The sequence below is a fragment of the Manduca sexta genome, chromosome 14 (assembly GCF_014839805.1).
Source record: "Manduca sexta isolate Smith_Timp_Sample1 chromosome 14, JHU_Msex_v1.0, whole genome shotgun sequence".
In the NCBI taxonomy this organism is placed as follows: domain Eukaryota; kingdom Metazoa; phylum Arthropoda; class Insecta; order Lepidoptera; family Sphingidae; genus Manduca; species Manduca sexta.
In genome coordinates this window covers 9,715,938-10,292,653 of record NC_051128.1, presented here as the reverse complement: position 1 = coordinate 10,292,653, position 576,716 = coordinate 9,715,938, and the positions used below count along the sequence as shown (strand labels likewise).

The window sequence follows — 576,716 nt, the reverse complement described above, 5'->3', positions numbered from 1 at the left end:
AGTGTCCTTGCATTCCATGTGAATCACCTATTAGCGTATATATAACATTGTACAATTAGACAAAATAATGACAAAGATATCAGAATCGACCTAGTTAAGAAGGTTTATCTTACCTCAGAATTCCAGTCCTTTTTTTTCAAACTTAGTTATATCTGTGGTCGTCATGACAAAATAATGACAAAGATATCAGAATCGACCTAGTTAAGAAGGTTTATCTAGTCTCAAAATTCTAGCGTATTTTTTTGAAACTTGGTTGTATCTGTCATAAAACCTTGGTGAAACAAAGATACTACTTATCCTAGATAATACGCATTAGGACTCTCATTACGGAATAAGACTTACTTAACTAAAACACAAGTAAACCTGATACTAATATGAGACAAAATATTTCTAACTAAATAATTCGTAATATAAAGTTATTGGGTATGACTATAATTTTTCATGTAAATCAAAATAAAATCCCCCGTCACGTCTGTCTGAGTATAACAATCTCAAAAAGTACTAATTGGATTTTGATGAAATTTGTTTTTCGGATAGTTTGAGATCTTGGAACGAACACAGGTTACTTTATATCTTGAAAAAACTTTCTCACGAGCAAAGTCGCGACCTAAAGCGTATCTATTTTATTAGAATTATTATTTTATGATCATAGCTTTTGCCCCATTTATCAATTCACCTTTAGCTACAGCGTTACTTTTCCGAAAGCAATAATCCACTCGAAACCTTTCCCAGAAACCCACATTAGCATTTACCGGGGTATTGTAACACAAAAATAAATTAATCTCTAATTGGCCGATGGTATCTGACGCCTCGTAACCACCAAATGTCATCCTGGCATAAAAATGTCACAGTCAAGTGACATTTAGCATCTAATCCGAGAACCGAAAGTCGGCTTTTGGACACCGGACCGCTTCATACATGTCCAGCCTTGCCAGATCCGAGATAACTGCCTATTGTTGATGCTCCAAACTTATTGTAGGCGTCTATTTATTGTCATTAATATATTGTGCGTATAATATATCATACATTTGATATTGACATGTTATTTGATTAATTTCACGGTTCGAATAATGGTAATTGATATACCATATGGATAATTTTAATTTATTGGGTTTTTTAAAGACAATGGCAATAGTATCGGAAGAGGTTAAACAAACTATTAATTTTAATAAAAAAAAAACGCAACCGAAAATGTTAATAGCCAGATTTATTTCAATTTTTTGTTTATTAAAAAACGAATTCCAAATCCAAATTTAAAAAAGAGAATTTGTCTTGTTTATTAAAAAAGGAATTCCAAATTTAAAAAAGGGAATTTGTTTTGTTTATTAAAAAAACGAATTCCAAATTCAAATTTAAAAAAGAGAATTTGTTTTGTTTATTATAAAACGAATTCCAAATTCAAATGGCCAGAAATTGACTATATGCATCCACAAGTAAGACATAACAGTCTCTCAAACATTATTAAGGCATACACCATAGATGATAAATCAAAGTTGAACGACCTCGATAGTCGTTGTCACCGCTCGATCATTGCTCGGGCATTGTTGCGCTGAGCAAATACGTTATAGGTGTAACCTTTTGGGTCCTGACGTGGGCGGACGCCCGCCCTGGGTGTGACCTAATCAAAGATTAACTGGTCCACTATAGACAGGTTGATTATTGATTATCTGATGAGTTACTAGTGTGGGTTGCGAAACGATGTCACGAAGATAACTGATTGGCTTGATCGCTTTGCGTTATGTCGGCCTTGAAGGTGTAGATTGACAGATTATTTTATTGTTTTTCATATATGTAATGAGATAATATATGACCTGATATTAAATGGTATCTAAGATCAATTTCTGACATGGTAATATCTAAAGTTCTGAGATTGATATTAATATCGTTCTTTGTCAGTATCAGAGGATACAAATTCTGCACACCGAACTTTTGTTAGGTTAAACTAAAGCATAGTTGGTGGAAATAAAAACATACATCTAAAATATTTTTTATCCTAGCATTTGAAAAGTCTAAAATAATGCGTAACAATGAAAAAGCGTTCAAAAGTCTTACCCTTTTTTTTTAAACAACCGTTTACGGATTCCTGTCGAAATCGCCGGTATAAACTGTTCTACCGACTAAATCCCCGCCATTCGACTCTCTCTAATATCAAAGGTCGCAGGGCGCGCAAGTGCATGAAACCGCAACCCTCACAGGAGTCGGCTCTCGGGCCGAGCCGCTCACCACCCAAGGAAGAAGACCTTGTGTACCTTGTGACCTTGGCCCTTATTCTGTATGATAGTGTAAACGCGTAACGCGGCCGTGTCATGTTATCTTCGAGAAATGTGCGTGGAATGGTATTCTGTAAGCCAAATTTCTATAGTAAACATGATGCGTTGTGTTACGTGCTTGTTACGCACTGTTAAAATAACGTGCGGGATAGAGAATAAAGCCCCTTGTGTGTGTGTACCACCAATGTATTCTTTTCCACCGTCTGTATACAAATTTGTTTTCTTTTTGTGTTTTTTTTTCACATTTTTGGTGTACAAAAAAGTTTTAAATAAAATAAATAAATAAATAAAGATCTTGGTAAAATCATATGCATATCACTCGATGTGTTTGGGATCAAAAACGGTTATCTGCATAGTGATCAGTTTCAAAAACAGCATTCTGTAAAATTTGTTATCAAAATAGGCAATCTGTAAAACTAAAACTGATTTTGTGACTCTTTCAGAGTGGTTTTTACTAGATCTATTACTTATCTAAGATACTATATTAATTAGTTTTTGAATGGCAAAGATAATACAAAGAAAATAGTACGTTTTTTTTAATTTATCAAAATTAAAAAATAGTCAGATTGCCGATTTTTTAAACTAGGCGATTCATATAATACAGCACGCCAGCCTTTTGCGCATCACGACTTATTAAATAAAATGAGTCTAATTCCACTAATATAGCCAAAGTCATTTATAGGGGCGTTTCGTTCCATCCAAACGGTAACAAAATAACCAACTAATTTATATTATTGCAAAATCATCTAATTAAGTGATGTAACTGTTACTCGACATACCAAGTATCAATTGAGTAATAAAATAAATTGCATTGCTTTATAATGAAGTCAATTAAGAGTAATCTAAGTTGAAGTATGAAAGCTATCCGTGTTATACAAGAATTTAATAGATTGTAGAAGTGTTGCGTCCAAATAATTAGTCATAATTAATATTATAGATATCATAAACATCTAGATTTTATCATACTTATTTGCTAATTGAATTTGTTAGACTGATACAGTGGCGTAGTTTTATATACAACGGTTTCGGGTTCAAATACCGGGTGGGGAATGATTTTTGGTTTTTCTACTCAATATTGGGAAACATAGTTTAACATAAGATTTTCCTGTTTATAAAACATATATTAATATTTTAAATCAATAAATATAAAAACCTACATAAAATAAGAATAAAACATTCCTAACAAAATAAAAAATACCACTAAACATGAGGAAAAAGAATGCAGACGAGATATATATATTATTTGTACCGCAACAGAACTGTTATCAAACATCCTCTCTGCACTAACGTGGATAATCTTTGACGCGTGGTTAGACGCGTGGGTAGAATAATAAAGACATTTGTCGCTCGGGCGTCTACATGTGTTATCCCTTGAGGACGCTAAAATGCACTCAAAGATAGATAATGTATAGAATGGTAGAAGCTTTGTGACAAACGCGTAATGAGCTGCCCACGCGTTTCTGTATTGTTTAATTAAGTTGACATGTAAAATGTAGGTTTTTTGATAGATGATTTAATGTCTAATTCTATAATATTATGCTAATCACATGTCCTCGAATAATACTATCAGCCTTATATACTGCACGGGCCTCCTCTACTACTGAGAGGGATTAAGCCTTGGTCCACCACGCTGGTCTAGTGCAGATTGATAGACTTCACACACCCTCAAAATTGCTATAGAAAACTTGTCAGGTATGCAGGATTCCTCACGATGTTTTGCTTCACCGTTAAAGCAAACCATAAGTCACAAATAATGCACACATTATTTTAGAAAACTCAGACATGTCTGTCTTTGGGATTGAAACCTGAGGATATTCGTCTAGGAAGTCGTCTATCGCTGTTATGTCCTTGAATGGTATTATAGAAATTACTTATTCTTTTTTTGAATTATATTTAAAAAAAATCATTGGCTATGCTGATTATTGTATTAAAATAACGTTTTAAAATCAACTCGTTCTTTTTTTACTAATAATTCTTTTTTTAAATTAAAACCGTTTAAAAATGGAATCATTGGGTATGCTGATAACTGTATTAGAATAACGTTTTGAAATCAACTCGTTTTTTACAACTGCCATTCTGGTCTAGAGAAACTGACATCGGTTACATTTCCCTACTCCTACTCTCAAGTATAATACAGGTTATTGCCAGCAGTCGTTAAGCTGTCATAAGTTTTATGAATGACTTGTAAATTCTGACAATCACAATTGAATGGGACAAAGGCTTGCCTAAAGTACGTCATATTGTGATACTTATTATGATCATCTATCATTGCAGCAAAGTTTCAGGTAAGTCTTCCACGAGACTCTTCTGACATGAGAAACATCTTAGGTCAATGCAAATTTTACGGAAATTATTTAGGAACATAATGGCGGAAATTGGTAACTTAAAAATCCTTAATGATTGGATACCTTTACACTCTTTTTCCTTCAACTCTCTCAGTAGTTACATAATCAATATTTTGCGTTGATTTTAAATAATAAATTGTACTAACAACTCGACCTTCGGGAAAATATTTAAATGGGATAAAATTTTAGACATAGATATTGAAATCAGGATTGAAAATGAAATCAATGCCTTTTACAACTAGTGCGGTCAGAGTGCAAATAAAATAAAGACTAAAGGGCTAAATACATTGACGTACATTCTATAGACACGAACGTCAATATAAACTATTTGTTCAAAATTTCAACTAAGATGGTAACCAAAATGTCACTGTTATAGCCTATTTATACACTTGAACAACAAAAAGTTTTTACTTATTTGACTAATATTTTTTATTCAAATCCAGATTTACACTTAGACTCGAGTTCTTATATTATGAGCGCCACTCCGTACACAACCACAAGCTGTCAATATTGACCTTACTAAAGTTAGTTTGAATGGGTTGCAGTTCAATTCAGTTGAACACAGTAAATGTTCGGAACGCCAAATCTGTACTAGATTTAATACATAATATCGATGAATTTATTATATTAAGTTTGATTGTCGAAAGGTTAGGTTATATTTTGTTAGTTTGGAGGTTTGGCTGTTCTATTTTTGAAATGTTGTGAGCACTTTTTCAAAACAGCAAAAATGACATTTAAAATATCGATGGCTAAATAAAATATACACGTCAACTTTCTGGAAAGCGCAACAATCTCTTAGCATAAACAGGTGTGTATAAACAATAGAGCAGGTCTGATTGATGATCATCATCCCCAAATCCGTGTTTACACAACACTGCCACATTCGATCATTGTTATGCCATCGTTACCTCACGTTGTGGCTTGTTTGTTGTAACGTGTTTTGGCATCTGATACCGCAAACAAACACACGAATCTAAACATACAGTCAGTGAAGTTTGGAGTAGATATGGGAATTTGATCCTTACTTACTTCATGGAATATTTCGTTTAACAATGATGTCAGAAAAAATATCTTGTAATGAAAAATTCAAGACATATGTAGTGACTGTAACAAATTTCAAAAATGGAAGCCAATTCGATTTTTGAAAAAAATTCAATGACACGCGCCACTGTCTTTTCTAAAGTTATGTGTGTATTCTTTCTGAATTATCGCTTGCTTTAACGGTGAAGGAAAACATCGTGAGGAAACCTGCATACCCGAGAGGTTCTCTATAGGAATTTTGAGGATATGTGAAGTCTGCCAATCCGCACTGGTCCAGCGGGATGGACTAACGCCTAATATCTCCCAGTAGTAGAAAAGGCCCGTGCCTAGCAGTGGAACAGTATATAACACAGGGCTGATATTATTATATATATAAAATTTTATTCCAAAACTTCAATAAGGAATTACAAACGTAATCATGAGAAATTATAGATCAATTACTACAAAACTTATACAAAAATTATATTTGGAATATTCTTTGTATTAAATTGTCTCTTTAATGTTAATACAGGAACAGCGGTGGCGGCAACAGAGTTCAGTAGTGGAAGTTAACAATAATAGTATTCAATAATTGTATTATAAATAAGGCTTTCTGTAGAGGTTACGCCCTTCTGAAGGCCTTCGGGAACCGGAGGTCTTTAAAATATCACTTAGGGTTGCCACAAATAAAATGATACATATTGTTGTATTGAAAGATTTGTAGTAATATTCCTTTTGATTTTCTTTATAAATACTTATATAAATACTTTATGAAGCTGTATTATTCCATCAATGCTTCGATAGTATATCCATATTTTAGTTAAGTTGGTTTGATTTGTTGCTCAATCATTCTTAACATTACAATAATTATTCTCCATTCCTATTGATATTTAGATTTATTTCTACTATAAATAAGCTATTAAGTAAAAAAAAGTACAATGCTTACGTTAACAAATAAATAAATATTATTGACTTTATATCCAATGAGTTAATATGTTTTTTTTTATATACGAACATGACTAAGTGACCTCACTGCACCTGATGGTAAGTGAAGTGGGCTCTAATAGAATATCGACTGATGATTACTTCCCTCGACACAATTATTCCGACCTATTGAAACCGGAAATACACAGACTGATCCTAGTACGCGACACACATACGTGAGCCACTATGGCGGGTTTCAATACCTCGTGTACGGTAGTCGCTGTCTGAGCAGATATAAAATATATATCAGCCCTGTATTATATACTGTCCCACTGCTGGGCACGAGCCTCCTCTACTACTGAGAGGGATTAGGCCTTAGTCCACCACGCTGGCCTAGTGCGGATTGGTAGACTTCACACACCTTCGAAATTCATATAGAGAATTTCTCTCATATGCAAGTTTCCTCACGATGTTTTCCTTCACCGTTAAAGCAAGCGATAATTTACAAAGAAACACACATAATCTTAGAAAAGTCAGAGGTGCGTGCCCTTGGGATTTGATCCTGCGGACATTCGTCTCGGCAGTCCGTTCCACACCCAACTAGGCTATCGCCGCTTTATATATAAAACTAGCGACCCGCCGTGCTTCGCACGGGTGCATTATTTCTCCACTATTTAATGGATGTTATTATACATATAAACCTTCCTCTTGAATCACTCTATCTATTAAAAAAACCGCATCAAAATCCGTTGCGTAGTTTTAAAGATTTAAGCATATATAGATAGGGACAGAGAAAGCGACTTTGTTTTATACTATGTAGTGATATATCACTAGGATAGGATATATCCTACCACCACATTTTTACAATATTTGAAAACGTACAGGCGACAACCCTCGCGTGTCGCGCTCGCCTATCCATTGTGCACTACGAGTATGTCTTCGATTGTTTCATTACACACAATGTGCGATTTAACTTGTACATTAACATACTATTTTCTTAGCTAAATAGAGACTGCTGCGCGGACAGATATACGAGAACGATGTAAATATAGGACGTAATGTGTTTGTTATAGCTTGGTTATGTTAACTTGCTGTATCGGACTTTTAGGAAATATTATCGTAATGTTGTTTGTCTGGGTAAGCTATTAGTGTATACATATATAATATTATACGTTATAGGTTAATTGGCGAGGTTTTTAATATAGTTATTTAATATAGGCGTCGATGGAGAGTTGGGAGGGAATTTGAGGGAAGGAAGAGTGGGAGAAGGATACAAAGCCCTTCAACCCTGATAGGCCTCATGTGTAGATACAACCAAGAAGTCACACTGAACTATTTGCATAAGGCCGTGAAAAACGTCCCCTCGTGCATGGGTTCCTTAGCAAGGTCAGGGGAAATAATAGTATAAGTTCGCGAGATTAGGACAACACAAATTTGTTTCACGTACCGACATTTTTATTGTATAAGGATGAGCGATCAAATAGACCGTCTTCACTAGTGTATGCTTATAAAATGTACAACATACAGGAACAAAAATATTAGAACCAAAAATATTAAAATATCGGTAGTTTAATTGTTTATTTTTATCCTACCAATATTATAAATGCGAAAGTTTGTGAGGATGGATGTATGTATGTTTGTTCCTCTTTGACGAAAGAACTACTGAACGGATTTGGAAGAAACTGTACAGTAATATTGGTTATACATCAGAATAACACATAGCCTACAATTTAAAATGATTTTGTGTAATTTGGTCATATAATACATATCAAGTAAGTCGGAAAAAAAATTATCTCAGAAACCTCGTTCACGCGGGCGAAGCCACGAACAAAAGCTAATAATTAAATAAATAATCTCGGTCCGGTATTGACCAGCTCTTGGCTACTACTGAGAAGGTTTAAGTAAAACTCCGCCTTATTATGACTAATATTTGTCTATGTCTTCATAACATTTCAAATGGATGTTTAAGAATTTAATTTCCTACCGACATGAAAAGCTTACAATGTATATATAATATCAGCCCTGTATTATATACCTACTGTCCCACTGTTGGGCACGGGTCTCCTCTACTACTGAGAGGGATTAGGCTTTAGTCCACCACGCTGGCCCAGTGCGGATTAGTAGACTTCACATACCCTCGGAATTCTTATACAGAACTTCTCAGGTATGCAGGTTTCCTCACGATGTTTCCTTCACCGTTAAAGCAAGCGATAATTCAGAAAGAATACACACATAATTTTAGAAAAGTCAGAGGTGTGCGCCTTTGCGTTTCGAACCTGCGAACATTTTTCTCGACAGTCTGTTCCACAACCAACTAGGCTATCGCTGCTTTGAATAGCTTATAATTTCGATAGTTATATTATCATATTCGGAAGTGTTCACGCCGGTAAAACTATATTCTATAATAACAAATTGTATGTCATTTCCATAATTAACCTTTTAAATGAAGTATATTTCCTGACAATTAATGCTTTTAAGGCCTGCTGAGAACCGTTAGCGTCAATTTTAAACAATGTTAGGATGTATTGAGTTACATATGAATATTTAGATGTATTCGTCTTCGAAAATATTCGAAATATATGATGATTAGTAAGATATTCTTAAATCGATTTTACTTTTTATTTATTTTATAAATATATTCGAAAAGTATGATGATTAGTGAAGGCATTTCTAAATTATTTTTTTATTCTTTTATAAACATGTTTCAAGTGTATTAAACTCGGCCTACGGGATGGTATCATCTGACAAGGCTACCTGTAATTTTCTAGCTAATTTACATTGATGACTGAGGAACATCCTTAAAGTTATAAACAACAAATAGTAATTTTGAATCTAAAGGATCCTAATATAAAGTTTTAAATCGTAATTACTATCGTAATCGTAGTATTCGATTGAGAAAAACTAGCATTTTAAAATTTTGGCTGGTTGTGGCGTATTATCTACCTACATACCACTGCCATCGACCTCTCCTAATTTTGAAAACACATATTCACAAAAATAAATTAAAATTATAGCTCTAAATTAAAAATATGGACTTAATTGAAAAAGCAATGAAGTTCACTAGGACCTACCTACTGCCAGTTGTTATATCCTCAGATAAGTCGAGTTTTGACACAAATTATATTTCCAAATTACGATTTCCATCCACAAAATCTTACCTTATACCTTGTAGTCCTCCCCGTGACTATGAAGGCTGCAAACTCTGCGAAACGTTTTGAGAAATTTATAGCATAAAAAACAAAATTAGTAAAATAGTTTTATTTCAATGTACCTTATATTTCGAGATTCTAAATTCAAAAATCCTACCATATTTCCAGTGTTTCGATTCGATATCACGCGACCTTTCAACTATGTGGACTATCTTTGAAATCAAAGAACAAATTTGACATTTATGTAATGAAGCGCGAAGACCCAACATTATTAATAAACGACCTCCTTGCGTGAAACACCGAGTTCCCACGCCTCTACAAATTAATTCAATACACCGACATCTTTAATATTAATTAGCGATGATTAAAATTTGTCAACCGTTAAGTTAAACATACCAGGTGTAGGGATCGCACCATTAATCATTATAATAGGTATATATTGATACCTTTCGAGTTATGTAAAGTTAAATTATGCCAGATTGATGTGGGATAGAGTTCAAAATCCAATGGTTGAATTATGTTCCACGATTCCTCTGTAAATGTTTACGTCGGTAATCACTTAGGTGACCCACTTTTCTGTTTGCTGTATTACTATAAAAATACGTCGATGATTATTAATAAATTTTAAATTTATATTTACTTTTTTGTCTATCAGTTTTAGTTATCAAAGTCATTGTAATTACTTAGCACTTAATCTATCAAAATAACCAGCATTGAACAGTGCTATACGATTTCATTATTTTAAATGTGTTTTTTGCTGTTTTGAATAGGTACTCAAAAAAATTCAAAAAAAGAACACCAAAATATTCTAATTAACAAAATAATCCACCTTTTAGTATTTATTTATTTTTATTTATTTATTTAACTAATGTCCTCCGACAGTACGCACATTTCTTTCCTAATATAAAGTACTTAAGTCACATTCCGATATGTCTACTAATTAAATTAATAACCCAACTTCACACAATAAATAAATCTCCTGTAGCCAACTTCACGTTCCTTGCATTTCAACCCATCTATCGATCCAAGACATGCCCGTCAAGTACAAATACTACACTTAAGGATAATATCGTCCTTTACCAGGAATGATACGGTCACTCGTGCCGTAACCAGCGTCCGATGGATACAACTAGATTGAAAATATTTCCGTGAACCACCATTTATGGCTATCGACAGGCTATACACAAGGGAGGGAATAATAGTAAATAACTGTTTTATGCAAAATGCGAGTTAGAAGTATGAAGGAATTGGAGATGATAATAATCTATTTCTCGTTTTTATATCCATCCCATGGTTGTCTGGAAGACATTGCCTAGAGCGATAAGACCGCCATTTGTACATGTGCCTTTTGTCTCTCTTTTTTTCTTTGTATCTTTTTTTTATGTTCTGTACAATAAAGAGTAAATAAATAAATAATTGATTTTTAAAATACAATATTGGATTGAATTGCCAAGATATAGACGTGAGTTTATTGTACATTTTATTGTACACTATTTAAAACCTGGCGGCGATAGCCCAGTTAAGTGTGGAATGGACTGCCGAGACGAATCTGCAAGTTCAGTAGTGAACTAAGACCTAATCCCTTTCAGAAGTAGAGCAGGCCCGTGTCCAGCAGAGAGACAGTATATAATACAGGGCTGATATTACTACATACTATTACATAAGCTTAGTTCCTCTCGCGTGGGTTTCCCCTCTTGTTGTTGTAATTTTAGTATATTTTCTATTATTTGTAATACAGATTTGAATTTGTGTGCAGTTTGTGACTCAGTTTTATTCGACTTCAATCCAACAGAGCAACTGACATCTTTGACGCAGTGCATTGCTATGAAGTACTTTGTAATTCAAAGTTTTGCGTGGCGTTGTTTGTTTATGGGCAGGCGTGCCGCATGCCATCAGGCGACGAACCTACTCGTCTCAGACACTAAATATAAAGTCAGAAGAACAAAAATTCTGTAAATTTAAAGAAATAGAAAACTAAACTTATTTTTATACAATTATTGAACGAGATGAGAAAGCCGCTAAATTATAAGAGATGCAACTATCAAACAGTAGCAACCAAAATTTTTAATTTTTTGTTCAGTATTAGCCCGGAGTCTGAAATTTGTGCCCGTTTTGGCCAGAGGCTCGCCCCCTATCACAGCATGGGATGAAAATTGGCGAAAAGTGGGTGCCCTAGTTGCGCCTCTGCATACCCCTTCGGGGATAAATACGTGATGTGTGTGTGTGTGTGTAGCATTTAACTGCACTCGGCAGTCAGTACACTAATACATTAAATATAATAATAAGTTTAAATACTAAAACCTACTGTATATATTTCACCACTGGATAAATTAACAAAGGAACAACCACTACACTATAGCTAACAACTCAACAACTGCGCAAATCCTTGACCAATGGCGACCCAATAATGTACACTAGTTTCTTACAGCTTCCCGTTACAATAAATACATTCACAACGCTGTTTATATTTAAATAGATGGAGATAAAGTAAAAACCAGTTCACCTTTAACACAGGTTCACTGCATTACGCTTCCTAAATAATTTGTAAACTAAATGTCTTGTTGCACCAACTTACGATATCAATATGTACTCGATCGATAAAGTTTAACATTTCGTATTGCGATGGGTTCCGTATAACAAGAATCTGTGATGCCGTTTTGTTCATATTTGTTAATATTTTACAATAATTCTTTACACCGACTGTGGCTTTAAATTTTTTTTGATATGGCTTCATTATTGTAGAAAAATATTTATGTAATTTATTCGTTCAGACTGTAACAAAAATTATGCCAAATCGGACCAAGTGTAGAAAAACAGTAAATATCTTTAAACTTTCCTTTTAAAAAACCTGTGATCTAACATCATTACATGAATATTCGAATTCAAAATATCGCTAAAGACCGCATCTATTACTACCTTTGCCTATCAATAAAAAAAACATTTCAAAATCGGTCCATTCGTTGCCACAGACAGACATACAGATGCACAGACACACAGATGCACACTTTTAACTTATAACACTTCTCTTTTTCCGCCGGGAATTAAAAACAAAAAGCAGAATATAATCTGTGAAACGCACGGGTCAACGGCCGGTTGACATTTGACACACGAATGTCAAGGTGCGATGCATCGGTAGGCTTCTGCGTATGCGATGAGATTAAAAAGGGTAACAATGCTGACCGGTTGTGACATTTTTAAAGGTAAATGTCACGGTACCTTTGTTCCACGGATTGGAATCTCGGTTTTTGACTTAATGACTTTAAACAATTGTGCGAAGTGTCAGAAGGCATTATGGTGAGTGACAGATTACCCGTGCTGATTAAAAAAAAAAAAGAAAACCTTTATTAACGGCATACAGAATTTTTATTGTAATGAATAAATTTTAATCCTTAATCAAATTCCAAAATATCCGTTGTCCGGGAAGAAAGAAAGAAAGAAAGAAAGGAAGATATAAGAGTCAATGGTCTCACTGAGCAGTATTCAAAAGACCAGGCGAAATTGAAAAATCGTGGTAGGAAGTCCGACTCTGGCACCTAGGCCGGGATAGCCAAACAGAAAAAGAATGATCAAATTCAAAAATATGACATCGATTCCATTAATCTTGACGATGCACTTCCCGCCAAAACCAACAAAATGTAATCCTAACTAAAAATCCATGAATTGAGAGCAATGAGTCATCGGATTAAAACATCAAAACACATAGCTGATTCAAGCGGCCAGAAATGTGAAAACATATCAATTTCCATGTTAGTCCCACACGTTGTTCGTATAAGGTGCGATGTCAAGGCGGCACGTGGGCCGGTGACATTTGCCCCAGAGGGCGCCGGTGACGTCACACTATGAATCAACCGGACATTTAGGATGGCTCTTTAGAACATAATTGTTGTGCAAGGGTGTGGTGGTCGGATTTGGCTTTTCTGTTTTGATCTTTACGATTATACGATTACGATTGAAGTTTTAATACATCTAGTTAAGCTTAGCATTACCGAATAACCAGTCGTTGTAGCTGTAAGTACATGTTTAGATTGACAAATGAATATTTGCGAAATATTAATTATAGCCATTATCCCACAGATACTAAATAGTAAACACATATGCACAAGAAATATTTTTAAATAATATTTACGGAAAACAAATTCAACAATTTTACATCGTTGTCATTCAATTTACTGATCAAACCAAGCATTACCATCATTCAAAACGCAACCAAACGGGTTCCTTTATCACCAGCTAACCCTAAAACAACCGACTCAAATCAAATCCTACGAGCACTGGCTATGATTAATCTGACCCACAATAGGTTGACAGCAGTCGGGCCAGTTTAGGCGACATTTACACGCGGGTACAAGCGACCGATACCACCGGCTGCAGCGTGGGCGCAGGTCACAACTTAACGGCTTATTATATCCGACATGTATAATAAAATGTATTCGCTGTAATGGAGGGTTACAACATTCTTATTGACTTTTAATTTAAGTGATTAGAAAGGGCACTGTGCAATGCTTTTGATTGAATGCGGTCCGTTGTTTTGTATAGTTTGTTTCAATGTTTCCTTAACAATAGCGAAAAATGAAATTTTCAGAAAGGCGCGAGACAACATATAGTTACTTATATAAATGCGGTCTGCAATACGTTCTAATCATAATAAGATGCTACATAAATTATACTTAAGAGAAGCCGACTATATACCTACTATCTATTTTCTTTATTTGTGGTTATTGAATTACTTCATTCTTTCGATTGTATTTAATAATTATTTTGAATATTAAATCATGCTGCTTTTTTATATGTCACATTATGTATAATTTACTTGGTAATCAATTTCCCAGCGAATTATAAAAAATATGAGCAAGAATTATTTCCAATTACTTTGAATTGATTTACAATTAACCAAAGTAATGCAACTAAGAATCAATTCATTATCAATTCCAACCTTCATGAAGGTTGTTTAAAAAGTAAAGTAATTGAATTATAGGCAAATAGAATATGCATCGAGCAGTCTAGACGATTTCAATGCGTGGGCGCAGGTCGCTGTCGAGTGATTGAATTTGTCAATAATTCCACATATTGCTGATTTCGAACGAGAAAGTGTTTGGCTGTTCTTTTATGATATTTTGATAGAATTCTGTCTATGTCGTAAATGCTAATATTTTTGCCATTTTGTAGTTTTTGTATATACTAACAGTTTTTTTTCTGCAATTTTAGATAAATTCGTGTTTTTGTGGGAGCAAAGTTTACGATAATTTCTATTTTTTATTTCATGTATTAATCTTTGACCTTAATCATAAGATATAAAACGGCAAATAAAAACACAATCGTGTTTTTAAAATGTCACTTAAACGCCCACGCACATTTCATTGATTAGTTTTGCGTAATGTTTACCATTATTTAATAGATGTCCATTGCTGTATATTTTTATAATAAAGTAATTCCTGCTGTACTTTAAGTGCCAAAAAATAATGTTATATTTCATATTCATATTTTTATACAATATTATTGTAATTTGGTAACCAATAATGACTTCCTTGTTAATCTCTGTACCACCCTAAAGTTGACGGGAGATAATTCCTACTACAATATATTTACCTATATACATTTGAATTAAGTATATAAACAAATAAACATTAGTATTTAAAAATAGAACTCTAACTTATACAATATAGTTTTTCCGTGCAACATAAATCTCCACTATTGAACATCAAAATCTTATTTAATTTAAAACTCCTATTCGCGAAGTGTGAAGCATAAAATGAACCATAAATCTCTAATGTATAAGCGTTTAACCGTAACTCTGATCCTAGTTATGGACATGGTCAGCTGTGGTATACGTTGGGTCACATAAATGGCGGCCCACGCCAACCTACGTCCCGCCAAAACAGAGTATCGACCTCAAATAAATCGTTAAGCGTTAATAAATCAAAAATTTACATTTATTATTCGATAATTTTGAATGTTTTTGGAAAGTATATCGATAGTTGTATGTCTCAAAAGCGTTACTAAGTAGTATTTGATTAATGTTTTAATCAAAGAAACTGCGGAAAGTTTTAATTAATCATAATATTTACAAACTAAATTTAACCAAAAAAATACAATATAATTATCACTCAAACGTGTCTAGTTGCAATCTTCATTTTATATTCAACCCGCCACAATATAATTTTACTTACGTAAACCACTTTGTTATTTGAATTTTATTTTATTAAATACTTACTTTTCTTTAGCTATTAATATTTTCCTATTTATTAAACCACTAGGCGTTGCTCGCAGCTTCGCCTGCATCAAGGTACTAAGAATACTGAGTTAAGGAACTTTTGGCTACGGAAAGGCTTCACACGTGCAAAGCCGCGAATAACACCTAGTTTCGATATATACATAAGAATAAGACATCAGACATATTTAAACGTTAGGATATCATTCGCATAATGATTTTTTATGTTTACGCGAATGTTAAGACATTGGAATTAAACTATAATTTTTCGGATTTTATCGCTATAGCCATCGATTCTAGTTTCACTTCCGAGCAAAATATTTGTCAAGTTTGTTCTTAAACCCGTTCACATTTTCTGTTTTTTTTTTTATATAATAATTTTCTCCCGACCTTTCGAAAACTGCAGCCTCCGTATTCTGTAGTTCAGCCCGCCCCGTGACCACGAAGGCTGCAAAGTCTTCGTAACGTCGGTAGACATCTATATATATAAAAGAAAGTGGTGTTAGTTACACTATTTATAACACAAGAACGAATTAACCGATTTGGCTGAAAATTGGTAGAGAGGTAGCTTAGAACCAGGAGACGGACATAGGATACTTTTTATCCCGTTCCCATGGGAACGGGACGTGACATAAGACGTGGTATAAGAAAGCAAAATTTGGTATGGAAATAGTATAAGACCCTGGGAAGGTTATAGGCTACTAGCCCGGGAAAATATATAGTGGCACTTTTACCCCGGAAAACTCCTTGACGCGGGCTAAGCCGCGAGCAAAAGCTAGTTTATAATATTAAAAAACATAATAAAATCTATAAAATAGTTGGGTCTTTACGATACAGGCTTGCCTAGTGTGAAGACCATAGGATATAAGCTCATATGTAAAGACTTGTCAGTTTTTAATAAATAAATTCAATGTCATTGTCACTGTCATATTCGTTTCTTTTCTATTAACTTTAACTATTCTAGAAAGGTATCTTGCTCCGGCCCCCGTTCCCACATAGTTACGAAAATAATTGGTTAACAATACGCTCAAAATGATTTACGATCGCAAACTCATTCCTTTCTCTAATAACTAGATGCACTGAATTTGTTTTTCCGTCACATAAAACACAGCAACATAGTCTGTTTAATTAGAAACAAGGTCTATTTGTCGTGGTAGAGTAATGGCCAAGAGCTTAAAGACCAGCCGACTTGAGTCCAGCTTTTAAAGACCGACGTATGTGACGTTTGAAATTTATTGTAAATATGTTGTGGGATTTACTTGAAGAGCGCGGAATAGTACATTATTTTCTAAAGAAAAATTTAATGATACCAGCTAAGTATTATATACTCTCCCATTGCCTCGGTGGCGTAGTGGTAATGCGTATGCGAGTATGACTACTGCGATGAGGTCTTGGGTTCTTATCCCGGGTCGAGCAAAAAATAATTGTGTAGGTTTTTCCGTCTTAAAAGTTACCCAGTCGCAGCTCGGAGTCGAGTTGGCGGTGTGATACCTCCGTACATCGGAAACCACGTAATGCCGTTGGTTCTGCGCCCGATCTCTCTCCGGTCATGTTGGATTGCCGTCTTACCAGACTATGAGAGTGAAGGAACAGTTAATACACAAGTATTGCGCACACACTTGTGTGCTATAATATCTCCTGCGTACTTGGCTGATCTCCGTTGAGATTAGCCGCCGTGGCCGAAATTATACTAGAGGTGATGGCGGGGAGGCAATTATTTATTTGTTACACGATACCAAACGATAATCTCGGATTAATCCCACAATTAAACTAATCAAAACAATTCATCTGAAAGATCATCAAATAAACTTAATTCTGACTGGTGTATTTTCACTATTGATCTAAAGGGAACGATTGGAACAATTTATCGAAATCGACCATATTTTGTTTACAACCAACCACAAAATTAATAAAATCATAATTTATATAAAATCATATCACATATGATAGGAGTGGACTATTTTGAACATCAAACCTTGAAATATAAAAACACGAGTTCAGTAGAGGCTAAACGGGTGGGTTGTGTAGGCACCATTCGAGCCAATATTCATTATCTTGAATTCTATATTTTCAACACAATATTATACAAAGATAAGATAGCGAAAAGAATCACATTGTTTTCCTTCTAAGATCACCTTCGTGAACTGTATTAATATATTAAAATATTCATCTAATTAAATCTTAAATCGTCTACATTATGTGAAATTATAATAATATACATATTAACTTGGTTTACGAACTGTCTAAATGCTTTTATCAAAGATTGTTAGATTATAATGGAAATTAATGATAGTATCTTACTTCCATATGAAATCTACACATAGTGCTTTCAAATAATTGTAATAAGCATTAATTACCATGCTAATTATGTATGTAATTTCGATTCTGCACTACACTTACCATATGAAACAATTATAATATTCTTAAATATTTCATTATGTCTAAATAATAATACTATACTATTCTAATTCATATTTAAACATATTCAAATTCATAATTATGTCGTTTACGCGAGTGGGAGACATATAAATAAAACTAAAGATAAATAATATAGTACTATTATCTTAAACATTACTTAAAAATTTAACTGAAACCCTGATGAAGATACTCAATGAATTGACGCTACTTACCTTATGACATATTCACACACTTCTCTCATTCACAAACAATACAATGAGGACGCATAGTGCGCCCAAACGCAGAGCAACGGGGATTTCATAGTTCTCTTTGGTTTGGTCAACTTTGGTTACTTGACAGCCAACTGAAGTAAAATTGAATCTCAATATTAACCAATCACTGCGAAGGCTGTCTGTGTCCTGAGAAACAGATTTATTATCATAAAATTGCCACGTACAGTCAGCCCCAAAAGTAGCTGAACATATTCCAAATTTAAAAACGGGTTTACAATAAATGAATATTTCAGATAATCGAAATATTCACTTTTCTTTATGTAAATTACAGTAAACCCTCTGAACTTTATTTTAGTAAAGAAAACCCGGTTTTTCATACGGTGAAAGAAGTTTAAAGGCGATTTAAAATTTTGAATTTGATCAGCTAATTTTATGGCTGACTGAACCAAGCTAAGTAACGTTTGTGAATACAGGCCATATCTGTTACACCCATCTCATAATATACCCGTTAAGAGAAGTGTTACTCAGTTTTATTTCGGATGAAAATATCCTCTCAGGATGTAAAGATCTATAAGAATATTACTAGAAGCGACAAACGGCCCGCGTCCGGACGGATGTCGTGCGCAGGAAATGGAAACATTGTGTAGGAAACTGCATTTTCTTAGGTGGAAACGGTGATGCATTCTTATAATGATCGAGTGGCTTGGAAATTATGGCGATTGGTGGAAATGATTATGTTGTTGGAGAAAGTTATGTACCTGATGATGGGTGATGATTCTGATGTTTCTAAAACAGGCAGGTTATAATGGGGCAAAGTTTTGGTAATTTTTTGGATGTAGATTTTATTTATCTTTTAATAATAATAAACAAGTTTATAACATAAAAATGCTCATAAGAAGTAGTCAAACATTGTGAGTACTTAATATTCATTGATAAACATTGCAATAGACGACTAAAATAATTTGTCTCTCAAATTAATACATACGTAAGTGAAAAATAAAGTAAACCATTGGTAGCTTAGTTGTACTGCATGCGCTGTACGGCTGCGCTCTAAGATCCTGGGTTCGAATCCCAAGTCAGGCAAAGTAAAGGGTTTTTTCTGCTCAGTATCAGCCCGGGATCTGGAATTTGTGCTCGATATGGCGATAGGCTCGCCGCCTATCACATCATGGGACGGAACACAATTGGCGAAAAGTGGGTGCCTTGGTTACGCCTCTGCATACCCCTTCGGCGATAAATGCGTGATGTGTCTGTGTGAAAAATAATCGCAATGACTATCCCATTATTAAAACATTTTAACAATAACAAATGTTTCTTAGAATATATAATTCCCTAAACTCTCTGCTTAATTTTTCTAGCATCTATTGTTACTTGTTGACTGTAACTGGGTAGTTTGATTTTTGTGTTTTCTTTTGTTCTTAATGTACCCCCTGGCGATCCAATAAAAACAAATAAATCACTGATTAAAAATTTATTTCACATCATAATAACTAAAACTACTGACACAAGTAAACACACATTAAACCGATAGTGTAACGTAATTTTCCGCCTAATGAAATATCTAATACATTGTAAATCTTTAAGCGTATTATCGGCCATCGGGAGCTGATTTATACACCTTCTCGAAATGGCGCGGTTAATTTCTGCATAAGGTTGTTAATAACTTTGTAGATCAATTTGTGCTGAAACAGGAGTCGATTATAACTTTTACTATGACGTTAAACAAGATATTTGAAGCACACACGCCTTATCCCCGAAGGGATAGGCAGAAGCGCAACTGCAAGGTATTCCAATCAAACATGTTTTAGGATGAGTGCAGTTCAGTGCAATACCAAGGCATCGATATACAAAGGTTAGGGTGCTATTTTATTTAAATGGTTGCTTATCTCCACACGCAAATCTACAAAAATCAGCTTCTCATAGTCTTAAACATTTACAAGAATATTGACGATTATCTTCAATGGCGTCTTAATATATACTACAAACGCAGTACCGACCGAGTACAACTAACAAGCCCTCATCCACAATCTAAAGATAGCTGGAGACAAATTACAAATTGTCACGTGAAAGGTATGACGCGACAGTTCGGTTATAATTAAGTATTTCGCTCTGCTGCGGCGCTTCGAGACAGAATGCGGAAACGCGGAATGTTATTGCGTTTACTTTCATGTTTTATTTGTTGTGGGATTTGACTCAATTTTTAATACTTTTAATTTAAACTATCTAAAACTTAGCAGAGGATATACAATGGTCTTTTTTCATATATAAAGAATCATAGCCTTTGAATTTGTTGGTGATGTTTCTAATTCATATAAAATATAATGTACAAATCAAAAATCAAATATCGACGATTGGGATTCTTTTTATACATTTTCTCCACATAAAGTATAATGATATAAGCGTTGAAAGAAATCTAATAAGAGTATAGGGATAACGTAATGAAGATAAGACGATTTTACAGATTTCGCTACTTACAAAAATTGCGACCCAATTGGGGGATTTCTTACAATTTGGAAAAATTTTGACCATGAGGGGAACATTTGGGCAGATACAATATTTAAGTACACATTTTCTCGAATATTTATTGGGGATACAATTTTCAAATTAAATATGTATTAGCTACAATTTTTTTCAAATTTACTTTCAATTTCGGATGAAAACATACAGCAGTCGTCGGACAACACTACGAAATGGTCATAGGCTACATATTAAATACTGCTATAAATTCTCACGCGTGATGACAACAGAAACTAGATTCTATGTTAATGATATTACGACATACCTCGCCTTAAATGTCAATTTGTGGTGTTATAAAAAAATACGCCGCTAATTGCATAACTTATGTGTATGACATTATGTTATTTAAAACTGTAGACTTGCTGGCCTAGCTCAATTTATTTAACAAGCATGTCGCATACTTCATCTCTATATAGGTTGTGAAATATAATTCGCCGAAGACTCAAACGAGATGTTCATTAATGCTCGAAGATACATAGAAAATAAATTGTGTGCTAGAAGATAGCTTGTGCAATAAGACCGCCATTTGTACTTTTTCTCTTTTCTTGCTCCATGATTTTTGTCTCTTGTTTACAATAAAGTGTAATAAATAAATAAAGATATAGTTCTAACTTTAACTATATGCAGTCAAATTAATTTGGCTAAAATTCTTTAATAGTAATTGCAGTTCGACACTACTATAATATAATTAATCAAAAATAGTTTGCCTCAGTTGTATATCGATAGCGGAAAGTAACCGTAACCCTCTCTAGCATCTATCACAAGTGCAACAATTTAAAAAATCCATCTCAGCTTTAATCCAACACAACCAAAAAATTAAACAAAGTCATAACTGGTAGCAGCTGTATATCAACTGCTAACGTAATTCTGATAGCGGCTGAAAAAAATTCAATACTTATCTCATCTTTAATTTAAAAACAAAACAATCCCGTTGAATAAAGATGACGTAAGGAGAAAGAGTTCATGTGACCGCAACATTAACCGATGCCAATTTGAGCTCCCGAAACGTAATTACGGAAGCACTTTTAGATAAACGCCGAAAGGTTGACCACAGGGACGGAGTCGGTGTGCCGGGACGGGGGCCTTGTATAGCAAGATTAGGGACCGGATTTGGTTGAGCATAAATTTGCGCCTGCATTGGTCAAGGAACAAAAATAATTTATTGATTTCTTTTTCTTCATTGTGAGATATTTTTTTCTATTAAGAACAAAATAAAGTATAAAGTTTGAAAGCGCTTTCCAGTTGGAGTGTAACTAAATCATCTTATCTTAAAAATAACCAATGACTTTTAGGACCAAACTCCTTCATTTTTCCCTTGCTGACATTCATCTAAATCTGGATATCGAAAAAAAATGTTGTCTTCTGCGCCGTAATTTAATTATTTCCCCTGTAAAATATGAAGATACGCTCCTGTTTTGCCGACCATCCGCCTTCAAAACGACCTTTATATCACTAATGGACTGTCGTCAAATCAGTGCCGACCGCCACATTAGCATAATCCTTAAGTTCTAAATTTGCTTTCACTGTACCGGTTGGTGAGCGGTCGAATTGTATTGTACTTGTATTGCATACTGTGTAGTGTCTGTGTGTAAAAAGTGCCACGTGATTTTGTTTAGAACTTATACGATGGAAAGTGTTGCTCGCGGTTTCGCTCATGTGAAAAGCCCTTTTTCGCTACAAAGCCCCTACACAATATCTCATCTATTTTACCATCTCGACGCCACCAACGCCATCTTTTAAGAAGTTCGACAAAAAAATAAATTATTTTGTGTGAGCACAAGCTGTGAGATTAAAAAGTAGCCTATGTGTTAATTCAGGACAACTTCCATCGTTGTGCAAAACTTTATCAATATCCGTTCAGGTTTTTCTGCGTTTACTTTTAATAAACATACAAACGTTGTCACAAACTATCGTATTTTTAAATAATACAATTTTAACGTCATACTTTAGCCAGCTTTGTCTATATTATGATGAGGTACTATTGTTAATTGGCAGCTTTGTCTTTACACGTGGGGGTGAGATTTGCCTACATTTTCATCCTTCTACCATATAGTATTTACATTATTTCCACAAAGTGCCCTCCTTAATCCCGCCCCGTAAAAGCCAACTATAGAACCAAAATATTTTGATAACTATTTTTTCTGCCCATAAAGAAGTGTCTCAACTCTATAAGTTTTAATATACTATTGATACTTATAATAAATTTATTTCTTTCCAGGTAAGCGACATATTTGGAATCTGCTCAAACCGAAGATTAAACAATGTGTCGTAAATAACCAAAATAAACGTCATCAAAGGTCAGTCACATATGGAACAACATCGAAAACAATATCAATTTATATCACTGTTTTTATAATCGATTAATTAAAATTCTTGTCGTCGTATTGTTTCGTCGCCAAGTTCAAAACAAATTGAAGTTACCTGTGCGAATACCTCGGTGGCGTACTTGTATTACGTGCGCAGGACAACGCTCTGAGGTCCTGGGTTCGAATCTTATTCAAAGTGAATTTGTTTTTTTTTTATTTATATAATATGGCGATAGGCTCACCGTCTATCACGTCATAGCACTGTACACTCTTGGCGAAAAATAGATGCTGCGGTTACATCTCTGCATACTATCCTTTCGAACTTAAAGACGGGATGTGTGTGTGTGTGTGTGTGTGTGTTAAGTCGCTTTCTAACACCTTATCTGAAAGACTTGTGATAGGCAAATATTTCGGTTTGGATGAGTAGAACTTATTGTAGTCACTACTACCATCTTTTTCTGAAGAAAGTATAAATATCTGATCAGGCCTTGGCGTGATGAGCTCAACATTTTTATAACTGTAAGACCGTAGAAGATTGTATCTTCAACGTAACAGGTGGACATATGACTGCGCTTTGAACACAGCTGACCTGTCGCACTGTTATACTCTTTATTGAATATACCATATAACATGAAAGATGGAAAAATAAAACAATGATCTGATACCAATAGTGTATCTAATCGATGGATCATTACACTCTGTTCACCAACTTCCTACAGAGTTTACATTAGACCCCAAAGAGTTTATCTAACTGATGAATCATTTAACTTTATTTAGCAATTTTCTTCATTAGGTTAGAATCCGAAAATTTGCTCCAATTCGTTAGCTTAGATAAAAAAAACCGGTACCAATGATATATCCAATCGATGGATCATTTAACCCTCCATCAATTACAGAATATTAGTTTAGGCCCTGAAGATTTGCTCCAATACCTTTTGACCATTGTCCGTAAAAACACGACATTGCAAATCTTAATCTAAGGCGAGAAACCCGTTATATAAGTTTTTAAATGTAAACCAGATAAGGAAGCCGAAATGTCATATCCACTGCATTCCTGGGCGCGGCTGCCTACGCACCGGGGCCGACCTTCTCAATGCTAATCGAACAATGTTATTACAATGCGGCTCAACGTGCGTAGAGTAGCAGTGCGTTACTGGACTGGCTGGTGTATACTAGGTTTTAATCGTGGCTGCTCGTGAAGTCCCGTTTAGTTTGGAGCTCATAGTGCTTTCTTATTAAAAAATAAAAATATTTTTTTTCAGTTAATACATTTTGCTTCCCCTAAAACTATACCAATATGTAAAACTGAAGAGCTTGTTTGTTTGAACGCCCTAATCTCAAGAATTACTAAACCGATTTTTTATTTTTTTTCACTAATAAGAAGTTACATTATTCCCGGGGCTGATATTATTATTATTATTTATTATTCCTGATTGCTATATGCTGCTTTATATTCCGGGAAAATATTTATCCCGATTTTTTTTCTCACGTAGGAAATAGCTATTACTAGATAAATTTATCAGTTTAGTGACATCGATGATGCCTTCTTTATGAAAGCTATGTCGCATCAACAAGCTTTCTTTTTCATCACAAACCTATAAACAAGAAATATTATGAGCAAGCAGCATATTTAAAAGAAAATACAAAATATATGCACAACGTGAATAATTTAAATACGAATTTAATGCTTTATGAATATAATTAATTCATAGTAATTTTCCTAATGAACTAGTTGTAATAAAACTATTTCTTTTTATGTATATTAGGTATTTCTTCTGAATATAAAAGGGGAGTCTGGTATTATGCCTGATATGGCGATAGGCTCGCTTATCATATCATGGGAGGGCAGACATTCGGCGAAAGGGGTTGCACTAGTTGCGTTTCTGCCTACCCCTCCAGGAATAAAGCCGTGAGCGTATTTTTATAATTCACGAATAGTCTTATCAAATATGAAGCTTGAAAGAATATCAGCTTTATTACTATTATATTTAATTTTACTATTGTTGGACACGTGCCAACATTATGATTTGGGTGGATAAGTCATATAAACCTCCACGCCTAATTCACGAGTAGTTTTATAAAATATGAAGCCTAAAATTATATCGGCTTTATTACTACTATATTTAAGTGTACTATTGTTGGGCTCGGGCCAACTTTAGGATTTAGGTGAATAACTCATTTGATCCTTCATGTCCAATAACGATTTTTCTTGCATACGGATTTCTTAAAAAAAAACTTTCAGGTATTTTTCTCAATATATAACAGATAAAAAGAAAGTTTTGCATGCATTAAGATCGTTTCCAGGTTTCCGACAAAGCTATATGTTTTTACAATATCGCTTAATATATAAAAAACATGAATAACATATGATCTACCTATTGTATTCACGTAATTGGAAATACCGCATTATTTTTGGAAAAAAACTAATTTAATCAATACTAACATTTGAACGTTGAACTATTGTTATAGCCGAATCGGAGAAATAAAAAAAACGTATTAAATACATAATATCCGCGAATGGAATGTTGGTGCGCCCACACACTCGCTACCTAAAATTTACCACAATCCGATATTGTTAATTTTTTTGTCGAGGAGATAGTAGTAAGATCACTTGACGTATGTGTATTACCTAATATTTTTATACCATATTTTTTTAATACTTGTACGATAAAGTGAAACCACTGCAGCTGATGGTAAGTAAAGTTGAGTCCAGATAGAAAGTCGACTGATGGAAATCATTATCCCTCGCCAGTCACCAGAATTATGCCGGCCAGTTTGACTTACTCGCGGCAAGATATTTCTGTTTACACCCACGTTTATGCGTCAATATGACTTTATAAAAAAAATTCAAGAAACAAAAATCATATATTCCTACTTCTAATATGACAAACTTGAAATATACGGCGCCAAGTTGGCACTGTCAAACTGTTGATAAGTACATAGTTGCTTCAACTAAATTTATTAGTTTAGCAGTATGAAAATTCAACATGGAGTGTTCGTTACTTCGCTTTTATGTCGTGCATCTGGTACAAGTTAATAGCATTTGCGTGGCTTCTTAAATTTATTGGAATTTAAAAATGAAAAGTAACTAATGATTTATTTTACGCATTGAGTGTTAGGCGAGTATTGGACAAGTTTAATACAAACCGCAAAAAAACACAACACATGACATCAGTACAAAAACAAATCTAGGTGTTGCATGCGGCTTCACTCGCGGAAAACCCTTAGACAGTGTATAACCCCAACGCCATCTTATAAAAAATCTGATTAAAAATTTCCATTACCTCCCATGGGAGCAATTATTGGAATAAAAGTAACCTAATTGTTAATCCAGTAAATGGTCTACGCATGTGTTAAATTTCATCCAAATTCAATTATTTCTGCGGTTTACTTCTAAGATACAAACATTTCCACAGAGACATTTATAATATTAGACTAAATAATTGTACATTGTGTAAATAGCACAACTACTAGCTCCGAGCCTACAAACGTCAGTAACACGGTAGCCGCGGCCCTATGCATTATTTATGAGCATTCATTTGAATAAAATTTCGACCCCATTATAGATATAAACCGAATACACTGATTTACGGTTTTTATTATAATCGATGGACGATTAGAACTGTTTTATAAATACTGTCCATTTTGTTAAATAAATAATTCAGGTATTAAATAACGAGATGTCATTGTAAGTTACTACTTTTAAGTGTTTGGATGTCGTGTTTCTGTCGGTAAAAGTGTTTTTAATTAATGTTTTGTGATCACAAGAATAAAAAATGGTTTCTTTGTAGATACGATTGTGTTAATTTATTGTTTTTGCGGCAGAGCGTGCGGTCAGCTACTTAGACATTTTCGTAGATAAATAAATATATTCGTTAACAAATTCTACACCCCGAGCTGGTACTGAAAAGAGAGAGCTAAAATAATTTTGGTTGACCCTATAATAAACATTATTTTCGTGTGTAAGAATTGAACGTGACAAAATAATAACTTCAATATACTCTACGTTTTTATATTTATTTCATATGTGCAAAATCCTAAATAATTAATTATAAGTATACTTAAAATGACATGCAATTTTTCGGCCAATTTTATACTTACATAGAAATTACAAAATTTTTATAACTTTGGGAAATTCCAAAGACGCTCATCCTGCATCTGAGGATTAGCAAAACGTGTATAAAAGAAATATTTATATTTACTTTCTTCTAATTAGTTTATTTCCCAAATATAACACGAGAACATATTGACTTTTTATAACAATCTTATCGAAGTTTGATAAAAATAACATTGAAATTAATCTGTTTAATATTAAAATATCTTCGGATATTAAATATACAAAAATCTATTAACTCAAATAAAAATAAATAACAAACATTTCAATAATTATAATAAATCTGATAGCGAAGGCGTTGCAGCGGTGGTACAGCCTCCCTGCTGTCCCAATTTATCCCAAAACGCTGGATTACATCTCATTGCATTCCGTAAAATATAAGAATCCGGTACAATAAATTATAAATTAATTAAAACATTATTGTAATATATTAATATTATATTTTTAATAACGACGACACGCAGCGAGAAGAGACGTACAGAAGCTTTGACAAAGATATAGCTTAATTAGAATGGTAAATATGGAATTTGGTAACACGCAGAGCCTGAGACGATAGTCTTACACCTGCTCATCTCGTGTAGAGAGCGACTTAACAAACAAACCATTGATCTAGGAGCGGGACCTCATACTAACATAAATGCGTTAGTAAATTTGTTTGGCTTTCACTTGTAAACTATTGTATCTATTTTGATGAAATTTCGTACTAAGCAACAACTTCGAAAAAAGAATTTTTTTTTTTTAATATTTAACACAAAATGAATTTCATGTAGCCGAAACCGCGAGTGAAAACTAGTTTTTGTAATAATTTAAAAAATCTTTCCAAATATTTACTTTTATTCATGATTTATCCGCATCAAAAGTTTATAGTCCCTTAACAAAAACCATATAAGTGCAACTCTCAGTTAAGCTATATTTAGTAGTTAGGACCTTCGTGTCTGAAGTGCGTTAAGCTTTCAATAGCTTTTGCTACCAAGTAACAGTAGCTGCTAAGTTAAGTGAGGTCTGTAGAACGACACGTTTGCTTCGAACTTTTAAAAGATATCACACAGTTTCATAAAATATAAAACGCTTACGTAAATAACGCACAGTTGGTACGTAATAATATATTGTGATGATCCCTGTATCACAACGAGTATTGATTCTACTTTCTAACGAGAGGTCGCAATTTTGAATCTCAAACTGAACCGAAGACCCATAATTAGGATACACCAGTAGCTGTATAACGAAATCTATTCAGAGCAACACATTCTATTATTTAACGACTGATTCTTTAGAAAATATAATTAAAAAAACAAACAGTTGCAGAAATAATTTTATTGATTTTATTGAACAAATACCTCCGCCACTCCATTCCAAAAATATTATTAGACTTATATTTTACGCCTAATTGGTTTCCTAAATAATATAATACATTAGAGCGTATATTAACCATAATAACAATATCAAAAACAAACCTGCAAAATACCACGTGCATGGAAATAACAGAAATGAGCCCGGGCCGCGCTACCTGTGCGTTTTTTTGTCAAAGGTCCGATAATCGCGGGTCGTGGGCCAGTGCGCCCGCGCACGTCGCTGCGAACGCGCGTCCAACACGTACCGTGGCCGCGTAGCGTGCAGTACGGAATAAGGACGTGATCGTGTGATGTGACATTGTGACTTGTGTGATAAGTTAATGTAATGTACCTCAAAATGTATATCAAAACGGAGAGATTTTACCAACAACCAGAAGCTTTGAAGGAGGACAGGTGCTTTTCGGACTACGAGGAGGAGTTGGATGATCGTGAGTGTGTTTTTTCATTTTAAATGATATGTTTACAATATGCCGGTATGCAGGTTGGCATGTGTAAGTTTTTGCGGGTAAAAGTACGCAATAATTGACAGTTTAAGTGCATTAAATCATGAGGGTAGTATAGAATAGTATCATTAAATAACATTTATACTATAATATGTAATTAAGACTGTACAACAAATTTCTATGACTACCGTTGTTATATTGACGACTTCTACTTTTAAAAACACAAATGCCATAACAAACTCTAAGAAAATTAAAGAGAAATAAACGTAATACTGTAAATAATATATATAAATGAGGTCTAAACTAATTCTTTATGTTGTCATTAAATAAAACTGCTTATATTTTATGAAATTTGTGAATACATCGCCGATTTACCGTCTAAAGAGCAACTAGTGGTCATTTGCCGAGGCGACGCTAAACAAATGTCTTTTGCTTTATTAAATTATTAACAATATCTCTTTGACTATAAACAACTGAATATCTAAATAAAAAACATAAGTATTTTCCAGTAAAGTCTCAAAATTATTGCTAATAATATAAATATATAAACTGCACAAAAGTTAACGCGTTGATGTCTTTTGTATGAACGGTTACCGACGGGAATTTGTAATTTCGAAACGATACATTCTTAAGTATTTATGTTTGGTTTATACTTACTTTCAATAATTAACATCAATCATGACATAGTTTACATTGATGTTACACAAAATAAAAAAACAAATTAGTAATTTTCTAGAAAATTCAATTACGCGCGCACATGAGACTTATTACTTAACCATTAATCTTTTATTAGTCAGTTGTCAATATTTATTAGTAAAGTGATTATGTTACTCTATACTATTTTGAGCAACACTTAAATCGATTATATTTTTTACGGCCAATCATTAACACGTATTAATTCAGCCAATTTGCACTGAATTTTATAGACAATTAGAGGTCTATTATAGTATTAACGTTGTAAAATTAATGAGTAACAAGTTGAGTTGTGAACCCTTCGCAACTTACCGCCCCGGGCAGGTGTCGCGACCCTTAGCCGAATACGTGTGCTTTTGAATTAAGTTTTATTCGTGGCGAGTAAAGAAAATTTACGAAAAACAATTTGGTAGAAGACACTTTTACTATTTAATTTATTTAAATAATAAACGTGTTATAGTTATAATGCCTCTTTGCATATTCTGTAATGTAAGCTGGTAGGAATCGGGAAGTTTTTTGTGCACTTTTTGTTACTTGTGTTTACCTCCTTAAATATTTACTCAAAATATTTTGGGTGGTTATTGTTCAAATTACCGGTAAAAATTCATATTTTCAACAAGTCCAAACATTAAATTCTCTTAGACATACACAACCATGATTTTATCATTGAAGGGATAAGCAGAGGCGTAAATAGTGCACCCACTTTTCATCCTATCTGTTCTCTCCCATGATGTGGTGGGGGGCGATCTTATCGCTATATCGGATAGATTTCGAATAACAAACATAGTGCTGTGATATGAATCATCACAGCACTAAAATTCTATAATAGCATAACGCATTACGACGCAAATGCTTTATTAAATATTTCTAAGACAAACTAGGGCTAAAATTTTTTTCAACACAACTATTAAAAATTGTTAATTAAAAAAATATTTTAGTTTGATATACCCGCGATACCAAATTGAATCTTGTGCTAATATAAATAAAGCGTTCTAGACTTTGCTCAATTGACATACGTAGAACTACTTATATATAATCCTTCACTAGGTATTTATTATGCTAATTACAAGCGAAGATAATCTTTTAATAAATATTAAATATTGAACTTTAAGTAAAGCCTAAACAAAGATTAAGTTAGCTTTTTTTTCCTAAAAAATTTAAAATTAAACCTTAGTACCATTACATTAACCTTGAAATTTAATTTAAAGTTTATAATTTTCAATTTACATAATATTTGTAAGTATTATAATTGGGAATTATTTATTAAATCTATACTATTATATAAAGCTGAAGAGTTTGTTTGTTTGTTTGTTTGTTTGAACGCGCTAATCTCAGGAACTACCGGTCCAAACTGAAAAATTCTTTTTGCGTTGGATAGCCCTATGTTCGTGGAGTGCTATAGGCTATATATCATCACGCTATACCTAATGGAAGCGGAGCAGTAATAGCTAATCTCAGTAACTACCGGTTTGAACTGAAAAAATATTTTTGTGTTGGATAGCCCTTTGTTCCTGGAGTGCTATAGGCTATATATCATCACGCTATGACCAATAGGAGCGTAGCAGTAATGAAACATGTTGCAAAAACGGGGAAAATGTATTAATTAGTTTTTAGAGCATCCGTTGCGTGCGCTGCGTAAACGGTTAAAGTAATTCAACAATAATGTATGACGGGATTGTTCCTCTTAAAAAGTTCTACAAAAATATATTATAAACCAAAGTCCCCCGTTGCATCTGTCTGCCTGAACGAGTTAAACTCAAAAACTACCCAACGTATTAAGATGACATTTGGTATGGAGACAGTTTGAGACCCTCGGAAGAACATAGGCTCCCAGGAAATTATACAGCGTGACTTTTATAACGGAAAACTTTAGCCCGAAAAACTTTATAACGCGGGCGGAGCCGCGGGCAAAAGCTAGTTATAATATATAACAACAGAATAGTACGACGACATTCAAATACCAAATTTGGTCATAAACATTATCCAGTGGCAGAAAACATAACAAATTAAGACCATTAATTTTTCTCAATAAAGTAATAATTATGAATAACTTGTCGTTAAATGCAGTACACATCCTATTCTACTTTAAAAGGAGTGAAATAAATAATACACACGACACAAATGTCAGCCGCTCCACTCCTGCGCAAGTTATTATTTAATCAACATGATACTGTACAAAAAGTTGTTACTACTAGTTATTTTGTATTTCTAAACGTGAATGCGTGGACACGTGTAAAATGTCGGGCGAAATTACTCGTTGGTAAGGGTTGATAGATGTTTTAAGGCTTGTTAATTACATTACTTTTGAAATCAAATCAAATTAGTATATTAATCTCCGTTTGAGAAGTTTATTTTTGTTTATTTATTTATTAGCACTGCCACACTGTACATATAATATCAGTTACACATAGTTACACTAGTTTTAAACAATAATTACAGTCACTGATATGTACAACAAGTACGTACATAACATTCGCCACAGCACTCAACGAAGTTAATAACTTTTATTATATTTGATGGGTAGCATTTTTTAAGAAGTCGTGAAAGAGGCTTAATATTTTAGGAGAAATTAATGAAATTCCAGAAATCCAAAAATTCACCACTTCCTTAACTATAAGTCGTAAACTAACCTTTATTTATCCACTAATCCAAAAATTAAACTGCAATCTCAGGTATTCACTTTCTCAGTAAGCAAAGAAAGGTACCCTTCAGCCTGACCAATTAAGGACAAAGGACGGTCGGTAACTTCAAACAAAAAAAATGTGAAAGACATGGGATTAGTTTAAACAGTGGTTAAACAATGGGATAAATGTTTGGCCATTTTTGGGTTTCCTGCATGGACCTACCTGGTTTGGGTCACAAAATGGCGATTTAAAAAAACTGAGTAATGTAATTTATAATGTATGTTACACCTGTTCTTGAGATGCGGAGATTATAGATTTTTCCGAACAACTACTTAAACTTGTCACATTTTAGCTTCTCCAATTATTTTGAGATAATATTTTCATTAAAAGATAATTATTTCAGGAATATAAATATGATCTGTTTATGTTCATTGCAACACGTCATCTCTGAATATTGTGAACAAAATACTAACCGCAAAGAAGCAATAATTCAAGTTTAACTTGCATTAAAATACGTAAACACTGGACACGTTAACAAACAAAAATACAAAGCAATTATAATCATCTTATAAATAAAATACAAACTAATCGTTCCACATCAAAATTACATGTAACCAAATACATCCCGGACATCCATCACTAAAAATGAATTTCCAAAATCCAAAACCTTTGACACAAACGCACTTCTTTTTTGCAAATTCCCAGAAGGACCAGTACCTGCCCGATAAAAAAAATACCTGACCTTACCTGCATTTTTTTTGGCAGGAAATCGCGACAATGCATTCGAACCGTGGAAATGTATTGTGGACGGGCTTAAGGGCACAATGCTGCAAGTGATATTACAATTGTAATAATATAAGGGTTGGTCAGAGTGAGTCATGCGTTAGTTATTCGTTTGGAAACTCACGTTGTAATGGGGGATGAATATGTTGAGACGTGTTAATAGTTTTAGGCTCTTTATTAGACTGCACTAATTATACTAACTTAATTCAATACATAACGTGCCTTATACACTAAGTACCACACTACAACGTATTTTATTTGGATTATAATTACATTTTGAGTAGAGTACGTCGTTGTTATATACTTTCTCAATATGGTATATGGTATAGATAGTAAAATGGGTATTGTCCTGTGTTTAAATTAACGTATGTGTAAATTTAAAATAAAATGGTTTTATTCTTTACTGTGCAACTAAAATCTTCACAATATTACTTTTTGCAAAGATGGTGATCGCAATTTGCACATGGGACTCTCTTAATGATGCGACTTAGCATGTATTTAATATCAAAATGATAGCAAACATAAATTATCGAAATGAATATGTAAATATTTAAATAATAATTATAAATAAATACAAACAGCACACACACGACTTAAACTATAAACCCAACGCCCCCGACCATAAAATCAGAATGCAGCATCGGAATGTAAAAATTCGTCGTCAATGTCAAGGTGAAGGTGAAGGTCAGGGGGGGTTAAGGGGGGTCGTGGGAGGCGCGGGTCGCGACGCGCTGAATCACCGAAGGTTGCCAACCTCTGACATTTCACCCGGCGTTCTTTGACGTTAATCGTTAACTGCGATAGCTTAGCGTACGCTGTTTGAGTTTCGTATTTGTAATTAATAATTCTTTATGTATATATTTGCATTTCCAGTTATTATTGTAGATGAATCAGTTTTAATGGGAAGTTTTAAGTCCTGGCAAATGATACAAACTTAAGTCTACACTTTAATCGGTCATTGCCCTTTTTGTATGTAACAAATATTTTACCAAATTATATTAAAAAATATAAATGCTTTACTCCACCCGTGTAAAAGTCAACTAACACCATCTATATATATGTACTATGTAATCGATTTGGCGTTCTGAATATTCAATGTGTTCAACTGACTTGAACTGCAATCCATTCAAACTGACTTTAGTATTGTTAATATTGACAGCTTGTGATTATGTACGAAGTGGCGCTCATGATATAAGAACTCGAATCTAAGTATAAACCTGGATTTGAATACAAAATATTAGTAAAGTAAAATTATTTGTTGTTCAAATGAATAAATAGATTATAACAGTGACGTTTTGGTTGCCATTTTAGTTCAGATTTTGAACAAATAGTTTATATGGACTGTCTATAGAATATACGTTAATGAGTAACACCCAATAATATAAGCAAGGATTAAATTCTCTTGCTCGTTATTGAGTATAATTTGCCCAATAGTATATATACTCTAAGCGAGGCTAATCTGCGTGTCGTCTATCACTTTCTTCACGAAGCACTTGACATAAATAGTTGGTAGGTAACGGGCCGGGCTCGGACGGTCGGTGAATTTTGAGCAAGACACGTCTAATTGACCAGAAAACTGTAGCAGATAGTAATGAAGAAAGTAATTTGAATCTTATAAATAAATAAATAAAATTCTTTATTCGTCACGTAGGCGAACATAGTTGCACTTATGATAAGTCAAGGTACATGAGAATATTTAATTATTAATAATAATAATAATAATATCAGCCCTATATTATATACTTGCCCACTGCTGAGAACGGGCCTCCTCTACTACTGAGAGGGATTTAATTATTACTTAATTAAATTAGCTTATATAAACAAAGACAATTTATATTGAAAATAAAATAAATGAAAAATATAGTAAACAAAGAAGCCAGCTCGGGCTGGCAGGAAAGAAATATAAGAATATAGACTATGTTTCCATGACATGTTATAAGTAGTTTATTTTGACATGGCGGTGAAGGAAACCATCGTGAGGAACTTGCATTCCTAAGAAGTTGTCTATAGGAATTTAGAGTGTGAGTAGAGCAGAAACACCATCCAACACTTTATATTACAAAGTAGGTATTGTTTGATATTCCACTGCGCTCGTCATCCTGAGACTTGAGATGTTAAGACTATTACTATTACTATTATATCTAGTAGTTACACTGCCTACAACGTCCTTCAAACCGGAACACAACAGTGACTACACTGATGCTTGACAGCAGAAATAGACATTGCGGTAGTACCTACCCAGGCGGACTCTCACATATGAGAGACCTACCACCAGTAAGTCATATGTTATAATTTTGACTAATTAAAGACGTTTACCTCCGACAGTTGCCAATAATATGTCTATACACTAGTTCGAAAGTCCACAAATTTCAATTCAAATAAAACACGAGCAAACACCACACGGAATTAAATTCTAATTTGTTATTTAACTAATGTAAATTATGGCTGTGATTCGTTGAAATCCAAAACAGCAATCGGCTTTGTAATTTATGCAGACTTGTTACGAGTACTTGTATTTGCATTACGTCCAACAATAAAACGTTCATTGCGCATTATCGAAATGTAACTAGAGAATTGAAAAAATGTTACGTTAAAATGAATTTATGTATAGTGCAAGTTAAAAGCGTTAGACTGCCTCGGTGGCGTAGTTGTATTGCACGTCCGGTGCAATAGCGCTCTGAGGTCCTGGGTTCGAATCCCGGGTCGGGCAAAGTGATATTTGGGTTTTTCTGCTCAGTATCAGCCCGGAGTCTGGAATTTGTGCCCGATATGGCGATAGGCTCGCCCCCTATCACATCATGGGACGGAACATACTTGGCGAAAAGTGGGTGCCCTAGTTGCGCCTCTGCATACCCCTTCGGGGATAAAATGCGTGATGTTCACGACAACGCGTTCAGAATGCCTGTACTCGATTCTGCTTTAACATCCCTTCTAGAAATTATGTATCACCTTATATAAACCAAGCAAAAATATTAAACATGGCATCTAGGCGATATGTACACTTTGCGACACTTTTGTTTGGAATTCTGAAAAGCCGTAAACCAGCATACCTTGCTGACAAGCTTCAGTGGTCCTCCCGTACGCGCATTCCTCATCTTCTCATACCATCGCATAAGACAGCTTCTTTTGAAAGTAGTTTTAAATATACCGCAGCAAAAATATGGAACATAATACCACCCCCTTTACAGGATCTGTCGTGTACAGTGAACACTTTTAGGAAAAAAATCAAAGATTTTATTTTTATTAAGCATCAAATTGAAGGTATACTTAAACTATAATACTTCAATGCGGTAAAGTGACTGTCGTGATCAAGCGACTTGCGCTTGGTGCTCTGACCATTGTAAATTATAGTATTAATGTTATATGTTTGTACATATGTTTTTTTTGTCTTACCAGTATTTCACACTTTTATTGTTATTTATTACGAGACGGAATCTGTATTGGGTTCAGCTGAAAACCAGCGCTTCAGTTAACGCTGTAGCATTAAGCTGAGCTGGATCCATTTTGGTTTTGGTTTCTCTCTGTTGATTATTATTTTTTTTTTTTTTTGATTTCTCTTGTATTAATGTAGTATTAATTTCGTTCTTATTTTATTATTTGTTTTGTTTTTTTATATATTTTTTTATGTAACTAAAACCAAATAAAATATTTCTTTCTTTCTTTCTTTCATGTTATGTATGTTATGTAAAAGCGTTATACATTGAAATATAAACATTTTCTAGATTTTATCGCGTTTTTTTTTTTTAATCTTGTGCCGACGTTTCGAAGATGCAGGGGGACTAAAGTGTTGGTCGTTCGCAAAGTCAAAGTTATGATATCTACCTCATTTTTATAATACTCTGAAACGTCGGGAGAAAATTTATTACTTATATCATTCACTAACTCTTACTAAAATAATGATACTTTCCATCAATTATGGAAATACTAGATCTATAGTTCTAATAAATAGTACTGTTTATAAATACTTTATGTCCATCTTACTTTTGTTTGCTTGCCACTTATGTACGTATAATATATATTAAGATGACAAGTGTTTCTCGGTTACTCGAATAATTGCATTCTTTGTATGAAAATAAATTCTTTAACCAAGAGGATACTTAGGTCACTTTAGTAATATTATAAAGGTTTTAATTCAATCAGTCCCATTATGAAATGGGGCTGACTGAATTCTTTACCTTATCACATGTACAGCCATGTCCTTACCTTATCACACCTTTTAAATTTGAAGCCAAATTAAAATAATGATACGATTATCGCAATCGCTCGCTATGCGTCCTTCCCTTGCACCATTCAGGCAGGGTCGAAACGGCGTCGCCCGCGGGTCGCCAGTTCGGATGCTAATGCAGGCTAATTGCGGATTCAGTACGACCTCGCCTTTAGAAAACACACACTCGGTTGGAATTTTTAACTCGCGCCGGACACTTTTTGTGCACTGGTATTTGGCTTTGGTATGTGACGAAGTACACGCGGATTTTTGGTGGGAACTGTTTGGTAATTTTCTACTATCTATTAGAATAAGATCATGTTTTGCTCTGAACTCTTTCAATGCGCGTATAAAATTATTGAAATATTGCTAATGTCTTATATAGAAATTCTTATGCTGTATATTGCTAAAACAATTAAATTAGCATATTATTGTATTTTTTTGTTTTTTTTTCTTGTTTTTGATATTGATAATTGTATATGTTACTTATTAGCAATTTGATTATACATTAGTGTAACCTAACTTAATGTTATTAATCTATAACATCATTAATACAAGTGTATAAATTATTGATTGATTGTAAGCCTTCCCAAAAACATTGCTATTCAAAACTCTTTCTCGTCAATATCAAACCTTGTACTTCCACTAAGCCTACTGAGATGACAACTGCTATACTTCTATAATCAAATACACAAATCACGCCCACACGTGGGACAGGTGTGACACTCGTTCGGTCGAGGGGTCAGACGTTTGATCACTCGATACTCCGAGGAATTCAACTGTACGAGTTGTTAACTGTTTATAAGCAGGTGTTTAAGTCAATGTTTGAGTACAGGGATGTTTGAGTTTTTATTACGGAGAGAGCTCTTGTGGTAAATGTGTTAATAGTATGCTGAATGTATATAAATTTTTGTGTTTCCTAAATATTTTAAATTTAAGGAGGATTTAAATTAGACACACATTAATATTAAAATTTATCTAGTACTGATTTGAATCGAGCAGCGTTTCGATACCATTGCAGTACTCATTACTGCTTGCATACTAGCATTCACTAAAATACTTGAATTTTTTATTTATATCTATTATCCTAATAAAAAAATAAACTTAATAAAATCCAAAATGTGCTCATTTATTGCCTCTAGGCGAAACAAAGTTCGCGAGGTAAAATAGTATTTAATTAAAATAAAATAAGTAAATAGCGGCGATAGCCTACTTGGGTGTGGAACGGACTGCCGAGACGAATGTCCGCAGGTTCAAATCCCAAGGGCACACACCTCTGACTTTTCTAAAAAATCATGTGTGTATTCTTTGTGAATTTATCGTTCGCTTTAACGGTGAAGGAAAACATCGTGAGGAAACCTGCACACCTGAGAAGTTCTCTATAGGAATTTTGAAGGCGTGTGAAGTCTACCAATGCGCACTAGGCCAGCGTGGTGGACTAAGGCCTAATCCCTCTCAGTAGTAGAGGAGGCCCGTGCTCAGCAGTGGGCAAGTATATAATACAGGGCTGATATTATTATTATTAAGTAAATAAACTTTATTATCTTGTTCGTAGTTGTTGCGTTAAACAAATAGTAGTTGATTTTTCATAAACACCAGCTTTTTGTAAAGTATGTTTTATGTGTTATGTACCAAATTACTTTACTGAGTTATTTGACCATAGCCGCAGCCGAGAAAAAATATAAACACTTAAATTCAACTCATTTAATTAACTCCCACATTTTGTAACAAAACAACTCATTTTGTTCAACGTTAAACAAAACAACTGGTTTTGTGTAGCGTTAAACAATGTTTAAAACGTCATCCAAAAACTCGTTACAACTTAAAATACACTTAAAGTATGGACTTGTGTTTACAATCACACGCCGATTGTTTGTTATTTTACGATGTGTTTTACTAACGACTTTCTGTAAATTTTCTTTATAATTAAATTTACTACGGATAAGTTTGGAAAATAAACCAAATGTTGGTAGACATACGGGTGATATTTATATGTATATATTCTGTGTGGTAACGATTGCAATACATCGACTTGCTTGTGATCTCTATCTGATTCTAATATACTTGTGAATAGTGACAATGATACTAGAATTATTACAATAATTCCATTTAACGATGCGTATAAATATTTTACGTAACATAATAATGTACCCATATTAGTAAAGCACGTAAAGCCGTTGGTACTACGCCTGATCTCTCTCCGGTCATGTGGGATAGCAGTCACCGGACTATGAGAGTGAAGGAACGAAAGTGCACCTATGTTGCGCACACACTTGTGCACTATAATATCTCCTGCGTACCTGGCTGATCTACGTTAAGATTGGCGTGGTGGCCGAAATTTAGTTAGGAGGAATTCATGCATATATTATTAATAATAGATTAAACTTCAAGGATAAACCTATTAGTACCTGTTTTCTTAGAATAAATAAAATAATAATATTTTAAAAAAATATGTGTTAATCTGCCAACAATGTGCCAAAAATCATCCATGAATAACGAATATTTTTACCCAAAAACTTGTTTTACTTTCTGATTGTTTTGATTTTGTAGTTTATTGAAAATATGGCGTGTGCGTGTACTTGTAAGTGTAATTATGATGTTGCCGCTGCGATAAAATATCTTAGTAGTAACATTAGACCGTGTAAATAAAATCAAGTACTTTTATTGATATTTATTTCGTTCGAAACTTTTTATAATACATCTACGTTTCGAGTAATTTATTTTAAAGTGTTATTCAAGAAAATAATTAATTTCAATTAGTAACGCAATATCAAAATGACCGCGATTTATATCAATAAATAAGGTAATATAAAAATGACCCCGTACAAATCAGAAAGATTTAAAAGAAGATATATTCTACTACGGACGTCTTAGATCAACTATCTTCACACTAGGGAGGTACCTAATTGTGTTCAAAACAAAAACACCATCAACTTTAAGTAACTGAGCGTCCAGTGTTTGCACGGGCGCGGGCGGTCCACGGTCAGCAAATACAGCCGTGTTTGTTGACTCGGCAGCCACCTGCGTCGTCATGTACGGAGTTTGGGAGTGCATACGGAAGGGAAAGGGAAGGGGTATGAAAGTCAAGAGGAAGATACGGTCTTAATTTGATTAAATAATATTGTTTTTTTTTTACTTTTCCGATCCGATTGCACCGTATAATATCGTTGAAAAGTTTGGTATAATATAATATTATTTTCAATGTTACCTTGTTGGTTGTCACTCCTAATTTAAAAGTTTATTTTTTTCCTATAAAACGTACCACATTCCATTTTTAAACAAATATCGGTTTTATTTTCAAAATAATAAAACAGGCAACTCAAAATTAGAAGAAAGAAACTCATTTATTATAATCTTTAAAATAAGCTTATAAAGCCTAATTCTCGATACCCTACATGTAGTTTCGTGGGAGGTCATCGTGTTCTGACACGCGGCGCGGATGCTTGCACTCAGATGTTGATCGCACCTACCAAACAATGTTGTGGTGTTAGTCTTCTTATAATCCTTACGCGGATAACAGGATAAACACTGGCACTCATATTTTTTTTCTAAATACGCAGTAATTTAAATAAAATCTACTTGAATTAAAATGGCTGTTTTTTATGGCTGGCTGGTTTCATACAAATATTTTTAAATATGGAATGAAAAAAATACATTGGCTGTTATAAATATTTGTAATTTAAATACAGAACGCAGTCGCATGTAATTCAAAAGTAAGTCTGCTATTCTGTAGTCTAGTTCCGCATGGGCCGTGTTTGCCGTCACCCATAGTGGATGCATGCAAGCGCGTGTCGACTGTCGATACCGCTTCACAAATAACGACTTGTGGCTATCTCGTAATATACCCTTATTAAATATGTATTTTCCATATAATTTATATCATACTATATTATTTTCAAAAAAATACTAAGTGATGTTGACGAAACTTTTAATTAACGGTTTTGCATTTTTAACTATTCATATTTTTTAAATTTAACTATTTTTCGGATTTTGTCACGGGGGAGGTGGGGGATTTTCGGGAGAAAAGTAAAATATTAAAACCGCGTTAAAATCCGAAAAATAGTTTAAATTAAATGTCTAACATTCACGTTAACATAAGAAATCATGATTCATATTTTATTATAAGTTTTAAATAGATAATACAATACAAAATTAAAAGCATGTCAATACAGAATTGAACGACAATCTTGTTTCCCAAAAGTCCTTCAACTTACGTTAAACCAATATCATGTTCTAACAGTGGAGTAGAACTTTTACAAGAGGCTAACAGGTGCGAGGTTCATCTACCGGCCCTGACACTGGGCTTTATTGACGCACAAACTAGAAATTTTGGAGAAGGTAATTTATGCTTTGAAATTCTACTAATATTATAAATGCGAAAGTTTGTGAGATTGGATATATGTTTTTTCCTCTTTCACGAAAACACTGCTGAACGGATTTTGATAAAACTTACAGTAATATTAGTTATACGTCAGAATAACACATAGGCTACAATTTATAATGGTTTTGTATAATTTGGTCATAATATAACGATACATATCAATTAAGTCAAAAAAAAAAATATCCCGCAAAATTACTTCACGCGGGCGAAGCCGCGAGCAAAAGCTAGTCATTATATATTGAGAGCGTGATTTATGATAAGATTATTATGTCACTACAGCTGTATATATAAGCCATGGTATACAAAATGTACGAGTTTACGAGAAAGAAAAATCAAAATGAATCCAATAAAATCAGTAAATTGTACCAAGCTTTAAACATTTTCGGAGTTTCTTGAATTGTCAATAATAGCATATCCAATACACACGCAGCTTCCTACTACAGGGGCAAATAAAAATGAATCCAATAAAATCAATGTACCAAGCTTAAAATATTTTCGGAATGGTCTCGAATTGACTAAATTAATACCGCATCCAATACACACAGCTTCTTACCACAAGGGAAAACTAACAGGTGCGCGGTTCATCCACCAGCCCTGACAATGAGCTTTGTTGACGCACCATCAAACTACAAATTTCGGAGAAGGTAATTAATCTTCTTAAACTAAACTCCGTCATTAGATCAGTCAATATTTGCTATTAGGCTTTTTATGTGGGTAAATATAATATATTTGGTGGCAATGTTATACTGCGTAGGTTTTTTTACAGTGACTTTTTATAATATTTCTTTCTCCAAGATAAATGTTTTCCGTCAAGATGTAATAACCATTAAATTTGGGTTTAATGAGACTTAACATCTATAGTCCCAAATGACATTATTTATCGGACAGGTAATGCGCTTCCACCCAGCGAATTATTTATCACAAAATATAGTCAATACTCAAATTCTTTATTAAATATTACCATCATGGATATAGGAATAAAAGATTTCTACCAACCCGCACTAGCTAACGGTATTGGACTAAGACCTATATAATGCAAGTGCCCAGCAGTGGGATAGTATATGGGGTTGGTATTTATTGATTATTAAACTCAACTCCCACATACACAATAAGATCTAAAATAGCGCAACATACAAATAAGAAGCTCGCGTGTCAACCGCATCCAGAGTTCATTGCGTCACGTACACAGCATATTTAAACGGCGCTGATCACTTAGCCACTCTGTTTGGACGTGCCGCCCATTGGGGTCGACCCAACGGTACTCTGTTTGACGCTGACCCTATGGTAGCACAAGGGATGAGCGGAAGCGTTGTGTTTTGAAATAAAAAAAAGTATTTTCGAGACCAGTGATTTAAAAAAATGTCTTAGAAAAGTTAATTTCATTTAATGAAAGTCTAAACCTTAGCGAATATAATGAAGACTAATTAAAACCTATATATTAATTTTTGCTGGTTCTAAGGTTCTGTGGAAGGGATTTTTTATATCTACCTATAACAAAAAAAATCGCCAGTGTAGCAAGTATTTTTAATAATTTTATCAGTAGACAGCGACCACTGTACAGCCGCTAGCCGCTGACAGTGTATAAAATTTTGCCAGCCAGTTACAATTGTTGGTCAAAAAAACAAAATTGACCACCGCTGTCTCTTATAAATTGCACCGCATCCACATACTTAGGCGTCAAATTCGTCGTCACGAACAATGTAGGTGTTACAAGTCAGAGGTTAATAGAAATCTTGTCCTAAGAGTTTTATAACACGCTTTACAACTAATAAATTGTTCTTCTAGTGGCTCCATTGTCGAGATGTCATGCTACTATACTTAAAGTGTATTCACTGTATTACGTGCAGCAATATATTTCACTTTGTATACGTGGCATCTTCTATATGTAATTGAGATGACCACTGGACATAATAACGCAATGCGCAGTGGAATAGCAAACAATACTTTGTAATTCAAGGTTTTGAATAGTGTTTCTACTGTTTATATATACCTAGTCTTGCCATAAATATTGTAATAAAGAAAAAAGAAAATTGTTAACTGCAAATAACATTTATTACTTTTACAGTGTGTCAGTTTAATACATAAATATAAAACAATTAAAAATATAAAAAGCTTATTCGAAGTGGTCTCCATTGGCTGCAATACAGTCCTTTAAACGATGAGGCCAGTTATCAATAGAAGCACGCACTCTTTCCATGGGAAAATTCTTCACTGCCAATCGTATAGATTGTTTTAGGGACTCCAAATTATCATGGCGTTTAGAGCAAGCTGTACTCTCTAAAACTGACCACAAATCATAATCCAGCGGATTAAGATCGGGACTAGACGACGGCCAGTCTTCAGCTCTGATGAAGTCCGAAACGTTCGATTCCAACCAAGACTGCGTGGACCGAGCTTTATGACCCGGCGCCGAGTCTTGCTGGAAGGACCATACTTGGTTATTGAACATGGTGATGTTAAGGGGCTTAACTACCTTCTCAAGAATGGTATCTTGATACACTTGTGCCGATGTTTTGATACCTTTTTCACAAAAATATGGCTCAGTCACTCCTTCATAGCTAACACCCCACCAAACCATCACTGAAGTCGGATAATGTCCACGTTGCACTCTGTCGACTAATTGGGAAGCTTCCTTAGAGCTTTGAGCATAAATACGGTCATTTTGTTTGTTAAAATGTTGCTCAATTGTAAAAATTTTCTCATCCGTAAACAAAATTTTTCTGTGACCTCCCTTTGCGTACCGCTTCAGTAGTTGTTTCGATTTTACCACCCTATTCTTCTTTAAATTATCAGTTAAGAAATGGCCAGTGCGTCTCTTATAGGCTGCAAGTCCTAAGTCATCTTTTAAAATACGCGACATGGTTCTAGGTGCTATCTTCATTTCCCGAGATAAAATCTTTTGCTTTCGGACAGGATTTCTTCGAATTCTTTCCCTTACTGCTTTGACCACCTTTTTCGTACGAACACTACGTGGACGGCCAGATCTTTTCTGTCACAAACAGAGGAGGTCTCATTGTACCTATTAATAGCCCGGTACACAAACATTTTACTAATACCAAGTGTATGGAGAGTTTTAAAAATTGCATTTGGCTCCATACCTACTTTGTGTAATGCTATCACAGCGATTCGGTTCTCTTTATCACCCCACACCATTTTAATATCGCAAAATATTTTACAATGTATTGGCGCCAAAATGAGAAAACACAATGAACAATCGTATAAAAATGACAGATTCGAAATTCAAATGTAATATTTTTTTATAATTAAGTGTAACAGTATTTATGGCCAGACTAAGTAATAATAATATCAGCCCTGTATTATATACTGTCCCACTGTTAGGCACGGGCCTCCTCTACTACTGAGAGGGATAAGGCCTCAGTCCACCACACTGGCCTAGTGCGGATTGGTAGACTTCACACACCCTCGAAAAATCCTATAGCGAATTTCTCAGGTATGCAGGTTTTCTCACGATATTTTCCTTCACCGTTAAAGCAAGCGATAATTCACAAAGAATACACACATAATTTTTTAGGGTCGTATCTATAAAAGTAAGTTCTCTATAAAAAAATGCCGATGCGATAAGTCTGCCAACCCGCACTAGGCCAGCGTGATAGAATTCCTGGTCGAACCAGAATTAATTGTGACTGGGCTTTTCTTAAAAATTACTCAGTCGAAGTTTGGAGTCAGGAAGTTGGCGTAAATCCATTGGTCTTGCGCCTGATCTCTTACCGGTCATGTCGGATTGCCGTCTCACTGGACTATGAGAGTGAAGAAACAGAGAGTGCATTTATGTATTGCGCACACACTTGTGCACTATAATATCTCCTGCGTCCGTAATTCGACTACAAAGGATTCGTAGTCAGATTGTTACAAAATAAACACTGAATTTCTCAACACGCCAACGTCACACGAGAAACTCCTTATTGCCTAGATCACACAGCTTAATTTTGTTATTATTGAACGGTTAATTTATTATCCAGTACATTTTATATTCATATTATTTGAAAACGGTGACCTTTATATAACCTATCTTGTGGACATGACGTATAAAAACTAAAACTCATTTAAAATTAGGTACAAATAATAATATGCATAAATTGACAGATTTAATTAAGTCATTATTATGCTGATTGGTATCTCCGGCAATAACAGATATTTAAATGTATGATAAATCTGTTGTTTTTATTTACCAATTAAATTGGTGATGGTAGTTTGCGATATATTATGTACCCAGTTGATAGTGACTTGAGTATTATACCTAGTTAAAAAATAAATTATCCATGAATGTTTTCAATCCATATTGAGTCATTGTGTTGGGAAAAATGAGTAATTTTTATCTTACGAAAGTAGGTACTAGTGGGCTAATACAAATAAAATAAAAGATGTGTAATAGGAGGTTCTGGGTTCGATGTCCTGGTCATCCAAGATAAATTTGACTATTCCAATAAACCCGTCGCAGTGCCCCACGTGCGTGGCGTTCTGGGATCCGTATATCCAGATTCAAACAGGCCGGCATAATTGTGTTGACTGACAAGAGGTAATTATTTCTCAACAGTCAACTTCCCTATAAACAAAGCGGGAGACAAAATTTAACTAAAGAGACATTTAAGCCTCAGTATAGCGACGTTTACAACTAGACAAGCCAGTTGTAAAGCACCACGGAAAATTAAAGAGAACAGGGTTAATATTAGCTATAGCTTCTAAGTATAATAATAATATCAGCCCTGTATTATATACTTGCCCACTGCTGAGCACGGGCCTCCTCTACTTCTGAGAGGGATTAGGCCTTAGTCCACCACGCTGGCCTAGTGCGGATTGGTAGACTTCACACACCTTCGAAATTCCTATAGAAAACTTCTCAAATGTGCAGGTTTCCTCACGATGTTTTCCTTCACCGTTAAAGCGAACGATAAATTCACAAAGAATACACACATGATCTTTTTAGAAAAGTCAGAGGAGTGTGGCCTTAGGTTTCAAACCTGCGAACATTCGTCTTGGCAGTCCGTTCCACACCCGACTAGGCTATCGCCACTTACGCCACTGTAGCTTATATACAAAAGCCAGTGATGTCTTCCTAGCCGATTTCGGCCACGGTGCCTGCAGAAACTGATCAGGCATATTTTACTTGAGCTAAGACTGAGTACCTTCTAGTCGCGCTTCTGCCCTTTGTTGCACTCTTACGTGACATATAGGGTATTTTATTTACGAAAGTCCGTAAAAGCTTATGTACAAAAGCGCCGTCCCGTACAAGTCCACACATCCGATCAAGTTTATCGTCCCATCTCGTACGGGCCTGCACGAGATTAATTGCGTGTAACATCTGCATCGATAACTTGTTGACGTAGTGATGCTGTGTAATGTAGCGCGATGCGAGAGTTGAAATGGGATAAGTAAATCTATATTATGTTTAACTTTTGATTTTAAAGACTGAAATGTCAGTTTGTTAAACATTTCAAATATAACTTTGCCATTCGCATTCATTAATGTTTATTATTTCATATATATTTTGTCTAATTAATTGTTTATTTTTAAGTATTTCCTTTTCAATTTATATATAAATTATCTGACATTTCTTTGTGTTTAATTTGAAGGTAAACTCGTAGTTAGAAACCACATAAAACTGAAAGTACTTTGAATTAATTAAATTAATTTAAACAAAATATCCGTTTTGTATATAACCTCCCGCAGAGAAGTCAAAACGCCAAGTTAAAATCCCAAACCACTATACAATATGATAAATCGGTTAACAATTAACGGTACAACATAAAATCCTGACCCCTAAGCGTCCGACGCCGGAAGTCGTAGCCGACACAAACGACTCGACTTCCTGCAAAAATTTAACATTTTCGAATGAACCGGTTCCAACATTTGCCTAACAAAATATTTATATAACACTTCCGATTTAATCGGTTTGTCAAATCGTTGTTTTGAATATAGGGTGTTGTAACCCAGCGTCGAGTGTTTCTTAATTCAATGATTTCCAATTTATCAATGATAATGTAAGCATTCCATGACATTAAAATAGTCTTTGGCACTCGCAATTTTTTTTATTGCTTTGAATGACGAGACGAGCTTGCCGTTCGCCTGAAGGTAAGCTATACGGCCGCCCACAAAAGTAGGAACACCATTGAATTACAAAGTATTGTTAGGTATTGTACTACGCTCACCATCCTGAGACATGAGATGTTAAGTCTTATTACATCTAGTAGTTACTGACTACAATGTTTATATTCAATTAATATGTAAGAGTGACAGTCTCAACACAAAGAACAAATAGCAAAAACAAACATAACCAAGAAGACCCAATGTCCAAATTCCGTGGTATTGTGTTTAAATGAGTAACATTTACATGTGCACTCAAAATAATGCATTAGTCTCAAACAGGCCGACATAATTGTGTCGACTGGCGAGGGGTATTCATCTCTCATCAGTCGACATTCTATTGGACCCCACTTACTATCAGGTGCAGTCGGGGCACATTGCTATACTCGTATAACAAAATAAATCTAAACCAAATTCACTGTGAAAAATATTAAAACTAAATACTACGACAACCCACAAAATACGCTGACAAGACGAATATAAACAAAATATTGTCAAAACAAACGACACCAAACATAAAGTTTGACAAAAATGGAACGCGTAGGCCCCTGCCTACTCCCCAAATCCTTTGAACGACGTCTGTGGTCCGTAATCCAACGTTATCATTGTAAAGGTACATCGTTTACAAGAAATAGACTCATTCCTCGCCTACATACATCGCGTGCCGGCCACAATACGTATCAATTTATAATTTCAATAGAAAAATGTTGGCCACCCATACCTACTCATGTATATAAATTAGTTGGATTACAATAGGATATTGATTTATAAACAGATTTTAGTTTACTATTCAATTATGTATGTTTGTGATGTAAGAGGCGCTGTAGAACTTGTTACATTTGTTACTAAGGTATTTTGTTTCGCTTTTAGTTTAGTAAATATGATAGGTCCAGTTGACCCGACAGACGTTGTCCCGTTTTAACTATGAGTTTGCAGCGCGCATTCTGTCAATCGCTGACAGTAATATCAACCAACTGACAGCTATGTAAAATTAATATTGTCGTTAAGTTTTCTTAAATTTTCTTATGTTCCACTCAACTTCCTTATTTTTTCTTTCATAAGAGCCTTCTCCTGACAATAATTAATACAACAAAAACAGAATTAGCAAAATTATTCCACCCGTTCACGCGTGATACAATGCCCAAGGGAAATACAGATTCATTTTTATATATAGAGATATAAATAATGTATTATAAATATCGCACGAAGCAAAACAGATATTAAAAATATAATTGATACTATAAATATTAATAGATATATATCAATAGAAAGACTTGGATATTTTATTAGACCAATTAGGAAATAAAAATCCCAACATCAATAAACAAATACAAGTGGAATGAATCCAAACCCATTACAGCTTATCGGATCATCTCAACTTAATGTAAATTAAATAATGACATAAAAATTATCATCGTTCACATAAAATGTGATGAAAAAATTGGGTATAAAGTTACTTTAACAAGTGATTTGCTGTGAAGTAAGGTCCACATATCACAGAGATTTATGATGACAGACGGCCCACACCTCGTGACATGTTTGTGGGAAAACGTTTTAAATATTTTCATGAAAACGGCATTTCTCATTATGATTTAAAATGGTGTTTTTCTTTAATCTTGGGAATCTGTATTTTGATATATAAAATAATATTTAATTTTCAGCAACTGCAACTACATACTTTTACAACTGTAAGGCTGGCTTGCACAACCTCTCACTAAATATGATTAACGCTAAATGTGTTTTAATCGTAGTACTGTCTTTGTCAACTCATAATGAATGGAGGAACACGGCGAAGTTTTAAATCAGTTTAGCACTAAACATGTTTAGTAAGTCGTTGTGCAAGCCAGCCTAAATTTTTATTAGAAATCAGCTCAAATCAAAACTCAATAAACAAAATACTAAGATAACATAACAATAAAAGAGATCGACTGAAAACTTATGAGCGTGGTAGGCGGGCCCGATCGGATTGATACGAGCGTTCGTTCGATCACACTTCAAGCGTGGGCCGATTGCTTTAATAATGTGACATCTATATTTTTTATTGTAAATTCGTGATATTCGACTTGACGTCTATTGTTGGTAGATTAAGCTATTGCTGTTAGCTTCAATTTAGATTTTACATTACAAAATGATAATGTTATCATTCTTATAGTGATATTGTCAAAGGAAATGAAGAATGGTTAATTGTATGATTGAACCTGCGATTTTGAGTTCAATATAAATTTTCGAAGACGCTTTAGTAGTCACGGGGCGGACTAAGGTATTGGTCATCCGAAAAAAGGAAATATAATACCAAAATCGCGATAAAATCCGAAAATAGTTTTATTTTGATTAATTATCTGATAGTGTTTTCCAGCAGAAACTGATCAGAATCATAATTTTAATCAAAACAACAAGAAGCTCTTAATTCGTTGTTATTATGTCTGTTACCTTAGAACTCAGTCATTAATTGATTTGATTTTTTTTTTGTTTCCAAATATAATTCCATATAGATGTCATTGTTCTTTTCCAAAATCGGTACGTTAGTTTGGTTTTGAAACTAAAATAACTGCAATTAGCATGTCGACCAAGTAAACGAAATTGCGTATTTTTCTTTCCTGTGACTGCAGATATATTTTTTTAAATTATAATTAATACGGCAAAACATTACCTAAAATCTTCTGCCAAAAACACTGTAACTATAAACTAAACCCCATTGAGTTCAAACAACCTATTACTCCCAAAAAAACAGTAGCATTTGTTCCCAGCTACTGTCGGTTGCGAGAAAACGCATAAACTTTTTATATGCCATTGCCAGACTTTTTGACACCATCATCAGTATTACCGCGAAAAAGCGTTTCACACCTTGCCCCTCATTAATCGCGGAGATCGCGCGCGCCGATTGGCAAAACTTCGTGAATTTCGGTGCGAGCTGCGACATCAGAGGGGCCGACTGATCGTATCGGAGTGGTGTCGAGATACCTCCGAGGTCGCCATCGGTGACTGATGACTCGGTGTCGGAGTGCTGTGTCAGGTTTTGTAATGTTCGGATATTTTTGGAATGTACATGGCAGTCTTATTCCTTTTTCAAATAGGTGTGTACTCTTATTTTGGCTATGTTGTAAGACGTGGAGAGCTAATTCGAAACTTCGAATTGATTTTGAGCAGAAAACTCCAATAATACTTTACCCAACGCGATGAAACCGAGACCACCATTTCGTGCACCACTTTAAAAAAACATAGATGTTCAATACGCACGTAATATCCTTCCTCACATATAAGACAAAGTCCCCCGACGCGTCTAACTGTCTGAACGCGAAAACTCAAAAACTACCAATTTCGATGAAATTTGGTATAGAGAATTCTAGACTCAGGGAAGGAAATAGACTAGTTTTTATCCCCGAAAAACTCGCGCGGTCGAAGCCACGAGCTAATGCTAGTTGTTAACACATTAGTTCTAGCATTGCGTATTTTATGAAATCGCATACGGAACTCGCGTACGTAGTACTGTGTGGCGCGTAACTCGATCTGTGACATCCGGATTCTCCACGCTTGGAACATGTTGCCGATACTAATTGTGCTATGATATTTTTAAACGTTTACATAAACATATTGTATAATGTACCACACATGTGATTTAAACTAATGTAATAATGGTATTTAAAAGATAATAAATGACTGCGCTACATTTTCGGACATTGCTTGCCGAATACTGAAATTTTAAAGTTTTATGAACGTAGTTATCGAACGTCACACATGTTTACGAAAAACCTTTAAAATTAACCTGCCCCTTACGATCTCGTCTTCGATCTGCGTAAACCTTACCACCTTCGGGTATCTCTTTCGAGATATGTTATGCCTGTTTCACATAGTTGACTTTAGTCTTATCCTGCCAGAATTAATTCTCTGCATTGAGAAAATTACTCCACTCGCTGTTACTGTCCCGTATATTTGTTTCTTGGCAGCTTTCTTAGTGTTGCCGCAAAAGACTAGTATCAAAGACATTTTTTTTAATTGTAATAATTAACAGTCTGTTGTTTCTATTTACCAGGTGAAGGCGGCGGCGGCGGTGGTGGCGCGGCGCAGCGCTGCTCGCGCGATGCGGCGGCGTCGCCTGCGCACGCGCCGACGCCGACGCCGACGCCCGCGCCGCCTGCGCACCCCCACAACGTGAAGAGCGAGCGGCTCAGCCCGCACGACTCCAACGCTTCTAGGTAGCATGACAATAATATAAATGATATTAAATGCCAGTCTGTCATATGATATTTTTTTAAATGTTCTTCAAAATCAAGAACAGTCGGAAAATTTGTGTTGATTACTAATTGTTCTGCTTAAGTCCTAAGTTTATTAGTATATAAGTACTTACTGAGTGTTTAGGTAAAAGTTTAACAAATTCAAATCAGACTAACAAAACTATCTTGTAGTGCCCTAGAACCCAAATTCGATTAACTAATATAAAGCTCTCAAAAAAAACTTATATTAACCCAAGTGTGTTTTGGCCAGGTCTCGCAGCGTGACCCCCTCGACGTCGTCATACCCGGGCACGCCGCCCGAGCGCGGCAGCCCGCACGCGCCGCCACAGCCTGCGCCCGCGCACCCGCCGCGCAACTACTCCGACATAATGCGCTCGCTCGCCGCCAGATACAACACGCACGCTAATAACGAGTTAGTATACTATTACTACAAGCTATCATACATGTTTATATTATCGTATCATAATAGTTCTGATACCCACTTATAGATACTGGGAGCATTTTCAAAGCGTACTGAGGAATTTTGATTGATTTCAGGAAGTGTTGAGCTTCATTCGGCCAGTAGTAGGAACGACTTGTGTTAACCCAAAATATATATTTTTTTAATTGACCATAGTTCGCAAAATGATAAGGTTGTATAAGCGTTTTTTAGACATATTTATTAATACATTTTTAAATTTCGAGCATACAACTTAATTTTTAAGAACAACATTTTTGTATGAACTAATTCCTAATTATCAAAGACCCATACACATTAACTTGAATATACTCTACGTCTTCCGGATATCGTTAACTATCATGATGTTGATATCCGACATGGACCTCGTAATGATTCATTTGAATTAATGGGAATATTCTTTTTGATATGTCGATAGGCTCGTCCCTCTAAAAACATATAAAGGGATAATTATGGCGTAAAGTGGTTATACTTCTTGCGCCTTTGACTACCTTTCTGTGGATAAAGGCGTGTGTGTATTTTTTTTAATAAATAAAACCTCATGTTGTCTAGAAAGATCTAAGACAAATTTTGTTAACATTAAAGCTAAAGCAAAAACAACCTTCACAGTTTAACACGAAAAATCACCGATTAATATCGTATCCGGATGTAAGTCGTGGGTTCATCGTTATATGTTCGTAGCCTGAAATGAGATAAGCGAGTATTATAGAGGAAAATCCTGCATTTGTTGATTAAATCTGTCCCATGCATCTCTATAAAGAATATTTAACCCAATTTATTGTTTTTTACTTACAGAATAAGGTTTGAATTTCATCGACATATTTTGTCTGTCAACTGATATCTTTCTTTCCCATAAGAAAATGGATATCGTATCCCAATGTACAAAATCCTATGTACATTTTTCACACGCTCCGTGTCACAATACCATGCGACCCGGAGTTCACCGACCGACGAACTAGTGATGCCCAAACCAATTAGCATATTAATCGATTCGATAACTTACGTTTAGTCGACAAATTTACATGATTCGTGAGAACCGATGCTCTCCGCGTGAACCTATGTTATATTAATGAATTGCTCATCTGTCGAAAAACGGTCGGTGACCTTTGTTTAATTATTGCCACTGAGCACTGCACGCATCGCTCTGTGTCGGTTCCTCACTGTGACTGTCGTAAATTGTTCTTATTTATTGACCCTGATGACGTTAATGTGGACAAATCTATTCGATAATCGCCAATAAGCTCGGTTTTTTCGCATAAACATCATCATATTCGATGATTCCGTGATTTATTGTGTCAAATGATTACAACGTGAAAGTAATATATCATTTTGTAATTATAAAATCGCATATATTATGTTCGACAACATATTTTACTTCTAACAAATCGTTTATGTTTTTGTATAAATACTGTTTACACATAAACGCTTCTATAATGAGTTATCGAAAAACGATCATCAAAGATCATTTTATAGTGATGGTGGGAAAGGTCAAAATTAACTTACTGCGTGCATATATTATGAATACTTCATATGGTAAATAAATTGATGCAAAGTTTTAAAATTATGATATCATTCGTAATGAATGAAACGCAGATGCAACTTAGTGATTCATATGCTAATATTATCAGTTAACTGTACGTGTACTTTACTGATGTAACTATTAACTGCCAGCTGAGTATTTATGTAGTCGGAATGGCTTTCAACCTCAGTTAAGCGAAGATATAACAAAAAAAATGTCTGACACCTACTATCGATAGCTCTTTATTAAACCCCACATAAGCTAGCATAAAAATATATCTCCAGTATATTTAACCCAAAACATGCTTTTAATTTAATTCTCAACCATCGATATTTCCCGTAGCTACTTCCACCGTATGAATGGGTTCGGCGTGGAGGCGCGCGCGACGACGCCTGCGCACGCGGACGTCACAGACGCGCCGCTCGGTGGGCTGTTCACGAAACTGGCGAAGCAGCAGGGCGGCCCGCCGCGGCTGCCCGCCTTCCCCGTCATGCTCGACATGAGCTCCACTAAGGTGAGGCACATCACTATTTTTAAAAAGATAAGGCAATGGGAATTGAGTAAGCGTATATAGGCAATGTTTTTTGCCAAATATCTAATTTTGAGTTGAAAGTAACGCTTTTGGAACATTTGTGATACCGTTTTATACATTTCGTTCTCTCAGTTATTTTATTTTGACATCAAAAAAATAAATACAATAAAATTTTGCATATTTTATTGTTGAATATTATAATTATGTTTTTATAAAGTAATTCAAACGCTAACACCATTTTGCTGTGGCGCTTATTGTCTGTCATGCTACATAAATATTAAAATTAAAAGTTTTATATTTTTTAATTAGACTATCTTTTATCAAAACATAATATTAACAAAAACAATTACCGTGTAAAAATTGCCAGACTTTTTATTGTTTAAAATTTAAAAAAAAAATCCATGCTAATAACCTAGCTATATGGTATATGGAAATGAAAAAAAAATATTGAAAATTGTATAAATAATAATTTATAAAATTTTCAATATTGTTTTTTTTTTTGTTTATTTATTCTTGGTAAAATACGATGTAGGTTATATATTTTGTCATAAAGCAGTGAAAAAAGATGTGTGGTTTAATCTACACAAATTATTTTGTAACACACAGTTAAAAATTCAGCCTTATTTTTTTTAATTTAAAATACTAAATTAAGCAATGTTCATTCATTAATAATTCAAATGCAGTTATACATCTATGAACTAACAAATTAAGTTAAATAAAATTTGAAGAACTACTTCGAAAGCCGTCTAAAAAATAAATTTGAATAAACAACGTTTATGTCTAGTCCAAAATGTTAGTACAAACTAGATAATTAAGTATGTTTCAAAATTAAAAAATTTCACCAAAAAATCCACTTCAATCCTTAATGACTGTTCATTAACCATTGTTATTCTAATAAAAAACGTTTTTGGTAATTCACTTCATCCAGATATTACTTCATAAAACACCAAGGCCACTGCCCCGTTGAAACGCCTCGCTGACTTTTCGTTTCAAAAGAACACATTAAAATTCATATTAATTACACCCACAATGCTCATTGACCTTCCGTTTTAATTACTGTTTCATAGTTCACTTTGATTAAAATGTCTTGGTCATTATAACCTTATCACAGCATCTTCGAATATGTAGAGTTCTTTATGATGCCTTGTAACCTTTACACTTCCTTCTGAACGGAGCGTGAAGCGATGGTGAAGTTGAGTGTCATAAAATATTTTAAATATTGCTTGCAGATCGTTTTTTTTTTTATATGTGCGCGGCAAAGAGATCCTCCTGCACCTGATGGTACGATGATTACCCCTCGGCAGTCGATATAATTATGCCGGCCTGTTGGAAGGATATGCATTGGCTGATCCCGGAACGCGACACACTTACGTGGGCCTATGGCGGGCTTTAACCTTGTGTACGGTGATCGCTATCTGGGCGGATATAAAATATATCCTGCTATCAGCAAAAGTAGTAGCACGGGGTTTACCATCGCTTCTTGATTGGATTTGAAAACTTGACAAAGTACAGGAATTATTATAATATAATAAGGACTGTAAAATTTATAAATTTATTATAAACAAAACATACGAACACACGTATTTATACTACTTTTTGAAAGTCGGTCGAAAATGATGAAGAATTTGGCATATTTCGATAATGTTTGCACAATGCGACACTTTAGGATTTAGTTAATACAAAAAAAACTCATATTAGTTATGTTAAAATACATAAAATTTTAAAGTAATATAACATTTTTACAGGTGTGCAAATAACAGTATACGTGAAATCTAGCCACATCGCTGTTTTCATAAACATTTCTCTAAACGGAATTGCATTTATCGATCACATTAAAAAAGACAGCGGGGTAACAGTCAGCCGGACGCTCACTGTCCCGCGACTGGCAAGTGGAGCGCCTCTAATTGGCGGAGGCACGCGCTGCGCATGCGCCGGACACGCCACTCGCCACTCGCGGGATGTGAAATTAAAACAGCACAATAACTCGCGCGAGCACTGCTATGCGCCCGTTATTCGCATTCTCTAATCTCGGTGGACATCGGATTAATGCATGATATTGGTTCGATTTAGATATGGAAATAATTGGTTTTGTCGGGCGATTTTGAACTTTATGAACAAAAAATATGACACATACGTTCATACAAGTACTATTTATAAAAGCCATCGATTATCGACATGCGTAATTCATTACCATTACCAATCATTCCCTAAACTATTAATACAAATTTTATGACAAGATCAAGGAAGCGTCATTACCACTGTCAAATTCTCATTACCCATACCTATTTTAATTCTCATTCTACGTACCCTCAATTCAAAACCACCATTTGTAACCAGACAGACATTACCAAACATTTCGCCATCTAATCGCCGGTTGCCGGGAGCGTGCCGCGCACGCTTATTTTACGCTTGCCTCGCATTTAATACTGCATTCACCTTTTTACTGGTGGTAATTAAAAAAGATAGATTGCTGCCTGACCCGCGCGCGGCCAGCGTGACGATACAAACGTTATGATGGATGTTCAGCGGTCTCGATCAGATAATTTACCTTTCTTTGCTTAGCACCGGTACTGCGCTGTATTTTCCTAAGTAATTGAGTTTTAAAAGTGTAGCAAGAGGTGAGATGTTTATAAATGACGTGTCTAATATTATGTATTTTTTAATCATTCTTGTCGTTTGTGTTTAACCGACTTCAGAAAAAAGGTCAATTCGACGTGTATTTTTTTACATATAGTATATCTTAGGTTTTTTTTAATTATGTGATTCCTCTTCTTATTTTTTTCTTCATAGTTGTTTTTTATTTATTAATTATTATTTAAATATATCTCATAATATACATTCTACTCTAGGCGTTACTAGCGATATCGCGAGTCGGTCGAGGTGGGCGGTCGCGGCGCAAACGCGTTGGCGCTGGCAACCCTACAGAGCATTCGCCCCTCGACTTGTCCGCGGCTGGAGAGAGTGCTGCCAAACGTGCCAGACTGTCTGCCAGCCCTAGCACCAGGAGCGATAGTGACGAGAGAGATAGAGTCTCTAATGATGGTACGTATGAGTGGTGACAACCCTATGCAATATAGCCTCGACTTGCTCCAATAATGTTTAACTTTTAGTTACAATTGACAACCCTACAATATTCATAAGTATATTGTCTAACAAATTCTAAATTATATAAGCAACACTTACCCCCAACCTCGGAACTATCTAAAACATCCAACACGAAAGATTCATTATACGAATAATTATACCGTACCGAACTACGTAATTACTGAAATACAGTATACGAAATTAATTAATGAAACATTCTTATCTTGATTAATCTGCAGATTTAATTAAATCGATCTGGTCTAGAGCCTTCTTATTTCGAAGGCTTGTATTACGCACCGGGAGAGTTGGACTCATTCACCATTTTTACCATGAATTGGTCAGGAATAAACTTCCTAATCAATTGTCATTTCGAAGTATTAATTAGAATAAAATTACCCCAAAATATAATTTCAGCTTCATTCAAATTCATGTTGCGCTGATTCCATGTGATAGAGGAGTAAAATGATATTTATGGTAATGACAGTGGCGATGGTAATGATAATGGTTTTGTCCAGAGCGGGGCGAGGTGCGTGGAGAGTGCTTATGCGCGGAGGCGCGTGCGCGTCTCTCCGCGTGGACCGTGGACGACGTCTGCGACTTCGTCAACTCCATTGACATATGCGCAGAGTATGCACCGGTAAGTGTTTTTTTTTTAGTCTTTTTTTTTCCTTTTTTATGTTTTTTTTTTATTTGTGACGTCACAAGGTCTAAAGTATCCTTGCGATGTAGAACGGTTGATAACGGTTCGAAATCGGCGAACTGTTAAAGTGAAAATCGCCTAAGGTCGATTCTTTGAATTACACACAACAACTTAATTAAATAATTGTTATATGATGCGTGAATCCATCGATTGATTCGTCCATATTATGCCTTGATTTACTTTGTTTTTTATGGAATATAACTTTTTAAAGCCCATTTATTTCTAAGTGAAGTACACTACATTTATAAATCATCTATAGGCGATGTTCTTTTTACAACAACAATCCTCAAAGTTCCCTCTAATAATATAAATCAATTGAAATAATCAGCTTAATTGAACAACCTGTAAAACTGCATTATTTTATTGATAGGAAATTGCTTCCATAAACTTTATGAGGTCTGAATACAGTTCACAGGTTCATTGTAAACGTGTCACTGTTCCAACCTCATTAACTTACGCCTGATTCAAACTTTAAAATATTCTAAATTCAAATAATTTCAATTTTATTCGATAAAATTATATTTTTTTTTTGTTTAAATATTTGTAAAAAGAACAGTTTTAAAATTAAATTTTGGAATTGATTAAGGATATTTTTAACTACAATGATTTCTTACAACCAATTTTCAATTAAAGTAATCAACTACAACACAATATAGAAAGGAACGCAACAGATACCTATTAAATACGCAACATGATACGATACCTTATTTTTGCGTTATGTGTTTCTGTATTAATTTTAATTGCCATCGCAGTGAAAGGGAGCAAATAAATATAAAGTGTAAAAATGAGAATAAAACATATTTCTTTTTGTTTAATTGTAATTAACGCTCAGTCAGATTATATCTTACGTCGGTGTTAAATAACAGTGACATTCAAAATTATTTTGAAATTACTTGTGGAACTATTCAGACAATGTGGTGGGTCGGTAATTAAAAACATATACAAGTTACTAAAGCTCTAATAAAAACTACATTTAAAAAATATATACAGCTATACAATACCACTAGTTCTTATTCAATATTTTTCCCCATGCCTTAAAACCATTTTAAATTCATGCTAAAATGAACGAATATAATACTTAGAGCTTCAACTACGATTATAATGATATTGAACGACAAACTCCAATTTATCTTTGCTCTAAAACCCATCAGTGTAACGGTAAAGGCCCAAAAAAGGCACTTCGTCATTCGCCAAGTTAACTATAATGGCCATAAAAAGGCGAATCTATAAAGACATCAAGTGACTTGACGTAAAGTCGTTACCATTAGGGGACTCAGTGGGCATTTTCACGGTTGGCCAATAATTAATCTACCATGATAATATTCTCAACTAAAAGCTGTTAAAAAAACGTTATTTTTTCATACTGGCCATTTTGAATCGCTAAGCATTTTGTTTTGCATTCTAAATTTGAATTTTAAACTATTTTATATTCCAAACAATAGAAACTTTTTAGTTAGGAGATTTAATTAAAAGTCAATAGAGTTGGGGCTCCAAAAAAGAAACAATATAATGACACAAGTCAATTAAATTAATTACTAATTTGTAACTCGCTTAGTTTATGTAGTAACTTTGTAGCATTAGCGAAACTCTGGTATTTAATTCAGAAAAATTCTATAGTTATCTGTATTTAATCCGCATTTTTTTCTTTGTGAATTATCGCTCGCTTTAACGATGAAGGGCAAACATTGTAAGGAAACTTTCATACCTGAGAAATTCTCTATAGGAATTTTTAGAGTGTGTGAAGTCTACCAATCCGCACTAGACCAGCGTGGTGGACTACGGCCTAATCCCTCTCAGTAATAGAATAAGCCCGCGCCCAGCAGTGAAACAGGGCTGATATTATAATTCGCATTTTAAAGGTCTGTATGGACTGCTTTCAAATATATTAAAACATCAAACCGTCAAAGCAGTACCAGGAGAACAGAAGTCGTGGCGTCATGCGCGGCACTAAATCGTACCCTTTGCAAACGCGAGACCAAACATGACATCGCATACATTATCAGGCACCGCGACGTGGGAACAACAAGATTTTAAATTTACATAATATTTGTATCGCAAATTGCACAATGTAAGGAGTGAACGGGCTGCGCTTTGAGACAACGGGCGTGACATATTACCAGCGTGTTTGATTAATATTGTTAGTGTAATTCCCAACAAATTGGAACAGAATATTTTACTTTGTGCAATTAAATTACGTGAAAATGATGTCTATTGTATATATTTGTATATACCAATATTTTTTAATTACAAAAAAAATGAGTTATGTAAAAGAGATAAGACATTATAAATGCAAAGATAGAATTTTTGTTAATATGTAAATGACAAAGCAAAGCTGAGTTAAAATTTTCATAAATTTTGCATAAATTTATATACGCAACGTGTAGTATGTAACAAATACTATGTCACGCAGCAGATTGGCGTTCATCAATGAACACTAAATGTGCGTAAGAAAATATTATATTCCTAATAACACAAATTTTAAAACTATGTTTCTTATATGGCCTACAAAACGAAAAACACGTAATATCATAACACTATCCCATTGACAAACATACCCATAGTAAATAAAAATTAAACAACTATCCACTTTTACTAAGACTATGACAGTAAATGTCACGTGTCGTAAATGAATACATTTCAAAATCATAATTATGGAAGATGGCGTTGTTTAACGTTATTTTGAATGTAAAAGACGTTAACGAGGAACTAACTTACATTATCTGTTTAATGTTATGACAGTTCTATATTTAACACCGTTTCACGTGACAAAATTCAATTATTTCTGTGTCTTACTAGCTAATATCACTTGTATATTATGTTCATCAACGTTTTAATAGACAAGGAATGTAATTTGTACAGTTATAAAATGTATTAATAAATGTAAATTTCTAAAGATAATGACTTAGAAAAGTCATAGAAGTGGCCTATTATATATGATGGATATTAATGATAGCCTACTTTACGATAAAAAGACATTCTCCTGTTGGTAAATCAACAGGTTTTATAAACTGCATTCGCTTACTAAAGATACCTCAGACTAAACTAAGATCGATTACACAATCTCGATCAATAATCATCGAAATATGTTCGCAAATCTTCATGCTCGTTGTCCTGATCGCCGAACAGAGTGGCTGTATGTCACCTCATTTGACGTACAGTAGCTGAGATCGGATTACTGCTTGATTTATTTGTAACGAAGGTGTCGCGAATACTGGCACTAGGAAATTAATTGTGGCACAGATTATAATATCATTTAACAAGCCTTTGAATGATTTATTTGCCGCCACTGCCGACTTTTGGTCACGGAAAATCCTTTTGTAATGAATGATTAATTGTTAATTTTCTTGTCCTGTGTTCAACGTTCAATAGGATTAATAATGTTATTCAGGTTAATATCATATGTATTGTTGCTGTTTAATGTTGACTGGTTGATGACATTCTTGTCTTTAGTGGATTCATTTCCTAGAACGTCATAAAACTCGATATATGAGCTTTAAATACAAGAAGATAACATTTATAAGACGTCACCGAGACTGGTAAAGAATCAAAACAAAACTTAATACAATTTAATTTATTTGTCGGATATTTTTTTTATTGCTTGGAATGACGAGACGAGCTTGCCGTTCGCCTGATGGTAAGCGATACGACCGCCCATAAACAGTATAAACACCATCCAGCACCTTGAATTAGAAAAGTCTTGGTTGGTATTCCACTGCACTCGCCATGAGATGTTAAGTCTTATTATATCCAGTAGTTACACCGGCAACAATGCCCTTCTAACCGGAACACAACAGTGACTACACACTGCTGCTTGACGGCAGAAATAGACATTAGACATAGATACTCACATATGAGAGTCCTACCACCAATTATTATATTGGACCAAGATAATTCAGCTATAAACGTTACAGCAGTAATTTTAGCTGTTACTTAGCTTGTGGTAATAAAAAGCAATTGTAAACCCGGATCACACGAATTGTTGCGCAAATATTTGTGTATAGTGTTTTCGTGGCAGGAATAGATGATGCCTCTTGTATTTAGTTCGTGTGCCCACAGCTTTGTTTCCTACAATGTTTATAGCTCACGTTTTTAGGAGAAACAGCGTGTTAAATAAATGTGTATTTTAAAGATTGGTATACATTGTTGCGCTTGAATGTTTGCAAGTCAGGCTGTGTTGATAGAATTACTGGATAATCTATGTTAATCATTCGTGTGAACAGCTGAAACTTTGTATGGTTATAGCTGGTATATAGATTATAGTTATAGCTGGTTTTACGTTTGGCTTAAATGGTAATACAAGAGATAAAGTTTTAAACAAATTTAAAACTGACGGCTTCAAAATTACCTTTCTTGATTTCCATTCTTAATCTTAAAGTGAGAAGGTCGCTTTGACAGTGGGTGTTGAAAGGTGTATGCACGGTATCTCTCACATCGATGTTGGTACCCATAATAATAATATCAGTCCTGTATTATATACTTGCCCACTGCTGAGCACGGGCCTCCTCTACTACTGAGAGGGATTAGGCCTTAGTCCACCACGCTGGCTTAGTGCGGATTGGTAGACTTCACACACCTTCGAAATCGTCGCTTGGTTACCAATACCCCCATTTTACTCGCACGTTCATTACCGCTACGGAAAATCTTTCAGCTACTTTTACGTCAACGAAGACTTTTACCACTAACTGTATTTTCTAAAATAACAAAGAAACCGATGCTAGTAGAGTGGACAAAGACACAAAAGATTATGCGTTCCGATCCTGTCACTTACGTTTTTTCTTTACCGTTTTTGTTTGTAGCAACTGTAAAAGTAACCATTAAGAATGTGCTTAGTAACAAGATTTTTTACTTAAATACGGAAACTCGATTCCGTTTTTGCTAGAAGAAATACCCCATGTATAGTAATTTTACATTTTATCGCTTTAATTATCGAAAAGTTGGTCTTTAAGCGTATATAAGATGAAAGATTTTAAAAAGGACTAAAATTACACCTTATTCAATCAAATAGTAGTATATACAATTTGAAGATCACGTATTTACTTATAATTACTGCGATATGACATTATAACTCCATATTCAACAAACCAAAACATCGCAAAAGATATAACCTCCACAATGAACTCCAGCGTTAAGAACCTATTGATTTCTATTTATAATTTCCATCACCATAAAACCTTCTTTAGCCTCTAGAAGTTCAATGAAAAAAATCAAAACAGCTACTTCTTCTTCTCCATGAGCGTCACTATCAAAAATATTAGCTACTTCTTCTACTTTTCGTCGAATGTCACTATCATCCAGGTCTTCTGTGATTGATTCCACGTCAGCATTATTATTGCTATTTTTCTTTGCTTTTCTATCATCTGTAGATATTTCTTTGTCACCTAATTCCTTTGTCTACACAGTCCTAATTGCGAGTAGTGCCGCGTGTGCATCAGTCTCTCGTGAAGTCGTGATCTTGTGTCGCAACACTGCGTGATTTATATAAATTACTCATCTATATGCCATGTATAAAACGTTTAAATTATGGCAATAGTCGATCGCGATCATTTTCTGTACAGATAAGTTCAGATGTGTCGTCGTTTTTCGATTTTAACGAAGGCAAAGTTAATGTAAGTTTTCAAAAATAAAGCTTGGATATGCTATAATAAATAAACATGGTTCAACTGGTAACCAAGAAAAATAGCAATAATAAGACCTATTCAACATTTCCTATCATCCATTTTTGACAATCCTCTAAAACATAACAATAGTAAATCATCAATTTGATAATCCTCTGAAATATATAACAATAGTAATTCGTCCTTCAACCAATCTATAAGCCGCTATTTCATCAAACAAAATAACAGAATTGAAATTGTAATTGATTGTACATCTCGTAAAAGATGCAGAATGATCAGAGAATGAGTGCGCAATTAGCGCGTGCGCCGCTAAGTGTTTCGGCACGACGTCACGAGACAACGCAATTTGTAACGCAGGACGAATAAATCAATGCAGGATGAATAAATCAGTGTGAATCAACACAGGATCTATAAAATTTGTCTGTTGTACGAAACTGGTTCAAATGTGAAGGCCTTTTGAAGGAAATTGGTTTGGCATGAATATGGCAGGATGTCGAATTCTTTGTTAGTGGGTTTTAATGGGGTATGGTTTTGGTATTCATTAACAAAATGGTATTGTTTGGCCTGAAATAAGTTAATTCATTCGTCATCTAAATTTTCTGTTTTGAACTTAGTATATCATGTGAAATTACAAGGTCTTTCCTCCTAATATATCTACGATCAAAGCTTACACAATTATCAGCTCTATAGTGACAACAAAACAGTTCGTATTTCTGTAACATCTCGCTAACCCTTCACGGAGGTCAGACATATCAACAATAAAACCATTTAACGATTCTTAATAATTCATCAACCTGGACGAAATCCCTATCCTTCAAAACGTGAAAAACCTCATCACCCGAAGCTATTCACGAATAACTCAAGTATTGTTAACTTTGCTAAATTATTCTACACTCGCGAAACCGAACATCCCTACCATCCTCCATACTAAAAAGATTTCACCAACAGCAAAACTAAGTTTGTCCGTAGCAAGCATAATTACAATCATATCGTGATCATTCCAAGAACAAGTCGTTATAATTTTAGACATGGAATCGAAAACTCGGGTCATCGGACATGTGAGCATTGCTCTCATTTGTTGCGCAAAAAGCGACGCACCGATTTCACCGATGAGTTTAATAACTCTCGTTCATCAAGTTTTGTCACGACACTGGTTTAGAAAAGGTGCAAGATCGCACCCAATTAACAGATGTTACTAAACTAATTGTATAACATTGTAACGATAATTTGCTTTATTTGCACATTTCTAAATCTGCGATGTATAATCAAACTTGTTTGATTAATTAATCTATTAATCAACAATACTAACGGCTGTTCCAAAACTAGTATGGAATGTTTGTCTACAAAAATGCCTCTGGCGAAGTTTTATTATTCAAGGTATTCATTTTTGCAGCATCTATTCTGTTATCTGATGTAGTATCTAGTTAGTGTTCTATACACAGAAATACAGTTGGCACACTTAACTTTCGAGGGAATTAAGTAGCTGAAATAGAATACTTCGTAGGAAACGCAAACCAGGTATAATTAACTTTTACCGTCGAAAATGTTATAAATATCTCATGGATTATCTAAAACGATGAGAAATGGAGAATACCGCCATCCAGTTTAATACCATATTTGAATTTGGAATATTTAGTGGAATAATAAAGATTTTAAAAGCATCGCATATTCTGGCCAGTATTTTTCAAAAAACTTGAATTTAGAATTCAGTGTCAGAAATGTTTTGAAAAATTAAATTTAGAATGTAGTTTTTTTTTATGAGTAGATAATTTTTCGTAAACAGACACGTGTATAGCATCCATCATCAGTCCAGTGCCCCACATTCCTTTCAACACAGGCAGTCGTGAGGTGTAAATGGGTACAATTTATTACACCCGCTATCAAACCGTCCGTAGTGGATCTGTGAGTAGTGATGCAAATACCAAACTCCTATCAGTAGTATGGGGTGGGATAAAACAATGATTTACTACATGTGGATTGTGAATCAAGGAGTTTAGCGAAGTTGACACTTTTTATATATTTTTTTTTTCACTTTACTCAAAGTTTAAATTTGCAAAAAATTAAAATTGAGAATAATATTTTATTTGAATACCAACCCTGAAATATTAACGTCTAATTTTATTAGGGGATGGAATGGTTAACAGTTTTCAATACTTAATGAATAATGACTAAATAACCAAATTGTGATATTCCTACATTTAGCAAAGAGGCCTTAGACTACTCACAAGCTACTTGCACTACTACAAACAGTTCAACTGTAAGAATAATCCCCAGGCGGCATTCTCGCACGTACACATGATGTAACTGATATTAGAGGCAAAGTGTTACCGCTAAAATCTCGCGTCATTAGACCGGCCCGGATTTGGAGTTTTATTAATGACCGGTGATGGTAAAACAATTGAAAGTTAGGATGTTACAACAGCTAAGTCTTTTACCGAGTCTTAGCCTCCTTACTGAGTTCTGTATCAGAAGTCAAGACTCAATAAAAATACTCCTAGAGTGTGGTAGAGTCATTATATATTATTTTTTTTTGCAGCCAGACCCGTGTTTGTTGTTTTATTAATGACCGGCGATGGTAAAACAATAGAAAGCTAGGATGTTACAACAACTGAATCTTCTCGCTGAGTCTTAGTTTTATGAGTCCTGTAGCAGAAGTCAGGCTCCATTAAAATTGTCCTAAAGTGTGGAAGAGTTCCTATAATTTTTTTTTTTTTATGACCTGCTTGGATTTTTTGTTTTATTAATGACCGGTGATGGTAAAACAATTGAAGGCTAGGGTGTTACAACAGTTGAGTCTTTTACCGAGTCTTAGCCTCCTTACTGAGTCCTGTAGCAGATATCAAGACTCCATAAAAATACTCCTAAAGTGTGGTAGAGTCGTTATACAATTTGGTAAAATATACTTTAATATTTTTTACATTTATAATGGAATGAAGATAAACGTAATCTATATACAAATGTGTGTATGTATGTCCCCTATGTACTCCGACTGGAGCGGTTTTAATGAATTTTATTGGTAATCTTCTAATTAGCGTCTGATCCTGTAAAGTTTTGTAGTAATCGACCCACCACAAGTCATCTTGCTATAGGTAATTTACCAGTGCCAAGTCGGGGCGGGTCGTTACTACATACCATCATATGTAACTGCAGAGTTTGTTTGACCGCGCTTATCTCAGGAACTACTAAGCGAATTTTTTTTTTCACTAATATTCAGCTGCATTACTACTGAATGCTATAGGCTATATTTATCCCGGAAAAACTTTTTCACACGAACACACCCGTCGGCCATAGACAATCTTTGTAAGACCTAAATCACTAAAAAATCATAAATAACAGAACACGTTCGTAATTCGAAAACGATACATCTAACGTTAACGCGGAACGAGAATTTCTCTACATCAATAAAATTTCTGTTTAGTCACAGACAATCTACCGGCGCGTCGCAATTTTTTTCTAATGATGCTACAGATTTATTGCGCTCCAGTAAATTATATATGAGACGGTTTACCTAACGTTTATATTGAATACTTTCTCTATTAACCCGTCAGACGATGGGTTGAAACGACCCAGGGTGATGACGTCAGTTTAATTTAATGTATTTTATTTTGTACTAGCTGACCCGACAGACGTTGTCCCGTCTTATCTATGAATTTGCAGCGCGCATTCTGTCAATCCCTGACAGTTATTTCAAACACTGACAGTTATATAAAATTAATATTTTCGCTAAGTTTTCTTAAATTTTCTAATTTTCCGCGAATTTTTTGATTTTTTTCTTCTATAGAACCTTCTCCTCACAATAACAAACACAACAAAAAGAAGATAGTGAAATCGGTCCAGCCGTTCACGCGTGATGACGTGACCAAGGGAAATAGGGATTCATTTTTATAAATATAGATAGATGTGTAAAGTTTCATCAAAAAAATAGTTATAACTTTTTATTTATCATGGTTCCAAACGAAACAATGAATCGATTTAGTATACACAAATATAAGACAAATGCTATGCCACTAAGGTACAAAGTAGAATACTCACAAAAAAAAATCAACAAAAGCGACTCCCGTCTTGTATTCAGAGCGTCCGCTACCGGGTTAACCGGACCCAGGTTGACCGGTTCGACATTTGAAAAGATGATGACATTAAAGTTGCAATTGCGATAGTGCAGGATTGATTATTTTGAAGCACCTGCGTATTGTGTAACTGTAATTAATGGCAGTCGCCAGTTCATGTTTCGAAATCTAGAGATAAATCAATATCGCCTGTCAAGCTGTTATGTTAACAATGATATTAATTGTCGCAGCCCACACGTACTACTCAGTATACAATTGAATTATCAGTATGATTTATTCGTTAATTTATTTTTGAATTTAGAATTATGATTTATAAAAAGAATAATCGATTCGAAATTCAAATTTAATTAAAAATGCATATGATACCGCGTTTAGAAGGGTTATAGAGTACGTAAGAACTATTCAGAGACTTTACAGCGCATATAATTCAATAACTTAACCGCATGGAACACACAAAAGGAACATTCATCTTAATCATACGTTCAATCTACCCTCAAATACATTTGCACCGTAAATACGTCTCCATTCGACCGGAGTTTATTGTTCTTGTTTCTAATATCTACGAGCGTGTCCTCTGTGGTCAGTCTGTCTGTCTGTCCGTTTACTGCGGTAACAGTGGGCTTGTACTAATGTCCTACTATGAGATAACAGCTGTGTATTTTGTACCTTACTGAACTGTAAATAAAGTGTCATTTTGAATATTTTTTTACGAGCAGAGTTCATTCGAATTTATTAATGGTAAATAGTGAAATTAATAATTATGTGATAATTACTAAGACCGGCTTTATAAAAACCAACGCGTCGTACCGAGGCCACAGTAAAATGTATACCTAAATGCTGGTCAACATTAGTGTTAATTAATTTATTTTGTATGAAAAGGATTGCCAACAGAGTTTACAGTCATTTTCTTAAACTACACATATATAAAGTTACAATCACTTATGTAATTTTAACACGGCTATTCAACAATAAATCCTTTTACCATAACATGAAAGTAATAAATCCAATAGCGCGGCATGCGACAGCGCCCTTACCGTCGCGATATAGACATTCTATCGCTCGAATCAAACATGTCGTACCTTTGACCTCAATTAGATACGCCGGTACTGCGCCGCTCTGCTGCGAAATTTATTCACATGTTTAATTGATTATTGCATTTATTTGTCATTAAATCATTCTTATATATTTATGATGGATTTGATTTTGGGTTTGGGTAATTTTTAGAGATTTTCGGTTAATGTTATTTGTTCGGAATATTATTTTTGTGTATACTGCGATATTTGGAAAAAAATTTTATTTTAATTTATTTAACTCTTTAAAGCTCTTCAGGAGCTTTATTAGTTTAGTTATAAGGGATTTTTTTTAATCGCAAAATATTTATTTCTAAAATCGTGATAGTTTAAATATAAAAGGATTTTTTTCTGAATACGCGAAATATTTAAAATACTCAAATTTATGAATAAAACGGAACATCCATTTTATTACATAAAGGTTAATACTAAGTGATTTCTCGTTAAAATTAGTGAGAATGGCAGTAAAGCCATAATTGTATAATAGCTCTCCCATTTTAGTGCCAATTAAATAGAGATTTATATCATGTTAACCAATTTAATTTATTATCTATTGTTTAACATACCGCCTTAATCTAAATATTGGGAAATTATATTATCCGAAACATATAAAGTAAAAGAATTAAATATTAGTAACGTTGTGACTATTTTTATATAGTTTACTAGCGACCCGCCCCGGCTTCGCACGGGTGCAATGCTGACTATTTAATGGATGTTATTATTATACATATAAACCTTCCTCTTGAATCACTCCATCTATCAAAAAAAACCGCATCAAAATCCGTTGCGTAGTTTTAAAGATTTAAGCACACATAGGGACAGAGAAAGCGACTTTGTTTTATACTATGTAGTGATTATTCATTAGTTGAAACATGAATTCATAAAACATTAATAAACAAAATAAATACGTAATTATATATATTTTTAACCTGACTATATGTTTGTTAGCCTGGCAAGGTCTAACGCATCGCCTCGTGATAATAATGGCTGTTTCGAAACGTCGGAAGAAAACTATAACAAAAAAACCAAGATCCGGAAATGAGTTTTATTTCGAATATTGTTTATATTTTTATATTTCATAATGTTTATTTAACGATTCCGAAATTTATGTGTCCACGGAATCATAGCATCTAAACTAGGATACCTTTATCCTTTAGTTACCCTATGTCTCAAATCGACTTGGTATACAAAAAAATATATATTTTATATTTGGTATACAAAAAAATGAATATTTTTATAAAAAGTGAACTGAACTGCTCTAAGCAACAATAAAAAAAAACAATTCTATTTTTTTCTTTCTGTGTATCATGTACTGCAGTTTATACCTAAAACTGATTTTGAAAATAGCCAGAGTTTCTTGCCCGTTCGTCTCTGGAGAGAACTGCATTCCGAACTGATGGTAGAGTTAATATTGACGGAATCTAAATAATGTATAACATTTTACGGCTTCAAATTAATTATTTAATTTCAAACATAAAACGAGTCTAAACACAATTAATAAAATGTATTATATGCACGGTTAAAATCAGCCAGCGGGACGCGGTGTGTGTCCTGCGATCGGATGATAGTAGCTGGCTAATAGGAGACCACCGGTATATACCACGACCCGAGACTTGCGAATACTCAATAGATTTAGCCGGATTTTTGAGATTTCTGAGGAGTTTTTAAGGAAACAATACTAAACAAGCGTGAAAAAAATGTAAAAAATATTTCTTTTTTTTTATGATTTTATCACGGTTTTAATGTTTTAGTTTTCTCCCGACTTTTCGAAGACTTTGTAGCCTTCGTGGTCACGGAGGGGACTGAGGTGTTATTCATTCGCAAAGTTACAATATCTACCTACATTTTCCAACTATACAACTTTTAAAATTTTAGCTGTTGGGGGTCCGATCTACCTAGAATGAGCTCCCAGTGTCTTGAAGTAAAAATATGAAATGACATAAAATTTGAATGATATATTGCATAAGAAAGAGAACATAATAACGTTACGCTAATCAAGTATGAGATAAATAAGATTTTTCAAACATTATAAAACAACTTTATAAACGCAATCTAATTATGATGCAACTAATAAAAATAAACCTTAAGGAAGTGTCTATATTATACAAAAATAGCACTTTATCCGTATAAAAATATAACATAATATCCCCTATTATCCTCTAAGGTATCACAATCGTAATTTACAAACGGTAGTAGAGTTTTACGAGCTCGAACCTCTGTATAAGGGGATTAGTTTTATGTCATGCACGGAATACAGGTCTAATCTAATACAGCGCTTCTCAAAGAGTGGTACGCCCTCTGGTAGCTTAGTTCAGTAGGATATGCAACATTTAGGAGACCTAGGAAGAACTAACTAACGTAAATATTAGAAATTTATTTATTTTAATTTAAAATAAATGAGTAAATTCAGTAGGATATGCATGATTTAGAATCTTTAGGAAGTAGTAACAAATGCAAATTATATAAATTAAATAATTTTGATAATTCAATGTTGTTTATTTTAAAATACATGAGTCAATTCAGCAAGATATGCATAATTAGAACATTTAGAAAGGAATAACTAACGTAAATTTTAGATATTAATTTATTTTTGATTTAATATTAATTATAAAAATGAAAAGCAAAATTAATTATTAATAGTACATACTTGCAATAATTAGTTGAATTTTAAACCAAATATCTTAAATTCTCACATGTTAACGATATCTTCAATTAAAAACACAATTATAAAAAAAATAGCACAACATGCGGCTACACTTTTTCATTTTCTAGCAAACAGACACAAAACTCAACATACTGAGGACTAGCACAAAGTTTGAGCACCTCTAAAGTCTAATCTAATCAGGTAGCTTTCTAGCGGCCGGGTCAGCGGCTATATCGGCTATGCTAAAAGGGTTTTACAATTACAACGTTACGAAAACTTACGCTTTACGACCTAAATGGCTTTTGTTTACGTACATGGTATAGGCTAGTCTAAATAACACGTTTAATTAGGGACGTGTTTTGGTATTAAACGGACTTGAAGATTTGGTATTGTGATATTTTTTATACAAAATTACATATTCACATTAATTTGCAATAAAATTATAGATAGAGAAAATGTTATTACGAAATAAATAATAAAATTAAATACATGCAAAATAAATATTCATTACACACGCAATATGAAACATATAAATAATTCCCGCCGTAACATTCAATTTGTATTTATCTCTACGATATTTATTTTCAATTAAATAGTCGATATAAACTTGATCACAACGCGTCCATTTATAATCATAAATTTTCCATAATCAATATAGAAGGAAATCCATAGATAATATTAATTGAATGTGAAATCTCAATTAACGGCCACTCTCAGAGCAGAGTTGTTAAGCTAAACATGGATTCAGTATCTGGGTAGGGGGTAGGGCACACGATGTAATAAACAACGAAAATTGATCGATAAGTCTATAATAGTTAGTCAAAAATTATTGTAAAATAATCTGATAATAATGTGCAATGAGATACAATTAAATATAAATTTCGAAAAGTGCAGATCTCATAAATGTAAATTATCTAGAAAAGTATATATATTAACAAAAGCAACAAAACTTCTGTGATTTTTTATTGCTAATTGAACCCAAATTTTAACCCAAGAATATATTTAAAATTTTTACACTACTTTAGAAAATATTAAGTTTTTCCATTTCCTGAACTTTGTATGTTTTCAGACGTGTGCCCTTTTCAAAGTTGTATATCCAATTATAAAGCGTAGAACTATATTTATGTGAAATTTTAGAGCAAGCAATAATCCATCATAACTTATTAGACTATTGACTGAATATACCCGAATAAGTTGTTTACACTCGTGTTCGTGACTTTTCGTCTGTACTCGGCAAGTATCTAAATCCGAGGTATGATGACGTAATTGTTCTTTATTCAAAAATAATATTTTTTGACATAAACGTAGTGTAGCAACCACAAAAGTCACACAGCACGAACGCGATGTAAACAAAAAGTTATCCGAGAAATATCGATAAAATCTGTGCAAAATCTATCGTGCGCCCAAGCCCTAATAATATCGATAATTATATCTTTGCTTATTGGTGGGTTCGACTCCCTACATCTACTTTCATTATAATGCAATTTGCGTATCCTAAGTACATGGTTAATTGGACTGCGTATAAAAATGAAGGTTTAATTTGCGAAATTACGAAAATCATTTATCATGTAATTGATTGCGCTGAATACGTAATTGTTGTCATTAAAATAATTGATTTATGTAATTTGGGTTTTAGTGTGGAAAAATAATGTCATTTACAATATAATAATAAATAAACAGTTTTGATTAGTCGAATCAAATCGTCGTATTTTTTTTATGTTTTATCAACTTTAAAAACAGTATCGCAACTTTATATCAAGGTTGAAAGGCTCAAGGACATAGTGCTTAGCAGTTTCTTATTAAGTCATCAAATATAGCATTAATTTCATGAAAAAAAAACATTGAATTTAAAAAGATTGTCGCATGATTAAAAAGTTCTTGCTATTTGCTATTCATCGGATAAATTCAAATAACAGACAAATTCAAATTAAAAAAGTCATCACATAAATAAATATTTTATTTACAATTCATCAAATAAAAATGCTCCTTACATAAGTGTGCGTGCGCAACACGACTGTAATGAATGGCACCACACAAACTAGTTGTAAGACCTTTTCCATTGCTCGGAATATGTTAACTCATCACTACAGTTTCAAGTGTCAAATAGCAATAAAACGGTCTTAGTTTGTCGTATGCGCAAGCGCGTCGAGTTCCGTAGATTGAAGTAAAAAATATAAAACTTTAACAAACCTTTTATTTTGTTTATTGTGTTCTATATTTAAATAAATATAGAATACTTATCAGCCCTGTTTTTGCAGTGCATTAGAATTGCTTGTATGAAGTAAGTTACGGTAAAACTGATCGTAAAGGTTCTGGTTAAAAAATTATTGACAACTAAAATCATAAATTTGAAAGTTTGTAAAGATTTTTGGATATTTTTAGTCACTCAATGTAAAGATCAATGAACTATAGGAAAATTCACTTACACGTACCGTATCTTACTATTTCGGAAAAATGCAAATTAATTTCTTGGAAAGACATTCAAACACAACTGCTAAGATATTTTTACAAAATTATATCAATTCCATTGTACAAAAATTCTCTCACACGTACACCATGTTACACAGACCACTTTTATCTCGGAAAATCCTGAGAAAGACTTTCAAACAACTGTTGAGAAGTGTATAAAATAGTATTCCATGTCGCGGATCTCTAAAAACGGTTCAAATCTGCCAAGATTTGCGTTACCGCGTGGTTTTTATCTACAAGATACATCTTGCGATAAACCAGCTGATCTCTAGAATAATTTGCCTACACGATGAAAATAATATGAATTTTTTACCCCCATTTTCAAGAAACATGTGATGTTATCTAAAGATTTTTATCTCGAGATATCTACTACTGTTACAGTTTTTGTGGACTCGTAAAAGTTTTTTGAAAATGTCCTAGAATGTCTAGATTGGACAGGTTGTATTAATTTGTTGTAACTTGGGTCTTATTTTAAATTTTTATTCGAGTTATTACAGGAAAGTACATTGATCCTTTGTTCAAGTTTTATTGTTCCTGGAACGAAACTTTCTCAAAAAAATCGAGGATCCGGCGACACAGGTGTCCAACGGCATTTTAGGTACCTTTGTTCGAAACTGAACAAAATACGAAACTATTCAATCATTATATAGTGAACCTTACTGTAAATAATTTACGGCTGACATTACTTCGATCTTAATTTATATCTTCAGATCAATCGCGGAATCGGACCAATCTGAATAAAGTTGGACCGCGATGTTTACATATTAATTATTATATAAAAAATATTATAAATATTGGTTTATTTTCGGAATTGAACTACGAACTTCGAATGTTCTTTATTTAATTTTTTTTTTTTTTAATTCTGGCCGTTTGTAATTGGAGTAAAACTAGACAAAGAGGTTTTAGTCCATGACTTCAAGATGCCGCATTTGCCGAATGCTAACCGGCAGAAGGGGTATTTCGCAGTCTCAAGAACAAAATTCCCACGTTCAAACCGCAAGCTCGTATGAAAGCCGACGCGTGGATTGTTTCGCCACATGTCGCCGTCACCTGTCAGTCTGACAGCTTGGACATTCCGCCCGGGAGCCATTTTTTACGAAATTTGCACATTATTGTTGATGCCCCGTGTTTAAATCACCGTATTGAGAAATTTTGAAATTGATCGCCATATTATATTCGCAATAACTTTTAAAATGTAGACACATAGTATTGTATATTTCGGTAAGCAAGTTTCTATTAAAGTGATAATTTTCCAAGACATAGAGATGCTATTAAGGCTAAGCTATTTATGGAAACGATAATAAGAAATACATAAAAGGTATATTTTAAACTGCTAGCTATATATATAACTAGCTTTTGCTGGCGGCTTCGCCCGCGTGAAGGAGTGTTCCGTAATAAATTTTTACCCGACTTAGTTGATGTGTATCGTTATATTAAGACCAAATAACACAAAATCATTATAAATTGTGTTATTCCAATGTATAACCAATATTATTGTAAAGTTTCATCCAAATCCTTTTAGTAGTTTTTTAGTCAAAGATGAACAAACATACATCCATCTATACATCCATCCTCACAAACTTTCGCATTTATAATATTATTATGATAAAGTAACACAGACAAACAGTAGCCTCTAAAATTCAACACGTCAACAAACTCGACAGTACAAACAAAAACAGCATATCAATTCCATTTCACCAATTTGTACTAGTCTCAATAAAAACCGGGTTCCGTCATGCTGTAATCCTCATAATGAGAGTAATTAAAACTTAGGCACGCACTTAATTGGAAAATAATCAAAGAAATTAGCGATGCCAATAACATAATCTCATAATTTACGACGAGCTCACATTTAAGTGGAGTTATATAATGCCATCGGATAAGTTATTAGGAATTGAGATAGGCTTTTGGTTAGCGCAAATTATGTCAAGATTTATCGCGGCTTGATAGTTTGTTTGTTTAATGTTTGTTTTGAAATTGTATGTTATGTATTTGCTTTTGACAAATAACATTATTTTTTATAGAAAACTTAAACTCGTATCGGTTTTTATTGTTTCATATGAACATTCGAGTTCAGTTCAAACCAGTTTAAACACTTGTATTTATAAATATAGGTAAGCGAAACCTTATAACCCCCATTTTTAATAAACTATCCGAATCCTTTTTTTAATCTATCTCAAAAACGACCAATCAGAATAAAGTTGTTTCTGACATGCGCACCAACGAGTATTTTGATTGGTTCATTCTCGAAATCGGATTGAAGATTGAGATCGGGATCGTTTATTGAATCCCTTAATCAAAAACACCCGAGAGTATAAACCGTAATATTTAAATATTTCCAAGCCATTACATTTATTCCAATACCGACCTAACAGAAGCACTAATAAAGATACAAGTTTAGTTAAACATTTGCATACTGTCAGAAGTAAAACTCAATTTGCGAGACATTCTAAGCAAGTCACGCTATACGGCGACCACCCAGACCGAGATGTCAATACAAACTGGACCACCGTTCCGGCACTTTGCCAGGATTGAAAAACCATTATAACTTAATCTGCGAGTTTAACAAAGGGACGGATCTTCTTTTCAAACTCTTGCTTTGTAAACTTTGTTAATGTTTCTTTTATTTTTGAAAGTGGCAATTTTTTTTTTATTTTTAAAACTTGTGACTGTGTTCTGATGATATTATGCCCTATAATGGATAGGTATTTAAAACCCTTTCTTTTAGTTGTCATTTGTTTCTTAATATTCTTCCATCTTATTAATATAATTACTATTTAAAATTTTATCTTCTCAGCTATTTTCTAGTCGGAGGTAATAACAAATGGAATTGTTGCAAAGTATAACCTTAAATTTTCATAATTATGACCACACTAGCTTGTGCCCGCGGCTTCGCCCGGGTTAAAAGGTTTTCCCGGGTAAATATTTTCCTTAGATAAATAGGATATAGTAGCCAGAATTTATGTAGCTTCTAATGGAAGAATTTTCAAAATCTATTTAGTAGTTGCTAAGTTTAGCGCGTTCAAACTCTTCAGCTTTATATATCAATATATATTTTTTTCCAAAACTCAATTCCATGCCCCATTTATTCCAATTTAAAATCCCCACTCCTACCTGAAGTAAACCTGCGCAACTAATGGTCTAGAATTATTAGACGGCCATACATTTAATTTAGCTCAATCGGGACTCCGCATTTAAATTGAGACGTTCAGATCGCGAGATACGCCGCCGCAGCCAGCCTCGCTGATGTTATCGCGCTCCAACGGACGCAGGGGACTGCACGTTTGAAAAATGCATGTGAATCGCCGGTTTGGTTAGCCGAGATTGGAATAGAAAAGGGAATTTTGTTAGTCACGCCAAAGTGACCTCACTGCACCTGATGATAAGTGAAATGGCTCTAATAGAATGTTGACTGACGAAAGATTATCCCTCGGTAGTTGACACAATTATGCCTGTTGGAATAGGTTATACACAGGCTGATCCCAGATCGTGACAATTACGTGGGGCACTATGGTTTTAATACCTTGTGTACGGTGGTCGCTTTCCGAGCAAATATAATTCATATACCACCAGCAAAAGTGGACAATTAATAATGGCCAGTAATTTTACTCAGTACAATGTCTATCATACCACACAGTAGTACCTAGATTCTATTATTTGTTGTTCATCTTCATCATCTTATACACACCACCTAAATATAAACATCTTGTTTATATTACTTGCTTTTTGTAATTACCGCTTCTGTTAACATCACATTACTACGTTTTTGTTCGAAATAATATGACAAACTAGCTTTTGCTCGCGATGTTGCCTTCTTTATTTTCCCGAGAAAAAAGTCTCAAACTATCTCCATACCAAATTTCACGAAAATCCGTTCAAGTTAAAACATACGTGGCGGGGACATTGTTTTATAGTATGTAAGGATGGCGTTTATGACAATAATATACTATTGGATTTTCAAATAATTCCTCCACCGAAGATAGACAGGGCATAATGTGGATTAATTTATATACCACGCAGGCATCCCGCATGATTGCGGGCGCGCATAAAATAATTTTCTGAATCGATCACTTCAGATCGCCGCTCACGTAGAGTCCTTGCAGAATCGAAATTCAATTCAATCTTGGCGAATTCATGAAATACACTCCAATAATATGACATGTCCGTAATATTTTATAACGTTTTGAAATACTCAACCCGTCACGGGCAAATTGTGTCACGTTTATAATCCAATCGCACGACAAAATCTCGAGTTATGTGCGTACGTTAACGCTGCGGCTGCGGTGAGGTAGGCTGAGAAAGTGCGTTGCATCATTAGGGTACGTTCGGAATTGGTACGGTTTTCGTAATGGCGTTCATATCGAATTGATTCTGGAAATATTTTGCTGGGATTTGTTACCTAGCGTGTGTTGTTATAATTATTAAGTCAATACTAAAAAATATATTCTATTATCCCTCGTGCTGAAACATCGTGCCATAGTTCTTTATAAGTGACTTCATATTAATTTTAGATACGATTCCGTCTTCTTTAATTTACTTGTATCTCAACTTTATTTAAACCTTAATTCAACTCCATGTTAATATATTATAAAGCTAAAGAGGTTATTTGTTTGAACGCGCTAATCTCTGAATCTACTAAACTGATTTTGACCATATATCACTCATGGCAAGCTACATAACTGTTGAGCACTATGGGGTACTTTTTATCCTGGGAAATTATTAAGCTGGGCTTTTTTTTAGCCTAACTATACGTTTGTTAGCCTGGCAAGATCCGGCTTATAAAAAGACACCGGACTTTTGGTTGAGAGCTGTAGACGCTCGCAACCCTTGAAAATTAAGCGACTGCTAAGGCCAACCCATTAACGAACCTTAACTCAGAACAGTCACTGGGAAGCGGGTCTATTATCCCGAAAAACATTTCACGCGAACGGAGCCGTGAGCAAAACCTAGTCTTCTAATATAAACACATCAAAAGTGATGTGTGGATAATTAACTATTAATAATTCGATCTGATATAAATAAATTACGAAACTCAATTACCTCACCGGAATATGTACGGTTTAACAGTTCGCAATGCTATAATTGTGCAACGTAATTTTCATAAGTAACATTTGATGTAAAATTTTAGTTGGTTTATGTTACAATTTATATCGTTGACGTAATACGGTTCACGGTTTAACACAAGCTCGGGATTTTTTGTACTGCCACGGGAAATTGACCCTGATCATAAGTAGAGTGGGGTCCAATAGAATGGCTACTGACGGGAAATGATTACCCCTGTTGGAACCAAATATACGTAGGATCCCGGGACGCGACACAATTACGTGGACCACTATGGCGGATTTTAACAATATTGTGTACGGTGATCGCCATTCGGATATAAAATATATCCTACCAGCAATCTATCAAAAACGTTTATTAATTTTGAACAATTTTCAAAAGTTACTTTTTTTTTTCATTTATTGCTTGGCATGACGAGATGAGCTTGCCGTTCGCCTGATGGTAAGTGATACAACCGCTCACAAACAGAAGAAACACCATCCAACACCTTCAACACAGCACTCGCCATCCTAATACATGAGATGTTTAGTCTTACTATGTCCAGTAGTTACACTAGCTACAAATAATAAAATAAGATTTCAATATTTTCATCTTGCCTAAATTACATTTGTTTATTCAATTTAATAAACAAATCACTTCTTTCCAGGTTAAATCAAATCCATATTTCGCAATCAACATGTACCCTATAGCAATGGTTAGATGATTCTTAAGATATGCCATCTTAGAAATGCCTAAGTGCGTTCATGTCGAATGACCTGCAAAAATGACTTGTAACATCAAGCACTCCGTTAACATCAATAGACCTCGCCCTGCAATATCTGAACCCGTCTCACAATATTTATTCACCGTGATTTACGCATTTGCAAGCTGGGATATATCAGAAATGGTCTTTATAGATGATGCGGGGATTCTCGGACTTTTTTGCTTATGAACGTACAGCTAGACTAATAAGTGTTAATACGCTAAAGTTTATTGAATAGTTGTACAAGGAATTGGGAAAACTGCAACAGAATCAGAGCTCTAATTTGTGTTTCAATTCTTCGTATATTTTCATAGACACAAATTGATACGCATTAACAAGCAATAGTATGAATTATCCTTATTTTTTGCATTAAATTAACCTCGATTTTAATTCAATCAGTTAACAGGATGCCATCAACAAATACGTTACGCCACATAAAAATTAATCATCAAAAACATTTACAAAATGGCCTACGTAACTCAAAATATCTAACAAGAATTAATCAAAACCAACCATAGCTATACAAGACCATTTCACGCGAACGTCCAATCGAGCTAAATTGCCGAGCGGAAACTGCGAGTCGCGCGTGCGCGGTAATGGACGCCAATCTACTGGCAGATGGTCGCAGAAATGGCCGGCCATTTCTGCGACCACTGCCGGTCGCGGCGACCGTAATCGCGCCCGTAATCGCCGCTCCAGTTTGCGACCTTTCAATCTAGGAATGTCAACTGGACGCCCGCGGTCTCTTGAAAGTACAGTTGTGCCCGTTTATTATATATCTTGGCTGTTAAAGCGGTGTTTGTATTGAGTAACCTGTAATTCTGTACTGTTGGTACGGTTTTGTTTTTATTTGTAGGACAACTGCAGTATGACGGTGATTATGAATAATGGTATAACAATTATGGCAATTAGTGTGTCGAAAGGTTTGCGCGACTGTATTGTAAATAAAATGAATATCTAATTTAATCGTTTAAAAAAGGATGACACGTGAATATTAATCGATATCCCATAAATTATGACTTTATCGTATCATAAATTTTTAATCGATAATTATTTATATTTTCTAAACAAATGGCCGTAACCGTTTGTCTGTTTTTGTCCCCCGCCGTCGAGCCACACCTTATCAATGAGACTGCAGCTCTTGATTTATTTTTATTGTTCTCTTATTGGAGGTTTAGTGGACAAAAGTGAAATTTTATACGCTTTCCGCGCTGATTTATAATGTCCTAGACAATGGTGAGTAATATAAACGATATTTATAAATATTTTAAGGTTTAGCAAATTGTAGATAAGGCTTCGTACAACAGTCAACTTATTGAATACACTAGAAGCTAACAGCAACTTCAACAACGAAGCGCGACGCCTTAATAACCAATTTGATTACCCTAAACCTAATTTGGAATAGTAAACTGGTGTGATATCAAAATCATTTTATTGTGTGATCCGTGATATGATAAACGAAACAATCACATCACAAACAACACCCAATTTGTAACAATATATTGTTAGAAATGTGAAGCTAAATTATATTGAACACGAATGATACCACAATATCATTGCAAGGTAATAATGATGGAAATGCGAATTGAAATAACAATTAAACGTACAAATTATATCCGCTCCAGTATAGGAACATTAGAATGAGATTTTATCATCCCCTGTATTAGATATCAAACGTTTTATTACCACTTTAAATTAATTATCTATCAAGGGAACGTTTAATTCAATTGAAATGACGAGAGAAGTGTTTGGCGGATGCATAAACTTGTGTTGAATACTGCCAACACTAAAGCGAACATATCAATTTAAAATCACGTTCCATTTTACGGATAATAACAACAAATCTTCATCATATTTAAATTAAGAAATTATTGCCAAATTGCATGAGGTTATAATCCGGTAATTATTTTTAATGTGTTGTATTTTGCGTTCTTTTTTGTTGTGAATTTCTGCCTAAAAAAATCGCTTTAAAACATGTAATGTTATGAACACGTTCCGTATTACGCATTAGCGAGACTTTTACAAATCAGCGTAAAATTCATAATTTTTCCAAGCCCATCCATCACTAGTCGGTGAAAACTCGAGTTTCACTGCGTTACCGTAAAAGTTATATAAAACTTGTTTATTACGAATAAAGCATCGTTTCTCTTATCTTGCGAGAGGTCTTAAATACGTCTTACTTTATCAGATTACTATTACACATAAAGTTATATGATTTTTCATATCTTAATTGCTCTAAGTGATCATGATTGATGGTTTGAGTCTCACTTTCTAAGGCATCTGATGGCCTTGTGAGATCTTCGCTGGTTTCTGACGAACTAAAGGATGACTTAAGTTTACAAAAGCGCATGCGCAACTTTTAACTCGCATCTCTACGATTTGTCAGACCAGAAAGAGTTATTATTGAAAAATTTACACTTATTGCTTCTAAAAAAGAGACAGCAATAACAAAACATTTTAATTAAAAGGTAATAATGAAACGTAACAATTTATGAATGAAACCAATATTAAAATCAAACTAAAGAACAGCAAACATTGACGTTATGTTAATCAGAAACAAGACTCTGCGAACCCGCTATCATTTGTCCGGCACGGTGTCATCTGTCGGTGAGGAAACGAGTTTATCGCCATCCAACTTCATTATTCAAACTACCACTGGAACTCGAACTTGCGTCAGTGATAACGGACGCTGATAAACGCACACCTTTCACTGGCGACCAAATGTTTGTGTTGAGGTACTTGAGCAGTCGCGGATCTGTGTAAGGGCTTTCTGGGTCGCAGTCCAGGGCCTCGTTGGTAACTAGGCCCCTAGCCCCCATTGAAAAAAGTAGATAATATATCTTTATTGTTTGTCTTATGAAATAAAAAATATATTTTACTATTCTCTTTTACTCGTATACTGACTTATATTGTTATCGAAAATCGTTTCTTGGCAACTATTTGATTAATTAGACCTCGAAACTAGAATTAGCTCAGGGCCCACCCGATTCTCGGTCCGCCACTGAACTTGAGAATATTTTTAATAAGAATGACGTCATACTAAAATACTAAACAGTGGGAGTGTATGGCAGAGATACTCCTAGTACCGTCATGTTCGATCAGTTTCTTTCTGTTGCTTGTAAAGTATGCTCAACACACAATTGACGATAAATGACAATCAAGAATAACTTAGATGTAGTATGCTTTTTTTATTATGATTTCTTATATTTATGCGAATGTTCGACATTACAATAACACTAATTTTCGGATTTTATCGCGATTTTGTTTCGAAGACTTCGCAGCCTTCTTCATCACGACGCGAACTGATATTATAAAAACGCGATAAATAACAAAACTTTTATTTTAATACCATTTATTTATTATAAATTATTTAACACCATAAATGTCCGAAAGTTATTACTTGGTTTAACACGTGCATCTAATTACTGTTAATTAAAATGGCAATTTGAGTTTAGATCTTATAGCAGTAATCAAGTAAGTATCAAGATTATAGAGTTGTTATATTTATTTTATATTCTATGTTCGCGAAATAGATATTTATTTTAATAAACATGTTTAATATAATTTATGGTTTGAATAAATAAAGATGCCGCTTCTGTTTATAAATAACAGTTTTAACTTTTAGTGTAAACCAAAGAATATCTTATAAATCATTAATTATAACACCTTTTTTGAATATTAAATTCAGAGCAAAAAGTAAAACAAACTCGAAACTAGGAAACCATTTGTTGGTTGGAGTTTGGACATCTGCTCTCCAAAATAAATATACGCACAATATTTATTAAAATCCTGCAATTACCTAATACTTACTGTATAAATTTCTGTATTAGAAAATATTCATAAAATCATTTTAAAGTTCATTTTTGTTTCATAATCTAGTATCTTTTTATACAAGTATCACAAATAGAGTAACCGGGATAACGATAATTACCGGAAGAAATCCCTAAAAACCGGAAAATATACCGGTATACCGAGACATAGGCAACCTTATATCTATATAAACACATGCGTAACACATTCGACAAATCAAAGTAGGAGTTGCTTTGCATACCTCGTCTGCACATTCGTATCAAAGGCGATTTGCAATCAGCCTAATTATTTCAGATTATCGCCAGTCATAAGCTTCGGCTTTTCATACACACCCTGATTCTAAGATTGCATGTCACACGTTTCAACTCCAATTTTCTACTTAAATAACATGGACTAAATGGCGAGGTTTGAATTTTTATAAGATCGATTTATGTTTTGGAATGATGGTATAATGCAACACGTCTTAATTGATGTGTTGTATTTAATAGTAAAATCTATGGACAACATTATCTTTCGGTATGAACATGACTCGAAGTCGTACGCTACTGTTCTAAAGAAATACTTATAAAAGTTTTGTCTGTATAGACAAAAAGGAGCAGAAATTTATTAATGGACGCCTTTTCCTAGCAGTATTTTATCATATGAGGAACTACAAGGCATTTTAGACTCTATTACACCCAAACCAGATGTAAATATTTATGAATCTTTTATCTTTAAAATGCAATATTATTTTCCAAATGAAGTCATAACTATTTATATTTAAGACTAAAATTCGGTATTTACCATAAATGCTTATCGTTGCGGGAATAGAAACTGCAAACTTAACTACCTAAAATGTCTAGGAATTAGCATAGTAAATTATCATCAACTCCAAAGAGGTTTGCTATCTCTTTACCAACACATCATCAAAATCATAGATACATACATTAAACTAGTAATTACGAAAGAGGTTACAAATCACAAAAACCAAATAACATTTTTTTCGAGCACAGCAAAGTGACCCCACTGTACATGATAGTACGTGGAGAGATCCAATAGAATATCGACTGACGAGAGATGATTACTCCTCACCAGTCGACACAATTATGCCGGCCTGTTCGAACCGTATACACAGGGTGTATACTAGTATACTGTGGTTGCTATCCTTGCGAATATAAAATATATCCTACTACAGATACGTCTTTATTGATCGTACCGAACCGCCAGTGATTACAGTGGGCTATTAAACGTACACACGATAGGAAATTATTGAACGTGTACTGGACACGTTAGAAATTGATTTAGAAAGTGTAAAACACGAAGTAATGTGCCGACATGCAGTTGCTATCATGTCATCCAATAAAGACATGATGTAGTAACTCATGTTGGGGCTTATAGAGAATATTTCCTTAGTTAGTTCATTTTTTGGTTTCAGTCTTAACAAACACGCCCTAGATATGCGACGTATATTACGATTGATGTATATTATTATTGACGTATGACGTATATTAATTTGTTTATCTCTCAGTTGATTTGCTAATGGTACGATTTACTTTATATCCCGAATAGCGACTACAGTACTCAAGGTGTTAAAACCCGCCATAATGACCCACGTAAGCATGTCGTGTTTCGGGATTAGCCTGTGTATGTCCGATTCCAATAGGCCGACATAATTGTGCTGAGGGGTAATCATCTCTCGTCAGTTGACATTCTATTAAACCCCACTCCACTTATCATTAGGTGGAGCATTGTCACTTTAGCGCGCCCCTTAAAAAAATCATAGACGCATCAAAACTACTACAATCTTCATGATCTGAGCTTAGTACACGCATTATATCATTCTACTGTGTAACAGATCCCTCTGGCAGCGCATTAACTGGCATTTCACCAGGATAAAATCTATACTTCTTCTCATCCGCGACTGCAACTTCTATATCCATACATCATCAATATGACTGGCTCTTGTTTGACCTTTTTTAATCGTAAGTAGCACAAGCAATTGCCTTGGATGGATATTTGTAATTCTACGTAAACAACTATAATTCTAAAGGTACATACTTACGTTTATCATTAAAACCTAAATCAAATGTAAATTAGTATTGGAGCACTGGTAGCGCACGCGATGGTCATAATTCATATTAATTAAACTATAATAAATTGTGGATATCTGTGTCGATGCGGTTTCAACACAGTCTAGTATTTCATTGTCGAATAGAAACTTCTTCCCGGTCTTAAATTCTGTCTAGAAATAGTAATATTTGGCAGTTTATGTTATTTCAAACAGTAGTATAAATAAACCAACTTATTTTATGAATTAGCTAGATTACATAAACGATTGGTTCAAGATAAAGGAATTTAAATGTTTTATTTGATATACTGTAGAAAAAAATCGTAACATTGAAATTAAATTATTAATGAAACTTTAGTACATGCTTATTGTACTTGTTTATTATATTAATTACACACTGTTACTGTTTAGAACGAGCTGAAGGACAAAGAATTCTCTCAAAAAAAAAACATATAATATCTACTTACATTTTACAATTATACAACTTTTAAAATTTTTTGCTTTGGTGGCCCGATCAACGCAGAATGAGCTCACATTATGAGCTACAGTCTTCGAAACGTCGGGAGAAAATTATAATATAAAAACCGCGATAAAATCCGAAAAACAGTTTAATTTTAATGTCTAATATTCGCGTAAACATATAAAAACATTATAATGATTAACATACTAGATATAGATAACAAATTCCAATAGTTAATCCAACTGAAAAATCGCCTTTTCTTTGATCGTAGCTTTCATGAGCACTTAATTTACCATCAGAATAACTTTAGTCTCAATTCATCAAAAACAACTGACCAAGGACGGGATTATGCAATTAAATCGATGCAGTTCCGACTTGTCCATGCCACCCATGCCGCGAAATGACAGCGATAGGCGGTCATAAAGTAATAGATGTCGCTGCACTCGCCGGCGGACGACGTCCTCAAATTACGGTCATTTGGCAATAAAACGGTTTCACGGTTTCATAGATTCGCCGTGGCGCGGGTACGTTGTTCTTGGTTCCCTTTTGTGTTGAAATGACTGTTATGGCTGCAATCATTTTAATATTGAAATAAAATAGAAATTTAATAACACTTTTATGAATAAATAAATTATTACAAAGGAACGTTTAATTCAAAAGATAAAACATAATAAAATAATATTTTTCATAACGAAACTCATTGGTTAAATGCAAAAACTTCGAAGTTATAACCGAACAATTATGTAACATGATGTCATTTTTAATGATCCAAACAAAAAGATAGCATTATACCATTAAACTACATTTCGTACATTACAGTGTACGCTTTATAAGACTTGAACTAGACTGGTCGTCTGCCAAACAACTTAATTTACATAGATGAAAAAACGCGTCAAAAAAATCTTCACGCTAGTTGAACTGTGGGAAAATACTGAATGGGTAGAATGCGCTTGCTCAGTTGAATATACTTTTTATTAGACTAACACGTGTCTGAAAATTGGGGTGTGGGTGCGAATTATAAAAGGATTTGTTTAAAAACTAAAATAGATATTCTTTGAAAAATATTTTTTTATCAACAATCTGTCTGATTACATACTGATGATTTTTAGAAGAGTTTCAAAATTATAAATATTTAAAAAACTCACATATTGTTAATTATTTTATTTTTAAGACCTTTAATCTTCCTCCGAAAGAAAACTAATTGAAAATTATCTGTAATACACATTTATAACTAACATAATACACAAAATGGATTTTCAAGACAGAGTAGCAAGGGCAGCTACCTTAACCAACGTAGCTACAAGAAAACTTACTTAGGAGACAGTCCATCATTTTTGAAGACATTAGAAACTACTTTCATCGATTTTTAAATTTTAAAAGTCAACCCTGTACACACCAATTAAACCACATGTCCTGCAAAACCAATTTATTCCTATCTCGAAACCATGTATTGCGCCACCGTTAAGCAATACCTAGAATCTACAAGCGGCCCGTCGCCGATATTGACTTGCCATTTTGTTAGTTAGGTCAGAAAAATAGTCCAGAAACATGCATACATCGTTGAAATAAAACTATTCTTCGGATTTTATCGCGGTTCCGATGACTGCAGCCTACATGGTCACGAGACTTTCCCGCCCGCACACCCACCATTACAACTCCTGTAAGCCAGGATCAGCAGTGGCACGCATTTTATGACACCGAGCAGTGAAGCTCGGCGAGTTTCAGGGAAAACTACTATGTCATTATCCCGCAACGAAATGAATCAAATAGATAGAAATAGATAAGGAGGAGTTGGAAATATTTACTGTCCACTTCCCTCCAAGGCAATGCGGGTGACAAAATCATGATTTTGCATTACATGGTCACGAGGGGGAGTTATATATATAACATATATAGTTTTTTTTTGTGGAGGCACGCGGGAGCCCTCAATACTTCCAAAGGAAATATAGAAAAAATTGCCATTACACAGGAAGAGAGGTGGTTACAAAAACTGTGGACTTACAAGTTCCGAGAATTAGCGTGCTCGCAAAAAAGAAGTGACAAAAATCTGTATATAACTATAAAAATAGTTATTAAGTTAGTTCATGAGGCTACTGTAGGAAGCGCGCTGTATTCTGAAATACAAGATTTAGCCTAGTTCGGAACATAGAAGGCTTAACTTTGCTTTATTTCGGATTTTAAAGCCTATATCTTGTATAAATTTGTTGTATTTATTTTGCCAATAAAGTTATGATTATTAGTGATTACACTAGATTAAATGAGACATAGTATATACATTATCCATCTATTTTTAAATTTGATACCAATCTTCCAATTCCCAACAACACATTTCACTTACAAAATACAAAAATGAAACCCATCCAAACCAGATCACTAATTCTTGAAAAAATTGCAAACATACAAACACCCATAAAAATACAGAACCACCTTTCTTTGAAATCGGTTAAAAATACCGAATCAAGTCAAGGGTCGACCGTTAGTGAGACCGAAAGGTCCAGAAACGGCGTCCAACATCCACAGATCCGTATAGAAAGTAAATAAATTGTTAACTGGCCAGTGCACTCTATTACTGTAATAGAGACTCGATCGCTTTAGTTTATTGTTTGGTTGTTCGCTATAAAGTGTCTATTTGTATCCGAGTTTATCTTCACCTGGTTGTGTAGGCAGACTCATGCAATTTATCGTTTGGAAATTAACAGAAGTCAAAGAATTTGTTGTATTATTATTTATTAGCAGTACTACATTGTACGTATAGTAACAGTTCACATAGTTACTGGTGGTAGGTCTCTCATATGTGAGAGTCCGCCGGGGTAGGTACCACCGCAATGTCTATTTCTGCCGCCAAGCAGCAGTGTAGTCACTGTTGTGTTAAGGACGTCGCAGCCAGTGTAACTACTGGACATAATAAGACTTAACAGCTCATGTCTCTTATGGCGAGCGCAGTGGAATACCGAACAATACTTTATAATTCAAGGAGTAATATTATGTGATTATGTTAGCATTAGGCGAACAGCAAGCTCGTCTCGTGATTCAAAACAATAAATAAAAAAAATAAAAATGTTACACTAGAATTAAAATATTATTATAGTTACTGATGCATTCGCATTTTATAATGTACCTATCTTATGTTTTATTTCTTAGTTAATAATACTTTATTATTAAATGATAAAATTCTAAAGTTGGAACAAAAATTGTCTCAGAGTCTACTGTCCATGTTAAAAATTATTCCTCAATAATATTGGCGTCTCAATAATACAAAAAGCATATTTTTATATTCTGCTTCCAGAATGATCCGAAAGCATTGCTCATTAGTTTCATCACTCATAAGTATAATAATCATAAAAGCAATTCACTGACTAAATATAGTACAGTTGTTGTAAACTGTATTATATTTGATCAATTATAAGTATCGAAACGATAATTCCAATCCCATTCGTCTTATTAATCTATCTCTAGACTGAAATATATGGAATAGGAGTGACTTCGAACTATGGACACTTATCTTGCACCTCTACCTACCCCTCCGAGTGTACATAAACTTAAATGCTATTGAAAAGAACTTGCTTTATTGATTAATGATTTGCGATAATAATTGCCTTGTGCCATTGTAAAAGCGAATACAGGGAGTTTATTTATAGGACTTAACAGAAATAAAGTTCAAGGTAAAAGGCGAGAGGTGTGGTGTTAATAGTGTTAAACTTTAATGTTTATCCTTTATTAGCTTTTGCTCGCGGTCCCGCCCGCATGAATTTTTCCGGGATAAAATTCCCGCTCTATATTTTACTGGGATAAAAATCACCCATGTCCTTCCTAAGGACTCAAATTATCTCCGTACCAAATTTCATCGATATCCGTTGTGTTGTTTTTGAGTTTATCGAGTTCAGACAAATGCGGCAGGGTAATTTGTTTTATAATATGTGTTTACAACTTTGTAAAAGGAACAATTTCGTTGTACATAATTGTTACGTAACTGTAAGCATTTACGAAGCACATGCAACGGAAGCACTCAAGAATAATAATTTTTCCCCGCTTTTACAACATTTTTCATTAATGGTCCGCTCCTATTGGTCACAGAATGATGTTATATAACCTATTGCTTTTCTCGATAAATAGGCTATCGATCACTAAAAGAATTTTCAATTCAAACCAATAGTTCTTGAGATTAGCGCGTTCAAACAAACAAACTCTTTCGTTTTAATAGTACAAATTATTCCAAACGGTAGTGCGATAATTACGAAAATTAATTATAAAAATAAAAGTAGTCCGGTATAAGGCAGTAAAACTTCTCGAAATTAAAAAAAAACTTACTTGTACTTACAAGATAAAGTAGAAATTATGCATACAATGATTGCTATTCTCAAATAAAAAAAACTACCAATTCGTATATCATAGTATTTTATTATATCTCTTGAATATATTATTTCTTCATTAAGAGATTTTGTATGTTATAGTAGTCTGTGGAATATGAATATTATATTTTATACTTAACATATTCATCAGCTAAAGTTGTAAAATTAACGGGGCAAAGATTTCCGTACATGCTCTTGTAGGAATATAATATATTCTTGTAGGCATCAAGATATATAAAATACACATGCAATGTGCTACAAATAGCTCATTATACACGCTCTGATAAGGCGTTATCGTGTCATAAAAATATTCAAAATCATAAAATTAATTATCCGAGCTACACTCAAAAAGTTCAAATGGAAAAATAAAAATATTATGTTCTTTATTTAAATTATTGACATATTTTTTTAAACATACCGCATGGAACGTGCTTGTAACTTTGCTAGCAAAAAATGGAGCTAATTTTTAAATTATATAAACGTACTGTCAAATTTGAAAATCGAATGAACAAGCGATAAAAGTGCCGCCTTATTTATCGATTTATTCTTGATTACCTATTATTGTACTCCTACAACAGCGATAAAAATAAACATGCATTTTAAAATTCGAACAAAAATCAATTATCAATTCCGTGCAGACTAATTAAACCTCAGTTTCGTCATTAAATAAGTGATCTTATACCTTTCTAATCATTTTTTTCTATTCTTCCTATACAAAGTATACGCTTACATTTTCTAACTTTGCCGTCGAAAGTACAAAAATGTCTAGTCATAAAACGTTATCTGTGTACCGTTACAACGTTATAGTTAGTATTAGTGGGAGCAATGTTTATTGAGTGTAATGTCGGGCGCATGATGCCGCCGGCGATGCGGCGCGTGCGCCCCCGGACTCGGGCCGCACCGACCTTTTTGATTATCCGATTCATAATGTTGTTTTTTAGAGTTAATTATGAAAAATAATGCTGTAAACGCTTGTAACACTTTTGTGTCAGAATTTTAATCAATGCAGTTTTTTAGTTTGTTAAATAATTGTTAAAGTTGAAACTTTAGTGTTTTTGTGAGGTTAGCGCTTAAGCAGATATACAAAAAGCCACAGAACATCTATAAGGCCATTGAACTCTTTTGCATAATGTCGTTAATTAGATACATATAAAGCCTAGTAAAGATATTTGGAGTGACTACTGACTATGCCAAGCACCGCACGCGTTGATGCACGAGTAGTTTATATTTCTTTTTATAATTCAAGTTATAACAACATCTAAGAACACCAGTAACTTTATTTACTGTATATACTGCGAAAACGCAACCTATGACGCGCAGCTTGTGTCACAACATATCTTAATATAGATTGTACATTATTATAATGCTGCTAGACAAGATTAGCGTCATGTTCAGTTGATTCCACATAAAAGTCATAACAAGCAAGTTTTAAAATTGGAATCTTAGCCGCGCCCGTAATGACAGCTTTCCTTCCTCCCGGCAGTAGGGCTGTGATGTATTGCGGATGCGTCGCTTCCGATCGCTCTTAATATTCCGGTATTCCGGTTATTGCATGCTCTTCATTAGCCACGTAATATTATTGGTATCGAGATGGGTGAAGTTAAGAAAGTAATTTGTGTGGGGAACTTTGCTTTACGTTTAAGCGTTGTATTTTGAACCCATAACAGATGTATATTAAACTAGCTTTTGCCTGCGTATTCGGCCGCATGAATAAGTTCTTCCGGTATCAATGTTTTTCCGGGGTAAAAAATAGTCAGGAATATTGTACCTTACTATTCCTAAAAAAACAAAATCGTTTTTGTATTTCTATGAGATCAGCGCGTTACAAACAGCTGTATCCGTATAGATTAGTTTTAAGTTCACATATCAATCGAGCTAAAATTATTCATTGTTATATTTCATTCATATCTACTTAATTCGGAGGTATAAGCGATTAACTATAATAATTGGCTTAAAAGTGCATTATAAAGTACTTTCAATAAATATCTCCATTCAATCAAATCCACTTCATAAGTACACGAATCGAAATGTCCACATCTCAAACCATAAACAAGGATGACCACGTTACACTCATATTTAAGGACACAACAATACGTCCAAAGCAATAAATACGATAACCATCCCGCGCGTAACAAAAACTCGCAACAATAAAATATAAAGGGTGATCTAGTTTGTCTGGTACATGTGGGCGCGTCCGTGGGCCGAACGCGGGCTCATGTAGGAGTAGCCGAACCCGGCCGAAACTAGCCGAAAGGTCGTTCGGGCTAAATGTCAAACGCACAGATATGCGAGGTCGCTGTCTACGCCTTCGGGCAACTAATTGTAAATCAATACGTTTTAGATAAACGATCTGTGTACCTGGTTTCGTCACTGCTTTATATTTATGAAGTTTCCTCTTAGATATTTACGAGGGAAAGTTTTTATAGTGTTACCACAGAGGTTCTAAATTGACCCACAAAAATTAAAGGCCATCTGATAGCGTTTGAAAAAAGAACACAGGTAGAGATGCACACTAGTTAATAATTAAAAACGCCTTGAACCAAATGTGATGCCGGCAGTTGTTCAACACAATTAAATTTATTTGCAAAACATGCCACGCAATAGTGTTTTTTATTTTTTTTACCGAAATTAGGGTCAACGTATTTCGCGGTTGTCACCGACGCGTAATGGCGCGTGCGTGCGCGTGCGCCGAAACCGCAATTATTTTGTTATGATTGTGTAAAGCTAACAATGCGTGGATGTAGAAACACATTCTTGGACATATTGTCACTTTTTGGCAGTGCGACTGTTATACATTTTCGTTTTTTTGTATTTTCGTTCACTTTGTGATGTTTTCAATGCAACTTCGTTGATGTTTATAGTAATTATATCTTTAACCGATGGATAAGAATACAATTACAAAGATCAGAATTTTTTTTTAAGAAACGATAGGCAGCAATAACCTAGACTGGAGAATAGGTGCTAACAAGGATATTATAGATTCGATTCCTAAAGCTTCCAACTTCAAATGAAAGGCGAAAGAAACTTCGAAAATAAATTATGCAGGAAGAGCGTTATCCAGAACTTAGTTTCTCTACATAACTTCCATTATACTTTTTTTGTTATTTTATGCGTGGTACCATAACGACGCTTAATATAAAAAACGTCATTAAGCCGAAAAAACGCATAGGCTGAGTGACCACCTACTTTGCGACCACAGAAACTCATTGTGGTCACTTTCACGTCCGCCATTTTGACATTGTTATTGTAAACAAATTTCCCCATGTTTGTATACATTTGATAGTTTATCGGTAATTTATTTCGCGAAATGTCAGCCGATAATAATAAGTTATGGTTAACTATTAGCATTACAAATGTTTTTATTGCCATTGCCAAATGTCATGATCATATTCAACTGTATTTATGAATGTTAATATTTGTTAAAGTATTTGGTACGTTGTTCACCTACTGACATTAGACGATTTGTAGAAGGAAACAAAATAATATTGGTAGTGTCAATTAGTGATAACGTTTAATAGTAATGTTACTGAGTATTAAAATAAAATAAAAATTAAGAAATTGTGCTTACAGTAGCTTTAGCTTGTGGCTTCGCCAGTGTAAATGTTTTCCGGGATAAAATAGCATATACCAATAAGGAGTAATGTAGCTTCCCATCAATGAAAAAATCTCAAAAAAGGTTTAGCAGTTCCTGAGATTAGCGTGATCAAACAATCTCTTCAGCTTCATATAATAGTACCAGCAACAATAATTGTCTATAGCTAATATTTCTTGAATCCGTAACAACAAATCTTTAGTAAAAATCGTACATAACCTAAAAATTTACAAATAACGAGTTACAAAACTTCGACGAAACTTGTCCCATTTCCACGAACAAAGATATGAAATCTTAATCAAACAAGCATTCACGACATTATATCGATTGTGATGGTGAAAAATATCGAACAGTCGACATGACCGCGCCGACACCACAATACAAATTCTCGAAATAATTCAAACATTCAATGCTCCAAATTACAAAAAGCAATCAAAGAGGCTTGTGCGATCCTCGCTCTAATGATAATGACCCGCGGCCGCTCGTAGGGTTGTCAAAACTTCCATAAACAATTTAAGTATATTTGGTTAGAAGTATATTTCATTTGGATAAACCAAAAATTTAAGTATGTTTCGTTAGTGGAAATTTTTCATTATTTATAAATCAAAGATTTTCTTATTCATAAAAATACATAATTTTTAATTATAATTAATATTAATAACATACCTAAATAAATAAATCAAAGGCAGATTTACCAGACGTTTACACTATTTTTAAATCATAATTTCATAAATGGCAACGCGAAGGCAGAAAATATCTTAACCGTATTATACAATAATATTTAATTTGTCTACATTCAAAAACGATATTTTAAAGCCAAAAATTGCAAAATAAAAATACTTTAGACAGCCCTGGCAACATCTAAAAAGAATCCGATACAGCAGATATGAAAGGAGACTATTCACAGAGCGGCAGCCGGGTCTCATCTACAGATAATCTATTTGGTGTAACCTCACGACCTCCCGGCCGGCGATCGGCGATCGGCGATCGGCGTAACAATATAATTAAAGACATAGAGCTGATTCGATCTGTCCGCTCGCCCTATCCGACTCCGTCGAATCCGTTTACCGGATGTCGATCGGCCTATAAAAGGAAATGTACATGATTGTTCTGCTCCCAATGTGTAATCGATGTCATTATTTTCTTCTGGTGTATTTGTTTTGTGTTAAAGAAAATCGATTTTGTCGTGAATCGATGTTGGGTAACACGTGATTAAAATCGTTTCCTATTGTTTTATTGTTTTGTGAATCGCGGTTATCTTAAATGTCGCATTACTGATCTGTCTTGTACATTTATCTACTTTCAGGAACTATCATTTAGCGAGCCATTTCCTCGTGCAACAGAGATTTAATCTGACTCCGTTATTGTTATTTTGCTTGCTCATTGCATCTAAATGACAATATACTTCAAAATAAAATTTTATTGCGCATTAGCATTGAAAATAATTGAAACGTTACATGCATTGCCGACATCTGTTTTTACAGTGTGCTGTTTAGTAATTTATTTCATATTCCAAAAAAGTTATCTGATCATAAAGTTTTTATTTCTATAATGACCAGCAACAACAAACCTTTTTAAACAATTAAAACACACTGGCCGGCAACAAAAATTCAAACGTAGAACGTTATTTTGAAAATGGAATAATTATCAAGGTCCACAAATCTAGCCGGGCAGCGGGTACACTTCATTTAGTGGTGAGAGACCACAAAGCAGCCACGTCGCGATAGCATCTGGATCGGTCGCGCAGTGGGTGTACCGGCCAGATTTATCGTCTGTTTAAAACCGTAAAAGGTGATTTGTAATATCTTCCCACTAAGTCCGCGAGTAAAAACGATGCGCATTATTTACGTGCGTAAATAATGTACGTTTTAATGTGCGATCTTTAGATAAACAACGCTATTGAAAGATTAAAGTCGCGCATTTACGTAGGTGTTCTTGTTTGCTGAACTATCTATGATTTAGACGTTGACTAGACAGGAGATATGGTATTTTATGATGAATAGGCTGTCATAGATACAAACAACAACTGTATTTCCCTGAACAAAATATTGGTAATACCGCTGGCTCACTATTACTAGATTCTATGTCATATTTAATGTACAACTTGAATTATATATATCTTGTATATATATCACTAGAATTATACAGAGTGGTGACGACATAACGACATTAAATGAAAACACGAACCCCACTAGTTGATCAAAACACTCTAAAATTATCAAAAAAGTTATTACGCAAAACTACAAGAATCTAATTTTTCAAACAAACTAAATGCGAAAATAATCTAAATTAAACACACCAGCCTTTATAATATTATTTATTAACCTCATCTGACCTGTAGGCACTGCAAGTAAGAGGCGTACGTACTTACTTATTTGGCGGTCCCTTTTGAGCGTAAAGTTTCATTCATGAACGTAATCTAAAAAATGGTGGTCATGGTCACTAGGTTCACATTTCATGTAAACACTTGAACATTTAATCAAAACTTATACACATGCGTACGAACTACAAAAGAAATGCCGACAAGGAGTCGGCCGCCGCGCCGCGCCGCGCTGCGCCCGCACAGCAGCATCAGCTGATGTGCGTCTTACAACTTACATTATGATATTTTTTTTAATAATATTGGATTTTGTTTCTAATTAATAGTTTAGTTTATCTATCCAAACGTAACGCTGTATAGAAATTTAAGAAAATTTGAATAAAATAGTAATCATTCGATCGCGCTGTCTTCGTTTTCGGTAGCGCTTCCCTTACATCTGGTATTTTTGCCTACACTTACTTACATGTTTAGACAAAAATGTCGAATTGACAACGTAGCTATCTTACCAGCTTACAAAACGAGTGGTGCGCCTCGGCAATCTTTCTTTGCTAATAATAATAATATTATCATTATGGTGATTAGGTCTAAATACAACCAGCAATATAATAAAATATTGTAATATTATTTCTGAGTAGCGAGTAGCACATTGTATTTATTTGTATTACGCATGTAGGTAAATTAAATTGTTTTGAGGTGAATGACCTAATGAACTTGCGTGGCAAAATCGTAATGTATGTACATCATGTTCTAAAATCGTTAAAGTAAAAAATAATTCCTGCGGCTAAACCATTGATTGTAATTTGATAATTTTTGGTATACGTACTACTAACGTGATACTCGATATGTGGTTTCATTTAATGTCGCTATGTCGTCACCACCCTGTATGTCTTTGTAGTGAACATTTCCAATAATCCCGAAAGATAAATAAAAGGGCAACCATGAATTATGGTGTTTTCTAATTTTTACTCACATAAAATTTCAAGTAAATTTTTGCAACATAAGTAAAAATTAATAAAACCCAATGATATTCCGTCAACAAAAAGAAAAAAAAATTGTTTTCTTTTTCACATCGGTATACTTTTCAGAACATAACGGATGACAAGCCTTAAATACTCTAAGATAAAGGACAAACATTCGTGGGCCGAGTCCATCAGTATCAATCAATCTCATGCACTTAGCGCATTCTTACTAACCCCTAAATGGGTTCAGATCTAATCTGATTAATAGACCAGAGTAATCTACTAATGACCTTTGTATCTAAAGAACTTTCGATGAAAGATATATCTTAACAGAATTATATGAATTTGACCTCTCTCGTATAGGCGTTAAAATGTAAAGAAATATATCGTTTATGTTTACGAGTTGTCGAAATATTTTCTATTATATTTACCGTGGCTGTCCTGAATAATAAGTATTTTGAAAGATAAAATTAAATGAATTAAGAAGTTTATGCTCGAGTGACATTTGATAAAAAATCGAATTCAGGGCATTTTAGAAACGAAAAATAAACACATTTTTTTATCAGACCTTAAAATCTGAGCCGTAATTGGCACCGTAAACGAAAAATAAAACAAACCATTAAACCAACACGCTAAACAAAACTAACTTCAATGTTTTTAATGAAATAAACCTTTCAATAAACCATCGCCCGTCAACCTGAAAATGTAACCAGCGGTTGCAACTAGCAACCAGTCGCATAAATCACGTTGCACAATAGTTATGCGATAACCGACACTAATACGCGGCGGGACAAGAGTACCGACGCTTCATGCATATTCAGCAACGTACGGACGCACGAGCTGTCCTGTGATATACACGGTGACCATGGTCGCCAAGAAATATTGGAGGTTATTTTCTGCCTAATTTAAGAGTATCCTGTGTACTTGCCTAATCTCTATTGAGTTTGGCCCCCGTGGCTGAAATACGGCTAAGATAGAATCTATCACAGTGTGAAGGTAGTTGAAAGTATTTATGCTCCACATGTCTCTACAGTAGAGTCCAGTGAAGTTACCGCAACATGCTTCTTACATGACCATAAAAATATGACTTCGTATTTACGATCTAATACTCCTCTCAGGAAGTCGCGCAATCTAAGTTCCATCATGCGTATAAGACTCAAGGTTTTCCAACTGTAAATCAAATCCACGAACTTTATTATTATTAATATATCATGTTTTTAAGTTCTGCTGTTAATGTAATTAAATCCATGGCCTTCATTTCTCATTTTTACTTTAAATGGAGATGGGAAAAGCCTGTCCCAGCCAGTAGGTTACATATTAAGGTTTAGTTTAATATCAGATTACCGGAGATACCAATATTAGGCCTAGTGTACCTAAGCGTATTTAATTACGCAGCCTACATGAAACTTTCCAATTTAACAGCTGCTATTTAGCAAGGCCGACTATTTCTGAATTTATAGCCGTTCATCCAAGATTTACGCTAAACTCAGTGAATTTTGTAGATGCTAGTAAAGCATAAATCTAACTTAGTTACTGCTCTACCATCGAAAACGAACGTACTGTCAGATCTCTACTTTTTATGGAAATAATTGTGGAGGTGCAAATGGGTCACCTCATTCAAAATATTTACCATTTATAAAGTCTACTATATCAGAAAAATCATGGATGCGCTTTCGGAATTTATTCTGTAGATATTTTAATCCCCGATAAAATGTAGCTATATATAAGAAACTGCCTTTTGCTTGTTTAAAAGTCCCGCTTAATCCCAGAAAAAATGGAGTCAAAATTTTATGTTAACTAGCAATACATCGGTGAAACTAATGTTTTCATCTCAGCACTTGTTAATTTTCCTCCAAAACATATAAAACTTTGTTGTGAAAGTGAATTATAATTTATTTAGTATAACTTTATTGAATGATTAATATTGTTCTGTTTAATAATAATATTAATAAAAAAAATGAAAACATACGCCCGACTCGCACTTCACATATTTTTTACTTCATTGTTATATTTAATCTCGCAAAGGGCTTAGAAAGGTTCTCCGAGCGAGTTTAATCTAAAAACACTTTCTCTTTATAGAAATTGTCCAACAATTGTCTTAGAATCCACCCAAACGCGGTCACCCTGACCGTTCTCCGTATATGGCTTATGAATTCTGCCACCGAACTAGTTGTACGATGAAAGCGGTCGTGTACGGCTAATAACTATACCAGTAGCATTATAGCATTAATTCACTAACGTTTTACATATGTTCAAATGATTGTTATCTTGAAACGATTTAAGACGAATGGAAAGATAACCTCTACGGACTAAGGACTTTTGTTAGAGTATTTTTGAAGGTATAAGAATATATTGACGCTTGGTAATCGTGTCTAAGCGACAAGTATACCGAAAGTGAATTGTATGATTATTTGGAACCGCCATTTTTTGCGTCATTTGATCTGGGTTTTGTAGGTCTAGGACAATTTTAATATCATTAAACTGTAATATTTTTATAAAATAAAAAGTTTAATTGTTATGAATTTTCTTATCAAAATTAGAATTTAAAATCGCTTTACTAAAAAAATTACTGATTGTCGCTTAGATGTGATTGCCTTTCAAACGTCGATATTTTAATCTATTCCGTCTTACTCTGGACTCCACGAATGTCTCAGGCTGCCGAGCATTGAGAATGAAAATACAAAATTTGCGCCTTCGTAAAGTCGGTTATGACAAATATAAAAAAGTTTAAGCTATATAACAAAATTCATCAAAATTGGTTCAGTAATTATAAAAGCATAACAAAACCTTTTGCATTTCTAATATCGTTCTAACCGCTCGGAATTCAAAGATCATAATCATTTACGTCACTCATCAGAGGTATCGAAACAAAACTTCTTGCACCACATACCGGCTATCCATTTACATTCTCCAGCACATTCCGGAAGAGTTCACATTTATTTATCGCCAGGCCTTTAATGCGAATATCGGGTCGGGCACACCGGACTGTTTCGCGAACATGTTTACAGACCTAACATGTGAAATAAGCTTTAGAATTAGAGAGGCCTTTTGCGGGAATTGTTTAACATGATCTTAGATGTTTGGTTGTGATATTGTAGGATTTTTTTAATAATGATATAGAGGAAACCAGTTGTAACGACTTCGGTAATAGCGTCGCCTCGTTTATAACGATTAGACAAAGTCCCTGCAAATAAAGGTATGAATAGGTATCTTTTGCAACGACTGTTCGATATAGCGTCCAAGTTTGGTGGTGATATGTAGCTATAACTAAATTTCCCTGTATTTTTAAAATGAGACTAGTACTCAATAATTGGCGTTGAGATAGTTGGAGGTAGACCAAAGAAGAGATGGCACGACAAACTACAATTATTTTAAAATAATTGGTTCACTATAGCGCAGGATCATGATTCATGAAAGGATCTTGGAGAAGCCTTTACCAATCACTGGGACATTGTGGGATACAATACAATACCAGAGATGTGTAATCCGCTCTACTGATAGTGTGATACAGAATATGTACCAAAACATCCTTATTTACTTGAGCTTACATATTTATTTCAGTTATCCCTAAATAAAAAAAAATAATACCATTTAAAAAAAACGATCAAAGTACCTTTTTGATTATTATTAATACAGAGGTTACACATTGCTTTTGGACTACATGTATTGTTCTTGCATTCGAAATAGTATACAATCTACTTGTGTTATTTATTTTATATTTATACAAATTCTATAACAACAAATTGAACGTTAATATTATAATAAACAAAGAACTTCGCAAAGCGCAGACACCATTATCTATTATCATAAAAGATATTAAGTACGCATTATTTAATCTCATGTACATCATTACGAAACATCAAAGTACGTTGAGATGTTAAACCGTATCACATTATTCATGATTTTGTATAAAATAATGCCTATATTATACGGGATAGGCAGAAGTTCAATTACTAGTACAATTGGTTATTTCCATTACCCTTTGTTGTTAATTAATGTCTTACTAGCCGCTTTTGGCAACGACGGCTTATTTTTTTTTTGTTGCTTTGATTGACGAGACAATCTTGCCGTTCGCCTGATGTTAAGCAATACTACTGCACATAAACAGAAGAAGCAATATCCAACACCTAGAATTACAAAGTATTGTTTGGTATTCCACTGCGCTCGCCAAACTGAGACATGTGATGTTAAGTCTCATTACGTCCAATAGTTATACTGTCTACAATGTCTTTCAAACCGGAACAAAACAGTGACTACATCCTGCTGCTTGGCGGCAGAAATAGACATTGCAGTGATACCTACGACTCGACTAAGCGGACTCTCACATATGAGAGACCTACCACCAGTAAAAAGAATCAGATATATTATTTAGGCTAAACCATTAGCTCCCAAAGTAGTCCAGGTCACTAGGACTAGGTGGGCTTCAGACACCCTCATAATTCCTATAGAGAACTTCTCAGGTACGCGGGTTTCCTCACGATGTTTTCCTTCACCGTTAAAGCAAGCGATAATTCACAAAGAATACACACATAACTTTAGAAAAGTCAGAGTGTGCCCTTGGGATTTGAACCTGCGAACATTCGTCTCAGTCCGTTCCACACCCAACTAGGCTACCGCCACTTTTCAAAATAAATAACACTTAATTTCATTTCATGCCCCGTAGCATGTGTATACCTTGCATACATTTAGCTAATAGGAGATATCATTAACGTTAAAGCATCGGTAATAATCGTTCGTCTTGCAACTAGCGGTTGGCGGCTCACAACTGGCAACTACTCAGCAATTAGGATCCAGGAAAATCGCCGTGGGTTATAATGCCTCCCTGTCTTAATGTAGACGTCGATCTGTAATTTCTTAACTTGTAATAAAGATGTAGTTGATTAATAAAGTAACTTTATTTTGGTTATTAATATTTTATTGTGCTAAGTCCTGTATTTCTTTGAACGTTTCAATGTGTTAATTAATTTTCAATAACTACAAAAACATCCAAACTTCAATTGTATAAATATATCTCTTGCATCGTCAATAACAACAAAAAACTAATAAATGTGACCCCCATCTCCACAAACGTGGGGTCATACCTCCCATTCGGTCACCTGAATCCGTCCACGAGCCGGCGAGTGGCGAGTGTCCGTGAGCACAGGCGCACTTTCTTCGAGCACCGCGAGAGGGCGCGACGAGGCACGCGACCGCTACTCGTGCCCCGCTAGTTACGGACACCTAATGTTATCGATGTTTTATACAACATTTTATCGCTATAGATTATATGATAGTTTGTTGAATAATAGAGTAAGTTTGGATACGTTTTTCAAATCTAAATAAATTGTGTAAAGCTAAATAAAAATAAGTAAATGATACAAACATTTTAAATTAAGAACACATGAATTTATTCGCACAATTTGCCATATAAATAAAACGATGACACCTCCATTTCATATTTAGAACAAAGGAACAAATTTGAAAATTTAAATTTAGAATCACCAACGGCCGTCGAGTATCGACATATCGATACAAACTAGGCACATCCGTTACAAGTGGCACGAGCCGATAGTATCTGGCTGGTCGATGATACAAGCAGATTGTTTCACCGCACCACAGCGCCCTCTGTATACTGAGCTATATAATCCATTGTTAATGCTGCCATTAATCGCAATATCGAATCACGTTTGGAAAGTATTATGTTGGTTTTTGATTTATGTAATTGGTATTGTCGGAAGCAATATGAAAATAGTTTCGTGCAATAAGTTGGAATGTCCCAAAGTTTGTTGTTTTATATTGAAGTCATAAATTCTTTCTTGTTTTCTGGTTTTGGTCTTTTTGAGTGTTTTACATCCTTGGTGCATTGTTTAAAGCACTTTTAAAATGTAGTGTGTGTATGTGAAGAAATATCTTTGTACCCTTTTTAAAAGCACATCACAGATACGGATTTTCGTAGTTAAAGTTCATATGGAAGAGTACGGAAGGTAACAATATTAATACATTATGTGTCACAACTTACGAATATATTAATTTTGTCAGTGGAATTTCGACCACTATTATTTATAAATAATTAATTTTGATTTATCTTAAAATACGCAAATTTAAAATTTTGTGAACTAAGTAATAACTTACTATTACGATTATTTAATGTTTACATATGAGATACTTTTCACGAAAACAAACTCTAAATATCACATCGAAAAAAAATCATAAATTTTTGCCATAATCCTTAGAGCCCATCGCCATCAGTTTACGTTCATGATATCAAATACTCCTGCTTCTTTCATTCATTACTTGAACTACTCATGAAAAACATTCATTTGTTTACTCTCTCTATGCTCCATACAAAGTTACATATTCCATATCATCCAAATAACTTCGGTTACCAATTACGTGTTTATTGCTATAAAGTGATGTGACAAAACTAAAAAAACGCATAAAAAAATATACAGTCGAATTGAGAACCTCCTCCTTTTTTTGAAGTCGGTTAAAAACGAGCAAGAACCTATTATAAGGTGACATTATTCAAGCTATTTCTAGATACAAACATTACTTTTAACAACAATTATAAATAAACAATTACAAATACCTAAGATGGTCGAGTAAGATAGAATAAATACATGCACATTATCGTAAAATGAGCTAAGTATTTGCGCAAATCTGTAAGTTAACTGTTGTAAACATGCCTTGGTATTTGAGTTGGGTAAGGACATTACAAAAGTAGTTGCGGATATTAGACATTGGAAAAGACGTGGAGCAGATGTGCAAAATTCCAGACTGTGGAAAAGCCACATACAGTTTTATTTTATGAGAATTGTTACAAGCCCTAACTATTCTGAGAATACTTGCACACTAAAATTGACAAGTTTTGGTTGCATCTCTCGAAAATTTATGAGATTTGTAACATGTCCTACTATACTGGGAATACCTGCATCCAACACACTAATTGATGCTATGAATGCATCCCTTGAAAATAAATCATTAATGTCTTCGCTCTCATATGTTATCAGAAATGAATTCATTTTTTATAAGTTCATCTTAATAATCCGTTCACTCCATCTGATTTTGATTTATATAATAAATGAAAATATCTGCCTTGTTTAACAGACATTTCACTACATTCCTATAACTGTTTATTATCAGTAACGTTAAAACATCTACATAATAGCAATTGCAAACCAACCCAACTTGACCTCTCGCCTGTCGCACCACACCACCCGTCAAACAATAGACAGAGTTCACGACAGCTGGCGAGTTAGATTGGGCGGTTTCTATGAAATACTTTCGGGTGATATCGTCAGAGCTCGGCAGTCCCCGCCCCCTGTACCTATCTCGCTCTCTCACAAAGCCCTGGGTTCAGTCTGTCTCGTGCGGCGGCGGCGCGCGCACGCCACTCCCACTATGTCAGTCCGTTTTCCAATTATTACGTAGGAGCTTTTTGCGCCTGCGCACCGATTGATAAAGCTTTCTAGTTGAATGGGTGAGGTAATGTTTTGATATAGACCGACGATACTGCAGCGTAGTCGACTTAATTATTCTTTATGATTCGAAGATTAATAGGTTTCTTGTATATATTTTTCTTTTGATGCTGTAGGCATTCGTCATTCGTTCAGGGTATAGCAGCATTATAACGTAAAATATTCATTTATTTCCTGGTTAGAAGTCATAACTTAACGTAAATACCTATATAAAAAACACTTCTCTTCTTTAGTAACACCGATAAACACACTAAATATAAAACAAATACCCTATGATCCTAATTACAGTAAAATATCCACAACACTCACTAAATGTAAAAAAAAAAAAAAATATATTATAATTAAAACTCCTTGTTCCCACGTAAAAAGTATAAATAGTTAAAAATATAGAAAACAGACAAACACTAAACAACAATAATCCTATCGAAAAGCAATAACCACAAATCCTAACCATTTATCAAAACAATGCAACTAAATAAAGTCGGTAAAAACTTCGCACAGTTAAGCTTTTAAAAAACAACGAAACCATTTAAACTTAGCCTCCATTAGTTGGTAAAAGTTAGAAAGTTCGGAGATAAAAATACGATAACGCTAGGGTCCAAGTGACCTCTGGCTTTTAGCGCTTTGTTGATTTACTTAACCTACTGGATAACCAAATGGCGGTGTGAAAGATGACAAAAGATATTATACAATAGTTCATACAGATTTATTTATTTACTAGCTGACCCGACAGACGTTGTTCCGCCTTAACTTTGAATTTGCAGCGCGCATTCGGTCAATCGCTGACAGTAATTTCAAACAATTGACAGTTATGTAAAATTAATATTTTCGTTAAGTTTTCTTAAACTTTCCGCGCATTTTTTAGATTTTTTTGTTTCATAAGAACCTTCTCCTGACAATAACAAACACAACAAAAAAAATAGTGAAATCGGTCCAGCCGTTCAAGCGTGATGGCGTGAGCAAGGGAAATAGGGATTCATTTGATATAGATTTGATCAACAAAACAGGACGTACGCAAAATCGATATTCGATAACGTCACATTTGTCGTGTCCAAGCCTACTCAGTTACATAATTTTTATCATTGACGTATATTCAATGCAGTGGCGAAGGATGAAATTTTTCAAAAAGGATCCCGACACAAGTTATAAGTTCTAATAATATCCATAAATGCGATCTGGAAATCGTACTAATGATAATTAGATTTTACATCATGAGTATGTCTTATGTCCTGTAGTTACACTAGCTGTAACGCTCTTCAAATCAGAATACAACAGTGACTACACACAGCTTGGCGGCAGAAATAGACATTACGGTGGTTACCCAGGCGGACTCGCACATATGAGATCCACCACCAATAAAAAACTGTCTGTGTTAATATTTCGAATCAAATAATACAAATATAGATTTAAAATAACACAATGTAACAGTAAATATAAAATATGCGAGGAAAGTAAACAAGCGTTTACAAACTAAACAAAAAAATATTTGAACAGATCGAGATATGTCGGAAAACAAATAAGAAAGGGTACAAAAAACCGCAATTGTACGAAAGACTCCGAGACAAACCTATGATGACCGTATCAAAAGATTTATTTGACGAACGGACAGGACTTGCGGTTTTTGTGTTTTATATAAAAACTGAGAATGTACCTCCATTGACTATATGTTATTTGTAATAAGATTTTTATCTGACGAGTGATACACAATACATTTTTATAGTAATCGTTAAAAACTTTTTTGTTTTTACCTAAAACAGAAATGATGCTAAAAACAACAAGGCTTTATTTCTGGCAAAAACTTCCCATTATGTGGTCACATACTATTTATTATTTAAAATATAATCGACTCATTTCGTAGTCATTTTAAATGATGTTTTATGGATTACTTTTTATATTTGCAACTTCGTATAAAATAATTTAGCATGCCATCCTAATCAAGTAAAACATATGTTTGGGTAGTACCTCCATTAATAATACAGTATTTATAAGATCTAGGCAATTATTCTAATGTACTAATAATATAAAACTGATGAAGTTTACGTATTGAAAATATGTTACTGAAAAATAGATGCTAGTTATTCGAAATATGTTCTATATTATTCTTTTCTACATTAGTTTCAAACTTTTCTTCATATTCATTACGCCATAAATGATAATTTACACTATACAGTTCAAAACAAAATGTTATACCACAACAGCAAAATCTATGGTATCCACCGGTCAAACCAAACCTCTCATTCGTTAAAAACGCTTCCATAAAAGAAAATAAAAGGCATTGTGAAACGATGGTCTCAGATTATAATTACCGGACGAGCTCCGTACAGCCGGCAGCCCATGCGAGTACACTTCATACTTAATACCAATCTTTATAGTGTAATGCGGGTTTGAATAGTGATGCTACCACGATTATCGATCTCGATAACCAATAAAAATTGCCTTATGAACGAATTAATAATTTTTACCAGCGTTCTATAATTAAATATAGGTTTAGGTGCGCACGAAAGTACCAACACTATCAAACATGATAAACGAGCCGCCATAATTCGCCGGCGCGGCTATTTATCGACGTTGCGCATCACTAGCCGGGAGCAAAGGTTCCAGAGCCGGCCGAGGCATCAATTTGCGCGGTAGCCGCCTCGGGCGCCGCGGTGCCCCTGTCATTAGCCCCCGTACCCCCTCGCTCCAAAGGAACATACTTTAACCTTTTTTGCTCCCAGCAACCTGTTCTGGCTGCTGGGTGCAATTTAAACCGGGGTTCATGGCCACGGGCGGTACGCAGTGCCTATCTGTGGACTGTAAATAAAATGTGGACAGGTTGAGTTGTGACGTTTTTCATAGTTTGCATAATAAGCGTTAGCGATGGTGATTAAATGTTTTGTGTAAGTTTTATAAGTTATATGAAGTTGTTTCTGAGTTGGTGTATTATTGTGTGGATTAGGCAATCGGTTTCATATCCATTGCCAGTAAGTTGTACTTGAAATTTGGTGTTATGCTGAAAGTACAGTTCTCTATCGAAACATACTTAATCAGTTACAGATGGTAACGACAAAGTATATAAAAATATGAATGTGTTTGCCAAAAATACTGCATATATTAAATGACAAAAACACATTCAACTTAATAAAATACGCATTTTAAAGTTTATTTAAAGTAGGCAATCGTTAACAGGCAATAAATGTACAATATAACGACTTAAACTCCACATTCCACAACTTTGATACAATCAGAACCCTTTATTAACGTAAAAGCATTTCAAATAGAGGGCTAATCACAAACCTGTCTCCCGTCTTTCTTCCACATTAATTCTAAACAAAAAGGTCAAACGAACCAAACTGGTCCGCGATCGTTCTCCGAACCCGTAATTTGACCCCCAATTAAACAATTTTCTCGAATATCATTCCACTTCATTTGGTCGGGACGAGGGTCACTCGCGACCCCGGGGCACGGGCATTAGAGTCCCGAACAGGCTCTCGCCTAACCCCCATTAAACATAAGTATGCCCCCGATCCAAATCACCGAAGGTTGGCCGGTCGTTTCGACCCTGCGCTCCACTTCATTCGATATCTTTAAGGCGGCCAGTATTCTAATCTCGTTCCGAAGCGAGCGCTTTTTCATTTGCATAAAAGTAAATTTGCTGCCGAGGCCGGGATAACGCTAATGGCGAACTCAAAGGAAACAAAATGAGTCGCGCAAATTGACCTGTCGTAGAGCGGAGCGCGTCTCGGCCGCCACCGCCGCCACCGCCAGCCGCCGACCTGTCGCCGCAAAATAATTCCGTTCCCATGATCTAACCAGTAGCTATCTCGCTTTAATTATTCATAGGCTTTTTTATACCCTATCGCTTTTTACCGCTCGACGGCCGCGCGCCGTCCGCTCCGAAGCCTTATAAAATTAAAAAATAAAATAATCGAACGTCGGCGCAATTTAAAAAAGAAATACGTCGGATGACACGGATCGAACTCCGGGCAAATGTCGCGCGGTAAAAAGTGGTCGAGCTCGGAGGTGGCTGTGGTCAGCGGGGCGGGCGGCGGCGGGCGGGGGCGCGCGGGGGCAGGTGGAGGGCGCAGGACGTCACGTAGGCGGCGCGGTTTTTGTCAACGTTCCCGCGGAGATGACAGGTCGGTGGACGCAGCGCCGCGACCGCGACCAGCGCGACCCACACTCGCCAACCTTCTTGATACTTGATAGTTTCTGTTTAATTTTAACTTACAATATTTATACTAATTACAAATGTACACGAGACATATTGTCATTTTTATTTGTACTGCATTCCGCATGTGGATAACATTCTCAATTAACCTCATAACGAAGTTGTTATTTATCTGTCTTAATATACATTTTGCTATTACCAACTGAATAAATATGATAGTGACCTGTTCACAAATTACAGACAATGTAATAAAACCGTTAGTAGATAACAACTATTTAGGATTTAGATTACACTCAGTGCATATTAGCATAGCACTAACATAGAAATAACCTAATTGATAGACCTATCCATTATATGTAACATTTGTTAATCATTTGTATATTAAAGCAGGTTAAATTAACTCATAAATTAATATAAAAAATGTATATTTATCTTCTTAACATACGTTATATTTCAATTGAATTAATATTTGTATCTACACGTTTATTCGTTACAATTTATGGTGAACTTGAAAAACGAACCCAAAAAAAACACCAATAACCCTTTATCAACATAAGCCTGCACTTTACAATTCTAAATTTAATCTATTCACTCTAATGAACACATCGAATCGCAATAAAAACAGAAACGTTAATTACAACGCGTAAAATAATGTATAAATATGTAGATGATTGAGTCGCTGTATCCGAACGCGTCAGGTGCCAGCCAACTAGATCGTTATTATCCGTTCGGATTTTAATTACTACATTAAATTTTATATACCATTCATGAATGGTCAGAAATAAGAACGAAATGGCAACGGACGGTTTTTTTATAATCTATCGTAGTTTTTAGTTGTATTGATGTTTATTACTTATGAAATTTCTAGTAGGGATTTAATATCCATTAAGTTCTCAAGTCGATTTCCAAGTGCCGTAGTGAGAATTGAATTTGAAATATGTAACTGACAACATAATTTCTCTTCGTTTCAGAATTTCCGTGAACAAAGAATCGACGGTGCAGGCCTGCCACTCCTAACCGAGGACCATTTAACAGGGATGCTGCAGATGAAACTTGGACCAGCATTAAAACTGAGAGCAGTTATTGCCAGAAGACTCGAGCCCTGCGCACAATGCCAGGCAGCTATTCCAACAGCACCGCAGTCTTCTCCAAACAACATCACTAAAATCAACGGCGCCGCACTCAAATCAGAGCCGCGGAGTAACACCACCAGTCCCAGTTAGAACGTTCTATTTTTAAACAGTTTTTATTTTTTAGAATATTCTCGTCTCGTTCCTGTTATGCCAGTATTTTACTGACAAATCTTTTATGTTATGTGAAATTATGTCTATAGTGCACCAAAGTTGGCAGATGGCAAGCATAGAGCGATTTTAAAATATAGCATTCTGTCAAATTTAAAAATCGAACAGAATATATTTTACAAAATGCCGCTCTACATTGCCAACTTGTTAATTTGTACCAAACTGTGCTTCTGTGTGGATAAGAGGTCTTATACCTGGCTCATTATCCTCTTTGGTACGAATGTGAAGGTAGGCAGATTATATGAAAGTCGTTAATCATATTTTCCATACACTTCACAACGCCAAGGTAATCAAACAGGTAATCAATAAGGAACATTATATTCATCAGCATTATGAAGATTGCGCTCAAATCTTATGGTGAAGATGGTGCCAAATTGTTTGTAGTTGTCCTTACATATATTATTTTGGAAATACGATAAAAGAGCTTTTTGACATTATCAATATCCGATACTCCAAATTTATACTGGTTTTCAAAAATCTTCGGCTGGTCTCACACGGTCCTAGAAACTCTATTTGAACTATAGAGTCAAAATGACTTTAAAAAACTGTAACATTAATTTTGACTATTGAAATTTCTCGGAACGTGTGTGTCTTGCTTAAAAAGAATAATTTAGTACCATAAATAACAAGGCACATGCTAATTTTATAATAAATCTTCCGGTTGGCCAGTTTCAAGACTTACTTCCAAACAATATTTAACGCGAGCAACATTGGCTCATATCGAATATGGAATCGCATAATTTTCTAAGGCCTCTTACAGACCGTCAGTCTGTCAAATAGTCTTCCTATTCATAGATTTTGCATTTAGTATACAATTTAAGGATGTTTTAGTGTTAACCTAGCTTAAAGAGTATCATTGTATATAATAAGATACAGTAACTATAAATATTGCCGTCCAAATGTGTTAAATGTAATTTTTAACTTTTTATTTTATGGTTTGCGCTAATGACTTAATCAAGGAATATTATTGAGTAAAATATAAATAACTCTTTATTTTAATACCTACCACGCATTACAGCTTAATTTGAAAGCTCTACAAGTTTTAATTTTCAACCCGATGTTTAGAAACATTAAATAAATTGGCATGTAAGTTACTCTATTTTCTCCGCGAAAACGAAAAAAAAAGGTACCCTGTGACACCAGTTGGAACTTTAGTTAAAGTTCCCGATCGAGTAAGGGTTCCAATGACGCTTTCAATAATATTTTTTTTATATACCTAAAAGTCAACTCTAAAGTTGATGGTTAACAATAATTCTTACACCACAACTATATATCTAACAAGGACTTTACATTGTAATCACCAAACATAGCTTTAACAATCCACTTCAGCAGTGATTGCAAACCCTTCCTAAAATCAGGATAGCAGATTACCCCAAATTTAACCATATACCCCATGGTATATGGTTGAACTTGGGGTAATCTGGAAATTAAATCCACAGGAATTAAGTCATTAGCAGCAGTTATCACAACGAAATTAGTGTTTTGGTGCTAAAAGGGCCCTGATATAATGTTTATGTGTAAATAGCCCAAGTGCTACGAGGCTACAGGGTCATGTACATAATTAATTGTATAAATGTATTATTTGTGCGTTACGTAGCCTTATCACACCTGAATAAAGCTCAGTATGATAACACAATTGCGTCAACACGCGGTTTTACATATATTTAGATTTTGTATATGATATTTCAATGTGCATAATATTTTTTGTCGTATATTGTAACGAGTATAGAATATTTGTAAATAAATCATGGTATTTAAAATAGATAAGACTGTTCGATGTTTGTACCTTTGCTCTTTGCAGATGCTTAGATGAATTTTATAGATTTGTTTTCATGACTGTGTTCACCGACTTGGTTTTCCAAATTGCATGGAATAAATAGAACCACTAATCGTCCAGTGATCCAAATTCGACTGTCTAATATTTGTGAAATTATATTTGTGCCTCATTTATACATAAATTATATTTTTTACACTATGAATTATGTCAAATCTGACATAATTCATAATCTGACACAAAAGCGGTATAAAGTTTTGTCTTCCCGTATTAATATATATCGTCTCTTGAGAGAAATACTAAACGCATTATATTACATACGCACTTAAATATTAATAAATCAGATTTATTCTATTTTAAATACCATGTCTATAATAGATTTAAAAATCTAGTAACGTCTACAGATAATATAAAATGGTTTTTATAACCTGTGGTAATCTCCTTAATTGCCAAAATAGTGTATGAAACATCAGTATACATACGAATAGTAAGTAATGTGGTCCACTAAACTAAATAATTTAATATTGAAGTTTACCCCAGAATGGGGTAATGGATAAATTTTAACTAATTACCCGTACTTAAACATAATTGTACTTTATTAAGGTAATCACAACCAGTAATCAAACCTGTGACTATTAAATTTTTTACAAAAATAAGGTGCTATTTTTAGATAAAATAAAGCTTCGTGCCTTGAACCGGTCTTCCTAAAAATTAGTAAATAATATTCTTTTCGGTAAAGTATTACGGTTGAACGCTTTAAATCAGATTTTAAATACTTTAATAAACTTTATATAGGAAATATATTTACCTTCAATGCCTGATGCAGCTGTAAGTTTACCAACATATTGGTAATAACGGTGAATACTTCAAAATAAGGGATACGAATGGACCAGTGACGTGTATTATCGACTGTAAATTTGTACCTATAGAATATTTCGAGTGTGTGAAAATAACAATATGTTTCGAATGAATAAATTTTAATATCATAATTTTTTTTAATCGTTTTTCCCAACACTATGCATAAGAAAGGTGCTAATAAAAAATATTTTTTAATCAAAATAATTATTCTCACGAAAGACTTAACATATTGTTATTTTAAATGATTATAAATAAAAGGTTTAGTCACATCAGTTTCCTTGCGAACTTGTACTTAGATAATTTTAGCTTGTTTAGTTGTTTAAGTTTGATCCGATTTCAAGTATTTATGTGGAGAGAATAAAAACAATGATTTATTGAAACTATAAAATTGTTTTATTAATATTCACACACACACACAACATCACGCATTTTATCCCCGAAGGGGTATGCAGAGGCGCAACCAGGGCACCCACTTTTCGCCAATGTGTTCCATCCCATGATGTGATAGGGGGAGAGCCTATCGCCATATCGGCCATAAGTTCCAGACTGCGGGCTGATGCTGAGCAGAAAAACCCAAATATCACTTTGCCCGACCCGGGATTCGAACCCAGGACCTCAGAGCGCTGCTGTACCACGCATGCAGTACAACTACGCTACGGAGGCAGTCAATTAACTGTGAATTAATACTCACAGTTAATTAATATATACAAATCAGGTATACTTGGTAAACTACTACATATTTTATATACACCCGGATAGCAATCACCGTACACAAGGTGTTAAAACCCGCCATAGTGGCACACGTGTGTCGCGTTCTGGGATCAGCTCGTGTATATCCAGTTCTAACAGGCCGACGTAATTGTATCGACTATCGAAGGGTAATCATTTATCGTCGGTTAAATTAATATTAGATCCCAATCTACTTACCATCAGATACAGTAGGGTCACGTATAAAAAAAAAACATTGATAGTTATTGCATTTTGAGAATCTTCAAACACGATATACCATCGTATAATCGCGAATATTCCAAATATTTTCTCTCAATACAAAGCACTATTTAATATTAATATACAAAAATCATGTAATAACATTTGTACCGCAAACATCTAAACATTAACCGTCGATTTGAAAATGGACCAATCAGAATAAAGTATTTTTGACATGCTATCAAATGACTTATTTTGATTGGTTTATTTTCGAGATCGGATCAAAAATTTAAAATTGGAATCGGTTATTGAAATCGGCTTTATTAAACATCTTCGCACACATTCTGATATGCAATATAATCGTAGGAAATTAATTCGTAAAGATAGTTTGTCATTTGTACACACTTGCGAAGTTAAAACTAAATAATCTCATACAAATACATAACATTCTCATCATAGTATAAAACAAAATGTAATAATATTATTGTCAACATAGAAATTATGATTTCATTACTTATATCAATAATAATATTCTTAGACTGAATAAAACCACACATCGATATAATACATTTACTACCTAAGTATCAATGGCGAAGTTACCATATAGTCCGAGTCCGATTCCTGTCGGCTTACCTTTATATATAATTTAATTATCATTAGAACGATTTGTAGACTGAATTTATGCCTGTTAGTACCTATATGTTATACTGTTTTTTTTTACTTATCGAGTTCTCTTTTGGAACATTTCACCATTCGACACTGCTAAGTATAGCTAATCATATCTATTTATTCGTTCGTAAAACTTAACGTATATATACTTAAATAATTTTAGTAAATTATGGCGGAAGAGAGGCAAACGAGGTTTAGCATTATAAATAAGTTATGTACATTATTAAACCTTATGTCATAATTAACCTTCTTGCTCTTTCTTTTCGACGAGCTCGAAGTTCCTCTCCAAATGATGCGCTTTCTTCACTCTGTATTCCATCAGCTCGATGATCGTGTATCCGGTGAAACCAACCAATAAAAATCCAATGAGAATGTATAACCTGGAAATTATTTTATATTTATTAGTAAAACACTAAAAAGTAAACATTGAAATTAAACTAATTTTCGGATTCTATCGCGGTTTTAGTATTTTATTTTCTCCCGACCTGTCGAAGACTTTGCAGCCTTCATGGTCACGGGGGGGACTGAAACGTCGGGAGAAAATAAAATACTAAAACCGCGATAGAATCCGAAAATTAGTTTAATTTCAATGTCTAACATTCGCGTAAACATAAGAAATCATTACTAAAAAGTAGAAATAAAAAGTAAGTAGAACGAAATTGGAATAACATTATCTATATTTCTGTGCATGTAGCGATTTTTTCACCTGAATAAAATACTATCATCTATTAAGAAAAAAATAATGCCTCATGTGTCATAAACCATAGTCAATGAAATAATAATAAAAATTGAAGAGAAAAATAAACATTGTTATGAATATATATCTTTCTTTAGGCGCTCTACATTAACGCCTTTAAAAGGTTTACGGCAAGATTTGCTATAACTTTATTGACAGGACTTTTATTTCTCTGTAATCATTCCACAAAAATGTATTATGTAGCTCAATATCAATAGGTAATATAAAATAAAAATTTGTCGCTAATATTAGTTGTATATAAAACTCTACAATACAATAATCAAGTTCTTTTAATTCTTCAACCACTAACAAAATCCGATTGGAATTTAGCGACATCTCACGACACAAACTGAAACTACTTTCAGTACCTAACAATCACATTATTTCACGTACCCATGGGAGTAGCTGGGGGGGACAAAAGTGGTGCCGACTCTAAAATCATCTTTGCCCTACGTAGACAAAGCCTTACACTCTTACCTCGCGTGGTGCGGGGCTTTTGGTAAATTTGGCGAGGTTTTTATTTAGCTTCTCCCAACTGCCTTCTCTCCCCCCCTAGGTAATTCCTGTGCGCTCGGTCTCCACACCGAATGCACGCCCATGCACGGGAGGACATTTGTCGCGACCCTAGTTACACAGTTAAGTGTGTATACCCCGTGGTTGTAATTACACATAGGAGCCTAGGAGGGACTCGTGAACATTTCCTCTCCTTTTCACTGCGCCCATTCTCATACTTCCTCTTCCTTCTCCTTCTTTCCTTCCCTATTTCTCCTCTTCCTCTCTTCCTCCAGGGCCCCTCAGTCGCTAAGCCGGGAGGAACCAGTATACCGTTCGCAGGTTCCCCTCGGTGTTGACTGCGGGGTCTGTACTTAAAAAAAAACTGCCTTCCCTAGAAAACCGTAGCTACTCTAATGACGTACCTCGTCCTCACACAAAGGTAAGGCGCAGTGCCGTAAGACAGGACGCTTCCAGTCGCCTCCCACAGTCTGAAGTTGGAGTACGCAGCTTCCTCATCACCGGGAAACAGAATTCCTGACAGTGCTGAAATAAAATTACCAATACTTAATAAATGCTATAGTAAGTATGTATGTTATGCTATCACGGCTGAACTACTAAACGAATTTTGATGTTTGGTAGGGTTTTTTATTTTTGGGATGATGAGACGAACTTGCCCTTCGCCTGATGTTAAGCGATACGACCGCCCATAAACAGTAGAGATACCATCCAAAACCATGAATTACAAAGTATTGTTTGGTATTCCACTGCGGAAGGTGTTAAGTCTTATTACGTCCAGTTGTTACACTGGCTACAATGTAAATTTGAATAGGAAGAAAGAATAAATCCCATTATCATTATAAAGATAAGTACTAAGTAGTGGTTCCCAAATTTTCTACGTAGCAATCACTAGATTATTGATTAATAATGATTGTCATGATTTGAGAAAATTTAATTCGAAAAAATGTATAGTTACTCGACAACGTGTGCTGCGTTACTTCCTTTACAATCCAAAACATGAACTTACCGTTGATTTGCACCAGCCACACAGCATCAGCAGCGCCCCACACCGCAGCGAGCAAGTAGAACACCATCCACTGGTCAGGGTTTGGCCTCCAATGTAGCAATGCGGTAAGTAGGCCAAGATTCAGAATCTGGCGAAATTCAGATTAATTTTACATTTGTGCATTTTTAATTCATACTAGTTGACCCGACAGACGTTGTCCCATCTTAACTATGAATTTGCAGCGCGCACTCTGTCAATCGCTGACAGTTATTTCAAACAAGTGACAATTATATAAAGTTAATATTTTCGTTAAGTTTTCTAATTTTTCGCGCAATTTTTGGAATTTTTCCTTTCATAAGAACCTCCTGACAATAATTAATACAACAACAAAAAGAATTAGCGAAATTGTTATACCCGTTCACGCGTGATGCGATGACCAAGGGAAATGGAGATTCATTTTTATATAATTCATATATGTTTGGTTTTTATTGCCACCATTAAGTGACAGATATGCCTTATAATGACATAAGACAAACATAACATCACTCATTTATCCCCGAAGGGGTATGCAGAGACGCAACCAGGGCACCCACTTTTCGCCACGTGTGTTCCGTCCCGTGATGTGATAGGGGGCGAGCGTATCGCCATATCGGGCAAAAATAATTCGGACTTCGGGCTGATTCTGTGCAGAAAAATCCAAATATCACTTTGCCCGAACCGTAGAGCGCTGCTGTACCGCGCATGCAGTACAACTATGCAACCGAGGCAGTCATTTGTTCCGCTTTAATGATATTGGCAAATACCATTTTACTGCATGTTACAGTAATAATTTGGCTTTTTATCGACCATTACAGTAGTGCCCAGATTTGTATATCATATAACTATATTCCCAGACTATAGCCCATGTAAGTTACAACTAGAACAACTAGGCGATAAAATATCGCCATGACTGACGAAATTGATGGTTTATTTACAAAATTGCAGTTTTTATATTTGAAACTTATTAAATACTTAAAATAGAACTATTTTGCGGATTTTATAGCTGTTCCGAAATTATAATTTTCTCCCGAAGACTTAGCAGCCTACGTAGTCACGGGTCCGTAAAAACCGCGATATATTCCATAAAATAGTTTTATTTTAATGTGTAACATTCGCGTAAACATAAATCATTGTTAATGCTTACCAGAGCGGTAACCATGACGGGGTACCTGCCGGTGAGTTTGACCACCGCGCCAGCCACGGGGGCGGCCAACGCGTTCCACACTCCAAAGCATATCATCACGAAACCGATGTTGTTGATACCATAAGCGCAGCCGACGAACGCCTGAAGGAATTGTGATAGTAAATAAATTTATTTGAGTATTTAACTCGCAAACTCCTCCAAGAATCATAATGTGGAGGATATGCGTATTGCTATGAATGTTTTAACAGGCAATTTATCATTTTATAAAAATATTTTCCACTGGAAGCTGGTATATACGGCACCTATTTTTTTTTATATCGACGCTAGAAAGCATAAACGCTGTAACCCTGAAAGTATGAACTTTACACCAGAGCCAAAAAACTTTTGAAATTTTAGAAAAAAAATCATAACTCGTGAACCGTTACACCTATGAGCTTGCGGTTTTTAGCAAAGTTGTGCAGTTTGTGCTCAGCTATAATATGGTCATTAGCTATTTCATCTAAAGTTCCCTGGACAAGATTTAATATGGGACAAGGCAAATAGAACTTTTTTTTGAGACCTTGAAAACGCTGTAACCATATTAAACAAAGTATGAAAGATTCATTTTGTCACGTTTTTTGGGAAAGCATTAACGTTGTAATTAGCATACTCTCTATTTTAAAATGCTGTAAGCAATGGAACAGACTATTCTTAAACGTCAATAAAATGCTGTAACTATGGTAGAAGTTGGAATAAAAGACTTTTAAAAAGTTAAAAACTAATATTTTTATTAGGAACTCTCTTTTTGTCTACAAAATTATTATATTAAATTAACTTTTATCACTCTACTGTATATTCCTTTGTAGAAATCTCTCTTACATTAAATGGTAAGCAATAAAAACAATCTAAAAATATAAAAATGAGTAATCCTTTACTTTTATGATTCAACCTCTCACTGATTTTTAACTCTACTATATTATAGACTTTTTCTTTCTCATTAATCTTCTGAACATCTTTATTCCTTTTGAACAGCGTTCTCGGAATCAGCTTCTTTTGCTTTGGAATCTTCGAAGAAATAACTTAAAAATGAAATTCTTAAAATCATAATCGAATCATGACAACTACCTTTAAAAGCTATTTTAGCAATATTAATAATTAAATAAAACAAATAATATAAATACAATTTATAAAATAAATGAATAAAATACAATAAATAGGTAATAATTATTGTTTTCTTCAACTAAATATTATAGACAAAATTAACTTTGGTCAATATTTCCTTATCATAGTACGTTCGATTGTTGATGGTCTTTTGTTTCTTCAGAAACATTATTGTTATTGTTAGGTATTGACGATGGGTATGGAGCTGGTGTCGTAAAAGAAAACACGGTACCTTTTTGGTTCCAACGTTTTCTTTCTGGAAATTTTGACGTTCAGAATAAGCCCCGTGGACGGCTGGAAACGAAAGTGAATACTGAGGAATTAAAAGTTATTATGGAAGCGGATCCATCGCAAACCACTTTAGAGTTAGCTGCAGGGTTCGGTGTGAGCGATAAAAGTATTGTAACCCTTTTGAAGCAAATCAGGAAAGCAAAATAGCTTGAAAGGTACCTCATAGATTGATTGAATCAAACCAGCAAAATCGCGTCGAATGCTGCGTTACATTGCTCAACCGACACAATAATTATAGGATTTGTAATCGAATGATTACCTGTAATGAAAAGTGTTCGTCACAATGGCTGGATCCTAGAGAACCATTCAAATCCTGCCCCAAGGGAAAATTGATTCAAACCGCGATAGAATCCGGAAAATTTGTTTAATTTCAATGTCTAACATTCGCGTAAACATAAGAAATCATTATGATTCAAAGAAGATTACTTGTGAGTGTTTGGTGGACTAGTACCGGTGTCGTTCACTAACGCTTTCTAAAATCTGGCCAAACGATTATGGCAGATATCTATTATCAGCAACTGCAAAACATGATGGGCAAACTAGCTGCCAAACGGAGGCTGGTCAATCGCTGTAGGCCACTGCTGCTTCAGGACAAGGCTAGACCACACACTGCACAGCAGACAGCCACTAAACTAGAGGAGTTGCAATTGAAATGTCTGCGACATCCGCCGTACTCTCTCCGGACCTTGCTCCAACAATTACCATCTTTTCAGTAAATTCGATAACTTTTATAAGGAAAAAAATTCGACTCCAATGTGGTATTCAAAACCGCCTCCAGAAAGTTTATTGATTCTCGCCCCCATGTTTTTTTTAGTAAAGAGATTAATGAACTCTCTACAAATAGCAAAAATGCATAGATAACAATGGCGCATACTTTGATTAATTAATTATATTTAAAAAAAAATCCAGTATGTATTTTTCCCATACAAAATGCCAATTTCTCATGTCAAAACCTAGTATTAAGAATTTCTATTAATTTTCCGTTTATTTCTTTATAGATTTTTTCACTGAGAATCGTTATTTTTTTATAGTTACAATTTTCAGTTTCATCTGTCATAACATCATTATTTGAGATGAAATTACGCTCTAGTATTAAATATTTTCGCCATATACGACGTGCAAACGACATCTGAAATCAAATTACTAAATATATTATTTAATTAAGTAATTTTAACATTTATTCTTAAAAAAAAAATAATCTCAGGACGTTTTTATTATAACTCACAGACTTATTTTATCTACTACTTTTGCTTATCAAAATTACAAAATTTTAATCAGTGTCAATTAAGAGATATTCAAGATCTCAAGAAATGCTTCAAAATTGTATTACTAAAATTAATATTGCTCCTACATTTTACATAACGATAGTAGTTAGGTTATAATTTACTTATTTCAGTAAATTATAATAAAAGGAAACATTGGACAATGGTTAATTAGTGTATAATCAATAAAAAAAAAATATGAATGTAATTAAAAACTTATCGTTAAAAGAGCGCCCAATTGGCGGAAAGCTCCAACTTACAGCAAACACAACACTGCACGACACGAAGCGACTAAGACGTTTCGTCGGCTGCAAAAAGGTGCCACGCGACTGTATTAACGCAGTAATTCAAATATTTTCAAACGATCGATACGGTACGGATCGTATTTTCAAACGATGTAAAAGGATTTAAATTAGTAATCTCCTCATGTCACATACCATGTAAACGTTGTAACTTTTAGAGTGTATATTATTTACATACCGTATAAACGCTGTAGATAACCTGAGTGTGTCGAAAAATATTGTCCCGTATTAACGTAGTAACCATGGTCACACTTTATATTACGACCGATGAAATGGTGTAAGTATCTTTACTACAAAAAACACTAGTTTTTCGGTGGGTTACAGCAATATAAAGTCTGAGATATGTAAAAAAATCACCAAAATTTTACGCTGTGCAAAAAAAAAATTTCATCCTAGAGCAACGAGAATGGGTTCATTCGACGCAGAAAAATTTCCTGATTCCAACGGTGTAAAAAACGTATTTTTGATATTTCAAGGGTTACGGCATTTATGCTTTCCAGCGTCGATATGGTTAGAGTGACCCCACTGCCCCTGATGGCAATTGGGTTTGGGTCCAGTCGAATGTCGACTGACGAGAGATGACAGTCGAAACAATTATGCCGGCCTATTGAAACCAGTACATACTTACGACTGACGAGAGATGATTACCCCTTGACAATCGAAACAATTATGCAGGCCTCTTGGAACCAGATATACATACTTACGACTGACGAGAGATGATTACCCCTTGACAGTCGAAACAATTATGCCGACCTATTGGAACCAGATATACATACTTACGACTGACGAGAGATGATTACCCCTTGACAGTCGAAACAATTATGCCGGCCTATTGGAACCAGATATACATATTTACGACAGACGAGAGATGATTACCCCTTGACAGTCGAAACAATTATGCCGGCCTATTGGAACCAGATATACATACTTACGTACTTACTTACGGGCTACTATGGGGTTTAACACCTTGTGTAAGATGGGGTCACTTTGTCGAACCCGTATAGAAAAAAAGTTTCGAATTGATGACCGACCAAAGACTCTTATAGTCTTTATTATAGACTATTATAGACTATTATAGTCTATTATAGTCTATCTTCATTTTCTGGTATATAGAAATCCTAGTCTATATTTCTATATTTTTGTACCTGAGTAAAGTCAGCAGCCATAAACGCCTGCTCAGCTCCGATATACCCAATGACAGGTAACAACAGCAACTGATACTTGTGTCTTAATTGACGAAGAGTAACAGCCAAGAGTTGGAGACCAGACTTGCCATGGCAAGCTGTCTTACGCCCGGAAGTGTATCTAGATATAAAAAATTAATTTATTTGTCAAATACACAAATTGTTTCCACATATTTCTTATTACTGTGGGCTTTTATGATAATATTTTTAATTTTTTAAATTTTTTTTTTATGATAATATGACTGCCTCGGTGGCGTAGTTGTATTGCATATCCGGTACAATAGCGCTCTGAGGTCCTGGGTTCGAATCCCGGGTCGGGCAAAGTGATATTTGGGTTTTTCTGCTCAGTATCAGCCCGGAGTCTGGAATTTGTGCCCGATATGGCGATAGGCTCGCCCCCTATCACATTATGGGACGGAACATATATGGCGAAAAGTGGGTGCCCTAGTTGCGCCTCTGCATACCCCTTCGGGGATAAAATGCGTGATGTTATGTTATGTTTTATGATAATATGTAATTAAAACATTTTAAAATTCTTTTTGACCTTATAATAAAATAACTTTTACTCGCGGCTTCGCCCGCATGAAAGAGTTTTCCGGGATAAAATACCCGCTATATATTTTCCCGACATCAAAAGTAGCCCATGTCCTTTCCAAAGCCTTAAACTATCTCTGTACCAATTGGTCATAGTGTCATATTAGCCTATAGCATACCTAGATAAATGGGCTATCCAACCCTGAAAGAATATCTCAATTCGATAACGTAGTTCCTGAGATTAGCGTGCTCAAAAACAAACAAATTCTTCAGCTTTATATAATAGTATAGATTAACAATCCTATCACTCTATAAGTACAACAAAATCTTAGACATTCCGTGTTTGTACAATATTAATCATGAAAAAAATACAGCCCGAAAGCTAAGTAGTTCTGATACCATAACCTAGATGTCACTACAATCTTCATTTATTTATTTACACTTTTTACATGGTATACAGGCGGACTTAATGCCATGGACATTCTCTCCCATTAAACATTCCTTTATCATTATTATATCACATCAGTACTTGGCACAGCACAGCCTACGTCTTAGGGGCCGTTCAAGTATTACGTAACGCAATTTGGGGGGAGGGGGCCTCTTGTAAAACGTTACGATGCGTAACAGGCGCGGGAGGGGAGTCTCGTACAAAGCGTGTAACATTGTTTTTTTTTTTTATTTTAAAACAATAACAAAGGTATTTTAGCGACTTTCCGGTATTTTGCGTAAACTAATTGTGAATATTACAAAAAAAGAATCGCTTTACAGTTACATAACTTTTGGAAGGGGGCCGGGAGCGTACAGGATAACGTTGCGGCGCGTTACATGGGAGGGGTGGGGGGCTCAAAAATTGCGATACGTAATACTTGAACAACCCCTTAACCGGTTTGAAGTTAGTCACACGCGCTCTCTATAACTGTCACCATTCGCTAGTCTACTACAGCAAAGGCTCTCTTCACTCGTGACTAACTTTACTCCGGCCAATATCAAACGGTCGTACTATATTAGTACATATTAAGTACCTGGTAAGGGAGTCTACTCCGACGGCCACCAGCACGACTGCAGAGGCCATGCACGTCAGATAAACACCAGCTATGACTTGGATCTTCAGCGGTGAAGGCGGCACTAAGTTCGTATTTTCCTGTAAAATAATGACATAGCTTTAATTCTAATTCTAGAATACCAGATGATATTTTTTTCTTAAAAATAAAAAAGATGTGATACACATAATGACTTCTTTACAATATTTGGCAGATCTGTAAACGGCAATAGCCTAGTTGGGTGTGAAACGGACTGCCAAGATGAATTCATAGGTTCAAATGCTAAGGGCACACACCTCTGACTTTTCTAAAATTGTATGTGTATTCTTTGTGAATTATCGCTTGCTATAACGGTGTAGGAAAAAATCGGGAAGAAACCTGTATTCCCGAGAAACTTCTCGGGTGAGAAGAATTTTATAGAGAACTCTATAGGAATTTTGATGGTGTGTGAAGTCAACCAATTTGTAGTAGACCAGCGTGGTGGATTGAGGCCTAATCCCTCTCAGTAATAGACTCATGCCCAGCACTGGGACAGTATATATACAGAGCTGATATTACTATTATTATATTTAAAGATCTGCCGTCCAGGGATGGGTGTAACTTGCCATAGAGGAACCCTTTATTAAATTTTATTGCAGACTTTTCAGAACACTGCGAATTTTTAACACCCGCGTAGTTTAACGAAGGTATAGGCCAAGAAAAGCCCCATATCACTGATACGGCGTCAGCTTCGCCCCTGGTCCAGAGTCATGCATTATGCGAATCCCTGCAGGGAAGTGCAAAGTTTTGGTGGCCCGCTTAGCTCAGTGTAGGTATAAGACAGTAAAGGTCCGGTACCACTGATACGGCTGATACCGCAGTAGCTTCGCTCCTGGCTATGCACTGGCTAAGACCGCCATTGCCAAGCAAATTGGCTTTCTTTGAGAATAATAAAGACTAGAATATGAATGAATCCTTCTAGTTGTATTTTCAGCCACGGCGGCCAATCTCAACAGAGATCAGCCAGGTACGCCGGAGATGGGATGGACGGCAGTGTGCTGTTGGCCTCACACTGCCGTAGACGCCGAGGGCGTCCTTCGGTGCGCGGGGGCTTCTGAGCCCCCCGCCCCCCCATAGGAGACGGGCCGCAAGGCGGCACCGCGCAGGGGCGGCTGCGGTCGCAGACTAGACACTTCAACGTCAGAGGAAGCCCGCAGCCGTCCCTAATGCGCCGAAGAGGGCCACCGCAGAGTTTTAGCTGGTAGGCCGTGCATAGGTTAAGTTGCATATAGGGTTAGGGACTCGGCCCGGCGGTCGCCCGAAGGTCACCATCAAATCCGGGCGGCTCAACGCCGGGCCGTAAGGCACGGTTACCCCAGCATAACCGCTCAGTCGCCCCCCACGAAGGCTGGGCGGTAGTAATAAGGCACTTTCTCCGCGAAAACAAAAAAAAAAAAAAAAAAAAGGTACGCCGGAGATATTATAATACACAAGTGTGTGCGCACTACACAGATGCACTCTCTGTTCCTTCACTCTCATAGTTCGGTGAGACGGCAATCCGACATGACCCGAGAGAGATCACGTGCAGGACTGACGGCTTTACGTGATCTAGAAGTGTAAAGACTAGAATATAACCTACATGTGATGCACTACTACTACAGAAGTTAACCCCGCAGTTGCTGCCGAATTCGACTGTGGGCGAAGCAGTCACGTTTGTCAGGAACGGCGCTGCAGTTGACGTCAGCGTCTCGTTTGCTGCAGTCACAACGTCTCCCAATGATGACGAGAGAACTGCAGAAGAAAAACGAAGGTTAGTCTTGTTGATAAGATTCAGAATGTATTGGTAGCCTATTAAAGAAAGATAAGACTACGTTAGTCAGTTAGAAAATTTTAAAATGTACAAGTATTATAAAATAGTACTTATAATATTCATATCAAACGGCACACTTGTAATCTTATATAGATAAACGCCAACATTTCTTTTAAAAAAAAATTTAATCAGTTGTGTAATATGAAAATCAAAATCACAGTCGAAATATAAACATATTATCAAAAAGACTAATAAATATGATGCAATAATAAACCGTAATGGGCAGGAACTCCGACTTTAATATTATGACAACGTTTAAAATACATTTTACACAACTATCACGTATAGTTAAAACAAGGTTACATTACCAATAGACGGATTGTACGCATTCCTAATGATTACATTTTACTGCGCTTTGACGAGTTGAATCATCGAATTTCGTTTTATTGGTGAAGGAACTATTCCGGGAGGCCGTGGTTTGCGTAATGACTTGTTTTTGATAGTGGGTGTAGTGTTTGGAGTATCAATTATTTTTCAAGTTTGAGGCTAGTCTATTAATTTTGCGATGTGAACATGAATTTTAACACCGTTTCGTGATTAGAATCAGATCTTCGTAATAAATTAATAGAAGAATTATTTCAGAAAACGACTAGTAATTATTATTATTAATCTGTCAAATAACTATGATATTTTAATTTTGGGCACTGTAATAAAATTACAGAAACTCGCAAATAAACTTAAAAATAAATTCCGCTATACCGTCTCGCAGTACATTTTTAAAATTAAAAATAAATACTAACTCGCAAAACATACGAGATTGCCACTTAACCATAAATTTCTCGATAACTTCCTATAGCCAATTTATAATTTAAAAATAAATACTTACTGGCAGAAGACACGAGGTTGCCCCAGATCTGCGCCATCTGGTAGAACATGAAGAACAACCCAAAGAATCTCACGACAAGCACCTCTGCAGGGACTCCTGATAACTTCGCATACGGCTCTGCAATCTGCAATGATATGAAAAATATTACAATTACTACTGATACAATATTTTTATTTATTTTAATATTATTTTAATATGTATTACACTTAATAAACGTATATAAATATATAATTATATCTAAATTAAAACATGTTGCGCGTAATAATAGAATTTATGATTCATAATTAATTAATTTAATCCAAAATAAAAATTGTTGTTACATTAATGAATTCAACATTTTTGTAATTTAAATATTATAAATGTTTCTCTAGAATACAAAAAAAAATTAAAACAAGCAAGAAATACAATTATTAAAATGATGTATTATTTGCCGTATTTTTAAATAAATTGTATATTTTTAGCCAGCGATGTTTTCGGCAAATATGTCCTGTTATAGCAAATTTTATGAATATGTGTTTATCTAAAAGTGTCTATCCCGATCAATTAAAGCAAGCAATTATACGCCCTATATATAAGTCTGGAAGCCACTTGGACTATGTTAACTACAGACCAATAGCCATACTTTCTATTATTGATAAAATTATTGAAAAAAATATTATGGGCCAGATCAGTAAATTCTTAGAATCTTATAATATATTGTCGGAAACTCAACACGGTTTTCGAACGGGGCGCAGTACAGTGACAGCCCTAACGGGATTTGCCGATTACATTAACGAATCCTTAGACTATGGTAAGCAAATAATAGCACTTTTCATAGATTACAAGAAAGCATTTGACACGCTGGATCACGACATCCTGTTACAAGCGATGGATGAATGTGGAATACGAGGTCCCACAAACAATTGGTTTAGAAATTATTTGTCTAATAGGAAAATGCGTACAAGAATAGCAGGTGTGAATGGTGAGGATATGAATATAGAGCTAGGAGTGCCAACTGGATCAGTATTTGGGCCAGTGGGATATGTGATGCATGTCAACAGTGTCTCAAATGTCGTAAAAAAGTGTCAGGTATTTATGTATGCAGATGATATGTGTCTCGTTTATGCCTCAAAAAATATATCGGAGGTACAGAAGTACATACAAAATGATTTCGAAAATATAACTAAGTGGGCACACGATAACGGAATTATATTGAATCTGTCAAAAACAAAATGCATGCACATACACTCGCCTTACAATCGACAAGCTATAACTATTAACAGAAAAAATATAGGCATTATAGGGCATTCATATGAATGCCTACATTATAATAAAATTAATTGTAGTTGTATTCAATTAGAGTATGTCAATACATTCAATTATTTAGGCCTAACTATTGATCGACATTTTAACTGGAAAATGCACGTTAATAATATATGTAACAGATTAAGGGCTATGTTAGGAAAGTTTTATCAATTAAACGCAGTTGTAAACAGACATACGTTACGTATTGTTTATTATGCACTTGCCGACTCACTGATCAGTTATGGACTTATAGTATATGGGCGGACGTTCTTAACGTATTTAAAAGATATTAAAAAATTACAAATAAGACTGATCAAGTTCCTTGTTAGCAAAAATGTTAAAAATAATTGTGATAAGGACTACAATAAATTATTTACCATTTGTAAAATATTACCCGTAGACAAAAAATTAAGTATCTAATAGGTATCGAACATTACGATAGTAACGACTATAAAGTTTATGTAAACTATAAGTATGATACTAGAAGTGTAAGTGATAAAAAACTCATCCAACCGAGGGTGACCAATTATTATGGAGAAAGATTAACAAAATATCTAGTACCTAAGATATTTAATAAAATAAAACTATTAAGCAAAAGTCCAAACCTTAGTAAAAATTTATTAAAATTAAAACTAAAGGATGTGCTTCTCGATGAAATATAAAGACCTAATTTCACATTAAGGCAATGTGGTTCAAAGTTAATTTTGTAAGTTTAATATGTAACAACTAGTAGTAAGTTTAATATGTAACTAATCAAGTATTGTGTTTGTGTAGTAAGAATACTACTGAAAACGAGCGTGTCTCGCCTTCAAACTTAAAAGTTTGGCGAGTATATTATATTGTAAACATTTGTATTCTTCTCATGATAAATAAATTAAAAAAAAAAAAAAAAATGTTTCCGTTATCCCTCCCGTAATGTGGTAAGGTGTGAACCTATCGCTATATCGAGCACAAATTTTGTACCAATACTGGTATTGAGCAAAAAAATTCTTACTCGTAATAGAGATAATATGCGGTGTTCCAATACTGGTATTAAGCAAAAAAATAGTTACTCGTAATAGAAGAAATACATGTACTTACCACAGACAAGTACGTGCACTTAGCACACCACAATGGCCCTCCGCCGAAACCAACCATCATCCCTGCAGGAACGAGGGTGTACAGACGTGGGTAAAACTGCGCCGCTATGAACGGCATGTAGGCTAGAAACGATACGGACACTGCCCATTTGCAGCCTAGCCATCTGGAATATAAATTGACTTTAGTTTATATTAGCGACTTTAAGTAATAATTAAATATTCTCATATACCTAGACTTATCATAAATGCAACTATGTTCGCCTACGTGATGAATAAATCATTTTATTTTATTAAAAATATTAATATTTTAAAACATTACTGGGGGTGGGATATATTTTATATCCGCCCGGATAGCGACCGCCGTACACAAGGTGTTAAAACCAGCCATAGTGGCCCACGTGTGTCGCGTTCCGATATCAGCCTGTGTATATCCGATTCCAACAGGCCGGCATAATTACTTCGATTGCTGAGGGATAATCATCTCTAGTCTGTCGAAAATTTATTGGACTCACTCCACTTACCATCACCTGATGGCAATGGGATCACTTTGCTGTGCAATTAAGAACGAGAAGCTATTAAATATCCATACAAATACTTACATTACGTAGACGATACTGTAAATCGTAAATTCATTCTAGGGGTACGCTTAACACAATAGTACATCAACGTCACCATGAATTTGTGTATTTAAATACTCTAAAACCCTCAGAACAAGAACAAGCATAGAAGGAATCTAAATTAAACTCATTTACTTATCCTATTTTTTCAAATAGGCCAAAACCGTTGAAAAGAACGAGACAAATATTATGTTGCTAAGGTCGGCTTGCACATACTTTAAAGTGAAAACATACTATGAATGCATACTAATACGTCACGTCACGGTACAATGCTATAAACTATACTTACGTCTTAATAATTTAACATAAAACTTTAAAGTACCCAGCAAATGCCCACTAAAAAAAAATGCTAATTAATACTTACTTAATGATAATGGCTGGAAGCAATATATTAGAAAGGATTAAAGAAAAATAAATCGTTGCCAAAGTGAAAGTGCCAGCTCCTGCGTCACTATTGACAGAGCTTTGAAGGTTGGCAGCCCCATGGAACGCTGTGAAATGAATCATGAAGGCAAAACCCAGGACGAATATGTTCCGATTTATACGCCATTTCTCGTTCCTAGACAGCACCACCGAATGAGGCATTGTGACCCTGAAAAAAAACAAATTGTTAACGCCTTTGCTCTACATTTTGTTTAAGAATATTGCACATTAGAAATCCTTGGAATTTACAAACATATTTAATATTCGACAATCTTCATTTAAATTGCTTAACTTTTCCAAATAAAAAAAAGACTATGACTTTGAGCATAAAATAGTGTGTGGAAAAAAAAGTTTTATTAACATTAAGTTCAAATAAATATTCAAATATATAACGTACTGTATATGTAACAAAAAATTGAAAATAGATTTACTTCTCACAAACAATTTATCATCATTAGATCATTTGCATAACTTTTAAACGTACGGAGTATGATAAATAAACATTAAAGAAACTCAATTTTTATGAATTCTTTGTGAATTATCGCTTGCTTTAACGGTGAAGAAAAACATCGTGAGGAAACCTGCATACCTGAGAAATTCTCTATAGTAATTTCAAGGGTATATGACTAAGGCCTAATCCCTTTCAGTATTAGTGGAGGCCCGTGCCCAGCAGTGGGACAGTATATAATACACGGCTGATATTATTATATATTATTAATATATAAACCCAATTTAAAAGTAAAAACAATGCCCACAGAGCAAATCAAATTCCCTTCTAGTTTACTTTCAAGGATTTGCGTCGACGTAAACCGGTACAAACAACGCTAAAACTTTCTGAACGAGGAAGTTTACTATGGCTAATTCGTAATTCTGTAGTTTTACGCGATCATCAAATCAATTTGATTTGATAACTCGTTTTTTGTTAGTCTGGAAAATTTAAATGAGGCGGAACATGAGTTTAGCTCGCAAATGTTTTTGTCCTTCAATATACTATGACGCTAGATATTGCTCGCAGCTTCGCTCACATGAATAGCCTTTCCAGTTACAAAGGTCCCTAAAATATTATACATCTGTAGGACATCAATGTCATCTATATAAAAATCAGATATAAAAATATACATTGTTTTTTATGGGAGTAAATTACCAGTATAAAAAGTAGCATATTTAGAACACAATTTGAGTGCAAAATTACATCAAAATCCGTTAAGCTGTTTCTGCGTTTACTTCTAACAAACATCCAAACATAGTCACAAATTTTCGTATTTGGAACATTAGATTAAACACACACATTATGTTATTTACCAAACTAGATTATGATGAGTGCACCTCGGATTATTTCTAAAACAGTTAACAGTTAGTACCATTACATAGCATTTCGAAAATTGTAGAAACTATTTATAATACAAGCGCGAAATACATATTATACATGTCCGGGAATCGAACTTGCGACTCTATCAAGCACCACCTTATCAACTGGACCACAAGAATTGTCTACTTTCACTTTAGTTAATAAATTGTTTTGCAACTAACGTATCCTTTAGTTCTAGAAAATACACTCATCTGTCTTATACTATGATTTATTAAGCTTTCGAAAATAGTTGTTTATTCAAAATAGCATATGTAACAATATCAGCATTAATATTATATCGACTCGATAGCAGTAGAGACTTGTAGAGCGGTTAGTGACGTTTTCGGAGGTTAAAAAAGATCCCTTACTTCTTACTCCCGATTTATTCCCATAAAGGTCTAAGCGTTCGCCGTTTCTCTAGTTCTTTGAGTACGTATTTAAGAAAGACTAATTGTTGCTCGCGGGTCCGTCCGCTTAAACGAGCTTGTTTAGATAGAAAACTCGCTACATACTTTATCGTAATTAAAGAAGTAGTCTATTTGTCGATCTATGTGTATATTTCTGCATTTATTGCAAACAAACATCTTCACAAACATTTTTAATTATAATAAGAATAAGTCCATCAATTAACGCCAGCCTCGCTTGTTAGCCTTTGAAAAAAAAACCTAAACAATATTAAAAAGGAAACGAAGCTACGAATTTATTTTATTCGCCAATACAAATTGACATTGAACGTAATTTCTTTGTTTCATTGTTTAGATTCCAATGCTTACGCAGTTAACACCGTAAAATTTGCGATTAAATAGATTTCAACACGCAGTCTAGACGGAAACCTAAAGCGATTCAATTGTTTAACAAAAATTAACAAGTTTTGCGAAGGCAATACTGGAAAGGTCACATTCCCTTTATAAACATGATTAATTTTCCATAATGAGCTTCAGGGACAAACCCAAACCACACAACCGCAAATATTATGCCTACAAAAACAGTGAGATATAAAATTAAACCTTAAATATGGGTTTCTACGTTAGTAGCATATTAAACCGCAATCCCTCTAGGTAACCAATTAGAGGTGCCGCAATGCGGTATCGCGCAGGTTCTGAGGTTACGGTTACGGTTCTGAGCAGCTATTGCAACCAGATACCCCGGGACTGTCCGTATGCGCCGAAGAAGGCCACCGCGGGTTTTGGTTGGTATGCCGGTGTGGGATATACAGGGGTTAGGGACTCGGTCCAGCGCTCGCTCGGATTCTATACTCCCGAGTGTCGACATTGGGCCGTAAGACCGGTGAAACCAACATAATCGTTCCACTCACCCAAGTGATGGCAGCGATAACGCGTTTTTGCCACAGAAAAAAAGTCCCTCTACGCAAACAGTTTGCGACTCATCGATGTAAGGGCCGTATCAATAGATGTAACTCAATTTCGCTCTTAAATACGATATCCGCTGAGATCCTGTCTAATTAAATCCAACTCTTTAAGTTATTTATTAATAGATATCAACATCTGAAGTCAGAGCATAATATGATGACGGATATTGACAGCTGAGTTTTGTTTTTAAACAACACCGCTTCAGCTGAGAACAAGCTCTCAAATCACGACTTAAGCTTTGTTTATTGAATAGATACGGTTGAAAGGCTAATTGATTTAAATGACAGTTTCTTTTTCATTAAAAAAAATAATTAAAAAGTTCTAGTTTTAAATCTGTATGAATTAGCCTTACAATAGTTGAATATTTAAATGTCTACTTGAGATCCTACTCTAAGTTGAGATTGATGTATTAATACAGCGACGAAAATATTACGAAGAAAAGAAAATGCAAATAACCAGAAAGGTCTTACTACAACTTAGGACTTAAAGTATTACAATAAAATAAATAATTTACAAATATTAAAAATTACGAATTAAGATCACTTGAGAAAATCTTGCACGTGCTATCACGTCACATTTTCGCTTGTTTCTACACGGTTGACTTAACAATCTTAATAAAATATCAAACATTTCGCTCCATAATACCGAATCTTACAAAAAATATACCTACAACTAACAAAAAAATTCAATACATAAATAATGTATTACAACGCAAACTCAATTGATTACGTACGGTGTCAAGCAATTTTATGTAACAACCGGAACTTAAGCGCACGACAACGGGTGACCTCAAAAAGGATATCAGTCAAGGTCACATTAGATACTTATCAAGTCAGCTCACACAGTATGTGTTTTATTGTCAATTTAAACTTACATGACGTATAATAAAATGGATACTAGACAGTTATTTATGCATCGTCGACTTTGTTATGTTTTGCATAGACGAAGATTAGGTTAAACTATAGTAACCAAGAGATTAATGTCTGATAAAAAAAATGATTCATTCGCGCTTTTTGGATGATGTCTTTGATGTCGGTTGACGATTCGTTTTTAAATTGTAGATATCGAAGTAAAACTCATATTAAACTCACCTTGAAAGCGTTTAGACCAGAGGTTCCCAAACTTTTTTCTCATAGACCACTTTCAAAATTTTTGCTGGATTCGGTCGACCCACGGCAAGAAAATTTCAACCATATTCCCCAGAGTATGTAAGTTTTTACATGTAATAGTCTTCATTAATGAGCTTATTAATATATTATCTGCCTACATTGATAGATGAAGTCAAGCTAACATTTAAGTGCTCTACTATCAAAACCAAATAAATTTTCGTTGACTCCCGCTTACGAATTGTAAACCTCCCTTGAGTCTCCCGTGGACCCCTGGGAGTCTACCTGAACCACTTTAGGAACCAATGGTTTAGACTAAACAATATATCTAATCTTAACAACCGCTCTAGCTAAGATGCATTTCGACAATCGTTAATGCCAGATGTGGCCTCAGGGAGAGGCGAAGCGGGAACTAACGCATACAGGGGCCTCGCACGATGACTTAGAGGATCTTTTTTTACATAATATTATTTGAAAAATAAATGTAATATTGTGAAATCACTAAAAAAAATACCGCAGTTCTAAAAAAGACAGTTATGTTACATTTTACATCACGAGACGTGGGCGGATGGCAGTTCTGGGTAGCAACGTGACAACAATGCGACTAACAACCGTTTTCAAAACAATCTCAATCTCAATCTTCAATCCGTATCCAAAATGAACCAATCAAAATAAGTCATTTGTAGACATGTCAAAAACAATATTGGTCCATTTTTGAAATAGATAAAAAGTGATGCACCATTCGATATTTGTTTCTTTACAAACATAAAATGAAGATAAATTTGAGCTTTATACATTTGAACGTCAGATATAACTCTAAACGTCATTAATGGGTTATTTTTGTTGTTTTATATTTGGAACTGTTATAACGATATATAAAATATCTCTGGTTTTCCCATATGACAAGATTATAATATCGCCCACGTAAATAACAGTTTAGTAAAAGTATATATTTTATCCTCTGATTACTAATACAGAGAAATGACAACTTTTTATTCAAATTATTATCAACGTAACATGTACTACTTACCTCTACTGAAGTCCGCAATGTCGCATGACGTATCAAATAACCATTATATATATTTATTTTTAATTCTTGTTATAATTTTCCATACTTTGAATTTACAATAAATATATTACATTTATTATTGGTAGGTTTCCCTAGGTGTTGACTTTAGGGACGTCTACACACAAATAAAATAGTATTTATAGAATACAAACGGCTTATATTATCATGGATCTAGATTGACTATATAATGCTGTCGATATAATTTATTTTCAAAATACACGTGTAATATTTTAGACAGAAACCAGGAAGTATTTCCGATTTGTCAGATGCAATGTATAAAGCAGGAAGCAAACACTATTATACTTACATCTACAGTTATTTAATGCACGGCGCGGAAACCAAAATTGTCACACTACGTACAGGAAAGCAATCGATTGGTATCGAGACAAAATAAATAAAACTCATAAATATTTATAAGATTATTTACATATTGTAATATTATTTGTTATGTTCATTGTAGATATTTCCATTACTTATCTGTTTGTAGGTATACAATTAAGTAAAGGATAAAATCTCCAGTTGCTACACTGATTGCAGTATTATACTTACTAGCTTTTACCTGCGACTCCGCCTACGCTACGTGTATAAGTTTCCGGTATAATAATTTCCCAGGATGAAAAGTAACCTACATCACTCAGAAGTAATGTAGCTTCCTATTGGTGTAAAAAAACTTAATCGGTTATTTCTCTCTGAAATTAACGCTTTCGAACAAACAAATAAACTCTTCAGCTTTATATAATAGTATACATTACAATAACTTTTTATGAGATGACATGCCAAACAGTTGAATTAATTTTATAAATGTGATCGTTCCTGACTATGTTAGCATAATCCGCTGAAAGTATTTGGATAAAATTATGCACACCATAAATTCATTATTATAACACTAGCTTTTGCTCGGAGTCCGGCCGTGAGAAAACGTTTTTCGAAATGAAATCTCTTCTTCCCAATGTCTAAAACTATCTCGATACCAAATTTCATCGCAATCGGTTCAGTAATTCAGCAGTGGAAGCGTAACAGACAGTTATTACTGTATTTATAATATACTTATAGATCCTTCTTCTTCCGGGGTGTAAAATAGAACATTTAAATTAAGGTTAAGGCTATTTTTAACATAAAATATGAAAACTGTGTTTAACTGGTAAAACACGATTAATACTTACGAAATTAATTAAGAATCATATTAAATTGTAACTTTAAATGACATAAACTTTACAGTTTTTTTGCTATAATTGTTTATTATTAGTAAATAATAAAAATAACAATTTCATTACGAAAACATCAGTAAAATAGTTTTATTTCAATATATAGTAAATTTATAAAGAGAAAATAAATTGTAACTTTGTTTGTAAGGACTTATATCTGGAAGTTCTGAAACGATTTTGAAGTTCTTTTACTGATAAAAAAGCTAAACTACGCCTGAATGCTATAGGGTACTTTGTATCCCGAGAAAATATAAAGCAGGACTTTTATCCCGGGAAAACAGATCACGCGGGCGGAGCTGCGGGCAAAAGCTAGTGTCAAATATTCGTGTAAACATAAGCAATCACTTTACAATGTTTTTGCCGGACATTTCGTGTCCAATTTTTGCCAGAGTATTATTCGCACGAATAATAATTAGGTCAATTTGCTACAAAGTTTTTTTGGGAGACACAAGTTTTTGTCACTTGTTTCTACTGACGCGGAACATATTATTTTTAGTTACATTACTAAGTATGAGTAGGCTGTCTATCAACCCAATATTTAAAGAAAAAATCTTCAAAACTTTTATAAACTTTAAAATACAATCTATATTGAACAATATAGTACTCACTTAACTTTGTTAATTGGTTCTCGTTGAGTCGTTTTCACAGTTTAATTTCAATTAGAGCATAGTTTTAAGGAAGGCAATCTAGTCTTAATGTAATTTAGTGCTTAAGTATTGTTAATGATTGTGTTATGTATTATGTCTTTTGTGAAATGATAAAAATAATATGTAGCCAATTGAGATTTCACATATAATTATGTCATTATAATTTTTTTCACACAAGTTATATCAACTTGTAATAAAGATTAATGTAAAACAGATTAATACAATTAGGTAAATTAAATCAGTACTGGTATGACCATAGAATATTGAATAAATTCGAGTTCATTTTGAACAGTGTCTTCCACTTATTACAATAAATATAGACTACCTGATTTGTTTTGCATGTAATTAATGGTATATATTTCTACAGGATATATTGTTTTATTATTTTTTTCAACAAATTAGATCTTATATTTCTTTTTGGGTTCGAAATTTGTTTTTCGAGACATATAAATTTAATTAAATTGTCTTATAATTAATTTTAAATAAGAAATAAATATTGGATTCAAATTGGCCAAAATGTAGGAATCTCTTAGGACAGATACAACCGCTTTATTTATGGTTCCAAGTATGCCGGCACTTTTATGTTCCAGTTTGAGGAAAAACAAGACCCACAGGACCGTTTCATACTATGGTATTGTTGAAAATGGTTTAAAATAACAAAATCTTTGCCTGTTCAACGGAAAACCACGCAATACTAACTTGTATTAGTCAATTGGTAGAACTTTTAATGCATTTTAAGTGAATTCAAATGACGTAGGTACAATTTATCACCTCTAAGCCAGCAACAAGCGGACGCAATACTGACCTTCGATAGAATACCAGAGCATAGAACAGTGTAAACTGTTTAAAATTCTACTTACAGTCAATACAGGACACTATGTATCCGTCTGATATTTCATTGATGCGATTACGCAAGGCATGTTTAATTCATGCCGTGTCTTATACGAAAGTGAGTTTGTGGACTATTTTAATGAGATTTTAAGGTAAAACTAAAAGAAAGATATAGGATATTTTGTAATTTTGGATTCATAGAAAGAACTACGAGGTAACCAAATTATTTGATTACGATCAAGCTGTTACCTTTAGAAATCCTGTATCAATGTAACAAAAGAAACAAAAAACACCAATAACTATGAGTAACTATCTTGTCAAGATAATTTACGAGTTCAAAATCAAATCATACAAATGTTACACATTATTAAAAATATTTTTCTAACAGACCCAGAGGACGATTCTGACAGATCTAAAAGACGATATAACTTCGGCTATTCGGCGTAAAAACTAGTTCCTAAAACTCCTACACTCCACAAGACCGTAATTCCTAGCCGCCTAGTCCTTCACCACGTTCCCTGGCCCCCAACCCTTCTAATAGCACCACCTCGCATTAGTGTTGCCCAAATGCAAGAACAAGACGAGACTTAGCCAGTCTTGGTCTTGGTCTTGCGCCAATACACCTGATCTTGGTCTTGGTCTTGGTCTTGCGCTCCCAGTCATGGTCTTGGTCTTGGTCTTGCAGCAAGAGTCTTGCAAGTCTTGCAATTACCTATTAGTCTATTACTATTTATTAAAGTTTACTTTAAATCTTAGAAAAACGTATTAGAATTGGAACATTGTGAGCTTGAATTAACATAGCCATAGTAAAGATCAAGCAGATTAATAAATAACTGAAGATTTGATAAGAAATTCGAAAAATCAACTGACCTATATGTCGTTTTCCATGGAAGTAACTGTTTCTTAATAAACATTTATGATTTATAAGCTTACATTTGCTAAAACATATAAAAAAACAAATTAATTACAATAACTTGACTGTATTTTTAAAAGAACAATACTTATCTGTCTAGAAAGAGATTGAACCTTCAACTTATAAGAAATTTAATAAAAGAGTTTTACGATTTATCATTGTATCCCAAAGTAAAAATGAAAAATTATTATTAATATTTCCCAATTGGGACCCGAGTGGGGCCAAAGTGGGAAATCCCAAAGTAAAAATGAAAAATTATTGTTAACATTTCCTAATTGGGGCTTGAGTGGGATTTAAGTGGGAAATCCCAACGTTGAAATAGTAAATTATTGCTAATAGTTCCGCTTGAATAAATCTAACTAAGATAAACGAAAAACAGAAACAAATATTAAACATTTAACCGCAATATTAGTAATATCATCTAGTTGATTCGATGTACATCAAATAAAGCGACGAATGTAATATTCCCGCTTGGACCAGTGGTAACGTGAACGACTGATGATCAAGAGGACCCGAGTTCGAGCCCAACTGACGACAAGGATGCATTCAACCAATAGTCACTTTCTAATCGAAATATAAAATTATAGTACCATCAGAGTCCGTAATTCAAAATTATTTTTGATTTTTTGAAATTTTAGATTTTTTATAAATTTAGATTGGGATCTGATGGGGATTTCCCAATTGGGCCCCATTTGGGATTTCCCAATGGGGGCCCATTTGGGATTTCCCAATGGGGGCCCAAGAGGGCTTTGCGTGACATCCCAAAGTGGGCCCCAAGAGGGAAGCCCAAGAGGGGCCCCATTGGTCGCACTTTTAAATTTCTAGTCGGGCTATCCTTACCATTTTATCCCAATCATAATACTACTTGCGTGATCAGTATAATGTATTCATTTTCATTCTAAGCACTCTGAAACTTATTTATTCTTTGGAACACCTGTAGGTACTCTTAAAATTCGAAATTATTTTGCATGAGTATACCTACGCCCTATGGCGGCAATCAAATAGTGTCAAATGTTATGATTTCGGCGTGGCGGCAACGATTGTTTTAGATTTCAAAAGAAGCCGCCGGCGCGTGTATCATAACCATGTACTTCCGAAAAGCGGCAAATTTCTTTGAGAAGTAAGTACAAAACCTTTGATGCCGCATTATCAAAGTGCCGATGGTTAAAACATAGCTATGCATGCACTCAGTTTGATTTTAATAGATATTTGTTTATTCGCTCTGTTTATGGTATTAGTCGTAATGCGCATAGGTCCAGTTTTTCATATTCTTTGATACAGTTTTTGCGTCTCATAGAATTCCTAAGCGTACCTACCTATACACCGAACTGTTACACCTAACTACTCAGTGAAATAGCGCTAAGTCCTAGCTGCAAGACGCAAGAGTCTTGCAGGCTATGTCTTGTTCTTGCTCAAGTCTTGCACGGTCAGTCTTGGTCTTGGTCTTGCTAAAAATACGCGGTCTTGTTCTTGGTCTTGGTCTTGCAAAAACGCAAGAACAAGACCAAGACTGCAAGACCAAGACTGAATTTGGGCAACACTACCTCGCATGCCTACGGATACGGTGATGGCTAGATTGTTAGTACGCTCATCCCTAATCGTTGGTGTCTTGTCCTCTCCCAGTGGTCGTCCTGGCCGACTTAACCTGTTAATGGGTGGCCCTCAGCACGGTCGCTTAATATTTCACGGGTTGCGAGCGCCTAAAACCCAAATGTCCCTGTTAGTGGATTGCCCTCACCATAGTCGCTTAATATTTCAAGGGTTTCCAGCGCCTAATACTCAATAGTCCGATGTGTTTATATAAGCCGACCCTTGTCAGTCTAACAAACGTAAGACATATAGAAAACATATATATTTCACTAATAAAACTGCAACTATTTAGCAAGACCAAATATGATTAAGTAATAAAACTGTTCTTTGGTAAGACGCTGTTCGTATAACCGCCTAATACTTTAAGTTTATTACCGCCTACAGTCGCTTAAGGACTTGCAGTTAAACCAGTCAATTGCTTGGCCGGATACATATCGATCACGTTTTTCGAAATCCCCTATCACGAATGCATTGCAAGGTAAACAACGCAATGTCATAGTGTAATATTATTGAGACGACTTCAACACGACGTATACATAGTCTAGTTAGAACTATATACTATCAATTGTATAACCTTACAAAGTTATAAAGGAGAACAAAATCAGTGTAAACACGCTATTTAAACATAAAAAAAACATTAGAATTTTACTAAAATGAATATTACTTGCGCGGATTGTAAAAATACAAAAGAAGGTTTGCATATTTTTAATCATTGTTAACACTTCACGGTCGATGTGAAATACTGGTGTTTTTATGTTATCCTGAAAGGTAATGGGTTCGATGCCAACGCCACACGTCTTTCAAGTTTTCTCCAGTTTTCTTACTAATACATTTTTTCGGGATTGAATCCTCAAATGATCGACATCAACCCGATAGTAAGTATAAAAGTAATAGACTCGTTTGTTTGAGAATATGCTGTAAAAACTTAAGATTATTTATAAATTCAATTCATATTATGACCTTTAATTGATAAACAGATAGCAAACAACGAGTTTTTGGACAAACCGGTGACCACCGACCATTTTACACATTCTTTAGCATTTATTTTTATATTAATGTCTTTTTGTTGACTTTTTGTATGACCTAAAAACAATGCATGCATCCCGATAAAACGGTGGAGACATTTTTTTTTTTAAAGAGGAAGAAGAATGCATGCCTCTCATTCGCCTGATAATAAGTTCAAAGCATTATCTATTGTTTTTAAATAGTAGTAAGCGTGTAAAATGTAATATAATATCTTATGTGTACGAGAATGTTTTAAATATTGAGATAAAACTATTTTTTCGAATTTTACGCGGTTTTTCATATTATAATTTTGTTCCGACGTTTCGAAGACTTTGCAGCCTTCATGGTCTCGGGAGGGCTAAGGTGTTTGTCGTCCCAAAAGTGAAAGTTACAATATCTACTTACATTTTACAATGATACAATTTTTTTTTTATTTCGACAGACTAATATACTTAGGATGGCTCAATGTCTTGAAATCTGCAAGTCATATAATATTGGAATCCAAAAAAAAAATTATTTAAAGAAAATGCACTTCCTTATCCACCTATCCAATGAATATTAGAAAAGTAAAATAAATCATAACTCCGAGGCAGGAAGAAATTTTTACTGGATCATCTTCATATTGATGGCTTTGTCTAAAACGGTTCCAACACGTCGGCATAATTGTGTCGACTGTCGAGGGGTAATCATCTCTGGTTAGTCGACATTCTATTGAACCCTACTCCACTTACCATCAAGTACAGAGGAGACAACGTGCCTATATAAAAAAGCATTACTAAAATCATAAAATCCCTTCCGTGCTACACCCAGTATTTACACGTTCAAGAACTAGTACATAAATTAACAATGCCGGCCCTGGTCTATGTATTATCGGCAATTATCATCTCCCGATATTGTATGACATTGAGCTATTCACATTCGCCTACGCTCGTACGTCGGTGGCCGTACCCAAGATGTCTTTACAATCGTTAACGTGTACATTATGTATGGGAATGACATATGCTAGCGATAGACATCAATGAATATCGACTGATTTCAGTAAATGATCCCAATCGCTATTTTCGATCCATCGCGATAATGGACCAATTAGAACTAAGTATTTTGACATGCTTTCAAATGACTTATTTTGGTTCAAAGATTAAGTTTTTTTTTATGCGTGCACAGAAAGTAACCCACTGCGCCTGATAATAAGTGGAGAGGGTCCAATAGAATAACGACTGACGAGAGTTGATTAGCCCTGAGCAGTCGAAATAATTATGTCGGACTGTTGGAACCGGATATACACAGCCCGATCCCAGAACGCGACACACTTATGTAGGCCACTATAGTGGGTTATAACATCTTGTGTACGGTGCTCGCTATCTGGATATAAAATATATCTTACCACTAACAAAAGCAATCAGAACTAAGTATATTTTACATGCTTTCAAATGATTTATTCTGATTGACTCTCTGCATCGGATCAAAGATTAGGATTGGGGTAGCTTATTGAAAACTTCTGTAAGTCATTCAAATATTTTTTCTATTAACATTGGCTATGTCCCCAGTTTAGGCTTTATTTGAAAGTACTGGCCATTTCTATTATTCGACAAGAAGCATAACACAGAATGCAATCATTATTAACAATACCATTTGCAAGATGTAGTAAGGGCAGATATATCCGGACGTGATTTGCTTATTGCTTCCAACGTATATCAGATATATTTGAGACTAGTTTTTACTCGTGACTCTGCCCACATGGGTCTATTCTTTATGTTTAATGTTCTAGACTTACTCAGCACTTTTTCGGAAAAGAAAGTAGAGTATGTTAACCCAGAATATAATTTAAACATATGCTAAAATTCAAATCTATAAGTTTGGCATTGTTAATTGAAGGTAAGTAAATTAATTAAATTCCATATTTCCACTTTATCAACAAACTTTTAGCTATTCTTGATACATAGGTACTAATATTACAAATGAGAAAGTTTGTGAAAATGTTTGAATGTTTGTTAGAGGTAAACACAGATACAGCTGAATGGATTTGGATGAAATTTGCCTCACGGGTATATCATGTTACGGATTTTAATATAGACTATAGCTCCCATGGAAAATTCTGGATTTTTAATCAGATTTTTATATAAATTGCATTGTCGTCGTACTTTGTTTTAGAGACTTATAACGCAGGCGGAGACAAACAGGCAACACTTTATTCAAAATATTATCAAGCCATATATAAGGATACCCATTCATTAATTTGATGAGGTCAATGGCTTTAAAATGTTCGGTCTTGTACGTCATGTTTATGAGTTAAACTTATTTTTATGACTGACTTCTAAATATTCTTATGGACAATCTAAAACTATTTTGCGGTTTGGAAAAACGTGTTTTTGATACCATATAATAAAAAAAACATACAAGCGTCGCACTGGAGTCTAGACTTATTAAAGTCTAATAAAAAAATCAGATATAAGTGTTTGCATAAATACTAATAGAATGTTCTATTATACTTTAAACTGTTGCATTGGAATACCTCCGTGACATAAATAAGTAATTTACGAATATTAGACCAGGCCCGGTGAGAACTAACGCGCCATCAAGTCCTTAGTTTCTGACCTGCATCTTTATAGATATAAATGTACTTACGTCAAATTACAACACGTTATGATAATTATAATTTGTTAAATATAACGACGAAAATAACTGCAATGTTATGTAACAGCTTTTGCTCGCGGCTTCACTCACGTAAGAAAGTTTTTCCGGGATAAATATTTTCCCGGTATAAAGTGGCCTTTAACACTTAGAAGTGATGTAGCTAACTAATAATGAAAAAAAAACAAAATCTGAAGTGAGCTATAACACTTGGGAGTAATGTAGCTAACTAATAATGAAACAAAAATCTGTTTAGTAATTTAATGATTTCTTATGTGTACGCGAATATTTGACATTAAAATAAAAGTATTTTCACGGATGTTATCGCGGTTTTTATATTATCATTTTCTCTCGACGTTTCGATATTTTTATTTCAATATTCAGTTTAGTGTAGTAAAGTTTACTACTCCGCTCCTATTGGTCATAGCGTGATGATATGTAGCCTATAGCAATCCTCGATAAATGGCCTATCCAACACTAAAAGATTTTTTAAATTCAAATTGATAGTTCCAGAGATTAGCGCGTTCAAACAAACAAACTGTTCAGCTTATATATTTGTACATATTGGTATACCGGAATATAAAGTAGAAACATGAATAAGCATACAAACACCCGCAGAAACTGTCAAGTAATATCCTCATTAAACATACCTATCGTCCTTAATACATATATTACCTAACAGGTGTGCAAATAGCATTAAAACTACATAATTACCTACATTACACAATATTATCTACACAAATAAATAGGCAAATGTATTATTATAATAATATCGGCCATGTATATACAGTCCCACTGTTGGACACAGGCCTCCTCTACTACTGAGAGGGATATCGCCTTAATCCACCACGCTGGTCTAGTTCGGATTGGTAGACTTCACACACCCTCGAAATGCTTACAGATAATTTCTCAGGTATGGTCTGTTCGCGATGTTTTCCTTCTCCGTTAAAAAACGCGATAATTCACAAAGAATACACACATAATTTTAGAAAGTTAGAGATGTGAGCCCTTGAGTTCTGAACCTACGGATATTCATCACGACAGTCTGCTCCAAACCCAACTAGACTATCGCCGCTTGGCAAATGTAATGAATATGAATTATGAACATTAAATAAACTATCTGTCCAACTACTTATCGGCCGAAAATGTCAGAAACGATCCAAGTACATGTTTAGATTTTTTGGATCTCTATTTTTTATTTATTTATTTAAAGAAAGGCCAACAACATACATTTTAATTACTCACTAATTACAGTTTCTTATATCTTGTGACAGAGTTGTCATAACACAATATATTATCTGATATGTACACCCATAATAGGCATTTACAACATTCTCCACAGCAAGGAGTACAGACAGAATATTTCGTTTATTTTAAGAAAACCATGTATTCGTTAACAAAGGGGAAGGTAGTGCTAAAGTAACGTAGCAAATCCCTGCGTAGATGTAAACAAAACATTAATAAGCCATAATATATACATTAATATCTATAGCTTATCACTTGACCATAGGCATCCGAAAGAAATCAGTCTTGGACAATTAGTCCGAAGTACTCTGTGTGCTGACCATCCTGTTTGGATTTCGATCTGATTCGGCAATAGTAATCGAACCCCATTATCGATACTCTAAAGTATCGAATGATAATACTATTTTATTTGGCATAATATCATATGTCGTACACGATATATATTAATACGAATGAGCTCTGATACTTTTGACCCAATATTCTTATATCATATGACGATTTAATGATTTTCTTGATTATCCTAGCCAAAACATTGATTTACTCTCGATATCAATTTGGGACATTTTAATCTATTAGCTCGTTCGTCTCATTTTAGATAGAAAATGGACCTCAAGGAGCCACTTCTTTATCGCTTTATATATCCTGAATTCAGGCTTAATACAACTTTGTGAGCAGTCTGCGTCTGTGTACTATTCGTTCGGATATCGACTACCGCACACAAGGTGTTAAAACCCGCCATAATGACCCAGGAACGTATGTCGTTCCGGGATTAGACTGTGTATATTCAATTACAAGCAAGCCGGCATAATTGTGTCGACTGGTATGAGATATACATCTCTCGTCAGTCAACACTCTGTATGGACCACAGTACATTTACCATAAGGAGCAATGAGGTCTTTTGTCCATGCCCGCATATAAAAAACGTCATTAAACGTACGTATAGTCTGGAATTCAAACTCCAGTTATAAAAGTAGTAGTATGCGTGTGTTACAAATATTTAAATTTTATACGACTTTTTGAATACGAAATAAAATATAGGAAGTCAGATAATATTTATTCATAAATCACTAATCAAATTATATCACGCATAAAATTTGATTATAATTATACTGCACATGTGTTGTTTTATTTTAATTATATCACTTTAATACGTAAAAAGAATGCTTAATATTCAGTCTATTTTCAGCGGGTGCATAAAAATACTAAAGATTTCTATTTCGTGTTCTTTATATAAATATCATTATCAATATTTATTTAAAATTGCTTCACACGCCTGAATACAACTATTATATCCAAATTCCATATTTAAATTGTAACATAAAATTAACAAAGCAGCCTAACTGATTTATATTAATATTGTTTATTGAAGGCCACGAATAAATCGTGAGCACTGCATTACTTCGATAAGAATGAATGTTTAAAGGAATTAAATATAATATTTTTTTATAAAATTTATCTTTGTTAAAATTAATCAAAGTTATAAAATATATCGCAATGACGTATTTTTAGGTTGTTAGTATACGAGTATAGGTACCTTCTTTTTAGTTACGTGAGTAATGAGTGTGTTGTCCGTCTGTATGTCATTTCGTATGTCAAGGCCCTTTTTGTGGGAAAGGCTTGTGATGTTGGCTACACAGTAATAAGAACCTAAGGTCCATTTCGCTTTAAGATTTCAAAATACTAATTTACTATGCATCGGAATACACAATTTTGAAATTTAGTGGCGAAAGTTGTTGTAATATCAAATAAATCCTTTTTGTAATCTCCTTACCTGGCGTTTAAACATTTTTCAAAACCCCTAATATTATCGTAAAATTTTTCACCTACAAATAAAAAATTGCTGATTGGTCTATTATGAATGTATTGGGTCTCACACTCAAAGAATAAACATAATGACCGATAAAATTAAAGTAACATAAAAATCATCGCCTCCGAAAACCTTTTCTATTATACTCCTTATTATACGCGGCAAACTATTTATAAATAAGTATTTATTGAAAGTACATACAATTAAAAACAGATAGGGTCCTCTTTTAAATTTAAAAATAGAACGTCTATAATTCGAAACATAATCTTACATACAATTAATAAATAAAATCAAAAATAATTTAAATATATTCAAAAAATTATATAAAAATTATAAAATCCAAAATACATAAATACTTACGTGAAAATGTCACGTTACAAAACTTTTAAATATTATTTCTATAAATTTATAATCACTTTTTGTCACTGGCACAAAAAATAATTTGAACAAAAATACTCAAGGATTTTTTGAGCCGATATTGTCCGCGAGCTGTGTACCGAACTGGTAAGATAATAGGTTCCTAACCAACTAAGTTGTGGAGCCTGCGAATGTTGTAGCGCGCGTATCCAATGCTACACTCATTTGCATATAAACTAGGAATTTACATTCTGTATACAATCATATTTCCTGGAAGTTTTATAGCATGTAGGTGTTTAAAAAGTTAACATATTTAGGTATTACAAAAGAGTTTTGAAATATGTGTTCTAAATTTAAATTTCGTCGTTTTAAAATTTTAAAACAAAAGTAGGTTCTAATTCGTATTGTTTGATTTTTTTTCATACGTTATTATTAAAAATTAATCAACAAAAATGGCACGTGTATTTGAAATATTTTAAGAAATCCACAAACCTTCAATGAGCAATAACATTACAACATAATTTATTTAGATTTAAACCACATATACGTAACGATATAAGAAAAAATACCACTTATAAGTAATTAACTGATTATAATTTTTACGTTATAATTAAGTTTTATATTTTAATTGGGTTTCCAAAAATATTTTAAGTGTTTTGAAGTTGTGAATTTGTTCAGAAACTTCTGTGACTAACTGTACATACTTTATTAAAAGTTTTTTTTTGTTAAACAATATAAGGAAATCTTTAGCCCTAAAATCTTCTGTTTATCGTTTAAGTTTTCTAGAAACAGCATCGTCACAAAGTTAACGTATCGTACAAATTAATGGATTACACAATAGACTATGCGACTATGCACGTGGGTGTCAATATTTAATAAACCATTAATAAAAACAAATCGCTGCCTCGGTTGTCGTATACGGTACGAATGTAGAGCTGAAGTTTCGGGTTCGAGCCCTGGGTCGGCCAGTGATATTGGATTTTTCTACTCTAAATCCACCCTAAAATTAAAATAATGGACGCGATTTTTTTGCGATATTAATATATACATCTATTTTAAATTAGTATATTTTTCTGTGTATTTTAAACCTAGTTTCAATTTATCGAAGAAATATCGCATATATTAATTACCCTATAACCATCGAATTCAGATTTTATACTAAGTACAATAAGTGTATATTTGAATGACGTAATTCAAGACATCACTAATTAAAATTAATATCATGTTCATATCAATTATCCGACAGCTGTGTCTCTTTTACTAATGTAGTTAACAATAGTTGCATAACGGTCGTAACAAGCTTTAGTAAAAGAGAGATAAAAAAATAATTCAAAATAATATGTCATTTGCCTGATGAATTTAGGGCTAGGATTGCTACCACAGTGACTCTGAGGTGGACGACAATGCGGGTAGTAGGTCTCCCGATGTCGTAGACTCCAAAGGAGTCATTCAGCATGTGGGGCATCTTAGCCCCTTCAATTAGAGAGGTGCCGCAATACAGTATCGCGCTGAGGCGGTTCCGAGCAGCTATCTTAGTGCAACAAGATACCCCGGGGCCGTCCCGTATGCGCCGAAGAAGGCCACCGCGGGTTTTGGTTGGTATGCCGGTGTAGGGTATACAAGGGTTAGGGACTCGGTCCAGCGCTCGCTCGGATGCTATACTCCCGAGTGTCGAGATTGGGCCGAAAGACCGGTGAAACCAACATAACCATTCCACTGACCCTCCGAGTGGTGGTAGCGATAACGCGTTTTTTCCCCGCGTAAAAAAAAAGGATTGCTACCTTGTGGAGCCCTGACACTGCTCGTAGGCATCGAGGTAGACCAACGAAGAGATGGCGGGACGAACTGGATTCATTACAAATAACTGGTTCACTATAGCGCAGGATCGTGATTCATGGAAGGATCTTGGGGAGGCCTTTGCCCAACATTGGGACATTATAGGCTGATACGATACGAATATGTCATACAAACAATAATTAAATTCTTGTAATCAATATTTCTTTTTAAGAGTTAAGGTCCGTGTTTGAGTCCTTGTTTAAACAAATTCAATGTAATAAGTCATCGAATACAATATCTATCTTCTATCTATATCTATATCTATCTATCAATACTTATAATAAATCTGTAGAAAGGTCAATTCTGTACATGAAATATATTTCCAAAATAACTATCAGGGGGTGATTAGGATCGATACTGATGCCAAAAATGCAATTAGTAAATTTTTTTTCTGTCTGTCTGTCTGTCTGTCTGTATAACCGTTATAGAAACAAAAACTACTCGACGGATTTTAACGAAACTTAGTACAATTATTTGTCATACTCCTGTGCTAGTTATAGTATACTTTTCATCACGCTACAATTAATAGGAGCAGAGCAGTGAAGGGAAATGTTGAGAAAACGGGAGAAGTTATTCCATTTTTTAAGCTTCCGTCGCGTGTGCAACCTTAATGGTTAAAGCTACACAGAAATCATGTATGACGGAAATGTTCTCCTTAAAATTATGTAAAAAATATCCCAGGACAGCATATGTCTATCTTTTATGGTTGACTCACAATAACACATGTAACTCCCGATAGCTTAGCAGTTCGAAGCTTTCTCATTATATTTGTCTACTCTTACGTTTATAACACTCTCAGTCATCCCTAATTAAAAAAAGTTAACATTATTAAATATTCCATAAAAAGAATCATAGAAATCGGTATAGAAACACCAAAGTTATACATGAAATACGCTAATAATAAGCCATCATGCGTGAATACTGAATCATGCTATAAGGATTATTTTTGTATATATATAAGGTCGCGAACGCACAGGCAGGCGGCTTGCTTGGCACCTAGAGGCTAGCGAATCACCTAGCGAGTAGCTTCGTAAAACGAACATTCTCGAACGTTCGCGACCGGCTCCATTTTTGAAGTCCGAAATCCACGCGGGCGAAGCTGCGAGCGGAAGCTAGTATTAAATAAATTGCCTCAGAATTAAAGACTTTAGTATTTAGCATCAATAATTTACAATCGCTATCAGTGAACGAAGACGGCATACGTTTTCCCTCCAACCTGCAACCTGGAGTCCTTCAAGCGGAGCGTGAAGAAGGTATGGCAAGCCGGCATATCTGTTTCGACTCTCTGAAGATGTCTTTAGCTCTCGCCATTCGACATTTTTATGAGCTTCACTTCACGTAACATCTAGTGTAACTTAGCCACTTTTATACACAAAAAAAGGAGAAATTTATCTGTTTAACTTTTTAAAAAACCTTACCACAATTTTTAATTTTAAACAATTTTTTTGACAATTGTCTGTTCGTAAAAATCCTATATCTGACTACAGTAATTAAATCATTTTCATTATAATTATAACACCAGACCTGTATTATATACTGCCAACTGCTAAACACAACTCTTTTCTACTATTTAGATGGTTTAAGCCTTAACCCACCATGCTAGCCTAGCGCGGGTTGACAGGCTTCATATACCTTCGAAATTCTTACCTCGCGCCACACATGAACCTCTTGCAAAGCCTTAGCTGAGAATCCTTTTAACTCATAACCCTGTTCACCAATAAAGCATGTTTTTTTCGTAAGGAAGATCCCGTGTCGAGTCGAGTATTTCGGGTTAACGGTCTACTACGCAAGCTCTCTTACCAACTTCAACCCTGCGGTAGCCTTCGTCGACACATTAAAGGCAGCTCCGGGGTACCATAGGGCAAATCAGATCACTGCCGGTACAGCTTTTGCAGTATACTGTAATCAGTCCGATGGTACATGGAAACCAACAAGCGTCCACAAACGGCGAGTTCTGCACACCAAACTATTCCAATCGAAACATACTTTTGGCACAGCCGAGTATATGTCCAATGACCCTAATGGACCTCATTAGTCGCCTTTTACGACAGGCAACAAAGCATACTTGTTTTTTTTATGTTGACACTGAGGACTTGTTTTTTTGACTCCTTTATCTAATACTTGATCAAATTATGTACTTAATTTTATCCAAACCCATTCAGCTATTTTTGCCTTAAAATTATTTTCATAAACTTTCAAATATTGAACAAGTGCAATAAACTACATATAAAATATGTTTATTATATATTATAAAAAGGATAAGCAGGATTATTGTAACAATAATTGTTGAATATATAATATTTATAAGCCAATAAATATGAGTAAAAGTGTTACTATCTTAGCATAGTCGCCGCACCGGTTCTGAGCATGTTTCATATTTCCGATGTGAGTGGAATTAGATAAAGTTGTTTCATTCTTAGTAATTATGAATATATTTAACCGTCACAATTTTTATCGTGCCCTTAAATATAATTCGTAATATTGCGCAATAGTTTACGATCTAAGTATGTACTCTGTAGGTCAAATTATATCCATGTTAACACATAAATTCGGCAGTTTTAAAAGAATTCTTCCATAATAATATATTAGTTATTTAATTATCAATTATAATAATTGTACTAGCAGCCCTGCGTTGTGTACTGTATCGTTACCGTGCGTGGGCTCTACTGTGGACAAAGATTCAGGTCTGGTCTGACTTCCACTGCGCTGGTCTATAATAAAATATATAATAATATCAGCCCTGTATTATATACTGTCCCACTGTTGGGCACGGGCCTCCTCTACTACTGAGAGGGATTATTCATTAGTCCACCACGCTGGCCTAGTGCGGATTGGTAGACTTCACACACCTTCGCAAATTCCTAGAGAATTTCTCAGGTATGCAGGTTTCCTCGGGATGTTTTCCTTCACCGTTGCGCTGGTCTAGTATTGTTCATATTAGTTATTATTATGTAAGTTATTCATGCCAATTTAAAATATGGTATGAACAAGGCATAGTTCCGTTCAATTTATTGAGTAGTTTTCCGTTACACACAGATAAACTCACGGCATTTATCCCTGAAAAAATAGACAGAAGTCCAATTTTGCACCCATTTTTCACCACGTTTTTGCGTACCATGATGTAATAGGAAGCGAGCCTATCGACATATGAATACAAATTGCAGGCTCCAGGCTGATACAGAGTAGAAAACCCCAACATCACATTCCCCGACCCAGGAATCCAACTTGAGACCTCAACACTGCAGTCATATGATAATACAACTACACCATCGAGACTGGCACAAGTGCTTGAACACATTAAAAAAAATATTAATTTAATATCAGAAACGTCTGAATTGTCTAAAATCTTAGATTGGCAACATAATAGTATTAAATACAGATATATTTAAGTCATACTTATCCCCAAATTGGTTAACAAATGACAACCAACGCATACACGGACAACTATAACTCGAAGCCGGGCTATTTAGCCCGGCTCGGGCTAGTATAGCCTATTTAGGCTATACTCGAAATTAAAGCCGCCAAGCCTGTCTTCACCTTCGTATCACTCATGGCTACCCACAAAGGTCACAAAAAAACAAAGCCTGAGAAAGTACACTCATAATTTTATTGGTCATTGTTCATTTGACATATTACAATGATATTAAAAGCTTTTATTTTTTGACCCCGTACATATTGTACATTCACAAGCAACCTTAAACATTATAACTGGTTATAGGTAAGTAGCAACCTGTCAAACCGCAATATAAAATTAATTTACCTTTGTGTTTATAAACTTTAATTGAACGCGCGTTATTCTAACGATATTGTATTCTAGAATATAATTTTAATATAATACGTGTTAATCGAAACCGATAATTTGCGAAGATGTAAATACGTAAATTGCTGAACGCATTTAGATGAAATTTGACGTACCGACAGTCCATATTCCAATATCAAGGTACTTCATATCCTGGAAAATACATTAAGACTTTCGATAGTCTTATACGCAAGTGAAGCCGCGAGCAATGTTTAGATGGAAAATTAACATTAATACAAGCCGAGGATAATACCGTATAGACCTTTGCAATTTAAAGTCCTTATTGGCATTTATTTACTAAGGACAGTCAATGGTTATTAATTGCAAAAATATATAAAAAAAAGAGTATTTTAGACTATCACTGCATCCACCATTGTAATTTGTAGGCAGGCATGGCTTTTATTGACTATCTATTGCCTTTATTTAATTGTATATTATAAAACAAAGCTTAATTGTTTTTTCTTTATCTCTAAAAGTGACCTGAGACCGTGGCGTAGTTTTTGATTTAGTGATAGCACCTATATGGCGAAGCTCAACGCAGAGATTTTTTTACTGTCAAACTTTTATCGACGTTGTCTTTATTGAAATAAGATTACAAATCAATTAACACAACAATGTAATGCAATTTATTGTTGTGTTAATGGACATTTAAACGGATATTAAAAGCAAAGAACAGGGATTATATGACGAGTATATGGGCCTTCGTAAATATCACTTGTCGACCAAAACGCAACATATCACTCATTGGAGTTTTGACAGTGGTATTCGCCCGCATGAGCCCACAAATGCTGTATGCAAATATGTCTATTATTTCGTCCATTTCAATTCTACATCGTCGTTAACTGGCGTAGAACAGGCTGTCTACATCCACGACAAGGCTAACATAAATAATATAACCTAATTCGATCCTATTCAATTTTATAAATCACAATACATAATTACGTATAATTTGTTCAGACAAATTACTTGAATTAGCACCGCATATAATTCTCAGAATTTACGCAATCAGAAGTATCATAATCATAAATCAAGATGCATTGTTTACCGTAGCCTATACTGATTATTATTATGTCTCGTAATAATTACATTAAGTATACTCACAAAAAAAATACACAAACTTTACGTCTTTGTATCTGTTATTTTTTATTAGTATACGACAAAGTAACACCCCTCAGCCAGATGGCATGAAGAATGGGGTCCAATAGAATGTCGATTGAGGGGAGATGATTACCTCTCGGCAGTCGACATAATTATGCCGGCCTGTTGGAACCGGGTATACACAGGCTGATCCCGGAACGCGTCACACTTACGTGGGTCACTATGGTGGGTTTAAAAACCTTGTGTACGGTAGTCTTTATCCGGGTAGATATAAAACATATCCTACCACAAGTAAAATATGGTATCGTGCAGTAATTACGTGGCCAGTCCTCAAAACAAAATTGTATTTAAATAAAATACGTTTCTTCCATTTCCATGCTTAGGAAGCCGCGGAAAACACCCAGTAGATAGGTATTTTGAATATTAATGAAAACCTCCACGTGTACAATTTATTATACACTTACATGAATATTTTTTCCTTAAGCTATAATAGTCAGCGATGAAAAAAGAATAAAAACATGAGCTTTAAAAAGGATTCTTGGACATGCGCGGAAGGTAGCATCGTTTACAACAATGTTGGTATTAACACTCGGGCTTCGGTTCCCGCGGCAGCCCCATCCAATAGGTACCGGGGTAACTGGCAAGCCAATACGATACATTTCCGTTATTTCATTTGTGTAGGGATCGGGCCCAGCTCATAAAGTTAAACTAGGTACTAGGTATACACTGCGCCCGTGTGCAGCGCACACCCGGCACAATAGGTAAAGCCGCCTCTGACTAGGTACCTATCTGATTGAGATATAAATATCCAACTTCCCCGAAACCTCACAGTTGGGTCGTAGTCCGATGCTCTCTTAAACACTAAAAGTGCGACACTGGTCTTAAAGGCGATGGGCCATAAACCGGCTCTATGCAGGAATATCCGATGAGATTTGAAAGCACTCCTAAACTATCATTTTTTTTCATATAAGCACCACAATGTGATCCCACTATCTGACAGTAAGTGGAGTGGGGTCCAATAGAATGTGGACTGACGAGAGATGATTACCCCTCGACAGTCGACAAAATTATGCCGGCTTATTGAAATTGGGTATACACAGGCTGATCCTGGAATGTGACACTTTTACGTGAACTACTATGAGACGCAGCGTAGGCAGGCCCCCCACGAGATGGACCGACGATCTGGTGAGGGTCGACGGAGTCCGATGGATGAGGGCGGCCCAGAACCGGTCCCTGTGGTGCTCAATGGGGGAGGCCTATGTCCAGCAGTGGACGATTCCCGGCTAAAATGATGATGATGATGATATAGCGGGTTTCAACACCTTGCTATCCAGGCGGCAGGCGGATATAAAATATATCCTACCACCAGCAACACTGAAATACACTGAAGTAGCTCATCACGCAATTTTCAGTTATAGTGAGTTGCTACTCAAGACTAAAAGCCATTCTGGCGTGCATTTATTTATTAAATAAAAACAGTATAGTGTAGTAATAAAACATAACGAATGTCGATAAATTTTATACTTATGTATATTTTGGACCACATTATTGTGGTCCAAATTGACGTCAATAAGCCGGTTTACGTTTCTACGCTATTTTGTTATTTAATACGAGGGTTGAGACAATGTTTTTGATATATTCATACATAATTTATCAGATCTGAAGTGAACAGGGCTTTTAATCACGATTTACTTAGGTAAATGAGTACCTACTGATTCTATTTAGTTATAAAATATTTTTTGTTAGTTTACTTCATGGCACGGCTGAGATAATGACTTGGCAAATAAAAAAAGTATTAAAACAATTGTATTTAGCATGTTTAGTAACAATCTGTATAAAAAATATTTTTATAATTGCTATATTTTAGTACCAGTCATTAAAACCATAAGAGCAAAACAACGATGCATAAATAAAATATCGTCTAGGCATACCAAAGTTTCCACAAAGTTTTGTGTAATCTAATTTCGACTAATTTCAAATTTGTTGCAACTCATTAAATTAGATAGCTAACCATCTAAACATATTATAAAACAAAATCCCCTTGCTGTATGTCTATATGTTATCGATTTTCTCATAATCTACGAAACGGATTTTTATGAAATTTGGTATGGAGATAGTTTAAGTCCCTGGAAAAGTTATAGGCTACATTCTATCCCGGGAACATATATAGCGGGGCTTTTATCCTTAAAAACTCCTTCACGCGGGTAAAGCCGCGAGTAAAAGCTAATAAACCAAATAAATTATACATATCAAACGGCAGTTACATATTAGATCTCTTAAATTAAATATTTTGTAACACTGATTGATTTAATAACAACGCGTTCCTAACATTAATCAATTTAATCGCACGATCGTTTATAGTCGATAAAAACATGTTTTGTTTTAGTTATAACCATTAATTATTATAACTTTGTTCTAAGATTGCTTGGAACTTGTTTTTAATGAATGACAAAGGATTTGTTCACTTGAACATAACTATCTCATAAAATAATAACGCACTCTTAATAGAATAATAACCCATTCCAAAATTACCTTTGGGAATTTGTGGGAATCGTCAAACAACCAATTTCTGTTTGCGACCTTTTAGTTTTTTCCTTTTTTTTTTCATGCTATAGGTTTAGTTTTTTAACTTTCTTTAATAAGCTCAATTTTATACCAACATCAAAAAAAGGGAGCAAACAAAAATTAGTTTTCCGAAGACTGCCACAAATTAACAATTTTGAAATAGGTCATTATGTTATTAAGAGTGCGTTATGCAGTTCGTCTCTTGCATCAGTAGCGAAAGATTCGATTCCTGCCGGCTACCCCTTATGTAGAATCTAATTATTATTGGAACAAGTTGTAGACTGCATTTATGGATATTAGTAACTATATGTTTTAATGGGACCCTTTCCGAAAATTTCACCGTCGCCACGGATATACATAATATTTTTTTTTTCCAAAAAGTGCCAGTACTTATCATTCTCCATCATTTCTTTTTTACCATAAAGTGCCAGTTACTTACCATTACCAATCATTTCTAAACAATAACGAACCGAGACGAGTTCTTAAAAATTTTAATGGTTTACAAGTTGACAAAAAATTTATGTCCAATACCAGCTATTATAATTTGCTTACATTCAGGTTCTGATATGTATAAAACACCTAAACCAGTTTCTTGAACAATATTGGTGTTAGTGTTTTGCATAAATTATCTACAAATCCCTTTCGTAGGCTTGTCACAAATTATCCATAATGCGACAAATATTGTTAGTATCGGCTTTAGGGCGGGACGAGCTGAGAGGTCTTTAAAGGGTTTGAAGGTTCTAGGTCCTAGAAGGACACAATGGCTGGAGCCCAATGTATTTATTCCCTTTGACTTGAAGGTATTTGTCACTACAAAAAGAAAATAAATACTTTTGTAATCTAAGACAAAAAGATCTAAATCATGCAAGAAGAGGCGCTAAAAAGTTTTTACACACACGAGGCCTTTATCACCAATGGGGTAGGCAGAAGTGCAACCAGAGCACCCACTTTTCGCCTGTATGTTCCCTCCCATAATGTGATTCCGAGATGGTATTGAATAGAAAAACCTTATTGAATAGAAAAAAACACTTTTCCCGACCTAGAATTCGAACACACGACCTCGCAGTAGACCTCTTGCTGCGCACATCAAACTAAGCCACCGAGGCAGGCGAAAAAATATCCAGCCTGAATATTGGATAAAATAGGAAAACGTACAATACAGCCGCTCAGCCTCCAACTATGAAGTTACACGAGGAACAAGCTATTGAATTTAGGCACTAGCGGGTAAGGACGAAAGAGAGATGTAAAAGGCGGGTGTCATGCCTAACTGCAAACCTGCTGTAAGTCGTCACTGGGAAGTCGTATTGTATATGACCATTCCCATTAATTCCCGAAGGACGAGGCACAGGCGTAACCTAGGCGTCCTCGTCAAGGACATATCAGTTATCTTATATACAACGCCATCTCATGACAATAATTTAATTGTATCAATAAATTGTAATCACCAAGGCCACTGAATAATTAGTAAAACTTGCGGGCACCCTGATAGTGTGATCTGTGAAACAACACGAAATTCACGTCTCCAATACTAATAGGAAGTTATTAAAACAGCACAAGATAGCTACGCTTCGATAGGTTACAAATTGTTCTGGTACCCGTATATTTCGTTTTCAAGTAATGAAAAAAACAATACACACAACTAGCCTTATAGCGACATCTAACGAAAACTAATTGTACTTTTGTCGCTTTAGAATCACAAGATTACTGCGTATTTGAAACGGCTTTTCCATAAAAAGAATTATATTTTTTTATAAGAAGTATGCTGTGTACATGCGACTTCATCACCATCGTTGTTTTATCTATCGTTGCCGTCAAGCAGCAGTGCCTAAACACTACTACGGCCTAATTTGTTCATTATAGCCAGTGTAGTACAGATTTCGGGCATTAAAAGTCATGTTTAGAATCATGGATCATGTAGCATAAAATTTGACCCAGATTCCAGTGTGATTTTCCTGCTATATGTGTCATGTATATATGTATAATAAGGGAGCGAAGAGCCCATCTTGTCGTTCAAAGTGAAAAACAATTATTAAATATTTTCATTTAAATTTATTTACATTAAACTTATCAACATTGAAATCATCTCAAGTTATATACATACTATATAATTAAAGACGTTACTCTATATTCTGAAACGCTACATTATCACAACCAGTAGCGTAACACAGATCTTCTTTCTTCTCTACCTTCATCTTTCTTCTCCGCTCTTTAAACTCCACGTAGAAGTAGCAGAGGACTCCAACTACCATGAGTGTTAGCATGAGATAGGTCTTGTGGCTGGTTCTAAAGTAAGGAGATATGAGATACGCGATAATGTAGCCCACGGACTCCCAGAGTCGAAAGTTTGAAAAAGCTGCTTCCTCTTTGCCGGGGAAGAGGATTCCGTAGTACGCTGAAATAATAAAGAATTTAGTTACATTTTTATCTGCAACGTATAAGAAACGCTTCTATGACGTTAGCATTCAAATTGACAATTAAATCAGTAAATAAAAGTAGGTATTTAAAATTGTGCTATAAGAAATTAAAAAATAGGCCAGTATTGGGGACTCTCTATCTCTCTCTTACGTCCGAATTGTAATTCCAGTGACGTTACAATTTGTTTTACGTTTCTCTTATTATTTATTTGATAATACTACTACCAGAAATCAATACTTGTAGGTTACTTATTGGTGGTTTTTGAGATTTCTTTGCTGGTAGATTTTGAATAAATTATTTCTTATTTCTATTTTTTAATAATCTGAACACGTACCATTAATCTGCACGAGCCATATGGAGTCGCAGAAGCCCCATAACACAGCGATGATGTACAGCACGTGCGCGGAACCAGCTTGAGGAGCCCACAGCAGCGTGGTAGCGAACAAGGCCAGGTCCACGAGCGTCGCCGCGCAGATTAGCGGTAGGCGACCGGTTATCTAGAAAACAGAGATTACTGTATACTTAGTTTCAACCAAATTCCTAGAATAATCGCATTTCTTAACGGCCTCCAAAAATGTTTCTATGCTTGCGTGACAACATTAAATCTGATGTGAAATGATTTAACGTCCAAATAAATTATTAACTGGCGAAAGATATCCATCGCGACTATTATACCGGCTTGTTAAAAATTTGATATCAGTCTAGTCCATAGCCCACTACGGCATGTTTTACACAAAGATAAGGGATACCAATGACGTAATAATGCTTGCCCTGTATTTTATACTGCCCACTCCTATGCACGAACCTCCATTAATACTGAGAGGGGATTAAAACTTAGTCCACCGCGGTGGCCTATTGCAACCTTCGATAATCCTTTTTGGAATATTTTCAGGTATAAAGGTTTCCTCATAATGTTTTCCTCACCGCCACAGCAAACAATAATCGATAGATTGTCGTGCATTTATCACGATAATAACCATATGCATAACTATATTTACATATTTTCTATTACAATTTTAGGATATTGGCTTTATTTTTTATTTATTCTTTACCTTAGCTAGATATCCTGTGACGACGCATCCTACTGCGTCCGCCAGTCCATACGTCATCATCACAAACCCGACCGAGCCGGTACCGACGGCGCACGACACAAACGCCTGCAAAGATTAATAGTAACAATTCTAAAGACTGTTTCATCCACAGCCACAAGAAGTTCAATACTGAACATAGGGTCCCCTAAAGTTTTCCAGACGGACCTGCCTTGGCATGCTTGCATCCAGAATGCTCCTGCGACGCTTCTCCAGTCATCTGTTTACCTTACAAGCTGTTTACTGTTTAAATTTTCTCATACTATTGCGGTAGTTAGACGATATACGCTGCCACTAAACTAATGAAACGGTAAAGTTAGAGCAATGTGGACGTAGTGACAAAATTACATACCGCGGTAAAGTCGGCGCCAAAGAACGCCTGCTGCAAACCGATGAATATGTTAATGGTGACCAACAGTAGCTGGTAGGGTTCCACCAGGAGCTTCAGAGTGACAGCCAGTAACGCAAACCCTGAGAGACCTCCGCCGGAGCCGGTTCTTGAGGAGTTATACCTGTAAAAAGGTAGATAATACTTAGAAATATCCTCTATCATCTGCCTTGTTGGATTTAACGTCGACTGCTTAGTTCAAAGCACATTTTCGTAGATTCTAAATTCACTTGTTTTAGGGTTTTAATAATAATAAATACACTCTGTAACTGAATAAACAATTTTTATAAACGAAATAAAATTTACTGCTGGTATATTTTGTTTTTGGATTATTTATTAATAAGGCATCCGTATAAATTGTTTTACTTTGTTATCTATATTTTTTTTATATTCAAATTTATTTTTTTAAGCATCATTTATATAAAGCTGTCTTATCCTTAAAAATCTGTCAAACTTACTTCTTCATAGAGTCAACGCCTACTCCAATAAGTATAGACGCGGCTGCCATACATGCAAGATATATGCCTGCAACAATACATTTTGATAAGGCACTACTATCTTTTGTATAGCGCCATGGATAGCTAGTAGTTACTATGCCAAAGGGTTTGGATTCGATGGGTCAAACGTCTGACTTCTCCGAATTCAGTGTAATGCATTAAGATTGGCGTAATCATCCTAAACACGATTTCTGATTGGTTTAACTGCACGTTTCGAAATTATTGGATGAAGAAAATTTTACGTAATAATGTAATAACCTCGTAATTTAATTCAATTTACAATTCTTTAAGCGAATGTATAATTATATATTTTTATATGTATGTTATCTAAATTAAAATTATGATCTATTTTATTTTAAACGATTCCATACTTAATATAGTATGTTGGAGTGTCAGAATTAATTCGGGTAGTTTGAAATAATATTGCAAAACCAGTCGAAATGTTGTTGGTGGTGATAATAGTTAGTCTAGTTGACTGTTTGGTGTACTTTGTTCAGTTTACTGAGAGCTAACTATGATTCTCTCTCGTAGTCGTTACTGTTAAGTGGTCACTCTATTAGTCCTGACGTAGTTTTCAAGATAGAGTTGAGTTTAAGGTAGTCAATGTGCCAGTTACAAGCAGTGTCTGGTTGATCCTGCCTTGATCACGGGATTGATTCTCTATGTAGTGGTTGTGGGTGAGACAACGTTCGATTGGCTATTGCTATTTGACTATGTATAAACCACTATGTTTTACGCCGATATATTTTAAACTCTTACCCGACAGCATCTGTATCTTCTCAGGAGGCTGCGGCGGAAGAGCCTCTTCTGCATCAGAGCTGGGCAGGAAGTTGGCGCCGCACAGGATCGGGATCATGGAGGCATTAACTGACGTCACTGCCGCTGAGTTATCACCGGACGATAGCACTGAAAACAAGATGATAAAAGACCGTTTTGAACAACCCCAATCTTAAACTTTGATCCGATGCCGAGGATAAACCAATCAAAATAAGTCATTTGAAAGCATTGAAAAATATTTAGTTCTGATTGGTTCGTTTTCGCGATGAATCGATCTTAGAGGAGTATCACACGATTTGTTCTATTTAAAAATAAGACTGTCTTTATCTAGCGGTTATTCTATATTCAAATGTCATGTGACGTTATATTTATATATATCAATGAGCACCACTGATAATATAATTTGCCTAATAATATTAAATAGTTTACCCGTGAACTAGATATTAAAATCCAATTACATTTTAATATAATATGTTAAATATTACAAATTTATATATATAATAATAGTATAGAAATAAGAAAACGCTCCGGAAACGTAAGCGTGTTTGAAGATAGTCATAACCTCCGTGCAAAGGAAACGCTAATGATAACAAAATACAGGTTCCGTGATATACCTATAATGTCGTACATACCTTGTATCATAAATCAAGCAATTTCAAAAGCAATCATGCTAAAAAAGTAAAGAAACAAAGCTATTAAATAAAATGTCCTTCAGACGGGGGCATTTAGAAATTTTGCGGATTTATGAAAGAAAATCTCATTAAATAATATAAAAAATGACAATATCATAATTATTATGAAAAAAACATATATCATATTTCGTAACTTAAAGAAGTATGTTTTAATTAAAATAAAATTGTAAAAATACAATGCAAGCAGTATTGTATTTTTCAATTTTATTTTATTGCACAAGACATCGTATTATAGCCTAAGAGGCCGTGAGAATTTATTTCCTTTACCTAGTACATAGAAGCTACACGCCACTGAGTGACAGCCGAACGTGTGGTATCCAATGTATTAACCGTCTAAGTTTTTATTACAATATATCTAAAACAATAAGGTAGTATGATTGATTTTGTAGATCATTTTATATGTAACTGAAAAGGATATCAAAATTCTTCTATGTTTAATCTAGTTTCTATGTTTAATATAGCTGTGAGCAGAAGTGAGGGCGTGCTGGGTTACTTATCGCGCCATCTCTGACACATGCAGCGTTATGGCCGGTGACACTCGGCGACGTCACAGTTTGCTATTACTTTTATATGACAGCTACCTCTTCCTTTAATAATCGAAGCTTTATCAGTTATTTATGTTAGGTAATTGCATAAAAATTAGTAGAACTTACACAAGGAAGATATGAGGTTACCCCAGACTTGGTTCATTTGGAATATCATGAAGAATAGACCAAGGAATCTTACAAGCAAGGCCTCGGCAGATATATTTGATATCTTGCTATACGCTTCTGACACCTGAAAGTACAAAAAAAAATCGTAAAAAAAATATTACAAGAGCTTAACCAGACATATATTGTGGACATATCCAAATTTTTTTTACATGTGATTGACGAGAAAAATATTATAGACCATGCAGGAATTATAATTAGAAAATCTAGGCTTCATTAATCTTATCTTTCTTGATACGAGAAAATCCTCCAGACTAAATTCCGTGGATTAAATAAAATATGAAACAATAACCTACCACAGACAAGTAAGTGCACTTGGCACACCAGAGAGGTCCTCCTCCGAAACCAACGATGAGTCCCGCTGGGATCATGGTGTAGAAGCGCGGGTAAAACTGCGCGGCGATGTACGGCATGTACGTTAGAAACGATAGTGACATCGTCCATTTCGTGCCGAGCCATCTGCAAAAAGTAGGAATATATAATAAAGCTATAGCTACATACTGTCCCACTGCTGGGCAAGGGCCTCTTCTACTAGTGAGAAGGATTAGGCCTTGGACCACCACCCTAGCGTAGTGCGGGTTGGTAGACTTCACACACCGTCAAAATTCCTAAGTAAATAGCCTAAGTAATAGGTATATATAAGTTTTTAAATTAGCAATAGGCTCGCCACCCATGGTACAGAACAGAGAAGGTGACTTCACCGTCTAGGTGCAACTAGGACAAAAGGTAGGCAGAGGGCACTTGCCCTAGTTGCACCTCTGCCTGCCATTTTGAGGAATACTGCATGGATGCGAGGTCGTTTATATTCTTTAAATCGTAGAGCCGTTTTATGATCCAAAATTATATGATGTTATTGCTTTATGATTATCCATAGCGCCTATATGCACATGGCATATTGATCATCCCAATAAAAATATCTGTCCGACCTAATAGGGAATTAAAATTGTCAGAGTCATGCTCAGCAGTGGGCAATATATAATAGGGGGCTGTATTTTCTTTCTTTATTTTGAAAGTTTATCATCATCATCAGCTGCAGGACGTCCACTGCTGAACACGACCCTGCCCAAAAGAATTTCAGATCGACCTATTGAAAGCGGCTTGCATATATTATTTTTATATACATTTTAAAAAATTCAATGAAATATACCTCCTCTTCCTCTCTTAATATCTCCAATATCGAGGCTCAAAACACAGGCCACAGGTGTTTAGGGATTCAAAGTGAAATGCATGGTGTATCCAGCAATGTTAACTTCTGCATTTGGTATCTGACTTAACGGCCATATGAGAGCTTCTGTTGTTGATCGAGGCTGTATGGCATTAAACCATGGGCAGAAACCACAGTCGTGACAATTTATTTTTTTATTATTACGCTTAGATATTATGCCTACAGAACAATTATAATCTAAACTAAAATTTGCACAAAAACTGATAAATACGTGATAGCAGGTAAGTAAAGTGAGTCCTTTGAGATCTCGGTCAATGTCAAGACAATAATTGTGAGAGCGGTCGTTGAACTTAGTATTAACAGATATCGTTTACCTTTTAGACAAAACATCATTCAATGTGTTATTTAAAAAAATAATATATTGAAAAAGATGATGGATTGAAAAAGTAAATATATTATTTACTTCTGCCGCCAAACAGCAGTATGTAGTCACTGTTGTGTTCCGGTTTGAAGGGCATTGTAGCCAGTGTAACTACTGCAAATAATAAGACTTAACATCTCATGTCTCAGGATGGCGAGCGCAGTGAAATACCAAACAATACTTTGTAATTCAAGGTCTTGGATGGTATTTCTATTGTTTATGGGCGGTCGTATCGCTCGCCATCAGGCGAACGGTAAGCTCGTCTTGTCATTCAAAGCAATAAAAAAAACTGTTTATTGCCTTATTATCTCTTCACAGGTACAGGCATTTAATTTAGCACATCGAGTAGATGAGTAAGACTTACGGCAAAAATCGTCTGAGTTCGGTTTTGTAGAGCATTATAGCATAGCGATAGACAAAGATAACACTTTACAAAACCGTAGTAACAAAATAACTTTGCTACTATTTATAGACAGGCGTTTCGAAACGTGAGTATTCTATATATCGCATTATTCAATTCTAGAAATATTATAATATAAAACATGAAAGTTAACGCCAGGCAGCTTGTCAACTATAACCATTTAACGCCTATTTCACAATGTTCCAATATATGTTATTCATCAGTTAATGTCTAAGATTGTGCTAAATGCAATCTTTAGTTTACCATTTATTTGGGACCCTCCCTTTTGCCTTTGGCACCCCTATATTATAGTCGACTATTAGCATTAATTTGAAAATTAAAGTATAACATTTTATGTTACAGGGCCTTCCTTGTCGAAAAAGTCTTGAACACGTATAGCATCTGAAGTCAACCACAACTGCATTGTTTAAGAGAAAAATGAACAGTTTGTTTACTTTATTACAGCAACGGGCAGAAATATGTTGGAAAACACGAGGCCGGCGTACACAGCCGCCAGGGACGCGGTGCCCAGACCAGCCTCCGCGTTTATGGAACTCTGCAGGTTCGCTGCACCCTGGAATATACAAGTGCTTATTTTATAATTAAAATCTAAGCGTTTGATAAATAAGGATTCATTTTTTATGTACTGTGTACTGGCTCTTGGATAAATTTCTGCTAACCTGAGTTAAAAAATTATAAAAAATACAAGAAATTACAATAATAATCCTATACTACTTAAGTGTAATTAACATTTCTGTAAATGACTTTAAGTTAATACAGCTTAATACTACAAACTAAGGCAAAGTATAACTAGGTCCCTCTAATTAATATATTGGAAAACACCATGGTCGCGTATTCTTTTTAAAATCTAAAAATACTAATTTATTACGATTTTATACTAAGAGCCTGTTTCACAAGTTTCCAGTAAATTTTCTTTGACAGTTCTATTAAACAGCTAATGTAGATAGTACTCATTCTAACCATTTATTTGGTTATATAAATAAGACTGTGACTTTTGCATTCGGTCATCTTATACATTTATGTGACATGAAGCATTTACTCAAAAGTTGTGAAATGGACCCTAATCTAATACCTAAATCAATACACAAACAGCGCCCTATCCCACGAATATCCGGATATCACGGAATCCACTAGTAACTCAACATAACCTCAATCATATCAAGACTGACGGTGCAGGAAAACTAATTATAAGATAATTATTCCGGTCATAAGGGCTTCTGTCACGTATTTAGCGCCTGATCTAGCTCTCAATATAGACACTAGGTCATCTTAGTCTTTCACCTTGCCTTCTGTCGGTACGCGGAAAGCTTATTTCCGGTGTGACGTCATTGATTTTCCGCAATACTTAACCCTAATAATGTCGTAAACCGTATCGTAGATTATAATTAGATTGTTATTGTTTTTTTTCCCGCACGTCAAATAAATTATGCTAGTTGATAAGTTCAGTTGTCCAAGGAAAATGTTGATCAATGAATTAACTATATAACAATATAAATTGTCTAATATTATAGAAATACCATTATAGCCATAAGCTGTTTATGTAAACACTTCATGATTAACCACTATTTTGTCACTTATAATAGTTTTTTGGTATAGTACCCCGCAGTCAACACCGGGGGAAACGGGGTAGCGGGGATGAAACTTGCGAATGGGATACTGATATCCCCTGGCATAGCGACTGCAGGGACCTGAAGGAAGGATGGGGGGGATATCTGGGGAAGAATAATGAACCTTATTGATGATGAGGGGAAGGGGAAGGCCAGGAAATATTCACGAGCCTTTATTGGGTTCAGTGTGTATTGGCAACCATGAGGTATACCTACACACTTAACTGTTTGCCTAGGGCCGCGACAAATGTCCCCCATGCATGGGCGTGCATTCGGTGTGGACACCTCGCACAAGAATTGCCTCGGGAGTCACTTATAATGTTGAAAATTTTATATTTCAGATAATGCTTTCTGGTATCCGTAAAAGCGGCGATGGCATAGTTGGGTGTGGAAGGGACTGCCGAAACAAATTTCTGCAGGTTCAAATCCCGAGGGCACACACCGCTGATGTTTCTAAAAAAAATATGTGTGTATTTTTTGTGAATCATCGCTTGCTGTAGCGGTGAAGGAAACATCATGAGGGAATCTGCATATCTGAGAAATTCTCTAAAGAAATTTTGATGGTGTGTAAAGTCTACCAATCCGCACGTGACTAGGCGGACTAAGGCCTAATCCCTCTCAATATTAGAAGAGGCCCGTGCCCAGCAGTGGGACAATATTATACCCGGAAAATCGATATCTATTGAAAAGTTAATCTTAAGTGGATATACAAAATGTCGTATAGCTATCATAGCTTGGGATTCCCAGAACTATCAGTACCTAAGTAATTAATGAATAAACACATTAATCCAAATTCTATTGTTTATTTTATCTATATAAACCCAATATTTAGATACCTTATATATAAAAATTAGTTTGGATTTTATTTCTAATACTGCAGATACTTTTTTCGTTTGGACGGAAATTGAGCCGTTGAAGATTGCCAAAATAACACCCCCTACGAAATAATATGTACAAACAAACCTATTTTTTTAATAATATTTATTATCCCAACCTTCACAGATATGTTAGTCAAAATCATGATAAGGTAATAAAACGGCTTAGATCTAAATCCATTAGATAAAAACAAATGCAGGTCAAAAACCAGAATATTCGACAAAGGAACGAAGGAAAATTAAAATCCAAAATGGTTTAAATTTCGAATTATATTTATGGCTTGAAGAAGTTTCAAAAAAGATTTATTTGAATAAATAAAAGATTACTAGCGGCGGCTATCTCGACGGAGATTATCCACGCAGGAGACATTATAGTACAGAAGCGTGGTATTAATAGTAACACCTATTCGTCCAAGTTCTCTGATGCACAATTTCCTTTTCTATAGCTGAGTAATTGCCTTGAATTGAATAAGTACCCAATTGGATCCGCGAAGTATTCGCTCCAAGGTTGACACGACAAGAAGAAATACGTAAAATTGCTGTAAGTATTTGTGTGTACTTAATATTAAATTAATATGGACATTATAATACACAATTATAATACAAGACATATATATTTTTAAGTGTTATTTTAAAACATTATACTATTTATGAAGAACTGAGAATGATGAATGTCGTTAAAGTACAATTAACTTTGATTCGAAAACAATGTCTTTTTATAACGATCACTAAATGGCGCCACCTATTTGCAGCTAAAAATTATGTATAAACGATTGTATCTCAGAAACTGTACACTCCATGTTCTAAGAGTAACGCTTCGAATAAATCATATTTCGTATTATCATCATCTTCAGCCGCAGGATATCCATTGAACGAGGCCCTCCCCCAAAGATTTCCAGATCGACCTCTTGGAAGTAGCCCGCATCAAGCGACTTCCTACGACTTAACATTAGCTCATCTTTCCACCTTTTGTATCATTGTCCATATTTAATAAGTCAAATTACGTCCTATTTTTGTAGTATATTTGACACATGTGTTATTTCTAAAAATTAAAAACAAGTTTAGAGTCGGTAATCTCGACTGCGTTAAAGGCAGCATTCAAAACAAAAACCATATAAATGATTTCATATTAGATTATATTTTATATCCCTATTACCTACCTTATATGGCATAACTAACGGTAGTCTAAATTGTCCCGAAAAATTACTTACTGACATAATAATAATGATTTTATTATAGGTAGGTATATGTAAAGCTAGTAAATTATATATGGAAAACTATATTTGAGTTCAAATAATACGCCGAAGACCATTATAAGGTCATTTTTCTGACATTTCATAATAACATTGATAAAATGCATTTATTTTACACATTTGCGAAAGACCCGCGCTTGCTGGAGAGTGCTTACTCTACACAATCCTTAGGAATTGTATATATTACCAGGATAACGTATGTAGTGACAATGCCATCCACATTATTTCATACACTGCCTGTGCGCGCATGTAGCCTCTTCATTGTCTAGGTAATCTGATTTCCAGTAACAAATGCATTGTTATGAATTATACTTATCTACATGCGTAGATTTGTTTAATTTAGGAATAATAATTACTAAATAAAGTATGTAATGACAATTATTTTTACAATTTTTCATACATTGCCTGTACGTGCATCTATTCTCTTCATTATCTAGGTAATCCAATTTCATTAACAAATACACTTTTGAATTATATTTACCTCCATGCGTAGAGTTGTTTAAATGATCTTAGTACAAATTATAATTTATGGTCAATGTTACGCGTGATTGTTCGCAGACCCAATACCTACATTTGTTCACTTCTCTCGTGAGGGAAAGGAAGGATATGTACTTAGAAATAATATGTCATATCATACACCTTGAATTTGATTAGGTATGGTTGGATCTAGGCGCTACAATCGACCCTGGGCTTGTCGTGTGTGTATCACCTCCATAGGTTTTAACTAGGTCATATAGATAGGTGTAGGGGATATATACAACACGCACACATATCACGCCTTTATCGTGAAGGGGTAAGCAGACGTGCAACGAGGGAGCCTCCTTTTCGCCATGTGTATTTCTAGCTATCTATTGATAGGGTCAAGCCATACCGGACACTAAATCCAGAGTCCGGGGTGATACTGAGTTTTGAACAAAATAAATTTCAATAAATATAATTTTAAATTTACACCTCCTAATGCCACTACTACTAATCTTAAAAAAATCACTGCGGCAACATTTCACTTTCAGCCAGAAATACTCACACACACTATTTTCGCACTATACTATAAAATTACACATGAGAAAAGTAATAGCGGGATTGTTAATGAAAATATTCGTTATCCATGGATAATATTTATATTCTGTAATTGATTAACAGAGGTAAACAATAAGGCCGTGGTAATCGAGAGGGCAGTAAGTCAAAGACGGTAATTTTTTTATTACTATTTGAATGTATATTAAACGAACTTTCTTCCTATCTAGATTTCATACATCTAACTAAATTAGAAATGCATTTTCTTGTTTGATAAACAGCAGTAAGAAGATAAGATAATCTAGTTAACCATGTAATAGGGCCGAACTGCCTTTTCTGAATTACTACTATACCGATTACCAGGGCAGTATGTGGTTTCATTTATTAACGGAATGTCAAATTGAAACTATAAATATTCACGTGGTTTCGCATTTTCAATACCTAAATACTGACGGTGTAATGACATACCATTATGACTTGTAACAGCTTGGTAGGTATCTACAGTGCCATGCAATTTGCTTGAAAATGAGGTCTTCATACAGACACATCCAAGGCCTTCGGATAATATGGCAAAATAATTATTGACAGTCTCTTCAGCTTACGAAATGAAGTATTATTTGATTACAATAATATTGTCATTAATTTTTGTATATTTTCGGAAATATTATCAATATATTGCTCGCAATTTTACCCGTGTGAAAAAAACCTTTCCTCGTACAAAATACAAAAGTTTCATTGTATAATTTCCGAAATAAAAACCAGCTTATTTTTTTAATTCTTTTTTACCTAATACTACGTTTGTTAGCCCAGCAAGGGCCGATTTATACAAACACACCGCGCTTTCGGGTGAGCACTTTAGGCGCTCGCAAATATATTAATACATGACCTATCTGTATGGAATTTTTTATCCAAATCCATTCTACAATTTCCGTATTTATCTCTAACAAACAATCAAACATCTTTCGCATTAATTATAATAATCGTATTGTTAAATAAATACGATTATGACGACGATATTTTTTTATGAATAAATATTAAAGCCGGAATTTTAAAATTATACCTAATTTAAATGTGTTTTTAATGGCCCTTTTTTACTCAAATTAACACTAATTTGAAACATCTGAAAAATTATGTGTATTAAACACGTCTGGATTACGTATTGGTTGATCACATAATTGCTTGTAATATCTGCAAGTATTAACTGTAAACGAAGGTTTAATGCTAATAAGGAAAAATATTTTTTTAGTGTTAAAAAAATACATAATTATTAATTCGTTTCTATTTGATTAATACGTACCATTTTTTTTTTATAAATTTCCGAAAAGTCTAATCTAAGTTTAAAGCTAACGGAGAAATACACGAGAACTACTTATTACTATATCGTGTTGCAGTGTATTTGATATTAATAAATAAAGGAAGATGATTGATAGATAGTACATATTTTTTGTCTTATTCTTTTTATATTAATTATTGTTAATGTTATATTTACGTTTAAACTGAATTCCGTTAAAGGAGGAGGTTCTCAATTCATGCGTATTTATTGTTTAATTTGTATATAAGTATATCTCGTCCACAATATTTGTTAGTAATAATGAAATTCTTAATTTTCGACTTCACTTTGGAAAGAAATAGATTTCTAACACCATTACATAATGATTTTAACTTGTCATACGTAAATACTTCGCTAGTGTATGTCGATCCTCTATTTTTTTAAATATGAAACTAATCGAATGACTGCCTCAGTGGCGCAGTTGTATTACGGGCGCGGTACCACACCGCTCTGCGGTCCTGGATTCTAATTCCGGGTCGGGCAAAGTAATATTGAGTTTTTCTGCTCATTATCATCCCAGAGTATAAAATTGGTGCCGGATATGGCGATCCGCTTACCCCCTATCATGGGACGGAATATAGACGGAATATACATGTGATTATACCTATAAATTGTTCTTTCTTTCTTTTTATATGACTTACTTAAATATAAATGTATAATATTTATTATTTTTTGATCTCAGGTTAGCTCAATGACATTCAGCCAATGCATTCAGGTTAATACTAATATAAAGGCATATGAATGACAAGTTTTAAAAACAAAAACACCGTAATTGCAGACAAATGAGATCTCTTAAAATTATTTTATTTTATTTTATTTTTATGAAAGTTACATAGGTAAAAAATAATAATAAAAAAAGATATAATTGAAATTAAATATTATATCAGTATACCTACAATATTTATTGTAAATAGGTATTTTTCAAGTTCTAAATGTTTATATTTATTAATTTCCTTTAAATAGTACTTACGCTGTACGCTGTGAATTGTAACATAAACGCTATGCTAATAACGATAACATTTTTCAAAACGCGCCAACTTTCTGCTGGCTTCAACTCTTCATTACAAGCTTCTTTCTCCTTCGACATTGTCACTCACAACAATCACTTTAAAAATCGAACGAAGCTAATTATTCCATACTTATTATAAAAATATTTAACAACAGAAATAGTGTTATAGCCAGTTATAAAGAATTGACATTATTTTTATATTTTTAACGTTTGTTTCTTCTCGCACGCGTCGTCACGACTGGCTATACAGACCGCCTAACATAAACTAACCTAAGACATCTGCATCATACATTTAAATCCAACATGATCATGGTTAAAAAAAATGTACTTTTTCAAATCCCGGATTCGATCCCGTCGCGGTTTGGGATTCTCCGACTTAACAATACAATTGTTAAAATTAGTAACCAGTGCGTACAATAACAAAAAATATGTCGATTACATCTGATAAGACAATCTTGCATTAATATTTTTTCCGATGCTCTATAAATAAAGGGTTTTTTTAATTTCAGAAGGTCAGTCGATCTATTTTTTTCTATCATTAAGAATTCCGTTTTTATAGTCGCTTCATAAAGGTCACTTAAGATCTTTAATTCACTTGACCGTCTCTGTATTTAGAAAAAAAACAATCTTTTGTGTCGACGTGTTTTATTCTCTAAATGCAATTATGTTTATAAACAAAATTATATAGATATAATCTGTAAGTAATTAGTTTAACAATCCAAATAATCTTGCATTTAAAATTATAAAATTACCATCATATTAGGCATGAGCCGCCTTAATGATTTCCGTATCTCACAATATTAATAAACAATTAATGAAATTGTAGGAAACCTCGACAACAGCCCCGAAAAGATAATATTGACGGGAAAGTGGAGGGTAAGCCTCGTGGGAGACCACCGGCTAAATGGAGAGAACAAATCACTAAATCTGTGCAACTCAAGCTGCTCAATGCAAAACACGCCGCCGATGATATAACCCAATGGATGGCGCTTATAGACTCAGCCTACTGCGGTCACGATCTTCAGCATTGAGGGAACGAGACTTTCCCGCCCTCACACCCACCACTACAACTCCTGTAAGCCAGGATCAGCAGTGGCACGCATTTTATGACACCGAGCAGTGAAGCTCGGCGAGTCTCAGGGAAAACTAATATGTCATTATCCCACAACAAAATTAATCAAATAGATTCCACTTCCCTCCAGAGCAATGCGGGTGACAAAACCATGATGTAAGGAGGCGATTTAACTTCAAAGATAGAGACGTTTATGACTAGATTATAAAGTTATAAAGCACCACGGATAAAATTAAATTAAAGCATTGAGGGAACGACTGAATGGATAGATGGAGGAAACCTCTGTTATCCAGCACTTACGTTGCCCATTTAAGAAAGAGGTCACGGAAGACATTTAATTCCTTAAACGTGACTTTAATGTTAATTTGCCTAACATCATAAATGACAAGAGTTTAGTAACTAGCGCATCAAAATACTGAATACTTTCATAATTTACGTTAACTGTAAAACACAAGTATACAGTCACTATTATAAAAAGGCCTAGAGGTCAATATACAATCTGAAAATACTGTCAAACAGAGCCTTTGCGTGCCTACACTCGCTTCAAAAGTATAAAAATAAAATACAGAATCAAGACAGCGAGCAAGATTATAAAACAAAGTCATTGTAACGTATTTTTAATGAGGAAAACAATTAAATTATCATGACAGGTCTGAAGAAAACTATCGTCACGTTTTCTTGACAATGTATCATCAATGCCAGTTGTAAAAGGCACATAAATATATACATATTATTAACGTATAGTTCATTATGACATCATTTATTTCAGCTTTCAAATCTGTACTTCGGGAAGACGTACACATTTTGTCGGAATGAATGTGAAGTGGACCCTATATTTTAGGTAATAAACGGAGAATTTAATAGTGTGTTGTCGACTCTTGCGTCAGTAAGTGCTTCCGTTTTGGTAATAAAATATGTTAAAAGTATGAGGGGAAATGTGTAGGTACCAATCTAAGTGGAGCGACATAGTTGCATACGACAAAACTCCATAAACAAGGAATAAAAAAATCTCGACTTTAATTTCGTAATCATAATCTGCACTCACGTTATAAGATAGCAGTCTTAACGCGGTATGATAATTACTGTAAATACAAAGCAAATAGATAAAACACGCGAGTATCCAATCCTTTAACAACTCATGCTAAATAAACGCAGATAGCCTAGACTCCATTTATACTCAGCCGGTAGTTTACTAAATACCTGGGTATCTATGAAACGTCCATGTAGGTACACTAGAGGTATAGGTTACTATTTGTTCTGAATAACGAGTCGAGCAAACCGCTTGCCTGGTGGAAAGCACCACGATTGCATATAAACAGTAGCAACTCCAATCAGCACTTTGAATTGCCAAATTTTGAGAGGCATTAGAAGCCTAACGACCATGTGCCAAATGATCAAAATCCTAACAAAGTTCCTACTTAAATTAGCTAGCATCTTATGGGCAGTCTTCTGATCTCCCAATTGGATTTCTCAGCATTATAAACGGGTATCATCTGACTCACTTCCTCCCAAAATGTTGGTATAAGAGAAAATATCTAAAATCGAACCCGGGGCGATACGTCTATTCACGTGTTTTCACACAAGAATTGCGAAATAACAAATCAAAACACGTGTAAAATAGTTCAACTCATATGTTTCTAAGACAATAAATGCTTTTGTTCCTATTAACAATGGAACTAACCAGGTCATTTCAAGTGAGAAAATATTTTTCTATTGTCTCTAACAAGACCAAAGGTTGCGCAAGTTATTGTTTTAGGGACCAAGTATGTTAATAGTAGGGTAAACACTCTACTATTAAATAATGAACACGTCTCATATTTTTACATAACTAATTAATGTTCAGCTCCGTTTCGAATCACTGTACAGAGTTTAATGTCTGTTCGAACTCTTGATATACCCAATAGAAGAAGAGAGGCAGTTGTGGGTACTTCAGAACTCGTTTCTAGAAAAAAAGATTAATGCTGTTATCCAATTAGTTATTATTAAATTTAATTGGCATCTTTTACAAAACTTGTCCATACATGTACAATATATATTTTATAGTTTAGGTTCTCGATTGCGGTATGAGAGAAAAAGAATTAAGACATTAAGCATAATATTAAAAAACTACAATATACCTATGCCTATAATACCAAGTGTTTTTGGTCCGTATCCTAAATAAATAAAGACTGTTTAATAAACATCCAACATAACGGAAATAACCATTAATCTGATTTAAAACAGCTTCTAGTGAGATCAATGGTACTGCGGCCATGAGGAACAATACAACAAAGCGCTAACCAAACTAAGAGTTATTTGCATAGATAATCGTGATCTGATTTTAGCATCGAAGCAAATACGCGACATTCGTTTGTAAATAGGGAAATACTAGAGGGATTTGACTAGAATAAGGATAACGTGTATATAATGAATGAATCCCTATCCTAATTTTGGCCATTGCAGTCAATCTTAACAGAGATCAACCAAGTACGCAGGAGATATTATAGTGCACAAGTTTGTGTGCAATACACAGGTGGACTCTCTGTTCCTTCACTCTCACAGTCCTTTTTTTAAGTTTTTTTTGCTCAACCCGGAATTCGAACCCAGGCCCTCGGCGCGGTAGTCGTACTCATACCGTGTACGCATTACAACTACGCCACCAAAGCAGTCAATGTATATGCAATGTGTGCGGTGTGTTATAACGATGGGCTCGCCCCCTATCACATCATGGAACACTCACGGCAAAGGTGCCCTTCTTCCTTTGGCTACCCCTCGGGAATAAAGCCGTGATGTGTTTTTTTTGTTTGTGAGTGCAAAATCGGATCTTATTTAGTTGTTAATAATGTTCATCTTTAATTCTACTTAATCGGGCACTCTTGCCACTCCTGTCATGGCCGTCACGATTATGATACTTTTCTCGGCGATATTGGTAAGTCTGCTGTTCCTTTTGTCGGTTATACTGCGTGTACACGTGTACTCTGTCATGAAGGACTGTGTTGCCGCTTTAATCAAATTAGTCCAGCAAATAAGGGATTTGCCTCTAGTTATGCTGGTGGTAGGATATATTTTATATCCGCCCAGATAGCGACTATAAGACGTTAAAACCCTATGGCCCACGTAAGTACCAGGTAAGGCCGGTATAAGTAACATAACTGTGACGACTGTCGAGGGGTAATCATCTCTCGTCAGTCGACATTATATTAGACCCCTTTCCACTTACCATTAGGAGCAGCAGTCACTTTCCGTGTCTGTATATAAAAAAAGTTATTTTTCCTTCTACCTGTCCTTGGCCCATTCATTTTTCATAGAGTATTTGTTTCCAGAGATTTGACTTTAAAATTGTTGTTTATCTTTAACTTTTTTTTTATTTTTAGAGTTTTCACTCATACCTTAGTTACTCAATCAATCGTGAAACAGCGAAACACCAATGTAAAATACTTCAAATTATTGCCATGTCGTGATTTGAACGCTTTTAATGCGCAAATTAGAATATTTTCTGTAAATATGTTATTTTTATATTCATAACTAAGGACATTTAACTTTTTGTCACACGGACATTTGTAATAAGAAAACTCTAACGTAATTTTCCGAGGCAATTTTATATTCTCTTTTAAGAAAGCGACTTATTACTTTTAGAGCCCTAATTTGGTCCTGATATCCGATCTATAACTAACTATACTAATAAAATCGTTGATTTTTCTAAAACGCTAAAGGAAGACTGCCCACTACTCAAAAACGAAGCATTATACTTATCTAAACTATTTCGTACGACATCTCGAAACAGTGCCGTTTATCCTCGAGTAAACAATTCTTATCAAAACTCAACAGATATATTTAACGTTACCCGTTTACACTGGATACGAGATGAACCTTGGCTAATGGAACGTGCCTTTTCAATGTAATTTTCCCCTTCAAATGTTTTTCTATTCAGATGTTCTTGAATGTTTTTAAATATCAACGTAATATTTTACTTATATCACTATAATATTAACATCAAGGACATTGACGTATATTCTGTAAACATGAACGTCCATATAAACTATTTGTTCAAAATCTGGACTAAAATGGAAACCAAAACGTCACTGTTATAACCTATTTATACACTTGAACGACAAATAATTTTACTTATTTGACTATGTAATTTTTTTTATTCAAATCCAGGTTTACACATAGACTCGAGTTCTTATATCATGAGCGCCACTTCGTACACAACCACAACCTGTCAATAATGACCATAATTAAGTCAGTTTGAATGGATTGCAGTTCAATTTAGTTAAACACAGTGAATGTTCGAAACGCCAAATCTAGTATGTAGTACAGATATATCGATGTATCAAGATAAACAAAAGTACAAGTGTAAGTAAAACCTTGGTTTTAAATATTTAAACAAAAGGTCATCGAGATCTGTCTAAATATGTTTTCATTGATTACGAAAATATTAAAATCATAATTATATACTTCCTTGCACCAAACTACGCGGCGAATGATTGAATGAAAAGAAAGATTACCTTGATGATAAGTGGCAGTCTAAAATTTGTTACGTACTAAATATGTTCAATAAAATTAATTTATTTTTATGAATAGGTCTCTAATGAGGTCTCGGGTTCGATCGCCGGGTCGGACAAAGTGATATGGAATTGTTATACTCAACATCAGCCCGGAGTCTATAATTTGTATGAGATATGGCGATAGGCTGAGTCCCTACAACATTATGAGACGAAATACGCTCGGTAAAAAGTGGGTGGACCCCTTCGGGGATGTAAGGCGTGAGTGTGTATGGCGTCTCTTATTAGTTATAACTTACATTCATCATTTAAAAAATGCACACATATAGTTATTAAAAATAAATAAAAAAAACAAAAATCACACTCATACTCCTGACTTAGAATGTAACTTGAATCAAGGTGCATCTAAAAGATGATACCCAATCAGATACCATTGGATTGTTGTACCAGAATACTCCCTGTTAACTGCGGTCTAATCAACACTGAAGTAACTAAACCATATTTCTTAAAACTTTCCTTCATCCACGCTTAAAATAATTCCTGTTTACAATGAGGTTCCATAACAGAAAACAAAAGTGCCAAACGCGGCATCTCAAATTTTTATAGTCTATTGCGTCATTAGAAACATCCAAATACATAACACGATCATAGGAGAACCCCAATCAAAACTATGATAGCATAGTATATGGAAAATTCAAAAGATGTTGCTTATCGTAGCATTGACCATACAATGTGTAGTCATGTTTTTGCGCTCCTCGTAGTTTGCAAGTTTGAGATTCACCCATTTTTTGCTCTAATTATACTCTACGAAAATGAAGTTAATGAGCTTTGAATAATATATCCACTGCGATCCAGGAATCAAACGCATACTCTTAGGTATTATCAAACCATCGCATGTTACGCTATAACTAATTATGCTGTAAAAAACTTTTGAATGCAGAACTAGAAATATACAAACTTTATTTTTATTACCTACCTAGCAAGAATACTTATTTTGCCTATGACGTTCTTAAAGCATACATCAATCCTAATGAATACTTTAAATACAAACGAATTCCAGACATCGAAACTTCATCATCAGCGGCAGGATGTCCACGGCTGGACCCACACACACGCCTCCCCCAAAGATTTCCAGATCGACCCATTAAAAGCAGCCAGCACCCAGCGACCTTTTGCGATTTTTATTAGGTCATCTGTCCACCTCGTGGGCGGACGTCCGAAGCTGCGCTTGCCAGTCTGTGGCCTCCACTCCAGAACCTTCGTGCCCCATCGGCCATCAATTGCGAGCTATTTGCCCTGCCTACCTCAGCTTGCTAATCCGATATACTATATCGATGACTTTTATTTTTATATACAAATTTATCTCAAAGGAAATATTTTACAATGTCACGCATGCCATCTCGTTATTTAGGCGCCTCTAAGTGTTGACCTTTTTACACAATAACTATGATGATTATCCCATCAATGATTGCTCATGAATTGTTCATACTTATGCAAGTATTGATTGCATTAGGATTCCGCTTACAAATATATTCATGGATTTTTTTTAAATTTCTCGAGGTATATGAGCATTATGTATTATAAAGGTAGAGATGAAGTATGTATGTTTTTTGGACCCGCTCATCTAGTACTATTGCGCTAATGTTGCATTTTTTATACGTAGCTATATGATCCTTGAGAGATATATACTAATCTTTCCGGGAGAGAAATAGTTATAACTCTGGCGAAGCCACCAACATTTTAGTAGGCACATCTATATTAACAAAATTTTAAAATCCGCTCGAAATAAATAGATTTAAAACAATCATTAAATAAGAGTGCTAGAAGGTACTAGGTATAGTTAAAAAAAAAAGTCCCCCAAACAAAAAATCTTGACACGTGTCCGTATTAAAAGCCAACATTGTTTTAAAATTTTATGACTATCGTAAAACTAATGACTATATACAATATTCATCTGAAATTGTTTTTAAATCTCAATGAAAAATATGCAATAATAATTAACCGTCCCATTAATTTTTGATTCAAACAATGAAGACGAGTTAAATTTTTCAAGATTTGTAAAAACTATGTACGCGCTGTAGGTATTTAGTATGAGGAAGCTATTTGCAGCTGTAATTTGAATACATATTTCACGGTTAATTTAAGTCGTACACAAAAAGTGCGATGTGTATACTACATAATACGGTAAAAACAAAAGTGCGAGTTGGCACTTTATTGTTTTAAAAACTGCCGACATCTACAGAATGAGTATTGTATCATTATGCGTGAAGTTCTTATTCAAGCAGTGGAACCACATTGTACGCAATATGGCTGTTTTCATAAACGAAACAAAAAGATTCCAATCTCAATCTTCAAATTCCGAGTATAAAGTATAAACCAATCAAAATAACTCATTTGTTAAAATTTTTAACATCGAAATTAAACTATTGAAATCGCTTATTGAAAATGGCAGTTATTCAGTTTTAACCCTAGATAGGGCTGACGACCAAGTTAATATCGTGTTAAAAACTGATATAGAAGCACCAACGTAACATTGAATCAACCCCTCTCCACTTACCATCAAGTGCAGTGGCGTCACTTGCAGTGGTCGTATTAAAAAAAACTTCTATAAAGGTAAAATGAAACCAAGTTGTGTTTGGGTTGTCATATTTTATTACACCTTTGAGTGGATCGCCGTGAATAAATTATAACGCAATGAGTAATTTCTCAGTTCACTAACCGTCACAAGGCATATAGCCGTCACATGATTGTAACGCAAACAATTTAGCATTTAACTTTGTAGTATCGAAAATACATACATTTAGAGAGACGAAAATCGTTTAGAAGCATATTTGGATATGAAACAGATAATACTGTCAAGAAATTGGAAGCAAACGTTAAAATAAAACGCGAGAAGAAAATATTGGACCCAATTAAAAATAAACTTATTTATATATAAGCTTTTTACAATACAGCATAAGTATAAAATATATAGATACTTGTTTCATTCATCAATCTTTTTATAACACATTTTTATCTGAAAAACGTAACTGCTTTTAGTGATCAAGGAGGGCCGTATTAAAATATTCATGAGTTGGCAACATTTCGTAAAAAAAATCGGGGGTAGAGCGATATAGAAAGCAGCCATTTTATTATCAGGAAATTTGTATTGAGCGTTAACATTCCTTGTATATTTACGGCGGTAAAGGTCGAAAGTAAATGTGCGCGTTACAGTCACGCAAGTTTCTTAGCAATCAGATACAAGCAGAGACGCTCTTGAAGCTCGTACAGTCCCAAATGCGTGCGTACGCGCCATTTTTTTTTTTGTATTGAGACATGAAGATTAACAGGAAAAAATGAAGCAATTTGAAATGATTGTGTAATCAAGTTTTTTTTTATTTGTTGTAAAAGACATTAACTAAGACTTGAAGTTTGAACACTACATGTTAAAAAACCGTTATTTGTCTACTCCTTCGCCCCATTTCTTGTAAAGTAATAAATAAAAATAATTGGTAATGATAGTCCACAAATTATTTTAAAATTCAAACATTAATAAATAAAACTTGTTGAATATAGGCAATGTGAGCTTGAATAAGACAAGCCCAAGAAACGTACTTGCTTATCCAGTATAATTAGTTTCAATATCTATCTTAGTCCTTAACTGAGACCGTCACTAGCTCTCACACACTTAAGAAAAATAATCAATTATTTTAGTCATAATAATCAAATACATTTTAGCAGCTATTACTGTTTATATCTAACATAAATTATAATCAAGAACGAGTTCATCTGCACATTTGTCAAATCATTATATTCCTCAATATAGGATTCCGTTTGTGAATATTGATATCTGTGAATTTTCGCTAAATTTAATAAATACACAGATGAATTTTTCGATTGGGCGTGAATGGCGAAATCCGAAAGTATGAGGAATAGCCAAAAATACTCAAAGAAATCTCAGTGCCCATTCTGATCAAAAGGACTTTTGAAAAATTGCGTTTTTTTTGACAAAATCAACGGGTTCAATACCTGTGGCTAGGAATATTATTTAAAAAATTTAAAAGGCCCCGATCTCTTTGATTATTTTTCGTTTATCCTCATAATTTCGAAATTTGCCTTCCACACCCACTTGAAAAATTCAATCTGTATATCGCAATGGAAAAGGCAAAATTGTTTTTTTGGCAACACTGCCTTAGGCATTAACTTATAAAGGCTGATAACAGACCGACTGCATGCCCTTAGACGACAATCTACTGCAGTTATCTTCGTGTTGCGATGATGTAGCATGCATATTTGATGCATGCTACGTCATCGCAACACGAAGGCAGCTGACTTCAACAAAGTGAAAATATTAACGAAGCATTAGAGTCAAGCAGACCGTCTAACATCACCTTTTATTTATTAATATTTTCCCTTATTTGTGTAACGTAAGGCATACGTTAGAATTATATAATAGAATACATTGTAGAAACATTAACAACGCTGTTCCGTAGAGGTATTGCAGTATGTCATGTAGTAACCAACACAAGGTGGTTACCGTTCACGCGATGTCTATAATCTAGATACATAAAACTGTCGTTACATAATTATAATTAAACGTATCATCATTTCAAAATCACAAAACGCTTTATATTCATCTATTATAATCCGTAGGATTGCCAGTTTGTTATATTATTAAGGCGCAGAATCGGGCATTCTGTTAACTTATCGACAACCACAATGCGACTACACCCCAGGGGTCGAATTAGTTGTTTAATTTAGATTTTTTTTATATGTTCTTAAAATCTATGTAACGCGATAATTCGAATAAATGCCGTTTATTTGAGCACAATTGACATGTTTCAGATCAACCGGGGAACACGGCGTTATAAGGAATCACTATCGAAGATTTTGGGGTATAGTTGGTGGCTGTCGTGGAGTCATTCGCTGCATACATCCGAAGCCAAAGCGAACGCGAAACTCACAAGGAGCACGCCCATAGCGGGCACTGTACAAAAATAATATAGATGCGCTCCGGCCCCGTTCAGTTCTCGTCGTAGAGCGGCGTCGCGTCGCCCAGCGACATGGAGCGCGGCGACGTGTTGGTGTGCGGCGTCGAGCGCAGCGAGTGCGCGCGCGACGAGCGCCCCGAGTGGCTCCCGTGCGTGTGCCCGTGCCCGTGTCCGTGCCCGTGCCCGTGTCCGTGGCTCGAGTGCGGCGTGCGCGGCGTGGAGCGCGACTCGCGGGACTCGCGCCCGTCGCGACTCTCCCGCCCGTCCCTGGAGTCCCTAGAGTCCCTCGAATCCCTCGAGTCCCGTGCCTCGCGTCCATCTCGTCCGTCCCGGCCGTCCCTAGAGTCGTGTCGCGGCGTGGAGCGCGGAGTGCGCGACGAGGCACCCTCGCGCGCCGTGCGGTGCCGCACCCAGTCCTCGGCCGCTTTCTGCCAGTCGGCGGGTTCGGTGTACGCGGCGGCGGCTGCTGCGGCGGCGGCGGCCTTCTGTCGGGCCGCGTGCGCTGCATGAGCGGCGTGCACAGAGTGCACGGGCGCGGCGGGTGTGGCGAACTCAGGCTGGCGCGGCGTGCTGGCGAATGGAGTCATGTAGGGCGTCTGCGCGGAAGGCGTGTAGGGCGTGTTGATGTAGGCGGGGCCGGGCGTGTGCGCGGGCGTGTGGAAGGCGGGCGTGTGGGCGGCAGGCGTGTGGTAGGCGGAGGAGGCGAGCGCGTGGGGCGTGCGGGCGGGGGTGCGCTGGGCGGGAGTGCCACTGGGAGGAGGCTCGCGGAAGTGTTCCTTAAACCACTTGAGCAGGCCCGCCAACGAGTCGAACATGCGCTGGCGGAACTTGTACCCGTCGGGCGTGACCGAGATGTACTCGTGCGTGCAGCGGGCGCGCGGCAGGTACGACATGAGGAACCGTCCGGGGTAGTTCTTCGCTGCAGAGATCACATAGTGAATTTTGTTCGCGTTCTTTGCCTTCTCTTCCTTGAGTATCTCTTCAGCCTTATCCCTCATGCCGCCGAGTGGCCTGTAGTACTTATACGAGATGAGGTCTCGCGCGTGTCCCGCCATCGGCGTCACGTGCCGCGCGATAATTTCATCTAAGTCTTCAAACTCGGAACCGCCTATCCAAAGACTCCGACCTGCCATAAAAAAGTGAATGTGTTACAATAATCACTATATATTTTGATACTTTCGATGCACATTTAGAAATAGTAAAGAACTAGAATACGAACCCAATGAAAAAGCATTTTCTTTGCCTTCTTCCCGCACGTCTATATGCTGATATATGTTGTCTGCGACTTTCCACGTTACAGTTAGATGATCGGAACCCTGCAATCAACATCACATTCAGTCATACAGTACATTAAAAAAACCTGAAACCATAGACAATAATGTTGCTCATCTTACTTTACTGCTCGGCCTGACGATAACTTCACCCTGCGCCATCTTCTCCATGAGTTTCTCGGCCTCCGCAAACGATATGTTGTGGAAGGCAGGGTGCACTATAACTCGTTTTACGTACTGCATGCGCTCTTTGGTCTGTTTTGCTTCTTTTTCTTTCCGTAAATCTTTGTCCTCTGATTCTTGATCGTAATATGGATCTTTCGGTGGTCTGAAAAAATAAAAAGGGTTGTTGATGTCGACAATAAACTTATGTGCTTTCAAAGACAATTAAAAATATGCCATAGTGTACAAAATATTTCCGATGGTAAAACGGTTTTTTTTTAGCATTTTGGGTATTCATTATTCGACATACGGTAAAATATTCAACTAAAAACGGCTGCAGACCAATAACAAGATATAGCTCGCATACCTAAGAAAACCACAGAAGCAATAAAAATAACATCTGTAATAGGAATTAAGCTAAACTAACTTAGCTCGGGGCCTGCAGCCGGCTTAATGGCTGTTAACCAGCAGGCCAACGACTACAAAAAGTATGTCATAAATTTATACGAAAATAACTTCACTGGATAGATGGTACCACGAAACTAAATCGCCACTGACCTCCATTCATTATTCTTATCTAACAAGTCTGATGATTTCGACGAGCAGTCCACGGAGAACCGTTCGACGTCTATCTTGAGTATCCTACAGTGCACGGTCTGTCCGATGCGCACGCGCTCCGTGGGGTCGGTCACGTGCCGGTCGGACAGGTTCTTGATGTGGATGTAGCCGGACAGCCCGTTGTCCAGACGGATCCGGACGCCGGTCGCCTGGCCCGGACACGCGCCCGCGTCGAAGTGGTTCCATACCTGCGGGGCAAATGTCGACATTTGACATCATATAGTTGACGTGTGAGGTCACTAGTCATATAGACGAAATGTGTACATTGTTTTGTTAAAATATGTATCTGTAAAATATTTAAATATCAACTGATATTTTATATGTGTTCAATATTCTCACTAGTTCTGTTCTACAGACAAACATCAAAATTATGAAATTCTTAATTGCAAAAAACAGTAGTTGCTAAATTAGTATCAATATCAATATAACAAATCTTACCTCAGACAACTCGGGGAAATCATTCTTATAACAGAAAGGACACTGCCACAGTCCGGTCTCGTCATTCCTCACCGGCGTAGCTTGATCTAACATTTCTCTTTGCGGCTTCCTGTGCGTTATGCCCACAACCGACGCCAAAACCATCTTTCCTATATAGAAAGTTTCCGGCGACTCTTTGGTCAATATATCAAACAACTCTTCAGCCGTCGGCGATCGATACGGAACTCTCAAATCTTTATACCTAGAGTCCAATTCCGCTCGAATGTCATACAAAGTAATGCTCTTGTTGCCAAAGCCCTGCCGCTCTAATTCCTCAGCGAAAGCATCCAAATCTAAGTCTTTCAGTCTTTCTGGGGCTTCGAGGATCTCTTCCAAGGCGCCCGCGGGGTTGGCGTCCTCGTCTTCGTACTCTAGCGCGTCGACCGCCATCTTGCGAGCCCATTCGTACGTTTCCGGATGTACTCGGGAGCCGTCCAGCACTTCGATGTACGCTTCAGTACTATCTCCGAGACTGCTCGTGTCGATTTTAATGAAACCTGAACAGTTGATGAACACTTTAGGCCCCATGTGGCATACCGTTACCAACTGCGTTCTGTTTTCGAGCTTCTGATTGGTCTGTTTGAAGAGTTTGATCAGTGCCTGAGCTTTTCTAGGACCCAGACCGCACACAAATTGCAGTAATTCTGTCCCTCTACCAGTTAATATTGCTTCGTTCACGTCAACACCTACTTCGTTGATTCTATTCACAAATTCCAGTTCAATGCCTTCTAACAAGTCTTCTTTAGCTATCTGGTCTTGTAAGGGATGGTATCTGAGACATAATATTTCCTCATCTGGACCGCAGAGCTGTGATATTTCCATGAGAGGGTCTTGCAGTAGACGGCCTTGGCATATGGCTTGCCGTAATATCTCGGGATACTCTCTAAAATCGTTCTGTAAAAAGTAGTCGATTATGCTTAATACTCTGATGAAAATTGAATAAAAACATTATATTGTAAACAAACAGATGCTTTAGTGTCAATAAATACAAAGCATCAGTAATTTTGTGCAGTAATCAATATTACAGCAACGGCAATCAGAAACGAGTTTAGTTTTTTTTTTTACATATTTCCCAATCACCTACCGCCTTATTACAAAACGAAGACTAAGTATAGTACCGGGTTTAGTACCAGGTTTAAACTATGGACTAAGAAAAATGGTATTACAAAACCGAGTTTATCGTTAGTCCGAGTACTATCTGTGGTACTAAAGTAAAACCGCCGTGACCCCTAGTTTAACTCCAGTACTAACCTCGAAACATCAAATTTCAAAGTAGATAATTGTGTTTAGAGAACCAAATATAAACTAAAATAGAAAAAAATGGAAATAAATTTGATTGATTTAATGGATTTAGAAGATTTAAAAATTTTAGGAACAAATCTGCGGTTCAATAGACCCCGTAGTTTTCGTTAGTTAATGAGTCGTTTAGTCTTACAAATATAGGTACATTTTACATAAGTCATGGTAACTAAATATTCATTACAAAAACAGCAAAATTTACTCACTTATTTGTTATTTTTTTTCATTCTTTCTATCTTAACATATTGGTACTCGTTTTGGTTGATTTATTATCTAATATGTAAACCGACTTGGAAATAAGTTAACGTAGTATTTCTTGGATTAAGAAGGAAATTTGTACTAATTGAATAACATTTTAATTTATTACATTGCTCATAACCAAGATGATTGCTTTTAACTAACCTTTTCTTCAAAAGTCCAATATTCGCCTCGTTTGTTTTGATTTATTGCTCCATTTTTATTGGTATAACTAAAATATACGTAACGTACGTGATTCCACAACAAAAACAATTACACTTGTGATGCTGTTGCCGTGCCTAAATTGTTTTAAAAGAACAACGTTTCTTTATGTTACTTGAAGTGTTATTAATCAAAATCATAAATAAACCGAAATGTAAACATTTTGATAATGTTCAAATATGCGCGCCGCACACTTCATTCCATTGTACGCTAGCTTAACAAGTCAACAGTGAATTAAATCAAAACCAAGCCATTTTAAATTATTCAGCTTTAAGATATATTTAAATAGCAAAATAGTATATATTTAGCATCATCATCATTATCTAAATCACATTTTATTAAACATTTTGCCCTTCGTTTTATACATACTTGTGTTAAAAGGAACGGTGCGTCAAACGCGGAGTGAATGAATCAATGGAGTACGGTAATTTTTTACTTATACTCTGTGGATACTAATTAAATCAGGGACTATCTTTGGTACTAGTTAATCCTCGGTTGGTCTTGGATTTGTAATAAGAATGGATTTTAGTCCGAGTACTAACTTTAATACCGTAACAAACCTAGACTTTTTAGTCTTGGTTTAAACCCAGTACTAACCTATCTTTTTGTAATAAGGCGGCTAATGTTTAGGCCCTAAACTTATTTATTCATGAAAGAAGAATAATAATTAATTTTAACAAAAAGACGTCCATCCTACACAAACTCGACCACGAATGCATGTGCTCAGGTCCAGCTCTACCTTTTGGAGATCAAGGTAGTTTCCAATTTTTTTAAGCTTAGTAGTCTTCCAACATTACATTTAATTCGCACAAGAACAGCGCTTATGACGATGAATTTACCAGCTACCATACTGAATTATGTAACCAATATACATGGGTCTACTCACCCTCCCTCGTATACTATTGCTGTAGATCTTGCTAAAGTGGTTGTCCGCTATCTCTATGGGTATCCTGGGGAACTGTTCGTCTTCTACCAACTGCTGAACGCACTCGGCGATGTCCGCCTTAATGTTCAACGCTTCACGTGACTCGCCGCCTATCACTATGACGTGCGGTTTCTTGCGAAGGATAAACCTGATGGAAATTAATTATTTTTTTAATATTTATTTTAATACAATTGTTTTATTGTTAACCTAGTCTCAAATGTCGTAAAGTATAATCATAAAACATACTTCATTGAAAATAGAGAATATACATGGTGTTACAAAAAACAGTCATAATACTTTACCTAGATACAGAGAGAAGCATTTTAAGTTACCGGACCAAGTGAACAATTTTTTTAGAATTTGTTATTGATATTCTGGACCTATATTAATTATCTTCATGGAGTTAATGAAATGGTATATACATGCCAATTTGAAATGTCATAAACACGAGATGTGTTACGTGTTTGTTATGAACTGTCATTTGAACATGTGGCACAGGGCATCAGGTCGCTATAGTTAGTATAGTGCGTACTTGCGCATGGCGGCGAGGTCGGCCTCCTTGTTGCGGCGCTCGAGCGCGTTCCAGGCGTTGCGGCGCAGCAGCAGGTGCGGCAGGCGCAGGTGGTCGGCCACCTCGCCGCCGCCGCCCACCACGCACGCGAACGCCGACTGCTGCCGGTCCGGCACGTACGCCACCGACATCACGCGCAGGCCTGACAACACAACATCGAATTAATTTTACATTAAGTTAAAATGTACATACCAACATATTATTAGAAATGTGAACAACATGTATTCAGTATTCACGTACTTATAAAACTAAACTACTTTTCAACCTTTTTATTCCAAGAAATGACTTAAAAGGACAAAATATTTTTATGCAGGCGGTGTTTCGAGCACAAGCTGTTATTGTACTCACCATTGGATGTGTCCCATTCCTCATCGTCGTCGTCAGACACGCGCGACTCATAAGGTGCCACCTTCAACCAATCATAAAGCCGGCGACGGCAACACCTGGAAACACATTATAATGATTTAAATAAAAACAATTACAGAATTATACATATTGTACCATTCAATTAAAAATACATACCTAACGCATATTATAAATACCAGTGGTCAAAACAATCACATCGTGTAAGTTCTTATTTGTCAGAATCAAGAAGATTCAATCACATTCAGAAATCTCTGTCATTGTCAATGTCAGGTAGCGTCAGTTAATGTCAGTGTTAGACAGACATTTTCATGTGTCGTTAACTATCATAAGACTTACTTGAGTACATATTCCTTTGACTCCTGCAGCAGCAGAGCGTTCAGTTCCCGTCGCAGCTCCGGCATCACGATCTTGGTGAGGGCTATGGTGACCGCCTCGGCTCGCAGCTCGTTCCACGCTTGTACCGTCGCGGCGAACTCGTCCTTTATGACAAAGAAGTAGCTAAAGCTTAGAGTTCTTTATTGGTGGCATGTCATGTTTAACTATTTGTTTCACGCGCTATAGTTGCTACGTATGCGGCTATATGGTGTTTTGCTAAGTTAGCTCTATAGCTTACTTATCTCTGGTATATGTGGTCTTATCCTGAATGTTGTCAAAAAATTACAATTGTAGTTGATATTTCAATATTTATAAAAAAATCATAAAAAGTTGCAACTTTTTACTACAACTGTAAACTCATGTTATAACCAATCTAACACCAGTATTTATCGATATCTCCTTTTATATTGTACATAATACATTGCTGTTCAAAACATACCTTCTGGTACAACTGCTTGAGCTCCTCCAGGTAGCTAGGCCCTGTGTTTCCCTCGATCTGTTCACTGATGGACAACTCCAACAGTTTGTCTTCAGCGGCCATCGTCAGCTTGAGGTATTGATCGCCGGTCAGATCGCGCACGGGCTTCTTCTTCAAGTATTTTAAACTAAAAAGAATGGAATGAGAATTGGGCATAAATTATTCTTATAAGTGACAGTTTTCTGATATATGGTTTTTAAATCATTTGTTTTTACAGATATAAACAATTCACAGCCTATAAAAATTGTTTGTCTAATATGTAAAAGTCATTTAAAATGTTTTTTTTTTACTTAAAATCTTAAAAACTTTATTATACCTGTAACAAGCATGGTTCTCGTCGATTTCTTTCAACCCCTTTGCCGTTGGTTTGACGGTGATAGTGGCCCGTTCGCGCAACGCGTCCCGTAACGTTGCGCGCAACAACGGTTCGCGAGCAAGTTGCACGCCGCACATGTAAACCGCTCGGCGAACCACCTCAGGCGCACCTAATCCTATCGACCCTGCCTGGTCGACAAATAACACATCACTTGGAATTATTTATTATAATTATTGTATTAATAATTCTCTAGATACTTATGTTCGATTTTAATGAAAAATCCCTATCCCCCACATGAGGTCCAAAGGCAATGATAGACGAATGAAAATAAGTAGTTTGTAAGCATGTCAAACAAATTATCCTGATTGGCCTATTTCGGCTGTCGATCTTTAGTTTGCGGTTAGGATCATCTGTTGATATCGAGCGTTATTAAATCCTATCGAGAAAAAGTGTATCCATTATTTCTTGGGTATGCAAACGGACAAGTAGTTCACCTGATAATAAGCGACATCCGCCACCCTTGCACTTGCCACGAGACACACACACGACATTGGACACAGCCAAGCCATTGCCTACCGGAATGCATTCGTCTTAAGCCTAAACATTATTAATATAGAAACTAGGGCGGAAATCCTATGGACACAGCCCAATCCTAAGCATCTGTTAATGCCAACGTGACTCACATATTCAGCGGCGGCCTCTAGCGGCGCGACGGGCTGCTGCTCCACCTCGTGCCGCTGGTAGTTGTCGCGCACGTTCTCCGCGAACTGCTCCGGCGTTAGACCGAACTTCTTCACCAGCGGCTCTATAAAACAATATAAATAAATAAATGTCATACATACACACAAGCCTTTTGTCCCCGAAGTGATAGGCAAAACTAATGCAGGAGCACTTGCAATTAACCCCCTAATATCATGGAACAAAATAAGCATAATGAAAAGTAGGATCTTGTGAAAATGTTTATTCCCTCCCATGGTGTATTAGGGAGTGAAACTATCTGCAAATGTGTTTCTGACATCCAACCACTATTATAGATTTTTTTTAGTACAAATACGAGAGATATTTCACTTTGTGGCATTATTGAGTAACAAACATTAACCCATGCATGCTTGACATGTTAGCCGGCAATGGCTAAACTAATATTAAAACTTGTACAATTTGTTTCTGCCATAAAATATGTTCGCTCACCAATACCAGCCTTCCTGCACAACTCGTAAGGTCCAGACCTCACAGCGTATTTGATTTCCGAGGGTTCCTCGTCCTCGGGCTCGGCGGCCTCCACAGCAGCCGCCGCTTCTTCAGGATCCTCGCCATTCTTCTCCGCTTCTTCACGGGCGAATTTTCTAAGAATACATGTTATTGGTTAATTTTAATTATTAGCTATCGATTTTTCATACATTTAATAACTTTTGGAAGTTGAGTATTTATGACTAAGTTCTGTGTTACATAATACCTATATCCAAGGAAACACAAAGTCGATTATGCGCCGACCAAGACTTCACAATAGCCATGATAGCCATAGATTAACCCTTAAATTCATAATGTAGGATGCAGACTACAAAACATTCTGATGGCTGAATAACATGCGCCTTTCCCTTGAAAAAAAAATATATATCACGGTTCGATCAAGAACAGACTTTTCTTTTTAATTCTTATGTTGGCAGTACTGGAAGTTTATTTCAAATTTAAATTTGGCTGCTAAAACTTTTTGGCGGGCTGCGATTTGAAGGAGTTGTGATTGAACTGATTTTGTGAACAGATTTTGTTGGATTTTTCAAGGTAAGATGTGCTGATTTATTAGTATTTTGCTTTTATAAATAACAAATATTGAGTAGAGTTAGTAAAACTTACAATTGTAGTAGGCATGACCACAAATCTTGGAAATACTTTTATGTAGGCCATATCCTACACTATGCATTCAGTACCAAAGTAGATGTTTTATGATATTGTATGAGATATTTATAACAAAGGTACAAAATTATACTTTAGATGGCTAATCGAAGATGGACTGGTTCTGATGATGAAGTAAGCGCCTATTTAGTTGACTTAGATGGTAATGAATCAGAAGATGGGGCTGAAGAAGAAGAAATTGAGGAAAATGATGAAGAGGTGCAGTTTTATAGGGACCGAGACGAAATTCGTCGAGTTTTGGAATCTGAACCACAAGAGGCTGATGATATTCTTTTCGAAGGCGAATCTCTTGGTCCTACGTACGTAGACCCCAGTGAAGAGGATCCTCCAATAATCCAAGATCCAGAAATGGAACAGGAACCTGCTGTTCGTAACGGGCAACCATATATCCATAAAAAACAGAAAGTGGTATATGCGATTGTTCCATCACGTTTTGGACCTTGCTATGATAAATTCATGGTTAGCTTATAAGAAAGTTATGTCACAAAAACCTGGATTTGGTGGGAAGTTATGTAACCTGGGCACCTTTCGCCTAGAAATAGCTGAAACCCTTTGCCTTTTGGGGAAAAAAATGATGTAAAAGGGGTAGACCAAGTTCGTCATTAGAGCATGAAATACAGGCGAAAAGGAAGAAGGGTGTTTGCCAGGTTGCACCAGTAAAAGATGTTCGCCTCGACCAAGTAGCCCACTGGCCAGTTTTTTCTGACAAAAGTAATAGGTGTAAAATGCCTAAATGTACTGGATTTACACAAACAATATGTGAGAAATGTAATATCTCACTTTGTTATAACAAAAGAAATAATTGTTTTAAAGATTACCACAATAAATAAACTAAAAATATAATCTTATTGTTTTAATTTTGAGTAAAATCATTCTATGTATAAAGCTACTTACGAACGTACCTTTTTTACTTGGAATGCATAATGTAGGCTGGATCCTACAGAGACAAAATGAAGAATTTAGTGGACTAAGACTTCTAAAATTTTTTTTTTAGTATTTTTCCAGTAATTCCCAGACCCTGAAACGTCATGTACATAATTTTTTAACTATAAATAAAAAATCATGCATTTAAGGGTTAAGCTATATGTTTTGTGGTACACTGAACACTGAATCATAGTTTCACTAGCGTGATACTGTGATAGCGAGTTATACATCGAAGTCTCTCTTCAAATCGTAAGGTATCCTTTTTATACCCCCTGAACTGTCACTCCTATCTCGATATACCAAAGTACCGGATATTATTCACGCAGACACTTCCATATAAATGTGATGTAACAATGTTATGTACAGACAGACACAAAAACCGAATATTAAAAATAAAACCAAAGAAATGTTGAACGCCTTAAACGTCAAACGCTGTTCATCAGTTCGCGCCACATGTCACTAAACATATTAAAATTAAAAACATTGGTGAACATTGTGGAAATAAAAATGTCTGAATCTCAAAGTGAAAAATAGTGAACAAAATACACAACATTTTTGAACATGCTCTATTTTTTTGTAATAAATCGAGAAATAACAATTTAAGTGTACATTTGGAATATTAAATTTAAAGCAGTATTACCGTGATGTCGACATAAAAAAGCATAAATTTCAAAAACTTACTTCTTCTCTTCCAATTCTTTTTTCTTCTCCTTGCCGCGTTGTAACTTCTGCATTTCAGGCAGTTCGTTTGAATAATACAATAGGAAATGCGTGTGTACGTCGCGCAACTCCTCCGACGTTTGCACGTTTTTCAGTCTAAAAAGAAAATATATTTTTTACTAGCTTTTGCTCGCGTCTTTGCCCGGGTGAAGGAGTTTTCCGAAATAAAAGCCCCGCTATATATTTTCCCGGGATGGAAAGTAGCCTATTACCTTCCCATGGTCTTAAACTATCTACGTATCAAATTTCATAAAAATCTCAGTTCCAGTAGATTTTGAAAAAATCGGTAACATACGGACAGACAGAAAAGGCACTTTGTTTTATAATGCTTTAAATGAATAGACAAGCTTGCCGTTCGCGTGATGTTAAGCGATAAGACCGCCCATAAACAGTAGAAACACCATCCAACACTGAATTACAAAGTATTGTTTGGTATTCCACTGTGTTCGCCATGAGATATTTAATCTCATTATGTCGAGTAGTTACACTGGCTACAATGTCCTTCACACCAGAACACAACAGTGACTACACACTGCTGCTTAGCGACAGAAATAGACATTGAAGCGGTACCTACCCAGACGGACTCTCACATACAGACTTACCACCAGTAGATCATACAGCTTGTGCACAATGGTTGCTCTCAGACAGCGTACGTATACTTCAGCAGTATAATATGAAAGCCTGATTATGTACCTTTCAATGTCCTCGTCTCTTATGAGTCTCATGTTCTCCGGCAGCGGCGCGTCGGGATCCTGCATCACCTTGTCCAGCTGGAACTCGCGCATGTTCTCGAACAGCTTCAGCAGGTTCTCCTTGCGTTGCTTCAGTTGACACCACTGGTAATCACATTACAGGTAACACTAATGAAAATTGTTTACGCCATTGTAAATGATGGTGTTCTAAAACTGACTTATTTTACATTTATATTAGCAAGGAAACTTGCAGAAGTTGACTTTCGCAAGCGATTTGTACCATGTCAACTATCACAGCAAACTAACTTTATGTTGAAGTTTACTGGACATGCAGCGAGTCGCATGTGTATAGTATTATTGAAGTATTGCCGCTAAAATAAATACACCAAAGAGAACTTGCTAATCTAAACTAAGCTCTACGGTATAAGTGTTACTTTTTTCTGTGTTTGGGGCAATACCTTAAAATGTGTATAAAATTTCTGTTTATGACTTATATATTATAAAGCCGAAAATGTATAAAACACGATGGTTACTTATCCTATTGTTAATCTGTTCGAGCAGTTTCATAGAATATTATTTTATAAATAAATCATTGTAATTTACAATATTTTAAAATGAATATAAATATAATAAGCATAAATTATTTTTCACTCAGTCATTCCTAATTTCCAAACTTACCTTAGCGTCATATTTGTAAACTTTCCATAGGTCGTTAATGCTAAGCTCCGGCTGTACGTACTCCTTACGGTAGAACGCTATGAAAGGCACCTCCAGAGTCTGGTTACGCATAAAATCTAATGCCTGACGAATCTTTGTTATTGTACTTGAACCTCTGTAAAATAATGTTAACATTACACATTTGATTTTACCAATATTGAGTGAAATATTAATTAGATTACAGAAACAGAAATGCATTTGTGGTTAATAATCTCTGCAGTGCTTTGAACATTTGCACATTTTCCAACTAAATTAGGCAATGCGGTTGCACCTACCTAGATAGACTCTTAAAGAATATGAAAAACCTGCAACCTACTATCCCTCTAGCACTATAAAGAATCCAAAAACCACTCGCCTCCTTGATCTTTCTCTAGAATCTTGCGGGTCAGCCTTCGATACAGGCGGCTTGAGGAATGCCTGTTTGTAAATCCACTCGGCCTCATCCTCCAGCTCTGTGCTGCCCTCCTCCACTGGAGTTATGGGCACCTCGCGGATCTGCATGCGCTCCGGCACGTCCGTTTTACGTATCTACAACACAGGCATATTATATGTTTTGAAATGTGTGGATCCATAGAATAAATAGCATTTTTTTTATGATTATTTATTAGGTATTTATAATCATAATTTTTTTTGAAAGTATAAATTTTTTATCGATAGTAAATAGTGAAATAATACTCCAATTACAATTATTATCAAATCATCATAACATAATGTAAAATTTAAACATTGACAATATAACTTACCTCATTGTCCAAATCAGTGAAATGGCTTCTCTTCAACTCGCTAGGCTCGTAAATTTCAAATATAGATTTTTTACTCGGCCTTTTCGCTTTGCCTTTCTTAGTTCTACGTCTTTCTCCTGTAATAAATTTCCGAACTAAATATTCTAGTTCAATATTTTTAACACTGACTTACGAGTACATAGAGCGATAAATCAAGCAGTCCCATACACCACACATCAGGTGTGATGTGGCGCACTCGCGTAGCAAATCTGACTACATTTTTAGCATATAAAAAAGCGCTACAAGCATCAGCTGTAGAAAATAACGACGTGCCTATTCACACTGCTTTAGCGTTTTTTTAAATACTTAGCATAATACGCCCTCCAGTCCCCACACTATTGCAATTTTTTTTTTAAATACCAATTGGCGTTCTGGCTTTGCACGCTAATACACACAAGAGATGTGTAGACTAGTGAGCATAAATTATTATAGACCCCTAGATTCAGAGTGAAAACTCAAAGCTACATTTTCTTCTGTATTCAAGCAGTCCAATATCATAAATTTGTGTACAAACCCTCTTCCTCCTCATCCTCGAGGTACTCGTCCAAATCTTCCTCATCTTCATCCTCGTATTCCTCGTCACCATATTTCTCAAACTCATCGTAATCAAAGTCCACACCGAATATGTCCTGACCCTCTTGCAAGGAGCTGGCGTGAGAATTATAAACACATTATATTATGTTACAATGTTAATATATGATACAGGAAACGAATATTTTATAACTTTAAAAACTATGTGAATAGTCTGAAGTTTACACATAAAATCACCTTCATCCTACGGGAAATATGGCCGTAAGGACCTTAACAAGCACATAATCAAATGTAATCAATATTGTTTGAGTTTTTTAAGCCTGGGCTTCTGTTAAAGATTGCGCCGATAGCCGATTAATCGGCTTCGGATTTCTCCTAGAAATCGACCTTCCGTCCGCATACTATACGAATTCTCTTATGACTTACGCATCAGTAAATATAGGTTTCCGTTTCTTCTTGCGTTCAGCAATAGGTCTACCATCATCATCAACAATAAAATCATCAGCGTCTGACTCCATGTCATCATTTTCTTCGTCATATTCGGCTTCCCGCGGCGCTGCTGACTCTGAACGATTTTCATCCTCCTAAGAAACAATTTCTTACGTAAATTACGTACTTTTATAACCCCATCGTAACAAATCAATACTACATAAAAAGCCAGTATAGCAAAATAATAAATATGCCCACCTGCTGCTTATGATCCAAGTAAAAGTTAAAAAGAAAAAAATAAATTTTAATAATATATCACAAACAGGACTTATTTCAGTAACTTTGTTTCTGTTTTAACCTAAACATAAATAAAATGAGACAATTGTTTATGATGACCTACAATTGATTTTACTTCAATGCAATTTATCTGGTGGCGATATTAATACTTTGACCACATAACAGACTTTACTATTATATATTTTTTAAGTCACTTACATAATTCAACAGCACATTATATGTGGACTTATATTGGGCATTATACTTAGTTGAATGTATAAAATAAAGGCTTACCTCATCTGAACCACCAACAAACAGTTTCTCAGCGATGACTTCTCTCTCCAAATCAGGGTCATCGGCTCCTTCATTGTCACTGTCATCATCTTCCAAACGGCGAAGACGTTTGAACTTGTTCTGTTGAATTTTGTACATATAACAATTAATATTTGTTTTTTAAACTTGTGTGTTATAATATTTTGTACTTATTAGTAAAAAAAATATTAGTAAATTTTATATTTTACAATAAGTACTTAACTATGGGAAATTATACAGATGTGATGTTATGGTAGGCTGATCTATTATTATACTGACTAATATTAATTTCCTTTTCTGGTATAAAATAAAAATTAACAATTTTATATTCCCAAACTGCTATACATATACAGTGTGTTTCTGTAACTGTTACAGTGAGGTTATCCAAAAACATAGATGCAGTGAAACTGTCTTATGAACCATTAGATCTTTTCTTTTGAAAATATTTTTGGCAGCCATTTTTTTGGTCAACCTCGAGTTGTCCATAAAAATGAGTTGCTGACCAAATATTTTTAATGCATATCACCTCAATTTTATAAAAACAACACACCATATATGCAAGATGTCTTCAGAGTTCTCAGATTAATAGTAATTCATAAATAAAGTACAGTATACACAAACTCACCCTCGCAACTTTAACACCAAGATTCTCCTCAATCAGGTCATAATCCTCATCCTCAAGTCTGTCATCCAGTTCATCATCACTTTTTTTTTCTTTTTTTTGGCCCTGCACTAGCATCAGAATCTTCCCCATCACTACCAGATTCTATAGGCGCATCATCAATCAAATCTTTTAACTCCTCTCGGAGACGCTCATCATCATCTAAAAAGAGTATACATGGTGTTTTATTGTATTGTCTAATGTAGAAATAGTAACTTATCAAAGAGTGATTGTTTCTAATACCTAAATAATATCATTATGACATTCCTTCTTTTATCTTTATTTTCTTAAATACACAGCCTTGAAATTACGACCAAGCCAAGAGGCTTGGTAGTGTGTTGCTCCGAAAGTCTGCTTTCACAAGTATTAACTTTTCACAGTGTCAGTATATTTTTTTATTAAAACCACAACGACTTGGTAATAAAAAAAATAGTTTAATTGTAGTGTTTAGCCTAAAAATTGTTTCCAATAGTTTTTGCAGATTGCATTTTCAATATGTAAATAGATCTATTTTTTTTAACAATTCTGGATTAGCGATGACAATAGCAATGCAACAGCAAATTTTCATTTCATAGAATCTATAAATCCTCATATTGATAATCCTAATCAACATTGTCTCAAATACTTAATATCACAAATTGTACGCCAACTTGTTCGTCCACACTGATTTTGTGATAGGAAATATATATCACAAATCACTATTAATACTAACATTATATTTGAAAAACGTTCTGTAACTTTATAGTTATTTAAAACTCAACAGGATAGTCCATTCTATAATAAGGTCTTACAAGATCAATTCTATAAAACCATCATTATGCATGTATATGAATAGATATCAATATAGTATTGGTAGATGCAGTAATTTTGATCATAATAAGATTTGAACACCAAGACCAATAGCTCATCACAACTTCCTATGTAGGTAATTTTTCCAAAATAACACGTTTTTTACTGCCCGTACAATGTAGCAAAGCAACTTCATCGTATTCGAGGTACATAACCTCATACCGCTGCGAAACAGTTTATAGTACTCTGGAGAAAGTGTTCGTAAACTCCACAAACCTTCCTCCTCCTCGTCCTCATCGTCGCTCTGTACCGCCGCTTTACGCTTCGGCTTCTTGCGTTCTGCCGGCTGGTCTTCGTCTTCAGAGTCCAACTACGGCAAACAGACGGCATTAACGACCCAAAAACTTTTCAAAGCATACGCAATCATAATGGCACGGCCTCTTTCACTAACCTCGCTCTCCTCCGCCTCAGACTCCAGGAAATCTGCCATTATCACTTACACCTAATTAGACACACCTAAATAAATATCAATAATTAAATTAAGCTATTAATCTACAATGTATTTCCTACATACAGTAAAATAAAAAGATTGCTTGCTTGAAAAAAATATGTCACGAATGAAAGAACGAATGGTTTTTTATTTTAGTTCGTTCCTCTAGATTTGTGATCTAGAGGATATCTATGATATTCAAGTATTGCAAGCAAACAAAATGATAATTTTAATAAATTTTATTTATTTGATTAAGGACCGCGTCCAATGCCAGGGCGGGGTGCGAGGCATTTCTGCTTGTTGCGTGGGGGGATTTATCAGGCGGATCGCAAGACGGATTTGAACCAATTTGGATATATTCCTTTGAGCCGTTCTTTCTTCAAATTTGGTCTTGAAAATCATAAATAATGTAAAAAGATAATCTCAATACGACTGAAAGAATAATAAATACGTCACAACATATGAAATGTAATCAAAGAATTTTTGATGGCATACAATATTTCTGGTGTGATTTTTCGAAAACCCAAGTTTTGAGGATTTTATTTTATATATTTGGCGTATATCTATGGCGAAAATAACAGATCTTTTTTCGAAAATCAATATTGTTACTTTTTATGTTTACGCATTGAAAATGAAAACTATAGAAAATGAATACACAATTTGTGGATGAATCAATTTGCCAAATTTTTCAACCAAATCGGAACAGCAATATAATGTTTTATCTTGTTACCGCGTTCAAAAAGGAGTAAAATATTAATGACGAGAATGGCACTCTCGAGATTGTAAAGACGGATGGGCCGTGAAGTCACTACTTCGAATGTCTCCGCTCCGCGCCGATTTACCGAACTGCGGTAGTACAATTGCAACTTCTCTCTAGAGCACGCTATTCCTGCTAAACCCGCTCCGTCCTGGCAAGTGGACACGGTCTATAACAAGTAAGAGAGTGAATGACTGTTCGCTTAGGTACATACAACATGGTTCTTATGGCGATACCTCAAGGTCCATTTTCATACATTTTGTTTCGGCTTTAATCTGGGTAACTAAACAAGTATTGGCAAGTAAAGAATTTAAATTCACGTCTAGTTAGTGATTAGTTCTCGCAGTTGAAAGAAATACGTAAAATAATTAATAATCATGGATATTTCGGCCTTTAAAATTTAATATGACGAAATTTTAAAGGCCGAAATATCCATGATTATTAATTATTTTACGTTTTTCTTCAACTGCGAGAACTAATCACTAAATAACTTTTAACTTGTTTACTTAAAGCCGAAACAAAATGTATGAAAATGGACCTTGAGGTATCGCCTTATATTATAATCTGTGCTCTATATGTACTTGTGATAGCTGATAAACAAAAACATTTTATTTTATCAGTGCTAGACAATTCTATCGAAACATTTCCATATATAATTTTAAATCTCTTTGGCTAGATATTATTAAGCATTTTGAAAAAATGTCTCACGATAAGAGCGTTTTTAAAAAAATTATTCACCCTGGAAAGAAGTATATACCTATAGCAAATGGCAGCAAGGCAAAAATAATTTTTAAGAAAAATAATTACCTTCTACATTTAGCAATTTATAACTATTTAAAATTTTCCAATTTCAGGTATATTTCCACTTCCAAACATGGAAAATGGGCAAAGAAAGAGTACTCCTAGATGACAGCAGAAAGATTGGCAAAAAGGAACCCATGGTTTTGGTTACTGGTCACAAATTTAAATTGGAGGTGTGGGAGACAATAGTAAAATTGATGGCCGTAGGCGAGGTCGCCAGCTTTGAAGTGAAGAAAGAGGTAAACATACAATAATATATTTGTTATCAGGACATTTCATTAGATGGTCATATTAATAATATTTACATAATATTGACTGCCTCAGTGGCGTAGTTGTATAGGAAGTGCGGTCCTGGGTTTGAATCCCAGATCGGTCTTAAATGTCATTAGGTTTTTCTACTCAACATCTGCCTGCAGTCCAAAATATGTGCACTACATAGTGATAGGCTCACCCATTAACATGTCCTTATGGGACAGAACATACTGGCAAAAGGTAGGTGCCATGGTTGCACCTCTGCCTACCCTTTTGAGATAAAGGTGTGATGTGTATGAGTCTTCCATATTCATATTAATTGATTTGCATGTACTATATACTCATTGAACCCTATTGGTATATAAATTATTTTAAAATAGCTTAAGTGGATATGAGTCTATTCTTATATATACATGTATGAAAGTATAGAATATAACTACTTATTATAGTTATTGTATTCTAGCTTCTATATAGTTACCCATATGTGTCCAAAACTTTGCGAGAGATGGGCCGCCAGCAACTTAGAGCCCAACACAGCTGTACAATGACACTGCACACGGAGGGCATTGGGCACAGAGATCTGGACGAGTTAATCGCAAGACCTTGTGACTTGGAGTTTATCATAGGTAGGATTTTATAATTGTATGTAATTGATATTAAAGCAAAAGTGAAAGTGCATTAAAGACGCAGCCATCAAGGTAGTCTTGTATTTAAATTAAGTTTGTAAATTCAAAAATCATTTGCGACTGAGTCAAGATTTAATTATAAATTATGAGTTATTTAATACAACATTTTGGGTCATAATAATATTGAAATTAAAATTAAACTAATTTTCCGGATTATATCGCGTTTTTTTGTTTTTTATATTTCTCCCGACGTTTCGAAGACTTTGCAGCCTTCATGGTCATGGGAGGGACTGTCCCTGTCCTGAAAATTAGTTTAATTTCAATGTCTAACATTCGCGTAAACATTAGCAATCAATATTGAAATTAAATTAGTGCTCATTTTAAAATGTTCATATATGCTTATTTATTATTTTTATACAGTCCGTTTTTTGTTACTTCTATTTTGGGGCATGCTAATTCTCAAAAGTTGTGAGTCCCTTGTTTTTGTATCCCGCTCCCCCTTTCCTGTACTTTTTAATAGGAATATTTACGATATTAAGAAAGACACTGTTTGTACATATGGGGTCATCCATTAATCACGTGAGGTTCGAAAGGGGAGGAGAGGTTTGAAAAAAAACACGAAATATCACAAGGAGGGGAGGGGGTGGTAATTAGATATCACGTGAATTTATTTTTCGTTGATCGCGCGATTAAATCTAAAATTTTCAATATACTTTGTACCAAACAAAAATACACGTGATTTTGTGTATGGGGGGAGGTGTAGTCTAAAACCTCACCACATATCACCAGTGGGGAGGGGATTAAAAAGTCACTAAAAAACATCGCATGATTAATGGATGACCCCTATACAATCATAACAGTTACAATACTAAAAAAATGTTATACAGACAAAATAGCTGTTAGTTTTAATACACCAAATACACTAATTTAAAAAATATGATAATTGTAGAAGTACTAAAGGTGGAGGGATCTGACGAATATGAAAAAGAGTTATGGCAGTTGAATATCAAAGAGAGGTTAGAACTAATACCAAAACTCAGGGAGAAAGGTAATAAACAATATGGCGAGAAAGATTATATTGGAGCAGAAGAAGCTTATTCCCAAGCAGTGGCCATTTGTGATCAACTTATGATTAGGTTGGTCGTATTTGATATATTTATTAATTTTTATGGCATTTATTTAACATATTTTAAATTAAAAAAATTATATGTATATTGATGAAGTTTAAAATTTTTTTTTATACAGATTTTTAAGTTTAATTAGCTACTAGTTAGTAATCTCTATAATACAACTCATCGTAAAACATTTTATATCATTAACAGGGAGAGGAAGGGTGATGACGAATGGGTTGAATTGAATAAAATGAAATTGCCAATATTACTTAATTATGCTCAATGCAAACTAATGTTTGGAGAGTATTATGATGTCATACAATTTTGTACCACTGTATTGGAATATGATAAAGGTAACATTATTTAAATATGGTTATAGGTTGCTAGATAGCATATCCAAGTCAAGGTTTACTTACTAGACACTTATTTTTAACTACAAGAAAAAACATTTTGAAACAACAAATGTAAATAATTAAATTATATTGCAGATAATGAGAAAGCTTTATTCAGAAGGGCAAAGGGACACAAAGGCGCCTGGAACCCAGACCGAGCTGAGGAAGATTTAAAAAGACTTAAGTCCCTCAACCCATCTTTGGCGCGTATAGTGGATAAAGAACTAGACGATATAAAAAGACTGAAAAAAGAAAAAGAAGATAAAGATAAAGACGCATTAAAAAAAATGTTTAACAGTACCAATGGAGCTTCATAAGATTTGACATAAAATATATATAAAAATCAGTACCTAATGGACATGAGAACAAAATTATCTCTTCCATGCCTTTACTTTAATCTTATTACCTAACATATTCAATCTATTGTGTATTAATACTATGGCTATTTAAATCGGGGGCATAAATAAATGTGGACCAACGAATTTATGAAGTAATCTAGAATATGGAGACAGTATAATATACTTTCTTACATTAAAAATAATTATAAAGTTATTATAATTTGCATCTTTTGTAATTTTATATTGGGTACTGATAATTCACTAATCTGCAGTATAAATGCTTTATTTAATGTTTAGAACTCATTCTTAAAGAATATGAGTTGTGACAAACTTTTGTACCTACTATGTGATCTATACTATGCTGTGTATATCAGAAAAATATCTTTTAACTACTTAAGCTAGTGTCTTTTATACCAAAAATTTCAACATTTACTTGTGTAGTTGTAATTATTTATTATAAACTAATAAATAAAAGTGTTAGTCGCTACCGAATGTGTTTTTATGGCATACCAAAGTAAAAAAAAAATCCTAGTAAGCATCAAATACTTTACGACCAATACTTAGCGTATTTGACTTATTTTTTTATAAAGTATGTGCGTCGTATATATTCTAAAACAGAATAAATAATTGAATGTAATAAAAATCAACAAGTTATAAGCCATTGAAATTAGGTAAGTAGTAGGGGTGAGAATTTTAATTAGGCACCGACTCCAAAATTGGTATCCAATATATACTTATGTGATATTATTTTTTGGTTTTGAGTGGTTTTTGAAGGCGGTTTAATTTTTTGTTAAAATTATTTTTATTTTTTGCTTTTTTGTGTTCGCAAAAAATAGACCGTCTCAATGGCATAGTTGTGTTTCGCTCACGATACGACTATCGCGCTAAAATGTTACACCTCTGTCTACCCCTGAAAAGGGGAAAAGGCGTGATGCTATATATATGTATGTAAGAAGTAGATTCAAGCAAACCTAACGCAAAAACACAACTGATATATTTGGCTCACAGTACAACTATCGCGCTGTGGTGTAACACCTCTGCCTACCCCTGAAAAGGGGAAAAGGTGTGATGCTATATGTATGTATGTATGTAAGAAGTAGAGTCCACTAAACTCAACACAAAAACACAACTAATGTGTTTCGCACGCAGTACGACTATCGCGCTCAAATGTTACACCTCTGCCTACCCCTGAAAAGGGGAAAAGGTGTGATGCTATATATATGTATGTAAAAAGTAGATTCAAGCAAACCTAACTCAAAAACACAACTGATATATTTCGATCATACTATAACTATTGCGCTGTGGTGTTACATCTCTGCCTACCCCTAAAAAGGGGAAAAAGTGTGATGCTATATACATATATGTATGTATGTAAGAAGTAGAGTCAATTAAAGCCAACCCAAAAACACAACTGATATGTTTCACACACAGTACGACTATCGCGATGAAATGTTACGCCTCTGCCTACCCCTGACACGGGGAAAAGATGTTATGCTATATGTATAAGTATGTGAGAAGTACAGGCAACCAAATTCAATGCAAAAACATAACTAAATACGTCACAGGAAAGCTAAATTCGCGATTTCGTTTTCTTGGACGACATAAGTAATTATTCTAGTTTTTTTAATTTTAAAACCAAACTACCGAAGCGATCTTGAAAAAAATTTTATGGAACCAATCTGGAGAGAAATTCTTTCGAATAAAAAAAGAATTTTCCAAATCTGTTCATAAATGAGCGAGTTCTGAGGTAACAAACATACAAAAAAAAAAAATTCACGTCGAATTGATAACCTCCTCCTTTTTTTTGAAGTCGGTTAAAAAGGTATCAATACGTTTTTTTCCTAAGAGCCACAGTTCCTGAGATATAACGATTCAAAAAGTTGTAATCGTCATAATATACACAAGTCTAACTATGAGAACATCAAGTAAAATGAAACACACCAGTGTATCCTTGAAGCAACATCTGTCTCCCTGTTCAATTGCGTGCGTGGCTAGGGCCGTATACCTGCTTTATGTGAGAATGCCTAATAAATATACCGTCACAAACAAGATTTAATTCAACGTGCTTTGTCTGCAATGTGTTTTTAAAAAAAGTTTTAAGTTAAATCTTACCGCCACACATTTTATGTATTACATCATTGATTACATCATATTACATTTTGTCAAATAAATGCGGCAAAATGTAACACGAACTATTTACTATTTCAAATGGATATTATAATAAATGAATACATATGTATATTACAGTTCTCTAATTATTTAGAAAATACTAAGTAATATTTACATCACTTTACATCAATAAAACTATTAAATATTTGCAGCAATGTTACTTGACCAAACTAAACGCAACTAGAAGTTGACGCGATAAACAGAAACATAACCTCAAAACTCTAAAGTTTCAAAAAGATCTTACTGAGTACATATTATAAATATTTTAAATTAAAATGTCTGCAATACTAGAAGCAACCACTGACGAAAATATTGAGTCTAACAGCAATAATCATACAAATGAAGAATATGCGTACTTAGACCGTGGAGGGTTCTCTTCGGAGAAATTTAAGATTGAGTTGCGCGGATTACCTAAATTTTATGGAATTGCTGTAAGTATTATATTTTTCTTTCAAAAAACTAATATACTCGCTAAAATAAGTGTCCTACTTACGTACTATGATAAAATGTATCGGTTTACTGTGCACATAGCTACTGAATAAAACGCATAAATCATAACCCATAAACCAGAATTCCAATTCTGTTATGTTAATAATTTGTACGTAGTTATCATATTGCATATTATAATTACAATTTACGAATTTTTAGGAACTAAAAAAACTATTTAATCAAAAGCTTGGCTTGAATGCTAGTAAAATTAAGCGTCCAAAGCATGGCAGCCCATGGCTATTTGCATGCTTCCAAAATGACGAGGAAAGAACAAAAGCCATTGCTGCTCTTGATGGTTACTCTTGGAAAGGTTTGTATTTTAATTAAGTTCTTTAAATTCTATAAAATATAAATAATGATTTTGTAAAAGGTTATAATAAAAATAATATCAGCCCTGTATTATATACTTGCCCACTACTGAGCACAGGCCTCCTCTACTACTGAGAGGGATTAGGCCTTAGTCCACCACGCTGGCCTAGTGCGGATTGGTAGACTACACACCTTCGAAATTCCTATAGAGAACTTCTCAGATGTGCAGGTTTCCTCACGATGTTTTCCTTCACCGTTAAAGCGAACGATAAATTCACAAAGAATACACACATGATTTTCTAGAAAAGTCAGAGGTGTGTGCCCTTGGGGATTTGAACCTGCGGACATTCGTCTCGGCAGTCCGTTCCACACCCAACTAGGCTACCGCGGCTTTTTTGTAAAAGGTTGCTTCATTAAATTATTTATTTATATAATTCTAGGTAAAACTCTCAAGGCAGAAATAGCAAAACCAGCTCCTGATCCACTTGTGAGGAAACGGAAGCAAGAGGAAGAGAACCCAGTGCAAGACAAAAAGAAGAAACCAGAAGATAGCAGGAGTCAAGAAGAGAGGATTAAAGATGCCACTACACCTTATTGGAATATACCTTATGAAGAGCAGGTATTTGATTAAAAATATATTTGTTGAATCATTATGAATGGAGAAAATTAAATAGCTACACTTTCTTTCCTGTCCACACTAGAAAGTAAATAGATTTTTTTAAGCTTTTAATATCATAATAGAACATAAATAATTATATAAACTTGTTTTATTACAGTTAAAATTAAAGGAAAAAGAAATTAAAGATATACTGATGCGATTTGACAATGAGAGATGGAAAATAGACAAACAGAAACGTAAAGAAATAGAAGCAAACCGTAAAATTTATGACGGTTTAAGTTTTGAACTCCTGGGTATAAAGAAGTCTCCAGTCACGGAGGGGTATAGGAATAAGTGTGAGTTCACTGTGGGAATAGATGAGGAGACGCAGCTGCCCACCGTGGGAGCCAGGCTGGGGAGTTACGTAACTGGCAAGGTGGGTGTGGGGCCCGTGCAGCACCTCACTCACATATCTGAGAAAACTAAGAGTGCTGTTTTGGTAAGTGAATTGTAATTATTTTATTTGGTTTATAAAAATACATAAATGTATTCTGTTGAAATTTGGGTTACAATAAAATGTTGAATATTAGGATATCCTATTAATTGTAATTGAATAAATGGCAATATGAAATTTGTTGTATATAAATGACATACTTTGTTGTTATGTTGTAGTACTTCCAAGAGTTTGTACGGAGTTCTAATTTGGCTCCGTTCTCGCCAGCTGACTACTCAGGGTATTGGAGGTTCCTTACAGTAAGGCATTCGACTTATAATGATGATGTCATGCTCATCATCCACATGCATCCACAGGTGAGGTTTTTTATATATTTGTAAAATATTTTTTTATTTTAAATGTATTATAGTTATTAAACATTTGTCCCCATTTATTAACAAATATTATTTGATTGAACATTAATTTAAACAAATTTACTTATTGTTTCCATGTGAAGAATATTACTTTTTGTTGTTGTAGGACATGTCAGAAGAGGAATTGGACAAAGTAAAGAAAGATTTAGTAGAACATTTTAGTTCTGAGAAGGCTGTGGCTTGTGGTATCAAGTCATTGTACTTTGAATTGGTTACAAAGAGGTATGTTAATTACATGTTTATATTTTTGATATACACAACAAAACAGTACTTATTTAAGGACACATTTTCAATTGTTAGTAAAATGTTGATTTCAAACTACAATTTTTTTTTATATTAACAAATGCTTTGTTTTAGGAGAGTTGGTGAAGAGGCGTCAAAGCCGGTGCACCTGATGGGTGCAACACACATTATAGACACAATATTGGGGAAACAATTCAGGATATCACCTGAAGCATTTTTCCAGGTAAAACAATTGACCAAGTTTGTATCTAACTCGGTCAACCCTTGTTTTGTACGGTCACTTAATACTTTTGTCTTTGTTATTTGTTAACATCATATATGCAATATTTAAAGATATTAACTGGTTGGATATATTTTGTATTCGCCTGGATAACGTGGACGTTATCCAGGTGGTCCACACGCAAGGTGTTAAAACTCGAAATAGTGGCCTACGTAAGTGTATCGCATTTTGCGACCAGCCTGAATATATCCGGTTCAAACTGGCCGGCATAATCGTGTAAACTGGCGAGGGGTGTCACATTGTCAGTTGGTATTCTATATGGACCGTCCCTTACCATCAGGTGACGGGGGACCACTTTGCTGTACCAGTAAAAAAGAAACTGTGAAAAAGTTTATCAATAATGATTTGAATGATTAGAATTTAAAATCTTATACAAGTCGGACAGAAGGATATACTCGTTGTGGCGGTTTAGTTATATTTAGTATATGGTTCTAGCGTAATTTTTGTACTGTACTACTCATAAACAGTCGCAACACCATATAGAACAATGTACTGCGTGACACTGCACTCAGCGCGTCATCCTGAGATATAAAATGTCAAGTCTAATGATTCCCAGTCTTTACGCTAGCTACAATATCTCATAAATCGTAACACGACAGTGAATGCCTACTGCTGCTTGGCGGTAAAAATAGACAATACGGTGGTAACCACTTGGCCCCTAGCTTACGAGAGAGTTACTATAAGCCTAGTCTATTTCCTAATATGTAATTATTTTGATTGTTAGATAAACACAGCCGGTGCCGAAATATTGTATCAAAGCGCAATCGATTTGAGTAAAGTGGATAAGGAATCTACCGTGGTGGACATTTGTTGCGGAACCGGCACCATCGGCCTTTGTTTTGCTCAGGTGAGTAAAGTGTTAAGTTGTTAAGATCCTCCTCCTAGCAAATGGCCTTGAACATGCGTTCAATACATTTTCCGCGAACGAGCTACGGCGGGAATATGCAAATAATGTATATAAAAAATCAATTATAGTTCTTTTTGAAAAAAATACGTTTAAGGTGGTAGCTCAAGGTCCATTTTCATACATTTTGTTTCGGCTTTAATCTGGGTAACTAAACAAGTATTGGCAAGTAAAGAATTTAAATTCACGTCTAGTTAGTGTAATCATGGATATTTCGGCCTTTAAAATTTAATATGACGAAATTTTAAAGGCCGAAATATCCATGATTATTAATTATTTTTACATTTTTCTTTCAACTGCGAGAACTAATCACTAACTAGACGTGAATTTAAATTCTTTACTTGCCAATACTTGTTTAGCTACCCAGATTAAAGCCGAAACAAAATGTATGAAAATGGACCTTGAGGTATCGCCTTAAACTAATAAAATATATCTTCTATTTAATAGTGTTGGTTGCAAATTAAAATGATGTGTATTTTAGAAAGAGTCAAAAATTTTAGTGGCATTTAATGGTAAAATTAATAACACAATATCAAATTATAAAAAAAAAATTGACTACTATAATATATTGTAGAAATATGTTTTATTTTTAAATGTTTTTTTTTTAATTTTGTGTAGACTGGTTCTACAAATACGATTAGCGCGCAGTGTTGCTAGGGGGAGAACCTGAAGGGCTGTTTTTTTTTATTAAGTGTTACTATGAACAGAGTTTTGACGGAAGATATTTTTCATAAAAAGCAAGTCGAATCTTATTCCTTTCGCCATAATATAAAGGTTTTCAAACCAGATGGGGTAGGAGATCCCAGAGCTACACATGTGTATATTTCCAATACAATTTTCGCGGAACTGGATAACCTAATACGGTTAGCAGGCAGGCAACAGATCGTCAAAACAAAATGAAATAATTTCTGCAACATTTTTATAAGTGTGTTGTACCGACCTCACATTGCAGTGAGATTAGGGCAAATAGAAGAATAAAGAAATGATACTATAACAAAAATAACAATTATTTATTTCCAGCATTGTTCCAAAGTGCTAGGTATCGAGTTAGTACCAGAGGCGGTGAAGGACGCCAAGGCAAACACTGAATTGAACAAGATAGAAAACTGCGACTTCTTTACTGGCAAGGCGGAAGACAATTTGCCGTCGGTGCTGGCGAGGGTCACTAAAGGAAGTGACGTCATAGCTATTGTGGATCCGCCCAGGGCTGGACTGCGTAAGTTAGCCAAAAATAATGTCTACCTCAAATAATACTTGAAAGTACTGAATGGAGTTAAAATTAAACCAGAATAAATCAACGTCACTTATCACTTTCACAGTGGTGGAAGTTCGTATACAAATATTTGAAATATTAATTGTTGTATATTATGTTTTTACTTTAATACTTTTTTATAGAGCTGCTTTTTGATGTTTGCTATTCCGAATATTCATCATATTAAGATGCCTCATCGACACTTGCTTTTGTGATCATTTCATTTTAGGTTATTTAATATAGATCAGCAAATCAAATCATATCAGAAGCTAATAGAAATGATTATTTTCACAAACTTCCTCATCTTTCTTTTTGAATCCCTCAATTGGTCCACCTGTAATCTTTCACAATATAGAATTATAAATAAATTTTTAATTTCTATGCTTACCGTACAGACATGCGAGCGGTGACACAACTTCGCAACACGCGTAGTGTGAAGCGTCTGATATACATATCGTGCAGCCCGTCTTCGGCCGTGAAGAACTTCGTAGACTTGGCGCGGCCGTCCTCCAAGACGTTGAGAGGGGCGCCTTTCGTGCCAGTCACTGCGGTGCCTGTTGACATGTTCCCTCTTACGAAACATGTGGAGCTGGTCGTGTTGTTTCAGAGGGAAGAGGTGAGTGTTCTTAACTAGGTGTTTCGCCTTTAAAGACCTTTCCCGGGATAAATTCCAACTCTACTTTTCCGGGAAGTAGCCTATATGTTAAGCCAGGACATGCTCTGTGTGTATTAATTTTCACCATAATTCGTTTTGAAGTTTTTGTATGTATTCCTGACGAACCTCGAGATATCAAATATGTCATGTAATATATGGATACTAGGGTAGTTTAGTACATTGTAAAATAAATATTTTCGGCCAAATAAAAGTCATTGGGTCCTTTAAGAGAATTACTTACCTTAGTCGGTGTAAGGGAGAGTTGGTGTGAAGTGGGGCAGTAATGACAAATTGATTAAAACTTTGTCGGGGAAACACAGATGTAGATTATATGTGAGCGAATATTTCACTGCCTCGGTGGCGTAGTTGTACTGCATGCGCGGTACGGCAGCTCTCTGACGTCCTGGATTCGAATCTCGAGTCGGACAAAGTGATATTTGGTTTTATAAGCCCAGCGTCTGGAATTTGTGACCGATATAACGATAGGCCCGCTCCCTCATGGGACGCAACACACTTAGTGTAAATTGCTTGCCCTGGTTGCGCCTCTGCATACCCCTTCGGGGATAAATGAGTGATGTGTGTGTGAATATTTCACAATATCCATACTTGAAATTTCCCTTGTAGTAAACTGAACACAACTTTATGGAAACTATATTATACTGATGCTAGTAAGTAACGAATTGAACTCTGAACTGAACTGCCTTTCAAAATGGTGAGGCATTTTTAAAAACCCAGACTGCCATTCCCACTTTTAATTTGATATATGCATTGAATTTGCACAAAAAGATTTAAAAAAAAAAATTGCCTGTTGTAACTTATAGAAATTGGAACTAACAATGCATAGTGATCTTTGTAAATCACAAGTTGCGATACCATTATCATAAACATTGACAAATACTATTTATTACACAGAATACTTACATATGACAAAATATATTTTCACTGATGTATTTTTACTTCTGCTTGGAATCAAAAATGCCATGATAAAATTATTTTTAAATAACTTTTTTATTCTATAGTTAGTAATAATATTTGTTTTGACTATAATAAGGGTTCTTTTCTAGGAACCTGTTGAAGAAGACGAATCAAAAACGAAAGAAGATGGCTCCGAAAAGTCGAACGACATTGATATGGTGCCAGCCGAGACTACTAATGCAGAAGAAAAAGTACCAGAAGATAGCAAAGAAGGAAGTACTGTAGGAGTAGACGAGAAGGCAGTTGGTGATGATGGGGGAAATTAAATATTATATAAATAATTGTTATGTATATGAATAGGTAAATAAATTTATTTTTACCGATACAGTTTTTTAATGGCTAGAACCTTTTTGTAATACACACGCATCAAATACAATTATATGCAGTACATCATACGCAATACAATATTATTTGTAAAGTAAAAACGGTCTTTCTTCTTTTTGCTAAAAAGATCACATTTGTCGACAAAGACTATATTACTAGGGAAATTCAGATCGCAAATTTAATTCATATGTAAAATGTAAAAAAGAACCAATTTACAAGAAACTGTTACTAACACCTACTACATATTTTATTTCAAAAACTATAGCGTCGTTAATAAAGAAAATCGACGAAAACAATTAAAAAACAATATTTTTACTCTAGCACATTACAAGTAAATAGAATTCACCTGAACGCTCAGTAATTCGAGATTGATTAAAATAGTAATCTAATGGAGGAATCCTATTCCACCGCATCTCTTGGCGGTGAGATAATCGCCAGGAATTTAATAAAGCGCCCGGAGCCACCCCATGCATTCCGGCGCGGGCGTGTCGGCCCGACAAATAATATATATACTTACATAACTTATAATACACCAGTTGACAAAGGGTGAGCCAAACTATTGGCAATAATCTACCAACTTTTGGAAGTTTGCATTATTGAACGTTAACCGATAGGTATTCTTGCAAAAAGCGAAAAAAATAAAGTTGGCTGTTTCCTTTTGCTGTTCCAATACAAGTTTGCTGTCTTAGCTATTGATATGCGTGGTTATTTATCTTGTAACAGTTTTCCAGAAATCTCCTTTACATCTTGGCATTAAATCAGTTCTACAATGACGATAATAATATTACCTTAACTTACTCCTTATTATCTTAATTTGATCAGTGCATTACTTACCTAAGCCCTATCAAAGGTAGTCCCCCGTTTGTGCTAGGTAAATTTCTTATCCAAAAAAGGGATATTGAAAAAATAAAAACATATTAATACAAAACTCAATGATTCAAATATAAATAAAGAACTTTTATTATCAACTGTACTTGAACTTGTATTCACGACTGTACTGCAGTCTCCATAACATACCAATTTCACCCTTCGAGGGGTGGCATAATTTTGCGATCTTATTTAGCCGTGTTCCGAAGAAGCTGGCGTCATTACAGCTTTAGCCATCGAAGAAACCAGTCCTCAAGCTCCGAGAGAAATGTGCTCGCGATGAAGCCTCTAAATATGGTGCCCAAGTGTATTGCTTTGATTCTACTTACGTTCGTGTGTTCTTATTTTTCCTACTCCATAGAAAGATCTGGTAAGTTACAATTTTAGTGATTGCCTCCTAAATGTTTTAGAAGTTGTGAAAAGTGGATATATTTGTATTTTTTAGATAAACGATGGGCCGAAAGTGAATCAGTTTTGGACCCAAACGGAGACTTTTTGTTGAAATGGCGGGTAGATTATTTAAAGCGTAAAATTCGCTTTCAAATGACTGTGGCGGAAAAAGCACCGACTTTCAGTTGGTTCGCACTCGGATTCTCTGATAGGGGAATGTTAAATAATTCAGATGTATGTTTATTCTGGTTCGATTATAAAGGAAAAGATCATTACGAGGTAGGATATTTTAATATCATTCCATTTTTAAATTTATTACCACTTATTCCATCGAGATGCTTAGCAATCTAATTTCTTTTATGTATTACAAATTAAAATTAATTATATTTCACAGGATATGCACGCAAATGAGTGTGGAAAACTGAAACGTGATGCAAAGCAAAATTGTAAGGATTTCCATTTAGACGCTCGCAGTGAAAGCATCGTGTTTGAAAGATACTTCGACACTTGTGACGATAATGACTATGTTATTACGGTAAAGAAGAAAACCACTCCCATCATAAATAAAATATCATCCGTTGAATAATCTGTATCGACGATTTAAAGGCTAATTGACTTAAGCGGCATTTTAATTAGAAAAAATTAAACTAATTTAAAAAATTATAGAAAAAGTGCTAATTCATTTCATTCATTCAAGTTATATTTAAATGTATATGTATATGTGTTACATATTTAAATGTGTGAATCTTAGTGTCGCTTAAGTCAATTAGCTTTTCAACCGTCAATATTATGTTTCCATCTATATTTCAGGACGGCACAGTCCACATAGTTTGGGCTCACGGAGTTGACAAATTATTCTCATCAAATGGACTTTGCCTAACTTGTATCCCTTCGCAAAACCACGGGTTTATTAGAGTCCGTCTGCTGACTCCACCGGGCCTGCAAAAAGTCGACGGCTATCAGCTACGAATTACTAACAAAGACCTTAAAGTGCCCGGTGACGATACCACGTATTGGTGCAAAATATTCCGACTTCCAGAATTCATTAACAAGAAGGTTCATCACATCATCCAGGTAAATTGACTGGGTGGATTAAAATTCTAGGCGTATCTAGGAAGAAAAGGTATTTCTTTTAATTATAGTGGCTTTCCAATTAGTAAAGATTGAAGCCTGCTCAGCATATCTTCTTTTGTCTTTTAAAAGGCGTCCTTTGAAAGTCCTTTTTATATATTTCTATATACTACTGCAAGGGAAAGATTGCCTAAATCCCCTCCACGGAGGTCACCGCCAGCTGATATGGAGGCATATAAATAATTTCATTAAAATATTGTAAGAGAAAAAGTGTAAACTGGCTAATGCTTAAAACCCACAAATTATAATTAAATGTGTAATTATATCGACCTAATTGAGCTGAAGGCTACGTCCATGACCGGGTAAAGGGAGCCATAATTTATTTAAAAAGTAATTATAATTTCGATTTTAGTTTGAGTCGTCTATAACAAAAGGAAACGAAGGACTGGTACATCACATGGAAGTGTTTTATTGTGATTCAAAGCCAGATGTCGAAATGCCTATGTACGAAGGAAATTGTTTTGCTTCAGATAGACCGGAAATTACAAAGACTTGTTTGAAGGTAAGAATCTTTATTAGGTAGTACATAATATTGTTTGTATGTATTTAAAATCGAACCTAGAACCTCCAGTCTGCGAAGCTACTTACTCATTGAAGCCTTATGTTTGTTTTAGGTGAAAGCTGCTTGGGCAATGGGCGCGCCCCCTTTTACATATCCTAAAGAAGCTGGTTTACCTCTTGGCGGACCCGAAGCGAATAAATACGTTATGTTAGAAGTACATTACAATAATCCGGAGCTGCGGAAAGGTAAACACAAATAAATCTAAGCATTGATGTATCCGTTCGTAGAAGACCGCTTAGTGGACAAAATACTTATGTATTTTGATTAAGGCTGATTTTAGAATACTGCTTAGTACATATTAAAATGTAAGTAATAAGCCCCGCTGATTTTACACGGGGCTTATTCTACAGTAGCATATTCGACTTTTTGGAATTACGGGCGTTCTAACCAAAGCTCAGCTATGGTAGTCATATATATTGGTAAATAAAGAAAAAGAATAGGGTACCGGACTCATTTTTGTTCTTTACTTTTATCAAATATTTACATAATATAAATTATAACACAGAAGAAATTATTGAAATCCGGTAAAAAATCAACAAGTTATAAGTCTTTGAATTTCGGTGGAAGGGGTAATTAACAAGAAACAGAAAAGAGACGAAATACCCACGTGTGACGTCATTGGGAATTACGACGCGTGCGAAAGAAAGAGATGTAGCGATATCCCCACATCGCGCCCACTTCTGCACATTACAATATTTTAAATATGAATTACTCGCTCATTTTTAAACCAATTTTTATGCAGTTTTCGCAGGAGTACTTCTTTTTCATATTATTAACCATTATATATAGAATAATGGACATAATCAAGCATAGGCCGGTCCCCTATTTTCGACTCTTTTACTCATACGAATATCAAAGTTGTCGTTCGATTAGAAGGCCCGAATTCCAAAATGATGAATATGTCCTCTTAGATGGAATACCAATATCTGTACGAGTAATAATAAGTGTTACTTATTGCACGGGCGTTAGTGAAGCAAGATAAATTCACGGAAACCGTTTATTACGTATTTAGCTCGATTATAATATTTTTAAGCGGAATAACGCGGCAGCCGTTTGTGACACTCGCATTGATCGTGGCAGACAACTAACGTCGGTAGACTTAAAAAAATTATAAATATGTTACCGGCTTAATAACTTCGCGCACACTCCGGCTCCCGCGTCACTTCTTACAATCTGTCGTTAACGATAACCTTTTATCTTATTCCTATAAGGCATTTAGTTTTGTCGATTACATTCATCTGCGCCGCCTTCCTATCTTTTCTAAACGTGTATTTGTTTGTTTTTTGCAGATTGGGTGGACAGTTCAGGAATAGTGCTTCACGTAACTGGCAATAGACGAAAATATGACGCCGCTATCATGGAACTCGGACTGGAATATACGGACAAAATGGCGATTCCTGGCGGTCAAAAAGCATTCCCTTTGACCGGATATTGCATACCCCAGTGCACGGGAGTGGTAACTTCAATATTGTGTTCATTGATTTTGATACGAGATATTATATAAATTTACTTGTATTTACTAAGTTAGATTGCTAATTTGATGAAAGGTTATGCTTTAAGCATGTTGACCTCATGTTAAGACTTGCTACCCTACTATTGATTAAAGCCCTTTTCCCTTTTGAATGATCTACATTTTTTTTAATGTCCGCTTTCTCTATACTAGATATTGTATTATCTTGTCTCTTTATTGAGAAATTCAACAAAGGGCGTTGAAATAGACATGGCAAAAATGGTCGTTTCATATTAAAGAGAATATTAACACTACGTTAAGTTTGCCTCGTAAGACTACCTCGGTGGCGTAGTTGTATTGCATGTCCGGTACAAAAGCGCTCTGAGGTCCTGGGTTCGAATCCCGGGTCGGGCAAAGTGATATTTGGGTTTTTCTGCTGAGTATCAGCCCGGAGTCTGGAATTTGTGCCCGATATGGCGATAGGCTCGCCCTCTATCACATCATGGGACGGAACATACTTGGCGAAAAGTGGGTTCCCTAGTTGCGCCTCTGCATACCCCTTCGGGGATAAATGCGTGATGTTATGTATGTATGTATGTACGTTAAGTTTGACATCATGTACCTCTAAAAGATAGTTGGACCCATACATCTGTATTTCTTTCAGGGTCTACCAGCAAAAGGTATAATTGTATTTGGCAGTCAACTGCACACACATCTCACGGGTGTGGCTGTTTGGACACGGCATTCCAGACAAGGAGTAGAGTTGCCAGTGTTGAACAAAGATATGCATTACTCCACTCATTTCCAAGAAATAAGGATATTACATCGGCCTGTTCAGATTTTACCAGTAAATAAATATCTTACTTCTTACTAATATTGTAAATGCAATTTTTTTAAATAATGTTTGTATGTTAGAAAAGAAAACTCAGGAACTACTGAATGAATTTGGATGGAATTTAGCATACATATAGACCATTCTGAATCAACATCATTTTAGCTACTTTTTTATAGCAGCCATTTGTTCCAGTGAAATATATGTTCATATTTTTAATCAGACTTTTAAATAAGTGGCGCCGGCGTCGCTTACCTGGTACAATGAGACGGTACAGTGATTTATGGATCTTTATAGCGGAGTGTCAGTCCGCCCCGGGCGGCACGTTAGGGATGGTTGCCAAGGCGTAAAATAAAACATTTAAAATTTTCTCGCTTGTACCAATATCTAAGGTGGCGCTCGTGACTTTTATTCTTGTTTTGTTAAAATATAGGTAAATATATTTTTTTTATAACCCGGTGCCTTATGGCGGCAATTATTAGGTCCGCTGCTTACGCAAGTCACGCTACGCCACTGGCAGAACTTAGACTACAATTTCATTAACACAATACAATTTAATTTTTTTCCACTTTTCACTTGATTTTCAATTCGTTTTACAGGGCGATTTCCTGGAAACTACTTGCTTATATAACACGGAAGACAAACACAACGCGACTGTTGGAGGGCATGCGATCACTGACGAAATGTGCGTCAACTATATGCACTACTACCCCGCTACGGAATTAGAAGTGTGCAAAAGTGCTATCTCCAATATGGCGCTTGAAAATTATTTTAAGTTCGAAAAACGGTATGGAAAACTGATATTTTAGTACCTACAAATTAATATAGATGTGTAGTTTATTTAATATCGTAATTGGATATATTATAATTTGGCTACTTAAGCCATGTTTCAGAAATGAAAAAAGAACGTAGCAATTAATATCCTTTTAATAAATTTGAATTATTAAGCATTATTTTTGAAATGATCAGAAATATAAGGTCCTCAACAGTCACTAATAAAAAAAAGATACCTACTGTTTGATAACATTTAGTTTTTTCTTCCCCGAATATTAACGTATAGTAAAATTGTCTGTACGTATAATAGTCTGATGGTTTTACGCATAAAAGGTCTAACACCACTTTAAATGGTACTTTTAATATTCTGCAAGCTGTACTTATAGCTTTAGTAATTTCAGAAAATGTCACAATTGATTGAATCTCAACTAAATACTTACTTCTGATGATTTAATTTTGAAGATACATTTTGATTTAAGAATTTATCTTGGGTGCATTTCCACATTGTACAATTTCAATGCTAATTTCAATAAGTAGTTCGATCGATCTTACACACTTGAATCATTGGGTCTTAATTTTATATACATTAATGTATTGTTATACATTCATTCTGTTTCTCAGGTGGGACAACATGCCTATTTCGTATAATGCAACGCCAAGAATGAATTATCTGTCTATAAATCCATGGACGCCTTTAAGGACCAATGTCTTGGACACTCTATTCTATGAGTCGCCTATATCGATGCAATGCAACAAATCAGATGGAAGTCGTTTTCAGGTTAGTATATTTTTTTTAATTCTTAGTGTTTTTATTCAGAGAGAACGTAGTTGTACTGCATGCGCATTACGGCAGCGTCTTGAGGTTCTGGGTTCGAATCCCGGGTCGGGCAAAGTGATATTTGGGTTTTTGTGCTCAGTAACAGCTCCGAGTCTGGAATTTGTGCCCGATATGGCGATAGACTCCCTATCACATCATGTGACGGAACACACTTGACGAAAAGTGCATACCCCTTCGTAGATAAATGCATAATGTGTGTGTGATTTTATTCAGTAATTTAATAACCTTGTTTACACTTCAAAGAATCAAGTTTGATTTTTGTGTGGCTATTATATGATTAAGAAAAATGTGTGCGTATTGCGTAATATGTAATTAATTTTCCAGGGCGATTGGGAGGGTATTCCAATACCAAAAATAAAGTTACCACTGCCGGAAGAACATAGGAACTGTCCCAATGAAAACCATTTAGAAAATTAAGCTAAGCAATTTAAAACGAACAAGTATAGCTGTTTTTTTATTCAGTGCAACTAAATATGCAATATAATACTTATATAATTTGCTTATATGTGATTATAACATCGAGTATTATATAAACTATTTTAAATGATATCTATGTAAATGTCACAGATAAATGTAGATGATAAATACTCTTTGACGAAAATAATAAATAAATATTGTGATAACTTAGGTAAAGATTACTATTAATTATTTTATTTGTAGATATTGTTAGTGATTGATAATATTGTTTTGATATAAGTAATAAATATTTTGACGTTGGAAAAATAAATGTGGTTTCTATCCCCTTTTAAATCAATGACGCAATTGACTTATAAAAACAGTAGGTAGTAACCAATATGTCCATTACAATGTACATTCAAATGTATATTACTCGCAACTACATTATTTTAAACATTTATTCTCCAATCCCTTTCTTTTTTATGCCATTTTTTCCTTATTATCCCTCAAATAAATATTGAAATAATGAAATAGTTTTTACATCTTATTAGACCAAACCACATAAATGTCGCTCGAATTTGGAATGGAATCCAGAATCCTCATACACAGCAAATGCGTTCCCCTCAGAGCAATACAACCTCTCTTCACTAATGCTTAAGTAAACCTTTAAAGACTATTCTTCATTGACGTATACTATTCTTAAATTAGGTAATGAATGAGTTCAAATGCGCTGCGAATATGTACGCTTTACAGAGTTATGCTGAATGGTCACCTATCGGTCTCAGCCGCGACTAGCCATTTTTATTAGGTACTATTAGTTATTTATATATGTTACTAGCTTTTGCTCGCGGTGTCGCCCGCGTGAAGTAGTTTTCCAGGATAAAAGTCCCGCTATATATTTTCCCGGAATAGAAAGTAGCCTATAACCTTCCTAGAGTCTTAAACCATCTGCATACAAAATTTCATAAAAATCCATTCAGTAGATTTTGAAAAAATCGATAACATACAGACAGACACAATAGGGGGCTTTATTTTATAATATATGTAGATATATGTTTATGTTGCGACTGTGACTAATAAATCGTTTAATTTTCTTTCTTTCTGTCATGTTTGAAAATGTCTGGCGCGCCGCAAGCATGTCGCACAGGCTACAACAATGTGATTATGATTTTTTTTTATAGAACGTCAAACTAGGGAAAGGTTAACTGATAGAACTCGTCAACAACCATTTCCCATTAACATCCACAATAGGAATCATCAACAAAATGACACTGGACTTCGTTATAATCTAAAGACGAGTTACCGCTTTGGGACTCCTTGTGACGCCACACGACCAAACAAACAAAACAAACATTCGATTCCATATTAGCAAAAGGTATCGATCCCGTGACCTCACATTTCTCAGTCGACTAGACAGTTGTTGAACCGTAAAGAATGTAATTCATCATTCAATACAAAAAGCTCATATACCGTAGTCTAGTGGTAAAATGAGTTTTAAAATCCCTTGGTGTTCTTTATTATTTATTATAATATAAACCAATATCTTGCAATAGGACATTTTGTAAATAAAATTAACTATCTTCTAATTTCCATCAATTTTTGTCGCTTTTACTGAGCGCTTTTAGTTCAATGTCTATGCCCGTTTCACATTTGTGATTTGACATTTCATGTTAGTCTATGGGTGACTTACTGACATTTTGTTTTCCTTCGTTATTACCAGCTTTTACGGAGTTCTCGTAATTTATTTTAACTTTATTAAACAAACTCTCTATTTTAATCATGTCTAATGATTACGGTTTTAATAGTGATGACTCGCCGAATAAAACAACATCCCATCTTCAACTACCGAGCCCCATAATAACTCGACGAAATCGTACTGCGTCTACGTAAGTCATACAAAATTATATTTTAATTGCAAACAGTGTGCATGCAGTTTTCTTTAGTAGAATAAAATAACGTGAAAGCTATTTAATTACTTTAGATCAGAAAGAGCTCTTGGCAATCCGTTGGAGAGTGGTAAAATCAAGTCGTTCTGTCGCGAAAAAGGTCACGGTTTTGTGAGCCCCGAGAAAGGCGGTGAAGATATCTTCGTTCATATCTCAGAGTGAGTATATTTTTTTATTCGGACTGCATATTTGACACAGTTTCATTATTTCTTAATTCAATGCTTATCAATTTACTGCCTGCTTATCCCAATTTTTATTGTTTAATAATAAAAGTATACTTTGGTGCAACTCGTAGATTATTGTCATGGAAAAAGATTAATATTTATTAATTATTTATAAGTATAATATGAGCATGAGCGTCATGACAACATGAACCTACTCTCACAAATATATTATAATATGAAATCAAACTCAACTTAATATACATTATATTTGTTTATGGATTGAACACTAAACTAATTATAACAGATCATTAACCTTTAAAAAAATTATTGATATTATTCATCTAACATCACAATCGCATTTCATTATTTATACAAAAATATATTCTCAGAATAATTTTAATGCTCAATAACTTATTCCTTATCCCTCAACTTTTAAAATATTTCGATAACAAAAAACATATTAAATGTTTTTACAAGTTAAATTAATCATTAATTTTAAAATGTTATTTATATACAAATGTTTATTTATAATTCTATTACTTTGTGGTAGATATAATCCATAAAATCATAGTTGATTATCACTCCACTGCATTTATTTTTACTAACATAGATAATGTCAATCAAAAATGTTGACTGAAGATATTGATAATAAAAAGTAACCAATATTAAGAGATATATCACACAAAACATAAAAAGATAACAGTATAACACAATCACTGTAAATTATTATGCAATTCTTAAATATATTGTGATAAGTCTTAAAAACAGTGTTGATAAGCATAAAATAGATGTGAAAAGTTCTATACAAATGAGAATTGAATGAGTATAATGAATGAAATTAATCTTTTACTATTTCCTCACACAGTGTTTTATTATAATCATTAGAATGATAAATTATTATTGTTCATTTAAAAAAAGACGGTATTACTAACACCAGTTATTCTGATATTTTCAATTAATACAATGCTCAGTTGATTTTTGAGCAATTTCCATTTTAATTAATGGAAAAGTTATTATTTTTTTATCTTTTATAAGTTCTAAAATTTCATTTTTTTTTTCTCTTCATAAAATGAAGAAGTATTGAATCATATAAAATACCCATTAAGAAAGCTCTAGTATTATAGAAGTTAACTTATTTTTCTCTTTTAACAACTCTACTCTAAAGTTAAACATTAGCAAGTTTGCAGTGTTAATTGCCAGTATTGATTTGACCTATTTCTGCATAAAAGGACAAAGTATAATATGGATTCTAACATTTAACTAGTCATTATTGTTTTTTTTTTATAATAAAGAATATTCACAACACAATTAGTGGATCATTATGTAATCAGTGAATACAATGATTTCTATACTAAAACAAATCATGTAAAAAGGTAATGATAAGGAAAATGGACCTAATATTACTACCCACTCTGCTAAGCCACTTAGATAAAACATTGGACATCTGTTTATATAGTATGGATTAACATCAGCACATTTTGCTTACATTGTGCTGTTAATTTATCTCCTTATCAGGTATATTCAAACTCTTTATAAAAGTTGAACAGTGATAGGCCGATATTCCAATAAACAAATATTTAACAGAAGCTTGGAATAGTTTAACCTTGTTTACCCAGTAAAGGTTATTACTACACCAATTTTTTTAAACGTTTTAAATGACTCAAAGGTCGACGTTTACATAAAGATTTTACTTACGATAAATTTAAAATAAAGACGATAAAGTGCTAAAATGAAAACAGGCTAACTACAACCATCGCACGCAACATTGCGGCAACTTCGTTATAATTTGTTGTTGACCTAAAAATTTAGTGCGCTATTGATACATTGCGATACGAAATACGAATGACGGTCTTCAGAACAACATACTATGTACTGCGCAGATAGGAGAACTGACACATTTCAAGGTCGCATTTTGTGTTAAAGTTTATTTTATTAACACCAAAGACGTTAAACAGTTTAGTTATAGATTGGACATGAGGACCAAATCGATGGCTCCTAAGTAAACTATCGTATCTGGAAAAATTGCGATATCCACTTTTTTAGCTTTTCGCTGTTTAAGTATTGTTTACTACCAAACCCATTTAATTCGAATGTTAATAAATGAAAAAAAAAATCGTCTACACCGTTTGAAAATTTTATTGGTGTTCCTCTATCATTATATTTCTTTTCGGTAAATTTTTAGTAGTTCTTAAATCTTTTTAATTGTCTCTGCACTTTAACGGTGATGTGCGTGTATTAGCTTATATATATAATTAATCAGACTTTGTACACAAAAGATTGCCTTTCGTCTTCGGGTACTCATCGCTTAGGTAGCTAGTGAAAGGCTGGTAGGTTAGCTAGGTTATAGCTTTTATCGTCCTCACCGATGAGGATCGCAACGCGTTCCTCCCTTTATCTTTATTAAGATTATATACATATTTTTTATTTCTTCTTTCCTGCCAGCCCGAGTTGGCTTCTTTTACCTTATAGTCTTTTATTTATTTTATATCCAATATAAATTGTTTTTAGTTTATATAAGATACTTTATTCAAGTAATAATTAGATATTGTTATGTACCTTGACCTATCGTAAGTGCAACTATGTTTGCCTACGTGATGAATAAAGGATTTTATTTTAAAAACGTTTAAATCACTTTATTTCACAGTAGATTGAGTAACCTTCGCATGAGCGTAAAATTGTTGTATAAAAATCTTCCCAATGTCCGCTCTATATTATATTCTTACAACTCTTTGATATTCACAAACATACCAGCCGCCGTTGTTAAAATATGTGTTGTGCAAATTAATTTATCAAAATGTCTCACGTGTTTTGATGTCCGTTTGATGTATGAATGAGTAGGTTTATGTTGTGGGCGGCTGTTCCATAATATGTATCTTTAGGTACCTAATGGGTTTGTTTGTATTATTTTCGTTAAATTTGTTTGAGTGAGTTGCACACAATTGTTTTATACATAAAAATTTCCTCTTTAGCGTACTTTCCTCAGAGAGCTGTTACGTTGTAAAATTGTTTAAACTCGTTACTTCAAATATTTTTATTTATTTTCAGACTTTTTTTTTAAATGTAGCTTAGATTAGTTTGGTCGAATAGATTACAATCATTCGAAATGAGGTCAAACTATAAATTTTATTGCAATGTTACAAAAAATTTGGAATTTGTGCTGAGTATAGTATCGCTTTCTGTAGCTTGATAATATTGTAATATTTATTGTCGAATACTAGATTTTTTTTTTTACTTTCGTTGCCTTGTATTTTTCTTTTGTGAACATTTTTCACATTTAGCAATATACAATTGAAACTAATAAAGGCGTGTCGAATATACGGATATAAATCGTAAGCATCCGTGACTCGTGATATGATTATCGTTTTTATGTTCTTATTGCGTTTGTTTATTTCGTGTGTGACCGTGTTTGCAGCATTGAAGGCGAGTACGTGCCGCTGCCAGGAGACGAGGTGATATACAGACTCTGTCCAATCCCGCCCAAGTTCGAGAAGTTCCAAGCTGTCCACGTACGCATAGTGCACCTGACGCCAGAGAAACACCTCAAGTGGGACGAGCCCCCGCTGTAACAACCAACTGACGACACAAACTAAATACCTCCTTCAGTATATGTTGCAAGGACCTCTTGCTACCCAAACCTACCCTCATAGTCGTATCTTACTATTCGTAATGTGTGTTTATTGTCGTCCACTTATTTTTCGCACTGTCTGATGGATCAAGGACGTCCGGCCTACTTTTAAATGTAACTACTATTACGCCACTTAAATAATGTTCGTCAATTGTACAAGGAAACCACATCGAGCCGTCGCTCGTGATTTTATTTTATATAGTGATTATGGTTGTACCAATATCGTATGTATCGATTGCATATTGTATTGAATATTTATGAATAAATGTGGGAAGCCAACATGTGGTGCTAAATTTTCGAAGGATTTACGATCGTATTAAGATTTTGATAGCAGATGTATTTCACAATGAGCGGGTAATGGCTTCTTGCACGGGTGGGTACTTACCAAGAGCATTTGCGTGTAGGTACAATTCCGCTCACTTAAATTGTACACTATCAAAACGTCAAGTTAATACAGCACAATAGTATTCTTATTTTTTTCTATTTCATAGTACCTATTTAATTGTTTTTTCTATATACCAGTGGTATCAATAATATATAAGTATAAATACTAAACATAAATTCAATACGTAGATGAATAATACTAAATAAAGTGACACTCGAGAACAGAATCATCTTCGTTCCGCTTCCACTAACCAAAGCCATCACCATGGAATTGGCGGGAAAGCTTCATAACGTGGCTCTTTGATCATCTTCTATCAAACAATGAAGAAATAAGTACTTGCTTGTTAAAAATGTGTCCATGCTTATACGTATGTATTTAAAACAATATATGCAAAATATTTTTAAGTAGTGTAAATGAATTATAAAACACAGGAATCTTATGTTATTATTTAGAATACAAAATAAAAATAAAAAAAACACTGTCAGATGTTAGGTGATGTAAATAGAACAGAATTAAATTCATTCAGCCTCGCTTATTAATAAATAAAAGAGTTTCTTTTCATAAACTCTAAGATTCCTAATTGTACTGTCTGACTAAAACTTTTTGGGGAAGGAATATTTTATTGAACGCACCCATTAATAAGATCGCTAAATGAATTTATATTTGTAAATATATTTTGAAGGCATAAGTAATTGCAATACTACAAAACACCTTCGCAACACCTTCCTATTTGTAATAACAATTACAATTTAAGGATTTATTTACCTATTTTAATTACACATAATTCAAGTACTGCCTAACCCGTAAATTACGAGTAAATGCTCCCGGTGAGTGGCCACTCTAATGTATGTTATATAACATGTATAATAGTGATAAATACATCAACATATTGGCTTAATTTTATGACAACAATGTATTTTTACGTACTTATGTAGGCTTTGTGTATTAAATGGTTTAATCACTATTTCAGTAGAGTTAGATTGTATTTTTGCACAAATGTAAAGTGCAACCGGTTTGTGATACTGATGAAATCTGTTACACAAACGTTATTTATGGTTTATTTACGGCGAATGTTAAATTTAGTTTTGTTACTTTTTGTTATATAAACTATGCTAAGAATAGACAATCATTCCGGAAACAAAGCATTTTACATTGATTTTTTATTACGTTGAACTTGGTTTGACTCTGATGAAATTCGTTATATTCTAATACAGTATGTGTGTTGCTTCTGTCCCAATGGCTTCGTTTACGATGTAAACGTCGACGAGTTGCCATGCTTTGTGTTTAGCTGATAGCAGTATTACAGCGAATATACGAAATATGTGTAAGCAACATATTTGTTTCATTTACGTACGTCCTATAAGAGAATAATTAGATCATATTCTTACGGAGTCACTTGAAACAAATGTCACATAAATCTCTTTTAAACTGGAGTTAAGTGAATGAATTCTACCTAGCCGAATATCGGCCAACGCCGCCATACTCGACAGAGATCGGCCAGGTACGCAGGCAATGTTATAGTTGACAAGTGTTTGCGCAATACACAGGAGCACTCTCTATTCCTTCACTGTCATAGTCTGGTGAGATGGCAATCCGACATGACCGGAGAGCGATCAGACGCGGGCACAATTGCTTTCCGTGGAATAGGGATATCATACCAACGACTTCCTGACTCCTAAGTAAATTTTACTTTTGTAATCAGAACCGAACTTCTCATACATATACTATCGATCTGGATCTATTTATGTTCACAACGAATTAACTCTATATGGCGCATTTTGAGCTACGCTAACTACGTAGTAAAGACTTTAAGGTTATAGCTTAAGGTCCATTTTTCATACATTTTGTTTCACCTTTAATCTGGGTAACTAAACAAGTATTGACAAGTAAAGAATTTAAATTCACGTCTAGTTAGTGATTAGTTCTCGCAGTTGAAAGAAAAACGTAAAAATAATTATTATGCATGGATATTTCGGCCTTTAAAATTTAATACGACAAAATTGTATGAAAAATGGACCTTAAGCTATAACCTTAAATGCTTACAAAATACGACGAGACACGTTCAATGCCAGTTTCTAGACCCGACACATACGTATTATTTGGAAATCTAATCCCAGTTCTTGGTCTCTAGTTTCACACGCGTTGACAAACCCAAGAAACTGCTACCTATCATTTTAATGACAATATAAAAATATTTTATAAAGTAGCAGTAGTAATAAGTTGATAATCTTTTTACACTGTTGTGCTCAGTACTCTGTATTAGCAGTTTCTGTGAGAAAATCTACATTTATAAATAGTACGTAATGCGATATTGTATTATGTCATACAATACACAAGTTCATGGTCACCTATTTTTAATTAAGTCGTAGTAAAGGACACGATATAATTCTGCTGCGTGTAATCCGCCATCTTTGTTTTATATTTCTTAGAATCTATATTCGCACCTTGCTTGAGGTCAACTTAATTATTAACGGCATTGATATAATGAATACAGCGTGTGAAACACTTCGCTTACACTATTATATACAAAGTGTAAGTTTTTGATAAAATATAGCCGGTAAATACATCACTGGTTCATGTTTAATTTACTTTTTATTATTTATCGTAAAGCATAAATATTGCGTGTAATTTGTGTGTTGTGTACTCCTTTAATTGGTACACAAGCCAGAATGTAATGTTAGTACCTTTGAAAAACCTTATTTAAATAAATCTTGAAGGATCATAACTATCTCCTATATGTCAGTGGAATGAGGATGCATTATCAATCTTTGAGAAAAGCAATCGCATAGCTACTTATTTATGGCGGTTTTCTACATGCCATCAGTTTTTATGGGATGACTCGAAGGACCATAATGGACTAGAAACATGGCCGACATTATTAAATTTCGTAATTAACAATTTTTAATGAAATATGCAAACAGTTTCTTCCAACCATAACAATGTAGCATGAAATGGTTTATAAAATATATTTATTTTCCTATAATATTAGCAGGAAGGCAGGCATTAAATCAGAAAGGTTCGCAATCAATATTTATATAATATTTATAAAATAAAAAGCCAATTAAATTGTTTATAGACATTTTATTAGGAAACGTCAAATTAATAAATAATACAAATGATTCATAACGGAAATAAGTATAACATTTGTGATGTGCCTGTACGTTAATAATGAGGCAGGTTATTAACACTACTATTTATTCATTTGGATATAATAATCACACGTTATTACTTAAATGGTTACTATAATATAAAATGCTTATAACATACGCTCCTTTTTGACGTCAAATTATTATTTTCATTACTGCCATTAATAGCAATTAGTCTTCTCAATTAGCTAGCCAGTGTCAGAAACACGCTAAATTATAAAGTTACAAACATTTTACAAAAAAATCCATGATATAAAATATCTCTATACATAAAGGTAGGTACGTAAACAATTCACTGTCACTTATCTTAGTCTCATTCGCTTAAAGCTTAGTTCTTTCATACATGATACACATGATCTGTACTGATAGTTTTAATGCGTGTACAGAAACGGTATTCACAATACTTAAACACTAAAGTATAAACAGATGTCATATCTAAACAAATTTCAACGAAGGGCCTTATTCTTTATGACATCTTTTTTTTTCTCATTTTAAGTTTGTTAGCCTGGCATACTTTTTGGCTCAATTTAGAGGAAAGATACAAAGGATAATTAATTAAAATATTGATTAATAACATATTTTATTATTCTGTGACATGTACCTTAAACTACAATTTAGGGCTATACCTAACGCGTATATTGATACAATAGTATTTTAATTAATTCCATAAATTTCACAAGTGGATATCTTACTTCACGCGACTCTATTCTAATTCTACTTTCCAATACCTTATCATGACTCGCCTCTGAGACGAAAGACTATTTATAATTTTCATTTTGCTATCTGTTCCTCTAATTGGTGTTATTCTCTACGTTTAAGAGTTAAACGCTATCACATATATGACCTCAGACACTAATTCGATGTAATGGTCTATTTTAATAAATGCTTCCCATCCGTAACTTAGGATCAATGGAAAAAATAAACCAATCAGAATAAGTAGTCTGCAAAACATGTCAAATAATGATTTCTTATGTTAACGCGAAGACAATATCTACCTACATTATACAATTTTGTTTTTTAAATTTAACTGTTGTCGTTCCGAACTACGCAGAATGAGCTCATAGTGTCTTGAAGTTTGGCAGCCGGAACTTAGAAGACCGGCTAAATAAAAACATATATATAATTGTAAAAATGTAAGTAGATATTGTAACTTTAACTTTTCGGATTATCAACACCTTAAACACAACACCCCGTGATAAAATCCGCAATAGTTTATTTTAATATCTAATAAAGTTAATTCTGATTGGTTAATTTCAGCTGTCGTTAGCGTTTGGGAACGTTTATTGTAATCGGCTGCAAAGAAACTATATCTAAATTCGCAATTGAAGCTTGGACTGCTACTCCAGTCGTTATGTCCTCGTCTTAATTATAATGCCATGATTATTTTGTATATGAATTTATCTATTGTACTGAGCCGTCTCAAAGCTAACAGGAAGACATAACATCGTGTCCCTTAAAAAATTGAGCGCGCAACAATACAATTCGTTGTACATATACGTTTATAAAATTGTATATTCGTCTACTGTTATTCAAAACCAGTACTTTCACCATATCAAGGATCGCTATGGAAAACGGTAAAAAAGTAAAAACCTATCTAGTCCTTGGCTTTCCTGTTCCATAATTATTGTTTTCCATTTGTCATGTTCCCATTCTGTAACAAAAGAATTAATAACTTTAATACAACTCAAACACACATACTGTTAAAGAAGGTTGTGAGGCACAAGGATCACTGCAGTGATGTAAGTGCGGGCACAGAGCGTTACCTCCTCCTGCTGCGCGAGCTGGTAGTGTCGCTTCCTGAGCGCGGCGAGGCGCGCGCGCTCGGCGTCCAGCGCGCTCTCCAGCTCCAGCGACCGCACCTTGCTCTCCATCTCCAGCCGCCGCGTCGCCGTCAGCGTCAGCGCCGACGTGTCCAGCGCGTCGTGGTCGCGCACCAGCGCGGAGCCGGCGCGCACGGCGGCCACCACGGCGCCGGTGGCGGCCGCCACGTCGCGCGACGCCTGCGTGAGGCGCGCCAGGGCCGGCGTCTGCGGCGGCGCGCGGGCGCGGGACGCCGCCACCAGCTGCGCCGTGGAGCCCGCCACCTCGTGCGCCGCCGCCGACACGCCCTCCACGCGACCCGCCGCGCCCACCGCCTCGTCCGCGGACGTGCTGCATGACACGATGGATTACATCTTTTACAACAATACATGGGTAAACAGTAGACATTAACCATCAATCAAAATTATTGAGCAGAATTTCTGATGGTTACTAAGATACATAGATTTCAATAATCTAAACAAATATTTTGGATAGCCACAAACAAGTATGAATAACTCACACAAGCAGCTTGGCGGCGAACACCACCGCCTTGGCAGCGGAGATGAGCCCCTCGGACCACTGCGGGTTCTTGCGGTACATCTTCTGCCTGGTGTGGGGGTCGCCGAGCTCGTTCTGCAGCTTGCGCGCGTCCTGCACCAGCACCTTCACCGCGCCCATCAGCGTCGTGCACGCGTCCAAGATCTTGCTGTTCACTTCCAGCTTTACGCCGGAGTCACCCGCGCGACTCGCCGCCAGCAACTCCTGAGAGCAGAACGAGTACATTTTCTAGGGTATACCTGATTAGCGAATGTGGTACCTTATAGGTTAATTACAAGAATTAGCGCCTGTTAAAAATTCACCAGCAAGTGGCATCCGTGAAATAAAACACTACGAAACTCAAGTCATACTGTGTAAAGTGGGTGCGTTAGTAGGCAATGTAAAGTGAGCAGTTTATACTTTACTCATCTCATACCGGGACTGACGGTTAAAATTTATTTTAAAACCGTGAAACAGGTACTTAGTCCTAAATAAGCTCTTAAGCTACTGTATGTTGGTTACCAAAAATTCTCAATCTCCTTCACACGCCTTTAGAATCAAACAAAACTTTATTGAAGAAAATATCTCGTCCTATAACTTTTCCAGGTCGTCGTCGCTGCGGCTGGCAGCGAACAGTATGTCAGGTATATCGTTGTGTTTGCACAGGTTGCGTGGCGTACCTCAATCTGCTCGGCGGCGTCCTCTATGGCGGCGTCCATGTCGGCGAGCTCGTCGTCGACGCTGCGCGCGCCGGCGGCGAGGCGGTCGGCGGCGCACGCGGCGCGCGACACGTCCGCCACCAGCGCGCTCGCCTCGCCGCACTGCGCCGTCTGCACGCTGCCGCCGCGAACGGACTCCAAGCATTGCTTTGTTGAATTCAACATCGATCTGCATTCGTTGTTCAGCTCTGGAAGAGACGTTTTATAGGTAAAACTGGGAAAAAGGTCAAATTACCCCATAAGGTTGAATCGTAAAACTACAAATCTCGTAGTGACATATAATATTGTATCTTTAAATCGATACAATTCATAACTATTTTATTAAATAAAAAAAAATGTATATAGTAATACGTTAGTTGTTATGTACTCACTGTCGGACAGTTCTATATCGGTGGATATGTGCGACACTTCGGTGACGTACGCAGAGAGCTGAGCCGTACTGTGTGCCACGAATATCGTCGCCTTCGCTATACTCTCTTCGTTACCTTTTACCTAAAACATTACAAATATACAATAATAATTCTGTTATATTAGAAAAACACAGAGACATGAAACATAAATAAATACATGGTGTTGTTCCACCATTAATAAAATGAACAACGAATGTATTTATGTATATAAAAACAAGTGTTATGGCTACAAGCTCAATAGAACGGCGTCAAAAGATATTAAAATGAATTCTTAATATGTATTCTATTACCTCAGTGTGTCTAGACAGTCCCTTCAGACTGGTAGCGGCGAGCTTAGCCGCTGCTTTGTTAGTTTCCTGAGCATTCGAGCGCTCAAGCGCCGCGAGCGCCTCATTCATTATTTCTAACGCTGCGTCGCTTGCGCATGACACTATGGCTAGCCTTTCTGTAAATCGAAGTCAAACATTATTTGAAAGTTTTTAAATTCGAAAAACAAAATTGAAGATTGTAAGTTACTATTTCCAAAATGATTTGGATCAGACGATTAACCATCAACTTCGACAAACGATCCCAATCGCTATCTTCAAATCAATGGAGATGGATCAATAAAAAAAGCGTTTCACTGACATTATAATACTTATATATTTTAATAGGCTTAATTCAGGGTATATTTGCAGATATCGAACGCGATTGTTAGTGAATTTCGACCGTGATACGTAAAAATATGAGAAGAAACATCTAGAACATAGAAAACTTACGTTTCTCAAGCTGCTCTTGCGCCTCAAGCAGTTGTCTCTTAACATCAACCAGATCGGCTTCAAGTACCGAGTTGTGTTGCAACAAGTCCTGCAATTCAGACTCCGCATTCAAACGCTTCTCTTCTGCCCGCTCAAATCTACTTTCCATTAACTAAATTGACACGGTAACATGCAGGAAATAATACTTAACGCAATATCCCGTTGTCGACACAAAGTCCGATAGATCGCCGGAAATATCCCATGCAGTTGTAGGTTGTATGCGCGGATGCAGAGAAATTGAAAAATAAAACATGCGATTAGGATAGTCATCATGCCATTCTAATTTCAACCAGGATTATTACTCTTTTTAATTTTTCGATTTTTTTTTACATAATAAACGCAAAGTATTTTTTCTTATATTTACACGAATGTTGCCATTGAAATAAAACTATTTGCCGATTTTATCGCGGTTTTTTATATTATAATTTTCTTTATATTCTCACAATCTCCTCAGTGACCTGAAGGCTGCAAAGTCTTCGGAACGTCGGGAGAAAATTATAATATAAAAAACTACGACAAAATATTTTGTCTGAAATTTTAAGTTGTATAAATAATAATATTCCTGGTTGGCGAAGAAGGAAAAAAAAGTCATAAGTAATAACAGCGTAACAAAGCCCACATCTCCATAATATCGTATTTATCACGACACTACAGCCTAATACGCCACACAGATATGAATGCTTCACGCGGTCCGTGAGTTAGTATAACCTCCACCACTTGTACAGCATCGGTGTAAATGAATGAACGTGACGACCAGGGACAATGTAACCACTAGATTCCTAATAACAGGCGATTGGCTTCCGGTAACACATCTTACGGGGAGCCATTCTAGCTTGCCGATCAATATATTATAGTCAGTTGCAACCACAACAGCTATACTGATTTCGTGGCGAATAAATTATTGTAATGCCATGCACGATACGATGGTACGGAAAAATAGCCATAATTCGAGTTTTCAGAAACAGCATTACATTTGACATGTAAATCCATAATTACACATAATTGTATTTTAACCTCCGACGGAAAAAGAAGGGTGTTTTAAGTGTAAAGTGTGTTTCTGTTTATCAGTATGTCTATATGCGACATTGCAGCTCCTAAAAGAATATACCAATTTTGATGCAGTTTTTGTTGGTTGAAAGCTGACGTGATCCAGGGTGGTCTTATATATAATTTTTAATTAATGACGCCGACTTCGTATTTTGAGGGACTATTGTAGCGGGAAGGACATTTCTCGCGGACGAAACTGCAAACTACACCTATTAATATTATATTATTACAATAATACCTTATGACAAAAATGTTATAGGTATCCATGAAAATATTGTGAAAATTTTACTTCTATCCCCCTAGGCTATAAAATCCCTAGGCCTATGTTTTCAAAATTACATAATACGGTAAGATGTTGACAAGACCCATCCTAAAGCTGTATCTACCCTGCTTCCTCATACCTAAGGTAGTTGACAAGATTAATTTGAAGAAAAATACCGGATACTAGGAGTCTAGTGATTATATAGTCTGTAGTACTGATGGCGGTACACGACGACACACTCTCACTCAAAATATTGTGCCTAACCTGCTTCTCTCTGTCTCTCTCTGATGTGATATTTGCAAATTCCTGTATTTCTGTTGCTTTTACTTGTTTCAACTCGTTTATTTCAGCTTTCAACAGATCTATAGTTTTGTGTGCTTCTATAATGGTGCAGTCTTTTTCAGACATTTTCTCAGAACTGTTCGCCTCCAACGTTTCTATTGTATTTTGCAGAGCTTTTACCTCTGTTTCTTTTTCTAGTTTTAATTGCTCGTAATCCATTGTCAATGACTCTAATTGAGTATTCAATTGTGAAGTCATCAACTCTTGCTCGTTTTTATAATTTTCAAAATCGGAATACAACTTTGAGTGTGCGGATTCAACTTCTAGAATCTTATTTTCAAATACCTAATAAAAACAGACGATTAAGCTATTGTTACAATAATGGACAACACGATTTTAAAATAATAATTACAAACAAACCTGCTTCTCTACAGAAAATTCTTGTATTAATTTTTCTCTTTCTTTTTCTAAAGTATTTCTTCGATCGCCTAGATCCTGAATCTGTTCATGCAGACTTCTCAATTCTTTATTTTTCATAGTAATATTGCTAACATTTATCTCAACAATGTCGTCGTGTTCTTCTCTGAGTGTTATGAATTCATTTTTGCCTATTTCTAGTTCCGCCTGCGCTTCAGTGAGTTCTTCTGTAAGTCTGGCAACATCTTTGGCAAGTTTAGTTGCCTCAATATTAAGAGTTATAACTTGTTCATCCTTTTCAGACACTATTCCTTTTAAATTACTAATAATTTCATCTTTGCATTCAGTTACATTTTGCAATTTATCATTTAGTACTTTTATTTCATAATGACTTTCTTTTAATTTGTCTTCGTACTGTCTTATCTGGTCATCTAAATTCTTTTGTGCGTCATTTAATTTTGAATTTAGAGTTTCAATTTGTATATTTCTCTCATTAATAGAAGCATCTAATTGTGATATGTTTTCTAATAATTGCTCGTATTGAGATTTTTGATTATTTATGAAAACATTTTTATCCTCAAGTATAGTATTAAGTTCATTTAATTTCTCATTTTTTTCTGCGACTTCTGTCTGTAGAGCTTTTTTTAGCTGTGCTATCTCTTCATTTTTTATATTTTCTATCTCCACAACTTTTCTCTCCAGTTTTGCTACTTCTAGTATTTTATCTTTCAGATTTTGCTCAATATTATCCCTTTCTGATCCTAGATCTGCTGTTAGCATTTCATTTATATTTATGAAGTCCGCTATTTCCTCTTCTAATTTTTCTATCGTTGAATCTTTGTCTTTAATTTGTGTTTCGTAGCTTTCTTTACATTTTTCATATTCAGTCTGTAGTCCTGCGAGTTGATCAAGTGCTGTCTTTACTTCAATGTCCTTTTTACGAAGGATCTCTTCAAATTCTTGGTTTTTATTAGTTACCTCTCGGTGAAGGTTATCACAATGAGTTATATGGTTAGTTTCGGTTTCTGTTAGTGTTTGTTGTAAGTTTTCTAGCTCGATTTTCAATTTATCTACGCTCTCGCGGGTCCATTGTGTTAGTTCCTAATGTAAGCAAATCTAGCATAAATATGAGTTAAACATGCAAAGGACGACACAAGTTTTGTTAGATTGAACTAAGACTGCCATAACTATTGACAGCATTCTGATAATTCAAGAATAGCCTAATTAAAACTTATTGTGAAGCAATTTCCGAGCCTAACGGTACGCATGCAAGGAATAACTAAACACAATAATAACTGAATAGTTCGCGGAACATAAAATGTATACATAAGTAATGAACAACTGACCTCTTTTTCTTTTGTATGTTCTTCAGTCAAGTTTGCGACACGTTTCAATGCCTCTTCCTTTTCCTCAACCGCTTTCTTGTAATCATCTCCACTCTTCTGCCTAAGACCTACTAATTCCTCCTTAACTCTAGTCAATTCCAATTGTTGTTCTTCTTTCTCTTGTTTAATTTTTTCTAAAAGTTCCTTAGCTTCTTTTAACTCGTTAGACACAGTTGTTAATTTTTCCACTTGCTCCGTTTTAGCAGTTTTGTGTTCTATTTCTAATGCTTCCATTGAAGCCTTGAGAGTTTGCAGTTCAACCTCTGTTTGTCGAGACTGTTCTAAATCCGCGCGTAGATTTGATATTTCTGATTTATACGCTTCTATCTCTTCGCTAGAAGAAGCACTTTGCTGTAGCAATTCGACATCTCTGAAATTACAGTTTATAGTTGCTTAAATATATTCTTTTTAAAGTATTCGAAAGGACTAAATAAAAAAAATAGTTTCAGTTAAAAAGTTCGCATCAATGCTACTTACTTCATTTTGTCATGTAATTGTTGCTGCAGAGCTGTTTTTGCACTTTCGTGTTGCGCTGCCGCCGCTCTTAAGTTTGCAGATAATTTGTCAACTTCTGCTTTCTAAACATAAACAGAAAACATTAATGCTTGTTACATCATGGCAACTATTCACTCGATTTGTTATAACATACTTGTCTTATTAAGGTGATGTGTTCTTCTCTTAGCTGTGTGTAAGCTCCTTTTAATTTTTGGAATTTTTCATCTGTCACTTTGGCTTTCTCTTCCGTTTCTGTGAGTTTTTCTGTATATATAAAGTGCTTATTAACGACTTAACTCATATTACATATATTATATGCAATAACATTGACTCGATACTTCTATCGAATATCTCCATACTTACTTTTGATTTCTGGCGTCTGTACCGATAACATTTCGGCCTTCTGTCTTTCCTCTTCTAATTCAGTCTGCAATACAAATATTACATCAGTTGAAAAATACCAGATAATAACAATCTTATACGTTTGTCCAATTTTGTATCGTTATACACTAAAAATAGATAACATTTTCAAACAACTAACCTTAGCTGATTGTAATTGCGTCTCCAGTCTATTGCAATGCTCTCTCATAGACCCCAGCATTGAATTTCGTTCCTGAACCAACTGTGCTACTTCAGTCCTAGAATAAAACAAATTTACTATTTATTACACAACAGATAACATTAAATCATGCCTAACATGTGAAGAGAATATTACCTCATTCTTTTTAGCTCATTCTGTAAATGATCTATAAGACGATCGCGTTCGACGATGGGATCAGGCTGCGGGGAAGGCGTGGGTCGGGTGTCTAAATCTTCAAAGTGATCGAATGTGCTCTGTAAAAAATATAGTTACTAGTTCCTCTCAATAGGAATAACTAAAAAACAATTCTCAGAACATTTTAATACTATGTAGTAATATAAGCGGCGATCGTCTAGTTGGGTGTGGATCGGTTTGCTGAGACGAATGTCCGCAGGTTAACGCTTGCTTTAACGGTGAAGAAAAACATCGTGAGGAAACCTGCATACCTAAGAAATTGTCTATAGGAAGTATGAGGCAAGTGAAGTATAATCCGCACTAGGCCAGCGTGGTGGCCTAACGTCTTATCCCTCGTAGTAGTAGAGAAGGCCCCTACCCAGCAGGGGGACAGTATATAATACCAGGTTAATATTATTATATTATTATTATAATAATATAAAATTGGACAAAGATATCTGTCTCATACCTGGCTAAGTGTGTCTGACGTGTCGATGAGTGAGCCGACTGTGTCGACCTCGTCGGGGGGCTGCTCCGGGATCGACACCACAGGCGTCACGTATGTGCCGAAGTCACTCTAAAACAAACATGCCATCAGAAATCTATTGACCAGTATTGTCTACAGCAAAAAACAGAATAGCTCTAACAGGAACTAGAAATCTCACAGAAAAGGTACATAAATTAATATGATCTGTCCGATTGCCGCATATTCCGTGTTTTTAAGTTCGTAATCCTAAACTTATATTTAGCTACCTTTCCAAGTGATTTAGCTTACTTTTCTATGACAATATTTCTCGACACGTTCTACATGACAATACAAAAAAGAAAATCCGCGAAATACTTAGCAGGTGGGTTACATCGACACTATTTTGTATAGAAAATATGAATAAAAAGTTTCAATACAACCACCTCCTTTTTTGAAGGAAATAAATACAGCATAATTTAAAATATATTCTTGCGTGATGAAATAGCGTCGCCACCACAACAGCCGATTTAACCTGCCACGTATGATATTTCATAAAAAAATGATGACACTGTTTACCTGTAACAAGAAGTTTGGAGGGTTCGACGGCAACACAGGCAACGTCAGCAGATTTCTGTAGTACTGCAGACTGCTCGCGTGCTTGTAGAATGAACTCAATTTTCTAAACTGCTGTCGAAACCTGGGACAAAATAAAATACAATTGGTTGATCAAATTACTTGGATAATTAATTTTAATTACGGTTTTTGTGTTACTATTCTGAAAAAATATATCGTAAAAATAATTTATCAAAAAATGTGTGTAAAACAAATAGGGTCTTATTAGTTTAGTTATATAAACCTATAGCCTATCAATTTAGCAAAATTTTAACAAAATTCTTCTGTGAAATCAGCATCAAAATTGGTTGAAAAATAAAGCAGTTATTCATATTTGAAATGTTGCTGTAAGCAAAAGTGAGGCGTGGTGGGGTTATCGCGCTGTCCTTTTCTTACTCACGCAGCGTTATGGCCGGTGGTACTGAGTGACGTCACATTTCACTATTAATGCTATTTGACAGCTTCTAATTCCACTAAATTTCAAAGCTTTATAACTTATTTATTATTGCGTGGATTTTGTAAAAAAAAAACCGATAGATTTAGGATGAAATACATTTCTGTTAAATGTATTTTAAAAAACATCGTCAACTAGACAATTGACTTGTATTCTTAATTTTGGTTACATCAAACGCTGTTAGATTTGTAGTGAAATCACACTTAATTTTATCAGTGAAATAAGTGTTACGGAGGCAGAAGTTTGGCCTAATTATACAGAAAAAGGCACGAGTCGTGAGCACGCTCGTGATTGGTCGGTTTGACGATCAAGGCGGCGATGTTTCGCGCGATTGGTTCCTTAATCGATGCTCGATATCGACTTAGTTGTGCTATGCTAACACTAGCTTTTATCTGCGGTTCCACCCGTGGGAAAAAGTTTTTCTGCAGGCGGCACTGCCCGCTCGCCGTCATCGAGTTCTATATATTAGTGTAGCTCACCGCTCTCTGTGTCCGGCGAGCGTGTCGGGCGGCAGCGCGGCGTGCAGACGGAACAGCAGGCGCACGTTGCAGTCGTACAGCTGCGACGCGTCCTGCGCGCACGGGATGAGCGCGGCGAGGCGGCACTGCCCGCTCGCCGTCATGGAGTTGGCGCGCGCGTTGCCGAGGCTGTCGAACACTGCCGCAGCCACAGAACCGACGTTAATGTAGCACTGAACCACGCGTGCACTGTGCGGCTTGAGGACTGTGTTACTGCTCATTTTGAGTTAAGCCGGGTTTTCATCATGCAAGTATTTGTATGACATTATCGTTACGTGTAAGTGCGGCCCGTCTCCAGTTATGGGAAGGGCTCCGAAGCGTCGAGAATAACATGGAGCTACCAACCACACCCCCATGCTTTTTGTCACGAGGTTCACACAATGTACGGTGAATTATATAAAGTACTACTGGCGAATAAGATACGATCGCTGATGGCTTCTATTCGCCTCTTACAGGGTGAGGACAGCGTGGTGGAATTCCCCAATACGCCCCCTGACCACAGGGCGGAAGTTCAAATCCACCTATATTAAACTGGCAAACTACATACTTGCTTTATGAAAACGTGACTTAAAGCTCGCAATATACTTAAATTCATCTTGATTCCTTTGGCATTAAATATCATCTAAAATCAAAAGACAAAACAACTAGTACAGACGTATTCGTGTATTGCGAATTACCGAGAGTATTTGATGCCAAATGACTGTCTACAGTAAATTAACATTAATTATATAGGTATTATATTTTTGCAAAACAAGGGAATTCCAAAAAAAAACATAGTTATTCTTATCAGCACTTTACTGCCTAGAATTTCCGATAATAAAGCGGAAATTAACGAACATATTCTTATTAAGTTAAATACCAATGCAAATTTTTTTATTATACTGAACTTTGTATCGGGATGAAGTTAGACAAAAGTTACATTAATTTCCTTCCAAATGGAAACATTAAACTCATCCAAAAACTGGCACGAAATATAATTTTAATGTGTTATAATCACGCGATCCACACTAACCTGCGGCTTGCAAATTAAGAATCTCATCCATGTAATCAAATAACTCCACACACAATTGGAAACTGAAACAAAAATTGCCTATAAATATTCATGAACATTGCACACGCGTGAGACATTGACACACATCACGCATTTATCCCCGAAGGGGTATGCAGAGGCGCAACCACGGCACCCACTTTACGCCAAGTGTGTTCCGTCCCATGATGTGATAGGGGGCGAGCCTATCGCCATATCGGGCACAAATTTCAGACTCCGGGCTGATACTGAGCAGAAAAACCCAAATATCACTTTGTCCGACCCGGGATTCGAACCCAGAACCTCAGAGCGCTGTCGTACCACGCATGCAGTACAACTACGCCACCGAGGCAGTGGTGGTTACTGTTATCATAACGTCTAAATGCGAGGACATCTGGATAGACCAGTGGCGAAGGGTCCTTATAACTCGATTCCCGCTTCCCTTTTATAATTTATGTAAAATCTAATCATCATTAAAAGAACTCGCAGACCGCATTCATGTATAGTACCTATATTGTGTCGGGTTCTTTTTCGGAAAATTTTACCCTTCGCCACTGATGGACACCACAGCATTCTATATGGCTGTGTCGCGTTTTGGGATCAGCCTGTGTATAGTTATCTAGTTTCCCATAGGTCGGCATATTCATGTCGACTGGCGGGGGGTAACCACCCCAACCCATTTCTCGTTTCATCAGGTTGAGTGGATCATTTTGCCGTGCCCATACTTTTTAAATTAATTTTCAATCAATCAATACTATTTGTCTCAAAATAAATTAACCTTAAATACACCACAACCCCGCAGTGTCTACAATTACTTCACAAACCAAAAAAGCGATCAAGCGCTGGGATATTAATAAAAAAAACAAGAGGAAGCATCTGTAATATTACATCAAATCATTTGAACCAAATTAAATCATGCCAGAAAATGCTTAAACTAAGCGCTAAATTTTAATAACGCCATTAGTATATTCTTAAAATGATAACAGATACAATAAATGTATAAATATCACTAGAGAATATCGTTGTTGTAAATTAGTGAATAAACAATATATTTCTCATGTCTGCGTACTAAGTATAATATAAATAAGGAAACTCACTAATTATTCACATCGTTCTCGGCGATAGCGTCAAGCTCGTCTGCTGTGAGTAGCATGTTGCCCGGGAAGCGAGGGTTGCGCGCGTGGAACTTCAGCTTGCACACCAGCAGGTTGCAATACAGGTGGACCAGCTTGCCGTAGCCTTCGCGCAGGTGGACCTGGAATGTGGGTATTGTGAAAATTCTGAATTGACATTATAGTTTTTCGACTGCTTGATCAGGTAATGAAATTCACACGTATTTCTTTCCTACTCCCGTCAGTGTTTGTCAATTGCTTTGAATGATGAGACGAGCTTTCCTTTCGCCTGATAGTAAATGATACGACCGCCCATAAACAGTAGAAATAGCAAAAACTTGAATTGCAAAGTTTTGTTTGGTAAGTATTACTATTAAATCTCATTATATCGAGTAGTTACACTGGCTACAATGTTCTTCAAACCGGAACACAACAGTGACGGCATAAAAAAACATTGCGGGGGTACCTAACCAGGCGGACTCAAACACATTACCGATCAGTAAATTGATTGATCACAGTATTCAGATTGATTATTTGAAATGCAATGTTAGTTGTTACTTTCCTTTCGTCTAGATCTATCATAGACGTGACTCGTAATCCATTACTTAAATATTTTTCTTTATTTTTAATAAGTAGCAGAAGCGTCAGTCCACATAATCTTCTATACGTTTAATCATTCCAAAATTAAATTTATCATTAATATCAATTTTATTCTGTTATTCTAAAGAATCCTTCAATCATTCCAAAATTAAATTTCTCACTAGTATCTTTTTAATATCAATTATATCCTTAGTTTTAATAAAGAAGTCTGTGAACTTGTTACAAATGCATTCTCAGGGACTTTTATAAGGTCGTCTGCTCATCACGTCATAAAAACGGGCTATGTACACATATAATAAGACAGGATATTATTGTTCATTAAGAACCCGTGTAGACCTGTCCTGCAAGCCTTCGTTGACAGACAGTAACATTGAAAATATTCATAACGTAACCTTCGCGTCCAAGGTACTTATGCCCCAGTAATACGATCTATTTTGCTCGATATAATTAAGATTGAAATAAGACCTAAGCCATCGATATATATGTACTATATTTGACGTTCCGAACATTCACTGTGTTCAACTGAATTGAACTGCAATCCATTCAAACTGACTTTACTATGGTCAATTTTGACAGCTTGTGATTGCGTACGGAGTGGCGCTCATGATATAAGAACTTGAGTCTAAATGTAAACCTGGATTTGAATAAAACATATTTCATAGTCAAATAAGTAAAATTATTTGTTGTTCAAGTGAATAAATAGGTTATAACAGTGACGTTTTGGTTGCTATTTTAATTCAGATTTTGAACAAATAGTTTATATGGACGTTCGTGTCTATAGAATATACGTCAATGACCTAATCATTGTAATAACAGTCAAAGTTGAATTTTCAATTCCCGAGTAATATAAGACACGTCTATGTCACTCGTGATCTATCGAAATATATGCAGCTCTAATGCGGTAACCTAGGCATTAATCACACACCAAGACGTGTTAATTAGTCACAGGGGTCAGGTGGCACAAAACTGTTTAGTGAATGTACGGCAATTTGAACACGTATTTCAATAAAATACGGGAGTAGGTATACATACTCCTAAATTTCCAGTATAGATTAAAAACATGACTGTATTTTTTCAACTTATTACAACCCGGTTAACACCAAATATCTCGGAATAGATAGTCAGGCACAAAAGTAATAGGCCAATTTCAAAATGCTTCTACATATTAAAGTCAATAAAAATCAAGAGCGTCGCCAGCCGATGGCCCAGGGGTGGGGGATGGGGGGGGGAGGTTGTTGATATAGAGAATGAGAAAAATATATAGAAAATATGAATTGTAGGTAAAGTCAAAGCACATGTGCCTCTCCCACCTTAACAATAACATAGAACAAAGCGTAATTGAGCATACCCAATTACGCTCAATAATATTAGGCATGGAATTGGTGAATTCATTCGAGTTTTAGAACTTTTAGCGGGGCCAGATGACCCTCCTTTCAACCCCCCCCCCCCCCGGCAACACCCTTGATAAAACTATAATTTTTCTTTATCTAAAATAAAGTCAATCGTTTGAAGTTTTTTTTGCTATAAAACGATAATTGATACAGACGAAAAATTTTGAAGGCAACTTGAAATTTTGAATTACTTCAGCTACTTTTATGGCTGCCTACACAAACCGTCTTAAAAAAAACCTGAGCATAACTAGGAAATTAACTAATATACAAGAACTACCATTATTATTCCATACTTCACTAGCAATGTCGTAAAACACCGACAGATAAAGATTCCATACTGTTATTGCTCACCCATAGTTTCCCGAGGTTTTCTATCATGCCGATATGCCGCTGCGAGTCGTCTAGGCAGGCCGGGTGCCCCTCGCGCAGCAGCTTGTGCGTCACGTGGCAGAACTTCCATGCCACGATGCGGTTCTCTTGCAGCGGTTGGCGGATGGCCACCATCTAAACAGAGGATTAGCTTCTGTGAGGCTTTTGAGGATAGTTTTAGAAGACTGGACATTTTAAAGCAAGTAGGTACGTTATTTGTATCTAGAGTAGTTATCCAGATATTGAGCGTACAAAACAACAAACATATTTAATCAACAATATTTGAAAGACGCAGTTATTTTATATCTGCTCTCTGACTACGAAAACATTTCATAGTAGTCAGTTTCGTAGGACTGCGTCATAATCAACACCTTACACATTATACCAAAATGTATCCTCGCCATACTTATCTTCTACGAACTACTGAATAACGTATTATGTGAAATAACATCTTACGTCAAATAACTTGAGCAGACTACCTCGTAAGGGTTATTTAAAATTTAATTTATACCTTATTGTAGCTACACTTTATGTTCAAATTATTTACCCGCTATTATAATAAACAATTGGTCAAATATTTTACCCAGTAAGTGACCGCGCTCTGCTCCTGGAAGGTGCCGATGATCGTGCTGCGGACATGTTTCTCTTTCACCGGCGTCTCTATAGCATTGATCGCCTTCTGTATAGCTAATGTCTGCAAAACAAAATATAAAATACACAATTATAAGATCATATTTATGACAATAACTCTACATAGTGTCTTAGGTATAAATAAAGGTTATCCTGATACAGCATTCCTTACGACGACGTTGACGAGATCTCACATTTCTAAGTTGTATGCACGGTGTTATCGAATATCGTATTTCTGATTCTACCCTCAAAATTCTCATTATAAACCTACAAAACTACGAATTAAGAAAAAATTCGAAAGTATGTGAACTGTGAAGCCAACTCGCACTAGGACATCACGGTGGGCTAAGGCTCACCCTCTCAGAAGAGAAGACCCGTTCCCATTAAAGAAAAATATAATTATATAGGGCTGGTATTATTATTATCTGTTTATAAATAATGTTAATATAGATTAATAGCGGCAATACGTATAACAACTGAAGTAATCCATTATGTATGCGGTGGACACGCTATGACGCAAATGGTACTTATAAACGGAATCCTTTTGCGCGGAATATACTTTTTTCTAGAACACGTGTGTCTGACATTATACCTACCAGTATCACTTGAAGGATCTATTTTTTAAGGGCAAAGCTATGTATAGTATATACTGGCTCTTATAGAGTAGTTAAACTGTTACAATTTTAGAATTCTTTACGCACTTACATAAAGATACGTTTAAATATAAAGTCTCTGAGGCGTAAAAAAATTGTGATGCAGTGCAGTGTAGGCATTGCTTCTATTTTCAAATTGATCGCTCGTAACTCTTTTACTTACACTTCAGCTAACCTAGTAGATAAAAGTTTGAGGTTACACCTCAACAAACATAAACCAAACGTATAAAGTCTCACTATAAAGTCATTACGTTGGAAAGGTAAACAAGAAAAAGGGCAAGCAAACATGTAAAAACACACAAACTATAAAGAGAATGTAAACATTGGAAGCGTGTTACTTTGCGTGGGGTATGTTATGAATAGATTCAACTCTTAATGTCCTATTACGCATATTTAAAAGGGCATAGAGTTTTGGTAAACAAGTACTTTGGGAGTATGAAGGAAGTGAGTAGGCGCCTACCAGAGTGGACGTATGAAGCGACATAGTCGTAACATACGAATTTAAGCACCTTAAAGAGAATTTGCATTCATAATATTAATAAAAGATCCTATTTATTAATATTATGAATGCAAAGATCTATGTTGGCTAACTTTGGATATTAAAAGTAAACGAAGAAACCTTTGAACGGGTAAAATTTGTCACACAACTAGAACATGTCCTAGATTAATATAACGTTACCCGGGAAAAGTAGTGTGATTAATCCCGGAGTAGGTCTTTCAAGTGCCCGGAGTCTTTTGCTAAATTGCCTGCGCTTCGAATCATCAGGATTTAAATCGCACCTAAAACATTACCGATTGCATAAACATGTTCGCCGGTACTTGATCAATAACACAAAGAAACGAAGACGTGTATGAATAATACCAGTGAGTCAAATACCTTCTTAATTCGCTGCACTATCAAACGCATTTCCATATTAAATGGACATATGTATACTAAAAATAAAAAGAAGTAAGGGTTGTGAGTTCGATTGTAGGTTTGTAGGGCCTAATCTCTATAAATACTGAACCGATTTTTAATATTTCTTCACTAATAGGAAGTTACATTACTTCTGAATGCTATAGGTTTTTTATCCCGGGAAAATATAAAGCGGTACTTGTATCCCGGTAAACTTTTTCAAGCGAGCTAAGGCGTGTCTTTGCACGAGCTATAGTATAGAACAAATGCTATAGTATAAAATGGGGACAATAATATTATCACGATATGCGTGCCACGTGTAGTATACACTGAACATATATTACGTCAGTAGATTATACATTTACACGTAAACAATACCATTCTTTTGGAATACCGATTTTCACATAGATAGTAGACAAACGGACGGCCTGTAATGTGCTGTAACACACAATACACTGTACAAATACAGACTTAATTACTATTGTACGAATAGGAACAATATAGGCGACAATGGAAACAACACTTTGTAGGTTTACAAAAAGTATAAATTATGTCTATTATTTAAAAAATACGAACGCGACTACTAACTAAATTGGCTTTGAAATAACACGGTTTTCCTTCAATGATCATAACTAATACAAATAAAAAGCGTTGAATAAAACTTCCTAAATAATATGATCTAACACTAGTTTTACAGATTACGAGCATACTAATGTGAATCTTTGAAAAAATATAGATGAGTTATTATCGCTACAACATTTTAATTGCGTTCCATGAATTTACCAAGTCAATTTGAATTCGAAAGTTCTTTACAAAAAATTTCCCTCGCCACATAACTTCAAGTTACGAGCATACTAACGACTTTGTTTACAAGTTGAGAAAATGGACATTCACAAAAACTGGAAAGTCACAAAGTTACTGAACAAGCAAGGCCCCTTTTGTTTTTGTTTACTGTCGAGGTGAAGTGTAAAATCGAGGGAAAACACTTAAAGGGGTTATTTTATAGGAAAAATAAATTAAAGAAACTACTTTCTTGGTCTCTCTTAAACATTAGCGAGATCTAAAATTACGTAAACGAAACAGTCTCGAAAACCCAACATTCATTCTCATTATCCCTATTTTTTGTAATATTCTAATAAAAACAAAAGCGAAAATAAATGTTTAGTATTAAGTCATTACAACACAACGCGCGTTAAAACGTTTTTCCGCACTCCAGTTGACTCATGAGACGCGAGGCGTGGAGGAACGCTTTTAGATTTATACTGCAGTCGAGTGCAATGTTTTAGTTCTTTTGCAACTCACGTGTTTGGAATACTGACAGATATTGTCTTCTTAATACGGTATTGCAAGTTGCTGGCTTTTACGATTTACACTTGAATGATAGTTAACAAATAGGCATTAAAGATGAAAAAAAATCATATTAGATTGAAATTATAAAACAGACAAATCGATGGAAGTGAACTCTACCAACAATATAGCTTTAATCAGTTCAATAAAAAAATCAAAGTGTTATTTCTGTCACCTCCTAATTAGCTTATATTGTTAAGTAGACTTGCAATTTCAAACTTACGAGCTATGGCAAGAACAATGAACTTGATGGACTGTGGTTCTTTTAAAATTGGAAATAGACATAGCATGTTCTTATGTAAAAGTTATTCGAAGGTTCCTACACTCATCCAATTAACTACTTTGATTACAGTATGGAGAATGAGTTGAAGCTAAAGTTATATTTGATTCCGTACACGTTAAAAGCAAATTCAATCAGAACGATGAATCTGGCATGAATTAATTTACTCAAACTAATTTTGCTGACATCGATTGTTAATGCCGAATTTAGGCCAATTTTAACAGCGGAGAAGACGGATTCTAGAAATCACTGTTGCCCATTTAATTAAACAGTGAAGAAAGAGAGAAGATGAGGGATCAAAGGGAAATCTCACTGACATGAAAATTTATACTGTTTTTCATGACAGAGTGCTGACAGACCCTGAGGACTCGGCTTATTTATACAATAAGTAAAAACTATACCGCGACTTTTAACATTTTAATAATAATATTTCCATGAAAACAATGAACCATAAATAAAATAACGTTAAAAACGGACAACACTTGCCAGTTGCTCACACACAGTAATTATAAACAAACGTGTGATTACATTATCAGATGCGAATAACATTAGCACAGAATTTCACAAGGCCACGCGGCCTTAAGAAAAATATAAATAACGTTCTCATCTATGCAAAAAGAGAAATAATTTAGAGCATCCTTTTATTTTTAAGTAATATTTTCGACGTTTTTTTTATTTCGTTTTCTTATTCGAATTTCGAAATCCTATTGTCGATACTTTCAAAATCACTTATTCTATGCTGTAACGTTTTAATCTAATAATGTCTAATTAATTTATTTCGTTGTTTGTTCGATTCTTCTTTTTTCGTCTCTATCTCTCTTTTGATATAGACTTCTCTGAGCCGTATTATAAATTGAATAGGACATAGGAGGAGATAGGGGAATAGTAGGGAAGAAAGACGTAGTTATTCTTTTGTTAGTATAGAATGTGCACGTCGTAATGAAAATATATTTTTGTAAATTTAATTTATATGTTTGTATTCGTGTTGTTTGTGTGCCTAAATTAATAATTCAACATTTTGTCTTGTACAATTAGTTGAATGACGTATCTCTAATACGTTTAGTGGATACATTCCCAGTACTTCGAACTGAACTATAATTAAATAGCATTATTTAACTCTAATTGAATGATCTTGTACAACAAAACGCGTTATAAAATAGACATGACTATGAACTTAATTTTTTGTTCTCGTTTAGTCATCGTATGGTTTGTACTAGAATCGTAAGGTTTTTCCCATGATTCTTTACTATGGAATCCTCACAACTCGCAAGAAATGTGACCTTCAGATAATTAAAATTGAATGATCACCTCGTATCCTGTTTAAATGTTGCGAAGTCCAGATTTAATACTAAATTCGCGATGGGATTTTTAATGTTTTTTGTGAATAAGGTACCCGAGTACAATAGACAAAAACATACCATAGTTACTCTTTATTATTAATCTGTTAGGTAATTACAGATGTTTATAATGGGTTTAGCTGGTAATTTCACTGGATTTTAGCCTCCAGTGAAAGTGAGCCATAAAGTCAAAAATCATAAATCTTCACGTAAAGCCGTATTCAATATCAATCCCAATTGTAATCTATAATCCGAACATTAACTGATCAAAATAAATATTTTGAAATTATGTCAAAAAAAATCCAATTCCATCGAAAAAAGCGATTGGGATCATTTTAAAAATGGCGGTTGGTGACTGTAACTTTAAGATGCAACACAAGTAAATGAAACTATGGAATTAGTTTATCATATATTGAGTGATTAGTACATACTACATTGAGTGATTAGTACATAACTTACCAGCTGATAGAAGCGTTTATCGTGCGGCGTCGCCATGGTAACGTGTTAGTACTCTGCGACGGGACAATCAGCGGCATGCATTAGTTACGTGCGGGGGTGTGATGCTGAAACCAGAAGTGCCGTCACACCAGATTAGTCATGTTAGTTGCGCGCACGGCCAGTTTCTTCATTCAGAGTAACAGTCAAAGTTACTGTTACTTTTTTCAAAATTCGTTGTTGCAAATTTTATGGCTTTTACTTTAGTGATTTTTGTGTTATTTACTTTTAATTCATGAAGTAACTGGCAATCATGCTAGTAATGATTGTGATCGAAGAAGATAGTAGAAGCATTTGCTCGTGTTGTTCAAAAGCCCCGTTTCCATTATGCAAGTACTTGCATGCGTGACGTCACACTTATGTGTTCAAAATTATCTTCATTAAACTTGCAGCTTGCATGTTTACGTTTCCACTACTCAAGCTGCATACAAGTTGCACCTTGCATGCAGGCTACTTGCGTAATGGAATCACGGCTTGAGAATATAGAATTATTTACAATTCATATTAAATAGATGGATTATTAACTGGCAATGTAAATATATGGTAATGTTTTAATCTGTATCTCAATCTATACTCGTATTACAAAGAGGAAAAGTTCGCGAGTTTATTTATAAGTTTGTATGGGCTAGTCTTGAAAACTTCTAAACCAATTTTGAAAAGTCTATCACTAATAGGGAGCTACATTACTCCCGAGTACTACAGGCTTTTTATCCCAGGAAAATTTCACGCGGAGAAGGCCACGCACACAAGCTAGTCTGTAATTAAGTGGTGATTATGAACTTGCTGCTTTGATAAGAAACTCTTTTACTATGGTTAACATAAATTACTGCCTTATATTATGCGATAATACAATATTTGATGATTTGACTATCAAATTAGATTAAATAGTTGTATTTGTACTGCTTTTGCTTCAGTAGAAACTACAATTGTTATGTTACATAAACAGTTTACATTTCAGACACAGTTCAAGGTAAAAGTTTTAAAGAAAAACAGTATTTCAAGGATGTTTTTAGAAGTCAACCAGAAAACTAACAAAACCTAAAAGTAAAAAAATATGTAAGAATTTAAATAAGTCACTTTTTGAGGATCTTTGTAACATTGGATTTACAAGCAATTTAAATCTTAAATGAGACATGCTTTTTCTGTTACTAAAATTTCGTAACAGGCGGTTAATTGTATATCGATATAATTTATCATGCATAATACCAGCGAAGAGTACGAATACACCATGAATATATAGATTATAACTTGCAACGATAGCCTAGTTGTTTGTGGAACGGGCTGCCGAGACGAATGTCCGCAGGTTCGAATCCCAAGGGCACACACCTCTGATTTTTCTAAAAAATTATGTGTGTATTCTTTGTGAATTATCGCTTGCTTTAACGGTGAAGGAAAACATCGTGAGGAAACCTGCATACCTGAGAAGTTCTCTATAGGAATTTCGAGGCAGTGTGAAGTCTACCAATCCGCACTAGGCCAGCGTGTCGGACTAAGGCCTAATCCCTCTCAGTAGTAGAGGAGGCCCATGCTCAGCAGTGGGCAAGTATATAATACAGGGCTGATATTATTATTATTATATATAGATTAATTGGCATTTCATTTTATTTGTTTACAAATGACCGAATCTTAATAAGTGCACAGTAAAGTGACCCCACTGCCCCTGACGGTAAGTGGAATGGCGTCCGTACATGCTTTCTTATAGTATACACGTGTAAGCAAGTTGTATAACGTTTTGTCAATTGACGTTCATAGTAACAATTTCATTAAACTTAAGAACAAATTCCATTATAGTGGCAGAAGTTTTTACAATGTTACAAAATATATAGGTATGAGACAACAACAAATTGACTAATATAGTGTGCAAAGCAAAGCAATGCTTAGTTTGTAAGCGCGGCGCGTTCCGGGATTAGCCTGAATATATCCGGCTTATTTTGTCGAACCCCTATCTCAATCCGCTATAATAGTTATATATATTTTCATTAGTAAGTAAAGATAGAAATATAATGTTTAGGGTACGATGGGGCATGGTGGAAATGTCCCTAAAAGTCCCTAAATAAAATAGAAAAGACACGTGTTGCTATCAATACAATAGATACGTTTGATTCATCACATTATTGTCTTAACAACTCAATACTATTCCATACCCTATTACTGCAATTAATATCACAAACTATACGTTAATTATTCAATATAATAATCCATAATACTAGCTTAACTTGACAAATATCTTTAACATTAGTTTCAAAATGGAGTCGTCAGGGTCTATAGCTGACGCTTCAATGAAATGTACTAAAGCAGGTGTTTTATCAGCTGGCAAAAAATCTGCCCGCCGACACGGAACACCGGTTTACCTGCAACAACGTTTATATATAGATTACATTCGTTACCAAGCAAACACGATATTTGTAACATTGATGCCGGTAATAAACAAAAATGTATACTACAAATTTAATATTATAACACATTAAAAATATATATCAAATGGTTATATACATTATACAGTCTTAATTGACAACATTTCATTTTTTGAACATACTCAATTGTTTATTTTATGAAACTAGATCTAAAATGATGGGACCCATATTTTTTCTTTTTTCAAACTCACATATTTTCATTAATGATTTTCACTTTGAATTTTGTTTTATTCTAAAACGACGTAAGCACCAAATGACGTCACATATACGGCTTAAGACGCAATGACTATAGTAAAAAAGAAGTGAAGTGACAGCTTTTTTGTTTCTCTCTGTCTCTTTGAAAGTGACAGTTGTGACGTATCAGAGTAGAAAAATTAAGAAACGGTATTTTTGTTTTAGGCACGTTAACATTTTGAAATGTTCTCAATAATAAAAAATTCGCAAAACTATGCTTAGTTAAAACACAAATTTACTCGATCAGCTATAAGTCAAAACCCGCCATCTTGCCTCTTAATAAGGTTCGAACTAGAAAATCGTTGATGTTTTTGGCAGCTATTGAAGCAATTCTTAACAAACTCTTAACGCTAAAACAAGTTTATAAGTGAAACTGATTATGTCTGGAACTAACCTACTCGTTCTTTATTTGGACATATAAAATTATAGCTTATTTGTTATATTATGGACATACATAAATAAAAGAAGATACCACAATATAAAACAACAAACGTATATATTTTCAAATATAAAAGTAATTACACACATAAATAGGCCAGAGGCATAAAAAAATTAACAATTGCGTGACCGCATCCACTTAACATCCACGCTAAAAGTAACAATGTGAGGTCAAACACAATAGTGTATTACTATTATATATTAGGCTACAGTATGCTTATTAGTATCAGGCCAAATAATCTAACCAATCAATACATATTAGAGATCATATAATCTATACTATTATATAAAGCTGAAGAGTATGTTTGTTTGTTTGTTTGTTTGAACGCGCTAATCTCAAGAATTACCGGTCCAAACTGAAAAATTCTTTTTGCGTTGGATAGCCCTTTATTCCTGGAGTGCTATAGGCTATATATCATCACGCTATACCCAAAAGAAGCGGAGCAGTAATGGCTAATCTCAGGAACTATAGGTCCAACCTGAAAAATTATTTTTGCGTTGGATAGCCCTTTGTTCCTGGAGTGATATAGGCTATATATCATCACGCTATGACCAATAGGAGCGGAGTAGTAATGAAACATGTTGCAAAAACGGGGAAAAAATATTAGTTTTGAGAGCTTCCGTTGCGTGCGCTGCGTAAACGGTTAAAGTTATGCAACAATAATGTATGACGGGATTGTTCTTCTTAAAAAGTTCTAAAAAATATATTATAAAACAAAGTCCCCCGCTGCATCTGTCTGCCTGAACGTGTTAAACTCAAAACTACCCAACGTATTAAGATGAAATTTTGTATGGAGACAGTTTGAGACCCTGGGAGGAGAACATAGGCTCCCGGGAAACTACTACTTTTATAACGGAAAACTTTAGGCTGAATAGCTTTTTAACGCGGGCGGAGCCGCGGGCAAAAGTTAGTAGTATAGATAATGCCGACACAAACGAGCGTTATCCTTTGTACGGTTTCAATGGATTGGATTTAGTTTAACGTGTCAGGAAATAAGAATTAAAATATAAAACTGGAACAGTGGACACCTTATAACTAGGATACAAACAAAACAACATCATTCATTACATTTTTAATATCACCTTACTTATTTAACCGAACTCTTTGGTGGTTGATATAACCACTAGTGGCGAGATTAGCGGGTGGTTAACGGGGCTTCTACTCACAGTCTCGCGCTTACAAGGGATACAAAGAACAACATTATGCTTCTTCGGCAATCAGATAAAAAGATATCTCAAAGTCTGCTCCCCCAGAACCTCGGTTTAGTTAAAGCCGCCACCTGTAATCTTTTTGCCTGTTCTAAAGTCAGCTACTTATACACCTGAAGTTACCTATATTCTGTACTTTCTGAAAACGACACCTCTCACGCTCGTGACTATCTTCAGCCCAGTTAAAAGACTAGAGAGTTCTGCTTTTAATCTTCTATACAACCCTAATATCAACGAACAAAATAATATGTCCCTCAAATAGCAAGCGATAAATTCCAGTAATAAGTTGACGTGTCCCACGCAGGGCGAACGGATGGCAGTGGCGCGGCTAAATCAGGAAACTGCGCTTTATGAGATGCCATCTCCCGTTACGGACGAAATAAACACCGGCCGATGACGGATACATATTACCATACTCTGTAAATATAGTCTTAATTCCAGTGACATTTGTCTGAAAGCACGGGATGACATGGCAATGATTTCCAAAATGATGGTTCATATTGTATTAATGTTACCATGAAGCGATTTTATTATGAAAATATAAGTTTTACGGGAAGTAGTAATTTATACGTGTTATATTTATCACTATATAACTGAATAATTTTAATTTCAATAAATCGCGTGATTTTATTAATAATCGTCATTTCAACTTTATTATAATAAAGTTATGTCTCAATATCTGTGTATACATAAAGTCTAGACTAGCACAGTTTAATATCAGTCATTTATTGAGGTAATAAAAACATAAACAAAGATACGAAAAACAAATTTACATTCGGATTTAACGCCAACCGAGGAGTCTTGGGTTGCTATGTGAAAATAGACAGATAAATTAAATATTATACCTAGTATTGTACACATGATTCGCTATAAAAGTATAGCTCGAGGAAGAAACCTTAGCATTTACCCTATTTAAATACAATACGCAAAAGTCGACGTAAAGAAGTGCTCGATATTTCTTTTTATTTAGCTCAGCATAGTGACTACAGTAAGCAGAAGGTAGAGTATAGTCTAAACATATTATCCAACGAGAAATGTTGCTTCATTTGACGATCGTTATAATTATCCCGGTCTACGGTCCGGTATCTCACTGGTTATAACCCTATACAGATCTTGATCACCGACTGTAAGACACCCTTCACCAATTTGGGATTCAATGTCATACGGATACAAAACAACTAAAACAGTCCCACATTGCCATATCGCAAAAATCTTTCATTAGACGTTACACAACATTAAACGAAGGTAGTAGAAAACTATCCCTATGCCTTATTGAAGCTATCGGCGAATAATTTGAAGAATAACTTGGCGAATAAATATACCTACGGATTATGAATAGCAAACATACCCGATTAAGCTCTTTACATACTAGTATTCGTGATAATAGTCTGTACTCGGCAAGTATCTAAATTCATGTATTAATAGAGAAAACCGCAGAGCTGTCATCCATCTCGCGGTCGTGATGTCATAATAAAGTTATGGCGTTACGGATCAAGATTTCACAACCGCAACCATTGTGCCAGTGTAACTGTAAGCAACACCGTGGTTTCCACGGACACAATTTCACTTTGAATGCAACAATAGACTGCATTACCTATTTAGCATACTCGCGTAATGGTTTATCAATGTAGGAAAAGTGATGGAGCGAAATGATACCAAACTAGCAAGTTTATTCTTGTATGGAATCTAATTCAAAATTTATAATGCAGAAAAAATAAGTAGGTCACTTAATACAAAGAGATTACTAGCTTTGCAATGCCAAAGATTCGTGTAAACATGCTTGGTATATTTTAATACAGCCGATCGTGCTAGTGTTATACATCAGTATATTGTGAGGCAGCCGGTACTACCCTGTTTAAATAACCCACTTATGAACGGTCTACTGCTTGCCACTACCGCTTATAACAAGTTCTTGCTAAATCAAATTAACGTAGACGATTAGGGGCCTCGTCCACCGATCGATACGTGAATAAAATAATATTTTGAAAATGCAAACGATTTGACGTTTTACTTATATTCAATTTGCGAAATCACCGCTTTTTTGTCTGTGAATCATGTAATAAATTTTAAAGCTGGCATACAATGCGCCGCCATATAAATTTATAATACCGTTGGCGCATAACATAATGTTATAATGTCCATGATCACTATTCGCACATACATGTTAACATGGAAGCAATGTCATTGGTGTAAGTAGATTATTTCAAAAACTAGTTGCTACTATTCTGATTTCACCGCGTGTTTATGAGACCTTAATTTACTTACCCATTAGTATATCTTAAAACTATGTTAGAGCGAGGCAAATTATAGATAAGCAAGTACATGGAGAAGTTATCAGATAATTGAAGTGCCTGTACAATGTACATAGGCACGAAGCTCTCAGAACCGATGGCTAACTTGGCTTAATAGATTTCAGGTCTTGTACTTTAATCCGTGTTAATAATGACTGACACATCAATATCAAGGGAACTTTTTTAGTTATTCCAGTGGATTAACAAACATGGGGAGATATTCCACCGAAAATATTTTTCCCTTTAATCCAGCCCTATACCCTCGCGTTGTTTATATTTATAAAGTAACGTATATTTTCTGAACAAAAGTATTTCCAACAGAATTCACAGTTCATAAGGTCGTTAATCTTAATCGCTACAAGAAAACTTTAACGTACCATGAAGAAAGAGGTGTGGAAGAAGATAACAAGATGATAATAGAATGCAATGGATACAAATAAAATAACATCAATATGTAGCGACAGCAGATACCAGTCTATACACAAAAAAAAACAAACGGTTTCTAAAATTTTACAGTAAACAACACTACAAATACAGTTCAAGGACTAACAAATTAAGAACCTCCATGAATACAATCGCACAACGCGATAAAACAAAGACAACAATGGACACAAATCAGCTCATAAACATCCGTATTTTACGTGACGACAAAAATACCTACACGACATCGATAAATCGGACACTTCACGACCCGATTGTCGTACGCGGTCGTACGTGTATTACCTCAAGTAATAACACGTAACAATTATTTAGGTTACGTTGCGGCCAGCCGAGCGTTAGCTGTTGCACTGTCCACGCACCGTGAGCAAACTAAACGGATTACTGAAATTATCACAATTCCGATTGCAAACACTAAATTATGGAAGACTGGCCTTTCCAGTCTAGATAATAAACAAAACATCAGCAATCCTACCAATTATGTAAGCAAAACTGTTAGGTTTCACTCTTATTTTTAGTTACATATACAACAAGATACTCGGGTAATCCTATTATTTTTCATACTTCGCATAAATATTTTTGTATGTGCAAAGACGAAATTCCAGTCGTCAAAAAAGCGTTGAGCCTTCTAAAGTATAAAAGAAGGCGAGGACAACCTTCCTACCTGGTGGACTAATAAAACCAAAACTTTAAACAGATATAAAATACCCAAACAGCCAACCCTAGACAGAACGATACGCATACATATTAAGGCGATACCTCAAGGTCCATTTTCATACATTTTGTTTCGGCTTTAATCTGGGTAACTAAACAAGTATTGGCAAGTAAAGAATTTAAATTCACGTCTAGTTAGTGATTAGTTCTCGCAGTTGAAAGAAAAACGTAAAAATAATTAATAATCATGGATATTTCGGCCTTTAAAATTTAATATGACGAAATTTTAAAGGCAGAAATATCCATGATAGCCTTAAGAGAGCCTCCCCTGCGTAAATTGGAAATGAGCAAAGAAGAAGAAGCATTTATATTAAGAAACAAATTATCTACACAACAAACTGCAGCAACGAAACCTCTAATAGTTTGGCTCTTGGAGATGATAGGTTTTTATGCTGAAAGTCATGATAATTCCTAATGTGTGACGAAAATAATCCAATATCGCGATAACAGTTTCAAATTAAATGCATGTCCAATCGATACGAGCCACACGGGCACATTAGCCACACGTTCCACGGAGAAATTTTATTACGGCATAAATGACCGGCCGAATAAATTGATCATCCCACATTTCCTATATTTATTTTTATTATACATCGTGGTGAAAGTGGTGTGTTGATTTATGTACTTATGAGGGCGACACAGTTTATATTTATAATATTTATTTAAGGCCCGTGTACTTTGACAACACACGTTATAACCTAGTATCTCCTTGCAAGAGAAACTCAAATATAAATTGCAATCTCGAGCCTGCGTACTTTATCGAGTTTTCCAAGGCACGGAAATTAGCTGTGCAGTGTTAATTCAGTTCATCCTGCGGAGGTCGTTTATAATGCATACTTGTCAAACGCTGCATTTCACATCTACATACATTTAACTAACGTATATAATATATTTAACATAATTTACAACTTATTATAATCGTAAGCAATATTTAATATAGGAGCAGGTTGCATAATGGTAATCTACACGCCATAAACTTTTTTAACATTATTTTGAAGGAGGGACCATTCATTTTATAAGGCATCCACTCATATCGGACACCAATACATTCCCCAGTAAAACAATCAAATCGCAAAACCAACATGAAACTTGCACCAAACAGTTTTGTGGACCTCCACAGCGGACATCTGCAGCCATTACGCCAAATATGACCAGTGTACAAAACAAAAACCGTGTAAGTGGTAATGGAGCACGTTTAGGATGCTGGGCGGAAGAGGATGCGCGGTGATTGCCCTCTGTCGGGGCCGCGCCGCCCGCCGCGCCGATCCACTTCCCATCTGCTCTGTACTTCGCCACGCACACGTATGCCCGTACGTTTTAATTGAGCGATTATTTGTTTCCCGTACTGTACATTACGGGAATTTTATTCGCGTTTAGTCATGCTAAAAATAAAGTTGCGTTGGTAAATCCATACTGTACTATTTATGAGCTGTATGACCGCACCTTTGCGCTTAGCAAACATGAAATGCAATCAATAGTGACTCCGTGGCGCCATAAGAGAAGACGAAGAAAAAGGAGGTGGATAAATTTATTCTCTATTAAAAAATAAATGTTTTGCGCTCTCTACTTGTTGGCTATTACAAACACTAGAGTATATGAATTAATTACAAATCTGAGCGCTGTAGGACTCGTATCTCATTCAGCGCATCCTGGCAAATGTCAGAATGATGTATGTGGAAACTGCAAACCCGTGTTAGATCGTAGGTGGTAGATAACTCTTTTTACCGTAGAGCTGTATTCGATTGATACTCGTAACTCTACAGATAACTAGTTTTTGTAAATGTATTACATCTTTCGTAATAGGATAGTACTATAAAATACTGGGAAAATGAAACTTCCCATAGCAGAATGAATTAAATTACTTAGAACATGAGAAACAATAGCTCGTGTATTTATAAATAAAGATTACACACACACAACCATACCGACAATACTATATAAAGCCATAACTGACAAACAGATGATTATCTACGGCCACGCTCACAAACAAACAAAACGCATAACTGTAAAAAAAATGTAATGGAAATACACATACATGTGGAAACAGAAATAGTTAATGAGAAAGCAGCTCTAACTAGTCCATATAACCACACTTATACGGTCAAAGCTAGAAAGTTATACTCGCAAGCTTTTCATAAAAGTTAATTGCGGTTGAAGTGTTCATTAAAATATATTTTATGCACACATGTTTTAAACTGTATTCAAAAGTCACTTTGAATCTATAGCATGAGCGATTTATACATTTGATGTAATTGATGTCATGAGTCATGGCTCATGACTAATAAGTTATGACATTTTTGAACAGCAGATTATTCTTAACAATAACATTACTTAACAAGGATTGAGATTTGTCTTCGGATAGGCTATATAAAACCACAATTACTACTTTACATAGCATTTTATATTTAAAAAACTAGTTTATTTTACATTACCTAAAATGAACATTATGTTTAAGTTATTCTTTAATACCTAAGCAAATACCACTTTCCCTGAGGCCATATTTCACATTGCATAACAATAGGAACCGAGGCCGACAGGCTTCATACCGTAAATAGCGTTCGTACAAGTGGGTCAGTGTGATAATATTCCTTCCGAGTACACAAATATAATTGGTTTGGGTTATTTTACCAATACTGACCCATGCCATGGTGCAAAAGGAACACCACAGCATACTATGATATTTTCGTTCTAGTGTAAATTGATGAACCACATAACGAAAAGGTGTTTTGATGAAGCATTACAAATAACAATTAGGTAATTATTTTTCCTATTTCAAAATTTTATGAAACTATTGAAAGTGAAGAATGAGTTTTTAAACTATGCAGTTCTTCCAAACTAGGGATGCAAGCAAATTTAATGCTAATATTCAGTAAGTACCAAACTCTATGATACCGATGATACATAATAATACTAATAGAAGATAGATGATAACGGTAGCAGGGCGATCTCGTAGTAATTTGTATTCAAACCTAATCCATTAAGAAGAAGCATGCGACATCGTTTTCGAGTAACAAAATCGCAAAGGCGTGGCCGTGGGTAGCATATAACTGCATTTCTTACGAGGTTACACTCAATAAAAGATTAAGGAACCGACTGCATTCAACCATGACCTTAAATGTTCTACAATACAGAGCTCACGGAAAACGAGATTTAACTCTGTTAAGGATAAGACGATGCATACAACTCCTACTACGATATTAAAATAGTTATAATAATAAAACGCAAAGAAACGTATACGAGGAAAGAAACTACAAAGGATTTATTGCAGCATAAAGATAAACCAACAATGATATCCAATTCAAATGGAACAGCAAGAATTATTAAAAATAAATACAAGATATTGTTTTAAATAATATTTAAAACCAATTTCGTCAAGATCATTTCGCGAATTTGAGGGCCATAGTTTGTAAAAGTTCGCGGTATTTGATTGCGGCAAACACAATGGCTATCGGATTACAATACGATTCTCACGTGTCACGGGGCGAGGCGAATACTCTCACGTCCTCGCCAATACTTAACGCAGCAAACCACGATTCATAACAGTTTGTGGACTTAAATTCTTAATTTCTGAACGTCTTACCCTGGCTGACTCGACTGCCTCGGTGGCGTAGTTGTACTGCACGCGCGGTACGGCAGCGCTCTGAGGTCCTGGGTTCGAATCCCGGGTCGGGCGAAAGTGATATTTGGGTTTTTCTGCTCAGTATCAGCCCGGAGTCTGGAATTTGTGCCCGATATGGCGATAGGCTCGCCCCCTATCACATCATGGGACGGAACACACTTGGCGAAAAGTGGGTGCCATGGTTGCACCTCTGCATACCCCTTCGGGGATAAAATGCGTGATGTTGTGTGTGTGTCTTACTATAACCAAAAAAAAAAAAAAAACAAAAACCACAGTACCAATTATCTAATTAAAAAATTATCAAGAATTGAATATCATTAAAAATAAAGGAAATCTCGGATAATATAGTATCGAAATGCCAGGTATTTATTAACCGAAGTAAATGCAAGATATCTGACATTTGCATAGAATGCGAGGTCATCCACCATGGTATTGCAATTGCAATAACAGCTCTGTTTCCTCCAAACGATAAAATGGGAAATACTATAGATTTAGTTCCACTTGAAAAAATATGAGCAAAGCACAATAGACAACAGATCCATTGATAAGATATTCTCAGTAACTGCTTAATCTTGACACCTATGCCAGTTGTGATTACTACACGAGTCATATCAAAACAATTACGGAAGATCATTCATTATTCATAGAATTGTCTAGAAGGTCAATATAAACCTTCGATCATGGTAGAAATCAAACAAGCGGTGGTATATAAAAATAAACAACTCAGGAAACCCATTTATTCTTGGTACGTTAGCCTCTTGTTATCGACTATTATAACACAGATACCACCAATGATAAATTTTAATCAACGTGCATGATGTCATTTGTGGGAAATGAATACAATTTTGTATTAAACTTCGTCTGTATAATTCTTTAATATGACTAAAAATTATATACAAAACAATGATTATGGAATTGATGATACCTATCTAGGCACTAGAGTTCCGATAGCGTCCCCTTGTAGGCGCTGGAGTTCATTAGTAAGGATGATCGAAAGGCATTCATAAAGTAGTAATTTTTAAACCCAATAAAAGGATAAGACTCATGGCCACACATGATATCTAAAATAAAGCAATTTCGTGGGCACTAGACAATGATCGATTCTCAAACGGGCAGTAGAAGAAACCTATGCCATGACAGACAGAAGAACTATGTATCTGCCTATGTTATGACAAGTACGTTAAAATATTCGTTGACGAATTCTTTTCCAAATGACAGAGTGTTCAATATCCATTTAAAAACCATTTTTCCACCAACATTATTTAGAAGTTACTGATTAACCATATAAACATATTCGCATTATCAGTACCTGATGAATCATGAAATGATTATGCAGATAGTGCGGTTATATACAAACATTTGCCAAATCTTGTCTCTACTGCTACGACTGGATGTTGCTTGTGTAGTTAGAGGGAGGGGTTATCAAGCCGTAAAACTTGTCCATTAAAGATATATTATGTATTTTTAAGACCAGCCAAAGCGCAAATGAGTCGTCTGATGTTTCGATAGCTCGGATACATTACACAAGTCTGGCAAATGTTTATTTATTTATTTAGCACTTAATATACAAATATATACAGGCGGATCTTAGGGTAGTGCAGAGATAATCAAGGTAGGTGCATGAAAGGAAGATAGAAAATCCAAAATATAAAAAAAAAATTGTTCGCTTTAATTTTCCGCTCAAAACCAGGAATGGAATTTAACGAAAAAAGAATACTTACAAAAAATCAACTCACGCTAAAAAGGTCGGCAGATGTGAATTGTCAGTGGAATTTCCAAGTGACAACAAATATACGAGTACATTGTATTGCTATTTTAAATGTCTACCTATGGCTGTAGATAGGGTATATTAAATAATGAGCCACTATCATTTACAAGGAACGATAAATTATAACTGTATGACTAAACACCATTATAAACCTATACCTATAACGTGTTACAGATTATACTTATTACGTGGCAAATTTGAACTTTATAGGCAATTTGAAATAGCGGAACAGTAGTATACATCTTGACTACAGACCAGTCTTGAAAGATTTTTTCCTAACACTATGAATATGTCATTTTTGACAAAGTTATCCATTATATTATTGATTATAATCTTGTCTGTTAACCTGTGGGATGCAACACATGCAGGGGAAGTTCGTTTGTGTGCGAAAATGACAGCAACCAGTAATAAATATAAATTGGTTTAGTCGTTTATTCCTAAACAAAAACACAAATTTATTAATATAATAATACGAATAATAAGCACCGAATCGAAATAAAACCAACGGATAAATACTAAATCGTTGTGTAGACGGAAACCGGCAATCATCGCGTTTCACTGGACCTACTGCACAACTGGCTATAAGTAATAAATATATTTGACACATTCAATTGCTTGTCTAGTTACAAGTGCTTTGGTTGAGGTTTGGAAATATCCAGACCTTTCCATGAAAGAATATGTCACGTTATCGTCATAAATGATGATTGTTCAACTAATGAACACTATGACAAAAACATTTCTTCAGAAAAAAAGTATAGTATATTTAACCACGGCAAGCCCTCGGATTAATGGTGTAGAATGATAACTAGATAGTCAAACGGTTTAGCAGCTGATATATATAATTCATTCACGATGTCAAATATACTAGCAAATTATACCATATGTTCTGCTAAAATAGTTTAGATTTCGATCCTGACTGGCAAAACAACGAACGACAAAAACATCTGACGCGTCACATACACAAAAGAAAATGTTTATCACAAATGTTAGTTCATTCACCTGGCTATTTTGATAATGTTTGTCGAATGCTGCTTCTTTATCAAAAGATTTAGACGAGGACGTTATCCTATCAAATAGAGAATAGAATCTCAAAAACTGCACAATTTCACTGAAACTTTCCACTGACACGAGGTTCGATGTATCGAAACTAATTGGGACTGAACTGGGAACAGGTAAACGATTGCTCATCGAAATAGATAAGCTATCGAGCGTCAAGTGTTCACAACAATGTGTTATCTGGCGCGGACATTGATAATAAAGTAAAACTTTAGAACTGCCAAGCTATTGCGTCGATTTATCGGGTTTATCGAAATATACTAAGACAACGTAATATTATTCAGATGGAAGGGGTAACAATAGGAAGATAGGTTTGTTTACTTAATGTTTTCTTTGTCGTCCTGTGATATTTCTACTTTTTAGTATGTTTGGAAAAGTATAACTATCATGTTTTCTAAATATATGATCACAAATACGCCATACCAAATAAAAAATTTGCGAAATAGAAGAAAAACACAAATAAAAAATTTACATTTATAACTAATATGAACCTATTTATTAATTTTGTCTATAATAGATGCTGTTAATTGCAGACTATGGTACTCGTCTTATTTGGGACGACAAAATGAAAAGGTCACATAAATTATATGAAACATGGTACAGTACAATTGTTGGTACAAAGCTGTATTGTGACACATGTAAGGAAAACTAATTCCTATTAACGTAGTGTGATGACGTCCGTGGAATTGAATATTTTTTCTCCGTAAATCGGATGACTACTACAATGTATGCAAAGATTTCCATATGGGCGCATGTCTTCAAGATATATTGTCAATGTTTGTGTACACAGCTCTCAGACACAGCTGCATTTACTAAGTATATGACACAACTGGCCACACATTGTATCTACGAGTGATAACTTTAGAAAAATTTAAATCATGTATCATGATATTTTTTACTATAGAGCCGCGCACAACAGAAAATTCATGGATACTATTATTTTTTTTTTTGAAAATGGAATACAAAATTCCATTTTCAAAAACAAAAATAATAGTATTACATATCTTATTAACATTGAGTACGCGTAATGCCCTGCGCCTTTTATGGCCTCCCTACATTTCCGTCTTCGTCGAAAGCGCAGCGAAAGTAATCAGGTCTATTTCATAATAACTTCCTAGATATCCTTTTGAGATATGGCATAAGCTGTATATCTCTGGACATAATATTTTTTATATTAATATTTGTATCAATACACAGAGTAAAAGCACTTACCTCTGATGTTAAAAATATGTTTTGAAGCAATAATTGTTATTTTTACTTTACGTCGCTTACCTAACAATACCACGTAAGTGAATTTTAGAATTTTAATCTGAAATGTTTGTATCTTGTACAAAACCAGCATTTGTCCGCGCTTGGCCCGAGTGAAGAGTTTTTTTGGGATAAAAGTTCCGCTTTATACTTTCTAGCACGTAAATACTTTTACACGCTCTTAAACTACTGTTTAGCACTCAGGAGTAATGTAGCTTCCTATTAGTGAAAGAATTTAAAAAGTTTTTTTTTATTGCTTTGAATCACGAGATGAGCTTGTCGTTCACCTGATAGTAAGCAATATGACCGTCCATAAACAGGAGGAACATCATCAAATACCTTGTATTACAAAAGGATTTTTTGGTATTCTACTGTGCTCTCTATCCTGAGACATGGAATATAATTGGACATATACAGTAGTTACACTGGCTACATTGTTCTTCAAACCAGAACACAACAGTGACTACACACTGCTGCTTGGCAGCAGAAATAGACATTGCGGTGATGGTGTGGTGTGGTGTTCTAACAAGGTGGACTCTCACATATGAGAGACCTACCACCAGCAAAGTCTATTCAGAAGTTTCAGAGATTAACCCCTACAAAGCGATAAACAAAAAGACTCACAAACTTTACCTTTTTAAAATATTAGTAAACATGGGCAGGGAAAAAAAAACTTAAATATAAAATTTCAAGACTGTAAGATTGTAATTATGCATTATCTTTATAATGAGCCGAGTTGAGTAATGCTTGAGCAATTAATGCCAGAAAAGTTTATTTTATTAAAATTATGACTCACACTTGTTGCTAGTTAAGCAGATAACATTATATGAGTTTGTACATAAAAAATACTTGACTTGAAATATGTTATTTCAGCCAAATGTGTTGAGACAATAAGGATAACTAATGTTAAATTTAATTATAACCATTTGTAATTTAACTTGTTCTTAGTATGTTTTTTTTATTAATGTACATAATCATATAAATAATAGATAATTATCATGTGAAATGGTTATTATTTATTACTCAAATATTTGCTTCAAATTAAATAAGTATCAGTTTCGTGTAGCAGTCTGATATATTATACAAATTCTTATTACATTTCTATTTGAAAATTTCCAACCATACTTATTAATTGGTTTAAAATTATTTACTTATACACACTGGATAACAAATCCATAATTATGAAAATATATTAATACCTTTAAAAAATATTAATGAATTTGATTTTACATACATTTATATAGACTTAGCATACATTTAGAAGCAAGTGTTATGGCCTAGTGTTGTAAACTTTCATTAAATTTATGGGTAAACATGGAGCAGATAAGTACAACCAATATGGATGATACTTTAGTTACTGGTTTGATTTTAAATTAAAAAATCTGTTGACTGATTATGGTAAGTTGTGCATATTCAAATTGACATGCAATGTTAAATAATTCAAAGAAATATTTTGTTATAAATATCAATGGTTGTCACATGTTGGGAGTGGGATAAGGGCAAAAAGGTGATGTTGAGGTCAATTTAGACTCTTCAACCATTATTATTATTATTGAAACATTAAGAATCTAAATAAATATTAGAGCATAGACATAAATAATAACAAAGATGATTCCTATTTTTGTGTTCAGGTAGATTATAATAAAACAATTTAAAATTCTACAAATTAATAAGTTTTAGATAGTATGGTTAAATTTTAATTGTAAATTAATGTAAATAAGTTTAAGCAGTTTATAAAAAGTTTTTGAATATTTATTTAGGAGTGCCAAAAGATTGTGGGAGTATTTGAAGGTAATTATATATCTACTTACTGACTTATATCGAATTAAAATTATGGTAATATTTTCAATTAACAATAGTAGCTGTTCAAGGGATATGAGATGGGATCATAGATATTTCGCAATGCAAATCTTTACCTGAAACTTTTCGAACTGCTCCCGCTCGGCATCCAAGCTGTTCTTCTTCAATTGAAGCACTCGGGGCAACGATAACGACGCCATAGATTTTACACATGCAAAATGTACTACAAAAACTGATCCTTGAAATTGTATCTACCTACTCAAGAATCCAACACGATTAAAATTTCCAATTTATGCCCACTTTTTACTTGTTTTTAACACTTCAACTACACTAGCCTTCGACAAATCATACACACATTATTTTACTGCAAATTCGTATTGCAAAAATATTTAATAAATCGTCTCATAAATATTTAAAACGGGTAAATAAACCGCAAAACACGACACGACTTCCTCACATAAATTGAATGATTTAAAACGTAAGGACGTCAAACATATATGACAAGTGTGAACAAAATAGTGATTGACGAAACTAACGGTGAGTAGCAGGTAGCGGCTTGCTAGGTTAGCGAAACGTAACTATGTTTAAATTTATAACGATTTTCAACTATCATAAATAACTAGGTAGTAAGTAGTATACGCGTAAAGGGATTATGTCACACGACGTAAGAACTTCATTCGACTGTATCTATTTTTCTTCCCCTATTTTAAACGACTATAATTATATGATATTGTTTCATTTTTGTAAGCCCCAGAATTCCAGACATAAAGTTAAAAAACGTTTAAAAGCTGTAAGGAAATAATTTAGAATAGAGCAATTAGATACGTAAATAATATTATAAAAATAGAACGGAACTTGACGAATAGAGATGGCCGGCATGTTCGGATTACAGAATGATCGTCATTTCAAGTTATGAGTACTAACCTTTACATTACTCACTCCATTCATTCATTCTTTTCCTGTCAAATGTCAAGCTGTTGAACAGTGTGATTTTTGTGTTCGAAACCGCTTCTTCAAGCTTCGGTTTTTCACGAGCACGTTTTGTATACCAAGATATTAGTAAATTAATAAGTTGCGGTAGATTTCCATACGGAATACAATTATGAACATGGAATTTCTTGAATACAACGACGTATCGGCTGAGATAAAAGGAGCCATGGTGAGCATTATTATGTTGTTGTGTTTCGTCGTAGATTATTTGTAATAATGGACTTTTAAACATTTGTATTAATGCATTTTCAGGTTCCTGGAAGATTAAAAATGACTGATCAAAACATAGTATTTAAAAACAGTAAAACTGGCAAAGTTGAGCAAATATCTTCCAATGATATTGAGATGGTAAACTTCCAAAAGTTTATTGGCTCTTGGGGTTTAAGAATATTTCTAAAGAATGGCACACTGCACAGATATGGCGGCTTTAAAGATGGGGTGAGTAGTATTAATTCAACTTAACTGAGCAGATGATTTAATTTATAATATGACACAAGCTAATTAATGGGAGTGAACAACCTAGACAATTTCGTTTATATTAATTATTGTAAAGTGCCGTAAAATTAAAAATATATAATTACTATAAAAATATCAGTCATTTAGCTTTGCTATATTATACCGCTTCATGTATTCATGATTGTCATGAAACTGCTCTATTGCATTTTGGATTTTGTATAAGGCCAAAATACAAATACAGAGCAAAGACCTCCACAAAACCTGGAGATGATAATCTAACCTAACAAGACATTGACTGCATAAATAAACTGTTTTGTTGCACAATAATTGTAATTTACATGCAATGCAAAACAAAGTACCATAATATATTTGTGAAGTATCATTAAATTCTTTGTTGTAATAAATTAAGAAAATAATAATTGGATAAATCATGAATACCATTAGCTTTCCATTGGAGGGAGGGATGGCAAATCTCAAATAATGTGGGGGTTAGAGGGTAAAGCGAAACTTAATATAGTCATAATAATTTACTACAGTGAAAACCAGTTATAGCAACATTGAAGGGATCACTGAATCTGGACACTATATACAATAGTGGTTATAAAAAAAAATGCTTTTTATATGCATTTATTTAGAGTCCTTACTATTTACACTATAACTGGAGCCGTTATAACCGGTTTCTACTGTACAAGTATATACAGATGTATATATTTGTCTTGAATTCATGGGGAGATGCTACCCTTTCCTGCTCTCCTCTGGTGATTCATGGTATGAGTGGTTTGAATCATAATATTTAATAACTTATTCTCAGTTCTTATGAATTTTTTAAAATATTGTAAATGCAAAAGTTGATTCAATTTGTCCATCTTGTATGAAGCTATGGATAGACAAGTTTCTTCTTTTATAAAGACAGTAATTATTGGACTGGAGAGCAAAGCTTAGCAAAATAACTATATGGCCTTGCAACTTAAATTTCAGACTACATATTGTTTGCAGCCTCACCTATATAAAAGTGTTTAAGAAAAGTTTTGTGAAGATTACATAGCTTTTTGTGTTAATCCCACACTTGGTCTATCTCTATGTCAAAACAAATCCAAATCAATTCATAATACAGTGCAACCTTGATATAACGAAACTGAAGGGACTTAGAAAATAATTTGTTATATATCAAGTAATTTGTTTCAATGAGGTTTGTTATACATAGGTTAGGTTGGTCTATGATTTGTTATAACAAGATAAAAAATATATTGATGTCAACTTTATATTAAGGTTACACTGTATCAAGAAAAAATCAAAACATTTTAATTTTTAATCTTTATTTAATTATATTCTTTGTGACATGGACACTAGGGTGGAGCGTCAAAGTATGGAGAGAAAAAAAAGTCATAAAATCGATTTTGAACAGCTGCGGAAAGTTGCATATGGCAAAATTGTATGTAAATATATATGATTACTTTGGTTTGTACCTTGTATTCATTATAAATTTTATCCCTAATTTAAAATGACCATACTTATATAATTAATTTTAATTGTTATTTAGAAATAGTAATTATAATTATTTTTATACATTGTTTTGACGTATCATAAGTGTAACTAAATTCGCGTACGTGATAAATAAAGTATTATATTTATGCCAATATGAAGCGATTCACCCCACCTTTCTAACCAGTCTTTGTAGCAGTTCGGTCGCATCCAATAGCCAACGAATTGTTTAAATTTATATGATTTTTAGTAAAAACAAGTGTATTGAATTTTCCTGTACCACATAACGTAGTTATATGCCCTAAATAGGATGATCCTGGCTTCATTATCAAAGTAATTATATGTTTTCTTGTAACCGCAATTATAATTTATTTCGTTCGTATTGACGTTGTGTTTTTATTGCTTAGTTGTTAATTTTTCAATGTACGGACTATTTATAGATATAAATATAGTGATTTAAGATAATATAAGTTACCTAATAATATAAGAAATAGTCACTTCTTGCTATATTATATATTTAAAAATATCTGAATTTGACGATTTTTCGTGACCTTCAATTGTCGGTAGAGGGCTAAAAATAGGTTCCAATATTTTTTAAAATATTTTTTTTTATATAATTGAGTGTTATATGCAACTTTAGTGCTACTCAACATCGAAAATATAAAAAAAAAAATACGCTCCACCCTAATGGACACAGTTGTGAGAAAATTATAATAGAAAATAATACCAACTATTTGCAGGAACAAGAGAAGGTGGCAAAGTTCTTCAAGACAAACTACAGTAAAGACATGTTGGAGAAGGAACTGTCCCTGAAAGGCTGGAACTGGGGGACGGCCAAGTTCAACGGAGCAGTGCTCAGTTTCAATGTAGGCTCAAACACGGCATTCGAGATCCCGTTGCACTATGTGTCTCAGTGCAATACAGGCAAGAATGAAGTCACACTGGAGTTTCATCAGGTATTGGTATTAGCTTGATTAGAATGTTTACAAAAATAAGGAAGCATGAAAAATATGTTGTCAGATATGAAATTTTTTCACATAGCATAATATCTTTTTAATTAAATTATTAGAAATCTGGTAGTATTTTTATTACTTACATAGAAATAAATCAGTGATTTAGGATGTTTGCATATGACAGTATTAGGATTTTTTATATTTTTAATTAAAATAGATTGTATTAGCATTCACATATTTTTGTATCTACATAAAATATTTATTATGAAAAATCATATAATATCAACAGAACGACGACACCCCAGTCTCACTAATGGAGATGCGTTTCCACATACCCACAAGCGAGCTGGCAGGCGACATGGATGCTGTTGAAGCATTCCACCAGCAAGTGATGAACAAGGCCAGTGTCATCTCTGTCTCTGGAGATGCCATCGCTATATTCAGAGAACTGCAATGTCTTACGCCTCGGTATGTTTGGGGTCAATTATTATTACTGAATATAAAATCACAGTTTATTGTTCAAAGACTATATTTCGGTCATAAATTCTTGGATGTTTATAAAGTAAATTTGTTAGGGTTGTACTACAAGTGCGATGAGTCGCCGCAGTGAAATAAGAATTTAAATCTAAATCAACTGCATTTTACACACTTAATCTTCAATTACGTATATAAAATAAGAAAATCATGTATTTTGTCATTTTAAGAAAAATGATCTTAATATAAAAAAAAATTATTTATAATAAAAAAAAACTGTCTTATCAACCTTATTGCCGACAGTGGTCGCTACGACATCAAAGTGTTCCAAACGTTCTTCCAACTCCATGGTAAGACTTTCGACTACAAGATACCGATGTCGACGGTGCTGCGGTTGTTCCTCCTGCCTCACAAGGACACGCGGCAGATGTTCTTCGTGGTGTCTTTGGATCCGCCCATCAAGCAGGGTCAGACGCGATACCACTATCTGGTGTTGCTGTTCGGCATTGAAGAGGAGACTAGCTTGGAGCTACCATTTACAGAGTTAGTATTGATTTTTGTGTGTAAGTGTTTTCTCTCTCTCTCACTGTCTTTGCTCAGGTACTATTGAATAATCGAATAGTTCATAAGCAATTCAATACTGTCTCCTAAAATGACTAAAATTTTAAAGATATATAAATAACACAGTGGTCTCTTATTTCAGAGAAGAATTAAAAGAAAAATACGAGGGTAAAATTACAAAGGAGCTATCAGGGCCGACTTATGAAGTGCTGGCAAAAATAATGAAAGTCATTATCAACAGGAGAGTCACTGGACCTGGAGATTTCTTAGGGTAAGTTCATTTGCGAGTATATATAATGCAATATGAATGGATATATCCAGTTTATATATAATTGATTTATCTTAATAATCAATTGAATGTATCCTGTTAAAACCTTTCCCAGTTATATCTTACTTTTATAATATAAACAATTTTGGATTTTGAAAAAATTTTTGTTCCTCAGGCACCACAAGACGCCAGCGATAGCGTGTTCGTACAAGGCGGCGGCGGGCTACTTATACCCGCTGGAGAAGGGCTTCATCTACGTGCACAAGCCGCCCGTGCACATCCGCTTCGAGGAGATCGCATCCGTCAACTTCGCCAGAGGGGGGGCCTCTTCCACCAAGTGAGTTTATTGTATAGCAAGGTAGTGCTCCAGTGGAGCAACTGAATCTGCCTGTTGTCATATAGAATCATTTTGACATTGTGTTAATAAATGAAACCACATACTCGTCTTTACCTTTGTTGACATTGTTCCAAAAATCATCCATGAATAACAAATATTTTCGCAAAAAATCATGATTTTTTTTTTCTCATTTCTTATCAATTTATAGTTTAATGGGAGTATGGCGTGTGGCGCATGTGTTTGACTTAAAGTGCGATGTTGCGAAACATCTTAGTCACAATAGGGGCATTAGAGTGTGTCAAAATTAAATTACTTTCCATTGATATATATTTTGTTCGAAACTAACATTTTTTTATTTTACTTCGATGGTTCATGTAAGTAACTGATTGTGAAGTGTTTGTTACAAGAAGACAAATATATATGTGGTTTCGTGTAGTAACGAAATGTCTTAATGAACTATATAATATTAGAAGAGCAGATCATTCATAATATAGAAACATTAATTATGTTCACTGTCAACGAATTCGAAACAAGAGTTAGGAATACATTGTAATTATAAATCAACATAGCAAAATTGATGTTCAATATAACACTTAAATGATAAAATAGCACTATCTCAGATGTTAGTTAAGTTCCAATTGGAAAATCGAATTTTAGGCCAATGTATAATTTTTACGATACCTAAACTAAATAAACATTAATCTCATTTAATTTGCTTCCAATTATTTTTCTATTAATAAAATAATTTTATCTAACTAGACGACCATAGTAACTAATTACACAATATTCTATTTTCTTCCAGATCTTTTGATTTCGAGATAGAATTAAAATCAGGCAGTATTCACACATTCAGCAGTATAGAGAAAGGGGAATACGACAAACTCTTTGACTACATCACCTCCAAAAAACTTCACGTCAAGAACACTGGCAAGAATGTAAGATACTTCTTATTAGACATTATAATCTATAATAAGTCTTATTACAAGGCTACAATGGATAATCTTAATTTCTAATTAGACATATGTTGAAGCAAATTAATGGATTTACTATGAACACTTCTCATCATACACTGATAGAAAATATTTGTAATGTAAGACCTGACTTATATAGGGTTTTGCAATTTAAATATGCCATCTTTTAAATTCACAACATATGCTGAGAGTATGTTTAACTACAAACATATGTTGACACTTTATAAGTTATCCAAGTAATATCTACACAAGTCCTTGTATAGGACAGGAGTCACGTGCAACCACTCTCACAATACGGTGAATATTTTGCCAGCGTCCATAGCGCAGCAGATTTAAGCCGACTGATAAACGAGGACCTATAATTACTATCATCACACTGAAACAATGATTTTGTCATTCATGAGTATTTATTTTATACCTGGATTAATCTGAATAATTATATTGTATACAAATGCGTATATGCCTGAATTTTTATTTAAATTTGTGTTAAAATTCCAGGACAAGGCGCTGTACGACGACGACTTCGGCGACTCGGACACCGAGAAGGAGCCGGACGCGTACCTCGAGCGAGTGAAGGCGGAGGCCAAGGAGCGCGACTCCAACGACAGCGACGGCTCCGACGAGAGCACCGACGAGGACTTCAACCCGGACAAGGCCAGGGAGAGTGACGTCGCGGAGGAGTATGTATATAGAATCTCAAGTATCTATCATTACATAATAAAAAAAAATCGCGTCGAATTGATAACATCTTCCTTTTTTTGAAGTCGGTTAAAAAACAAAGTCCCCCGCCACTTGTGTATGACTGACTGAACGCGATAAAATGGACAGCTACTGAACGGATTTCGATGAAATTTGCTATGAAGATAGTGTGAGCCCCTTGTAAGGATATAGATTTTATCCCGCGGAAATATAGAGCGAGACTTTTATTTCGGAGAAACATTTTTATATTTGAAAACCAGGATTTTAAGGAATACAAATTTCTATAAATAAAAATTATTTTTGGCCTTAATCAATATATAAAATATTGTAAAAACTTTCACAAAATCTATAGTTTTATCTTATAAATGTTAATGCACAATTTTCACTTACTAGACTCTTGATCAAAGTAAGAAAATAAAATTTAAATTAGGATATCAGTAAAATATAGGCGTATTGTGTTCCAATCTTGTAACTTAACGATCTAATAAGACGTTATTTCTTAAAGGTACGACACGAACGCTTCGTCGTCGGGTGAATCCGACGCATCCGCAGCGTCCGACGACAGCAAGAAAGAGAAGGAGAAGAAGAAAGATAAAAAACCAAAGAAGGCCAAGACTGTTGTGAGTGTACACACATTTCCTTTTCATATTCCTTAACTGATTGATCGACGTCGCCAGAACTTTACAACCGGTTACTGGATGTAAATCTGCGAACCCACTACAGACCTTGCTTTTTTCGACGTCCCTAGATAATACTAATTCGATATAATAAATAATTCCAATTCTGGCCTAATGATCACCCTGTCTTATTGGGTTAAAGCTGGCGATCCCGATACGCGACCTATCAGAACTAACGCGATGAGTTACCTGTTAGTACCTTTTTGATCTTATTACCCAATGAGACAATCCTAAACAACACGTTTTTTGACCAATTGGACTGTGAAAGTATTAAAATGGTTGTTGTTTTTCTTTAAAATTAGTCACTAAACGATGACGAACTACTTTGTATGTTTACATTTATTGCGTAGATATTTGTAATTAATATAATCAATTGAATTTATCGCAATTTTATCGCAAAGTTTAATATTATCACAATATATAAGTATAATATGTTTTATTACAATTGATTCTAAACACGTATAAGATATTTTTTATTACATTATGTATTTCCAGGTCATAGACTTTAATATCTAAGAAAACACTTCCACAGCGGGGAAAAGGGTAACACGTTTCTAGCAGATGCCCTGCAATATAACAATGATTGCTGGACCAATGACATGTGTACTAATATTATTCCATAATAGATCCCGAGGGCGTCATGATTATGACGCTAATATATTTCATAACAGATTAATTTTTGTTCAATTTTCGAGTTGATCTGTTTCCTTTTTTATTTATTTATTTTAAAAAGATATACTAACAGTATACATATAAATTTGCAGTTAGTTATACACAAACAATGCTGTAAAGTTATTGTGGCTGATGCATAAGCTAATAACAGGTAAACATACCATTGGCTAAAAACATTTTGAATATATTCTTCAGCCGGAAGCGCCGCGCAAACGCAAGGAGAAGTCAAAGAAGCGTGAGAAAGACGTGAACGCGCCGAAGCGCCCCGCCACCGCCTTCATGCTGTGGCTCAACGAGAACCGCAAGAAGATCATCGACGAGAACCCCGGCATGAAGATCACCGACGTCGCCAAGAAGGGCGGCGAGCAGTGGCGCGACCTCAAGGACAAGTCGGTCAGTGTACACACCACTAGTTACACACAGAGTTAGGCTAGCAAATTCTTGCAGCAATATTTTTCCGAAGAACTTCTAGATTCGTTTACACTAACAGCAATATTTTAATAATTCTATAAACATGCGACTTACTGCAAGTCCTATAAAACTACCGAACTGATTTCGATAGAAGGTATTGAGAGAATTTGAGACACAGGGAAGGACTTTATACCGAGGAAAATATACAGCGGGCAAAGCCGCGAGCCAAATCTAGTTGCCTATAAACAACGAGATAATATTACGAAGGCTTTTTGGAAATCATAATTTGTGAGATCTGCTCTCCTATGCCGGAGTCTCTCTAGGAAGAAACTATTCCGTTATATAGCATTATCTTAAAGGTATCTAGTTCCGAACTAAATACTTTTACTACTAATGGAATTACTGGGCATTATATTGATAATCAATGTTGATTGACTTTGATGTACAATATGTATGTTCTTAAATTTCATGATGTAACATATTTCAGATACATGCAAATTTTAATGCCAGGCGATTTTATAATACAAAGTTTTTGTAGTACATATTACTATTAGTATGGATAATTTTTAATTGTGGCGTATGAATCAGGCAAGCGATAAGCTCGTCAAATTAAATAAAAAACAATCGGCAAGTTATTAAACTGATTAGTATTAGTAAAAATCAAACATGATAATAGTTGTTGCTTGTAGGATACTCAAAAGGTATTATCGTCATTTTTGTTATTGTTTGCAGTTTATTACTTCATAACTTATGTTTTTTTCCTCAAAATGCTGAAGATGAAAATAAATTTAAACGCGAAGTATGCGAATAATGTGGATGACAAAACGTAAGCCGATCCATTTAAAATTAATAGAGGAAAATTCGTGTGTTATTTATGTATTATCGGAATAGCTACGATGTTTACACGCCAATTTCATAAATTACCAACATGCTTTATTACAAAATTATGGTTTTGACATCAAATTATATGTATATATGTCTTGTCTTACCATTTACCCCTAATTTAGATACTGCCGAGTACAAACGAATAATCACGAATACAAGTGTGTAAACAGCTTATTCGGATACATTCGTTACTCATAATACATAGGCATATTTATTCGGCGAATTATTCGCCAATAGTCTAAATGAGGCATTCAATTATACTGTTCTAATACGAAGCTAAAATTGTCCTAAACAGACTCTCGAAGTCTAATCCATGCTTAGCATCCTATGAGACATAGCATATTAGGTTTTCTTCGACTTTATAATTTTGTATCAATATATTTATACAAAAATAGTTACATAAAAAGCGCTCTTATATGATATTATCCCATTTGAAAAAACTAAATATTTTATTTGCATACGGTAATCTCTATAACTAGTACTCTGATTTCAAAAATATAGTTTACTAAAAGAAAGTTCTAGATTTCTTTCTATCTAGGTAACTGACTTGAGCAGAGACGCGAGCTAAAAACCGGTACACATAAAAAATCATATTTCATTTAACAAACAGGAATGGGAGGAGAAAGCAAGCAAAGCAAAAGAAGAATATAACATCGCAATGAAGAAATACAAAGATAGCGGCGCTGCGGACGAGTTCAAACAAAAGAAGAAGCAAGCGGAGAAGGAAAGAAAGCAAGTGGAGAAGAAGGGGAAAGCGCCGGTGCCGAGCAAGAAAGCTAAGAACACAAGCGCAGGCACCGGCACCAAGTTCACCAGCAAGGAGTATATAGAGGATGATGACAGCTCATCAGACTCCGACAATGATAAGAAGAAGAAAGACACCAAAGATGTAAGTGTCCTTTTTGTATCTATTATCAATGTTTTGTGATGTATCGTTATCGCATTGTTCGAACAACAGTCTATATAAATAACATAACGGTCACGTTATATATTCATTGCGTAAAAATAAAAAGGGCACTTAGTAATTTCCTTATTTTAAATTCAGTGTTAAAAGTAATGCCAGACTTAAACTTGTAAATATTCATCGAACAACTAACAAGCATTGTTAAACCATACTATTACTTATATATCGTCAGAAATCCTAATTTACTTTTGTTTTAACAGAGCAAAGAGTCAAAGAAGGAGAAAGCGAAGAGTTCATCGTCAGAGGCGGAGGCGTCGTCCGGCTCCGGCGACGAGAGCGGCAGCGGCAGCGGGAGTGCCTGATCTGCCCGCCACGAGGTCACAATGCAGTTCCTAATGCAATGCACGCCTAAACTGTAAAAATCAGTAGTAGAAACATAAAACTAATTTAAGTTATACATACACCTAGCTAGTATTATAAAGTGAGCTGTAAAATTACGAACACATTAAAACAGTTTTTTCTATAAAAAATTAAATACAAAAAAAATCAAAAGGAGAGACTTTTTTACAAGTGTTGGTATCAGGGGGATTAATTTATGAATTAATCTTTTTTCAAATTATATCGTTGATTTCGTATAAAGCTTTCACATTTCATCAAGGGAAGAGTGGGCACTGATCACGCAACATTACTATCGAGCTCTTTCCCCTCTAAGAATTGAGGTTAGCGATTTTGAGACTTATTACCTTACCTTACCTTATTATAATTAACTACCGAACGATTTGAAACTGTGTTGAGATCTTGTTAAACAATTTTGTGTATTTTGCTCGTTTTCAATACATTTTGATAACATAAATCATGATTTCAGGATAAGTGAGATTTTCGGCGAATAACGTAATTAAAAGAAAAAGCTGTTTTAGGAAAAGCAATAATTTTCAGCAGAATTTATATACAAAAATTAAAAATGCGTGTTCGTTACTATGACTCATAACTTTGTACGGTTGTTGATGAATAGGTGGCGAGCGGGTCGATTGGCTTGTTGTGCGTTTGCGCATAGTTCATTGAACAAGTGATTTAAGATATAATATAATTACAAATTTCATTTAAAGATTATTAAACATAATTTTACTCAGTTTGTACATAGGAAGGTCTGCTTTGTATATAATAAACGCCTACTTCAAAAACGAAGGAAACTAGAAACGTTGTAACATTCCTCAGCCATGAGCTAATGTGAAATAAAAGCTCAATAATGGAATTTTTTTCCAATATAATATAACTATACTTTTTTGGCTCTCGCTCGTCACTTTAAAATTCTATTAAAAAACTGTATAATTACGATATGATAGATGTGCGGATTGGTTATTTTTGCTTTTGTAGTGTATTTAACGGTGTCATAAGATTTTGAAATAATCTCGATGTTTTGGCCGATCGTGTATATAAATAATTTGGTATACATATATGTACAAATTGTCGTATATATCTATGTTTTCATGCACGTGTCGAAAATTTCACAATAACTTTAATATTAATCTATTTGATCATCTATCATCTGCTCTGTTTACACCCAGTTAAATGTCAACCTATTTTGTCTCTCGTAATATTGTATGTAGCAATAACTTTTTATACCAATGTAATACTCACACATATAAAACGAAATAATAATAAGTATGTATATAACCTAAACAAAATATGCTGTTGAGGTCATCCAATATTATCTACTTACGATTAGTACAACGAAAACCCCAAACCGATTTTATAAAATGATCATGGGGGTGGAAGTGAAGTTAAATCGTGTTACAATTCTTATAATATGGAAAAGCAACTTGGTTACAATTCATGTTTAATCCTACACATTGTTAAACATCTTTAATAATGTTTAGGTTTTGCATATTATATGCATATCCTTGTTACATTATGTAGTTATATTGTATACATTGCAATACTTCAATTATACATCAACAGTTAATAAATTCGTATATTTAGATTTTATACAATAAATAACTGTTGATGGTAATCTTAGATGTACAAATAATTCAATGTTAACAGCTCACTGGTGACAACTGAAATAATAAGATCCAGAGAAAAACTGAAATAATAAGATCTAAGAAATTCACCAAATGTATGCCCCAACTATATAGATGTTTATAGCAAGTAATGGTTGTTTATTATATCTCTATGTGTCCTATATTGCAATAAACTGCAGCAGGCATTAACAATATGAAGGAATAATTCTGTCGTGAAAGTAAAGGTCAGCTGTGTCATAACAATCATCAATCAATACATGGCGGTGCCTGTAACGCGTTATTCTATGAACTATATTATTCCGTCTTATTGGAATCGATTTCTTGGTAACCACTTCGTCTATTAGCCCTGAACATTAAAAAAACTTACTATTTAAATCTAATAGCATTTTTATATTGAAGTGATAAATATTATATATTATGTACCAATATTTCGACAGCCTATATTGCCCGGCGTGCGGTGAAATGGCTATATTACAAGAGACGACAGTCCCCGTACCGACATGTTTGAGTAATCTGTAAAACTTATATATATATTCTTATAGGTATTGTCCTTCGTAGTTACCGATGCCCATAACCCGATGTATCTTAGTGTGGCGTCAGAACTTTGTGTATGTTAGTATGTACAAAACATAATATTATTTAAATGTCGTTCTTATTGCTGTTAAAATAAATCAATATCTTGACTTCGTGTATGTTATTATGATACAATTGTAATATAAATATGTCTTTACTGGTAACTTCTTGTTTACTCAATATTTGTGGTTCATGTTGCCATTTAATATTTACGTTTTACATAAATATTATATTCAATATATTATTGTAGGGAAGTGTATCGTAAAGTCTCATTATCACTAAAATTTCGTGATCTAATCAAATACACAGTATATGTTCGTGTGGAAATAACACAAATATTCAAAGATACTGTTTAAAATAGGTTTTTATTAAGAAATTAGAAAATATAGAGAAATTCGTGTACTTAAAAATGATACGCAATAATATCTCCATATCATGTGGTGACATTGTTAGCTAAAAAAATAATAAATGTGATTATTTCATTCCTTTTCATTCAAACATTTTGTGAATGTCTTGTGTTATTGTTGAAGGTTTTTTTTATGTAAATAAATAGTTAATGTATTTTATGTGTAAGAGTCTGAGTCCCTGAGCATGTTTCGTTAAATAATTAATATAGATTCTTTTTCTATCTCCTGTTTTTGATTTTCTCTCCAATTCTATCGATTTCTCTGAAAGATAAAATATTATTAATCTATTTTCCTTTTCTTCTCATCAAAATATCTTTCACGTGTGCTTTTCTTTTTCTTATTCTCATAGAGTACGAGTATAGAAAATATCTAATTGTAATTTCAGTATGAAATATATTTAAGAAACATTTTATTCATTAGCACAGGGCTAGGCTTGTGATATGATAAATATTTTATATTGAGGGTAATTATATAGTAGATATTTTATTTTATTATGTTCCTTTCAATTAGTCTACTGATTTTGATATGCGAAGCAATCCTAAAAACAACGCCTATTTAGGTAAGAGACTAGGTAAGTGCATATTCCGTTTGGAAATAATATGACAAGTTTGAGAGTTACCTAAAGATTGATCTAAAAAATAAATGAAAATTTATCCCGGTTTTCATAATTGCTTTTTTAAAAACGTCGCGAAAATGGACCAATCAGTAGAACAATTTATTGACTTGATTACAAATAACTTATTTTGATTGGTTTATTCTAGGGATTGAATCTATAGATCTTTAGAGATCAGGTAAGATTGGGTCCGGTTACTGGAAACTGCTGGAAATATTAAAAATTTAATATTACATCAGTATGAACTAATTGTAATAGATGTACGGGGAATTCAGTGTAGTAAAACATGGCCGAACCCCTATGTTGTTGGAATACTTAATCTTCATTATTCATTTGCAATAAGTAATCAGTGATCTGCCCCGTAAGCGTAGGTACTAAAACATATAAGTAAATGAAACCAAATTATCTACAATTTCTATGTAAAGTACGTACAAATGCGAATATCCCATACATCCCACACCAACGAGGAACCGTTTCTATTGTTGGGATAGTGACAAAAAGGCGCGTAAATCAGCTAACAGAACAAAAAATAGAAGCGTAACTGTTCGGCGTCCTCTCTCTTTTTATACAAAGGGTCTGTCCTTTGTAATGAATGTGCAGCCCAATAAAACGCGCCTTGCGGTAGGTTAGGGTGCGCCTTGCAATAATTACCATTATTATTTTAAAAGAAGGAATTTAAAATAACGTGCAAGTTATAGATATTCGTTTTTAAATATTTCTGTTTTTAACTTTATTGTGAACTCTATAACTTAAAGACGTAGGTATTATTACTAAGCGATAAACGTAGGTCAAAAGTATATTAATTTACTTGAATGTATCACAAATAGTGTGGTCGATAAGTCCATTATCATTGCGTTAAATGCAATCGTTGCATTCAACACGGAACTAAAACTACGTAGAACGTTAAGTTGAAACATTATTGCGTTTAAATCGTTATTTAAGTACAATAACTGTTATTAATAATATTATTTTATTGTAATTCCCGTGAGAAGCGTATTGAGAAGACAGCGTGGGTAAAAAATGCGTCGACAAGTCCAATTCTGAGGGTTGCTTTTTGCATTATAAATTAATAGAGAAGTACTCTAACCGAAGTTCATTGCAACCGTGGGTATTTGTCAGCTTGTTTCGTGAATGAAAACTAAGACAGATACCTACCCTGCAACTGCACAATAAAATAACGATGCGTATAAATTTTAAAATCCTTATCAGGGTGCGGAGGCGGGAAAGAATGCGGATTTTTCTTTACATTTAACAGGAACAGGTTAACGTTCTACTTTGTTTGCCTTCTTGTTCTGTAGTCAATAGCACCAACATAATATTAAGAGAATTAGGTAGCTATTCGTTGGTATAAGTACAATCAGCAATGAACATACCATTTTTATTTGGTCTCCGTATTGATACATGAGATAAGTAGCAGTTAGGCAGATACCTACTATGGAGAATTACTAGGAACTGAGGTGCATTAAGTTTATATAGGTAGCTATATTGAAGAAAAGATTTATTATTGCGCACTAACAGTATAACGTAGTAACAAAACAACACATTTGCATACCAAGTGGATTAGACTGCAAAATTCCCGGTAAATTCAATTCAACAGTTTTACACTAGTGGGCATACGAAGAGGGAAAATATTCTTACTTACATTACGACTTGATTTTTTGTGCCTCGAAGTTAGGACATGATAAATAACTCGATGATGATATTGGGAAATCTGATATAAGTACATAAGTATATGTACTTCCCTACTGTTCTGTACCATGGAACCTATTGTAGCGCCGAAATTAACGTTAGGCATCTGTAAAATTCCCGTTAAATTCAATACTTAGGTATTCAATAAAAAAATTACACTGTGGGCAACAAAATTATTTGTGTTGCATTTTTTAGATATTTTTTTATTGTCGCACTTTTAAAAGAATAAGTACCCCATAATTGCCTACCCATATATTTTTCTTTAATCATTACATATTTCAGTAAAACGCGGCGAAAAACCAAACAAACCCCCCGTGGAGCAACGGCACGCCCAAACATATTTTATTGTAGCCCGAAACCAGTTCGAACTCAGTCAATGACTTGATATCGCAGCCCAAAAAATAAACACACCTTCTTTCAAAATATTTATTTACCTCCGCTCAAACGTCTTGAAGATCCTATCTGAAGGGGATTCGTTACACACTTACGCTCATATCTTATCTACTTTAAGCTTAAATAAGTTTACAAGAAATATTTAGAATAAGTACAGAGGTACTTGGAGTCATAACCTTATAAATGTTATGGCTCTAGGCTTATGTTAATGTTTTATTATACTTTCCATAATACTTCGTCAATTATTATGCGAATAGCCCGGGCCAGGAAAAATAATCACATATAGGTACTCTGGAGGTACCTATATTAATGTTTCGGGGTAATATGTATAGTATATGTACTCTATGATAAAGGGCTTATCAGGAGTAATCTACGACTACGATAAAAGAAATTCAATTAAGAAAGTAATTACAAGAAATTTAAAATGATTGAACACAAATATTTCTCAAAGCGGTAGTTGAATATGCAATCTGTGCTTTCGCAACCGTTTTATCCATAAGCTTAGCTTAATATAAGTGTGGGTACAAAATTTACATACTTACTTAAAAACCTTTAGTTTTAATTTCTGAGATAAATGAAGAGAAATCTAGTCTAGACGCTTCGCATGTCCTGCGTGCGGGTACAAAAGTTTCCCGATTGCTAATATGCCGCCCCTGGGCTGCGGCAATTAGGGGTAATTAATTAAAATTCCTCTTATTTGTCAGACTCCGGTCCACTGATACCTATTTTAAGTATTTATCGGATTAGTCACTTCGGAAAGTACTAGCTACCCAAGATTGATCTATTGGCTTACAACTAACAAGAAACAATCTTATTAGAATTTGAGATTCTAAAGTTTATTAATTTGCGATACTTAGTCACTATGCACCATGACTGCCTAGACTCAGGGTTATTTGGTTAGTACATAAGCACCTACCAGATAGAATAAAAAACAAAGAAAATATACGTTCTAATAGCCTTAATGTGACAGGGCCAATTACGGACTAAGTTTAAGACAAATTAGTACTTAGGTACTTACAGTTCGATAGAATAATTACTCAGCTACCTATCAAATACTTGTCTAAACAATAAAATATTAATTAAAGGAGGTGCCTACCCATTTGTATGGTAGAGTAGGTACCTGCCTATATTATATCTTATGTTATTCATAGAATAATGAAATAAATTACTTAAATACCAAGTAATAGATGAAAACAATTCCTAGGTATCTACTTTGATTGTAACAATCTATACTCTAAAACAGGATTATGAAAAATACAAAGCAACGTGACGTCTAATCGTTGGAGAAAACGTTGTGCTCTTTATGATCGATATACATTCTTGTCTCTTTAATATAAGAACCAAAGGCTCCTTTGGTTCTTATAACTTTAGAAATAAAAACTATTTCGCAGGGGCTGACTAAATATCAAATCGTAAACAAACGAACGCGTCTGCCATTCAAGCGTTATGTTTTATTGGCATCCCTTTCCCGCTAACGTTTACCGCGCATTTTATTTTTCGAAATTAACGTTGGCGGCATTTGAAATAGCGCGCGAGTTAAGTTTGGTAGGAATCTAGTCTCGAGAGGTCTGGGGCGTATTTGATATACTTCTTATATAGAAATATGCAACGCGACGGAATAAAATATAAGATTGTTTTTATATGTTTCTATAAGACGAATATTTAAAATACTAAAAGCTTATTTCCTACAAAATATACGAAATTACATTTTCTAAGAAAATGTATGAGTTGAACGCAACTAATTGAATAAGAAGCTTAGACGATTGGTATACGGTTTAGTTTCTTATGTAGGCAAAGATCGATACGTCACGGATATACGTAGTACAAGATGCCTCGTCAATGTTGAAAGTTGGCTGCAATGCTCCGCTCGGCCAATCATGTAGCGCGTAGATGGCGCCACTGTGCCGACGCGAGCCGACCCCAAGCTAGCTTGCACTGGGAACATTTTGTTCGAGCTCCATACATTTCTTCTGGTTCTCTACGTCTACAGTTTGGTTGTGCACCAGTTCAAAAATAATTTCAAAATTTTTGCCATCAGGTAAGTCTATTAATTTTTCAGTTCATATTTAAGTATTTAATTAAGCTTATTCTTGTTTTTCGTGCCTTATTTATAGAGATTTAGTTTCATTCCACGTTGGAATTCGCATTCAAACATGGCTATAGGCCTCGCCGTACTTTCCTTAGTACGCGTGGGTATGGAGAACGACGCCTTATTTCAATAATTAATTTCTCGGATCTTTTCCACGGGAGGACTTAAACACTTCTTCTATGAGTTTTAGTTGAATAGCTAAGGGATTATTTGGTAACAATGTCTTTTGTACTAATTGCGTATTTTCGACACAATCCGTGAAAACAAAATGGCTCGTTCGACCCAAGCCTAGGACAGTGAACTCGTTATATGGGGCGATAACTATTTTCGTTGATTATAACAATGTAATATGCTTTTTTTATTGTAATCTTTGTCATTTTAACTGAATATTTGAAAAATCAATATGGGGATTATTTATTTTTATCTACGGGAGCTCCTAACATGTTTCCCGCCAAAACGCCGCCCTACTATGCCATTTATGCAGTGCGAAGGCAAGCTAGCACTTTAGTCTTTGCAGCATGGACTGTATAACCTGTTGCCTCGCATTTTTCTCGGATTTTCTTAAAATTTGTGATCTTTTGTTACAGGAAAAAAGTTAAAATGACGGACAAGCCGAAGCGTCCTATGTCAGCTTATATGCTGTGGTTAAACAGTGCGAGGGAGCAAATTAAGGCTGAAAACCCTGGCCTTAAGGTTACTGAAATAGCCAAAAAGGGAGGAGAAATATGGAAATCCATGAAGGACAAGAGTGTATGTATATCAAATTGTGAAAAGGGTCTGCGTTTGCATTTACCTACAACGTGTTGCTAATTAATGTTTTACATTTATCCAGGTATGGGAGGAAAAGGCAGCAAAGGCCAAAGAACAGTATGCTAAGGATTTAGAATCGTACAACGCTAACGGCGGCGGTGGTGATGGTGGCGAAAAGAAGGCTCAAAAGAGAGGAAAGAAGGCCAAGAAAGCGGCGCCAGCTGTAAGTGACCTATTTATTGCGTTTTTGATTAGGAATAGATTATAATATATTGTTCCTAACAAATTGTTTGTTTACAGAAATCCAAGAAAAAGAAGGAAGAGTCTGAAGAGGAGGAGGGTGAGGAGGAGGATGAAGAAAGTGATTGATCTCCCAATCAATAAGGCATTACTGTTCATATTGAATAATTTACTGGACTTAATTTATTACAAAGTAAAAATGGGACTGACTTTCCAAAGTCTGTATGGAATTCAATTATATTAATGTTTATGGAGTTGAAATCTGTTAAATAATAACATTTAGGCTCATGTTTCTTATGTATTACACCAGAATATTTGGTCCACAAGGAATTGTTGATTGTTTTGCAATGTGTTGTTTGCATACTATATTTTGTAGTATTATTACTCAGTGGTGATTATATGTTGTAGGACTGCAGAGTTTGGAAAGTTCTGCCACAGGCTAGGGTCTAGGTTTCTAAGCCGAAAAAAAATAATGTTAAGTGTTAGCATGTATACACCGGGGAATTGTACAGTTAGCCCTCCCTCGTTAAGTTCGCTGTGACGTCATGGTAGCTCATTTGTAAGATGTACTACTGGTTTTATCAAAACTTGTATGTCTGCAATACGACATGATGTCTACCATATAAAGTGTTTTTATTTGAAGCCGTGCTTTGAATTGATTTTACCATACTTTAGTTTACTGCATAAGTGTGCACTCTGGACATTACATTTTTGGTCTAACTAATATCAACATGTAAAATAAGAGACTATTTCATGGAAGGATGTGATGCCACTTGTTGTTAAACCTACCTCTTCTCATTGTAAATTCAATGCTTATAATGGTACCAAACTTTAAGCTAAGAACAGACACGGCGGTGTCTCCCGCCGGGCAATTTAAATAATTTAGGAAATTGATGTGTATGTTGTATTTTTAGTTAGTTAATAGGTAGGTTTTCGATGTGATTTGTCTCTTAAATTTTACATTTGTGTTATTTTGTAAATGAGAATTAGCATTCCTCATGTCAATACGGATTTTACATGTTCAATAAAGTAATTTCATATAAAAATTATTCTATTTTTCCATTTGTCTTTTCTTTCTTCTATTTTCCTTTCTTCTAATCCATAATACGTGCATTTATTCATTTTTCATAGTGTCTTGGTTAGTCAAGCTGATCCGAAAACAACGTGGTTACGTATATAATATCTATAAATACAAGTACATCATACTACGATAATATGTACGATTATCAATAGATACCACACCTGTAACGAAGTTGATCTATCAATGGGGATTACTAGTACAATATTTTGGAACATCAAAGAAGTCCGCCTGTAGGTTATATTAATTTGGGAGAACATAGTACATATTTAATTAAAATCGTACAGAATATGTTGTACTAATGTACAATATCTTAAATTCTTGATAAACAAGTTGTAATGTAAAATACTTAAGCGGGTGTAAAAGTTCTGTTATGATATGATTATTGATCGATTTATTTTATTATGCCGGACATTTTGGGTTGCACATTCAATGCTGTGCTGTCATTAGTGTTTCCATTTATTAATTCGATTTCACCCTAGATTTTAGAATAAAAATCCCTTTTATTCCCTCAAAGATCATAGAAATCCCTAATTTTAAGGAACTTTATTACAATGTTTTTCACGTATGTTAAATAATATAAAGTGGTGGATATCTAAGTACTACTAGATCTTTTTTATAGACCTGAATCAAATCAAAAACGATCCTTGCTATCTATAATCAAACGGTATAATCGGTAGGCTTTTCCCCATATTTCTCTAAATCTATGTTTCTATGCCAAAAAATCCCTACAGAAAAATAAATAAAATTATCCCATTTCGCCACGGATTGTATTGAGGTGAATTTACGGCAAGAGTTAAATAGAGCAGGTATGAACAAACAACAAATGGTAACAGTTACGAGAAAAAATAAAAAACAGTTCCAGTTCCACAGGATAGCTAAAGGTATATTAGCTCCTTCTTTACATGTTACAAAATTCTCAACTATTACTGGTGACGTCTTGTTACAGTCTGTTATGTATTCCCTGTATTCCCTTATGATGTCACATTGTCTTGCTTGTTCTTGTTCTGAGGTCTGCTTCTCTCCAAACTACATGTGGCATTCCATTTTAGTAAGAAAAATACAACATATATTTCCAATAACAACTTGTTATTGTTCTAATTCTTTTGGTACAACAAAAACACACATTACACTAGCTTTGTTTGCAGCTCCGCCCGCGTAAAACATTTTTTCCGGTTCGCTTATCCGCTTTACATTTTTCCGAGATAAAATATAGCTAATATTTTATGTAAAACTTCCAGCAATATATCTGTGAAAGCTGCATTCAATTCCATGTAGTAGTTTTTGTGTGATGAGTGCACAAACATACAGACAGACAAAATTAATAAAAAAATATTTTCGCTTCAGTTGTCCTCCCAATAAACAGCCCCAAGTTTGTCATCAATATCTATAATGTACAGATATCGTCCCGCTACAATTTTATGTAATAAGTAAAGATAATCCTGTCATCACATTATACCGGGTGGGAATATAAAAAATAAACCTAGGTCTACGACTCATCATTTCGAGCAGTAAAAAACGTCGTCAATAATGTTAAAATGTGACGCGGTATTATAATGTATCGATATTACTGTAATTTTCGTCATTTGTGATGCGTTTCTTTTGGTATTCACTTATAAAGGATGCGTTTCTAAACGCAGATTGCCTAGTATCAAAAATTCGTAACCTCACACCTGTTCTAGCAAATACGACTCATCTCTACTTTAGGTGCTAATGTCAATTGTCAATTTGACACACACTGACAGTATGGTCTCTGGCTTTTTGGTCGGATTCAATTGATTTGGTATCGTAGGTTATGTTTTGTAAATAAAATTTATATCAAACAAAGTCTATTGGGACGTACATTTGTATTGAATATTTATTTGAGAGCGCTGTGATCAGCGATGGCTGGTGATGGTACTGGTGGTGGGTCACAGGTAGTTTTAGTAACTGGGGGCTATGATCACACGATTAAATTATGGCAAGCACACAGCGGGGTTTGTTTGAGAACTATGCAGCATCCAGACTCAGTAAGTTTTGGTCCGTACAACATACGAAATGTTATTCACATGAGAAAAATACAGTCGTACATTTAAACTTTGCAGCAAGTGAATGGGCTCGAAATCTCACCTAATGGTCAGATGGTAGCTGCTTGCGGTTACCAGCACATACGAATGTATGATCTCGCAAGCGCCAATCCTGATCCTGTTATTACTTTCGAGGGAATAACCAAGAATGTCTCTAGAGTGGGTTTTCAGGTATGCAGGAATCATTCATTCACAATTTATACCAAATCTACATATTTATATATCATTTGCATGACACTATTTTTGCAATGATAGAAAAAAAAAACATATTTAAATCTTTATAAAGTTAACATTTGCCTGCTCTTGTCCTCCAACAAGTCTACACTGCCATGCTAAGGGCAAAAGCAGTATGTTAGGGAAACCTTATTTTGAGATAATCAAGGTTTTTTAAATATAGTTTTATATGTAAAACTGAGATAGAGGAACTCTTTTAAGGTTTTCGTTTAACAAGTTTTAAACAAGATACTGTTATTTAAGTAAGATCCTTGAATGGGTATTTCTTAAAGCTATCTGACAACATAAAAATCAAGATTTTGTTTTTTTTAGATACTGCTTTTGAACTTAGCACAGCAGTACAGCATGTTTAGATTTCTGAGATACTTGGAATAAATTCAATCATAAATGTTTAATAATGTCATAAAATGTTTAATATTTCATGAACCTATGCATAATACCATCAAGATAAAATATTTATCTAATTATTACTCGAAGTTAATGTAAACATGGCCTTGTTTCCAGAAAAATGGTTCCTGGATGTACACTGGCGGAGAAGACTGTACAGCCAGGATATGGGACCCAAGGTAAAAGCTAGCAGACAATCACATAGTCAATCAGACAGTCTTACTTATAAACTTATTTTAGTGTTAAGAGGTGATTAGGAATTGCTTAAATAGCTGTCAAATACATCACCGGTTTCATAGTTTAAACCTTATTAAGAGGCAAGATGGTGGGTTTTGACTTACAGCTGATTGAGTAAATTTATGTTTTAACTAAGCATAGCTTTGCGAAATTTTTATAAGTAAGAATGTATAAGTTGTGGGATAAAAAAAATAACAATTAAAATTTTTATAATCTCATTACAAGTTTCAGTAAAAAGTTCAATGTTGTGCAATTAATTTTACTAGGTACAAAATCCAAAATGATAATAATAATTTACTGATGATGATAAGGTCAGGTGGGGCAAGTGCGCCGACGGGTAAGTGCACCTACCCTAAAAAAATCGAAAACTATTGAGGTTATACAATTATCGCAATCTTATATCTATGCTTCTAACTGAAATGCAGTTCCACTAAAAAACACAAATGGCTCTGTTCATTTTAATACGATTTATTCGCCATTTTATTTTAAGTGTCAACCAACCAACCTTTTTAACCGACTTCAAAAAAAAGAAGGAGGTTATCAATTCGACGTGAATTTTTTTTTTGAGAATAAGTTTTACAAATTGTCTTATTATTATTAAAATGTAACAGCATCATTTTTGTACTCAAGGTATTTTGTTTTGAGCCGACTTAAATAAAAAGGTATATTAGTTAATTCGTCGGATATTTGTTTGTTTTATATGGTTCGTTTTTACAAAAGAAGAAATGAGAAATGTTATAAGGTCAAATTCTAAGTTTTTGAGTTATAATGCATTCAAAAATGTTAATTCCTACATAATTGTATGTTTTTTTTAGTTTTTAGAAATAAAATGGATTTCGTATTAAAGCTACCATTTCTTTATAACAACATATCCGCAGATAAAACTCTAATATTAATACCTAAATATAGCAAAAAAAATGGGTAAAATGTTTTGAAGCCCTGGTTTACAAATATATGGCGCACTTGCCCCGAATTTGATTTGATAACCATAGTTTGTTATAATATTGAGTTATAAAAAATTATCCAAGAACAATGCGGGTAAAACTTATTTTTCTATGGACTAAAATGAGTGTTTTCTTTATAATGTTTAATATTGACGTTTTTTTTTTACACAGGCGCACTTACCCCATTTACGGAGGCAAGTGCGCCTACTACTATCTTTTTTTACTTTGAGCAAAATATTATTAAATTATTGTCTGATTTCCTTGAATGGCTATAGGTCGTTATCACAAAATACCAAATATTCTTAAATTAATAAAATTACATTCTTAAGTCAGCACAAAAAGAAATTATTTTGCATTGAATCCAGCTATAATAATTTTATGGCGCACTTACCCCGACTGACCTTAACTAGAGTAAATCAGTGACGTAATTAAATGTTTGAGCATTACAAAACTGGTAAGAGGCCCATGGTTTGAATTCTGGGTAGGGCAAAATGGTATAAGGTTTTCCTGTTTAGTATCAGGCCAGAGTCTGAAATTTGTGCACAATATGACAATAGGCTTGCTCCATATTACATCAAAGTACCCAACACACATGGCAAAAGTGAGTGCTCTAGTTGCATCCCTCTCTATCTCTTCAGGGAACTCTTCACACAGACTATGTATCAATATCTATTTAAATGTTACAAGTAGGAACTGTCTTTATAAACTGTGGTGCAGGGCTCCTCCACAGACCAGGTGTCAGAAGATATTCCAAGTGCAAGCTCCTGTGAATGCTGTTATGCTGCACCCTGATCAGTCACAGATCATGGTCGGAGACCAGAGTGGCATCATCCACATGTGGGACCTCAAGACTGACCAGAATGACCAGTTGGTATGTTTAAATAAATCGGTTGCCCATTTGATACTAATTATGACAAATGAATTAATTACAATTGAGGTATTTCAGGATAGCGAGAATACACTACATACAGTGTGTGTATGTAGTGTTTCAGAAACTGAAAAATAAAACTAGTTGTTTTTTGTTGTCTCCTTTTTCGGAAGGTCCCAGAAGCTGAAGCATCGATCCAGGATATAGCGATCGACCCGGCGGGAAAGATGATGGCCGCTGTGAACAACAAGGGCAACTGCTACGTGTGGGCGCTGGGCGGGCAGGCGCACCCCGTGCCGCGCAAGCACATCGCCGCGCACCACAAGTACGCGTTGCGCTGCAAGTTCAGCAGAGACTCCACGTCAGTATAACCAATGATTATGTTATCAAACTACTTATGGTAATATTGTATTGTTATAATGCTTATGCTATGAGTGCGAAAGTTTCTGTAAATATTTTTAAATGATATTAGACGAAATTCAGCACATAATAAAGGATCATCTTGGATTAATACATAAGTTGCTTGCAATCCTCGTAAAGTGCTTAAGTGAAATTTTTCTTTCAGAAAGCCACTGGTGCATTACTGCTGAAATATTAAGTTAGGACATTAATACTATTCTGTCTAAGTCCTGGATTAGTAGGTAGGCTACCTTTAATCCGGGTAATTAGCGCCTTTGGGAAATATTAGAACTTTTAATGTAATTTTTTAAGTAGGTATGTTACGCTGTCAAACAAGTGGCGTTATGGATCGTTACAGTGATTAGGGGTTTTTGTAGCGGGAAAGTTTTTTACTCATATGAAATCTCGAGCAACACTTTGTAGTATTATAAGTTATGCTAGCTGTTGCAATACACATGATTTACTTGTACACAGCATGTTAGTGACGACGTCCGGCGACTGCTCGGCGAAGGTGTGGCGCACGAGCGACTGGACGCCGATGCGCGAGCTGCGACATGAGACGCAGCGCTGGGTGTGGGACGCAGCGTTCAGCATTGACTCGCGATTTTTGTTTACTGGTAACATCATTTAGTATGCATGTATATACAGTGACATAGTGTAGATGGGGTGGCAAAGGAGGTAAAATGTGTAAAAGCTTTGAAAGCTCTTTAATATTTTGTGACATGTATCAGTACAGTTGCTAAGGAAGGGCGCATGACATTTTTGTTATGTTGAAAAGCAATTTTTTGCTTTCGCCCTGCCACGGACAATGTTGGCTGCGGCCATACTACTGGCTGTGTAGACAAAAGAGCTGAGTCTGATCTTTTGATATGATTGTGACATACTAATTTTGATTTTCATAGTATTTACTTTTATGATCTCTTCATACTTACTTGCTCAATGGTTATTGAAACTACTGAACTGTCTCTGTAGTAGTGGCCTACGCCCATGAGTGGTATTATATAAGGCTGGTATTCCCTGCTTTATTATTGCTGCTCTAAGGATTTTTTATCTGTCTTGTTTTCTATAAATTGTTATATTTTTCTGCAGGCTCTTCGGATAGCTATGCTCGCCTTTGGGATGTGGAAAGAGGCACACTAGAGCGAGAATACTGCGGCCACCAGAAAGCGATTACTGCACTGGCTTTCAAAGATCAAGCGGTTTAAAAACATTAAAACATTCTATATGGAAAATTCTATCACAATATCTTTAAGGGCACATCCACATTAAACACATACAGGTGAAAGTGATGTATATAATGATTTGTGACAGGAAATGAGTGTTAAAGAATTCTAGTAAAAGTTCTTGTTTGTAATGTTAATTTGAATTTAATGAAATGATTGTCATAAATGTCAGGGTAGTGAAGATTGATTATCAAGCTAATAATTGTGGATGTCCCCTAAGGATCGCTTTTTGTACAGCATATAACATAGCCTTGATTGGCACCAAGACCATTTTCAAACAGAAATTTGTGGGAGAAAATTATAATTTGACATATGATTAAGTTGTAAAATTGTAATTTATTAAAGCGATTAGCTTATTTTGTATGAAGCAATTTGAGATGACATATTGTTCAATGACAGATTCATATAAAATTATGTAGACGACGTTCATTAGAACATGGCTTGATTATTTCATGAATGACTTAATTAAAATGATTGGTAATATAGTAATTGTTATAGAATATTTTGTCATGTTTTTCAAAGCATTAATCCAGTTTTCTACTCAACATATATAATAAGTGTATATAAATGTAGTTAGAATTTAGTTATATAGTTCCTAGGGTCAGTGCGCAACCGCTTGCGGCATGGTTACTTGGGCAGTGTGTGCGCGCCCTTAGTGCGACAGAAATTACTTTGTATGATTATGAAAGTGTTATTTTTAAAAGGAATGCTGCATTTAATAATTTGTATATAATTTTTATAATAAACAAGCATGGAAGTTCGTAAACGTATTTTTCTGCTCCATATAATCAACCTCATAAAGTGTCAGTAACTCAGTATAAGAAATCAACACAAGATTTGGCACAACCTAAAAAACGACTCATACTGAATATACAATTAAAACAACAAAATCAAGTTCACTCTTATTTATTGCACAGTTTTACATATGTGCATGATATAATGCTAACTATTATCTATACAATGTTGTACAATTCTAAATGCATTTGTTTTGTAGTCATGTTCGCGTAACGCAGGTTAAATATTCAGATCTGATCTTATAATAAAATATTTTAAAAAATCCTTTGACAGATTTTTCATGAGGAAATAATAAATCATTTATAAAATAAAATTATCAATAATAAGCTTTAAAATATCAACCAGCGATTTAATAATGACAATCGTCATCTTTTTGTTAATAAATAATTATTATGTTATTCTATTCACAGAATTAAGTACATGTAAATACTATAAATTATCTTTAAGTATTTGTGTTCTAATAACATTATATTTGGGGGTGATTCACTGTAGGTAGAATTTTGTTAATAAAGAAACTATTATGTCTGTTTTTTAGTATCACTGTAATTAAAAATTGAAGTGAAATACTTTTTCCGGAGCTCCAAAACACCCTTTCTCTAATTGCACGGCCCAAAGCGGTAAAAACTTCTATGAAATCATCAGGTCCACAAATAATACCAATAATTTTTTTCGACTAAGAACAACTTAAAAATAGGGTTATTCAATAAAAATAAATCACTAATAAAATACTACTGAAATATTTTACATACAATTTCAGCATATAAGATATACATCTGTGTATTTGGAATAAATCGAGACCAAAATAAATAACTGATATATTTGCATAAAATTTCGACTAGAATGTAAGCCATTCACAACTATAAGCATCCCTCACTCTCGTTCATATAATAAAGGCGGATCCTATGGATTCTATAGTTAGGCATTTGAAATTTGAACTTATCATAACCAAAATAGTGTAGAACATAATAAACTATATTATAGGCAAATATTCTGTGGGAGTATTCTATTTCCCTGGATCTATATTTTAATAATCTTTAAATAATCTTCAGTATCACATATATATAAACTACAGACAAAATCATTTTGTCAAAATATTTCTCTTACTAATAGGAATGTTAAGCTGGCAGATTAGTAATTGCAAAATCATTCACACTCAGCAATCTCTTGTTCGAGTCCCGTTTGGGTGAAAAAATAAATCCGTACATTAATTTCTAAGTACCAATATTTAGGCAATAGTACATTGGTTATGGGGTAAGTTAAACCATTTAAAGTAAGGACAAATTTGACCACGTACGCAACGTAAAAATGATATACCTGTCTGCTTGCGTTGAATATAATTGGTGTTTCCAATCCTCCAGTTTTCTTCTAAAAAGAAATGTTACATATGTGGGACAAATTTATCCACACCTGAACAGTTACAATATTTTACTAAATATCTCCTTTACAGACATACATATACCACATACATAGAAATGTAAAATAATACGTCTGCTGAAGCGTCGATCATGAATTAATTAATTTCGGCTGTGAGGCCGTAATACTATATGTCGTCGAGTGGTAACTCTTTGACTTCCCCCATCTCGGAGCACATTTCCTCATCGCAGGTGTACGTGATGACGAATTTTAGGTTGATGGCGGTGTGCGTGGGCGGGCGAGCGATCAGCATCACCTGCGTCAGGGCTGGCGGCGGCAGGAAAGGATTATATGCGGGCAGAGACGTGCCGGAGGGTGTCAGTAACCGCACTTTGCAACCCTGTGAAGTTAACAGTTACATTTACGCTACTAAAATTCTATAAGAGAAAGACATTAATGTAAGTGAATAAAAAACTCGCATACATTGTTGTGAGTACGGAAATTAATAGCTCATAGTTTGTACCTCACCTTGGGTAGAACACTTTGGAACTTGTAATCTTCAATGGGCGATTTGTTCTTACTAGTAGTAGATATGACTATGACATTAACATCTGGTCTTGGTTTATCCTTGCAGAAATGTAACACCACTGTAACCCCATCTTCCTCTTCAAATGCAGTGAGTGGCGGCACTTTACTAGGCTGCACGCTATGTAGAGACACATTTATATCATTTAACGGCTTCACATCTTTAGTCTTATTAGCCTTAACTTCTACTTTCGTTTCAGTGACCTCAGGGTCTTTGTTCTCAACAGGCATTGTAACTTCACTTTTGGCATTACTTACTTCTAAGTCCAATATATTATTCAAATTGTTTTCAGTAACATTATTATTAAACTCATTACTGTTGGAATGCGCTGGCCCCTCGGTTATGTCTACAATTATGTCGTCGAGTGGTGGAGTCTTGGATGTTTGTGGTACAGGAACTGGGCTTGTGTCTTCTTCGGCCTTTCGTGTGAAAAAATCTAAGTCTAATAATGCGCCGTTATTATGAGATTGCGCTTCGTGTTTTGGCGATGCTAAAGCATTCATGGGTATTTTCTTGGCTGTTTTACTGAGAATTAAAGTATGAAAATTAATTAAATTAATTTTAGCTATATCTGACAACATTATTCAAATAATATATTGTATCACATACCTATTAAAATTATCAATTCTTTTGGCATGTTCTGGTAGCGATTGTTTCATAAGTTGTTCCCCAAGGGAATCTAATTCAACCCATCCTTCAACTTTATTTGTTTTATCTCCTAAAAGATCAGCATCATCTACAAACATAGTTATTATAAATAGACCATGTGCCATTTTATACTACAAACAGGGAAGAAAAAGGCAATAAATAATGAGTAGGAAAAACCAAATAAACAAACATTGCCTAAATTAAAAGTGATTTCCTTATATATACATCTATTGTTATAAATTACTCTAACATAATGGGGTATGTAGAAGAAGAAAGATGTTATAAATGTGAAGTGAGAATTTTTGTTAATAGGTAAAAGACAAAGCTTTGACAGGATATTTTGTTTTTATTAATCCTGCATAAAATGATGGATGCAGCGCATCGCAACGGATTAAGTAAAGAATATTATGTAGATCATACATTGATGTTCATTAATGAATACTAAATGTTGGTAAGAAATAATAATTTAATGAATGTAAATATGTCGTAGTAAAACACTATTAAGTTGTATGTATTCGAAAAAAATGCTTTTTTAGGGATTATTTTATGACATTATACTTTTGTTTTGTCAAATATGTATTCAGTTATATTAGTAGATATTACAGTTTTTTTTATTACTATTGGTAATAAAAAAATAAGCTTACATAAGGAACCCATTTGAAAGTTTTTACATGTTAATACAGATTGCAGTATTTTCTTCATACATATTCTGAAAAACTCACCATTTGGCATAGCATTAACAGGTTTTAGAGGTTCTACAATATTAGCATCTGCGCCAGCAGAGAATATATCTCCTAGCTCATCTAGAGCGTTTTTCTTAGGATTTACTTGTTTTGTTTCCTTTTCTTCCTCATTATTGACATTAGCTCCAGCAAAATCTAATAAGCTTTCGGTGTTGGTTGCCGGTTTAGGCGCGTTAGGGTAAACTCTGCCTCTTTTCTTTCTTTCAATTGCAAAGGCCTTGTACCTTGCACATACTTCATCTAATACGTCACTTGCATATAAAATATCACCTGTAATTTTTTTTTTAATTATTAGATCTAATATTGTAACCATTTTTTGATCTTAAAAACTATTCAGAAATGTAAACTCCAGACATTTATTATTTAGAAAATAAGAGCCTAATACATGTTCTGTCAATAGTCTTACTCAAATTTTCGTCAGACTCAGTGGCAGCCAGGTGTTGCAGTACTGGTTTCAACCTAGCGCATGTAGAGTTCAGTTCACATATGAGTTGTTCTTCATCGGGCGATGCGTTTGCTGCATTTGAAAGCATGTCGTTCAGCAGCCCCGCGCTGTCCAACGCCGCGCCTACTTCATGCGCGCGACGGCTGTTAGCCTCGCTGCGGCGCTCCTCCTTTAATAATCACATTTAGACCATAAAACATCAAATAATACTTATTCAATATCAATCAATATCAAATAATAATAATTATAAAACTATAAATTTTAATTAAAACTTTAGCTGTAAAACTCAGTTATATAATACCAATATTTATTTAATAAAAGCATACAAAATATCATGTGGATCTAAAATTGTTTAAAATATAACTCACTTCCCGAACCATAGTCTTAATGAGACGATTGGCATGCTGCAGGTCTTCTTGTTTCTTACTTTGTAACAGTTTTTGGAGTAATTTAGACCTTTCTTCATCCTCAAATATAGCACTTTTCGCTCTGTGGCGTGGTGGCGGCGCGGGGGAATCCTCAGGTGGTAAAGGTGGAGGGGTTTCCTTCACCACTCCTTGGTTCTTCAACATGTCATACGCCACTTTAAACTTTGATTCCTTTGGGTATTCAATAGACCATGCATGGAGTAATTGTAAAACCTACAAAGACATTGTAACTGATAATGTATATATTATTATATAGGCTATGTCCTTTAGAGAATCTGTCTTCACTTCATGTGTGACAAATATTTCTTTATACACATATTGATTTGAAACTTGCTTAAGAATTTTTTTTTGCGAGTGTTTCTATATTATGGTGATATGTCACAAAAAAAAATTAAATTCATGATATCTCTTTCCATAAAAAAAAAAAATACTTTTTAATTTATTTTAATAAATTGCAATTTTTTTTTGGTAATGCAAATCTACAGATTTGTTATTCCATAACATATTTATATCTAACAAAAATAATGATTGGGCAGTCAGTGAATTGATTTTGTAAAGTTTCCCATGCCACAAACTAGGCCATAGAGTGCAAAGTAGGTTCCTATTAGTGATACAAATATAATACAAAACTGATTTAGTAGTTCTTGAGACGAGTGTTAACTCTTCAGCTTTATACATTATTACTATAGATTAGTTTAACCATAATATTTTGAACTGTTCTATAATGTTCAATATTGGTACATGTCACACTCAATTTTTGTTATTTATGTTATTAAAGAGATGTTTATGATTTTTTTCGAATAACCAGAATTGCATACAATAAAGATTATTTTTCAGAATATTTTCTTGAATTTATCTATATTCAATTAATTCATAGTATCAAAGATCACCATGTAATGTCTCATTTATTTATTCATACTTTAACTAATCAAAAGTACAAAACAATAAAAAGCAATGGTTAAATCATTTACCCTAGTCCTCACTTCAGGCGCTGTTCTGTCGGCGAAATACTTGGGCGACACCAACTTTATCATTTCATTTAGAAATCTGAACTTTCCAACTTCCGCGTGGAAATTAGCATCGCAACGTCGCATGCACCGATCAATCATGACCAGCGCCAGCAGAGCCTCTCGAGCGTTCAGTGAGTGGATGCGATTGGCGAGGGCCTGCGCCGCCAGCTGCGGGCCCTCCGCAGAGTCTCGCGTGATCGTGCAGAACGCTTCGAGAGCCGCCGCGTCCGGACAAGGCAGACTTTCGTGGGTCGCTTTTACTGTTATAACAAAGTATTATAAATATTACTGTTAAAACTGCGGTACAAAGCGTCCAATTAAGGCAACAATTCAGATTTATTTACTTACATATGAGAGCTTCCAAACTCGTTAGTGTCACATTCATCTTTTCTATAAAATAGTATCGCTTGAGGTAAATAAATAAATTTATTGGAATAAAATTTCTGTTTCTCCCGTTTCACTTGACATTTTCGCCAACAAATTGATAAAGTCGGTCACAGACATTCATACAAATTACAGCAAAGTGACAGACGGTGTAATAAGTATGTTGTCAGTTATGTTCATGAAATTGTATTATTTACTTTTATATACAGAAAGCCTTCGCACATTATATAAATTGTTGAAGTATCTACAAACACCTGTGAAATTATAATTATATGAAGAAATACAGGCGATCGTTACGAAATCTAAACATTTTTAGTAGGTAACATTTCCATGCTACAATATGCTATCTATAGTAATATGGAATGACAAATCTAGATATTTAGGGATGTACGCGTTAAAAACTAGAGTATATTTAATATCGATAATAACAATGTTATAATATATCGAATATTGTTATATTGATTTAGAATCCGAAATGAATCAGAACTAGGCTTATGTAGTTTATATTGTTTTTATTTGTTTTGTATATATTGTATTTCAACCAGATTATACAATAGTTTTATTTACTAAGATATCGTAAGAAACCCCGCATTATTTTAAATGACAAGATGAAAATTTTCACATACTAAGAATTTCAAAGTTATGCCATATGCGAAGTTTTAACTTTCTATTTACTTAAATGATTGAAATGAACGCATACTAGTAACTTCTTTAAAAACAAGGTCAATATTTAAACCAAGGCTGACTTTATCAAATTATAATATTGTAGTAGTGCGAAATTATATAGTATGTCAGAAAGCCAACTTACTAATTGAATAAAATATCGATGTCAATTATCGTTATGTTTCTACATCCCTAAACGTAATTGGTGACATTGACATTACACTGGCTAAAAATAATTGAGAATTTTCTCTTCACAATAATTACGCAAAATGGCTATTTTTCGACTATCTCGGCTAGTTTTAAAGTCTAAACCCGTTGCTAATCATAAAAATGTTTTTCTGAAGAGGACGGCGACAACAACACCTACGGGAGCGATCCTACCAGAACCAGAGAAACAACCCTTCGGTCTCTTGAGCATTGTATTCACCGTCGTGCCTGGTCTACTCATCGGAGCAGCGATTAGTAAAAACATAGCAAATTTCTTAGAAGAGAACGAACTCTTTGTACCTTCAGATGATGACGACGATGACGATTAAAAATGTATCAAAATATTATGATCTATCATAGGTACTACTGCCATCATTATGTTGGAGATAAATGCAATATCCGTAATTGCATGTGTCTTTAATTCCTTAGTACGTTCTATTAGTATGATAGTTTATTTAATGATTGTGATGTAAGTAATAATGTCTATTCTGTTTTCAGATGTGTAAGCTTCAAGCGGGTGTAATAAAGACTCATGTTTGTTGACTGTTACGTTTATTATAGGATTGTTACAAAATCTGTCTAAACTTTGTGCTCAAGCTTCACAATCCGTTACCGTTGCACACTTATAAAATTAATATATTATTTCATACATCTTTATAAAACATCGTAAAGTTATTTACATAAATACATTATATGCAATTAAACTCTTTAAAAGACAGATGTGGATGAACGCCTTGTGTCTTGAATAGTGTTGTATCTATGGCTTATGTAGTATAATGCACTCACAAAATATGTTCTATAGAGCTCTACTAATGTACTTCACAGATGGAAAAGTCAACATTTTAAATATTAAAATATGTAAAAACGCACATCAGTTAGAGTAACAAACAATAAAGCCTTCCTATTCTAGTCAAAGTTACTCTCACATATATAGCAATAAAATGCGTAATCTCATCACACTTGTGCTTAATATTTTAATAGATGAAAATTTAATAAAATTGATTGGCTAAACAGATGATTCAGTCTTTCATTTCATACAAATATTTCTTGATTCAATGTCTTTTGTGAAAGCCCTTCAGTACTGACTTACAAATGATTATAATGAGAATGATGTTGGTTTTTAAAAATTAATACTGCTTCTCTGGATAAAATCATCTACATACACATAATTTATTGTGTCTCAGGATTTCAAATATTTCACAAAGATTTCATGGAGTGATAAAGAGTTTCATGAAATTCCCCGCTTTAGTGACTAGGTTTGACAAAAATGTAAATTAATAATATTTCCATTCCAAGTTATCAAAATGTGCAGATTCACTCTTAATAATCCACTCTACAAACTTTTAAACAGAATGATACATTAAATAATTACAAATTGTAAAAATATTGCCATTGATGTTTAAATCATAGACATACTATATAAGTTTTAAGCCAGTAGTAATTTAATATGTATTCATGATGTAAAATGTCTGCGTCATACAATACTATCTTACTATGCATTGATAAAACTATAAGGTACTGTTAAATGAATTAATGGCAAATACACCATGGCAGGATAATATTGGTATAAATCTTATTTTACCGCCATTAAACTTTAATATTGTTTTTAAAATAAATTGTTTTTTAAAATAATTACCAAATCTTAATGCATAAATAAATTAAATTTAAAAATCCAAATGTATTCTTTATAACCTAAGAATTGTAATCATGCAGTAAATTATTGATTACATTGAAACTCGTTAAAACATAAAAATATTCTCGAATACTTTCACACCTAATAAATTACTTGTGAGATTATTTAATTTAAAAATGCACATATATTGTAGTTTGGTATGTAAAATGCATTATAAATTTTAAAATGCTTGATTTAACGTGGGCAGGGATGGCGAACCAACGGTTCGTGTGCCAGTGGTGGCACATGACAAAATAATCCAGCTACGCAAGTAATACGCCAAACTTTGTATTATGTCTTTCTTCGGGCTTCAATTCGATTAACATCAGGTGCAGTGTTGCCACTGCCGCATCCCGATAAAAAAAACATGAACATAGTTGAGTTATAAAAACAATCGCTAAAAAGGGGAACTTGGATAGATGAAACCTGTCTTAGGTGGCATAATACAGGCCATTTTTTTTTTATATTGGCACGTTAACCATTAAATGTTCGCCATCCCTGATATAGGGCATATTTGCTGCCATGAGAATCTATTTTGTATGCCCATAATTCATAGTCAGGACAACTACAGGTGTATTCCAATTGAAGCAACTACGGTGACTGGTGTCGTGTTTGTGATGTTATAACCCTTCTACATGACTAACCAAATACAGTTACTAGTATCAATCAAATATCATTAATATTACTATTATAAGCCCAGTTACATCTCCATCTACCCTTTTTGATCATGTGAGTAATTTATAAGTAACTGTATAAGTTCTTAGCAGTGGCGAAGTATAAGATTTTCCGAAAGGTAGCCTGACACAGCATATAGGTATCAATATGCATAAATGCGTTCTGAAAATTGATCTAATGATTATAATTAGATTTTACATTAATTACGAAAGGGAAGCTGGTAGAAATCGGATTATATGGGCACTTCCCCACTGGTTCTGAGTGTATCATGTAAAGGCGTGTAGTACGATCAAGTGAGGTTTACTCCGGCGGCCTCTTGTGCTCTCCCCAGCCGTGGAAGCACCTGGTGAACCTTCGCGACTCCTTATTTTTCAATGTGAGGAACAGTTTCCGCGGCCTGTCTGGTTGCATGCTCTTCATGTGTTGAATGTAGACCTGTTTATAAGCGAATATGATGAGATTTTAAGTTCATGGTTGGTATGTTGCATTTATTTTGGTGGTGGTAGGATATATTATGGCCGCCCGGGGAGCGACCACCGTGTTAAAATAATGGCCCACGTAAGTCTGTCGCGTTCCTGGATCAGCCTGTGTATATCCGGTTCCAATGAGCCTGCACAATTATGTCTACTGCTTGGGGGTAATCTCTCGTCAGTCGACATTCTATTGGACCCACTCCACTTACCATCAGGTGCTGTGGGGTCAATCTGCTGTGTACGTATAAAACAAAACCGGCCATGAAACGATTTTGGGCGACACGATATCAAGATTCTGTGGTGAACTTACGAATTCCATCAGTGCAAAATACGAAATATATAAATTGTACAAGGTACGTTACCATATTAGATATAATATCTCATAAATAACGATTCTACTGAAATAACTTTCGTAAATTTGTTATAAATGTGACGATATTGTGGGTAAATTGTGTCCACACATTTCTTGTATGTAGAAAACTTTTTCTGACTCAAAAACAAACATCTTTGGTCCAGTTACTGCTTTGCTAGCAAAACGGTGCGCTAACTGTGTTTTTAGAAGCTACCTATTCGAATTTCTACAATATGTTGTTTACTTAGATTGTTAATTTTTTTTAATGCAATTAATTATGAAATTATCATAATGAAAATACCACTAAAATTGTTGATTCTGTGCATCTCCTCTCAAAGTACATATAATTTTAATTTGCAACCAACACTTTTAGATAGACAAAACAAGGAATATCTTAGTCGTTTAAAAATTATCGGGATCAAAAAAATTTATTTTAAAGTTATTAATCGTAAATCAGTTAGTATGGAAGTAATTGATCAAGTTCGTTTGCTCAGCGATGGGCCTTACAATTTTCCTGCAATAATAAACAATTGTTACCTGCGCAGACTTGTAAGCGAGTTTGATCTCCACCTCGGAGCACTTGGCGCCGAGCCACAGGAACACTTGCTCGCCGTTGTCCAAAATCATGATGTCGTCGTCCGCCAAGTCGTCCTAAATATCATAATGATTTCTTATATTTACGGGAATGTTAGACATTAAAATAACTACTATTGTGTCGATACAAAAGGAGCTAAGGAGGCTCAACTAGGCTTTCGACCATATGCCTGAAACGAGTCCTTGAGTATTTCGGCCATATTGCCCGGAAGAGTGGTGACAATCTTGAGAAGATCGTTATTACCAACAAGTCCAGGGTAAAAGGTTGCGAGGGCGAAATCCGATGCGCTGGTCGGACCAAGTCCGCTCCGCTCTCGACAGCAAGATGTACGAAGCTATCCACGTTGCAGAGGACCGGCACAATTGGCGCAGTATAGTCGGAATAAAGTGATCCGTGTAGGGGTCACGACCCTCAGCATTGGGGGCATCGACGCAAAGAGGATTTTACATCGACGTCGTTATAGTGCCTTATTTTCTTTACTTATTATTATGTTGTACAATGATCTCATTGTTTCTAGACGTATTTAATTATCACTTTCGATTATCCTTATGTTACATAATTTATGCTTGTTGTATGGTTGTTTTACAAATGTTTATTTGATTGAAATATTACTTGAGATTGAACTGTTATAATGAGCGTGATCTGTGTACAATCAGCCACAAAAGTAGCTGAACAAATTAAAAATAGCATATTCAGTTCAGTTTAATTGTTAAATTTATTTTCTGTGTGAAGTAAAGTAAATCCCTTCTATTTTATTTTTGAGACAAATTTTCTTTATAAGAACATAAAACATTATAGGCTATTTGAAATTTTGAATTTGTTCAGCTACTTATGTGAATGACTCTACGTAATATTACGGTTATAGATGACCTCAGACATTATTATGGACTCCAATAATGTGTGGCCGAAGGACACGGATTCACACAAAGATAAAAATTCTATGAGTCACTAACAATATCCATTTAAAATAATAATTAATTAAATAACCCAATTTACAATACCTGGCAGAAGTCAGTGCATTTCTCTGACACGGTGAAGTATCCCTTCTCGTTGGAGCATCGGAACAGCCTCGTGTAGTTGAGGAAGTCCGCGTCAGTGTCGTATGGTTTGCGGCCGCCGAGCGCCACCCAGAAGAAGTTATCCGGCTCGCTGCCCTCCGTCAATACCTGTAGACACGCATTCACTTATTATTATATTTGGTTTTACTTCACTATTAGTCCGGAGTATGGAATTTGTGCTCAATATGGCGATAACTCGGACCATCTAGGAAGGATGCGCCATGTGCTTATAGTTTCGAACACAAAAATCTGAGACAATGTAATTTCCACATAGAAAAAGCAACATAGATCTATATATATATATATATATATATATATATAGTTATCACACATATATAAATCTGAAATACTGGTCTGTTTTACACATTGCGACAATTTTAACAAATGTGAACATTTATTTGCTCGTATACTTTGGCAGAAAAAAATATCATATAAGGCGCATCCTTTATTTATTGTCTAAAAGCGATAGGCATACACTGATCCACTATTACATCATGGGACGGAATACACACGGTGAAAAGAGGGTGCACTAGTTACGCCTCTGTCTACGTAAATTAAGCCGTTACAGCTACTGTAAAGTTAAGCCGTGCGCGCGAGTGTGCGCGGGTACGTGTGCGCGTGTGCGTTGACACAGCAACACAAATATTAAGCCGTTATCTCTGAAGGTAGGAACAGGTGCAACTAAGCCACCCACTTTTCACAGTGTTTGTTCCATCGCATGTGTAAGGGGAATATGCTCGACTTAGTTATAAGGAGTTTCGAAACAGGCATTCGGGATAGATTTCTCTTACGATTTCCAATTAAGTCCAAAGTCACAGATAACTAATTTATAGTTATGGAATATTATTTTACCTGCAGGCTGACCCACGGGTTGTTGAACTTCTCCTCGGCGATCTGCTCGATGAGGCGCGCCGAGTCGGGGTCGCTGTTGCTGCCGATCCACGCGTACACTATGGCCGAGGACGTCTCGTTGTTGCCCTCCAGCGGCACGTTCAGTATGTAACTGCCAATAAAACGCAACGTTAACGCACGAGTTTTGCGAGCAAAACTGTGGCTAAGTGATGTATGCAATAATCAAATGTATGTCATGTGATTTACAGTTCAAATTTATAATGTGCAGCGACTACGTTTTTTTTAACTTACAAATTGTGATAGTGTTTTTAATAATTGAAACTGATCTACTTAATATATATAAAAAAAATACAGGTTAGCTGTTCAAACAAACAGATATTTTGTAAAGTTGGTACTTATTTGCTGGATACATAGTATATTTCAGGTTTTAACATATCATATAAGGACTAATAAAATAATAATAGTAACCAGAATGCGCTGTTGAGCTGCGAGGCGTCCGCCTTGACTTGCACGAGCCGCGTGCACAGCGCCGAGCCGTTGCTGCGCAGCTCGAACAACTCCACCGGCAGCCGACCCTCCTGTGTATGTTCCATGAAATTTTTATTTCATATTTAGTTATAGGCTATATAGGTGACTTGATATAAGTATAGAATACACGATCCAACACGTTTAATAACAAAGTATTGTTTGGTATTCCACGGCGCCCGCCATCCTGAGACATGAGATGTTAAGTCTTATTATGTCCAGTAGTTACACTGGCTACAATTTCCTTCCAAAACAGAACACAACAGTGATTTCACTGTTGCTTGGCGGCAGAACTAAACATTGCGGATAGTACCTACCCACGCGGACTATCACATATGAGAGACCTACCACCAGTAGCTTAAAGAAGTTGAGCGTTTTTCATGTGTAGAAATTGTTAGTCTATGCCACTCTGCAGCTGATAGATTATATATTAATGTTGTCTTCCTGCTTAACGGGTCTATAATATATTTTATATTAGTAAGGATATGTTGTAGTGTTACCGTCTTGGCGTTCCTCTTGCCGTCGCGGATGACGAAGCGCCGCTGGAAGTGCGCCATGAACTTGAGGCTCTCCTGCTGCTGGTGCGTGCGCACGACGTCGAGGCGGCGGCACAGCTGCTTGAACTTGCGCTCCAGCCCGAACGTGAACGTCAGCCAGCCCATGTTGGGCGCGCGCCGGCCCTGCCAGAAGTACACCACCCACGACGACCCGCCCGCGCCCTCCTCCTCGCACCCCGACCCCGAGCTCTCCTCCTCCGCCTGCACGGGCCACGCGTACACCGTTATAACTCACACTATAAACATATCTAATTGACTGACAGAAGAACCAGCAACGGCGTCATAGGCATTGTTTCCAGTAATAGAAGGCAATCAATTGCAGGCAAAGCAAAAAAAAATATATAATTAATAATCGATACTGAACATATTTTTAAAAACCAATTCCAATTATACCAAATACAATTACCAATAAAACAAAAAAAAATGAATTACCGATTAAAAATTCAATTTTATAAAATATATCTTGACAGCATCTTAGAACATAATTTATATAGATCTGTACTAGAAAATAAAAATATTTTGACCTATTTATTATCTGTCATAATTACCTCAGCACAAACATATCTGCAGAGGAACACGTAGCAGTCGCATGTGTAGAATACGCCGAGCTCGTTGTCAGGCAGTCGGACGAAGTGCCTGCCCTCCAGCACGAACGCTTCCATCGCCTCCAGATCCTCGTTCCACTCATCGGCCAGGGTCTTCGCTTCTGATGCCGGCATGGTGGGCTGACGCGGTGTGAACAGTGCTGAGAGGTCCGCTCTGTAGGTGATAAGAGATATCTTAGGACCCAGGGAAAGATTAGAATTCAAAACCATTCAACTCATTAAAAAGAGAATATTTTTATGAGGCGGGAAAAAAGTGAAATTCAATCAACAAGTTAGCATGCATAAAATGTAGTCTTTGTTTTGGTGAAATAAAAAAACTCTGTATGCCCTAGCTATACGACTGGTTATTAACCAAGCTAAACATGTTGTAAACCCCCCATCGAGGCTTGGTTCAATGAGTTCCAGCGTCAGTCATTATAATTGTGATTTATTTTTTAAAATAATGCAATAATATCGTGTGCATACTTGGTCTCCTGCTGCTTGGCCCAGCTGGCGAGGTCGGCGCCGGTGCGTGCGACGGACTCGGCCGTGCGCGTGAAGTCCACCGCGATCACCTCCTCCCAGCCTAGGAAGTACGTCTTGAACACCTGCAGACATACATTATTATTGTTAGTCTTATTTTTTCTTTTCATAACTCAAAAATCGACAATATTATAAAAAAAGAATGATACAAGCCAGTTACGAATGTTATTTGGGACACAACTACGAGTCTGTGTTAATCAGAATCATTTGCTGACAAACTAATTGCTGCTTAATTCTTTCACTTCCCTTCAATTCACAGTCCTATAAACTAAAGTTAAAGCCCACCTACTGTGAATTTAAGGTCATAAGATAGTGAACTTAAATGACGCAAAGGCAGTTAGTGTGTGTGCAGTAGTGAATGGTAATGACCTGTGTCTCGGTGCCCTCCTGCAGGCGCGTGACGAGCGCATGCGCGGGGCGCGGCACCATGTTGAACAGCTCCTGCGCGAGCTTCACCGCCGCCGCACGCACCAGCCGGGACGACTTCTTGCCGAACCTGACATAAAACACATGACAGTTCACACATACCTATATTAGCATTTTGGCTCTCTTGGAGTTTTAATTTCCGAAACATCATTCTCTAATATTTCATCCCCTGTCGCGACAGTCGGGTACTGTTGAGGTAGAATAAAATATACTACACTACTCTCTCTGTCTCTAGCCGGTCCTTCATATCTGAGGATCGTGGTCAGCATCAGGGTTGCATCTGGAGCGGATGATCTGCCTCCACCGGTTTCTGCCCAGCGCGTCTCTTACAGTTGTGTAGAATTTAGAGGACGATGAGTTTTTTACTTGGTCGGTCTATCTCGTTTGTATGGTACTAACCAGACAAAAACGTCGATGTGCGCGTCGAGTATGTAGACGTTGCGTGTGGCCAGCACGTCCCGCGACAGCGGCGTGGCCTCGGGCTGCGGCAGCTCCAGGTAGCCCATGCCCAGCTCCACGCGGTACAGCCGCGGCGGACGCCATGAGAAGTCCTCGGGCACGTGCTCCTGGTTCATAAGCATTTATGTGTACGTATTATTCAAACCCCCTTATTCATAGACGTTATTTATCTAAGGACGAAGCGTTGCTGTAATAACAAGTCTGTTTCTCAGCTTCGTTTATCTGACAACTTGCTGTTTGTTCAGCTTTGTTATCTGACAGCCAACTAAATTCAAGTTGTATCTCAATATTCGCGAATCACAACGCAACGTCTTCTCACTGCTAAGGCTGCCATGCCGTCAGCACTGAGAAACAGACTTGTCATCACAGCAAAGATAAAGCTTAGATAAGTAACATCCATGAATAAGGGGGTAGGTGTTTGTAAAATATGTAGCATAAAGTTGAGTTACACGATTAATATTAACCGTCGCATGGCCGATTTCGATATGTTCGTCAGCGAAAATGAAGCAATTAGAATATATAGACGGTTCTAATTATTCATAAATGACATACTTTTATTGGTTTATTCTTACCATCGATCCGCAGTTGATCATTTATTAAAATCGTGCCATAGTAATATTATTAATTACTGACAAAGAATGCATACACTTGAGTGATCCACATAACATACGAAAATTATAACATTAAATTATCTTAAGAAAATATGTCTATAAATCAATGTACCTCTGGCACAAATGGTTCCTCATCCTCATAGCCCAGGATTTCCCAAAAGCTGGGTGGCTCCTTGCCGAGAGGCTCCGCGATCAATTCCGCTTTGTTCTTCCTTTCTTCTTTGTTTATCTTCTCGGCGAACAAACGAGCCTTCGATTTGAGCGTGTTCTTTGCTTTCTTGCCGTTCCTTTATAATTATAAAATATATTTAGCAGAAACTGCAAACAACACTAACAAATAAAAGTGATATTGGGATAGATCTATAAACATATTAATCTATTTATTTTGGTCATCGTTTCGCACCCCTAGAAGTGACCTAACTCAAAATTTATATATTTTCTGATTTTGTTAAAAATGTACCTTACAAGGCATGCGCTATAATCCTATGACGAGAAAAAGACTTATAGAATAGAATCAGAGATGTTTATTTTCGACGACCGCCCAATTCATTGCCTTCTATATTCTGTTTATCACAAATCCACTTTTTTGAGTTAGGTCACCTTAGTTCTAAGGGTGCGATTTATCTTTTTGCTATCACATAATGAGGTGAGACCGCGAATCTCTTGTGCCTTGTCAAAGAGAATACATAATTGACAACACGGTGATTATAAGTTTGGCCACCGCCATCCTCATCGAGTACGAGATAGAGAGTCTCGATGATTCTACACTCGATGCTAAAATGTACCCTTCATATTCAGTATCTAATAATTTTTCAAGCGATTTATATTATAAAATATCACTTTTTATAGGAACGCTTCACGTGACGCATAAGTAATAATCAATTTTCCAACTACGGCCGCGTGATTGTTATGATATCCCGTGACGCGTAAGTGATACATCAATTTCCCCATTACGGTCCCGTGATCACTGCGGGCTGTACTGACCACAAGTAGATGGTGAGCCCGGTGTCGAGCAGGAACACGTAGCGCGGGTCGAGTTCGTCGGCGGACACGCGCACCGGCTCCAGGTGTACGCTCGTGCCGGCGCCGTGCACGCGGTACAGGCGCGTCACGTAGTGCTGCACATTAAGTCAGTCAGTCAGGGCACGGTCAGTAGTAAGACCGGAAATACTGGCTAGGAAGAGGTTAAGTATATTATCCATTTCTAAAAATACGATTATTTCATGGCAATTAATTCAGTGTCCATAATGAACTGTTGGTAAGTAGTGTTTATATAGTATTAATTGACAAGAGATGATTATGCCTAGCAACTGCTGAAAATAACATACAAGTATATACAGATCATTCTGGAATGTAATATTGACATTTATGTGACAAGTTTTACACACAGTGTACTAGGGGCTACCACTGACGCATTGCCGTAATATCGATAGTTACCGGGTCGTCGACGGTGAAGAACCCTGAGGGCGTGTGGCTGCCCTGTATGTAGACGGGCGGCGCGGGGAACAGCGCGAGGAACTCCGGCGACTCGTCGGCCTGCTCGTGGCGCTGCGTGCGCCTGGCCCCGAGCAGGTTGCGCAGGTTCACCGCGTGCATCGCCGCGCATGCGCCCTTGTCCAACTGACAAACAATCAACACACACACTTACACAACGTTCAGAGAACGAACAATTTTCAATTATTTTTATTGTATTGATGTTAGTAAATTAAAAGCTTATTATACGAAATGATATAAACATAACTTACAGTAGCTTTTGATCCGATCCAAAAATGTATATCCCAAGCCAATTGTCCCTGTTCTTCGATAGATGTCTTCAATATTATGTAACAGTCGCCTTCAAAGAACTTTCCGTGTGCCACCTGAGAAATCAATAAAATATTCCTAAATATTTTACTATTATTGCGTGTTAAATGTATGCATATCACATTAATTATAAATGCATCATACTTTAAAACATCCTGTGTACAAATAATAAATATCGAAATCCTTGAAAACATCGTTACGAAAAATATATTACGCAATTATTATGCAATATATGAATTTAAATGAAGGCGTAGAGACTTACCTCGTCAATGGGCGCGGGTATGAAGTTCTCGATCTCCCAGACCTGCAGGCCGGGCGCCTGGCCCGTGTCCTCGTCGAAAAACTCAGAGTAGTCTAGCGGCGGCTTCTCAAGGCTCTCGTCCCAGCGCTTAGGCCTATCACAGGAATAACAATTTAGAAAAAAGTGGAAACGCTTACATTATGTATGAAAAAGATTATGGTAACTACAGTGTGTTGAAAATATTATGTATCATTTAAAGAATATCTTGGAATCCATAACGTACAGTATTACAATACATTGATCACTTTTAGAAGTTCAAACCCCCATTAAGCGAAATGAAATGACAAGAAACCAAAAACATTCGTAATTCGGGCTTTAGATTATTGTTTAAACAATGAAAAATACAAACAAACGAACTGAGAACCTCCTCCTTTTTTGGAAGTCGGGTAAAAATAAACAGTATCAAGAAAAACCCCCTATCACTTCATGAGATAGAATACACATTACGGAAAATGGGTTAGGTGCGCGTTTTCCTAATCTCTCAGGGAAAGATATATGAGTATATGTATGAGTCATTAATACAATAATGATGTCCACTGACTTGAGTTCGCTGTTCCGTTGCTCTAGTTTCTGGTCGTTGTGCTGAGTGTTGGCTTGCTCCTGCATGCCGCGCAAGATCAGTGCCGAGTCTTTCTGCTCGGGCTCTGGCCGACCGCGGCGCAGGCGCAGCTTACGGGCTATCGGGTCCGATTTCACACCTGGGGGAAGGCATGTCATGAGCTTGTCTGTGTCAATAAATTTCTTACATACATATTATATAAATACATGATATGTTAGAATTTAAGGATGACGACTTTTCGTTTCGCCGTGAAGCCTCGTCGTACGAAACATGTTTTATTTCAAGCTTATAATATTCCGAGTAATTATTAGATAAGATTTGTAGTTAAGTTATGACTTACTGCTAGGCGTGGTGGGTTCAGCAGTAGCAGCACCAGCCAGTTGAAGTTGAGCTTGCAGTGAGAAGTCTATGTTATAGTACTGGAGGCCAGCGCCGCGCGGCCGCTCCACCGGCTTGGGCGGCATCACCAGGTCCGGGTTGCCGTGCAGCTGCAGGCTCTCCAGCTCGCTGAGCAGGTGGATGGCATCCGGGAGGGTTATGAGCTTGTTGCAGCTCAGATTCAATTTCTTTAGAGAGCCGCATCTGGGAAGACAGTTGTTTTGTGTTATGGTGTCCTAGTATTGAGGATCGAATTTTTCTGTTTATAACATTATTATATAAATAAAGTTGTCCTATAACATTTTCGAATTCCTTTGTTTTGCGTACTTTAAAGTGGAAATTCTTCGCGTTTTGACAAAATAAAATCTGACCTAAACATAATGCTCCTAGAAAAAATGCTCAAAATGAACATTATCCTACCTGCACAATCCTTCAGGTATCATCTCGAGCAAGTTGTTGGCAGCGGAGAACACCTCCAAGTTGCCGAGCTTGCCGATACCCGAGGGTATGCCGTCGAAGTCCAGCTTGTTGTCGTCCACGTGGAACCGCCTGAGGTTCTGCAGCTTACACAGCGACGCCGGCAGGATCGTCAGGTTGTTCCGCGACAGGTTCAGGCTCTCCAGTTTAAGCCACGCGTCCATAGCTGAAAAAAAATGTCGAGAAAATTTGAGTACTCTGAAATAACCTTAACCAAAGACAAAATAAAAAAATCAATTGTTCTTTGCACTGCATTATTTTATATTTTAAAATCACAAAATTAAACATATTATTATTTTACAGCATATATGATATTACTTCGCAAACAGTCAGATCAGTTGACGTTCGTAAACAATGCCAAAACTTTTCCTTTCATTCGCACATACAATGCCGGTAACAAAATCTCTAAGGCCTGGGAGGAGAGACGGCTGACTGAGCGCGTTCATATTGCGGAACACTCGCAGAGATCGAGTGTCGGCCGGAGTATAGCTGGCTTTTAACTATTTGCTTATAAAAAACGTTACCTAAGTAATTACACGGCGCACTGATAATAATATGGCGCATCAATATATTTTGTAAGACGTATTGGAATAAAATATACAAGATAATTGGCGTATCCATGTTTTTTTATTATGATTGAATTGTAGTGTATAAAAATATATTAGAATTATAACCAATACACAAAAGTGATATTAAATAATTCATCAGCGTAAAAACGAAACCATAATAATTGCTTTGAAAGAAAATAACTGATCAATAATCACATTCGAATTGTTAATGTTTTTCTTTTATGTTATTGAATAATTTATTTCTTCTTTAGTATGCAAAATGCGAGTGAAAGTCGTTACTGTCGCCGCGTGGACGAGCAATTACGCGCGCATTCTGTAACAACTGCCATAGGAGAGAGCGCCGTTTGTGTACAAATAAAATAGATTGTTCAATCTGTAACGCGAAATCGTATCAAATAGTTATTAAGATTGGTTGTAAGTATTATGATCTAATCATTAAAAGGTTAAGGCTTGTCAGTTTTCAAGTAAATGTCCCAAGGGAAGCGGAAACAATCTGTCTGTTTGCCAGACCTTTACAAGGATCCATCTTTTGAACTAATAGGAAGGAGGCTAGATTTCTGCAAAATAAACGTATACTGACGTGTATTCAGCCATTATATCAAAAACAAAATATATGTGGATAGGGATGGTTGCTGCAGGACATTGATTCAGATGTGACTCTACTGCAAAGTTACTTTAAAATATTGTCAATTTATAAATACAGCAACCAAAATAATTTAACAACTTTCTCACCTATACAAAACTCAGTGATCTCATTGTCACTTAGATTCAATCGTTTCAAGTTGACCAGTGAGTAGAGTGCATCAGGCACTTTGTGAAGTGCATTCTTGGAGAGGTCGACGTCAGAGAGGTTGGACAGCGCGTCGAGTGAGGTCGGCAGGTTAGCCACCGTGCGCTGCGTGTTGCGCATGTGCAGCGTCTCCAGACTTTGGAGAGATGGTAACTGTCTGCACAAACAAGGATGCATATCACTTCTTATAGAACTAATACATTGACTTAGATATTCCTTATTTAACTTTAGGCTTTAAAAATGATTATATCTAAAATACAGAAATCATAACAGCACCAAAAACAATGGAATCCATCAGTTATTGTATTTATTCTTACATAGAAAACTATATATTTCACTCTTGTTTAGCCATTAGATGTGTAAAAGCAGAAAAATAGCTAATTTGTAACTTTTATTCCATGCAATTGTCAATATGAATAAAATATGTAAAATGTACCTAAAAGCCAGTGTGTACATAATGTGACACATAAACACACCTCAATTGAAAAAGCCCAAGGGGATTATCATTCAGTATGAGAGTCTGCAGGTTCGCCAGCCTTCTAGTCTGAGGGGGCAGAGTCTCCAGCAAGTTGTTTGACAAGTCTAGGAACAATAGGTCCGTCAACTGGACAAACAGAGTAGGCGGGATGCTTTCGATCCTGAAAAGTAATATAGCTTGAGATCATATTTAATGTAGAGTCAATGTCTAAACTAGAAACGGCATTATTGATGCAAACTGAATTTACCACTCTGCACTAAATTAAATTTGATATAATAATTCATCTGGTTCAGTTTCCCAAAGAAAATTGATAAGAAAATGTAACTATTCTCCTATCATATATTGTTAAGTGATCTTAAGACCCAACATTTTAAACTATGTAATGAACAACTCACTTGTTATGGCTAAGGTTCAGGACAAGTAGAGATTTCGCTTTCTCCAATCCTTCTGGCACTTCTTTCAACCTGTTATGTGACAAGTCAAGGGTGGTCAGCTCTTCAAGCCGAAACAGCTCTGCTGGTATCCCTGAACTCTTCACCTTGTTATGCCTCACATTCAGAGACCGCAAACATTTCAGCTCGGTCAACTCACCAAACAACTTTTCTAAACCATTCTTTTTAAGTGATAGGTTCTCCTAAAATCGGATAAGTTGTATGCACTATAGCTGTTATTAAATTTGGTTTAAAAATTTCAACAAGAATTTAATTTATTTAGTTCTGCCAATGTGAATGTGTTTTTCAAAATAAGTATAAGCAAGTGAAATTAAATTTAGCCTATTATTTGGACATAAGTTAGGATTCTGCAAGAGATTTTTTGAAAACTTATTTTTATTATAATTTCCCATTTACAAAGTCATAAACTGACAAACTAACAAACTTTACATCTCTATATTTTATTAGATAATATAATAATATATTTGGCAGCATAAAATTTCTACAAAAGTAAGGATTGTTTTTGTAATTAGTGGTAACAATAACCTTTGTTGTTTGCAATTCCTTTTGTTGATAACAAAATATTGTGATAAAGAGCCACCAACATTATTAAAATAATTTATGTAAAATAACAATTTAGGGCATTTGTAGATACATAAGGATTTTTAGGTAGTAAAACTATTAGAAATATCTAATTTATTATTTATAAATATGCAATTACTTAAATTGGGACATAACATGTTCTATGTTATTTTGTATATTAAGATTAAAAATATTAAGCTTTATCAATTTTACTAAATATTTTTCTGCCATTTTAACAAGTTACTTACAAGGTTATTCACGGGGACATTACAAATTGAACAAAGTTAGCAAACACAAACTATATTATGACCTCATAAACTACTCACTAATTTCATAAGTTTTCCCAACTCTTCAGGGATATCTGTGAGGTTTGTTTTGTCCAACCTTAGCCATTGTAATCCGGTCATGTACCGGATAGCATCCGGGAATTTATCATCCTGGAAATATGAACTGATTAGACCCAAATACTTAGGTTAGATAAATGATATCATCACACTATTCGACAAAATAATAAGTTCTTGTTTTATACATACACTGAAATCGTTACACGTAAAGTCTACACCACGCACAAACGGCAACAGTCCTGTATTTGCCATGTTTACAACAATAAATTACAAATTTATCTACATTGGTGTTCGCTATTCAACAGAAAAGTTGTCAAATGTCAAATAATTGACTAATGTCAAATAAAAATACTTTGACGTTTAAGTAATGTCTGCTGTACACACTCGTCTAGAGTCGAGACAACCCGATAACGAATAAGTGAAATGTGTTAGATGGTTTCTTTGTATAATTTTACACTCCACGTCCATCGTGATGAGCTGGCGTGGGAAATGACAGGCTGAAAAGGTTCTGCATGCATACTCGTGCATACTCACTCCGTCGATCTGCCCCGACGCGATGTCCACTGCTGAGGCTTATTGGAGCCTATACTGTATTCCGTAACAACCATTGACTACGAGTTAATTGTAAAGAGAAACCAATCAAAATCATCATCCGTCGGTATCATACTTTATACCGATAGGGCCATTTTTGTTATGATTCTGACAGTACCGCCATAACATTTTTCAGAATTCAATTTGTCGAAATAAAAATATAAGCAATATTAACATGGGCGCCGCGCCGCCAAGATTATTTTTGGAGAGGTGCATCTGCATCTACACACTATAGTACGTAAGTACATAACATCATTAAATTTATTTTTTGTTCAAATGAAAATCGCACAGGCGTTGCGCACAGGTGTTTGTATATTATACTAAAACATAATAAAACCTCTGTAGTCGATAGTTTCCATTACCATTGTTTTTTCTTGATTTGCTTCCCGGGGAGGGAGGGGGTGCACGTGCACCCCCTCCCAATTACCATGAATACTAACGATTGAGACATTGGTTTTTGTTTAAATGAATTAGTTTATACGCTGTTTCTCCAGATGAACACTTTGGCAAGTTTATTTTATATGGGCATTGCAAATTGGTTTCATTGGACCTCATAGAAGTAACTAGAGTATTATCCAAAGAGAGATGGTAATCATTAGCCAATTAACACAATTATGCAGTACTATATAAAACAATGTTTCTTTCTATTGTTGCAAGAGCTGGATGATGCAAAGATATAGATGAGTATGAGGTATTTCCAGACTAGATTTTGAGGATGATAAATCCTCATCACTGTTAGTCTGAGGCACAAAACTTCCTTATTATCAAACAAAAGTTTTAGAATTTAAATCAATAAAAATACGAAATTTCAACAACTGTTTTATTTCTGATAACAAAGCATCACCTACAAAACATTTTCACAAGTTATATTGACCACATACACTAACCAATCAATACAATAAAATAAAGGCAGGAGTATCACATTGGAAATCTTCAGATTAAAAAAAAATACAAACTGAATGAGGAAATGCAAATAAAAGCTAATAGAAACAGGATTAGAGTTCAAAATAATAATTGATTCTGTAAATGCATAGGATGATTTTAAGTACATACCACTGCCTTTCTATAGGAGAAAACAATATTGTGTTTAAAGTAGGTACCTATTTATTTAAACTAGCACGCTAATATTAAAGCATTATGATGACAATAATATTCCCTTGAGATATATAACTAACACATTACATACATATTTGATGTGACAGTGATTTATCGTGGCATTGGTGGCATGTTGGGCATCGGCCCTGTCATCGTTGTGTTGGTCCCTAATAACACCTGCAAAGTAAGAAAAATAAAACAGCATTAATTTAGAGCAAGACATAATAGTTGGCATAAAGATTACACTAATAGCCTTGTGTAGATAACTGAATTTTGTTACTTTGTTCCAAATTTTAGGTGTTTCATATTTTATGAATAGTTTAAGTTTCATATTTATGTGTATGTATGTAAAAAAAAATGTTAGAGCCATATAAACCCGGCATCAATAAAATACAAACCAGGCTGCTTCATTGAAGTTAACTCAATGGCCCAAGTTAGACAGTCAAAATGACGCATTTATAAGTATATCAAAACCTTAACCTAATTAGTAAGAGTGATTAATGTATTTACACTTCAATCATTATTTAAAGGCAGTCTAAAATCAACATCATGAGTTTGAACTGAAGTGATGTACGTCAAAACTATGTTACCATAACATACTCATGTAACATATGTTAAAACATAGACTCAAGTTGTACATATCAATTACCTGTTTCTGTTGTGATTTCTCCATTTCTGCCATCTGGGCTCTCTCTACTTCAAATATGACAGGAGCAAACAATATCACGGATGAACTGGCCACTATCCACATGACTGAGCGGGATAGCCCATACAGGGATTTCACACCAGACCTGTAAACAAAGTAGTCACTTAATAATAAATAGGTTCAAATAGTATTTCTCATCATGAGTATTTTTAAATAAGTATTTATTAAATTTCACCTGATAAAATATGAAACAAGTGATGTTATCTACAAATGATATCCTACTTCAATGTGCATGTGTAAATCTCACCATGTCTTTGTGGTTACTACATAGGTACCATTCCTGACAGTTTCTGGGAACATCTCTGTCAACCCCCATAGTCTCTCTGATAAAGTTTCATCAGGTTCCTGAAATTGAAAAGAAAATCCATAAAACAACGTCACTAATTGTATTATCTTACAATACAATTTCTCAAGGTAACTTAAAACATTGATCTCACAGGGGTAACAATTTTTATTGATATAAATTTTACAAACTCACATCATCGTATTCTTTCAGTGGACCACAAGGCGGTGTTCCCGCGCTGGGCGACGATCCCAACTGTAAATTAAATAATCATTATCACAAAGTAACCACCTATCACGCACTAATTCTCTCATATTAGAAATTTATAGGAGCGTACCGAGGGGGTTATGAAACTATCTTCGGGCCTACGTTCCGGAGTATCATCTTTGCTCGCAGTCAAAGATTCCATACCGCTATCACTCTGTTCCAGTTCATCGGTCAAATCCATAAGTATATTATGGATTACACAAGTGGTCAATTTACAAAGATTACCTGTTTTATTTCCTATTCTACTTTTTAAGTGTTAGAAAAAACGCAACATGTACCTAACCAACCTCGCACCAAAGACTTGAATAATGTTGCCTTACTTAAAATTAAACACAAGTGGTAATAAATAAACGTAGCACCTGACATTCTAGAAAGAAAAATAAACTACAAAGCAAAACCAGAAAACAAATTTATTTGTACAAATGTCCAAGCTTCTGTGAAGTTAGTTTATATACCTGATTTACTACCTAAGAATATTCTTATAAAATTATAATTTATGTATAAACATTGTAAAACTTGACGTAGGTATAATATGTATATAATATGTTATTTCAATAATTTTTATTTGTATACTTTTGAAATAAAAACAGTATGTTGTTGCTCTGAAAGAGATATTTTTATTATAATAATTTTCTTATTTTACATATAGAGCTTACACCCATACTAATCAATAAAACTAATCTTACCTGAAAGAGAAACAACATTTAAAACTATTACTTCACATTCACAAATATTTTAAATCTTTATTTATCCGTTTTAAATTGATATGTCATTTTACTTTCAATGTTGTCAATCTTGTCTATAAAAGTCATAGAGGTATTTAAAAGTAATAAAATTAAATTAAGTGTTAGAAACTTCATTTATATCTCCCCTTCCCCCCCTTTAATTTATCACAAACATACATTTCTAATCCCGGATAAACTCCAGCCAGTAAAATTGCATACGGCTATTTTAAAAACTCAAGCATTCCAAAAGGTAAAAAATACATTACAAAGAAGGCATGAAAAAAGGCAAGTCTGGATCTTGGCTGCACCAGAGATATGTAGTGTGTATATAGATGAAGAGGGAAATATGCATAGTATACACTATACATATATTTACTTGAAGAAGCTTTACCGAAATCAGAAAAGGAGACCTCCGCTGGAATTTCAGAAGAAGCATTAACACAAATACTAGAACATTTTTCTGACATGAAAAAAGATAAGTACTTCTAAATCATATAAAATGAGACAGTTATCTGAAAATTTTGTAATAGAAAAATTTAATAAAAAAAAATCATATGTATCCCAATGGATTCATATTCATGTATTTTTAATTTTCTGATTCAATATAAAACAATAATTTACATAAATGCAATTACTTAGTAAATTTAGCGTACTCTGGTTCCAAACATTAATTTGAGAAGAATTATTATAGAACTCACAATTCCAGCAGCACAATCGGTGGGAGAACTACAAGCACAAATAGAATCATTCGGCATTTTTATATTTCTACGATCTGTGGATTATATATAATAAATGATTAAATATCAGGTGACATTGTGTCATAAATAAAATAATTCATAATTCGAACTACTGACAAATTGATTTCAAAGTAACATACTTATTCGATGGTGCACCCAGAGGTGCACCTATCTATGTAATATATCATAGGCATTATAACGCCTATTCACGTGACAACGATCCTGCAACAGGAGCCCACGGTTTTCAAATTTCAATTGTAAATCAATAATATTAGGAGTAAGAGTCGCTCGCTTTAAAAAAAAAATAGATACAAGAAATGACTTCAAAATTCGAATAACCATCAGCTTTCTGACTATTTGTATTTTAAATTGACTACTATAAAAAAGTAGCTCAATATGGGCTTTTTGTGAAATCAGTCATGTTATCAAGAAAAAAACGGACTCACGTATCATTATATATTTTTCACATCACTCACCACTGCAAATTGTAAAATTATGGTAGACGTACAATGTAAAATTAAAACAATGCAAAATATGTACAAATACTCGATATCCCATAAGATGTTTAATTATTAGTATTACATTGAGGTGTGGTAATAGTTACAGGTAGATATATAAACCTGCGTCGCATGCTAGGCTATGTGGATAACCTACAATATGTTGTACATCAAACTTTACATTCAAGTGCCTCGACATAACACTATGTATGTGTCAAAACCCACCTGATACTATATGACTCAAGTGCAACGTTAATGTCCAGGTTTATATAATTAAAAAAATATTTTTTCTTTTTGGAAAAAATTACTCTTTCCTGGTAACTCTATCAATAATTTGACAGTTAGTTTCAGCTTCCGTATTTTATCTGTGCTTTACTTTTTCTGGAATTTGTTCGTGGACTTAAAAATTACTGAAAAATAAATTTATAAAATACAAATCCTTTCATGTTTTTAGGATATTATAGTCCTCATAAGTTTTTTTGCCGCACAACATTGTTTAATTACAAAAGTTTTGAATCCTCTTAGACCAACTCGGTCAGGTTATTTTTACGTTTTGGTTTGAATACTAGAATTTCTAATTTATGTTAATTTAAGTGAGTGGTTTTCAATATCAGTTTTTCATCACTGCAAGACAAACTGCTTTTTGGCGACCCATAAAATAAATAATTTGGTAAGTGTCAAATTTAGCTTGAGTTTTACATTGTACAAATATTTACTAGGGGATAGATTCGTGGATTATTTTTGGCTTTATTTATGGCTCAATTTATAAATATTTGCATATAATAATTTGTCTACCATAACATCAGCATTCTTTTGTGGAAAAGTATAGTTTTTAAATGCTAATGTTTGGTTATAACTAAAACAGTATGAATTTCTAATTTAAGCTCCACATATTTTATTTTAAAGTTTAGTAAATGTGGCATGTGTACTAAATGTGTTGATGTCCACAAAAAATTTAATGACATCCATTTAAGGTGGTGATATTTTCCTGGTGTTTGGATTGTATGAACAGCCTATGTTATTGAATTACCTTAAACTTAAATTGCTTTGTCATGATATCCACGGTTTTGAAGCAGGCACATCTTGGCAAAGTCAGTCCAATATAAAGCTTCCAAAATAATTCCAATAAAATAGTAATTTCATTCATTACATAGAGACAGTAATAAAAAAAACCACTGTCATAACTAGATTATTTGCTGTAAATAAATTTCTCACAATTCCATTTGTAAATAAAAAAAATCTTATTTGCAATCTTTTCAAAATAATAACTATTGTAAAACAACCTATCACACCCACACAATAATAATTACTACCTTTAGCATTACATAAATCTGAAGAGTTTGTTTGTTTGAAGGTGTTCATCTCTATATCTTATTAGGAAGGCATATCACCCCTGACTGCTATAGGATATGTTTTTTATAGGTGTGAATTAAGTTTAGCAAAGCTAGTGCAAACTCAATTGTGTCATTTAATAAATCAAGTCCTAATTATGTGAAAATGCTTGGATTTGATTGGAAAAACCATTGGAAAATGTAATATTTTCCATGGAAATTATGGTGACTCTTAGTTATATAATTGTTAAGTTAATAAATAATAATGTATTGATATATAACCATAATATTGTTTGAGGAAGTTTTATTAGTAAATAAGTGTTTTGATTTGTTGTGGTGTATAATTGATTATGAAATAGGAAAACAATGTTGTCAATAAAATTTTTATTACACAGTAGAATGATCAGACAAAAGAAAACAATCCTTATGCATTGTTATATCTAGAATGTGTATGGGATTTCTGTACTATATTACATTGATCATGATCCCCTGAGACATCAGATATTAAGTTTTATAATGTCCCACAAATCACTTACTTCAATGTCTTTCAAACTGTAACACAACAATGCCTGCACATTGCTGCTCATGGAGTAGTATAAAAAGAAGACAAACAAGTATATTAGCACTGTATGAGAATTACCTTGTCATGATGTTATGTAAAAAGAGTAAGCCATAATCATAGTTGTCAATTTGAAATGAATGTTAATTCATAAGTCTAATGGCCGCTAATAGAACATCGCTTCCAAATTTTTAGCAGAAAACATGTTTGTGACATTTTGTTAATTTACTTGCCTCACACCAAATTTAGTGAGAAGCTAATATTTTAAATTAGAAAAATATACATGAGGAATTAACAACTTAGTGCAAATGAATAGCCATCTGCAAATTCTAATAGTGGGTAATAGTTGTACAGAGTTATTTGTGATTTTATTTTACCTTGAAATATCAGAATGACTACAATATTCTATCATATTTATTTTATTTGACTAAATGACAAGACATTTAATGCTGTTCCTACACTAAAAAAATATGGTCTCGTTAAATAATTCCAATTTAAAAAATAATGTTATAAGAGTAGATAGAGTTAATGAGTGTTTTCTTCAGCAATTGGAGTTTCAAAGATTACTAGGAGTTTGTCCTCCTCCTACTTGTGTCACACTCCAAAGTGAGATGATCAAAACACATATAAACTGATCACTGAATTGTCACTTTTCCATTGAATTCCGAGTATTCAACAACAAGTTGTCACTCATATGGAATTACTAGATATAAAATTCCGAAAATGTAAATAATACAAAATAGTTAGGAATGTATAACGGAAGTGGGTAATATTTAAAATATAAAAAAGCACAATAAAACCCAGAGACTACTTTTATGTCGAAATTAGATTTTGCTGTGGAAGTTATGATTTCACATAGTTCAGTTATTTAATTCCTATATCTGTACACATTCAAAATTTTTACCAAAAATAAAATTTTACGACTTAAGCATAGGCATAAGATACATACTATACATTATACCACTAGTTGCCAGATGGAACGATAACATCTGCAATTACTCCATAGCTGCTCTCATAATAGGTGTGTTAGGTCAAGGTACCTCATAATTTGAAATAAAATTATTATGACTGCAATAATCTTTCAACTAACTTGTATAAAGGTCTCACCAGATTTTTTTAACAAAATATTTGAACTCTATGTCAAATATTACGATAGGTCTAATTTTATTAGTTATTACATCATCCGTTTATTATCAACATTGCTATGTCATTTAACAACTATTTATTATGATGACTTGTTACATTAAGAAAGTTGATATGATTTTTCTTATCTTATTGATGTACTTTCATTTTTGTTTTACTTCCATAATGGGATATAAAAGTGTTTAGTAATATTTACAAATAACAATGTGTCATTGTAATCAACAATACTGGTTGTCAAGTGTTTTGGAAGGTGATCTTATCAAGCGATAATTATTTTCCACTAATTGTAATTTTCGAGTGCTACATAGTACACACAGCTATGATATATTCTAGTAATTCTTGGTACATACAGTCAAGTTACGTCACAAAGGTTTTCATCAACACCCGGAATTGTCGCGCTTTCACATCGCTGTTGACTTTGCTATTTGTGTTTACGTCCGCATCCGTAACAATCAAATCAGATTGAAGATTACCGTAGCGGGTGTCGGGCTTAGCATGCGTGCGATGTAAGTAGCAGTATCGAAAAATATATATATATATATATATATATATATATATATATATATATATATATATATATATATATATATATATATATATTTATTGATGTACGGCAGTGACCCCACTGCACCTGACGGTAAGTAGTGAGGGGTCCAATAGTATGTCGACTGACGAGAGATGATTACCCCTCGGCTGTGGACACAATTATCCTGGCCTGTTAGAACCGGATATTCACAGGCTGATCCCGGGACGCGACACACAATGGCGAGTTTTAACAATTTGTGTAGGGTGGTTGGTATCCGGGCGGATATAAAATCCTACACCTAGAAAATACGGTTCTGATATTTGACCAATATTAATTTTGTAATACAATTAATGCCATCATGTTTTAATGGTAGATTTATTTAAAATGCAAGCATGAGAAACAGGTTATTGTTAAAAAAAAATGACGATGGAGAATTCTTTATTCTATGTTACCATAGACAGAACTAGTCTGCTGTAAATGTGTAGTGTATAGAATAAACACAATACATTTTTCTGTTTTGTTGAATGACATATTCAATTGTTTTGTTCACTTCATCAAAAGTTTATTTGAAATTCTTTTGTTAAAGTTAAAGAATTTGAGAACCAGACGCATTTGTTTAAGTATTTGTATTTCCTGGTGTTGGCTGAATAGTGTTCTGGCTTGTAAAATTGGATAATAATTTTTCATCAACCAACATGTAATTTATAGTTTCAAAAGGCAAAATAGCTTGATTTAGATTAGGATTTAGACATAAATTTCATACAAATCTTAAGCTAAATCTGATATGTATCTTTTCCCCTTACATTTTTATGGCTTGTACTTAAAAATAATTCATAATTCACAACACTTTTAGGGAGTCAATGGAGCGTTATTCACATTAGGTAAACAATTCGATGAAATTGTCAATTTTTTTTCTAAAATATATAAATTTAGGAATTAAATCGAATGTGTCCGGGTTGAAGGACCAAAAATATGTGAATGGTTCTATTATGTTGTAGATTTATGTGATAATTAAAATTCTGTAAATTCTGATAAAATGTATCATCTAAAACTAAAGAAGATGTAGCAATCCGGCACGTGGGAGCCTTAATGGCAGTCTGAATTCGTTTTTCGATAGCTTATCGTGAACTGAAATACGAAGTGAAATTAATTTATATCGAAGTTTGTAATTGTGTCGCACACACGGCGAATAACCGGTCACACTACACAGTACGTTTTAAATGTTGATAAAAATAAACATCACGCTATTTGCATAAGGAAAATTTTAAAAAAATATTGGATAATGATAAAACTTGTGTATATAGACATATAAACTTGTAAATTACTAATTACTTCGTAATAATACAATATTTGCGGATATGAATACCAATTCACTGGCAGAAGTTATCCGAAACAAGATGTCGATATCTGACAGTGATGTTGATACATTCTTCCCAGTATTAGAGAAAGATCGTATAGTCCGAATTTTTGTTTATTTTTGGTATTTTAGGTCCACATCACAGTAAATATGATGATGGTGTTTGTATATCTGGGTTCTATAAATCTAATATTTTTTCTCAACGGTCTTCATTCTTTGGATTGATCTTTTTGTAAATACTTGGCGCATGTTAAAATGCTTACACTATGTTGAGCATTGCTACAAGATATGTAGAAAGTTTTCAGTGTTACGGTATTTATTAGTCGTATCGTTACCGTTTATAGGAAAATGTTTTACAATTAGATTAAGATAACTAAAACTATATTTAAATATAGCACATAATTACTTTATTATTGAATATTTCTAAGGTGACGGATAAGACATAGTTGCACTCTAAGGTATCATAGATGTCGCTGTGTCATGTTTTTGTTAACTAATCATCTTTTTGTACCTACATTTTATCTTGACATTGAAGTTTATTAGTGGCGGATAACCCATTATAAAAATTCCACTCTTACATGACGTGCGAAAAAAAACTTGGAGATGTTATAGCGTTTCATCGTTTATTAGTGGAAGTAAAAATATTTTTACGTTTTTTTTTTATAAATAAAAGATATTTCTTGCAAAGAGTTTTGTATCAAAAATAACTCATTTGCCTGCCACTGTGGAGTTGAGTTTTAATTATATTCATCTGCATTGCCAACAAACATTTCACATTTGTCTTCAGTTAAAAAAACGTATGTAAATTTGCTTAATCATAATGTTCACTCTTGAGTTCTGTGTCTCATTTAAAAGGAAGGTAACAATAAGGGGATTGGAATATGAAACCTTTGAATATCTCAAATTAAGAAAGAAAAAAAAAACTAAGAAATTAATAACGAAGATAAAGTGAAGCCTTTGCATCTTTTTTTTTTATAAATTGTTTATTACAAATGTGGAACATGAATAAGAACCTTGTTCTCTTGACAAGTATAAATAATTTATCGTCTAGTGTCTTCATAATAGATACAAGACTAGATATGCTTTTTTCCTGAAACAGTTTGGTAGTGGTGCAACTCGGGCAGTCATATTTCTCCGAATTTACAATATATCCCATGATTCCTATCCTAGGAATTGATTCAATTGCCACGTCGAGATAAAATCATGTCGGCCAACTGTTTATTTAATCAAAGTCACATAGGTATTGGTGCATAGGAATCGAACTAGTAACCCAACGCTTTGCTCCAGTATTCTACTACTAGTGACTAGATTATCGAGGCAATATAACATCTCCAGTATACTGCTACTTGTGCCTAAATCATTGGGACGATATATTATTATAATCTCATGTAGGCGACGTTTTTACTGTTAATGATAGGTAGAGAACTCAAGAGACGCGATCTTTAATCTCTCTTGGCCGACTTCTCAGCTTTGAAGTTTTTATGCTCCTTGGTTTTGTAATCTCTGCGTCATATTGGAGTAGTAAAAGACGCTGTTGCCACCCGGTTGTCTCGTGTTGTATTATAATTACAAAGTTTATTTATAACTCAATTTAATAATAAATATGCGGGTTGGTAGAATTCGCACACCCTTGTCTTTTTTTATTGGTGAGAGAATTGTCAGGTGCGTAGGTTTCTCACAATGTTTTCCTTCATCGTTAAAGCGAAAGATAGTTAGTAAACAATACGCACGTTGCTTTGAAAAGTCAGAGATAAAGCCTTGGGTTTTGAACTAATTGTGGAAATTTGTCTTGGTAGACCTTTCCATTTCCAACTAGGCTATCGTGCGTTACATACATACTCCATCTATTTGTCCCTAACTACTAAAGTAAGAGTTTACATAAACTATAGTAAATTGCAAATGCATTTTACTATCACATTACTTATATTTCTAATATGTTTTATTCTATTTCAATTCATTGTTTATCTTTGTATACGTATTTAAAACATTTATTTAAACCGCATCGTTTACAATCGCACTACTGATAGCATAATGAATTCGTATGAAACAACTTGCACGCTATCGATCGATTCTACTATAATTATTTAATACTTACTTAATATTATAACTTTAGCGAGCCGACTACGATAGGAACTCGTTGATGACTATTGACTATTGTAAAGTTACGGAATTTCTTTTGTCTTAATACATCTGTATATTATTGTGCTTTATTACTTTGTGTGAATCCTTTGTTTAAGGATAGCGTTTGTATGATATTGTGGTATGTTAACATAACATATTGTAGGTAGCTTACCGTCTTTTTATCCCGGAAAACACATAATAGGAACTTTTATACCGACAAAGGTCTTTCACGCGGGTGAAACCGCGAGGTACAAATGGTATATTTTAGTATAGCAAAATTCGGTCTTAACGTAATCTAGCGAACCTTATATGTACATGCTCCAGACTCTATAGTCTAGAATAATTCGCATAGAAATAAAAGTATGTACATGGTTTTGATCGGAGTGTCGCCAGAAAAAAAATATAATTGTAAGCGATGAAAGGGCTTTGTAAGTCATTACTTCGTGATGTATATTAAGGATACTGTTGCAATATCGTTCAAGTCTCGTGTCTCAACACGTCATCCTCACGTGACGCTAGTCGTGGTCAATAGTTACGACATAGCAACACCTAGTAAACAAAGTGAAATCATTCATTAACTATCGTTAATTTCTTGTCAACTTTGTGACGTGTTAACGAGAATTGCTCTACTGGATTATTAACGATGATATATAGTTGAATGGCGGGTTTTTATATTAGCATAGATGAATTGTAGTACGTTAAGATCATGATTTATTTATTGACTATGATATAAGAAAAAATATTTTGCTTCAGGTGGAAAAGTTTGGTACAATGTTTACAGAGTGTTAGGCACTCCACACACATTGGCAGAGGCTATAAAAAATATTGTTTAGATACAGTGGAGTGAAATTAGATTTATAGTATATGTAGGCGATTCGCCACGCTCAATACAATTCAGGGTTTGGAGCAGCATTTGCTTATTTACACAGACAAAAGTGAACGGAGCAATATGGTCCAATATTGAGCACTCTATACCACTAAAAGTAACACAGTGACGGATAGAGCAAAGTATGTGTCTTATACATATGTCTATAGTGATGAAGGTGCATGTGCTCAACCAATTCTGCAAGATTGTGACGTGGATCAGTTAGAATTCTAGTAAAAAGCAATAACTGGCCGCATGCGTGCTTTATCTCTTTCACGGTTGCTTGCCAATGTTCACTAACAGATGATTATTGGGAGGAACAACAGGTTAATAGATGTACAGGAATGCAAAGTCCATTGTCTTTGAGTATAGCTCGCAGTGCTTTGCAGCTGTGATGGCGCCGCTTGGACTTTCTCGATGCCCTTCAGCTACACTGAAGAGAACATGCAAATCAATTCTGATTTATAAATTTGTTTCATTCATTGATCATTGAGATCAATGTGAGGTTAGATTGATGATGAAACTATACTTCAGTCAAGTTTCCACACGTGCAGTAGTCAGTGTTTGGATTTTGATGAAGTATACAACATTGATGCAATCAATCATCGTTGTGATGTCTAGATGTTATGTAGCGTTGATACAAAATAAACAATAAGTAAACATTGGTTTCATTCAAGTGAGTTGCGTCACTAGTAGACCGTAGTCGTCAGTGACACTGACTGTTGTGTTGTGTACCAGAATAACTGTACTTGTACGATTTCCCATCGGCTACACACGCGATCGGCTTGTCTAATGCTTCCGCCTTCCAACTGGTATTTTGTTTTCTTTATTGTCACTTTTGTTAATGAATTATTGAAGGTTGAGAACATGAAAAAACGTGAAAGGAGGTAGCATTTGTTATTTCAAATAATTTATTGCGACGAGCTGGGTTTCGAGATTCTTGAAATTAATTTATTTCAAGTGGTTCAGTGATAAAATTACTTTTGCCACATTGATTCTACAATTCAGTTTATATAAAATTTACTGAAGTGTTTTGTTTTAAATTATAGATTTTGCAAAAAGAAAACTTCTTAAACAAATGTGGGAACTTATTAGTGTTCAAACTTATAAAAACAATATAATGACCCTTCATGTTTGTTTTATTTAATTTTTTCTCTAATCTTCTATTATACTTATTCTTTAGGTTTTACGTCATGGTTAAATTTATTTTAACAATCGTATTAATTAATATTATATGTAATGACTGTACAGATATAATGAAATTATTAATATCTGTTATTGATCGAGAAAAATGTGATAGGCAGTTTGGGCACGGGAAAAATCTAATTCTTCCATTAATACGCATCTTAGTATGTGTTAGAGTTACATCACCACATATAAATACAAATAGCTATCTATCGTTATCACATGTTGATCCGTGTTTCTAGAACTAGTTTTACGCGTTAGGGTGTATGTGTCGAGTCATCTGGTTATCGCGTGATAGGAGTTCCCTCGTACATAATTTATTAAATCTAATTAATTTAGAGAACGTGATAAACATGTATAATGAGATATCTAGTTTGGAGCAGTTTCTGGCCACTGTCTCTTGAACTCTTGCATGCGATTTGTTGATGTCGACCCCTTCTATTGTAGTGCGTGTTGTGCTTGTATGTTTGTGAAAATTTTCCTGTTTCCAAATAATACAGAATTAACAAGAAAGTACACCAAGTGCCTCTATTAATTAAGTATCTATTTATTAGGTACTTTGTTTGCATCTGTTTGTACTTTACTCATGTTGTTATATAAATAAATCAATGAATAAACATGGGTAATAAATCAATAACGAAATCTAAATAATAAACAGATGGTCACGCCCATCCATTTCTTTATTGAAAGTTTTGACAAAGTGATGATGCGTCCTGCCATCTCATTCTTGTGGCTGCGAGCCAAAATCCAGGCATACCTGGTCCGATTTCCTCCTCATGGCCGTGGAGACAATCAGATCACACCGTCAGTGAATCATATAGCGGGTAAAATATATCATTGTCATGCGTAGCACTTCCTCTGATTGTCATTCGAAGTCATATGCCAAGTGCAAGAAATTAAACTTGAAAACAGACTTGCATTTAATTTAAGTGCGCACACTTGATTAAAATCAACGAAGATCAATGCTTTTCCTATTAAAAATCGAGTTCCTGTTAATTCGTCTTTTTGTCTACTTCGTCGACACTGACCTTGGTCGTGGAGGAAAAGTAGTTTCGCGGAAATAGTCGGGATCCTTGTTACGTCATCAATGGCGAGTAATCATCGTTTGTCTTCATTTATCTCATCACTGGACAATTGCTTTGTATCATATGAGATACATGGACATCGCTTTCTTGGAACTCGAATAATTAATTTCGCAGACAATGGACTACTCGTATATTAAGACACATGGCTTTTTCTTTTAGTAATTCATATTAAAAATTTAATAGTGCCTATTAAAAGCGCATAGGTCACGGGTTTTAATGTTCTCTTGTAGCGTTTTCACAAAGATTTGTTTTGATTCTACATACTTATTTTATCCAAACTATATTATATCTTTTTTAGTAATTATGAAATAAAATCTGCAATTACTGACGTCCTTGACACCGGAGCTCGGCTAGATTTTAGAGTGCTTCGTTAGTGCTGATAATTTATTCTAGATTCTTAGAATAGTGTATGTGCATTCTCGTGCCAGAATTCAAAATTGTTTGAGAATTGAAGTGTTTTTTGAGAAATTTATTTTAACTATCCACTGGAATTGTGTGAGACACCCAATGAATTTATTGATGGTATTTGGTTGATTATCGGAATCGACGACCGATGCTCTCTGAGATGATATGCGTGTCTAATTCTATAGAATTTACTTTCATATAATCAATGGTAAGCTAATTCTCTCTTTGACTTGAATCAGTTTTACAAGTGCACTTAGTTACTGCACTCCCATCGATTACTAATATCCCAAAAACATTGTAAACTCAATTGTGACCTTAAAATGATTGTTTACATGTAGTTTCTTAATGTCTAGGTAATTGCTTGGCACTGTCAATGTAATCCTGTTTGGTTGTAAAGCAAATGTCTTGTGTGCTCATGATAAATGTTGCACTAAATGCATTTCTGACAAACAATAGGTCGATGTACGATGATTATTTCTATATGATTTGTCTACATTGTGTTTTTAAATGAGTATTCCATTTAAATGTCATTTTAATATAACGCTAATGTGGAAATTTTGCAAAACACATCCGTTAAATAAGATTTATTTTTGCTTAACACAAATGAATTTATTTTAAACACAAACAAACAACGCTCGGATCAAGTTGCTTTTGTAATCCATTGTATTAATTTATTAAAATAGTGATGGCGGTTAGTGTTTGTCGTCTATAAATAATGAATTATTTATTTTTACAGTCTATTTATAGTTGCCAACGTAATAATCGTATTCAGTAAATATATTGTGATGGTGTGCTATCTGATGTTGGTGTCATTCTTTTGTTTATATAAAACCTCACTTTGTATGGATTATTATCTGGATATACAACCTCGCTATAAAGTCTAATCGCTTTTTACTGTATATTATCAAACCATTTAGGTGGTAGAATCAGTAATGTATGTACCGTAATAAGTAATCCGAAATCAGACAAGGGCAATTTGTACATAAAATTTTCTTTATCAGTAAAGTAAGGATGGTGCTGTCTCTAAAGGAAAAAACACATTTGCCCTTCTGCTAGTTTTTACTTCTGTCTGGGTTTTCAGACACAAAGCGAAACGGCTCATTTACAAATTCTAATTAAACAGTTTTACGCTACGAAGGAGTATTGTTAGCAGTGTTTACATATTATTACATTGCATCAACTTTGTATTGTGTGATGATAAAGCAAGTCCGTAGGGCAATTATTCATTAGTGATTTTGCGTCCCTATGTTAAACTTACTGCGCAGTTGTTTACGTAACAATTGGTTCTTTCTAGTAAAAAATATATTTTTATGACTTATAATTCAATTTAAATACCAAGTGTGGATTAAATTGTCGACTTACGTGTCGGTTACTTTTAAAACTAATGAAGATTTTATCGGATATGATAGATAAGTCAATTGATAATATTTTGAATGATTCGGCGAATAAGGTTTGCGTAATAAAATAACAATTTCTATTTTTAGGGTAATACGTATAAAGGAAAAAAATAAGAAAACCGTAAATATGTACTTTAATAACAAAAAGGGGAATTTACAATAACAAACTTGTTATTTACTAGAGATCGAACCGTAAAGTTTAGTTTGTCAAGTTGAAATTTATACCTACATATACTGAGATAAGTACCTCGCCTATAACTTATGGAACCGTCAGTGCGTGAGGCCAACCCACTTGTCCGGTTTTTGTTTAATTGTTTCTGATATAAATAATGTAAATCAATGATAATTATTTATTACTAAATAATTATTGTTATTTTTTTATTGACAAACGGAATTGAGAGTTTCTATAGGGGATGAGGATTTAGATTTCAAAGACGATAGTACATTATAATATCTATAAAGTTACTAACAAGTAGAAAATAGTTATTATATAACTAGCTGAGAGCCGGCCTAATTTTATACCGGCAATGTTAGAACAAATGTATTATGGTATTTTAATACTATCGGAGTCAATAAAACACTGTCTCGTATTGTGGAAAATACCGACAATACAAAATTAGTCGGGGGAACCCCCACAGTAGTTACGTCGCTTTTCAAAAAACGTTTGAAGAATGTAGATTATTATTATATGCAATATGTTTTATCGTTTGCCTATACTTGCCAATTGCGTTTATCATAAAATAGTTTTCCTTAGTTTTATCGTTGATAGGCTCAAGGACAAGTCTAAGGAAAATCACGGATAATTGGTATTAAAAAGGTATATTATAAAGTCTGCTATTTACTTTGTAATATTGGCCATTAACTATATTTTATATTATTTTCATGGTAGCCCAATGCGGTTAGTTTGTGTTAAAGAATGGGGTGCGGTAGCTGATGTTAAACGAAGCTCGGAGGGTAACACCCTGATGTGTAAAACAATGTAAAATATTACATTGTATTTGTTATTTTTATTACAGTTCGAATAAATGATAGGGTTTAAGTAGGTTGTGGATAGTGCACCCTTTATACAGGAAAAATAAAGTTGCAGTGAATTATATAATTTATGCGGTTATGAAAAATTACGCCTGTAAGTTTTAATATTTGGAACAATTATATTTTTTATTTAATTTACCAATGTTTATGTAAAAATACTATTTTCTTCACCATGGGTCTCGATCATCATCTATGCAAAGTCTAATCATTGAGATGATTTTTATAAGCCTAAACATGTTATATTTGCTGTAAGTTACTGAGAAGTTGGGCATCCCGCAGATTTGATATTACAGCAGCAGCTCAAAGTTGCAATAATTTGGAAATACAACCGAAGTACTAATACACTAAAATTCAAATCAATCAGAACTATGAAAGTAGAAAATGAACTGATGATTTTTAAAAGTATTTAATCTTCTTAAATTGTAGTTAAGAACCATCCAGATCACATTAGCTTATAACGAAAAAAAACTATCAAAACTGATCCATTCGTTTGGGAGCGACAATGGCACAGATAGACATACGGATACACAGACACACCGATGTACCCCCTAAACTTGTAATACCTTTCAAAGCATCTAATTTATCTTGAAAAGTTTGCTGTCATACACTTGACGGAGGCTATGAAAATGCAATTTGTTTGTAAGGTTAAGTAATAGCAATACTCTGACCGCTTCCCATCTCGTGAACTCGTGATACAACGGCAGCTAATAAAATTGGTCATATGACATCGAATCGTTGATTAAGTGTTTGTTCAACGTTTAACTTTAGACTGAGATGCAACGTGGATCAGTGGTCGGGTGGACGTTGGAGAGGCGCGACCTTGCCATCATGTTAAACACTACGCCATGTTTGATTGTACCGTGCCATTTGAATACGTGCATTGTGAAGTGTGCTTTGATGAGAATATCGTCAAAAGATGCGAACATTTCAGGTGGTCGTAAGTTAACAATTGTTCACTACCTAATGTTACTGTTACTCGTCGAGCTTCACCATTCGGTTTCATAAAATGCGTGCAAATGCTGATCCAAATTACAGTAGTTGTAGTGGTAGTTGTGAGGTCGGGAAATTTTACCTAATGTTACTGTACTACTTGACTAAGTACTTGTGATACAGAAGGCAATAAAATACTTATTAACGATTAATCAAACGATATATTCAACCTGTTGTAATATTTTTATCACCTGTTTACATTTTTGTTTGTTATTAAAAAAATATATAAAAAAGCGGATTATTAGATCGGTCGTAACTCGTAAATAACCTCAGCTTAGTCCAGATAATGTGGCGTACTACTTACGCTCTATTCCAAATATTTATACTTCACAAGCTCTGCTGTTGTATATTTAATTAAATGTTGTTTTGACACAACTAATTTACTATAATAACTCAAACGGAATATGAAAACTTTATTCTTATTATTGTAAGGAATGGCCTGACTATAATAAACGAGTGCTTTTATGATTTCGATTCAAAAATCTTTTCACGTCATTCTGAATTTGAGCTCCATCATTTATGCAGCTCTATTTCCTAAGTTTTATTTTCACTGTCTTTTTCATTGACCTGGTTATCGAAATACGAAATACGTGCCTCGTATATTTTTTTAAATATTTCTCGAACATTCATTCCGCTATTGTGATTGATATTTGGAATTAGTATCGTATCATTCATACATGATTGGTCAATAAGTATAGACGATTTGATAGTAGTTGTTTTAATACATAGCGTGTCTAGTGACCGCTAGTTAGCGGTGGCAGGCGTCAAGCTGACTGGGAAGGCTCGGATCAATGCCGTGACGGCCGACGGTCGACCTATTGTTTACAGTTGTAAGGAAACCAGCCGTGACTACCTGTATCGAGAAAATTATTCAGGTTACTAAGATCGCAGCGACTAGCTGTAACAGTGATAGATTGTATTGGAAAGAATAATTAGGGTATTTTACAATGATCGATTTTAACAATTACCTTATGCGTAATGGCATAACTTAAAAAAAAGAAGCTCATTTTTGAAATCAGCAATGAAAATAGTAAAAAATTGAGGCAGCAATTCTTGTAGTAGGTGCGTATTCTTTCGCGTACATCGTAATTCCCAATGACGTCACCAAGATCGTTTTAAATCTTTGATCGCGCTTTCTTATTAAATGACGAAAATGTCTAATAAACTTATAAAAAATATAACTTAAATACAATATTTTTCTTTAATTATAATCAAACAGAAGTACACGACAGTTATCATAATATTATGTTCGTGGCTAGTTTTATTTTGCTACTGGATTTGTGGTGTTCTTCCTGGCGTCATTGGTTTTTGTTTTCAACTGGTTTTATCCAGTCGGGTCTCAGCAATATTTAACTCGCCTATACATTGTACTAGTATTAGGCATTACGAAACATGTTTAGAATCTTGGTGATTTTCCGTAACGGCTCGCCGGCGTTTCACTAGACAGCCAGTTAATTCGCTCGCTTGCCTCACTCGTCATCCGTGAAGACGAATGCCATAACTGTTGCTTCGTTTATAAAAACACCTAGTTGATTGTAACGATGCTCCTTTGTAAATCCATTATGTAAGTCATTGTTTCTATTACGTGATTTAGTGATTATGTAATTATTCTTATTGATATTTTAGGTAACGTTCCATGGCATATTGCATGTGCACGTCAAAATTATCATAATTTGATGAATGGATTTTTTGATATCATTATTAATAATGATGTATATCACAATTGGATAAGATTATATTGTAATCCATTAATCAATATCGGGATCTTCATTATAAAAATATATTTTAAGAATGTTACGTGAACGTCTAATAATATTCAACGTGGACCATAACAACATTAGTTTTAAGTAAGCTTAGTGTTACAAAGGTTTCTTACTAAAAATACATGCAATTTATCATCTTTAAACCGAAGTAGACGGAGATATTCAGATATTTTTACATGTCAAGAAACAAACAAACAACAACCAGTATTTCGGACTTTAACCTCACCAACGCATATATTTTGCATAACATTGTTACTAACGGTTACTAAACTAGGCGGTTTTTCTAAATATACTATCCGTGTACAGTATCAAAGATCGTTTTTGTCAGTGTGTAAGCGACCGTCCGAAAGTTGCCCTACTTGGCCACTCTCCATCTTCTCTTGTACATATCGTTAATTTCCTGGAGACGCATGCATTTATTAGTTTTATTACCCTCTGTGTCCATATATTTATATTTGTTACATATTTAAATGGGTTCATTAAATGTCTATTCCGAATTTGTGAATGGATATTTTATATTAGCATGTTTTTAAATTTCTCTTTATTTAATGTACATTGCGAAGGAGTGTAGTATCTAATAAAAAGTTATTTTAATAAAACACGTGTAAGAGCCGTTTTTACCAGGTCGATGTCCGTTTATCCTTATTTTGTGTATGTAAAATGGACTATGTTAATATTTTAATTTCAAACGAACTGAATTGCGTTTAACTTTTTTACATTTGGTATGTGGTTTCATTCGCGTTCTATTAGTTGTATAACTTGTAATATTGCTTGAACACAATATAAATTGTAATTTATTATTATTTTATTCCATTATCACCGCATGTTACGTAGTCACGTCCACATATTGTTCAACACGATACAAAGTTCCGAGTAATAAATTTTCCCAATCATTCCGTTGTATATTTGTTTCTATTCATTGTATCGAGTTAGTCAATATATCGATATCTCAGTTTATTTACAAAACAATGCACCTGTATTGTGTTGGTATTGTCATCGGTGATATTGTTATCGTAGTAGTACATCGTGCAGCATACGGTTGACCGATATCGTTTCTCCAGTGTAGCGCTACTATTTCGCGACATTGTTTGAAAATATTGTCTCTCGCCACGTGCATGTACAAGATTCTAGATAATGCCTTTATCTTGGTGTCTAGCGACTTTCTTTTATCACTTTTAAGGTATAATGTCGTTGCATTATATCATTATATCCATTAAAGTTTATGTCGTAATCAATATCCTCATATAAATGATAACGAAAAAACAAAGGAATGTATTTTTATTTTAAATCCGACCTAATAATAGTTGCAGTGGATGAAGTCACCGCATTCATTATCAAAGTCGGGGTGTTGCGAACCGAAACTAAGTAATTTTCCTACATAGAACGTGAAGTGACATCCGTGTAGTCTCTACATACTTTGATTCTTGTCATATGCTAAGGAGCGAGGACATTTTTATTGCTTTCCTTGTTTTACATACTGATCTAGGCGGAATTAAATGCTGAATCGAAATAAATTTCGGATTTTTTTTTATTTTTTTTATACTTAGTACTGTTCAAAATCATAATTAATGCTAATTAATGAAATTTGGCATGATTATGAAGTCTCATAATTTTGGTACGCTTATTTGTGTAGTTAAAAACACAAGAGATTTTTTATTATCAGTTTTTTATGTGTTTGTCTTAATTTATTCTCTAGAACGGCGTAGTATGTTTTATGAAATTTTAATTGTCAGTTAGAGCACTATTGTGAGGGCATCCATTATTATATTTTACATCTAAAAGTATTAACGCGGGCGAAGTCGCTAGCTAACCCTAGCTGTCAATAGAGGGTTACTAACTACAGACTTGACGGGAAGGTTATTTGATATATCTGATTAATGATGTGTATTATTTTGTAATCCTATACTAGTCTATTCCTGGTACACATGTGATGATTTGGGGTTCAGTAGCGTCTATTGGATTTCTTCGTATTTGAAACACGACACGTTAACCATAAGCGTATGTTGACACGTGGGTGAACTAAGATTTATAATTTACGAAGTATTGTTTGCGGATCCGCTTACATGAAAGACTATTACTGGAATAAGAGTTTCAATTTGTATTTATTACGGCAAAAACCAACCCATATTATGTTAACCCAAGACATTAATCATGATCCATCTGTATGCCAAATTTGTCTGAAACCTTTCAGCGGTGTTTGCTTTCATATCGAATCTAAACATCTCCCAAATTCTCGCATTTATAACAAGAGTGAAATGTTGAGTTTTTTTTATTGTAAAGGGAGTAATCTTTTGACTTGAAATAAAATGATGTTTTGTTCTAAATTATTTTATTACCACTTTGTAGACGTATCGTTCTGAAGATATAATAATAAAAAACTTACATACATACATAACATTACGTATTTTATCCCCGAAGGGGTATGCAGAGGCGCAACTAGGGCACCCACTTTTCGCCAACTATGTTCCGTCCCATGAAGTGATAGGGGGCGAGCCTATCGCCATATCGGGCACAAAATCCAGACTCCGGGCTGATACTGAACAGAAAAACCCAAATATCACTTTGCCCGACCCGGGATTCGAACCCAGGACCTCAGAGCGCTATTGTACCGGACGTGCAATACAACTACGCCACCGAGGCAGTCAATAAAAAACTTTGTTGCATTTTCTCGTAGAGCTGCGCTGTGCTGCGCATGTGGTCACTTATACTAAGCATATTTTAAGCCTTACTGCTCGCTCGAATTATCACTACGTTTTATGCGTAAAAATAACAATGCATTTGTATTGTGTATGCACTTGAACTATTAGTTTCTATTTTAATCGCGAAGATTATTTGCGCAGTATTACGACCCTATGTAATGTTTAGTAGTTACGGCATTCTACGTCGTTAAGGTCATATTTTACTGTTCTATTGTGTTAGTTGGATACATGGTGATATTTTTCACTCATTGTTCGTCTGTGTAGGTATATTTTTAGAAAAAACATGATTGTTTGGTTTGTTTGCTTTTTCGTTGTTGAAGGCGAGTTTCGATTTAATTTAACATGTTTTATTATTTTGGCAGACAAAAGGCACTTAATTTCGTCGTTGGTTAAATTTAAATAGATATTATCTAATGATGATATTCAAATGGCAAATTATAATAATACATATGTATGTCCATGATAGGGCTGTAAAAAATCATTAATCTTAGATTCGTTAGCTCTAGGAAACAACAGATAACCACGTGCTCAATTTTTTTTACCTGTACTTACGTTTAATGACTTAGAGCGAGTCTGCTTATTCAAAGACATGGGTCTTTGAGTGTACGCTTTTACTCGCTCCAACTCTTAATAAGTAAGCAAGTTGTTACGTTCTATATGAGATATTCCGTTTATAAATTTTCTGATTTCCTTCAACTTCTCTAATTTTATTTATTTATTTTTTATTTATTTACAGTATTATTATTTACTTACAATATTTGCTAGTGGCACTCAAACTAAGCTACGCTTGTATCTTGAGCTGCCGCAATAAAAGTCAAATTATAAGTATTTAGCTGTAAGTAAAAAACAATGCAATTTATAGTACTTAACTATGAAAAAATAATAATGTATTATTTTAGTTATTTCTCGTAACAAATATAGTTCCAATTGATTTAGCCAAGAATTCTTATTTCTTGGCGTCGTTTTGGTGCTTCATTCATAAATGTTGTCTCGCTTATACAATTTATGTATAAAATAACTTTACGTGTCGAATATCAGTATTGTCCAAATAGGCTCCAACTGGTGTAAAATGTTGTTAGACATTGCCTGAACACGAAGCTCGATTGCTAGAACATATTACAAGTTTGACGGCTTTCTCATCATGTTTTATCGCGGCAATATCGCTTTTATATCATACGGAACAATGTTTTACTATTAATGATATAAAAAATTACCCATGCATTGAAGAGATTCTCTCGGGACGTGACGCAGGCAATATTTATTGTTATGTGTAATGTGCAGTCTGGTTGTTCTGAAGATTTTATGTCTTGTAGTGATGTAAGTGCATCATATTCAAATTGCTATTTTATTTCTAGTTGTTACTAAGTTGTGCGAATCTTGTTATTGTATTTCAGCACTTATTAATCCCCTCGTTTGTTGTTAAGCGTCCTTATAAAACGTTATTAACCCATTATTCATATCACCATTTTCTCGTTTTAAATTAAAATACGACCTTAACTTATACATTTGTTCTGTCGCATTTAATTGTCAGTGAGGAATGTAGGTTAGATAATTACGAGCAATGTTTCCTTGAGAATTTCAACAACGTGAGGTAGGGGACACGTGTGCGTCACGGGTGTGGCATGTGGCTTCCCCAAATTTTATATATGAAGCTGTATTTTTATTTACGATGACAAGCGTGCGAATTTACGGCAAAATGCTCTATTTCCGTCTTGATCGCTTACTATTATAACGTCAACCTGGCGCCGGCGAACGCTATTTATTACGATTCTTTGGAATGAAGCCAACTGTCGTTCGACATCAGAAAATCTTCGACACATGCCAAAAGAAAGTCAAAGTTCGACGGCTCGTCTATGTAGTATCTACATAATAGATGGCGGGCACTAGAAACAAGCCGGCCAGATCGATATCAACACGTCTCGTGCCGTACCGACCCTTGATTGTACTCAACCCCTTTCCATTGACATCGCGACGAGCCTTCAAACAAAGATTAAACATTTGATACAGATATAGGTTCATGAGTCATGTTAAATTAATCTAAAACAGTCCTCTTTGTGTCACAGATTGGTTTGAGGAAATATTTTAAGGAGAATAATATTGCGTTGTTACTTTATGTTTACAACTTGTTGTAATGCGAGATATGTTTTGGTAATAATTCACGAGAATATTGACAAAATACGATGACGACGAGGTATATTTCTTTTCAATATTTATGTTCGTATGTGTGACGAACACGAAACGATAATTATATACTTTTAAAAGATATCTGCGAGAGTCACAGCGATGGCGCAATTTTTACATAAATGTGGTAAATATCCAATTACATAAAGATAAATTATTTTCGTTCATGTTGAAAAACAAGTAGCTTGGTGTAACGCGTTCTTTCTTATAACACTCCAATACTGAAATTTTCCGTTCTGATAATTGAAGTTATAAATGTATTAAAGTGTTTTGTTTGAAACTTAATGCAAATTACGGCTGTTTACACCTTAATTTAACGCTTTGGAAATCAACGAATGCGATTAGATTAAAAATTATAGGCTTATTTTATAAGTGTTTCCATTTGTGTGTTTACGCAAATGTGTTCTTAGATTAACTTTAATGGGCGGCTGCGTTTACTCCGCAAAATGTTTTGTTTTCTTCATGACGTCTTTACTACAATTCGTATAAATAACCTAAAGATGCGTAATTAAAAATGACTCATTATGATATTCCCGTTGTTTTGATTGCGATCTGTGATAGTATCTTTTTATTGATTTGAGTTAATTTTGTTTGTAATGTACTGACTATTATCAAAAAGCTTATGGGGGAAATGTGCTATAATAGGGATTATTTCAATGCGTATTATGCGTAAGATGCCTGTGATATTATAGGTAATAACGAAAATTATCCTTCGTAGTTTATAATCTTGAATTGCCATGATAATAATTATATTGTACAATATGAGTCACGGAGGAAAACCGAATGTCTACATTTTTATTTTCTTAGCTCACCGATCAACAATCGAACGTATGTAAATTAGTTACATATATCGTGTTATTTACTGAGGTATTAGCCCCTCGTAGCCCGTTCAGCCAGCACGGTTGAAAATGTATAACGCAACAAAAAAAAAAACAAAAGTTTTTTTAAATAATGTTTCCAGGATCTTTGAGACAGTTAATGAAAGTAAGCAGGCTCATCGCAAGGGTAGTTGTGCGATAAACGAGCTTTTAAATTGTTACTAATGTGATATTCGGTGAAAATTACTCTATAAACAATGAATCACGCGTATAAAATACTTATTTTAAATGTGCGCGTTCCCGTAAATATTCCGTCTAATGCTTCATTTATAACATTCTTATGTCTCGTTATGTTAATTGCATCGCAACCGCTGTAATGTCATTGTTTGAAAGAATTGCGATAGAAGTATTTATCGGCCATAGAATATAGAATATTACATTATAGGATTATTTTACTGCCTTTATAACAACTTTATTTGTTTGGCATTCGTTGACATCCTTCGAAGGGTCTTTGCACTCAGAGCAGCCGAAGATAACAAAATTCTTATGATAAAATGATTTTTTAATGGTTTCGAGATATATTACAATTACTAATGGAAAATAAATGAATACATGATGGTGTAATATTTTATGAGTTTAAATTAAACATGTCTCCCGAGTCATTAGGTAAACGCAATGGCATTTTTTATATCAGAAATCCAAATATATCTACTTTACGACCTCCTGGAAGCACCCATGGAAAGAAATCTGAAGTATGCGAACCAATTGAGATATAAACTCAGGAAGCGGCTAGTTATATAAAAATAAAATTATATTAGCCCACATCACAAGTTCAGTACTACTCGCGATCGCCGAATAAGTTGATGAATAATAATAGAACACCTCTGCAAATGTGTCTGCTGATCCACATCGGGCCGGTGCGGTGGTCTCTGGACATTACCCAAAATGTAACGCGGTGGAATGCTCGGTGCCCTGCATCTTGTTCTTTCATTGTAAAGCAATGGGTATATCTTAATCTATCGTTGACACAATTCGGTAGTAAATGTAGCAACCATCTAATTTTGTAGTTAGATACAAAAACATTTAATTTATGAAATCTCTCAGTACACTAAAACAAGGGATAGCGTCGCGGTGATTCTTTGTTGTCGGGTGGCGCGTCGTTGTCTATGAGCCAAGGGCGCATGACCATGGAGGAAGGTTGAGAGTTATGACGTCATCGCGTGCGTAACAACCCCTACGCACTTGAGGCCAAGGCCTCCTCGGCCCTCTGCTACTCTTGACATTGAACGAATAAAGCGAGCCTAATATTCGACACGTTATTTAAATGTATGAAGGCAATTTATCATAATATTATGATTTGTCAAGACGTGACGTAGTTACTTATCAATTGATACCAACATTTGCGTTTGCGCAGTTTGTTGTGTTTTTTATTTAATAATTCGATTTTATATTTTATATAGGACAGTCATTTATTGGATTGTTATTGCGTTGTGACCAGTGAATTATTTTTATCACGGTGATTTTATATTCATGTGAAATAATAATTAGTTTTCACTGTGTCGCTTTTCTACGAAACTGCGTCCAGTGATTCATTGTTGAAACTCGCGATTTGTGGTTTGAATGACTGTAGAATTTCACAAGATTGAATTGGATATGAGTAATTTATAGTTAAATTAGCCCATATCAATTTTACTTTATTTACGGTTAATTACCCGTTTCCTTTTATGTCTTGAACTGTTGCTTAATTTGTATTATGAGGACTTGGTATATCAGAGCAGTGAACCCATTGTTTAAGTAACTTGAACATGCTGTAATTACCCGGTCCCTAGTACAAATTCACTAATCATTCGGGTTTTAAAATATAGGGCAAAATGTTCTAATTAGAGATAAATCCAACGACGTCAGTTCAAGTTAATTTAGACATCTGCGGTAATCTCCTTACGCTGAACGCTCCCCGGTGGCCGTGAAAGGAATGCCCTCGGGACGTCAGCTTATCTCGACCTTGGGCCTGATTTATCGGGATACGAACAACGCAATGCGCCACTCTATGAATACCGAACAGGGATCAACTATTTACTACACGTATTTTTGTTCCTGACCCACAAAATTATTAAGATGAGGAAGCGTTTGTGAGATGAGATTGCTACCCGAACTTTGTCAATATCCTTTGTGAATAGTAAAAAAATTTGTTGGTGTTTGGTAGACTGCTTTTAAATATAAAGACGTTGGAAATACCTTATTTGTATGTTAGCAAGTAAAATAAGCTTTTTGTTACTACTCACTACTATATGGCTTACAAATATATTTTAATGTATATATTTATGTTACATACAACACCATATCACGCCTTTATCCTCGAAGGTGTAGGTGCAACTAGAACACCCACTTATTGCCAGTATGTTCCGTCTTATGGTGTGATTGGGGGCGAGTTTATCGGTACATTATGTGGAAATTACAGATTCAGGGCTGATGCTGAGCAGATATACCCAATATCCCTTTGACCAACATAGGATTCGAACCCGGGACCTAAGAACGACATCGTACCGCGCACGCGATACAACTACGCCTGCGAGGCATTAACATTGCATACATTTTTTGTAATGTTCATTAATAGAATTAGAACGAAGGCTTAGTACAATAAGATAGTACATAGTTTCCAATGCTCCAAATTATGAAAATTATTTGGAACAGAGAATAAAACGAAATTCTTTTATGAAATAAGCGTCAACGTTGGTTGAAAAAGAAGCGATTATTGATATTTGAAATATTGACACATTACATCAGCTGCTTGATAGCATTTAAAAGGTAGAGTTATTTATTTCCTATTCAATCTTTGTCGAAAGTATTGTACAAGGCGGGGTGGCATCGCGTGGGTGTATTAGGCATAAGGTGGGCGTGACGTGGGCGCCCCTACCCTTGCTGCAGCACGGGACAATTTAATAAGCGTTTGTAAGTCCTTCTGGTTTTACTTTATTACTAAGAACTTCTCGTTGGCATGAAATTTCTTATTGTACTATATTTAGGAATGAATGGCGGCCGTTTCCTTTGAAATATTATGCATATTTAAATTAAGCAATTTTAATTTATAAAAGAAAATTAATTCGGGGAATTGCCGCTTACGTCGAGTAAAATCTATATTCACAGGTTTGGGAAATTTCATCCGTTTGCGTACCTACGTATTTAATGTAAATAAGGATAATTTATGTGGACAACCTTACCAATTTTCTTGGAAAGTATTCGCTTTTAGCTGGAGTTTTCATCAGCCACAAAGCCACCTTTTTTAGCCAGCTAGGAATCACTTTTAGTCGCAAAAAGGTTTCCTTTATCGAAGTCGGGCGCTACGCTTCCATCAGCTATTCAAGTCAGCGTTCAGGCCGCAAATGAAATATTCAGAAGCCAGTATAATAGGCGTGCCATTTACCTGCCTTGCCTTAGAAAAAAAAAGTTACCATCTCTTATTATTGTTATATAATAATTGGATCCAATTTGTAACGAAGAATACATTCAGCAAAAATAATATAGAATACTTTTGTCATGTTTCTTTGTTTGATATTTTTAATTGGATGTCATGATGTTTTTCTTAATAATTTAGATGATTTCAAAGAAAAAAATATTGTATTAAAAAAAATTATGAATTTGTCCTAGGAAATCCGCGCATGATACTGAGATATTTAAGAATTTTCGCGCTTTTGCATATTTCGATTATTAGAATAAAGTCTTTAAAGTAGAACGTTTGGAGTATATCTAAAAAATATTTAATGACGTGGAAAGTTATCAGACAAGACGTTATATTGGAATTGGAAATCGATACACCTAATGATAATAAACTGCATGTTTGTATTGATATGCCAATAATACCACAAAATAAGTATTGTTTGCGGCAATAACATTTACGATTGAAACTTGAAGTTAATTTCGCTATCAGCTGCTTTATTTATGCATATCAGCAGCACTTAACAGTAATCGATTCAAAGCACTTCAAATAAATTCATATTTATGATAGTGTATAAGCTGTTGGTTGTAGGTAGACATGCGTGAGGCTAACTTTAGACCGTATAGAGGTGATTTAAGGGCGTAAGGGCGTAGAAAACGAACCGACACGTCTTGGAACTACTTAGGCCCTTTCTAACGTATGTTCTCAGTTGCAAATGCTCCTATATCGACTATGCCTTATTTATAAATTATATATTTTAAAAGGCGGCTTTATAATGTAACATTTAAGGTCGAGGGAATGTTATGACGTCATTAAGGCATACCTGATAGATACCGCAGCATAAAATCTAATCGAAATCCTATATTATATAGTACTAGCTTTTGCCCGCGCCTCCGCCCGCGTTATAAAGTTTTTCGGGCTAAAGTTTTCCGTTATAAAAGTCACGCTATATATTTTCCCGGGAGCCTATGTTCTTCCCAGGGTCTCAAACTGTCTCCATACCAAATGTTATCCTAATACGTTGGGTAGTTTTTGAGTTTAACACGTTCGGGCACACCGATGCAGCGGGGGACTTTGTTTTATGATATATTTTTGTAGAACTTTTTAAGAGGAACAATCCCGTCATACATTATTGTTGCATAACTTTAACCGTTTACGCAGCGCACGCAACAGAAGCTCTCAAAACCAATAAATTGTCCCCGTTTTTGCATCATGTTTCATTACTGCTCCGCTCCTATTGGTCATAGCGTGACGATATATAACCTATAGCACTTCAGGAATAAAGGGCTATCCAACACAAAAATATTTATTCAGTTCGAACCTGTAGTTCCTGAGATTAGCGATTACTGCTCCGCTCCTATTGGGCATAGCCTGATGATATATATAGCCTATAGCATTCCAGGAACAAAGGGCTATCCAACACAAAAAGAATTATTCAGTTCAAACTCCTAGTTTCTGAGATTAGCCATTACTGCTCTGCTCCTATTGGTCATAGCGTGATGATATATAGCCTATAGCACTTCACGAACAAAGGGCTATCCAACACAAAAAGAATTATTCAGTTCAAACTCCTAGTTTCTGAGATTAGCCATTACTGCTCTGCTCCTATTGGTCATAGCGTGATGATATATAGCCTATAGCACTCCACGAACAAAGGGCTATCCAACGCAAAAATAATTTTTCAGTTCGGACCTGTAGTTCCTGAGATTAGCGATTACTGCTCCGCTCCTATTGGGCATAGCGTGATGATATATATAGCCTATAGCATTCCAGGAACAAAGGGCTATCCAACATAAAAAGAATTATTCAGTTCAAACTCCTAGTTTCTGAGATTAGCCATTACTGCTCTGCTCCTATTGGTCATAGCGTGATGATATATAGCCTATAGCACTTCACGAACAAAGGGCTATCCAACACAAAAAGAATTATTCAGTTCAAACTCCTAGTTTCTGAGATAAGCCATTACTGCTCCGCTCCTATTGGGTATAGCGTGATGATATATAGCCTATAGCACTCCACGAACATGGGCTATCCAACGCAAAAAGAAATTTTCAGTTTGGACCGGTAGTTCCTGAGATTAGCGCGTTCAAACAAACAAACAAACAAACAAACTCTTCAGCTTTATATAATAGTATAGATATCCACAGTAAAAGATAATTGCCTAAGCAGTAAGCCGCCCATTACACCCCAGACTAAACTCGAGTTTGGAAACTGAGATTCGTCCTTGAGCGAAATGTTTCTTGAGGTAGAGCATTTTTAGGCTCTAGGGCTTTTTATCTGATGATCTTTGAATGTCGCCTGCGTTGAGGTTGGTAATATGTGTCTATATGTAAGTATTGGTGTACCAGTACCATCTTGTAAGGATACCACCAAAACGGAGTAAATGAAAATCAAGGGGTAGAAAAATATAACACAAATGAACCGTCTTAACTACCTTTTGCCGTCCACACATATATACATGAGCACAATACTCTAAGGATTCTTATCACTGATGTTACAATAGAACAGGTAAAAAACGCCTTAATTCTAGTTTAAAGCTTATTGTAGAATATTTTATTTTTTTCAGTAAATAATATTTCCACTCGACGTAGGCCGATATATACTTCCAAAGAAATTAACTGCCATTACTTTCTTTGGAAATCATACTATGTTTGTTACTACTTATTCGTAGGTATGGCATCCTGTTGCCACTGTAAATGATCTATCTAGTAAAGATACACTATTAAATGCAAATTTGGTTAAAGAAAGTTACGGTTTTGATGCTATCAAAGTCTAAGGTATTTATTTATAGTGACATATAAAAAAATATATAAAAAGGACTTATTGATGAATTAGTTTTAGGATGCGATGAGGTTGGAGTAATCTAGTCTCTAAACTTGAAGTTTAAATATGTATTTAAAAAAGCCTATGTTCCATCGACATTACAATTGTAGAGCTAATTCCTTACGAAACCCTAATGCCATTGTATTGTATTAGATACTGATATAAGGTTGTCTATTAGAGGAAGTAGGAGATAATTAAGAATTAACGAGTATTTCCAATGTGATCCTCATCTCGAGACTCGACCTTTATCACCTTCATGTTATTTACCTTTATGAGTTTCTATCACCTTAACTCTAATGAACCATGTTTATAATGAGCTTACCTCGTGAAGTGTCAATTTTAATTAACAAAACCAAGAAGCAGGTGGGCCTATTAATCTAAAAGTAATTATTATTTTTGCTCAAGTTTAAAATGAGTAATTGGGTCACATCGAATATTAAATTAAATGTTGATGACTTTTTAAGAAGTTATACGGGTTTTTTGAAACATAATATTTATGATAGAAATTGTTTGGAGGGGAAAAGGAAAAAGTAAAAATGTGTACATAGTTCAAAAATCTTGCATCTTTTATTCGTAACTTATTGGTTATTGTATTTTACATCACCATAAATATAAAACCGTTACTGTTAAATATCAAATATATGTATATATTATCCGGAAATGTTTTCTATTGACAGAATTTATGTATTTTCTCGGGCTGTGTTTAGTCTGCCGTCATTACTACGGTACATATTTCAATCATCCATTAGTTTGTTCAGCTCCGAATCAACAGCGAAACCTTCAGCTATTTCAGTGAAATAATACCTTTGATCAGCATCACTCGTCGATGCAAAAATATATCTCAATTTGTTTATAGAGTTTATTTTTAAAAGTTTATTCTTAAGAAACTGTGCAGGATACGGGAAATAGGAAAAGCCCGTTAGAAGATTTAAGATCTGTAGGTATAATGATTTCTTATGTTTACGCAAATGTGTCGAATGAAACGGATACAATTTTTTCAAAATTACGATTTTTCAGTTCAAAAATATTGTAGATCACGGTCCGAACTACGCGAAATCTTTAAAATAAATTGTGTTACTATAAAATGTAAGTAGATATTGTAACTGTGACTTTTCGGACGAGCTACACCTTAGTTTGCCCCGTGACCATAAAGTCTGCAAAGGCTTCGAAACGTCAGGAGAAAATAGATATATAAAAAACCACGAAAATGTAGGAAAACTAGTTTTATTTCGAGATCTGTATGTTAGATACATTTTGTTACTTTAAATATCACTAGATAATTAAAATAAAGTTGCAAATAAAAATAGATTTTCAACAATGCGTCTAATAATTGATATTGTAAGTACATAACTGTAAAAACTGTATCGATCCTTCACGGTTGGATAACTCTTAATTAACAGCCTGTATTCGAGGAGATAATTTGTTAAGGTTAAAAATATTGTAGAAAAATTACGTTTAATAGGCAATCAATTTGCATAACCCCAATTTTAAATTATATTATTATGAAGCTTTTTTGCTACTTGGGATGAGCATGCGCTTCTGGCAAACATAATTTTATGTTTGAAATAATTGTGGCTCATCAGATATACATAGGTAGATAATTCTTTATTGAAAACCGCACAAAAGAAAAATCAATGTATACATAAGGGAGAGCGAATACTGCGCATACTACATATTATTTCGCCGTTATAACGTTTTAGGCCGGTAAGACTATACTAAAAATGATAGAAAGCTAATTATACCATTTTCAAACTTTCTTTTTTAGATACAATAATGCTGCGGGCAAATACTACATCTTAATAACGGGTTTAGTGAAAATTGTTGAACTTTATAATAATATATATTGCACCTCCGAAATTAAATCGATGTGTTCGTCGCGTCAATTGCTTTTTATTTTTATAAAATTAAAAACTAATAAAGTTGCAATGTAAAGTATTTTAAGAACTACCCCGACAAGCGTGTCAGTGACAAAATGATACGTGTGCGGCCTATTGTATAACCAGTGGTGCTATATTCATTCAGAAGGGCGTGTAGTGTAATTGGTATGATTAGCGATGTATTTGAGAAGTAGCGTGAAGCAATTTGCCGGGCACGCTAACGACGTTGGCTGTTAAAGACGTTTAATACTCAACGCCAGTCGTTTTTGTATTTAATTGCACTTACCGTACGATGCACATTCGAAGCGTGTTTATTACTCGAGGCAAATTAAAAGAGGTAACATTAAGTTAATATATATTGTACTTGTGCTCACACAATAGTAATAATAAAGAAGAGAGATATATGATGTATTGGTTGGAAAGTCTTTATAGTGCTTGTTTCCACTAATAATTTTATACCAATTCCGATAAACTATTCTATAATAATAATATTCAAGGATTTACGAATTATTTTTGTATAAAATATCGTTGCGAACCTCTTTAAAAAAATATTTATTTATGTTTTATTTATACATATAAAATACCATAACAGTTACAAAACTAAACCTATGTTATATATGTAGATGAAGTAGGTATTAATTTTAACAATTACAATTATTTCAACTTAGTACCAAACATTCATTAATATAAAATATATCTTGCGGAAATATTGATTTTTCTTTCTATATGTATTATAAATATCGAAGAGACAGCTTCTAAAAATACGGTTAGCGTTTTGCTAAGGGTAGAGTAAGAACAAGCTCTTCCCACCACCGAGATATGTTTTTTTATATTCTATATATAAAAAGCTTTTAGTATTGAGGAAGTAAAAACAAATTAGAATTAATACTGTTTGTTTAACAAGTAAACAAATAGCAAGATGTGCAGCTGGATGCTGGCCAATTCCTTACCGAAGATATCTGATATCGAAATTTTGTCATCGTAAATTTACTGCACTGATTGAAATTCTTATTTATGTTAGCAATCAATAACGTAGCGATTGCAGTCAACACTCGTTTGTTACTTATTGTGTATAAATTCAATGTCATACGAATACTTGATTTGACTTGGTTATTATATCGCGTGCTGCCTGGAATGCTAAAACTTCGAAGTTATTTTGTTTGGGCTGTCATTATTAACAGTTTCCCACATTGTTGCGGTTGTATTCCGTATGTTTTATGTTCGGAGTTAACGTTGGTGTCACATTGATAACAGCACGGCTTAGTAATAGTTGGCATGCGATTGTATATTTGGTAATGCGCTGATAATATGAAGGTTAATAGGATATTGAACATTTGCGGCTCAGTCAGTCGTATCATTGCGTGGGTTGGGATTTTTGCAAATCCTCACCGACTTTGCATACGATTATGTTATGCTTTGTTTTCTGCATAACGTTTTATCCCGGCGTTTTTTTCCCATTATCTGTCAGTGATTTATAATGGAAATTTTAGCCACTTAAGAGTTTAATACTGTTATCACTGCATGTTGTATAGATAATGCTCATAATCTGTGTAAAGAGAGCCTATTGTGAAATATTAGCTCTATTGCATATAACGCCCATGAAGAATTTACTGCAATGTCAATATTTGTTTTATTACTGGCGGGTTTAGGCTCATTCAATAGATACAGCAAATAATCGGTGAGCAAACCGAGTGGAGGTACGTAATTGTTATCTGTGTTGCACCCGAGAGCCGAGAATAAAATATATCGCACGTGGGAACTGTACGTTCGCAGTTTATTGATTTACTACCTTTTTGCCAACACTTTGCCGTAGATGTCTCGAACACGCAGTCTCGTTACTCAGTTTTGATAGCTTTTTAATGTTCCAGCGATATATTATTAATGCTAGCGCAATATTTATATGCAGAGTAATCGCTCGTGTATCTTATAAACCCCACAGGAAACGTTGTACGAAATAAGGGGCGTGGATAAAACGATCATATTATGTTTTCAAATGTTATTTTTAGGTACGTTGACGCGCACAAATAACTTTCAAGAATACATTCGATATGTGATATTGATTGATTAGAAAGAGTAGCCAAATATGATTGTCTATTTTGATGTTTCATTCGTGTTACACGAATAAAGACGATTATTGTACCAAATATAAAGCGAATATTCAGTGTTTAGTATAAACTACACAGAATTTTATATTAATGCTTCTATCACGTATTGATAACAATTTAATTTTTAATCACTTAGATGTAAATATTGTTTAATCGTAAACTTCATTAGATGAGCATCAGGACTTTCAAAACGAAACCAAAATCGTCTCTTTTCAAAAAAAGCTCCTGTAAAATGTATTTTTAATTATTTCAATTAATTAACCTTGCCTAAATGTAACACAGTGTGATGATTACGCAAATTATGGCTTATACAATTATTTGTTACTTGTAAACAGTATAAATTTCTACATCGTAGCAAATACCTTAATCATCAATGTCGACTAATAGAATATTCAAAATAAAAAAAAAAAATATTTATATTTTTCCATTTATCTATATGTATACTCTATGGCATAAAAAAAAATAGGTTAATGAAAGGCTTAATAAGTATATAGGATTAAATACAGCAAATCAGTACTTAATCTGTAATTAGTCTGTCACACAGTAGATGACGTATCAATCAGGTGATATGTTTTGTTGGCGGCGATGTGTTTTCTAAGTTGGTTGTATTTGCAATGTGCGGAGTGTATATTACAGTTATCTTATCTGTTAAGTAATCTATGCATTACAAAGAGCAAGTGAACTGTGAAGCACTCGTTAATGGAGTTTATACGATGTTGTTGTCAGGTGCAAGGCGCACGTCGCTCCCGGCCGCTCTCAGCGCCATCGGCTCCGACGCAGCTTTCACAAGCTCTACCGGCTCTACGCGATACAACGAGGTGAGTACGTTTTGTTTACCAGATAATGACGTCATTTTACACCCGTATTATACATTGTGTGGGTTATAAATAAACATTGTACACTATTATTATATTTTATTTGAATAATAATCGTCTTTTCTTTCATGTTTTATTACCGCATGTCGATTTTGTCGAAAATGTAATAATGGACAGTGTTATGATTTTTTATTGAACTAACAATAATCGGCTTATGTATTTTTTGTTTCATTATTTCGATATGTTGAGCAAAATATGTGATATGTCTCGTGATAAATGTTTAGCGATATAAATTAATAAAGTGACGCATTACCTTGTTTTTTTGTTTTGTTTTTTATTGATCCTAAATAAAATGACGCAAATGTTAATTTAATTAAATTTGTAGGTTGGAGCTCTGTCGTTGATAGACGATGATTTTGCCAATGTCAAAATAAAAAAGACACTGACTAATTTTGTTGTACGGTGAATAAAGTATGGTACTAGGTAGGTACAAATTGGTCTAAAAACGCCACGCGTAAATATCTCAATAAATTCCCAATAAGAATGTTATTTAGGTATAATACTATTAAAGGCACAAATGTAAGAAAATAAATACGGAAAAATCAAAGACAAAGAAATAAACAATAGAAAATATAAAAACAAATATCATAAATCGAAACCGAATATATTTAGATTTATAGACGACTATAACTGACTAATTAGGTGAATGGATTAAAGTTAAGATCAAAGAAATATCAACTAGTAACTTAAGTAAAAAAGGAAAGCTCCAAAGCGCCTTCGTCCAAACCACACTTACACAGGGATTGATGTTACACTCAAATTTTCTCCAAAATACCGGCGTGCAAACAAAACCCAATCCTACTTAATTTGGCTGAAAAATTCTTAATTCTAAACCAACATTTAGAAGATATTGCATGCTCAATGTCGAAATATTTTTCTTTAGTATGTCGTGAAGTTCGCTATAGGCGATTCCATCTTTTAAACATATTCGATTTATCTGGACAACGAAGAGGAAAACAGTAACTGTGTGGCTTATCGCCCCAATGAGAGGCCGCCCTAGCAATGGAATTCACAGTTACATTACCCGGAATATCTGAGTGACTAGCAATCCATTATAATGCTATTTGAATGCCCAAAGACTGAAATTTATACTAGAAAGTTCCTTAATTTGAAGGGAAATGGGAAAATTGTTTTGGGAAAGGAACTAAAATTTTGGTAAAGCCATTAGGCATCTTGTGGAATTATGCTTCCTCTGAAATAACAGAGCAGAATGGAGAATAGAGGAAGTTCAGCATAATTTGGAATTTGGGAATCCAAACTGCAGTATTGACACAGTCATCGGAAAGCCTTGATGCATCCTTATAGGTAGTAAGCTAGTCAGGTCAATCCCTATCCAAAATATAATTAAGTTTAGCATTAGCACTAGGGCGATGCAAATGTCGTGTTATCAAAACGTGTCTTTCGGGAAAAACCGCAAACAATGGAGAGTAATTCGTCATAAATATAGAAAGCTGATAAACAGAACAATTTGTCTTACACAAATATGGAGATAAAAACCACATCTATCAATGTAACAATGCCAGTTTACATTTATTAATGACGGTAGTAAAGATCTGGATTATTCCAGCTGGTTTTTGTCTGAACGAGAAGTGTTTGGTGCTGCAACGCGACGGTTGCCATTCGTGCCAATTAGTCGAATTATTTTACGATCGGCTTGGTCACTGTTGATTCGTTTCATTGTTATGGTATTTTTAATTCGTTTCTATGCATTCTGTATAATTAAAGTGCATTGTGCTCTTGTAATGATCGATATCTAAGATTTGAAATCGATATCGATTATTTTCTAGCTGTACTATTTTGATGATGGTGACAGAGTTGCAATGATTTTAACATCTGATTGGAATGGTAACAAAAGGAAAATGGGTGGATTATGTTAAAATTGACATAGGGAGTACTAGGGAGACTAATTCATAGCTGTATATTTTACAACTCACGTGGCGAGAGACACATCGATAATAATTATGTATCATTTTTGTTATGATATGCATGCATATTTAGTATTTAAAAATAATATTTATACATTTCTCACGGATTATTTGCGTAAAACTTGTAGTCGTGTATACCATAATTGAATATTTAGTATTTACTTAATCACCGGATACTATGTTTCGAGACGTATATTATTAGAATTATCTAGACATATTATTATTTCATTCCGCAATGCACAAATTTGCAAGCAAAACTACATACAATTTACCTACAGGAGCAAGTTACCAGGATAAAAAGTACGTTAATGTAATGTAATAAGTACACGTGGTGTTCAACAGTTTCTGAGTTTGCTTCTAAGAAAAATGCAAACATTTTGACAAACTTTCTCAATTTATAATATTCGTAATATGGAGTCCGAATTATGCTACGTTCAAACTCTGGCAGATTTGAATTGTTTCTTCCATTATTTATATTTGATCATAATATTCGATAGGTGTATTTATTATTGTTTGGTATCGGGATGTAAAACCGGACACAAGGTCGGAAAGTGATGTGAATTTTAAATCTTTTCCAATATCTATATTACCAAGTCTGTTATTTAGTATGTGCATATATTCAAAACATTAGCTTATTTAGCACATTTAGTATTCAGCTTACATTAAATAACGGTTACGTAAGAGGTTTTTGGTCGTAGCGCTGATCCTTTGATCTGTGCTGTAGGTATTATGCGTACTAGGCAAGTTTACCGCGGAATTTTGTTTACTGTGAATATGTGCGGAGGAATATACACCAGTGTCACGTTTTATAGCTTTACTTAACTAATCCAATTTATTTCCCGCTTGGGTCACTGACTTGAGATTAATTCTTTCACCGGTGCCAGGTTTTAGCCTAATAGATGAGAAACTAAATGTGGCAGGTTAGTTTATTCAAGGGCAACACATGGATTCTTTTTCTAGTATTGCAGATATAACTCAATATCAAGCGACTTAGTGGCTTGTTGGTTTTACTTTTAAAATATTTTTTTATTGCTTTGAATGACGAGACGAGCTTGCCGTTCACCTGATAGTAAGCGATACGACCGCCCATAAACAGTAGAAACATCAACCACCACCTTGAATTACAAAGTATTGTTTGGTATTCCACTGCGCTCGCCAAACTGAGACATGAGATGTTAAGTCTTATTATGTCCAGTAGTTACACTGGCTACAATGTTCTACAAACCGGAAAACAACAGTGACTACACACTGCTGCTTGGCGGCAGAAATAGACACTACGGTGGTACCTACCCAGGCGGACCCTCACATATTACGAGAGACCTACCACCATTAACCTAGCTATTGTAAGAAATAACAGTAAATTTGCCACTTTTGATAGTGTATAGTATTTTTTTTGGGACAGTTGTACTATCGCTCTCAAGCCCGTTCGTTTATATAATGCAATTTTTTGGCTAGCGAGTTCTTGCAGTAATGCATTGTGTAAGAACTTCCAGATGGGTTTACGCGAGTGGCAATGTTTCAATAGTTCTATACACATGGGCCTTGCCGTAAGTCCTGAAAGTTCAAAAATTTTTAGAAGTCGGTTTGTCGCGGTTGCTTCTAATATTCTTGTTAATCTGAACCTCGCTTTATAGTACGCTTACCGAAACGCAGCTCTTTCAAACTGATGAATACAATTTACGTAGTATTGATAACATATAATATGTAAATATAAACACATATGGTACCTGCTTTTCAGTTCTCAATCAATATCTGTATTATTTTTTTAATTACTTATTTCATAGTGCCAATTAAAGGCACTATTTCAAAATAATTGGGTACAATTGGTTTATTTGTTTTTTGTTTTCCTTCCCTAAATATATAAGGAATAGTTTTATCTAGCTACGATAAATATATTAAGAGAATAATCGTTTCACATTAGATGCTACAGTATCTAGGTCATATAATTAAGGATATCGTCTCTGTACTATTGGGTTTGTTGTTATTCCTACTAGCAAATTAAGATCTAAGCTGAAATCTTGGCATTATGTTGTTTACATTATCTATGTTACCGAAAAAATTATTTAGTATACACAACTGACATTGAAGTGCGCTTTATTTAACGTCGTCCTTGGGTGGGATTAAACTTAGTAAACTTTACGCCTTATATAGGATCTCAAGTCAATATCAGATAATCTCTCAGTTAATTTTTTGAATACTTAAACTGTGCCGGGAGTAGCTTTCTGTGCCTGCAATGCCTGTACATTTTGTATTTTTTGTATTTGGCTGGAAAGCTTTAGGAGATTCTTTTGTTCAGCAGAAAAATTGGTGTGTCTGATGATGATAATTTTTGGGTGGGAATGTATAGCCATTTAAAGAAAGTGAAGTCGGTGAGGTCCTTACTAAAATAAATACAAAACATTTTTGGAATATTAGCAATCTGCACAGAACCCATACAGAAATCAAGTAAAGCAGGAAGATGATGAAGAGCGTTGGTATAATTAAACACCCAGCCTTGCAAGGAAAGTTTTCAGAGCTCTAGCCGCTAATGTCTTAGTTCATTTTCTCGGCAGACATGCACATTGCACGGTAATAACATGCTGTTACAAATTTAAATGTCGCCTTTGTACATTATTGCGTAGTAACAGCCAGCAGTTTATGTTTTGAGTAATACGCACAGCTGTTTAGTAAAGTTCGCATGCGCCAGATCGCTTATTGTATGACTATCGCCGCGTCGGAGTTTCCAATTTTGTTATATGTTTCGTTCACATATTATGCCTATAGGCTATGTATTATTCTATTTATGTGGAATCTACGACATGCGTATGTATAATTCCTATAAATAGGAGATCCCTTTCATAACTAATCGTTGAAATCAGCATACGTCACAATAATCTCCTGACATTGCAGTGCATGTGTCATGAAAGTCAGGTGTTGTTTGTCCAATTGGATGCACATGATCCATATCGAGTCAGCCATGAATCGGTGTAGTGTTCATAAATGGTCGGGTGTTAGGGTCGGAGTTGTGTCGGAGTGGGCCGGCTTCGCCTGCTCAATGCTCGGTGCTGACTGGTGGCCGCTGGCTCGCGCGCCGCTCCGCGCCGTGGCTGTGTGCGGCGGCGCGCTCTACACAGGCGCGCACACAACGCCCGCCGCGCAACATTGATTCGTTGTTCGCGCTTCACCCGCCATCGTCTCAGTCACCAGTGCGCAACGCCCGGAGATACAAGTGCTCCGCGCTTCACGGCGCTACTTTTTATTTTTTGCATTCATTTTTTTTGTGTGCTTCACAGAGCATTCACAAAAACTGTTTTAGATTTATGATCTCCCATGAGAACGAAATATCACTCGTCCATTAGATGATACGTGGTCGCAGCTCTCTCGCTAGTTCGGTTCCTGTGCGTTGAGTAATATTCTGTGTCAGTTGAAGTGGTAGTGCTTGTGATAGAATTAAACAATTTTACCGTGAACGTGTTCCCAATTCGGATTTCACCACGAGCGGGCTCAAAGAAGTTTACAGTCAAGTGAGTTACGATTTGTTCGTTTGGACAAAGAACTATGATGAATAGGTTAGTCGCGTTTGATGGTATCGTAGTTTGAGTAACACTTAATGTATGAACTTGAGCGAAATGCACGTCAGCTGTTTCATAATTTACTTTGCAGTTGATATTTGTGTGATTATTTTTGTGTTAAGTAGCGCCTAGCGATGTGAATGGTGCGATGCGATTTGCGCCGAGTGCTGAGTGTGTGTGCACAGTGTCCGGTGCCCGCTGCCACAGTGCCACAGTGGCCACACCATCCTCCCGTCACACCTCACTTGTCATTATCGCTCTACAATCGTCATGTGTTCGATTGTTTGGGACGGACTCCTCTTTCCATTGTTCAATATTGAATTGTAATACGATAAGATCGTGTAGGTCGTGCTAGCTCTTTAGTTCATTGTTTTAAATTTAATTAATTATACAAACCACTTATATTTCTCTAAATAACCCCATGCACAATTCATTTTTACATCTATATTTGATAAATAACGAATTTAAACCACCATCAACGATTTTAAATTAGATTGAATGAAGGCAACAACTACATACATTACTTTATACTTATATCCTTACAATTTGCTTGTTGTATCAGATTTATTAAAATGAAAAATGCCAAGGTTGTCGGTTCTCAAACGTGTTTGCTCAAAGTATCTAATACTGCTTGTGGAAGTCGGCACATAAATATTGTATTTATGTTATGTTTTCATTGATACTCGATAATGCCGGGAAACGATAACAAGCATGTTTGAACATGTTTTAAGAATAAATTATGTTTTGTACATATAATTTAAGTTCTTAATGGATTCAAAAAGGAAATTTTAATGAGTACAGCTTTAAATGTACACGGCTCGCGGAGGTCGTCATCGCCTAGCATCTATGAATGAGGTTAAAATATGCACATAAACTTCAGATTTTATGGACTTTTAATTATTGCGTTTTATTTAGTTAAGCAACTTAGAAATTCATTCCAACCTGCTAAGCTTAACACAAATAGCAAGTATGATTAAAATTGGACATGGACTCGATTTTGTTTAACTTTATATCTAGTCCACAAAGGTTGCACAAGGCCGCGGTTTACGTAAAAAATGTTTACTATTTTCATAGTCACATTGGCACACAACACACTAGTGCATCATTGTTAGCTATGTGTGTTCTACAGGGTCTTTCACAATTCCCGTACTGGTTTATTTCTTTTTTATTACGCCCATTGTGCTTGCAGTCTTATTTTCACTCCGCGTTTCATAGACTTCGCAAAATATTTTTTTCTCATTGTAACAACTCTAATTTTGCGACCACTCTGTGTATGTTTCTACGATGCAACGCTAACAGTACACTTGGCCGCCAGTTGTATCAGCGAGTAGAAGAACGCTTGTAAATGGTCGATCACATTATGAATATTCAGTAACCTGCCGGCAGTCGGCGCGTCTTTCCTGCGGTGAATAATTTCAGGTAGAGTCGGATTGTTTTGTCATAAAGAACCCATCGCTGTCTCCGGTAGTGGTTCTGGTGTCATTTCCTAATTGATTATTTGTTTGAAAGCGATAAGGTGGTAACGGAGCTTGTAGTCGCTGATTGCAAGTCGATAGCGGCACAGGCAGTGAAAGTGCCGCGGGCTGCGCTGGCGCATACGCCATCATGTGTCGCAAGTTCGTCCGTCCGACTTGTACGCGAGGTTCTAGAAAGCTATTTGGAATTTTCCATTATGGTTATAACTAGTTACTTTTGTTCCGCTTTGCCTTAGTAGAGCAGATGCTATGTTTATTGTTCTTATAGATTTGCTTATCGCAAAACTTACCGGTCGCCAAAGTCAGTTATGTCACACGCGTGTTAATCTATTTCACGGTTAAACGAACATTGAATGCATACCCGTATCGTTAGCCAGAAGCGTTCACAGGTCGCAGAACCGAATAAAATTTTGAAACGTGGTTGTCATCAATCGCAATACGTTTCCTATCGTTAGTTGTATCGTCAGCGAATGATGTGATACCACGTTTCATGTATCAATCAATCGGAGCACAGTACCGTCGTTGAAGTAATTAATGCTGGCACACAGCGTGCACTTGGCGTGCGATGGAGGCGTGTGCGCGTGCTCCTCCACGTGATGCTCGATGAGATCGCCATCCGCCACAAACCGCCTACGTTCACTAATCTATAAACCACCAATTACCATTGTCGATTGCACTGTGTACACAATCGTTTCTATAAATGAACGACTAATGCCGGTAGCGGTAGCGAACGCCACAACATGCGCTCACGCCACCTGCGGATTGTTTTATGTAATATCTTGTACTTCTGTCGCATTTTTATCTCGCTATCATCAGGTCAAGCTCAAGGCAAAAGAGGTTAATTATCGTTCATTACCGGCGTTCGTGTTATTACAATTGTAAATGAGTCCCAAAAACCTCGGCATTTCATATTAGGGTAATTGACCTCAACTATCAATGGTTATCGAGGTTGTTCTGTTTCTTTATCTCGCTTCCTGTAATTAATCCCAACGTGACAGATTAAAAAGCGATTTTCCATGAATGAAAATAATGAGTCAGTTGCTTGGCTCGACTGGCACTCGCTTTCATTCAGCCGTGTTGTGAACAATATCTCTCCGATTCTCGCCAAGGTTGACAACTATGTATGATTTTTTAAACTGTTTTATTGCCTCTAACTGGGCTACAAGATAATATCGAGTGTAATCCAATGAATCCATTTTAAATGTTTGTTCTAAAGGCGCCAGACGGACGCTACGTCGCCTCGAACTCGTTCAGGATCGATGCATTTAAATCTGGCAATGTTATATTTGTCTCCACAGGTGATATAAATATCACATAGGTGTTACGTATTCAATGTCAGGTGTCGAGGTGTGCCCGATATTATGTGAATCACCTCATGTGTATTTCGTCTGGTCGTAATTCCCAAAGAATCGTCCGATTTTACTTCTCATCTGTTATTGCGAGTTGTTTTGTGTGGCAACTGGCAACAGGTATAGTTTAGGTGATTATTGGCAGACGACACCGGTGATAGTGTTGGTGGACGCATTGTTTTATTATACTTGGTGCGATTCGCGTGTTGTGAAGCTACTCATATAATTGTTTATAATAATGTAGGTGTGGCTCCCATCCGGTGCAAATGCCGCAACCCGGTGACCTACATTTCCGAGTGCCAGTCGGTTTCGCCCTCACCTTTTCTAGGCAATCCCAATTTCCCCTCTGATCTTAATACGCTTAAAATAATTTATTTTCGTTGCAAAATATTTAACTATACACCGTACAAAATATGTATTTATTTTCTTACACTTACAATGCAATGTCTGTGGTGATACCATCGACTGACCCACTTGCTTATTTGCCGACCTTCAGCTATAAAAAAACGCTTATTTATTATTTATAGAAGATGTTCTTAGGGTTATACGTCATTCAACTAGATACGTGACGTCAACCCGAATTATTGAGACTAATATAAACAAAATTATTTAGAGTACATTAATATTCATGTGATTACGTATTCATGGCTAGCTATTATGAAGCAATGATGTTGGCAAATATTATGCATCCTTCTGTAAGCTAAAACATCTATATAGCAAATTCCGTTCCATTTTACATTACCAAAGATATTAAAAATTTAAGATTTTGATTAGCGATTCCGACGTCCATTCTTTTTCTGACTTAATAATTCCGTAATTTTCCACATTGGCGTTTTAAATCTGTCTGGTAAAGGTTAAAGTAAACTTGAGTTAACAAAACAATTGTACGTGCAAGGAGTTCTCAGCGATGATGACCAAAATATACGTTTGGAATGCAGCAAATTCTCGCACATTTGTTCCTCTCACGGTCATGATATTGCCAAATATAAATACCGTCATACCGTTTAGTCCATTAACCTGTATTGTTCCCGTTCTGTTCCTCACTGAGGCAGTCGTTTCACTGTTTGTTTCTCTTACGCTATAAAAAATAACGACAGGGAACAATAGTGAAAATGAACCATTTGAAAATCCCCTCTTTTAACTTACTGTTCACTCTGTGAAATATCACTTTTCAAACGGCCATTTTATAGGAATACAGTTTAGTTATAATGTAAAAAATAATTTATATGGTTCATGATGATGATGATTTATTGTTCTCATAGTTTTAATTATTATATTTAAGTAACATCGCCATAGCATTTTGAGGTTTGATAAAGTCATCTCTAGTGTTCCACAGAATATCGAGGTGTGAAGTGTGTGTAATAATTTGTAGACAAATCCGATTAGTCATATCGGAAAGGTGATGGCCCGAACCTTGAGTGCAGTCCACGGCAGCAGATTTACGTACGTACAAATCTCTATGACGTAAGTCATACTTCTGCACAATTTTTGCACGAAAAACTGACGAAAAAGAATTTCTTGAAACAATATTAATGATGGCCAAGCGACCTTGCCCCTCGTCTCAACAGTTCAAATAGTTGGACGTCTCGCTAGTTTGCTTTACATTCGTGACTGTGCGTAGGTTGCTATATTTTTGCCGGCCATAATGCGTGGCAAATTGCTGTTAGCGATAAGTTTTAATCTGGTTCGTTTTTTGTCACGGTCATGGGCCTTGATAACAGTTCAATATTGTGTTTACTGGATCATATTATTGTGTCAATAAAACATTTGCTTATAAAAACGTGTACAGTTAACTCAAGTATGTATATATGTATGTGTACTTAAAAATTATAATTAAAGCAATCCTTTTTAGACGTGCTTTTTTTTAAATAAACAGATATTAATGTTGCATAATCTATTTTTCCAATACAAACTTCAGTAATTAATGTATAATTTTTATACGTGTGTACGTGCTAATGCGGTGTGCACGTAATCAAAATTATTATTTTTGTTTTTCCACACAGTAATGCCTGTTTCGCGCTGCGTATTCTGTTCCATGATATGATAGGGGTGAGCTTAACATCATATCGGGCAAAATAGCCAGACTCCAGGCTGGTACTCGAGTTAAAAAACCCAATATCCCTGTTCCCGACCCGGGGATCAAACCCGAGACTACTCATTGAAACAGATTGTTAAGAAATATTTATAATAAGACAATATTTTGTTCTCATGTTTTATGCGTAAATTCCAACGATTTAGGAACTATATTTTAAAGCAGTAAATGTTGAAGCCTACACAAATGTAATGTTTATTACTTACAAATAAAGGTCATAATAATATGTAGATATATGGAAATGTATCCACTCTATAATTAATATAAGGGTAGTTTCACAACTTCTAAGTAAAATGCTATTAGTCATGTAATTTTATAAACCGACTAAATAAAAAAGTCGAATTCTAATCTATACTTCTATATAAGTGGTTATAAAATGTGTACTATATACATTAGCTGTTTAATACGATAACTGTGAAACAAGCCCTAATAATTGTTTGCTAGCGTCGCATAAAATCTCCAAATTATATGGTTAATGACGTTGCATTATTAATTGTGCCGACTTCATTTATCATTGCTGATCTTTTTATTTCCGTATTTTTCATTAAATACGTAATACCAGTATGCAAATGAGTGATGTTTCCCGTGTTTTCTTTACCGTACCAAAAGTTTGCGCAGTTTGGGTATATCTAGGTTTGTAAAGTTCATTGATTCCTAGTTGTTACATTGCTTATCATATTATGGATTTATTTCATAGAATAATGTAATAAAGCGAATAATGCGCGAGGATTATAGTAACAAATGGACAGATCCTTTTGTTTTGTATTGCCCTGAACATCGCACAAAGTATTTTACTATTGTTAGCGAAATAGAAGCGTGAGAATAGTTTTTGTAGCTGTAGCTCTATAAATTATTTATTTCACAACTTTCGATTCGCACCGTTCATTCATGTTTGGTTTTGTTTGGCTATGACACGGTAGTTCGATTATCATTCAGCAGCTAAAGTTGTTGAAGCGTAATACGTTTGACATATCGCTTATGTCGAAAGAACATATGAGCGGCACCGCTTATCTGTGGGGAACCGGTCTCGGCTGGTTCGGCACATTCACGACCTTATTATCTCGAGTTTCGAACGTTTGCCTCTCGTTGCGCTTAAAATTAAACAAAGCAGCGATGTTGAATGATGTAGTCAACGACTCTACACGTTATACGTCTGTTACAATTATCAAGAGTCTGAAGGTCTAGTTGATAAACCTAGCACATGTTTCGAACGTATCTTAATAAATCAAAAATAACTTCGGCTGTTAGGTATTCGCGTATTAGAACAGAATCGTAAAACATAATTTTAGTCGCCGGAAACATTTAGTGCCAAAACTATTGTCGTTTGTTTGCACTTGTTGTTATATTACAAGATTTTTAAGCCCCAATTTTGGCACTTCCCTGTTGCGTTGTGTGTATGTGCGCTGTTAGCATAGGCCAGTCGGGCCCGGGGCGGGGCACGCGCGTCACACCATCACAATAATACACACAGAGCGGTTCCCGGTCGCGAGATCTCGTCTAATTTGGTGACGCCGGTGTTGGCTGGCGCTGGTTGGTAAACGTAGCGCGCTCGACGGCCGGCCACGCAATCGTTTCGACGCCACAACTGCGAACACTCCAAGCCGCGCGGCTTGGAAACCCTTTGCGTCACGGATGTGACTGAAATACACAAAGAAAACTGCGCGTCCCTGTTTACAATGAACGTGAAACATTAATGAGATATTTGTACTCATTACAGCTGCCTGTTATTTCTGTACGATATTAAAGGCAATAATAGAGCTTCGAACGCAAATATAACAAGACAAACACTACTCGTCAACACAATGCATTAAACCTGCACGTATTTATCGGATGCGGGTCCTTAAAATGTCTAGAGGTTAAACGAGTGGTTTGCGCGCCGGCCTTTTTGGATTGTTCTCTGGCGTGCCCTTGCCAGTTGCCGTGTGGACGTGACAGCCGCGAGCCACACTAAATAAAAACCGGCCAATACAATGTCTGATATAAAAAGGAACGGACCCGCGGGCGTATTTCTCACGGTACCACAACAAACTTGGGTCACTTTTATGCGGACTTTGGACCAATTTACTCGCCAAAAAGGGGTAGAAAAAATTTATTTTTGATACAAATAAATATGATGAATAACATCACTATAATGTATCAAATATATTATAAAATAAAAAGGAAAACCCTCAGTCTCATTAGGATTTGTAAAACAATAGGTGTTAATTAAGGATGATTTCGAAAAAATCATTGTATTTTGTCACAGTACGATTCTCTGCTAAACGTGGTAACATTTCTAAGTATGCAATTTTTCTTCTGCAAATGCCTACGGAATTCTAAAAATATATCCGAACGGTTACTGACTCGGCTCGCCCGTTCACAACCTTTCCGGCGCTCCGGTTCCCTGACCCTAGTCGCCAGTCGCCACGGTCCGGGACCCGTACAGGTTGTTCACGATTCAATATAGAAATAAATCTCTATCTTTTCTGTTATGATTACTCGCCCGGGGAATTTCTTATAAATTCAGCTCTACCAAATAAATAGACCTCGAAACGTCGGGTCGTTCGTTGAGCACGATTGAACTATTCGATACAGATAAATGATCGATGCAAAACCGTCTACTTCTTACATCAGTCCGTTCTCAAAGCGATCATGGTTATAAGGTCGTTTTAATTATGCAGCGGTAATCGCGGTCCGTGCGGCTGGAGCCTTGTCAGTTGCTATGAGAACGTCATTTATATTAATTGCCACCTTCGTGTTGTTCATTGTACGAGTTTAATTCAAAATCGTGTTAGCTCGTTATCTTCACCTACTAGTCTATTTGCCTCAATATTGTATTCGGTGCTTGTATCACTAACAATACGTTTGTTGTCGTTTGGTTAGATTCACGCATTGAAGTGAGAACTATCAGCGTTATGTAATTGTGTATTTTTGTTTGTATAACCTATAGTCGGTTATACAACGTTTGACACTAAACATTTAGAAAATTCAATTTAGTTAGCAACAGAATATCAATGATTCGTATGCGGATTTGTTCTCGTTACGTTTTTAGAATGTGTTATGTTTAACATGACTGTAGCATTTAAGGTAAAAAGGTCACGGCGAAGACGTATCACCTTTACATGAGTCACATTGACGTATCGAAGGAGTGAATCGTTTGTTGAAGGCATGAACGTATGCAAACAATTTAGCATTTTGTAATGTTATAGATATTTAGATTGTTGCGATGGTGTTAGTTGTAAGATAGGTTAAGTGTATTGTGCGCATTGGTCGAGTAGTAAGGTGTGTATGTATGGTCAGGTGGACAGCGGTGGCGGTGGCTCTGCCGAAGTGATGGTGTACTCTCTCGGCTGGGGCATGGGCGAGCCGGAGCGGCGCGGCGCGGATCGCAAGCGCGCGCAGCCGCCGGCCGCGGTGCACTCGCCTCTCTCTCAGCTCTCCACGCTCTCGCAGCTCTCACAACTCTCGCCAGATGAAGGACACGAGGTCGACGTATTGCCTCTACACAATCAGGTGATTATTCATTAAACTAATTATATTCTGCGCCATAAGTGAGAACCGCTGATAATAATGTTATACTATGTAATTGCTAACATTAACTACCTATTGATTATGCTTTAAAAGTATGTTAATCAAAAAGAAATTTTTATTTTGAACAAACACTATTTTGCTGACGTTAAACTACTGTTGGTTTGAATCTGTGGCATATGATAGTTTTAATGTTGCGTTTATGAATCTTCATAGCTTACCATAACTAGTTTTCTCAAGTGATATCTTGTCAGTGATCAGACACTTAGACACTGTAGATTTCGAAAGGATTATTAATCATATGGTATATTTTTCTATCTTAAAAGTTGAAACTGATTTCTTCCTGCCGCGTGGTAGAGCCTCTACAGTAGATTGAAGTGAAAAATAATTCTAAATAATATGTTAAAGTCATACATACTAGTTATATTCTTTTTTTTAGATTTACAAGTCATAACAACGATATGTTATTGACTCTACTTTGCCTTGTAGTGAACCTAGAGACCGCTCGGAGCCGGTTATATTTAAATGTTTAACGACTTATCCTGTTCGTATAAAGTTTGGCTAATTGTAAGCCTTGTTTTTCCTTGTTGCGTTGAATAATTTATCCGTAATTAGATTATTCTATAGTTGATGTTTAGATTACAGTTATTTAAACATTGTTTTCCCCTGTTTTATTTTCCATTTAAAGTAATAAACAAATTAAGTTGTAAAAATATTATAACGGCAAAATCTGCCCAGCGCTTGGCAAAAATCGACGAAAAGGATGTAGGTATCTAATCTTATCATGTGTTTTGTTTTTAAATAAATTCGGGCATGTTCTCTGAATTGTTTATACTTTAATAACCCGAATATAATATATTTGATGTTATTGTATTTTTTTTTACTTATTGTAATTTATTATCTTATATTTAGATTATGAAACAATATCGAAATCGGGTCATAATACATGACATGGTGGAGATCGTTTCTAAAATTTAACTTATAATAACGAATTTTCTATCTTTATTTCTGTATACGCTTTTCTTGTAAAGGAAGGTTGATGATACAATAATGGTCTTTATACATATACACTGAGAAGTTGACATTTACTTATACGTGTATCTATAACCCATTGGCGGGGTCGGGATTACCGAGTGTCAAGCTGCAGGCACTAGGCGGGCGCGTACAATGTGACCGCGCGGCGCTCGGGCGCGTCCCCGCCGCGGCAGTGGCAGGTCGTCGTCTGTTCAGGTGGAGTGTGCCGTTCGAGCACGGGTCAACGCCACCACACACGAACGCCTTTTTATTTTGTTTCTTGCAACTGATCCTGTGGTTCAATCGCTCGAATAGCCTCTACGGGTCTACTTCACCTCCTTCACAAAATACTTCATGCGTGTATTTTAATTCGACACACGCATGCTATGATTATTTATTTTTGTATTCCACGGTATGTTATCAAAGATAAACATATGACAGATAACGCGTAGAAACAAATTGTTACGTCTGTTAAAATATTTTCAATTAATTTCGCTCAAGGCTAAAGACGTTTAATTCTTGTCGCCACATGTGTATACAATAACTTGACGATCACGACATTGTATGAGGAAAAGGGCACAAAATGATTAAAATATTCCTAATATGGGTTTAAAACAACAATATTTTGTAAAGGAATCGACAAACAAAGATAAATGAAAGCATGGCACGTAAGATTAATAAACTGTGGGGTATGATAAAAACGAATATAAAATGCAAAGGGTTATACTCGTATATGGATGGGAATTATTCACGCTAGCTTTAATGAGTCGATTAGTATTAAATATGTGTATGTGTGTGCAGGTGGGGGGTCACACCAGACTGCTGGTGCTCAACGACAGCACCGTCATCAAGCCGCTCAATATCCGCGAGTTGCATTTCTACCAGAACATTCCCGAGGACATACAAAGCTTCGTACCCCGATACAAAGGTGAGCATCGCATACTTTTTTATTCACAATAATGATTTTAGTTTAATTTGCCCGGTACGCTTTCACGATTCGCTGAATGCATCATGTTCATTCATTGCATCTTACATTTTTTTTTTGTTATATAATAATGAATTTTTACTTTTTATTTACATGTCGGATTGTGTTGTTTGACGTTGCGTACTGAGCAGTAAGGAAGTGGTGGATCTTTTTAGATTTTGTACGTCACAGCTTTGTGTTTGTTCCGTTTATTTTCTGTAACAATGTAATAAGTGTTTCGAAACGCAAGTCGCGGTTGGCGCACACTTAATTATTGATAGCCGATAACATGAGTGTTGCGTCATGGTGCTCGAATTTTATCTTATCAATAGCATAGCTGATTCATAACATAATAAGAGATCAAACGTGTAAGCAAGTGGATTAATTACAACGCTCAGTGCCTTCAAATTATAACCCACTAAAGGCGTTTAAACGTTAACAATTTTACAAACCCATTATCTGGAAGAAAACAAATAAAATTTTATATCTTTTATTTGTTATTCCATTATTTGAATATCTTGTAAAGTTAACAGGAAAATTTGCATTGGGAAATGTGTGTATTGAGATAATTTAAGTACTACAGAGGGCAAGTACTCCAGGTAATAAATACCCAATGACTAGTGCAAGTTATAAATGTGAGCGAATATTTATCCGCCAGTCTCTGCTAAATGATATTTCTGTGTTTACATGATTGACCTCGAATTATGGATCAGACTAGCAACCGTTTTCAATAAACTATCCCAACCTCTATCTTCAATCCGATTCCGAGAATGAACCAATCAAACTAAGTCGTTTATAAGCATGTCAAAAACAACTTTGTTCTGATTGGTTAATTTTCACGATAGATCGAAAAAAAGCGATCGGGATCGTTTATTGCAAATGGTATACCGCGATGCACAAAGCTGTGAAAAGTAAATAATTTGCATTGATGGAGCGTGGTGCGCGCACTATTGGTATCGTTTCCTTATTGCTCGTCCGATCGTGTTCATTGCAAATTGAGTTGTTTGTGTGAATGTGAAGAGTGCAAGTTGAATATGAGCAAACCCGCCGACCGCAGATGGACAGTACCCTCAATCTCATTTACTAAAAGTTACTGAAAACGTTCAGATCGGAATGACAATTAACAAAATTGATATTTCATTTATAAATCTACCTAGAGGCCGTTTTTAACAATATAAAAATAAATACGAAGGTGAGTATAGAATTAAGAGTTAAATTAAAATTTAGACGTTATGATAGAATATTGAACAATGATTTCAATACAAGGCCTCTATGACGGTAGTGGAGTGACTACGTTTAAATCGAATATAAATAGATAAAAATCGATGTGTTGGCACCGCCGCGTTCTTTGACGTTCAATTGCAAGTATTATGTTATGGACAAGTTATTATAATCGAATTAAATGAAAACTGACATGTTCGCGATTGCACAACTGCGGTTGCGACAGCGCAACCTATCAATACGCAATAAAATTAGGCAATTAGTGACATATCAGTACTGTTTTATATAGCCTTTAGTAAAAATACAAGGAACACTTGCCCTTATTGTGCATTTATAATATAACATTGAACTTTTACTGTTGTTTATTTTTAAACGATCAAGTTTTCATAAAAACCGGAAGGTGGGCGACATACGTATGAATAAAAATGTATCGATTCTCATCCATGGTATCGCGGGAAACAATCTGTTTACAACGGCTATATTTAAATTTTCGTACGTGTTTCAAGGTCTCCACTGCAGATGAATAAACTTTTAGAAGGTTTTATAAATTACTAAAATTCTTTTGAAATCTGCTCATGTTATGTGGTGTATTCTACTTAAAGTACTGCAATTCGTTTTTTCTTACCTGTGCTACGGCGCAGGTCATTGACCATGTACAATCTTAATAATACAAGCCTTACAAAAACATTTTATTATTTAAAGAGTAAACAGGAACTTAAACAAAGTAATTTTAACGAAAGTCGTTTACATTTGTTTTGTGTGTATAAAGAGTGAAATGATTGTTTCCAGTTAATAAGTAAGGAAAAACGAATTAAATAAGGTAGTTATTTATAGCGTCAGTGTTACTATGACAAATTTATACTCGAGCCCGATTGGGCAGGGATAAAGAGAAATATCTCGTGCAGCTTTAATGATTATTAAGATTGGTAAACATCAAAATAGTGGTTAAAACAGAAAACGGTATAAGTTACCGCGGAGGTTGACGTTGTACCTCGCGTTAGGGCGCAGCGCGGCGCGGGCGCGGGCGCGGGCGCGGGCGGAGGGCGGGTTTGAATGCGAGAGCGGGAGCGGCAGCGGGAGCGGGCCTGGGGTCAGGAACACAATATTAGTTTCCTTGTTGTCGCAAGGGCTGCGGCGCTGCGGCGGGCGGAGCGGCGCGGCCGACGCACCACACAACCGCCCCTAATAGCGCCCTAGCGGTAATTTTACATTTTGGGTTTGTAAACCTTTACTTAAAACTACACCCACCTCAGACACGCACACATATATACATACACAAACGAACACACATACCGATATACATTCCAGACGCGTACGCAGAACGCACACACACACCATGCGCTACTCACGAGGACCATGCATTCTGTTCATCTCACGTACGTTACACATATGAAACAATACATATACATTAGACACCATATCAGATACACACAACAAAAGATATACAAACCCTTTTCAAAAGTTAACTTGTAATTTTTCACTACCTCATCAAATTAACGCTGCCAACTTGCACTATAGTAAGTTTATAAAAGATTTTACACATAGATTTTGCGCGAATCCATTACATGTCTTGGTGATGAGACCACGAAGTGTCGTGGCCACCGCCGGTGTCACAACCGCGTGGACATGTTTTGAGGTTTTTAATATTGTTCATCTTGATACGACCGCTTACTGTTCGAATATATTGATTTATTGAATTTTACGAATTTAAAGTGATCAGTCAGATGATAAAAAAAACATTGTGTTTGTGTTTACACTGCGGAGTCAGCAGTGGTGCGGTAGCGTTACTCGATCCGCGCTCAACTCCGCGTACCAGTTAGTGATTGCGAGGCTGTTTGTTTCAGGCGTGATGCAGGCTTCTAACACAGGAAGCACGAAATTGGACAAGCGGTACTCGCCATGTTTCCGCGAGGAGAACGGCCGCAAGCAGTCCCTGGGCGGCAAGCGCAAGCGCGACGACGTGTTCAAGTGCGTATGAGACCTCGCGGCACGCCACACCGCGACATCGGCAAACTCCTCGACACTTGTCATGTGTCCTTTATCATATTTCAGAAGCTTTGACGTACGCCGGACCGGCACCCGACGTCGCCATTAATTCATACGATCGCAATACTTACATGACTATCCCACTAACGCGTGAGCGATGCACGCCCCATTCACACTCTGCGAGCCTCCGATGACTTGCGTCGTGGAGTCGTGGTAATCATATAATTTGATTGCAATGTAACAATATAACAGATAACACACCGAAATTGTGTTTCAATTAGTTCCTCACAACTGCTGTGTATCTGTAGCTAGCCGGTAGCGGGCGCGCCGAGGGGACCTCTACAGCGGACCGCTTTCTGTTGCAGGTTCAAAGTGCACCGAAACGGCAATGCTAGTGAGGTGCTCAAAAGTATTGCGCACATGGACAACTCCAACAAGCAATGTAAGTTGACCTCGTGTCTACACGTTCTTTAGTAGTCACGTCGATTAGTAATATAATTTACATTAATACTAATGTATGCTTGTACGTTAGATTTCCTAATGATGGAGAACATCACTTCGTCGTACCGGCGGCCGTGCGTGCTCGATCTGAAAATGGGTACGCGGCAGCACGGCGACGACGCCTCCGCCGAGAAGCGCAGCAAGCAGATCGCCAAGTGTGCCGCCAGCACCTCCGCCACGCTCGGCGTGCGGCTCTGCGGCATGCAGGTATCTAACGGTTCAGGTTCGGAGTTCAATCACGCCACGAGAGAACAGAGCTGACGGACGTGTCGTCGACAGGTGTACGTGCCAGAGACGGGGGCGTGCATCCGGCGCGACAAGTACTGGGGCCGCGCGCTCACCGAGAGCGGGCTGCGCGAGGCGCTGCGGGACTTCTTCGCGGGCGGACACGCCGGCCCCGCCGCGCTCGCCGGACACGCGCCGCGCGCGCGCGTCGTGCGCCGCGTGCTGCGCGACCTGGACGCGCTGCGCCGCGCCATCGCCAAGCAGACCAGCTACCGGTTCTACTCCTGGTCGGTCTCACCGCTTCCTCATCTCTGACCCGGCTATATTATTTTGATACAACTTGCGATAACATTTTCTTTTTCTTTCTTACAGTTCATTATTGATAGTGTACGAGGGTGACGTAAGCGGTGCGACGAGCGCGGAGGACGCCGGCGCGACCACCAGCGAGTACGAGGCGGACGCGTCGAGCAGTTCTGCAGAGGCGCCCTCGCCGGGACATTTCGACATGTCGACACTGCACGACGAGATCTCGTCGGACGGCCGCGAGCCGTTCCGGCCGCACTCGGAGGAGACGATGGGCGGGTACGAGGAGGGCGAGGCGGGCGAGGACGGCGCGCACTCGCTGCGCCGGCACCCGCCGAGCCCCGACTCGGCCGACAGCTGGATGGCGTACTCGTCGACGAGCAGCGAGTCGTGGCGCGGGTCGGCGGAGGCAGAGGCGCCGTCGCCGCCGGACGGCAGCGGCAAGCGCGCGCGCTGTTCGCGCTGGCCCGCCGCGCGCCTGCACGAGCCCGACGAGCGCGTCGACATCCGCATGATCGACTTCGCGCATACGGCGTACGCGGGCGCCGCCGCCGAGTCGCCGCTCGCCACGGCCACGCCGCACCACGGGCCCGACTGCGGCTTCCTCACCGGCATCGACAGCCTCAAGCGCCTGCTCACCGAGATCCTGGCGCCGCCGCCCTACAGTTAATGGGGCGATAGTCGATTTGCCAGAGCCGTATGGCCGCTTTTTAGAAAAAAATATATTCAAAAATGAACCTCCTTTTCGGATTTCATTCTGGAAGTATCGCGGTGGGCCGCCGGAGCCGTCGTGGCCGAGAGCGCGCGTTGCGCGGTTGCGTCGGGATCTTCTCCCCGAGGTCAGGTGGACTCGTCGGAACTACAATATGGAACTGTTTTCCTCGAAAATTTTTAAATGTTCGACTGATGTAACTTTACGTAGGAAAATTATAACCGGGTCGTGGCGCGATCACATGAAGCGAAGTAATGCAGGGTATGTGGCGTGTGTGGTGTGGCGCGGCCGCCGTGCGCGGTGGTGTGGCGGCGCGTGATGTGGCGTGTGGTGGCGTGTGGTGACGTGTGGTGACGTGTTGTGGCGTGATGTGGCTTCATGTGGCCGCGCGACCCTCGCACCTAGTGAATGTTGGCGGTACGAGCTGCGTTAATTTAATCTTAAACAATTATTATTATAATTTTTAAAGTGGGACCCAGTAGTTACGTTTAAACTGTGTATATGTATAAGTATTATTGTTAAGTTATTCCAGATTGACTTGCTGTTGAGTTGTGCTCTGAGCTTATTTCTTTGACTCGGTTTCATCAGATCGTTCGCTTCGTGAGTTTAGTTTGCTTAACGTCGAGCAGACATTCCCTGACGTCACTTATGTGCAGGTTATCGTTTTGTTGCCAGCTCCTCGCTCCTCCGCATTATGTCTAGGTCACACTGTTTGCTTAGATGCCATAACCCTTACTTGTTCATATCTAATCCCAGTCATCGAAGCCAAAGTTAACGTAGAATAAACATGTAACGTAAAACGGAGAACAAGCAATTATTTGTTCCCTGTGTAATAGCCGCGTAGGACTATAATGTACCTACAATTTGTTGAAATGATCGATGTATAACGAAACAATGATTTTACATAGTAAGTGCGGGAGCTGAAAGTGTATCGCGTGGCGTGTGGCATGTCTATATCGGCGTGTGACACGCGTATTTTGACTACAGGAGTTTATTGTAACTACGCTAACAGTATTATACAGTAATAGGTAAATGTGAGAGTAGTATGCATATGACATTAAATATTGTAAAAAACTTTAAAAGTTATTGTGGAAAGGTTTTTGTAAAATATGGCGGCGAGCCCCTTGTAAATAATATGTAATATAAAATTCGCCGTGTGAATACGAGTTGAATATTTTCCGAAGTGGGTCAGTGTAAACGGCTAGTACCGCACACTAGATGGTGAATGTGTGCCCACTAGCGATAGCCAACATTCCTTTGTGCTGCATTCGTAATTGTTTGTCCTTTTACTTTTATTAGTGGGTTAAATTTTGAAAAGTACCTGGTTTAATTAGGATGCTAGGTTGTATTATAAATTATCATTTATGTCTGTTATTTTAAATAACTGTATGACACTATTTTGTTAAATAAATTTTAGGTATTAAATTCTGCATTTTATTTTTTATAAAGCATTACCATAAAAATTACCACTATTATTCCATTCAGCATACAAGAATGAAAAGTATCACATAGTCTTTGAGCATTGTTGTGACCTTCGAGCTATCCACGAGATAGAAATAATATGGTTTACTCTTATATTATTTAAAATTTTAGAGCAAACTAAAATATTACAAATATTTTAGTTTGCTCTAAAATTTTACTGTACTGGCTGGCTGTACGAATTTGTATCTTTGCCTGCTGGATAAGCATACAAAAATATTTTACTGAACAAAAGCGCGCGAAACCGAAGTAAAAATGGCTGAAGCGAGTGAAGTGCAGGCTTTGTCCAAAATCTCATCTGAAGTCGATGAATCTCAAGTAAATGTTATCCTTACTAATCAATGCATTAAAGGTAACTTTTGTTATATATTTGCCAGTATATTTATGGAAATATGGTATAAATATATTAAGAGCTTCGATTTCCTATTTGGTGCAGCCTTGTAAGCGTAATAAGCACTTATCTCATTTGAAATCGTACCTATGTTATGCTAATATTCCATTATAATATTTTATTACGGGTAGGTAATAGGTACATGTTTAAACTCAGTTAATAGCGTTTACTATTATTATTTCAATGTACGAACATATGAATAGGGAATATTAAGCAATTAAACACTAGGCGTGCATGTTAGCCTAGTTAGGAAGGTAAAACTGTCGAGAAGAAGGTTTGCAGGTAATAATTGTCTTGGAAATTTAGAATTTTACATAAGCATTTCGAAGGTACGTGAACCTGCTAATTTGGTGGACTAAGCCCTAAACTTTCTCAGTAGTAAAGGAGGCCCATCCTCGGCAGTGGATAGTATATTGTTAGATAGTGCTGGTATAATTATAGTTAACAGGCAAAATTAAATAATACACATTGATAAATCATACTTATTACATACATTGTATTTAGAAATGTAATTTTAGCGCAAAAGTTTTTATTGGAAAAGTTGAGACGGCGATCCGAGCGTCACAAAGAAGAGTGTGGTTTTATCAGTAGTGCAAATCTGAAATTGGAGTGCGAGATTAAACAAGCGGAATTAGAAATACAAAGGTAATACGTTACGTAGGTAAAATTACATAAAGTATTATACTAAAACATAGTATGGTTTATAAAAGCTTCACATATCTTTTGGTTGTAATATACACATTGTGCTGATCTCTCGGGGTTATAAGCGTGACTCTATGTCATTGGTAAACGATTGGGTGTTCATATTATTAGCGTTATATTATTCTATAAACTAAAAACCGTGTTTTTACCACGTAATAATGGTCACTATCATGTACTAGAACTTCTCGTACTAGGTATATAATATTATTCCTGGCATAGTATAGTTATAACTACTTACTATAATTCTTTTTATTTGTTATAACTTTATAACTGATCGAATTATGTACTACTTCCAGTTTCTTATTGAACTGTTTTGTATTAGATAGGTACTTACTTATATGTAAGTATAGCTAGTTAATCAAATTATAATTTTAACCGATGCAACGAGAGATGCAATATCTCTGTTTATTTACCCAAATAATACAATAATAAGGTTAAATGTATCAAAGAATTGCAAGTAGGTAATACAAGTATGTATCATAATTTTTAGCTTGCGTCATGCTCTAGAAACTATCAAACATGCAAACATAGAACTTAAAAAAGACTATCTACTAGCTAAAGAAAAGAAGTATGAAATAGCTGAGCGTATAAATACTGGGGAGAAAAAATATGAACAGTTGTGGTTAGAGAGCAAAAGTCGATATGAAAGCATTCCATTTGTTAAAAAATTTCTTCAATCTCAAAATAAAGTTCAAATATTATATGATAATATAGCTAAATATGAAAACCAAACGAAATCTCTCGCTAAAGAAATAGAGATAAAGAAAGATGATTGTAAAACATTAGACAAAAAACGTTTAGTGGAACTTGCGGAATTTATACTACACAATATCCCTAAAAAAACTCAAATTATTCAAGAAAAGTTAGAGAAAATTAATGATTTATCAAAGGAGATAGAAGCAATTGAAAAGCAAATCAAAGCGAAAGATTGCTTGGAAGATATACGTACTGACATGGTTCAAAATAATGAAGAAATATCGAAAGAAAGTAATGATGCATTAAATGACGATGATTGGGCTAATCTCAATGAAATAAATGATGATACGTTAATGGTAAGAAAATATATATTTTATGAACTTTGAACTTACTTTGTAATATTTTTCATGTAGACTTATTATATAGTTTGATTAAATCGTTCGTAAATCTAGGTATGAATTTTATATTTATGGTATTAACTCAAAATGGATAAGACTTTAATTGGCTCGGTGGTAGTTATATTACGGTACAACTGGTATGCTGAGGTCTAGGATTCAGTTCCCGGGTCGGACAAACTGATATTGGGTTTTTCTTCTAAATATTAGCCCAGAGCGCAACCGCTGTTCGATGGCTGTTGCCATTGAAGTATATTTTATCTTATAAAAATACCGTTGAATTACTTAGTACAGTTCACATCAATATTAGGTATATAAGAAATTAAAAGCTTGAAATTAATATTACCTTTTAAGTGATTAATAACACTAATATTTTCTACCAGACGCCCAAATTTGATGAAGCCAGCACTGATCTTGATATTATAAGCGATCAATTAGAAAAGGTAAAGATTCATGTAATTGAAGCTGCTGTTAGTTTATCTAATAATAGAAATACTTAATTAATCAAATTCTCGTAGATAAAGAAAGCAGACATATTTAATTGCACACAAATTGAAGAAGTTTCTGCTTCGTCACACAATGAAAAGGGCGTTGGTCAAGCAAAGAAATATGATTGGAAGGTTTTAAATATGGAGCCCTACATTTCTCCGTATTTTATAAAAAAAATAGAAAAAGACGTTGAAAATGAAACAAGTTATATAAACAAAAAGTTAATCAATATATTAGACGACGTTAACATAGGAAAAAGAGACGTATATAATATATTATCAAAGATTGACCCTCAAAACCTTCAAGAAGTGAATATGATAAATTCTAATTTAGAATGCATCGAGACGCTGAAACAAACTGTAAGTTGTTAAGAAATAGAACATAATATATTTAAAATGATAGTATGGTGGTATGTATTCAAATGATAATGTGAAAATTGAGATAAATAATTGCGTTATTATAGACAGAAGCTGAAGTAGTAACCACATGTACCGACAATATAGTAGTGCCGCCGTCACAATTTTTGGACTCTTCTCAGGTATTGTTAATATGAATGGTATGAGTAATTTTTTTATGAACAAATACTTTATAATATTATTTTTGTGTAGTATGTAAAAACGGTTTAGATCACGTTGATATTTATTCGATTTTCAATTATAATGAACTATCAACTTTTATAAGAAAATTATATTAACGAGTTTTCAACCGCAGGGTGGGACGGATCAGATTACAGAAGCCCCGGAAACACCTACTAATATACACCATTTAAAGGTATTGTAAAGGACATATGAAATGCAATATTGCCTATATGCATACATATTTTAGTCTCGTAGATTGGTGCGATCAAAGTAATTTTACTACATTTTATTCATTCGCAGGAGGCAAAGAGGGTTTCATTTAATTTGTCTTCTCCAATGGAATTATCTGAAAATCCTGAATTACTTGAAGAGATTGCAGTTAACAACAGTCCATTACACAACAATAATATAGATACCAGCGCCGTTGGTGATGACGATTGTGCTAAAATTAAAGATATGGTGTTAAAAAAACATAATTTAGAATCTTCACCTCAGTTCGTTTACGCCAAGAACACAATACCGGTTTGTCAGAATTCTACTATCTTATATTTCGGCCCTAACTGTGTACCTAACAATAACCTCATTTTGGTTTGATTAATTTTCGCAGACTAATAATTTTTCGGTGGATATTGTTAAGTCCAAATTTTTTGAAGATAAAAATGTTAATATTGTGGAATGCGATAATGCCACTGCTGACGAAGGCTTTGGGACCACTGGTAATGTCTGTTTAGACAATATATTTGAGCAGGAAAATCCAAAAGAAGATGAAAATAAGATGGAAACAGAAGATCAAGCTAAAGAAAGGAAGAATGTCATAGATGCAATGGAAGTTGATAATATGACAGATTCAGAACAAAAGGTTGTTATTTAAAAAGCTTCTTAATTGGAAATGATTGTTTTAAAACATTTGGTTTACCTTTATAACCAAGTATGTAAAACAAAATTATAATCACATGCAAAACAGAAGTTGAAATAATAATTAATTGTTTATTTGTAATGCTATACTGCCTGAGAAGAAAGAAAGTGGAATTGTGCTATGTCGTGCATAGTTAAAATTGTCCCTTATTGCTCAGTAATTACCTTATATCTATAAAACGATCATACAAAAGATTGTAGGTACTGTTATTTAACACGCTGACTAGCGCGATCGCTGTTCGGCAATATTTTGTATCCAGGACTGTAACTATAAGGTGAAGTAGAGTAAGCTATGGGTCTCTCGGCTCGAGGGGGCCCCGGACCCGAGAGGAAGAGAACCGACTTGCCTCGGAGCCTTGGTGTAATAGCTTGCTTCAAATCTTCAGCAATTCGTTCCATATTTGGCAGCGCGCGGGGGCTATGCAATGATTTAAGAATAATTTCTTAAATATATTTTTTTATGTTTTTCGCATATCTTAAGCTATCAAAATATTCCATATTCAATTGGTTATCTACTAGTGTTGGTTGCAAATAAAAATGATGTGTATTTTAGGAGATACACGGAATCAAGCACTTAAGTGGCATTTTCGGAAACAGTCTCCATATTATATAAAAAATAACAATCAAAGATAACATATTTCAGAATTATGGTTTTTATTTCTTAGCCGAACCTATTATTATTATTATTTTTTATTAGATGCAGTGTAGTCATTTTATAGTGCGCAATAAAATAACGGATATTTTTTTAAAATACGGTTAGCGAGCTGTTTTGCTTTGACCAGAAAAATATGTTTTCTTTGTCCTGATTAATTGCTGTCTGAACGCGATAAACTCAAAAACTACCGATGGTTTTTGGTACTTATAGAGAACGTGTCTTTAATAAAGAAAAGATATTGTAGTTTTAGTGAAAAAAATAAATAATTTGCTCAATACCTAGACAAAATTATCTAGACAATTTGAAGTTTTAGATTGTGTTCAGCACCTTTTGTGGTCGATTGTATTTTTTGTTTATGCAAACAGCAATTTAAAAGTTCCCAACAAATTTTAGATAAATATATCACAGAAGGAGACTGTTAGTGGGCTTTTATTTACCCACGGCGAGAATGCTTTACCTGAATCCTTGGATGCATCTATAAGTACAACTGGCTATGATGATGGTGAAGCAGATTTTCCTCACTTCATAGGTATGTGTAAACATTTTGTGTCAAGTTACAAGTTACCTTGTATGGAAACACACATTTATGAATTATTCTTAAATTTCTTCTTAGACTCAAATCTTCTTTTATCTCCAAAAGCTGATGTACAAATGGGAGATGATAATTCCCAAGTAAAATCTCAAGAGGTCCCGAACTTTTTGTCAGGTAAATACAATTATTTAAGTGTGTTTATTATTTTTTGTTGTTACTTTCCACATCATATTTTTATTAACTTTTTGGTACATTTGTTTATTTATAATTAGGTTTACGCAAAACAGGACTTAGTCTTTTTGGAGGTCTATCTTCATCTACACCTGATCGTGACAATAATAATACAAACCAAAATACTGGAAACAGTTTCAAATTTAGCTTTGGTGGAGATGAGAAGAAGAATAGAGGAGGATTTTTTAATATGTTTAATTAGTTATATGATTCATGTTAAACCTGATAGGCAATAAATACCACAATATAAATATAAAAATGTTTTATTACATATAAATATACATTATTGATGTAACTGACAGGCTCTTACTGCTATCAGCTGTAATAATATAAAAAGTGGTGCAAACACTTCACTGTATTCTATTGCTGAGTCACCTTGTAACTTTCTGCACAGTAAGAACTTAAACACAAATGTTAAACCTAAGAATATTCCACTCCATGAGGCTCTGTAGAGAGAGACTTTGTATGAACTTTCTAAATTCATTCTAATACAAACAATACAACAGAAATATGCATTCATTGCATCGCTGACAAACAATGGTGCAAATATAGTCCACCACGCACTGCTTAGCACATTATCTATTTTGAGTGCTAACAAGATAGAAAATATTGTAATTGTTATTAGATTGATCCATATTTCAAACACCGTGAGTCCTATCCACTGCACAATTTCATTTAGTGTGAAGAACATATTGGTATGTTTATTGATTCTGATAGGCACCAAGCATTGCAACTCTGAATATTCTTATGTGTATTGATGATGAATGTCGCACTTGGGTATCAAAGTCTAAGTCATCTGTCAGTGGCTCTAGGTCATCTAGAAAGAGAATGACAAAGTTTATTACTACATATTACATTACATTAATAAATTTTGATATTGCAATTAAATTATGATTTAATGATCTCAATTAGGAAGGGGTACAACATATTTTCGTTGGGTATACCACAGAGCCTGAAGATGAAAGTGTTCAACTTGTGCATCCTCATCTTAACAATGTTCTGAGACAAGATGTGGACATTGACTGTGGGGCTTATCCACCAGCTTAATGTTATTCAACATTCTATGGAATTTGGAACTACCAGGTTATGTGGTATACCTTGGGAGAGGCCTATGTCCAGCAGTGGACTACAATTGGCTGATGATGATATCATCTCACCACTTAATCAAATAATACCTTCATTGATATAGCAACATACATGCAATATGAAGTGAGAGGTTCAGATAAGATTCTTAAGCTTGATAATTTGAAATAATGCTTAGAAATAAGCTTTATCAAGTATGCATGCACTATGTGCACCTCGGTCTAACCTTTGAAGAAATGTTATGTGTATATTTATACAGCTTGGAAATTACATTAATAATATCCATAACATTAATATTTTATGATTTGCAGGGTTGAAAGGACTATGGACCACCATCATTCCTATAATACTGTTCCTTTATCTAAGTATTGTGTACATTTTTATACTTACCCCTATAATGACAAACAAACATGACACCTATCTGTTATCTTAATTTTTTGATCTGCCTAAGCTACTTAATGGCATTGTCGCTTATCAAAACGGGATTTCGATACTTACCGACCAAGTCGACAGTACCAGTGTTTACTTCTATTTGACAAGTTCCAGCAAACAATATTTCCAACTGCAGTGCTAAGTTGCAGCACCTCTGGATGGCGGAACCCAAACCATGAAGAATGATCTCGTTCTCACCACCGGTTAAAAGATCGCAACATTTATCCAGTTGGGCCTAAAAATGTTTTTCGATTATAATAGTTCGAGCAATACCATATAACTTTATTAGCGTATCTTCACTCGTGTACCTTAAAATTGGATTTCTTTGTTATAAATATTACATTGTTGCCATCAACTGGCCTCAAAGGTAAACGTTTTTTTACAGAGTAATTTTTATTTGGATATCTTTTTTGTTTTTTCTTTGGTTCTTCTTTCTTTTGCAGAGTATTTTCATCTGCCATATTTCCAACGAAAACTTATTTCGACTTTGACGTTTATGAACAGTGCTGCAATTTGTAAGTTGCACAGATAAGATAAATATAATGATTTTTTAATGGTTAATGGTTTCGGAAGTCGATTTATTTTTTCTAGGAGCATCCATAAATTACTATATGTGATTTTTATGATTTTCGACGTCTTTTCTCGTTTTTGTCCCAGATGTAAAATGATGGAATCCCCACTTCCTCTTTGTGTGAAGTCATTGACGTATATGATATTGTCATAATTTATTTATTCATTATTAACAAATAATTTTGGCGGAAAAGCTTCATAATAAAGCTCGTCGCCAATAATCAAAGAAGAAGAACAAATAATTTAACTTATTTCACTAATATGTTTTATTCACATCCAAGTTGGCACTTAGACTAGCGTTTTTTTTAAATATGAGCGCCACTCCCTACATAGCCACAAACATCAATATTGTCACCATACTAAAATCAGTTTGAATGGATAACAGTTCAATTCAATTGAACACAGTGAATGTTCGGAACGCCAAATCTAGTACGTAGTACATATACTTATATCGATGTGTGAAGTCATATATCATGCGAAAACAGCAGTTCCAATTATATGCGACGGGCGGAATTTGGCTCAAATACCGCCGACAAGCGACGCTGGAATAGAGCGAGCTGCTTCCAGCGACCATGAATTCGCAAACAAAATTCAAATAAACATTACGTAGCCAGAGATACAGTAATTTTTTATGTTTCTAGTTAATATTTTAATAGTTTAAATTTTAAACACGTGAGTTTACGAAGCTTATGAAATTGTATTATATGGAAGACGGGCACGATGGACTTGTTTCCAGACCCGTAATAAATAAAAAAATAAAAAATGTTCTATGGTTTGGATTGACCCTCATTGTCTTTATCATAAAGATAAACCCCCTTATTCATAGACGTTTTTTATCGAACGATCGAGTAAGGCTGTGATAACAAGTCTGTTTCTCAGTGCTGACGGCATGGCAGTCTTCGCAGTGCGTAGACGTAGGGCCGTTGTGATTGGCTAACATTGAAATACAACAATATTAACCAATCACAACGGCCCTATGTCTATTTCTCAGTGCCGTTGGGCACTGAGAAACAGGCTTGTTATCACAGCTTTACTCCGTCCTTAGATAAAAAACGTTTATGAATAAGGGGGAAAGACTTTATAAGGCGTCTCTAAACATAGACTAATATATAATACTGAAAATTTGTACGCAGTGGTTATATTCTGTTTGGAAATCTCTAAAGTAGTGTTATATTCTCCTTCATTTTTGAGTAAGTATATACAATAAATATTATATGTCTTTTATTCTATTTTGATTATCTCTCTTTGCTGGCGAGTATTCTCTTTATTTCTGAAGTGTATTTATCCATCAAAAGGTAGGAACTTGTTTTTATTTTATTAGGTCATTGTATTGTTCAATAATTGATGAATAATGAGTACTTAAATTTCTAATTTCATCTACTTGTATGGCAGAAAATGTAAAATAGATATTTTTTCTTTATATCGATGGATGACTATACAATATACATGAGTCATATTTATCTTTCACATTCAACTATCCTTTTAATAAAAATAGAATCATTGGTGTCCTTGATTTGCCTTTTAATTGTGTCTGACCGAAGTTTTTAACCGACTTCAAAAAAGGAGGAGGTACTCAATTCGACTGTATGTTTTTTTTTGTTACGCGATTACTCCGCCATTTGTGGACCGATTTTCAAAATTCCTTTTTTTGTTCGAAAGGGGCCGTTCAAGCACCGGGTCTAGTGGTTGTCCGGCTGCCAGGCGCCAAAGGCATAATACTTCGGACTTAAAAAAAGTTCGTAAAAATAAGATGCATCAAAAATTATTTCGCACGTGGCGCCCGAATAGCTTAGGCTGGTCCTGAATGAAAATTTAATTAGTATATCTAACACATATTGTTATTTACTTTCTGAGTGTTGTTATTGTAGGCATCAAAATTGAGTAAAATAAGTTTTTATACTATAATTTTTTTCTTGCTTGTGGTTAAAAAAGAACATTCACAAACAACACTCATATAAGTAATTAGTGTTTTTCATAAAATATTATATTGTTCATAAATCACTTTTAGTCTTCATACAATATACTTAATATTGCAGAAGTACAATGGGGCTGATTGCAGCAATAATAGTGCAGTTGTTTGGAGGAGCAGCGATTTACCTCACTGGTGGATTACTTCTTCCATTGTTGGGGCCATTGTTGGGTTTTAGTTCCAGTGGTATTGTCGCAGGAAGCTTGGCTGCCGGGGCCCAATCATACTATGGAAACCTTGCTGCCGGCAGCATCATATCTCTGCTGACTTCTGCTGCCATGGTGTCACCTACACCGTAAGTGTGCTTCAATATAAATTATTTTGCATTAAAGTAAAATGCCACATATATGGATGCTTTTTCTATTGTTAACATGTAGATTATATCTACCTATCTATAAGTAGATAATGCAGTACTCAACTAATGTATGTAAATGAAAAGCCTTCTTTCTGACTTTTCTTTTAGATTTATTAGTCTGTACTAGGGTGGTAATTCTACAATAAGACATATTGCATCCATAGGGGATGCAGCAAAGAGGAAAAATAGTTTTTTTTTTATTAAACACTTATCTTATGACTTAAGTCCTTTTTATGTACACATTTACGTAAGGACAAGTCACTTTGTGCATATTTAGTTGCATATTATGAAGCCAGGGTAATTATATTGGGCAGGAAGAGACATCAAGAATAGGGTAGATATTTTTTTGACTAGGAAAGGAATTTGGACGTAATAAAACGATTATTAAAATTAACTTTTATATAATGTACTTAACAAAAATTAAGAGTATCATTTTTGATTTACAGTCATCTAGTTATTCTTTACGCGTTAAGTTTTTGCATGGTGCCATTAACTGTAACAACAATGAAATAACAATATGTCAATAAAATCGGATCATAAACAATGAAATAAGCCGCGCACACACATGAAAAACATCCCTGAATAAAATAAGGAATAAACACAATTCAGAATACGATCGAATTCGCTGTAAACTGTACGTAATAAATTTCTTGCCAGGGGAAATGTGGCAGGTGAGAAACGTTTTCTGCAGTAATTATTTTTTTGACGTGTACATGTTAATTATGGATTAACAATATGTCGCTTGTCAACTATTACCCTATTATTGATTTTAAGCTGTAAATCATCACTACATAGTATAAAACAAAGTCGCTCTCTCTGTCCCTATGTATGCTTAAATCTTTAAAACTACGCAACGGATTTTGATGCGGTTTTTTTTAATAGATAGAGTGATTCAAGAGGAAGGTTTATATGTATAATAATAGCATCCATTAAATAGTGGAGAAATACTGTTATTTTGTTATGTTATACCCGTGCGAAGCCAGAGCGGGCCGCTATGTTTTTATATACAACGTTCACAGTTTTTCTGTAGTGTATTTAGTATCAGCATTGCACCCGTGCGAAGCCGGGGCGGGTCGCTAGTATAAAATAAATTAAGTAAATTATACATATAAATTTTATGACCTACCAGTGGAAACAACACATTGACCTTGCAAAACGACTGCTCAAGAATGTAAGGTTGCGCCAACTAACCAACGACAGCGAATTACCGTCTCATTTGTTTAGTGTAACTTACTTCTCGTTGATGCGTGTTTTTAAATGCATTTGAAACATTGCCAATTAATATTTTATTTTGTTTTAGCGATTTTAAAATTGTCAGGGTAAATACACAAAAAGCGGGACAAAAATAAAGTTTGGATATTTTTGTATTATTCCTTTATTATACTTAGGTATACAATGGTGCTAAATATAGTTTAACTGGAAAAAGAAAAAATATTCTTTGCATGTTTAACCAAAAACGCCAATGGGACAAACCTGGGCCCTTATTCTGTATGATAATGTAAACGCGTAACGCGGCCGTGTCATGTTATCTTCGAGAAATGTGCGTGGAATGGTATTCTGTAAGCCAAATTTCTATAGTAATAAACATGATGCGTTGTGTTACGTGCTTGTTACACACTGTCAAAATAACGTGCGGGATAGAGAATAAGGCCCCAGGGTAGACTTTTTCAGACTTAAATACGTAATTTCAGAAAATATGTGTTTTATTTGTGCAATATAAATGCAAATTGCAATGAATTTTATAAAAGACATTGAGATGCTGCAGTTTATTGCATAAAATGACAAGACATAGAATTAAAATCTGTTTAATAATCATTGCCGTGGACATTACCTATTATCGTATAATGACCCTCTAAAGAAACTTACTTTGACATAATATATTGAATCAGCCACATGCCCTGTTTAGGGTAAGGCCAAAGTGCAAAGCATATTAGCTCACGTTTCGGCAGCTTTTTTAGGTTCAATATAACGGGGGTGCATTGATCTCTTTAGCTGACCTGGCTATATAAGTCTAGACTTGAGAACTGCAATTATACGGCTAACATTTAACACCAGTCGCTATGTACAATCAGCAAAGTTGGCGGTCGACCACCCTAAGGGTCAAAATAACTTGGCAAATTTGTTTTACTACGTTTGGGAGGCGGGGTTTGGGATCGATTGCATAGATCGATATCAGTCGTAAGTCTGCTGGCTACCTGCAATGACGTTACGTAACACTACCGAACCGCTGCTGAGTGTATAATAGAAAACGAAATTAAAATTGATGCGCGCACGTCTATGCTATGACGATAATTCCTATACTTGTAAGATGCATATCGTCGGCGTAAGGAACGTAATAACAAAAGTTTTATAGTTTGGAGACAATCGCGATTTACAGTGTTTATATTGTTAAATTTTTTGGCATTATTTTTTAATAAATAAGAAACGACATTATGTTAATTATTTTATATCATATTATATGCCTGATTACCTTCTTTTTAACTTTTAACAAACCAAACTTTATGTTGTATTAAAAAATAATCATTTTAAAGCAATTTCCGCCATATTTGTCACAACTATATTTTGTTAGTAAATTATGATTAGCTACTTTTTAAGCCGTTTTTTTAGTTTTCGGTCTCTTTAAACCCATAGTCTATAATTAATTTATTAAATAAATTCAATGACTACATAATATTATGATTGAATTTTGAATCGTAAAAATTTAAACTGTTCAGTTTATTCAATTCGTGCAATAATTCATATTATAATAATAAATCATAGTTAATAGATTTCATTATTTGAATTGTTATTTTATTTTATTTCAAAAACTTAGACGATAACATTTTATTCCAATCTCTGTATTTACAAATATTATGTATTAACATTAAAGTTAAAATAATTGACCTAAAATTATTAGCTTCTTGGAGATATTGTTTTTTAATTTTCCTCTTAATGATCTTTTTTTATCTTAAATATGAATAGTTTTTGAGTTAATAACGAAATACCTTTTTTTCATCCTAATTTGAACTATTTAACACCTTTTTGAAGTAGTTAATTGGACTATTTATCGATATGCAGCGATTATTATTTATTGAATTTGAGGCGAGTTTAAAGATTTTATGTGTAGGTGGTAATATGCTTTTATTAGAGTAATATTGAAAGGCCAACATTTTTATTGCTGCAGATGTTGTTTGAAAAGAATAAATATATCACATAAAAATGGTTTGTTAAAGAGCGCATTTTTATCAATGTTTGTATTGACACCGGTCTTACGTGGACGCATTTATCGTTAAACTGAGTCGATTGTTATGCTATTGAATTTAGAGGCATTTAAAGATTATAAGTGTAGGCGTAGATTTGAATTCTTATTACAGTAGTATTTGCAAGGCTAACATTTTATTGCTGCACATGTCCAGTTTGTAAATTTTAGTTACTTTCTTTAGCCAATTATTTAGTTTTCGCTGAGATAAAACCCAAAGTCTATAATCAACTTACAGTTATTGATTTTTTACCGATTTAATAGCTGCATATTATGATTGAATTTTGAATTATATAAATTACTTAAACAGTTTATTTAATTCGTTAAATCATTCACATAATCATAAATTATTGTTATTCGTTTCATTATTAGAAATTATTATATTTTTTCTCAATTGTTTTTATGCTTTTTTTGAACATTTTATTTACTTTTAAAGGACATTTCCGTTTTTGTATGGGCGCTGGTTTTATGTTTCGAATAAATTCCAACCAACCTCAAACTTATTGAATAATAATGTGCCAAAAATTAGTAACTTGGAGTCATTAAATAATAATTTTAGACCCTTCATTGATAAGAAAAATAAGAAAGAAAAGTCATGGCTGAGTAATTCATACAAATAATTTCACGATTCGTCAAAAGATATAACTACGTGTTTTTTTTTTACATAAGTAAGTGTTATTATTATCATTTACGGATATAAAGGGAAAAATTTTAAAAATAAGAAAATTTGAAAAAAAAAATATTTGCAGTAAGTAATTATTTTCAGAGATAACTAAACAAGATTTTTGATTACTTAACTTTTTCGGGATGCCTTCCAAATGTAATAACGTTTATATTTGCAGAGTACATTTTAAGTCTAATAATTAAAGTAAATAATATTTTTTAAATCTCACAATCAAATCTTTCAAATAAAATGATTTATTTCAATAGGCTCGAATTGTGAACCAGTCGATGAGGCTCACGCACATATCGCTACGATATATAATTATCAAAAGTTAAAAATCGAATATAGTAGATAATATATTTGCAACACCAATAAATAATGAGATACACATGTAAAATGAAATTTCGTAGAAAGGCCATGTAAATAAAACACATTTTTTGTTACTTCAGTGATATGATTTAATTGTATTCATTACAAGTTTGATACGCTCAGCAGGCAGGTTGAGTAGAGTGTGCGCTCTGGATCGGTTGGCGATGAAGCTCTCATCCGCATCCTAGTGTATACATCGAGGGACAGTGGTTCTCTGTAATACAATTAAATTATATATTAATTACTAAAATCTATTATTCTAATAATATTTTAACGTAATGACTACAGTGCCAAAATAATAAAATTTATATGGGAGCAGAACGCCAGTGCGGCCGACACAAAATACGTGGGTCAAGTACGAAATAATCCAAATTAAGTAAAAAATCAGCTCTGTTTTCCATAATTGCACACATTTTATTGAGATAAAAATCCCAAATTTGCATTAAATCGGATTGTAATTCTACTTTAATTCAGTGCTACATATTATGTAGTTGTAAAAGAAACAATAATAACAGAAACCTCTGGGTTAAACTGGGTGGGACTTAAACGTCTATAAGCGGATCTTACAAACGCGCCGACATAGTTACTCTAGTTAAGTAGTGGTAATATGATTTCTTACTCTAGTAAGAAATCATATTACCACTACTTAAAATCTTTAAACTCGTCTAAATTCAATAAACAATGGACGCCGCTTTCCGATAAAGGCGTCGACATGGAACTGGGGTTAACAAAAACATAAAAAAATGTCGTCCTCTAACAAAGACCCTTTTATGTGAAATCTTTACACTTTTAAAGTGCACATGTGCAGCAATAAAAATGTTGGCTATGCAATATTACTGTAATAAAAAGAAATTATCGCCTATCCATAAATTATTTATACTCGTCTATATTTTTGGCATTAAATAAAAATTATTAATAAAGGAGATAGAATTTCGGGCGTCTTCTTCTTTAAATTGGAAATTTCCTCCCTATTTCTTATTTTTTAAGTTATCGAAGAACCTCTTTATCCTCTTAATAACAATTGTATTTTTTAAAGTGCCAATGAACACTAAAGATTATTTTTCTAGACGTCATGTTATCCAAATCGAATGAGCTATCACTCATATTTTTGGATCTTTATAATACATAAATTGACACCTTTTTGAGCTTATTGACTGGACTAAAAGGCTTACCGGCCTGTCTCAATATATTCCCAACATTAAATTAGAGTTTACTATTAAAAGTTGACGGTAAAAGTTACGCTTAATGCTACTGCTGTTTCAATATCGAAAACTCTGAATTTTTAACTGAGATCAAGAAAAGATAGGTAACACCTATAAGTATAGTGAGTATAACCGTCGAAGTAGTTTATTTTTGCATTGAGTACTTTTAAGTTTTCCAATTATATTTCTTTTCAATATTTTGACATTTGATTATTCGTAAAGCAACTTAAATAACATACTACATAGATTACTACAAGTATGATCAATAGCACTATGTTAATTTTTTGGCAAAAAAACACACAATGACTAATGATATTTGACCCTACGATAGATAGGATAACCTAAGATTAATTTAAAATATAATAAGTAGCATATTTAAGTCTGTTTTACACAATTAAAGGAATAAGTATTCATCAAAACTCAATAATATTATAATTATATTTAAAAGAGCTTAAAAAGGTGGTCTATGTTGGCTTTAAATATAATTAATTATGATGACCAATAATTAAAAAAAAAAAGCCATAAACCGCGATTTTCTCAAAACTGCAAAATTTTAATTATTAGTTCTCTGCCCTGACGATATTTTTGCCACGCATATTAACGTCCACTAGTTAAAATTAATATTAAAATATTATATAGTATAGTATGACTGATTTACTTACTGTAATATTTAATTCCCGGAATATATAATCCATGGTGCAGTAGTCACATGACGGGTCGGCGACTAAGTAATTAAGAGTCCAGTAAACGAACATAAGTCTACGTAGTGGCAAGATATCGGTGTCCGTAAACGAAAAAATAATTGTGAGCAAAATACTACTGGTACTCAATAGTTGCGTGCGCGTCGTCAATCAGTAAAATACAACTAAAGTAAACAATAATAGTTATCTGCTGTTCCTTTCGCACATCTCCAAAACTGTCGTAATTGGTGAAATATGAGACAGGGGCGTGTCTAAATATCTCGGGACATTAGACCGGTCAAGCAAAATGTGTTTGGAAGTGTACTAGCACCAACTTGTCCGATTGTACCTATCGTAATTACACCGACGCCGCGCTGACGCAACGTTTACGTTTTCAGGCCTAGAGAAACACTATATTTACTGTATAAATTTTCCATTGCGTACTCGACTTGTTCAAATTAATAAATACAGATGAAAAATTAAGGAGAGTATCCTACGACTTTTTTCTGCACACAAATACCTTCATTACCGCTGTTGTTGTTGTTTTTGGGGATCTTAACACAATGAATATACACAGAAAACAGGTACCTTTAGCTACATTTTGCGTAGGTATAGCTGTATAGGGTGTCGAAGCATAATATAAAACAAAACTGTCAGTACTTGGGAATGCATTGTTTGCAGAACAACTCGAAAATATAAGTAGATAATTTAATAAAAAGATCCGCACACTACGTACGTAAAATCCAAGGAGTTTGGGTTTGGGGGTGGTTGATTATGGAGATCTAGATATATGCCCCGTGACTCGGAGGCATCTAGAAAAATTCATCACGGCATCCCTTGCCTGTCGTAAGAGGCGACTAATCGGAGCTTAGAGTCGCGGGGCAGCAGGTGCTGCTCGCTCGACTGCTGATGAAGGCCACCGCGGGTTTTGGTTGCTATGCTGGTGTAGGGCATATACAGTGTCAACATTAAGCCGTAAGACCGGTGAAACCAATATAACTTTTCCAATCACCCCCCAGGTGGCGGTAACGGTGCGTTTTTCCCCGCGAAAACATATAATTTCCTGTACGCTCATGTCAATAAGTATCTTTTTTGAATAATGCATTATTTGATTGTTGCAGGTAATGCGGTCCAGAGCAAATAGTTTAACAGCAGTAGATTTGTATTTGTAGTAAATTGCTGTTGATTGTTGCTCATCACATAATATAAAATTTAAAAAATAAATGATGTTTAATTAACATTATTACCCTGGTCCTAATCGTTATGGTTATACATACTTTGTCTAAATAACGCGTTATAGTAGATGGGTTAGGTAGGGTAGATAAGATTTGTTGTTATAATTTCCACGCGATTCTTTCACCAGAATAAAGTCTCACCGTGTAATATTCCGGGATAAAAACTAGCTTAAAAAGATAATTTATTAATTTAAGCCAATCTGTGAGTATTTTCCAAATTTATTTTAATTTTTTTTAAGTTTAGTTCTATTAAAAGCGCAGATGAATAAAGATGTATGTACTCTTTATATACATGTGCAAATATGCAGTAGTAAATAATAAGTTTATTATTTTTTTTTCCGGGACAGTGCACTGTGACTACTGTGAGAGACCAGGACACAAGAAAAGCTGCGCACAATACAAGTAGTGAAATAATGCACACCCAAAGATCTATCCATTTTTAAATATGTATCACTTATTTGAGAACCATTTAATTTAAATGGATTGCAGTTTCATTAACTTTTTGGTGAGTGGTGGCCATAAATAGCAGAGAGAATATATCTCAGAGTTTCCGTGCATATTATAATTCTCTTTGTCTCAGAGAATATATTGGCATATTATGACAAAGATATGACTCAAAGTATATGACAGTATGACTTATGTCGTATAGATTAGGAATAACATTATAACGCAGATAAATCTAATGTAACTATGAATAATATAGTTGTGCTGAATGCAATAAATTAATCAATATTTATAAGATATGTAGCATTTCTATTACAATAATGTGTATTTAAATCATTTGTGTACCCATAAATGCTGTGTCAAAATGGGTTGTGTATGTTGCTCGCTGAGCTCCTTCGTTTCTATCCTTTTAGATGCGTTAGAAAGGTAAAACTTATCCTACCCCTTTAACAGTATCTTGCACTTATTTACATTATTTCTATTTCTTACTACTGTAAATGCAGGTTTTTAAAGGTTTTGGATGTTAGAATTAAATGCAAAAAGAAACTACTGAACGGATTTGGATGAATTTGACATTCAGATAGCACTTGTCCTTTTTTATTCCGGGAATTTGTACAGTAACACCTAGTCCTCAAAGTAATAATGAAATATTTTATTATTTGGTAGAGTATCGCTATGTACAGTGTGTGCAATGCTAACATGCTGTCTCATGTTGACTATAATCACGGTTATGGTGATGGGAGTTGGCATCGGTTATCATTACTGCTTCGTGCAAAGTTCTGTCGATGCTATGGGTACGTAATGAAAATATTAGGGCCTATGCGGACGGTGTATTTTATACGCGGCGGGCCAACCGCAACTATAAACCGAAGGCTACGAGCCCGACGCTTCGAGCGTATTGACTTTGTGGCGCAGTCTACAACCGTCAGCGCCGAGCGTCAAAAACAAATGTACGCTTGCAGTAAAGCGAATTCGCTTGAAACGTCAAGCTCCTTTTTCGGTCATGAGGTGCAGAGATGCAGATTACAGCCATGTACTTACTTAAAAAAAAGTTACACGTAGGCGTCTATAAAAATACGCCACCTGCATAGGTATAATATTTATAATTTACCATCATGAAAATTAATTATTTCATTTGATTATATTATTATTTATTTTATAGCCAAGGCAGCAAAATCTGCCGGTGCATTGCGTTCGCGTCCTGAGCCGGGTCACGTGATGCGATCAGTGGACCGGGCGGTAAAGAGAGGGTTTGCGCATCGGGTCAGCAGGCGTGGAGTAGATGGCATGCTACTAACGAATAACAATACTGACATCTTCGTCAATCAAAATGATACCGGCGGGAATAAAACCAATTTCACTAATTATTGATACTTACAATAGCTATTCTAAGAATAATAAAACCAATTTTATTTATACACAAATGTTCATTTTATTCAAGTTCCAACATGGTTTCATAACTAATGAAAAATATTAATTTTAACCACCAAATTTTCATATGATTGTCTTTTATATTTGATGATCAATATATCCAATGAATAAAATCACGGTATATAAAATTGACAGTTCTAAAGTCGGATTTAGAAACAAAACTTACAAAATTTAACTGAAACCCAAGTTTTTAAGGCAAGCTCACTTAGTCAGTATATTTGGTGGCTCAGTACTATTTAAGGGTCTTAAGAAAGGCATATCGGTGGTCGTGTTGTTCCGAGAGCGACGGAAACGGCCGATGAGTCTTCTTGCCAGCTCCCTTTCGTGCGGTGACAATTTTGGCTCCTCTGGTGGCCTGGATAAGATAATATCTTTGTCGTGAATACATATGCAGGCAAAGTCGCAATAGCCCTTATGAATACAGCTAGTGGCGACCTTAATAAACGCGAGACACTCGAGGCTGGAAGGAAAAATATCTACCAGATTTCTAATTTAGGTTTGTATTTCGCGGTAAAAAGGACGTCCAGAACAATTTATATTTGAGGAAAGCGCAGTTTTTATACCTCGCCTATTTTTTGACATTTTGGCGTTCTTTCCCACCTAGCGCCTTAAGCTACAGTTCCACTCGTTCTACCTTTTGGGAGTTGATTGCAGAGTTCTATCCCGGGACATTACTAGTACATGGGCACTAATACAGTATAGTAATTTGTAAACCTGTTTCGGAGTCGCAATTCCCTTACCAATGGGGCCGCTTTAAGGTTATTATTAGGAATGTTAATGAACTTTATCGTCTCATTGGTCTAGTGACATACTTAGAACCGTAGGCTCTGAGTTCGAATCCCAGACCACATAACAAAAATCAGTGCGAGTTGAGAAGAAAATGTTGTAAAACTGGCTTATAACTTCAAAGAATGACTAACCTTTCAGTCTCCAGAAGTACGATAGGCGTTTCTGTAGCCTCCATGAAGATTTTTTCCACTGGTTTTTGTGTTCGGTATACTTCTGTAATATATAACATAATAATATCAGCCCTGTTTTATATACCGTCCCATTGCTGAGCACGGGCCTCCTCTACTACTGAGAGGTATTAGGCCTTAGTCCATCACGCTGGCCTAGTGCGGATTGGGAGTCTTCACATACCGCCAAAATTCCTACAGAAAATTTATCAGGTATGTAGGTTTCCTCACGATGTTTTCCTTCACCGTTAAAGTAAGCGATAATTCACAAAAAATACACACATCATTTGAGAAAAGTTAGAGGTGTGTGCCCTTTCGAACCTGGACATTTGTTTCGGTAGTCCGTTCCATACCCAACTAAGCTGTTGACGCTTACATACTATACTTTTGTAATGATAGATAAATATAAGGTATAATTCAGAGCTTAAATTAAATTTCAAATTGAAAAAATGCGACGAGGAAAAAATACGTCCGCATATTCCACAGAATTGATTTACATTTCATTTCAATAGTTAAACCAACCTAGTAAAGGCTCAGGAGCGTGTTCCACTTCTGATCTATTGACAGCCAGCAGTCGCACCACAGGGCTCTCAATGCCCGCTCTTCGCACCATTGGCGCTTCTGTCGTTGATCTTGATGACACTGTCAATAAAAAGGAATTATTTTATACAAAAATCTTTATAACAGGAGTTACGTCGCCATAAGGAAAAGTCGAAGACGACAACAACCATTATAGTTAGATAAAAGTTAATGTTATAAATCAATTTTGTTCAAATAAATAAGTTTATGCTCGCCGTGAACACTAGTCCACGGGTTTTATAATTTTTCATCTTTTTGGGAATCAATGATTTAAATAGAATTAATATGATACTTACTGGCAAAAGAAGCGAGCTCCTTCTGCGCGTAGTGGTACCCGACTGAAATGCCGTAAACCATCAGCAAAATGACGGTGAACATCATTAACATCAGAACGAAGGCGCAACAGGTCCAAGTTAGTACCCTGCACAGGTAATATTGCGTATCTTCCATTTGGCCTTATCCCAAAATGTGGGGTCAAAAAATGTTGCGGAAAAAACTTGGCTTTGTTCATGACCGATCACCTATTTGATGTCAAATTTCTTTGGGGGATACACTACCGGAGTAATCAAGTTTGAAAATTTACATAAAGTATTGACCTAGGATGCTAATTCCTGACCTGGTACACATCTAATATACATTAGGGCAAGAAAGCGACTAAATATCTGGGCCAAAAATCGTGTACTCAATATGATTAATAAATAGATATTATATCTAGAGCAAAGTAGAAAATTATCACTCACCGTTCGGCGCAAAACGTCATAGAACAGAAAACGGACTGAATTAAACCCATTCCTGCTGATTGGCAGAATATCTGTTAAACATTTAAATAATTTATACCATTTTAAATACTAAGTATTGCTTGCGGCTTCGCTTGGTAATAGGGGACTCTTTTACCTATACTATCAAAACTAGTCTTTGGTTAGAACGTAAGTTATTGCAAAAAGGCGGATTCGTCTCTGAAGACGGAATAGCGCGCAGATTATAAAGATATCCCAAGAAACAGATGTAAGCTTTTAACTTTTAAACTCGGCGAATAAAAATATTCTAGCCAAATTCTACAAAGAGACAATGTTTCTATATATTTCCATACTTACTTTTCATTAGATAATTCAAGGAACAACTAAAATACAACAGATCCGAGATTCAGTAGCATATTATTGGTAAAACATGATTTTAAATAAATCACTTATCTTTATACATCTGCAAAGTGCATTATTTTTTAATTGTCAAAAATATTATAAATGTCAAAATATATACAGTAGGCTAGTGAGAAAGAGAATTTAACCAGTACGTTAAGTTTCTTAGGGATCCGTAGGTACCAACTCTGTATGATCTTAGTTTTTTGTTGCCATTGCTTGTGCTCTCTGCTATTCTTCGTTTCCGTGCACCTTAGCTCTCTGTATTTTTTTTAAATATATATCTTCCTAGTTATTTCGTGTTTATTTTCTTATCTATGCTGTCTTTCTCAGGCTTCTGTAATTGCGAGTGCTTGGTTCTACAGTCTTAATTCTCTTTGTACAGTCTACACTTATGTCAAATGTGTTATCCCAGTACCTCTTTGTCGTTGGTGTCTTATTATAGTCCACTTCGAGTTGAACAATTGGCAAAATCACTTATGAAATAGTGGAGCCATTTTTAAAAGAAGAAGAGTTTCTTAGGGCAGATGTTTAATCGTCAGATGTAAATGATATCCTGATTAAAATAGAGAAGTCCATCTACACACATTATAATTTATATCTCTTATATTACAATTAGAAATTGTTCGTGATTAACTATATTGTAGGAATAGTTTTTATCTAACGACAGAAAGATTTTTGGTGGATTGGGGGGTTACATACAAAATTTTAGTTTCAGTAACCCTCCCCTACCTTTACAGACGAACTGTCTAAAGCAGCTTACATCTAGCGAGTTCAAACTAGCCTCAAATTTATATTTTTCGAAATATAGGCCACATAGTATGAGCCGCTTCGCATGTCATGCCTGCGTGTGTCTATTTTGCGATGAGCAAAAAAAAAATATCCCGATTGCAAATGTGGCGCCTCTGTTTCAAAATATGATACGTCACAAGCCAATGCCGCGTTGTGCTTTATTTAGAAATTCATAGCATTACTAATAGGCAAAACAACTACAACCAGCAATAAAAAAAAAATATATAGTCAACCAATTTATTCAACAAGTTGTATAATCAAATACAAATACAACAGTCTCACGAGTTGCAGCGCACTCACAACCAGTTAACACAAATAGTTACGGACGTTCCATTTCACTTAAAATAATAAACAATGTTTGTTTATTAATATCTTTTTACGTTGAATATTTTTACAGACGTATAATAGTAGAAACCATTTTATAAAGGACACAGTTTATGTTAAAATTAAATTAGATCACAACAAATCGACGGATAGCTTTGACCCAATCGTTAAAATGAACCAATCAAAATAATTCGCTCGATATGTTCACAGATAAATTATTTTGATTGTTTGGGTTTCGAGATCGATCCTGTTATAGCGAGAAGAATTGTTTATTTTTTTTATGCCATTTAAAATTCATTTTATTGAATCACAGACAATAGAACATACAAATATTGCAGTTTCATTATAGTTGAAAAATTATGGTTTAATTTATTGTGAATTGAATAGGAAGAGTTATTATTTTATAACATTGTTATCATGGTTTTCGAACTTATACGTTACTTACGTTAAATAAGGTAACAAATTGTTTCTGTAAAATACAAGCCATTTGCGCGATTACCGAGTCATGCAAATATTTCATAAATCATAATATTGCTTGCGGAACATAAATAATTATTGCATACATAACAATGCATTAAATTATGTTATTATACAGGGTCATTATGACATTGCGTTACTATAGTAATCTTAGTTTTGAAAATAACATTTTACAATAAGTTACTCGAAATCGTAGATGTAAAATGTGTAAGTTTCGAACATAAATATCAATAAAAAGTAATTTTAATTTTACACGTCTTAATGCCACTACTACTACTCTAAGAGAATTCGTCGCAGCGGCAACATCGCACTTTCAGTCAGAAAACAATCACGCCTGCGCCATTTTCGCATAAATCTACAAAATTATGAACAAAAATTGTAAGTAAAAGTGATGATTTTTGGCACAATGTTAGCAGAGGTAAAGACCAGTACTTATTTTCATTTATTAACGCAATGTCAAAACGACCCTGTAGATTGTCTCACAGTGAGAAATAAATATTTACAAACATTTTTTCGACAATTTCAACACAATTTTTACAAACAATTTTAATCGGTGGAAATATTTTCCATATACCAATATGTACAAATAAACTTAAAAATAGTCACATTCAATAAAATTATGTATTTTTATTGCAAAAGCCTTGAATATAATATTAATAAATTGCTTTCTAATATCGATAAATTACTTCAAGAGTAAATAAAGAATATAAAATATAGCATTAATAAAAAATAATAAACAATTAGAGTAAGAAATGCAAGTTGTATACGAGAATAAATAAGAATAATGAAGTAAATAGAAATCGCGCTGTTATTGAAGCGAAGATGATAGATGTCTCGTCAATGAGTCACGGCAGCTCTAAATGTAGACCACACTAGGATAGAGAATAAATTATATAAAGAAACAATGAAAAAATATGTATGATCATAAATTGTATGTACGGTGGGTGGTATAACAGTACTTTATTAAATCTATTCTAATATATAAAGCTCAAGAGTTTTTTTTGTTTGAACGTGTTAATCTCTAGAACTATTAAATCATATTTTTTTTTCTATAGAAAACTACATTACTTCTGAGCGTCTACTATTATCCAGGGCAAATACCTATCTTGGAAAAAGTTTTTCATCCGGGCAAAACTGCAGACAAAAAGCTAGTTTATAGTATAACTGTTTTTTAATTTCCTAAGCAGGCAAACCAACAAGCGGTTCTTCTGATGGTAAGCGACACCCGCCGCTCACTTAAGCAATGTCACAGGCATAGCCAAGCCACTGCCTATTGGCATATAGTAAAATCCGTACCTGCTGGGTAGGGCGGCGGGGCGGCGGGGCGGTCACCGCTCGGTGAGTTCGTCCCAGAGCGGCAGGTGCGCGAGGTCGGCGAGCGCGGCGTGCAGCTCGTGGTGCAGCTGCGCCAGCGCGCCCGGCGCCGCCAGCAGCGCGCCCGCGCCGCGCGCCCACCCGCGCGCGCCCCCCGCGCCCCCCGCGCCGCTCAGCCCGCTCAGCGCGCCCAGGCCCGGCATGTGCAGCTCCGTGCATCTGTAGGGGAACGACTCAACATACATACATACATAATGTTGGAGATTGTAACCTTCGTCGTGACTTATTATTTTTTATATGTTCTATTTTTAGAACTAATTGTATTTTGTTTGCCATAGTTACTTCTCTTTAGTCCGAAATAAACACTCGTGTCAATAACATCTTTTTACTAACTTTATTTAATTACTAAGAACATATACCATATTTACAACACGTTATCAGCACGAACGCTTAGTTCTTAGTTTTTTCACGTTATTTAGTAAAATAAAGTTGAATATATTTTTTGTGACTAGGAAATAGTAATAGTCTGAAAATGTCACATGAATCTGGAGATGTTTCGAGTATGAAGAATTCCCCTGCGTCGATCACATCTTTTCCATTTCCTTGTTTGAGGATAAAAGATGGATATCCGACTTGGAAGTTCAAGATGCGAAATTACCTTATCCATGAGGATTTATGGGAAACAATTAGTGGATACCGAGATGGAGACACAACCCCTGCCTCTACAAAGGTACGCAAAGACGCAAAGGCATTAGCAAAGATATGCTTATCAGTAGAAGGTGCAGCGATAACCCATATAAGATGTGCGAAAACTGCATCTGAGGCATGGACTTGTTTGCAAAAAGCCTTTGAAGATAAGGGAATAGGACGAAGATTATTTTTGGAGCGTAGACTGTACAGGTTGAGTCTATCAGAGTTCAAAAATATTGAACTATATATTAACGCAGTTATGTCAACCGCACAGGATCTTGCGGATATTGATGTAGTCATAGAGGACAAGTCTATTGCTGCAATACTTTTGGGAGGTCTAACTCCAAGGTATGAACCTCTCATTATGGCTTTAGAAAATTGCAATGTAGACGTGACTACAGAGTTGGTGAAAACAAAACTGCTTAATGAAATGTCCAAAGATGTGGCTACGTCATTAGACTCTGTTTTTCATGCGAAGAAGAAGCCTAAGTCAATGAAGAAGAATATAGTTTGTTATGAGTGCAAGACACCTGGACATAAGAGACCAGACTGTCCACAGAGAAACAAGAAGGAGAAAGGCAATGCGGTAAATACCAATGATACGATATTTACAAGTCTTAATACTTCTGGAAACCCAAGAAAGGACATAATTTATGTAGATTCAGGTTGTACTAGACACATGACTTCTAGACGGGACTGGTTTCAGAATATCTCGATACAGAATCAAGGTACTGTTACTGTCGCAAATGGAGAACAGATTAAGTGCTGCGGAATTGGAAATATTTCAATAAACACGCCCGAGAACGTGGTCAACAATATTAGTGATGTTGCTTATATACCAGATTTGAAAGCTAGTTTGTTATCTGTATATAAAACTGTTGAAAAGGGTTTTATTTGTGTTTTTGATAAAAATGGATGTAACTTTTATAAATCTGATACTTTTAATTTTACAGGTGAATCTGTTGCTCATGCCTCGCCCTGTGGTGGACTGTACGTTTTAGATGGTACTGTAAATGTTTCCGAGAATGTGGCGGATAATTTTTTGACACAAGATGTGCACTCTGGTTGTCAGAATAGTTATCAAATATGGCATAAGAGGTTAGGACATTTGTGTCGTATAGGCATGAACCAACTGAAAAATCACAAGGTAGGTATAAAGTATACAGGAGTAGATAAAACTAGTTGTATCGCTTGCGTGGAAGGTAAACAAGCAAGAAAACCTTTCAAAAGGTTAGCGTTTAATAGGGCTACTTCCCCTTTGGAACTGATCCATATGGATTTGATGGGACCGGTGTCCACAACTTCTTTTCAAGGAAATAGATATATGTTGACAATAGTAGACGATTATACGCGAAAAGTGTTTGCTTATTTTATTTCTTCTAAAACAGAAGTCAAAGATATATTTTGTGTGTTTCAATGTTTTGTTGAAAATCAGTTAGATAAAACAATTAAAGCAATTAGGACTGATGGAGGTAAGGAGTTCGTGAATAAAGAGTTTGTTGATTATCTTGCTTCAAAAGGTATTGAACATCAAACAACGACGCCTTATAGTCCTCAGCAAGTTGGAGTAGCGGAACGCACCCATCGTTCGGTTACAGAAAAGGCAAGAACGTTGCTAGCTGAAAGTTCACTACCGAAAGCATTCTGGGAAGATGCATTCCAAGTTGCCATTTACCTTAAGAATAGGTCTCCTCATCGAGCCTTAGGTGGACAAATTCCTTATGACAAATGGTATGGACGAAAAGGTGATCTTAGCCATCTAAAAGTGTTTGGTTGTAGAGCTCTAGTCCATATACCTTCGTGTCACAGGAAGAAATTAGATGTCAAGGCACAGGAAGCAATTTTCGTCGGTTATTCTGAAAATCCAGGCACTTATATTTTTAGGGATCCTGCTAACCCACGAAAAGTTATTATATCCAGAGATGCAACCTTTTTTGAAAATTGCTTTACAGCGCTAAAGCAGAAGCAATCTGAGTCTGTCGCAGAGTCAGAATCTATATTGTTATTTGATGAGCAAAAAGAGATTGAGTCTGAGTTTGATCATGACTGTCAATTCTATGACTGTGATGAGAGTATCAGCCCGGCGGCTGAAGCAACTTTACCAGTAAATCTAGAAAGTGCAAAAGAGTCAGTGACTCTGGAAGAGCGAGAGTCTCTCAGTGACTTAAGGCTGCCTAGTGTGGAAGAAGTGACAGCAAATTTGGAACAGGAATCGCACCCTGAGCGCAGATACCCTTCCAGAGACAGAAAACCAACAAATTTTTATAAAGCTTACAATACGTCAATGGTAGATTCTAATGAACCTACGACATATTACGAAGCTACTCATGCCGATGATGCTGATAAGTGGCACCATAATATGGCTGGTGAGTATAGTTCTTTAATGAAACTCCATACATGGAATTTAGTAGATAAGCCTAAAAAAGGTTATGCCATGTAAATGGATTTACAAAATTAAACTACCAAACTCTATGGTAAAGAACTTATGATATTGGGAATTTTGTTGATGACATAATAGTCTTCTTTAAATCTAATTTGACATTTGACACTGTCAAGAATTTGAATTTTTGAGAAGATTTGTCGAAATATTTTTCATTAAAAGATCTCGGAATACTGAAATGTTATTTGGGACTACAAGTTGAAAGTGATTCCGAGAGTATAAGGTTGAACCAGCGAAATTATATTCTTTCTATATTAGAAAAATTTAATATGAAGGATTGTAAGGCCGTGGATACTCCATTAATTAAAAAGAATATGGAAAAAAGAATGGATGGTCAAGTCGGTGAGTCTTATCCTTATCAAAACTTAATAGGATGCCTCATGTATCTAGCGGTAAACACACGACCAGACATCGCTTACGCCACGAGCTATTTAAGTCAATTTAATACGTGTTTTACTAAAGAACACTGGAATGCTGCTAAAAGGATTCTGCAATACCTAAAAGGTACCCTAAACTATTCATTGGTTTACAGGAAGAATAGAGAACCTTTAAAGGGTTTTTGTGACGCAGACTGGGCAAACTGTCCAATCGACAGAAGGTCATACACCGGTTATGTTTACAAGTTAAGTGGAGGTCCAGTATCATGGGAATCCAAGAAGCAACCTACTGTTGCATTAAGTTCGGCCGAGTCAGAATATATGGCATTAGCGTCTGCCACGAAGGAAGCGTGTTACTTACGTCGGTTTATATACGAGATAACAGGTATACTTTGTTCAGTTAACTTAGCTTCTGACAGCCAAAGTGCCATTAATCTTGTTCGAAATCCTGTACACCACAGCAGGACGAAGCATATAGATACTAGGTTTCACTTTATTAGGGAAAAGGTATCTAATAATATTGTTAAGTTAGAATATATAAAAAGTAACGATATGCCTGCTGATGTACTAACGAAGGCCCTCGGACCTCTAGCACACAAACGATGTGTAGTTAACTTAGGTTTAGAAACTTAATTATTTTATTTGTTTTGTTTCTGTCACAACTGCGATTAAGGGCGGCTGTTGGAGATTGTAACCTTCGTCGTGACTTATTATTTTTATATGTTCTATTTTTAGAACTAATTGTATTTTGTTTGCCATAGTTACTTCTCTTTAGTCCGAAATAAACACTCGTGTCAATAACATCTTTTTACTAACTTTATTTAATTACTAAGAACATATACCATATTTACAACACATAACATCACGCATTTATCCCCGAAGGGGTATGCAGAGGCGCAACTAGGGCACCCACTTTTCGCCAAGTATGTTCCGTCCCATGATGTGATAGGGGGCGAGCCTATCGCCATATCGGGCACAAATTCCAGACTCCGGGCTGATACTGAGCAGAAAAACCCAAATATCACTTTGCCCGACCCGGGATTCGAACCCAGGACCTCAGAGCGCTATTGTACCGGACATGCAATACAACTACGCCACCGAGGCAGTCGACGACTCAACATATTGCAGTTTATTCCTCTAGAACTAGTGCTGAGACGATTCACATGCCAGCAGTGCCACAACTTAATTCGGATACGGTAAGAATTGAGATTGTATACCAACAAAACTATAGCTGGTAACCAAAAAAAATAGCATGTTATAAGTACTCATTTTTTTTATCAAGAATGATACTTCAATTAATAAAAATTCGCCATCGTTTGGGCTAGCACGTTGTACTGACTCCATCCGCTGCAGCCGCAGGTCGTCGAGCTGCGCGTACGGCTCCCACTGCGCGAGGCCGACGGTGACGGCCATGTGCAGCGCGTTGTCGTTGAACGCGGCCACGAGCCGCCCGCTGCACGACACGCCCATCGCCTTGATACGGTACTCGTCGTAGCCAATCTAGGGATATACATATCTTATGAAATACTGTACTGTAAAACAATCATATCGGGTAATGTAATAACTATTACCATATACTTGTTTGACAATACTATACGTCAACAGATTCGTATTGTTGATTTCTATACATGTTGAGTTTGCCATGGTTACACGATACATTATTTAAAGTTTACACACATCCAATATTCATCACCAGGGCGCTGTTTAAATTCCCATACAACAATTTAATCGAAATAAATATAACATATAATGCTAGCTACTCTGTTTTTTATATGGCGTTTATATTAACTAGGAATCGCTTGCGGATTCGCCTGCATGATAAACTTTCAATTTCACGGTGATAGCCCCTATTCCAGAATAAAAGTACCACACATCCTTTTCCAGTATAAAAAAAGGTAACACCATACTAACATAAATGCGAAAGTTTGTGAGGATGGATGTATGATTTGGATGAAACTTTACAGTTTAATATTGTTATACAGCAGAACAACACATATTCATTTGCTACAGCAACGAAATCACGGTGGCGATCCATTTCGGCATATTATGTACAGCGCCATCTAACGAATGGCGATGACGTTGTACTTTATGCGATTGTTTGTTAATATCCGCGTTAGATATTATTGTCGCTTACCTGAAAATCTTTTATCCTAAGAGTGACACGGAAGGTGGTTTTCATGGGGTCAACCCTACTGACGCTAACGTCGTTGATCCTGTTTATTGTGGCCAGGTTTTTCACCCACCCTGTATCCGTTTCGAACCTGCCAACGAACGATGTTGAACCTATCTGGAAAATATTTGAATTACTCAACATTTTGTAATAGTACCAGCCTGTATTGTCTGTACTGCCTTTTTGGCTACGTCATTTTGTGCTTGAGTAAATTATATTTTGAGTAATTTTTAAATGTTTGTTTAAATACAGGATGTTCTAAAAACATTTGTATCATGTTAACGTTTCAAAGGTAAATAAAAAAAATAGTAAGAAAACAAATTAATAAAGATATTGCATGACAGAAAATTCTTAATTAATTACGACGATTTTAGTTTTTTAATGCACTTAGAAAAATGTTTACTCAACACATAAGATTTTTTTATGTACGGTCAGCACCAATGAATGTGTTCATTGATACTTGACAGGAAGACCTTCCATATTCATATCTTATCCGCATATTTGAGGTTGACTGTACTTTCAAATAGTTTTAATATCACAAAACTCATTCTAATGTATTGATCAATCACCTTGTGCATAAACGTGGCATGTAATGGCGGTAGCTCCAACACCTCCCTACATGTTTGCAGAAGCGTTCTTCTCATGTTGATCAGAATGATATCTATCACTTTGTTGCCGTTCTGAGCCAAACAGTCTACCATTGAACTGAAAAAAACAAAGAAATATACAGACAAACAATCTCGAAGGTAGGTATAATTATGCCGGCCTACCTAATTAGTTCTTCAGGTTTTACTTAGACATTATACCAAATTGTTTCACAGCTTAATGGTGCATCAAAAGGACGTCGTTACAGAAATCGGTGAAGATAAGTAAAAATACACACTCATGCCTTTTATCAGTGAAAGGGGTAGGCAGAGGCGTAACTAGTGCACCCACATTTCCCCGTGCGTACCGTCCTATGATGTGATAGGGGGCGAGCCTATCGCCATGTCGGGCGTAAATTTCGGACTCTGGGCTAATACCGAGTAGAAAAACCCAATATTATTTAGCCCAACTCAGGCATCGAACCAGAGACGTTAGCACTGCAGTCGTACCGTAATACAACAACGCCACCAGTCAATATTATTCGATAAATTTTAATATTAATATTATTTTTTTTTATTTTACTTTCTTTGGGTTACTGGTGTGCTTTATTTACTGGTGGTAGGTCTCTCATATGTGGGAGTCCGTCTGGGTTGGTACTACCGCCATGTCTATTTCTACCGCCGAGCAGCAGTGTGTAGTCACTATTTTGTTCCGGTTTGAAGGACATTGTACCCAGTGTAACTACTGGACATAATGGGACTTAACATCTCATGTCTCAGGATGGCGAGCGCAGTGAAATACCAAACAATACTTTGTAATTCAACGTGTTGAATGGTGTTTCTACTGTTTATGGGCGGTCGTATCGTTTACCATCAGAGGAACGGTAAGTTCCTCAGTCATTTAAAAAAAAAATAAAAAAATATTTGGAAAAGTACAGAAAAAAACATAACACATATAGATTAAAAACAAATACCCAATTCATTATCTACAACAGTTTTTACGTTACCTATAAGCCTCATATAGGTTCGGGTTGCACGACACGACCTCAGATATGCTCGTTGCTTGTCGCAAACACAGCGCCAGATGCCGTTGTAATTTATCCCTTAACAGTGAATAAAGCGGCAAAGATATCGCCGCAGTCAGGGGTAAGTCGTCTGTAAAGGAACACAATTGTATTTACAAATTTATTGCAGCAATGTTTTTCTTATTTAAGACAGTGACTTCACTGTACATGACAACCGACAAGAGATGAAAGCATTCCTTGATGTTCAGTATAATTATACCAACCTGCTTGCTTCTTCATTTTCAGTGTGGTAAACAGACTATTCCCTCACAACCGTTAATTCAACTCCTGTAAGCCAGGATCAGCAGTGGCATGCATTTTATGACACCGAGCGGTGAAGCTCGGCGAGTCTCAGGGAGCATTTATTCATCTCTCGTCAATCGATACTCTACGTAGTCCGAACAACTCAGGTACAGTGGAGTCACTGTGCCGCAGCCATATACAAAAAGCACATATCTAAAATCATTGTAGCCATTCGGCAATTATGACATGTCTCATCCATTCCATAGGTTCTCAAACTTATCTCGTCTGTTGCCTACTTTGAGAATCATTTTGTCACGCAACTGCACCTGATGGTAAGTAGAGTGGGGTCTAATAGAATGTCGACTGATGAGGGATGATTACCCCTCAGCATACGACACAATTATGCAAACCTGTTGGAACCGGATATACACAGGCTGATTCTGGAACGGGAGACACTTACGCGGGCCACTATGGCAGGTTTTAACACCTTGTGTACGGTGGTCGCTATCTGGGCGGATATAAAATATATCTTACCACGAGAAAATTATAATCTGGCGCCCTCGAAGTTAATAAATTTCAATATACCAATTGTGTCTTATGAGCGTTTTTCTAAGTAAAATCATTTCATTTCAATCATTTCATCTGTACTAATATTATATATGTGCAAGTATATGTTTAATATTGACGCTATCTTTGCTAAATTACTAAACCGATTTAAGTGAAAATTGGTATTACTTCATCACCCCTCAACCCATCTCCCGATCTGTCAAAATCTTCTAGACGCTCTACCATGAAAGCCTGCAGCGCCCACAAGGAGGCATTATCGTCTACTTTGAGAAAGACTGATTTATTGTCTCAGGCGCATTTAGTTCAGAGTCATACAGTTCAAATTTGTAAGTGGAATAGCTATTCATGATTAATCGTGTCGTTTACAATCAAGCGAGCAACCTGCTCGTCTTGATATGTTAGATACATAATAATCTTCAAATTAAACTTATCGTATACGGAAAGATGTATTATTCATGAACAGATAAAGTCGATTTTAGGAATTGTGTTTGCTCGCATATACACGACTCAGTGTAACCAGTTTTGTCAACTTCCTAACAATTTGAAATGCTAATGTAGGAACGTTTTCTGTAGACTTTATATATATTTTGCATTCTTGTTTTTTTAGTTTTGTATGGGATGTGAAAGCCCGGTAGTGTAGCAGCCATGTCTATTTTTACCACCAAGCAGCATTGTGTAATAATAGCTATTACATTATTTGTACGATGTAGCTATAATTACCCAATTAAAAAAAAAATGCGGAAGTTCTCATTTCGACGTGTATTTCTTTTTGCTAATCATTATGATATATCGAACGAGCGAAATATTAGTGCCACTAAGTGCATTGTATTCAAAGTTTGGACTGAATTGCTTCCGTTTATGGGCAATCGTAATATTTACCACAAAGCGAGTAAATTGCTTATCTTCAGGGGTGTAACTACAGGGTCGCATGAAAGTAAAATACCATGGGTTTTCGGGTTGAGGCGGCCCTTGACCCGAGAGGATACGGACCGATTTAACTCGGCTCTGTTCACAGGGTTGATATTCAGGCAATTTTACAGATATCTTTACAACCAAAAATAGTCTTATTGTAACCAACCGCCATTTTCAATAAATGATCCCGATCGCTTTTTTCGATCTTTATCAAAAATGGACCAATCAGAACAAAGTTTTTTTTGACATGTTTACAAAAGAGTTATTTTGATTGGTTCGTTCTCGGAATCGGATTGAAAATTGAGATTGGGATCGTTTATTGAAAACGGGAGCTAAAAAAAGACTCGTCAAATTATGCACCGACCAGGAGCCCCATTACATAAATTTGCCTCGAGTCTCCATGGATATAGTTATGATGCTGCTCGACTCGTAATTTATTTAAAAAATCAATTTAAAGTGTAGTGTACATGTACTTACCTATATGTTTAGCTAACTGTTCAGTGGTTGTGAAGTCGTATCCGCCGTTCCTTTGTGGTGAAGGCCACGATAACTGCGAAGCAAACGAATACGTTACGAACAAATATTATTTTAATTACTGCGGAACAAAGTGTTCAAATAATCGAATTCCTATTTGTTGGATATTGGGCTGCAAAGACTTGGAATCTTCGGGTGTAAAAAAAATGGCGGTGAATTTTTAAATAGTTTTATATCGATATCTAACATTTATAAACAATTGAAAACTTTCCAGTACTTGTGCATATATTGTGTACGTCTTATTAACGAACAATACTGTAAAAGGGAATGTCCGCAGGTTCAGAACTCAAGGGCACACACCTCTGACTTTTTCAAAAAATTATGTGCGTATTCTTTGTGAATTATCGCTGCTTTAACGATGAAGGAAAACATAATGAGGAAACCTGCACACCAGTGAAGTTCTCTAGGAATTTCGAAGGTGTGTGAAGTCTACCAATCCGCACTAGGCCAGCGTGGTGGACTAAGGCCTAATCCCTCTCAGTAGTAGAGGAGGCCCGAGCCCTAAAGTGGGACAGTATATGTATAATACAGGGCTGATAATATATTATATTACTGTAAAAGGACGTAGATAAATAAAGAAACACAAATGAATTGTATTATTGATTGTGTCAGCAGTGGATGCGTGAGATATGTTGTAAGACATTCAATTGAATGAACTATCTTTATCACCTGACTTTATTATAATATGTAATTTCTAGTTTTATTGAAACTATTGTACTGGTGGCAGGTCGCCCATATGTGAGAGTCCGCCTGGGTAGGTACCACCGGAATGTCTACTTAATATTTTGTAATTCAAGATGCTGGATGATGTTTTTACTGTTTATGGGCGGTCGTATCACTTACCATCAGGCAAGCTCGTCCTTTTATTCAAAGCAAAAAAAAGCTACCTCAAATCTGCGTGAAATTATAGTCAGCTAGTTTCATAACGCACAAACAAATTAACATTTTTTATTATCAGTGTAGGTATTGCTATTAATCTTTACGTTACTTTAGTTACAAGATTGCCGAGTCGACAATATTATGTTAGTGGAGCGATATTCGTATCTTCATAATGTTTTTGTACAATCATTCACATAAGTGGCTGAACATATCAAACTTTCAATTTTTTTATTTTTTTTGTTGCTTAAATGACGAGACGGGCTTGCCAGTCGCCTGATAGTAAGCAATACAACCGCCCATGAACAGTAAACACCATCCAACACCTTGAATTATATAGTATTGTTTGCTATTTCACTGCGCACGTCATCCTGAGACGTGAGATGTTAAGTCTTATTTTGTCCAGTAGTTACAATGGCTACAATGTTTTTCAAACAGGAACACAACAGTTACTACTCACTGTTGCTTGGCGGCAAAAATTGCCATTGCGGTGGCACCTATCCAGGCGGACTCTCACATAATATGAGAGACCTACCACCAGTGAAATGATTGAAATCGCCTGTACACTTTTTGTCCTAACATGTTATTTATTCACTAAAATAAAATAAAAGTGATTTAATTTACTTAACATAAAGAAAATTAAAATGTTTCAATTAAAGACATGTTCGAGTCACAAGCGTGAATGTGTAAGCGTTATATTTTTTTGTGTTAAGTTAGTTGCAATACAGATCTCGTACAGAGCACCCGTGTCATTTTATTTTAAATCACTACCTGAGCAAAGTCAAAGTAAAATAAACTTTATTACTGCAACAAATGGTCCAAACGAGCCGCATACAAGAAACCGAAGAACCGGCCGGCGAAACAATAGGGATCGTCGCCGATACGTTTTTTCTATATGAAGCTCATTAGTGATGAATAGAAACACTCGGCTGCTGCTATACAAATTATATTCGTGTTGTGCATTCAATAGTTATTACTGAGAGAATATTTTACGACGATTAAACAAACAAGTTATAAAATGGCATCTTTCGAACAAACACTGGAAATTTTAGAAGACCTAACAGACAATATATTGAAGACTAAAGCAAATTTTAAGAAAGCACCGAAAATAAGACTGACTAAAGGTTTCGTTGAAGCAAGATTACAAAGTTTAGAAGACTATTGGAATTCATATAAAAATGGATACCAAAATCTTCTGAAGAATACAAAGAAGGAACAGCGTAAGAATATTGCATTTTTTAAAGAAGAATTGTACAGTCAGTGCGAAGAAGTTTATTTGGATTTGAAGTCAGATATGATAGATATGCTCCAGTCATTAAATGAAAAGAAAAAAGAAGACTCGTCTCAGAATGCATCATCACAATTAGAAGAATTGAGTGACTCTGAGGTCAAACTACCAAGGTTAAATCTACCTACATTTTCGGGCGCATATGAAGATTGGCAATCGTTCGAAGATACATTTACGGTTGTAGTGCATAATAATAAGAAGTTAAAGAACGTGCAAAAATTATTTTTCATGTTTGACAGGCGAGGCAAGAAATGCGATCAAACATATTAAAACTACTGAACGAAATTATGAAAACGCTTGGGATACTTTAAAAACGAGATATAGCCACAAGCGACTTATAATGAATTCTATCCTAAAAAGATTATTTTCATTGAAAAAAGTGAACACGTATTTACCAATGCAGATTGAAACACTAATCGACAGTACAAAAGAGTGTTTGCATAGTTTAAATAATTTAGATATTTCTACGACTGGTTGGGATCCTATGATCATTTTCCTAACAGTGCAAAAATTGGATCGTGAGACACATTCGGAGTGGGAAACATTTGTAAGTCGAGAGTACAAAATCGAATTACCCACATTTACAAATCTTATTACGTTTTTGGTGGATAGAATACATACTCTAGAATTAACGACTTAAGTTCCATTAAATTGTCAAAAGATAAATAAAGAAACACGTTCATTACATACCACCACCATACAAGTAGCCTGCAAATTATGTAACGGAGAACATTTATTATGCCATTGTAAAGAATTCGTGAAATTTGACCCAGAAAAGAGAATCGAGATCGTTAAAACCAATCAACTGTGTTACAACTGCTTATTATCAGGCCATCCAGTGTATAATTGTAGACAGAAGAATTCTTGTAAGATATGTGGAAAGCGTCACCATTCACTTCTTCATTATAAGAAGAAACAATATTCACAGGAAATTGAGAAGATAAATAATACACCTGGAATTTCAACAATGCACGCTAAGGAGAACATACAAGAAGCTCTTCAGGATGAGTCAATCGTGTCAAACTTCGCATGTAAGCAGAATAGAGGATTATTAGCAACTGCATTAGTAGTAGCCAAGAATGAATTTGGTCAGGAGACAACATTACGAGCACTGATCGATCCTGGGTCGCAAGCATCATTTATAACAGAGAGCGCAACTCAACTGCTTCGACTCAAGAAAATTCATGTACAAGGTTCGATTACCGGTGTTGGAGCTACCACAACTTCAGTAAATTATGTAGTACAGCTGAAGATTATATCAAGGTATGATAAACATTTTAATACCCCTGTCAGAGCATACGTATTAAAATCATGTATCACGTCTAAGTTACCAAGTTCTTCAATACGACCAAACAGGATGTGGTCTCACTTAGACGGTCTTTACTTAGCCGATCCACAATACTTCGTGTCGAGTAAAATCGACTTATTACTTGGCATTGATGTATATACAGAGATAGTGAAAAATAATTTGGTGAAAGGTCCACCAGGCTCACCTTCAGCTCAAGAAACAAGCCTTGGTTGGATATTGTTCGGCAACATTTTAGAATCTATAAGATCCAACAATCATGTGGTAGTGATGCATCACCACATAGATGTTAACATGGACACCTTATTGAAAAATCTTTGGAGCATTGATGAATCAACAAAACGTAAACTCACCTCTGAAGAAAAAATATGCGAAGAAATATACCACACAACTCACACTAGAACAGCAGAGGGGAGGTATGTAGTTACATTGCCATTTAAAACATCACCAGAAAATATAGGATCTACAAGAAGTATTGCATTAAAAAGGCTAGAACAATTAGAAAGGAAGTTAGAAATCAAGCCAAAATTAAAAGAAGAATATTCTAAGGTCATGGAAGAATATATACAACTTAATCATATGGAAAAGGTACCTAAAGAAGAGTTAGATAAACCTGCAATTTATCTACCACACCACGCAGTTGTAAGAGAAGACAGTGAAACCACTAAGGTCAGAGTAGTTTTTGATGCTTCTTGTAAGAGTTCAAACAACACCTCTCTTAACGACATGTTATTAGTGGGACCTCAATTACAGGAAGATTTAATTATGAGATGCCGTCTGAAGAAAATTTGCTTCATCGCAGATATTCAGAAAATGTATCGTATGATACTAATTGCTAAAGACAACATAGATTATCAACGTATTCTGTGGAGAAGAGATCCAACACAAGAAGTCGAAGATTATCGAATTCTAAGAGTTACATTTGGAACTGCTTCAGCGCCATATTTAGCCATTAAAACTCTCCAACAATTATCAATAGATGAAGAAAGTAAATATCCTATTGGTGCAAGAATACTGTCTGAAGATTTTTATGTTGACGACTGCATAAGTGGACATTCAACCCTAGAAGAAGCTATAGAAGCAAGCAAACAATTAATGGAGTTGTTAAAAACTGGAGGATTTATATTGCAAAAATGGGCATCAAATTGTAAAGAATTTATAGAACAAATTCCGGAATCATTAAGGAGTGCTTGTATTAACAAAGGATTGATAAAGGAAAGCATAATCAAAACATTAGGGCTATCTTGGAATATGACCACTGATTCTTTTTCATATCAAATAAAACTACCACCCAAGTCTACAATTGCTACAAAGCGAATCATATTAGCAGATTTACAACGTTTATTTGACCCTCTTGGCTGGATATCACCTGCAATAGTTCCTGCCAAAATTTTATTGCAAAATATATGGATGAAAGGACTTGATTGGGACGAAAATGTTGAAAAGATCCATACAGAAGAATGGGAAAAGATACGAGATAGCTTCAATAGTTTACATAGAATACGAATTAAGCGATGGATACATACTGGCAAAGAAATTGATAAAATACAGCTACACGGATATTGTGATGCCTCCATGAAAGCATATTGTGCAGTAGTGTATTATAGAGTAGAAATCGAAAATGGGGATATAAAAACTGGTATTATAGCATCCAAAACAAGAGTGGCACCAGTCAAAGCTATTTCTTTACCACGCCTAGAATTGTGTGGTGCTCTCCTTCTTGCTAATCTATTGACGCAAGTGAGAGAGGCCATGAGGTTGCAACAGAACCAAATTTATGCTTGGACGGACTCTACTGTAGTTTTGTCATGGCTCTTGGGTGACCCCAAAAGATGGAAACCATTTGTAAGTAACCGTGTTATTGAGATATTGGATAATGCGTCTAATACACAATGGTTTCATGTAAAGTCTATTGATAATCCAGCAGATTTAGGTTCAAGAGGTACTTATTTAGAAAATCTAATAGATAATAAATTCTGGTGGGAAGGGCCAGAATGGCTCAAGAAGAAGCATATTAATCTCAGTAAACCAAACGTAAAACCTACCGAGATAGAAATAAAAAAAATAGTAGTAAATTCTAAAATAGTAACCGAAGAATGCAAAGTTATAAATTTTGAAAAGTTTTATGAATTGCAAGAACTTTTAAGAACAATAGTATATAGTTTAAGATTTCTAAGGTATAAGAAGAATCCTGAAAATATAGACAAAGGAATTACTACATCTGAATTAGAATCTTCATTATTAAAATGTATAAAAATAGCACAAAAAGAAGAATTTATTAAAGAAATAGAAAATTTATTGAAGAAAAGGAACATATCAAAAGAAAGTAAATTGAAAACTTTGAATCCCTACCTTGATGAAAATAATGTTCTCAGGGTGGGCGGGAGATTAAGAAACTCAAATCTTAGCTATGATCAAAAACATCCAATCATTTTGGACACAAACGGTCATCTCACATATCTTATAGTTGCAGAAGCACACCGAAAGACTTTACATGGTGGTATACAATTAATGTTGAGTTACATTCAGTCTAAATATTGGATAATACGAGTGAAAACTGTAATTAAGAAATGCATACACCAATGCATAATTTGTGCTAAACACAGAGCTTTATCACGAACTCAACTAATGGGAGATTTGCCTTCAGTTCGCACTGTTCCTGCTCGTCCATTTAAACATAGTGGAGTATATTTTGCGGGTCCTTTGCAAATTTTGATGTCAAAGGGAAGAGGAGCCAAGACCAAAAAGGCTTATATAGCAATATTTATTTGCATGGCCGTAAAAGCTATTCATTTAGAGTTAGTAAGTGACCTTACTTCTGAGGCATTTATCGGAGCATTTCATCGATTTGTATCCCGCCGTGGAAGATGTACTGAAATATGGAGTGATCATGGTCGTAATTTTGTCGGCGCGAATAAAGAATTACAGACGGCATGGAAAGAAGCAAATTTAGATTTACCTGGTCATCTAGTAGATATCCTGGCAGCAGACGGAACGCAGTGGAAATTTATTCCCCCATACAGCCCAAATTTCGGTGGACTATGGGAAGCGGGTGTAAAATCCACCAAGTATCACTTGAGAAGAATTCTGGATTCTCACTTGACCTATGAAGAGCTAACAACCATCTTGTGTCAAATTGAAGCTTGCCTCAATTCACGCCCTCTGATACCAATTGACACAACAAACGCAGAATTAGATATTTTAACTCCTGGACATTTTCTGATCGGAGAAGCACCTGTTACAATACCTAATCCAGACCTTCGTGAACAAAAGATTAGTTACCTATCCAGATGGCAACTAAGTCAACGACTAGTAGCAAATTTTTGGCATCGTTGGCAAACCGAATATTTGTCACGACTGCAGACACGGCCAAAGTGGATGAAAATACAAAGGGAATTTGAGATTGGAGATATAGTCATATTAAAGGATGATCAGCTACCGCCTGGAAAATGGTCGCTAGGTCGAATTATAGCCAAACATCCAGGCGAAGATGGTCTTACTAGAGTTTACAGTATTAAGTGTCGTAACGGAATAGTTAAACGATCATTGTCTAAAATTTGTGCGTTGCCAATCGATAATAATGCTTGAATAGTATAACAATGTGTAGTTAAGCTGTTGTTTATTAAGTTTTGTTCATAATACTTTAAGTTCTGTTTATTTAAATTCTCATGTTAGAAATTATTGTGTAATTTGTTAGATTTTTGTTCTTTTTCATTTAAAGTATTTGTAAAGGACTAGGTCCTTTGGTGGGCGGGATGTTCGAGTCACAAGCGTGAATGTGTAAGCGTTATATTTTTTTGTGTTAAGTTAGTTGCAATACAGATCTCGTACAGAGCACCCGTGTCATTTTATTTTAAATCACTACCTGAGCAAAGTCAAAGTAAAATAAACTTTATTACTGCAACAGACATGTATAGGCGATTTGAAGGATCTATCTACTTTTATTGCTGATTGTACCTAATGATTCATTAGGAAAATTCCAGTTAGTTTTTTTTGCAAGCAAACTTTTTTCAATAATATCCTATAAGTATTATGAAATATGAATTCGTGTTCAGTCTGCATCAATTTAATTAATCTATTATTTGATACAATACAACTTATTTAAAAATCATATTCATTTAGTTTAATTTTATATCATGATATTTACATTATCAAGTTTTAAGAATGATTTTAATTTTAAAATGAATAACAGGTATCTATACTAACGATGGTTACAGATGAAGAATTTAGCAGTTAATTTAGCTTAGCTCGCATAGCTCAGTAAATTACCATAGAACATAACTTAATTCGTATTATTCGCGGTCTACACATAAACATAAAAAAAAACAGTTATAAGATTTTTTTTTTGCGGGCACGTCAAATTGAGGCCACTGCACCTGAAGGTGACTGACGAGAGATGATTCCACCTCGGCAGTCGACACAATTATGCCTGTTGGAACCGGATATACACAGGCTGATCTCGGAACGCAACACACTTACATGGTCTCTATGGCGGGTTTTACTACCTTGTGTTCGGTGTTCGCTATCCGGCCGGATATAAATATATATCCCACCTCAACAAAGTAGAGAGAGAAAGAGAGTAAAGTTGAAATATGTATCTCAGCTTAGTTCTTTGCAATTGGTATAATGTCTAAATAATGAATAAATGAAATAATCTATTACCTTTACTAAGACCTCGTCGTGCGTAAACTCTATGCCGGGGTTGATGAAGGAGAAAGCGTCGTCTTCCAGCACCAGGCCCACATTCACATCTGCAGTCATGTTTGATAACGATATGCTAGAAGTAGTGCACCAATACATTGCATTTTTATAAACAGATTATACACAAACACACAAGAATAATATAGTGTGTAAGTAAACGACGAATATTTGCCTAAATAGTCAAAAAATACGGGATTTCAGTTTTTTATCCGGGACAAATAAGAAATAAAGTTATTTTGTGACATTTTTTTATATTTTTCCGAGGATCGAGTAAGTTTTAACATAATCATAATTAAAAACGGGTATCAACTCGCTTTTTATAAAATTTATTAAAAACTGAGTCGTATTGATACGTATGCGAAATTGCAAACGTTGCGTGCGTGAGTACTTGTCAATCGTAGATTGATCGATTTACGGGACATTTTAAAATGTGCCTTAAATACGGGACGTCTGGCAACACTAGTGCACACTTACTTTTCGTCATGTGCATACCATATTGATGGGTAAGAACCAATGCCAAATCAGGCATACATTCAAGACTCCAGGCTGATATTTTGTAAAATCTCCTAATATAATTTCACTCAACCTGAGGATTGAACCCAAGATCTCAGTTAATTTAAACAGCATAAATAATTTAAAAATTTTATGTAAAATTATACAGCATGATCAGCTTTAATTTGGGAATCATGATTATGTAGTCATTAAAAATGTTCTATTGATTGAGAATTTATTTAAAATCTAAACTAGTATAGTATTAAAGCAGCATTTATATTGTGTTACGGTAGCTTGTTTCTTATAATACTTAAAAATATTTTTGATCCAAAGATGGCAATGCAGTATAATATTTATGTATTCAATGATTATATGCAAATTGACTTAAGCAAAATCCTTGCATTTAAGCTTGGGGTTCAAATTATCTGAAAATATACATTACCTCGTCCATCATGAACAGACCTATTGAAGTGTTATAAAATGTTAATTAGGTGTTTAAAACAATTAACATTTGTGATAATACTAGAGCAAGCAGATGGCACCATGTGTGTACCATAATTATATTGTAATAAGTTAGCTTTTGTCTGTATTTGAATTATGATTGTTATGTATTTGTAATGCTGGGTTTATCAAATTAATATTGAAATAAAATGATAATAAAGGTTTTAGCTTCAGATCTTAACATTGTCTTATCTTTTAAAGATTGGTATCCTTTTCTTGCAACACCCTGTTTTAGTCATAATTTAAGTACATGCTGTATACACATAATAAGAATACTTACACAACATGCCCTTCTGCCATGACAGGTATTAAATTAAACAAGTTCTCATTGTAAGCGCTGTATATGCCTCTCACATTAACCTCTCCCAGAGAACAACGCAGACTAAGAGCCATAGACTTGAGATCCAGCGATAGGTTTTGTACATGGAATGTCGGAGACTTCACTAGTTCCAGTCTTGTCAGGTTTCTATAATAAAAGACTATTATATTCATACTTTGTGTACTGTAACTTAACTCTGTACTTTATTCTGTACTTTAACACAGCGGCTAAAGGTATAATTTTTCAAAATGGAACCCGACAACCTAGAGGTACTAATATGTGTAAATACGGTCTGTAAAATGTTCTAATGAAAATTAGACTCTACATAATATAGGGAAGCCAGCACGAATCATGTTATATGGACCCATTGCCACTGCTGTAACATAGTATTACAACTTTTTTAAGGGCAGTAAATTAAAATATTATATTTATATACTTTTAAACATAAGCTTGTATATTTTTACTTTTTGAAAAGTAGCCAGAGGTGTTTGTTACATGTCCATATTTGAGCAGATATGTTAGGTCCCATTTAAAAGAGGATGAGCCAATGGAATTTGCAGGGCACAATTCCAGACTGCACTGCATGGGATGCCTCTGGGTTCATAAATGGTGGTGTTCCCTTGCTATCAGTTAATCTAAATTATTTGTAAATTATAGTAAAATAAAAGAAATACTCCTATAAAGACATTATTTAGAATCATTTAATCATTATGTAAACATAGTAAGGATTTATCAAGCAGTCTTAATTTACTTTTCTTATCTGTGATTGTATTATTTTGTTATAGTTTATAACATTAAGAAATAAGTAATATTACTCACACTTGAGTGTTTTTGGCAAAATATGAAGTGTCTCCGAGTACATCTGGCTTCACCTGTTCACCATTCTTGGTATGTTGCAGTACCACATTTGTAAAGCTCTATAAAGATGTAATTGTGTTAGATTTAAAATTGTATAAATTTTTATTTAGGCACTAGTACAGTAAATGACAATAACAAAACCTCACCACAAATATATTTTGTGCAGATAAAATACAGGATTTCTTTAAAGCAAAATCAAGTTTTCAAGACCATAAACAACATATTTATAGTTTAATATGTAAGTTATAGCTAGACATTATAGTACATGACTTAAAAATATGCAAATAAGAATTAAAGACATTAAAGTATAATACTTATAATTGGTAAAGTTGCTATAGTTTTGATATGTTATGATAAAAAATATTCGGTTGGAATGTTTACATTATACAAAATTACAATTCTATATAGTTATATCATTATTAATGTAATATGAAAACAAATAAAAGCAATTAGCATAAATAATCACCCGTTTGATAACATCCTGCAAGTTAGGTTGGACTTTTGTCAGTAGCTCGTCCAACTCTTGTTCGATATCAACACTTTCCTCTTCAGACATTTTGATTGCACATTACCTTCTACGTTATTGAGACACAGGAATTTGGTTAACATAAATTAATTATCACTAAAATACCAACATATTGTATGGACTGAGTAGACAGCTGACATTTAATAGAAAATTGTTGTGTTGTCAACTGTCAGCTACCATCTGTCAATGGGATATTTTTACAGTGTGGATAGTTGTCCTTTTGCCTACTTAGTGGTTTCGATGAGTTCTAAAATGTTGACTTTATTGGCCTAGAATTAATTACAACGTTGTCTATGTGCCCTTAGATTTATCTTATAGCAATCCCAATACACCTACTCCAAAGAGAATCAATACTATTATATAAAGCTGAAGAGTTTGTTTGTTTGTTTGTTTGAACGCGCTAATCTCAGGAACTACCAGTCCAAACTGAAAAATTCTTTTTGCGTTGGATAGCCCTTTATTCGTGGAGTGCTATAGGCTATATATCATCACGCTATACCCAATAGGAGCGGAGCAGTAATGGCTAATCTCAGAAACTACCGGTCCAAACTGAAAAAATATTTTTGCGTTGGATAGCCCTTTGTTCGTGGATTGCTATAGGCTATATATCATCACGCTATACCCAATAGGAGCGGAGCAGTAATGGCTAATCTCAGGAACTACCGGTCCAAACTGAAAAATTCTTTTTGCGTTGGATAGCCCTTTGTTCGTGGAGTGCTATAGGCTATATATTATCACGCTATACCCAATAGGAGCGGAGCAGTAATGGCTAATCTCAGAAACTACCGGTCCAAACTGAAAAAATATTTTTGCGTTGGATAGCCCTTTGTTCGTGGATTGCTATAGGCTATATATCATCACGCTATACCCAATAGGAGCGGAGCAGTAATGGCTAATCTCAGGAACTACCGGTCCAAACTGAAAAATTCTTTTTGCGTTGGATAGCCCTTTGTTCGTGGAGTGCTATAGGCTATATATTATCACGCTATACCCAATAGGAGCGGAGCAGTAATGGCTAATCTCAGCAACTACTGATTCGAACTGAAAATATCTTTTTGTGTTGAATAGCCCTTTGTTTATGGAGTGCTTTAAGTTATATATCATTACGCTATGACCAATAGGAGCGGAGCAGTAATGGCTAATCTCAGGAACTACCGGTCCAAACTGAAAAATTCTTTTTGCGTTGGATAGCCCTTTGTTCGTGGAGTGCTATAGGCTATATATTATCACGCTATACCCAATAGGAGCGGAGCAGTAATGGCTAATCTCAGCAATTACTGATTCGAACTGAAAATATCTTTTTGTGTTGAATAGCCCTTTGTTTGTGGAGTGCTCTAAGTTATATATCATCACGCTATGACCAATAGGAGCGGAGCAGTAATGGCTAATCTCAGGAACTACCAGTTTGAACTGAAAAATTCGTTTTGTGTTGGATAGCCCTTTGTTCTTGGAGTGCTATAGGCTATATATCATCACGCTATGACTAATAGGAGCGGAACAGTAATGAAACATGTTGCAAAAACGGGGAAAAATTATTAGTTTTGAGAGCTTCCGTTGCGTGCGCTGCGTAAACGGTTAAAGTTATGCAACAATGATGTATGACGGGATTGTTCCCCTTAAAAAGTTATACAAAAATTTATTATAAAACAAAGTCCCCCGCTGAATTTGTCTGCCTGAACGTGTTAAACTCAAAAACTACCCAACGTATTAGGATAATATTTGGTATGGAGACAGTTTGAAACCCTGGGAAGAACATAGGCTCCCGGGAAACTACTATTTTTATAATGGAAAACTTTAGCCTGAAAAACTTTATAACGCGGGCGGAGCCGCGAGCAAAAGCTAGTTATAATATATATGGAAAACCTACTCTTACCACACAACACGCTCAATGCGTCTGGTCCGTCTCCCACGCGTGACCATTTATTCCCACCTTATCCAATATGTTAGAATTTTAGGTAGAAATAGATATTGCGGAATGCGGTTTAAGGCGTTTACCCAGCTGTAATGGCGTATAAGAGGGATCTACCTACCCAAATTAAGTGAAAATAATAAGACTATAATTTTTTTTTCAGTTTTAATATGCCTTTTTATTAAGTTTGCACTTCATATTTCACTGCTACTTCATGTTTTTTTATTTTTCGAGATAGGTAATTTTTTAATTTCTTTAATCTTTTTCTGTTTTGCTAAAATTTTATGATGTCTTCTAAGATAGTTATCGTCGCTTGTTTCATCGTCAGAAGATATTTCTAGAGGGCTTCCTTTAATTTCCATGTGATCTGACACAATACTATCAAAGTGAATTGAGGAACCATGGCTATCAGATTGAACGTCATCGTCTGTTTCTTGTTCGTTACCATGTAAAACTTGTGTATTATCATTCGCTACAATACTGGGTATTATTTTCACAATATCGCCGGGTTCACTGCTATTTAGCACAACATTATGTTCTTTCCTGTCTAGTTCAATATATTGGAACAGCTGAGGTTCTAGAATAGAAAATTATTAAGTAAGTATAAGTAATTAAAGTAAAAATGCCTGTAGTCAGTTATTACCAAAATTTATCATTAATATCCAAATTAAAATCTTGATGGCATCACATGTTTTATAATCGAAATATAATTAGTTTCTCGATTAGTGTATCGATTCTAGGGCTATGATTGACGGAAATTAAAAAATAGAAACAAGATGTTTATCATAATATGATCGATAAATTCAATAAAATAAAAAAATGGATTCGGGGTTTATTTACCGCATTTAGGTAAACTTCTCAGCTTCTTAATACTGTGAATTAAAGTGTTCGACATAATTGCAATGATGTGATGTTCGAGCAAATGCTTAAAGTTCGCGATCATTCTGTTAGCCGGCCCTTCCACAGTTAATGATTCTGGCCTACAAATGGAATAAATTTTATTTATTAAAAACCGATGTCAGCATGTAAATTGAAACTGTTTGATTTAGTATTATGATTGTTTCTAATATCTCATTATAATAATAGTAGTCTGAAGCAACAAATAAGCGACCATCGTTATTATGAAAAAAGTCCTCCGATGTAGCCTGAAGCATCTATGTAAAGCAATAGCTACTCAGCTCTGTTAGAGGCTAGCGGAATAACACCAACAATTGCTAGCAAGTTTAACGGCGTTAATTCTCAGGGCTTGGTAATACCACATTTTAAAAACAACTTTACGAAGCCACTACAGAAACAATAAGTTCTACGTTTCTTAACTCACTTCATTTGCTGTATGAAGTCAATGTCTATATCTACAGCTTCTGGATCTTCGACCAACGACAGACCAAGACGAGCTGTCAGTTCGTCAGCTGATAATATCAAAAGTCCGGATATGGGTGGTGTATCTGTAGGCAATACTGCTTCATATTTGTAAACCACCTGTAAATCATTTACAACTTTTGTGAAATTAACAATATGAATGTTTAATCTCATATATAAACCTTTTTATTTATCAGAATTTGAATGTGAGACTACCATGTTTTTTTAAATACTGGTGGTAAGTTTTGCATATGCGTGGTGCCTTCCGGGTATAATCGCGATGTCTATATCGCTATGCAGGACTCAGGATATGCATACACTTCTGTGTTCCGCTTCGAAGGCCATTGGAACCAATGTAACTACCGGGTATTATGAGGCTTAATATTTCATGTTTCGGTGGCGAGTGCAGTGGAGTACAACAGAGTACTCTGTAATTCAAAGTTTTGTATGGTGTTGCTACTGTTTAGGCAAATGGGATGCACGTCTCGTCATTCAATTGTAATAAAAAATGTACGCCACTATCTTTTGTTTCGTGGATTTAAATATTTTTTCTAGTGTAATAAGCTGAAAATATGACTACTAATACTGTCATTAACAAGATTATGTTTACCTACCTTTAAATTACTGAAGCCCACAATGAAGTCTACTTTTCGAACTTTGCCTGCGTCATGCCCCGTAGCGACTGAGCGTCGGTACAAACTGTCCAGACCTCTCAGGTGGCCGTCCTTTAATCTTATTAACTATAAATTAATAAACTAATTCATTAATACATCTAAATATTTATAGGGCATATAATATATGTAGTTTGGGCTGCTCAACTCCGGCATGGTTGGCGCTTGGGGAGGCCTACGTTCAGCAGTGGACGGAGACAAGCTGATTGACTGATATAACGTATCTTTGGTGAGATAAGGGCACAATTGGATGTTATGTAAATTTACACTAGAGACATTTGAAGCTTTTTGTTGAGTCATATCATGTTTATTGTGTTATTCTGTCTATATTAATCTTAATTTTTTTTGCATAAAATATGCCTTACAAATTCAAAGGATAAAATAATGTTTTTAAGGTGCATTGTCATACTTAACTCTAGAATTTTTAACATTTGCGCTCTTGTCTCACCGAAGGTACGATATACTTTAAGGAATGGTTTCACCACTTGCTAATACAGACCCTGGTTGCCTATCGGAACTTATTTACTATAAAATCAACTTTTGGATTCATAAGCCGCAAAAAATTCGGAACAGATAAGTTATAGGTGAAAATTGTTAAAAAAGAGACGTTGTCGTTATACCTAATGCCAAGGGGCAGTTATGTTTACACCAAATAAACAATACGTTTATTTGTAGATTAAATTATGTATCAGAAAGTCAATTATCTGGGACATAAGGGATCGGTGAAATCCTTAAAGTAAAATTAAGTATTGTAAAACATGTTTAATTAAATTTTACCATTCTAGTTGCCCCATAAATCGTGAATGTGGGTATTTTGATCAGGTTTCCGCTAAATCTTAGGATTCTGTTTTTAATTACTTCTAATGCTCCATCTGCGTATTCGTTGAGAAGCATCGTTCGTTCCTGTTCAGCTTCTCTAAAAATATCTTATTTTTTTTAAATGCCAATATATCAAAGCAATTAAATACAAGTAAGTCGTGTGTGATTAAAAAAAATTGAATATGCTTTTAAGATTAAATACAAGTGAAATGTTTGTTTGAGTTTCAAAAAAAATGAAAACTGCTTTTTAAATTTTGTTATTTTATCGGGCTTATTTTTAAAACGGATGAACCGATTTTGTGGGCACATCGGCAAATATAACATTTCACAGAAGTTGCGTTGGTTACAATTTAATTGAAAAGGACTATTACGGAACGTAACCTCGGAAAACAGCTTGTTATTTTAAACAAAATTATTAAAAATATTTGTAAATCAGATTTGAGGAAGCCTGGTACTTAAAACTTTGATTGATAACATAGTTTAACAGTGTAACATAGTTAATTACTCTTACTAACAAAAAGCGTTGATTAGGCGAACTCAAAGCAGTAGAATACATTAGATAGTCGTTGAAATAGTCTTTTAACCATTTGTCAAGATCGGTCTTCAGTCTATCTAGGAAATCCTCTGAAACAAATGGTACATTATACAGCTGCAGCAGTTTTTTAACATATGTTTTCATTAGTGTATATACGGTAGATGCGAAATTAAAATTTAAGCTTTGAAAGAAGTTAGATAGAGTTTAGGGAATTCGTAATCCACATAATTTTTAATAGCCAATTGAGTCGTTTGTCCTTTACTGTTCTAATTGAAGTTCTTAATTAAGAAAAGATATTAAATATTCATTAATTTTGCTTAAAAATGTTTCCAATCAATTCATATGATGTAGAAAATTCAGATTTATATTCGCGAAAAAATGATTACTTACAAGAATTTATAAAATGGACGTTACCTAAATTTTCTTTGCGAAGCCTTAATGGTTTTCCAGGAAGTTCTTTATTAAAGTACTGAAAAGAAATGAATATATTGATTAAATAAAGAAATAAATTAAACCAGTAATAATATTATTAAAACACACAAATAATACGCTTTCATCCTCGAAGGGGTAGGCAAAAGTGCAACTAGGGCACCTACTTATCGTAAATAATTTAAAAAAATCTTAAAAAATGTCTTTGTTGATTGCCGTATCTATTAAAAGGAGTAACAAGATAAATTCTTTAGGCAAAGGCTCCCTCGAGCAAACGGCTTTGAGCATGAGCATTTCGGTTCATATATACACGGACCACGGGCGGAAAAATGTAAACATTTACAAATAATATCTTAAAAAAACGAATAATATAATTATTTACATTATCTAAATACTATTATTTAGAAGACACTATTGTTTTCATGGATGGGTATTTTAAGGAGGAGACGCATGGAATCAACAATTTTGGTGATATTTCCATTATTAAATGAATAAAACATTATGTCCCTTATAAAAAAAGTAATCATAACATAATATTATAGATAGATTTTAAAAATATGGTTAACACTTAGCGCACCGTTATCCTGAAGAGGGCGTCTTAATGATGTGTTCATTATAACATTAAAATGATAAGTTAATGATCTAAGGATAAAATATAGGTATTTGTTGAAATATTTACTGTCATCAGGATATCTTCAATTAACAATTCGGAAATCACCAATTCAATAATCAATCTGTCTTTTAACAAGCGAAGCCGGCCTTCCATTTTATAATTCACGTTTTTCAGCAAAAATCTATAAAACAAGGGATACATAAAAGTTATAGTAAGGAAGCATCCCACACGTTATATCATTCATATATTTCGGGATCGGAAATTACACGCTTCACATGCCTTGACTCGTTCAAGCTATTAATAATAAATTACAAAATAACAGGATACTGTTTTTAGTATGTTTATCAGTCTAGTCGATAAAAATATGATGCTATAATCAATGACATTTGTAATAAAAACATCTTAGGCTATAATTACATTATTTTTTATTGTATCTTTGGCTTATTTTTCAAAAGTCGTCTTATGAACAAAAGTAGGAAATTTGAAAATAGAATTTTATAAGTAATTAGAGCTAAGTAAGTATCTGTAATCCCAGTAAAAGTTTAAAAACTTACTCGATTTCCCCATAAGAGGGCGCGTAGAACAGGATGGAAGGGTCCTTATCTGTCGGTGACCTCTCGTAAGCGCCCACTAAATGGAGGTCGTGCAAGGACAGGCGCACTGTTAGCGACATGTCGTGCAAGTCGTTTTGCAGGAAGTTTATACGGAAATGCGTATCGTTGCGTAGTTTCATTCGGTGGAAGAAGCTGGAATGAATGTTTTTCCTGTTAAAGTTGGCATGAATGTTTAGGAATACGGTTTGGTGTCACGAATAAAATGTTGTGTAAGAACAAGTGAAAAATTGCATGACGCGGTCACGCAATATATTTTTTTATATGCCGTCTCTGGATTCATACGAGAAATCTTATTTATCTTACTTCTTATTAATAGTGTAATCTTATAAATGTGAAAATTTGTGAAAATGTTTGGATGTTTGTTAGAAATCAACGCAAAAATAACTGAACGGATATGGTTGAAATTTCGAACACAGGTAGATCATTCCTGGATTAATAAGTTGGTTATTTTTAATTCCGGTAATTTGCTACCATGGATATTTATGTGGTTTATATCAAAGTTTTTAACGAGTTCAATAGAGGGATGTGATTCAAATATATTTTATAATTATAGCCTTTCTGAGATACGTATAAAAATAAATAAAGTTATCGGCCAGGTATAATACAAGAGCAATTTTTAATATCTAAGTATTACTTAACCATATCTCTATTGATAAACGCTGAGCAAAAGCCAACAAACGAGTAAGTCACATATTATTTGATAGCAAGTAGGTATACACTGCCTCCATTGCCCTTCTCACTAGGTACAGTGACGGACGAAAAAGAAATACATATAGGGACGTATATAATTTAATTTGTATTTAATAACATAGAACCTTGTAATAATAAAGCAGCGATTTGTCAAAACAAAAATACGAAACACATGCTCCCGCCATACCTTCTTTTATTGCATACTATTCCTCAAAGTAGCTTGATAATAGCGATATTACGGTGCTCTATAAGGCGATTAATGTCTGGTTAGAAATTTCGTGTGGTACGCCATAAAAAATTAGGTCAATGTCGTGTCGTAAGGTCTTTTTTTTACTGAGTGATGTAACTCATGATTCATGATTTTCCTATTGTTCGGTTGAATGCATTGTATAATAAATTCCATATTATAGTTATTGAGTTTTTAATGAAAACTGGCCTGTCGCAATTGCAATGTTGCGATTTTATGCTTATTGTTTCGTTTATGATTTTATGTTTTTAATTGTTACCCATGAAATATATAAACAATCCATTTCCAAAGTTTATGGAGTAGGTACACTCATTATATTATTTTATTCGCGTTCCGTAACGTGATATGACGCCTTTACTCACAGCGGCCACAATTTCAATCGCAAAGCTACATTTCTAATACAATCCTAATAATTCCATGGGTAATTTTTTTCTGATTTGTACCTAGAATCCAGGACCTAAATGGTTGTACAACTACGCGATCATTAATTTAGAGAGGTGAATATATTCATAAAAAATAAAGTTTATTTATTATAAAGTTTTGCAGATGTAATTTGTAAACTTAAGTGTACAAACCCTTACCCAAGTTCCTTAAAAATAAATATTTTTACTAATTGCTTAAACAAATTGTTCTCGTACTCGCATTAGATTTATAACAGTAGGGAGAAATTACGTTCCTTAGAGGATACGTAGTTTCGTTTGTTGATTAATTTCTTTTTGTTCCTAATTACAAGTACCATCGCGGAGCGCATGAAAAAAACATCCTTTCACTCTTCGTTGATTGCATAACAGTTTCTTTTTGCCTTTTTTATTAAGTTACCAGAATAATATATTTCTTTGTTTTAATTATATCTTCATTAATTAATTCTACCGTTGACGTTATTAAGGTCAAATACGCGAAACTTATTTGCAGAAGTTGACCTATCTATAAATAATAATTATAACAAACACCACTTACAGAATGGAGTCCTTCATCCTCATCATACAGTAGCCGCCTAAATTGAGTCCTGCTGGTATTAGATTGATGTTTCCTTTTGCTTTGTGAATCTCGCGCTCCGCCATGCCTCTGATCTCCAACATGGCCTGCACAAGGTACATGTTATAAGAAGGAAAATGTGAGTTGAGGTGATTGTTCGAAGAAAATGTTTAATTCTCTGCCTACTTACTGGTATTGTAAACTTATAATCGAACTGCATAGCAATATATTTAAGATTGTAATATATATAAACAATTTATACATTTTTAAATCTTTAAGGAATCTTGGATAAATATTCTTGTTTTACATTACTTTTAGAAATCGTATTCATATTATGTTTTGGCAATTTTTACCTTTATAACTAATTTTTTTAAAGGAATGGAAGTGATGCGCCTATTTATTGCATCGTATATTATTAATCAACCAACTCAATATTAAATTGCACGCATTCCTTATTTAGCACTACAAAATATTTAGTGCTTATTATATAGAGTCAGCCGCTTCCCATGCTCCTATTGTAACGAATGTATCCAGATGTAAAACGTGTTTCAATATAATAATATATTCCAAAACACTATTGCTTTTTTTCAGCCATCAATAATAGACAAAATTCCTTGAAAAATTTTGGCATATAGACTAAACCCGTTAATAAAAAAACGAATAAGTGCATTATTCCGGGATATGTTTGTACCTTGACGGTGCTGCGAACAAATGCTCTCTTAATAAATAAAAAGAAATCAACTTACTTGAAGCATTTCTTTATCAAGCTTCGCCCCTACTTGTTTGTGATAGTTACTTCTAATTTTCTCGTAGTGCTCTGAAATTTTATCAAGCAAGAGAAAATCTTAGCTGTAGTAATTTACCAATTTTTGAAAATGGTGATAGGTGTAGGTTCATTAATCTTTTGGAATGTTTTCTGTGAGAAAACGTTACCATTTGGGCCAAGTTAATCTATTCATAGACAAGTGATATCAAGGCTGCTTGTTTGTACAACTATTTATATTGATAGAGCACAGTTAATCTCTGGTTTTGAATATTATGGTAGCGAGAGTGCTGAACTGACTGCTTCGGTGGCGTAGTTGTATTGCACGTCCGGTACAATAGCGCTCTGAGGTCCTGGGTTCGAATCCCGGGTCGGGCAAAGTGATATTTAGGTTTTTTCTGCTCAGTATCAGCCCGGAGTCTGGAATTTGTGCCCGATATGGCGATAGGCTCGCCCCCTATCACATCATGGGACGGAACATACTTGGCGAAAAGTGGGTGCCCTAGTTGCGCCTCTGCATACCCCTTCTGGGATAAAATGCGTGATGTTATGTATGTATGTATGAGAGTGCTGAACGTTACGAAATTTAACATCTAATGTTACGGAGCGAGCACATGGCAATGGAACTCAAAGTTTGGGAAATTGTTGCTGTTGTTTAATAGTACTCGTGACGCTTAATATCAAGTGGCTTGATTGTCTCGTAATTTATTTTTATTAAAAAATTATTACGTGAACCAAATTTGCTACACTCTACCACACTCTATCACTACAAACATACGCCTTGTGATTAATTAATCTTAGGTATTTCAAACTGATGAATAGAAGTTGTAAGTTCGTACCTTCAAATTCACCCATGATCTCAAAATATTGTTTAGCATTTAGTGACATCCAGCAGTTCTGATCATCTTTTTTGGTATAAGATAGTTTCATAATATTGTCATTGATATCAGAGTCGTCTGGTTGATTGGCATAGTCTTCTTCGACGCTGTTAATTTTATCTACAACAAAGAAGTTACATGATGCTCTACTTCATATTAGATCCATCAAATTGTTAAGGCTTATTGCTTAAAGATTATATCGAGCCTTTACCGCCGTTTTAGTGCAACCGACAAAAAACAAATTTTACAGGAGAAGGTTTTTTTTAAATATTTTCAAAAGGAATTATGCAAGTAAACTGAAATTTTACACACATTCATTATTTTTATACATTTATATATATAATTAAAAAAAACTCAAAAATATTAAGTCTTTATGCCTTTTATGTCGCTTACATTAATTTTGCCATCATAATCTAAGGTTATTTTGGCATTTACGATAAAAAGATCTGTCAATATTACCATATCCAAAAAACTATATTTGATAAATAAATAGATATTTTAGAAGGTTTTCAAATGAAATAGTACCTAGTATTATATTTAAAAATTATATTTTTGTTATATTGAACATTTCGCGTAACAAGATCAAGGTTAGTTAAACTTAAAATGGAATTAATGATATGAAATAAAGTTTTTCTTCTGGTACGAACCATCTTCGTCCGTTTTCACTTAACACCAGATATTGTTCCATCATGGTTTTAAAATAAAATGTTATAATTTAATAATAAATATATTAAACGTGGGACCAATCAGATTATGTACTAGTACTTGTAGAATGAAGTGAAATATATTCAATTCTCCTCATCCTTATCTTCATCCGTTTCAGCTAAAGCATCACGTATGGTTCGGTCATGCCTCATACTTGAATATTCTTGATGGTATCTGTTTGGTATTACGATTTTGTTGCATAGCTCCTATAAATCTTTGTATTTAGCTACTGAAATTTTGAGGCCTACGGCGTATAAAAGTGTACGTCAATTTTGGGTGATAGCACTGTTTGCTCTCGATCTGATGATAAAATCCATATCTATTTCGACATTGTCACTGTTTTCGAAAATCCATATTGATATTTAATAATAGGAATATTTTTATGAAATTGCACCACTCTTAAAGAATTAAAATTAATTTTAAATTTAGCTAGCAATAAAGCTTGTGAAAAGATCTTTCAATCCATGAAGTCTCCATACTTGAAAACATTTACAATGTAGCTTTTAGGATTATGTCTAGCATTAGTAATGATAGTTGACCACTAAGAGGGAGCCCATACTGTTTTATTACGAACAAATCTTTTAACTGTTATGAATAGAATTAACAAAGCATCATAGTGTGTCCAGGTAAAAGATAAGTTATCTTTATTTGTTATTGCGGTTTTCAAGAAATTAATTAACATAGATATCATTGCATGGTTCCTGTTTGCCCGACACAGCGATCAGAATATAGATTAACCACAGTATGGGTACTTTTTTGGTCTATCATATTCAAATAAGTGGTAGGTCTCTCATATGTGACCACTGCAATGTCTATTTCCGTCGTTGTGTTCCGGTTGGAACAACATTGTAGCCAGTATAACTACTGGACATAATGAGATTTAACATCTCACGTCTCAGGATGGCGAGCACAGTGGAATACCAAACAATACTGTGTGATTCAAGGTATTGGATGGTGATTTTACTGTTTATGGGCGGTCGTATCGTTATTCAAAGCAATAAAGAAAAAAGAAAACTTATACAGAACTGTGACTATTTCATTACAGCCTCTTTTTTTCTTGGCTTTCACCCCTACACGTAACAATATCCATTCCTTGTTCCACTTTCGTATATACATTCATTTTAGTATGTATATTTTCTCGGGTCACAATAAGTCACACTAATAAAATTTAAGGTCACACTTTTGTCATGAGAAGTATTGAGGTCTTTTTCTAAATCAAAGCAAACGCATAAGGAGTTAGGATCAGCTACTTTGCTCATTTTTGTGGTCTTCTAAAAACAGTGGCTTGCATCTTTCTTCATCTAGAATGTGATTTTAATATTCAGTGGTTTGTTCAAAAAAAATTCTGTTCTTAAGTGACAAGTTTTTGCATTACTCACAATAAGCACATTTGTCTTCTTTAGGGAGATAGAATCCGATATTAAAATCTGTTTTAAATATATAACGAAATACTGTTTTTGGTAACACTAATGATTCTAGATTGTTTCCTTTCAAGTGATCAACATACTGTAAATACGAAAACGAAATGTTCTGAAATTCTTGAGGTAAATATAATTTAGTCCTTTTATTGCGATAATAGTGGAATGGAAGAGCAGGCAACATCTCAATGAATGATTTTAACTGTGCGACTTCTACTTCATCTAATTTATTATGAGGACGACGAGTTCTTCTGCCACCTCGAGTGGTATTCAGAATTTTATTGGCATTTCAGATGGTGTATCTCAAAGATATTTGGAATATGTTTAGCGTTTTAAGTAAAAATTGTTGACACACATTATTTCCATTGTAGTTTATGAAATAATCGTATGATATTTTGCGAACATTACTACTAGATCTATTTCTGTGTTTTGTACCTTTATAAGATAATTCTGGAATTTACTATCTGCAACTTATAATTCAATCAGAACGATGTTTGTCACATCAAAAATTTGTCAAAATAACCAGGTCTTGAAAGGTTTGTTTATAGTAAAAGCCTCAAAGTCCATCACCTATGTGGGAAATATAGGGTCACTTGCGCTACAAATAATCGATCGCATGGCACTTACGACAAAAATTCTTGCTGTCGGTTACGTTATGGATTTAAAAATATATATATTCACGATAATTTTAGCACTTGCTATAACTTTACAACGGCTTTATTTTGGGGGGAAACGACCACAGGGTTAGGTCCGTAGTGGCTTAAAATACTACTTATGATAAAAAACGCATTTTTGACAAAAGTGTCGCTTACGATAATTTGGCGGTAACGGCTCGATATAAATGACGCGGCTTGGTATGATCTTTCCTTTCTGAAAGTATAAGATTAATGCTCGTAAATATATTTATAAAAACTGGTGTAATGATCGTAAAATAGATTAGTGTTTCAGATTTATTTATGTGTGTATTGATTATGACTCAAATCCGTTTTTTTTTCGGGCACGGCAAAGTGAACCCTCTGTACAGGCACAGTACAGTGTATTTTACGTTTTCTATGTACACGCGTATTTCAGATTCTTTTGTTCTGCAAAATGCATAAGGCGCGTTATTTCTAGATTATATAAGGCTTATTATACCAATTAACTTACCACTTTCATAATTTCTTCGCAATGCAGATCTATTTTTACCACTGACTGCGACTAAAAAGCTAAAAACATGAAATATTATTTTGTATTTATTCATAACGTTAAGCCGATTTCTTGCTTGACTTCTTAATATTTATTAACTTCGTCGGTCACTTTTCTTATCTAAAGTAATAATTGAAAGTAGAAATAATTGAATTTTCATATTAATGGATACATTGGAATATTACTTTTCTGATAAATGCATTTCTGTTATTTGATAAATCTTACGAAGACCTTGTGAATCTTTCAAGACTTAAATCTGAGGGAATGGCAATATACATAGCGTGGTTTATAGCCTTTATGTTATCTCGAATAGAGGCTCTAATGATTGAGAGGAACATTACTGAATATTTTACTAGTGGTAAGATTTATGATTTTGTATAATATTTTATTGTTAATCTAATAAGACTCATGAGAGGAGGAACCAGGAAGATCCGGCGCTTCTGTAATAAGTTGGGCTGCCCAGACGTATAGCTGGCATATCACGCACAACGGCCCGACTTGCTACGGGCTAAGTGCGGAAAAAGGAGTCCCTCAACAGACCCGAGAGATTTACATATGTTTTGTCGACTTATTTGAAACATACGGACGTAGTAGTGTATTCCTATTTGCAAATATTTTATGTTGATTTTTAGATGTTGTTCAATCTTTTAAAAACAATTGGGAAAAATACAAGACTCCTTTAGAGAACGCTATTTTACGGGTAAGTTTCACATCCCATTAGATATGCAATTTTATGATTTATAAAATTGTTCTTTGACACTTCAGATTGTTTTATTATTACAGGCATTGAAAGAAAATTACGGATATAAATCCATGAATGTGTATGTGAGACGCATGCAAGACCCATACAAACTTTCCAAAGGCTATTACCATTCTGATAATCAAATGCAAATGTGAGTACTGAACTAGTATTTCTAGTAAAATAGTTTAAATATAAATGATAGAATTAACTTTTGAAAGATAAATATTACAAGTCATGGTAGCAGATTTGTTATTTCTTATGAACCATCAGGTAATTCCCAATATTTCCGATCATTTGAAGGCTGTTAAAGATTCCTAGTTTAGGGTTTGAAGTTTAATTCTTATATTTGTTTTTAGCACTCTAGCAGATTTGGAATTAGATGATTTGCCTTATCTATGGATGCCAGAAGTGAATTTCATGCTACCTTCAAACGTAATGCAAATCGGTGCTAGTTTAAGCAAAATAATCGTTCGCGGTAACTATGTAGCGTTCAGAAATAAATCCGATATTATATATGACGTTAAAGATCAAAACTTTTATGAAAATTCACCGTTTAGATTCCAACAAGTGGAAAATATGGGGCAGTTGGGGTAAGTTTTGTGGATTCCAACATAAATTTCAACAAATTTTATCGACTCAGTTTAAAATAAAATTCTGGTGGTAGGTCTCTCATATGTGAGAGTCCGCCTGGGTAGGTATCACCGCATTGTTTATTTCTGCCGCCAAGCAGCAGTGTGTAGTTACTGTTGTGTTCCAGTTAGAAGGACATTAGAGCCAGTGTAACTACTGGATATAATAAGACTTACATTTCATGTCTCAGGATGGCGAGCGCAATGGAAGCGCAATAAAGAAAAATGATGTAATTCAGTATCTCTTATAAAAGGTGCCAAACTATTACCTAACCTTCAAACGTTTCCATCATTCAATATTGCTATCGTCTTGAACGTGCTGAACGGAAAAGTTAGGCAACAATTTAAAATTCTCCCACGAATCGTGCACCGACTGCTTTATTTCGTCAGTGTTATTCAGTTTAAAAGTTAGCCCTATTTCAGGCAGACGTGAATGACGGCGGTCTACTAACCCACTTGAATTTAGCAACGCTACCTAATGTTATTTATAGCTGAATGTGTTTCGACCTCAAAATTGCCTTTAGGCTTTATGAGATGAGTCAAGTGTTGACTGACTTTTATAGACGTCTGAATAAGTTTGATAAGAGAAGATCAAAATTGCAAAGAGAAATTGATAAAGGTTTTTCATGAGATACATACAAATATAAAGCCTGTATTGTATAGAAGTATGTAGAAACTACAAGTTGCAACTCCGTACGATTTTGACATACTAATTTTAGTTCATCTACTTTCGTTAATGTCCTTTCATTCCTGTTGGTTTTGTGGGGTTGATTGATTCATTATAGAGTGTTGATCCGACTAATTCAAGAGAATGCCGTTATTTTCTCTAAACTTAGTGTTATGTAGTTTAACGATCAAAACCAAGGATTCTTTATAATATCAAAAATATAAGCTATGAATAAATTACTCCACTAAAGTTTGGTACTATACGATTAAAATTTAATAATCGTTTTCTTTTTAAATTCAAATTCAATGTGAATGCAAATTCTAAATTGTGTTACAATAATTGTTACTGATGATACCACGGCCGAATATGGGTTAGTCAACTTCTCATACATTCTAAAGACATACGGCGAGCTCTTAGCTATACATAATACAGATTTATATGTTTTGAAGAATAATTTATTTTAAAATTTGGTTTTGCTATATATGTACGTTTTTGCCCTCCTTTCAGTATAATTATCGAAGGATGTATTATGACGGGCATGGTGATGGCTATACTTAGCGGTTCATCCGTCGATTTAGGATTCAATAATTTTAAACTTTCTAAATGCCAATACACCTTTGAGGTAAGTAGCAAGTTTATTTTACAATAGTTTTATAAATGACGAAAGATATAACAGCATTACTTTAAAAAATTAAACACACACACACTCAAACGCCCATATCATGCCTGTATCCCCGAAGAGGTAGGCAGAGATGCAACCAGTCCGTATTCCGTACCATGTTGTGATATGGAGCGAGTCTATCGCCATATCAGGCACAAATTCCAGACTCCTGGTTGATAGAGCAGATAAACCTGATATCACTTTACCCAACCCGGAATTTGAACCGGGACCTCAGTGCTGTCGTACCGCGCTCGCAAAACAAATAGGCCATCGAGGCAGTCCAAGGTTAAAAAAATATATCAAACAAAACCATCCAATACCTAATCCAGACTCCGTATTAAGGTAAAGGTCGTGAGTATCAGAAACTACGACTAGGAGCGGTTACGCCACCATAATATTGAAACTTAATTTTTGTTTCGATGCGAAGAACGAATCAGCAGATTCGCTAACACATCCTGCTTCGATACAGAGGTTGGCAAAACAAATAAACGATAAAAGAACCGTTATGCAAGGTAAATGCATCGTAGTCGACCACATTTCACGCATTTTTCATATCGACGATGCAATAAAAGCGGGTATTCGCGTCCGGTACGCAAGACCACATTATTGCTTAGTTTGAGAAAGTATTTTTGTTTAAATATCAGCTTTATTGGAAATATTTGCGTTCAGTTACGTTACATGTGTTGGGTTTATTGCCTACATGTGGATTTTTTTACTAAATTGGAAGAACTTGACACAGGTCCCACGGGTTGTGTAACGTGGGGTCGAATTTATCAGTTATTTCGAGAGATCTTGCTCTTTTTAAGTTACTGAGTAATCTCGTCGTAAAGCCGTGAGTGAGTAGTGGAAACCTAAACACATGTAAGATGCAATACAAATAGTTTTTTCACGCAAATGTGACGTCATCCATGGATGTACGTACAAAAGAAATGAGATATTACTCACAGTTTTCTGTGCATATTCTGCTTGTGTTCAGTAGACATTCCTGATTTGCAACTAAGTATTTAAAGTTTAAATATTTCAAATCTAAAAAAGTTAACGGTATTAATTTCAGTAAAATTTGTTTCGTTAACCCTATTAATAAGAAAGAATTATTTTTTTGGTTCTAGGAACTAATAAATATAAGAAAAAAAATATTTTAATCCTACTATAATTTTTAATCCTACTATAATTTTTTCTAATTTTGTTTTGAAAACTTTACAGATATCAACGCCAGGATCTGGGTCGCCTCCAGTTGTAGCGAAATATCATCCAATGGGAAATGGTAAGCGAAATGACTACAGTCCTCTTTAAATTTCTAGAGTTCAGCAAAATTATTTTAATTTTCCAAGTCGCTGCTTTAATATAAATTACTGAAGACAGGCAATCACAACCGTCACGGTCCTCGAAGTTTTGTCACGCATTAATCTTAATTCTAGGCTCAGGTCTACCCGGCGACGCTGAAAATATACGAATTTCCATTTTATATTTAGATATATTTTATTAAGATAAAATATTCAAGGATGCGTCCGAAGTTTATGGTAGGCTTAGTTTATTTCACGGACATAATTTTCAAGAATTTTACCGGGGTTCCTTACTTAGGCACGAAAATTCGTTCATTGAAATATTTTTGTGCACACGTGATGGCTTGCGAGAAACTTGGTGAAGATACGATGGGTGCTTTCATGCGCATCAAAAAACACGTCTCGAAAAAGTACAAATGTGGTAAAAATGTTGCGAATATTGTCCTTTTGCGAATACACTTATGATTTAACACATACGTGACGACGTGAGGGACTGGCTTTAAGAATCTCTGAAAAAGAAAATATTTTATTTTTAGGTTTGACCATAGAGAATTTACTGATGAGGTCGTTACGAGAGGAGCTGATGCCAAAGCTACAAGCGACTATGTTCAGTTTTGTCAACACGTCTGTTTTACTGGGCGATGCTCTTACCACACTTCAGTGAGTTAATGTTGGCAATAATTTTGCTTTACAAGTTGCAACCATATTGTAGTAGATATTGTGACATAAAGGAGTTCACTCTGCTTCTCTTATTTGGGCACGGCAAAGTGACCTCCTGCACCTAGTGGTGGCTCGAGTAAGGGTCAGAATGTCGACTGATGGGAGATGACTACTTCTCGTCAGTCGACACAACTACACCGGCCTATTTGTAAGCGGATATACACAGGCCGATCAGTTACCTATATATGTGGGTCACGGTGGTGGGTTTTAATACCTCGTGTACGCTAGTTGGTATCCGGGCGGATACAAAATATATCCTACCAACAGCACACCTTGCGTGCTAAGTTTTTTGCACCTAGTAAGTGGAACATTATTACCTATAATGTTATTTTTCCTAAGCTGTGGGGAAACCTTCCAATTGCAAATACAATTTAGCATTACTGAGCGTGAGACCACTCATCATCAGGTCAATAAAATTTTTCGGTCACAAAAACAATTGGCTACCAGTATCTTCATCTATTATAATATAACACCTTTATATAACAATTCGTACGTAATATGTTGTACTGATTAGAATAAAGATTATCTATTTATATAGGCTTTCATCGAGCAACGCATTTAAGTATTTTAAATATGTTTCAGACAAAAACAGCAAGGGTTATTCTTTATCACATATTCATATGTGAACTTTGTTGTTAGGAACTTAAATAGGATTGCTATTGAAAAGAATTCAGGAGTCGTCGATATCGAAGATTTTCATTTGTATTGGAATGATACGGTTAGTGACCTTAGACACTTTGGTTTATTTGGTTTATGATTGGTGCGCAGGCGTTAAAGGCCGTCAATTACAAATATTTCTTTGTACATTTAATAACTTGTATCCACATAATATAACAGACTAGGGTAAGTATTCATGTCTAATCTAATAATTATAATATGTAGGCCACCTGTATTGGTTAGTTATTCTGTGTAGGTATAACAGCCTCCAATTCTGCTAATATCATCAGTGTGATCATCAAGATCTTTGTGTTCCAGTTGGACATTCTAGCCAATGACATCTCCTATACACTATTTTGCACTTAAATATTCTGCATTACTACTGTTAATAGGCAAGCATTGTACTTCAGGCGAACGACTAGCTTTTCGCGTAATTAACAGAAGTTCTTTAAAACAGAGGCTGGAATAAAATTTCTCTAAATTTCTTTATCATGCACTGTCGCATCGTCTTCAACAGTCATGTCAACTAGAAGTCTTTTGTAGTTCAAAGTTTTCTCTTCCTAATCTTTATTTTGGTTTTAATCAACAAATTAGTTTAAAACAACAACAAAGTTATATGAGCTTTACATTTTAACGTTTACTTACCAAAGTGCCGTAAAATTTAATAATTGTTTCTAGTTTGAGGGTAAGCCAGTCCAAAGTGATATTTCTTTAACAAAAATGGTTTTGAGCGGTTTGGAGACGGCATATTCGGCTAATATTGGTGGCCCGTTCAAACAGGATCAGCTTCAGCTCAGTGAGGAGATAAGGTTCAGCACTTTAAGGGTGAGTTATAATTAGTTTTTGTTTTGTATTACACTAGGGTTCCAATACATTAAAGAAGACAGACTACCTTAGTGTTGATAAGTAAAATAAAATTAAAAATTGGATCCAGTTGCTGTGGAAGATGGATTGATCAACTAATTTGTGACTAGTAAAGTTAATATAGTTGGTTAAATATATGTTCATATAGGTGCGTGGTGCTATATGCTATCAAAGCGACCGTAAATATGAATATAATTTCGTCGCTGAAATGGAGGATGTTGCAGTAGAAATACTATTTTACGTAGATAAGCCAGAATCACGAAAGCAATTGATAAAATTAAAACCTAAAAGAAATCAACAACGATTTTATGTGGTTGGATGGAGGTAAGTAACAAAGATTATTGACGCCAATCTTTATGGCCGTCTTGAAGTCAGTTACTAGTTACGATGCAGCAATTTTGAAAGCTTGCTTCAAGGATTTTTGTTTTATTTTATGGCCCCAGGAACTCGACCATTTAGCACAACTTCTAAGAGGAAGATTAGTATGTATGCCCACGCATTACAGCACAGTTAATGTGACTATTGACTAACTTCATATCCTTCATAAATAGTATTTTTGATGAATATTTTTTGTTTTTAGGCGACTTGAGTTATCAATACCCCGTGTGAATTTTATTTATGCCGATGCTTTAGTGACTGGTTTTCTGTTGAAGTCGATACCAAAATATATATTGGAACATTTAAATCAGAATTTCGATAAAGCAATAGAACAAACTGCTAGTGGCAAATGGGAAAAATTGTGTTTTGGTCCATGTGGTCCTCTTGGAAGAAACACGGAATCTAATTATTATTTTAATAATAGTATGATCTTTAACAACAACCAATTTATTAATAGTACTTTTGTAGGTTAAAATTTAGAACCTCTTAAATACAAAGGGGTTAAGATATGTAAAACTCAACTTTATGTCCACTTTGGGCTTCCTGCAAAAAATAATGTAAGCATTCTTTGTAAATATTTTTCAAGAAATAAGTAGTTTGGCTTATGGTCTTTTGCACAGCGGCGTATTTTTTTATTAAACACGATACCGTGAATAAAATCATAATTAATATCTGCCAAACATCGCTCAACGGTAAGAATTTTACATCGTTAACATTTCGATATCTCTCTTATTTACTTGAGTTAACTATATTCTGAAATAATACTATACTGTATTTTTAAATACAAACATCTTATTTTTTTTTAATACCGTTATATACAACAAAATATTTAATTATTTTTAAAAACGCCTACTCAAACAACAGCTTATAGTAACAGGAATATTTGCAGTTACGCGCTGTCAGGCGCTCTCACAAAATGATGTCGACATCATTTCATCTAGGATGTGTATATTATGTACTAAGTAACATAAAATATTCTATAATACTGTATACACTCTATGTAAAATTAAAAAACACAAATAAGAATTAAAAAATATTAACATGTGATTTGAACTTCGTCTAATTTATATTAAATGCCTTACCCTTCCATACTAAAGGTTTTTGACAAACTACAATATTTTTAGGTAACTATGTATATTTTGTCACTCGGTTACTAAGAGTAATTTTCGGTGTTGCGATATATTACAATAATTGGCATTTGGGTGTGGGTGGATGTTTGAATTATTTTATTACAAATATTGATTTTATGGATCAATGGTCACTAAACAGAAATATATGTTAGATTTGATATTGCTGGCCACCATTTTGAATATTATTATTTTGGGCTCCGTTTTAAAGTCGATACCTAGACGTGTTTTGGACCACAAAACGAGAGTCTAGTACACACTAGAGCCGATTTTAGACTAGCAAGTTCTCGCAGTACTATATTGCACAAGAACTTTTAGACACGTTTATCTTAGCGGAAATATTTTTATAAGTTTATACAAATGCGATTTTTAATTTGGTATGGAGACAGTTTGAGACCCTGGGAAGAATATAGGTTCCCGGGAAAATATACAGCGTGACTTTTATAACGGAAAACTTAATCCCGAAAAACTTTATAGAGCGGGCGGAGCCGCGGGCAAAAGCTAGTACATAATATTTTCAAATGTAACTTTGACATACCTAATATTTTGACAATCAAGGATGTAATAATTTGTTCAATACCGTGTAGCTACACGTACCGCCATCTAGTTAGCTTTGGTGTAGTGCCCAAGGTCAACGCTCAAGGGCACTGGCCTCACTTCCATTCTTAAGGTCAAAAGTGATTGCAATTAGTTAAATTATGCTCCTTGATTATTTTACAATTCTCAAGTTTCGGATCTTAATACTCTAACTTCAAAATGTTTGAAAAGGAGTATCACATTAATTTTAGACGCTCGTCAGCCACTTTCGTGGAACGATCGCTTCGTTTGCTAAGCTTGTACAGAGTGTACATAGTTCCAACCTAACTTATTCAACTTAAGGATATCTACGACATAACTGTTTTAATGAAAAGCTGGTGAAACACCAATGATAACATTGACATTATGTTGCAGCGGTATTTTAATAATTTTATTTTCATCAAATAAATTTCTGGCTGTATGATAAAGAATACCTTTGCCTTTGTGAAAGTGAAAATTGGCGCAAAGAAAGTTTTAGCAACCAAACATAATACTTTCGCGTACATAATATTTGCTTATTTTAGTCATATGAAAATGAACTTCTTTTCTGAAAAATCAGTATGTTCTAACCTTGGAAATGGTTTTGTTATAAGTAAAGACAAAAACTAAAATAATAGATGTTATTTTTGACCCTGAAATTTGATGATAAGATATTAAATTACCGCCTTTTGAATAACTTATATCTGTAATGTATTTTAAAATTAGAATTTATCTGCATTAAATCTGCAATATTGTTACCAACCCCAAGTTGCGACTCAACAGTAAAATTATGTGTCAAAGTGTTCAGGTCATTTAAAAATGTTACCCAGGAATAATTAATTAGGGTTGTGTGGGGCAAATGCGACTACCGAAATTAGCATAACTTATTCAACATTAAATTTTTTGTTTATTATAATTTATAACTTTGTTTATTACGTATTTAGTAGGCTATATTTTTTTAAATGTGTTAAATAAAATCAATAAAAATATGCAATACGTACATGAGTTACAGTAAAAGATATAGCGTCAAATAAAGAGGACAATTATGTATCGATATATGAAGTATAAGTAATCTGGAACCGATTCGTATAATTCAAGCAGAAAAAAAAAACACAATAGTCTTTTTAACATCCAATGAGTTCTGAAAAATAAAATTCAATTGAACAACAAATGTATTGTTATTTTATACAAGCATTTATCCTATTTTACTACTTTATTACCAGAATGTAAAATAGCCTACATAATAGTCCAGGATATGGTTTAATCCTTCGCCAAATTTCATCAAAATCAGTTCAGTAGCTTACAAACATCTATAATGTTTAGTTAGATGGTAATGCAAAATTCGCACTGCGGGCTAGCTGGCATGACACTCGGCAGTGGCTGGTTTTATAAAAGAGGAATTAATAAGAAAGTTGGGGTTTGATTATCTGGCGGTTATAAATTACCCTTGTTCCATCAACAGACAATAATATAACAACGGCATGAAGGAAGTACATAGCTAGCCGAAGTTTCACAAATGAAAGACTTATCACCTATCTATACGCTTATACGCCCATATTCTTTATTGGTATTCACGGTTGTTTATTAACTTTTTGCTCAAGCACTAGGTTTAAAGTTAAACCCGGGTGAATCGTGGGTTCGACTCCCGGGTCGGCAAAAGTGATATAGTACAAGCGTGGAGTTTGGAATTTGTGCTCGATATAGCGATCCGCTCGTCCTCTACCACATCATGAGGCGAAGGGTTTGTATTTCACATCTCTAGTAGAATTTATCGGTTTACAATAAAAAAATATATAGCAAAATCAGGATATGTTTATTTCAAATGTTTACACAGGTTTGTAGACTATATTGTCTTCATCAGTATCTTCTGTTGGGTAGTCCATAACAATGCGTGGACTATTAGTCCTACCCCAAGATCTCATTGGGGCGTACTTACTGAAACAAAATGAAAACATATGAGCATTGAAAGGATTGATGTACAGTCAGCCACAAAAGTAGTTGAACAAATTAAAAACTTCAAAAAGCGTCAACACATTAACTTCAAACGAAATATTCTTTCGTTTTCTTAAAAAAAATATGTTAATGAAGAAAAAACGATTGGTGGCTATTTGAAATTTTCTTTTTGTTTAGCTACTTTTGTTGCTGACTGTGCATTCAGATAATTTAATACATCAATATAAAATTAAAATTAAAACAAAGGTAAATAGATATTAGGCATTAATTTTAGACTGAAAACAATTTAAATCATTATTTTGCTTAGAAGTAAGTAGTGTTGGGTAAGTACTTATTTGATCTATAATATTTGAAGGACTTTGAAAGTCTTCCATAGTAAATCAATATCAAAATTCTGGTATAAATTTAGAGTCCAAACATTATTCATAAGACTCGTCATGCCTAATTTCTCAATCTAAGAAATTTTGAATGCGATACCTGGACATTTGTTGGATTCAGGTTATCATAATCTATTTCTTTTTATATCTATTGTAAAAATAGAATACCACATTTAAAACATTGTTAGAAAAACCGAATTATTACTATGATTGCGTTAATTTTACATTTATTAACATTTTCATTACCTCGTACTATCCATTTGTATTTCGACATCGTCCGTGTCCGCTCCAGTGGTCTGTTCACTAGCTTCTGATTTTGCCTTTTCGCTCTTATCAAAATTAATGTAATCATACTCTCTGTCGACAGGATTCGAAGTTAGTTGCTCAACGGGCCGGAATTCTCTCATGATTATATCCGATGAGCCACTTTGTACCATTACTGTTGGCATTCCACGGTTTGGTACAACCGAAATCTGCCGTTGCGGTGGTGTTGTTAATTTGTAATACTGGTTGTTGGCTCTCATCTGATGTAATGATAGACAGATCAAAAATATTATAAGCGAAATTAAAATATAATAGAATAAGTATTCCAATGATAAAAGATGAGAAACGAGTGATGCATTCAATTATGAAATTCAGAAATGAAAAATTACATGCAATCTTTGAAACTTCTTCTTAAATTTCACAAGACTAATAAAGCGAGATGAATTATTAATTTTAGATATTTTTTGTATAAACTTTAGACTTTAGTAAACCAAATTTGACTATACACCGTATACACTACGTGCAGAATTTCTTTATTTTTAGATTATACGAGTACAGAGTATGTTAGGAAGATACGTGGACGGGAATTATCCCAAAAAAATATTGTAATGCAATAGAATACATTCCATACAGGTCTTACAACATTTGTGTCTCTTACCACTGGTTCCAACAGGTTTTCTTTGATTCTGTTCTTTGACGAGTATTTTGTGAGTTTTTCTGCATATTTTCTAGTGTCTTCGGCTTTTAGCCATGTGTTGGAGAGTGGGTTTGTGTCTTCAGGGAGGCTTTCCTCTTGATAGTCCGATGTGATATTTGAAGATAGTACTGCAACGAATATGAAATATATTGCGTAATTTTTTTTTTGTTTTGTCATATGGTAAACTATAGGTACATATTTATTTGTTTTTTTAATCTAATAATAATTTGGATACATATAGCGTTTCTAATCTTTAAATTTGCACATATATCCAAATAAATGTTGTCAATATCAAAACTTTTTATTAATAGCTCGTTTTGACAAGACGTGCAAACCGCTCGACTAGACTATGATTCAACAATGTTTTATAAAAAAAATGTTCAGCCTTTCATTGGAGCCAAAATATATTTTTAAATCGACTAATAAATAACATTTCATAAACTGCAATTTATTTATCTTCTAATTAAACAATACAAGTGCTAGGAAGAAGGTTTGTAGCACACAGTCGGCCTTCTTTGAATTCTTAACGACCAATTATGATTTAGGCATAAATATTTGAGTGTTTAAAATTTTCTAGATAAAAGCGTGGGTCGTTGATCCACGTAAGCCTCTTATTCTGACCCAATTGAAGAGCGGTCAATGAATTTGTTTTACAAAAAGAGTTTTCTATTCAAGATGACTTTAAATAAACTGAATAATAATAACAGTCCTGTATAATGTATATTTCTGTATACGACGCAATACAGATGGCCAACAGCCCGACTGTTGGCCATCTGTCGGTCATCGATGGCGTGATATTATACGGCGTTACCTAGTGAGAGGTGGTCACGTACCTCAGAACTGAGGAGAACGACGCAAGGAGGATAATGTATATTAACTCTCTGCTGGCTTTCTTTACTAATGAAAGGTTTTAAACCCACCACGGTGGCCTATGGGTTGGTATTCACATGCTTTATTTTTTTTATTATTATTATAACAATCTTAAAAGTTGACTTACAATCATAAGTGTCGTCGCCAGATCTTCTGGAGGATTGAAGGTCTGGTTTATCCAAAAACTGTCCTCGACGCATATACACCGTAATGTCAGACCCTGTGTCATAATATTAGATATATATATATTAAATTCTAAGCAGTTTTTTTTAATATTTAGGTGCTATATCATAGAAGGTTCCAGATGGTAATTAATAATACTCGTTCAAGAACAAAATATGTAATACTAGATCTTAAGCAAAAATTTTAGAACCCCAAAAAACCGACAGCCGAAACGCACATTATTAGTTCACAGCAGGTTTTCAATAAATAGTTGTTCGCTTGATTGTTCAATTAGTTATTCGTCTGAAAACACTGATAATTGCGTGGCTCCGTAGAAAATATTTGAAATATTTTAAATTACAATAAATATTAATAAAGAATAAGTAGGTACGGGTATAAATCAGACACTAGTATATTATATTTAAAAAATATTACATAAGTTTAAAATATACGAAGTTCTACCATTTGAAGACGCAAATATTACAAATGAATGAATGCGTAACCATGTAAAAATAGGCACAGATTTTACGTAAGTTGTTCGGCGCTTACAATAATTTTAATATTCCCGGATGCACGACGTAATACGTTGGGTAACATGGGGTAGCTTACGTGAAAAGGTCAGGAATTCGGCCAGAGAATAATTGTAACCGTAGGCGATACCGGCCACTATCGCAACCGCCATTCCGCAGCATATGGCCAGAGACATCACACATCCTAGTGCGAATGTGATGAACCTGAAAGTAAGATCGAATATATCCACGCTTGAAAGGCAATAATATCTAAGCGACAAATATACCGAAAACTAATTATATAAATATTTTGAATCGCCATTTTTTTCTGCGTCATTTCAGCTAGGTTTTGTAGGTCTAGGACAATTTTAATAACATTAGACTATATCTTTATAAAATTAAAAGTTGAATTGTTTTGAATTTTTATATTAAAATCAAAACTTTAAAGCACTGCTCAAAAATTGACTCATTGTCGCTTAGATATGATTGCTTTTCAAGCGTCGATATTATCTTTACTCACATATGGTACTTTTTTATATTTATGGTACTAAAGTTTATATAGGTATTTAGTTATATGCGCATCATCAATACCTAAACACGCGTTTTAATATTTTTCTTCTGTTGACTGTTTTCCACTGATAATTTGTCAGATAACAAATTGATTTCGGGGAGTGGCGTTCGCGAGTCGTGGGAAACAAGTTCTTCATTATAAGAAAATAACATTAAATTTTATATAACAATGAATTTCGATGGGTTGTCAGGAATAGCACAAAATATTTGGCAACGAATTCGATTATAGGGCCGGCGCAAAATGTTCATGACATTACACTGTCTTAGAAATTTGTTGTTGACGTTGAGCGGTTTGGAAATAACTCTAATTAGAATTCTTGGTGTTAAAGGACTTACAAATAAACAGTACGAATATCAGCGCAGTACATCTCATTAAGCGTTCAAATACCTATATTACCCATAGACTTTTTTAAAGTTTGTTTTAACACCACGCTGCAAACGGCAACTGACATGTATTTAAGAAGAAAACGATATTCACAATTCACTTCTAGAGAATACAGACGATCTATAACCCAAAGTAGTACACGGCTATTCATTTTAGCATTGTTGTTGAGTGCTAAAAATTTTACTACTTTAATATTCAATGCGGTGTTAGGTCAATCCGGTGAGGTATCGATTTGTTTTCCGTTTCTGAGCGTTTACAGCTGAGTTCATCTCGCTGCTGAAAAGCTGTTTTTATCTCGTTGTTTTCTTCTTTACTGGTTCCTTTACAATATTTGTGGCTACCTTTAGGTAATGTTTCATTTACTTTACAAAACAATCACACCTTCAAAAACATTGCACAGAAAATAGCAGTCGGTATTTTCGATTTTGTAAGAGATTTCAATTTTAATTGAAATATGCCTTCGTAGTAATAGTAAATATAAAATAATGGGTATATTATGCCAATTAACAGAGACAGGATCGTATTTCCACATACTTTTTAATCTGATTAAATGCTTTGAGAAATATGTGCCAAATTTTCTCAACATAAAATCCTATATTATTTTTTTGCGACTTTATTAATAGAAGACGAGTGTCGAGTGTATTCAATAGACATATACATCTATAATTATGTAGGTATACCAAAATAACATTATGGGTTACATATCAAAATTTAGCTATCATAATAAGGACTCGTTAAATACTTACCCCCTTATTCATAGACGTTATTTATCTAAGGACGGAGCATTACTGTGATAACAAGTCTGTTTCTCAGTGCGCAGACATAGGGCCGTTGTGATTGGCTAATATTGTGATACAACTGAAATCTAGTTGGCTGTCAGATAAACAAAGCTGAACAAACAGCAAGCTGTCAGATAAATAAAGCTGAGAAAGAGACTTGTTATCACAGCAATGCTCCGTCCTTAGATAAATAAAGTCTATGAATAAGGGGGACTGTTTAAGTTATAACAAATATAATCCCCTTTTGATTGAAATAAAGTAGTAAACAAATTAATAGATAATAATTGGAAATATTGATTAATGGAGAAAACTTTACTGACTTTAAACCTCTAAAGTGAAGATTTTTCTTTTTATCATGAACATTTAATTTAAAAAGTCTTTAGCAAGGAATTATGGTATTTATATATATTTTATATTTGGTGTGCGATTTGATTCTCGTTACGGGACTAATTTCATTTACGCGTATTTCGTTTTTATTAAACGACATTAGTAATTTGAAAAATCCGATGTGGCAACCTTTTAAAACATAGTACCAACCTTTGCACCAAATCGAGAGTCCACGCGAAACAATTGCAAATGTAGCACATAACAATGAGTCCAATCACATTCCTCGGGACGTCGCTAGAATAGAATTATCCAGATGGGCACACGCGTATCTTCGATGTGGACTGTAAAAATCTGATGAAAATACACAAATATTAATTATAAACGCAAATGTTTGTGAAGATGCTTGTTAGTTAGAGGTAAATACGGGAACCGTTCGACTGATTTGGATGATACACTCACTCATCATCACGCATTTATCCCCGAAGGGCTATGTAGAAGCGCAACCAGGGCACGTACTTTTCGCCAAGTGTGTTCCGTCCCATAATGTGATAGGGATCGAGCCTATCGTCATATCGGGCGCAAATTCCAGATTCTGAGCAGAATAACCCAAATATCACTTTGCCCGACCAGGAATTCGAACCCAGGACCTCAAAGCGCTGCAGTACAATTACAACATCGGAGCGGTAATTTGGATTATATTTGGAAGATAGTCCTTGTTGTAGATTACGTAGTGTCTAGGTTCCTTTGTATTATGGAAAAATTTAACAGTGCAGTAGCATAGCTAGGTAGCCAAGGACCCAGGTGCGAAAACAGAAAAGGGGCAGCTGCCTTTCTCTTCTTCCTCCTGATGACGCCTATGTTTTGAGTTAAGAACTGGTCATGGTCCGCTTCCCTCTCTTGGATTGTGGTCCTACTTCATAGTCTAGGCTTACGGTAGCTATGCCCTTGAAACAGTGTTACTTTTATATTAAGAAGCTTTTTCCACGGGGAGCCACCAACATAAAGTTTTGTATATGCAAGTATTGCTGTTTTCAAATATAGTGTATCAATTTGGAAAGAATACAGACATTAAAAACAAACGTTTCAAAAGTCAAGTAACGAAATCTAGATTATTACATACATAGTCACCTGGTATACTAATGTGGTGCATCTGCCAACATTTGCAAATTAGTACTAAACTTGCCAACTAATTATTTCTGATTATTTCGATATATGTGGTGATATAAAGAGCTACATCAGCCAAAAACTTACGCGTTTGTCTGTGATTTGTTTAGAAATCAAAGATAGAACTAGACTTTGTAACGAAATAATTTGAATCCACGAAAACACAAGTTATGATATGTTATGATAACTTGTGATATATAATCATTGTAATTTTTTTTATTGCCCAAATAAATAAATAATATTATGATTTGCTTTGTTAATATAATTATTGAAGTTCCATGTTGATATATTTAATTGTGAGCAGTTTTAACTTATAATTATAAAGCATATTTAAATATTTATATTCTTATCCACATAATGTTAAAGTCTGTATGTATTTTTAGTGGTAAGGTTTAACTGATAAATAAATAAATAAGGAATTAACTACGATATCAAGAAACTTTTAAATATCTTAAAGTGATGTAATAAAAATTGAATTACGCTCTGATACGAAGTATCAATAATAAGTAATATAGTTCATAGCCAATGACAATACATTCATAGGTTTAAAGTCATTCCCTGGAAAAAGGTATCGCTTTACATGTTATTCGTTAATTTAAATCAGAAGATAAAATAATTATAAATATACAATTGTTGAAACAAAACAATGCCAATACAGGGTTTGTTCAATGTTGTAGAAGTTTATTAATATTACGTGAAAGGCAAAATATAGTAGGTGCTTTTAGTAAACATGGAAAGATGCATCAAATCAAATGTATTTTTAAAATGGCACAAACAGGTTGCAAAATTCTTTGAAACAGACTCGCTTACTTAGACCTTTTATTTCAAAATGTGCAGTGATGCAGAAAGAATGCCCCAAAGAAGTACAAACGAAATATACGACAGATACTGTTTTTAAAACCCGTTGTTTAGTAAAACAATGTGTCCCGCTTCGTAGATTGTTCCATATACGTGTCCCTTGAGGCCACCATTTTTGGGGCAATTTAAATAAATCATTCAAAGAGACCTTTCGTATCACAATACCACGCACGTGCCACTAACGTACATAACTCAAAAATATCGGACAGAAAACGAACATGTTGGATGAAAATATTAATAAATAAACTATTTTTGTAAACACGTATTCGGTAAATATTGCCGTAGTTTTTTTGAGATAAAAATGTGAATACCAAAAAATTCGCTTCATACAAATACTTTACCAAGTTAGTTGTGTATTGCTATTCCTGTTGCATACTTTGATCGTCGTTGTTAGGTAAAAATTGACATACAATTTTGATAAAATTTTGTACTCTTCTAGCATCGATTTTGCTTGTTTTTACGACCAGTACGTTCCGTTCTAGACTTCTTACTGCTTTCAATAACTTTGTTCATCTCTTGGCTAAGTTTGCAAAGCGTGCTTTATATTCTTTTGGTAAATATTTAATACATCATTATCTAGCATAAAATGGCCTGAATATAGTTTTGCTCCTAAAGATTTCAGTGAGCTGTTACAAGCGGCGAGCATTTTGAGACATTTATTTACAAGCATTAAATACACGTGTATTATAAATTTCCAACTTTGTCTCACCCGACCGTAATGTTCAGATTAGCAGACCATACACGAGTTGTTATCTTTTATTGTTATGTATGCATCTGTTTTTAATGTTCAATATTGTTTAACCGTAACTTTTTGCAGTACTCTGGAAAAATCCTCTTGTGCTAGCAAAGTTACACTAGCAAATACTTCTATGTATTACATTTTTAGAGTCTTCAAAAAAACTTTTGTGATAAAAGTATAGCTTTAAATTCCCATATCTTTATTATAGATAAAATAATAGTACATAGTTTTACGATGAATTATCTGGCAGAGGTCAATCCGTTCATAACCTCTCCCTCCATTTAGCTAAACACAATTGTTTACAATATTGCATATACATACGATGTTATGATAATATCTACGGGAAGTAACGAAGCTGGTCCATCCTTCCAAACCAATCAAACAGTGTAAATATTAATATTTTTATACGTAAAAAATTCGAAAAGAGTCAATGGTACACAATACCAGCATATTGTAAGTTATTAGGAATGCATAGCGCGTCCTGAATATGTAAAACGACATGTTTCGGGGTTGGCATAATAACACGTCATACGATGAACAATGGTTAAATTCAATTCGCTCGGCCGAAGACCGTCACTGAAAACACATTTAATTGTACGCGGCGGTTGTTTTTCCACATGGCGCTTCACAAACGTCCTTTGTAATTTCCATTAACAGTGTGTTAATGTATTTGTTTTTTGTAACTAAATGAACTGTGTTATTTGACGGTAAATGATCTCTGCGGTCAGCGGGATGGCGCTTTGTCGGCCTTTTAAAAAGGGAAATACTATGAAATTTCTTAATCATAATTTGATGAATTGATAAAAAAGATAAAAATAATAATTCGATAACGAAATCGTTAAAAAAAATAAACTGTACAAATTAATATAAAATAATGTTCGGCAAGGTTTTCTCGAGTTTCATTATTATATAATGTTTAGACATCGGTCGATATCGCTTTTGTTGCAAGTATCGAACCTAAACGTAATTAACACCACAAAAAAGACGGACATAGTCGCAAAAAGGAGGAAGTTAATTATCACAAACCTAATGTGCCAGATCAGATGTTGCCAACATTTAGAAAAATTACATGAGGGGCAATTCAAGAATTATGTAACACAATTTTTGAAGATTTTTGACACCTTACTCCCCCATGTAATGCGCCGTAACGTTTTCCTGTATGCCCCCGCCCCCCCTAAAAAGTTATGTAACTCTAAAATTTCATTTTTTTTGCAAAGTACCAGAAAATCGCTAAAATACCTTTGTTAGGGTTTTAAAAAATCCAATGTTATATATCGCACGACTCTACACCCCGCTCCCGCGCCTGTTACGCATCGTAACGTTTTACATGAACCCCCTCCCCTCCAAATTGTTACGTAATACTTGAACGGCCCCTTAACTCACAAAAACTACATATTAAAATATGTAGGTTACAAAAACTTTTTTAGTTTTGAAAATATACAATAAAGTAAGATAGTTATATCATTGTGTGTGGTAAATATTTTTCGTTCAGTAATGGGTTAACAAGCCATAAAAATTATATTGGTTAAATAACTAGTTTACAAAGTTCTAATGTACCACGTGCATTCATTATCATTCATTTTACAGGGTGTAACACGCTAGAGGACATCGATTTGAAAATGTAGATTTTTTTAGTGTTTTATTCAACTGAATGCTTAATTTGGGCACAAAATTACTGGGTAGGTATATTTATGTTACTCTATATAATAATTGTAACCAGCTAAATGATTTAGTTATATAATATATTATATGGTTGAAATATACCTAGTTAAATAAGAGTAACATTTCGTAAGTAAAAAAAAGTATGATAAACTGCTTTTCCTTTTTGCTTCTAGTTGACATCTTATGATTATCGCCTTTTCGTGCCAAAACTCTACATTCGTATACTACGCTGACTCAAATCGGGTTTTTAAATCAAAGCTTAAATTTTAAATCAGATCTATAAATAATATTCAATTATAACTTTTTAAAATAAATAGAAACTATGGTATTTTTGTGTACATATCTAAGTTTTGAAATCCTTTATTTACTACGCTAATTATAAACATGAAGGAAAAATAACTTTTACCATTGTCAATATACATTGGAGACTTCAGGAGAACAGGTCGTTTTTCCTTCTTGTACAAAAACACTCCTTAGGACTTTAACAATAAAAGTTATATTCACAACGTACAAAGCCAGCAAACATCCTGTACCTCATAATCCAATAAAATCTATATTTTAAGTTTGAAGAAAAAAACTGAATACGAATATAATAATTGCGTCAGTAACTCTGTCTACCTATCCGATTTTAACGAAATTCGGTACTGACAAAGTTGGAATCTTCAGACACAATATAGGCACTTTTTTATATTTGTTACAAATCAAATATTGCGAGTGAAACCGCGAGCACAAACTCATAATAAATAAAATATAATAAGCACTTGCGAAACTCGAAAACCAAACGATAATGGACAAAACGTATTGGGGATTGTTGCCTTATTTTCTATATTTAGACCGGGTGGGAATGCGAATTTTCATTTTCACGAGAGGCAATTCGTGGTTTCTACGGAGCTAGACCGTTTCGCCGCAAAATGTGATTACGAAGGTGAAAGTATTTAGTCCTAATTGTGATGATATTTACCTACCTACTACTACCACAAGCTAGTTTGTGACGATGTTTGGATATTTGTTAGACGCTTAGAAACCGCTGAACGCATTTTTTTATCGCTTTGAATGCCGAGAAGAGTTTGCCGTTCGCCTGATAGTAAGCGTTACGAACGCCATAAATAGTAGAAACACCATCCAACCCCTTGAATTACAAAGTATTGTTTGGTATTTCACTGTGCTCGCCAACCTGAGACATGAGATGTTAAGTCTTTATTATGTCCAGTAGTTACACTGGCTACAATGTCCTTCATATCGGAACACAACAGTGACTACACAATGTTGCTTGGCGCTAGAAATACATATTGCAGTAAGTACAATTAGGTAGTAGGTAGTAGGTAGTACTATATTGTAGTACCTACCTAGGCGGACTGGCACATATGAATGACCTACCACCAGTAAATTTTGATTTATTTGGATGGTACTTAGCATACAGGTAGAGCATGACATGGATTAATATTATATTATAGTTTTAAGCCTACTTTTTGGGGAAGGTTTTTAAAGAGCGGAGTTGCGTGCATCATCTAATTATTCATACGTTCATAAATACATATTTGTTCATATCATTATTGGTAGAATTGAATATATCTAGAAATGAACATGTAACACTTAAAAAGGGTCGACACATTACGTCATCGGGTATATTGTTAGTGAATAATGTCCTTTTCAACTTAATAAATAATAATATCAGCCCTGTATTATATACTTGCCCACTGCTGAGCACGGGCCTCCTCTACTACTGAGAGGGATTAGGCCTTAGTCCACCACGGTGGCATAGTGCGGATTGGTAGACTTCACACACCTTCGAAATTCTTATAGAGAACTTCTCAGATGTGCAGGTTTCCTTACGATGTTTTCCTTCACCGTTAAAGGGAACGATAAATTCACAGAGAATACACACATGATTTTAGAAAATGAGAGGTGTATGCCCTTGGGATTTGAATCTGCGGACATTCGTCTTGGCAGTCCGTTCCACACCCAACTAGGCTATTGCCGCGTTGTTTTTGTTCAACTTAGTAACTAAAAATAACTTATAAGTACTCACCTGCAAATATGTATAAATTTAAAACCATTTATAAGTAACAAAGCCGTACGTGCAATCCAGCGTAAATAAAGTCAATTAAAAATTTCTTATCAATCACATCTGTGTCAAACGTAGTCAAATTCAAAGAGAATTATTATAATTACTTATGTATTGCAAAGAGTCTCAGGCAAAGAGTATTGCTATTCATTTAAGTTACTCTATGTGCTCTATGCTCGATCATCACCAAAGAGCTTCGAAAGCCATTAGCAGGGAGCCTTTCCTTGTAATTAAAAGGAATAATTCAGAGTTCCGTTAAATTAGAAACCTGATGCTGCGTTAAAAATAGTAGCAGATTTTCGGAGAGAATTATGAATCTTTTTGCATAAACGCTGAAGGATGCTACAGTAGAAAGATTATAGTAATTGTTCGGCGTATAATATTTTTGATAAAAATCGTTGGGTTTGTATTCTGATGTTTTTCCTAAGTAAAAAATATAAATGTTTATTTCTACGTATTATTTACATATCTTATTCTCAATTTATGATTTTAATATAATGTACTGTATATACTGTCCCATTGCTGGGCACTGGCCTCCTCTACATAGAGGTATTAGGCCTTAGTCCACTACGCTGACCTGGTGTGGAGAGACAGGCTTCGTATACGCTCAATATTCTTATAGAAAGCTTCTCAGGTATGCAGCTTTCCTCACGATGTCCGTTACCGTTAAAGCAAGAGTTAATACAAAAAAAAATACTCACATAACTTTACAAAAGTCAAAGGTGCATGTTCTTAGGTTTTGAACCTGCCGACATTCGTCTCGGTATTCCATTCTACTCCCAACTACGCTGTCGCCGTTTATTTTGGTTTAAGCTATTATGTTTAAAACTGCGCCACAATAAATGTAGAGACTATTTTAATTATAAATATCTGTATAATATAGACGGTGACCCCAACAGGTTTTGTTACAAATTTTATAAAAATCCATTTTATTAAGATACTTGATGAGGGATGCTCTAACAAAGACGGCATAACAAGAAAACAGCTGCAAAGAAAAAACACAAAAAATAAATGAAAATAAACTTCACACACTCATTATCCCTTAAATTAGTTTTATTACCCAATTTAATTCGCAACAATTTATTGTACAAAAGATTTTGAAGCGAGTGGCAAATGTAGTTGAGGCTTGAGTCAGTAGTCCGTAGAGAGTCGGCTTGGGCGGTCGCGCCGCCCGCCCTGTCGTCACTCGCGAGTGAGCGAACTTGAATTACGAAAACATTACCACAGTTTAGTTGTTGAGTTTCAGTAATTAGTGAAGTATAAAGTGTTAATCTCGGATTAAATTCTTAAGGTAATCTTTGATTTTTTCTTCCTAACGCGGGAACGATATAACTTACATTATTTACCGTAAATTATAAATTGCTACGCGGATATTGAAATGTTCTTGCTATAATTAATACTCAAAGGAATTTACTGTTTAATAATTTAGTTTTATTGTTAGTTCTGCTACGTTACGTGCATCGATATCTTGTTGAGTTCTTTTTCCGATATCGATAATTTTTAATTTGATAAAAATTCACTGCATTGTTTACTCGTTTTTTATACAAATGTTCCGATGTATATTTATGATATATATAAATATGTGTTATGTGTATTTTTAAAGTATGAATTATAGTTAGCATGACAAAAAGAAAATCAATACATTCAACATACATACATCAAATGAAAATGTATGCATATTGTTAATTCTTATTTGGTATACTGCGATACGGGCCTGAAGCCTAGTGTAGTGACTGCCGTGAACTGATGTAATATGTTCTTGTATCTTGTTAAATAAATAAATAAAAAACAGGATTGAAAAATTAGTTTCATAAATATTTTAAATGTTCTCACACCAAGAACTTAATTACATCTTATTTATTGCAATGTAGTAAATAAATCTAGCATTGCATACAATGACGCAGTCTGAATTAACGATTGATTCATTTCACGTGTTTAATCCGCTTTGGACAGAAACATTTGTACTGTCAACTATCACATACCTTAAGAACTCGAAATTCAATAAATAGCTCTTCTAAAATGCATACAGTTAATGTTTGCATCGAAATGTAAACATTGTTATTGACGTAGACCGAGAAAGTGGTCAGATCTATTAAATAGTTTGCTGAGTCTATTTGAATGGGAAGTCAAATGTGATGTTAATTTTTTTTCACTGCACCTGATTGTAAGTGGATTGGTGTCCAATAGAATGTCGACTGACGGGAGATGAACACTCTTCTACAGTAATCAGTAGACACATAATTATGCCGGCCTGTTGGCATCGGATATACACAAGCTGATTCCCGAACGTGACTTCTTATGTGGGACACTATGGCGGGTTTCAACATCTTATGTACGGTGCCCGCTATCCCGGCGGATATGAAATATATCCTACTACCAGCAAATAAATATTATAATAATGCCAGCTTTGTATTATATATTATCCCATTGCTGGGTACTGGCCTCCTTTAATACTGAGAGGTTTTTAACCTTAGGTCACCACACTGTGATAGGGCGAATTGACAGATTTCACATATGAAAACATAAATGACTTTAAAACATTATTTAAATTTTTATAACACTTGAAATATTAACTGCGCCTAATTTTTTTTAGCAAGTATATTATTCATACTTTTGAAATGAAATATACGTCTTATTACTATAATAGATAGAGATAGATAATTAGATGTTCTGTAGGTAAATACTTACCATCGTCTAGTACCGTAAACAATGCTGAGGGCATTGTGAACTGGTCTGAGACCCTTAAGGAACTGAAAGGAATTTCGGTCCTCTGGCATTCTCTTAAGGCACATAATGGTTTTCTAAAACAGTGATATGTATTATAAACATAGTACCAACGAAGTTACCTGGTTAATTTATGATTAAAAAAGGTGGCCGTCGATGATAGAGGAAGTGGTGTAGATACAACACTTTACCAAATTTTAAAATGTTACGGACTCATATTGATTACATTGATACCTTTTTTGGACTTTTTATTGAAAGGTAAATGTCAAATAGGTCAATAATTAGATTTTCCGAACACGTACCATATTTTTAAATTATAGTACTTTAGTGTATCGTACTTCTTTAAAGGCTTCAGAAAGGTCAAGGAAGTAGGGAGGAGTCTTTTCATTTCGACGCGTATTTTTAGTAAGACTTTAGACGTTATTTCCACGTGTTCCACGGACCTTTTGCGTAAAGCGAATATTCTAGAATACTAATAGGTATATGCATTCTATTAGTGACATATAAGACAGTTTTAATGTCCCGCTATTTCTAGTGAAGTTGAAATAGAATGTCGATTATCGGAAGAAGTTATAGATGAACAACGTAACAAGAAATAACTAAAATGAAATAAATATTGTACAATAAGGTAAGGTAGTATCAGTGTATTTTCATCGATATATTTGCTGTTTATTTATTGAAGCGGTCTTGAGCACGAGAACGTAGTATTGGGATTGCGCCGAGCTAGTATTTGTAGGCAAAGTTTATAAACCAGCTTAATTTTACTTATGAAGTTTCTGGTTTATTATTATATACTAACTTTACTGTATTATTTATTTTACATTTCGCAAACACATGATATGCAGGCGGTCATTTTATAGATATTCTCACCCAGTTATCTTTTAGATGGTGAAGAGGTAAACGAAGACAGGTTTAAAATTAAACATAGCAATAAAAATGTAATAGTATATTATTAAAACATTATTTTTAAATAGTATATAAATCTGTTAAAGAAAACACAAATCATAGGCTTCATTTACAGATACATATATAAAATATGAATTTTCCTTGGTCACGCCACCACGCGTGAACGGCTGGACCGATTTCACTATTTTTTTTGTTGTGTTTGTTATTGTTAGGAGAAGGTTCTTATGAAAGAAAAAAATCTAAAAATTGCGCGGAAAATTAGAAAACTTAACGAAAATATTAATTTTATATAACTGTCAATTGTTTCGAATAACTGTCAGCGATTGACAGAATATGAACTGCAAATTCATAGTTAAGACGGAACAACGTTTGTCGGGTCAACTAGTTTACAAATAAATATTGAAGTTACTATAGCTGAAACAGAAATACGTATGATATAATAATAAATTATTTTTGCCATTTGACTGCTCCATTGGAGAGAATCTAAAAAGTTCATAAAACTCAATAAGTAAACGTACTCGCAGTAGGTATTACATGTTTACGTAATTTAGGATAGTTTCAAGTGTGAAGGGGAGCGCGCACTCGTACCGCGCGCCGCGCCGCGCCGCCGTGCTGTCTGCAAGCCCGAGTTAACCTCCACAATACGGAACCACGACTCTCCGTCGGGTCATTTGTTTCAGGTTACTGACTTATTATTGAGGTTATATGTTCCTCAATAGAAATGAAATGAAATGAATTATTTGAATCTGTAAAATGTTATGCATTATTTAGATTCCGTCAATATTAACTCTACCACCAGTTCGGAAAGCAGTTCTCACCAGAGAAGAACGGGCAAGAAACTCTGGTGTTGCTCTTTTCAGTTTAGGGTAAAGACTACATACAGTACATGATAAAGTGAGAAGAGAAAAAAAAATACAATTGGTTTTTTATTGTTGCTTAGAGCAGTTCATTTATAGGTTCGTGAAATAAGGAATAAATTAATTTAAATTTTCATATGACTGCACAACCCTCTCAGGAATCATGAAATTTCTCTATTATCCTTATAATTATTTCCTTCTAGCACCTCTAGCTATGAGAAATTGTAAGCGTAATGGGCAGAACAGTCCACAAAAGCAGCACCCGTTCACGAGTATGACGCATGTGCCAGCCATCGGCCTCCTCAACCATATTGTAGGGAAGTGGCTGACCCGTCACACGACGCCGCCGCAGGTACAGACAGTTAGAGAGTATTTCATACCCAAGCCACTTACAGTTATATTACAATAAAGAGAAAGAAAAAATATATATATCTCGATCAAGTGACATGATTCCAAAGAAAATCCTACAAAAATGCTTAGTCCCTAGTCCCAGGCATTTATATCCTCTAGGTATTCTGAGATCTGATAATAAGCTTTTTACACAACTTGCGCTTAATAGTCGCTTGGAATTTCGCAATATTTATGGATTTGATCTCACTTTGTTATAAAAATGTATACAGTAACCCTTAAAAGACTTGCTGATCTTTTGGAGCTTTGTTTTGTCATTAAGTAAATTATTTTTGTTTCTAGTATTTAAACAATGGATATCGCTAACTTTTGGAAAATTCTATATTTTTATGGACATACACTAAGTTAGCGAAAATGAATTGTGATGCTATTGTCATTATATTTGCTTCTTTAAGTATTTCTCGTAGAGAACATCTAGGGCTTAGCAAATATATAGATCTTATCGCTCTTTTTTGTAGAACAAATATAGTATTAATGTCAGCAGCATCACCCCATAGTAAAATTCCATAACTCATCAAACTATGAAAGTAAGCAAAATCTGGTTGTCTCAATATCAGTTAGTTGGCGTATCCTGCCCACTGCAAAAACTGCGGCGCTCAGCTTTTTAGCTAGGACAGACATATGAGGGCCCCACTGAAGTTTACAGTTCAGTGTGATACCCAAAAATTTGGTGTATCCACAAGGCTCACCTCGTCACTATTTATAAAAATGTTAGCGTTAACTTTTTTAACATTACCTGTGACGAATTTCATCCATTTAGTTTTTTCGTAATATATATATATATATGAGATTAAGTCTATAGTTGTACCAGACGAGTTACTAATTCATGCACGGTTTTCGCGATTATTTTAATATGGCGGACTGATTTAAATATTAAGCATTAATTACAAGTGTTATATTATTTTTATAAAAGCAGTTTATAAATTCCTTTCCGTTTATGCATTGTGTATTCGTCGTAAGCTTTAGTAATTTTCTTTAATTTGTTTTAAGGGAATTGGGATTTTTTCACGTTCAAGTTAAGCATAGTCCATACCTATTCATTCATACAGTCCAACCTAACACCGAGCAACAATACGTCGGTGATAACTTAACCCAATAATGCAGTCGGTTCTGCATATTTTTTTTACGGTTGGCGTGCTTCCGTGCGAGGGAAGCCAACGTTTTAAGCCTGAAAAGAATATTGCCAGAACCATCTTGTTAACGAAAGTTTTTTTATTATTTTTCCTGTCTGTTATTCTGCGCTTCGTTGGTTTATGAAATGTGTTTTATAACTTTACTGGCTATGGCCGCGGCTTCGGCCGTGGATATCAGTGTGTCACAAAGTTTTTACCGCGTAAATCCCGACACATGAATTTTTTTTATAACCACGCGATTTCTTCAACGTGTTTTAATCATTATATATCAGTCAATTTACATAAAACCGTAATGTAATATTGACTTAAACCTTTCCCAAAAATAGCACTTGAAACTGATCTTTTAGTAAAACACCGTACAAAATATCGTTCACTAGATTTTGAGAAAATCGCATATAGATAGACAGCTTTTGGGGACTTTGTTTTATAATAACATATAATCTATACAAGATTTGTATAGTGTAATGAGATAGGAGACAACGTAGTTCGATACTTCCATCGATATAAAAGTTTGTATCATGTATAATACAAACCATATGCCTATAGATATAGAATATAAAATGCAAATACTTTTTCCCGTTTACCTGTGTTGCGACCAAAAAATTCAACATCCCTAATGCTAACGACACATGACTGGTGTCTTAATAAAATCAGGGTAGTATGTGTCACTGTTGGGTGTGAATAATCGATGTAATATAAAATTTAGGCTAGACGTCCATGTTAAATCTATTATTAACTTGACAATATAAATAGTTTTTTAGTTTTATGGGATGGAATAATCTATGGGACCAATCTGGAGGTATATTCTTTCGAATAAAAAAAGAATTTTCTAAATTGGTACATAAATGAGCGAGTTCTGAGGAAACAAACATACAACAAAAAAAACATTCACGTCGAATGGATAACCTCCTCCTTTTTTTGAAGTCGGTTAAAAAAGAGGAAGCAAGACATAGTATACAACGAAAAATAACTTTACTCAAAACTAATGTTCCAAATTAAAAAATTAGCCACAAAGCGAAGAAACTGCCTGAAATTTAAAACTCATTAAATATTCAAATGACATAGGTTGGCTGTTAGTAAAATGTGTGATATTTATCAAAGCAAACGAAACGGGCGTGTGAAAGGGCAAAGGGACGTTGTTCCATTGTTTTCGGACATTTTGTAAGTTAGTGCTAAGGGCACGGGTCCTTGAAACTCCATTGGTCATGCTGTGTTTCCTCCAGGCAAACTAACGTCGCTTGTTCCAACTTTGTGTGAATAGCATGAATTTTTTATTACCCACGTCCATTACATTAGTTTATAGTGGAAGTTTTTTAATTGACGTTTATATAATTTAAAAAACGGCGTGGCTGTTTTAGGGTTGGGTTTGGGTTTTCGACATTATGTCATCCCGGTTGGATTATTATTTATTTGTAGAATAATGGGGATATTTATGTTGTGTTTGACAAGGTGATAGACTTTGTACGGAGTAACGTGTGTAGATCTGATTTTTTGGTTTTATGACCCAGTAGATTTCTTCGTGACGGACGGCTTCGGTGCTGTAGTTGTATTCCGGCAAGATTTACGCACTGAGGTTGCCGATTCGATTCTCGAACCGGGTAAAGTGATAGGTTTTCTTTCCAGTTTCACTCGGGAGTCTGGAATTTGCGCTCGACATGACGATACGGTCGCCTTCTATCACATCACGGGACGTAACACACATGGCGAAAAGGCATGTGTTAGTGTGCGTATAATTTCAACGTAGACTGTAGTAATTTCCCAAGTACGTAGAACAACGACTTGACACTTTAAGGCTCGATAAACCTAAATTATTAGCCACTTTATTATGTATATTAGTTATTCTCCTCCCAATTTGAACTGTTAGACCATTAGTACTAATTAAATGAATACTTACTAATTAGTGGAAGTTTTTTTAGTTGTAGCTGACCCGACAGACATTGTCCTGTCTTAACTATGTATGCACGCGCGCATTCTGTCGATCGCTGACAGTTATTTCAAACCACTGAACTAAAATTAATATTGTCGTTAAGTTTTCTTAAATTTTATAATTTTTCGCGCAATTTTTTCTTTCATAAGTACCTTCTCCTAGCAATAACAAACACAACAAAAAAAATTATAGTGAAATCGGTCCAGCCGTTCACGCGTGATGGCGTGACCAAGGGAAATAAGGATTCATTTTTATATATATAGATAAGGAAGTAAGAAGTAAAATATATATTCTAGTAAATAAATATATTTTATGCAGATTTCTAGGGAGCAGAAATTTCTAAATATATCAGTCGTCTGAAACAAGTTTAGGGTTCAAGCTTGTTTAAACTTTAAACGATATCGGATCGTGTCTTATAATTCCTTTACAACGCTGCTAAGATTTGAGTTCAGGGGTTTGGGAGTTAGAGAATACTTATAGTAATTAAGTAATGTATAGCGGGATTAGTTTGTGAGGTCTTATTTCGGGATGACGTAGTGTTCTTTAGTTGTGGAAATAGCGACATCTGTTGTCACTTGGTTAAAAATAAATGAATGCACAATAAAGCGATTGAAGTCTAGCTGTGTAAATCAATGGACGGACAGATTTATTTCTGTTGTTATCACTATGGTGTTGTGGGAAAAACACGGACCAATGTCCATTGATTGACTCTTCACACATTGGCATATAAGGAACTAGCTTTTGTTCGCGGCTTCGCCCGCGTGGTGAAGATTTCCGGGATAAAAGTCCCGCTATATATTTTCCCGGGATAGAAAGTATAACCTTCCCAGGGTCTTAAACTATCTTCATACCAAATTTCATAAATATCCGTTTAGATTTTGAGAAAATCGATCACATACACACAGACAGCTTTTGGGGACTTTGTTTTATAATATGGCCAGATAGTCACAGAGACAAGTATTTAATAACAGATAAATGAATGGTTTCAGTTTATGATCTACGAATTCTAAGCGACACTGGAGACCTTAAAATAATTTCAAAGTTATAAAATAGTATCTGTGACGTATAAGAGTTGAATAGAAATGTGATAAAACTGTGTCGATACATACTTAGTTAGTGATGACAAAAATACCTCATCTGATGTTGCTAAAAGGCGCCATTGTATACCAAAAAATTCTAAATATCCTCATTGTATTCCAACATTTGTTTCACTTTGCGGATATAAAATGAACTATTTGGCTCTTATAGTTATCAAAGATATCCGAATAAATGCAAATGTCGACTCGCTTATAATACGGTAGATTACAAATTTGAACTAAAGATATATTGTGCATGTCATATAGATGGCATTGTGCCAGAGGGGTCGGTAATAATAAAATCTATGCTAGTGTTCGCAAGCTGTTTAAAAGAAGGTCATATAATAAAAATAGGAATTGTAAAATTTAGAAACACTCAGGTACTTATTTTTTCTTTAGTGACAGTTTCTTTGTTACATTTCGAGTGCAGACTGAATTGTTAATGAGGTTATGTCGAATTAAATTATATAATTCGAGACAAAAAGTTATTGAAAATCTGGAATGTGAAGAAAATTATTTAATAGGTTAATCACTTTTTAGGGTTCCTTGCCTCAAAAGGAACTCCTATAGGCTTACTTTGTCGACTGTCTGATCAAAAACCTTTTACTCAGGAACGCGTAGAAGTATCAAATTGAAATTTATATCAAAAACTTGAGTCTATAGTCTCTTTCAGCTGTAAAAAAATTAGTCTTGTATGTCAATGTGATGAAAAGATATGACCGTTATGTCGCATATTTGCGATTTCACAATCGAATCAAAATCTATAGAGTCCGCTTGAACTAGAAACATTAAATTTGTCAAGAAGTAATATCATGTCAATTACAATGGAATAAAATTTGAAAACCATATGTTCTATAATAAGAGAAAAGTGAATTTACTGTTAAAATTATTGCTTGCGGTTGGTGCAATAATCGTGTTTAAGCATCGAAGGGCAAAGTTAAGTTTGAACTTATTTTATACTAAGATGACTTACCTACAAGTTTGTACAGAAACTTCGGTGCGCGGCTCGAACTGGCGTATGTCCTGTTTTTTGTCTTCCAACTATCCAAATAACTAATAAATAACGATCTCCAACTCGCAGACTAAAAATTGTCTTTTTGTCTGATCATTAAGTACTAAATTGCATTGCAAATATGAACAGATAAAGCCGAGAATGCCTAGACAATGTCGTGAGGAAATAACTCCAGTCATCGGTCGGAAAGCAAAAAGCATTGGCATTACAAGAACAAAAGTACAGAGAACGAACGGGATGAAAAAAATCCCTTAATCATTTCCCTTGTTCTCTGTAATGTGGCCTGATTCCGCTGTTATTGTTCGAAATGAACAGTTAGTTGTTAAAGATAAAAGAATATTTGTAGTGCAAAATTAGCTATAATAACTTATGAAAAATATTTAATATTTTCCGGTAATTTACCACTAGTTCGGTATGTTATTAGGAGGAAATAATATACGTACGTCGTAGGTCATAAATATTAAAAAGAAACTCCCTCATTATTTGACGAAGACATAGACATGTGCACAGGTTAAAAAAAATATATTTTGAGTTAATAAGCTATTTAATGCAAATAATTGTGATATTTTTACATGTGTCAACCATTAGAAAGGTGAGGAATAGACGCAACGTGGTAGGAAAGAAATATGCTAAACTTTTTCAATTCGTATTAATTTTTTTCGTTTGATCATGGACTTACCAAATTAATTTACGGCACATTCATACTAAATTCTAAACGATTACCGTCGATTGAAGGAAGACGCTTTTGTTGTGAGATTATTGTTCACAAAAGGTTTATCTTGAGATGTTTTTGTACTATGTTTAATAACTGGCAATCGCGCGTTACGCCTAAGGTAAGTCTCTCTAATCTGCAGAACAAAGGGAAGGGCTCGCATTGTTTTATATCAAATATTTAAAACTTTTCTTTTGTAATTTTTTTTCGTTACAAAGAATGTAAACGTTTTCGCCATTTATGCTTATGCGGACTGGTTTGTCAAAGTAAATAAGTCTAATCTCGCCAAGTAAAAACGGTTTTTCGGTTGTTTGTTTACTAACGAGAATGCTCATTTACATCTAATATAGAAATGAGGGTCAAAGTAGAAATACTGATCGCTTTAACTTTGGAGCACGCATGACATGAGCTTTTAGTGTAATAAGTAATTGTTGGGCACTATAAGACTTTACATCAAATGTTTTCAGGTCACGATCACAATACAAAGCCGCGCAGTTTTACTACTCCTTACGAGCATTATGATGCCTCCCATCAGGTGATCGGCTTGCTAATTAACTAGAGACGTCCAGGTCAATATAAGACATTGCAAACAGCGCACCCATATATTACTACGGTATTTTTTCCTTATGATGTGATTCGGGGCGAGTCTACCGCTATGTCAAACACAAACCTATATTTAACTAGATAAAACTTATTTCTGGAATATTCATTCGTTGGTAGTTCTTATAACTCATAACGCGAGTGAAGCGAAAACCAACTTTGTATATCCTCAATAGACACTGGATTTAATAAAATTAATAAAATGGGATTTAATAAATGTCTTATAAAACGTTTTATTGGTTTTCTATCGTCCATTCTTTCGTATTGTGGCAGCTCGCGTGAATCGTTTTCCTTATTCGGTTGTTCATTAAATCAATGAGAAAGAGGGACGATATCGTTGATTGGGCCTTAAAGTACGTCTTTTATTCCTAAAGTGGCAGTGGTTTATGGTGGAAATATATCTTAGCAAATTTTAACACGAGGAAATAACTTGCGGCCTGTTCATAGTGCCTTTGGTGTTATTTTTAATCCCAGGAATAGTCACAGTTTGGGGGGGAAGGGGCGATTGGGGCATGTATCAAATAATTAATGTATATTCTAACAATCAAAAAAGGAACATAGATGGGACGGAAGAAATTTTAATAATATTTCATTATAATTTCTTTATGACGAATTTAATAGAGCGAATGTTTTGAACAAACAAATATCGTCGCTGTAGGTGGAGAACTAAATAACTCAAAATTTCTAGTTTCGAGAAAAACGCGATTAACTGTTTTTTTTTTCGTTATTTTTAAGCATTACTAAAAAACTATAAATAATTTTAATGTCGGTATTTTTATATATCTTGGGTCTTATTATCTATTATATTATGCATTAACCAAAAAAACTCTGACCTGAAGAATAAAAATATAAAAAATAAAAACTTCTTATTTAATTCTGCCACGACAATGTTTTGTAAGTTTATGCTGAAATAAACTAAATAACTCGTATAGTTATTTAGTTTTGCCACACTAGAAACCATATGGTAAAGAAATTATAAGGTTAAATAATTACAATTATACAGTTTATTAAAGTGAATACCATTAGGATTTTTAATATCTAAATTAAACAAATCAAGTTGTTTAGTTCTTCTACACACTTGATTAATTTTATTTACAAACAATAGACTCGAGGAAGAATTAAACAACTCATTTTATTTAATTTCTTTAATATTGAACAAATTATATGTCGCAGTTTATTGATTTTATTATTTAATTATTTACTTTTTCTACAACAAAATATATATTATTTGAATATATTTATTTCTTCACTTTTAACATAAAAAAAGCTATAATTTCGAAATGGGATAAGATAATGAAATGCTTGTTAGGCCAAAATATGCGCCATGTTTTGGGCAACACAAAAGTGATGAAAGTCCAAAATGGCCAAAGTCCGAGTTATTTAGTTCTCCACCTACAACGACGATATGTGATTGGAAGTACGATGTCTCAATAATCGATTCATTGTGTGTTGTGACGGTTATCGATCAGCAACTTGTACTTGCAGGTGGTAAGCAGCAGTCAGCTAATGTTAATTCACAAAGATTTCGTATAGAAATGTTAAGGAAAGAGCAATTGAAGGAAAATGTGGCTTTGAAGAAAAAGTAGACCAAGAGTTTATGATAATGATGTATTTACTTAAGTACAGTTGCTTCTGTTGGTCTGGAAATCTTTCGAGGAGTCTTATGTTAAGCAGCGAACTGCCAAAGGCTGATGAAGAGGTATATTCAGTTTAAATTATGGTTTGAAATCAGCTTCCTCAAAATTTAAAATTAAGTAAAACAGTTTTGGTATTCAGTATTTTAATATCATTATGGTCGTGTATAATATGTAATTATTATATTGAAGTATTAAAAGCATTAATATTTAAAAAAAAACCTAAATAAAATACAGACTTACGGTTATGCAGCGTTGTATCATGTGTGCCTAGCTACTACAATATACACCGTAATATCATTCGAACATATATTCTCGTAGCGTGGCTCAGACATCACGACATAATATGTATCAGTGTAGTATATTGTACAGTTGCTTAATAGATTTAGTGTTTGCAACTTGTGTGCTTCTCTGTTCTCTCTCTAGTCGATCTTGAGGATCGTGACTCTCAATTATCTTTATAGTGATATCTCTCCATCGGCTTCGGTCTTCTGCCTGATGAAGTGCTGCATTAATGAAGCCATTCAACGCACTGGGAACCTACCTATTATCGTACGTCGTACGTCTACCCATCTATTGGGGTTTCTCTTTTAAGCACCATTAAGAATAGTCTAACACAGGCATTTTGTTCTTTATATTTTCCCATTATTTCATATTTGTTACTTGTGTCTGATTAGACTACGGCAGAAACATTAGGTTTTAATGGCGGCTTAATTGATAATTCACGCCCACAAAACAATTTTGTCAAATGAAGATTTTTGGTCTTCATCTTCACAGTCCAAAATGATAGCATTTCAACGATAATAAATGAGTTAAAGTGTACAGCAGTCCGTACGTTTAACATTACCTGAGACAACGCGACCTTGATATTGCTATAATAAAGTAAACTTATTGATTGATTTATTTCTTCTACGTTTATGCACGAACACCGTTGAGAGCTTCCTTGTGAAACATAAATCATAAGCATATAAAAATCTTCCGCATAATTTCAAACTTGATGTCTGGTTTAGTTATAAGAATATTGCAAGTAGCTATTTTATTATTTGTTATTAGTTTGTTTTTTAAAAGAAAAATGTCCTATGCAAAGGATGTATATTTCGTATTTTCGTAGCTATTTCAGTATTGAATTGTTAATGTAGTCATATGCAAAGGGCTATAGTTTACGGCTTTAAAAATAACATATTTCATCTCAATAAAAATGTTCTCGTTGCTAAGTTCAATAATCGAATATTTGCTAAAGTACGTACTAGTACTTACTTCACAAAATAATAACTTAAGCTCATCGATATACTAAAGCCAGTATAAACAAAGAAATACTAAGAAATACTTCGAAACATCTGTGATAAAGCAGGTATGAAGTGGAGAGGCTTGTTATAAATCAATGAGTTTTCTAAAGTGCAGTTCTCACAAGCCTTTTCGATAAAGCCTTTCTGAAGCGGCTTAAGTCTCCCTAGAGCTGTTGTAACGTGTTTTGAGACCAATAGCCGATTCGAGGGAATTAAGTAAAGGGAAGCCGTTCGTATTAAAATTCTATTTTTATTTCGATTTATGCCTGAGCCCGTTCCGGTAGAGGAGTCAGAGAAGATTATATGGAAATATTATGACAAATTGTAAAATTACGTATCTTTACTAATATATGAAGCTGATGAGGGATGTTTGTTTGTATGAACACGCTAATCTCAGGAACTTCTGAATCGTTTTTGTAAACGTTTTACTAATAGAAAGCTACGTTATTACTCGTTATCTTTCGTTAATTGTGCAGCGTAGCCATTTGAAGGTCAATAGCGTAATAGATCAGGGCAATTATTGGACACACGTTTGTATATTCCTAGAATTGTCAAATAAATTTTTATTTGTAAAAATCCTATTGTCTGGAGATACAATCCTCATAAACGTTTACTTTTAAAGCGGTATAAGTATACTGTAAAAATAATACGCTTTGTTTGATGACGGACGAATTGCCTAACACATTTTCTACAGGAGGCGGTCGCGGCATTAGTTATCGATCATAAAGTCCTTAGACAATCGCGACGCGCCATGAGTTTATTGCCGGGAACAAAACAAAACAGTCAACTTATGTAAATACTACATGGAAAGTGCACTACACATACTATACCGTTTTGTGTTCTTATGAACGCACACATAAATAAGTCTTAAACACATCTCTGTTTTACGCACACTACAATAGTTTTTAAACTGTGGGAGAAAGAAATAATTATACCTAGTCTTGCCATAAATATTGTAATAAAGAAAAAAGAAAATTGTTAACTGCAAATAACATTTATTACTTTTACAGTGTGTCAGTTTAATACATAAATATAAAACAATTAAAAATATAAAAAGCTTATTCGAAGTGGTCTCCATTGGCTGCAATACAGTCCTTTAAACGATGAGGCCAGTTATCAATAGAAGCACGCACTCTTTCCATGGGAAAATTCTTCACTGCCAATCGTATAGATTGTTTTAGGGACTCAAATTATCATGGCGTTTAGAGCAAGCTGTACTCTCTAAAACTGACCACAAATCATAATCCAGCGGATTAAGATCGGGACTAGACGACGGCCAGTCTTCAGCTCTGATGAAGTCCGAAACGTTCGATTCCAACCAAGACTGCGTGGACCGAGCTTTATGACCCGGCGCCGAGTCTTGCTGGAAGGACCATACTTGGTTATTGAACATGGTGATGTTAAGGGGCTTAACTACCTTCTCAAGAATGGTATCTTGATACACTTGTGCCGATGTTTTGATACCTTTTCACAAAAATATGGCTCAGTCACTCCTTCATAGCTAACACCCCACCAAACCATCACTGAAGTCGGATAATGTCCACGTTGCACTCTGTCGACTAATTGGGAAGCTTCCTTAGAGCTTTGAGCATAAATACGGTCATTTTGTTTGTTAAAATGTTGCTCAATTGTAAAAATTTTCTCATCCGTAAACAAAATTTTTCTGTGACCTCCCTTTGCGTACCGCTTCAGTAGTTGTTTCGATTTTACCACCCTATTCTTCTTTAAATTATCAGTTAAGAAATGGCCAGTGCGTCTCTTATAGGCTGCAAGTCCTAAGTCATCTTTTAAAATACGCGACATGGTTCTAGGTGCTATCTTCATTTCCCGAGATAAAATCTTTTGCTTTCGGACAGGATTTCTTCGAATTCTTTCCCTTACTGCTTTGACCACCTTTTTCGTACGAACACTACGTGGACGGCCAGATCTTTTCTGTCACAAACAGAGGAGGTCTCATTGTACCTATTAATAGCCCGGTACACAAACATTTTACTAATACCAAGTGTATGGAGAGTTTTAAAAATTGCATTTGGCTCCATACCTACTTTGTGTAATGCTATCACAGCGATTCGGTTCTCTTTATCACCCCACACCATTTTAATATCGCAAAATATTTTACAATGTATTGGCGCCAAAATGAGAAAACACAATGAACAATCGTATAAAAATGACAGATTCGAAATTCAAATGTAATATTTTTTTATAATTAAGTGTAACAGTATTTATGGCCAGACTAAGTATGTATATGACGCGTCCTTTATTGAGTAAGATGCAATCGGAACGATGTGATTACGAAATTAACTGTAGAAATTGTGATTATGCCAGTTCAATTTGGAATAGTAGGATTTTCGATTGTTAACTTACGACGATAGTTGAGCCTGTCCGTCCCGAGTGTATTCCACATGCTGACATTGATGTCGTGCATCGATATAACCTTGGCGCTTTGACATCGATTCGGCTGTACGGCGGCCATTTTTCTTCCGCCATATTTTCTAAACCACATCATAATACGTTTACGTTCTCGTAATTATTGTTTGTTTACTTTTTAAAATTATGAACTACAACTGAAGGTCGCCATTTGGAAATCAGAATAGATCTTTAATTCAATTGTTATAGCGTTTATATTTGCTTATACCGTAGAATTAATATTCACGTTGGATTAGAGTTAGTATTTTTAATGAATTTGTGGTTGTTTGATTTGTGGTTTTGTGACTTGGCATTGGTACCTCATAGTATTCAGACGGAAATCTGGGGGCAACAGGCATTCCTATAAAAAAAATTGCATCAAGATATTAAAGGAGAACGAATATTTTTATAAAATTATTTTTCGGATTTTTATGTTTTTTTATTACAAATTTTGTGTAATTGGGAAATGTAGGTAGACATTATAACTTTGACTTTTCGTACGACGAACATCTTAGTCCGTCTCGTGACTATGAAGGCTGCAAAGTTTTCAAAACGTTGGGAAACAATCATAATATAAAAACCGAAAAATATTTTTATTTCAATATCTAACATTCGCATGAACGTAAGAAATAATTATTAAGGAGTGAGAAACCAACTACTTAAACTATTTACAGGGTTAAAGCTGTAATTAAGGAAATGCTGTAATACAAATATGGCTTATGGCTATTCGTTTAGAAGTCATGGCTATTAGTTTAGACCTCATTTTACAAAAAAAAATTACACTTATTTTAGTTGCTCTACCTAGTAATCGAACTTTATAATTACTAAATCAATGAGGAGACACCCTTATCTCCTATCATTAAGGATAAAAAAAAAATCAAAATAAACGAACTATTATTCAAAGTGATTCGTAAAGTAGTTCTAAATACCTACGCGATGAAAAAATTAAAGCCATCTGTAGCAATAGACTCCAGACAAAACCTTTGTTAGCAATTTATTGACTGCCTTGTGCCTACAGCGGTGCGGAACTAAACGGGTCGCGGGCTCTTGTCTTTGAATAAAGTATGCGATTTCATGTATTTGTAATGTTATCATCAAGAATTCACACGGTAATACTGCGTACGTGATTTGTATTAGTATTTTTGAGAATACTTTTTTAAACCTAAATTGTATGGCACATCTCTGTTTTACGCACACTACAATAGTTTTTAAACTGTGGGAGAAAGAAAAATTATATGTATATGACGCGTCCTTTATTGAGTAATATGCAATCGGAAATGTGATTATAGTAACGGTATAGTATGTATTTTCTCTTATTTTATCAGTGGAATTCTTGCGGGTTGTTGTACGCGCGAAACATTTCGCGTTGCCAAGGAAATCTTGGATACGGAGGTAAGATATCTCAAGTACGTGCTTTCGTACTAAATTTGGTTCCGTCAGAATACCTGCATATTTTAGACAATTTCGGATAGGTATGTCTATTTGAGTTTGAATTCGTAGTTTTAGACGATTAAATAAGTAATTTACTGCTACATCGGCTAAATCTATATTAATATTATAAAGCTGAACAGTTTGTTTGTTTTGAACGCGCTAATTTCAAGAACTATTATATCAATTTCGATTTTTTCACTAATAGGCTAATAGGCAAAAGCCAGTGTCTAATATCCAGTCTCTTAAATATAATTTCATATTAACATAATTAAAACACTTTTTTTTTAAAAAATAAGTTATGAGTATGTATTCTTTTGCACAGTTTCAGCGATTTTATGTTAATGCTAGCTTCCGCCCGCAGCTTCGCCCGCGTGGATTTCGGACTTCAAAAATGGAGGAGGTGCTCAATTTGTCGGGATGTTTTTTTAATGTATGGTGGTATGCAGGTGGTCCGATTGTCCGGTCAGGGTCTGATGATGGGATCCTGGTGAAATCGAACGAAGCATATAGCATGATTCAGTATTCACGCGTGATGGCTTATTATTAGCGTATGTCATGTATAACTTTGGTGTTTCTATACCGATTTCTATGATTATTTTTTATGGAATATTTAATAATGTTAACTTTTTTAATTAGGGATGACTGAGAGTGTTATAAACGTAAGAGTAGACAAATATAATGAGAAAGCTTCGAACTGCTAAGCTATCGGGAGTTACACGTGTTATTGTGAGTCAACCATAAAAGATAGACATATGCTGTCGTGCGATATTTTTTACATCATTTTAAGGAGAACATTTCCGTCATACATGATTTCTATGTAGCTTTAACCATTAAGGTTGCACACGCGATGGAAGCTTATAAAATGGAGTAACTTCTCCCGTTTTCCCAACATTTCCCTTCACTGCTCTGCTCCTATTAATTGTAGCGTGATGAAAAGTATACTATAACCAGCACAGAAGTATGACAAATAATTGTACCAAGTTTCGTTAAAATCCGTCGAGTAGTTTTTGTTTCTATAACGGTGATACAGACAGACAGACAGACAGACAAAAATTGTACTAATTGCATTTTTGGCATCAGTATCGATCCCTAATCACCCCCTGATAGTTATTTTGGAAATATATTTCATGTACAGAATTGACCTCTCTACAGATTTATTATAAGTATAGAAGATAGATATATAGATAGATTACTTAATATATACTTAATACTTAATAGTCTTCCGATCAATGAAATGTTTTAATTCCAAAAAAAGACATTAAACAACTCCGTCACCTCATGATACGTAATCATCAACTTCCAAATACATACACACAGCTAGAGATATCGTGTGACTTATAAAGGAAGGAATGGGGTGTTTAAATAATGTTTGGGTCACTGGAATCTTACCCATAGCTCAAAAATTCAGCGAAGCCGTAAGAACATGCTGATCATGCGTATATATTTTATTTTTATTTTTTATAGATACAGTAATGTAACTAATAGTTCACGGCGGTTACTGTACTAGGTCCAGGCCTATATCGTAATATTCTTTTAATAAGTAACCTTGATATCCACCCTTCAGGAACAGTTCAATGCTTTGAAAGGCCAAGTGTAAGTAAAAGTGTTTCGACTCACGTGGCCCCAGGTCACGCCTCTACAGCCCACCATGTAATATTCAATCGTTATTGTCACGCGATACTCAAAATGAAAGCTTTAAAATTGGATGAGCTATATGCTTTTTCATTCTTTTGACTGAATAGGTTCCGCCAACGGAATTCAATTTTTGAAATTCAGCATGTATACTGTATACTATAAGATCTTAGACTCAATCCCACGGCATTTCGGTTGAAGTATTGGAGGATTGGAGGAAATAGGGTATGATAATTATTTTATTACGAAACCCATTAAGCCAGCAGTTTGATGGAATAATAGCGTCAATTCTACCGTTATGTGGTGAAGTCGTAAAGCTATATTAAAAAATGTACCTTCTTTCAATTTCGTACACCTGTCTCATTGAGTTTTTGTAAAATATACGAAGATTAATAATAAATCAGGAAAAAGTTAGTAATTTAAATATTTTGTAAGTATTCGTTTCAGTGTTTTTCACCATAAGTTGCCGTTAAAACCATTCCATGACGCAATTTAAATAATTTAGTGACGCGAGCTTGTTGGTCTCTATTCGAAATAAATTATATATTAACCAGCGCATATTATAGCGACTATAATTTTAGACCCTGCTTGTAATCTAAATTCGTCTGTACCGCAATAGGTCAATGTAGTAAAGTGTGTAAACGGTGAAGGAAAACATCGTGAAGAAACCTGCACATCTGAGAAGTTCTCTATAGGAATTTCGAAGGTGTGTGAAGTCTACCAATCCGCACTAGGCCAGCGTGGTGGAAATCCCTCTCAGTAGTAGAGGAGGCCCGTGCTCAGCAGTGGGCAAGTATATAATACAGGTCTGATATTATTATTATTATAGTAAAGTGTACATTTCCCTCGAGGCAATTCTTGTGCACTCGGTCTCCACACCGAATGCACGCCCATGCTCGGGGGGACATTTGACGGGGCCCTATGCACACAGTTAAGTGTGTATACCCCATGATCGCAATTTCACACTGGGATCTAAGAGGGACTCGTGAACATTTCCTCTCCTTTTCACACCGCCCTCATACTTCCTCTTCCTTCTCCTTCTTTCCTCCCCTATTTCTCCTCTTCCTCTCTTCCTTCAAAGCCCTGTAGTCGCTAAGCCGGGGGGAATCAGTATACCGTTCGCAGGTTCCCCTCGGTGTAGACTATGGGGTCTGTACTTAAAAAAAAGTGTACATTCTCAATTTATGGAAAAATACGCTAAGCATAAAAAAATTCTCCAAGATAATATGTCTGGTTGAGTAATGATTCATTAAGTAATTTTTCCTGACCTCAGTGGCGACTTGTAGCAGTTTTTCTTGTCTCCTCTAACGAAACATTAGTTATGTAGACGGTTACTAGCATAATCAACATTGTGCTAATTTGAACTGACGTTGATATATCAACCCGATTTTTAATTCCTGAGTCCTAAAGGTCTGTGATTTTCAAAGTGTTAAGTGCCTAATCCTTGGGTTTTCCAGTAGTTAAAAAGTGATATAACCTTCAGCAACTCAGAAGTAATAGACAAAATGATAGTACTATCCAGACAGACTCTAAAACTAATATATGAAGTAGTATATTGTGTCCCACATCGGCTGTATGCGACTAAACTTTCTTAGATTTTGCTAACACTGCATTTTAAATGAAATATGAAATAAAACAACTAAATGTTAACCATTATAATAAGTTAGGTCGTTAACACAAACTTTTCGTAAAAATGACTTTGTTATGCGTTTTATTATCAATTATATTAGTGTATAAAAGGTAACTGTTATTTAAATAGTACACTGTTGAATTAGTTAATGTAGTGTTTGTCTCAAATGCAGGTAAAGAGAACTTTAAAATATAAACTAATTATTTGAAGTTTGGGAGCTTTTGTAATTGAAAATATATTGCAAAGAAAACTGTTACAACTTAGAGGAATACAATCCTACAAAAGGAGAATTAAAAAGAAAGCTTCTCATTAATGCAAGTTATTTGTGACTTGTAATTTGCGATTCATGCTGAACGCAGAGGTTTTATAGTTGTTTTGAAGATTGTTTTTAATTTTAAAGTAGACCCAGCATAAACTATTGTTACATGTTCTTTCATATGCACAGATGCTACTTTGAAATCTTTACCACATGTCTAGAGAACTGGCATTAGCTAAGCATTTCTTTCTTGTTTTTTTTTTTATTAAGACTTACACACGCGAGCCAATTACACACTGACATTATAGTTTACTATTCTAGGCATATAAATGTAGTGTTTGCTTCGAGTTCTGTATTGTTTGTGGTATAATAACAGTAATATTCAAAGGAGGATGACCCAGTTTTCTATTTTGGTAGGATTTATGCGATTTTGTTAGCTATAAGTGTCACGGTGACATGCTCCATGCTGCTCGTAAAATCAACCGGGGCAAGAGACGCTTCCTCCTTTTTATATGATACTAGCTTTTGCCTGCTGCTCCGTTAGCGTGAAAAAGTTTATCCGGGATAAATATATTCCCGGTATAAAAGTAGCCTATAGCCTGCAGGAATAACGTAGCTTCCTATTAGTCAAAAAAATATCAAAATTGGCCTAGTAGTTCCTGAGATTAGCCCGTTTAAATATAAATAAACTCTTTCGCTTTTTTTATTAGTATAGATTTGAATTTAAATTCACGTCTAGTTAGTGATTAGTTCTCGCAGTTGAAAGAAAAACGTAAAAATAATTAATAATCATGGATATTTCGGCCTTTAAAATTTAATATGACGAAATTTTAAAGGCCGAAATATCCATGATTTTTAATTATTTTTACGTTTTTCTTTCAACTGCGAGAACTAATCACTAACTAGACGTGAATTTAAATTCTTTACTTGCCAATACTTGTTTAGTTACCCAGATTAAAGGTGAAACAAAATGTATGAAAATGAACCTTGAGTTATCGCCTTAATATTGTAAAAGAGATCTGTCAAAGTACTTACCATAGTGTACGTCGGATCTCCAAAATATTCAGGAACTGAAGTATTAACAATTATTTCAAGGTTCATCGTAGTTTTTTTAGACGTATCGCCAGTTTGGGTCAATTTTAGGTATACGTTTCAGAGTCGTCAGCTCGTTAATCTTCTTAACAGGAAAATCCAATCAAACCCAGTCGAATGCGCTCGGCGCAAACAACTCTCGTGAAAGAAATTCTCGTATATTTTGTGTATCTTTTCGAATAAAAGCAGTTTTTAATTAATATCTGAATGAATTTCCATTGTGCTCCTTTATTCCATTTGATAGATAAATTTCAGATACGACAATAACAATATTGCTTTATTGATTTTCATTTTCGTGCAGTCTTTTATATATTTCAGTATTTATTTAATGTAAAATTAATATATTACCTATTGTGATTTTGATATAAAAGGATTAAATATTCGACACCGTATAATGGGCTATCAATATTTATTTGTAATAGGTTTCAAACCGGAGTTTATGTTTATCATTTTCAAAATACATTGAAATATTAATATGTTATTATTATCCATTCTAAAATCTTAAATTATAAAGTACCTTTTACATCGCGAAGTTGAACAAGTGAAATTCTGCTCCAGAAATAAAAGTAATTCAACCTTATTAAAAAAAAAAAACTTTATGGGCTCAAGCTTTCTATTACTAAAATAATTTTTAATAATTCTGCAACACTACAAATTCCCTGTACTTATAAATGAATACAACACATCTCTGTATATAGTTATGTAGTACCTAGCGACCAATACGTATTCGTTACATAAATATTACCTTTATATAGGGTAGATTTTTTAGGCGAAGCAGTAAGCTTAGGCGTTGTAGCTACAAGAAAACTTTCTTAAAACACTTTCCGCCATTTTTGAAAACATAAAATTTGCATTCATAAATTTTGAATTTTTATTAAATTGTCCATTATTTGGCTAAAATTTTTTGGAAATCTGTGAACTAGATGATAATGTCATAAAAAATATTTATAGTTTTATTTGAAATACTTCTGGAGGTTACAGCAGTTAAATTAACTGTCCTTGCTGCCCCATCTTAAAAATACACCCTTTACAGTACCTATATAAACAATGTTATTCGTAACGATGAAAAATAAACCAACCGTTCAATATTATCCGTAACTATAAAAAATAACCGTTCAACCGTATCGACACTAAAAATATCTGTAAAAGTCTAAACTCTCCGACTAGAGAAATGAGCTAGAGAACACAAAAATACAGACAATTTGTACACAATATTACAAGGCTAGCCGCGAGCTGTTAAGACTCATCACTGGCTGACGGATATAGTTTGTTGTATCTTGGCTGGGCAGACTTGGAAGTTCATTCGTTGTGAAGTATTTTGTATACTCGCGACGCTATTTTTGAGTCTAGTAAAGTTGTTAGACTTTATTTGTGTAGCGTCGGTTGTGATATTTTCCATTTGTTCAACATATTAAATACACGGTGTTCTATAGTATTTTATTACTATAAATGTTTATTGTATATTTCTATTGTCGCTAACTTTTAAAGTAATATATAAATATTAAGGCCCACTCCTAAGCAAACGACCTTGAGAAATGAGCATTCGTTTCATATATTTACGGCGCATGAGTTACGGGCGGGAATATGCCAAGATTTACTAATAATTGCATTATCCAATTCAATTTTAGGTCTTTTTTTTATCTAAAAAAATATTCCGTGTTAAATTGTTTGTTTAATAGTGGCAAATGCATATTAAAATGATATGTATTTCAGTAGGAGATGCCTGGAATCATCGTTTTTAGTAATAACCACACTATAAAAAAAATTGAAACATCCAAACTAAAGAATATTATATAAAGAATAAAACATATGAATATAATATTATGGAAATATGTTCTTTTTATTATAAATTTCAAATAGATAGTTTCCAAAAACACGGTTATCGCGCAATTTTTACGGGGGCCCGGCCTTAAATAGGCCAGTAGGAAATTACACCTCGATTACATATTTTATATGTTCGTGTGTATCGAGACAAAATAGCTTTCATGCTCAATATTTTATGTATCAGCCAGAAATAACAACACTACGAGCACTACCTATTGATTTTCTAAATGTCGATATTTATAAGTACAGTCAGCCACAGCCGCTGAATATTGGAAGTCAGGTATAATTAAACATAAAACGGATACTTAAGTATTTTGTAAAAATGATTTGTGAAATAATAGCTTTAAATGTTGTTTCTCATTCAGAGAAATAACATATCATTTTTATTTCGCTATTCTATCAAATCAAGACTAAAGTAAACATATATAAAAAAGCCCAAACGCCTTTAAACTTTAGTCTTCATTAACAATCGTGTTTTAGTAAAAAAACTTAAAAGAGTTTGTTACATGTTAGATAAAGAATAAAGAATATTTCGATTGAAGTCAATGTAGAACCCCTTTGGAAGCAAATTTCAAAAATCAATTACGACACAATAGACATTTATCACTCAAGCGGCAGGGAGACTCGTAAATAAGGAATCCATAAGCTTCCCGTCCCATGATGTGATAGAAAACTTACGGGCAGGACCTCACGACAACTCCAATCCTAGTACAGTGTTGCCAGACCAATTGCTTTAAGTAATCATTTCGACTGCGTGCTTACTTGCGTTTTGTTATGGGCTGGATTATGCCGTCGTGAGACATGGTTGCATTCACACTGGCAGCATTTCCGGGCCTAGATTCTTCAATGTTGATATGTATTCATCAGCATAGTCGTATTATTTTACCTGATAAATAACATTTACCCTGGCATGATGAAAAAAGCGGTTAAAGTAAATATACTAAACATTATCGATCACTACATCAAACATCAATCGTTGCGATTGCTTCCTGAATTTATATAAAATGTTTAAATGAAAGCAAATGTTTTAGAAAATTCAAGTAATGAAATAGAACAGAGCATTGTGTGTTTATTATGCGAGATGCAATGGAGTGATCAATGTTATTAAAACTATCTACACGGCCATGCAAATATAAAGGATGAACGCAAATTGTTTAGAACTCTGCGATGAATTTAATTTGATACTCAATATATAACTATATTTCGATTTGATTGGAGTACAATATCGCTTGAACAAAGGCGTGGACATAAAACGTCTGCTCACAACGGTTTATGCAATTTTGTACGAACTCTGTAACAATTTGCAAATATTTTAGTTAGATTGGCGAGCAAAAGATTTTCTACGTTTATGTTATCGTTGCTCCGTGGGATAGGTCTTATCTAGATTGGTCGTCTCTGGGAAACGTCTAAAGTAAATGTTTTTATAATTATATTATAGCAGTGGAAATACCACGCGGATCTGGCGCTTGTCTAAACAATTTACGAGATACTCTCTTGGTTCTATGTAATGACTCAATAATTGATTTGAATTTCAAGTTTGCTGTTGAGTATTGAAGGATGATTGAGTTTTTTCTTTACTCTAACCCAATTCTCATTTCAGGCCGGCGGCGCATCCTTAATTATTTTGAAATCGTATGTGCTTTGGGCGTTGGAGATAATATCAGATGACCCGCGTCACACATGCTTTGCTTACCCTACAAAAAATATATCCAAAAACGGGCCATGTTGATCACTCAACATATACAACAGGCTATGGAAAAGAGCATGCCGCAAACAACAACCCATTAAAAAACAAAGTAAACATTGCCGTATCAACAATAGCAAAATTTAATTCACATGCAAATGTTGAACCCGTACGTAGGTGGACACTGGAGATTTTGTTTCGTCCACTAAGTACATAATGTAGTGTTAGGTAAAAGGTCAGCCTGACAGTTGGACAGATTAAAATTAGTTGGACACGAAATCTGCTTGTATCTTTGACCGTGTTCAAAGGACTAAACGGACGGTTTAAGCTTATGAAAATAATTGTATTCGCCTTTGAATTGGTTGGTTGTTAAATAAGTGCGAATAATGAAAATTAAGATGTATTAGATTTTTTCGTTTTTGTAATTAAGGATTTTAATAATTGGTAGTGATTAATATATTGGGCCTTAAAATGTAACTATATAGGCTTATCTAATCGAACAACTGATCAATCACTTCTCAGTGCGCGCAATGTGCAAAAAAAAAGGATATAAAGTTTTCTTTTCACGTATTTATACACAGATAATTATGAATCTAAATACGAATAGTATAAATTGTACAATGTGAAGATTCGTATTAAAGTTATTCGTTCAAAAGCGTGGGTATGGCAGAAGTGTATTTTGGAAAACGGGTAGGTTCAAGTGATCCGCTAGTGAGATTGCGGGGGCAGTGGGTATGGAAACTACTAGCTGACTCAGGTCAATATAATCGATTTCGTTTTTTAAATATTATTTATAAACATAGCCTGAAGAAGGTTACGTCTCGAGTGCAGATAAAGTTTAAATTTATTTAGAAGATGGTTATATTAAAACACTGGAAGAACTGATCAATTCATGGACCAGCTGGTAATATTTTAAATTGCGTGCAGACTATGGAATAAGAATATTTTTTGAGTATATATTATAGAACCTGATATGAAAACTAGATTTCATTCCACAAAAACGGGTATATGTATATATTATATAGAATATTTGAACATTTCCTTTTCTCTATGTAAATAGCACGTTTGTGAAAACAATACAGAAAATAACATCGTTGCGTTCACCTGTTTGAATATTTAGAAGCTATTTCTCAACTTTATCCCGATATTGGGTTTTTCGCGATACTTTTCCTCGGAATAGAACTAAAGGGCCTCGGATATAGAAGATATCTTCACCAATTTGTCATTTAAGTGAGTTAAAGGTGTCGTAAATCAAAAAGGTTTTGTAGATTATATTGGTTCACGTTGCTTCGTATTTCGACCTAAATATGACGTAGCGGCTTTCAATCTTTATTTATCCTATATTTCATGATACCTTCTATTAAAGTTTGAAAATGTCAATGCTAAATTCGGTAATGTAGAATTAATATTTGTTTATATGTTATAAATTAAAATTTATTTTAATAGAGGTAAAATGCTTATAATTTTATAAGCAATATGGCGACTGGATAAAAACAACATAATATTATTGTCTTTGCATGGTGAGCGGCCATTTTCTATTTCTTTATAATTTGAGTATCGAAAGGATGCCAGCATTGAAAGTTGGAACAAAGATATAATGTAAAACCTAGACTAGTTAGGGCCATTCATGTTTTGGGATTAGCCAGTTATCCATTAAAAAAGCTGGTGACTATGGTGGTAAGTACATCTGATGTTGGTCACATTATATTTAAATTTCACTGTTACCACCCGTGCCGTGTCATTACTTTTGACAGCGAGACTTAGTGCCCTCCGAGCAAACTGGCTGAACATTTGTTTCATACATTTACGGCGCACGAGTCATGGGCGGGAAAGATTATATATATGCAAATATATATGCGAAGATTTACGAATAATGTCTTTAAAAAATAAATTAAGTCTTTTATAAATGTTTAACTACTATCCTTAATAATATGTCTATATAAGGTTGCAAATTAAAATTATGTGTACTCTCGACGGAGATGCATGGAAATAACCATTTTAGAGGCATTTTGTTTTTAAAATTTATTAGATGCTATCCACATTATAAAAAAATTAAACAACCGACATAAAGATGTTGTCGATATGTTTTTTTTTATATTTATCATAAATTTCGAATAGATAGATTTTAAAATGATAGTTAACGCGCCTTTTTGTTGGGAGAACCGCCTTCAAAAATGTTATATTATTATCGTTCAAACCATACATTACATCTGAATTGCCTTACTGTTATTTCATGCAGATTGATTACGTTTCATTTTGAATTTATGAGACATTATCGTGGATTGATGCAGTATCCTACTCCATTAAAATATAGATTCAGTTGTTTTGTTATCAAAGGAATTTTTAACGCAGACATATTCTCTATATGCATTCTTTATTAGGGGATCTTTACGCGAATCCTTATATTTCAAAGGCCGGAGTTCATACAACGATTTTCATCCGATATCAAAGTGGTTATGTCCGCGTGGGAATCCTTCGTTCGTGCCTCCAATCACTGCCGAAGGAATGTTGTTTTTTCATTATTATTTTTCATTTCCCTTGAATAATACTAACAAAGGAAATCGGTTTCTTTTGCTGTAAAAGTAATTGCGATGTTTTGTAGAAGACGCGTACATCGGTTCGCTGAAGGGCACATCTTTTTTGACTGTGTGGGTTTTATACCGTGAGGTGAAAAATGTAAACATTTTTTTGGATTAGTACTTTAATGCTAAAATATGACTTGCATTTTAGATCAAACGATACATTATTAAACTAAATATACTCAAACCCTTGTTCCCAAGAGAGCTGATAGAAGTTTAATTACTGCCCCTACTGCTTGAGTTAACTTATTCATCACAGTTTCTCGCTCCAGGAAAAACGCGTGTATTATTTCGAAAACGCCAATATCCTCTGTTAGATTTTTATAATTGAAATTAGAATCCCACTGTTCATAGTTCAAATACTGCTACCAGACTAGATGATATTATTAAACAGTGGTCAATAACAAACCAAGTCGTAACCAAGGACAAGCCCCTGCTATAAAATGATTGTAAATAAGCCATTATTTCGCAACGGTCATATTTTTTATGGAAACCGAGATTAGCCGAGTATTCTGAGTGGAAGCGGGCGTCGGTGTCGCGATTGCTAATAAATATTCTATTTTTGTTGACATCGATGTTCCAATTGAATTTTGTCGCGCGGTTTTGCTATTTCTGAAGCCCTAGCTTGATTGGGATGTTCATTGAACCGTGTTATGGTTTCCATAGCTGTGGGATTTTGAAGTAAATATTGTAGATTTTTTTATTGGTACCTATTAATAATGACGAAAAGAATCACGGTACGTGATTTTAGATGTAAGAGAATTTTTATTTATACGAGTTTTTTTTTGTTATTAGTATCTAAAACAGGCAAGTTGATTGGAGAACAAGGGCACCATTTTATAAAATTCCAATTGTTGTTGACTAAAAGTGTCATAATTATTTGTTTTAACAGCATTCAACTAATGTATTCGTAGTAGGAAAGATAAAAATAACCCTATCATTAAATACAAATTTTGATTTACAATTTGTCGATCGTTATACACACATTAAAATGATTTATGCGACATAACGTAAAATAATAACCATGAAATTTATATCATAGGAAAACATATGGCTCGACGAAAAGTAAACTGTCTCGCGGGTCATCTACAAACATAATGATGGATGCGACGACATATTAAATCTATTTATATTCTATATCACTTTCAGTTAAATTTATTTGTTTTGCATGCCTTTATCATGAGTGAATCATCCATTATATTTTTCCTAGATCCCATCCTTTGTGGGTTCTCTGGTTATGACGGCATGTCAATGGGCTATGGTTTTCTGTAGAATTTTTATGGTTGTTTCATATAACTTGATATGAACAAAATCTTATATTAAGGTGGTAGCTCAAGGTCCATTTTCATACATTTTGTTTCGGCTTTAATCTGGGTAACTAAACAAGTATTGGCAAGTAAAGAATTTAAATTCACGTCTAGTTAGTGATTAGTTCTCGCAGTTGAAGAAAAACGTAAAAATAATTAATAATCATGGATATTTCGGCCTTTAAAATTTAATATGACGAAATTTTAAAGGCAGAAATATCCATGATTATTAATTATTTTTACATTTTTCTTTCAACTGCGAGAACTAATCACTAACTAGACGTGAATTTAAATTCTTTACTTGCCAATACTTGTTTAGTTACCCAGATTAAAGCCGAAACAAAATGTATGAAAATCGACCTTGAGCTACCACCTTAAATGAATACGCGTTCATTTTTGTAACTGGCTGTATTGTTTTAAAAATATGGGTATCATAATTTCAAAAATAGAATATGGTATGAACAATTATAAATTACGTGATTCAGCCACATTTCACAGATGAATGGTTTCATTCCATTATTACGATGGAAAAGTAATTTATTGTTTTTTAGACTTAAAATATTATAGATAAGGGGGTGAACCTGAAAAAAATAATTATGAATGTTATACATAGGCCTATTGTATGGACCTATATTTTATAAGTATCTTTGCATTGTCATTTAGATACGTAAATAATTTTTGGAAATGTGTTTTTGATACTTTCATACATACAGCGTTATATTAAAATTTATTGTTTATTAATGTCTTAATTTTAGAAAAGTCAGAGGTGTGTGCCCTTAAGATTTGAACCTGCGGACATTCGTCTTGGTAGACCGTTCCACACCCAACTAGGCTATCGCCGCTATCAAAAATCTAACTTTTAATAATTCAAATAATTAACTTTATTACAACTCAAAAATATTTGCGCATTGTTATTGTACTTAAACTGGACATTTACGAGTCGAAAACTCACGCAAGTACAAAGAAATTCTAACTTAATTTTTTAAAATCCATGAATGTTATCGGATTCATAACGTCAAGTTCGGAAAACCTGTTAGCTTGCTGGCACGTTTCATCGATAGATACAAGATACGGTGGGTAGCACACTCTTTACATCAGTCGGTACTCTACATGTAGACGAATGAATGATATTGACTGAATGATATTTATGCGAAAATACTCTTCGAAGCTCTTTTTTTTCAATAGCTAGATTAAATATTGGGTACCAGTGTATATTTTTGTAATATTTGCATTTTATAGGTAACTGAGCATATAAATTGTAAGGGGTATCTGTAACATACTTTGTTTTTGTTGGAAATAAATAAATTTCAAAATATGTATATCTATATTTATAAAAATGAATCCCTATTTCCATTGGTCACGCCATCACGCGTGAACGGCTGGACCGATTTCACTATTTTTTGTTGTGTTTGTTATTGTCAGGAGAAGGATCTTATGATAAAAAAAAATTAAGGAAGTTGAGCGGAACGTTAGAAAATTTAAGAAAAGTTAATTTCAGCGATTGACAGAATACGCGCTGCAAATTCATAGTTAAGACGGGACAACGTCTGTCGGGTCAGCTAGTATCACATAAATTGAAACTTGATTAAACGGAAAAGTAACATCATTGAACAATTTTACCCATATCATTCTAATTAATCATTTTAATTAGGCAGTGTTGTGTTTTATTCTAAGAATAACATTTGTATGCTGATTGGAAAATTTGCTCTTAGTTGATTAACTTGTTTTCATGTTATGAACAAATGTTTTTTTATGTGGCTACAAGGTTTGGTTTCGTGTGCATGGAGATATCACGACACGCATGTTAACTAATGTATAATATGTGAGTAAATAATTGAAGAATGATTAAATGATTGAATGAATGATACATTAAAAATGATTGAGTGAAGTCATAGAGGTATTTAGGCCTCAGATGTGGGCGTTACTTTCTATAATTTTTTTTAACCGAAAAAGGAGGTTTTTTGTTCGATTGTATGTAATTTTTATGTATGTTTTCTTGGTTTAGTTCGTAAAATATAATGGTCGAGCATAATACACGAAGTTTGAAATGTGGGAGAACTTTTTATTTCATTTTACTTCTAAGGGCGGGGTTGTAAAAAGGGTTTTATTTATTACCATACATCGGGTCGGGCATAACAGCCAATTCACTCCCTTAAGGTCCAAAAGTACACTTATGTTTTTTGTTACTTTAAGTTACAATATTTTTGTACATTTATTTATGAACATTCCAATACCTTCATATGTTTACAACTAACAAATAAGTATACTCAAGATTACTTACATTTTAGTACGATGTAATGTTAAAATAAAAACATTGCTTTATCAATAAACAATTTTATTCAGTGTCTTATTCGCGTCAATTATCTAGCAGAATGAAAAGTCAAGATATAAATTAAATATGTATAATACCCAGTAATACAATTTATGGGCTAGCCGCCGAGAGACAAGATCATATTTAAATTAGATTATTACAATAAGGTTACGTCAAAAATTCAGGTATTAGTTTTACAGCAACTTCGATAATATTTCACGAGAGCGAGTTAACGACCTATAACGAGGTTATTTCATTAGTTAACTTTATGTTTAATTTCTCGTAAAACTTTTAAGTTTTAATGGGGGTTAAAATCTTCAGTGAGACGGGCACATGCAATTTGTAGTAGGCTTTATTGAAAAGGACATGGTTTTATACATATAAAACTAAAACAAGATCTGTCATTACATAATGATTATCGTTTTTAATATTCATGTCAGTTTTCTAGATTGAAAAACTTGGGGGCTTCCGTTTTTTGTTAATTCGGCGTCTCGATAATAAGAATACTATTTCGCCTTAAACATGCCCCTTCAGAAACTTCAATAATTGGTTTTCTCATTATTGTAGTAGTGTTTCTAAGCAAAAGTTGAGAGCGTCTGCGCGTCTAACTATTTTCACGCTATTGTATCTAAAATTATTATAATTCATTGATTATACAATAATCACCTTTTTTATTTATTTCAGGTTCGAAATTGTATATCAAGTTTTCTGATATGCGGGGTACAGAACTTTGGAAGAATATCAACAGACTACAATTATGATCAAGTAGGATCATTCCATAATTGTTTTAAGTTACTGAGGGTGACGATAGAAATGGTAAACAGTAAATACCACAAGCCTGATGCTCACTGGCGGGACTGTTTAGGGATCATTAAGCTTCCTTATGGGCAACCGAACACTGCCAATAATTACGATTTAGTGGTTTCTTGGTATACCAATTCGTCTCGCTTGCGAAGCCCAGTCCTTAGCCTACATACTTCGTATTCTTGATACTTGTTACAAATGAGGAAGTTTCTATTCTTAGTCGGACACCCAGTGACCTCAATTGTCCTAATTAAATAATGGAAGCGGTTTCATTTAAAATTCCGTATCGAAACTCAAGTCACGGAGGCCCGTGGAGACAATCTTGCTTAATAGAGGAATGACTATGGCTTACTAGAGGTGTAACTTTAAGCCTGAAGGGTCGCGGAATGATCATCGTCCTATAATTATATTGTCATTCAGTTAGGTTGATTTTAATTTATTACTATGTATTGGAGCAGATTGTATTGGTAATAAATAAACAAAAGACTTTCATGTATGGCTTAGAAAACATATGGCCGATTTCAATTAAACTGGTAATACATAAAAAAAATATGTTTGGCTTAAAAAATATATGGCCGATTTCAATTAATTTGGGGTCGGCAGTAAAAATGAACCAATCCATGCGTCTACAGATGACATATTTGTCGGGTTTATTATTACCATTAATCCGTAGTTAAGAATTGGGATTCGATCGACCGATAATAGGTTTGTAGTAAACACTTCTGCCGTGACCTTGCTTTTCACGGTTGGATTAAATGAAAGAAACTGGATTCTAACATTCTTTTCTTTTTTTAAACTTGGCACACGCATTACAGTGATGTGCTGTTTGTCATTTAGTTTACTAGAAATGCTGCGTTTTACGTACACATAGTACTAGGAAATCGTTTAGTTTTGAATTTTATGGTCTGTTTATTTTATATTGTATGCAATTTATTTGCAACTTGGTGGTGCGCGCGGCTTCATCCGCATGAGACTGTTCGTTACTGTAGCGATCCATTACGACATCGGATCGTCGTCAGCGCCATCTATTTGAAAAATCATACTGACAAGTTAAATTATTTTCCATGAGAGGAAATTCCGGGAATAAAAGGTAGCCTATGTGTTAATCCAGGATATGGTCTATGCGTGTTCTAAATTTCATCCAATTCCGCTTAGCCGTTTCTGAGTCTACTTCTAACAAACATCCTAACCTTTTTTACAAACTCGCATTTATAAAATGAATAGCTAAGTAAGTGAGAGTAAGAAGCAAAATATGATAAAGCTTTTACTTACCACCCGATCGTAGGAGTGTTCCCGGGATAGAAGCAATAAAACAAAAATATAAATAGCGTTACTCAGGGATTGTTTAGGTCTATATCAATGAAAAAGATCGGTACAGGTCCCGGACTCAAGATGCGTTCCTACAATCTTTAACGCTAATAGAAAATAGAAAAAAAAATAAGAATAGCCTATCGATAAGCCTATCGCTAGGATATGTCATTTTCATGCATAACGTTAGCATTAACGATTATGAAAAGGTATCACGATTACGGCCTCTAGTTCTTCAGATTACGCCGTACAATTAAACTTTGAAACTTCAAAACTTAACTTCATTATAATTTTAGGATACATCGAAGTAGTTACCAACTTCGTGATTTCAGATCTTTTATATTCATTTTGCTGTCGGTACTGGTTTGTACTTGGATGTAAAAAGACGCCTTTTCATAACAGTTCCCAGTTGGAAAACCGACGTAGCGAAAACGATTAATGTCATTCGGCCGCTTTCGTGTTAAAACAACGCTAAACAAACTATAATGTTGGCGTTTATCGGTGTTTGAAAAACAAAGTGACATTGAAAGATATATCTGATGACAGACAAAGTGTTTATAATTAAAATGTATAAACTGCTAATGGAATGAAGTAAGCGACTGATATGTTTATTAATTGATAATATTTTTAATAGCTGAACGATGACTTCACGTAGAACAATTTTATGACGAGTATTCTCGGCATTTCTCTATGCTCGGTGTTTCACTACGCGATCTAATTAGAAATGAATAGATCCGAAGTACGAAATTCACCGACTTAGCCCAGTGGATTAGCAAGCTAAAGTGGCAGTGGGCAGGGCACATAGTTCGCAGAACTGATGGCAGATGAAGCAAAAAATTTATCGATCGAAAACTCAATAGTGGCCTTCGTAAGCGTGTCGCGAACCGGGATCAGCCTGTGTATACGTGGTTCCAACAGGCCGGCATAATTGTGTTGAGTGCCGAGGGTTAATCATCTGTCGTTAATCGACATTCTACTAATAGAATAGTGGATTGATGCTAAGTATAGTAGGGTCTAAACCCTACTCTACTTAGCATCAATCTACTCGTGTCCGTATAAAAAAAACAATCATTGTCGGTCAAAAATATCAAAATTATTAAAAAGCTTTCCACTCAGTCGATTTCCTACCACAATTTCCAAGAAGAATAAGTAATTATAAATGAAGTCATTTGATTGTTCGCGTGATAACTGGCTGTGCATAATGTCTGCATAGAGAACAGTATTAGGGTATTAAAAGAATAAATTATGAAGATTTATTTTACTGCCAATCTGGACGAATGGTTTTCTATTTCATTCGATCGCGTTTGCGGTGCTTACTGGGTGTTTCAATTGAATTATGTTTATTGTGAATGGTGTTTAAATTGATGAGTTTTTATTTCGGATTTTGGGAAATGAGCGATAAGCTGGTTTTAGATTTGAGAGTGTGAGTGATTGAAGTAGATTTTTTATTAGACCTCAAATTAGGTCATATTAAATCAGTATTATTGTTTGAAATAAATCTATTTTATGTAGTCATGCCCACGAAGGCTGCAGTCTTCGAAACGTCGGGAGAAAATTATAATATAAAATGCCATAAATTACAATTATAATATAACATAAACATAAGAAATCTGTATTATTCCTGCTTGTAGGCATGTAGGCCTACATGCTACTGGACATAGATACATACAGACGTGTTTATCGTGAATAGCAGATATTATCTAATTTAATCAACACATAAATAGTTGTATTAAGTAGAGTGTGTATTCATCCATAGACTAGACAAGTTTCTATTACGCTTACCAACCTTCCTAATGTAATAATAACAAAACAATATGTCCATAGACTACCTAAACCATGTTCCATTAGATATTAACCTTGAAAACACGTCTACAAAACACGTACAATACAAATACGTCTAAATTGCACAGGGTAAACGCAATTATATTTCGTGTCGAGTTACTAGAGCGTACACAGAAACTCACCCTTTAATTTAATTTCCTGCAGGTTTGTTTAAATAATTTGCCCTTGCATTAGCAAAGGCATTCACTTTGTCTAAACTGCGATACACAGATTGTAATATCGTAAGGTTCATAATCATTTATGTTGTCGGTGAAGGGCCTTTTATAGGTTCAAATATTGATATGCTGAGATTTTGGTATCAAAATTACTGATGTTGCAAATTGCAAATGGCTGTTGTTGTTAAACAATATGGTTATTATGTAGCTTTAATGTTATAGGAAGATGTACTTTAGGTCCCTTTACGTTGCAATAATTACATATTGCTTCCTATTACATAAGTAAATTGCGCTATAAAATAGGTGAACATTTTAATTTATTGGTAAAGATTAATACGACTAATAAAACTTATTTCTCTCTAGTTTTATTTTGTCTTTTTTTTATAATTGAATGACGAGATGCACAAGATTTTCGCTTGATGGTAAGCGTTTGCCTGAAAACTGCAGCATGGCACCCGAACAATGAATTACAAACATCGATAACTTCATAGCATTGCGTGGCAGTTTTACTAAAAAAAAAAACAAAACACCTCCAAAAACCCTCACATTTATATATTAGAAGTGGGATTTCCTACATTTAAAGTAAGCGTAATGTTTCCCATAAGGTGTCGCTGACTTGAATATTCCTGTATGATTTTGTTGACAACTAGAAGTCTTCGCAACGTCTTCTCTCAAAATTGTGAAAATATGCAGGAAAAAGAAGTGTATCCAATGGAAATCTGTTAAATTGGTGCAATTTTATGGTAAACAGTACGATGCTTTGAAAACGTAATGAAAGCTGACCACAAATATGAATCGACAGAAATTTTTATATCCATAGATTTTTAGACAGGAGAGGTTTGCGCAGCGACAATGGAAATGATTTATTAAGTCAAATATATGGAACACTGAATACAATTTTAATTTCAGCATTAAATGACCGACAGTAAAAATATTGAAAAATTAAGTTATTTATATGTTTTATGTAATTTTACAAATTACTGTTGACGGATAATTATAGATTTCTACGTCCGCCATACTTTTAGCACACACATGTTTAACACTAGGTTATAAAAAGTTGTTAATAATAATGTGTTCGTAACGCTGTTTCATGGTAGGTACACCAGATATTTTTTTAATTGGCGCTCACCCGAGCAAAGGAAGACGTATCGACAAGCAGCCGCCGCTAATGCGATATAATTAGACATTTTATAGCTATTTCACGCATGAAATATGTCGCACGTATCCATGATATGTCGAATAAAATCCCGGTAATCCGGTCTTTGCAGCAGTCATCGTAAATATTTAGTTTTTAATCTCATATCAGTAGATGGAGGTGTATTCTGATTCAATTTACGTTAATGGCAATGCCTAGTGATGAGAGACGAACTTATTGTTATGTTGGGCGCCATCCTAAAGTTGGAAGAATATGAAAAAAACAATTCCAATTTAGAGCCGAAGAAAAATATCGCATGAAAATTTACATAGCTGATTATTCTGAATAATTTCCAAGTTTGTGAACTCCTAATAAGCAAGCGTGATGGACGCAAGGCCTAATTGTATACTTGTATAAGATATTATAAAAAAAGAGGCAGTGTACAATATAGGGTTGATTTGTTAACTTACTATTCCTAAACATTTCTAAATAAAAAAATATAGGTAAGTAAAGATAAGTATTTAACCTACCAATTAGTTAATAAGAATGTATTAGATGTGTAAGGAGGCATAGGCTTATTTGGTAATAAGGATGTATTACGTGGAGGCATCGGTAAAAATCAACCCACGTCTCTTATTAACGAGGTACTTTCCGAACATCTTCGTAATTATAATTAGACAGCAAATAATGGACCTCATTCATTTGCTTTTAAGACTCAGAGAAAAACCCTAACGTTGGTATTCTTCGCACGTATCTTTTAGTTTATTACTTTTTTTCGAGTGCTACAGATGACTTTTTATGAAACTTGTAGTTTCTTCGGTGAATTTTCTAGAACTTATTTGATTATTCACATTTTTACGGATAGTAGTTTGTCTTTTCTCTACTGTATCATCGTTTTTTTTAAATAATCATTCAATTATTGAGTTTGTTGTTTGGGCATTCCAACTAAAACTAACAAAACAAAAATAAAGTAATATTTTAAGCTTGAATATGTTTTCAAATTTATGAATAATGAGGAAAGATTGTTCACCAATTTCAAATACGAAGGTATTTGCAGAGAGACGAAAATATGGTGGAGAAATTCATAAATTAAAGGCAGTCAATATTATTAGCTAAAATACATTTGACTGTCCATTAGACAAATAGCATTTTCTAAATAACCTGTCGCCCATAAATTTAAATCCTTTAAGGCCGCTCCTCGAGCTAATGGCCTTGAGCAATTCGTTCCATACTAGGCGGCGCGTGGATTGCGGTAATATGCAAAGATTTACAAATAATTTCCTTAAAAAAATCAAGGTTAGATCTTTTTGAAAATTTGAAACTAACAAAATTTTCCGTATTCATTGTCTATTTATATTTGATAAATATACAAGTGGATTGGGGTTGGTTGCAAATTAAAATGATGTGTAAATACTTTATGAAGAGATGCACGAAATTAACAGTTTTCGTGGCATTTTCATTGCGAAATTAACAAAACAATATCCATTTTATAAAAACATTAAACAATAAAAGTAAAGATACTTAACATATTGCAGAAACACGATGATTCCTTTTTCTTCTATATGCATTATAAATTTCGAATAGATAGCGTCTAAAAATATTGTTATCGCGAAATTTTGCTGGCGGGAGGGCCTTAATGAAATGGTTATGGAACGCAATAATTTGGTTTCGTGGTATCTATATAAATATTTTGGCGTTAACTTATATATTACTAGTTTCTGCTCGCGGCTACGCCCACATGAAGTAGTTTTCGCGCAGGGTCTTAAACTGTCTCCACACCAAATTTCGTAAAAATCCGTTCAGTAAATTTTGAGAAAATCGATCATATACAAACAGATAGAAAAAGGGACTTTGTTTTATAATAATTTATAATATGGATAGATAAATTAGTAGTTTTTACTGAATTTATTAGATAACCACTAAAAAGGATAATTGACAGCCTGAAACAGCTGCCGTCATCGTTTCACCGCTCGTTCAAAATATCCAGTACATAACTGGGAACATGCTTAATAGTAAAAATAAACAATTTCATCTTATTTGGATTCCAGTTCGACATTCGCCACTGTTGGAATTTACATTGGAGTATCCTTAGAACGTTTTATTAGCTCAGTCTGAGCAGTAAAGGGGAAAGGCATTTTTATTGGGCAGTTATTGTGATTCAATAAGAAATATTGGACTGTTTATTAACACCATTCCTCGAGGTATTCATATTGTGGATTTGCCTTTGATTAAACGTGGAAGCCAATGTGGACGGTTTAGAAAGACTGCAAGATAATTGTATTGTGTTGGTGTTTTTGATAAAAGAGTAGGTATTATAGTAGCAAATTAACGTAAACTGTTTCTTTCAATTGCTAATAACTATGCAAAGCGTTTGGAATAAATGCTTTGGGTTGAATATGTTTATTAAAAAGTAGATAAATTCATTTCAAACACAAAATCCAATCGCGTTTAAATCATTCAGCATTTATTCCCCGTAACCGCTGAAATATCTGGAAAACGGTTTTCCCTATTTTGGTCGTTGTATGACAATAATGTTTTGTTTTGATTTTTAATAATAGATCTCTGCATCAAGAACTAATGTAAATATAGTGCCTTACCTTTTGAAATCGAGCAGTGATTTGAAAACGCTTAATATTTTCTAAAATAATATGATTATTGATAGACCCGTCCTTGAAAAAAACAAAATCGGTTCAGTAATACCTTAAATTAACGCGTTTAAACAAACACTTTTGAGCTTTATAGATTAGTATAGATTATTTTGTTTTAATTGGATATTTATTTTCCGGAATATTTTTTTTTACGTGTCATTTTATTTATAAGGATTTACACTTAGAAGTTTTACAAGATGTTCCTGTCGTCGGTAGCTTTTTATTTTGGGTATATTCACAGCATTTTCATAATGACCAGTTTGCATCAGGCAGCCGGATTTAATATTGCCCAAATTTGAATGTATATGACATCAACAAGGTTCAAATTTGTAACGTGTTTTTATAGATAATTAGGTCAAAGAAGCTGTTAAATATTCTCCGCCATTAGCGTGTAATGAGACCTTCATAGTGCATCGCGCTGTAGGGCTGCCGTCTCTGACAATTAAAAAATAATAGGCGCTTAAAATTTAAATATAGAACCATTAGAATAGTGTTTTATTTAAAAAAAATTGAAGACGTTTACTTTAACAATTATATTTTTTATTTATGGGTATTAAGATCAGCTGTACTTAGTTGTAGTTTCTTACGTAAGTTCTAAATAGTGTATTTTTTATTTGATGCATGAAAATGTTTTGCGAGCTATATGTTCTTTTATTTGTTTATATAAGTTTATGTAGGGAAATGAGTTAAAAGTTTATAGTTTTTAATGTGTAATATCAGTATAGTATTTCATATTTTTTTGGCAAGATTCTTGTAAATCGATGTTATACATGTTCTGGTCACGAATTCAACCTGATTATACGATGATAAATGTGAAAAATATCACATTTATCATAAGAATGCTCCTAAATTTGAACACGACTATATGGTCGACTGTGGTTTTGACGCTAAAGTTTACAACACAAAATACTTTCGGACCATTTAAACCGTCCCCGGCGACCAGTTTTAATGTTGGAGCCTCAGGCCTTTGTTATAAGCTTTAATTTAGGTCCGTTTATCTTATACGGGCAAAATTCCAACAAGGACTTACACTGCTTTGCCAAAAACTATATTTGAATAAATCAAATTATAAGGACAACGAACACACTTTTCTGTTCTTTTTATTGGTAAAAGAAGATGTAAATCGAATTTCTTTGGTTTCTAGTTGAGTTTTAGTTATTATGTTTTATTGTTTTTAGTATTGATGTTGTTACAATATTGAATGATTTCAGTAATAATGTATAGAATTTCCATTCACTGGTACTGTCGTCTTTATTAAAAACAACGCTGCTAATATTTTTGATAAAATTGAGTCAATAATATATTCGGAATTAGGGAAACGAAGTCAATCAGATTATTACCATTTTTTTAAATAAAATTTATACTTTATTTGATTGATTTGAATAAACAGTGTAACTGTTAATGTAATTTCTAATTGAATAGGTGCCTATATAGTTACAAATGACTAGTACTTAGTTACAACAAAGAAATAATATGCTAATTATAGGGTCACAACATTATCTCTGATTGTTGCAAGCCACTTTTATTCCAGGAACGCTTGTTATTAATATATTTTAGTTAGATTACTCCTATGCAATTGTTACTGACGATACGGTGACAGATGAAACACATATTCTTCACGGAATTTAGTGTTATGAAAAACCGCTGTTGAATAAACATCTGTGATGATTAACCAATTAGTTTTCAATTGTTTAATATTTGATATAAAAATGTTATGTTTTTTGAAACGATATATTTCATAATACAAAATTCACTTTAAGAACTATTTTTAAAGTGTGTTTGAAACGAAGTGACACAAGTTTTGAATTTATAATTATCTATCTAGTCAGTAGATTTATTTATTGATCAATTAAGTATCACTTAGCACCGTGGAACTACACCAAGTGAAAGGAATTCAAATAAATTAAAACAAAACAAAAGAATAAAGTTGATGAAAAAACAGTTACTTATAATTTTTTTAGGAATTATTATTATTCATTAAAATTTTTATAGCGCTTAGTTTAAACTAAAGGTTACGTAACAGTCCTTTTTGGATATATTACTAGATCCACAATTTGTTAGCATTCTAACAAAAATAAATTATGTGTGTGTTTATAAAACAAAAATACTAAACACCATGGAAATATACGCGATAAATACCATAAATGGAAATGAAACACAACATGGGAAAATTGAAAAAGAAACTGTTACACAAAACAATTATGACATTAATGATTCACAGTGTAGGTATAATTAAACGCGTGGATGGTATAGCTTCCGTTGCCGCGTCGGGTGAAAAAACAGCTGTTTCCACAAATACAAGCAATCTTAATAATTTGACACCACTTATATAATTTTTAGCCAAGAATTTGAGTTTTATATTTCTGCTTTAGGGTGTGGCCTTTATATTTTTGAGATTTTAACAATAACTTTTAATTTTGAGTTTTTTTTATTAACCTGAAACTAAACAATGATTTATTGTTAGTAAATGGATTATTATTATATTATTTATAATATTTTAAACATGCGGCTATACATATTAATAAAAATTAACAATAAATTGTATTTTCTTTGTAAAAATCGTATGTTTAGCATCGATACGACGCGTTCTCGCCAATCATTGCGTATTTGTTGACGTCGTATATGAAGATTTTTAAGTATTATAGGTATTATTAGGTATGCTTTATTATGGCTATTATTAGGTATGCTTTATTATGGCTATTATTAGGTATGCTTTATTATGGCTATTATTAGGTATGCTTTATTATGGCTATTATTAGGTATGCTTTATTATGGCTATTATTAGGTATGCTTTATTATGGCTATTATTAGGTATGCTTTATTATGGCTATTATTAGGTATGCTTTATTATGGCTATTATTAGGTATGCTTTATTATGGCTATTATTAGGTATGCTTTATTATGGCTATTATTAGGTATGCTTTATTATGGCTATTATTAGGTATGCTTTATTATGGCTATTATTAGGTATGCTTTATTATGGCTATTATTAGGTATGCTTTATTATGGCTATTATTAGGTATGCTTTATTATGGCTATTATTAGGTATGCTTTATTATGGCTATTATTAGGTATGCTTTATTATGGCTATTATTAGGTATGCTTTATTATGGCTATTATTAGGTATGCTTTATTATGGCTATTATTAGGTATGCTTTATTATGTTATGGCTAATTAACTCTAGATTCTTTCAATTATTTTTTATTTTATTTAGAATACAATGGACAGTTAAGCTACGTCATGTAATGTAGACCTTTACGAACACTATTTACATGAACCTGGCCTTAGTCATTAACAGGCAATTCCTCATAAATCTATGTCGTATTTTATATCAGTAATCCATATTTCTGTGAAGGTTTCCACTAAATTGAACCTCAATACGTATGTAGCGGAGCGACAAATGTCGCGTGACGGAACGTGACCTCAGAGCATGTCGCCAAGGGTGCAATTTATATCGATTTATCTAAAAATATTAGAGTAAACGTTTTGCATACGAGTGATTGGGGGCGGGTGTCATGCTCATGAAAATTCTAGTTGACATTATAATATCCAAATAACTCAGATACTTTTGTTTTTGTGATAAAATATTGTTACACCTACCAAAGATTCTGGAAATAGCAGGTCTTAGCCTATATTTACCCCAAAAATATTTATTTTTAGAAAATAAGCAAAAATATATGTCAATAGGTATTATTGTCGAATGTTAGTCATAGAATTATTACCAGTTTCGGCGAATTTAGAAGTTCCAATTTACGATATGTACAAAATTAGTATTTTAACAATATGACGCTATGTTCAATTTTGTTTGATGATTTTTATAGAGTGAATATAGATCACACACACAATACCACGCATTTATCCCCGAAGGGGTATGCAGAGGCGCAACCAAGGCACCTATTTTTCGCCAAGTGTGTTCCGTGCCATGATGTGATAGGGGGCGAGCCTATCGCCATATCAGGCACAAATTCCAGACTCCGGGCTGATACTGAGCAGAAAAACCCAAATATCACTTTGCCCGACCCGGGATTTGAACCCAGGACCTCAGAGCGCTGTCGTACCGCGCATGCAGTACAACTATTCCACCGACGCAGTCAATATTGATCATCAATTTCATAATTAAAATTGTTGATTCCGTGCATCTCCCTTTGCAATTTCCGTCTGTAACTAATGCGTCGTAAAATTATGGATCGAATACTCAAGTCGGTTACCTCGGGGAGGACCTCAAGCAAAAACCTTCATAATTGATTATCCAGAAGACAGTAATATTTTGCGGATAGTTGTCACGCGGCCCTTGGCATCCGCCCAAATCTGTCAAATAGCCAAATATATGTTTCACGTATTTACTGTTAGTCCACACATTAATTTTATCTGATGAGTTGTGTAGTCAGCTTGTGATATGAACAATTTAAATTGAAATGAAATATTTGTCTTTGCAAGATATGTCTTTGTTTAATTATTTAATAGTTTTCCGGGTTGCATTTTTATTGTAAATAGTTTTCTTTGTTGGGTTTTTGAAGACTGATCCACAATATGTTAATTGCGGCCAACTGATCTGAATATTCCGTTATACTGAAAAGGGCAGGAAATAAGTCTATTGATAAAATTTTGCTTGAACGTTAAAGGTATTATTTAAAAAATATCTGGATATTATATTTTGGTTTCAGAAGTAGCATTTCTCAATATAATTCAGCCTAATATGAACATTCTGTTAGTACTATAACAAAGCTGAGAGATTTTGAAGATGCACAACAGTTTACATACAGTGTGATTTAATAACTAATATACAAACATACTAGTTATCAAATCAGGAATAGATCGTTTAGCGAACCTAGATGTTATTTTGGCACACATGTATATCATTTCTTTGTATATCATTTGGACTAAAACAAAAGGAAATTTACGACATCCAAAACCTTGCCGGCGAAGTCATTGAGAACTAATAAATATGCGTAAAGTAACTACCAAATAAATACATGCGAGCGATGTTGCGGACTAAACTAGTCAAAAATAGAAATGATAGATGAATTTTAGCCGGTGCCTCGTCGGACCTATCATGTAAGCAGTTTATAATGAAGCCGTACATTATTTATAATTTAAAAGTCGTAGTGCCGGTAGTGGTGCGACGCTAATGTACGAGTTAACGCAGTTTGTTAATGGAACCTCTGTGTTGCTTTTACAGCGGTCTTAAGGCCAGGAATACGGGCATTTCTTATTTATACTCATTCTGCTTTTACTGCTACTGGGATGAAATATCTCGTTTAAGTGTCTTTTGACTCTGCATTTACTTGGTCTCGAAGATATTAAATTATCCGTGATTTTTTTTATCTTAGTTTATTAAATGTGTCTCAAAATACTTTTAATTTTATTGTATGTTCTATGTAGAATTAGTGTAGATAAATTAAATTAAAATATTTGCAAACAAAGAAATGGGAAACTCAATAATATGAGACAGTCAACAAACCCGACCACTGGAATGAGGTGATAAAGGTATCAATTGAGTTAAAAGACTTTCTTACTTTCCTATCGCAGCAACTTTGTACCCCGAACTATTTGGTTGATTTGCACGGAAGTATTTAGTGTAATTTTAACTTTGATCTCGAGTCGACAGCTGTGTACAGGGCCGTAATGTGGTTATTTTTGTTTTATTTAGTCCGGGTGATTTTATCCTATTTAAAGCTAAACAATTTATTACTGCGCAAATAAATATTACAATACTGTTTGAACTTTATTTTAAGATATAAACTATGAAGATATTAATGGTGCTATGTCATTCTACAGATAATTATAACAATCACAGAAACTACATCTTATATTCATATTGAAAAGCATCATTAAATGCTACAATAATATTTATATCGCACCCGTTCGTGTTGTAAAATTTAAATAAGGAACAAAGTTGCAGAGTAGACAACATTGCCCAAATATAAAAGGTTAGAAGCCGCTACAATACAAAAAGGCCACATCAACAACGACCTGACAAACGGCTTCAATGTTTGACGTCAGAGAAGCCGTAAAAGTCAGAACTTTAAAACGACAATACTTTTTACGATACCCTTGCTATAGAAATTTCACCATAAAATGTTTGGAAAATAGACAAATACACCTCACTCCTTTATTCAGAAAGAGGGAAGCAGTGGCGGAACTAGAACACCCCTTTTTGGCCTGTGTTCAGTCCTGTGATAGGGACTTCGATAGGGAGCGAGACTATTGCTAAGTCGGGTACAAATTTCAGACTCTGGGTTGATACTGAGAAGAAAAACTCAATATCATTATAGCCCAACCCGGGCTTTGGAAAATAAACGTTAACCAATTTGTAGCATCTAGCTACGGAGTCTCTAAGGGATTTAATATTTCAAGATGTGATCCTGTAGTTTTGCTGTTTGCCTTCTAAGAATAGCTTATGCGCAGTCCACCTCTGTTTATTATTCAGTTGGATAGTGCAAAGTTAAGAAGTGAAATGGCTTTAGTTCACTGTTTGTTGTGACGACGTTAAAACTAATGTTTATTTACAAAATTTATACTTTATAAATGTCTGGTTCGTTGTTAGTGATGCTGTTTCAGAGATTATAAATTATTATTAGACTTGATTTTACTCGCAGCTAGTTCTACGTCAAATACTTTTCTAGAAATTATTATGTCACTGCGTACCTTTCCGGGATAAAATTTATCTTATAGTTATTATGAACCATATTATCAACTTTCAACTAAACGTGTTAGCGGTTGATGCGTTTACTTTTATCATCTAAACGTTCCAACACCTTTAAAAACTTTCGCATATCAGTAAGATTGCTCGTTATACTCACAACAAAAGATATTCTCTTTGTAAGTTAAGACCATTGTTCGTTGCAAAGGGCTGAATTGTGATTCCTTTAGTCTTTTACAATTTAAATTTGTTTTTTTTTTTTTTTTTTTTTTTTTTTATATAAAAGCATAACAAACCATATCACCAGCAGACGTTGTAACTGATACGACAATTCTAAATCATTTTTGTATACTTTTATCCACATAAAGGTTTAATTTACATATTTACTCATAATATAAAATTTGGTAGTATTTCAGAATTCATAATGATGACATTCAGCACTTAAGACAAAATTTTAACATTATTATAAATATACTTAGTGTTTCGTAAATAAACAAGTTACCCTCATGAACCGGTCCAGTTCAAAATGATATCACTTTTGTACAGGGTAAAAGTAATAAAAATAAGTGTAACGGGAAATATATTGTAATAATTGGTATACAACATAATTGGTGCAATGTTTTTTATACCTTGGAGTGCAAAACTTCGAACTGCATCACAGGTTAATGTGATCCAAGAAAAATGAGGATCCTAATCCATAATTGTTATTAGGACGTATAGAAACTTTCCGAGATTCAGAAAACTCATAACAAATATTTGTTGACCTTTGTCTAGGTGCAAATCACACGACTTACACTTCCATAGCTCTTCGCTTTTTACGGAACAGAAGCTGATATAAAATTTTGACACATTGACATAACTTGGGCGGTAGTTTTTGACTTTGTAATATCAGTAATTACATTGAAGGTTTAATAATATGGTTTATTTTCAACATAGACACATAAAAACTACATTGCTGAATGTCTCCATTTAACTATCATTTATGTCATACTAAAATGATGTCATAACTAGCAAATAAACGTCGAAAATATAGTTTCTTGCGTCATAGATATACTAAATTATTTCGAGGCTATAAATAGGTTACAATAATAGTATGTAAGCTACTTCCAAAATATTTTGTTATATGGGTTTTGATTCCAACGTAGTATGGCACTGATAGCTGTTTGGCTAACATCAATATCCATATTTTAATGCAGGTTAAAGATGAAACGAGCATATCGCTCGCCTGATAGTAAGCTATACGATCACCAATAAACAGAAGCAACACCATACAGATCATCGAATTACAAAGTACTGCATGACCATTGCGCTCGTCATCCTGAGACAAAAGATGTTAAGCCTCATAATGTCCAGTAATTATGCTAGCTTCGATGTTCTTCAAATCGGAACATAACAGTGACCGCACACTGCTGCTCGGCGGTAATTCAAATGTGATTACTTCTAACAAACATCAAAATATCTCCAATTTTCGCCTTTATACGGCAATGTGTGCCACGAATCCACATAAAGAAAATAATTAATTTACGAGAGTTGAAAGAGATACTAATGTTACTAGATATTTTTACCAACCTTTTGAGTATATCATTTTTAATTCTGTTTCAAACATGTTATGCTAGCATTTTATTAATTTTAACGCTAATGAACCAACTTAACTTAAAATTTGTATTACGTTGAATAAAATGTTAAGACGACATTTTGCGTCATCAAGAAAATCGCTGCTAATAGCCACTCTCGACGCTTTTAATCCCCCAAATGCTTAACTTGGTACAACTTTATATTTCTTATCACACTCATTCACAGAATATTCCGTTTTATCTGCCATTTCACTTAACTTGATAACGTAAATCTCGCTTTCCAGCCATTCAGATGCAAATTATTTACTACAAAATTCGCAAAGGGTATCGTATTTGATTGTGAATAGTAATAACCCTTTGTGTTTCTAAACGTTGTTTGCTTATCTCTGGATTCACGACATCAATATCATCTTTAACAATACAAATACGATTGTTAGTAGCTTTTTTTAAGAACACGAGTTGCTCGCGTTTGGGAGTTATGCTCAAAATGGCGATAGGTTCGCTGCCATGGCACCACGGGTTGGATACTGTATATGAGCGTAAATTATTTATATTCTATCAAACATACTATTCCACTTTGGTTTGCGTTATAATATTATTATGTTTGGTTGCACCACTTAATGTTTCGCGTGTGCCGTATAGCGTAAGCAAGTTCACTACACTAAATTGAACTTGCTAATAACTTATAATATGATTAATAGAGCCAATTCCAACAAGCTCTTATTTGGAGCGTAACTTCATATAGGTTCCCAACTTTCATCCTTTGAGTTCGAAGCTAGCACCTCTGGGGAATTCTTAAATTTGCAATTGGCAAACAATGGCTTAACTTTTTTCCTCAGTAATTTAGAGGTATTTTTTTGTTGTCAGTTTTGAAGAGTTTAAGTGCTACTGCGTAAGTTTTTGGCTTTTGCAAAACCATGAACCATGAAGGTAATGGATTACTGGTATAAAATATATATAAATTCAATCGACAATTCGGCTTAAGTGCTATTAAATGGATCAAGGTCAAATATACACGTATGTAATATTGTGTAGGCAAAAGCGATATTAATGGACCGTGATAGTGTTTTAAAGGGCAATGGCACTATCGTGTTCGATCCAAACGATTATCAATACGCTTTTATTGGAGTCTATATGCTTTTGGCCATAAATAAAGTAGAATAACTTGCATAATGATCACAGAAAATAGAGTTCTGCTTTTAGTAAACTGTAAAACGTGTCTTGCTATTATTTGATAATGGATTTTTCCAAAGTTCTATTTTTAGGTGGGTTAAGTCAGATTGCACCTCGGGGATTTAATAAACAACAAGAATAGCTTAGGGTTTGTTTATTGTTTAGCAAGTGGCGTATTTTATGTTGGTGGTAGAATATATTTTATATCCGTCCAGATAGCGACTACCGTACACAAGGTGTTAAAACCCGCCATAGTGGCCCACGTAAGCGTGTCGCGTTGCGGGATCAGCCTGTATATACCGGTTCCAGCAGGCCGGCATAATTGTGTCGACTGTCGAGGGGTAACCATCTCTCGTCAGCCGACATTGTATTGGACCCCACTCCACATACCATCAGGTGCAGCAGGGGTCACTTAACTGTGCCTATAAAAAAAGTTGATAGGAGTCCCCATTCTATAGGTATAATATTGCTCTACTTGTAAGTAATGTAATAATAATAAATTACTTGAATATTGTATACGCTTAATATAAAAATCCTAGCTTTTCCCGTCGCTAAATGCCACTCAACACGGACAAAACACAGAATACAAATATTATTATAATATGCAACGTTTAGAAAAAAGATGGTTAAATTCAAATTAGTGTAAAGGTCATCATTGTAACAAATTTACAAAATGTTCTGAATACATTGTAAAGATCTTGTTGTTTATTGTTTATTCAGCAGTGGGCGATGAAATCCTTAATAAAGTATCTAAACAAAGTGAACATAGAAATAAACAACCTAAGTTCGGAATATTATATTTAGGAGTAACTCTGCGACCTCAGCTGTAAACATTGTTAAACTAGTTTAGTAAGTTATCAAAGTTTAGTCTCAGGCAAAGAAAAAGACGAAGTCGTCCCAAGAAAATGTTTTGTTGGAATTTGTACCAAAAGGCGCGTATGATTATTTTTCTCGTGTACTTCCCAAACAACCTTTATACGGATTCTATATTTAGTAGACACCATCTCCCGTCTATTCATATATTTTTATTGACATCCAATAGTCTAATTTACAGCACAGATCACACAGTGAAATACAGTCTTGTCCTGGATATCAGGAGCGAAAATACATTCAGACCAGATCCAAAACAAATATTCGTGGAGTAATAATCTGATAATAGTAAAATCGAACGTAACATACATCAACCAACCTCGGATCCAAACTCCGTTAGACATTTTGTCAATGTGAAAGTTTTTGTAACACGAGGACAATAAAAACTGGGATATGCGAAGAATAATAAGTCGGGAACAGCCTCAAGGGTAAAGTTACAATGGGTCAGGTACAAAAGAATGATTCAGGGTTAGGGCTGGCGTGCAAGTTACTTGAAGTAATCTTATATGAATAATGTTTAAAGTTCAGCAGTTTAGACACTTTTAGGTGATTCCGAAAACATAGCACGTGTATGTAAATACCGAGAAGTCTTTGAAAAATTGCAAGCATCGAAAAATATTTAACATTATTCTAAAGTGTATATGCATTAGCATTTCGTCAAAAAATTAAATAATAATTTGAGTGATATTATTAACCAGAATAACAACATGATCAATATCAATATCCTAGTGACGAGCTATGTTTGCATACTTAATTATCTGATGTTCTAACCAAATACAATTTAATAATATATGGAGCAGGAAATTGGTAGATGCTGTTTGTATATAATGAGGTAATTATTATAATTTGCCGTTGAATTATGACTAGACATTATTGCAGTAAATTGTTCATGCTATCCAGGGCCCTAACTGCTGGTTGCATTAATTTTTCTGTATTTTTAAGCATCGTGTAAACGCTGTCAACTAATTGCTGAGGTACATATACAATTGCTTCAGCAATTTTTTTTGTAAGTGTTTAATATTTGAAGTCTTAATGGCTAATTTTATAGCATTACCCTCTTGGTAATTTTTTTTTACTTGAAAAAATATTTTAATAACCTCTTGTAAATCTGGTGACCCTACCGCAAAACGCGTAACGCACGACAGCGTGTGTGTTTTGTATAGGAGGTGAATGGACTCAAAGAATCAGTTCAGAGTTTATAGTGGACAGAGAACTGTTGGCGGTTTCGGAGTCGTGTTGTTGTGAGTGATACTTCCTGTATTAACAATACGTAATAGAACACTATGTGCTACCCGTGCTGTGTGAACTTTGAATTGCTGGCCGGCATAACTCTAGCGTTTGTAAATTAGTATTATTACACTTCTTCAATGATTTTAATATTATTTTAGGCCAGTTTTTGATTGTAGTTCTGCAAGGGATTTAAGTCATTTTCTGCAATAAAAGTAAACCTATATTTTAATCGAGCTAAATTTAATCATAATACATTCAGAGTCCTGATTTAAAATGTTAGCAGAATTATGTGTGCTGTTTTTGCACTAAAAGTTATTTAAGTTACGTTGGTATCTTGTTAAGTTTGTAGTTGTAGTGCAATAATGATCCGAGGCGCACAACGAGATTGTTAAAAATATTCCGTCTTGGTTTTATATATCCAGGCCAAGAGTTACCTTCATTAGTTGAATGTTGGCGTCTGCCTTCCACAAAAACTTTCCTATGCGAACATGACAATTAATGGAATGTTTCATTTTATATTTAAATTTTAAGTTATTCCATGCTGGTTAGCATCGACTAGCCTCGTCGAAACAACTTGATTCTCATTTAGTTGCCAGCTATCAATTTATTATGCAACTGCATCTATTAGGATCGTGCCGCGAATTATCTAGCATCTATACTATTATATAAAGCTGAAGAGTTTGTTTGTTTGTTTGTTTGTTTGTTTGTTTGTTTGTTTGTTTGTTTGTTTGTTTGTTTGTTTGAACGCGCTAATCTCAGGAACTACCGGTCCAAACTGAAAAATTCTTTTTGCGGTGGATAGCCCTTTGTTCGTGGAGTGCTATAGGCTATATATCATCACGCTATACCCAATAGGAGCGGAGCAGTAATGTCTTATCTCAGGAATTACCGGTTCGAACTGAAAAATTCTTTTTGTGTTGGATAGCCCTTTGTTCGTGGAGTGCTATAGGCTATATATCATCACGCTATACCCAATAGGAGCGGAGCAGTAATGTCTTATCTCAGGAATTACCGGTTCGAACTGAAAAATTCTTTTTGTGTTGGATAGCCCTTTGTTCGTGGAGTGCTATAGGCTATATATCATCACGCTATACCCAATAGGAGCGGAGCAGTATTGTCTTATCTCAGGAACTACCGGTTCGAACTGAAAAATTCTTTTTGTGTTGGATAGCCCTTTGTTTGTGGAGTGCTAAAGACTATATATCATCACGCTATACCCAATAGGAGCGGAGCAGTAATGGCTAAACTCAGGAACTACCGGTCCCAACAGAAAAATTATTTTTGCGTTGGATAGTCTTTTGTTCGTGGAGTGCTATAGGCTATATATCATCACGCTATACCCAATAGGAGCGGAGCAGTAATGTCTTATCTCAGGAATTACCGGTTCGAACTGAAAAATTCTTTTTGTGTTGGATAGCCCTTTGTTCGTGGAGTGCTATAGGCTATATATCATCACGCTATACCCAATAGGAGCGGAGCAGTAATGTCTTATCTCAGGAATTACCGGTTCGAACTGAAAAATTCTTTTTGTGTTGGATAGCCCTTTGTTCGTGGAGTGCTATAGGCTATATATCATCACGCTATACCCAATAGGAGCGGAGCAGTATTGTCTTATCTCAGGAACTACCGGTTCGAACTGAAAAATTCTTTTTGTGTTGGATAGCCCTTTGTTTGTGGAGTGCTATAGACTATATATCATCACGCTATACCCAATAGGAGCGGAGCAGTAATGGCTAAACTCAGGAACTACCGGTCCCAACAGAAAAATTATTTTTGCGTTGGATAGTCTTTTGTTCGTGGAGTGCTATAGGCTATATATCATCACGCTATACTCAATAGGAGCGGAGCAGTAATGGCTAATCTCAGAAACTACCGGTCCAAACTGAAAAAATATTTTTGTGTTGAATAGTCCTTTGTTTGTGGAGTGCTCAAAGTTATATATCATCACGCTATGACCAATAGGAGCGGAGCAGTAATGTCTAATCTTAGGAACTACCGGTTTCAACTGAAAAATTCGTTTTGTGTTGGATAGCCCTTTATTTGTGGAGCGCTATAGGCTATATATCATCACGCTATGACCAATAGGAGCGGAACAGTAATGAAACATGTTGCAAATCGAGGAAAAATTATTAGTTTTGAGAGCTTCCGTTGCGTGCGCTACGTAAACGGTTAAAGTTATGCAACAATGATGTATGACGGGATTATTCCTCTTAAAAAGTTCTAAAAAATATATTATAAAACAAAGTCCCTCGCTGCATCTGTCTGCCTGAACGTGTTAAACTCAAAAACTACCCAACGTATTAAGATGAAATTTGGTAGGAGACAGTTTGAGACCCTGGGAAGAACATAGGCTCCCGGGAAACTACTACTTTTATAACGGAAAACTTTAGCCTGAAAAACTTTATAACGCGGGCGGAGCCGCGGGCAAAAGCTAGTACGGGATAAATGTGATTCAATTCGACGCGCTTCGATTCTGCTCTAGTCGACGCCAACCTTAAATCTCCTCGTAGATCTATTGTCTACTTGGGCTGTGTACAACACAGTATTTAGACGCAAAAAACATTATTGTTGGTGGGCAGGGTTTCTATGACATTATTATGAGACGGAAGTTAGCACAGCGAATTCTGAATGCATTAGCTGCTCTCTTTGAGTACATAGGCCTGATATTTTAGTATGATTTATACATATATTTGTCACTATCAAATAACTGATATCAATTTCCTGTCCACTAAGACATAACTAATGTGTAATATGAACATAACATCTATTAGCCACATGCCGTCTGTTATTAATTTACATATGGAAACGCATATTCAATCACTGCTTGATTAAGTTATGTCACAATTAACTTAATTACCACAAATGTAATGTCTATTAAATATACATATTAACAATTATTTATTTAAACTCTTTACTGTACAAATCTTATGTTAAATGAATTATACAGTATAGATTATGAAGCAACAGGAAGTGCAAATGGCGGTCTATCGCAATCGGTGATTTCTTTCAGACAACCTTCAGATGGATTTAGATAACTAGGTACGAAAAGAGCTGGCGGTCATTATAGAGTAATAAAAGTGATTGGAAATTTAACGTACTAATGGTTTTTTTAATTGGACTCTGCAGTCAACCCCAGGGGAAACTTGCGAATAGGATAATGGAATCCCCTGGACTAGCGCCTACAGGGACCTGGAGGAAGTTGGGAGGGGATATCTGGGGTAGGAAGTGTGGGGGAAAGAGGAGGAACCCTCTTAGGATGGGAGGAGGGAAAAAAGCCAGGAATGTTCGCGAGTCCTGTGTGCCTAGGACCGAGACAAATGTCGCCCCGTCCATGGGCGTGCATTCGGTGTGGAGATCAAGCGCACAAGAATCCCTCAAGGGTATATACTAAAGTATTAATATAATATAACACAGAGAGCATAAAAAAGACACATTTTATGAAGATGTTAACTAATTTTAGTCAGAAGAATGTTAAAGGAGAAGATTACTGAGAAGTTTTAGTGTATTAATAGAACGTACGACTGACTACCAAGGTTTTGTTACTTACAAACATACTTATATTGTTTGTGCATTGATTGATATTCGACGATAATCGATCCAGAATTATTTTAGACAAATCTTTGAGGTTTTTTTAATAGTAAGTTATATGATATATATAAAAGTAGATTTTTCTTTGTAAAACTGATAAATTAAAAATAACATACCTACATCATGGAAAGTCGTAGTGAGTCGTTTGAATGAACAATTTTGTAGATAAATATCCAGTAAAATAGGTAGGGATAATCCTGAGCACCGTCGAGAAATGCGATATCTCTCGTTATTTGACATTATATACAATTTAGGCAAAAACAGTCATAACTCAAAACAATCGAGCTTTCAGTTAAATTCCATTTTAGTTTGAATTTGACTGTTAGAATTATTTTGTTTTACCTGACGTGCGATTTTCGAACTATACACTTGGTTTTACATTTGCTGGTGGTAGGATATATATTATATCCGCGCGGATAGCGACCACCGCACACAAGGTGTAAAAACCTGCCATAGTGTCACACGTGTGTCACGTTCCGGGATCAGCCTGTGTATATCCGGTTCCAACAGGCCGGCATGAATGTGTCGATTGTCGAGGAATAATCATCTCGTCAGTCGACATTCTATTAGACCCACTCCGCTTACCATAAGTTGCGGGGTCACTTTGACGCGCTCGTTTAAAAAAAAAGTTATTAAATCCACTGTTAAAAAAAATGTTTCAAACCTGCACTGTATATAAATGTGTTAAACAGACCACAAAACTGAAGTCCGTGCGTCCTCAATTAACTCGAAGTGATTAGAAAGCGGAGATAGGATATGTTTTTGCTGAGACAAGTTGACGCCACGTCGTTTACTGTTTAACCAGCGTATGCCTTGTAATTAAACTGCTTGACTGTAATTTCCCTTTGAGATCTCGGACTAGAATAGCATTTTGGTTATTTTTGTTTCAGAATACTGGGACCAAAAAGTAAAATTGTCGTAAAGGTGGCCTGGGAGAGATCGCTTATAGCGATAAGGCCGCCCATTGTACACCATAGATTTAAGAAAATGAATTAATCTTGTTTGTGTCTCTCTAACAATGGTTACAATAAAGAGAACTTGTATTTGTAAAGATAACATAAATATAAGTAATTTAAACTGGGTACAAGCAAAAATAAACTTAATAACAGTATACCATCAAGTATACTCATTCGTTTTACATAATAATCAAATCAATCATGAGCCAAGGTTATAATGATAACAATCTTGATGTAATATTATTTAATAACGTATTTTTGTACAAAAATAAACATAGCTGATCGCATCAATAGTGAATTACATATAGCAATGGCATAGAAGTATTCAAAATTATACATTATAGCATTATTCATAAAAATACTTTTGTTACGCTTTTGTCAAAGTCGACAGTCGTAAATTATTTTTGGATGTTTGACGTTCACGGTCGAGTGTATTTTGCATGTTTTATACAATTTTATTTGTCTTTTCCCGACGTTTTATTGGTATTGAATCATAGTAGTTCCAATGAGAGCTGATGGACTTTTCCGATCGTAAAGTTTGTTCACTACAATTTCTAATCCGCTGACTTAATTTATGACTGGCTTAGTATATAATAAAAACTAGAAACATAATAGTGTATTATATATGAATAGGTGAAGACTCTCAAATGTTATATAATTTGTTTTTTTTTTCAATTAAGTTTTGCCATAAATTTAGGTTAAAAGTAGTTTATAGCAAGAACTATATAGCTTTCTAGTTATTTATACATCCGTAATCAAAACATAATTATGGGACATAATTATTATATTTTTTCACTTTACGTTAATCAAATTCAGCATTAGTAAACACCTGTTACGAAACGGGTTATGATCCTTAACTAATTCTTCTTCCTTCTTGACAAAATAATCTCTCCGTTTTTTATTGGATTTTATTGTTGATTTTTTTTTATTTAAGGAAATTTATTAAGGTTCTTTCAAACTGCGTGCGATGAAAATTTTGAACAAGTTAAAATACATAATCCAGTTCAAGCAGTTTGCGTATTTCAGCCAGATGTAGCCTGTAGTTTAGAGCTATTTTTTACCAACTATTTTTGTCTGTCGCATGAATAGTTTTTACAAGCAAGGTACCTTTGTCTCTAGAAATATCAATATAAAGTGGTAACTTTGGTGTTGTGTTTATGGCTCGTTAAATTGTCGAAGCGACAAAAAAATCTCTCAATTTTCCAATCCTCATTCCTTTTCTCAAATATCTGTATTTCTGGCATCGAGGAGGTGTCCATTAATCTTCGTTTGCCCATCTTGTGTTATAAAAAAATCTTTGAGTTGAAGTTGGAGATCGGTTCTACAATAGTATAAAATATTTCGGCGGATTTCTGAACTCCATATATATATATCCACGTTTTTAGAGATAGCCAATGGAAGGATTAAATTAAAAGCAGGATTAAGTTAAATATTTGAACTTTCATTAAAATCCATTATGAAATACTGCATTATCTCATGTATTCGTGACATAATGAAAGGCTTTAATGGTACGTTTATTTACAATTAAACGAAATCTCTGCAAATATCAGTTGGATTAATGTTTTGGACCACATTTGCTTCTACTTTTTATATATCGACTGATCAATATACAGATAGTTAATTCAATACTATTTACAATAATTGCTACAATCAACAAAACATTTTGACCTTTTACTATCTGTAAGAGATAGTCAAAACACTATTAGGGGATGAAGTAATCTCTCCTCAAATATATCTGACGGATATCTGGATTAGCACATACAGTCTTTAGCGTTGTTTTAGCGTTAAGAGGTGATTAAGCATTGCTTAAATAGCTGTCAAAAACATCACCGGCTTCTTAGTTTAAACCTATTAAGAGGCAAGATGGCGGGTTTTGACTTTTGACTAACAGCTGATTGAGTAAATTTGTATTTTAACTAAGCATAGTTTTGCAACATTTTATTCCGGTAATTTGCGCCCATGTCAAATAATGTTTTTTATTTTTTTTAAATAGATGGCGCTAGTGTTTATAGTATTTTAGACACTTATAGTGAGAAAGGCTTTTTCAGAAGCAAAAGCGAGAGCAACATCTAATATAAAATAATTTATTTGGAATTCGTAATTTAAACAGAATAATAAATAAATGATTTAAGTAGTTAAAATATCTTATTAATTTTGACTAACCGTTTTGTAATCGCGACTGCGATCGAAAACACTTAGTGGGTAATGGAGTAAAAAGGTTTGGTTTTTATGCGAAAAATGTAATGCGATATTGCTCAACGAGCTGTTAGTCGCATGCTAATGGGCGTAGACTCACTTTTCATACATATTTTACTTTAAAAATTTACGCCTTTTTCCAAAATCACGTATATATAACTTTTATAAGTTGCCGTATGAACTATTTGTGCATATTTATCGCCAAGAAACAGTAGGTAAGCTTTGTTTTGCGTCTTAATTCAAAGCAGCGGAGCGATAAATTGTGGTATGTGCCAGATGGTTCTACAATGGCCAAAGCATTCCATCGATTAGATTCTGTCTGCTATCCTTGCTATATTATCGCTTAGTCTGATGTTACTAAACAATATCATATTTGTGGTAGTTTATTACTTACTAGCTTTTGCTCCACCTGAAAAGTTTATCCGGAAATAAAACTCCCGCTGTATTTTTCCCGGGATACAATGGAGTATATATTTTCAGTTAGACCTCTAGCAAATCATTGGTGAAAACTGCATTCAATTCAAATCCGTAGTTTTTGCGAGATGCGTGTACAAACATACAGACAGACAAAAAATCGAATAATTGTTGGTTTGGCTTCTGTTGCTTAAATAATCACCATGTTAGTTTTTCTTCAATATCTATAATGACATCGGCCTATTACAATTTTATTATTATTTTACTTATATCAATGTAGAGCCTTCAACCCTTACGAATACTTAGTGTTAATAAACTGTATTCATTTTTAGGTTTGTTATATTATATATTTTATACAATTAATATAAGTATGCATTTCCATATATATAGATATTCATGTATGTATTGTGCGTATGTATAGAATATGTAATGTCTTATTTATGTTTTATATACACCCACAGTGTCTTATCTCTGCATCAAGGTTTATCTTTAGAGAATGCCTCAGGCATTAAACCTACCAGCATACATTTACTGTATATAAAGTTTAAATAAATATTAATTATTTTGTCATACGTTTTTGTTTATCACATTCTAAAGGTGGTAAGCGCCTTCATTTAGACATGGAACCATGTACCATGTATAAATATTCTTTGACTTCAAATACAAATAAAAACATCTAGTATATACAAATAAGTAACAACGAAATCGTAAGTATGTGCATAGGTTTTTCATACATAATGTATCTGCGTTCACAAACAACAGTTCTATATAAAATATCATGTTTCTTATAGGAAACAAAAATACAAAATCTTGAACCAATAAGTAGAAAGAAAAATAGTTTCTGCATAGATCTTACATTTTTCATAGATTATAATGTATCTATCTTCACAAATAACAATTCCATATAAAATACGATTGTAATAGGAAAGATTTTTAGAAATTGATCACAGGCACCATACGCTGGCGAACATCACGCTTAAATATTTGATGGAAAACGAAACCTATTAATAACTAATAACGAAAAACTATCACTATTACAATACTATTGAGGACCACAATTAATTGTACGGGTGAATTTTCAAGTGAACATGACAAAAAAAGTCGTATATCGCAGGACTTTGGGGCCGATTTTATATTTCGTAAATATATTATTCAGGCCAGTTTTAGGCCAACATTTTCGTAGTGAGCCTAGTTGATTATCAAGCCAAAAATAACGACTTCTAAAATTAACAATGTCAGGGTTTCGCTATCAATAGTAAGTAATGACACTTTCGCGTGTGTAATACTCACTTCCGTGTAATTCGTATTCATAAGGACCAATTGATGTCACGAATTTGGATTGTGAGAGACCTTGGCGTGATCTTCGCGAAAACAAACATGCTTACCTTTTGAGGACTTTTCTTATAAGTAACTATAATTAAACCAATTTCTAGATACCTTCTCGATGTTTGAAATAACAATAATAATATATTTTGAATACTACTTATTTTTCAATTTTTTATATGTGTATGGCAAAGCGACTATAGCCTAGTTGGGTGTGGAACGGACTGCCAAGACGAATGTCCGCAGGATCAAATCCCAAGGGCACACACCTCTGACTTTTCAAAAAAATCATGTGTGTATTCTTTGTGAATTTATCGTTCGCTTTAACGGTGAAGGAAAACATCGTGAGGAAACCCCACATCTGAGAAGTTCTTTATAGGAATTTCGAAGGTGAGTGAAGTCTACCAATCTAGACTAGGAAAGCGTGTCGGACTAAGGCGTAATCCCTCTCAGTAGTAGAGGAGGCCCGTGCTCAGCAGTGGACAAGTATATAATACAGGGCTGATATTATTATTATTATTATTATTATTATATGGCAAAGTGATCCCACTGTACCTGATGATAAATGAAGTGGGTTCCAACAGGATATCGACTGACGACAGATATAAGGAAAGTATAAAAAAAACCTTAAGAAAGTTCTTTTTACTTACAGTGGCTAAATTAGTTGGCCTTGCTGCCCCATCTTAAAATCCACCCTGTATAATGATTCTGTCATTAAACTCTGACACTCAGTCCGAAGTGTATTTGAAACTCAATCAAGCGTCGGTTTCAATAAATCAAGTTAGGGCAAATTTATCAAAAAGCCATGGTTGTTTTCATTAATTTGACGAATTGGGAGAAGTTGTATAAACAATTAAATTCAATTATGTTGAGGGGAACTCATAGAAGGTGGCAACTGAATTACAATTTGTATCTCTGAATATCGCTATGTACAAGCTATGCGTAAAATATTTTACTCAATCAAATCAATCAACCAATAAACAATATCCCTTTATACTAAAATAAGTTACCTATTCCGCTTCCTAGTCAAGGCAAGGACATTTTAAAAAAGTCATTTGCAAAATCTGGATTTGACCACAAACACCCATGGAAAGATTACCAAACTACCTTTAATAAAGTGTTATAAATCATTGAGAAAATGATTTATTTTTATCACATAAGGCAGAGTTACTGCCGCTCTGACCTTCTAATTGATTCAATAAGGGACCCTTCCAGTGTTATTCCATTTGACTTCTGGTTACTTTTGTGTACCTTGTATGGAGCAAGACCTAAGATTCTTTATATTTTCATACTTAGTATACTTTTGTTCTTATTGATCGCAATATCCAACATTATCTTGAACTTCTTTTAATTTTCTTTATTGGAATATTTATTAGGAATTTGACATAAATTGTTGTTCTGAGAAATTTGTGGAGGATGTTCTAGGTATTCGCTAGAATGGATATTAGGATCGTCTTGGCTCATATTTCTGAAATAGAAAATTAATAATTAATAAAAAAAATGTGTTTTATTGGAATACTTATAAGATATCATTATTCTATTTAATTCTTAAATTGTCTATGTTTATGGTGTATACAGCGTGGTGGACTAAGGCCTAATCCCTCTCAGTAGTAGAGGAGGCCCGTGCTCAGCAGTGGGCGAGTATATAATACAGGGCTGATATTATTATTATTATTATATTATGGTGTATAAAGTAAGTGGTTTTCTGCGCGTCATCTTTACAATTAAATTAGGCTCGCCTTAATTACCCGCCTAGTTTTCTTCAGATCGATGCTGGTAAGGGATATTAAAGTTTAATTAGGCCTTTCACTGTTCTGTTACAATTACAAGGTAAAAATAACTATAAAATAATGAAGTATTTCAAAACATCGCGAGCATGTATTACATAATTTATTATTAATAGGAGATTTATAGAACTACTCAACATTTTTGCTTCGCCTTTGTCTATAAGAAATAAAAAAAAAAAATAGGATAATTGGTAAATAAATAGACCTCGCTCATATCTTATGCCATAGAGTCGAGAGTACTTCGTCATTCCTTATTCTTTCTCTATACTTCGTTAGCCGCCGGCGGTCACCACAATATTGGTATAATAAAATACAATTTGGTAAATGTTGTTTATACACATAAGGTAGCTTTTCGTTTGTCGGTAAATAAACTTAATTATATAATTATAATCAGTTACTATACTCGTGATTTAGTTTTCAGGTGATTGTGTCAATTTAAAGATACTATAAAATCAATTTAACAGTTACATTAAAATAGGCAAAGTCCGTCACAGTCATAGCCCTATTTTTTCATTTTACACGTTAGAGTATTCACCTCAATATTGACCATGTATGAGTTGTGTTTCTACTCATCTGTCTGAGCTGACAGACGTCATCTCGTATTCTCAATATAAGATTCAATTTGAAATGTAAACATGTTAGTGTACAAGTTAACGAGATTTATTCGCTGGTTATATTATAAACTCCGGTTGCAGTGAACACGAGATAGCTCTGCTACGAATTGAAGTGATCTCTCAAGATATTGGTGGCATACAAATAGTATCTTGTTTGAAATTCTTTTATACTTCGAAGAGGTTGTTGCGATTCGTACCATACAGAGTTGATATATTTATTGAATAAAACTTTTTTTAACCACTCTGTTTTATAAAAGAGAACGGTCTTGAGTTGGTATTTAATATTAATAATTAATTAAATATTTATGTCGCTATCTTTAGTAGGTTTATACTTATAAAACTATTTTAATTATGTGAATATTTTAACTTTTTAATAGCGATAATATTTAATAAATGATTTATTGCTTTCGTGACATTAGCGTATTAATAATAAAGTTAATATTTTGTATAGATTTCCGTGCTTGAGTGGCTGTTTCACAACTTCTCAGTAAATGCTATTTGTTATATAAATGTACAAGCAAACTAAATAAAAATCCCAAATAAATTATAATAATATGAATACTATCTACTTTAGCTGTTTTATACGATAACTGTTAAATAAAATTTAGTTGAAGGTGGTAGGATATACTTTATATAAGTTACGCCCGGATAGCGACAATCGTACTGAGGCCTTATTCTCTATCCCGCACGTTATTTTAACAGTGTGTAACAAGCACGGAACACAACGCATCATGTTTAGGACTATAGAAATTTGGCTTACAGAATACCATTTTACGCACATTTCTCGAAGATAACATGACACGGCCGCGTTACGCGTTTACATTATCATACAGAATAAGGGCCCAGGGCCCTTATTCTCTATCTCACACGTTATTTTGACAGTGCGTAACAAGCACGCAACACAACGCGTCATGTTTAGGGCTATAGAGATTTGGCTTACAGAATACCATTTCACGCACATTTCTCGAAGATAACATGACACGGCCGCGTTACGCGCTTACACTATCATACAGAATAAGGGCCCTGATGTTAAAACTCGCCATATAGGGCCTCGTAATTTGTCGCGTTCCGGACTTAGTCTGTGTATATCCGGCTTCAACAGGCCGGCATATTAGTGTCGACGGCCGTGGGGTGATCATCTCTCGTCAGTCAACATTTTATTAGACTCCACTCCAATTACCATCAAGTACAATGAGGTTACTCTGCGTGCTCGTAAAAAAAAATGTTAAGCCATAAGTGTGTTAAATTAGCAACTGTATTGAATTAAGGTTTTAGTCTGTATGGCTTAGAACCGGTCTAACTCTTCTTATCCTTTCCAAAATTCAATTGTGCCGGTTCATCACACAAGCTAACAAGGAAGTAAAATACAAACTCTAAGATGTGCATTCTTTGATATACATTAGTCTATGTCTTACCTCCTATCCACTATCTTCTATCCACCTTAAGCCAGTTAAAATATGGTAAAAGCTCTTCCCGAGTGTAGTAAAAGACGTTGTACCCACTTCGGAAAAATACCTTTACTACCACTCCACTCTGGATTATAAAGCAAGTAAATCGATTGAAAAGTTGTGTTAAAAATAGAAACCTTTCAGAAAAGTGGTTTGTGGACTACCCGTTCAGTTGCATTATTATTTTTAAAGTAGGTCACAAACAATGCATCGGTACGAACATAAAGATGGACGTTCGTGATTTAGTTTATAATGTAATGTAACAAAATGGCGCGTATTATTCGTTTTACAGCAACTGGAAAGTTTAATTTTAAATGTGTTTTTTTGTGGATTCATCATTTCCTATAATAGCAACAAAAGAAGAGATTTTTGATACATTTATGCAATAGAGTAATATTAAACGAGTCTAAGGAAAGGAATATTAATATCACATCCTCTACACAAATATCGACATTCCGTCCATGATATTCCATGGTTATCTCATATCTTTCAATATCCGGATTTGGAAAGCGGTTTTTCGATTGTAATCTTTATTACCGGACCTGTAATGCTGTGCATTTGATCAGTAATTCGTTTTTTTTATTATTTTCACTTGTGGTAAATGGTAACACATAGCGTAAATTCTAGATTCTAACTCACGGCAGCTCTTTAGATAACGAAGAAAGGATTTTCGATGAAATTTAGTAGGTATGGAGGTAGTTTGAAACACTGGGAAGGACATGTGATACTTTCTATCCCGGGACAATACATATATAACAGGACTTTCTGAATAAATCGATCGCGCGGGCGCTGCCGCGAGTAAAAGTTAGTAAATTACTTGTACTTACACGAGTAAAATTGTAAATAATAATTTAGTTTGACATGTTTGTCTTGTTGCTCAGTATGTTTGGTTACAATATGTTTATAAAATATTGCACGTCATTTTTGCCGAGCGAACATGACTGTAAGGCTTCAGGGACAGTGTGTCGAATGAACAAGCGAAATCTTTTAATACTTTTATTTAGTATCCAATGCAGTGCAATTGCAGCAAGTATCTCGTTTATACAAAATTATTAAGATTAAATCTGAATGCACATGGCGGGTTGTACGACAAACCGGTAATATGTTTTATTACGTTTTGCTCGGAGCTGCATCTGTATAAAAATTACTCAATAAATATCCCGCTGAGTAATAAAAAGAACCCGCTGAGTAGCTAAAATTCATTCAAATCCATTCAGCGGTTTTTGCAGTAAATTGTAAAACGTCCCAAGTTCTTTTACGAACTGACGTGATATTAAACACAGAGATGTGAAGGGTTCGTTTTCCGATCACTTTTTTTAAGTTCGATTGGAAAACTAATATGATATGAATCATAGCTAAAAATAAGTATATGATAATAATATCAGTCTTGTATTATCTTTTTTAAATATTTTTGTATGCATTGTTTTTTTTTAAATATATTTAAAAAATGTAAAATAAAAAACTAAAGAGGTATAATACCAGCCCTTTGTTATAATACTGTCGCACTGCTGAGCATGGGCCTCCTCTACTACTGAGAGGGATTAAGTCTTAGTCTATTACGCTGGACTAGAGCGGATTGGCAGACTTAACATACCCTTAAAATTCCTATACAGAACTTAGGTATGTAGGTTTGCTATTGATGTTTTCCTTCACCATTTGAACCTGCGGACATTCGTATCAGCGATCCGTTCCATTCCCAACTAGGCTATCGTAACTTTCATGGCTAATAATGAACCGACGATACAAAACGGAGAATTTTTTATAGTGCTTCTACAAAAATGAATGTTATTTTTATATAAATATAGTTCTTTTTCGTGTTTAAAGTGGCGCAGGTGGTAAATCTGAAACATAACTTAAAGTAACAAGCAAACGTGTACAATATTAATAGGGTACGGCACCTAATCAAAGTTTCATAAAGGGTTAGGTTTCCTCGTTAATAAACGAACATGCGCACTTTTCTATTAGAAACTATTTTAGTTTTCGGTCTTGTTAAATACATAATAATGACCTTACTTTCAGTAAAGAACACTTTGTATTGTACACTGACTATCTAAAACAATGTATTTTGTTCAATCTATCGGATATAAAAAGGATAAGTTAACCTGCGCAATTGATATCTCTAGTTTCATCAAAGAATTTTTTGATACGGAAGCTCTTCGAAAATCTCGTGTATATTTTAGAACTAAATAACCTCTGCCATTGTGCAATCTAGATTAAGACTTTTATTATAGGTATATGTATGTTTAATTATATAAATAGTTATAAGTGATTTGTTAATATTCATCAGTGTTAAATGTTAATATTGCATCATCCCTACTGCCTATCGCTACGAAACTACCGAATATAGATAATCAATATTTAAATTTGAATATTCGATATCAAAGCAATAATCGGAACACCTGAAGCTTATCGATATAACCTCACATTGAGAACGATACCCAAGTGCACCACAACGAACTGGTAAAATCTAAATCGATTTGCGAGAAATGCTTGTCCGAAGTATCAAGGGAAACTATAAGGTTATATCGCTAAGATTATTGAATTCTTATTATAAAACAAAGTCCACCGCCGCGTCGGTCTGACTAAACGCGATGAACACAAAAACTACCGTACTGATGTTTATGATTTTTGATATGGAGATTGTTTGAGACCCTGGGAAAGATATAGGTTACGGCTTATCCCGTAAAATATATAGCGGGACTTTTATCTCCAAAAAACTATCGCGCGGGCAAAGCCGCGACCAAAAGCTAGTTCAATATAATATATGCAATACCTGGCGATAGTTTGGTATAGGTACACTATATATGTATAGGCAGTTTTTTGAAAGCTAGTTCTTTTTTGCAGTTCGGTCCATGTAATTTTTCCCGAAGTAACAAGTTGTAAAAGTAAGCCAGGACATGGTTTTGTAGTAGCGACTTGAACTGATGTAAGCTGTGTAGGATCCGCATTCAATGCTTAGGTCTGATAATGTTTCGTGCAGATTTTTCTAATATATTTATGCTTTCTTTAATATACTTAGCTAAATAAATATGTGCAAACACTACATTGATTCAGGGTAAGGACTTAAAATAATAAAAAAGCAAGACTAAATCATTAAAACTAATACAGATTAAAATAATTTATATCTTAAATACATCATTTTTATTGGAAATAATCTAAATGTTTCACAAAAAGCAAAAGAAAATTCCCTCTAAACGAATCAGACTTAATCGAGTGCGAAACTCAAGTGGTCTCAAAAGAGAGAAGGTAAAAGTCCTACCACAGGTTTCTTTTTCAAACACGATAAAAGTCCGGCATCCCACAAACTTATTCCGGTCGGATATAGGTTAGCCATGTTTTCCCGTTTATTGTACGAAATGTAAAAAATGTAGGACATATTTTTTTTTTCACTTTTTGCTAACGAGCTAATTTTATGTTATATATAAATGCGAAAGGTTATGAAAATGTTTGGAAGTTTGTTAGATGTAAATGCAAAAATAGCGGAACGAATTTGGATGAAATATGACACACGGGTAGACCATATCTTGGATTATTACATAGGCTACGTTATATCACAGTTATTTGCTCTCATGGGAAATAATGTATAATTTTTTATTTAATTTTTAAATAGCGTTACGAATCGCAATAGAGTTTGGGGAACTTTTGTAGCGGGAAAATCTTTTCACACGAGTGAAGCCGCTAGTAACATCTAATAAGATATATGAATGAACGATATTTGTTTTATTTAAATAAAAAATACAACAAGGTAAGTATAAACTCGGAAACCGAGGAGAAATAACCAAGACTTTATGTATTTTTGGTATAACTCTGTTATTTATAAAACCTCCTTTTTTATACACCTAGTTAAACACCACATAGTCCTTTTAAATCACAAAGCGTGGTTACCCAGATATTTATTTAACGGAAACGGTCGTCTGTAAAAACACGGGACAGGATGAATCTCGAGTAATTAAATCACAAAGTAATTTGTCCTAATGAAATCATAACACCGAGAACTTGGCTCCTTTTTCACAGTTCCTTGTAATTAATTTAATTGTTTGAATGTTAGATTGAAGTATGGAAGTTGAGAACAAAGGTGCAATTAACATAACGTGTTTTGCATCTCTTTTGTTATTTAGATATGTGAATAAGCGAATGAAAACGGAATTAGAATAATGATTTCTTATTTACGCGAATGTTAGACATCGAAATGAAACTAGTTTTCAGATTTTATCTCGGTATTTTGTATTTGAATATATCCTGATGCAATGTTTCTAAGACTTTGCAGCCTTCAAGGGAGTGGGAGGTCTGAAGTGTAGGGCGTCCGAAAAGTTTAAAATAATGGTATAAGTAATTGTAAAATACAAGTGGTAATTTTGACTTTTCGGACGATCTACAACTAAGTCTATCTCGTGACCATGAAAGCTACGAAGTCTTCGAAACGTCGAGAGAAAATTAAAATACAAAAAACTGCGACAAAATCCGAAAATTAGTTTTATTTCGGCGGAATTATATATTTTTTAAATGTTTAGGACGAGGTGGGGGTGTGGCGAAATATTCTTGACTAATGAAAAATTAAATAGTCCACCATCTTGTACATAAATGTGACGAATGCATGACGATGACGTCTCTTTTTTCTTTTTTTTTAATCTTTATTAAGGAGGTTTTACGTTATTTCACGACTATGCTATGACGTTTATTTTCAATCCCTGTAATTCATTTGTAAATTGTGCTCGCAAACGAAATACTTATTACATTTGTTTCATTGTGGCACATTCTTCACTGCGCCAAGTATTTCATTAAATTCAATCTTATACCACTTTACAAAATGAAAGACATGATGTTTAGTGGAATGCCGTAGTATTAAATTAATAAAAGAAGTTATTACACTCCCCGTAAATTTCAGTACCCTGAAACACAACAGCTATTTTTTTCCCCGGTTGGTTTTTGTGGTAAAAAGTCACCACTTCGGTCGATCTGTCCCATTAAAACATACCGTTTCTAGCATATTGAGTTTAAAATTACGTAACAGTATTGACCTATAAACTGTCTCTCAAAGAGCGCGTCATTAGCCCGGTAAATTGTAGCGAACTAACTAATGTAGGAAGGGCTGGCGGCATCCCAATTTACTTCAAAACAGGTGGCAAAGTGACGGCCGTTTCGTGACATTGACAAAAGAGAAAGAACTAGTTTGCAGTTTGATTATAAGTTCTTTTTTCCTAGTTTATTATTTCCTATTATGGTTAAACTATTGCATAACTGGTAAAAATATTTGTGTATTAATATGGCTCGTTCCCAAAAAATCTACTTTACTATCATTCGATAAGTAATTATCAATTCTTAAAGAATAGAATATCTTTGCTTTAGGCGAACAAATCCAGCATTACCTTACTAATTACCGAAAATAGTAGCTAAACCTATATTTTTATGAAGTTATTTTACTAGATTTATCCTTGTCCAATTTTTCGCCACTAATGTCCAATAGTAGGCCAATTATGGCTACAACACCTGTACATTCCCAGTAATTGATGAGTTCCGATCTTCACCTTGTCGGTATTGACTGCGACGTAAATAACTCGCCACTGATTGTTACAGGAAATTATTTGAAGGACTTACATCGCGGGCTTCATAAGGCTATTGTAGTATTGAAGGTTGAAGTGGCTACTGAATACTGATGGTTCTATTTTCAAATTGATTTTTAATGTTGTAATTAAATATTATGGGTTTCAGTAATAAAAAGTTTTATATTGTAATAATAATTGTTTAGTGTTTTGAGTATTAATATAGTAGATGTAAATAAGAAAGGGACAAAGTGATTAGTTAACTTAGAGTGCGGCCCGAAATTAACTACATTAATATGTAAATGGTTTGTTTAGTTTTTTTAACGCGCTAATTGCAAAAAAAAAACTAAACTAATTTTGTTTTTTTTTTCACTAATAGGATACTATATTACTTCTGAATGCTATTAGCTACTTTTTATCCCGGAAAATGTAAAGCAGGACTATATACCGATTAAAAATTTTCACCCGTGCGAAGCTGCAAAGCTAATTAAAATTGCTTAATAAAATTGTTAAGTACCAGAAATTTAATTTAGCTAGACACAGAATACCAATTATATAATTAAGTCTGACTAAAGACGAAATGTATGTGTTAAAATATTCAAGGGAAAATAAAAGATTTACATGGATTTGTTATACTGATCATCATTCGTTACAAACATATTCCCAATGAAAAAATATACGTACCTAAAAACAATAGACAAATTTGTTTTTTTTTAGGAACATAGAAAAGTATAGAGTAGCCTCGACCTCTCGTCACGACTCACGTAGTTACGTGGATGGCTATCCAGATCGGTCAAGCCGAGACGCGACAGTTGACAAGCTAGGCAACTTTTGTTCCCTCACCTTTGTATTTACACCGCTTTGTGCAGCGTATTCGCAACTGGAATTGATTTTGGCTGTAGATTTTTAAAGGAAATTGAAACATACAGCCAAATGACTGGTTGAAAATTGCAAATGTGTATTAATTAATAATAACGATATGCCCCTGCGCTTATCCAATGCGAAGGTAGGGTCGAAATATGATTAATTTTCGCGAAAATGGTGCTAAATAGTCACAAAGTATTTAATATCCAAAAATAATAAGTTCTTATTGTAATTACTTATACTTTTAGATTTACTGTAATTATTTACCCAAACTAATAAACTAAGTTCATATACATATTTGGGTAAAGTATAGCCTAGATGGATGTGGAACGGACTGCTGAGACGAATGTCTTCAGGTTCAAATCCCAAGGGCAAACACCTTTGACATTTCTTAATGATATCCGTATTCTTTGTGAATTATCGCTTTCTTTAACGGTTAAGCAAAAAATCGTAAGGAATACTGCATACTTGAGAAGTTCTCCATAGTGTGTGAGAGTGTGAAGTCTACCAATCGGCACTAGACCAGCGTGGTGCACTTAGGTTTCATCCCTCTCAGCAGTATAGGAGGCCCGTGCCCAGCAGTGGGACGGTATATAATACATGGCTGATATACCTCTATAAAGTTATTCTTTTTACATTTTTTACATATCTTTAAAAAATACAATACAAACCATAAAAAATGTAATCACCCTCCGAGGGCGAAGCTCAAGATAATACAGGGCTGATAGTTGGATGTATATAAAATGCTAAAGTAAATTACGAATCACTTACACAAACGTCGGCGGACATTTAAATTTCCTACAGCCTATAAATAAATGCAATTTCGCAAAATATGGCGTTTCGTGTCAGAGAATCGTAATTTTTGTAGCCGCATTTATCGCTGACATTGCATCGAGCGTGTCGTCGCGTTATTGGCATGCAATATTTTGATGTTATTTTTGATTTAAAACAGATTTATATGTACACGTATTTGTATACTTTGGAATACGCATTGGACTCATTCCATGCAAGTTATTTATCAACTAGCTTCCGCCCGCAGCTTCGCCCACGTGGATTTCGGACTTCAAAAATCCGGTCAGGGTCTGATGCTGGGATCTTGGTGAAATCGAAGGAAGCATATAGCATGATTCAGTATTCACGCGTGATAGCTTATTATTAGCGTATTTCATGTATAACATTGGTGTTTCTATACCGATTTCTATGATTCTTTTTTATGGAATATTTAATAATGTTAACTTTTTAATTAGGGATGACTGAGAGTGTTATAAACGTAAGAGTAGACAAATATAATGAGAAAGCTTCGAACTGCTAAGCTATCGGGACTTACACGTGTTATTGTGAGTCAACCATAAAAGATAGACATATGCTGTCGTGGCATATTTTTTACATAATTTTAAGGAGAACATTTCCGTCATACATTATTTCTGTGTAGCTTTAACCATTAAGGTTGCACACGCGACGGAAGCTTAAAAAATGGAGTAACTTCTCCCGTTTTCCCAACATTTCCCTTCACTGCTCTGCTCCTATTAATTGTAGCGTGATGAAAAGTATACTATAACCAGCACAGGAGTATGACAAATAATTGTACCAAGTTTCGTTAAAATCCGTCGAGTAGTTTTTGTTTCTATAACGGTTATACAGACAGACAGACAGACAGACAAAAATTTTACTAATTGCATTTTTGGCATCAATATCGATCCCTAATCACCCTCTGATAGTTATTTTGGAAATATATTTCATGTACAGAATTGACCTCTCTACAGATTTATTATAAGTATAGATATAGATAGAAGATAAGCTCATTTTGAAATCAGGTATTTACAGCTAGGTTAGTGACATGGACAACATTTACAATGAGTTCTTATGTTTACGCGAATGTTAGACATCGAAATAAAATAAATATTCGGACTTTATTGCGATTCTTTCTATTTTACTTTTCGAAGACTGCAGCTGTCATGGTCATTTTTTATTGTTCTGTATGACAAGATGAGCTTGCCGTTCACCTGATGGTAAGCGATACGACCGCCCATAAACAGCAGAAACATCATTCAACACCTTGAATTACAAAGTATTGCTTGGTATTCCACTACGCTCGCCATCCTGAGACATGACACACTGGCTACAATGTCCTTCTAACCGGAACACAACAGTGACTACACACTGCTGTTGGGCTGTAGAAATAGACATTGCGGTGGTACCTACCCAGGCGGACTCTCACATATGAGAGACCTACCACCAGGTCATGAGTCTGCCACGTGATTTATTTCGATAGTTAGCATTGTTAGTAAAATTATAATTTTTCGTACTGATTCATATCGATTCTTTTGTCTTAGTTTTCTTTTATAGACCTGCCAGAGTCATGCAATCCAAATGAGCGTTGCCTCCAAAGAACAGCTTGTAATAATTGATGCTCTAAAGAACCATCAGCTATTATTAGGCCAGAATAATGATACTACTGGTGATAGGTCTCTCATATGTGAGAGTCCGCCTGGAAGCAGCAGTGTACACTCAATGTTGTATTCCAGTTTGAAGGACATTGTAGCCAGTGTAACTACTGGACATAATAAGACTTAACATCTCATGTCTCAGGATGGCGAGCGCAGTGAAATACCAAACAATACTTTTTAATTCAAGTTGTTGGATGGTGTTTTTATTGTTTTTGCGGTCGTGTCGTTTACCATCAGGCGAATTGTCAGCTTGTCTCGTCATTCAAAGCAATAATAAAAAAATAAATTATTTACCAAGTTCCAAACCATGAGACTATATATACTTATTTGTAGAGCAATGGAACAGTTATAGCCTAAAGAAATACAGTATCTAGTCTCTGTTCTTATTCGAAACAAAGGCAAGGAGCCTACAATGAATCCACTCTGGGATTAGCTGAAGTTCGTCGATAAGTTTGAGTAGAACAGATTGTGGCTAACTCTGGAACTTGGTCGGGGTCGCCGGTCAAGTGGTGTTTCAGCTTGTTTATTAACTACGTCCACTATTGTCGATGCTTACAATCTATGATACATCGCGATGTATTTCCGTATTGTTATATTGCATTTTGTCATTTTGTCCGTATGTTTGTGTGAGTAGATTATCTGAAAAATGACTAGTTTATTTTTGTACACTAATGTAATTGTATTTGATTCTTGGATAGTCATTATCTTTTAGTTTGTTCCTGGTTCCTTGAGTTATATTATTCCTATTGTAAATAGATAGTTGTGATTTGACATTCAGATTTAGATATAAACCAAAACGAGAAACTCAGATTTAGTGAATTTGGATGACATTTTTTTCTATTATCCTTGACGCCTTCGTAGCGCTATAATCACGTAAATTATAATCCATAATTGAAAATTTTGTAATCATTCCAGATATTGAACACTGCGATGCTATGGAACGCAGCTGCTGCAGTGAGGTGACGAATCCGAAGACCATGGATCCGTTGTGCTCAGTGGAAGGGTAATGGTGTGAGGTGCGAGAGAGACAGACAGAGCGGATCGGCATGGAGATGAACGGGACGGAAGCGCGCGGCGAGGAGGCGGCGGTGACGCTCGCGCTCAGCGTCGCCGTCACCGTCATCTCCGCCATCGGATTACTGCTCAACGCTTACATACTCTTCGTCATCGTCATCACCAAACAGGTGAGCGTCAACATCATTATCATAGTTGGGCCTAGTTATGCTCCGAACTATGAGATAGTTTGAAAATTATTATGATTTTCATAAATAACTGCGTAAAATCAATTAATGAGATCACCTGTTTAAATTAAAATTTGCTATTCGTTTATTTACGTACCACAATTACAACGATGTGCATCAAAGATATCGATGCTTGTAATTTGATAATTGATGTTAGAAATAATAAATGGTATACCATTTTATGAAGATGGAATACTCTAAACTTGAACTACCGTCGAGTCTTTATTAATGCAATAAATAGATATTATCTTGAATATTTTATTGAAGTACATAGTTGGATAGTAACCTATAAAAGGCTTTTAATTCGGTCTATCTTCTGAATATTTGATACTGACGTAATTCAATACGATTATTTCGAACATATCGGCCATTTAATAATGTCTAGGTGTCGCAGTTATATTATACAGCTTTGAAACGTCTGTTTTATTTATTTTGCTATCGTAGGGATTAAAATTTAATTGGTTCTAAAAGTGTCTAGTTTAAAGCTTTTTACATTCTTTATTAATTTGTTGCTAAATATTACTTACTAATTAACGGTTATAAAGGCATTAGTATTAGCAAAGATAAATACTTTTGATATTCCTCGGGTTTGGCCATAGCAATAATTTTGAAACACATACATTTATTTACATCATCCTACACTTTTGGATAAATTATTAATTGTTGTGAACACCAATCCCTCTATAATAATAAGACCGTACAAATTTACAAGATCTGCGAGCGCCTCCTAGGATATTTAACTTTATCAAATTTCTATTTTTTAAAACACGGGGAAGTCCATTTACGGATTCCTGCCGGACTCACTGGTATAAACCGTCCTACCGACTACAACCCCGCCATTCGACTCTCTAATATCGAAGGTCGAGGGGTTCGCTAGTGCCTGCAGAGGCACAAAAACACTCGACACATCTTTATAGAGGTTAATTATAAATAATAATAATAAAATCAGCCCTGTATTATGTACTTGCCCACTGCTGAGCACGGGCCTCCTCTACTACTGAGAGGGATTAGGCCTTAGTCCACCACGCTGGCCTAGTGCGGATTGGTAGACTTCACACACCTTCGAAATTCCTATAGAGAACTTCTCAGATGTGCAGGTGTCCTCACGATGTTTTCCTTCACCGTTAAATCGAACGATAAATTCATAAAAAATACACACATGATTTTTTAGAAAAGTCAGAGGTGTGCCCTTGGGATTTGAACCTGCGGACATTCGTTTCGGCAGTCCGTTCCACACCCAACTAGGCTTTCGTCGCTTAATTATAAAACAGCATCAAAATCAGTTCATTCGTTCAGTATACCTATATGATGCCACAGACAGACATACAAATACACAGACACACAGATACGCACTGTAAACTTATAGCATCCTTCTTTTAAGATCGGGGGTTAAAAAGTTTCATATTATTGTCCGGCCCTTTTTCAAACATCCAATTCTGTTCTGCAGAAGTTCGTATCCTTAGTTATTAATATTTGAAGTTCCATTAGAAAGGATACAATAGTTTAACCGATGAATTTTACATTAGCATAATACCAACAGCTGGATTCTTCTATGCGTTGTTATTAATGCCAATTTAGACAAAATGTAGACAGGCGTTATTTAGGTGACGTAGAATCTCATTATTAAGCAAATTCTAATCTAAAATCGCTGTTAATCAAATTCAGAGCCTATTCTGTATGACGGTATAGATTTCGCCGTATCGCACAGGTGCATACAACGTTCACATATTTAAATTGTTTTATATTATTGGTGCCCTTAATTTGGTCTAATAGAAGATTCTCGAAGACTTTAATGGCGATAGGAGTCAAATAAGACAGTTTTTTAAAATAGGACCAATGTTAGCACTTATAATACAACATTGTAAGTAAATAAGGCATCTATCCGCTTATGTCGAATATTGGTCGCTAATTAGAAATGTATTACCGTTTCCTTGCTTCGAAACCTGGCGGAATAGAAGCAATTTACAATATTGAATCACTACTCAAGTATTGTATTTGATTGTTATTTACTTTGTATGCAAACTGAATCTAGTAGCACGGTTATCTACACTAACATTGTATATGTCAGGTTCTTTATAGAGATTAATAATAAGAAATCTTGAACAAGTTTTAAAAAATCTTCCACTTTGAATTCTACGTTCCAATCAAGGCTATAATTTATTCAATTCCTTTTGTCACTGGATCATTTTAATCGGGCAAAGACGACAGAAAAAGCTAGTTTCATTTTGAATTATATTAAATGATGCTCTGTTCATGAATTGGCGTATGAAGGACATACAGAAATTATTCTGAATGTAACACTAATTGATTGTGATGCAGGAAGAGTGAGTAAACAGGTGGGTTACTGAATCTTGTATAAATAATTACATATTGAGTGTTGGCATTCAGCAAATATAATACTACAGTATCGCACACATTCACGCCTTTTTAATTCCCAAGGTATAGGCAGAGACTAATGCACCCTGACTTATGTACTTTCCGCTATATTTATTTTGTCCAATGATACAGGGAGAGAGTCTATTGCGAAATCACGCATAAATTCCTGACTCCAGGTTGATAATGAGTAGAAAAGCCGTTCAATCGGATCAAAGTCGAGGCACCACGTGATAGCCGCACCGCAGTATAACTAACTATATTTCCTCGGCACTCCGCAGTAATTTTTTTTTAATACGTCCACGTCAAAATGTCTCCACTGCACGTGATGGTCAGTGGAGTGGGGTCCAAATGAATTTCAATTAACGAGATATGATTATCCCTTGGCAAGCGACACAATTATACCGGCCTGCTCGAATTGGTTATACTAGGCCGGAACGTGACACACTTACATGGGTCACTATGGCGGGTTTTAACATCTCGTGTACGGTGGTCGCTATTCGGGTGGATATAAAATATATCCTACCACCAGCAAACATCGTAGTAGATATAAATAACTGTGCAATATCTACTAAAGAAACAAAAGAACAAATATATATATATTTTTTTAAAATCCAATTGAATTTTTTTTTTCTCTCTCCTTATCATGTACTGTAAGTCTTTACTTTAAACTGATTTTTGAAAAGAGCAACACCAGAGTTTCTTGCCCGTTCTTCTCTGGTTAGAGCTGCTTTCCGAACTGGTGGTAGAGTCAACATTGACGGAATCCTAATAATGTATAACATTTTACGGATTCAAATAAATTATTTCATTTCAACTAGAAGTAAAAAAGCGAGTGTAAAGATAACTTGAGGTAATAAACTCGCTGTCTGTACTTCTTTCCACTTAATGTAATGCAGCTTTTCATTTATTAGCATAAATAGTTTCATTTTGTTTAGAGCGAACTACACTCAATCGTGAGTAAACTATTATTCTGTTAGATAGCTGTTTATAGTTGTCCATAACTCTATACTGTTTTATTTTTGAGCAGGTTTTTTGCTTCACGAATTTTTGACTTCGCAACTTATGGAAATTTTTAGACACATATACTTCCTAAAGGAGGCATTTTCAAAAATCATTCTAGAACTTCACACTTCAAAAACCTTGAGTATCAGGCACAAACATCATAAATACGTACAATTATGTAGTAAAAGCAAATAATTTACACTTTTCAGAGGCTCTGATTCTAGTTAGGTATTCAGTAAAACGGCATGTAGCCACTACAGCGAACAATCTACTTAACCTTGTTAAAAGCTTGGTACAAATCCCCAGTGACTGAATATTCTGGATTTCAATATATTAGGCTCGTGCTAGGCCTTGTTCTGCATGTACTACGTCCAGGGACTCATTTGTTATGTATGAGCGTTAGTTAAAAGTTGGTATTGTGTCTGAGATGGGTGGAAAGTCTAGATTTAGCACATATCTGGAACAGAGCTATAGGTGATGACAACTATAACATTTTAGATAGTGGTTAGATTATATTTAGTAATCATATTCGATTCTTCGTCTTGTATTCTGGGTATTTTTTTGTACTAGTTTCTTTAACAGGGCAACAACAAAAAATCTTAAGATAGGTCAGACATATTCCCCTGAATGTAATTGTTATTTACCAGTAATATTAAATGAGACAAGAAAACGTAAAAATCACGCATGCGTTAATTAGAGGAAACAGATACTCGTAAACAAAAGTTAACCTAAATATTGTTTATGTGATCTGACGTGTACATTTTCTTTATCCCGCGTCTGTTACGATTCCAGAAACTCATCAGGGAACCGGAAGTACGCTGCCGAGACATAACTTCCGTGACAAAACACTTCACTACAATAAACGCGATATCTATAAACATTGTTTAACGATTTGTAGGAGCGTAAAGCTGTCATTACGTTGGCGTATATTCAGATATGGGTTTACGTTCCGACTTATGCACATTACGTACCTACAACCAGTCGCTACGTTTTATATAATTCATATTGCAATTTGGATTTGGCTCCGCTCATAAAGTATGATGTTACGTTACGATTTCCCAGTCGGGTTTAATTTATACAGTTGTTAAAAGCGACATATTATGTTATATGACTTGGATTAAAATTAGTCTTATGTCCTTTATGAAATTTACCCTTAATGAGTTGTGACTGTACGGTAGGTAGAGAGTTTCATCATAGAATGAATGGACAAAGGATATTGTGAAAGTAGCAAATTACTAAGTAAGGAGTCTTTCGAGCAATTTCACAGATTATGAAACAATGTTACAGCACAGTGCACAGGATTAAAATATTGTATTTAGAAAAATGTGCAGTTATCCCACAACTAATAAAGACGCGAATATAAACTTTGTTTCATTCCATATTGGTGAAAAATCCATTATCTGAGTGCGAATCATGAAATTATGGCCATCTGATTTTTTAATATTTGAGTTTTGCACATAGTATATGTAATGTCAGAACTAAAATGGATAGATAAATGAAGTTTAATAATATTGTATTAATATATATACTGGTGGTAGGTCTTTCATACGTGAGAGTCCGCCAGGGGAGGTACCACCACAATACCTATTTCTGCTGCCAAGCAGAAGTGTGTAGTCACTCTTGTGTTCCGGTTTGAAGGACATTGTAGCTAGTGTAACTACTGGACATAATAAAACTTAACATCTCATTCCTCAGTATGGCGAGCGCAGTGGAATTCCAAAACAATACTTTGTAATTGAAGGAGTTGGATGGTGTTTCTACTGTTTATGGGCAGTCGTATCGTTTACCATCAGTCGAACGGCAAGCTCGTCTCGTCATTCAAAGGAATAAAATAAAAAAAAGTTTACAGTTAGATGTTTACATTCTGATTAATATATTATGTTTGCTGGGTTTGTAATAAATTGTAGTAATTGTGAGACGTCTACAAATGTACTGTACACATATATCAGTATCTAAAAAACATTACTCAAAAATCCATCCCCTACCGAAATTATGAACACTATTGATTTCATGCCATTTGTCGTCAATAAATTTTAAGTGCTCCCGATATTCGCACCTGACGCCGATGATTTTAAAATGATGATGGATCGTTAATGGTAATGGGCTTTAAATACTTTTGGAACGTTTGTTTTAATTTTTAACAACGTATTATCTGGCACAGAGGGTCAAAGGAATATTCCAACCGTAAATAGGTTATTAAATAATTGTACATATTGGAAAAGTTTTAACACTCTTGAAACTTATCAGTTACCACACTTTTGTAATTGTTTCCAACTAAATTATGTCTATAACCTAGATCTACAGTATGTCTTACCTTTATATTATATCTTGGTAACGATAGGTTCACTGTTGAACTATACAGTTTGAACTGTTTTATCAATGTTCAACATAAAAAAGAATTATCATTACAAAGGCTCCATTACGAAATACAAGGATGTCTTTGACGTATTCATGTTTTATTGTTTCCACACGAATTGAGATTGTGTTATTGGAACAAATCGGATAAGATATCTATTGATATACAAAAACTCTGTTTTCAATATAGACATCAAATACGTCTTTCAATCGGAAATTATTCATGTGAGATTGATTTCAGGATTTTCGAGCTACTTTATAAAAATTCTTCCGATATTTTTTATAAACAACTTTTACTTTTGTTCTCGGTTTAACTATAGTTGTCTGAAATGATATAATTAATCTATTTATATAGCTATGTGAACGATATAGTTAATCTATTTCACATGTGATTGTCAGCTGAGAATACCCCTAAATGCAGGTCAAAATTCACATATTTCCTTTTTAGTTATCTGGCCTACTTGGAATCACCCCAGCTCTTCAAATCCAGGCAATCCAACATCTTTGACTCAGCCCTAAGCGCTTACAATTACTGCTATACACTAGCTATTGAATAGTGACTGTTGCCAACGTGTCCTCATTCATGCGAGTCATCGCTGGCTCATTCCCATTTCGGATGACATAAATATGAGAATATTTACGAAATATCTAGGTTATTTCGGATACGTGTTCCCGTTTGTTTACCTTTAAATAAAGAAGTGGTATTTCTTTATGGGTTTTAAATCTAAGTCTAACTGTATGACGGTTTTAAGACGACGTAAAACATTTTCTTCTTCGCTCTTTCTTTTCGGCACACATTGATATGTGTAAATGTACTTATATATTGTAGTTCCAAGCTGCCTCGTTTTCACTGCGTTTGGTAAAGTTTGAAGTGCGTCGTCGTCATTTGAAAAAGTCGTAAAAAGGCTCAAATATATTAAAAACAGATTGAGGTATTAAATTATGATATAACATTTAATAAATTTATTGCCTCTTCATTTAGAATATTGGCAAAAATCCATTAAATTAATCAGTCAAGAAATTCTCCTGGTAATTTTAACGGAACACACCGGATTACCTAAAATCAATTTTTTAAATGGATTAACCTTAAAGTCGAACTTTGCGATCTTCACTTTATTAAAACTGTATTTGCGCATTGCTTTAAGCTGCATTTTAATTTGGTGGTTTAATTTTCTTAGACTTAATTAAATCGTACGTGCATACTCGGCTTTGTGGTAATACAATTCTATATTACAATCATGGTGTTGGCATTGTAGCTCGGTTATTTATTAAAGCTGTAAATGAATTCATAATTTGATATCCTAGAATTGTTTTCAATCATAACATAAGTACTGGTTATAAAACATGAACCGAGTAAGTCGAGATTCAACAATGGCTTGTTACAAGTAGTGTAATAGTAATATATTTTGGACACAAATTTTAAACTTTTTTGTCTTTGTATTTTTTTTTAGTTCGTAACCCTTATAAGTTTAGAAGCACATTTATTTACAAATGAATGGCCGTCAATATTGAGTAACTAAACTATATTTGTCCAATAAAACATGTCCTACTTACTAAGTATGAGAAAACTAATTTAAAAAAGCACCATTTGACATTTCGTTCTTATCAGTAATTGTTACATTGTGCGGTCAATTTAGCCCAAAAATAGGGGTAACCTTGCATTAATTCCCAGAAAGCTGAAACTTTACATAGATGTTAGGGACACCATTATTATGAAATTGTGAAAAGTCCCCATCGATCCCATGTCTGCAAAAAAAAATATTCAAGGTCAAAGGTTGCAAAAATGTGTTTATCGAATTTTTCAGCGAAACGGTTAGTTTTATGAAAAAATATGTCAGACAAAAATTGTAGATCATGCAATTATCTACAAAAATTGTTCTTACACATTTTTTCATAACACTAACCATTTTTGAGAAAAAAAAATTACAGAACTTTCTTACGCTGTATTCTTCATAAACATGACTAAGCTGCCTATGATATCATTGGGCTTGTAATATAAGTAAAACTATAAGTCTGCGTGACTAATACATTCCTATTGACCGATAATTCTGAAAATATGATGTTGTTAATGACTGGCTATGATACAACATCAGCAATGTTTCAAAGGGGTAAAATAACAATTTTTAAATTGTTTGAAAAAGAAAATTTTATTACTTGTGCACAAGCTTTTGAAGATATCAACTCTCAAAAAGGGGTGTAACTCAAGATGCGGCTGCAAAAAAGTAGGCTTATTTTGTTCACTAGCGTGCACCACTTGTCAAGGCCAATCGTGTTCAAATGTTGAATCTCCAACAGAAGAAGATTTTCACATCAACGACGAAACAACTGATGTATCGCTGTTAATACAATTTACGTCAACTTAAGAAGAGGAGGAAGAAGAAGAAAATGGAAGGGAAGAAGAAGAAATAATTAATGACGATGATGATGAATAAAATATGTTTATAACCAAGTATAACGTAACTTGTCGCTCGAGCTGTACCCGATGGACAACGAGCACTCTGACAAGAGTACAACGACTGAAAGGAAGAAGAATAACTAAACATTCATTAAATTTTACTGTAATAGACCGTGGAATAGACCTACCGGGGAAACCACATTAAAAAAAACGCGCTAGGTACACTACCTCATAGGTGGTGTGGAAACGTGTACATATTATAGACAATACAGCGTAAGAAAATTTTGTAATTGTTTTTTCTCAAAAATGGTTAGTGCTATGAAGAAATGTGTAAGAACAATTTTTGTCGATAATTGCATGATCTACAATTTTTGTCTGACATATTTCATCATAAAACTAACCGTTTCGCTGAAAAATTAAAAAATCCCATTTTTGCAACCTTTGACCTTGAATAAAAAATTTTGCAGACATGGGATCGATGGGGACTTTTCACAATTTCATAACAATGGTGTCCCTAACATCTATGCAAATTTTCATCTTTCTGGGAATTTTTCCATGGGTCAATGTCTAAACTAACTGGACTATTGGGCACTGAATTAGTAACTAAAGTGGATTGCGTAACACCAGTCTAACATAAATTTGAAAACGTCGATTCAAATGTACAGAAAGTTATGTAAAATTCTAAGAATCCTTTACAGTGAAAGACGGACTGAATCAGAAATTACATTTCATTAGAGTTTGGTACTTTTTTAATTAAAAGAATCCTGCAGTTGTGAAGTTAAATTAGTTTTGTGAAATGTCTACCAGAAGGGCACTTGAAGGAAGGTTATCAAGCACCTAATTTATATTTGTGTTTTTAAAGGGTTTCAGTAAGTTTTGGACGCTACTGCGTATGAAGGTTGAACAATTCAAGGTCTTAGTCATCGAAATTTTAAAAACAATTGAAAACCGGTGAGATCATGACTAGAAGGAAGTTTTGAAGGATTGATACTTTATAATTTAATTGCATTTTGGATACAAACGTGCTATTTAAATTTTAAATCTATTTAAAAAGTACGTTAGGAATAAGCATGCAAAGTTATTTCGTTTCGCGCAAAAATATTCAGTTAAAGCAAATTAAGCTTAAAAAATATTTTAATTAAAACTCACTATGATTTCTCAACTTTGATACTCGCATAGAAAATACAAAATTTTGGTATGATGGCGCCTCTCTGAGCAAATGGCTTTGAGCATTCGTCCCTTTCTAAGCAATGCACGAATTACGGCCAGGAATATGCAAAGAAAATTAAAAAAATAGTTTCGGCCGCTTTGAATATTGTTAACTTCCAGAATATTCCTTATAAAATTGTCCATCTAATATGGTTGCATATTAAATGGTGTGTATGTGTGTAGTGTAGGAAAAGATATATAGAATATTTTTTTTTGGCGGTATTTTCATTGAAATTGATGAAACAAATCCACATTAAAAAAAACAACCAAAGTAAAGATAACATTACAGAAACGTGTTGTGATCTTTATTCTGTGTGTTATAAATTTTAAATATTTAGATACCCTTAAAACTACATAAAACATGGTTAGCGAGCCGTTTTGCCGGACTGGACTTTAATTATGCCTTTGTTTAATTTTCATATTACTGTTGTATAGCTACATACGGTTCAGTATTTTCTTTGTCTGGAACGAGTCTAGTTTCTATTTGATTTTTACCGGTCAAGGAACGTTGGTTTGTTTGTATTCCGTAATTATGTTTGTTATTATATTATATATAAGTATGAAAAAGTTTTTATAGATGGTAATGATAAAATAGAAAATGTTATGTTAGATATAATAAAGTTGCCAAATATTTCTACGAATAGCGAGCAAGAGCTGATTAGTTGGTATTGATGTGTAATCTGTTTAAGTCCTTATTCCTCTTAGGTATTAAATGACTATTATCAACAGTACGACTATCGCGCTGAAGTCCTGGGTTCGAATCCCGAGTCGGACTAAAATTAATTGTGACTGGTTTTCCCATCTTAAAAAATTCTCAATCGCAGCTCGGAGTCACGAAGTTGGTGGTGTAGTACTAGTATACCCTAGTGCCTCGGAAAGCACATAAAGCCGTTGGTCCTGCGCCTGATCTCTCTCCGGTCATGTCATATTGCCGTCTCACCGGATCATGACAATGATAACACTTATGTATTACAGACACACTTAAGCACTATAATATCCCTTACGTACTTGGCTGATCGGATCAGCCAAGATCGATCGATCGATCGGATCGGCTTGACGGATCAAGAATGGTCAAGTTCGGGTCGAAGGTATTCGTTAAACATAACAAAACATAACGTACTTACTTTTTGTATATCATTAAAATCGCGATATCGAATGGATACGTCGCTAAACACACAATATTGCAAGGAAGATTGTCATAAGCCAGCGTGTTGTATCTACGCCATCAGAACACTTGAGCTCACCTGCCTTTGCCAACTCTGCGAGCGTATCTCTTCACATCTGCTAGTATTAACCTTGATTTCTTTTCAGAGCTTGTTATCTTTTATAATATCATCTAGGTCTTCACTTATAATTTTCTTAACATTAAAATTTTGCTTGGGCGGCTTCAATCCTTTCTGGTAGAATCCAATAATGTAAATAAAATGTTTAATTATCAAAAGAATATTTGAAAGCTTGGTAAGTTAGTTTACTACTTTTGTAGTTTATAGTGTAGTTTATACATAAAACGATGATTTTATATAAAAATGTTTATCTATTGGGAGATTACAATAGTTTCAATGAAACATTTCTAATTAAGAATGGGTTAATAATATACTAATATCAGCCCTGTATTGTATACTGTCCCACTGTTGGGCATGGGCCTCTTCTATCAATGTGGGGGAATAGGCCTAAGTCCACCACGCTGGCCCAGTGCGGGTTGGTAGACTTCACACACCCTCGAAAATTCCTAAGAGAGAATTTTCTTCACAATGTTTTCCTTTACCGTTAAAGCAAGCGATAATTCACAAAGAATACACACATATTTTTTTAGAGAAGTCAGAGGTGTGTGCCCTTGGGTTTGAACCTGCAGACATTCGCCTCGGCAGTCCGTTCCACAACCAACTAGGCTATCACCGCTTTTTTAAAATGGGTTATCAAATTTTAATCTAAACTAATCATACCGACGTGACGTAATAAGAGTGCATCGAAATTATTTTTGTACAAAATTGAACTTAATATCCTGTTTCATAATAGTTTCACATTGTTACAGTATCTCATCTCCACTTTGTTCGCCGGAACGTTTAATTTTTCCATTAACATGAGTGGATTCTGGTACGTCTCAAGTACCAATTGTTTTCGATTCCTTAGCTCCGCTATTAATGAACGATTTTCAAGATCGTTTAGCTAAAATATTGTAGCAATCTTTAGAGAATGTTAAATATAATTTGAGACCGTATTACGGTTATTCTTATGTTTCTGATATGTTGTTAGCGTCTTGTGGTCTGCTATGTGCAAACCAAAGAAGGCAAATTATTTTAACCACAACAGATGTCACATGGAGTAAGAGAGAGAGTATGTGAGAGGTTAACACCACAATGACGTCTGCAGTTTTCTTCGTATCCGCGTATTGAGTAATGAAAATAAAAGTGTCTATCGATTAAAAAAGGAAGTATGGTGCTACTCTAGTGAAAAATATAATCTATTGGCTCTCATTGAGCATTTATTTTCATTAGAACTTAGTTATCCTATCTACATTTGTTCACAAATATTGTATTCTCTTCACAATGAGTTCGATGAGTTCTTAATATCGAGCTCTTTTCCAGAAATACCCGTTGAGCGGTGTTCGCAGAACTCAACATAATAGGCTTTAGCGATTGCAATTCGGCTTCTAACTCAGAACACAATTATAGTGAAAAGATATTAGTGCTATACTGGTGAAATGTACATAATTTAAAAAAAATCTAAATCTCTTTGGACGATGGGTTTTCCAAAAGGGAAATTTTAAAATCTGACAGTATATATTTAAACTTAGCAGCTTATTGTGTTCAAATCGTATAATTTAACTATGTTAAGCTAATTTTTACACTTTATACTATTTAATATTGAAATAAAACAACTTTACGGTTTTTTTCGAATTGTTTAAGTTGACCGCCAACGTTTCGAAGACAGGCTGTGCAGCCTTCTTGGTCACGAGGGGGAATCCCCGTACTTTTATTTTATTGGTAGTTTTATTTCGATATCAAGCAATCGCGAGAACATAACAAATATATTTTTTAGTATTTTACTGAACTACGTATTTCCAACAAGTTGTATTAAAAAGTGATTGAAGTTTTAATTCACTCTTCAAGAAGAATCTTTAAACTACTCCACTTGTCTTTCCAACTTACAACTTTGGTTACAAGTTTAGTTTGATAAACAGAACTTCTGAGTGACTGAGATTGATTCTTGTGTGTTGCAAGTTTGTTTCCCTGGGCAAACAGTTTTCACTGAAGGCACAGTTTGAGTTGACGCCGTTGACAAACATTAACAATAGAGTAGTTATATTCCGTGCGTAGTACGACTTTCGCTTTAATGTCTAGTGTTCGAATCTTGGGTCGTGCAAAGTAGTATTGGGTTTTTGTCTCAATGGTCACTATGGTTCGCCCCCTGTCACATCATGGGCGGAACACACACGGCGAAAGTGATGACATTAGTTACATCTCTACTTGATTCTTCGGGGAAAGGCGTGATGTGTGTTTTTTCTGCTTAGAAATCTATGTTCTATATTTTTTAATACGTGCATTTATTTTCTATTATTTAACGGCTACCCCATTGTTTATTTATTTTTCAGTCGATTTTGTTAATTATTTCTGTATTCGATTGCGGTGCTCCGTTTTTACAGAATGAATATAAAATAGAATCGTCTACACCATTTGAAAAATGAAGTGAGTAGAAGGATGTTTGTATATATATATATATATATATATATATATATATATATATTTTATAAGCTTAACACATAAAATAAACCAACCATCAATGCGCATGACACTATACAGACTGCTGAAAATATTGAAGCAAAAGGATTGAAAAAAAATCCTCAAAGACTCACAAATATCAAAAAGCGCCTCTAATATTTCTACTGTCATTTAGAAGAAATACGTAAGCATCTATTCTATTTTGTTAACGTTTCACATTTTGTCAAAAGATAAACCATTATAACAAAAGAACATTCGGTTTCAACCTCTTCAACCGCTGTCATACGATACATATGATCCCGTCAAAGATAAACATTTCGCCGAACCACAATGTTTAACGTTTGATTAAATCAAAACACGTTCGGCTCCAATAATCCGTAGCAAATCGGTTTCTTTGATACAAAAGAGAACTTGCTCTATGCCTAACCAATCGAACTCAATTTTAAGAACCAAGCTGTCCGTTTTTGAAAATCTTGTATTTACAGAGTATATTTGAAATAATAATATTCACATCTATATTTATATAAAATAAAGTCATCAAAAGCTGTCTGCCTGTTTGTTATCGATTTTCTCAAAATCTAATAAACGGATTTTTATGATATTTGGTATGGAGAGAGTTTAAGACTCTGGAAAGGTTATATGCTACTTTCTATCCCGGGAAAATATATAGCGGGACTTTTATCCTGTAAAACTCCTTCACGCGGGCGAAGCCGCGACAAAAGCTAGTTCAGATATACACAATTGTGGTAGTCCTTATTTTACTTTTTAAAATTCAGTATAAAAATATTCATATTTTTTTGTTCTAAGTTATTTCTGCGAATGTAATTTTGCCATCGCACCCTATACTGTGTGATTATTGTTATTTTTCAAGGCCAATTTTTAGAAGACTAAATAAGATTCACATGATCTATTGTAGTTCTGAACTGGAAATCTTCGTTCGAAAAAAAAAACACACATCACGCCTAGGTAGGTAGGTAGAGGTGCAACTAGGTCACCCACTTTTTGAAACCAAGCTTATAATATTATTTTATCTTTCCTTTATTGACACCAATATGTTACGTAATGGAATGTCTTCACTCCAGACAAAAACCTTATTTATTTACTTGTATTTAAATTAACTTATCCTGCAAATTTTGTATAATTAGGGGCTTAGTGGCTTTACTACGGGACTTAATAACCCCTGATTTTGGGATTTGAAGACTGTAATAATCTGATAAGGTGGAATGCCTACAGAATTTTAAATAGTTGGGGAATTATTTTTATCTCACTTATACTAATTTCTTATGTTTTATTCATGACTGAAACTGTATTTTCTTGCGTTTATTGATTCCTATAAATTTTGGAATACAAACTTACAAGTTTGTGACAATAGAATTTATCCAATCTTAATTATAGGTTAATAAAATGTATGCTTGTTCAATCCCCAGTTCGTTTTAATGGGATAATAAGTAATATTCATAACTATTACGTATTGTATATTTACGAAAACCAAAATTGTCGCCCTTGTATACCAATACAATTCTGTAAGCCAATAGTCAACAAATCCAAATAATGCCTCAACAAGAGACCGTACTATAAACACTCAATTTATATTATCTAAACTACAATATACTAGATGGATGTTCAACGGTTGAATGCTTATATCCGGCGCGCTGTATTTCTGAATTCCGAGCCCATTATGTCTTTATCCTCATATTATAAAACAACGTCCCCCGCCGTGTCTGTCTGTCTGAACGCGATAAACTCAAAAAGCACCAAACGGATTTTGACGTAATTTGGTGTGGAGATATTAAGAAAGGAAAAGACATAGGCAACTTTTTATCCCTAGAAAATAAAAGGGGGACTTTTATCCTGGAAAAAGCCTTTCACACGGGCAAAGCCGAGAGCAAAACTTAATCTGTAATTTATTAGTAATTACCACAGCAGATGGTTGATTTTTTATTACAGGCGACTGCGTTTGTTATGGCGTAACATCGTTGGGATGGTTAATCTTCATTTGGTAAAGTTTTAGACTCGAAATTCGCAATCATATTATAAATGTTTTATATTGGTAACGATGTAAACTTGGTAGTTAACAATGCCCATGACTATTCAGTGTTTAAAGTAAGTGGTACTTACTTTTAATAACGTTTTGTAATTATTTGAGTCACCAAGAGAATACACGAATTACTTAAATATGTATTTAATATTTTACTTAAATAGTAACAATATCTAAAAATACTGTCTTAAAATACACCGTTATTTAAACTGAGAGCAAGTAATTTCTAAAATTTTCTTCCATCTTGCTCTATCTAAATCTTTAATAAGCTATAAAAGTTTAACTTAGTTTATTCCCTTGAATTCTTTATTATTTAATTGTTTAATATCATTAAAAACTTGATAGTAAAACAGTATTACCCAAGGGTATTATGGTACTATAGAGCTGTGTTTTATGTTCAATTCAGTATACTAATAAAGCATTTTATTTATATATCTCCTGTGGAAATCATTTTGCCGCATTAATAATTAGGCTAAAACTAGACATTGTGATGTTATTAGGTGTAAGAAATAATTGTTTTTTTATAGCGTATCCCAAAGGCTAAATTAATATTAAAGCTTCTCATTAGAAACAATTATAAATACATAAAATTGGGGGGCGAAACGAGTATGTACTTGTCGTTCGTTTTAGGAGTTTATAGCTAGTATTAGTTAGTGGCGAAGGGTGTAATTTTCCGTAAAGGAATCTGACACAATATAATATAAGTAATAATATTTATGAATGCGGTCTGTAAATCGTTGTAATGAAAATAACACACACACACACACACAACATCACGCATTTTATCCCCGAAGGGGTATGCAGAGGCGCAACCATGGCACCCAGTTTTCGCCAAGTGTGTTCCGTCCCATGATGTGATAGGGGGCGAGCCTATCGCCATATCGGGCACAAATTCCAGACTCCGGGCTGATACTGAGCAGAAAAACCCAAATATCACTTTGCCCGACCTGGGATTCGAACCCAGGACCTCAGAGCGCTGCCGTACCGCGCATGCAGTACAACTAAGCCACCGAGGCAGTCTACGCCTTTCTTAATTAATGAAAATAACATTTTACATTAATTAAGAAAGGGAAGCCTGCAGGAATCGGGTTGTATCAACTCTGTGCCATAGTTATTGGTAATGAATAAGAGTTATACCGAACAGAATTCTAAAAATATGAGTACTGCTTAAAACTGCACCGCGCTCATTACATTCCACGTTATAAGTAACTTAACGTTAAGTACTCGGCAGTAAATAGTACAAATTGTTTTTAGAAAGAGATAACACTTAGCTTCGGCTTCATAGATTATCGTCTCTACCACGCATCTATATCACTTCTTTTTGTTGCTGACTTGTAATTCTTAAGTACGAGTACTGAAGTCTCATAATATCCAGCAAATAAAATGGATCAAATGTCTTTAAGTGAAAAGAACAGTATTAAAAACATGTTCTTTTGCATGTAAGAAACCAGTCTCATTAATAAAACAGAACAACCATTTACCGCTCTTCTATAAAACAATAATTCGGCTCCATAACATTTTAATGTATCGCGTTTGCTAAATTCTAAACAATGCAATCTAAATGTGCAACGTTTAATCGACAGCAACACCGAAAACACTAATAAACACTAAGGCTCAGTTTACCATTTATTTCGCGTAGGGATTATTTGCTGATGAGTTTCGTGCGCATTTGCTTTTCCACATATTTACATACGCTAATTATGGCTGTTTTAGCAAATGTGATACAGAATGGCATACTTGTTCTGTTGTACAAATAAGAGACATATTAAAATTTGTACATATTTGCATCGGTGGTGAAAGGTGAAAGTTTCCGAAAGGGAAACCCGACCCCGGAATATACATGATATTAGTACCTATATTGTGTCGGGTATAATGCAGTCTGTAAATCGTTCTAATGATAATTAGATTTTACATAAATTCTACAAAAAGAGAAGCCGGCAGAAACGACCCTTTGCCACTGATTGTATGCATGTGGTGATTTTTTCGATCATGTGTGGATTTCATTGCTGTCTATTAAAACATGTTACATTTTCCTGGTCTCGATTAGGGATTGAAATAACAGCAAAAAACAGTAAATAAATTAATATAACTTCCAAGAATGAGAAAACCGTGAAAACGCTTAGAAATAACATCAACTCGCTCTCAAAATCGGTTTCTCACTAAGAAACACGTCTTGTTTGAACATTGTGAGCTTGGAGAGGCTCTTGCGCTTACAATACTGAAACCGAAAACAAATATTAGCAGATATCGTCGTGTCACACATGAAATGGATGCCTTAAAATATGAACTGAGTATTCATTGGCATTATAAAGTAGGTCGGTATATCTAAAGATAAATATTGAACAATGGTTTTTAATTAAAAATATCGATAGTTTATCGTCCTGGCAATAATTGCGAATATTTAACAGTTCACCACACCCATATGCGGTTGGAAATTACAGATAATGACAACTTTATCATTTCTGTTTCCATTTGTTGGCAGAGTAATTTAAATGGAACTAAACTTATGCAATTGAAAGTTCGAGTTGGTTTTATGTTTTTACTTTCGTTTGTAATTAGAATTGATATCTAATCAAAATGTTAATAAGATGCTCTGTGTTGGTTGATTTAGCAACGACCTGGTCATCTTAAAGACTGTTCCTTACACACTTCTTTGATCAATAAAATAAATATGATACTTTGTACAGTTTTTATCTTCAAATATCGTCTTATAAATCGATAATATTTAATTCTATAGCTACCAAACTGGTAAACTGAAGTTGACCGAGTACAAGACCTTAAATCCAACGTCATTTTAGCAAACGTAGTTTTGCGGCAGTTTAATGAATTTGAAAACAAGGAGGAGAATGGTAAAATAATTGCTCCGTGAGCAGATAATAATATCCCACCGTTTCCAATTTAAACAATGTAATAATTGGATTTTATGATAATGTTTGGATTCCCTGATGACACACCTGTTGGCAATTTAATTAGAAAGGAACGTTGGATTTACGAGCAACAAGCGAATTTCAACTGAACGGTGATAGGAAGTGTCGAAGAATTGCCTTGGTGGCATAGTTGTATTGCGTACGTACTACGTACCATTACCGCTATGAGGATGGATTCATATCCCGGGTCTACAAAAGTGATATTGAGTTATTCAGTATTAGTCCGGAGTGAAGTCGAAGAATTGCCTTGGTAGAATAGTATAACGTACATACGATTACCGCTTTGAGAATGGGTTCAAACTTCAAATCCCTGGTTTGCAAAATTGATATTGGGTTATTTAGTATTAGTCCGGAGTGAAGTCGAAGAATTGCTTTGTTGGAATAGTATTGCGTACGTACGATTCCGTGCTGAGGTTGGATTCAAATCCCGGGACTGTAAGTGACATTGGGTTATTCAGTATTAGTCCGGAGCCTGGTATTTGTTTTCGACTTGGCGATAGACTCGCCCCCATCAACTCTTGGGACGGAATACACCCGGCGAAAAATTAGTACCCTAGTTCGCCTCTGCCCACCCCTTCTGATCTCAGAACGGGCGGGTGTTAAAAAAACATTTACCGACTATTTCCTATTCTGTGAATGTTTTTTGTGTCTTATTAACACGTAATATCATTGTGGTTAGGCTGAACGTTGTGGGAGAGACCAAATGATGAATATGATAACATTACGTAGACGATTTTATGGAATCGCCTGAACTTTCGTGCTACCAGAAAATAGGCAGTAATATTCATAATAATATTATGACTTGGTATCACCCATACCCAGACCATAATGACACCAATATTAGAAAGTGGTAATAGGCCTTTAAAAGCCGTGGTGCCATTACCTTGTAGTCTATTTATCTTACTTTCCTTTCTTTTCGACTCTGTCTTACTCAGACATAAACTGTTAAAAGTGAATGAGTTTTTAAAACTTCTGATGCACTTAAAATTAAGTTTTATTCAACAAATCACTACAAATAAACAAGACAGAAGAATATCACAAATAGACCACACTCAGACATTCACTTTACGCTATTGTTACTTGCAATAAATTCAAGATACGATTTTTTGGCGACAGTAATGTCCGTAACTTGATGTCATTTAAAATTATATTTTGATCAGCATAAGGTTCTTGTCTTGAATTTAAAATATTTTTTGATGTTGTTACATCTATCGACATTTGTGCTACTTTACTTGATATTATAAGAAATTTGTTTATCAAAGTATTTTTAAAATCTTTCTGTCTTTGTTGCGTAGTTTCTTTTTGATTCAAACCCTCTTCCTTTATTGCTGCCATTGTTTTATCTTTATGAATATTTTGTACACTGACATGACGTCGTCTTCTTACTGGAAGACCTTTGATATCTTCGTCGTAATCTTCATCTGTTTTAACTGGACGTTGTTTCGGCATTCTTAGATCTTCATCTTTCACTCTAAACAAAAATAAGTAAATAAAAAATTGATCATGAATGACGTTGTTAAAATAACAATTCATCCATTTCACACTACCTAAATAAAAAAAATTAAACATGCTGCTTCTTGATAAATAATAATCATTTTTGTAAAGAAAAAATAAATATTTACCCGGGACCTTCATATTTGTCCAAAGTTAGCCTCTCTTTAAACGCATCAAGGTCTCGATCGATAGATTTCGGCACGGCCACATCTATTTGCCTCCGAGTCGTCTCCACCTTCTTTGTGGTTTGTGTTGGCCTGGCTCTGAACACTGTCGGCGTTGGTTTAGGCGGTCTCAATGGTCCAGCTCTTGGAGTCACCGGAGGCGGGTAGGTGTAACTCTTGTCGTAATCTCCATACATGGCCTTGTTCATATCCTCGGGAGGCAGTTTGGGATAAAACCATTTAGCTGGTTCATTTATGGAGTTGTCTGGTACGGCGTATCGCGCTGAATTCGGAGTCGATGGAGGACCTACTATGACATTCTCGGGCATTCTACGCCTCCCACCTGCCATTGGGTCTGGGAAGGCAGGAAAGTGTGGTAGATACCGTTCGTCGAATCCGTAGGTGGAAGACTGAAAATAATAAAGTTTTTAGAATATTACGTATGCACAAAAATTAATTGCTTTAACGGTAAAGGAAAACTTCTCAGATATTAGGAAACCGGCATACCTGAGAAGATTTAGACAATAATTTTAAAGCTACGTGAAGTTTGCGGGCCTACATTAGTCTATTCTAGTATAGTTTCATTACTCTAAGTAGTATAGAAGGCTCGTCGTTTTGTGCCCGAAGAGGTAGGTAGAAGCGCAACTGGTGCACACACCCCTCGCCGTGCGTATTTCGTCCCATAATATCATAGGCAACGGATCTTTTCCATATCGGGTAAAAATTTCAGTCTGGACTAATACTCATTTACCGGACCGCCTAACCTCTTTAGATTTATACATTATACCCGCGTTATAAAGTTTTTCAGACTAAAGTTTTCCGTTATAAAAGTAGTAGTTTCCCGGGAGCCTATGTTCTTCCCAGGGTCTCAGACTGTCTACATACCAAATTTCAACTTAATACGTTGGGTAGTTTTTGAGTTTAACACGTTCAGGCAGACAGATGCAGCGGGGGACTTTGTTTTATAATATGTTTTTAGAACTTTTTAAGTGGAACAATCCCGTCATACATCATTGTTGCATAACTTTAACCGTTTACGCAGCGAAGGCAACAGAAGCTCTCAAAACTAATAATTTTCCCCGTTTTTGCAACATGTTTCATTACTGCTCCGCTCCTATTGGTCATAACGTGATGATATATAGCCTATAGCACTCCAAAAACAAAGGGCTATCCAACACAAAAAGATTTTTTCAGTTCAAACAGGTAGTTTCTGAGATTAGCCATTACTGCTCCGCTCCTATTGGTCATAAAGTGATGATATATAGCCTATAGCACTCCAAAAACAAAGGGCTATCCAACACAAAAAGATTTTTTCAGTTCAAACAGGTAGTTTCTGAGATTAGCCATTACTGCTCCGCTCCTATTGGTCATAGCGTGATGATATATAGCCTATAGCGGTCCACAAATTAAGGGCTATCCAACACAAAACGAATTTTTCAGTTGAAACTGTTAGTTCCTGAGATTAGCCATTACTACTCCGCTCCTATTGGCCATAGCGTGATGATATATAACTTTGAGCACTCCACAAATAAAGGACAATTCAACACAAAAAGATTTTTTCAGTTCGAATCGGTTGTTCCTGAGATTAGCCATTACTGCTCCGCTCCTATTGGTCATAGCGTGATGATATATAGCCTATAGCGGTCAACAAATTAAGGGCTATCCAACACAAAACGAATTTTTCAGTTGAAACTGTTAGTTCCTGAGATTAGCCATTACTACTCCGCTCCTATTGGTCATAGCGTGATGATATATAACTTTGAGCACTCCACAAATAAAGGACAATTCAACATAAAAAGATTTTTTCAGTTCGAATCGGTTGTTCCTGAGATTAGCCATTACTGCTCCACTCCTATTGGGTATAGCGTGCTGATATATAGCCTATAGCACTCCACGAACAAAGGGTTATCCAACGCAAAAAGAATTTTTCAGTTTGAACCGGTAGTTCCTGAGATTAGCCATTACTGCTCCGCTCCTATTGGGTATAGCGTGATGATATATAGCCTATAGCACTCCACGAACAAAGGGTTATCCAACGCAAAAAGAATTTTTCAGTTTGGACCGGTAGTTCCTGAGATTAGCCATTACTGCTCCGCTTCTATTGGGTATAGCGTGATGATATATAGCCTGTAGCACTTCACGAACCAAGTACTATCCAACGCAAAAAGAATTTTTCAGTTTGGACCGGTAGTTCCTGAGATTAGCCATTACTGCTCCTCTCCTATTGGGTATAGCGTGATGATATATAGCCTATAGCACTCCACGAACAAGGGGCTATCCAATGCAAAAATATTTTTTCGGATTGGACCGGTAGTTCCTGAGATTAGCGCGTTCAAACAAACAAACAAACTCTTCAGCTTTATATAATAGTATAGATTGTAATTAATAAAAATATTTTTATTAAAAAGCATAAATGTATACTCGAATTTTAAATAGTTTTCAAAATGTAAAAACTATCAACAAATAAATTTTCAATAATCTTTCCAAATCACGTAACCCAAAAGCACTTTCATTTTCAGATTTCTATTTTTATCTAAAATTTTCACTACAACCAGTTGTATTAATACTTAAAGCCATTTGTACCTTGGGCACATCCTTGGCAGTGGTGTCACGTGCATCCCCCGACTTTCTCATGTTAATGAGGCTCTGGATTGCTTTCAGTTGATCGATAGAGCCAAGTGGGTATTTCGAAATTATCTGAAAGGCAATTTTGTTAATGTTATTCTTATAAAATGGAATTGAGATAACAACTTGCTGGGACGGTATGAAGATTGAAATAAAAATATAATTGCATGTTGTGATAGGGGTATATTGTCTTTAACAAAAGTTGTGTGTTTCAAATTTTGCATGTTGACATCAGTAATTGTTTTGAAAATTTCTGTACAACTGATTCAGCTATTGCAGCTCATACTTAATAAGAGGATTAGCATAGGCTAATCCTTATAGCATATTAGACCATCGATCGCTACTAGTCATTAAAATTTTGGGATGATACTAATAATAAAATTAATAAAAAAAAATCTCAAATAATCTTTCCAGATTGCAAATGTAAATAGGAATATTATACAAAAATGTCTGTCATAAAATGTAATAAAACTTAGCTAACATTATTTCTTCAGTGTTTCTAGCTCTTCGATTTAAAGAAGATAGAAATATTGTGTTATGGTTATGTAGAACTACTTGGCGTTCTCGGTTCGATAACACCAAGATGAGATTTACATGAAATCAAGTTAATAATATACAATGGCATCTTAGGTTGGTTAAATTCTTTTGGATCTCCAGTTCATCGCTCAATTAACCGAGCCTATTTTTTTGATTTAAAGGGTAATTTGCACATAACTTAATTATAAATTGTTTCTCACATCAGACATCTCCTGATCGCTTGTGACTTCCTTCGTCGTTGTAGTAGCGTAGGGCACTTTAGCTGTGAGCTTCATGAGGGAGCCTTCGAATTTATTCTGATCGTCTGATTCGAACATGGAGTCATCTAATCTCCGACCGGATCGTAACGCAGCTGCATCGTCTTCCGCCGGCGCCGCCGTCATAACTAAAATATTAATAACATTATTTGGGATAGCATCTCGTTTATATCTGGTGGCTTATAGCTGTATTTACATATACATTAATTGTTATACATTTCACAAAATAATCTCTTTCGACATCGTCACCTTAACCTACTTATCCACATGGATTCCACGTTGCTGTTTTATTATGGTAGATATATTAAACTTTAAAATTTTCAACGCAATTAATTCTAGTTCTAAATTATTGAACCTCTTAAAGTATATTGCGATAGAAGACAAAATATTCATACGGTTTTTTTCTCCGATGTGTCCAGCGATAGGCAGATGTCCACTACGTCGCCAGTCCATATCGTCAGCGATCTCGTCGTCGAACACACCACGCTTTATGTACACGGACACGTTGGTCTCTGAAAAACGAATCGATTGATAAAAAAATGAATATACATATAGCATTATGAGAGTTAGTATAGTGCAACAAAGTGATTTATAATTCAAAGTGGCTGCTGTTTGTACTTTTATGAGCAATCGTATCGGATAAGGGAGCAACTTCATCAATTAATTTATAAAATGCCTGCAGCTGTCGGTTCTAGCTTACAAAAATTACAGATGGGTAATCTGGAGCTGGATAATCTCAAGGAGAGCAGCTTGTTGATTTGTCTCTGATAAATGAATTTTTGATGATGAAACCTAAGAAGATACCAACCTAAAATTGGAATTACCTTTCAAATCAATATACTCGGCTAGAGAGTAATTATATCCAAGTGCTATCCCCGACATAGAGGCTGTCACAAAAGAGCAGCACACTGCCGAGCTGATGCAGCACGACATCGTGAACGTCCATAATCTGCGACAGAATGGGTTTAATAAACGATCTATGAACATTGTTCGGGTTTTAGCCGCTAATCTGGATTAGGCAGGAGCAATAAACTGATCCTAAATGGGATTAAGTCAGGGATAAATCTGGGTCCAATGGCTTCCTTATTACAACTATAATATTTAATTTGTTATCACAACAAGCAAGTATATATATATAACGGAAGATATGTCTCTAATATAGCATTAATATACAGATAAAGATACAGATACTTGAAAAAGGACTTTACTTGAAATGATTTTATATCGAAGCCAACAATGGCTCGATTTTTTAAACGAAGAGCACTCAACGTTATGTACAAGCGCTCTTAATAAGAAGGCTTGTTACAATAGAAGTTTATTGGAATAATTAAGTTTTTAAAACCGACTGTTGCACTTCTAAGTACTATTACATATTTAAATTTTGATTGTCAAGATGAGAGACCGCGTTTTGGCGTTTACGCGAAGAGTTCTCAAGAGCCTCATTTATTAATCTCTATGAAGCAGCGCTTTCGAGTAAATAGTACTTGAATATTAAACGGTAGTTAGCGGTTTCAAGTCGTTTATTTCCTTGGTTATTCGTGAAATTTTTATAGAAGCAAACTAATTAAAATTTGGTCAGTTAGAAAGTAAATATCTACGAACTTATCTATAGATTTAAAACTAAATATAATGTCAATAATATTTATGCAAATAATGCTAGATAATTGATAGGCATAATATTTTTAGAGAATTTAATGAATATAACAATACACAATTAAACAATATTTGACATAATTTAACAATATTTGATTATGTGTATGAAAGTACGTAATTACCTTTGAACAAGATCGATCACCCATCCGCAACAAGTGAAGATGCAACACATTGTGATTTACTAACAATCCCATTTACGAACAGAATCCAAGGCTGGAACAGACAATGTACACAATAATTGTGTAAGTACTTGCGCACACTTACGGCAATTTGTCGTGTCCGATAAGGCTTATTGTAGGAAGTGATCTTGCTTTTTTTTTTTTTTTTTTTTATTTAGTACTTTTCAAAAACATTATAGCTTTTAATCTAATTGAAAAATAATTTAATATTTTATGCGTTTTGTTAGGTAAAGAAATATAACACTTTGGTAAATCTGCATCGATAAAACAAGCTCGATTTGAATTTAAAACATGACAAACCTGACGTATTTTATGCAATATAGGTTATTATATTGCCTAGTGTGAAACCCAAATAAAATGTAAAAAAATCTATTAACAGGCACTACTATATGACGTCTTTAATTAGAAAACTACAAAAATCTGCACGATTTTAAGTTGATTGTGTGCTAAAGCCGTGAGCACAACAAGCACTCCTGTACACTTCAAGTGCCCGCAGTACGAGAGGGGCCGAGTGGTCTCTCTCTGATAAAGGTGAACAGGGACTTATATTCCCTGAGTATATTTGTCACACGAATGTATTGTCTCCGATTCTTTTCCCATTGGAAGACTTTTATGTCTTTCTCTTGATTAGAAATGGAAAGCGGGATATCGAAAGCCATCGGGAATTCTTTATTCGAATGACGGTAGAAATAAAAAAATATTTTTTGATATATTATCAGTGTCTCAATTTCGCAGGTATGTTTTCTCACGAAATCGACTTGCTCTAAATGTATAACCTAAAACATGTTTAAACGATTATTACATTAAAAATGAAACATTTTAAACACTGCTATTATTATTAAAATTCAAATAAAATGGTCTCTTTGTGCGCAAAATGATAATAACATAATATTTATAATTTATAATATTAATGTAAGTAGATGTTCCTCGTGTATTTATTTAAAATGAAATCCAAGAAAAATTAACTTTTGGTCTTTGGTGTACCAATATCAACATTGGTTATTGAATCGACTAAGTTACTTTTTTATGTCATACATAGATATTATGTCCAACTCAGAATACAATATTCTGAGATGTCGTGGTACTATTTCATTATACATGGCATTCTGCCACGTATACTTACACTGATGAACATGTTTATTTTATACAAATGTTTCATAATTGCTCTGCTTTCATGCAAGCTTCCTAATTAATTTCGCGAGATGGAAAAGCATAGAACATTTAAAAAAATACAGAATAAAAGTAGCCCCACGCCTGCCGAGATGGGTTCAGTTGAGTGCAAAAATACTCTTGATTTTCTTCCGTTCATACATTTTGTATGAGGACTCAATGGGCTATAAGCCCCACGCAATGGCGGATTGCTTTCCAACTGCATATTTTATTAGGGTTGAATTGAAAGTAAAGTCAACATTGTCAAATTATTCTTTGTTATTGATTCTGGATTTTTGGCATACGTATACTTAGTAATATGTGTTAAAAGGCTTGTTATTATCACACGTATTTCAATAAATGCGCATTTTTATGGTTTAATAATATAATATAATCATAATATCAGAGCTGTATTATACACTGTCCCATTGCCTAGTCTAGGTCTTGAGCATATCAGCATACTTCAAATACTCTAAAAATTCTTATCGGTTTGCATGTTTCCTCATGATGTTTTACTTCACCGTTAAAGCAAGCGATAATATATATACATATAACTTTAGAAAAGTCAAAGGTGCGTTTTAAACCTGCAGACACTCGTTTTGGCAGTCAGTTCCACTCTTAGCCAGAGTATCGCCCCTTTTTTTTTATAATATTATTTTATAGGTAATATTAGTAAGTATATGATAAAATAATTAGGGTCTCTATATTGGCTATTTATTATAAATAGAAAGACTCAACATAATCTTTTCTAATCAATACATTAATCAAACTATTTTTTTAAGTGTTATTGATTAAACCTAAAGACGTTAAAAACTATAGTAAATATTAAACCATAACCATTATATGACAAGTCTCTGAAGCATAAGATTTCTTTTTTGATCTTTTTATGCTTGAGGAGAAACAAATGTTTCCCATGTTTGTACCCATGCTTTTCCAAGATATGGTCATGATGGAGTATGAACCACAAGGCTAACGCCATATCAAGCATAGATTCTAATACTGGAAACTACGCCCGGGGAACACAAATTCATTGTGGAATTCATAGTGTTATTAATTATAATTGATATAAATGCTTACGTGTGTTCACGTAATGGAGTGGGAGTCGAACAGATGTTACGTCGACTCTCTCCTCATTCTACATCTGTGCCGTAAACACATACCAAAATACAAAGGGATATTTCACGAGAATTTCATCACACAATTTCTGACGTTGTCCACATGACAGCGTAAATGAAAAAAGAAGTGTGCTGTGATAACTTTTTGTAAACATTTTTGCCTCATTAATTTGCCTTTCGAATACGGACTAAAAAGATGGCAAATATTGGTGGACATTTACCAAAAAAATATTGAATAATGGTTTCTATAGAATATGCAATTTATACAATATACTTTTAGCTAAGTATACACACACTTACAAAACTTGTCCATAAAATATCAATATTTTGTTTTAAAATTGTCTGTATCTACCTCTAGTAAACAATAGAGCAATTAACTTTAAAACCTGCAGATCCTCCAAAGGCAATGGTAATTAACTGACAATAGACAACCGTATTCCTATAACATTAGAGTACAAAATTGTATGCACCACACCTATCTATCTGTTCTATGCAATGTGCTTTACAGATGCACGATGCGTGGCAAAACGCCGCGCAGACTGCCAAATGCCAATACATCGGCAATATGCAGAACTGTATGGAAGACTGTATGACGCCTAGTAAGGATACATATAAATGTAAATTCTAATCCGTAAGTCCTAGCGCTGAATATCACATAAAATTGTGCTATAATACAACTTGTGAAACTGTGACAAAATAGTTCATTTGTTAGTGTTTTAATATAAAATATTTAACACAATTTTAAAGTGTGTTTCAAATAGGATTTCGCTTAAATCTTACGATCGGTCACCTAACGTCCGTGTTACGCAAATATACTGCAGTCACAATTCTTGTTATTTGCAAATGCAGCCTTTCTAGAAAGTGTTCATTCTATATATTATAGCGAATGTCAACAACCTTCAGTGCGTAGAATTTGCATTAATTCGCCTGCTATACATTAACTATGAAATGTAAAGCTTACTGGTGGTAGTTCTCTCATATGTGAGAGTCCGCCTGGGTAAGTACCACCGCAATGCCTATTTCTGCCGCCAAGCAGCAGTGTTTAGTCACTGTTGTATTCCGGTTTGAAGGACATTGCACTGTAACTACTGGATATAATGAGACTTGACATTTCACGTCTCAGGCGAGCGCAGTGGAATGCCAAATAATACTTTGTAATTCAATGTGTTGGATGGTGTTTCTACTGTTTAGCGGCGGTCGTGTCGCTTACCGTCAGGCGAACGGCAAGCTCGATTCGTCATTTAAAGCAATAATAAAAAAGCGACCATTAAATTCTATTCGGTTCGCTTCGATTTTGCTTTAGTCAACGCCAACCTTTACGCCCATGCGCTAATTTGTACAAAATCCTTACTAACGAAGTCGCGGATATCGTTATTGCTAAATACTTTGGTTTCAGTTCCAACTAAGTGCTACGTTAAATGACGGATAAGCCATCAGCCACCCTAACTCCCGGATTAAAATTGCTAGTCGCACGAATGAGCTTTATATGTGTTTACGTAAGGTTAAAATTCACTTGAATTGCCACAGTTTTACTGCGTTGGAAAATGTATTGCGGCAGTAGCAATATTCAAATGTAATTTTTAATACCAATGTTATTTATGTAGCTGTGTTAAAGTGGCCTATTTCAACCTACTTCTGGTGGGTTAATATAAACTTGCAGTTTTGTATACTTTTTAAGCGGAATCCTATGTAAGAAGTGAAGTAATGCAGACTTATTTGTTTTCAATGTTCAAGGGGTGAATAGAAATGCTTATAATGTACTTATCTACTTATAGGGAAAAATACAAGTCTACACGCTCCCGAAAATAATTATAAGCCATAAACCAAAGAGCATTACAATTCTACGGAAACCACAAACATATTATTAAACAAAAATCTGTCGCCGTGTTTGTCTGCCAGAAAATTATAAACTCAAAATTGCCAAACGAATTTCAATTACATTGTATATGTATATAGTTTGAGACTTCGGGAAGGACACTCGTTTTTTTCTAGGAAAATATATAGCAGTATTTTTCAAAGAAAAAATCTTACTCGCGGACGAAGCTGCGAGGAAAAGTTAGTGTTCTATAAACCAAAACATAACACATTTCTGCTTACGCATTGGCAATTAGATGTAGCGAAAACTGTTATGATGCTTCTTCCCGACCGGAACTAAACTTCTAACTAGAGGCCCACTACACGTTTTGTATGCAATATTTATTATTAAAACCATCAGGCAATGTTTTATGCTGAAAGGAACCATTCTATTACAGCGTTGCGTCACACTATTGACCTCAACGTGACGCTTCACGTCCTGTGTAAAGAAGCCTTCACATACAGCGCATTTAACCGTATTAATAGTAGTTACATATCTGATTTATTTATTTGAATATGGAATTTCGAAATGGGCACATGTCCGAAAATGTCAAAAGTTTAGGAAATGGAAATTGTTTGAACTAGGTACATAGTGTAAAAAAGAAATATTTTTGGCTTAGAATTTGGGTTAAATTTGCAAAAAAAAAAAAAATTATAGAAATTTTTTCGTTATTTGTTATTATACATTTCTCTTCGAAATTGCATATTCATTTGTATGGAAGGTAAATAGTAACTTATTCCAGTATACTTAGACAACTATGTTGAATTTATTACTGGTGGATATAATATTATTATTTGTATCTAATAAAGGATATTCTAAGTAGCGATGTTCGTGCATTCTCAATAAATTATCGTGAATACAAAAGAGAACCAAAATATGGCCTACACTATATTATGTATCAAACTAAGGGCTCGCGCTATTTCAGTATCGTACTTATGGTTCGAATCCCACTTCTGTATTTTTTTTTATTGCTACATAGACCTGAGGTATCTATAACAATAATATAAAACCGTATATTAATCCATTATTAAGTCTATGTTCCAAACTTCATTAAATACGATCGAGTAGTTGTTATTTTTGTTATTAACAATTCGAACATTTTCATGAACGTATTATATAGTACGAATTATTATATTTCAGTATCGTACTTAATACATTATCGGTTATATATAGACGGAGGAAAATAAATCTCCAAGAAAATGTACAAACACCTTTACAACTCTTCATAAGAGCATTCGCATCGAGGCCACGTAACCAGTCTCAGTGTGAAAAGGAAACCGTTCCTTTCGTTCCACTTGTTGCTAACTTTGCACCGGAAGTACCCGACAAGGCGTGGGGTTAGCGGAAACTGCGCCCGACGCCATATCCGCACGCGAACAAAACGTTGCTTTAATTCATCAATTTATAATTATAGCGTGCCTAATATTGAGGGTAAAGTGAGGTCGGGTTTCAAGTTGTTATGAGACTGGAGATGATTATGCAAATAATTAATTATTACGTTGACGGATATACGCGTCGGTTGTTTTGTATTTAGGGATACGTTGTATGCATTTCGTTGAATAAAACTTTTCGGATATAAGAGTTGTTTGTTTCTTATATGTAGGGATACATTGAATGCATTTCGTGGAATAAAATTTTGCTGAATTATATAACTGCGCAGGCAACGGTCCCGTTCGATAGACTAGTTTCCGCCCACGTGAATCCAAGGAGAAAAATATTGTACATAGTGCGTACCGACCTATCGTATACATCCGTATACAATATATTTTTTTAGTTTTGTTCTTAATACATACACAATTAAACTTTGATTTTTACAAATTGATTTTGTAGTGTGTTTTTACAAGACTTAAATTATCTGGATTATAAGACATTAAACCCAGTTAAGGCGATACCTCAAGGTCCATTTTCATACATTTTGTTTCACCTTTAATCTGGGTAACTAAACAAGTATTGGCAAGTAAAGAATTTAAATTCACGTCTAGTTAGTGATTAGTTCTCGCAGTTGAAAGAAAAACGTAAAAATAATTAATAATTTTTAAGGCCGAAATATCATGGATATTTCGGCCTTTAAAATTTAATATGACGAAATTTTAAAGGCAGAAATATCCATGATTATTAATTATTTTTACATTTTTCTTTCAACTGCGAGAACTAATCACTAACTAGACGTGAATTTAAATTCTTTACTTGCCAATACTTGTTTAGTTACCCAGATTAAAGGTGAAACAAAATGTATGAAAATGAACCTTGAGGTATCGCCTTAACTGTATACAAATTTTAAATATTATAACAAAGGTCTGAGGTGTCATATTGGAAGTCCGAGCCCGAAATCTGGAATTTTTGCACAATATGTAGAGGTTCGTCCCCTTAACATCGTGATGCAAAACACATGACAGAAAGTGGGCGCCCTGTTTGCATCTTTGCCTACCCCTTCAGGGAGGAACGCGTGATGTGTATTTGTTTGTTTTGTATAATAAAGTAGGTATACGAAAATGTAGAGTAATCGCTCAGAAACTAACGTCGTTTAGATAAGTAAATAGACCCTAGCCTAATTTTGCTACACTTACAACTTTGTTACCCCAACCACCATTGACCTGAAAGCATATTGGAGCATTTTAGTTAGATTACTGTTACTTGTTAGTGGGTCATTTCATAAGGGTATTGATTGCTCCTTTGTCCACTCGTCTATGACTGAAACGTTAGCTGTCAGTGAAAGCTGATTGGTCGACGTGCCTCGTTGGTTGCCTCAATTCAGATGGAACTTTAGCAAATTGACTGTTTTCATTTTCTTTAGCAGTTTACCTCAGGTTTTTTATTAAATACTTTATTTTAAACAATGTAAGATTACTTAAACCAGTTAGAAAATTTCATTTAATATTTCTCATAATATTGCAATTTTATAATAGGTGTTAGTATCTCACTTTTAAGTCTTACTAATCATATAAATTGGAATTTTTGGGAAAATGTTTAGATGCTTTAACCTTTGGATGTTTGGTAGAAATAAACACAGAAACAGCTGAACGGATTTGGATGAAACTTAGCACACAAGTAGACCTAGCCCTAGATTAGCACATAGGTTACTTTTTATCACGGGAATGTGCTCCCCTGGGAAAAAAAGGTAATTTTTAAGTAGATAACGTGGCGTCGTACATATCATGTTAAGGATCGCTACATTTACGGATAATTATATACATTTTCACGCCGGCGAAACCGCAAGCAAAATCTAGTTAAAAATAGATTTTCTAGTAGTTAAATCCACGTGGAAGTTCTCTTATGCAATAAAAGTCCCGCTGAGCACTTTCTTAGTCCTAAAAATACATAGTTTTGTCACAAAAATAAATAGACGTATTCACTATATTTCATTCAAAGAAAAAAAATTCCTTTACCTGTACTGTAATTAAAGTTTTGAATCTGTTCGGCTATTTCTATGGCTGACTACTATGACTACTGCTGACTATTCAGCTTCCAAAAGTCTACGTAAGATCGATGTGAAGGATATATCGCGAAAGGTTTTTCGCGCGGGCAAAGCCGTGAACAACACCTAGTCAAATATAAATTTCGATTTTCGAGAATCATCCTCTTGGTCTCAAGTAAGTGATATTTGCTATGCTGAACGAAAAATGCAAGTTGTTACTATTTTCTTGCACTCAGCCAATTGGATGATTTGCTTCGACTTTGTTTTCTAAGAAGTGTTTGTATTTAGTTGTCATAAAACACCTTTTATTTTCTTTTCGTATCGATCTTTGGAAAGCTGTGGACAATATACAAACGTGTCTGTTGACATTTACACTGTTCTAGAATTCGTTTAGTCCATTGAAAAGTTACATTTGGGGTTGCGTTTTTTAGAGGACGCAATTTTATTTTTTTGAAGTTGTAGTAAGTAAGTTATTTATTAGCATTTTGACTTTTAAAAGTCTTTTAAAAGTCAAAATGCTAATAAAAAGTAGTTTTCACTAAAGTTAAAATCGTATCTAAAATCATTCGAAATCGTCTTCACAATTAAAAACAGAATAAAAATACATCCGCACGTACAGAAATATGTAGCACAACTAAAAGATATAAGTTGAACGACAACTTCAACATAATATTATCAGCTATTCTTACAACAACAGAGGTTAGAAATAATAATAATAATAGCAGGCAGATGTTCTTTTGTTCCCTAATGGTCCCTTGGGTATTTGGGTATTAATGAGAGTACAAAAAAAGTATTATGAACCTTATAAACACACGTTCTGATGACGTTGCAATGGACATTGCTTAACATTGAATTTCTTAACATTTTCGCTCATAACTTTTTTATTTATAGTTCTACGACAAAAGTTACTAGACCAAAGTTGTAGAGAATTTAATTTCCAACAAAAAATGTTTATAATTTTTTTTTGTCAGATAAATAGTTTAAGAGATACATTGTAAAAACCATTTCAACCCCTATTTTCAAGATGGCGGCCGTGGGACAAGGGTAGCGACCCCACAAACTTAGTTTTAGCTTTAGACTGACCCCCCCTACACTTCAAAAAAATAAAATTGCGTCCTCTAAAAAACGCAAGGTAAGGCCTAAAAAATGTAACATTTCAATGGACTAGTTCTGTTTACTTCAATTCAATTATTTACGCATAGATAAAGATTAATCCTAGATGGATTTTAATAGTCGTTCTTACTTACTGAAAACATTCTTATATGGTTCCTAGCTTAAAGTAATTTGTAGATAAAATAATCTAATTTCGAATAATTTTAATGACATTTATTATTTGAACACAGTGTACTATAAATTTTATATAGTTTTACATTTATTCGTGCTTATGAGGAGGCGAAAGAAAAATATAACAACAATTCATAGTTTTTCATATTGAAACTCTAATCTTATTATCGCAATGTACTATTAACTAACTTATACGCTAGCAACAAAATTTAATATACCACTTCAAAACAACAAAGAGCCTTATCCCATTTTGTTTTCAATATAAATAAAAATGGAATTTAGAAAAACAAACTCATGGTGTTAATTCTAGTTTGAGAAGATAAACAAAAGGATGATTGATTCTTAACAACAGTTGATCCCGAGTAACTTATAACAGAAAAGAGTTATTTATTTGCTCTTATTTAAGTCGCGAGATAATAATTCAAAGTTAGAAAGTTTATAAATTGGAATTTGTAAGTTCAAAGGAATATCGTTATTATTTGTCAGGAATTGTTATTAGTGAACTAATGCATTATACATTTTGTTAAATTTATTGTTATTGATTTTATTAAATATTGTTTCATTAATTTGTGTCGATTCAGTGAATCTCGTCCTAAAGTATACCTCATTTTTTTTTGGACCACTAGTAGATAAACAATTTAATTTGAATATTTTGGTAGTTGAAATTTATAATTTGCACCATAATCTTATATATTTATTTTTTAAATAAATTATTAATAAATCTCTACACATACTCGCCTATAACTTGTACGCCACGAAACTTGGAACGAATCGCTCAGGTTTGCTTGGAGAGGTGCTTTGAGCCTATATTTAAGTACCTATAATAACTTGATCAACATTTTCTTAATCAGGTAATCATAACTTCTATGAAATATATATTACGTAGGTTATTTCAATACTATAGAAGAAACGATAAGTATCATTACCATTTTGTGCTACAAAAAAATGTATTAAGAAAATAATAGAATAACTTGTTATTGGCAAAGGCTTCAGTATATGTCCCAGCACCCTTTGTAAACCATTAATCTAGATTACAATATGAAAATTCAAGAATAAAGGCATGTCGATGTTTTATCGACGTAGTAGTATATTATGATTTGGCTGCTTCGGTGGCGTAGTGTACGCGGTACGAGTACGACCGCAGCGCTGAAGTCCTGGGTTCGAATCCCTAGCCAAAAATAAAGGGGACTGGGTTTTTCCATCTTAAAAATTACTCAGTCGCAGCTCGGAGTTAGAAAATTGGCAGTGTGATACCTCCGTAACCGGACCGTTTTCTCCTGCGCCTGATCTCTCTCCGGTCATGTCGGATTGCCGTCTCATCGAACTACAACCGTCTTATTACAAAACGAGGTTTAACTAAAAACTCAGGTTTAAACCTATGCAAAGTACAGTTTATATAAAAATGGTATTACAAAAAGTGGTTTAACGATAAACCATGGACTATTTGATGGTCTAATGCTAAACCTCGGCGACCCCTGGTTTGACGATGGTCTAAATCGTAAATGTCGAATCAAATTTCAAATCATTTGTCAGATTATCTCTTAAATTGGCGTCTGTTTCGTTGTCTTGTGTTATTTTTTATCAAAAATGGATATTAACATGGTAGATTCAGTCGATATTGAGGATATTGAAGCCTTTGAGCTACTGGAAACGCCACGCCGACCCAATAGACTCGACTCAGTACTCCAATTTTCAGATCTTTTTTCTTTCGTTGATCCATCACAATATTACAAAGAGTCAATTGTTCTATACAATAAGACACTGATAATCAATTTCAAAGCTATTTGCAATAGTTACCGCAATAGTTTAGTTTAATGTTATGGTTGCACATAACGCGCGGGAAGCTTACGTTTCGTATCACGCATTTTGATGTATTACCAGCTAATACATCTATTGTTGATTTTGGAGCAAAACAACCAAATCTTAATATTTTTAATACTCCTAAACATTATTTAATCATTAACATTGTATGAAAAACGTTTTCTTTTTTGGGTATATGGAACGTTGCGATTAAATGATGTCGTATTGAACGAATGTTGTTTGTATTTATCTGTGGTTTATATATAGGCCATGGTTCAAATGGCGGTACTAAGAAGTCTACGGTTTTTATGAGTTTTGTAATACGGACAAATTTAAACCATGGTTTCCCAGATAAAGCTGGTTTTGTTCGTTTAAGCTAAGGTTTATTTCGCTTTTTGTAATAAGACGGTAAGGGTTTAGGAACAGAGAGTTCACGTTTGTAATGCGCACACACTTGGCAAGTAAATATCTCCGGGGAACCTGGTTGATCTCCGTTGAGATTGGCTGCCGTGGCCGAAATTCAGCTAGGAGGAATTCATAATGCGGAAAAATGTTTATTTCGGGAAATGTTATAGGTACTAGCTGATGTTAAAGGTAGTGCGATCAAAGAAACCAGGTTCCTAAAGGCCCACCATCCATATCATTGCTTTTTTGTGTTGTATTGTAAAACATGGGTGCTAAGATTTTTTGTTATATCTTTTATTTTAAATTTATAATATGTGGTGATGTGTTGCAATTTGGTCAAAAGATTTTTTTTATATTTTTCCACAATAATATGTTATGAAAATTTAAAAATTACGAGGGCTATCAGTGGTTCTGTAATCTTTTAATAAAATAAATTATTATCTGCCAATCGAATTTTACAATCCTATAATAACTAATTGTTTGCTGTGATTCAGTGTGTAATGCCCCAACACATTTATACACGTTTTAATAAGATACTAGAAATCTAGAAAACTAATTAATGTTTTGTTCTTATTCGTGTTATTGCACACAAACTCTGTTTACCGTAACAATTAAGGAAGTTCAAACTTAATCATAGTTTCTCATAATTCAATGAACATTATAGAGCAAATTTGTGGTAGCGTGAGACGCTACTACAAACTTCATAATTAAATAGAATTATAAAACAATATATATTTAGATTTAATGACTTATTGGAACGTATATTCGGACCAAATATTTGTTTGCGACAGTTTTGCTAGTAGCTTTCGACTTCCACGAAGTCCGCAATCTAATGTAATGCGTAGTATACAAGAGGTCTAACCCCTTCTAGTTAATATAGAGGGCCCTTGTCCGGCGATGTGACAGTATATAAACTTAATAAAAATAAATATTAATCACAAACTCAGAACATAGAAAATAACTAAAACTTATTACATATTATTGAGCGTAACGGGATCTGGTGTGACTTAATAAACTCACTTGGGTAACATTGCTTTTCATTAGGAGCGCTTGTAAATGATACACGACTGACACAAATATTTATAAAGCCATTTATTATACAGTATAATAACTACTTTCTTATTTGCAGCCAGCGTCAGCATCGTCGGTTTTGTTGGTGCACCTCGGAGCTGTGGGTGCGCTGGCCAGCGGGGCGGCGCTGTGCGGTGGAGGCGGCGCGTGCGCGTGTGGAGCCTTGCTCCACGCCCTACATCCTTTGCAGCTATGGACTGTATGCGGACTGCATGCTGACAGGGCCGCGGCCATCGCAGCCCCTCTGCATTACGCTGCGATTGTATCTGCGAGGAAGGCGAGTTAAATAGCGGATGCTCATAACTTTGTAAATTCTTATGAAATAAAGGTGCCATTAGGTACTAAATAAATAAAAATATATTTTTACTAAATTGACTTATCTAAAGTTAAAGATATAATTTAAACAGTCTGTTATTTGTTACTTTCAGGTCATGATTTGCGTAGCGAGTGGTTGGGTGGCAACAGCAGCGCTGCTCGCGCCCCTCGTCGCTGCTCAACCACCGCTAGCTTACAGTCCCGGGCTCGGAGGCTGTGCACCGGACTGCGGCGCGGGACCAACTGCTTTGGGATTCTGTTTATTGTATGCTCTAATAACGCTACTGATACCTGCCGCATTGGTATTATTGTGTAGTCTGAAGATTCTTCGAATCGCTCGGTATCATCGGCATAGGATCGCGGCAGCCATTTACGAGGTAACGCTATCAGCACAAGTTACTGTGACTCACCAAAGAAATCCATTTTCACCACCGCCGCCGCCTCGTCGACGAGCTCTTTCAGCGGTACTGCAACCTCTCGGATCATTGGCCATTTTGTATTTCCCGTACTACTGTATTTTAATATGGCCGGCTGTAGCAGTCCCCCCGCAACCCCTGGCGGCACTGGCCGCAGCTCTGCTAGCCGCAGCACCACCTGTTAACGGCATTTTGTACGGCATCAGAAGTCGAGCACTTCGAGATTCACTTCGGAACTACAGACGGAAAAGATTGACGAAAAGTGAGGTGACGCAGGAGATACAAGCAAGGACGCCTAGCGCATGCGGATCACGGCGGCCATCTTTGTCGGCTGGTTCGGGATGTATACGACCACCTACGACGAGAAGACTATCTGATGCAGCAGCTATAGGTTCGCGTGGATCGGAGAGGCCTGCACAACGTGCGGCTTCATGCAACATGCTACAAGACCCACAAGAAGAAGAGGTTCCGCGACCTCGAACTTCTGCTATACCATTAATTCGTGCTCCACCGCACGTAGTATTAGGAAGAGCGCTCGGTCTAGAAGAGAATGGGACTAGAGACCGTCGGCGACGTCAGTCACCTCGTATCACCGTGACTAGGGCGATGTCAGACGAGAGCGAGTCGCCGACTCGTCGTCCCTTATGCAGGCAGCAATCTCGCTCTAGTGGCGCTCTCCTCGGCGGCCTAAACTATTCACCAGTCATATCTGAACACATGCATTTAGATAATCCCGCAGATGAGCAACTCCTTCTCTCGTGGCCGCAACGCAAGCCCAACGAGAAACACGACGTTTTATAAAACGGGTAATAGTAATTTAGAGTAGTCTTTGATAGATGTGCATATAAAGACAATAAATGAGTGTGCGGTTCGGAGTCGAGTCAGCTTCGGTGTTTATGAATAATGTTATTTTTTAATCGCTTTGTATAGCCGTCTCTACTCGACCTTTTTTGCCGAATGGTGACCAAATAGAAAGTTTCCTATGAACATTTACTGTAATGTAGGCGTTACGATTCTCCTACAGGGTTCCTCCATATCGTTAGCTTTACCTACTGAAGTATTACTTTAGTGTATCGTAAAATTTCCAATAAATTCCATAGGTTTACGAAGAGATTATATTTTTGTTTGGTTTGTATTTTAAGAATTGTTATTTTCCTATTAATTATGATACTTGTTAATAAGTGTATAATGTTGAAAGTTCTTTATACATAACAGAGCATGGAAACTGCATTTGGCATTTGTAGAAGCCAGGCCGCTTACATTAAAATGTGTTTGTGCTGCGACAAAGCCAAATTTCATGCATTTATGTATTCTTTTATACATTAATTCCTTTGACAGCATCCCACAAAGCCCTGTGAGGTATTTTATGGCACGCCAGGAGTTCTTTTACCTCTCAATTTTAGAATGAGATACGCTTTTAATTCTAATAGCGACTGCTTCATTAAATAATGATTTCTTAAGTTTACGCGAATGTTAGACATTTAAATTAATTTAAATGCTTCATTAAAGTTCCTGAGTTTCTGCAACTGACGAATGATGTTTCCAATGAGTAAATGAATGGATACGTAAATATACATATGTATAAAAGCATGATTCTTCTAGTCTCACGATGTTTGCAAAAGTGTTTGCACGCAGTTAGTCTAATTTAAGGTATAGATGTTATTTGTACAACGCCAGACGCTTTTTCACTTTACAGCCGTCCAGAATTACAGCTATTTTACAATGATTAGTGAAATGTATCAAATTGTAGCCAAAGCGATAATGAAAATTTAATGTTGTTAAATTGTTCGAAACTTAATTGTTTACTGTTATATTCTTTTTATTATTATTTGTAAATATATGTCTATTGTATTTTATAGTTAGTGGTCCTATGGGCCATGTAACAGTCCCTTGTTCAATTTAGAGGTTTGGGAACAACATATAAGAGATTTTAACATGATTTATCAAAGTGTATGGAAGCCAGTCTAAAAAGGGCCTAATAGTTACTGCAACGTATGTTAAACATACATCACCTTCCCGTTTGGGTGATGAAACATTTTGAAACCAATGAAATATAAATAAGTTTGTATCGTATATTTGTTCTGTTTTGAAATGGTACTTCAGTTTTCGTGCGATGTAATAATATTCTTAATTACGGGTGTCACTCCAGAATTTATCTAAAATGGAACTTGGACGAATCGTTCACCGCTATCCTACTCATTTTAGCTTAGTGTTACCATGTTTATCGATAAAATAGCTTTGATACATTCCACTATTTGTATTATATTCTGCTTAGTTCTTTAGTAATTTCGAAGGTCAGTGCCAAGCACAATAATAGCCCTTCTGTTACAGAGAATAAAGTATTTTTTCCTGAATTTCTTGATATATATATTGCGAAACTCGCAGTTTAAATATTTGTCACAATTTAATTGCCAGTAAAATGATTTCTTTAAAAATTAGAAAATGGTGGCTGCATTTTGTTTTTGCGATGTATAAAGCTTATTTTGAACAGAGCGACAGAATCAAGAGTTTAAAGCAAAATCTATTAAAATGCCTTTAAAAAGCTGAGCATTCTGGTGTTAAATACAAATTAAATTAACAGCAATTATTTACACACAAACACATCACTCATTTTTCGCCGAGTGTGTTCCGTCCCATGATGTGATAGGGGGTGAGCCTATCGCCATATCGGGCACTAATTCTAGACTCCGGGCTGATACTGAGCAAAAAAACCCAAATATCACGTTGCTCTACCCGGAATTCGAATCCAAGACTTCAGAGCGCTGCCGTACCGCGCATGCAGAGGTACAACTATGCCACCGAGGCAGTCATTATTGATTTGTTAGCAGTTAAGTCATTATGAATACAGCAACAAAATACATAATGAGATGCCTTCAAGAGACTGTATGCCCACATTATTTTTATTACCTAATTTAAACATTTATCTGCTGCTATAAAGCTAGTTTGTAGGCCGCCACAACGATTGCGATTAATGACTGGTCTCTGTCCCTTATTCGTCGCCGTCGGTTTTGGATTGCGTTGAATTTACATTTCGCCGAATATATTTTGCCAGGCTTGCTGTCGACCGCAAATAGAATTTTTCATTCTTCATGCAGAATTAGTTTCAGAAACTTTTATTGCCAGATGTGGCGTACAATGATTTCTTTTTGAAAATCCTCTGTCGCTATGTTATAAGTAAGCTTTTAGTATAAAGTAGGTTGGACGTAGTAAGTAAAATTATTTGAAAGTAAATAAAAAAGATTTTAATGTCGTTATTCTATAATAAATGTTTAAGCAGATGTAATACGAATTGTTATTCTAGTCAATGAGCTGTTGTTTTATTGTCTGTGTTAATTTAAAATATGTAAGTAATTAATTAAACGACACAATCGTAAAATATGTTTTTTTTTTCTAACCATCACACCTTTTTACCCGAAGAGGTAGGCAGCGGCGCATATAGCATAATACGTGAAGAAAAAACTTTGTACCGCTGTTTATATACTTACTACATGGCGCACACGGAAGAGTGAGATTTGATATAATTAGATTTCATATAGAAAACGAGAGCAGAAAAATCAAATTTATTTACTTGTAATATGTGTTGCAAATATATTAAATTTGACGGACGAATTACGACCTTTCTACATTAGAAATGTCACTGGAAGATCACTAGTAAAAATAATAACCTTTCTAGACGGACTCTCATGTACAAGAAATGGTTTACCTAGTAAAACATGTAAACAGTAACGCTATAACAAATAATTTGAATTACAAATACAAATACTCTTTATTGTAACCATGGTTAAATAAAGAGACACAAACAACTACTTCGCCCATGAATACAATAAAATATTTCATTTATCAGGGTATAATCTCATCTCTCTCAATCTCAGCCAATATTTAAATGCACGTGACGAAGTTTAAAGCAACAGGGCAGAGCAGATTTAGTAAAATTTGTAGCCAAAATCTAATGAAACTGAGACAACTATTCCCGTGTTTCAAGGCATATTCTAAGAAATAGCTGTTAATACAAATTAAGGTGTGCATAAATCAAATTGTTGAACGAACTAAATTGCACCTATAATAGATGTTCGCAATTTAACATCAAAGTTGGCCGAGGTATAATGACGTCGTAAAATTAGTTATTACGAGAAATTTCTCTTAATTAAAATAATTTTCTAATTATATTATAAATGGCGTTCAGATTAAATTTATAGGGAGGCTATTAAACAATATATTATGTAACGCAAAGAAATTGATAAAAGTCTATTTATTTATTTAGAAAACAATATATTTATTCTTACTAGCTGACCCGACAGACGTTATCCCGTCTTACCCATGAATTTGCAGCACGCTTTCTGTCAATCGCTGACAGTTATATACAATTAATATTTTCGTTAAGTATTCTTATTTTCTAACAATTAGCAATAAAGGTTCAACTTATAGCAAACTAATAAAAATTAAACAGTAGATTGGTAAGTAACGGATTATAAATCGGACGGACGTCTTGGACGGTCTGGCAAGGACGTAGAGTAGGAAAAAGCAACGCCCTTATTTTCATTTTAAACGAATCATAAATGTTTTTACAAAATAATTTCCTACCTACTTACGTACCTAATATCGTAAGGGTCCCAATGGCCCTTTTGTCGGCCATAATAATTCTGAACTCGAAGCTTGTAACACGAGTTTGAGGGTTAACGGCGAGCCCTTTTCTAACTTGTACGTTTGGGAGCAAGTATTTGGAGTTACACCAGTTAAGTGACTGTTAACTGTCGCCTTAGCCCTCTTTCACGAAATTGGATAGTGTAGTTTCGACATGTCATCAAGCCACCATTATTTTATCCTAAAACTGTTTTATTTCCCTCATTCCAATGGTCAAATGTATTATACATATAGAGTGACTAAATAAATATAATTTCAATAGTATTATCAATAACGTCCAAGGCAAATACTCTATGTAATTTGCGTAGTCACCAATGTAGGTAAATGTCACGTTCAACTAATGTGATGAATATTTCTTTTATCGCTCCATATTCATGTATTTGCACTTTTATTGTTTTCAAATATGGAATTAAATCATTCTGCCATACGGAACATGTCCAATATCCAGGTTGATATGCATACGAGTAATGTATCAAAATTATGCAAGAAGGAAGATTGGTGTTAGCTTTGTTTTAAAAAAGGACGGAATCGCAGTGCTTTGAATATCTAGAGTGATGCGGCAAACAAGGAGGGCTTTCGTTCCATATTTGAATTCAAATTGATGGTTGATGTAAAGGCAATCTTAACCTTTCTTTGATTGTATTTTCCTTGTAACCTTTTTTGTAATTTCCTTCTTTTTGTATTTTCCTTTTTATTATAAACGCCTTAATCCCTGATTATAAAAAAATATCAACCCGAGAAGACAGCGTAAGTATGAACGTGGTTGTACTAACAATTGCTGATAGGTTCTCCTCGATCGCATTTATAAAGATAAACTCAATAATTATGCCAATTAGCCGAAGTTATAAGTTTTTTAGCATTTTAAGTGGCGCACTTGAAACTTAAGTTGGCTAGATAGGTTTTATCTAAAAATACTCACTAAACCTTGCTAAAAAAAATGCTCGCGACATAAAAACTAAAGCTTCTGTTTAGATAATGCATTCGTAGCAGCAGCAGCAGATAATTACCGATATAAAAGCCGACTGCATAACCAAAATGACAATTCCATACCACGCCGCGCCGTACCGCGATAATGGGAAAATTTAATTCAATTTATATATTTGCGGTGAATACGACTTTGTGTTTAAAATTGCGTTGCATTATTAACCCAAAAACAATAATTTAAAAAAGTTTTCCTCTTTACCTATACTTGAAATATTGTCTTAAAAATTGTTTACACATTCCTTGGACAACCAAGTTCTTGAAAGCATGGATATGCACTTCACTTTAAAAGGAAAATTACACGTAAAACTTCGCAATACTGTTTCCTTCGTTTATCGGGTACACATAAAAACCAACTTATTTGACATTGCAATAGCGTTTTCAATTTGAACGAAGCTGGAGTAAACAACTGTTCAATTGCTACATCGATTTCATCTACATTGAATTTTATGAGTGCGATATCACCGACCTTAAGGGTTGGGTATTGATTGGAATCGTTGTGCTGAGATTGCTGATCGTGGATCGCGACACGCTAACGTTGATTACAACAGTTTTTCACCTGAGACGGTATTCCGACTCGACTTTACGCTGAATACGTATTCGTGGTCCTGTTGTAATCGCCTAATGAATGGCACGTTTTTAAATTTATAATATTTGGTTACTTGGTTATTAATAGATGGTAATATAAATTCTCAATAAGATTTGCAATGGTTAAGGAACATCAGTTGATGTATGAACTGTGAAGCATTTTTACCTTATGATAATA

The 576,716-nt window shown here is 34.7% G+C and overlaps 26 protein-coding genes and 3 long non-coding RNA genes across 49 annotated transcripts; 14 read left to right on the top strand and 15 right to left on the bottom strand.

Annotated features, from left to right (window-relative positions):
* The first annotated feature begins 29,017 nt into the window (after nucleotides 1-29,017).
* Nucleotides 29,018-113,717, top strand: LOC115439838. The gene is made up of 7 exons (XM_030163859.2): nucleotides 29,018-29,263; nucleotides 52,096-52,258; nucleotides 52,548-52,709; nucleotides 54,616-54,787; nucleotides 57,655-57,847; nucleotides 58,405-58,526; nucleotides 110,373-113,717. The coding sequence occupies exons 1-7, from the start codon at nucleotides 29,161-29,163 to the stop codon at nucleotides 110,622-110,624; spliced, it is 1,167 nt and encodes a 388-aa protein (XP_030019719.2). The 5' UTR covers nucleotides 29,018-29,160; the 3' UTR covers nucleotides 110,625-113,717.
* Nucleotides 113,718-114,562: 845 nt separating this feature from the next.
* Nucleotides 114,563-147,488, bottom strand: LOC115439888 (UNC93-like protein). The gene is made up of 11 exons (XM_030163941.2): nucleotides 147,306-147,488; nucleotides 130,120-130,347; nucleotides 129,140-129,302; nucleotides 126,776-126,899; nucleotides 125,719-125,870; nucleotides 124,083-124,201; nucleotides 122,488-122,647; nucleotides 118,348-118,488; nucleotides 117,186-117,312; nucleotides 116,584-116,704; nucleotides 114,563-115,310 (listed from the first exon to the last, which is right to left on the bottom strand). The coding sequence occupies exons 2-11, from the start codon at nucleotides 130,338-130,340 to the stop codon at nucleotides 115,172-115,174; spliced, it is 1,467 nt and encodes a 488-aa protein (XP_030019801.1). The 5' UTR covers nucleotides 130,341-130,347; nucleotides 147,306-147,488; the 3' UTR covers nucleotides 114,563-115,171.
* An 11,141-nt stretch (nucleotides 147,489-158,629) lies between these two features.
* Nucleotides 158,630-172,340, bottom strand: LOC115439885 (UNC93-like protein). The gene is made up of 10 exons (XM_030163939.2): nucleotides 172,224-172,340; nucleotides 165,609-165,727; nucleotides 163,464-163,626; nucleotides 163,111-163,234; nucleotides 161,748-161,894; nucleotides 160,950-161,016; nucleotides 160,456-160,615; nucleotides 160,068-160,172; nucleotides 159,350-159,512; nucleotides 158,630-158,992 (listed from the first exon to the last, which is right to left on the bottom strand). The coding sequence occupies exons 1-10, from the start codon at nucleotides 172,338-172,340 to the stop codon at nucleotides 158,718-158,720; spliced, it is 1,440 nt and encodes a 479-aa protein (XP_030019799.2). The 3' UTR covers nucleotides 158,630-158,717.
* An 8,110-nt stretch (nucleotides 172,341-180,450) lies between these two features.
* On the bottom strand, nucleotides 180,451-199,513 carry LOC115439903 (transcription elongation factor SPT6). The gene is given in 25 exon segments (XM_037438428.1): nucleotides 180,451-183,914; nucleotides 184,008-184,104; nucleotides 184,183-184,387; nucleotides 184,780-185,027; nucleotides 185,278-186,210; nucleotides 187,961-188,147; nucleotides 188,532-188,712; nucleotides 188,919-189,013; nucleotides 189,273-189,415; nucleotides 189,751-189,916; nucleotides 190,106-190,293; nucleotides 190,789-190,910; nucleotides 191,294-191,448; nucleotides 193,622-193,756; nucleotides 194,354-194,496; nucleotides 195,031-195,184; nucleotides 195,425-195,597; nucleotides 195,813-195,928; nucleotides 196,366-196,499; nucleotides 196,809-196,966; nucleotides 197,382-197,501; nucleotides 198,025-198,111; nucleotides 198,113-198,222; nucleotides 199,126-199,219; nucleotides 199,301-199,513. Coding segments are annotated over 25 exon segments (5,277 nt in total). The 5' UTR covers nucleotides 199,340-199,513; the 3' UTR covers nucleotides 180,451-182,820.
* A 1,125-nt stretch (nucleotides 199,514-200,638) lies between these two features.
* On the top strand, nucleotides 200,639-204,104 carry LOC115439905 (AH receptor-interacting protein). Its single transcript, XM_030163966.2, has 6 exons — nucleotides 200,639-200,873; nucleotides 200,951-201,136; nucleotides 201,613-201,775; nucleotides 202,725-202,911; nucleotides 203,098-203,240; nucleotides 203,376-204,104. The coding sequence occupies exons 1-6, from the start codon at nucleotides 200,796-200,798 to the stop codon at nucleotides 203,594-203,596; spliced, it is 978 nt and encodes a 325-aa protein (XP_030019826.1). The 5' UTR covers nucleotides 200,639-200,795; the 3' UTR covers nucleotides 203,597-204,104.
* Nucleotides 204,105-205,956: 1,852 nt separating this feature from the next.
* On the top strand, nucleotides 205,957-212,681 carry LOC115439904 (tRNA (uracil-5-)-methyltransferase homolog A). The gene is made up of 11 exons (XM_030163965.2): nucleotides 205,957-206,217; nucleotides 206,435-206,585; nucleotides 207,025-207,203; nucleotides 207,361-207,681; nucleotides 207,855-207,992; nucleotides 208,156-208,271; nucleotides 208,407-208,515; nucleotides 209,297-209,419; nucleotides 210,497-210,692; nucleotides 211,124-211,344; nucleotides 212,448-212,681. The coding sequence occupies exons 1-11, from the start codon at nucleotides 206,062-206,064 to the stop codon at nucleotides 212,622-212,624; spliced, it is 1,887 nt and encodes a 628-aa protein (XP_030019825.2). The 5' UTR covers nucleotides 205,957-206,061; the 3' UTR covers nucleotides 212,625-212,681.
* Nucleotides 212,682-213,693: 1,012 nt separating this feature from the next.
* On the top strand, nucleotides 213,694-220,260 carry LOC115439887 (tyramine beta-hydroxylase). The gene is made up of 11 exons (XM_030163940.2): nucleotides 213,694-213,919; nucleotides 213,995-214,218; nucleotides 214,334-214,474; nucleotides 214,750-215,013; nucleotides 215,423-215,572; nucleotides 215,685-215,817; nucleotides 216,922-217,088; nucleotides 217,747-217,929; nucleotides 218,514-218,701; nucleotides 219,310-219,466; nucleotides 219,851-220,260. The coding sequence occupies exons 1-11, from the start codon at nucleotides 213,829-213,831 to the stop codon at nucleotides 219,941-219,943; spliced, it is 1,791 nt and encodes a 596-aa protein (XP_030019800.2). The 5' UTR covers nucleotides 213,694-213,828; the 3' UTR covers nucleotides 219,944-220,260.
* A 1,305-nt stretch (nucleotides 220,261-221,565) lies between these two features.
* On the top strand, nucleotides 221,566-227,374 carry LOC115439857 (cold shock domain-containing protein CG9705). The gene is made up of 3 exons (XM_030163893.2): nucleotides 221,566-221,808; nucleotides 221,904-222,026; nucleotides 225,445-227,374. Exons 1-3 carry the CDS (start codon nucleotides 221,702-221,704, stop codon nucleotides 225,596-225,598), a joined length of 384 nt encoding a protein of 127 aa, XP_030019753.1. The 5' UTR covers nucleotides 221,566-221,701; the 3' UTR covers nucleotides 225,599-227,374.
* Nucleotides 227,375-229,103: 1,729 nt separating this feature from the next.
* LOC115439824 (huntingtin-interacting protein 1) lies at nucleotides 229,104-268,013 on the bottom strand. 6 transcript variants are annotated; one of them, XM_037438405.1, is made up of 24 exons: nucleotides 267,625-268,010; nucleotides 250,244-250,347; nucleotides 245,226-245,336; nucleotides 244,625-244,777; nucleotides 242,268-242,425; nucleotides 241,156-241,217; nucleotides 240,105-240,282; nucleotides 239,136-239,256; nucleotides 238,563-238,670; nucleotides 238,055-238,173; nucleotides 237,881-237,977; nucleotides 237,703-237,766; nucleotides 237,494-237,603; nucleotides 237,322-237,422; nucleotides 236,806-237,214; nucleotides 235,463-236,560; nucleotides 235,025-235,387; nucleotides 233,413-233,563; nucleotides 232,945-233,099; nucleotides 232,616-232,736; nucleotides 232,206-232,432; nucleotides 231,509-231,750; nucleotides 230,952-231,339; nucleotides 229,104-230,839 (listed from the first exon to the last, which is right to left on the bottom strand). In XM_037438405.1, exons 2-24 carry the CDS (start codon nucleotides 250,277-250,279, stop codon nucleotides 230,810-230,812), a joined length of 4,602 nt encoding a protein of 1,533 aa, XP_037294302.1. In that variant the 5' UTR covers nucleotides 250,280-250,347; nucleotides 267,625-268,010; the 3' UTR covers nucleotides 229,104-230,809. The 6 variants fall into 6 exon arrangements, with proteins under 6 accessions (XP_037294302.1, XP_037294301.1, XP_037294300.1 ...); XM_037438404.1 differs by lacking the exon at nucleotides 267,625-268,010 and adding an exon at nucleotides 264,404-264,586; XM_037438403.1 differs by lacking the exon at nucleotides 250,244-250,347 and having other exon boundaries at nucleotides 267,625-268,013.
* Nucleotides 268,014-268,441: 428 nt separating this feature from the next.
* On the top strand, nucleotides 268,442-281,472 carry LOC115439829 (FACT complex subunit Ssrp1). The gene is made up of 13 exons (XM_030163847.2): nucleotides 268,442-268,667; nucleotides 268,751-268,936; nucleotides 271,177-271,392; nucleotides 271,679-271,857; nucleotides 272,167-272,406; nucleotides 272,567-272,695; nucleotides 272,868-273,029; nucleotides 273,832-273,964; nucleotides 274,499-274,680; nucleotides 275,205-275,319; nucleotides 276,244-276,441; nucleotides 277,955-278,233; nucleotides 278,509-281,472. The coding sequence occupies exons 1-13, from the start codon at nucleotides 268,611-268,613 to the stop codon at nucleotides 278,608-278,610; spliced, it is 2,178 nt and encodes a 725-aa protein (XP_030019707.1). The 5' UTR covers nucleotides 268,442-268,610; the 3' UTR covers nucleotides 278,611-281,472.
* On the bottom strand, nucleotides 281,428-285,002 carry LOC115439832. Its single transcript, XR_003938300.2, has 3 exons — nucleotides 284,963-285,002; nucleotides 284,487-284,666; nucleotides 281,428-281,510 (listed from the first exon to the last, which is right to left on the bottom strand). It is a non-coding gene; the product is annotated as an uncharacterized LOC115439832 (long non-coding RNA).
* A 785-nt stretch (nucleotides 285,003-285,787) lies between these two features.
* Nucleotides 285,788-288,083, top strand: LOC115439830 (high mobility group protein D-like). The gene is given in 5 exon segments (XM_030163848.2): nucleotides 285,788-285,862; nucleotides 285,864-285,982; nucleotides 286,621-286,783; nucleotides 286,866-287,006; nucleotides 287,084-288,083. Coding segments are annotated over 5 exon segments (552 nt in total). The 5' UTR covers nucleotides 285,788-285,802; the 3' UTR covers nucleotides 287,153-288,083.
* Nucleotides 287,533-288,529, bottom strand: LOC115439831. The gene is made up of 2 exons (XR_003938298.2): nucleotides 288,266-288,529; nucleotides 287,533-288,171 (listed from the first exon to the last, which is right to left on the bottom strand). It is a non-coding gene; the product is annotated as an uncharacterized LOC115439831 (long non-coding RNA).
* Nucleotides 288,530-289,815: 1,286 nt separating this feature from the next.
* LOC115439846 (target of rapamycin complex subunit lst8) lies at nucleotides 289,816-295,225 on the top strand. Of its 2 annotated transcripts, none has more exons than XM_030163873.1 (7): nucleotides 289,816-290,110; nucleotides 290,186-290,338; nucleotides 290,906-290,967; nucleotides 292,687-292,840; nucleotides 293,011-293,198; nucleotides 293,711-293,853; nucleotides 294,326-295,225. In XM_030163873.1, the coding sequence occupies exons 1-7, from the start codon at nucleotides 289,985-289,987 to the stop codon at nucleotides 294,439-294,441; spliced, it is 942 nt and encodes a 313-aa protein (XP_030019733.1). In that variant the 5' UTR covers nucleotides 289,816-289,984; the 3' UTR covers nucleotides 294,442-295,225. The 2 variants fall into 2 exon arrangements, with proteins under 2 accessions (XP_030019733.1, XP_030019732.1); XM_030163872.1 differs by having other exon boundaries at nucleotides 293,008-293,198.
* Nucleotides 295,226-295,349: 124 nt separating this feature from the next.
* LOC115439845 (ADP-ribosylation factor-binding protein GGA3) lies at nucleotides 295,350-301,181 on the bottom strand. Its single transcript, XM_030163871.2, has 8 exons — nucleotides 300,816-301,181; nucleotides 300,429-300,727; nucleotides 299,398-299,670; nucleotides 298,991-299,198; nucleotides 298,564-298,854; nucleotides 297,803-297,929; nucleotides 297,136-297,718; nucleotides 295,350-297,007 (listed from the first exon to the last, which is right to left on the bottom strand). Exons 1-8 carry the CDS (start codon nucleotides 300,850-300,852, stop codon nucleotides 296,795-296,797), a joined length of 2,031 nt encoding a protein of 676 aa, XP_030019731.1. The 5' UTR covers nucleotides 300,853-301,181; the 3' UTR covers nucleotides 295,350-296,794.
* A 522-nt stretch (nucleotides 301,182-301,703) lies between these two features.
* On the top strand, nucleotides 301,704-302,736 carry LOC115439834 (essential MCU regulator, mitochondrial). The gene is made up of 2 exons (XM_037438437.1): nucleotides 301,704-302,081; nucleotides 302,220-302,736. The coding sequence occupies exon 1, from the start codon at nucleotides 301,784-301,786 to the stop codon at nucleotides 302,048-302,050; it is 267 nt and encodes an 88-aa protein (XP_037294334.1). The 5' UTR covers nucleotides 301,704-301,783; the 3' UTR covers nucleotides 302,051-302,081; nucleotides 302,220-302,736.
* Nucleotides 302,257-318,214, bottom strand: LOC115439833 (protein flightless-1). Its single transcript, XM_030163849.2, has 23 exons — nucleotides 318,005-318,214; nucleotides 317,798-317,908; nucleotides 316,854-317,092; nucleotides 316,457-316,618; nucleotides 315,923-316,137; nucleotides 314,565-314,787; nucleotides 314,107-314,348; nucleotides 313,749-313,905; nucleotides 313,169-313,301; nucleotides 312,849-312,962; nucleotides 312,541-312,723; nucleotides 312,088-312,221; nucleotides 311,216-311,390; nucleotides 310,433-310,599; nucleotides 309,977-310,103; nucleotides 309,551-309,672; nucleotides 309,029-309,239; nucleotides 308,424-308,681; nucleotides 307,867-307,976; nucleotides 307,399-307,549; nucleotides 306,490-306,654; nucleotides 305,431-305,544; nucleotides 302,257-304,503 (listed from the first exon to the last, which is right to left on the bottom strand). Exons 1-23 carry the CDS (start codon nucleotides 318,065-318,067, stop codon nucleotides 304,369-304,371), a joined length of 3,711 nt encoding a protein of 1,236 aa, XP_030019709.1. The 5' UTR covers nucleotides 318,068-318,214; the 3' UTR covers nucleotides 302,257-304,368.
* Nucleotides 318,215-319,212: 998 nt separating this feature from the next.
* LOC115439883 (mitochondrial import receptor subunit TOM22 homolog) lies at nucleotides 319,213-322,281 on the bottom strand. 2 transcript variants are annotated; one of them, XM_030163937.2, is made up of 5 exons: nucleotides 322,181-322,281; nucleotides 320,686-320,745; nucleotides 320,455-320,552; nucleotides 320,151-320,292; nucleotides 319,213-319,678 (listed from the first exon to the last, which is right to left on the bottom strand). In XM_030163937.2, the coding sequence occupies exons 1-5, from the start codon at nucleotides 322,235-322,237 to the stop codon at nucleotides 319,613-319,615; spliced, it is 423 nt and encodes a 140-aa protein (XP_030019797.1). In that variant the 5' UTR covers nucleotides 322,238-322,281; the 3' UTR covers nucleotides 319,213-319,612. The 2 variants fall into 2 exon arrangements, with proteins under 2 accessions (XP_030019797.1, XP_030019796.1); XM_030163936.1 differs by lacking the exon at nucleotides 322,181-322,281 and adding an exon at nucleotides 320,828-321,091.
* Nucleotides 322,282-322,431: 150 nt separating this feature from the next.
* On the top strand, nucleotides 322,432-377,536 carry LOC115439882 (inositol hexakisphosphate kinase 2). 6 transcript variants are annotated; one of them, XM_030163933.2, is made up of 9 exons: nucleotides 322,432-323,386; nucleotides 355,138-355,229; nucleotides 368,958-369,170; nucleotides 371,001-371,127; nucleotides 374,229-374,352; nucleotides 374,736-374,812; nucleotides 374,903-375,078; nucleotides 375,151-375,383; nucleotides 375,469-376,069. In XM_030163933.2, exons 3-9 carry the CDS (start codon nucleotides 368,991-368,993, stop codon nucleotides 376,067-376,069), a joined length of 1,518 nt encoding a protein of 505 aa, XP_030019793.1. In that variant the 5' UTR covers nucleotides 322,432-323,386; nucleotides 355,138-355,229; nucleotides 368,958-368,990. The 6 variants fall into 6 exon arrangements, with proteins under 6 accessions (XP_030019793.1, XP_030019787.2, XP_030019788.2 ...); XM_030163927.2 differs by lacking the exon at nucleotides 322,432-323,386 and adding an exon at nucleotides 336,512-336,659 and having other exon boundaries at nucleotides 375,469-377,536; XM_030163928.2 differs by lacking the exon at nucleotides 322,432-323,386 and adding an exon at nucleotides 336,514-336,653.
* Nucleotides 377,537-377,738: 202 nt separating this feature from the next.
* LOC115439842 (uveal autoantigen with coiled-coil domains and ankyrin repeats) lies at nucleotides 377,739-383,452 on the top strand. Of its 2 annotated transcripts, XM_030163864.2 has the most exons (12): nucleotides 377,745-377,942; nucleotides 378,500-378,626; nucleotides 379,174-379,735; nucleotides 380,158-380,217; nucleotides 380,293-380,622; nucleotides 380,727-380,801; nucleotides 380,975-381,034; nucleotides 381,142-381,363; nucleotides 381,449-381,700; nucleotides 382,805-382,940; nucleotides 383,025-383,117; nucleotides 383,216-383,452. In XM_030163864.2, exons 1-12 carry the CDS (start codon nucleotides 377,846-377,848, stop codon nucleotides 383,374-383,376), a joined length of 2,175 nt encoding a protein of 724 aa, XP_030019724.1. In that variant the 5' UTR covers nucleotides 377,745-377,845; the 3' UTR covers nucleotides 383,377-383,452. The 2 variants fall into 2 exon arrangements, with proteins under 2 accessions (XP_030019726.1, XP_030019724.1); XM_030163866.2 differs by lacking the exon at nucleotides 381,449-381,700 and having other exon boundaries at nucleotides 377,739-377,942.
* On the bottom strand, nucleotides 383,422-385,233 carry LOC115439843 (transmembrane protein 203). Of its 2 annotated transcripts, none has more exons than XM_030163868.1 (3): nucleotides 384,998-385,192; nucleotides 384,756-384,924; nucleotides 383,422-383,991 (listed from the first exon to the last, which is right to left on the bottom strand). In XM_030163868.1, exon 3 carries the CDS (start codon nucleotides 383,863-383,865, stop codon nucleotides 383,458-383,460), a length of 408 nt encoding a protein of 135 aa, XP_030019728.1. In that variant the 5' UTR covers nucleotides 383,866-383,991; nucleotides 384,756-384,924; nucleotides 384,998-385,192; the 3' UTR covers nucleotides 383,422-383,457. The 2 variants fall into 2 exon arrangements, with proteins under 2 accessions (XP_030019728.1, XP_030019727.1); XM_030163867.2 differs by having other exon boundaries at nucleotides 383,485-383,991; nucleotides 384,998-385,233.
* An 877-nt stretch (nucleotides 385,234-386,110) lies between these two features.
* On the top strand, nucleotides 386,111-396,839 carry LOC115439841. Of its 3 annotated transcripts, none has more exons than XR_003938302.1 (6): nucleotides 386,111-386,125; nucleotides 386,305-386,449; nucleotides 387,296-387,523; nucleotides 394,858-395,841; nucleotides 396,082-396,209; nucleotides 396,578-396,839. It is a non-coding gene; the product is annotated as an uncharacterized LOC115439841 (long non-coding RNA). The 3 variants fall into 3 exon arrangements; XR_003938303.2 differs by having other exon boundaries at nucleotides 386,120-386,163; XR_005112320.1 differs by lacking the exons at nucleotides 386,111-386,125; nucleotides 396,082-396,209 and having other exon boundaries at nucleotides 386,316-386,449.
* Nucleotides 396,837-400,376, bottom strand: LOC115439840. Its single transcript, XM_030163863.2, has 6 exons — nucleotides 399,476-400,376; nucleotides 399,122-399,192; nucleotides 398,678-398,802; nucleotides 398,325-398,444; nucleotides 397,767-397,848; nucleotides 396,837-397,201 (listed from the first exon to the last, which is right to left on the bottom strand). The coding sequence occupies exons 2-6, from the start codon at nucleotides 399,169-399,171 to the stop codon at nucleotides 397,048-397,050; spliced, it is 531 nt and encodes a 176-aa protein (XP_030019723.1). The 5' UTR covers nucleotides 399,172-399,192; nucleotides 399,476-400,376; the 3' UTR covers nucleotides 396,837-397,047.
* Nucleotides 400,377-400,532: 156 nt separating this feature from the next.
* LOC115439839 lies at nucleotides 400,533-423,063 on the bottom strand. Of its 3 annotated transcripts, XR_005112319.1 has the most exons (12): nucleotides 422,813-423,063; nucleotides 422,308-422,405; nucleotides 421,450-421,635; nucleotides 420,138-420,252; nucleotides 411,949-412,021; nucleotides 409,693-409,840; nucleotides 408,671-408,806; nucleotides 408,066-408,218; nucleotides 407,271-407,431; nucleotides 402,407-402,643; nucleotides 402,212-402,244; nucleotides 400,533-401,982 (listed from the first exon to the last, which is right to left on the bottom strand). XR_005112319.1 is itself a non-coding variant. In XM_037438442.1 (11 exons), the coding sequence occupies exons 2-10, from the start codon at nucleotides 422,348-422,350 to the stop codon at nucleotides 402,439-402,441; spliced, it is 1,233 nt and encodes a 410-aa protein (XP_037294339.1). In that variant the 5' UTR covers nucleotides 422,351-422,405; nucleotides 422,813-423,063; the 3' UTR covers nucleotides 400,533-401,982; nucleotides 402,407-402,438. The 3 variants fall into 3 exon arrangements, 2 of the variants coding, with proteins under 2 accessions (XP_037294339.1, XP_037294338.1); XM_037438442.1 differs by lacking the exon at nucleotides 402,212-402,244 and having other exon boundaries at nucleotides 421,450-421,648; XM_037438441.1 differs by lacking the exon at nucleotides 402,212-402,244.
* A 1,869-nt stretch (nucleotides 423,064-424,932) lies between these two features.
* LOC115439898 lies at nucleotides 424,933-436,758 on the bottom strand. 2 transcript variants are annotated; one of them, XM_037438652.1, is made up of 14 exons: nucleotides 436,644-436,734; nucleotides 436,310-436,367; nucleotides 433,336-433,494; nucleotides 432,480-432,550; nucleotides 431,716-431,840; nucleotides 429,762-429,953; nucleotides 429,274-429,388; nucleotides 428,580-428,634; nucleotides 428,146-428,254; nucleotides 427,589-427,727; nucleotides 426,755-426,880; nucleotides 426,103-426,260; nucleotides 425,622-425,761; nucleotides 424,933-425,358 (listed from the first exon to the last, which is right to left on the bottom strand). In XM_037438652.1, the coding sequence occupies exons 1-14, from the start codon at nucleotides 436,650-436,652 to the stop codon at nucleotides 424,994-424,996; spliced, it is 1,821 nt and encodes a 606-aa protein (XP_037294549.1). In that variant the 5' UTR covers nucleotides 436,653-436,734; the 3' UTR covers nucleotides 424,933-424,993. The 2 variants fall into 2 exon arrangements, with proteins under 2 accessions (XP_037294549.1, XP_030019819.1); XM_030163959.2 differs by lacking the exon at nucleotides 436,310-436,367 and having other exon boundaries at nucleotides 436,644-436,758.
* Nucleotides 436,666-443,902, top strand: LOC115439899. Of its 2 annotated transcripts, none has more exons than XM_030163960.2 (11): nucleotides 436,666-437,040; nucleotides 437,315-437,382; nucleotides 437,466-437,575; nucleotides 437,781-438,014; nucleotides 439,228-439,342; nucleotides 440,585-440,645; nucleotides 441,201-441,324; nucleotides 441,967-442,102; nucleotides 442,720-442,866; nucleotides 443,054-443,229; nucleotides 443,486-443,902. In XM_030163960.2, exons 1-11 carry the CDS (start codon nucleotides 436,947-436,949, stop codon nucleotides 443,754-443,756), a joined length of 1,536 nt encoding a protein of 511 aa, XP_030019820.1. In that variant the 5' UTR covers nucleotides 436,666-436,946; the 3' UTR covers nucleotides 443,757-443,902. The 2 variants fall into 2 exon arrangements, with proteins under 2 accessions (XP_030019820.1, XP_037294550.1); XM_037438653.1 differs by lacking the exon at nucleotides 443,486-443,902 and adding an exon at nucleotides 443,349-443,466.
* A 2,857-nt stretch (nucleotides 443,903-446,759) lies between these two features.
* On the bottom strand, nucleotides 446,760-458,445 carry LOC115439879. The gene is made up of 7 exons (XM_030163925.1): nucleotides 458,311-458,445; nucleotides 452,069-452,209; nucleotides 449,898-450,022; nucleotides 449,254-449,346; nucleotides 448,218-448,384; nucleotides 447,542-447,819; nucleotides 446,760-446,900 (listed from the first exon to the last, which is right to left on the bottom strand). Exons 2-7 carry the CDS (start codon nucleotides 452,116-452,118, stop codon nucleotides 446,792-446,794), a joined length of 822 nt encoding a protein of 273 aa, XP_030019785.1. The 5' UTR covers nucleotides 452,119-452,209; nucleotides 458,311-458,445; the 3' UTR covers nucleotides 446,760-446,791.
* Nucleotides 458,446-532,255: 73,810 nt separating this feature from the next.
* LOC115439890 (beta-3 adrenergic receptor) lies at nucleotides 532,256-571,949 on the top strand. Its single transcript, XM_030163944.2, has 3 exons — nucleotides 532,256-532,516; nucleotides 569,656-569,874; nucleotides 570,026-571,949. Exons 1-3 carry the CDS (start codon nucleotides 532,379-532,381, stop codon nucleotides 571,127-571,129), a joined length of 1,461 nt encoding a protein of 486 aa, XP_030019804.1. The 5' UTR covers nucleotides 532,256-532,378; the 3' UTR covers nucleotides 571,130-571,949.
* Nucleotides 551,571-559,894, bottom strand: LOC115439889. Its single transcript, XM_030163942.2, has 8 exons — nucleotides 559,730-559,894; nucleotides 557,447-557,537; nucleotides 556,496-556,620; nucleotides 556,067-556,183; nucleotides 555,615-555,799; nucleotides 554,836-554,949; nucleotides 552,217-552,662; nucleotides 551,571-552,065 (listed from the first exon to the last, which is right to left on the bottom strand). Exons 2-8 carry the CDS (start codon nucleotides 557,494-557,496, stop codon nucleotides 551,660-551,662), a joined length of 1,443 nt encoding a protein of 480 aa, XP_030019802.1. The 5' UTR covers nucleotides 557,497-557,537; nucleotides 559,730-559,894; the 3' UTR covers nucleotides 551,571-551,659.
* Nucleotides 571,950-576,716: the final 4,767 nt, after the last annotated feature.

Coding starts and splice junctions, on each gene's coding strand:
- LOC115439899 (XM_030163960.2), top strand. CDS start 436,947: ATGGCAATATACATAGCGTGGTTTATAGCCTTTATGTTATCTCGAATA. Junction 437,041..437,314: donor TACTGAATATTTTACTAGTG/GTAAGATTTATG, acceptor GTTGATTTTTAG/ATGTTGTTCAATCTTTTAAA. Junction 442,103..442,719: donor ATTTGTATTGGAATGATACG/GTTAGTGACCTT, acceptor AATTGTTTCTAG/TTTGAGGGTAAGCCAGTCCA.
- LOC115439834 (XM_037438437.1), top strand. CDS start 301,784: ATGGCTATTTTTCGACTATCTCGGCTAGTTTTAAAGTCTAAACCCGTT.
- LOC115439829 (XM_030163847.2), top strand. CDS start 268,611: ATGAACATGGAATTTCTTGAATACAACGACGTATCGGCTGAGATAAAA. Junction 268,668..268,750: donor CTGAGATAAAAGGAGCCATG/GTGAGCATTATT, acceptor ATGCATTTTCAG/GTTCCTGGAAGATTAAAAAT. Junction 276,442..277,954: donor GCGACCTCAAGGACAAGTCG/GTCAGTGTACAC, acceptor TTTAACAAACAG/GAATGGGAGGAGAAAGCAAG.
- LOC115439824 (XM_037438403.1), bottom strand. CDS start 267,708: ATGGCGTCGTTATCGTTGCCCCGAGTGCTTCAATTGAAGAAGAACAGC. Junction 238,174..238,562: donor CGTCAGACACACTTAGCCAG/GTATGAGACAGA, acceptor TATTTTTTACAG/AGCACATTCGATCACTTTGA. Junction 235,388..235,462: donor AATTTTCTGTAGAGAAGCAG/GTTTGTTTGTAA, acceptor TGTTTTTATTAG/GTATTTGAAAATAAGATTCT.
- LOC115439888 (XM_030163941.2), bottom strand. CDS start 130,340: ATGCCTCATTCGGTGGTGCTGTCTAGGAACGAGAAATGGCGTATAAAT. Junction 126,900..129,139: donor AGTGCACGTACTTGTCTGTG/GTAAGTACATGT, acceptor ATATCATTGCAG/ATTGCAGAGCCGTATGCGAA. Junction 125,871..126,775: donor CAACCTCGTGTCTTCTGCCA/GTAAGTATTTAT, acceptor TTTCTTCTGCAG/TTCTCTCGTCATCATTGGGA.
- LOC115439833 (XM_030163849.2), bottom strand. CDS start 318,067: ATGGCAAATACAGGACTGTTGCCGTTTGTGCGTGGTGTAGACTTTACG. Junction 317,093..317,797: donor TGGGAAAACTTATGAAATTA/GTGAGTAGTTTA, acceptor ATCCGATTTTAG/GAGAACCTATCACTTAAAAA. Junction 314,788..315,922: donor GATCACTGAGTTTTGTATAG/GTGAGAAAGTTG, acceptor ATTTTTTTTCAG/CTATGGACGCGTGGCTTAAA.
- LOC115439840 (XM_030163863.2), bottom strand. CDS start 399,171: ATGGGTTTAATTCAGTCCGTTTTCTGTTCTATGACGTTTTGCGCCGAA. Junction 398,803..399,121: donor ATGACGTTTTGCGCCGAACG/GTGAGTGATAAT, acceptor TTACCTGTGCAG/GGTACTAACTTGGACCTGTT. Junction 397,849..398,324: donor CGCTCCTGAGCCTTTACTAG/GTTGGTTTAACT, acceptor TATATATTACAG/AAGTATACCGAACACAAAAA.
- LOC115439889 (XM_030163942.2), bottom strand. CDS start 557,496: ATGTGTTGCATCTTCACTTGTTGCGGATGGGTGATCGATCTTGTTCAA. Junction 555,800..556,066: donor ACACATCGGAGAAAAAAACC/GTATGAATATTT, acceptor TTAATATTTTAG/TTATGACGGCGGCGCCGGCG. Junction 552,066..552,216: donor GACAAATATGAAGGTCCCGG/GTAAATATTTAT, acceptor ATTTTTGTTTAG/AGTGAAAGATGAAGATCTAA.
- LOC115439846 (XM_030163872.1), top strand. CDS start 289,985: ATGGCTGGTGATGGTACTGGTGGTGGGTCACAGGTAGTTTTAGTAACT. Junction 290,339..290,905: donor TCTCTAGAGTGGGTTTTCAG/GTATGCAGGAAT, acceptor CCTTGTTTCCAG/AAAAATGGTTCCTGGATGTA. Junction 290,968..292,686: donor GCCAGGATATGGGACCCAAG/GTAAAAGCTAGC, acceptor ACTGTGGTGCAG/GGCTCCTCCACAGACCAGGT.
- LOC115439845 (XM_030163871.2), bottom strand. CDS start 300,852: ATGAATGTGACACTAACGAGTTTGGAAGCTCTCATAT. Junction 299,671..300,428: donor CGCCTGAAGTGAGGACTAGG/GTAAATGATTTA, acceptor ATGTCTTTGTAG/GTTTTACAATTACTCCATGC. Junction 298,855..298,990: donor TGAGTCTGACGAAAATTTGA/GTAAGACTATTG, acceptor AAAAAATTACAG/GTGATATTTTATATGCAAGT.
- LOC115439839 (XM_037438441.1), bottom strand. CDS start 422,902: ATGTCTGAAGAGGAAAGTGTTGATATCGAACAAGAGTTGGACGAGCTA. Junction 412,022..420,137: donor ACGACGAGGTCTTAGTAAAG/GTAATAGATTAT, acceptor TTTGCTTCGCAG/TTATCGTGGCCTTCACCACA. Junction 408,807..409,692: donor AACCTATATGAGGCTTATAG/GTAACGTAAAAA, acceptor TGTTTTTTTCAG/TTCAATGGTAGACTGTTTGG.
- LOC115439887 (XM_030163940.2), top strand. CDS start 213,829: ATGAAGCCTCTAAATATGGTGCCCAAGTGTATTGCTTTGATTCTACTT. Junction 215,573..215,684: donor TTACAAAGACTTGTTTGAAG/GTAAGAATCTTT, acceptor TGTTTGTTTTAG/GTGAAAGCTGCTTGGGCAAT. Junction 219,467..219,850: donor CAGATGGAAGTCGTTTTCAG/GTTAGTATATTT, acceptor TTAATTTTCCAG/GGCGATTGGGAGGGTATTCC.
- LOC115439890 (XM_030163944.2), top strand. CDS start 532,379: ATGGAGATGAACGGGACGGAAGCGCGCGGCGAGGAGGCGGCGGTGACG. Junction 532,517..569,655: donor TCATCGTCATCACCAAACAG/GTGAGCGTCAAC, acceptor TCTTATTTGCAG/CCAGCGTCAGCATCGTCGGT. Junction 569,875..570,025: donor CGATTGTATCTGCGAGGAAG/GCGAGTTAAATA, acceptor TGTTACTTTCAG/GTCATGATTTGCGTAGCGAG.
- LOC115439879 (XM_030163925.1), bottom strand. CDS start 452,118: ATGTGCTACATTTGCAATTGTTTCGCGTGGACTCTCGATTTGGTGCAA. Junction 449,347..449,897: donor CGAATTCCTGACCTTTTCAC/GTAAGCTACCCC, acceptor ATTATGACACAG/GGTCTGACATTACGGTGTAT. Junction 447,820..448,217: donor AAAACCTGTTGGAACCAGTG/GTAAGAGACACA, acceptor TCATTACATCAG/ATGAGAGCCAACAACCAGTA.
- LOC115439885 (XM_030163939.2), bottom strand. CDS start 172,340: ATGTCGAAGGAGAAAGAAGCTTGTAATGAAGAGTTGAAGCCAGCAGAA. Junction 161,895..163,110: donor TAACCTCATATCTTCCTTGT/GTAAGTTCTACT, acceptor TCTTGTTTTCAG/TGCTATCGTCCGGTGATAAC. Junction 160,616..160,949: donor GGCGTTGACTCTATGAAGAA/GTAAGTTTGACA, acceptor ACCTTTTTACAG/GTATAACTCCTCAAGAACCG.
- LOC115439883 (XM_030163936.1), bottom strand. CDS start 320,938: ATGGATTTGACCGATGAACTGGAACAGAGTGATAGCGGTATGGAATCT. Junction 320,553..320,685: donor CACTGAAAGAATACGATGAT/GTGAGTTTGTAA, acceptor TTTCAATTTCAG/GAACCTGATGAAACTTTATC. Junction 320,293..320,454: donor GTAGTAACCACAAAGACATG/GTGAGATTTACA, acceptor CTTTGTTTACAG/GTCTGGTGTGAAATCCCTGT.
- LOC115439842 (XM_030163864.2), top strand. CDS start 377,846: ATGGCTGAAGCGAGTGAAGTGCAGGCTTTGTCCAAAATCTCATCTGAA. Junction 378,627..379,173: donor GCGGAATTAGAAATACAAAG/GTAATACGTTAC, acceptor CATAATTTTTAG/CTTGCGTCATGCTCTAGAAA. Junction 380,802..380,974: donor AATTTTTGGACTCTTCTCAG/GTATTGTTAATA, acceptor TTTCAACCGCAG/GGTGGGACGGATCAGATTAC.
- LOC115439838 (XM_030163859.2), top strand. CDS start 29,161: ATGTACCTCAAAATGTATATCAAAACGGAGAGATTTTACCAACAACCA. Junction 29,264..52,095: donor CGAGGAGGAGTTGGATGATC/GTGAGTGTGTTT, acceptor TCTATTTACCAG/GTGAAGGCGGCGGCGGCGGT. Junction 58,527..110,372: donor TATGCGCAGAGTATGCACCG/GTAAGTGTTTTT, acceptor TCTTCGTTTCAG/AATTTCCGTGAACAAAGAAT.
- LOC115439898 (XM_030163959.2), bottom strand. CDS start 436,737: ATGAATAAATACAAAATAATATTTCATGTTTTTAGCTTTTTAGTCGCA. Junction 428,635..429,273: donor TTGAAGATATCCTGATGACA/GTAAATATTTCA, acceptor ATTTCTTTTCAG/TACTTTAATAAAGAACTTCC. Junction 428,255..428,579: donor GCTTCGCAAAGAAAATTTAG/GTAACGTCCATT, acceptor CATTTGTTTCAG/AGGATTTCCTAGATAGACTG.
- LOC115439882 (XM_030163927.2), top strand. CDS start 336,551: ATGTTAAACACTACGCCATGTTTGATTGTACCGTGCCATTTGAATACG. Junction 336,660..355,137: donor TGCGAACATTTCAGGTGGTC/GTAAGTTAACAA, acceptor TGTTGTTGTCAG/GTGCAAGGCGCACGTCGCTC. Junction 355,230..368,957: donor GCTCTACGCGATACAACGAG/GTGAGTACGTTT, acceptor ATGTATGGTCAG/GTGGACAGCGGTGGCGGTGG.
- LOC115439904 (XM_030163965.2), top strand. CDS start 206,062: ATGTCTGCAATACTAGAAGCAACCACTGACGAAAATATTGAGTCTAAC. Junction 207,993..208,155: donor TCATCCACATGCATCCACAG/GTGAGGTTTTTT, acceptor TTGTTGTTGTAG/GACATGTCAGAAGAGGAATT. Junction 211,345..212,447: donor TGTTGTTTCAGAGGGAAGAG/GTGAGTGTTCTT, acceptor GTTCTTTTCTAG/GAACCTGTTGAAGAAGACGA.
- LOC115439857 (XM_030163893.2), top strand. CDS start 221,702: ATGTCTAATGATTACGGTTTTAATAGTGATGACTCGCCGAATAAAACA. Junction 221,809..221,903: donor CGAAATCGTACTGCGTCTAC/GTAAGTCATACA, acceptor TAATTACTTTAG/ATCAGAAAGAGCTCTTGGCA. Junction 222,027..225,444: donor ATCTTCGTTCATATCTCAGA/GTGAGTATATTT, acceptor CCGTGTTTGCAG/CATTGAAGGCGAGTACGTGC.
- LOC115439843 (XM_030163867.2), bottom strand. CDS start 385,150: ATGGCAGATGAAAATACTCTGCAAAAGAAAGAAGAACCAAAGAAAAAA. Junction 384,925..384,997: donor CAAAGAAATCCAATTTTAAG/GTACACGAGTGA, acceptor AAACATTTTTAG/GCCCAACTGGATAAATGTTG. Junction 383,992..384,755: donor TGGTACTGTCGACTTGGTCG/GTAAGTATCGAA, acceptor TTCTCTTTCTAG/ATGACCTAGAGCCACTGACA.
- LOC115439905 (XM_030163966.2), top strand. CDS start 200,796: ATGTCTCACGATAAGAGCGTTTTTAAAAAAATTATTCACCCTGGAAAG. Junction 201,137..201,612: donor GCTTTGAAGTGAAGAAAGAG/GTAAACATACAA, acceptor ATTGTATTCTAG/CTTCTATATAGTTACCCATA. Junction 201,776..202,724: donor TGACTTGGAGTTTATCATAG/GTAGGATTTTAT, acceptor TGATAATTGTAG/AAGTACTAAAGGTGGAGGGA.